This window comes from Aquarana catesbeiana, linkage group LG02 (genome assembly GCF_042186555.1).
Source record: "Aquarana catesbeiana isolate 2022-GZ linkage group LG02, ASM4218655v1, whole genome shotgun sequence".
Classification (NCBI taxonomy): Eukaryota; Metazoa; Chordata; class Amphibia; order Anura; family Ranidae; genus Aquarana; species Aquarana catesbeiana.
Window position 1 is genome coordinate 435065018 of NC_133325.1, and position 576716 is coordinate 435641733.

The 576716-nt window shown below is 42.6% G+C and overlaps 1 protein-coding gene across 1 annotated transcript; it reads right to left on the minus strand.

The window, feature by feature from the left end:
- Positions 1–137755: 137755 nt before the first annotated feature.
- On the minus strand, positions 137756–379637 carry RSPO1 (R-spondin 1). Its single transcript, XM_073615523.1, has 6 exons — positions 379249–379637; positions 216925–217264; positions 171105–171296; positions 169014–169160; positions 158588–158776; positions 137756–138754 (listed from the first exon to the last, which is right to left on the minus strand). The coding sequence occupies exons 2-6, from the start codon at positions 217013–217015 to the stop codon at positions 138609–138611; spliced, it is 765 nt and encodes a 254-aa protein (XP_073471624.1). The 5' UTR covers positions 217016–217264; positions 379249–379637; the 3' UTR covers positions 137756–138608.
- Positions 379638–576716: the final 197079 nt, after the last annotated feature.

The window sequence follows — 576716 nt, forward strand, 5'->3', positions numbered from 1 at the left end:
AAAGACCAAGTGGGCTTCATACCGGGGAGACAGGGTCCCGATCAAATTCGAAGAGCGATTGATATAGTATCCCTTATTAATTCCAACTGGGATGGGGGCCCATCCAGGCAGGGTTGTTTACTCCCTCTGGACCTACAAAAGGCGTTTGACGCTGTCCAATGGCCTTACATATTCCATTTGCTTCAAAAATGGGGATTTGGAGAATCTTTTCTCAATATCATTCACGCACTGTACTCAACTCCCTCAGCTCAGGTGCGTCTGCAGGGGTTTTACTCGGACTCTTTCCCCATATCTAGAGGTACAAGACAGGGGTGCCCACTCTCCCCATAGCGATCGATTCCCTGGCGATAGCCATCAGAAACAACCCGAACATTCAAGGTATTTTGAACAGCCTCTCCCAGACCTCCCACAGTCCCCTGGGAGCTAGTCTCAGGCTTCCCAGCATGCATTGTGCAACAGCGTCATCACAACATCTTGGTGAGCCACTTTGAGTGGCTCCCGGTGTCATAAATGCACATTTTTTGCGGATGACATCTTACTATTTGTATCTTCCCCGCTAACTTCACTTCCCAATATATGCCGTCTCCTAGATGACTTTGGACAGATCTCGGGCCTCAGGGTCAATTACGACAAATCCCAGGCGCTTAATGTCAATATTCCAGAACCTCTCCTGGCCAGATTCAGGGACAGCTTTCGGTTCTCATGGAGTGACTCATCCATCTCTTACTTAGGGATACAGCTGACTCCTAAGACCGAACTCCTGTATCAAGCTAATTTTCCTCCTCTCTACAAAAAAATGGAGGAGGACCTCTCACGTTGGTCCAAGCTGTCCCTGACCTGGCTAGGCAGAATCAACACGGTCAAGATGACCCTACTCCCCTGCATCCTATACTATTTTAGAGCTCTTCCGATATTGATTGATAATAACCGCCTAAAACGCTTTCAAGCCAACATTGTTAAATACATATGGGGTAAAGGGGTCACAGATTCTCCAAAGCAATCCTCTTTAGACCTAGGTCAGAAGGCGGCATGGGATTACCGAACCTAATCTGGTACTTACAAGCAGCACAATTAGCCCAGCTATCTACAGTCTACTCTCGATGGGAACAACCTGACTGGGTTCACATAGAGAGACAAACGGTCCCCCTCCACACCCTAGACTTCCTCCTCTGGAGACCAAGAAAACTCAGACCCGCCATTCTTTCCCCAATGTTGTCACACTCCTTTGCATTATGGGACAGATTGAAAAGCAACAACCGCTTAACATCCCCCATGGCAAAATTACAGCACTTATTCAACAATCCCGAATTCCCCCCAGGTCTTAACATTTCTGACTTTAAATGGTGGCTCGACAAAGGGAAGTACAGAATAGGACACTTCCTTAGACCATTAGGCCCACTCTCTAAAGCTTTTTGTGTCAGCAATCTCGAAATGCCACAGTCTGAACTCTTTAGATTCTCCCAAATATCAAGCTACTTACACAATAAGTGTAGATCACTCCCGAATGAACCCCAAATGACTCCTTATGAACTATGGTGTGGCCAAGCCTGCGAGCAGAGGGGGGGCATTTCGGTGATTTACAGGGCTTTATCTTCTGCGCAATCCAAGGCATCTTACATGCTAGCCTGGGAAGAGGATCTATCTCACAGCTGGCAGCTGGAAACCTGGCATAGGAACTTTTCCCAATCTTTCAAAGGCATTCTAAACTCTGGGCTCGTGGAAGCTAGCTTGAAAGTGCTAACTAGATGGTACTTGGTACCCTCCAAAATAGCTCGCTTTTACCCTTCAGCTTCCCCCCTCTGTTTTCGGGGATGTGGCCTTAAGGGCAATATGTTCCATACATGGTGGACCTGCCCCAGAATCAGACATTTCTGGCACAAGATTTTCACTTGGATTAGTAGGATTGCCGAAAGGCCTGTTCAAATGTCCCCTCTAGTGGCACTCCTCAATTTCCCAGTAAGGGAAGTTTCCAGGATCACACAACGCCTCACCTACTTTATCATTCTAGGAGCTAAGCTCACCCTAGCTAAAGCCTGGAAAAAAGCATCAGTCTCAACACTCCTAGCCAAAAGAAAGATTTCCTGGATTATGAACCAAGAAAAAATGGCAAGTGTGATCCTGGAACGCTCAGCCAAAAATTTGGGAACCCTGGGAAACATACATTGGGGTCACGCTTTGACTCTTCCCCAGAGCTGTTGCACCTCGACATGTCTCCTCCCCCCTAGTCGACTCATACGCATCTCTCTCAACCCTCATCTCCTCTACTCTTTCTCCCTCCAACTCCCCTTTTCTTCTCTTTCTACTTTTCTTTTCCCTATCTTGTCTCACTTTCCCTCTTTATTGATTGTATTGGGCTTTAGCCTGTAATCGAACGGTCATAACCTGGGCCTCGGACGGGAAACCTCCTGAGTTGGTCCCCGATCCTGGCCTAGACCAGAACAGCCATATAGGCGTCCCTATTTCCTGTTCTCTATTTCATTTGCTTCTATATCTACTTACTTAGATGCTAATGTTAAACAGTTTATGAAGTTGCTCGTTAAAAATCAGAAGACATCGGAACAGTTCAATCATCTACTGCGGTGAGCATAGATTTGATAACCTTGGAAATCTCACCGTCCTTCCTCCTAGATAATTGACGCTTTACATTATCTAGTTGGAGGGATGTTGGGGGTGGGGAAGCTCCGCCACAGTGTGTACCCAATTGGGGTGGCGGACCTCTCCCTCCCAATATCGCATATAAAACACTCTGTATCTGATTTAAAGTTTACTTATGTTCGCCTTGCTCAAAGCTCATGACTGACTTTGTTCATTCTATACTACATTGTTCTGTACACCAAAGCCTCATTAAGTTGTACATAATACGACCGTGTTGGTCATCTGTATTTTGCTGTCTCAAGATGTAGTTATGACATGTAATGTTTTCCCTACATCCCCTTTCCTTTTATTTTTGAAAATAAAAATATTGAAACGTAAAAAAAAAAAAAAAAAAAAAAAAAAAAAACTAAGAAGGGGATCAATTCAGATCGGGTGGAGCTAATGACGTGTGAAGTGGGACGCTGACCAGGGACACGGCGGCAAACTTTGTCGGTTGGAAACAACGGTCGTTTCCATATGCCTGGCGATCTTTTTGAACATGTGAGTGCACCAGCTTTTTTATACAATAAATGTGTTACCTGGATGCCTGCGCAATGAGCGTTTTAATTTTTTACATGTGGATGTGGATGCTGGAGCTTACCCTTTGAAGTTTTTAATGAATTGAAGCGGCTCTTGGGTTCCTCTGACTATTGGGAAAGGATTAGTCTAAAGTGTCGGTGGAGTGGATGGATCAGTGCAGAGGGACCGTTGGGGCCATTAACCAATATAAACATTGTGTGTACCCTACACACTGACGGTAAGGGTCAGTAGTTTTGGGTGCTGGTGGTGGCTATTCTATTCACTTTATCCGCATGTAGATGAAGATCTCTGATTCAAGCGTCTTCTTATGCTGCGTACACATGCCTGGAATAAACTCCGAAGGTTTCTCCGACGGAACTCCGATGGAATTCCATTCAAGCGGTCTTGCCTACACACGGTCAAACCAAAGTCTGACCGTCCCAAACGAGTTGATGTACAGCACGTACGGCGGGACTAGAAAAAGGAAGTTCAATAGCCAGTAGCCAATAGCTCCCGTCTCATACTTGCTTCAGAGCATGCGTCGTTTTTGGTCCGTCGGAACAGCATACAGACGAACGGTTTACCCAATAGGAATTGGTTCCATTGGAAATATTTAGAACATGTTCTATTTCTAGGTCTGTCAGAATTTTCAAAAAAGAAAGACAGATGATGCACACACACGATCGGAATATACGATAAAAAGCTTCCGTCTGACTTTTTCTGTCGGACATTTCACTTGTGTGTACGCGGATTTAGTTTTATTATTGATGGACTTTATTGTTTATATATTATTTTAAGCGCTACACCTTTCTATTTTATGTTTTGTTATTGTGTCCAGCAATATAGTGTCAGCTGCTTTTTTTATTGCTTATTGTATATTTTTAAGCGCAACAGATTTATTTGTTTTAAGATAATAAAGTGATAGAATGAAGGTTTTAGTAGCAGAATAACACTTTTGGTAGTTCATTGATACATTTTCATAGATATCTGTATATTAGACCAAAAAGTGGTGCAGCTAAGGAGGATAGAGGGACAGAGGGATTTGGTTCCAAAAAAGGGACCATCTGTCCAAATGAGGGACAGTTGGTATGCCATTGGGAAGAAGGCTCATTACATTTATGGCCATTATTGTCTGTGGGAACTTATGTGAGAGGCAGGAATTGCCCAGTACTCAAGGAACCCCTGGCAAACTCTGGAGGAACCTTTCCACAAAACACTAGGTGAGAAAGTCATCCCATTGTTATAAAAAATAAGAGAAGGGTGGGGTTCTATATTCATATCTGTTTCTTTTGTCCTTATGTAGCAAAGTGAGTAAAAAATGTCATCCAAGGACTGGAAGTGTGTTGCGGGCAGAATAAGCAGGTGAAAATAAAGGAAAGAAAAATAAAAAAGCAATGCAGCCACCACATTTAACTACTGGTAAGCTGCAAAATATTATATTTTTGTTTTTTTGGGTGTAGATACGCTTTAAGTAAAAATAGGGGTGACAGGGAAAGCCTGAAATTATGCAGAGGAGGGAGGCAGCATTCTCAGACATCAGCAGCTGCTCCAGAGTGGATGAACAAATGTTCACTGTTGTCATGTAATCTCCAGTTCAGCTTTTTAACAGATTATTGACCTACTTCAGTTTTTACTTAGATTGGAGCCAGTGGGGAGGATGTGTGAAGGACAAGGCAAGTCCTACCTGCTTAAAACTAGTGAACTTTTTTTTTGTTTTTTTTTAATAGCACCAGGGATGCTACTTACCAGCAATGAAGTATGTCTCCTATGCTTGTGGCTGCTGTTTACAGCAGAAATCATCAGTCCTTGGCCCCTGGATAACCCAGCAGTAACTTTTGGTGCTGGAATTAATATCAGTCGATGTGCCTGTGGACGGCACTTCTCAAAAGTGCAAACTACCTTCAAGCTTCATTCATAGCACCCACACTGAAGGTTCTCACACTGCAAAATGTTTAGTGATTGGAGGAGGTGGACCTGCCATTCACCTGCCTGTCCTCAAATCACAGAACACTTTGCAACATTTTTTGTAAGCTCTGTGGTGCAGTGCACACACTCAAATGTAACACCAGCTACAAAAAAAAAAAAAAAAAAACGTAAAAAGTGAAACATACAAAAGAGTGCAGAGCTTGTACACTTCCTAAGAGGAAGGACTCTGGCCCTGATCCCCTGGGGCGCAAGACTCCTGACAGGAACTTGGGTACTGATGTTCCACCAGGCCAAAATTAGGCAGACCCCATTCTTTGGGGTTCCTGTCGAAGTAAGGTCCACCCAAGTCCTAGGTGGGGTTCCGCTGAAGGTTGACTTCAAGGGAGAGGGAGTACTGACTATAAGGCCACATGCCCCGCCCCCCCACCCCCCCCCCCACAAAAAAAAAAAAACTTTGACACTAAGTGCAAGGACCTACACCCTACTAGTTAGGAGTGAATTAAAGTGCATAGTGCTTTTCCATAAAACGTACAAACATATAAGCAAGGGGAATGAGGATAAAGGAAAAGTGCTTCAGGGGCCAAAGTGCTATACAATGGCAGGCCTTCCAGGCAGTATAAAGATTCCTCTGTTTCAGCCAAAAGGCTCAGCCCAGGAGGTAGGTGTGAAAAAAGCATGCAAAAAGTGCTGTGAACAAGGTGCTATTAAAATCATGGTACGCTCCCCCACTGTGAATTTTTCTGGCACTCCTGGGCTGCCATTCCAGGGTCACAAGCACTGGGGGCTTTGCTTTGTAAATGCTGTACAAAGTACAGTGATTAACAGGAGTTTGTATCATATAGCTTGGGGTACAAAGTGCATAGATCAGATTTCTTTAATGTTGAGTTCACCTTATAGTATGCTGATATCAGGAATGTGTAACATTTAGCTGAGCGTAAAGAGTGCAGTGGTCAGTAGTAATGTACAGCCCAGTGAACAGAATGCATGGGTCAATTGTCAGTAACATCCAGCCCAGTATACAGAGTGAAAGGAACAGAACAGTGTAACAAACAGTCAAGCATACGGAGTTTAGGTCTTAAAATCTTCTAACCTACAGCCAAATGTACATAGAGCAGCAGTCAGCAGCATGTCATTTATAGACCAGCGCACAAAGTGCAGACGTGAGTAGCATAAACCCTTCGTACAGAGTGCAAGGGGTCAGGAATAGGTAACATAGATACAACCTAGTGTTCAAAGTATTGTTGTCCAGAGTGTGTAGTATACACTCCAAGATACAGTGTGCAGGGTTCAAATTATTATCAATATTATTTTACAGGATTTATATAGTGCCAACAGGGAGACAATACAGCAACAGTACAATTCAATACAAGAGGGTTAGGAGGGCCCTGCTCCTGGGAGCTTACAATCTAATAGGGAGGGGCTGGTGGCACAAAAGGTAATAACTGTGGGGGAAGAACTGATGGGGGAAATAGAAGATTTGTTTACTAACTGAAGGCATGATAGGCTTCCCTAAGGGAGATGAGTTTTTAGGGATTGTGTAAAAGTAGACAGAGTAAGAGATAGCTGAACAGATTGGGGTAGGGAGTTCCAGAGGATGAGAGAGGCTGTGGAGAAGTCCTGGAGGTGAGCATGGTAGAAGGAGATAAGAGAGCAGGAGGTCTTGGGAGGAGCGGAGAGGACAGTTTGGGTGATAATTGGAGACAAGATTGGTGATATAGCTAGGAACAGAGTTGTAAATGACTTTTTATGTTATTATACATTTTTTTAATTTTATTTGTTGGGCAATGGGAAGCCAAGAAAGGGATTGGCAGCGAGGGGTTGCGGACACTGAATGGTTGGTAAGGTAGAGAAGTCTGGCAGCATTCATGATAGACTGAAGAGGGGATAGCCTGTGAAGAGGTAGGCTGAAGGCATGAAGTGAGAAGTAGAGAGATAGATTTGTGTGTCCTCAGCAAGGAGATGGTACTGGAAGCCATGGGAGTTTATCAAGTGACCAAGTGAGATGGTGTAGATGGAGAAGAGGGGGCTCAGGGGACAGAACCTTGGGGGACCCCTATAGAAAGAGGAAGTGGAGAGGAGGAGACAGAATTATAGGTAATACTGAAACAGTGCTGTGGTAGGTAGGAGGAAAACCAGGAAAAAGCAGGGTCTTGAAGGCCAAGAGACTGGAGTTTTTTGAGGAGGGGATGGTCAACAGTATCATAGTGCAAACAGTATAGTTGTCAGTAGAGTGTAACGTAAAGCCTAGTGAATCGAGTGCATTGGTCAGGAGTAAATAACCTGCAGCCCAGAATACAGAGTGCAAGGTTTAGCAGAGTGTACCATAAACCCAGTGTGCTGAGTGCTGTGATCAAAAGTTTGTAGCCCACAGGTCAGTATACATAGTGAAGGACTATTTAGTGTGAAACACAAAGAACAGTGCACAGAGTGTAGGGGTCTGAACTGTGTATTGTACAGCCCAAAGTGCAGGGATAATAAGAAAATAACATATAGCCCAGCATTCATAGTACAGGGGGCAAGCGTGTGAAACATACAACCCAATGTACAAATTATAGTGGTCAACAGTGTGTATCATACAGCCTGTTGTACAGAGTACATAGTTTAAAATTCTGATCCCCTAGGGGAAAAACACCACATAAACAATAAATACTATTTTATAATATTTTTTAGGCTGCCACAATCCCATTATATGCTTCAGCTCCCACTTCATGAGATTATAGTGAGCATAAAAAAATTTCACTAACACCAATCTGCATATTAACTGACCACAGCTTTAATTTATGTTTTTAAACACTTAAAATCCTTTGATAAACAACCTACAGTAATAGGCAATTAAATAATTAATCTAAAAAAATCAACAACAAGCGAAGTCACTATGAATCAAGCTTTAACCTTAATTCTCAAATTCAAAAAAACGAGACTGGCACCCACCCTGACATTGGCTATTTCAATGGAAGTCTGTAGGCCAAGATTAAAAATGTCAAGGCCAAGGACACAAGGGTGAATGAACAGCATCAGATCCGTAAAGGCCTGGCAAACCCTCTTCCAAATCAACAGTAAGAAATGCTGTTAATTGCGGAAATAAACTTTGAAATAAAGCAATTCAGTCTCTTTCTAATTCTTAGATGTTTAAATGAAGAAGATTAAATCCAGAGCAAATGGGGGACTGTTTCCAAAAAAAAAGGATCGCCAGATCTAGATGAAAATGGATAAAAATGGTTCAAGCTGGTAAATATAATTTTTAATAGACAATAAAATATCCAGAGTCTAATGCTTGCCCAAATCGTTTCCACCCAAATTAATACCAAGTGTATGAGGGGTTTGCCAGATTCGCAATAAACGAAATACAGAAAACAATCATTTATTCCAGCACATTCCCCTTTTCCCAAACCAGAAAATGTTATAATGGTGATGGTCAAAGCCCAAATTCTATGTTTATAAGTCCACTTGTTAGCCCATTTTATAAATTGGGTTGTTTGTTGTTTTTTTATAGCTTGATTGCTTGATCTGGCATGGGGACACACTGGAGGCCTTCAGCTGCCATTGTAATTTTGCTGGGCTTCTTATGTGTCCCTGTGCCTTTTAGGAGGAGTGGGCTCCCTCCAGGCAAACCTGCCCTTAACCACTTGCCCACTGGGCACTTAAACCCCCTTCCTATCCAGACCAATTTTCAGCTTTCGGTGCTCTCGTATTTTGAATGACAATTACTCAGTCATGCAACATTGTACCCATATGAAATTTTTGTCCTTTTTTTTTTTCACACAGAGCTTTCTTTTGGTGGTATTTGATCACCTCTGGGTTTTTTAAATTGTGCGCTACAAATAACATTTTGCAAATTAGTAATTTTTCTTCATAAATTGTGGCCAAAATTTATACTGCTACATATCTTTGGTAAAAATAACCCAAATCAGTGTAAATTATTTGGTCTTTGTGAAAGTTATAGAGTCTACAAGCTATGGTGCCAATCATTGGAAATTAATCACACCTTATGTAGACAGCCTCATTTCTTGAGACCCTAACAAGCCAGGAAAGTACAAATACCCCCCAAATAACACCTTTTTAGAAAGTAGACAGTCCAAGGTATTTAGTAAGAGGCATGGTGAGTTTTTTTACGTTGTAATTTTTTCCCACAATTCTTTGAAAATTAAGATTTTTTTTTCTTTTTCTTTTTTTTTCACAAAATTGTGATATTAACAGGTTATTTCTCTCACACAGCATATGCATACCACAAATTACACCCCAAAACACATTCTGCTACTCCTCCTGAGTTTGGCGATACCACACGGAGCACCATTAGACAATCTAGGAGCATAAATTGCACATCTAATTTCTAGACTACCTCTTACGCTTTTGAAGATCCTGGAGTACCAGGACATTGGAAATGCCCAAAAAGGACCCCATTTTGGAAATTAAACACCCCAACATATTATCTATGTGGCATTATGAGTTTTTGAACATGTCATTTTTTTCCACATGTTTTTGGAAAATGTGGAAAGAAAATGAAAACGCAAGTTGTCCATTTATAAGATTTTTCTAACACATAGCATGTACATAGAAAAAATTACACCCCAAAATATATTCTGCTACTGCTCCTGAGTATCGCGATACCACATGTGTGAGACTTTTTCACAGCCTGGCCACATGCAGGGAGCACTGTCAGGTGTTCTAGGAGCATACATTTTAAATCTAATTTGACTACCTATCAGGGCAGATTTGATTTAAACCAAGCCAATTTAAATCATGATTTAAATCATTATTTAAATCACTAGTAAAAAGGCCTGATTTAAATCATAATTTTTAAAGCGCATCTCTGTGCCACAGCAGCTCTCCTCTGACCCACTGTTGACTCACCGACAGTCCCATTCAGTTTGATGGGACGGCTGGTGATGCGGCAGTGACACAGCAAGGTGAGGGACGTGGCGGCAGCAGGTGAGTGGATGCCCGCTAACAGGCGCTGCCATGATGGATCTGAAATGACAGGTGCTCTTTAAATGTAAGTACTTATTCTTGATGGTAGTTAGAATCTTTAATACTTGCAAACAAAATTAAGGTTTCCTATTTAGAATAATAAGCTGTCAGGTTATTAAAACAGTGATATAAAAACCAATTCAATCATACAGTTTGTAGTATACATACAGTAAATTTGCAGAACAATGGGATAAAGGAATATTCTTGAACTTTGTTTTATCTCATGGTTACTGTGCCATTGTTTGAATGCATCAATGCAGTGCATGTTATCTCAGTTTGCAGAGCTTAGATTTATGGAATGAGTTTACCAAAAATGTAAATATTGCAGAATATATAGCCTCATGCTACATAACTAAGCTCCATTTCATGTTGAATAAACTAAATGATTAATGTATCCTTAAAAGAAAACTATCTTTAAATAGATTTTTACTCCAAAAGCATTTTATTAAAACAAATTTGATAAAAAAAATCAATAAAATCAATTTAAATAAAAAAAAAATCAGATTTAGATTAAAAAAATCCTGTTTTTTAATTTTGTTTTTTTAAAAAGTCATTGATTTATATCCACCCTGCTACCTATTACACTTTTGTGAAGCACTGATGGGCACTGTAGTGGCACTGATGGGCACTGCAGTGACATAGTATTGCCTCGGATGAGCACAGATGTGGCTTAGATGTGGCATGGATGAGAACTGATGTGGCATGAATAAGCACTGATGTGGCATGGATTTGGCACGGATGAGAACTGATGTGGCACGCATGAGTACTGATGTGGCATGGATGTGGCATGGATGAGCACTGATGTGGCATGGATTTGGCACGGATGAGAACTGATGTGGCATGGATGAGTACTGATGTGGTATGGATGTGGCACTGATGTGGCACGGATGAGCACTGATGTGGCATGGATGTGGCACGAAAGATTACTGATGTGGCACAGATGAGTACTGATGTGGCATGGATGTGGCACATATGAGCACTGATGTGGCATGGATGAGAACTGATGTAACATGGCTTTGGCACAGATGAGAACTGATGTGGCATGGATGAGTACTGATGTGGCATGGATTTGGCACGGATGAGAACTGATGTGGCATGGATGAGTACTGATGTGGCATAGATGTGGCACTGATGTGGCATAGATGTGGCACGGATGAGCACTGATGTGGCATGGATGTTGCGTGGATGATTACTGATGTGGCATGGATGAGAACTGATGTGGCATGGATGTGGCACGGATGAGCACTGATTTGGCATGGATGTGGGATGGATGAGCACTGATGTGGTATGGATGTGGCACGGATGATCACTGATGTGGCATGGATTATCACTGACGTGGCACAGATGAGGACTGATGTGGCATGGATGTGGCATGGATGATCACTGATGTGACATACATGTGGCATGGATGTGGCACAGATGAACACTGATGTGGCATGGATGTGGCATGGATGAGCACTGATATGGCATGGATGTGGCACGGATGATCACTGATGTGGCACGGATGATCACTGATGTGGCATGGATGTGGAACGGATGATCACTGATGTGGCGCGGATGATCACTGATATGGCATGGATGTGGCACGGATAATCACTGATGTGGCACAGATTAGCATGAATGAGCCATGGATGGGGATGGGTGAGCATGAATGAGCCATGGATGGGGATGGATGACCTATGGATGGGGATACATGAGCCATGAATGGGGATGGATGAGCCATTGATGGAGATGGATGAGCCATGAATGTGAATGGATGAGCCATGGATGAAGCATGGATGAGCCATGGATGGAGCATGAATGAGCCATGGATGGAACATGGATAGAGCATGGATGGAGAACGGATGTATGTATGAGCCATAGATGGAGCAAGCATGGAGCATGGATGGAGCCCGGATGAATGAGCCATGGATGGAGCACACATGGAGCATGGATGGATGGATGAGCCATGGATGGAGCACGCATGGAGCATGGATAGAGCACGGATGGATGGATGAGCCATGGATGGAGCATGAATGGATGGATAAGCCTGGATGAGCACTGATGTGGCATGGATTTGGCACGGATGAGAACTCATGTGGCATGGATGAGTACTGATGTGGCATGGATGTGGCACTGATGTGGCATAGATGTGGCACGAATGAGCACTGATGTGGCATGGATGTGGCACGGATGTTACACGGATGATTACTGAAGTGGCAAGGATGAACACTGATGTGGCATGGATGTGGCACGGATGAGCACTGATGTGGCATGAATGAGAACTGATATGGCATGGATGTGTCACGGATGAGCACTGATGTGGCACAGATAAGCACTGATTTGGCCTTAATGTGGGATGGATGAGCACTGACGTGGTATGGATGTGGCACGGATGATCGCTGATGTGGCATGGATTATCACTGATGTGGCACAGATGAGGACTGATGTGGCATGGATGTGGCATGGATGATCACTGCTGTGGCATGCATGTGGCATGGATGAGCACCGATGTGGCATGGATGTGGCACAGATGAGCACTGATGTGGCATGGATGTGGCACGGATGAGCACTGATATGGCATGAATGTGGCACGGATGAGCACTGATGTGGCATGGATTATCACTGATGTGGCACAGATGAGGACAGATGGATGGATGAGCCATGCATGGAGCACGCCTGGAGCATGGATAGAGCACGGATGGATGGATGAGCCATAGATAGAGCATGGATGAATGGATAAGCATGGATGAGTACTAATGTCCATGGCTCATGCATGGAGCATGCATAGAGCATGGATGGATGAGTCATGGATGGAGCATGGATGGAGCATGCATGGAGGATGGATGGCCAAAGCTCCGGTTTGTTTACAAGTGATCACGCCATCATTGGACGGCGTGATCACGTGATAAAGGGCCACTGTCGTTGGCCCTTTACCCCTTTCCGTGACACGCCGGGTCTGGGAGACCTGACAGATTCCCGGGTGCGTGCCCCAGGGGGCGTGCAATAGCGCAATTCTGGGAGGAAATCATATGATGGCCTCCCAAAGTTATCCGACCGTTATTCAGCTGCGGCCCGGTCCTGAAGTGGTTAATTTATCCACTGATATATATACTCCACCTTGGAGACTCTCAAAAATATAACTTAGGACAGCACTATACAGAGGAGCCTTGGCGAGGCAGTGCTGCTTCACATATATTTGCAAATATGTGCAACTAAACCCTCTGTTTTTAATGTGAATTGTTAGACAGGGACTTTTTTTTTCCAGGCTAGCTGGTGTGTGCTGTGTTTTTTTGTGATTTCCCATTTTCTTCGTACACACGATCGGACTTCTTGTCGGAAAAAACTATGATGTTTTTTTCCGACGGAATTCCGCTCAAGCTTGTCTTGCATACACACGGTCACACCAAATTCCGACCGCCAAAAACACGGTGATGTACAACACATACGACGGGACTATAAAAGGGCAGTTCAATATGAAGTGCGCCACACTTTGGGCTCCTTCTGCTAATCTCATGTTTATCTCATGTTAGTAGAAGTTTGGTGAGAGACAATTCGCGCTTTTCAGACTCGTGCTTTTTCACATCGTTTTACTGCTGTTGAGTTTGTGCTTGTGAGTTTGTATCTGCTTTTCAGTGCGTATAGACAGTTCGTATCTGTTTTTCAGTGTTCTTGTCCGCTCGTTACTGATTTTCAGGTCGCTCTTCACAGGCCTTGCTGTTCTTCAGTGCATTCTGTTAGTTAGTTCTTACCAGCCGACTGTTTTGAGCCATGTTGCGGGTACGTGCTCGTCGTAGAGTTCGTGCTATGTGGGGGCTTGGTGTTGGGGTTCTTGCTTTGATCCAAGCGCAGTCCATGAACAGGGTGGGGAGGAGTTCATGGACCAAGAATTGGTTGCTCCAGCGTGACCAATTCTTTCATTTGCCTTTGTTGCGGGAGATCCTGGAGAATAACCCTGATGATTTCAGGAATTTTCTCCGGATGACGGACCCCGTTTTTCACCTTTTTTTTTGGCTTCGCTGTCCCCTTATATCAGCAGGCAGGATACCTGCATGCAGCAAGTAGGGATGAGCCGAACACCCCCCGGTTCGGTTCGCACCAGAACCTGCGAACGGACCGAAAGTTCGCACGAACGTTAGAACCCCATTGACGTCTATGGGACTCGAACGTTCGAAATCAAAAGTGCTAATTTTAAAAACTAATTTGCATGGTATTGTCCTAAAAAGGGTTTGGGGACCCGGGTCCTACCCCAGGGGACATGTATCAATGCAAAAAAAACTTTTAAAAACGGCCGTTTTTTCGGGAGCAGTGATTTTAATGATGCTTAAAGTAAAAAAAAAAAAAAGTGAAATATTCCTTTAAATATCGTACCTGAGGGGTGTCTATAGTATGCCTGTAAAGTGACGCGTGTGTCCCGTGTTTAGAACAGTCCCTGCACCAAATGTCATTTTTAAAGGAAAAAATCTCATTTAAAACTGCTTGCGGGTTTAATGTAATGTCGGGTCCTGGCAATATGGATGAAAATCAGTGAGACAAACGGCATGGGTACCCCCCAGTCCATTACCAGGCCCTTTGGGTCTTGTATGGATATTAAGGGGAACCCCACACCCAAATTAAAATAAGGAAAGGTGTGGGGCCACCAGGCCCTATATACTCTGAACAGCAGTATACAGGCGGTGCAAACAAGACAGGGACTGTAGGTTTGTTGTTAAGTAGAATCTCTTTGTAATTTTGAACGGGTACATTTTTAACGTGTTTAGCTCCAGCCAAAAAATCTTTTTTAAGCTTTTTGGAAAACATAGGGAAGGGTTATCACCCCTGTGACATTTGTTTTGCTGTCTTTCCTCCTCTTCAGAAGATTTCACCTCACTTTTTGTCCCAATGGATTGGAAAGCATCAGTGGAAAGGAGAAATGTTTTTCCCATATTAACTCTTACAGGAGAGAATTTCCCTTCCTAGGGGTAGATTTCATCTCACTTCCTGTTGTCTCCTTCCGTTTGCAAGTAGGAGTCGTTTGTAAGTTAGTTGTTTGAAAGTAGGGTCCTGCCCTATATACTCAGCAGAAATTTGGGCCTTAGGTGTTGCTGTGGCCACAACACTGTAAGCCCTCACAGGGCCCTGCTGTGAAATATTAGATCAAGAATTGTAATTACATGCCCCTGTTGAACAGGAGCTGAAAAATTAGGCCTTAGGCACTGGTGCTGGTGCCACAACACTGCAACCCCTCACAGACACTCTATTTGGAACGCAGGAACGAGCCCTGCTGCAAAGTATTGCATCAAAAATTGTAATTACACGCCCCTGTTAAACAAGGGCTGAAAAATTGGGCCTTAGGCACTGGTGCTGCTGCCACAACACTGCAACCCCTCACAGACACTCTAGTTGGAACGCAGGAACGAGCCCTGCTGCAAAGTATTGCATCAAAAATTGTAATTACACGCCCCTGTTAAACAGGGGCAGAAAAAATGGGCCTTAGGCACTGGTGCTGGTGCCACAACACTGCAACCCCTCACAGACACTCTAGTTGGAACGCAGGAACGAGCCCTGCTGCAAAATATTGCATCAAAAATTGTAATTACACGCCCCTGTTAAACAGGGGCAGAAAAAATGGGCCTTAGGCACTGGTGCTGGTGCCACAACACTGCAACCCCTCACAGACACTCTAGTTGGAACGCAGGAATGAGCCCTGCTGCAAAGTATTGCATCAAAAATTGTAATTACACGCCCCTGTTAAACAGGGGCAGAAAAAATGGGCCTTAGGCACTGGTGCTGGTGCCACAACACTGCAACCCCTCACAGACACTCTAGTTGGAATGCAGGAACGAGCCCTGCTGCAAAGTATTACATCAAAAATTGTAATTACACGCCCCTGTTAAACAGGGGCTGAAAAATTGTGCCTTAGGCACTGGTGGTGGCGCCCAGAACCAAAAATGTTCTTACAAGCTATCAGCGTGATGATTGAGGAGGAAGAGGATAATTACTCAGGGATAGTCACTCAGCATCAGCATAGGCAGTCTTTGAAGGGATCTGAGATTTCAAAAAAAATTATTCGGTTACATCAGCATCAGGTGCTTGGTAGTTGGTGGTGATCCAAGACTGATTCATTTTTATGAAGGTCAGTCGATCGACCGAGTCAGTGGACAGACGCACCCTGTGATCGGTTACTACGCCTCCAGCAGCACTGAATGTGCGTTCCGAAAGAACGCTGGATGCAGGACAGGCCAGTAGCTCAATTGCATACTGTGCAAGCTCTGGCCAGTGATCCATCCTCAAGACCCAGTAACCCAGAGGATTTTCGGTGGGAAAGGTGTCCAAGTCTGATCTTGCCCCTAGGTATTCCTGCACCATGTAAAACAGACGCTGGCGATGGTTGCTGGAACCGATCATACCTTGGGGCTGTGGACCAAAAAATTGTCTGAACGCATCGGTCAGACGGCCACCTTCTCCACCGCTCCTTCTTTGACTGACCGAAGTCTCAGCAACACGTTGTCCAGAAACAGGAGTTTGTAACCTCCCAGTCTCTGGGAACGCGTTGCACAGACCTTTCTGCAAGGCCTCCCGAAGATGTTTCATCCTCTGCTCCCTCTGCGATGGCAAGATAAGGTCCGCAACCTTACCCTTGTAACGTGGATCAAGGAGGGTTGCCAGCCAGTATTGGTCCTTCTCCTTGATACCACGAATACGAGGATCCTTACGCAGGCTTTGCAGGATCAGGGAGGCCATGCAGCGTAGGTTTGCTGAGGCATTCGGTCCGGAGTCCTCTGGGTCACTAAGGACGACATGGTCCGCAGCCACCTCCTCCCAGCCACGTACAAGTCCATGTGTTTCTTGGGACTGATCCCTTAAAGACTGCTGCTGATGCTGAGTGCCAGGCTCCACCTCCATACTGACACAATCTTCCTCCTCCTCCTCCTCCTCGTCCTCTTCCTGTGTGATCGGCGGGCACGCAGGAACACTGTCTGGATAAAGGGGGCCTTGAGAGCTAAGGAAGTCCTCCTCTTCCTGCCTCTGTTCTGCCTCAAGTGCCCTGTCCATTATTCCACGCAGCGTGTGCTCCAACAGGTGGACAAGGGGGACAGTGTCACTGATGCATGCACTGTCACTGCTCACCATCCTCGTGGCCTCCTCAAATGGTGACAGGACAGTGCATGCATCCCTGATCATGGCCCACTGGCGTGGGGAAAAAAAAACAAGCTCCCCTGACCCTGTCCTGGTGCCATAGTCGCACAGGTACTCATTGATGGCCCTCTGCTGCGTGTGCAGCCGCTGCAGCATGGCCAACGTTGAGTTACACCTGGTGGGCATGTCACAGATTAGGCGGTTCTTTGGCAGGTTAAACTCCTTTTGGAGGTCCGTCAGCCGAGCACTGGCATTATATGACCGGCGGAAATGCACACAGACTTTCCTGGCCTGCCTCAGGACATCCTGTAAGTCCGGGTACCTGCCCAAGAACCGCTGCACCACCAAGTTAAGGACGTGAGCCAAACAGGGCACATGGGTCATTTGTCCCTGTCGGAGGGCAGAGAGGAGGTTGGTGCCATTGTCGCAAACCACCATTCCTGCCTTAAGTTGGCGTGGCGTCAACCACCTCTGAACCTGCCCCTGCAGAGCTGACAGAACCTCTGCCCCAGTGTGGCTCCTGTCCCCCAAGCACACCAGCTCAAGCACCGCATGGCATCTTTTGGCCTGCGTACTTGCGTAGCCCCTTGAACGACTACGGAGCACCGCTGGTTCCGAGGAAGAGGCCATGGAGGAAGAAGAAGAGGAGGGAGTGGAGGAGAGAGGTGTGTCACAATCATTAGCATTTTGGAGGCGTGGTGGCGGAACAACCTCCAACACTACTGCACCTTGTCCTGCATCCTTCCCAGCTGCCAGCAGAGTCACCCAATGCGCCGTGAAACCTAGGTAACGTCCCTGTCCATGCCTGCTGGACCATGAGTCAGCGGTAATATGCACCTTACCGCTGACCGCCCTGTCCAGCGAGGCATGGACATTGCCTTCCACATGCTGGTAGAGAGCCGGAATCGCCTTCCGTGAGAAAAAGTGGCGTTTGGGTACCTGCCACTGAGGAACCGCACATTCCACAAACTCACGGAAGGGGGCAGAGTCTACCAACTGAAAAGGCAGCAGTTGAAGTGCTAGCAATTTTGCCAAGCTAGCATTCAACCGCTGGGCATGTGGATGGCTGGGAGCAAACTTCTTTCGGCGGTGCAGCAGCTGGGGCAGGGAAATTTGCCTGGTACAATCTGACGTCGGTGTACCAAAATCAGATTGCCCACAAGTACTTGGCTGTGACACACCTAATTCTACACCTTCATTCCTCTCAGTGCAGATCTCAGAGAGGACTCAAGGTCTAGTGGGGTTGGAAATCTCAGCTGATGGGGAGCAAGGAGAGGTCCTCTTTGTTCTTTGGTGTGGGTCTTTTAGATACGCTTGCCAACGAACTGCATGGCAGGTCAACATATGTCTGGTCAAGCATGTGGTACCCAAGCGGGAGATGTTTTGGCCACGCGAAATACGCTTGAGACATATGTTGCAAATAGCAGCGGTGCGATCTGATGCACTCGTCTCAAAAAAGGCCCACACCAAAGAACTTTTTGAATAACGCGCAGAGACTGCAGCGCCCTGCACATGTGGAGCTTTGGGGTGTGATGCAGTCAATGTGCTGCCCTTAGGCTGGCCCCTGGAGGGCATCCTGCCTTGTTGGTGATGTGCCGCCTCCTCCTCCTCCTCCTCCTCCTCTCTCCTATCAGGCACCCACGTTGAGTCAGTGACCTCATCATCCCCTCCCTCCTCATCACTGGAGCAAACCTGGCAGTATGCTGCAGCAGGGGGAGCATGACTGCCAGATTGCTGTCTTTCTTGGGCACCCCCTCTGTCCGTGCTCATGTTACTGCCTTCATCGAGCTCAGTATCATCATCAGAGCCTTCCAAACGCTGGGCATCCTCCTGGAGCATGTACCCAACACTGTGGTCAAACAGTTCGAGGGACTCCTCAGGAGGACATGGTGGGGCTAGGGAAGGAGTCACTGATGACATTGAGCCGAGGGAAGAGGCCGCTGCTTTGCCAGACAAAGTACCCTGGGCATGGGTGAGAGAGGATGAGGAGGATGAGGACGGCTTGGTCATCCACTCGACCAAGTCTTCCGCATGTTGCGGCTCAACATGGCCAGCTGCCGAAAAAAAGGCCAAGCGTGTCCCATGGCCACGTGCTGATGAGGATGCACCGTCTCCACGACCAGCACTAGACACAGAGCCTGCTTGCCCTCTCTTATTGGCTTGTGACTGTCTGCCTCTCCTTCTTGGCCTTCCAGACATACTAATGGCCTGTAGCTGCACTAAGCTGGGATATATATATATATATATATATATATATATATATATGTACTGATACTGCAGCTAGCAAAATCAACTGCCTGCCTGTAGTATGAGAACACCACCAACCTTCTACAGGTAGCTTTAGCTGAACACTGTGAGGTGGACGCACCCCACTAACTTGTAGGTTTAGCTGAACACTGTGAGCAGGACGCACTGCACTAACTGTAAATAGTCTAGCTGCCTGACTGTGGTACTAATAGGATCAAAAGAACACCAGCAATTTTCTTCAGGTAGCTGTATTTACTGTAACAAGACAAGCCTGCCTGTCAGTAAGAAGATAACAGAAACGGATCTAGCTGAACACTGTGAGCAGGACGCACCCCACTAGCTTGTAGGTTTAGCTGAACACTGTGAGGTGGACGCACCCCACTAACTTGTAGGTTTAGCTGAACACTGTGAGCAGGACGCACCCCACTAACTTGTAGGTTTAGCAGAACACTGTGAGCAGGACGCACTGCACTAACTGTAAATAGTCTAGCTGCCTGACTGTGGTACTAATAGGATCAAAAGAACACAAGCAATTTTCTTCAGGTAGCTGTATTTACTGTAACAAGACAAGCCTGCCTGTCAGTAAGAAGATAACAGAAACGGATCTAGCTGAACACTGTGAGCAGGACGCACCCCACTAACTTGTAGGTTTAGCAGAACACTGTGAGCAGGACGCTCTGCACTAAATGTAAATAGTCTAGCTGCCTGACTGTGGTACTAATAGGATCAAAAGAACACCAGTAATTTTCTTCAGGTAGCTTTATATACTGTAACAAGACAAGCCTGCCTGTCAGTAAGAAGAGAACAGGAACGGATCTAGCTGAACACTTTGAGCAGGACGCACTGCACTAAATGTAAATAGTCTAGCTGCCTGACTGTGGTACTAATAGGATCAAAAGAACACCAGTAATTTTCTTCAAAATACTGTAACAAGACAAGCCTGCCTGTCAGTAAGAAGATAACAGGAACGGATCTAGCTGAACACTTTGAGCAGGACGCACTGCACTAAATGTAAATAGTCTAGCTGCCTGACTGTGGTACTAATAGGATCAAAAGAACACCAGTAATTTTCTTCAAAATACTGTAACAAGACAAGCCTGCCTGACAGTAAGAAGATAACAGGAACGGATCTAGCTGAACACTGTGAGCAGGACGCACTGCACTAAATGTAAATAGTCTAGAAGATAACAGGAACGGATCTAGCTAAACTGAATACAGTGTATATATATATATGCAACACCTGGGATGCATATATATAGACAATACACTTTAAGTGCAGCTAACTGACTGACTGTCCTGCCTAATCTAGCTAACTCAAATGAAATGACACTGTCTCTCTCTCTCTCTATTTCTCAGCACACCGGAACACACTGCACAGGGCCGCCGTGCAGGTGGCCTTATATAGTGTGGGGCGTGTACTAAATCCCCTGAGCCATAATTGGCCAAAGCCTCCTTGGCTTTGGCCAATTACGGCTCTCTGTTAAGGCGGCGCTGTGATTGGCCAAGCATGCGGGTCATAGTGCATGCTTGGCCAATCATCAGCAAGCAATGCACTGCGATGCCGCAGTGAATTATGGGCCGTGACGCGCCACACGAATTTGGCGCGAACGGCCCATATCGTTCGCAATTCGACGAACGATCGAACAGCCGATGTTCGAGTTGAACATGGGTTCGACTCGAACACGAAGCTCATCCCTAGCAGCAAGCCATCACTCCGGAGCAGAGGCTAGTTGCCACGTTGCGGTACTTGGCGACTGGGAGAAGCCTGCAGGACCTCAAGTTCTCGACAGGCATCTCCCCCAGGCTCTGGGGATCATTATTCCAGAGACCTGTTCTGCCATCATTCAGGTCCTGCAGAAGGACTATATTATATAAGATTTCTCCTTTAACATCACATTATATGTATTTAATGTTTGCTAATGTATTGTATTTCTTTCATCATTCCCTAATAACCATGATTGTAATATGCTGTGCTTTGTCCTCATGCATGCTGGAATTTTTAAAAGTTTGTTTTTTGTCCTTCATGCATATTTGCCATCACTAACCTCCCCAGCATGCTATCCTGGGCCCATGCCCACCTAGCCTAGTCATTTAACAATGTATTTTGTCAGCTCCATAGTAGTGCTTTACCCTAAACACCCCCTAAAATGTGTCCAAATGTTATTTCTGTCCTTAAATTCATGCCAGAGGCTTATTTTTGGGCCCAAAATCATTTGTAACCCTCCCACCCCCAACCGCTAAATCAACCGATACCAATCCTCTATCTGCTGACTTTGCCCAACCCATACACACTATACCTACCTCTTTTGTGTTCAGATTTATGGATGAATTCACCAAACCATGTAGTGAAAGGGCCTGCCTGAATACTTTCAAATGGTACGGTTTAAAGTTTTGTTCTCCTATTCTCTTGATAGGTAATTGCAAAATGTAAAAATGTGCTTCAATTTATACAGTGTGTATTTATATTTTTGTATTATGACACTTCTTACCTGTCCAGTGGGCTGCCAATAGTGTAAGTAAGGAGGGGCTGGCCAAAGTAACACATATTATTTATGCATTCAGCTTTCAATGAAGTGGAGAGGGTTACCTGTCCAAAACATACCCCCCTTAAATTTTTTACAATGGGCCACCAGAGGGGGGGGGGTCTGATAAGTGGACCTTAGATTTTTGCCTTTAAATGCTCCTTAAAATCAATGTTATCCTGATGTTGGCCAAGAATGTTTGTGTCTAATCTGCTTGCAATGTTTATGTGCAAAAAGAATATTTTTTTTTTTACTTGTTTGACTCCACAGTTTCCTTCAACGTCACAGGAATGGCAGACTGTGGCATCCCACTTTGCCGATCATTGGGACTTTCCCAACTGTGGAGGGGCAATCGATGGGAAGCACATCCACATCATCCCACCACCCCATTATCATACTAGTATAATTACAAGGGGTTTAATAGTATTGTGTTGATGCCGATGGTGTCGGGGACATATAAGTTTTTATATGTGGCCGTGGGGAGGAATGGCTGGATGTTGGATGGTGAGTGGTGACCTGGGATTGCCACCTCCGGAGGAGAATGTGGAAGGACTGCCATTTGTCTTCGTCGCAGATGAGGCATTCGGTCTGGGTGACCACGTGATGAGGCCATTCCCCCAGAGGACCCTCATCCCGGAGAAGAGGGTTTTTAATTACCGGCTGGCCAGAGCCAGAAGAGTCATGGAGAATGCGTTTGGGATCCTGGCCAGCCGGTTCCGCCTATTTCAAACAGCCATAAATATGGTGGAATACAAACTAAACCATATCATTTTATGTTGCTGCATCCTGCACAATTTAAAAAAAAAAACATAATGCAAGTTATGCTGCCTCCGTTGGGCCTGAGGCCGGACTTTCAGAAACTCCAATGACGGCCCTGGAAGCTGGCCGTCCTGGCTTGCCCCCCCCAAAGCACCCATGAAGTGTGACAAAAATATATTGAATGTTTTACGGGTAGGGGGGCCATTGCTATGCCAGCAAATTTTGAATACATTTTATAGTTTATCAGATCAAATCTTGAATTTCATTTACTGCTTGGGTTTATTTTTGCTGTTTCTTAGGTTCTCCTAGTGCACTTGTAGTGCCAAGTGGTTTTTCTATTATTAAATAACACCCATTGTCACTGTAAACACCAACTTAACACAAAAAATGGTATTGATCATTGAAAGAAGAAGCCACACATTGTGGAGTATAAAAGCTTTTACTCCCTGCACATTCATATGTGCGTTTTATAAAACATTTGGCGGTAAAAAAAAACACATCTTTTTTTTTCAAAGTTTTACCTTGAAATTTTTTAAAATAAAATTAAACATGTTTCCAAACATAACATACACCAAACTGGAACTTACAAAGTTCAACATTGCAAAAAAGAAGGCAATATCAGACAGTTTATAGTGTGAAAAAGGTCTTGATCTTGCCTTCATCAGATGGGATGATGTCACCCCTGTAAAAGCCAAATTTAGAAGGTGCACACAAATTGTGAGTCAAAATGGGGATTTCCTTTCTGATCCCATGCCTAATGTCAACATGTGCTATCTCCCATCATGGGGGATCAATGGACGTGTTTTGGGGGTGCAACCCCTTCCTCTCACCTACTAGAGTTATGAGGAAGGGTTGCAGCCACAAAACGTGTACATTGAAATCCCCTGACGGTAGATAGCACATGTTGACACACTGTGTGCATCTTCCAAATTCGGCTTTTCAACTGTATAAAAACTTTAGATAAAATTTGTTATAAAAAAAAAATAAAACTTTCCAGGAATCTTTTTAGGATTTAGATTCTCCCTAGTACATAAATCATGTTCTTCAGTCTTTGTTCAATATCCTTGTTTTTTTCTTTGATAAGGTCCAAATCCTGACTACAAAACATGATTTCCTGGATAACCTGCTGTGCACTGTCACTGGTGAAATGACTCGATTTTAGTACTACAACCTGAACATCACCTAAAAAAAATACACACCATATATAAAAAATATGCAGGCATACATTTATTACCTGAAGCTGTGGTGTCAGACACTCACCTGTTGTGGTGCCAAATTCGAGCACTTCTTCCACCTCTCCTTCCTCCACATCCTGAGGTACCACAATACTCTGCTCCCCTTCTTCATGAGGTGGGAGGTTCCTGGTGTCCTCCGACGGAGCAAGTCTTTTCTCCCCTATGAGAATGAAACAAAAGGTATACTTAGCACACAGATATTTGTGTACAGAAATATGAATGTGAAACATTGCTTGGAAGTGGGGTACAATTGTCTGTTTGGGCAGAATTCCAAGCTGAAGACATGATTAACTCCCCTAACCAAGCTGGAATACTTACCTTTTTTGGACAAGTTTCACACATGTAGACACCCCAAGTGTACACTGGAGCACCTGTGTGGGTCACCCTAAAAAATGTGCTCTGGTGTCCCACACTAGAGCTCCAGATGTGGAAATAGCTGCTGCTTACATTACACTGAATCAAGTTTTCAATTCATTCTAGTTTCAAACACATCTAGACAACAATGTCCTAAAATTATTTTTATACAAATTCTCATGACCAAATGTAGTTAACCCTGTATCTTGAAAAAAACATCGTATTAGTTGGCAAATGAACAATGTTTACTACGACCAATTACTGTGCCCACGAACATGAAACTAGCGATTTTAAACTGTACAACAGTAAAGAAAAGCACATGGAGCAGCATGCCAGTAATAATAAGAATAGAAACACACGACAACTACTTACTTTTTAGAAGCACTTTTTTGATCCTTCTGCACTGATCCTGCTCCCTTAATTTAAGGTCCGACCAGCGTTTCCTAAATTGCACCTTGGATCGTCGTACCCCAAAATTCCAGCGCAGATTCTTCACAACTTTAGTCATGATCTTGACCTTTCTCACATTTGAGTTTAGCTACGGTCCATACTTCCCATCATAGTCGGTCCTCTTCAATATGTCCCTCATCTCCAGCATCTCTTCAAAGGACATAGGAAACAGAGAAGCGCGGCTTCTCTGTTTCCTATTTGTTTTTTGTGTATATCCCACAAAAAGCTGCTGCTATTTGATTTTTCCAAGAGCAGTTTTTTTCCTCTTTTTTCCTCAAAGGACATATTTGAGGCCTTAAATCTTCTCCTCCAGGATCTGAACGTTTCTGGCTTCGGGCTTTCCTCCACGTTACTGCTGTTAAGCACCTGCTGTGTCTCCGCCATGTCGTCTCTCACTGCGACCAAAGAGACGGGGTGGGGAATATTCTAGAAAGAACATCAGGGGCGGGCGACACGGGCGGAGTTTCACGTATGCGCAGTGTATATAAAGCGTAATACGCATGCGTCGTACGTATGATCTGTGAGCGGAGGAAGGTGTAGCGGAAGCACCGATAGTTATAACGAAGGTACAATTTTAATTTGGAGCATCAGTGGTCTATACTGCTTATAGATTGAGGCCTATATTGGATCAAGATTAGGAGAGTTTAACCTGACATTAGGGTTTGTCTTGTGTTGTGTCTTTGCAGAGAAAATGGATCTATTCAATGACGAGGACTTTATGCCCATATTCATTGATATGTACAGGGAGCTGCCCTGTCTGTGGCAGGTAAACCACCCTGATTATAACAATCAAACATAGAGGAAGGCAGTGCTGGATCAATTGGTGGAATTTGTGAAGCCGGTGATCCCCATGGCAGACATCCCCTATTTTTTAAAGGCCCTAATTGGTGGCATGAGGAGCACTTATAATAGGGACCTCAAGAAGGTCCAGGATTCCCTGAGATCAGGTGCTGCAGCAGATGACATTTATTTCCCCAGGCTGTGGTACTATGACAGACTGCATTTTCTGGCAGGCCAGACTGAACCCAGACCAGCACTCTCCAGTCTTCCTTCCACACTTCCTTTCCCCCCAGCTGAGGCTTCTGACGTCTAACCTGGGCCTTCCAGGCAGCAACATGTGGAGGAGGAGCCCAGCTTGAGTCAGGTATAGCATTCTTAAAAATATTTCTGGCTGTCAAATGAATGATGTTAAATATATGTTATTTTTGATTAATTAACTAATTTATGATTTCACAATCAATAGACAGTAGTAGACAAAAATGATTGTGACAAGAATGAAAATGCTGGGGTCAGAATGATAGTCGTTTCTATTTATTAACATTCAATTTGCAACAGTCATGAGCTGAAAATTGTGTGTGATTGCTGAACAAAAAACTAAAACTATGTCCCTCTGATCCTGAAGATGTGCGCTTGAGCACGAAATGCATAGAAAACGAGGCTCGAGACGCCTGATATAGGAGCTTTCATTGTCCACTTCAGCTGAGACGCATGCCGTGCTTCCTATCTCATATATGGAGCAGGGGCGGATCCAGAGCCTAGTCTCGGGAGGGGCACTGCCAGAAAATACTTTTTTTGGGGTAAATTTAATGGGAAAATGGTTGGTGTTAGCGCTTCAATCATCACGGCACCATGGTTGTTATGGTGTCAGGATGATTGAAGCGCATTATTACTATTATTACATTGTTATAAAAAAAGAAATAATTCAACTCACCATAATGTAGAATCAGTGGGAGCCCCGAGCGTGTCACTTGCCACTGTCACCTGCCACATGTTGCGGATTGCCACTTGCTATGTCGCCTGTCGCTAGATGCAGATTGTCACTTGCCACGTCCCATGCCACACGTTGCAGATTGTCACTTGCCACACATTGCAGATTGTCACTTGCCACGTCCCATGCCACACGTTGCAGATTGTCACTTGCCACGTCCCATGCCACACGTTGCAGATTGTCACTTGCCACGTCCCATGCCACACGTTGCAGATTGTCACTTGCCACGTCCCACGCCACATGTTGCGAATTGTTACTTGCCACGTCCCATGCCATACGTTGCGGATTGTCACTTGCCACGTCCCATGCCACACGTTGCAGATTGTCACTTGCCATGTCCCATGCCACACGTTGCGGATTGTTACTTGCCACGTCCCATGCCACACATTGTGGATTGTTACTTGCCACGTCCCATGCCACACATTGCAGATTGTCACTTGCCATGTCCCATGCCACACGTTTCGGATTGTTATTTGCCACATGTTGCGGATTGTCACTTGCCACGTCCCATGCCACATGTTGCGGATTGTTACTTGCCACGTCCCATGCCACACGTTGCAGATTGTTACTTGCCACTTCCCATGCCACACGTTGCGGATTGTTACTTGCCATGTCCCATGCCACACGTTGCGGATTGTTACTTGCCTGCTATAATCATCTCTTGCTGTGTCCCAGTCAAGCAGCAGAGAGATGATGTAATCTCTCTGCTGCCGCGGCTGCCTGCACACTGCACACACAGTGAGGGCGGAACTGCAGGGATGCAGAGCGGGTGCTGGGCGGTGAGAGATGATGTTATCTCTCTGCTCCTCCGCCCGCCGGCTCCCTGATTGGCCAACAGCCGCTCACGCTGTCACCGAGCCGCACAGCTGCTAGCCAACAGTGCAGCCCGCTGTCTCTCTCCAGTCCCCACCGGAGCCGCCTGCTGTCTCTCCCCAGTCCCCACCGGAGCCGCCCGAGACCCGCTGTCTCTCCTCACCGCTGTCTTTAAGCCGCAGAGCCGCCCACCGGCTCTCTTACCCACAGAGACGCCTGCCAGCATATTTACTGACCCACATACTCGGAGGGGGCAATTGTCCCGTTGCCCCCCCCCCCGGATCCGCCCCTGATATGGAGTGACAGACCGGCCCCTGCCTCATCCCCCAGCTGTGCTGCTATCTACTGGACTTTATATGGGCATGTAAGTGCTTTTTTAAAAATAAAGATGGTACTACACTATATTGCCTTTCTGTGGCTCTTACTTGGGGAGCCAATTTCTACAGATTTAAAGATAAGGATTGCTGGATGTATACTTCAGAGTGTTTCACTGCTAATATTTGAAGGAATTACAAAATACCATCTATGGTTGAATGAACTTTTGATCGGTACTGGTAACAGTTTGGAGCGATTTCTGGCTTGGAAGATCCCAGCTAACGGAGGAAGGCTCCCATTTATGATAGGCCTGGTGGTCACCTAGTGGCTGGAGATATCTGGTGAGCAGATTTATTTGACACTTCGGGTGAAGCACACACATTTTTGCAAGATTCAAGCACACTGCATTTTAGCAAGGCACAGTGTTGGAGATATCTTATACACAGAAGAATTGGTTTCTTTTTTTTATTTGTATTAGCATGTATAGCATTCTTAAAAATATTTCTGGTTGTCAAATGAATGATGTTAAATATATGTTATTTTTGATTAATTAACTAATTTATGATTTCACAATCAATAGACAGTAGTAGACAAAAATGATTGTGACAAGAATGAAAATGCTGGGGTCAGAATGATAGTCGTTTCTATTTATTAACATTCAATTTGCAACAGTCATGAGCTGAAAATTGTGTGTGATTGCTGAACAAAAAACTAAAACTATGTCCCTCTGATCCTGAAGATGTGCGCTTGAGCACGAAATGCATAGAAAATGAGGCTCGAGATGCCTGATATAGGAGCTTTCATTGTCCACTTCAGCTGAGACGCATGCCGTGCTTCCTATCTCATATATGGAGCAGGGGCGGATCCAGAGCCTAGTCTCGGGAGGGGCACTGCCAGAAAATACTTTTTTGGGGGTAAATTTAATGGGAAAATGGTTGGTGTTAGCGCTTCAATCATCACGGCACCATGGTTGTTATGGTGTCAGGATGATTGAAGCGCATTATTACTATTATTACATTGTTATAAAAAAAGAAATAATTCAACTCACCATAATGCAGAATCAGTGGGAGCCCCGAGCGTGTCACTTGCCACTGTCACCTGCCACATGTTGCGGATTGCCACTTGCTATGTCGCCTGTCGCTAGATGCAGATTGTCACTTGCCACGTCCCATGCCACACGTTGCAGATTGTCACTTGCCACACATTGCAGATTGTCACTTGCCACGTCCCATGCCACACGTTGCAGATTGTCACTTGCCACGTCCCATGCCACACGTTGCAGATTGTCACTTGCCACGTCCCACGCCACATGTTGCGGATTGTTACTTGCCACGTCCCATGCCATACGTTGCGGATTGTCACTTGCCACGTCCCATGCCACACGTTGCAGATTGTCACTTGCCATGTCCCATGCCACACGTTGCGGATTGTTACTTGCCACGTCCCATGCCACACATTGTGGATTGTTACTTGCCATGTCCCATGCCACACATTGCAGATTGTCACTTGCCATGTCCCATGCCACACGTTTCGGATTGTTACTTGCCACATGTTGCGGATTGTCACTTGCCACATCCCATGCCACACGTTGCGGATTGTTACTTGCCACGTCCCATGCCACACGTTGCGGATTGTTACTTGCCACTTCCCATGCCACACGTTGCGGATTGTTACTTGCCACGTCCCATGCCATACGTTGCGGATTGTTACTTGCCACGTCCCATGCCACACGTTGCAGATTGTCACTTGCCACGTCCCATGCCACACGTTGCGGATTGTTACTTGCCACACGTTGCGGATTGTCACTTGCCACGTCCCATGCCACACGTTGCGGATTGTTACTTGCCACATCCCATGCCACACGTTGCGGATTGTTACTTGCCTGCTATAATCATCTCTTGCTGTGTCCCAGTCAAGCAGCAGAGAGATGATGTAATCTCTCTGCTGCCGCGGCTGCCTGCACACTGCACACACAGTGAGGGCGGAACTGCAGGGATGCAGAGCGGGTGCTGGGCGGTGAGAGATGATGTTATCTCTCTGCTCCTCCGCCCGCCGGCTCCCTGATTGGCCAACAGCCGCTCACGCTGTCACCGAGCCGCACAGCTGCTAGCCAACAGTGCAGCCCGCTGTCTCTCTCCAGTCCCCACCGGAGCCGCCTGCTGTCTCTCCCCAGTCCCCACCGGAGCCGCCCGAGACCCGCTGTCTCTCCTCACCTCTGTCTTTAAGCCGCAGAGCCGCCCACCGGCTCTCTTACCCACAGAGACGCCTGCCAGCATATTTACTGACCCACATATTCGGAGGGGGCAATTGTCCCGTTGCCCCCCCCCCCCGGATCCGCCCCTGATATGGAGTGACAGACCGGCCCCTGCCTCATCCCCCAGCTGTGCTGCTATCTACTGGACTTTATATGGGCATGTAAGTGCTTTTTTAAAAATAAAGATGGTACTACACTATATTGCCTTACTTGGGGAGCCAATTTCTACAGATTTAAAGATAAGGATTGCTGGATGTATACTTCAGAGTGTTTCACTGCTAATATTTGAAGGAATTACAAAATACCATCTATGGTTGAATGAACTTTTGATCGGTACTGGTAACAGTTTGGAGCGATTTCTGGCTTGGAAGATCCCAGCTAACGGAGGAAGGCTCCCATTTATGATAGGCCTGGTGGTCACCTAGTGGCTGGAGATATCTGGTGAGCAGATTTATTTGACACTTCGGGTGAAGCACACACATTTTTGCAAGATTCAAGCACACTGCATTTTAGCAAGGCACAGTGTTGGAGATATCTTATACACAGAAGAATTGGTTTCTTTTTTTTATTTGTATTTCTGGTGGACTGGTTTGATATTACATTAGTTGTATTGTTACACTTCTACAATATTGGGTGTTCTTTATATCTATATATTTTTATATGTGTTTTTGCGCCCAATTTTTTTCACTTTATGCTTTATTAGTTGTTTCTAATTTTTTGGTGTGGCATCACATCATTGTTTGTATTCACATTTTTGCGCCGTTTCTCATTTTATTTTCACCATTACACAGGCGGCATTACACTGGGAGATTACACAGGGCGGGTTTACACTGGGGGTATTACACAGGGGGTATTACACGGGGGACATTACACGGGGGGGGGTTAAATTGGAGGCATTACATAGGGGGTTAAATTGGGTGCATTACACGGGGGGGTAAATTGGAGGCATTACACAAGGGGGGTTAAATTGGGGGCATTACAAAGGGGGGGTTAAATTGGGAGCATTACACTGGGGGGGGGGAAGGGGGCATTACACAGGGGGAGGTTACATTGGGGGCATTACACAGGGGGGATTACATTGGGGGCATTACAAGGTGGGGGGGTTACATTGGGGGCATTACACGGGAAGGTTACACTGGGGGTATTACACAGGGCGGTTACATTGGGGGCATTACATGGGAGGATACATTGGTGGGTTTACACTGGGGGGTTACATTGAAGGTATTGCACTGGGGTAATTACACTGGGGGGTGTTACACTGGGGGATTACACTAAGGGGATTACATTTGGGGGGGAGATTACAAAAAATCTCCACCCCGCCACCTCCAGTGTATACATGGGCAGGGCAAAGGGGTTGTAGTCGGGTGGAGCCAAGTGTGTGTGTGTGTGTGGGGGGGGGGGGGGGGCAAAATTAGGTTTCGCCTAGGGTGTCGAGTATTCTTGCACCAGCCCTGCATAGTGAATATGTGCCATAGAATTCAAGGAAGTAAATGTGTGGGGATCTTCACAAAGTATGTTTACAGACTCCAAGATAATTCAGATTCATAGAATTAGGTTAGTATTAATTGAAAAACAAGGTTGAAATGACTTTGCATATGCTTTAATACATCAGGAAAGGCAGCAGTAAAAGTGAATAAGAATTTGACAATGCCAGCTGGCTCCATTCAGCAGATGCAGAGATATTTCTGGAAGGATTAATAGGTTTTTTACTGCATTTATCGAACAGACATACAGTAAAACACTTTTTATGAATAGATTGAACAAACCAAATAAGATCCATTAAATGTTAGGGTTTAAATACACTTTAAGTCAGGCGCAGGCAACCTTCGGCACACCGGATGTTGTGGAACTAAAAGTCCCATGAAGCACTGCAAAACTCTGACATCCAAAAGGCATTATACCTAGACGCCAAGGTATGATGGGATTAGTACTTTCACCATAGCTGCCAAGGCTATGACCAAAGTAACTACAAAAATGCAAAGGTCTCTCTTTACACAGCCAGGTTTGTGTGGGCATAAACTGCAGTTAATTTGATTACCAGCAGAGGTCAGCAACACTATGTTTCTATCATCATGGTGCAACATGTTCTAAAAAAATGTTTCTATGCTGAAGAAAAAAGAAAAGCGAAGGAGTTTATGTTTTGTGCAACCTTTGACCACTGGACCCAAGGCAGATTTACCCCCCTTTCTTGAGCAGGCCATTTTTTGGCACTGCGTTAATTTAACTGACAATTGGCCATTTTTTTCCCACAAATAGAACTTTCTGTTGGTGGTATTTAATCACCTCTGTGTTTTTTAATTTTTGCTCTATAAACACAAAATACGACAATTTTGAACAAAAACAATATTTTTTACTTTCTGCTTTAAAACATACCCCATCTCTTCATTAATTTAGCCAATATGTACTCTGCTACATATTTTTGTTAAAAAAAATCCCGCTAAGCGTATATTAATTGGTTTGTGCAAAAGTTATAGTGTCTACAAACTATGGGATATTTTTTTTTCTAGTAATGGTGGCGATCAGCGACTTATAGTGGGCCTGCCATATTGCGGCAGACATTCTGAGACTAACTGACACTTTTTGGGGAGCAGCAACCCTAATACAGTGATCGGTGCTAAAAAAATATGCACTGTCACTGTACTAATGACACTGGCTGGGTAGAGGTCAACATCAGGGGCGATCAAAGGGTTAACTGTGTGCCTAATCAGTGTTTATGTGAACTGTGTGAGGTGCTTTTACTAGGGGAAGAGATAAAAGTATTCCCTGCAGGGACACAGATTACATCCCTTCCCTCCTGTCTGAACTTTAATCTGTCTCTCTGCCTAACGATCGGCAGGTGCCGGCGAACATCAGGTACTGTGCACGCCCCCTACCGGGAAGAGTCGGATCACCTATTTATCCGTGATCTGGTGCCACCCTGTAGCAGTAAAACTGCTATAGGGCGGATCTTAAGTGGTTAAAATCCATCTAAATAAACTATACATTTTTTTACATGTAGTTCCATTCAGATCTACAGAAGATGTGTAGATGCATGCACAAAATCGCAGCTAAACTGAAGCAACTAGGATTTTCTACAGACACACTACATGAAAATGTATTGGTAAGAACTTTACAAAACTGTAAACAATAGTGCAGAATATTCCATGTGCTTCAGGTGCAGGGAAGTGTAGGAATACATGTTTTAAGTGGCATTTATATTTTTATAGCTGAACAGGAAATTAGACAAAATGTACTCTTTCAGCAAAACCCCTCAACTGCACAGATTAAATGTTCATTTAGCTTTAGTGGTGCAGGTATAAGGTGTAATATTTACCTCAACTCGTGTGGGCACGCTCCTGAGTCCTGCTGCTGCGTCCAATGACACAGACAGCAGGACTTGCCCCCCCCCCCCCAGCTCTCGTGTCACTGGATTTGATTGACAGCAGCGGGAGCCAATGGCTCCCACTGCTATCAATCTATCCAATGAGGACCGAGACAGCGGCTGGAGCTGCTGTGCTCGTCCCCGTTGTTAGAATGACCGGGTTCAGGTAAGTAAAAAGGGACTCTGGGGGGCAGCTGCACTACAGAAGGTTTTTCACCTTAATGCATAGAATGCAAGCTAAGATCTTCAGGTAGAAGAAAACAGCCCTGGAGTCTGCAGATTGAGGTGTAGGGTAAGTAATACACTTTATCCCTGCACCCCTGGACTAAATACACACTGAGAAACAAGTCAAATTGTGGGCATCCCATGCAACAAAAAGGCAATGTTTGGTGAGATAGTCCCAAAAGGAAATCACGTCTAAAGTGATGCAGACCCTGCCACTTTCCTTATTAGAACCCTGCAAGTGCAGCAGCTGAGTGATAAATATAAAATCACTCCCATTAGATTCACTTTCCACATGAACACTAAGAAACAAGCAGCTATTTCTTCAGAATAAAAAAAGGTTGTAATCTGCAACAAAATTTGTTAAAATTCCTGTACATAGATCACCCTAAGGGAAATGCTTTTTTTCAATAAAAGCAGCTTTACACTTTAACCACCTCCCATCCAGTCTAATATTGTATAATACTTTCGGGCAGAAGCACTATTATCCTAGGTGAACATCATATTACGTCCTCCCAATCGCGCACCTTGTGCACACCCTAGGGGCCATGCAGCAGTGCGATCTGTGACCCACTGTCTCCTGGCAAACAGATCATTGTACCAGACCACTGTGCGTGGGCCTGGTACCATGTGATCCCTGTGACCAATCACAGCGATCACGTGTCAGTTGTTCACAATGACTGTCATTCTTAGCCATTATATACTATTGTGATCTCTGTAAATGGTCACAGTGATCACATGATGCAGGGCCAATCACAGCAGACCTGTATCACATCATTGCTGTGGTCAATCACAGTTATCACAATAGTACACAATGACACATGAATGGATACCATTCACAAAGTAAAAATGATTACTTATACAGTGATCATCACTGTAATAAGCAATCATAGGGTAAAAAAGCAAAATCCTAATCACCTTCTCAGAGCAGTACAATGTCACTATGTTGACAATATACTGCTCTAGCGACAGTATGTATGCAGCTTTCCTGGCATTTTAGGGCCTCAAGAAATTAGATTTGCAGTCAGTACATCAGGATTGATCAATTTTCAAATATATATACCATAGTTTGTAGACCATAACTTTCACACAGACAAAATAATATACAGGGATTTGGGTTATTTTTACCAAAGAAATGTAGCAGAATACTCTTTAGCCTAAATTTATGAAGAAAGATTATTTATTTGCTAAATTTTATAGCAGAAACTAAAAAAAAACTCTGTGAATGAATGAGGCTGTCACAGCATGGGTTTGGGAGGGGGAGTGCAGATGCTACAGTATACAGTAACACAGTACATGTTATACCCTGAATATTGGTGTAACATGTAACATGTTACAAAAGGTGAACATATCCTTTAGTGCAAAGAATTCTTTAAGGTGAGAAAAAAAAAACTTCAACCTATAGAACCACTTTAAAGTGGAACTTTACCCATAACAACTTCCTTTCGCAAGGAACATACAGTGCCTTGAAAAAATATTCATACCCCTTGAAATTTTCCACATTTTGTCATGTTACAACCAAAAATGTAAATGTATTTTATTGGGATTTTATGTGATAGACCAACACAAAGTGGCACATAATTGTGAAGTGGGAGGAAAATGATAAATGGTTTTAAAAGTGTTTTACAAAATGTTTTACAAATAAATATCTGAAAAGTGTGGTGTGCATTTGTAATCAGCCCCCTTTACTCTGATACCCCTAACTAAAATCTAGTGGAACCAATTGCCTTCAGAAGTCACCTAATTAGTAAATAGAGTCCACCTGTGTGTAATTTAATCTCAGTATAAATACAGTTGTTCTGTGAAGCCCTCAGAGGTTTGGTAAAGAACTTTAGCAAACAAACAGCATCATGAAGGCCAATGAACACACCAGACAAGTCAGGGATAAAGTTGTGGAGAAGTTTAAAGCAGGGTTAGGTTATAAAAAAATATTCCAAACTTTGAACAGCTCATGGAGCACTGTTCAATCCATCATCTGAAAATGGAAAGAGTATGGCACAACTGCAAACATACCAAGACATGACTGTCCACCTAAACTGACAGGCCAGTTAAGGAGAGCATTAATCAGAGAAGCAGCCAAGAGGCCCATGGTAACTCTGGAGGAGCTGCAGAGATCCACAGCTCAGGTAGGGGAATCTGTCCACAGGACAACTATTAGCTGTACACTACACAAATCTGGCCTTTTTAGAAAAGTGGCAAGTAAAAAGCCATTGTTGAAACAAAGCCATAAGAAGTCCTGTTTGCAGTTTGCAAGAAGCCATGTGGAGGCACAGCAAACTTGTAGAAGAAGGTACTCTGGTCAGGTGAGACCAAAATTGAACTTTTTGGCCTAAAAGCAAAACGCTATGTGTAGCAGAAAACTAACACTGCACATCACCATGAACACACCATCCCCACCGTGAAACATGGTGACAGCATCATGTTGTGGGGTAGCTTTTCTTCAGCAGGAACAGAAAAGCTGGTCAGAGTTGATGGGAAAATGGATGGAGACAAATACAGGGCAATCTTAGAAGAAAACCTGTTAGAGTCTGCAAAAGACTTGAGACTGGGGTGGAGGTTCACCTTCCAGCAAGACAACGACCCTAAACATACAGCCAGAGCTACAATGGAATGGTTTAGATCAAAGCATATTCATGTGTTAGAATGGTCCAGTCAAAGTCCAGACCTAAATCCAATTGAGAATCTGTGGCAATACTTGTTCATTGACACTCTCCATCCAATCTGACATAGCTTGAGCTGTTTTGCAAAGAAGAATGGGCAACAAATGTACTCTTTTGATGTGCAAAGCTGATAGAGACATTCCCCAAAAGACTTGCAGCTGTAATTATGGCAAAAGGTGGTTCTACAAAGTATTGACTCAGTGGGGCTGAATAAAAATGCACGCCACACTTTTCACATATTTATTTGAAAAAATTTGAAAACCATTTATTATTTTCCTTCCACTGCACAATTATGTTCCACTTTGTGTTGGTCTATCAAATAAAATCCCAATAAAATACATTTATGTTTTTGGTTGTAACGACAAAATTCGGCAAATTTCAAGGGGTATGAATGTTTTTTTAAGGCACTGTATATTCCACATTAATATTTTTTTATTTTTTTTTGCTACCAAACTTTGTGTGTGCTCTAAATTGCCTCCAGCATTGCTCCTGTTTCTTCCTGCTGGAGGTTCCCATTTAGCTGAAGCCCAGAGCCGCTGAACAGCAGTAAATCATAAACCCATTGATTTAGCGGTTTCAAAAAACATTCCTGGAATGCTGAATTGCTAACTATCCCATTTGTTTGTGTTCTCAACCACACTGCAAAACCGTCAAATGGCTGCAGTCATAACTGATCACATGCGCAACACTATGACAGTGCAGGATGTGGCAGTGCAAGTCATGGCAGTGCAAACATGCAAATCAAACAGAAGCAGCTTCCCTGGCTGTAAAGAATAGGAAGGCTTAAATGTGTTTTAAGGCTGTCAGCAGATCAGCCTCTACAAACTCTGCAGTTCCTAAAAATAGAGAGCAACTGAGCATGTGCAGAGCAGGGTGAAACAGTGTATTACTGGATTTTGAACAGTATAGACACTTATTTTTACATAGCGCTATACCTGCAGAAGGTGGCCAGCCTGAAGTTATCTAGCAGGACTTGATTTTCTAAAGTTCCACTGTAAAGTAGATTTCTTATCCCTACCCCTCCCTAATGATTCAAAATGTGGGGATCCCCTCAATACAGAAAAATTAGTTCTGGGTTGTCTTTTAAAGTGGACATAAATATTGTGTTTAGGTTCTGGGACCATCACCCTGGTCCCACCGGGTCAATACCATGAGAAAAGAATGCAGACAATGAATTCCAAAAAGTCTTAACTATCATTCTCCATGGTTATTCAGGGTGAGTGACAGTCTTTGTAGCGTGTCTGAACCCCATCATTTTGAGCCATGAACATTTCAAAAGCTCATATATTTATTTGCTCACAGGTTCACTCTAAAGTTTTTCTTTAGAGCGTTTTTGGAGCCAGTTTATGCACATATCAGAAACATTTAATGAAGCTCTCCACCTCTGGCTTAATGTTGGTCAGTAGGGCCATCCATAAATTCCTGGGAGTAGTACCAAATGTGTGGTGGCCATTTCAGGGCTCCCATGGTTTAATAATGGTAAAATCCAGTTTAATTTTTTTTGTACAGATATACAGTATCTTGCAGCACATCTTCTCATGAAGAAGTACTGTACACATAGTAAATTTGCTTGTGCCATAACAGATCAGTTTTAAGAAATAATTAATCAATAATAAAACAGATACTGTATGGAGTAGATGTAAGCAGTTTTATTAGAACATAGTGAATTGTTTGGAAAATACTGACACATACATTTATAATAATCAGATACTTAAATTAAATTAAGTAGATGTGTACAAACTTTATATAAAATATAGTATGTCAAAATGACATGGAAGTGACATTTGGATTTTAAAGCGAAGTTCCACCCAAACGTGAAATTTCCGCTTATCTGTCTGCTTATCTGTCCCCCCTACCCCTCTGGTGCCACATTTGGCACCTTTCAGTGGGGAGGGGGGAGCGGGCACCTAGTTTTGACAGGTACCCTGTCCCCACTTCCGTCGGACCACACTGCTGTGAGGTACGTCAGAAGTCTGGCCCCCTCCTCCTCCCCCTACTGTCGGGCCAGTAGGAGAGCACAGCCACACTTCGCGCATGTGCAGTAGGGACCCGGCTGTGAAACCGAAGGCTTCACAGCCGGGTTTCCTTACCTGCAATGGCAGCGGCAGCACCCGACAGCCGATGGAAACATCAGCTGCAGTGCCAACATCGCTGGACTCCAGAACAGGTAAGTGTCCTAATATTAAAAGTCAGCAGCTACAGTATGTGTAGCTGCTGACTTTTAATTTTTTGAGGGGAAGGTGTAACTCCACTTTAAGTTAAGTTATAGAAAAATCATAACACACTGCTTGTTGAAATGAAAAAGGTAATTAACTTAAACTACAAGGACTTTAATTATAGGGCTGATGTTAGCCCCTTTGTTTACATTCATCTACCAACTGGGAAGCCCTGCTGACAGCTGAATAGGCTGGGTAGGGATGCATCACTGGTTATCAGGTTGCCAACGGCCACTGGTTTCTTAGCAGCCGGGAGGCCTGAGTGGGAAGCTGTCATTTTTAGCAGTGGTGGTAAAACCACTTTTAAATATATGATGTCACATTGCAAGCAGAGGTTCAGCTCAGTGGCCATACAAACACCATAATTAGTTTTCCTTTCACTGACCAACAAACTGACAAAGTTTGGACTGAATCCTACTTCGGTCTGAGCCAGGGGAAGTGGCAGATGCTGATAATGGTGGCAGGATTCCGGAGATCCCTATATATAGGTATCACATCAATCAGATGAGTTCTCCCCCTGATAGGTTAGAAAGAGAGTGCTGTCATCTAAGATGACATCAATAAAATTTTTATCATATAATGTTCGCAGGCTTAATACACCAGCAAAGAGGCATAAAATCCTAAGGAGGTTAAACAGTATAAAGCTGGGGTAGTGTTTCTTCAGGAGATGCATATCTCCCATGAGACCAATGTAAAGCTGTTCGAGAAATCACCCAACATGATTTTATGGGTATTCTACAACAGGTAGAGCAAAGGGGGTAGCCATTGGAGTGTCCAGAGGGGTGCGGTTCATATTGGAGGAAAGGATGACAGACCCAGAAGGTCGATACCTCTTCGTAAAAGGAAAACTTTATGAAATGGAATGTACACTGGCAAACATCTATTGCCCCAATAAGAACCCAACAAATTATTTGAGGCAGGTTATAGGGAAGTTAATGGACTTTAAAAAGGGAAGTGTGACTATGGCAGGAGACCTAAACGTTTGCTTGGATTCAAGTGTTGATCGTACGTCGTGAGCACAGGGGACTAGGAACGTACAGTTGAAAACAATATAAAAGAAAATGTATCAAGTGTCAATTGATGGACATATGGAGAGTGCAGCACCCCAAGACACAGGATTATACGTTCTATTCCCCAGTGCAGACGACGTACTCAAGGATCGACTATATAATGCTCGAACACAGGTTACTAGAGTTGGTGACTAAGAGGAATATTAAAATAACAACACTGTCAGACCATTCCCCTGGTGAGAATGGAAATGAAGATACCAGGTGCCAAAAAACAATTAAATTCTTGGAGATTAAATGAAGAACTATACAGGGTATAGAGGAGGAAGAGAAAATAAAAGAAGAAATAGAACAATATTTTAAAATAAATGACACAAAAGAGATTACGGGGGCCACCCTTTGGGAGGCCCATAAGGCCTATATCAGGGGCTTCCTGATAGAGATAGGATCAAGCAAAAAAAAAGGAAAGGAAAAAGAAAGATGGAAATATTCATTAAAGAAATCCACGAATTAGAACAGAGACATAAAAAAAGATAGAAGGGGAGGGGCTCCAGGCACTAGTGATAAAAAGGAACAAACTAAAAGACCTATTGTCCGGAGAATTAGTAGACCAGACTGTGTGGACTGCACAGAGATAACCCAAAACGATAGATGATAAATAAGAAAATACAAACAGTGCGCAACCAACCCAACAAACCCACCAACAACAATAATATATACAGCAAGAGGCAGTACCAGAATCACAGATGTCAGCCAGGCCAGGGTCATACATGGCAGGTCAGCAGGACAAGGGATATTCCAGAAGCGTAAACGTTAGCCAAGCCAAGGTCATACACAGGAAGATCAGTAAATGAGGGACAGGGAACCAACAGGACAGAGAGGGGATGGATCGGGCTGAAGGGTACGGGTCAGGATAAGCTCGGGAACAAGGTCGGATGCAGGCTCAGGATCGGTAAACAGGCAAACAAGGTCAGGGCTCAAGGAGAGAGATACCAAGGCAAGCATGTGAGGGCTTGCAGGGTATTTATGGGACTGACAATAATTGTCTTCATGTAACACCTGAGCGCAGGGAGTGTTGTCTGCTCCATACTGCCAGGATCCATCCGCTGGTGAACGTCAGTACTGCGGCCAAAAGATGAAATAACACCAGCAGGGAAAGATTCCACTGACAGTTCCAAACTGCCAGGAGACACCTGCTGGTGGACCCCAGTACTGCAGGCCAAATGATAAATCTTACCAGCGGACGGACCCTTTCCTGACACCTATTGGATTAGGAGATGAGGAAGGACTTCAATAGAATCACAAAAGAAAGATATTTATGGGGAAATAAATTGGGGAAACATCTGGCAAGAATATTGAAGAATAGTGTTCCAGAACTATTATGGGTCCTTATATCCAATAAAACAAAAGGGTCAACAAGAAATAGTAAGTTCGGAAATGATAAAAGAGTTCTTAAAAAGTGCCAGACTACCTCAAGTAGCAGAGAATAAGCTAATCACATTAGAAAAACACATAACAGAAGAGGAGATCAATATAGCATTAAAAGAACTGGCATCGGGAAAAAGTCCAGGGCCTGACGGGTTTACGACTTACTATTACAAAAAATTTTAAGAAACCCTATTACCTAAATTATGTTCATATATGAATGAATTGGGAACAAATTATGAGATGGGAAGAGAAGCCCTGTCGGCCTCAATTCCGGTTATTCCAAAGGAGGGAAAAGATAGTACACTATGTTCAAGTTACAGATCAATATCTCTGTTGAACGCCGACACAAAGTTATTCGCACAAGTATTGGCTACCAGAATGAAAGAGTTGATGATCGACTTGGTACATGCGAATGAAGTGGGTTTCATCCCCGGAAGAGAAGGGAGAAACAATGGGGTGAGAACATTGCTCTTGCTTCAGAAAATAGAGAGGAAAATACTCCAGGTCTACTCCTGTCGATTGATGCTGAAAAAGCGTTCGACAGGGTAGACTGGGGATTCATGATGAATACCTTGGAAGCCATGGGGATGGGCCCAAGGATGGTCCAATGGATTAAAACATTATATAAGCATCCTACTGCAAAAGTGAAGGTTAACAGGACTTTATCTTCCCCTTTTGAGATATACAATGGTACGAGACAGGGGTGTCCCCTATAACCCCTATTATTTATACTATCATTAGAACCCCTGCTAGCAACAATAAGGAACAACCCCGACATAAAAGGAATTAAGATAGAAGAGGAGGAACATAAAATAGCAGCGTATGCCGACGATGTATTATTTTATATTTCTAACCCTAGGATTACAATGCCCAATCTAATGAAGACCCTGAAATATTATGGAGAATTAAATTTAAAAATAAATCTTTCTAAAACAGAGATCTTAAATATAAATGTAAATAAACAGGAAGAAAGGTGCTTACAGCAAGAATCTCAATTCATATGGAAGACAAAACTAAAATATCTAGGAATAAAAGGATATCTAGGATTAACATCATCTCCAGAGAAATTATATCAGGCAAACTACATCCCACTATTAAATTAAATAAAAACAGAAAAAAGAAAAATAGCAATAAGGCCCCTCTCATAGATAGGACGAATAAATACCATAAAGATGGTAACAGTACCGAAAATTATGTACAAATTTCAAATGTTGCCTATACCTCTACCTCAGACATATTTTAAAACATTAAAAAATATAATAAATAACTTCATCTGGCAGAATAGGAAACTGAGAATATCATTCTCGGTATTAAGGAGAGATAAAATGCAAGGTGGGCTAAAAGTACCAGACTTTAAAAAATACTACAATGCAGTGTTAATTTCACGAGTAATGCAGTGGTTAAGGGAGAAGAATGAAAAAAGATTGGTACAAATTGAGAATGTAATGAGTGATACACGGTTGGGTAGAACTATTTGGATCCCTCCTCAATATAGAGCACTGGGAGGAGAAGTGTGTTTGGAGAGAGATGGCTGTTGAGCTATCAAAGCTGAGAGAAGCTTGAAGCTGGAATGACCCCTGTTACCTATGACTTGATCCTGCTGGCGGTCGGATCAGTCGGATCAGCTCGAAGTCGGTGGTGCACGCTAACAGGACCCGGACACTAATATTCCATCTGTCCCCGCAGAGGGTTATATCTGCAAGCCCGTATGACCTCGCCATAGAGGAGGTCTAACGAATGGGGTAAGGGAACATCCATTACTCCTCTCCTGCAATCAATGGTGGTTTGGAAGCGTTTTTACATCTTTTCACTTCTCTGCTTTTGCTAACTTGCCTTCATGGACTGAATGTGGTGCTTTTTAAGGATTGAGTGATCAATCGTACCTCCAGAACTTTCACCTCTTTTCAATTTAATTTTTTTATACTTTTTCACTTTCAATTTCTATAGAGATATGGTTTAATTGCACTTGTTAGTATCTATTGTTTTGATATTTTTTTATGTTAGGATTTAAGCACATTGTGGCTTCGGATTTCATCCTTAAGAGCTTCTTAATTGTATTATTTCATTATATTTTGCTAGCGCACAAATTTTAATTTATAAGAATACCCATGTACTGACACGAAACGTATTTATAATTTGGGATTTAATACATAAACAAGGTAAATGGAAATATAACTCACTAATATCACTGAAAGAAACAAATTATTTTATACAAAATTAAAAAACATACATACATACAAAGATAAACTATAAATGCATTACAAGGTGTTATATAACCCCAGACAAAATAAGTAAATATCAAACAGGGAAATCACCATATTATTGGCTGGCATGTAAAGTAGAGGGAACGATGGCACATTTATGGTGGGATTGGCCAAAAATAAAAAGTTATTGGAAGGAGATCTTATGCCACGTACACACGAGCGGAATTTCCGTCAGAAAAAACTTGGATGGTTTTTTCGACGGAATTCCGCTCAAGCTTGACTTGCATACCTACGGTCACATATAAGTTCTCTGAACTTTCGACCATCAAGAACGCGGTGACATACAAAACCTTACGAGGAGCAGAGAAAATGAAGTTCGATGCTTCCGAGCATGCATTGAATTGTTTCTGAGCATGCGTGATTTTTTGCGCGTCCGAATTGCATACAGACTAATGCAGGATAGGAACTTTTTTCCGACTGAAAAATAGAGTACCTGCTCTCCATCTTTTGCTGGCTGGATTTCTGCCAGCAAAAGTCAGATGGAGCATACACGGTTGGAATTTCTGACCAAAAGCTCACATCCGACTTTTGCTGGCAAAATTTCTGATCTTGTTTATAGGGCATTACAGTTGGTAATTACCAAATTACCAAAAGAGAGATATTGGAAGAACTGTGGACATGCTTGTTCCATGGGAAAGAAAGTTCAATAAAATAATATAAAGAATCTGTGATACCTCACCTAATCAATGCAGCTAAAAGTCAGATACCAAAATACTGACAAGAAACAGAAAGCCCCACAATAAAAGATTGGTTCGGAAGGGTAGAAGAGACATATAACATGGAATATTTGAGATACTGTGGAGAGGAAGGAATAGAGGGAATGATGAATAGATGGAACGATTGAAAGGAGTTTAAGAAGATGATGAGATATGTGGAAGTTGTAGGAGGATAAGACGGTAAAGTGGGAGAACTGGGAGAAAGGGAGAAAACTCAAATAATGGGATGGATGGGAACGGATGGAGAGGTTGGGGGGGCGAAGGGATTCAGGGGGGGGGGGGGGGATGTAAAACACATACACTAAATGTAATCATGTTGAAATTACGGAATTTGTTTTTGGTATGTGGATATAATTAAAATTAAAAAAAAAAGAAGTGTAATGCCATACACACGGTCGGATTTTCTGATGGGAAATGTTCGATGGGAGCTTGTTGTCGGAAATTCCGACGGTGTGTAGGGTCCATCGGACATTTTCCGTCGGAATTTCCAACATACAAAATTTGAGATCTGGATCTCAAATTTTCCGACAACAAAATCTGTGTACACAATTCCGACGTACAAAATTCCACTCATGCTCGGAATCAAGCAGAAGAGCTGCACTGGCTATTGAACTTCATTTTTCTTGGCTCATCGTACGTGTTGTACGTCACCGCGTTCTTGACGTTCGGAATTTCTGACAAGATTTGTGTGACCGTGTGTATGCAAGACAAGTTTGAGCCAACATCCGTCGGAAAAAAAACATGGATTTTGTTGTCGGAATGTGCGATCGTGTGTACGCGGCATAAGAGTGAAATCACAGCAGCTAAAATAGACCACGAAGGGCATACAGCGGAGGAGATTTAAAACTAAAACCTCAAGAAATTCTTTTAATATATAAACATTAAGAAAGCGAGACCAGAACATTTTGGTCCCATAAAGGATGATGAAGAGAATTTGGTTACAAAAGACAAAGAGAAGGCAAAAGTTTTAAATGCATTCTTCTCAGTTTTCACAAAGGAAACAGGGGGATACAGTAACCAAGACTATAATGTTAATAGCACATCACAGAATGTACCCCCCTAACAGAAGACAGTATCAGAAACAGACTTGAAAAACTTAGCATAAATAAATCATCAGGACCAGAGTGCTTACACCCGAGGGTCTTTAACCACTTGCCGACCAGCTCCTATACATATACGGCGGCAATGGGGCTCCCTCCCGCGAATCGCCGTATATGTACGGCGGCTCCTTTAAGAACTATTGCAGGCGTGCATGTCGGGGGACCCGATGTGCGTGGCCGGTGAGCGCGATCGCCACCACCCTCCCGCAGGCACGAGAGCCAGAACGGGCATATGTGTATGTAAACACACAAATCCTCGTTCTGACATGGGAGAAGAGACAGATCTGCTATTGTAATTGCGAACAACGATATGTCTCCTCCCCCAGTCAGTCCCATCCCCCCCACAGTTAGAAAAACTAACAAGGGAACACATTTAACTCCTTGATTGCCCCCTAGAGTCAACCCCTTCCCTGCCAGTGACATTTACACGGTAATCAGTGCATTTTTATAGCACCGATCGCTGTATAAATGTCAATAGTCTTTTTTTTGGTATCCAAAAGAGATATTTGGCACAAAAACGACACTGCACATCACCAAAAGAACACCGCACCCACAGTTAAGCATGGTGGTGGCAGCATCATGCTTTGGGGCTGTTTTTCTTCAGCTGGAACACAGGCCTTAGGTCCCTTTCACACTTGTGCGACTTGCCCTGCGAATTGGGACTGCAAAGTCACATAACAAGTCATACCCCATGATTTACAATGAGTACCATTCATATCTGTGCGACTTGAAGTCGCATCTACTTCAAAGTAGTCCCTGCACTACTTTGGTCTGACTTTGATGCGACCTGAGGTCCATAGATCTCAAGATTACACAGAGGCGCGTCAAAGTCACATCAACATTGCGTCAACGTCGTGGCAAAATAGCGGCCAGGTTGCACAAGTGTGAAAGGGGCCTAAGTCAAGGTAGAGGGAATAATGAACAGTTCCAAATACCAGTCAATATTGGCACAAAACCTTCAGGCTTCTGCTAGAAAGCTGAACAAAACCTTCAGGCTTCTGCTAGAAAGCTGAACATTAATGCCCCGTACACACGGTCGGATTTTCCGCCGAAAAAGTGTGATAGGACCTTGTTGTTGGAAATTCCGACTGTGTGTAGGCTCCATCACACATTTTCCATCGGATTTTCCGACACACAAAGTTTGAGAGCTTGCTATAAAATTTTCCGACAACGGATTTTGTCGGAATTTCCGATCGTGTGTACAAAAATCCAACGCACAAAGTGCCACGCATGCTCAGAATAAATAAAGAGATGAAAGCTATTGGCTACTGCCCCGTTTATAGTCTCGACGTACGTGTTTTACGTCACCGCGTTCAGAATTATCGGATTTTCCGACAACTTTGTGTGACCGTGTGTATGCAAGACAAGTTTCAGCCAACATCCGTCGGAAAAAATCCTAGGATTTTGTTGACGGAATGTCTGATCAATGTCCGACCGTGTGTACTGGGCATAAGAGGAACTTCATCTTTTAGCATGACAACGACCCAAAGCATACATCCAAATCAACAAAGCAATGGCTTCACCAGAAGAAGATTAACCACTTGCCGACCGGGCCATAGCCAAAAGGAGGCTGCAGCACGGTCGGCTAGTTCTGGGTGGACGTCCGTGGGACGTCATCCCAGAATCCTGCTCTTGCGCGCCCCCTGGGGTGTGCACCCGAGAACTTCCGTGACCCGGCGCATCACGGATCACAGTAAACGGCCGCTGATCGCGGCCGTTTACCATGTGATCGCTCCGTCAAATGACGGAGCGATCACATGTAAAGAAACCGGCATCATATCATGACGCTGGTTCCTCCCTCCCCTCTCTGTACCGATCGGTACAGTGCGAGGGGAGAGGGGGAGGGATCGGATGGCAGCACCGCTGTGGGCACTACACATGCAGCCCACAGCGGTGCTGCTCAGTGACAAATACAGTCACATCCATCCATCCCTCCATGCTCAGCCATCCCTGCAATATACTCTGCAATATACCCTGCAATACTCTGCAATATACCCCGCAATACTCTGCAATATACCTCGCAATACTCTGCAATATACCCCGAAGTACTCTGCAATATACCCCAAAATACTCTGCAATATACCCCGCAATACTCTGCAATATACCCCGCAATACTCTGCAATATACCCCGCAATACTCTGCAATATACCTCGCAATACTCTGCAATATACCCCACAATACTCTGCAATATACCCCACAATACTCTGCAATATACTCTGCAGTATACCCTGCACTACTCTGCAATACCCTGCAATACCCTGCAATACCCTGCAATATACCTCGCAATACTCTGCAATATACCTCGCAATACTCTGCAATATACCCTGCAATACTCTGTAATATACCTCGCAATACTCTGCAATATACCCTGCAATACTCTGCAATATACTCTGCAATATACCCTGCACTACTCTGCAATACCCTGCAATACCCCGCAATACCCTGCAATACCCTGCAATACCCCGCAATACCCTGCACTACTCTGCAATACCCCGCAATACTCTGCAATACTCTGCAATACCCCGCAATACTCCGCAATACCCCGCAATACCCCACAATACCCCGCAACACTCCACAATACCCCGCAACACTCTGCAATTTTTAACCAGTTCCCGCCCGCCATTATATGATGTCCTTGAATTTGTGTGGGGATATCTGAATGATGGGTGCAGCTACAGGCATCATTCAGATATCAGCTTTTTCAGCCGGCGATTCCCTACACCAGTGATGGTGAACCTTGGCACCCCAGATGTTTTATAACTACATTTCCCATGATGCTCAGCTACTCTGCAGTGTAGTTGAGCATCATGGGAAATGTAGTTCCAAAACATCTGGGGTGCCGAGGTTCGCCATCACTGCCCTACATCATAAGAATGATCATAGCGGCTGTTCCACTGCTTGATTGTTCTTATGGGAGGCGAGAGTGGATACCCCCCCTTCCCTTCAACCTCCGGTGCTTCTACCGACTCACTGCTACGATCAAAGCCAGGATCGTTTTTTTTTTTTTTTTTTTTTAATTTCAGGCTTCCCAGCCTAGAGGTGAGATGTGGGGTCTTATTGACCCCATATCTCACTGTAAAGAGGACCTGTCATGCCATATTCCTATTACAAGGGATGTTTACATTCCTTGTAATAGGAATAAAAGTGATCAAAAAATTTTTGGGGGGGAAAAAAGTGTCAAACTAAAATAAATAAAGTAAAATGAATAAAAAAAAAAAAAAAATTTAAAGCGCCCCTGTCCGTGTGCTCGCATGCAGAAGCGAACGCATACATAAGTCCCGCCCACATATGAAAACGGTGTTCAAACCACACATGTGAGGTATCACTGCGATCGGTAGAGCAAGAGCAATAATTTTGGCCCTAGACCTCCTCTGTAACTCAAAACCTGTAACCAGTAAAAAATTTTAAAGCGTCACCTATGGAGATTTTTAAGTAGCAAAGTTTGGCACCATTCCACGAGCGTGTGCAATTTTGAAGGGTGACATGTTAGGTATCTATTTACTCGGCGTAACTTCATCTTTCACATTATGCAAAAACATTTGGTTAACTTTACTGTTTTGTTTTTTTTAAAGCACAAAACTGTTTTTTTTTCCAAAAAAAACGCGTTCGAAAAATTGCTGCGCAGATACCGTGCGAGATAAAAAGTTCCACCAACCGCCATTGTATTCTCTAGGGTCTTTGCTAAAAAAAATATATATATAATGTTTTGGGGTTCTATGTAATTTTCTAGCAAATAAATGATTATTTTTACATGTAGGAGAGAAATATAAGAATTGGCCTGGGTGCGCCAGAACGCCTGAAGGTGCTCCCTGCATGTTGGGCCTCTGTATGTGGCCACGCTGTGTAAAAGTCTCACACATGTGGTATTGCCATACTCGGGAGTAATAGCAGAATGTGTTTTGGGGTGTAATTTGTGGTATACATATGCTGTGTGTGAGAAATAACCTTCTAATATGAAAATTTTGTGAAAAAGAAAAAAGAAAAAAAAAATCTTGATTTTGCAAAGAATTGTGGGAAAAAATTACAATTTCAAAAAAACTCACCATGCATCTTTCTAAATACCTTGGAATGTCTTCTTTCCAAAAAGGGGTCATTTGGGGGGTATTTGTACTTTTCTGGCATGTTAAGGTCTCAAGAATTTAGATAGGCCGTCAGTACTTCAGGTGTGATCAATTTTCAGATATTCGCACCGTAGCTTGTGGACTCTATAACTTTCACAAAGACCAAATAATATCCACCAATTTGGGTTATTTTTACCAAAGCTATGTAACAGTATAAATTTTGGCCAAAATTTACGAAAAAAATTACTAATTTGCTAAATTTTATAACAGAAACAAAGAAAAATTCATTTTTTTACCAAATTTTCAGTCTTTTTTTCTTTTATAGCGCAAAAAATAAAAAAAACCAACGGTGATTAAATACCACCAAAAGAAAGCTCTATTTGTGTGAAAAAAAGGACGAAAATTTCATATGGGTACAGTGTTGTATGACTGAGTATTTGTCATTCAAAATGTGAGAGCACCGAAAGCTGAAAATTGGTCTGGTTAGGAAGGGGGTTTAAGTGCCCAGTGGTCAAGTGGTTAAAGTTTTTGAATGGCCCAGCCAGAGCCCAGACATGAATCCGATTGAAAATCTGTGGGGTGATCTGAAGAGGGCTGTGCACAGGAGATGCTCTCGCAATCTGACAGATTTGGAGTGTTTTTTCAAATAAGAGTGAGCAAATATTTAGTTTAAGTGTGTACACACTTATGCAACCATATTATTTAATTTTTTTATTTTTACTTCCCTTCACCTAAAGCTTTTCAGTTTGCTGTTCAACTGCGTTGTACAGTTTATAGGTCATATTAAAGGTGGAAAAAGTTCTGAAATGATTTATCTTTGTCTCATTGTTTTACAGCACAGACACCTGACATTTTAACAGGGGTGTGTAGACTTTTTATATCCACTGTATCACCACAATGTTACCAGATAACATTTGTTCAATGACAAAACCTGTAAAAGTAACAGCCGTATTACATGTTTTAAAAAGCTCAAATATCATAAATCATATATCATTTCAAATAAACAATATTGTAACAGTGTAGACACTATGGAGTCTATTTATAAATCTTTTCTACATGTTTTAAATTGTATGTCATTGAAAAAAATTGCAAATCCTGAGTTTAAAAAAGAAGGTTGGGATTTAAAAAAAAAAGACACAATCATACTCCTAGCCGCCTCCAAGAGTTAGCTCTGAGTAGCTAAACACTGCTGATCGCTCAGCTCTCAGTCTTCTGAGAGCAGAGGGCCGGTGACTGTCAGTGGGATACCAGGCTGTAGAGGGGCCAGGAGGGTCTGGCTCAGGCTCTAAGCAACATGCTGAGGCTGATCTAGCTGCCGGTCAGGCATCTGGATGGATCCCAACATTAAAGTCCAGTTCCCTCCAGAGTCTATACCAGCTGAGTGACGTCATCTGACTTTAGCACCCTGTTGGCTGAATCTGGGTCACAGGAGTGCAGAACTAAGTGCATTCCTGTGACCTACCAAAAGGGCTTTGGCCCTACTTCTATTTAAAGGATAAGTTCACCTTTAGGAACATGTTACATTTTCCACCCGTTTTTAGGGTGGAACATAAAACATGTTCCCAATGCTGCAGATGATGCCCGATTTCCCCTCTCCCTGTAAGAGCAGTATGGGAGGAGTTCCCTGTACTAGCTGTCACTTTTTTAAATCAGCGCGGCCGTGCGTGGCTCCAATCGCATGGTCACTTCATTCATTCCCACAGCTCTGTGTGTGAATGAACTACAGGCCCTGACATCCTTTGCAGCTGTTGGCTTGTAGTTCTCGGTGAACTAGCACAGCTGTGGACCGCTGTGGCAGTTAATTGATTCTTCCAGTCAGTGTATCTGCTTGCCCGTATGGGATGTACAGGCACACGGACACACTGACAGATCTGCAAGAAACCTAAATCATTGGTGCAATGCTTTACAGGCTTCAAATAAAAAATGCACATTTGATTACCTAACAAAAACCCAATTTTTAAAAAAAAGTGAACTTATACTTTAAGTGGGGCCGATGACCTCCTCAGCCAACCTTTTGCTTTCGACACTCCACATCAGACTGTTAGTTGATCTGTAAGTATGGCTGGGTGGGTTATTTTCCATCCTTTTTCCCCTGTAGATAGACCCATTGTAATCCACAATATCTTTTTAGCTACTATCTTGCATCTGCTCCTGAAGAGTGAAAGACATCCACGAAACACGTCAAGCTATTTAGATGCCACAACTATGTATTTGCACCTTAAGATTGTCATCTATTTCTATTAATCATGCCCCACTGCAATACACCATTATGGTTTTCACATACTATGTTATCTTGGATCAAAGAGTCCGGTATTTAATGTGAATATATTGATTTGCCATGTTATCATATGATGATGCTATTACGTGCTATATATGGTACAAATTTTACTCATTTATATTGCTTTGTTTGCATGTGCCACGATCCAATATGTACAGATCAATAAAATACATATTTGTCAGACCCATTTTGTTTGTTCTGTCTTTTCCGATGCATGTTTCATTTAAAGTCCCAAAACCTTTTTTTTTAATGCATTCTTGCAATCAGGGATGGAGGCATTTGACTGACCTGTCGCGTGCCTCATACAAAGTCCAAAACCTTTTCCTTTTTCAAATTATCCTTTAAGTTGTACAAATCTTGGGGTGAATTAACAAAGAGTTGTGCAGGAACAAACTTGTACAACTCTTTTAAATTTAGAACAAGAAGCAGATGGAGCTCATATTTAATTAAAGGGACAGTTCACCTTTACTCAAAAATGCCTATGCAGTTAAGGTATGTCTGTAGATGAAAACAAGCTGTGCAGCTTTGACCAAAATTGAAAAATGCCCTCGCTATAGGTATAGGCCATTTACGTACATCATGAAGCCTTACCTGAAAACTCCCAGGTCGTTGCTAGAAGGTTGCTAAGCGAGGCCCAGCCATTACTATTCACCTTCACCATCAAAGAAATTAGCTCTTTTTCCAATTCAAACCCCTTCACACGAGCTCTCTCTCCATCACTGATGCAGTATCTCTAAACTCACAGTTTGAGAGCTCACTCTGAACAGTAATAGCCAAGCCTCGCTTAGCAATGTCCTGGGAGTTTACCTATCAGCATGTTTCTTGCCAACACGTGCATGCAGCATACCTAGCTGTGTCCCAGCCCTGCCGGTCCCTCTCCTAGCTTAAGGGTTTCAATATAGGGGATTACAAGCCGATTCTAAATCAATGCAAGTACCTTCTTTACATTGCAAATTAAAAATGGAGTTATTGACTTATTCATACCTTTACTTAGATACATTACTTTGTATCTTTTATAAATGCTTGGAGTTCAGCATTTATGCAGACTGCACTAATGCATTGGTATTGCAGTTCTAAATGTAATTCTCCATGTGTATGATTTATAACACTATGCGAAAAGGGTGTCTGTGTTGGCCAGTGCAGGTTTAGTTGTCCAATCTTCAATTTAACAATAAAAAAAATGGCAACTCCAGCCACATAACAAAACCAAAACGCCACTTTCCTCAGTTATGTCTCGCTTTTTTATTTTGTAAAAGAGCTCTAATGCTGGCCATAAACGTTTAGGAAATTGTTCGAAAAAGCGTTCAATACGCTCAAGCGTTCGACTTTAGAAACGTTAGTGGGCAAATTTTGATTTTCGAAATGCAAATCTTATGCCAAAAAAGAACCAACATGTCTGATTTTTTGCGCCGAAACGAACAATTTTCTAAACATTAGTAGTGGAATCGATGATCGAAAACAGTTCAAACAAATCTACAGTGCATGTGCGTTAAAATTTAACCCTAGATTGTGTAATCGATCAACGAAAAATCTACCGTTCATGTTGTTATCGATCGATAATATGCTGATAATTGGGCGACATCTATAGATACAATGATGGTGTTATTGCATGCATGTTCGACAGATTTTTTTTAATTTCTGACCGTTTTTGATGAACGATTTTCTATCCATGTATGGCCAGCATAACTCTCAGTAACACTCACTTTAACCCATGGACCCATGAAAGCCAATGCCCCAGTCTTCTGATGATCTTCAACTCTGATGAGAGGGGCTGTTTGGACACCGGCATACAAAGCAGCTTCAGTGGAGCAATGTATTCTAATAGGGGAATGGCGCTGTTCACAGACAGTAGAAAAATCAAAAAAACAGAAAAACAAAAAACACCAAAAAAATGTGAATGAGAAAATATTAAAAATATGAATAAAAAGTATTAAAAAATATATTAAAAAATTTTTGGGAATGAAAATGGACAATGAGTGTGAAGTGTACCCCAAAGTCCACAACAGACTAAGTGAGAGATTCTTGCTAAAATCCTGCAAGCTATTCCATTGCGTGTTTTACATAAGATGTGAGTCTGCAATTCACTACCATTGGTGAAAGAATTACAAAATCATACAATGTAGAAAATAGATAAAAGTGACATTGAAAATTATATCAACATTAGAAGATCCCACTCACGTGCCTAGTGACATAAAAAGTACATGTAAATAGGCCAAATAATAATAAACATCTGTAATCCCTCTTGACATAAACCGTGAAAAAAAATGTATATAGGTGCAAACAAAATATGTGTATGTATGAGATGGATTAATCAAAAAGTTGTAATGGTGAATAGGTGCGATCAAAAAGATATATAAAATAATGTATGTGCTACAATCAACATCGTCCAATGTAAATGTCCAATAAATGTGAAGGAGATCCCTCTACACACGTGGTAGGTATATCCAACAGAAGTGTAATCCCCAGCGAATTTTCAATAATGATGTGTCCGTGTTTGGCAGGCCCCCACTTGTGCCCTCACTCACTAGAAAGCCCCACCCCTGCAGGGGTGAAGGGCATGAATAGATCCTGTGGCCGGAATCCTGGACGCCCGGAATCCCCATCTCAGGTTCAGCGAGCTCCTTCCCTCTAGATCCACAGTGTTCTTTATATAAGTATCCACCGGAAAGAATCCATATGTATGGAGAAACAAGGAATCCTCATAGTGTAAGTCCGTAAAAACTCAAAGTTTATTTGCCAAAAAGTTAGTGTTAAGTTAAAAAAAGGGGGCTGACAATGCTGCCCTGACAAACAGAAGCGGATGGTATCTGGGGTAGCGAGGTGGCGGCGTGCGTTCCACCAACCTAGCTATCAAAACCGGAAGTGCAGAGTCAGAATGTAGGAGCGACGTGTGCGTACCGTATGACCACGCCTTATGCGTTTCGTCATCAAGACGTCATCTGAGGCGCGGCCATCTTGGTACACCACACGTCTTAAATAGTACAAGGAGGCGCCGCAGTATCCAATCAAAGGTGGCTGACGGTGACGTCCCATCCACCCAGCGGGAATTGATGTGTAATTGCTAAGGGAAGGGAGGAAGAAGATCAATGTAAATGGATCAAAGCGTCCCCTGGTGGAAAACAATAAGGTGGCAAGGTCGGGCGCCTCCGTATAGTATTAGAGTGTCAAAGAAATAATAATAATAAGCCACAATACAACAGGGACATGCGGGCGAACCTTGACCCGGTACATAGTGCCCAGAGGAGGGAAGATTTAAAAGTAGAAATACTATATAGCTGGTGACAATAAAAAAAATAAAAATTTTTTGTAATTTTTTAAAACATTATAAACCTGGTAAATGTAAGAAAGTGGGAAGTAAAAATACAAGTATAAAAAAGTAAAATATAAAATATAAAAAATTAAAAAAATAATAATAACCAGGGGACGCTTTGATCCATTTACATCCATTTACTCTGCACTTCCGGTTTCGGTAGCTAGGTTGGTGGAACGCACGCCGCCACCTCGCTACCCCAGATACCATCCGCTTCTGTTTGTCAGGGGAGCATTGTCAGCTTCCGTTTTTTAACTTAACACTAACTTTTTGGCAAATAAACTTTGAGTTTTTACGGACTTAAACTATGAGGATTCCTTGTTTCTCCATACATATGGATTCTTTCCGGTGGATACTTATATAAAGAACACTGTGGATCTAGAGGGAAGGAGCTCGCTGAACCTGAGAGGGGGATTCTGGCGTCCAGGATTCCGGCCACAGGATCTATTCATGCCCTTCACCCCTGCAGGGGTGGGGCTTTCTGGTGAGTGAGGGCACAAGTGGGGGCCTGCCAAACACGGACACATCATTATTGAAAATTCGCTGGGGATTACACGTCTGTTGGATATACCTACCACTTGTGTAGAGGGATCTCCTTCACATTTATTGGACATTTACATTGGACGATGTTGATTGTAGCACATACATTATTTTATATATCTTTTTGATCGCACCTATTCACCATTACAATTTTTTGATTAATCCATCTCATAAATACACATATTTTGTTTGCACCTATATACATTTTTTTTCACGGTTTATGTCAAGAGGGATTACAGATGTTTATTATTATTTGGCCTATTTACATGTACTTTTTATGTCACTAGGCACGTGAGTGGGATCTTCTAATGTTGATATAATTTTCAATGTCACTTTTATCTATTTTCTACTTTGTATGATTTTGTAATTCTTTCACCAATGGTAGTGAATTGCAGACTCACATCTTATGTAAAACACGCAATGGAATAGCTTGCATTATTTTAGCAAGAATCTCTCACTTAGTCTGTTGTGGACTTTGGGGTACACTTCACACTCATTGTCCATTTTCTTTTCCAAAAATGTTTTAATATATTTTTTAATACTTTTTATTCATATTTTTAATATTTTCTCATTCACATTTTTTTGGTGTTTTTTGTTTTTCTGTTTTTTTGATTTTTCTACTGTCTGTGAACAGCGCCATTCCCCTATTAGAATACATTGTAGTACGTGGATTTCACTTCGGTGTTTCCAGTTTGCCTGGGGGGCTGCAGTTCCTTGTTGATATTGATCCTAAGCGCGGAATGTTCGATTTCCAGCTTCAGTGGAGCAGTCATCACAACCTGACCTGTGGAAGAAGGCAAGAATTAGTGGTTGTCAGAAAGTTCATGTCTATTATCCCCAATTAAAGCGGGGGTTCACCCACACCGCCAAAAAAAAAAAAATATTAAAAGCCAGCAGCTACAAATACTGCAGCTGCTGACTTTTAATACATGCCCACTCACCTGTCCCAGAATCCAGCGATGTCGGCAGTGGACGCCGAGAACCCGCTCGGTTCTCGGCAGCTGCCACCGCCATCCTAGGTGAGGGAATCAGGAAGTGAAGCGTTGCGGCTTCACTTCCCGGTTCCCTACTGCGCATGCGCGAGTCACGCTGCGCGTCCCTAGTGGTCCCCGCTCTCTCCTGGGAGCTGTGTGTTCCCAGCAGACAGCTCGGTCGGGACGGGAAGAGGCATAGACTCCCATGGGAGTCTATGCTGGAAGTTGGTGCAAATACCTGTCTTAGACAGGTATCTGCACCCCCCTCCCCCCTGAAAGGTGCCAAATGTGACACCGGAGGGGGGGAGGGTTCCGAAAAGCGGAAGTTCCATTTTTGTGTGGAACTCCGCTTTAAGAACTTCTTTTATTTTGTCCCTTGTCGTCTGATATAGTGGACTTTCCACCTCAGTGGCAACGTCCGCTTATTTAAAGGGTAACTTCACCTTTGTGGGAAAAGCATAGCAAAAGAATAGCAAATAAAGAAAAATAATAGTGTATACAATTGTAATAAAAGTCATATTGTAATTTAGCGTTATTAAAAATTACCTTTCCTTTTCAATCTGCAGCCACTGTAATTTTCTAAAAATGCAAAGCAATATGGCTACATGGAGTTGTTCCGTACACAAAATGTGTACTGTCCACTCCCCGGAAACAAAATTTCTTGCTTGTCTGATTGGCTCACTGATTTTCCCAGAAGTCTGCCTAAGATACAAGTCAGATTTCAGGCATCCCCTGCAACAAAAATTTCATTTTTGGTGAGATTTTTCCAATAGGAACACGTCTAAAGGGATGCAGGCCCAGCAGCTTTACTCATTAGTGCCCTGCAGCTGCCACAGCTGACTGATAATTAGGAAACCACTCCCATTAGACTCACTCAGCCAAGAGACACAGACAAACACAAATGGATTTCTTCAGAATAACAAAAGGTAGGAATCTGCAACAAAGGTTGTTATAATCCTTGCAATATACACAGATCACCCAGAGGGGAATGTTTTTTTCTCAACAAAAGTGGAGTTACACTTTAACCACTTGACCCCCAGGCCTTTGCTGCCACTTTTTGTTTACATTTAACAATCAGTATTTTTTGCTAGAAAATGACTTAGAACCCCCAAACATTATATATTTTTAAAGAAGAGGCCCTAGAGAATAAATTGGTGGGCTACAATTTTTTATGTCACACGTTTTTTTTAAACAACATTTTCTGGGAAAAAACATACTTTTTTGAATTTCAATGCAAAGAAACACAAACAAAATAAAACAGTAGATATCAAACTTGTCACACTTTAAAATTGCTCACGCTTGTGCAATGGTGACAAAAGACATAAATTTTATTATCCGAAGGCGATGCTTCAAAAGCCTTTACAGGTTACCAGTTTAGATTAACACACAAGGTCTGGTGCTAAAATTACAGGCCGTGATCTGATGTTCGCGGTGATACCCCATTTTTACACTGTTGCTTTTCTTCTTTTTAATCCTTTTATTGCTGTCACAAAGAATTAGACATGTACTGCCAAAAAATGTGTTTCTTTTCATATCATTCATTTTCTTTTTTTCGGGTAATTCGTTATAATCGCAACTCGCAAATTCGAAAATTCGTAAATTCATAAATTCAAAAATCCAAAAATAAGAAAGAAAATCCGAAAAATTTGAAAGAATAACTAACTAACTAATAATAACTTAACTATTACTAACTATGAAGTTATAGGTATTGGAATTTCCTTTCAAATTTGGCTGTTAGTGAACATAACGAATACGAATTTATCTGAAGTTACGAATTATTCGAAATAACGAATGCTGTAATAATAATAAAAAGTTTTTATTATTATTATTGTTATTTATTATTATGAATTTGTTACATTCCATTCGTTTAGATATGGCATTCTTTATTTTGGATAATTTGTAACTTCAGATAAATTCGTATTCGTTATGTTCACTAACAGGCAAATTTGAAAGGAAATTGCAATACCTATAATTTAATGGTTAGTAATAGTTAAGTTATTATTAGTTCGCTATTATTTCAGATTTTCTAATTTCTCGGGTTTTTGGATTTTTGAATTTGTTAATTTTGTGAATTTACAACTATTCAAATTTATGAATTTACGAATATTCGATTTGAGGAATATACGAATATTCGAATTTATGAATTTACCAATATTCAGAAAAATTTGTTAAACGAGTTTTCGTTAATTCGAATATTTCCCAATTAGCGAATTTGTCAAAATTAGTTAAAAAACCAAATTGCACATGTCTACCTGTTGCCAATTAACCTAATTAGTTAATTTTCTTTCAGATCTTCCTTTTTAGTACCACTTACTTTGCCAGCTTTTTGTTGCACTGTCCCAACTTTTTGGAGATGTGTTGCTGCCATCAATTTCAAAATTACCTTATTATTTTTTTTTAAATGGTACATTTTCTCATTTTAAACATTTGATGTGTTTCTATTTTCTATTGTGAATAAAATATGGGTTTATGAGTATTGCAAATTATTGCATTTTGATGTTATGTAGATTTTACACAGTGTCCCAACTTTTTGGGATCTGGGGTTGTACATTCCACATAGGGTTGCCACCTTTTCTTCTAGCCAAACCCGAACACTTTAGCGGCGTGCAGCAATTTTTTGTTGTTGTTTGTTCTTAGTATACACTAAGCATATATTTTGTGATTAAATAACATTTCTAATCATTTATTAAGTTAATCCTGACTTTCCAGTTATTTGCTGTAGAAAGACACTATTTGGGCTTTGAAAAACTGTCAGTATACAAGGATCAGTGTCACTACCCCCTCCCCCATAATACAGGGTCAGTGTCAGTACCTCCCCCATAATCCAGGGTCAGTGTCACACCCCATAATACAGGGTCAGTGTCACCCCCCATAATACAGGGATCAGTGTCACCCCCTTGTGTTGTGGTTACCACACATTAGATCAGCAGTCAGTACCCCCTCTTGGAGACCCCCATTAGCTCACAGCCCCCCCTTCCTTAGAGACCTCCAGAGATCAGAGAGAACCCCCCTCTCTTATAACAGCACCCCCTGCCCTCTTTAAGACATCTATTCGTGTCTTACCAGCGGGACCCGGGAGCCACTGCAAGGAGGGAAGTGTGAGAGCCGAGCTGGGGGCAGAGCTGCTCTTGGGCCCCTCTCAGTATGCAGTGTGTGTGTGTGAACAGAACAGATCACCTGACAGGTTATTACTCACATGCACACTGTTCCCTCGCAGTGTCGGCAGCACTTTCTTCTCCTCTTCTATCCCGCCTCCCGAGCCTCTGAATGATGTCACGGTGGGGCAGGCACTAGAAGGCATCTGTCGGGCGGAGCTCATTCCGCCTGACAGGGAAGAGAATGTGCCGGGTGTGCTCAGCATACTGCAGCCATCTCTGTACGGTGAGGGATTTCACCTGGACCCCCTTCCCCAGTAAATTGCTCCTCCCGGGGCTCCTCCCACTTTCCATCACCACTTGTCCCTACCCTGTGCTCGAGTAACAAGCGGACTGAAAACCGAGCACGAGTGTCTAAATCCGGACTGTCTGGGTGACAACCCTAATTCCACATGCTGCTGAACAGCAGGGATCATCTTTTAGGAAAAATATTGGTGGCTGGTAGGGATAAGCCAAACACCCCCCGGTTCGGTTAGCACCAGAACCTGCGAACGGACCGAAAATTTGCGCAAACTTTAGAACCCCATTGAAGTCTATGGGACTCGAACGTTCAAAATCAAAAGTGCTAATTTTAAAGGCTAATTTGCATGGTATTGTCCTAAAAAGGGTTTGGGGACCCGGGTTCTGCCCCAGGGGACATGTATCAATGCAAAAAAATGTTTCAAAAATGTCAGTTTTTTCAGGAGCAGTGATTTTAATGATGCTTAAAGTGAAAAAAAAAAGTGAAATATTCCTTTAACTATCATACCTGGGGGGTGTCTATAGTATGCCTGTAAAGTGGCGCGTGTTTCCCATGCTTAACACAGTCCCTGCACAAAATGACATTTTTAAAGGAATAAAAGTCATTTAAAACTGCTTGCGGCTTTAATGTAATGTCGGGTCCCGGCAATATGGATGAAAATCAGTGAGACAAAAGGCATGGGTACCCCCCCAGTCCATTGCCAGGCCCTTTGGGTCTTGTATGGATATTAAGGGGAACCCCGCACCCAAATTAAAAAAAGGAAAGGCGTGGGGCCCCCAGGCCCTATATACTCTGAACAGCAGTATACAGGCGGTGCAAACAAGACAGGGACTGTAGGTTTGTTGTTAAGTAGAATCTGTTTGTAATTTTGAACTGGTACATTTTTAAAGTGTAGCTCCAGCCAAAAAATCTATTTGGAAAACATAGGGAAGGGTTATCACCCCTGTGACATTTGTTTGCTGTCTGTGCACCTCTTCAGAAGATTTCACCTCACTTTCTGTTCCAATGACAAATGTTTTTTGACAATTTGGGGTTTTTAGTGAAACAAGGATTGCTGATAAAGCATCAGTGGAGAGGAGACAAGTTTTTCCCACATTAACTCTTACAGGAGAGAATTTCCCTTCCTAGGGGTAGATTTCATCTCACTTCCTGTTGTCTCCTTTCATTTGCAAGTAGGAGTCGTTTGTAAGTTGGATGTTTGAAAGTAGGGGCCTGCCCTATATACTCTACAGAAATTGGGGCCTTAGGTGTTGGTGTTGCCACAACACTGTAAGCCCTCACAGTTACTCTTGGTGGGCGCTGGAATGGGCCCTACTGTGAAATATTAGATCAAAAATTGTAATTACATGCACCTGTTGAACAGGGGCAGAAAAATTGGGCCTTTGGTGGTGGTGGTGTTGGTGCCACAACACTGTAAGTCCTCACAGTTACTCTTGGTGGGCGCAGAAACGGGCCCTGCTGTGAAATATTAGATCAAGAATTGTAATTACATGTCCCTGTTGAACAGGGGCAGAAAAATTGGGCCTTAGGCACTGGTGCCACAACACTGCAACCCCTCACAGATACTCTAGTTGGAGCGTAGGAACAAGCCCTGCTGCAAAGTATTGCATCAAAAGTTGTAATGACACACCCCTGTTAAACAGGGGCTGAAAAATCGGGCCTTAGGCACTGGTGCTGGTGCCACAACACTGCAACCCCTCACAAATACTCTAGTTGTGCGCAGCAACGAACCCTCCTTGCAAAAATATTGCATCAAAAATTGTAATTACACGCCCCTGTTAAACAGGGGCTGAAAAATTGGGCCTTAGATACTGGTGGCGGCGCCCAGAACCAAAAATAAACTTACAAGCTATCAGCATGATCATTGAGGAGGAAGAGGATAGTCACTCAGCATAACAGGATAGTCACTCAGCATCAGCATAGGCAGACTTGAAGGGATCTGACATTTAAATAAAAATTATTTGGGTACATCAGCATCAGGTGTTTGGTAGCTGGTGGTGATCCAAGACTGATTCATATTTATGAAGGTCGACCGAGTCGGTGGACAGGCACACCCTGTGATCGGTTACAAAGCTATTAATAGGATCAGAAGAAGCACACAAGCACTTGTCTTCAGGTAGCTATACTGTAGGTGCAACTGTGCAGGGTACACAGTACACTAACTGTAAATACTTTAAGAGCCTGCCTGTGCTATTAATAGAATCAGAAGAAGAACACAAGCACTTGCCTTCAGATAGCTATAGGTGCAACTGTGCAGGGTACACAGTACACTAACTGTAAATACTTCAAGAGCCTGCCTGTGCTATTAATAGGATCAGAAGAAGAACACAAGCACTTGTCTTCACATAGCTATAGGTGCAACTGTGCAGGGTACACAGTACACTAACTGTAAATACTTCAAGAGCCTGCCTGTGCTATTAATAGGATCAGAAGAAGAACACAAGCACTTGTCTTCAGGTAGCTATACTGTAGGTGCAACTGTGTAGGGTACACAGTACACTAACTGTAAATACTTCAAGAGCCTGCCTGTGCTATTAATAGGATCAGAAGAAGCACACAAGCATTTGTCTTCAGGTAGCTATAGGTGCAACTGTGCAGGGTACACAGTACACTAACTGTAAATACTTCAAGAGCCTGCCTGTGCTATTAATAGGATCAGAAGAAGCACACAAGGACTTGTCTTCAGGTAGCTATAGGTGCAACTGTGCAGGGTACACAGTACACTAACTGTAAATACTGTAAAAACACCTGCCTGCCTTTCAGTATATTAGGAAGAGAATAAAAGGAACGGATCTAGCTAAACGGAATACAGTGTATAAATATATATATATATATATATATATATATATATACACATACATATATACAACACCTGGGATGCATATATATACACAATACACTGTACGTGCAGCTAACTGACTCGACCTGCCTACTCTGTCTAACTTAAATCAAATGACACTGTCTCTCTGTCTATCTATCACTCTCTGCCGCCGCAACACACTACACAAGGCCCCCACGCAGGTGGTCTTATATAGTGTGGGGTGTGTAATAAACCCCCTGAGCCATAATTGGACAAAGTCACCCTGGCTTTGGCCAATTACGGCTCTCTGTACACACAGCGCTGTATTTGGCCAAGCATGCGGGTCATAGTGCATGCTTAGCCAATCATCAGCCAGCAATGCACTGCGATAAGCAAACACCTGAATCGCGCTAATATATAACCATAGAAAATAAATTAATAATCTCAACCCAAATTAGATAATCTATATACCTCAGCGCATATCTATGTGGTGGTGGTGCACTGTCAAGAGGTGTTTTGGTCAGCACTCACATATGTGCCCTTTTGGATTGTGTCCAACATTCCTCCTAGTCACATTCAATTGTTCATTTCAGACACATCAAATAGTTTTGGACTTTCTCAATAATTTTTTTTTCACATTTATTAGCGCTGCTATATTGTTTTATTGTATTTGTTCTATGTGTATCTCATAGTTTAGCAGCTGCTCTTTTATTTATTATTCGTCTATGCACTTTAGAGCTGTATCTTTTCCTTTTTTCACTATATTATTGAATTATTAGAGTTTGCCGCCAAACATAACTACTTTTGGTTCAATCGTTGCTTTTTTCTTCAGCAGAAGGGCGTGGCTATGAGTGCCAAATTTGCCCCTAGCCTCCCCAATTTGTTTATGGCCAAGTGGGAGGAGGATGTCGTCTTTTTCCAAGACAGACCATCATTGGTCCTGTGGACTAGATATATATAGACGACATCCTCCTCCTATGGGATGGTACCAGAGCCTTTGGAGCAATTTTTCACATTTTTGAACAGGAACGATCGAGGCATTTCTTTGTCATATGAATTTAGTCATACAAAAATTAATTTTTTAGACCTTGAAATTGAGATCAGTGCATGTCAATTTAAATTTCAAACCTACTTTAAACCAACTGACTGTAATGGCTTCATCTCTATAGATAGTTGCCATCACAGATCATGGCTTCGCTCAGTCCCACGCAGTCAGTTCCTGCGGATGCGCTGGAATTGCACTGATACTGAGTCTTTTAAAATACAAGCTTTGACTCTTATACATAGGTTCGTAATGGGCTATGATCCAGTAGAAGTTGATTCAGAACTAGAGAATACCCTAATGGTGGATAGGAGTTCCTTATTGGTTGACAAACCTGATGAAACTTTTTTAAATTGTCGTTGTTAACTTAATTCTCTGTCCAACACAGACAGATTAAAGCTATTGTCAACAAGCATTGGAATATACTTAAGAGTGACCGTATTTTGGGCTCTCTGTTGCCAGAACAGGCCAAGGTTATTTTTAGGGGTGCTCCTTCTTTACAAAGTAAAAGTGTCAACACAACACACGAGGCAGATGTAAAACTATGGAGTTGTTCCTAGGCATTATAGACAACGTTACAATCGTGATCCTAAAGGCACAGAGTTTCTCATTATCGATAGGTATATCCCCCTTGGAGAGGGGAAGCTATGACCAGAGGTGTCACACGAACTGGATTTTTGAGTTACAGTCCCACTCTCCATTCGGTATGAATGTACAGTGGGACATTAATGCCTTCCTTAATAGAGTCTAGATTAATTATCCTTTTTTGGTATTCTTTGGAATTTTTGGGTAGATAGTTATATGTTCTTCTGATTTATATTATCATTGTCAAAATACGTCTGTGTAGTATTTTGGGACCAGTGCCAGCTCTGCGGTGTGTAAAAATATAATAATACACCGACCTATTTCTCAACATTCCCCTATTTGTATTTTTTTTGCTTTTGTCTATATTTGATTTCATTTTAATAAAATACATGGTCATTGTCACCATGTTGGTTAACCAGTCGAATATGATGTTGCTGACGTAGGTCTCCTGATATGGGTTTCCATAGAGCCTGTGTTTATCCTTAGTGTTTGAGGTTGGCGGCGCAGGGACGGCCTATTGAAAGCTCCCAGTTTATGTGGGGGTGGGTCCGTTTGCTGTTATTACCGCCTCACACAAGGTTTGGCTTGCCTTTTGAAAATGAGGCTTGACCCTCTTTCTTAGCATCTGATAGTGAGGCTTGGTTTAACATGACGTTGAGCGGCGTCTGTTGCTTGCATTGTTTTTCACCCCCAAGGGCGGGGTTGGGGTTTGGACTGTATGCGACAACGTAATTTCTGCCGCATCTTGAAGCCATTCATTCTTTCAGAATGAGGCTTAAACCGCACACACTCCTGCGCCATTTTGGCCGAGACAGGAAGTAAGCATGATTACACACAATTGCCAATGAGGAAACACAGCAGGTCTGTATCTCATTATGGGGACACAATACTGTATTTAAATGCAATTACTGCAGTGAACCAGCACCCCAGATGATGTCTCATTAGACAAAGCGCATTAGGACGGGCTCTGCTGATGCCATTGCGTCAAATTTTACTAAGTCCAAGTCCTCTGGTAAGCCTTCAACTAATTGGTGGTGGACTATCTACTTGCAACCTCTTTATATATTCCCTTTTTGAAGTCACAATGCTGCCATGACAATCCATTTATGGACTTGGACTCATTAACATGTTTGATCTTCTTTGCTGTGGATATCACATTCACTTTTTTGTATACATTTTATCTGCATTGTTGATTTATGTACTAAGTGTTATTTCCCTTTAGGGGGCTTTCACACACTCTTCACACGCTTTCACACATTGTCTTTATCAGGGCTTTTTTTCTCAAACAATAGGTGCTGGAACTCAACCACGACCCCCCAAAGCCCCTCCCCCACACACATCCTCCAAATCACATCAAATAATGGGTGTGGTCATATTTCACAAACAGTAGAAGGGTCTTAAAGGGGCATTAAATATCAGGATTGCATTACATACAGAGTGCAGAGTTCATGGGGGTTACACACAGAGCACAGAGCTGTCACTTGTAAACACAGAAACCAATCTTCTGTGTTTACAAGTGATTGTGGTGAGCAGGCACCAAAGGGTCTGAGCCAGAAGTGGTGGAACTGAGTTCCATCAAGTCCCCCCTGAAAAAAAGCCCTGGTCTTTATTATTCAAGTTTTTTTCACATACATTATCACACAATATTCAATTTTAGTTTATTCTAATATTGTACATTAGCGCTGCACTTTTATTTTATCTTTCATTGTTTGCAATTGTTCTTTTGCTGTGCTGGCTGCTGTTCACCATTTAAAGAGACAGCACGGTATATTCTTTACGTTTTTCTCTTGCTGCTCCCTGACTGATGTTACCTCTCTATATGGTGCTCCTGCAGCAACTCGGTGATCATGTGATCAAATAATCCTACCAGTTCCTCTTTGATAGTTTGTGGGGCTATGGCAAGAATAGAAGAGGAGGTAGAAGAGGTAGAAGAGGAAGAATAGGGTACAATAGCAGCTGTTTATGGCCACTGACTGCTCTGTGCCTGGGAGGAGGAAGAAAATTAGCCTTTGTTAGCTACTCAACTATTTCCTGCACCTCATGTGGTTGTACAGCACAGCCACTCTAAAATAGAAAAGGCAAATCTGCCCTCCCTCTAGATGGTGTGACTTGATCAACGCTTTGTCCTGCAGGACCCGCCTGCCTCCTATTACCTTTATATGAAGAACTTTAGGCTCTCAATTTAGGCCTGCCTGACATTTTTATAATTGAGATTGCCTCAATTTAACAGAAAAAAATCATGTACTAATGGAAGGAGTGCAAAACAAAAGAGTCCAAATGAATGTATTAATTTATACTAAAAAACAGTCAACGCGTTTCAGGGGTCAGACAAAATTGCCCCTTTATCAGGGCTTCAGTAGGCAGTTTTTTGTGAAAATTATTAAAATCATTCAGACTCCTTTATCCTTTGGTCTGCAGTTCCTTACATTAGTGCATATTTTTTGCTGGTAACCTGCTGGGGTACCCACTGGAGGGTAGTCTTGTCTGTTGTGAGCAGCCTAACCTGAGCTAGTGAGGTGTCCAAATGTTTTTGTCCTCTCACTACTTTGCATAAACTTACCTCAAAGCCTTGGTGCCTCTCAGATATGTCTTTCTTCATTAGTGCCTGAATTTAATGGGAGAAATGACAATAGGGGGAATAAATGTGTGGTGCTTTGGTCTACAATACTTTTCCGCCAAAATATGTTTTGAAGTGATGCAAACAAAACAAAGCTTTGCCTGTGCCAGCAGCAAGTGTATGATCTGGATCCCAAATTAAAAAAAAAAAACATTGCAAAGAAAATTAAATATATCTAACCAAAAGAAAATATTTGCTGAAACACTAAACCCCAACCATTTTTTTAAACCTAGCAGAAAATGAAACAATTATCAAATATTAAATAAAATAAAAAAGACTGCAATGGGGTGTAAGCTCAGCAGCTAAAAAGCAGCTACAGTTGACACAAAAGAAGAATATAAGAATATGTAATGTTGCCCACCACACTGCAATCCAGAGTAATTTAGCCTAATATAGCGCACAGTATAACTCTGTAAGTGAATATAAACAACACAGAAAATGGCTACTGGGAACCCACCTATTTTAAGTGAGGGGGCTGTCACATTATAAAAACCCCCTTTACTGGCCCTTCTAAACCAACTGACCCAAATCCACCATCATTTGCTGGGACTGCAAATACTGGGGTCTCAAACCCAAACCTATGGTAGTAGCAAACCTGCACCTCATCTCTATATATGCATGTATGTTTATATATCAGTTTTCATGCTGAATTTTCTAAGGCTATAGTTTTTAACTTACAGATTAACCATGTGTGAAGAAGCATGTCTAATGCATTAGTAAAGTCTTAATGTGCTTTATGCACAGTCCCCACAGTTTCTGTCTACCTCCGCATAAAGAGAAATTAGATTGCCTCTCCCTTTCATAAAGCCATGTTGTTATTAGTTATGATGTTATTTTCTATGAATTACTAATGTATGTGGCCCATTTTCCACCCTTGAAATATCTTTCCTACAATAGAAGCTAAACTCTAAATACTGGGTAATCATAGTGATAGCTACATTGGTTTGCACCAATCCACGTCTTTACATTCAGAACAATATTGTTTTATTTGGGTGTTCACCTTTCACATATTTGTTACAAAGGTTTTGCAAGACTACTTATTACTTTTTAATCATAAGACCTATTACTGCTGTACTCTTTAATACATGATGAATAGTAATATTGCATTTCCATTGCCCTGTGTGCTATATGAAGGAATGCAGGATTAGAAAGGCTATCATATTCCTCTGAATGGAATTTAGTTCATTTGTCAGTTGTCTGCGGAATTATAACCTCTTCTTGCTAAAACATATTAAACAGTAACTGTTTATATAACAAAAGTGCTCTTAATAGCAGATCTCAGGATACCAGGAAAAAGGGTCTGGAATTGCAGAATAGGATAAAATGTCCTTTTACTCATATACAGTATCTCACAAAAGTGAGTACACCCCTCACATTTTTGTAAATATATTATTATATCTTTTCATGTGACAACGCTGAAGAAATGCCACTTTGCTACAATGTAAAGTAGTGAGTGTACAGCTTGTATAACAGTGTAAATTTGCTGCCCCCTCAAAATAACTCAACACACAGTTAATAAACCGTTGGCAACAAAAGTGAGTATAACCCTAAGTAAAAATGTCCAAATTGGGCCTAATTAGTAATTTAATTTTACCTCCTCGGTGTCATGTGACCCGTTAGTGTTACAAGGTCTCAGGTGTGAATGGGGAGCAGGTGTGTTAAATTTGATGTTATCGCTCTCACTCTCTCATACTGGTCACTGGAAATTCAACACGGCACCTTGTGGCAAAGAACTCTCTGAGGATCTGAAAAAAAGAATTGTTGCTCTACATAAAGATGGCCTAGGCTATAAAAAGATTGCCAAGATCCTGAAACTGAGCTGCAGCACAGTGGCCAAGACCATACAGCGGTTGAACAGGACAGGTTCCACTCAGAACAGGCCTTGCCATGGTCCACCAAAGAAGTTGAGTGCGCATGCTCAGCGTCATATCCAGAGGTTGTCTTTGGGAAATAGACATATGAGTGCTGCCAGCATTGCTGCAGAGGTTGAAGGGGTGGGGATCAGCCTGTCAGTGCTCAGACCATACACTGCACACAAATTGGTTTGCATGGCTGTCGTCCCAGAAGGAAGCCTCTTCTAAAAAGATGATGCACAAGAAAGCCCGCAAACAGTTTGCTGAAGACAAGCAGACTAAGGACATGGATTACTGGAACCATGTCCTGTGGTCTGATGAGACCAAGATAAACTTATTTGGTTCAGATGGTGTCAAGTGTGTGTGGCGTCAACCAGGTGAGGAGTTCAAAGACAAGTGTGTCTTACCTACAGTCAAGCATGGTGGTGGGAGTGTCATGGTCTGGGGCTGCATGAGGTGCTGTGGAGCAACAGTTCATTGAGGGAACCATGAATGCCACCATGTACTGTGACATACTGAAGCAGAGCATGATCCCCTTCCTTCGAAGACTGGGCTGCAAGGCAGTATTCCAACATGATAACTACCCCAAACATGCCTCCAAGATGACCACTGCCTTGCTAAAGATGCTGAGGGGTAAAGGTGATGGACTGGCCAAGCATGTCACCAGACCTAAACCTTATTGAGCATCTGTGGAGCATCCTCAAATGGAAGGTGGAGGAGCACAAGGTCTCTAACATCCACCAGCTCTGTGATGTCTTCATAGAGGAGGGGAAGAAGACTCCAGTAGCAACCTGTGAAACTCTGGTGAACTCCACGCCCAAGAGGGTTAAGGCAGTGCTGGAAAATAATAGTGGCCACACAAAATATTGACACTTTGGGCCCAATTTGGACATTTTCACTTAGGGGTGTACTCACTTTTGTTGCCAGCGGTTTAGACATTAATGGCTGTATGTTGAGTTATTTTGAGGGGACAGCAAATTTACATTGTTATACAAGCTGTACACTCACTACTTTACATTGTAGCAAAGTGTCATTTCTTCAGTGTTGTCACATGAAAAAATATAGTAAAATATTTGCAAAATGTGAGGGGTGTACTCACTTTTGTGAGATACTGTAAGTGCCAACATAGTTAAACCAAGACATGATAAACATTTTAGGAGATATTGTAGTTACTTTGAAATTTAAATTCAACAAGGCTGTTGGCATTTTATTAGCATACCGCTAGTCAGCATTATCTCCAAGTAGAGCCTGGAATCATGTAAACTACACATAGAGGAAAATGCAGTGAGCTCTTACATGTCCTGATCATGGATCATTGAGACTTGTCACAGCTACTTTCCCCATTTTAGGCAATATCTAAATGCAGCAAGTGTGTGTGTGGTGGTGAAATAAATATTCCCTTTTTATATAGAGAAAATGAAATGATCACTCATCTGGTACTTCACTATTTATTGAATTACTGACCCAGAACGAGCATGTAGGTCAGGAATCCTGTTTTTAATGGTTGCATGATATACCAGTTGTTTAAACTCAACAGATAATGAAAGGGGTTGTAATGGCTCAATGATTTTCACCTAATGCATTGTATGTAATACGTAAAAAACCTGCTGTGCTGCAACTCCCCCTCAGACCCCCCCTTTTCTTACCTGAGCCCAATCTGATCCAGCGATGTGCACGAGTACAGTGGCTCCAGCCGCTGTCTCTATCTTCATTGGACAGATTGATAGCAGCATTGGCTCCCGCTGCTGTCAATTGAAGCCAGTGACATAGGAGCGGGGGGCGGGGCTGAGTCCTGCTGTCTGTGTCAATGGACGCAGCAATGGGACTCGGGAGCGAGCCCACATTAGGGATGAGCTTCGTGTTCGAGTCAAACCCATGTTCGACTCGAACATCCTCTGTTTGCCCGTTCACCGAATTGCAAATGATATGGGCCGTGTTCAGCTGTGTTCAGCTAAAGCTACAAGTTAGTGTAGTGCACAGTGTTCAGCTAAAGCTACAAGTTAGTGTAGTGCGTCCTCCTCACAGTGTTCAGCTAAAGCTACAAGTTAGTGTAGTGCAACCTCTGAACAGTGTTCAGCTAAAGCTACAAGTTAGTGTAGTGCGTCCTCCTCACTGTGTTCAGCTAAAGCTACAAGTTAGTGTAGTGCGACCTCTGCACAGTGTTCAGCTAAAGCTACAAGTTAGTGTAGTGTGACCTCTGCTCAGTGTTCAGCTAAAGCTACCTGTAGAAGGTTGGTGGTGTTTTCCTGATCCTATCACTACCACAGGCAGCTACATTATTTACACGTTAGTGTAGTGCGTCCTCTTCACAGTGTTCAGCTAAAGCTACCTGTAGAAGGTTGGTGGAGTTTTCCTGATCCTATCACTACCACAGGCAGCTACATTATTTTAATGTTGGTGTAGTGCGTCCTCTGCACAGTGTTCAACTAAAGCTATCTGTAGAAGGTTGGTGTTGTTTTCCTGATCCTATCACTACCGCAGGCAGCTACATTATTTACACGTTAGTGTAGTGCGTCCTCTGCACAGTGTTCAGCTAAAGCTACCTGTAGAAGGTTGGTGGTGTTTTCCTGATCCTATCACTACCACAGGCAGCTACATTATTTACACGTTAATGTAGTGCGTCCTCTTCACAGTGTTCAGCTAAAGCTACCTGTAGAAGGTTGGTGGAGTTTTCCTTATCCTATCACTACCGCAGGCAGCTACATTATTTTAACGTTGGTGTAGTGCGTCCTCTGCACAGTGTTCAACTAAAGCTATCTGTAGAAGGTTGGTGTTGTTTTCCTGATCCTATCACTACCGCAGGCAGCTACATTATTTACACGTTAGTGTAGTGCGTCCTCTACACAGTGTTCAGCTAAAGCTACCTGTAGAAGGTTGGTGGTGTTTTCCTGATCCTATCACTACCGCAGGCAGCTACATTATTTACACGTTAGTGTAGTGCGTCCTCTGCACAGTGTTCAGCTAAAGCTACCTGTAGAAGGTTGGTGGTGTTTTCCTTATCCTATCACTACCACAGGCAGCTACATTATTTTAATGTTAGTGTAGTGCGTCCTCTTCACAGTGTTCAGCTAAAGCTACCTGTAGAAGGTTGGTGGTGTTTTCCTGATCCTATCACTACCGCAGGCAGCTACATTATTTACACGTTAGTATAGTGCATCCTCTGCACAGTGTTCAGCTAAAGCTACCTGTAGAAGGTTGGTGGTGTTTTCCTGATCCTATCACTACCGCGAGCAGCTACATTATTTACACGTTAGTGTAGTGCGTCCTCTGCACAGTGTTCAGCTAAAGCTACCTGTAGAAGGTTGGTGGTGTTTTCCTGATCCTATCACTACCGCAGGCAGCTACATTATTTTAACATTAGTGTAGTGCGTCTTCTTCACAGTGTTCAGCTAAAGCTACCTGTAGAAGGTTGGTGGTGTTTTCCTGATCCTATCACTACCACAGGCAGCTACATTATTTTAACATTAGTGTCGTGCGACCTCTGCACAGTGTTCAGCTAAAGCTACCTGTAGAAGGTTGGTGGAGTTTTCCTGATCCTATCACTACCGCAGGCAGCTACATTATTTACACGTTAGTGTAGTGCGTCCTCTGCACAGTGTTCAGCTAAAGCTATCTGTAGAAGGTTGGTGGTGTTTTCCTGATCCTATCACTACCGCAGGCAGCTACATTATTTACACGTTAGTATAGTGCATCCTCTGCACAGTGTTCAGCTAAAGCTACCTGTAGAAGGTTGGTGGTGTTTTCCTGATCCTATCACTACCGCGAGCAGCTACATTATTTACACGTTAGTGTAGTGCGTCCTCTGCACAGTGTTCAGCTAAAGCTACCTGTAGAAGGTTGGTGGTGTTTTCCTGATCCTATCACTACCGCAGGCAGCTACATTATTTTAACGTTGGTGTAGTGCGTACTCTGCACAGTGGTCAGCTAAAGCTACCTGTAGAAGATTGTGGGGTGTTCTCATACTACAGGCAGGCAGTTGATTTTGCTAAAGAAAGATAAAAAATTACTGCGCTTCCCTACACCCCCAAGCTGCAGTTCTAATTCTCAGGTAGAAGAATCAAATAAGTAAAGCAATTTAAAAGAACCGCGCTAAAAATTTTGTATATAGTGAATTCTCAAATATCTCAAATGATGTGATAAAGTCAGTGTAATTAATTAAATTCTGAATCCAAATGTCAACACAATATATATGTGATAAATTAAATAATCAAAAACATATATTAAAAAACTTTATACAAATAAAATATAAAAAGTGACAAAAAGGGACAAAAAAGATAAAGTCCGTGACTTTAAAAGTGACTTCAGATACCAACAGTCCTTATTGTAAATAATTCCACCAATAGTGATTGAAAACTTTAGTGAGTAGAAACATCTCGTGAAAAGGATCCACCGCCTATGTAGATATATGTTTACCAGAGGTAAGCTTTAATGAAGCTTATGCCAGAAATCCACTCTGTGGGGACACCACCATCCGTCTCTGATCCTCCCTCTATGCTGAGACCGATGGTGGTGTCCCCACAGAGTGGATTTCTGGCATAAGCTTCATTAAAGCTTACCTCTGGTAAACATATATCTACATAGGCGGTGGATCCTTTTCACGAGATGTTTCTACTCACTAAAGTTTTCAATCACTATTGGTGGAATTATTTACAATAAGGACTGTTGGTATCTGAAGTCACTTTTAAAGTCACGGACTTTATCTTTTTTGTCCCTTTTTGTCACTTTTTATATTTTATTTGTATAAAGTTTTTAATATATGTTTTTGATTATTTAATTTAACACATATATATTGTGTTGACATTTGGATTCAGAATTTAATTTATTATGTTGACTTTATCACATCATTTGAGATATTTGAGAATTCACTATATACAAAATTTTTAGCGCGGTTCTTTTAAATTGCTTTAGTTGATTTTGCTAGCTGAAGTATCAGTGTATATATATATATATATATATATATATATATATATATATATATATATCCCAACTTAGTGCAGCTACATCTCACTGCAGGCCATTAGTATGTCTGGAAGGCCAACAAGGAGAGGTAGACAGTCACAAGCCAATAAAAGAGGGCAAGCAGGCTCTGTGTCTAGAGGCAACAGTGCTGGTCATGGAGACGGTGCATCCTCATCAGCACATGGTTGTGGGACACGCTTGGCCTTTTTTTCGGCAGCTGGCCGTGTTGAGCCGCAACATGCGGAAGACTTGGTCGAGTGGATGACCAAGCCATCCTCATCCTCCTCATCATCTCTCACCCATGCTCAGGGTACTTTGTCTGGCAAAGCAGCTCCCAACGCGGCCTCTTCCTTCGGCTCAATGGCATCAGTGACTTCTTCCCTAGCCCCATCATGTCCTCCTGAGGAGTCCCTCGGACTGTTTGACCACAGTGTTGGGTAAATGCTCCAGGAGGATGCCCAGCGTTTAGAAGGCTCTGATGATGATACTGAGCTAGATGAAGGCAGTAACGTGAGCACGGACAGAGGGGGTGCCCAAGAAGGACAGCAATCTGGCAGTCATGCTCCCCCTGCTGCAGCATACTGCCAGGTTTGCTCCAGTGATGAGGAGGGAGGGGATGATGAGGTCACTGACTCAACGTGGGTGCCTGATAGGAGAGAGGAGGAGGAGGAGGCACATCACCAATGAGGCAGGATGCCCTTCAGGGGCCAGCCTAAGGGCAGCACACTGACTGCATCACACCGCAAAGCTCCGCATGTGTAGGGCGCTGCTGTCTCTGCGCGTTATTCCAAAAGTTCTTTGGTGTGGGCCTTTTTGGAGACGAGTGCATCATATCGCATCGCTGCTATTTGCAACATATGTCTCAAGCGTATCTAGCGTGGCCAAAACATCTCCCGCTTGGGCACCACATGCTTGACCAGACATATGTTGACCTACCCTGTAATTCATTGGCAAACATTTCTAAAAGACCCACACCAAAGAACAAAGAGGACCTCTCCTTGCTCCTCATCAGCTGAGATCTCCAACCCCACTATACCTTCAGTCCTTTCTGAGACCTGCACTGAGAGGAATGAAAGTGTAGAATTAGGTGTGTCACAGCCAAGTACTTGTGGGAAATCTGCTTTCGGTACACCGACGTCAGATTGTACCAGGCAAATTTCCCTGCCCCAGCTGCTGCACCGCCGAAAGAAGTTGGCTCCCAGCCATCCACATGCCCAGCTGTTGAATGCTAGCTTGGCAAAATTGCTAGCACTTCAACTGCTACCTTTTCAGTTGGTAGACTCTGCCCCCTTCCGTGAGTTTGTGGAATGTGCAGTTCCTCAGTGGCAGGTACCCAAACGCCACTTTTTCTTATGGAAGGCGATTCCGGCTCTCTACCGGCATGTGGAAGGCAATGTCCATGCCTCGCTGGACAGGGCGGTCAGCGATAAGGTGCATATTACCGCTGATTCATGGTCCAGCAGGCATGGACAGGGACGTTACCTAAGTTTCACGGCGCATTGGGTGACTCTGCTGGCAGCTGGGAAGGATGCAGGACAAGGTGCAGTAGTGTTGGAGGTTGTTCTGCCACCATGCCTCCAAAATGCCACTACTAATGATTCTGACACACCTCTCTCCTCCACCCCCTGCTCTTCTTCTTCCTCCATGGCCTCTTCCTGTGCTTTGTCCTTGGAACCAGCGGTGCTCCGTAGGCGTTCAAGGGGCTATTTAAGTATGCAGGCCAAAAGATGCCATGCGGTGCTTGAGCTGGTGTGCTTGGGGGACAGGAGCTACACTGGGGCAGAGGTTCTGTCAGCTCTGCAGGGGCAGGTTCAGAGGTGGTTGACACCACGCCAACTTAAGGCAGGAATGGTGGTTTGCGACAATGGCACAACCTCCTCTCTGCCCTCTGACAGGGACAAATGACCCATGTGCCCTGTTTGGCTCACGTCCTTAACTTGGTGGTGGAGGAGGAGGATTGTGTCAGTATGAAGGTGGAGCCTGGCACTCAGCAGCAGTCTTTAAGTGATCATTTACAGTTCTAAGAAACACATGGACTTGTACGTGGCTGGGAGGAGGTGGCTGCGGATCATGTCGTCCTTAGTGACCCAGAGGACTCCGGACCGAATGCCTCAGCAAACCTATGCTGCATGGCCTCCCTGATCCTGCAAAGCCTGCAGAAGGATCCTCGTATTCATGGTATCAAGGAGGGGGACCATTACTGGCTGGCAACCCTTCTTGATCCATGTTACAAGGGTAAGGTTGCAGACCTTATCTTGCCATCGCAGAGGGAGCAGAAGATGAAACATCTTCGGGAGGCCTTGCAGAAAGGTCTGTGCAACGCGTTCCCAGAGACTGGGAGGTTACAAACTCCTGTTTCTGGACAACGTGTTGCTGAGGCTTCGGTCAGTCAAAGAAGGAGCGGTGGAGAAGGTGGCCGTCTGACCGATGCGTTCAGACAATTTTTTAGTCCGCAGCCCCAAGGTATGATCGGTTCCAGCAACTATCGCCAGCGTCTGTTTTACATGGTGCAGGAATACCTAGGGTCAAGATTTGACTTGGACACCTTTCTCACCGAAAATCCTCTGGGTTACTGGATCTTGAGGATGGATCACTGGTCAGAGCTTGCACAGTATGCAATTGAGCTACTGGCCTGTCCTGCATCCAGCGTTCTTTCGGAACGCACATTCAGTGCTGCTGGAGGCTTTGTAACTGATCACAGGATGCTGATGTAACCGAATACATTTCTCTGAAATGTCAGATCCCTTCAAAGACTGCCTATGCTTGCTGCAGACTGTTACTCCACCAGCACTTCACTTACTGCAGGCTGTTACTCCTCCAGACTAGCTAGCACCGCATGGTTAGGCCTGACATTACTTTAGCCAGGCCTCAATGAACTGCCTTTTGCGGGCAGGGACCTCGGGCCCCTGTGGTGTAGAAATCAGGTGCTAACTGTCCTCTATTCAGCTACCACTTCCAGATAGCTCTCTTCAGGCCCTGCCAGCCTCCACAATCTCTCACTCGTGCTCTTCCACTCGACAACTCCTCCCCAGCTGGGCTGACCCCAGATATTTCAGGAGGCCTGCCCCCTGCCAATCCAATTTGCGGATTGGTCAAGGCTCATCAAAATACTCCAGGCAGCCCCACCTCTCTTCTCCTTTCCTTCTAGTATCTTCTAGAAAGAAGAGGGAGGCAACAGTGATGCCACCTGTGAGTCACCCAGCCCTGCCCTAGGCCACTCCCAGCCCAGAATGAAAACAAACAGGCCTAGCCACCAGCTAGGCCTGTCTAAATTTTCCCACACTCCAGAAAAATCCTCACTCTAGCACCTACCTAACTAGAGGACGCTACACAAAGAAGCACAAAATCGTTGGTAGTACCCTGCAAGGCGCCTCCATCCCTATTGTACATACAAATGCAGAGTTTTGCCCATTGGGACTTTAGATGAAGCACCACACGGCCAGTAAAAAAAACATAGAACAAGGTTTATTGAGTATATTCCAGCAATAGAACTGGGGAAAGGTGTCATAATTCCAAACAGTTGGCCCAAATATACAACCTGGGGTGGATTTTTTTTTTTTAACAGAAAAGTTTATTTATTTTGAATAAGAGGAAAAAACAACAAAAACAGTGGTACATTCTCGACAGTCCACAAATACAGTTTAAACAAAAGCAAAAGCAACTTGATAGTACAGTACACAGTAGAATTTCTATGCCCGTGGACCCAACCAGTTTGGGGCCCGAATCAGGGAAACCAATGAAGGGGGTCCCAAAGGTGGGGTACAAGTCTGAATCTACATTAAATGTAAGTCATTGGAGCGGCGTAGAGGGGGGGGCTGCCTTTCAAGTTTTACATTTCAGCAAATCCTGGCTATTCAGTGCCTGACTCCAAACCCTACTCCAAAGTCAACCGCCGCTCCTTAACCCATGCCACCCATATCCTCTCAAACTTTTTGGGGCAGTTGCGTCCCATATAGGTTAATTTGTGCAGAAGCAGAGCTGCATCTACCATGGATCTACATTGTTGCACCGATGGGGGGGGTCATTCCATTTCTGGAGGATCGCTCTTCTTGCATAAAAGGCTGTGTAGAATACAGTTTTTTTGATTGGGTGGTCTCAAGTGTATCAAGAATACCCAGGAGTAATGGTATTGGGTCGCATGGGACTTGCTAATTGAGTTAATATCTTTAAGCCAGGTTACATGTATAAATAAGCCCACCTCCATGTTGCATTTGGGGCAGACCGGGCTCTTAGTGGGGTAGATCTTAGTTAGCCGCTCCGGGGTATAATCTGCTCTGTGCATAAATTTAAGTTGGGTGAACCTGTCTCTCGCAGAAATCATGAGGGGGAGGTATTGCTGAATACCCTGTTCCTAGTCATTGTCAGCGGGTGCCGGCATGTCTGTCTACCACTTGGAGAACAATCAGGTCACACTGGAGGTGTCTAGCCCGACAAAGTCGGAGTAGAGAGCCGACAGTGGCTTAATGTCCTCCTCCAGACTCAGCATGTGCTAAACTCTATTAGTCGCTAGGGTAACAGGGAGGGGGAACTGAGCTCGGTGGGCATGGCGGAGTTGCAGGTAGCGAAAAAACATATGGTTAGGCACTCCGTGATTTCTCTTCATAGCGTCAAATGTGCACAAGCCAGTCGATGAGGTAATATCAGCCAGTGTTTTGATACCATGAGTAGATTTGGGGCCCCTATGTATCAGGTTTCTGAGTTCCAGGTATGAGCCAAGCAACGCCGCCTCCAGTGTAGCTGCAGGATTGGCCGGCTCCTCCGACAGTCACCATCTGACCGTCACAAGGACCGCCGCCCAATAGTATTTGACAAAGCATGGCTTTGCCAGGCCTCCCAGAGTGACTGGCAGTTGTAAAGTAGTTTTAGCTATTCTGGGGGTGCCACCATTCCATTTGAAGGAGAGAAGTAGACTATCTAGTTTTTCAAAGAAGGCGTGTGGGATTGGGACCGGGGTTTGTCTAAAAAGATAAACAAATTTGGGAAGCACAGACATTTTGATCAGGTTAACTCTACCTACAGGTGTGAGGGGCAGCATTTTCCATGCAGCGCATCTCTGAGTTAGGAGGGACATCACCGGGGTTAGGTTGAGAGGGACAAATTGTGAGATGTCCCTGTGTAAAACAACACCTAGGTATTTAAATTGTGAGACCCTTTGCAGGGGAGTGTCAGTTGGCAGCCTATCATCCGAGGAGTGTAGTACAAAGAGGACTGATTTTCCCCAATGAATACGTATGCCTGAGTATTTACCAACAACGTGAATAAGTAGAAGGGCCTCCCTCAGTGAGGTTGTGACGTTACTAAGGTACAAAAGGGTATCGTCAGCATATAGGGAAATTTTTTCTTCTAAAGGGCCTATTGAAATGCCACGGACCATCGGTGAGGAGCGTAGTAGGATCGCCATTGGTTCCATTGCCAACGCAAAAAGGATCGGGGAGAGCTGGCAGCCCTGCCTAGTGCCCCTATGAAGACCAAAGGTGGGTGACAGGACCGAACCAGTGCATACCCTTGCTCCCGTGTGTACAGGGCCTGCACCCAGGAAATAAATTCAGGGCCAAAGCCGAAATGCAGCAGGACCTCCCATAGATACACCCACTCCACAGAGTCAAATGCTTTTTCAGCATCCAGGGAGGCCACTGCGTCAGATTTGGCCAGGTGTTCCCCAAAACCCAGAACTGTGTACAACCTCCGCAGATTGATATCTGTACCCTTGCCCGGCATGAACCTGGTTTGATCTTCATGTACCGCGGTTTGGATGACCTGATTAAGTCGCTTGGCCAAGATCTTAGTAAGAATTTTGGCATCAGAATTGAGCAAGGAGATAGGGCGGTAGGAAGCACACAGCTCGGGGTCCTTGCCTGGTTTCGGTATGACCACTATGACCGCATCTGCCATAGAAGCTGGGAGGGTCCTGTCTTTTAGGGAGTTGACTATCATCACGTGTGATTTGGGCATCAGCTGCTCACTATATTGTTTGTAAAATTCCGGTTGAATACCATTTACCCCCGGGGTCTTCCCTGTCTGCAAGTCACCTAAAGCCTGTTGAACCTCCTCTATTGTTATGGTGCTGTCTAGGTGTTCCCGTGCTGTGGCGGTGAGGTTGGGAAAGGTAATCCGGTCAAGAAAAGAGGTCAGTTCGTCTTTTGAATATCCCACCCTAGATGAGTATAGTTCGTCATAGTAGAAGGCAAATCGGGCATTGATGGGCGTGGGGTCCGCTATAATGACCCTGTTGGCATCCCCTATATGGGCGATAGAGGAAATTGGTTGCTGCTCCTTGGCCAACCAGGCCAAGAGCCGTCCGTCCTTGTTCAAAAATGCACTGTGATTGTGCCAGTTGTTGTTTTTTTCGCTTTTGTCACCCTAAGAAGCATCACCTCCTGGTATGCAGATTGCATGTCCAGGTATGTGATCAGATTGTGAGAGAGGACGTATTCTGATTCAAGAGTCTGTGCTTTAGTCTGCCTCCGCTATGGTGATAGCTGCATTTTTCCTAGCTCGGGAAATAGAGGACTGGTAGCAACCCCTGATGTAGGCCTTAAACGCGTCCAAGGTGTTACCTATAGAGGCAGTTCCAGCGTTCGTCGACCAAAATTCGGTTGTGTATTTGGGAATTTCTATCTCTATTGTGGGATCGGAGATCCAGTAGGGTGAAAGTCGGCACAGTCTCTCAGAAGGGGGTGTTTTGGTCAGGAAACTGCACAACACAGGGGCATAATCCGTTCCGATATGTCCATAGGGAGCACATCGACCTCGTGTACCCTGGAGAGCAAGCCCCCACTAACATAGATCAGGTCTATGCGCGACATAGCACGGTAGGATGTGAAGTGGAGACCCTATCCGTTGGGGTGCCTCCACCGCCAGACATCCATCAGGCCGTACAGTGATGCCCATTGCGACAAGGGAGAGTCCACACCGGTCCCCTGGGACAGTCTATCTAGGGATGGATTCTGAGCCATGTTGAAGTCACCAGCGATAATAAGATTATCGGTGGGATAGGCAGAGAGTAGAGGAGTCAGGCACTTCAGAAGAGCAACAGTAGCCGGTGGCGGTATATAAATTCCCAAAATAACCATTTCAATAGTATCAATAACCACATGTAATAACACGTACCTACCCTCCGGGTCCACCTTAACCTCCAGCAGCTCATAGGTAAGAGATTTATGTATTAAGATACTAACACCCCTAGCATAGCTGGAGTGTGTTGCATGGTAGTAGTGTCTCACCCATGGTTTCTTTAGACCAAGTACTTTACCGCCCACCAAGAGGGTTTCTTGTAATATGCATACGTGGGGGGAGAATTTTTTGATGTATGTATGCACTAAGGAGCATTTTACCTTGTCATTGAGTCCCCAGACTTTCCAGGAGACCAATTTAACATGGGCCATAGGGAGAGCAGCAAGGTATGAACGTCAGGGGAGCACGTCTGCAATGGACCCAGAGGGAGGCACGATACATATATCAAGTATACTTCTGTAACAAGTTATTGTAAGTCCGCTTTCTGGACTGAGCCAGAACTGGGTTAGACCGCCAGAGAAGACCACAGTAAAAAACATAACACAACATGTTAGAATATTATTCCAAATTTATAATTCGGCACTTATAGGTGTTATATTATATTCATGGCAAGCTTGCAAAACATATTTGGTTTTATGATTAATCATGATAAATAGAGTATGTGTGAATGACCTTGATCAATAGATTTGACATGATTCTTCTTCTAAAGCTGAGCATTGCTGGATTTTTCTGGTGTAGCCAATTTGAGTATGACATTTAAAGTTCTTTGGTGTAGAATGTCATGAGAAGACGAAAATAGACACGTGTCCACATAGCTAAAGGAATATACATTGTGGATTATATACTGTTAAGTTAAGTTAGTTTGTAGTTCCAGTCATATTAATAAGTACTAGTATATAGTTACTTAATGTAAAGTTGATAATATGTGTTCATATTATATAGATGTTTGGTTATACGACATTACATGATCAGCATATTACTTCAAATATGGAGTGTTACATGTGGGCTTGTCAATCGTATGCCATATATGACTATGAGTGCATACTGAAGCTAGCAGAAATGAATATGTGCCATACAAGGTTCTAAATTGGTGTGAGGTTATGACGTTCACACGTTCACATGTAACATATAAAGCCAACGTTTCCATATTGAAGGACACACAGAGACACAGACAGACACACACACACAGACACACACTCCCACTCGCTAGGATAGATGATACTGACACGTTCACAAGACACTTTGATAAGTTGGGACAGCTGCCAGAAGACTGAGAACGTCATTTCCTGTTTCTTCTTGGAGGACACACACACAGCATGGAGAAAGACAGCAGCCATGAAGCATACATGCTTTCATAAGCTTATACAGCTTTATAACTTTTTATTCTATTTCATATATTTTTACCCACACTGTACTGAACTATTATACTTTTAACATTGTATTTATGATGCCAACTGTGTGATAATAAACTCACACTTTGTTTTAAGTCAGTTTGGCTATCAATGCTATTTCATCCGGAAGCGCCTCTGAGATACAAGAATATTAGATATTAATAATATTCTTCATTTTGGCGAGCCTGCAACTGCCGTCATTTCTCAATTTTTACGGAAATTTCGATCCTTGCTGAGGGGGGAGAGATTAGCGCAGTTTTGCGAATATTCAAGTCTCGAGAAAAAAGACGGTTCAGAACCTATCAACCAAGAGGCGTTTGTGTTACGTCAGATGTGGACAACAGTCCAGTAACAGACGGTTGAAGACGAGAAATTCTTCTAAATACGAAATGGCACCTAAAATCAAATAAATATGGAAGATAACAAGCTCATATGAAGAGAAAAGAGAATATCAGGGAAATTCAAAGTTAAAGAAGGAATCCTCTAGGGAAGAATATTGGACAAAAGATTTATACTTCAGATTTATGACTGTTTTATCTTATTTAACAAGGTTTTTCTAATCTAACAGAACTTGAAGAAGAAACTTTAAAGACATTTCATGAAGAAAAAATTAATCAGAAGAAACTTTATCTATCTACTATAGATACAAATTTGGGACTCAAACATTTGTCCACATATACATTTTTTGATAATCAGATTATTCTGATATTAATGTTCATATTAAGTTAGGATTATCATTATTATTTTTATTTATTTTCCTTATTCATATATTGAATATTTTTAGGTAACAACTGTACACTCATTTTAGTTTATAGAACATCTTTTGTTCATAACTTAAGAAACATATCACTCCATAGAACTATGGAAAGTTATGACAAGTTTTAGAGTGTAAAGTATATTTCCAAAGCTAAATATTATTTGAGCACAAATATGGAAATATATTATTGCATAATTTATTTTAATAATAATAATAATTGTTATTATTATTATTAATAATAGTAATTATAGACATGAGTCATCATTATGTTATACATTTTTAAATTCTATATAATTATTTTAAGTTTTTGAATAGATAGATCTAGGAGAAGTGACAGTAAAGAGAAAAGTGATTAGAAGGAAAGTTATTTCTAGCTGCTTCAGTTCTGAGGAATATTGTGTTCAATCATTTGATACAAGGATGTGTAAATGTGACACGAATGATGTTTTGAATGTATTAGAATATTTTGATATGATTAATCATAATTCAGGGGGGATTGTTAGAATATTATTCCAAATTTATAATTCGGCACTTATAGGTGTTATATTATATTCATGGCAAGCTTGCAAAACATATTTGGTTTTATGATTAATCATGATAAATAGAGTATGTGTGAATGACCTTGATCAATAGATTTGACATGATTCTTCTTCTAAAGCTGAGCATTGCTGGATTTTTCTGGTGTAGCCAATTTGAGTATGACATTTAAAGTTCTTTGGTGTAGAATGTCATGAGAAGACGAAAATAGACACGTGTCCACATAGCTAAAGGAATATACATTGTGGATTATATACTGTTAAGTTAAGTTAGTTTGTAGTTCCAGTCATATTAATAAGTACTAGTATATAGTTACTTAATGTAAAGTTGATAATATGTGTTCATATTATATAGATGTTTGGTTATACGACATTACATGATCAGCATATTACTTCAAATATGGAGTGTTACATGTGGGCTTGTCAATCGTATGCCATATATGACTATGAGTGCATACTGAAGCTAGCAGAAATGAATATGTGCCATACAAGGTTCTAAATTGGTGTGAGGTTATGACGTTCACACGTTCACATGTAACATATAAAGCCAACGTTTCCATATTGAAGGACACACAGAGACACAGACAGACACACACACACAGACACACACTCCCACTCGCTAGGATAGATGATACTGACACGTTCACAAGACACTTTGATAAGTTGGGACAGCTGCCAGAAGACTGAGAACGTCATTTCCTGTTTCTTCTTGGAGGACACACACACAGCATGGAGAAAGACAGCAGCCATGAAGCATACATGCTTTCATAAGCTTATACAGCTTTATAACTTTTTATTCTATTTCATATATTTTTACCCACACTGTACTGAACTATTATACTTTTAACATTGTATTTATGATGCCAACTGTGTGATAATAAACTCACACTTTGTTTTAAGTCAGTTTGGCTATCAATGCTATTTCATCCGGAAGCGCCTCTGAGATACAAGAATATTAGATATTAATAATATTCTTCACAACACAAAAACATTAACCATATATAACCCCCACCCTGCACATCCATTGGGGAACTCAGAGTGCCCAGTCCCATAACCAAAGTTTCTCAGTAGGAAAGTCTCCTATGGGGACAAGGAGAAAAAGGTAACGACCATGGGGTGCTGCGATCAGGTAGTTTAGCCAGTTCAAACCCTGTGCAGCCGCCCCTAAACCTAAATGTCCATAACAGAAATCGGGAAATTTATATAGATAGTTTCATTTTCACTTAGCATATGCTAAGGGCACAAGATTAATAGGCACAACATTACAAACAATGATGACATACAACCTGAACTGGTACCAGCTCTGTTGGGGAAGTACACCGCAGGACTCCCCAGGACATCCCCCGCCTCCCTCTTACAGAATGGGCCTCACTGGATATCTCTGACTCCAAAGTTGGGGGACAAAGGGCTCAAAGGACAAACAAAATAAAGAAAGCGTGTAGCCCATGTGTAAGGAGGAGCAGGGCCCTGTTGTCCCAGTTGAAGGGGTTAGTTCAATTTCTGTAGGGTATCAACCCATAGAGGCAAGCTGGTAAATGAAGGGAACCCCCTCCCCCATCTTCCGAAAGGGGGCAGGCAGGCGGTTCAGCTGGATGAGGGTTCATATCCCTGTAGTCCTAACAAGGAGGGAAAATTGAAAAAGAGGGGAGATGGGGGAGGCGACCAGGACCAGCAACCACAGCAAAGCAGAAACCCCCCGTTAGCTTCCCGCATGGGTCTTCATTAAAAAAGTCTGCATGTGGGATCTACCACGGGGAAGGGGGGGGTGTGAGTCTGTAGATCTTGGGGTCTCCAGTGCTTAGTCGGCTGCAGGAGGCTGCCGTCCTAGCAATCAGGGTATAGGAACAGTGAGCTGGCTGGTAAAGAAAACCTGAGCAGCAAGTATAGGTTATTATGATACAGTTACCGGGCTCCAGGCAGGGTGTCAAGCCAGTGAGAAGCTTCCCCAGGCGGGGAACAACATGCTATATTTTAAGCCCTTGGTGCAGAGCTGAGCCTTGACATGGTCGAATGTTCTGTGGAGCCTTTGGATGTCGATCGAATAATACAGGAAAAGCATGATCGTTGCGTTTTCATAGCAGAGTTCCGCCACCTTACTTGCCTCACGAAGCACCAGATCCCATTCTGAAAATTTAATAGGCGGAAGATAAAGGTGCGAGGGAGGCTCCCGGCTGTCCACAAACGAGGGGCATCCTATGGGTCCATTCTACCGCATAGTGAGCGGAGAACACCGCCCCAGGAAGCAAGGTGCGGAGCATGTGTTCTGTGAATGCAACAGTGTCTTGGCCCTTGGCTCCCTCTGGGAGGCCCACCACCCTCAAATTGTTCCTCCTGCTCCCATTCTCACTGTCTCCTGCCCACGACTCTAGGGCTTTTATTCGTACCTGTAGGATATGCAGTGTGGCATGGTGAACCCTGATGGAGTCCTTGGATTCACCCACGCGCCGCTCGGCCTCCCCCAGTCTGTCCCGGACCTTGTTCATGTCACGGCGCATCAGGCCAAAGTGTGTCTGCAGGAGGTCTATTTTCACAGTTAGGGCAGTCTAGCATCCCAAAATCGCCTGCATGAGAGCCTGAAAGTGGTCCTCCATGTGCACGCCGGCGGGAAAGGCCCTCTGCTTCCGAATCAAAGAGGCTTTGGGAGCTGCGTTTTTGCGGTTATTTTTCCGTCCGGAGCCGGACTTGCCCTTTCACATGCCAGGTGGTTCCCGGGAGTCTGTGGCCGGTAGTAGCAGGTGTTTGTCCCGTTGTTTCCCCTTTTTTACACAGATAAATTAAGCAGGTAGGAGCGGAGCAACCACACAACCGCTCAGGCCACTCCCACCTGGGATTTTAGTGGACACAGACTAACCAGTGTGGATTGTCGTTGACACAGACTAACCTGTAGAGGGAAGGGAGGAATTGTAGTGAGCACAGACTAACCTGTGGGAGGAGGAATTGTAGTGGGCACAAACTAACCTGGGGTAGGATCGTAGTGGCAAAAGCCTAAGCTGAGGGGGGGATTGTAGTGGGCACAGACTAAACTGAGGGGGGTTGTAGTGGGCACAAACTAACCTTTGGAGGGGAGGAAGGAATTTTAGTGGTTACAGACTAACCTGTGGGAGGAGGAATTGTAGTGGGTACAGACTAACCTGGGGGGTTGCAGTGGGCACTGATTAACCTGGGGGGAATTTTAGCGGGCATAGACCAACCTGGGGAGGGGAGATTGTAGTGGGCAAAGACTAACCTGGGGGGGGACAATTGCAGTGACCAGAGGCTAATCTGGGGAGGAGAGAAAGCACAAACTAACTGTCATGGTTATGCAGTACTCTTTCTCTGTCAGCTTACCTGCTCCTCATGTGTTCAGACTAAGAGGCCAGCCCCTCACACCTGGCTGGTTTTATAACCTCTCCTCTAAGCATGGCCCCACACCAGGCCCTATCAGAGAACCCTATATTAACCTGTGCACTGCAAGTCAGCAGTGCTGATCAACCATTGTGTGTTAGTGTTCGTGTTGTGTTTCCTACGTCTGATTCCAGTTACCGACTTTGGCCTGTTCTCGACTATTCCTGTCTGCTCGTGACCCTGACCTTTGGTGTGTCCCCCACTATCCCTGTTTGCCTGTGACCCTGTACCTTGGCATGAACTCTGTTGTCCATGTCTGCTTGTGGCCCCGGTCTTGGCTTATTCCCTTACTATCCCTATCCTCCTGTGGCCTACTGTGGGTGTGAGCTGAGGGACCATGGGGGTCGCGACCTGGAGCCAGTTGCAGCCCAGTCCATCCTCACCATAGAGGCTCTGGTGAACACTTGCTGGCTCTTAGACTCCGCGCCCCAGGCAATCTTACGCTCTAACCCCGGTGGGATCCGTGCTGGTGTTCCGGCGGTCCTGCCTTCCTTACCACCCTGATTCCCATCCGCAGCAGTCAGCCGTAGGGTCCATTACTTTGCGGTGCACTCCTGATCCCAACGGTGTGCATCTGTCACTTAGCCTCAAGGTGACCTGACAGCTTGATCAGCCATGGAGCCGGCTGATGTACCACTACCCGCAGATGATCCGTTGCAGGGCTTAGTTCGCAGACTTGAGACCCAGGAATCGCATCAGACCTAAGTGATGTTATTCCTTCAGGATTTGGCATCCCGTTTTGAACAGGTTCAGGCCTCATTAGGACCCCAGGTTCAACAACCTCAACCGCTCTCTGCTGCTGGACCTATCGCACCAGTCGCAGCCACACATTCATTACAACTGCCAGTTCCGGCCCATTTCTCTGGGGACTCTAAGGCTTGCAGGGGGTTCCTTAGCCAGTGCACAATTCATTTTGAACTTCAGCCCCAAAACTTCCTGTCAGATCGGGCGAAAGTAGCCTATATTATATCCCTCCTGTCCGGCGAGGCACTAGCTTGGGCTGCCCCTCTGTGAGAACTGAATGATCCAGTGGTTTCTAGCCTGCCTGATTTCTTTAAACTTTTTCGGAATATCTTCGGAACTGGGTCGTGTCTCCTCAGCGGCTAGCGCTCTTTTACGTCTCCGTCAAGAGTCTGCTTCTGTGGGACAGTATGCTCTTCAGTTCCGTATCCTCACAGCTGAATTGAGCTGGAATAATGAGGCCCTAGTTGCAACCTTTTTACATGGCCTCTCGGATAGAGTGAAGGATGAATTAGCAGGAAGATGCCTTCCTGCTGATCTGGACAGTGTCATCACCTTGTGTAACCAGATCGATATTCGCTTTCAGGAGTGGGCCCTGGAAAAAAGACGCCAGCACTCCCCGTTCCTTAGGCAGCCTGAGCTCCCAGTCCCTTCGCTTCGATCCGAGGAGCAACCCCTGCCCGCTGAGGAACCTATGCAGCTGGGCTGGACCAAGTTGTCTCCTGAAGAATGGGCTAGGCGCAGAACTCTGGGTCTGTGCCTCTATTGTGGGGCCAAAGGTCATTTTCGTGACACTTGTTCTCTTCATCTGGAAAAATGATCAGGGCTAATACATCTGAAAGGTGGAGTATTAGACCCTGAAGTATCACCTTCACCTTCTCGTCTTCTTTTTTCTGTGTTCCTTCATGTCGACACTTCCTCTCGTTCGGTCTCGGCACTTCTGGATTCCGAAGCCGCTGACAATTTCATGGATTGGGAAACTGCATCTTCCATGAGACTTACCCTTTTGCCCCTTTCAACACCATTGGTGGTCTTGGCGATTGATGCCACTCCTATCCGCTTCCAGACTCTCCCTGTTAAGATGTCGGTAGGGACACTCCACCAGGAGTGGATTTCCTTCCTTGTCTTACCTAAAGCTTCATCTCCTATCATATTAGGTCTTCCTTGGTTACAGTTCCATTCTCCACACATTGACTGGACTGCTGTACGGATCCTGGCTTGGGGTTCCTCCTGTTCCTATTCCTGACTACTCAAGGTTACCCCAAAAGAGAAACTTCCTGTTGCCACCATCCCAGTATCTTCTGCTCTTCCCGCTGCATATAGTGATTTCTGCAATGTTTCCTGCAATAGTCGGGCTGAGGCACTCTCTGGGTCATGTGGCACTCTGGATGAGGAGCCCACCTGTGACCTTGAGCCGATCATTCACTCCAGTCTGCATGGTCATTTACCTTTGCCTGTTCCTGGACCCTCTTGGATGCACACCCAGGCTGACTCGTCTACCAGTTCCACAGTCGCTACGCCCTGTAATGCGATTCTGGTGGTCGTTGCACCTGGCAATGCTGTTCAGTTGGCCTCTGCACCAGTTTAGCCTATGCCCAGTGAAGCTATCCAGCTTGACTTCTGTGACACATCACTTTCTAACCAACCTGGTCTCAGGGATCCACTGACTTCTGCCCAGTCTGATGATCCTGTGCTGGATGTCCAGCTCATCTTTAAGGGTCTGGGGGACCCTGCTCAGACTCCTGATGGTCTTCTTATGCCTGTACCCATTCCTAAGAAGCCTTTAGCCCTCAATAAGTCCTTACTATCCCTATCCTCCTGTGGCCTACTGTGGGTGTGAGCTGAGGGACCCTGGGGGTCGCGACTTGGAGCCAGTTGCAGCCCAGTCCATCCTCACCATAGAGGCTCTGATGAACACCTGCTGGCTCTTGGACTCCACGCCCCAGGGAATTTTACGCTCTAACCCCGGTGGGATCCGTGCTGGTGTTCCAGCGGTCCTGTCTTCCTTATCACCCTGACTCCCATCCTCAGTGGTCAGCCATAGGGTCCACTACCTTGCGGTTCACTCCTGATCCCAATGGTGTGCATCTGTCACCTAGCCTCAAGGTGACCTGACACTAACCTGAGGCAGATTGTCATGGACACAGACTAACCTGTGGGAGGAGGAATTGTAGTGGACACAGACTTATCCTGGGGTGGGATTGTAGTGAGCACAGCCTAACCTGAGGGGATTGTAATGGACACAGATTAACTTGGGGAGGAACTGTCATGGGCAGAAATTAATGGGAAGAAATTGTAGTATGCACAGACTAACCTGACGGGGAGGAATTGTATTGGGCATAGACGAATCTGGGGGTGATTGTAGTGGGCACAGATTAAGCTGTGGAAGGAGGAATTGTAGTGGGCACAGACTAACCTGGGGGGATTGTAGTGGGCACAGACTAACCTGGGGGGATTGTAGTGGGAACAGACTAACCTGGGAAGGATTGTCATGGACAGAGACTAACCTGTGGAAGGAAGGGAGGAATTGTAGTAAGCACAGACTAACCTGTGGGAGGAGGAATTGTAGTGGGCACAGACTAACCTGGGGTGGGATTGTAGTAGGCACAGCCTAATCTGTGGGGATTGTAGTGGGCACAGATTAAACGGAGGGGAGTGAGGAATTTTAATAGGCACAGACTAACCTGGGGGATTGTAGTGGGCACAAAATAACCTGGGGAGGAATTGTCATGGTCAGAGACTAACCTGGGAAGAAATTGTAATGGGCACAGACTAACCTGAGGGGGAGGAATTGTAGCCGGCACGGACTAACCTGAGGGGTAGAAATTGTAATGAGCACAAACTAACCTGGCGGGGAATTGTAATGGGCACAGATTAACCTGGGGGTATTGTAGTGGGCACAGACTAGGCTGGGGGGGATTGTAGTGGGCAAAGACTAACCTGGGGGGGATTATATTGGGCACAGACTAAGCTGTGGGAGGAGAAATTGTAGTTGGCACAGACTAAGCTGGGGGGAATTGTAGTGGGCACAGACTGCTTCTCTAACCCTGAACCACCTCTCCGCCAATCAGGTAGCATGGGTCTAATACCCCTCACCTGATTGGCTGAAGGCACAGGTGCCTCGATTGGACGCCTAGCAGACTGAAGAAGAGAGGAGGGGGAAGCATGGAGGACAGCATGGAGGACACAGGAGCCGTCCCACAGCTCGCTGCCGTCACCCGCTGCCTGACCCGCTACTAAGGTGGAGTAAATGCCGGGCAGACAGCGAGCGGGCAGGGGTCCCAGTGGCGGCATTTAATGGGCACAAGTGGCGGCATTTGATGGGCACAAGTGGCAGCATTTGATGGGCACAAGTGGCGGCATTTGAATGGCACAAGTGGCTACATTTGATGGGCACAAGTGGCTGCATTTGATGGGCACAAGTGGCTGCATTTAATGGACACAAGTGGCTGCATTTGACAGGCACAAGTGGTTGCATATGATGGGCACAAGTGGCTGCATATGATGGGCACAAGTGGCTGCATTTGATGGGCACAAGTGGCTGCATATGATGGAAACAAGTGGCTGCATTTAAGGGGAGAAGTGGCTGCATTTGATGGGCACAAGTGGCTGCATTTGATGGGCACAAGTGGCTGCATTTGACGGGTACAAGTGGCTGCATATGATGGGCACAAGTGGCTGCATATGATGGGCACAAATGGCTGCATATGACGGACACAAGTGGCTGCATATGATGGGCACAAGTGGCTGCATATGATGGGCACAAGTGGCTGCATTTAAGGGGCACAAGTGGCTGCATTTAATGGGCACAAGTGGCTGCATTTGATGGGCAGACGTGGATGCATTTGACGGGCACAAGTGGCTGCATTTGATGGGCACAAGTGGCTGCATTTGATGGGCACAAGTGGCTGCATATCTTTTCATGTGACAACACTGAAGAAATGACACTTTGCTACAATGTAAAGTAGTGAGTGTACAGCTTGTATAACAGTGTAAAGTTGGTATCCCCTCAAAATAACTCAACACACAGCCATTAATGTCTAAACCGCTGGCAACAAATGTGAGTACACCCTCAGCAAAAATTTCCAAATTGGGCCCAATTAGCCTCCCCGGTGTCATGTGACTCATTAGTGTTACAAGGTCTTGGGTGTGAATGGGGAGCAGGTGTGTTAAATTTGGTGTTATCACTCTCACTCTCTCATACTGGTCACTGGAAGTTCAACATGGCACCTCATTGCAAAGAACTCTCTGAGGATCTGAAAAAAAGAACATAAAGATGGCCTAAGCTATAAGAAGATTGCCAAGACCCTGAAACTGACCTGCAGCACGGTGGCCAAGACCATACAGTGGTTTAACAGGACAACTCAGAATAGGCCTTGCCATGGTCGACCAAAGAAGTTGAGTACACGTGCTCAGCGTCATATCCAGAGGTTGTCTTTGGCAAATAGACATATGAGTGCTGCCAGCATTGCTGCAGAGGTGGAAGGAGTGAGGGGTCAGCCAGTCAGTGCTCAGACCACTACATCAAATTGGTCTGCATGGCTGTCATCCCAGAAGGAAGCCTCTTTTAAAGATAATGCACAAGAAGGCTGCAAACACTTTACTTATGACCAGCAGACTAAGGACATGGATTACTGGAACCACGTCCTGTGGTCTGATGAGACCAAGATAAACTTATTTGGTTCAGATGGTGTGGTGGCAACCAGGTGAGACGTATAAAGACAAGTGTATCTTTTTTTTTTTCATCAATAGTTTTTATTGACATTTATCAGTGAAAGGAAACAGACATTGTATACAATGTACATCGTTGAAACATCAATACATATATTCAAATACAGAAATATACGTTAACTGAAAAGCTAACAGGAAAATTTACACATCAAATTCATGTAATAGACATAAGCCATGGAGTATGATAGTTATCATCCCTCTCGGCAACCCTTTGGGATCTCTTTTGTTGCCTGTGGGGAGAACTGTGACGTAGTGTAATGGTATAGCTTACATCTAGTCCACATGAGATACTAGGATCTAACTGATTGTTGATTCATGACTATACGAAATGTAATCTGAACATGTCAAAGGAATTTCTCTGCTCCTGCCCACCGCTCCCACGGTAACCATAAATAGATAGTTGGTCGTGGAGTCTACAGCCAAATAATGGCACCAATCCCCAAATAGATACAGGGATAAAAGAGTGGTGTGGGGATTTTTGAAGGTGCAAAAATATCACCAGATATATTCAATAAAAAGTATTTATTTTTTGTTCTGAGGAGCAAAACAAAAAAGTATATACATAAAAACAAAGAGCAGCCATATACAATACTGGAATGATGATATTAACAGGACAGCACAACAAATCCCAAAGGTGACAGGGGGCACCCTTGACGTGTACCGTTTGTTATGTTAAATGGTTGGGACAACATGTCAGCTGAGTATTCCTGTGCGGATGGACTGGAGTAGTGTGCCATGATGGCCTTATATATGTTGTCCTTAAAACCAAATCTAAGCAGTACTTTCTGTAAATAATACAGTTGGAGTATTTGTTGTTGTGACAAAGAGCTGTCGATTTGGGTACTAGGTGTGTTTCTTGAACACATATAACATCACTTTTCAGCTTGTCGGCCGTTTGCCAAAGGGAGTGTCTCTTGGCCGGGTGGTTTAGGCCTCTGGCATTAAGCGATAGTATGGTTAGAGGCATTGTCGTAGATTGATGATGTGCTTGGTGGTAGGTGAAATGGAGAACACTTACAGTTAGTAGAGGTTAGGCTGGAGGCAAGGGTAGTGGGGGTCGACTGCAGATGAGGTATCCGTGGGAGCAGAGGATTCGCAGGCTCGATACTATAGCAGCAGGGAAAATAAAATAACAAAAACAAAACAATGAGTCAGATCAGAGTGTACGAACAATTGCAGTGCTGGGGTCTTCCTGTTAGATGTACTGTATTTCTTGTACAGTAATAATAAGCGGCAGAGAGTAGCACAAACAAAATAAAAATAAAAAGCTTAAGCAGCTATGCCGCAGTGGGGGGGGAAACAACAGTTAGTAACAGAGGAAGTTAAGTAGTGGACACTGAGCAGTGAGCAGTGAGGAAGAAACTTGGGTGATGTAGTAGGCCCAATAGAGTCAGGTAGGAGGGTTGTTTTGGTAGCCATTTGCTTCTGGGTGCCAATGACGTTGAGGGTCCCTTCGTTGCTGCAAGGGCGGGGTCCTATCTTTGGTGGGTTTTAGGATGATGCCTCATTCATGTAGGAGTCGCATACCCTTTTTCAGATCCGTGACAATGTGAGTGGTGCCATTTTTAGGAATGAGGAAAGTTGCAGGGTAGCGCCACTTATATATGATCTTGTGGTTGTTGAGGCCTTTTGTGATAGGGTTCAGATTTCTTCTGAGCTGGAGTGTGTATTTGGATAAGTCAGGGTACAGCTGTAATCTCTCATATGGACGTGGTAACGGCATCTTAGATCGGGCTTCTGTCATCAGTTTTTCCTTTATATGAAAAAAACGGACTCGCATTAACACATCTCGTGGTACGGAAGCAGCTAGGTGAGAAGGTTTGGAGATCCTGTGGATCCTGTCTATAATTAGATCTCTATGCGGCGCATCTGGTAGGATAAAATGCATGAGGTCCCTGGCATATTTTGGAAGGTCCGCCGGTGAAACATTTTCTGGAACTCCCCTCAGCTTAACATTATTGCATCTAGAGCGGTCTTCTAAATCCGCTAGCTTCGCCCGGACCCACTCTTGCTCCTCTTTGACTTCTTCATATGTGTCAATTAGATCGTTCATTGTGGTTGTACATTCTGACATACCCCGTTCAATAGTAGTGACTCTGTGATCCATATTTGTCATGTCTGTGGTAAATTTATGGAACAGTGAGGAGAGATCTGTGATTAGAGATTGATTAGAGATGTTTGCAAGGACATTAGCATGTCCTTAAGTGTAGTGTCCATGACCGGCTGTCCTGTAGTGGGGAATGATGCCATTGAATTGTGTAGGGCCTGGTTAGATTAATTAATTGCTGAGGCGGTTGCTGGTGCGGAGCATCCATCTGCATCCTCGCTTTGGAGGGACTGCTGGTAAGGGGGTCTGCTTCCTGGGTATTTGTAGGAAATAGTGGGGCTACTGAGGTATGTATTTCTCCCTGATTCTCATAAGGGAGATCTGTGTATGCCTCCTGCGGCGCAGCCGCCATCTTGGATCACACTGACCTCGGCCTCTGGTGGGAACATCAGTGTCATTAGTTTTTTTGGCTTGTGGTCTCGCAGCCTTTTTTGAGACATGGTCGGCAGGTGTGCTCTGGTACGTAGTGGGAACCAAATGGTTGTGTGCTGCGGATCTGTGTTGTTCCATGATTCTTCCTCACTGAGGAGCTGTCCCTCTAGGCGTCCATCTTCCTCGGCGGTTAGCCACGCCCCCCAGACAAGTGTATCTTGCCTACAGTCAAGCATGGTAGTGGGATGCATGATAGTGTCATGGTCTGGGGCTGCATGAGTACTGCGGGCACTGGGGAGCTACAGTTCATTGAGGGAGCCATGAATGCCAACATGTACTGTGACATACTGAAGCAGAGCATGATCCCCTCCCTTCGGAGACTGGGCTGCAGGGCAGTATTCCAACATGATAATGACCCCAAACACACCTGCCTTGCTAAAGAATCTGAGAGTAAAGGTGATGGACTGGCCAAGCATGTCTCCAAACCTAAACTCTATTGAGCATCTGTGGGGCATCCTCAAACGTGGAAGGTGGAGGAGCGCAAGGTCTCTAACATCCACCAGCTCCGTGATTTCATCATGGAGGCGTGGAAGAGGACTCCAGTGGCAACCTGTGAAGGTCTGGTGAACTCCATGCCCAAGAGGGTTAAGGCAGTGCTGGAAAATAATGGTGGCCACACAAAATATTGACACTTTGGGCCCAATTTGGACATTTTCACTTAGGGGTGTACTCACTTTTGTTGCCAGCGGTTTAGACATTAATGACTGTGTGTTGAGTTATTTTGAGGGGACAGCAAATTTACACTGTTATACAAGCTGTACACGCATTACTTTACATTGTAGCAAAGTGTCATTTCTTCAGTGTTGTCACATGAAAAGATATAATAAACTATTTACAAAAATGTGAGGGGTGTACTCACTTTTGTGAGACACTGTATATATATATATATATATATATATATATATATATATATATATATAAATTTCTGGAAAGAATGACGGTCAGTGCATAATGAGTTCTGATGAAGCATGAGAACATTGGACATGTCGTGAATAGTCCAAGGAGTATTCCGAGGGGGGTGAGGAGGTGGTGAGGGAAAGGGGGGGGCGAGGGGAGGGGGGGGGAAATAGGAGGGGGGAGGGGAGGAGGGGGGAGGGGAAGAGGGGGGTGGGGAAGAAAACCAGGGCAAAGGAAAACCAGAGCAAAGCTTCCCACGCAGTTGATTGATAATATGTAGTGGATGAATACCATTTCTAGATGGGGAGCCCATCCTGTACCTAACTGAATACTACTTTACACTATTTTATGTATGTCTGTAAAGACAGCTGAGAAGATCCTCATTGGCAAAAGGCTTTACCACTAGTATAGACACTTTTGAATCTGAGACTATAACCAATGAGGAAAATGCTGTGATTGAAACTAATAAACAGACTCCTGAAAGAGAGGACAAAATGGTATCATTATTTTATAGATTGAAAGAATTATTAGAAAAAGAGATGTTGCAGTGGTGGGATATCCTGCTGCTGCAAAAAATATCTGGAATTTAAGAGAATACCAAGAGGTTTAAGAATAACAAAATTATGCTCATTTCTTGATGAAGATCTCAAAAAGAACTGGATTAAATGTCTGCACGAAGGTAACCGATTGTGGTTACAATACATTATCACCCAAAGAGAGTGTAATCTCTTTGTTATTCATACAGACATAAGTATTCTACAAGAAGAATTATTCTCAGATATCACGACATTTGATAGTTGGGATCAGAAAATCAATGAGCAAATGATAGAGTATGAAGCAAATCTTATTAGTAAAAATCAGGCAAATTTGAGCGAGATCGGTTGGACTACCTTAACCACTTGCCGACCGTCTAATGCAGATATACTTTGGCAGAATGGCACGGGCAGGCAGAGTAATGTATGGGTACGTTACTCCCCTCCCATGGGTGGGGGGCGCGATCGTGCCCCCCCAGTGCCTGAGGCGGTCGGCATCGTTCCAGGAGCGATCCGTCCTGAGGGGGAGGCCACTGATTCATGGCCACCCCCTCACAATCACTCCTGACGAATGAATGTAAACAGAAGCAGAGGAAGTGATGTCATCTCGCCTCGTGCAGCCTTTTCGTTCCGGCGCCCGAGGAGAGAAGACATCAATGTGAGTTTGCACCAACACTACACTAACACTAGTACACATAGGCACATAACCCCCCCCCCGATCACCCCCCGATCACCCCTCCTGCACCCCCTGTCACCCCCATCACAGTGACACCAATAGCAGTTTTTATTTTTTACTGATCACTGCATTGGTGTCATTTGTGACTGTTATAAGTGTTAGGGCAGTTAGTGGTAGGCCCCTTTAGGTCTAGGGTACCCCCCTAACCCCCCTAATAAAGGTTTAACCCCTTGATCACCCCCCAGTTAACCCTTTCATCCCCTGTCGCCAGTGTCACTAAGCAATCTTTTTTCTGATCGCCGTATTAGTGTCACAGGTGATGCTAGTTAGTCGGGTAGGTATTTAGGTTCACCGTCAATTTTTTTATAGTGTCAGGTACCCCCATATACTACCTAATAAAGGTTTTAACCCCCTGATTGCCCCCTAGTTAACCACCAGTGATCACCGCATAAGTGTTACGGGTTATGCTGGTTAGTTTGTTTTTTATACCCGCCGTTTATTACCCAATAAAGGTTTAACCCCCTGATCGCCCAGCGGGTGATATCAGTTAGGTTTTAGGGTCAGATAGGGTCTGCGTCACCCCAGGCAGCATCAGATTAGTGCCAGTACTGCTAACACCCATGCATGCAGCATACACCTCCCTTAGTGGTATAGTGTCTGAAGGGATAGATATCTGATCTGACCAGATCTATATTAGCGTCCCCAGCAGTTTAGGGTTCCCAAAAACACAGTGTTAGTGGGATCAGCTCAGATACCTGCTAGCACCTGTGTTTTTCCCCGCCGCCCAGCCCAGCCCAGCCCACCCTAGTGCAGTAACGATCGATCACTATCACTTACAAAACACTAGACACATAACTGCAGCGTTAGCAGAATCAGGCCTGATCCCTGCAATTGCTACCAGTTTTTTTGGTAGCATTTGATACAGTTGCTGACAGCCTAGGAGCTTTTTTACCTGTGAGTCTCACTACTGTACAAGTAAATTTAGAGCCCAAAAACTGCAAATCGAAGGTACAGTAGTGAAGAGACCTACACGTTTCTGAGCATGACAGATAGTGAAGAGGAATATCCTGTAGACGACAGCCGCTCCATGACAGATAGCTCTGACGACGAAGTTGTGGTCTCTGCCAAGGTCAGGCATACCAGACCCTCTTCTTCTTCTGCTGTTGTTGAGGTGCAAGAACTGCAGGGCTTTCGTATGGAGCAGAGAAGTACTAGTGCCGTTCATCCTTCTGGTTAACTGGCAAGCACCAGCGGCCTAGAACACCCTGGTCGTAGTCAAACCGGCACTGCAGTAACATGTGGTGACGTGGTGAGTCCCATAAGTGCAGTTCAAGCTGGCGAGGTGGCAAGCACAATTAGTGTCCCGCTGCCACCAAGAAGACAAAAACAGGCCCGTCGAGCCCATAGTGCCCTTCCTGCTGCATTCACCAATCCTAATTGGGAACCCACCACTTCTGCAGCACCCATACTTCCCCCCATTCACTGGCCAACCCAGAATTCAGGTGGAAACAGTTGATTTTACGTCACTTGATTTTTATTCGCTGTTTTTCACTGAAGATCTCTATAGATCTATTGTGGACCAAAGTAATTTGTATGCTGGTAATTCATCGCCGCTAATCCCCAGTCCTGTCTTGCCAGAGATTGGAAACCAATTACGGTTTCTGAATTTAAGACCTTTCTGGGCCTATCCCTCGACATGGGCATAGTTAAAATGAGTATGTTGCGGTCATATTGGTCCACTGACCCAATTTATCATATGCCCGTTTTCTCTGCTTCCATGGCCAGGGCACGATTTGAGCAGATCTTGCGGTTCATGCATTCAACAACAATAAACTCTGTCATCCTCGTGGAGACCCTGGATATGATCGGCTCTACAAAATTCAGCCCCTCGTAAACCATTTCAACCAATGTTTTGCAGACTTGTTTACTCCACATCAAGTTGTCTGCGTTGATGAGTCCCTGATTAAATTTTCTGGTCGCTTGCCTTTCAAACAGTATCTTCCCAGCAAGCGTGCCAGACACGGTGTCAAGATGTATAAGCTCTGTGACAGGGCCCCAGGCTATACATGTAGTTTTATGGTTTACGAGGGAAGAGATAGTCACGTAGAGCTGCAGAACTGCCCAGATTACATAGGGAGAGCTGCCAAGATTGTGTGGGACTTGGTGTCCCTCTTATTTTCGTTCTTTCCTCCCTTCATGCAGACACGACGGTCCAAATTCCTACGGTGACGGTGTTGTGGAGAAACCCCTCTGTGTCCACGAATACAACCTTAATATGGGAGGGGTGGACCTCAACGCCCAGTTGTTGGTGGCGTACCTAGTTGCCCGTAAGGCCAGGCGCTGGTACAAAAAAGTGTCTGTTTATTTATTTCAATTGGCTTTGCTGAACGCTCATGTGCTATACAGAGCTTCAGGACGGACTGGATCCTTCCTTAAATTCCAGGAAGAGATAATCAGAGCCCTTCTGTTTCCAGACGGTGCTCCACCTCACCTTCCCAATCCAAATGCAGTAAGCCGGCTGCATGAGAGGCATTTTCCGTATGTCCTCCTGAGTACCCCTACCCAACGAGCCCCCCAAAGAAGATGTCATGTCTGCAGCAAGCGCGGATATAGGTGTGACACCCGCATTTATTGTCCCTCCTGTCCTGACAATCCTGGTTTTTGCATTGGTGAATGTTTTGAACGTTACCATACACTAGTTAAGTATTAGCCTAGGATACAGCACTGCACAGACTAGGACACACTTTCACAGGGTCTCCCAAGATGCCATCGTGTTTTGAGAGACCCGAATCTGGAACCGTTACAGTAACAACCGTTACAGTTACAAAAAAAAAGTGTAAAAAAAAAAAAGTAAAAAAAAAAAAAAAAACACAAAAAAAATATAAAAAAAAAATAAAAAATAGTTGTTTTATTATTGTTCTCTCTCTGTATTCTCTCTCTATTGTTCTGCTCTTTTTTACTGTATTCTATTCTGCAATGTTTTATTGTTATTATGTTTTATCAAGTTTGCTTTTCAGGTATGTAATTTTTTTATACTTTACTGTTTACTGTGTTTTATTGTTAACCATTTTTTTGTTTTCAGGTACGCCTTTCAGCTGCAGCGCAGATTTATTTATCTTGACAGCAACAGCGTTTGCTCCCACGATACATAAAACAGTTTAAAAAAAGAGGATATATGCCGAAGCATGGGGGCAGCAGGGGTGGAGGAGCGATTTTTTCCTAACTTTTGGGGCGGATGCCCCCATGCTTCGGCATATATATATTTTAGGCACAGATTTCGTTAAAAAATGTTTTATTTTTTACTATGTTTTTTTTTGTATTTGCTTTGCAGGTATGGTATATCTTACTGTTATACTGTAATGTTACTTTGTTTTATTGTTAACCATCATTTGCTTAGCAGGTACGCCATTCAGTTGCAGCATGGATTTATTTATCTTGACAGCAACAGCGTTTGCTCCCAGGATACATTAAAGCCATGACTCCAGCGCTGTAGGAGGTGATTTCACCACCACAGTTAAAAAAAAGAGCATATATGCCGAAGCATGGGGGCAGCAGGGGTGGAGGAGTGATTTTCTCCTAACTTTTGGGGCGGATGCCCCCATGCTTTGGCCTATATTTTTTAGACTATTCAGCTGCAGCACTGATTTATCCATCTTGACAGCAACAGCGTTTGCTCCCATGATATATAAAGCCGTAACTCCAGCGCTGTAGGAGGTGATTTCATCACCACAGTTAAAAACAAAATGGTGCATGTATGCCCATCGTTAGAAGTGGGTGGATGAAGGGAGGCATTCTAATGGTGGGCATACCCACCGATCAATGTCTTTTTTTCGTTCACACAGGCTGCATGAAGAAAAAGATTACAATATAGGCCCAACAAAGACCATCAACGTACTGGTATGTTGCTGGACTTTGAGTGGTTATACCAGAATGATGCCTGTGGGTTTAGGTATCATCTTGGTATCATTCTTTTCAGCCAGCGGTCGGCTTTCATGTAAAAGCAATCCTAGCAGCTAATTAGTCTCTAGACTGCTTTTACAAGCAGTGGGAGGGAATTACCCCACCGTCTTCGATAGTTTTCTCTGGCTCTCCTGTCCCAACAGGGAACCTGAGAATGCAGCCGGTGGTTCTGCCAGCTGACCATAGAGCCGATCAGAGACCAGAATGGCTCCAATCATCTCTATGACCTAAGAAACCAGAAGCTATGAGCATTTCATGACTTAGATTTCGCCGGATGTAAACAGCGCCATTGGGAAATTGGGAAAGCATTTTATCACACCAATCTTGGTGTGGTCAGATGCTTTGAGGGTAGAGGAGAGATCTAGGGTCTAATAGACCCCAATTTTTTTTTTTTTTTATAAATCTTTATTTATCCAAACAATTTTACAATTTTTTACATAACACACAAAGCTTATACACATCTAAAACAATATAATATCCAATGTAGCAATGATCCATATCTACTACCCTTCTACCTATCTGCCTTGTTTTATTAACGTGTATTCTATGATTCAGCCCCCCCCACCACCCATACTATCATACCCATGCGCTCTAGGGAGGGAAAAAAAAAATAAGTTTTTCCCTTTTCCCTCTTTTTTCTCTCTTTTCTCTCTCCCTTCCCTTTAGGGGACCATTATCCTCTCTCCCTTCATCCATCAAAATCCTGTCCTATCGTGCTTCATTAGACTCCTCTCTCTCGCTGAGGAGTTGTGAGGAGGCACTATACTCTGTCCATCTAGACCATGTAATTAATATCTGTTTATTTAATCCCTCCTCTAATACCTTTCTCTCTTTCAAGGCACGCATCTCCGCCATCTCTCACTCCCATTCCATCATGGAAGGCGCATTTATGTTTTTCCATTTTCTCGCTATACAAGTACGTGCTGCCGTCAAGAAATATTTTAATAAACCTTTCTTTATGTTTTTCAATGATCCAGGTATCATAGATAATACTGTCATTTGTATATCTGGATATAGGTCATTCCCTGTCATATCCCTATAGATCTCAAAAATTTTTTGCCAGAATGGTTGGATTTTGGAGCAATAGTACCATATATGAGATATTGAACCCTGTGCTACATGACACCTCCAACACGCTTCATTATTAATCGGGTTTATCTTATGTAGATCCACAGGGCACTTATACCATCTGGCTAAAATTTTGTAGTTTCTTTCCTGATGTTTAGTAGATAATGAAAGTTTATGAGTTAATGTAATAGCCTTTTCTCATTTTTTCCTTGGGATCTCCAACCCCAACTCTACCTCCCATTTCTTAATATAGGGTATCACCTGATTTTACCCTCAGTATTCAAGATCTTATATACCTTTGATAAAACATGTAACGGTCTATCCTCTTGAATAAAGATTTTTTCTAAGGCTGTTAAGGGCCTATCTATTTCGGCTTCTTTTATCAGAGATGTAACATATCTTTGGAGTAGTCCGTGCTGCATCCATTCTTTTTTATGATCCTCTCCCATAGCTTCCAGTGGAAGAATTTTTTTCCCTACCATCGTTTCTATTATCCTGGTATCTCCACATCTTTTCCATTTAAGAAATTACTTCGCTTCTAGTGCAAGTGGGAATTCTGGGTTACCAAACAGTGGGGTCATAGGCCCTCTAAAGGTAGATCCATACCCCCTTTTTATCATGGTATCCCATGCTTTCAATGTCGACACTACTAAGGAAGGCATATAGCCTTCCAGTGGTCTTTGTTCTCTTTTGATCCAGGGCAATGATTTCAGTTTTAAACCTGTGATCTCTTCTTCCAGTCTCACCCACTGTTTACTATTATCATTATGAAACCAGTCTACTATTCTAGTAACCATTATTGCTCTAAGGTATATTACCATGTCTGGGAGGGCAAGGCCCCCATCTTTTTTGGTCTTATTTAGCACTGTTCTACTGATTCTAGGCGTCTTGCCCGCCCATACAAACTGTCCAATCACCCTGCGCAGCCTTTTCAAGATGTTTGTTGCAGGAAATATGGGGATCGTTTGTAAGATATATAATATTTTGGGCAGTATGTGCATTTTTATAATATTTATCCTACCCATCCATGAAAATGTTCCTTTTTCATATTGCTGGAGTTTTTTCGTTATTTTTTATAACATTATATACATAATTATATTCCTCTAGTTTATTCAAATCAGTGGGGATAAAAGTGCTGAGATATTTAATAGCATTTTCCTGCCATTTGAAGGAAAAGTCCTTTTTAAGCAGTTCCACCATGGTCTTTGACATATTGATATTCAGTGCTTCAGATTTACTGTAGTTCACCTTAAAATTACTCAAAACACCAAATCGATTAAATTCTGCTATCAAGTTTGGTAGTGTTATCAGAGGATTTGTGATATATAACAAAATGTCATCTGCATATACAGACATCTTATACTCTATATCCCCCACTTTAACTCCTTGTATATCTTTATTCTCCCGAATCACTATTAATAAATGCTCCATTACAAGTATATATAATATTGGAGATAATGGACAGCCTTGTCTAGTTCCATTTGATATATGTATTTCCTCCGATAAACCACTATTCGCCTGGATTTTAGCAGTTGGGTGTTGGTATAAGGCCATTATTTTATCCAACATTACAGACCCCAGCCCCCATTGTATTAATGTCTCTTTAAGGAAGCTCCATCCCACCCTGTAAAACGCTTTTTCAGCATCTATTGCTAGTAGACAGCATGGGATGGAGCCCCTCTGTGCATATTCCATTAGTGTGAGTGTTTTCGAGGTGTTGTCTCTCGCCTCTCTTCCTTTTACGAACCCCACCTAATCCAAATGTATATGACTGGGTATTATGGGGGTGAGTCTATTAGTAATAATTTTGGAGTATAATCTGAGATCGATGTTCGTTAAAGAGATTGGTCTATAATTGCCACATAAAGTATGGTCCTTATCAGGTTTTGGTACAAGAGCGATATATGCCTGCATACTTTGTGAGCCAAAGGGCACCGTTGTAGATACTGCATTAAAGGTCCGCTTAATTATAGGCGTAAGCTCCTCTTTAAATATTTTATAAAACCGTGGGGTAAAACCATCTGGACCTGGACTTTTCCGAGGTATTAATGAATCAATTACCCTTTGTATTTCTTCTTTAGAGAATTCTTGCTCCAACTATGTTGTTTCTATTGATGTTAAAGCAGGAAGTGCGGTTTCTTTTATATATTGATGTAGGTTTTGCTGAAAACCTTCTGGATCATTGTTAGCCTTATAATTAGGTATGTTATATAATTTCGTATAAAATGTCTGGAACTCTTTCAGAATCCCTTTTGGGTCATATCTCACGTCCCCTATTTCTGTCTTAATCTTAACAATAGGTGATGTTTTACCCCTACTTTTTAAGGCCCTTGCTAAAAGTTTACCTGGTTTGTTACCCTGTTGATAGTATAGGGAACGATTATTGTCCCTGATATGTAATGTCCTCTCATTCAGCAATGTTTGTAGCTCTGTTTTAAACTCCGTTAATTCTATTAAAGTTTCCCGTGTTAGATTTTGTTTATGTTGGGCTTCTACGATCGATATTTCTTTAAATAGTTGAGTTGTTCTACTATTTTTCATTTTTTTCAATCAAGCTCCGTGTTTTATAAATAGTCCTCGAATAACACACTTTAATGCCTCCCATTGAATCGGCAAAGATGTACTATCTCCAATATGATCATTTGAAAAATCTATTATCGCCTTTCTTATCTCTTTTACGCATGCCTCATTATACATCAGATTATCATTAAGTCTCCAATTTCCCCTATTATTCTCGCCCGTAAGTATGTCTATTTTCAGAAATACTGGCGCATGGTCAGACCATATAGTACTACCTATCTCGGCTGATGTAATAGCATTTACCCCCCTCTGATTTATTAAAAAAAAGTCTAATCGACATAGGCGTGCGCACAGGGTGTGCCGGGTGTGCCTGGGCACACCCTAATCACCCCATGTGCATTAGCATTACCCAGGGGTGGCACCAGGTGGGTGGTTGGGGTGCCGGTGGCCAGTGTAAACGCCCCCATTATATTAAAGGTTAGTTTCAACTGTAGGAACATATTACACCTATACTTAGGATTTAAGGTAATAGGCTCCCAATCAACTGTCTCCCACCATCAGAGCCTCCTCCCTGTGACAGTAGGTGGCGTTCATGTGTGTTTAAGCTTTGGGGTGCACACCCTAATGCAATAGGCTGCGCACACCTATGCTAATCGATGATATGATCCGTGAACTTTTGAATGAAACGTGAAATTTTTCTCTAGTGGGTGCAACAGCCGCCAGATATCCACTAACTGGCACTTTGCCATCATTTCTTTAAACTTTTTCTTATCCTTACTGGTCTGTACAGTCGACGGTACCGTGGTATCCATATTTTTATCCATAACGAAATTGAAATCTCCACCAATTATTATTGTTTCTTCCGCCTTTTCCATAAGTTCACTAATCACTTGTGATCCTACTTTAAGCTGATTTTGATTGGGTAAGTATAGATTAATAAAAGTATATTTTTTACCATATATATTAAGTTTAAATAATATTGCTCTTCCATCTCTATTACGCCATTCTTCCAGCACTTGATATGGGATTGTTCTATGTATTGCAATAGACACACCCTTCGACTTAGAGTATCTATAAGAATCATGGTACCATGTAGTATAATATCTATTTTGTAGGTTGGGAATGTGATCCGTACGGAAATGCGTCTCCTGGAAAAAGACAACCCCCACTTTCTGTTTGTGGAGGGAGTATAAAACCTGAGACCTTTTTGATGCTGAATTAAGACCTCTAATATTATATGAGCATATTTTCATTATCTTTCAAAGCTTAGTGGTAAGGAGATGGAGAAAGAGGGAAAAAAAAAAAAAAAGTGGGGATTATACAACCCACTTACACACACTACACACACTACCCGACTCGCAACCTATTGACTATAAAACAGTCTATCTTACTAATACGTAAGTTCCCTCAAATGGGGAGATCAGACCCTGACGACCAATTACTGCCGCCCAGTCAGTGACCACACGCTGCTTTTTAAATATTATTCTCTTATTTCTATAATTCTTTATTTCTTTATATTTCCTCTATTTCCCAAAAAACAAATGGATATTAGGAGATTGGGGGAGACATCTCAACAATGAGGATTTACATGTCTTATACCATATTTTTTCCATTTCCCATCCTCTTCCCTCTATCTCCCTCTAGATCTACTCCTAACATATAGAGAGAGAGGAGAAGAAGGAGAGAAGAGAAAAAAAAAAAGGGGGGGGAAGGGGGGAAGGAAAAACACCCCCCCAAGTCCCCCATACGTACAATGCACACCGTGCTATGTATATCAATATATTACAGCTTATCTGTTGCTTATCCACTCCAAATTTATCCTTGTGATAAGTGTTGTGCTTAGATCTATACCATCACTTGTGATCTTAACATTAACCCTACTCATTACAAAAAAAAAAAGGGGGGGAGGGAGAGCCCTACCCTCCATCCTTCAATCATATATTATATTCCGTGCTATATCTATCAATATATTGTGACATATGTGTTACATATAACTCCAAATTTATCCTTATGATGAATGTTGCATTTAAACCTGTACCACACCATGTGGTCAAAACATTAACCCTAATCATTACAAAAAAAACAAAAAAAAAACAAAAAAGGGGGAGGGGAGGAAGAGCCCCACCCTCCATCCCTCAATCATATATTATATTCCGTGTTGTATCTATCAATACATTGTGACATATGTGTTACATATAACTCCACGTTTATGATAAATATTGCATTTAAACCTGTACCACCCCATATGGTCAAAACATTAACCCTAATCATTACAAAAAAAAAAAAAAGTGGGGTAAAAAAAAAACACTCCCCCGAGTCCCCCATACGTACAATGTACTCCGTGCTATATCTATCAATATAATACAACTTATCTGTTGCTTATCCACTCCAAATTTATCCTTGTGATAAGTGTTGTATTTACATCCATACCACCACTTGTGATCTTAACATTAACCCTAATCATTACAAAAAAAAAAAAAAAAAAAAGGCCCCATCCCCCCCCTCCCTCCTCCCCTTCATATTCTCAGACTACCTATACTCTACGTCTCACCATGTTATTTGAGACTACCTTATCTAGTCAATAAAATACTATTATTTACTTGAAATCCTCTCTCCCCTTCCCCCGTCTATCAACCATTGACTCAACAGAACTATCTAAATGCTTTCATGTATGAAATAGGCCAGTCCGGTAATTCTATTTCTGATAAATTGAAATTTGACAAAAACTGTGGTAGATCTTCTGAGTCCCTAAATATTGCAATTAGTCCCGCTTTTTGTGCCTGTAATTGGAATGGGAATTTCCATCTGTATTGTAGATTATTCTTCCTAGACGCCAGCACGTCGGAGCGGCGTCCCGCACACCCAGAGCCCAGGGGGCAAACGATTGAGGTCTCCTTAACAACTTGTCCTGGTTATCAGGTGTGAGCTATTACAGCTCCAGCTGATCAGGATTAGACACTATATATAAGCCTCCATTATACCGCTTCCAACCCAGGCATTACTGCACTGGACTTGGACTGAGAAGTTGATGTTTCTTTGAGGCTCTTCATTCACCACAGGTATTGACATGTTATACAATCTAATTTAAAACTTTTTCATTATGTTTAACAGAATCCCCTTACTCATTCATGAATATCTCTTCAGTAGTACTATTCATTCATATAATTTATACATTTTAATTTGAAATTCTTAATAATGTTTAATAGAGTTCTTTTTTTCTATTATTGAAAATCTCTCCAGCAATATTACTTATTTCATTTTAAATGCTCATATATTTATATAAATCTTGCTTAGTATTCACTCCTTATTTGGAATAGCTAGTTTGGTTCGCAGACATGACAGACATGAAATCCTTTGGCCCTTAGATAATAGGGCACATTTTTCATGCAAAATATGGAATTACTTTATATGAATCAAGTTCATTACCCGTTTTCACCGATACATACAGACATGTATATATATATATATATATATATATATATATATATATATATACATATATATATATGGATACATTTTCAATCTCATTTAATCAATCAATTATATATCATGTTCCCAATTGGTCTGATATATAATCCTTCCTCCTTTCCTTTCAACTATATTTAGCAATTCCTTACTATCCCTTGTAATACACCACTAATATTCCTAGATTAAAACTAATTAACTATTAAGCATATCATTATGAATCAACCTTCCTTTTTCCTAATACTACCTACTATTTATACATTCATATTCCCTTTTTTTACCTCCAAGGATTCCTCTCCATTTTTGCCTCAGTATATTCCCCTGGTCTGGCCATCCTCGGTGGAGTGCATGAGGGATTCCCCTCCCCTCCCCCCACCCTTCTATTGGAAATTTCCTTCTACATGAAACATTGGCACATATGCTCGTTTTTGATTGATCTATCACCAGTCCAGTATTCTGACGCCACTCCAATTGCAAGGTCCTATGGTAACCAACAAACCATTGTCTAAATATCTCTATTAACCAGCTATATGTAAGTGTTAAAATATTTAACCGAAACCTAACCTTTATCCTCGAATTTTGTGTTGTGGATTTCTTTAAAACTGATTTTTTGTATATTTAATTTTATTTTAGAAAAGGTCCTCTTAAATCTTCACACCCCTGAAGAAGATTTTGACATGTATATCGAAACGCATTGGGTGTAAAGAGCACCTATAGCTTATCTCTCATATTATATATGTAATACACAAATAACCTATGCCTTGCTTTATTTGTTTTTTAAGTCTTTTCAATAAAATGTATATTTTTATAGAGATGTTTCTATCTGTCCGACTATTTTTAGTGCCTAAAAAGTCCATTTAGGGGAACCCCTGTTTTTTCTTTGATTAATTATTGGATGTGGCACTCCCCCTCCACTACATGGTCTGCCTGTCCATTCCTTTTTTGTATCTTCAAAACTGTGATAGGTAGTGAGGAGTGAAATCAAAAATTTACGCCCTTAGAAATCCTTAGGCGGTGATTGGTTTTCGGGGCCCCATACGCGGCTAGGGTCCCAAAAAGTCCCACACATGTGGTAGTCCCGTACTCAGGAGAAGCAGCAAAATGTATTTTGGGGTGTAATTCCACATATGCCCTTGGCATGTTTGAGCAATATATCATTTAGTGACAACTTTGTGCAAAAAAGAAAAAAAAAAGTTTGTCGATTTTCCGCAACTTGTGGCAAAATATAAAATATTCCATGCACTCAACATGCCTCTCAGCAAATAGCTTGGGGTGTCTACTTTTCAAAATTGGTTCATCTGGGGGGGGGGTTTGTGACATTTTATGGCCTTCAAAACTGTGATAGGTAGTGAGGAGTGAAATCAAAAATTTACGTCTTTAGAAATCCTTATGGAGGTGCTTGGTTTTCGGGGCACCGTACGCGGCTATGCTCCCAAAAAGTCCCAACCCATGTGGTATCCCCGTACTCAGAAAAAGCAGCAAAATGTATTTTGGGGTGCAATTCAACATATAACCGTGGCATTTGTGAGCAATATATCATTTAGTGACAACTTTTTGTAAAAAAAATTTTTTTTCAATCACTTTGGACAAAAAAATTAAATATTCAATGGGCTCAACATGCCTCTCAGCAATTTCGTTGGGGTGTCTACTTTCCAAAATGGGGGCATTGGGGGGGGGGGGGGGTTGTACTGCCCTGCCATTTTAACACCTCAAGAAATGAGATAGGAAGTCATAAACTAAAAGCTATGTAAATTCCAGAAAATGTACCCTAGTTTGTAGACGCTATAACTTTTGCGCAAACCAATAAATATACACTTATTGACATTTTTTTTACCAAAGACATGTAGCTGAATACATTTTGGCCTAAATGTATGACTAAAATTGAGTTTATTGTTTTTTTCTTATAACAATAATTTCAAAATATCAATTTTTTCAATATTTTAAGTCTTTTTCATTTATATATCGCAAAAAATAAAATTCGCAGAGGCAATCAAATACCATCGAAAGAAAGCTCTATTTGTGTGAACAAAAGGACGCAAATTGTGTTTGGGTACACCATTGCATGACCGCGCAATTACTAGTTAAAGTAGCGCAGTGCCAAATTGTAAAAAGCCCTCTGGTCTTTAGGCAGCCAAATGGTCCAGGGCTTAAATGGTTAATGATCGGGAGTTCAGCTGGAAAAAGGCTAGAACTACCACCAATAATAATAGTAATTCCAAGCATAAGAAAGGTTGTGAATATTATTCTAGTACAAATGAGTATACACATTCCACTTCATACAATAATACAAACACTATGCAATCTCAAGAACATCATTCACTTCAACCCCAAACTGACTTACAAAAGAATAGTCATATCCAACCAAAGAACTTCAGGACTAAGAACAACTCTAAATAAAAGGGGATAAATAGTGGTGGTCAGAATAAGAGAGGGGAGACTGGGTACACATCATAAAAAAACACTCAACAATACTCTCACAGTAGGGGTCAACATGAACATAACCACAACACTCAACAACAATATTCTACAAATAGGGATGAGCCGAACACCCCCCTGTACGGTTCACACCAGAACATGCGAACACCCCACTGGCTGGGTCCCTGGCTTGGCACCTGCTGAAGTTTCCTGGTTCTTCACCGTCCCCGGTTGGTGAAAATACTGCTCCGGTACTTGCTTCAGCTACTCACTGTGGTCCCTGGTAACAAGGTGGTTGGTCCCTTAGTGGCGACAGCTTACCCTCTACCTCTGACCATGACAGGTTCTCTGCAGAACTAGGGATGAGCCGAACACCCCCCTGTTCGGTTCGCACCAGAACATGCGAACAGGAAAAAAGTTTGCTCGAACACGCAAGCACCGTTAAAGTCTATGGGACACGAACATGAATAATCAAAAGTGCTAATTTTAAAGGCTTATATGCAAGTTATTGTCATAAAAAGTATTTGGGGACCTGGGTCCTGCCCCAGGGGACATGGATCAATGCAAAAAAAAGTTTTAAAAACGGCCCTTTATTCAAGTCACTGTGTGTCAGAGGGGGTGGGGTCACCGGGTGGCCCCGCCCACCGTTATTTAAGAACCGTCAGACGAAGAGACGCCGTCACACAGCGGGAGCCTCCCTCCATGCCAGCATGGATGCGGAGCGGCCCGGAGAAGAAAATAAAGAAGAGAAGAAGAGAAGAAAAGAAGAAGATGAAGAAGATGAAGAAGAGAAGAAGATGAAGAGAAGAGCGGGAGCCTCCCCCCATGCCATGGGTGCGGAGCGGCCCGAGGAGAAGAAGATAGAAGACGCCGCGGAGGAGATGCTGGACGAGAACGCCGGAGGATGAAGCAGAAGAGCCAGAAGAACCAGAAGAAGAAGAAGAAGATGAAGGAAGATAGAAGAAAGAAGAAAGAAGAAGCATTTAAATAAAGGAATTGTCAAAAACTGTCTCTTGTCATTTTTAACATTTTTGACAGTTTTTTAGTGAAATGGTAGGGGTACTTTTGCCCTTGTCCTCATCAACATGGGGACAAGGTGTTTTGGGGGGCTACCCCAAAGCACCCTCCCAATGTTGAGGGCATGTGGCCTGGTACGGTTCAGGAGGGGGGGGCGCTCTCTCGTCCCCCCTCTTTTCCTGCGGCCTGCCAGGTTGCGTGCTCGGATAAGGATCTGGTATGGATTTTTGGGGGGACTCCACGCCGTTTTTTTTTTTTTTTTGGCGCGGAGTTCCCCTTAAAATCCATACCAGACCTGAAGGGTCTGGTATGGAATTTAGGGGGACCCCCACATCATTTTTTTTTTAAATTTTGGCAGGGGTTCCCCTTAAGATCAATACCAGACCTGAAGGGCCTGGTATGGAATTTAGGGGGACCCCCACGTCATTCTTTTTTTTAAATTTTGGTTTGGGCTCCCCCTGTGGGGAATTCCCATGCCGTTTTTATCAATGAACTTCTATGTGTATTGTCGGACCGGCAATGCAATAGCCGCGAGTAGTTTTAAATGGCTTTTTTCCTTCGAAATGTCATTTTGCTGTCAGACTGTTCTAAACATGGGAAACATGCCCCCTTTACAGGCATACTATAGACACCCCCCAGCTACGAAATTTAAAGGGATATTACACTTTTATTGTTTGACTTTAAGCATTATTAAAATCACTGCTCCTGAAAAAACGGCCGTATTTAAAACTTTTTTTTGCATTGATCTATGTCCCCTGGGGCAGGACCCAGGTCCCCAAACACTTTTTATGACAATAACTTGCATATAAGCCTTTAAAATTAGCACTTTTGATTTCTCCCATAGACTTTTAAAGGGTGTTCTGCGGCATTCGAATTTGCCGCGAACACCCCAAATTGTTCGCTGTTCGGCGAACTTTCGAACAGCCAATGTTCGAGTCGAACATGAGTTCGACTCGAACTCGAAGCTCATCCCTATCTACAAAGAATAATACCGCGTACACACGGTTGGAATTTCCAACAGAAAAAGTCAGATGGGAGCTTTTCATCGTATATTCCGACCGTGCGTATGCCCCATCGGACTTTTTCTGTCGAAAATTCAGACAGACTTAGAGAACATGTTCTATATTTTTCTGACGGAAAAATTACTATTGAAAAAAAACGCTCGTCTGTATGCTGTTCTGACACACCAAAAACGACGCATGCTCTGAAGCAAGTATGGTAAATCTAGCGTTCGTAATGGAGATAGCACATTCCTCATGTTGCAAATTCTGTGATCTTTTAATGCAGCACATTTTTTTGTGCCTTATAATGCTAGAATAATGAAGTTGTTTTGCTGATATTCACACAGAGTTCTGACAAACTTATTTCTTTATTATTTCTCATGATCTTCTGAATAATCTTTTATTTTTCTAAAGCCAGATCTCCATAATAATGTTGAATTATTTTTTATAGTCATATTTTTTTTTTTATTTCATCAAGATCTCCATAATTTTTTTTTAAAATGTATTTTTTAACCTCAAGGAGGTTGGTTGGTGTCCCTTGTTAATTTGACATTGTCTTTTTGAAATGTCCTGCCTATTCACAAACAAACATTGTCCTTTTTGTAGAAAAACACATAGGCAAGTATTTTCAGAAAATAAAATATCCATTTATTCTGGGTAACAAAATAAAGAGGAAGGCAATGCTGGAGAAACTTTTGGAATCTGCAAAGCCTTTTGGCCCCCAGGGCAGACATTAAGTCTGTGGAAAATAAAATTGTTAGCTTGAGGAGTCCATATAATTTGGAGTCCAATCTGGTCCAGGACTCCCAGAGATCAGGACCAGCAGCAGATGATATCAATGTCCCCAGGCTGTGGTACTACACCAGCCTGCATCTTCTGTCAGACCAGACTGAACCCAGGCCATCACTTTCTTCTCTTCACTGCAGCCTTCCCTCTACGCTTTCCTGCACCCTTACCTGCAGCCTTCCTTGGAGGCTGTGGCTCTGGTGGTGGACTTGTGGCAGGAGGAGGAGGAGGATGGGCGAGCTCACATACGTGGCTGTTCTCAGTCAGCTGGCCCCTCAACCCCTTCTGAAGGGCCTGAGCAAAAATTCCCTCACAGTGGAGGCATTGGCCCTACTCCAATTTCTGTAGTCTAGTGGCTAGATAGCAGCCATAGGCCTCTTCAGCGTCGGGGGGCTTCTGAGGACCCACCTCCTGGCTGACACTGGGCACGGCCATCTCCTGGCTGACACTGGGCACGGCCTTCTCCTGCCTGCCACTTTCCAGACCCTCCTCCTGGCTGAGCTCATCCTGTGTATAAAAAAGGGACATAGTTTTAGTTTTTGGTTCATCAATCACACACAGTTTTCAACTCATGACTTGCTAATTGAATGTTAATAAATAGAAAAGACTATCATTCTGACCCCAGCATTTTTCATTCTTGTCCCAAACATTTTTGACCACTACTGTCTATTGATATGTAAATCACTTTTTTTTAAATCATTAATTTGTTATCAATTATAACATCTAGTTAACATCATTAATATTAGGACAATAAATATGTATAAAAATAATATACCTGGCTCCAGCTGGGCACATACACTTCTTCCAGGATGTAATGCCCAGGTTGTTCCTCGTCAGCCTCTGCTGGGGTTGAGGGAAGGGTGGAGGGAAGGCTGCAGGGAAGGGTAGAAAGCAATTCCCTGGCCTCAAGCTGGTCGTCCAGAAACTGCAGTTTGTTGAAGTACCACAGCCTGGGTACATACACTTGCGCTGCTGCTGCTCCTGATCTGAGTGATTTCTGGATCCTATTATGCTTCTTCTTATACAATCCCAATTTTCTTTTCCAAGAACACAATGGTTGCATCGGGGACCCGAGTCTTCACAAATTCCAGAAGTTTCTTCAGCGTTGACCTCCTAGCTTGTTTATTATAATATAAGCTATGTTCCACCTCCCACAAATTCCTCATCTCCCTGTACCTGTCTATGAATCTGGACATGAATTCTGGGTCCTTAAAGTGATTCATATTTGCTGTAAGACAATACACAAGACAAAAACACTAATGTCAGCCTAAACTCTCATAATCTTATCCCAATATAAGCCTCGATCTTGAAGCAGTATAGGCCACTGATGGCTCAAGTTAAAATTTTACCTTTGTTTAGGATGCTCGCCACTTCCACTCCTCCTTCATCTGCACACAGAACGTAGGTACGACAAATGCGTGTTAGCTTGATATACACTGCGCATGCATGAAACTTCACCCGCCCCTGACGTTCTTGCTAGTCTATTCCCCGCCCCTTCTCTTTCGGCGCGCAGTAGGAGCTACATGGCGGAGACACAGCAGGTAACAAGGAGGAAAGCCCAGAGCCAGAAACGTCACGATCCAGGAGGAGAAGATTTAAGGCCTCAAATATGGCCTTTGTAGAGATGGTGGAGATGGTGGACATCTTGAGGAGGACCGACTATGATGGGAAGCATGGACTGTACACCAACCCTAATGTGAGAAAGGCCAAGATCATAACTAAAGTTGTGAAGAGTCTGCACAGGAATTTTGGGGTAAGACGATCCAAGGAGCAATTGAGGAAATGCTGTTTAGACCTGAAACTGAGGGAGCAGGATCAGTAAAGAAGGATCAAGAAAGTGCTTCTAAAAAGTAAGTAGTTGTCCTGTGCTCCTATTATTATTATTACTTGCATGCTGCGCCATGTGCTTTTCTTTACTGTTGTACAGTTTAAAATAGCGACTTTCATGTTCGTGGGCACAGTAATCGGTCGTAGTAAACATTGTTCGCTCATTAAATACGATGTTTTGGGCAGATACAGGTTTATTTGTATAAAAATACATTTTGTACATTGCTGTCTAGATGTGTTTGTAACTAGAATGAAATGCAAGCTTGTTTCTGTGTAAAGGAGAGGACACTCAGCAGCTGTTTACACATCTGGACTCAGGAGCACTTGTGTGGGACACCAGAAGAAACTTTTTAGGGTGTCCCACACAGGTACTCCAGTGGATACTTGGGGTGTCTCCATGTGTGAAAATTGTCACAAAAAGGTAAGTATTCCAGCTTTGGTAAGGTAAAAAATCATGTCTCCAGCTTGGAACTCTGCCAAAACAAACAATTGTACCCCACTTCCCAGCAATGTTTCATATTCCTATTTCTGGACTCAAATATCTGTGTGCTAAGTATACCTTTTGTTTCATTCTCATAGGGGATCAAAGACTCAGAGGACACCACTCAGAGGACACCAGGAACCCCACACCTCAGAAAGAAGGGGAACTCAGCACAACACCACACCCCGAGGATCTGGGGGAAGGAGAGGTGGAGGAAGTGGGTGAAATTGTCACCACAACAGGTGAGTGTCTGACACCCCAGCTTCAGGTAATATATGTATGCCTGCATATTTATAATACATGTTTTTACTAAAATTTTTAGGTGATGTGCTGGTTGTGGAAGAGCAAGCTCAACATTTCACAAGTGCAAGTGCACAAATCCTAATCCAGGACATTGTGGTGTGGAATCATGAAATAGACATCATAAGGGATAAACTCAATGTTCTTGAACAACAAATGAAGAACATGATTGATGTTTTGGGGAGAATCTAAATATCTTCAAAATGCCACCATTTTAAATTTTTTTGGACTAAAATATATTTTAAAAGCCAAATTTTGAAGATGCCCACAGTGTGTCAACATCAGGGGATATCAATGTACGCATTTTGTGGGTGCAACCCCTTCCTCGTAACTCAAGTAGGTGACAGGAAGGGGTTGCACCCCAAATACACGTCCATTGATCCCCCATGATGGGAAATGTTGCACATGTTGACATTAGGCATGGGATCAGAAGGGAAATACCCATTTTGACTCCCAAATTGTGTGCATCTTCAAAATTTGGCTTTTACGGGGGTGACATCACCCCATCTGATGAAGGCAAGATCAACACATTTTGGACATACTATAATGTTTGATATTGCCTTCAGTTTTTCTACGTTGAACTTTGTAAGTTCCAGAGTTGTGTATGTTATGTTTTGAAACATGCCTGTTTATACCAAAAAAAAAAAAAATGTAAAAAACTTGAGAAAAAAAAACATGATTTATTTTACACAAAAATTTTAGAATGCCCATGTGAATGTGAACAGAGTAAAAAATGTGCTAATCAACAATGTGTGGCTTCTTATTTCAATGCTCAATACCAGTTTACCAGTTTTTTAAGTAATTCTGTGTTTACAGTGACAATGGGGCTTATTTACTAAAGGAAAATCTACTTGGCACTACAAGTGCACTAGGAGAACCTAGGAGACAGCTAAAAAGAAACACAAGCAATAAAGAAAATTCAAGATTTTATCAGATTTTTTTTTTATTAAAAAATTATTTAGACATTGTCATATAGGATAGGGGCATAGTAATGGCCCCCCTACCCATAAAATAATTGACATATTTCTGGCGAACTTCACGGACGCTTTGGGGTGCCAAGCCAGGATGGTCAGTATCCAGGCCCGTCAGGGGATTAGCAGGAAGTCCGGCCTCAGGCCCAACTGAGGCAAGATAATTTTGGGCATTTTTCCATAAAAAATTGTGCAATATGCAGCAGGATAATATGGTGTGGTTAATTTTGTAGTCAGAAACAGGCGGAACCGGCTGGCCATTTTCCTGAAGGCATTCTCAACGACTCTTCGGGCTCTGGCCAGCCGGTAGTTAAAAACCCTCCTCTCAGGGGTGAGGGTCCTCTGGGGTAATGGCCTCATTAGGTGCTCGGCCAGACCGAATGCTTCATCAGCAATAAAGACAAACAGGAGTCCTTCAACGTTGTCCGCAGCAGGTGGCAATGCCAGGTCACCAGTCTGAAGACGTCGGGAAAACTCCGTCTGGGTGAAGACTCCTCCATCCAACATTCGGCCATTCTTCCCCATGTCCACATAGAGATACTCATATTGTGCGAACACCACCGCCATCAACACTATACTATTAAAACCCTTATAATTGTAATAGTAAGACCCCAAATGGGGTGGTGGCACGATGTGGACGTGCTTCCCATCTATAGCCCCTCTGCAGTTGGGAAAGTCCCAATGGTCGGCAAAATGGGACAGTCTGCCATTCCTGTGGTGTTGAAGGAAACTGTGGAGTCAAACCAGAAAAAAAACACACATAACATTGCAAGCAGATTACACAAAAACATTCTTGCCCAACATCAGTATAACATTTATTTTAAGGAGTATTTAAAGACAAAAATATAAGGCCCACTTATCATATTCCTCACCCCCTCTGATGGCCCATTGTAAAAATTTTAGGGGGGGTTCGAGCTGAGTTTGGGACCCAAAAAAAAGCCTCTGGCATTCTGCCTGAAGTTAAGGACAACAATAACATTTGGACACATTTTAGGGGGTGTTTAGGGTAAAGCACTACAATGGAGCTGACAAAATACATTGTTAAGTGACTAGGCTATAGGTGTATATGGGCCCAGGATAGCAGGCTGGGGAGGTTAGTGAAGGCAAATATGCATGAAGGACAAAAAAGGAGCATTAAAAGCTTAAAGCATGCATGGGCACAAAGGGGACATTCACAGCATATTATAATCATGGTAATTAGGGAATGATGAAAGGAATACAATACATTAGCATACATTAAATACATAGAATGTGATGTTAAAGGAGAAAACTTACCCTAATATAGTCCTTCTGAAGAACCTGAATGATGGCAGAACAGGTCTCTGGAATAATGATCCCCAGAGCCTGGGGGGAGATGCCTGTCGAGAACTTGAGGTCCTGTAGACTTCTCCCCGTCTCCAAGTACCGCAACGTGGCGACCAGCCACTGCTCTGGAGTGATGGCTTGCCGCATGCAGCTGTCCTGCTTCATAATATAAGGGAACAGCAAAGCCAACAAATGGTGAAAAACGGGGTCCGTCATCCGGAGAAAGTTCCTGAAATCATCAGGATTATTCTCCTGGATCTCCTGCAGCAAAGGCATATGAGAGAATTGGTCATGCTGAAGTAACCAATTCTTGGTCCATGAACCCCTTCCCACCCTGTTCATGGACTGGGCTTGGGTCCAAGTAAGAACCCCAACACCAAGCTCCCACACAGCACAAACTCTACGACGAGTATGTACCCGCAACATGGCTTCAAAATGGTCGGATGCTCAGAACGAACTAACAGAATGCACTGAAGAACAGCAAGGCCTTTGAAGAGCGAGCTGAAAATCAGAAATGAGCGGACAAGAATGCACTGAAAAACAGATATGAACTGACTACACGCACTGAAGAACAGATACAAACCCCACAAGCACAAACTGAACAGCAGTAAAACGATCTAAAAAGCACAAGTCTGAAAAGCGCAAATCGTCTCTCACCAAACTTCTACTGACACAAGATAAACAGGAGATTAGCAGAAGGAGCCCAAAGGGTGGCTGGCTATTGAACTTCCTTTTTATAGTGCCGTTGTATGTGTTGTACGTCACCGCGTTCTGGACGGTCGGAATTTGGTGTGACCGTGTGTATGCAAGAAAGCTTGAGTGGAATTCCGTCGGAAAAACCTTCAGAGTTTATTCCGATGGGAAAACCGGTTGTGTGTACAGGGCATAACAGCTTCAATAGAACTACTCAATCTCTGCCATCACATAACAAAAGTAATAAAAGTAGGAGTAATGAAAACCAACCTCAAGACACCAGAACTGAAAAATCCTTACAAACAATAGGTCCTAAAAGTAAGAACAAAGATGACAAAAGCCCCCTACCCATAGGGGGAGCATGTGCATTACCATTAGATCACCCTGTACGCACTCCATCCTTCCCTATGGCTAGCACTTCCAATATATCTATTGGAAATGAGCCATTGACATAGGAATAGACTCAGAGATATGTAGTGGAGTACAGACCCACAATCCCTTTACAGTCCTTGAGAACTTAGAGTCAGACATAAATTGTGATAGTATATCAAACATTACACCTTCCTGACTTTTTTAGAGAAGGAAGTTGCAAAAACAGAGGGTTCTGCAATGGACAACAAGAGTTTGAACCCTCCACTGTCTACCCCATTAACAAAGAAAACTAGGCAAAGAGAGGAAGCACAAGACGAGAGAAGAGAGGAGGAAAGAGATGTAAAAAGAGGCAGACACTAGAAACTACCCACTCTACTATTACAATCTACAATCTATCCAGTTCTGTCTTTTCAGATACAGAGCTGGACCTCCTCAGAAAAGGCCTTAACTTTGCCCCATCCAGTACATCTAATTTATTTGCGTTATTCATAGATCTGAATAAATATATACGTAAACTCATTGTCCAAAGATACTATATACTCAAAGAAGCAGGTAATGATACTGGTACTAATAGAGGAACAGAGACAGTAGCACTCTCATTTTCTGAAACTTGCTTAGAGGAGAATTCTATCCTAAATATCGTAGAAGAGCTCTATTCAGGAGCTCAGCAAGATAAACAGACATTGTCCCAATTGAATTTCGGTCTCCCATGTGAGAGTGCAATAGTTCATACTTCATTTAAACCCAAATCGTCTTTCTTTCCTCACTGGGCTAAAGGTAAATGTATCTCAACCTTTTACGATATGGTTTTCAACACATTTAAAACGAAGTTCCATCATGGTAATAAGAACAACAGTACCAAACATCTAGAACCCTTTTGCATCTCTATAGACAGTCTGAAGCAGAATTAGCACATAATCATTAGAAGATCTGATAAGGGCAGGAGTCTGGTTATCCAAAACAAAGATGACTATATAGCTGAGGCAAGAAGACTCTTAGGTGACACTGATACTTACACAAAACTGGGAAAAGATCCCACTGTGGAGTACACGGAAAAACTAAAAACACTTTTAGATCAAGCTCTGCTGATGGAAGTTCTCACAAAATATTAATATTTCTTCCGTTATAATAGACATGCAGTGTCTCCACACTTGTACCACATACCCAAAGTGCACAAGAGTGATGTAGATCCCCGGGAAGACCAATAATTGCTGGGATCAATAGCCTTTCTAGTAAACTGGGATGCTATATCAGTCATTTTCTACAAGACATTGTGACCTGTCTCCCATCCTTTGTAAGAGACTCTGGCCATATGCTTGAAATTCTATCCAATTACAAATGGCAGTCTAGCTATAGATGGCTCTCTTTGGACGTGGCCTCTTTCTATATGTCTATCGACCATATACATGGCCTAAGAGCCATTAATTATTATTTGCTGGAGGATGGTAGACTGAATTCTTTACAGGCTAAATTTCTGTTGGATTGTGTTGAATACTCCCTTACGCATAATTGTTTTTCTTTCTTGGGGGAACACTATCTGTAGACCAGAGGTACAGCTATGGGGGCCAGGTTTTCCCCCAGCTATGCAAATCTCTTTATGGGATACTGGGAGAACTCTTTCATTTGGAAAAACAATCCATTTGGGGCAAATATTGTCCTCTATTATAGATATATCAATGATATTCTTATCATTTAGGATGGGACAGATCAAGATCTAAGCAACTTCTTAGAATGCACAATCCAGAAACAAGGGGGAAGGGAAGAGATCGCCACTACAGGTGGATATGGATACAAGACTCTCCTCAGAACTGGAGTACCAGGTGCCGGCTAAGCGTATAGCAAATGAAGCAAAAAGGAAGTTCTGGACAGCCGCACTCCGGAATATAGCCTTTATTGTATAAAATCCAAAAATACAAGCCACAGCAGAGAATGGGACAAGCGATCTGACGCGTTTCACACTTAACAGTGCCTAATCATAGCTTATGATTCTTCAGAAAGGAAGATTACATAGAACAAAGTGAGCTTCTTATAAAGAAGTTCAAAGAAAAAGGTTGCGATGTGACCCACATAGAGACTGCCTTTAACAAGTAAATGCGTGCGGACTGAACCCCTGTTTTTAACACGTACTGTTAGACAGGTTAATTGGTTGTCTGCGAGCTGGTGGTAAGTAGGCTTGGAGTTTTTTCCTGGGCATTCCCCAGGTTTTGTTGTTATCTGTTTGTGGCCTTCCAATGCCTCTTACTGCGATAGCCAGCTATAAGTGAGGGTGGTGGCAATGTTTTTGTAATCATGTTGGGGTATGTATTGGTCCAGCAACACACCAGCACCTTTGCAGCCATTATGCTATTTGCTGAGTGTCTGGTGTGTCCTGTACCTTTAAGAAGGGATGGGCTCCCTTCAGTCCACCTGCCCTCACTTAACCATCAGAATGCATGTGCCTCCTCTGTGGGGACACCCAAATTTTTAGTGTTAGGACCACAGATTACAGGGTGCTGGGACGTGGCTCTGTGGCTTATGCATGCGTTTGTAAATGCGTGCGGACTGAACCCCTGTTTTTAACGCGTACTGTTAGACAGGTTAATTGGTTGTCTGCGAGCTGGTGGTAAGTAGGCTTGGAGTTTTTTCCTGGACATTCCCCAGGTTTTGTTGTTATCTGTTTGTGGCCTTCCAATGCCCCTTACTGCGATAGCCAGCTATAAGTGAGGGTGGTGGCAATGTTTTTGCCTTTAACAAGTACCTAGCCCTATATGACAACCCACCAGACCACAATCAAGAATCCTCATCCCTACTAACCCTGATGCACATCAGGCTTGGTTCTCCACCCAGTATACAGATAAGGCTTTTGAGATACAGAGCATATTAAACAAAAATCGGAGTATCTTTAAACATGGGCCTGTGCTAGGCAACAGGCTTCCTGATCGTCCTAATATTGTGTTTAGAAAGCCTCGGGATTTGAGGAGCTTGGTAGCCCCAAGTAGGATGAAAAAATCCATTAATAAGTCTACTAGTATATGGTCAACAATATTCAACCAAAAAGGGAGCTATAGGTGGCACAGGAAGTAAACTGTTATAGGGAAGGAGGGAAGGATTCACCAACTAAAAAAATGTATAAATTGTGGAGCAGAGTATGTCGTGTATGGCATTATCTGGTGGTCGCATTATCTATGGTCGCCTCTATGTGGGTTGGACATCCCGCTCTATGAGAGTCAGGATAGGAGAACACAAATGTGGTATTATAAATTTAAGCGATAAATACCCAGTCCCTCTGCATTTTCAAGAAGCCTATCAGGGTGACCCATCGGGTTTGAGAGTGTTTGGGATAGTCGATCGGAGGTGATCTAGACGCAGGGAGGAGACACCAGAAGCGTAAGCGAGAAGCCTTCTGGATCTTCACCCTTGGTAGTCTCACCCCTGGAGGCCTCAACGAAGACCCCAAGATACATAAAATAGTGTAAAGTAGTATTCAGTCAGGCATAGGATTGGCTCCCCATCTAGAAATAATATTCATTCACTACATCTTATCAATTAGTCATCTGTGTGGGAAGCATTGCTCTGGATTTCCTTTGCCCTGGTTTCCCCCCTTTTCCCCTCCCCCCCTTCCCCTCGGCCCCCCCTTCTCTCACCACCTCCTTATCCCCCTTGGAATCCTCCTTTGACTACTCTATACAAATTCTAGACACGTCCAATGTTCTCATGCTTCGACGGAACACATTATGCACCGACCGTTATTCTTTACAGGAACTTTATATATATATATATATATATGTATATATATATATATACAGTATCTCACAAAAGTGAGTACACCCCTCACATTTTTGTAAATATTTTATTATAAACCGAATTCACCAAAGGAAAATTATAGATGAAATAGTGGCGCTTATCCCCAGGTGGGGAGATGCCAGACACTCTTATCCAGCCAGTGAGCTGAATACAGACGTGACTAGAGAAAAAGTGAAAAAACATATATTGCTAAATATCCCAAAAAGTAAAAATAAAATAAATTATTCAATAAATTCAATATGAGCTAATATAAATTATAACACTCAGTGAACCCCATGATTAAATCTTAATGATGAAACATGTTGGGGCGTAGCTACACGGCGATCTCACACGAGTACTAGAGGAGGGAGTGAAGGGGGACAGAGCGGAGCTCCAGTGAAGGGACGAGTGCTGCGGACGGGTGAGACGAACGTGAGCACACACACCTCCTGGGTCCGCCGTGGCCTGCCTGTTGTTATTTCAGTTGCTATTGCTTGCTGTGCTGTGGGAGTTCTCCATTTGCCGTGAAGTGACTTGCCTGTTATTTTATTTTAAATGTGAGTTCATTACAAGTTGTTTTATATGTGATTAAATCTTTTAAACAAGATTACACTATTGGAGCTTCTTTTATTTCTATGTCATACTACCAACCTGAGAAAAGCGGTGTTCCTATGGAGCAGTGGAGGTGTATGCTCGCATGTTAACCCCCATGTAAGTGGGTTAGAGGCTCTGTCAGGCCAAACACGAGAGTGAGAGGCCTTAACAGCTGGTGAGTTTGAATTTCAGCAGGGAGTGGATTCACGTCACAGAGGTGTGGTGGATGTTTGAAAACACAGCTGAGCAGTTTTGGAGTCACCCTCACTCTTTTTTTGGACTTTTTTTGGACTTTCTTCAAATATTTTCACGATTATTTTTCACGATTGATTGGTTTCTGGACTTTATAGATATTTACTGTGTTCAATTTTCATTATATATATATTTTTTCTTGGATTTATATATTTGTATATCACTTTCACTGAGTGTTATAATTTATATTAGCTCATATTGAATTTATTGAATAATTTATTTTATTTTTACTTTTTGGGATACTTAGCAATATATGTTTTTTCACTTTTTCTCTAGTCACGTCTGTATTCAGCTCACTGGCTGGATAAGAGTGTCTGGCATCTCCCCACCTGGGGATAAGCGCTACTATTTCATCTATAATTTTCCTTTGGTGAATTCGGTTTATATACATTTTATTGTTAAGTGGCAGCTTTGGTAGGGTTTTGACATTTATTAACATAGCGCGGAGGTGGTAATACAGGTCAGGGGTGGTGTAATTTGCACCTGGTTATCTCCAGTTTTCAACAAATATTTTATTTTATCTTTCCATGTGACAACACTGAAGAAATGACACTTTGCTACAATGTAAAGTAGTGAGTGTACAGCTTGTATAACAATGTAAATTTGCTGGCCCCTCCAAATAACTCAACACACATCCATTAATGTCTAAACCGCTGGCAACAAAAGTAAGTACACCCCTAAGTGAAAATGACTCAATTGGGCCCAATTAACCATTTTCCCTCTCCGGTGTCATGTGACTCGTTAGTGTTACAAGGTCTCAGGTGTGAATGGGGAGCAAGTGTGTTTAATTTGGTGTTATCGCTCACTCTCTCATACTGGTCACTGGAAGTTCAACATGGCACCTCATGGCAAAGAACTCTCTGAGGATCTGAAAAAAAAATTGTTGCTGTACATTAAGATGGCCTAGGCTATAAGAAGATTGCCAAGACCCTGAATCTTGGCCAAGTCAAGTTTGTATGGTCTTGGAGGCCAAGACCATAGAGCGGTTTAACAGGACAGGTTCCATCAAACAGGCCTCGCCATGGTCAACCAAAGAAGTTGAGTGCATGTGCTCAGTGTCATATCCAGAGGTTGTCTTTGTGAAATAGACGCATGAGTGCTGCCAACATTGCTGCAGAGGTTGAAGGGGTCGGGGGTCAGCCTGTCAGTGCTCAGACCATACGCCGCATGGTGCATCAAATTGGTCTGCATAGCTGTTGTCCCAGAAGGAAGCCTCTTCTAAAGATGATGCACAATAAAGCCCGCAAACTGTTTGCTGAAGACAAGCAGACTAAGGACATGCATTACTGGATCCATATCCTGTGGTCTGATGAGACCAAGATAAACATATTTGGTTCAGATAGTGTCAAGTGGTGTGGCGGCAACCAGGTGAGGAGTACAAAGACAACATGACAACGACCCCAAACACACCTCCAAGATGACCACTGCCTTGCTAAAGAAGCTGAGGGTAAAGGTGATGGACTGGCCAAGCAGGTCTCCAGACCTAAACCCTATTGAGCATCTGTGGGGCATCCTCAAATGGAAAGTGGGGGATCGCAAGGTCTCTAACCTCCACCAGCTCCCTGATGTCATCATGGAGGAGTGAAAGAAGACTCCAGTGGCACCCTGTGAAGCTCTGGTGAATCCATGCACAAGAGGGTTAAGGCAGTGCTGGAAAATAATGGTGTCCACATAAAATATTATAAAATATTGACACTTTGGGCCCAATTTGGACATTTTCACTTAGGGTTGTACTCACTTTTGTTGCCAGGGGTTTAGACATTAATGGCCGTGTTGAGTTATTTTGAGGGGACAGCAAATTTACAGTGTTATACAAGCTGTCCACTCACTACTTTACATCGTAGCAAAGTGTCATTTCCTCAGTGTTGTCACATGAAAAGATATAATAAAATATTTACAAAAATGTGAGGGGTGTACTCACTTTTGTGAGATACTGTATATATATATATATATATATATATATATATATATATATATATATATATATATTTTATTCCTATTTTCACTTTTTTTAAATCCACACAATTATTGATTCACATGTATATGTATGCATTTCTCTATGTGTGTATATAATTGTAGGCTGCTTACTAAATGATTTAATCCCAGAGGGGCACAGGACCCTTTGTCCCCTCTTAATCTGAAGGGTAGGATAGATTGTCTGCATGGAATCGCCTTTTTCCCCCCTCTCCTTGTTTCTCTATTTGTATTCCCATTTTTACATAGAGTAACAGCAGACATGTCTTCTTCGTTCTCTATGGGGTGTCTACATCAAAATGGTGGACACTATTTACAGTGGCTGACGTCAATCTCGCACAACGCCGGGCGAGCAGGAAGTGACGTCTGCACCACTCTTCTGTTTTTTCCAGAACGTAAACAATGTGGCGTGCGTTCTAGACACCAGTCTGACTGCCAGGATGGGGCAATAATGCCACTAGTGTGGCAGTCACCACACATAATGGCAGTACGATGGCGGTAAGATCCAGACCCTCATAGTACTACACTTGCCTATAGATGGCTGCCAAACACATTTATGTTTTGTTTGCACCTGATTGGCTTCTGCACTGGTTATAGGGATCACTGATGCCAAATTATGAGTATGTTTGTAATATCACTAGTAAAATCATCTGTACTACATGGTGGGAATCTAGTGCTGTTTTTTAGCTGTCACTCTAACCCTGCCCTTCAATCCAGCCTCCCACAAATAGTGGGTGGGGCCCCTGGGCCTCTCTGGGATGTGTCCTGCGAATACTCACATGTATTTAAGAAGCCGAAGGAGGTAGCACTGCCAGGCTCTGAGGCAGAAGGTATCCCTTTGAAATGCGTCAGTCAGCAGTGGTCCTTATGTCCTCTCCTTTATCACCTGGAGACTGTTGCTATCAAACTGATTGCCACCATTTAAAGGCTTTCACATTGCGGTTTTCTTTCACATGCTTGTGAGTAATTTTTAATTTATTCTTTTAATAAACTTATCAAAGGATAATGCACAAGGCTGGTGCGACCTTTTTTCTTTATTCTTTTTCTGATGGCTAGGATACCCCTATCTGGAGGGCAGCAAGGCCTGAGACATTATTCATCTTGAACTGTAGACCACCTGATCAACACACTTGTGTGCAAGAGTATTTGTTTTCTGCTAACCTGGGGGGATTGTAGTGGGCACAGAATAACCTGGGGAGGTTGTAGTGGGCACAGACTAACCTCAGGGGGAGGAATTATGGTAGGCACAGACTAACTTGGGGGGATTGTAGTAGGCGGACAAAATTATCTTGTGTGTGTGTGTTGGAAGGGGGGATTTTGTACTAGGCAATATTCACCTACTTTATATATTCACTATATTGCACATTACATACACTGTACTATATACACACACTGTTATACATTACATACATCTGACCAAAGTGTTGTCTCAATAGTTGCTGGTAGCTAAGAGGTCCCTGACTATTCTAGTGAAATTCTTCTGTAAGATAGGCTCACACATGTTGAGTGTTAGGTCTCTGATTATTTTCAGTGTACACAAAATAATATGTAATGGCAGTGTTTCATTTTTAAAAGAATGATTGGGTTGATGTTTATACATGTCTGTGAGACTTTTACTTGTGGCACACCTATGTAAGCATATTTAATGGGTACAAGAAGTTTTTTGTTTTATTTAGCTAGGAACCTTTAAGCCCCTCCCAGTGTTAACACAATTTGACCATGCCTACGCCGCATTACTACTGCACTGCAATTACCCAAAGATGTCTCACGCCTTTTAGAATACTAGCAACAACCGCGGCACAATGAAAACCATGCTCATCTTCACTGCATTGCACTAAGCACACCACATACCTCCCAATTTTTTGAGATGGCAGTGAGGGACGCCAATTGCAAAAGTATGATGTAGGCATAGGACACACCCCTTATAGGAAAATTATACAAAAAAATGATTAGTTAAACCCACTGACAGTTTTCTTCACCACTACTATTCCTTTATATTGGATTGTGAAATTTACAAATGCAGCAATTTAGAAATTGGATGAAATGTTTAGCACTGGGAAACACTTTATAGATAAATAAAGATAAATAGTGCATTTTATATACATCTGTATAAATCAGACCAAAATGAGTGACAAATGAGGAGGAAAGAGAGACAGTGGGACTTTATTTCAAATCAGGGACAGTCCCTGTAAGGCTTCATGTACATGGGATGTTTTTACAACCTCTCCTGAACAATTTAACTTGACAGATATGAACCCACGTTTAAAACGTCCATTTAAATCAGGGACAGTTGGGATGAAAATGTTTTTTTTAATTTATTTATTTTTTTATCAAGCAATGGGCCCAACTTATGATCTTATACATGGGCCCACTGATTTCATAAAATGCACCTGGTTCAGGCATTAGGTTTTGTTTTTCCTTCATCATTAAGAGGTTTAATAGAAAGTAAGTGCAGTGTAAAGATTCACCTAGTACCTAAAATGCTATCCTGATTGTGTTTACCCAAGGCCAAGATTATTAGCTTTGTGTGACAGTCTTCTCAGTCTTGAATAATGCTAAACTGAATACAGATAAATGCCAGCTATGTAGTAATATAAAAACTAATACATGTTTAAATGCAATTAGTATAAGTACCTGATATTGTCTTGATATCAGCCTCCTATAATTCCCTATAAAATTATGCTTGGGAGAAGAAAGAGCAGCAATTATGCGCTACTACTTCCACATGTGATGACAGGGAATAAGTTAAAATAAGAAGAGCAGAGGGCTAACCTCCCCAGTGTGCTGGTGCTCCTTAATTGTCCAGTCAACAGGCTTTGGTGTAGTTTACTGTCTGGCAAGGGGCCCGGTATCTGAAAACTAGCCCCACAAAGCTTTAAATCTTTTGGCAGCAGCGTGCCTTTAAATTAACTTTAGAAATGGAAAGATGTAACGCCTACTAAACATACTGAAATATTTGTATATAATGCAACTAAAATGAATAAATGCATAATGCTAATAGTGTCATGTATTTTCAATGCATATTTTTCATCTGTTTCTGTTGTTCACATTTATTTTCCTCAATATAGCAGCTTTAGTTTAGCTTTAGAACTGGAAAGCTGCAGCATCTATAAACATATTGAAATATATATGAACTAAATCAATAATTGCATTGTACTAATAGGATCAAGTATTTTTACATTGTAATTTCCATCTGTTTCTGTTGTTGTGCATTAATTATATCAACAGATCCCTATCCATATGAAAAGTCATTTTTTAAAAACAGTACTGTATGATTTTAAAAGATGTGCTGTGTTAGCTATTTGAAGTCAGTTTATTTTTCCTAGAAAAATAGGATTTGTACTGAAAAATGTTAATCTTGCTAACTGCAACAGGAAATAAGTTATCAAAGTACTTAATTACAAGTAAAAAGTATTGCGTAATGTACTGTATATAAATACAGTATATTTGTGTAACTACAACAGTGAACAGATTTATGCAATTGAAATTGCAAAACCTGTTCACTGATCTCCAACTCCAGGATATTAGAAAATTCACTCCACTGTTCGCTGAAGGCGTTGTCTGGCATGAAACGTGCAGCAGGGTAGGCTAGTATTTAAAGTGCATGTAGCACCACCTCCACCCAATCATCCAGTCTGGACACTCAAAAGTTGATGGATGTGATGAGTAAAACAGTATGTGCACCATAAAAGTTATTAGTTATTAAAATACTGCCTCTCAATCACAAAGTTACCTTGCTGCTATGAAGGTCCCATCTACTGTATCTCACATGATGCGAGCAGGAAGGAGGGTACTTTGAGATACAGTGGATGTACATGTGTACATGATGTACATGTCAGGCCACCTCTAGACAGTGGTCCAGAATGGACACCCAAAAATTCACAAATGTGACCGCTTGTTAGCTTTATTTTTATATACTATACATGTATCTCTCACAATTTGTGCTTACAAGGAGTACCAAATTTTTTGTGTACAATTGTAAACCCTTTCCAGGCCAACTTCTTCCCAGATTATACAGTATTAGGGATGGGCCGAACACCCCCCTGTTCAGTTCGCACCAGAACATGCAAACAGGCAAAAAATTTGTTCGAACACGTGAACACCGTTAAAGTCTATAGGACACGAACATGAAAAATCAAAAGTGCTAATTTTAAAGGCTTATATGCATGGTATTGTCTTAAAAAGTGTTTGGGGACCTGGGTCCTGCCCCAAGGGACATGGACCAATGCAAAAAAAAGTTCTAAAAACAGCCATTTTTTTCGGGAGCAGTGATTTTAATAATGCTTCAAGTGAAACAATAAAAGTGTAATATTCCTTTAAATTTCGTACCTGGGGGGTGTCTATAGTATGCCTTTAAAGTGGCGCATGTTTCCCGCGTTTAGAACAGTCTGACAGCAAAATGACATTTCTAAAGGAAAAAAAGTAATTTAAAACTACTCGTGGCTATAATGAATTGTCGGTCCCGGCAACACACATAAAAGTTCATTGATAAAAACTGCATGGGATTCCCCCACAGGGGAACCCTGAACCAAAATTTAAAAAAAAATGCGTGGGGGTCCCCCCAAATTCCATACCAGGCCCTTCAGGTCTGGTATGGATTTTAAGGGGAACCCCGCGCCAAAATAAAAAAAAAATGGCGTGGGGTCCCCCCAAAAATCCATACCAGACCCTTATGCGAGCCCGTAACCTGGCAAACCGCAGGAAAAGAGGGGGGATGAGAGAGCGCCCCCTCTCCTGAACTGTACCAGGCCACATGCCCTCAACATTCGGAGGGTGCTTTGGGGTAGCCCCCAAAAAGCACCTTGTCCCCATGTTGATGGGGAGAAGGGCCTCATTCCCACAACCCGGTGGTTGTGGGGGTCTGCGGGCGGGGGGCTTATCGGAATCTGGAAGCCCCCTTTAATAAGGGCACCCCCAGATCATAGGGAAGTCTCCATGCGTCAGAGGGGGCAGAGTCATAGGATGGCCCCACCCTCCATTATATAAAAGCTGTCACCTGAACAGAAGCATCACACAGTGGGAGACTCCCATTAAGGCGGATCGTCCGGAGGACGAAGCGGAGAAGAAGAAGCCGGCAGAAGATGCCGGATAAGAAGACTGGAGGAAGAAGTGGAGGAAGATAGAGGAAGAAGCTGGGGAAGAACAAGATGGAGGAAGAAGAACACCGAAGGAAGACCAGAAGAAGATGGAAGAAGAAGCTGGGAAAGAAGAAGACATTATTAAAGGAATTGTCAAAAACCGTCTATTGTCTTTTTTAACATCTTTGACACTTTTTTGTGAAATGGTAGGGGTACATTTGTACCCCATTACCAAATCACACAGGGGGGGCCAGGATCTGAGGGTCCCCTTGTTAAAGGGGGCTTCCAGGTTTCCGATAAGCCCCCCACCCACAGACCCCCACAACTACCTGGCAAGGGTTGTGGGGATGAGTCCCTTCTCCCCAACAACATGGGGACAAGGTGCTTTGGGGGCTTCCCCAAAGCACCCTCCCAATGTTGAGGGCATGTGGCCTGGTACGGTTCAGGAGGGGGGGCGCTCTCTCGTCCCCCCTCTTTTCCTGCGGCCTGCCAGGTTGCGTGCTCAGATAAGGGTCTGGTATGGATTTTTGGGGGGACCCCACGCCATACCACACCTGAAGGGCCTGGTAAGGAATTTGGGGGGACCCCCATGCGTTTTTTTTTTTTAAGTTTGGTTTGGGGTTCCCCTGTGGGGGAATCCCATTCTATTTTTATCAATTAACTTTTATGTGTATTGCCGGGCCGACAATGCATTATAGCTGCGAATAGTTTTAAATGACTTTTTTACTTTAGAAATGTCATTTTGCTGTCAGACTTTTCTAAACACGGGAAACATACGCCACTTTACAGGAGTACTATAGACACCCCCCAGGTACAAAATTTAAAGGAATATTACACTTTTATTGTTTCACTTTAAGCATTATTAAAATCACTGCTCCTGAAAAAAACGGCCGTTTTTAAAACTTTTTTTTGCATTGATACATGTCCCCTGGGGCAGGACCCAGGTCCCCAAACACTTTTTATTTATTTATTTTATTTTATTTCAGTTACTTATATAGCGCCGTCAATTTACACAGCGCTTTACATATACATTGTACATTCACATCAGTCCCTACCCTCAAGGAGCTTACAATCTAAGGTCCCTAACTCACATTCATACATACTAGGGACAATTTAGACAGGATCCAATTAACCTACCAGCATGTCTTTGGAGTGTAGGAGGAAACCGGAGTACCCGGGGGGGAAACTCACACAGGCACAGGGAGAACATGCAAACTCCAGGCAGGTAGTGTCATGGTTGGGATTCGAACCAGCGACCCTTCTTACTGCTAGGTGAAAGTTTTATCCACTACACCACTGTGCCGCCCACTTTCGAATTTGCCGCGAACACCCCAAATTGTTCGCTATTCGGCCAACAGGCGAACATAAAGCCCATCCCTAGTCATGACTGTACAAGCCAGTCAAGTTCCTCCACCCCAAACTCACTCATCCATGTCTTTATGAACCTTGCTTTTTGCACTAGTGCACAGTCATGTTGGCACAGAAAGGGGCCACTCCCAAACTGTTCCCACAAAGTTGGGAGCATGAAATTGTCCAAAATTTCTTGGTATGCTGAAGCCTTAAGTGTTCCTTTCACTGGAACTAAAATGCCAAGCCTTTCCCATGAAAAACAACCCAACACCATAATCCCCCATTCCACCAAATGATTTGGACCAGTGCACAAAGCAAGGTCCATAAAGACATAGATGAGCAAGTTTGGGGTGGAGGAACTTGACTGGCCTGCACAGAGTCCTGACCTCAACCTGACAGAACACCTTTGGAATGAATTACAGCGGAGACTGCAAGCCAGGCCTTCATCATTGCCTGACCTCACAAATGCGCTTCTGAAAGAATGGTCAAACATTCCCATAGACACACTCCTAAACCTTGTGGACAGCCTTCCCAGAACAGTTGAAGCTGTTATAGCTGCAAAGTGTGCGCCAACTCAATATTGAACCCTACAGACTAAGACTGGGATGACATTAATGTTCATGTGTGTGTAAAGGAAGGTGTCCCAATACTTTTGACAATATAGTGTATGTGAACACAGTTGGATCCAGTCCCCTTTGACCTCCATAGCCCCCCCCCCAAAAAAAGATTGATTTTATCCTGGATAAGCATTGGGGTATCCTTATAAGGGACCCCATTCTCAGTGGTATTCTCCCAGATGTAGTAAATCCATGAAAATGGGTCACTAATATCATTGTCCCATATAAAAACTCAATGCTCTTGATTCTTCATCATCTTACTTTTTCAGTTCTTCCAACATATGAGGGGCCTACAAATGTGGGTAATTCAGTTTTAGAAAATGTGACTTCATGGAGCACAGAATACTGTCTTTTACAATTAATAAAAGGAAAGACTTCCATATCAAGTGATTTATCAATTGTTCACCATCTTATGTAGTCTATGGTCTTACCCAGGGGTCTTCAAACGATGGCCCTCCAGTTGCTCAGGAACTACAATTCCTATGCCTAATCATGTCTGTAAATGTCAGAGTTTTATCGATGCCTCATGGGATCTGTAGTTCCGCAACAGCTGGAGGGTTGTAGTTTGGAGATCCCTGATCTTACCTATTCTAGTAGAAGCAATAATATAGGCTACATAATTCACACCCTCAGGACCAAGTTTGTTGAACAAGGTAAGAAACATTATTAATAAAAAGTGGACCATAATGTCCTATGTCATTTTCTGAAACAGCGTATTGGGGATCTAAATCATAATACAGTGTTAGCCATGAAATTATAAACACCAGCCTCCCTAAGGGGGAACGTGTCAAACTTTTGTGCACCCAGGAAAAATGTGGAATTTTTACCATGAATAGTTTATCTCTTAATGAGGAACTAGAAACCCATACTGTTGCATAATGTATTTTTTTCACACTGCTGCTTCATTTTTATGCATTCTTTCTCTTAGAGATTATAGATGACATTTTTTAACAACGTTTCATCCATTTATAACTACATTTTTTTTTATATCACTGTTCCTTTTAGTATTGCATTTTTGTACAGATGTGGCAACATATAGTGGCCCTGTATCTGGTGACCTATGTATATGATATAATGCTGTAATAGGAGACGGGAATACAAGAGGGATTCTCCCAACTTTACACACAGTGCTAACAGCCACAAGATGTTGTTTAGCCATGGAGCGCAAGACAGATCTGTGTTTACATCTGACTCTATGACAATTCTTATGTCGCGTACACATGGTCGGACTTTACGGCAGACTTTGCCCGGCGGACTTTTCAACGTACTTTAGGACGAACTTTCTGAATGAACAGACTTGCCTACACACAGTCCACCAAAGTCTGCCGAATTCGTACGTGATGACGTACGACCGGACTAAAACAAGGAAGTTCATAGCCAGTAGCCAATGGCTGCCCTAGCGTGGCTTTTTTCCGTCGAACTAGCATACAGACGAGCGTACTTTTCGACCGGACTCGATTTCGACGGATTAATTTAAAACATGTTTCAAATCTAAGTCCGTCCAACTTTTGAGAAAACAAAGTCCGCTGGAGCCCACACACGATTGAATTGTCTGACGAAATCCAGTCCGCCGGGCAAAGTCTGCCGTAAAGTCCGCTCATGTGTACGCGGCATTACAGCTAAGCCGGCTCATTCTGTTTCACTTGCCTAGCTCTGAGACTTCCTTCTCCCTGAGCCTGTGATGCTGTGGAGTAACTTTGGCCACCATTTGCCCAGTTCTTTTGAGCCTATTGAAGACTCCCAGTACCTCTTCCTCCACTCTGAAGAAGAGCCATGTCCAAGAATTATGTCAGTTTGGTAGAGGCCTTGTATCATCATAGTTACAAATTTGGTCACTTTTCTGCACCAGTTCAGGATATTTTTGTGATTCCTTCCTTATCAATCTCTCAGTGTCCACTTCAGAATATCCAGCTGGGCTTGCTTTCTCTCCTCCTCATGGATCCTAGTTAGAGTGCTTTTGTATCTTTTGGTGTGACCTGACGCTCCCCTGGATTTGTTTTTCTGATATACACTGATCAATTCACTTCAATGCAGGTGCAATCTTATAATTTCCACTCATTAAGGTGGTTTATCTACATTATCCAGTGTGCTTGGATTCTGATTTTATTTTAGCATTTTTCTTAAAGCTTTGCTGTCTCTACATGCAATCTTTGCTTGTCCAGCCAGGGGCAGCCTTTGCAATGAGAAAGAACAAAACTGCTTTCATGAAAACAATAAACAAAGGCTAATATTCTTTCAAGTAAATAACAAAACATAAAAATATACTATTGACAGGAGGGAAATGGGTTGTCCTGAACCAATGTTTGCCTTTCATCACTTCCTGAGGCTAATAGCATGGTCCAGCCGTTGCAGTGTAGGCATGACCTTCTGGTCAAAAATTGTCAACTGGTACCTGTCCATGGAGGGCAGGAGACATCCTTTGGCTTTTTCACCTTGGGTTCTCAAGGGCCTTTTCTGAACAATGAGTGTGGTGCTTTTGCTACTACCTCTGCCCATCTCTTTGGTGCAGAGGCTTGTGTTTCCCCATGCATTTGGTACACAATAAAGCTGAAGACTACAAAAGTGCTGTTGGCAGCTGATACATTAAAAAAAATCACATTGCAGAACTCTCTCAATTTGCTTCCTGTTCAAATGCTCAGAAACTGCACAGAAGCTAGACAATTCCTTTAAACACACACCTAAAATTCTTATTTTGAATATTTTGGGAAAATTGAGGATATAGGGATAGGAGAAGGGGTTCAGGGAATGTGAAGTTAGGGTTTTAAAGTGCTCTGGTGCACTCTCTTTGACATTTTATTAAACATTTAGGAAAATGCATTGTGTGTTAGTGTTATGCCGCTTACACACGACCGGTTTTGCCGTCGGAATAAACTCTGAAGGTTTCTCCGACGGAATTCCGCTCAAGCAGTCTTGCATACACACAGTCACAGCAAAGTCCGACCGTCCAGAAAGAGGTGACGTACAACAAGTACGTCGGGACTAGAAAAAGGAAGTTCAATAGCCAGTAGCCAATAGCTTCCGTCTCGTACTTGCTTCAGAGCATGCTTGGTTTTTGGTCCGTTGGAACAGCATACAGACGAGCAGTTTTCCAGATAGGAATTGGTTCCATTGGAAATATTTAGAACCTGTTCCATTTCTAGGTCCATCAGAATTTTCGAAAAAAAAAGTCCGATGAGGCATACACACGATCGGAATAGATGATGAAAAGCTTCCTTCTGACTTTTTCTGTCTGACATTCCGCTCGTGTGTACGCGGCTTAAGTGTGATAAAAAAGAAGCACAGCAACTACAATTCCTACAGGTTTTAAATCTGTTGTGGCTGCCTGCTAAATCAGGTGTAGCATCCACAACTAACTGAAAAAGCTATTTAGTTATCAGAATTACCGGTAATTAGGTTGGGGTTTAACAATGCAAATTATGGGATGTCAGCGTGTGGTACCAATGATGCTGTCTGTGAGAGTTGCACTGTTCTGTAACACCACATACAGCTTAAATGCACCTCCCAAGCATGTCATTGGAAGGGTTGGTGCTTTTCCTATGGCACACTTAGAGGATCATTTATGCAGATTATACTCTTTTGGAATCCAGCATGTTAAATTTGCCACTATTATACTTTGCAGTTAAAATGTAAAGTGTTGAATTCAAAGTATAACTAAAGGCAAAACTCTTTTTTTGTTTTTGTTTTGGTTAGAGTGGAGAAGTATTAGAATGCTTATTTGTTTTTATGGATGTCTGTGCCCCCATTAAGGAGATTTATCCTCTCTAATTGTCCTGTTTACCATTATCATTGAAAGTGAAAGAAAATTCCAAATTTGAGTTGTCCCCAAAAAAGTAATAGAGGGGAAACCTTCCAATGGGGACACTAGTTCTGGGGACTTGGGGGTCCCCAAGGAATTACCTTAATTTGCAGGAATTTTCTCTTGCTTCCTGTTTGGCTATGGGACAGGAGGTGAAGGGAAATCTCGGCAATGGAACATAGATGATGAGAAAAAATCTGACAGGAGTTATAACCCTCCCTTACTCTATCCAAAATTAAAAAAACAAAACAAACATTTTGCCTATAGTTCTACTTTAATGTGTTTCTTTTGGTTGGGCTGGGTTGCAATTATAACAATTATAACAATACTGGGTATCATAAATGTTGTATCTTTCACTAGTCACTTCCATGTGCAGCTCTAGGTTGCATAGACATGATATGACTGAGGCAATATGCTGCATATTTGCTGTATATGATTATGATATTCTATTAATTGACTAGATAGGGACATTTGAGTATACTTTGCTATCGGTTTGTTAGATATAATATTGATCTGTAAGAATTGTGAATTCTTGCAACATATCAACATGCATGACACCTCAGGGATGATTTATTCAAGTTATAAAACAGAAAACTGGAGATTTTGCCCACCTCAAGCATAAAAATCTTAGCTGCACTTATCTGTAATAGCCATATGAACGCTGGCATCTAATCTCTTTCTATAGGAAAGATCTCAATTAACTGTGTATTTATACCATATGTGTCTTAGGGATGTTCAGATTCTCTTATAGGAGTCATGTTTCATTAATTAGAGAAGCAACGTGAAATGCAATGATAAACGGCAAAGTGTAAAGTCTAGCAACCATTCATATTTCAGTTCTGTGAGATCAAATAAACGGTTAAACAGTTCGTCTTGGTTGCTATACGTTTAGCACTTTGCAAGATGGCCTTTGCCTTAGGCCTGGTTCATGCTTGTGCATTTTGCAGTGCATAAAAGTGCATGTTTCATGAAAATATGTTTCCAATGAGGCTGTTCACATTTGCATGCTAGGTTGTAAACAATGATGCATTTTCAGTATCTTATGCAATTACCTGCAGTTTTTCTGGCCCACTGAAGTCCATGGAAGCACATGGAAATGCATTTTGTTTGTCTAATAGGGTATCTCAGATTGTTGGTGTGCCAAAAGCTGTCTACATTATCACAATGCCTCTGGCTATCCAGCCCTCAGGTTAAGTTTAAAATTCCATGCTTCCTGATATTGTAGCAAGAAAATGATCTGCCTTAGAATATAAGCAATTAAGATGACAGGATGTACTTAGGCAGGCTCTGCTGGCTATTTTGGAGAAAGCTGTATTTGGGTAAGATGCTCAACCTCTTTGAGGTTGAATATACATTGTATAGGAATCCATCTAATGCAATTATGTGACTATACAATCTTTGTATAATCACCTTTATAATTTACCTTACCTTTACATTATACATATTTTTTTCCATTCAACTAGTAGGTTGAGCGAAAAAAAAAAAATTGCAGATTCCCACATCAATACATTGATGGGGGAATACTTTCTGCCGTGCTTCTGTGTTTTGTCGGCGGGGAGTCTTCCACTTTGCCATTTTGATTTTTTTGTCTCTCATATGGTAGTTATCATATGTTGTAATTTATTACCTTTTTTTATAACAATAAAACACTTACAAATCCATCGGAAAATAAAACTTCTTTAGTTCGTTATAACTCTCCTGTTGTCAGTGATACATCATTTTATTGCCCTCCTTTATAAGCTTCTTCATTTTCTTACATTTTAAAATAGTTTTTTTTAAGTAGTTTTATGGTGATGACACCAACATGTTTTCACAAAAATTGAACATATACTCTCCAAAGATTAATTCATACATACATCTGAAAACACAGACTTAGAGGAAGAGGGGGACAATAGGAGTTCTCTAGGCGAAAACGAAAACCCACATTTCGTTAGCATTCCTAAAAAAAGTTTCCAGCCTTTGTAACTTCTACTGAAGTTGAAATATGCTCAGCATCACCTCAAAGGTGTCCACGCTGGGTATAACTACAATACCATGCTTATTCTTTATTGTTCATGAAGTGCCTTTGTTTTCCATGGCTTCACACTACATTAGAAGTCTTATGCAAGATAGCTCTAACTTCATGACATTATAAACTTTTGTTTAACCAATAAGAGTTTTGCATTCACTGATTGTGTAGGTGTTTAAGTTGTAGCAGTGCTCCAGTTCAAAAGCATCTTACATACATAGCAGCATTAATCTCTTGTGGCTTTTCCTAATGTGCCAGTTACTTTGCTGGAATAAAAGGAGTGATGGTCATTGAAGTCACTCACTTTTATTTCTTTTTCTTCTTTTCAGTTTCTTTCTTGTTATCTCCTTCATTTACCATGGCTTCACTGCATTAGAAGTACTAGGTGAAATAGTCTCATCTTGACTGCAGTATTAACTCATTTTTATATCTAGGAGTTTTGCATTTGCCAATTGTGTAGGTGCTTAAGTTGTAGCAGTGCTCCAATTCGAGCAAGCATCTTACATACATAGCAGCATTAATCTCTTGCTGTGGTGGTTCATAGAGCTACTTTGCTGGGAGAGAAGGTGTGATGGGCATGGAAGTTACTCGTTGTTGGTTTTTCCTTTTTTTGTTTCCACTTTCCTCCTTGTTGCGATTTCTGTTCTTTTTTTCTTTTCCTTGGTTTTCCTTCTTGGGTTTTCCTGTAGCTACTGCAAAAAGTAAGGGATGATTTATTCAAGTTAAAAAACAGAAACTATATATGCATTAGACCGTGTATATGTAAAGATACATGTGCGTAGTCATAATATGGAATTAAAACTGAACTGTAAAACTGTACTATAACCCTATAAATTAGCATTTTGTCTAAAGGCGCTTACAACCTAAAATAAAAAGGGTTCTGAGATATATATATATATATATATATATATATATATATATATATATATACATACATATACACACACACACACACACACACACACAGTATCTCACAAAAGTGAGTTGACCCCTCACATTTTTGTAAATATTTTATTATATCTTTTCATGTGACAACACTGAAGAAATGACACTTTGCCACACTGAAGATTAGTGAGTGTACAGCTTGTATAACAGTGTAAATTTGCTGTCCCCTCAAAATAACTCAACAAAGCCATTAATGTCTAAACCACTGGCAACAAAAGTGAGTACACCCCTAAGTGAAAATATCCAAATTTGGCCCAATTAGCCATTTTCCCTCCCCGTTGTCATGTGACTTGTTTGTATTACAAGGTCTCAGGTGTGAATGGGGAGCAGGCAGTGACATACCTATTAGGGCATGTGGGCGGTCCGCCCCGGGTGCCACACACTGGGGGGGTGTCAGTCCTCCCTCGTAAGTGAGTCGGTGACAGCGCGGCGGGTCTCAGGCAGTACAGCGGTGTGTGAGCGCAGGCCAGGGAGAGGCAAGTTCAGCTGTGACAGACAGGATGCGGGGGTGCCCGGGCTGGGTGCAGACTGTACTGCTACCCAGTTGACATGCCACCGGATTGACACAGGAGCAGGAAAAAACACTGTCTCTCTCTCCTGCACTGTATCTCTCTCTACAGCAGGGGAGGGAGAGAGAGCCAATGGCCCAGCGCTGAATAGAAGCCAGGAAATGCTAAGTTAACTAGCAGGTGATTGGTTGCTAGGTGGGGTGGGGGGCGAGTTTTGTAATGTAAAGGTGTTCAGAGGTCCTAGCAACCAATCATTAGCATTGTTAATATGAAAAATTGACTCCAGCAGTTCCCGCCCTCTGTTCAGCACTGGTGTGTGTCCCCCTCTGCGTGAGTAAGGTAGGAAGGGACAGCTGTGAAACATGCAGGGATTCAGAGCTGGGAAGGGGAGGGGGGTGACTGTGTAACACCCAAGGGGGTTGTGTAATGTAAAGGGGTCCAAAGGTGCAGGGGGCTGTGTAATGTAAAGGGGTCCAGAGGTGCAGGGTGCTGTGTAATGTAAAGGAGTCCAGAAATGCAGGGGGGTTGTGTAATGTAAAGGGGTCCAGTTGTGAAGAGGGGGTACAAAATAGTGATAAACAGATATTGGGGGATACAGAGGTATGCAGGGGGGGCACAGTGGGGTGTTTTTACATTTTAAAGTTGGGGGGGGGTGCCTGATCTAGGATCTGCCCGGGTGCCAAATGCTCTAGGTACACCCCTGGGAGCAGGTGTGTTCAATTTGGTGTTATCGCTCTCACTCTCTCATACTGGTCACTGGAAGTTCAACATGGCACCTCATGGCAAAGAACTCTGTGAGGATCTGAAAAAAAGAACTGTTGTTCTACATAAAGATGGCCTAGGCTATAAGAAGACCCTGAAACTGAGCTGCAGCATGGTGGTCAAGACCATACAGTGGTTTAACAGGACAGGTTCAGAACAGGCCTCGCCATGGTCGACCAAAGCAGTTGAGTGCACATGCTCAGCATCATATCCAGAGGTTGTCTTTGGGAAATATACATATGAGTGCTGCCAACATTGCTGCTGAGGTTGAAGGGGTGGGGGGTCAGCCTGTCAGTGCTCAGACCATATGCTGCACACTGCATCAAATTGGTCTGCATGGCTGTTCTCCCAGAAGGAAGCCTCTTCTAAAGATGATGCACAAGAAAGCCCACAAACAGTTTGCTGAAGACAAGCAGATATGGATTACTTGAACCATGTTATGTGGTTTGATGAGACCAAGATAAACTTGTTTGGTTCAAATCATGTCAAGCGTGTGTGGTGGCAATCAGGTGAGGAGTACAAAGACAAGTGTGTCTTGCCTACAGTCGAGCATGGTGATGGGAGTGTCATTGTCTGGGGCTGCATGAGTGCTGCTGGCACTGGGGAGCTACAGTTCATTGAGGGAACCATGAATGCCAACATGTACCGTGACATACTGAAGCAGAGCATGATCCCCTCCCTTTGGAGTCTGGGCTACAGGGCAGTATTCAAACATGATAACAAACCCAAATACACCTCTAAAACAACCACTGCCTTGCTAAAGAAGCTTGCTAAAGAAGCTGAGGGTAAAGGTGATGGACTGGCCAAGCATGTCTCCAGACCTAAACCCTATTGAGCATCTGTGGGGCATTATCAAATGGAAGGTGGAGGAGCGCAAGGTCTCTAACATCCACCAGCTCCGTGATGTTGTCATAGAGGAGTGGAAGAGGACTCCAGTGGCAACCTTTGAAGCTCTGGTGAACTCCATGCCCAAGGGGGTTAAGGCAGGGCTGGAAAATAATGGTGGCCACACCAAATTTTTAACACTTTGGGCCGAATTTGGACATTTTCACTTAGGGGTGTACTCACTTTGGTTGCCAGTGGTTTAGACATTAATGGCTGTGTGTTGAGTTATTTTGAAGGGACATCAAATATATACTGTTATACAAGCTCCACACTCACTACTTTACATTGTAGCAAAGTGTTACTTTACTTCATTGTTGTCACATGAAAAGACATAATAAAATACTTACAAAATTGTGAGGGGTGTACTTACATTTGTGAGATACTGTATATATAATCACAAAATGTTGAAAGGGCACTGTCTTTATATTTAGCAGTTAGCAATGCATGGCATGTACAGTAAAGGCACTAGATGCGCAACAACCACATCTAAAGATATTCCTACTCTTGTTTTGCTACCAAGCATCTTTTCCAGCACTTTGCACGTGTGGATCTTAAATGATTTTCATTCTGGCTTTATTAAATTGTGTTACCACATTAAATTAGTAACTCAGAATGTAAACCCAGCCAAAGCCATTGCATGAGTTCTATTCCCCTTTTTACACAGAGCATTCTACTTGGTAAATTATATCTGTACCATACCAGAGTCTTACGGGAAACATTTCCCTTCAGTTCCTTAAATGGCAGTGGCTCAGGGGCCCCATGGGTATTCAATTACATAACAGTTCTAATATTTATGTCCCATGTAAGTGGATGTAGTTAAGAAGGCTCTTTTTTATACCTTTCATGAAACAGACCCAGCAAATTCTAGTTTATGTAACACCTTACTTGCTGGGAAGCTTCCAGTTATGTGTTTATAAAGGAGAACTCTTTCCAGCACACTGATACAGATTGCCATTGTTTAGCCTAAAAAAAACCCTTCAGATCTGTGCTTCCCAATAAAAACTCATCTTTTTTGTTTTCCATGGGGGTTGGAATAAAGTGACTCTATTGCTAGATTAAAAAAACTTAAAATAAATGCCTTTACACAAATAAAACATTGTAAGATTCACCTGAGCTGTCAATCTCCACTTTTTTCAAAAGATAATATTGCTGGAGAATAATTTGTATTTACCATATTTCAGGGTGTGTCGGGTGCCTGGTCCCCTAAGCTGTGCTTCCTTCCACCCCTCCTACATCATAACTGTGTCATGTAGTGAAGTAGAAGCTAGGAAGATCAGGCCAAAGATCATTGGGGTTCCAGTTCCAAATTACATGTAGTACTTTGTCCCATGTAGCTAGATGTTTCAGCCTGCCCACTCGATGTCGCTCACATGATAAATCAGACAACAGCTAGAAAGAAGACAGATCCATTGAACCTGCAGCTAGTCATAGCTCAGGGCATTTTCCTAAGACTAAAGGAAGGAAAGGGGGGCATATCAGTCCCCTATCTCTCTACATTCCTCTTGACAATGCTTGTCTCAAGAAACTGCTCTGAGCCAAGACAAATTGTAGTTACGGTGGATCCATCTCTTTACAAGCTGTTGTCAGATTTGCAGTGGGACTTCATAAGAAGACTACACTACTACTTTGTCTCTTGGAGGGCAGAACAATGTAAAAAAAAAAAATCATAATAAATCTTTAATTATTTTCTTTGCAGGGGGAAATTTTATTAGGTTTTTAAATCAATCAACAGAGCTTCTGTTGGTGATTGGTGAGCTAATATCAGTCACCTAAGTGCCAGTTTTCACCTTGACTTATCTTTCTATAGACCTTGGAGTGCACATCTTTGTATTATACCCATGCAGCTCTCTCTTTTGTGTCCGATACTTCAATTGATCTGTCAGTTACTGCCGAGAGGGCATTTCAGTAGATCTACAGTATATTTAAAATTGTACTTCTCATTTTAAACATCCCAACATTTGGAACTGGGAGTAGGACATTACAGATTTCTGCAATGCTAATAAAACTACTGACTAGAGATCCCCTTTAGAAATGCATTTAAATGGGTTCAGAATTTCAGAAGAAGCATGACTATAGCTATACTGATTCTTCACAGACCGTGGGTGTTGAGAAGGAGCAGGCACATCATAGATTTGTTTCTGCAGTTTTTCTCCCTCTGTTGATGTTTTGCAGCTCTAAAACTTGAGGTTTTGTTTTGGAGATAGCATCCGGGGGTCCAGCCAAGTTTGTACAGGAAGAATGTAAGCTGGCCCCTTTTTAATTAATGCCCTTTTAACAAATGATACGTATCAGACTAAACCATAGTCTAGAAGTTCACTCCAGAGAAATTCCTGGAGCAGAAAGGTATCTTAAACAGAAGTTCACTTTCACAAACTAAGCCACTAAGACGCCTGTGGCACAGTCTGAATTCACATGATCCTACAAAGCAGAGGAGAGACAGCTGCAGGCACCACACTTTTATCATCACTGTTGGCCCTTACAGAATTTTATGGTAGTCTAACACATCTTTGCGGTAAAACTTTCATTGCCATCACGTATTTTGAATAAGGTTTACTACAACAAATCTCACAGCCAATGTAAAATTCTCTTCTAGCTTTGCTGTCTGCAGTATTCCCAAGTTTCAGTGGCTATGTTTCTAAATTATCCAAACATATGGGGGTGTGGGGGATAAGAAAATTAAAGTCTTTTTCTATTTCTAATCTGGGAAAAGGTAATACTTTTTTACTGGAAAGACTTCACATTCCTAATTGTAAACAAAGATCAAATTGTATGAGCCATAGATGTGAATAATTATCTATTTTATGCTTACTAACATTTTTAACTGAACAGACGACATCTGAGATTTGAGTAAAAAAGCTTTCACATCTGTTCCAAGAACATTTTCCAAAGTGCAAACACATTTCCTCAAAAATTTACATAAAAGTACATTCTACCCACTAAGTACTTCAGTTTTTCCTACATGCACTGCTGCAGTGCACCAGTCCAGGAATGGGAGGTGTGAAAGTTGTGGAACCACTCTGTTCTAGTAACACAATCCAATCCTTGGGGTCAGAAAGTCTTTGTAGGTGTCAGTTCCTTGATTTGTATAAATACAGGTGTGAATTGCTGTCAAAAGGCCAGGGCAGAGATCTTAAAATAGCATTATATGTGAAAGACAGATGGTGTCGAAGGCCTGCACTGTTCAGTGATGGTTCTTCCAGTTTGACATACTGTAAGTGGCTTCTTTCCCGTGTCTTGGGAACAAGTTGTCCACTCTCTCTAAAATATTCACCTCACTGTCCTCCATATATTTTTTCTTTTCCTTAAAGTATAGGGAGACTGTAGAATGTACCCTCCTAATTTGAGATATCCCAAAACTTTTGTGCCCCCTTATATTCTCATATGTTACAGGGATGGAGGCTATTGATTTTTGAACTGGCAGTGTTCCCTTGCCGTCCATGTGTGAAGCTTGCCCCATGCATTAATGCATTAGTGCACCTAATTGGGGTCTACATATTTGGGGCAATTGTCATGTTACATAGTTACAGGTCGTAAGGTTGAATAAAGACACCAGTCTATCCAGTTCAACCTGAGTGAGTGTGGGTGCATGTCTACAATTATCCCTATTTTTATTTAAGGTACCCATATAGCACTGTCAATTTATACAGCACTCCACACATACATTGCACGCTCACATCGGTCCCTACCCTCAGGGAGCCCACAATCTAAGGTCCCCAACTCACATTCATATACTAGAGCCAATTTTGGAGAGAAGCCAATTAACCTACCAGCATGTCTTTGGAGTGTGGGAGGAAACCGGAGTACCCGGAGGAAACCCACACAGGCACAGGGAGAACATGCAAACTCCAGGCAGGTAGTGTCGAGGTTGGGATTCGAACCAGTGACCCTTCTTACTGCTAGACGAGAGTGCTACCCACTACACCACTGTGCCGCCCATACATTGCTATGACATGTTATCTCACGCACTTTTTGCATTGCACTAAATTGTTGGTAAATTATGGTTGCCTATATCCCGGGCCGTTCTATGTCTCATGCCCGGGAACTGCAATGCGCTCTGTGTGCCCTCCCTTTCCCTCTCCTCCCGCCCCCTTTTGGGCGGGGAGGCTTGGGGGATTGGGCAGGTTTCCTCAACACATCGGCGCCACGTACCATGTCTGCTGCGTGACATCAATTCCAGGCGTCATGGCGGCAGCACGAGTTCTTTCATCGTAGCCGGCATAGCTGGGGCACATAGGCGTCAGTTACGGCGGTGATTACCGCCCAGATCGGTGGCCTATCCTCGCATATGCCATAATAGCGTGACGCTGGTGGTGGTCCATGTACTTGTTGGGGAGCATATACAGCATCTCCCCAGACACAGTTCTCCCTACCACACACTTGGATAGGCTGTACTTTACAGGAACTCCTTGCTCTTACACACACATCCCAGGTAATTACCATGCTATCCCTTCACAATGCCTTTTTCAATTAGTCATTTTTTTTGTTACCATGTCTTAATGCCTTTAAACTGGTCATGGTTTCTGCATATTTCTCTCCTTATTCTTGTCTACCTGGATTTGTGGTTCTCTACCATAACTTCAATTGCACCTGGTTTCATTGTTACTATTGTCCTCTTTAACAACTTATTTTCAACTCACTATATTTGTATACTATATCATTCATGGATATTATTTTTATTTAACATAGACCTGTTGAATATTCTCATTTCTGCTCACCTACACACACTATGAGGATTGGTGATCTGTGTTCTGGGGACCTTGTGTGTGCGCCCCACTGGTGCGCGACCTTAGACTACCTCAGCACCCGGGAGAGACAAACCTCTCTGGCCCTGGCTCCATACTCACCTTACATCAATGTACTTAATTTCATGCAAGTACCCAGGATTGGCAAATTGCCCGTTCCTGGCTACATCCTCCCCCCACTTGAAAGTCTTTGGTCCCTCAAAGCTAGGATACAATCCCACTGAATAGTCATGACCTAACCCATTAAAGCCCTGTAAATAGTAATCTGCTAACCAGACTCTACAGTGGCAAGGAGCTAAGTAGCAGAGGGATTTGCCAACAGTAAGTTACATAAGTCATCAGACAGAGCTGAATCACTTTGTTTACAGGGCAGTAGAGTAGTGGCCCACCCAGCAGTGTCAGAGGGTGGAACAGAATCATCCTTTACCAAAGATTTGGTAGAAGAAACTGGCTCTTGACTAGAACATTGAGCTGTAGAAATGAGTTCATCAGAGCTTTCACCCAGAGTATCATATATTAGTCTTCTGGGAGGACAGATTTTCCATCCAAGTCTGGAGTATATGCTCTCCAAAGGTTCACGCCCACCATCTGTACCCCAGAAACTACAACCAGTCTCCAGTTCTTCCTCTCTCTCAGGTATATTCTTTTCCACAGCTTCTTGTAGCGGAGGAACAGAAGCTTCTCCAATTCCTTGCACTCCTGAGTCATCAATCAGTTCTGGTTTGAGCCCTCCAGTCTCACTCACAGGGAATGGTGCAGGCCTCTCCTCCTCAACAGGTTGGGGTTCCACTCTTTGTGGTAGAGAGTTTTCCTTTATGTCATCTACTGGAGATGAAGGAACTCTAATGACATCTTCAGATGGGGGAACCCACAACCAGTCAATGGTCAGTTCCACGACATCACTTTCCTCCTCGATGTCTGGTAAAGTAACTGGTTTGGAGACCCGACGAGTCCTAGATCTCAATGAAAAATACAGTGGAGTCGTTCGCTGTGCTATTGTAAGTGTCGACCACTGCGGCAATGTAATCACCCCAGAGCTGTTTCTTTTCGGAATGTAAAATCCCTAGCATGTTTAGCAAGGTATGATTAAAACATTCAGTTGTGGGTCCCCTTGGGGATGATAGGGGGTAGTTGTGGTCTTTTGAATGCCCAGTAGTTCACATAAACGTTTCACAAGTTTACTCTCGAAATTCCGACCTTAATCTGAATGTAGATGTTGAGTCAGATCATAGTGAATGAAAAACTTCTCTACTAAAGTGTTGATGACCGTATTGGCTTAATGGTCTTTGGTCGGGAAAGCTTGATAATAGCGGGTGAAATGATCTGTCACAACCAGGACATTGCTCCGCCCACTCAAGTCAGGTTCGAGACACAAGAAATCAATGCACACCAGGTCCATAGGACCCTGACTTTGTAAATGGCCCATTGGGGTAGCTCTACTAGGTAGAGTCTTCCTTTGGATGCACCGGACACAGGAATGGCAGTAGCTTTCCACTTCAGTCCTTATGGATGGCCAATAGAATCGATCCCTAACTAACCTAAGAGTCCTATCTGGACCCAGATGCCCATGGTCATCATGATAATCTGTTAATACAACCAATCTGTACTTTTCTGGGAAAAACAGTTGTTGAACACCTTCTGGTTCTTCTCTGGGGCGTTTCCTGTAGATCAGAGATACCGTCTTCCAATCGCATTCGCTTCCACTCTTTGTGGACCACTTTTGCGCCATCCAGAGAACTTTTCAACAACATCTGAGGATCTCGAGCTATCAGTGCTTTCTTAACCAGGCTGCCCAATGGATCCTCCCACTGATCCCTCCTCATGTCCTCCTTGGTCAACTGAGGCAGTTCTTGACTACGTACTTGCGTCAGATCACAATAGTACTGAGGCACTCCTGTGGGGGTGATTCCTACAGCTTCAGCTTCTGCTGCCCCCTTGTGACAATGCTCTACTCCTTGACACATAGCATGAACTCCTATAGGGGTGAGATGAACCCAATTCCTGGCATTGTTACTGGGGATATGTGGTCTTCGAGACAGAGCATCTGCATCCCGGTCTCCTGCACCTGGTCTGTACTTCAGGCTGAACTGAAACTTAGATAGAGTGGCGAAGCTTTGATGGCCAGTAGCATCTAGTTTGGCAGTAGACAGCAAGTAAGTTAGGGAATCGTTGTCAGTTTTTACCACAAAAGTGGCCCCATACAGATAGTCTCATAGTTTATCAGCTACAGCCCATTTGAGGGCCAGTGCACTGGATAATTCTTCTCAGAGGGAGTGAGGCTTCTACTCACATATGCAACTGGGCAAAGTTTACCTTCTGCCCCCTGATAGAGGACTCTTCCTAACCCATCTCGGCTGGCATACTCAACGCAACTCATAAGACTTGGAAGGATCAGCATAGGCCAAGACAGGAGCTTCAGTGAGGCTCGCCTTTAACCGCTGCCAAAAAGCCTTTTCACATCTCGGAGTCCACTGATTATGAACAGGCTCCCACGGCCTTCTTGGTCCGTGCTGCTTGGACTCCCTTGAATGCGAGTTCTGCGAACCTTCATTTACTTCCTTCTGCAACAACTCATTGAGAGGCTTCGCAATCTGAGCAAAGTTTTTCACAAACCTGTAGTTAGAGCAGAATCCTAAGAAGGATCTCAGCTCCGCAACAGTCCTAGGTCGAGGCCAGGAGGTTATAGCTTTCAATTTTTGTGGGTCAGTTGCTAGTCTGTTTGTGGAGACCACATGTCCTAAATAGGCGACAGAGGTCTGGTAGAATTGGCACTTCTCCAATGACAGTTTTAGCCTCTCCACATGAAGGCTCTTGAAGACTTTCTCCAGTCTGACCTCATGCTCTTCTAGTGTCTTCCCAAACACAATGATATCATCTAGATACACAAGCACCTCTATCAGATTCATGTCACCCACAGTGTTTTCCATCAACCTCTGAAAGGTGGCCGGGGCTCCTGCTAACCCTTGTGGAATGCGATCAAACTCGAAGAACCTCAACGGGCTAATAAACACCATCTTATCGTCCGCAAGGTCACTCAGAGGGATCCGCTGAGCTCTCTCTCTAAAAGGCTTGTCCTCACTGGATTTGATGCTGTGCGCTTTTAGCACAGCCTACATCAAAGTCATTCTTAGAGAACATCTCTTCCCACCTGGCAATCTGAGCTTTTACCCTCTCTCTCTCCAGCGAGGAGACAAATCTGGACTTTGGACGCAGAGTCCTTTGCCGATATCTGCTGATACCAAGTCATCCACCGTAACAGGGGTCACCACATTCACCTTCCCCAACACCATGCGGGACTTCAGGCAGACCAGCTGGCTGGTAGTGTCCCGTACACTGACAAGGATCCTCCCCCCAATTGGCAGATACATCCTGGTATGTACAACTTCTGGAACCAACTCTATACCAGTTTCCTCTGTCAATGGGTCAGCTTCCAGTACTACAAATGGACCCGGCTGGTACCAGGACAACTTGACGGTGGCCTTCAAACAGACTCTCTCGCCTCAATGTAGGGTTCTTTCTTGAGTTCCCAGCCGCCACAGCCTTCCCACCCCATCTACAGGTGCTTTTTGTTCCTGCACGACATGCTGGAAAGCCTTTCTCAACTGAGGGTGACTCTTCTCCACCTGGGATTCGCTCACTGCCAATGGAGTGTGCAGTCGTCTCACAAGATCTGTATTTATTCCTATCAACAAGGAATTTCGACCAGCTCCAGGGGATCGAGGGCAAACAACGGCCAAAGTATCAAAAGTTTCTGGCTTTCCAGCCAATGAGTGGTCAAACGTTATCTTGAGGGGGATGTATCCATCATAAGGGAAATTCTGGGTACCAATACCCCATATTTCAAATTCTTCCAGCTTCCTTAATGGGATATGCTTCAAGTGTCTTCATAGAAATCCTTATATAGTAGCGTTACCTGAGCACCCGTATCAAGCAGGGCTTTGGTGTAAATCCCTTCCACTTGGAGTGAATCTATTGGAGAAGGCCCTATCAAATTATTTGGCAAATCTTCCGTTTAAGTATCCATATTCTGAGCCCTAACTACCTTCCTTAATGGTTGAACAATCGTGTCATTATGACTAGGATGGGGTGCATTGATCTCCTGTGTCCGTTTACCCTTCCTGCGTGGTCTCATTTTTTTTGTTTGGGTGCAAGCAAAGGAACAGAAAAAGGGCAGATGGGAGACCTTGCTGGCTGCTTCTGGCTTAACCCTTCACGAGTCTTGGAACTCCGTTTTACCTTGGGATGCCCAATTGGCTCCTTTACTGAGGTCCCTGAAAGCTTCCCTCCTTCTTTAAAGGAGAGGATCCTTTGTAATGCTTTTAACACCTCTTCCAGCAGCTCTGATCTGATTACTGCCTTGGGGCATCTAGCCTTAAAATGCCCAGTTTTCTCCACATCCAAAACACTTCCTTTCCTGGACTGGGGTCTCCGGGGCTGAAACTTTGTCCTTGCACCATTCCTTGAGTTTCCATTACCCTTATCAAAGCTTGATACATCTGTGCTTAGGCCTGCACAACTTGAGTTATGTGTTCCACCGACTCAACTGTTGATTTCTTACTGTCAGGGCTGACAGGTACTTTTGGCTCGGTTTCTTCCTCACTGTCCTCATCTGAAAAGCTGGGCTCAACATGGGCAACACAGGCAGACACCCTTTCTCTCCTTCCAGCAGTGACAGCAGACTCTTTTGCCCCTGAGCTTTTCTTCTCCAACAGTGCTTCCCCCTCCTGAACTTCTCTCATCAACTCTGGGTAGGTTGGAACCGTTCAGGCTCCCTTTAACAGCAATTTCAGAACAATAGGGTGGTTTGGACTGGCCCCTTGTAAAACCCAGTCTAAACGAGCTTGATCAGCTGTCTTTGGATCAATGCCCTTCTTAAGGATGATCTGGTGTTCCTCTTCCTCTTCCCTCACCTGCAGTGGGATCATTCAAGCAACTATCCCTTCTGCTAGAGGCACCTCTTCTCCCTGGAAACAAGCAGGTATGTCTTCCTGCCACTCCACCAGCACCGAACATAGTCCAGGGCGAACCCTACTTCCACATTCAGAATGTTTGGCCTGGAACTAGGACTCTCACCCACCCTTCTCAGTGCATTCACTTCCTGAAATCTCCAGAACAGTGTTTTGCTCCATCTGAGCTCCTTGTGCTCTTCCCCAGATGACTGCAGCAGCTGAGTCCATCTTTCCCTCACATGATGGCTCGTGTCTGGACTGACTAGAGCCTGCAGCAGAGAACATCCCGGACGAGCCCCCAAATGTAGCACTGCCCCCTGGGGGGTTGCTTGGTAATGCATGTTCTCTAATACTGCCTTGACCCTGTGAACTCTCCAGTCCCTCTGACACTCTAGGTTCAGACATGTTATGTACGCCTTTAAATGACACGCAGACACAAAGCAAGCAGTTTCAACTCTCTCTCTGACTTTACTTCTTTGAAATGAGAGGTGTAAACTAGAATTGTTCAGCCAAATCCTGAGTTGAACCAAGACTAGGTTGAAATAACTCTAGTGACAATAGTAATTAGTAATGACACATGAATGCAACAATGTACACAATCACATAGGATATTATAGAGTAGCTATCAATGGATATAAGGAAAGTGTTCACTTTAAAGGAAACTCCAGACTGACTTATAATACCTTGATCCTAATGAGAGATAGTATACTATAATGATCAGTTGAGTGTCCCCTTTTAGAATACTAACAACACTGTCCTAACAGCAAGGCCTTGCACTGTCTTCACCGGCAACGTTGGAGCTCATAAAATAGAAATTCCTGGCTGCAGCAAAGAGATGATGATCAATATAAGATGATGAATCCTAGATGATAGTGATTATATTTATAATCCAAGAGAATGTGATAGGTGTCCTGTGTTCAAAGTGTAATACTTGGCAGAACAATGGGATCTGTGAGCATAAGCTCACTCACCAATCCTGATAGACCTCAAAGCCTCCCGATGGGACCAACAAATGATTTTTCCACGAGCAGGTAGGTCGAAGCAGGGATTCATCTGTGGATTCAGAGATCTGGTTCCCGTTGTCCAACGCTGCTGCAGTACGTCTCTCTCCCAGCAGCCGTCAGCTGAGCTCGCAGGGACTGGAGCTGTGGCTGTGGATTGCATGCTAGGCCGCAATCCTCTGACACAGCGGCGACGTGGTGCTCACACAAACAGATACAGGAAGCAAGTGAGCATGGGCCTGATCTCCAGATCCTATATAGTCTCTCCCACAATCCCCCCTTGAGAGCAGACAGTCTTCAGGGAGATGCGGTGCACAGTCAATTCTGCGATCTCATCAAAGCCTACTAAGGAACTACATCTCCCACAATGCCTTTTTTGTGCTTCAGGAAATTATGTTAATGATTGAAATCCAGCACTAGGGGGATATAGAAACAAGGCTATATCTATAATAATAGACAGTCTGCAGAGGTCAGATAACCGTAGTCAGCTCCCGGCTACATCATATTTCTATAGCACTTTTCTCCCTAGGGGCTGATAAAAAAAAAGAAGGATAAGTAAGGTGTTGCTATAAGCCTGGGTGAATGGATCTATCTTGAGTCTGATTTTGAAAACATACAGATGGGGTGCTTCCTAGACAATGGATGTCAATGAGTTCCATATTGTGAGTGCTGCATGACAGAATGTACGAGATGTAAAAGATTTTGAGGTGAGTTTTGTCATAAGTAGGCTGATTTTTAAGGATATTTTTTACTTAATTGTAAGACAGTGCAGGGAGTGAAGAATTAGGGTGATGTGGCAGTGACAGGGTTGGTGAGTAAATAGCTGAACTGCTGCATTTTGTACCAGCTGCAAACAATGTAGTTCTTTCTCAAGGATACCATAGTAGAGGGTGTTGCAGTAACCCACTCTGGATATTGCAAAAGCATGCTTTAACTTGGCATATTCTCTGTAGTTATCAGATGTTTGATACTTCTAATATTCCTGAGGAAGTGAAATGAGGGCTTGATAGCAGCTGATACCTGTTGCTTAATTGATAAGTCAGTGGCAAAGATCACACCCAGGCCACATGGTTTGGCAACATAAGGTTTGTATTTCCAGGAAGTAAAGAAGTCCAACATGCTGCACTCCAAACATCAACTTTATTGCGGATTAAACAACCAAAATGACAGGGGGTACACACTCACAGCATGGGGACAAACAGGTAGATGCATTTCACGCTGCTGTCAGCGCTTACTCATTACCCCTCATATGGTAATGAGTAAGCCCTGACTAGTAGCATGAAACACATCTACCTGTTTTTCCCCTTCAGTAAGTGTGTACTACCTGTCATTTTGGTCATTTAATTGGCAATAAAGTGGATCTTTGGAGTGCAGCCATCTGGACTTCTTTACTCCAAAGTGCACAGCATGCAAGCTGGGCTGCACTCTGATTAGATTTAAGAAACTCAGCAGAGGTTCCCACAATTAGCTGCGGGAGACAGCTCTATAGAAAGCAATAGGAGGCTGCTGACTGTTGCAGTTAATCACAGTCACTTGCATGTAATCGCTTATGCAGCAATCACATGCAAATTATTGGCCCTGGCTATCAACTGCCTGTGTCCAGGACCGATTGCTCACATGTGATTGCTGTAGGAGTAATTTCATGCGCGTGGCCGTGATTAGCTGTGTGAGCTATTTGCGGCCACCCAGTCTGCATTGCAACAAACTTTCAAAGCACTCCTGAGATGTCTGCATTCTTTGTCTTTAGACTTTGTGTTTGTTGTTACCATCTCAGTCCAATGTTGTAAAATACTAATATTTCCCAGTTTGTGTTCCAGTTGGTGGTGGGAGTCAAAAAGCAGATACAGATCCGTGTGGGTAGGTTTCCTGTTGACCTTAGTGTCCAAGTCACCCCCCTTTTTGACATGTAACACACAGTCCAAAGAGGGCACCTGTGCCTTTTTCAGTGTAAACTTGATATTTTTGTCCATTGAATTTATGGGGTTGATTAACTTCACCACATTCAGCCCATTTGCCTTTTGTAGATCAACCCCTGCATGTCCTCTACAAGCTTTTATTTACAATGTTCTTATCTTGACCCATGTTTTATCCACCTACCTGAACCAATGACTTTGTGTTATTTCTCTGAAAGGTTCAAGGCTGTCTTCTCCACCTCTACCATGTATCAGTAAAATACAATGGGAGATATAGGTGGTCCCACAATACAGCCATATTTCTATCTGTAGAAGTTATCTATGCACTAGTAATAAATGGTTGTTCTGTATCTCCAGTTCAAGCACTGCAAGTGTGATCTATATAACTGATCCAGTTGTGGCAAGATAGTTGTAACTTACAGTCTCGGTAGAATTAGCAGACAGTGACTTGATCCAAATAACATCTTGCATCTCGTTGGAAGCTTTAATCAAAAACTCATAGAGATCTTTACAGATGAACATCAGGTAGGTTAAAAAAATCATAGTATGTCTAGCTCCAGCAATTACATGTGCTCAGAACAGAAATTAAAGCCACACAGAAAAGAAGGGCGTGACTAGCTATACAGAGCATCTCCTAGTTACAGAGTGAGCAATGAATGGACAAAATAATTTAAAGGCAAACAAAGAGACAATGCATGTGTAACATGATAGTGGTGTTGAGACAGAGATCCAGCTAGGAACATACTTGGTCTCATTTGAGTTCGGTTTGTCAAAAGTCTTATCTTTTTTCAGATGCTTCATTACAGACTGAATATACTTTGCAGTTTGTATACAAGTGAAAATGGGATGTGAGATCTTAGGACACCCTTGCCTCTGTTGGTTCTAACTTCAATCCAAATGTCTACAAATTCTTTAGAATTCTGAATATGGTTTACTTTGATGGAAACTAAGAATGATGGGATGGTGGCCAGATACCTGTCACAATGTTATATGTCACAGAGTTGATGCTGCTTACAATTGTTCTTAGAAGGGCATCTTTCTTGTGCATCTTAGGGAGTCTGTACAATCATGATGGGGCTTCCCCAGGATAGAGATCCAGGGAAAGCCCCATCTAGGTGCAATCAATAACTTTTACCTTTTCTAGCTGTTTTAAACCATCTATCACCTTTTTCCTATAACAGCTGATGGGGCCCTCTTAAGTGGCCCATAAGTTATGGCATCACTGAGAAGCGTGTTCACTTTAAAATGGTTATCATATGTATTCAAGACCATGGTGCATCTCTCCTAGTCTGATGGCAGAATGGTAAAGTTTGGATTGTTACTAAGAGATGTAAGAGTGCTTCTCCTTAGTGGGGTGAAGTTGGAAGGAGATAGTTTGGCACTGGACAGAAGAGACTTTCAGACAGAGTTAATCAGCTACTGAGCAAGCCTATGAACATGTTGTTCCACAACTTTTACACTTCCCAAGCTGTTCATGGACAATCAACAACTACACTTTCCATAATTACTGAGCGATGTAAGAGCCCTCCTCCCTAGTGGTGTAAAGTTGGAAGAAGGTAGTTTGGCAGTGGACAAGAAATACACTTGGACAGAGTTATTCAGCTACTAAACAAGCCTTTCAACATATTATTCCACAACTTTTACCCTTCCCAAACTGTTCTTGAACAATCAGCAACTACACATTCCATGGTGATTGGATTAGGATGTCTGTGGGAAACAACAAGCCTCCTCATATATGCATAGGCACCACCAGGTGCTTTAACTGTTAGCAACCTTTTTTAAGTGGTAGAGTATCTTTAGGTTTATGTGGAGAGAACATTACTGCTTGAGAGGGGATATGATTTCAATGTACAAATACTGTACTGGTGACCCCACAATAGGAATAAAACTTTTCCGCGTAAGGGAATCTAATAAGACACACGGCCATTCACTAAAATTAGAAGAAAAGCAGTTAAACCTTAAACTGCGTAGAGGTTTCTTTACTGTAAGAGTGGGTAGGATGTGGAATTTCCTTCCAAAGGCAGTGGTTTCAGTAGGGATCATCGATAATTTCAAAAAACTATTAGATAAGCACCTGATCGACCACAACATACAGGGATATACAATGTAATGGTGACATAAAATCACACATATAGGTTGGGCTTGATAGACTTGTGCCTTTTTTCAATCTCCCCTACTATGTAACTATACTATGTAACTATGAGTTACTCCTCAAATTTCCCCCAAAATTCCATCAAATAATCAACCAATGGAGATTGGGGACCCTGCCTTAGAATTTTAAAGATGTGGCAAAAAATTGACAACAAGATGTATTACTATTCAGTCTACCTCTGTTTTATACTTCCAGGCTGCTGATGTATAAATGTTGCATAATCAAGTGAACAAGAGCCAGAGTGTGGGATGGTTTATGTGCTGCGATCTGTTTTTTCTAAATGCATATTACGTAATTTATGCAGTAACAGTTAAAGCTCTTTAAGAGAGGTGGGTGGACAGTTTTAAGGGTAGTCACTAATGCTACAGTGATATACAGGGATCTAATATTTTTTAAGGAGGAAGATCAACACTGGTAGCCTTTTTGCTTCCTAGATTTGCTTCCAGATTTCCATGTAATTCAGAAATGGTGTCGTTAACAGCTGGATGCTGGTGATGGCCTCTCTGATGGCCTCTAAACCTCAATGAGTCTTTAAGGCTGGTCTCCTCAGTCACCAGCTCTGAATATCAATGAGCCTTTTAACCACTTCCTGCCTGGCCTATAGCAGAATGACTGTCATATGACATCCAGCAGGATAACATGTCGGCGCACAGCGCGGCCATCGGAGGTGTTGTGTGTCAGTCTGACACACTGCATCTCCGATTGTGGTATGGAGTCTCTGACGGAGGCTCCTTACCACGTGATCAGCTGTGACCACAGCTGATCATTACGTGAACCAGGAAGTGCCGGTAAATGGCATTCCTTGGTTTGCGCTGACAGGGAGAGCTGATCGGGGGCTCTCCCTGTCAGAGGGGGGGTCTGTGCTGACGATCAGCACATTGATTATCAGCACATTTCCCATCAGATGTGCCCATCAGCTTCCAATCAGTGCCCATCAGCTGCCAATCAGTGCCCCATCAATAACAACTGTCAGTGCCAAAGAAAGTGCCAATCAGTGCCCACCACAGTGCTAATCTGCTAATCAGTGCCCATCACAGTGCCAATCAGTGCCCAGCAGTAACACCTGTCAGTACCTCATCAGTACCTCATCACCAGTGCTGCCCATCAGTGTCACCTGTCAATGCCAATCAGTACAGCCTATCAGTGCCAATCAGTGTTGCCTGTCAATGCCCATCACAGCTGCCTGTCAGTGCCCATCACAGCCGCCTGTCAGTGCCCATCAGTGCCACCTATCAGTGCCCATCAGTGTCACCTATCAGTGCCCAACAGTGCCGCCTATCAGTGCCCATCAGTGTTGCATATCAGTGCTGCCTATTGGTGCCCATCAGTGCTGCATATCAATGCCACCTATCAGTGCCTCCTCATCAGTGCCACCTTATCAGTGCCAACTCATCAGTGCCCATCAGTGCTGCCTTATCAGTGCCAACTCATCAGTGCCCATCAGTGCCACCTCATCAGTGCCCGTCAGTGAAGGAGAAAACAAAATTTTATAACCGAAACAAAGAAAAACTTTATTTTTTCAAAAATTTCTGTCATTTATAGTTTGTTTAGCAAAAAATAAAAACCCAAGAGGTAAACAAATACCACCAAAAGAAAGCTCTATATGTGGGAAAAAATTGATAAAAATTTAGTTTGGGTGCAGTGTTGCATGACCGCGCAATTGTCATTCAAAGTACGACAGCACTGAAAGCTGAAAATTGTCCTGGGCAGGAATGGGCGAAATTGGGCAAAATAACAGAACAGATAGTTGATAACCTGTAGCAGAACATTTCAAGGAGGAAAGAGTTACTTTGAAAGTGCTTTTCATTAGGGTATTGTATATACAAAGTCAAAACATTATTTTTTTTAGATAGAATAGGGAATAGTTAAAACCTTTGATGGGTTTTTTTGCCATCCATGCCCAACTGAGGAGATTCCTCTTTACTTCCTGTCCTGTAGACACAACAGGAGTATGAAGAAATCTCTCCAAAGTGAGACAAATGCTCTTTTAGACAATTGTCACTGAAACAATTGCCCGATTGGAAAATGTATCTTTCTTTTTTTGGTGACAACTCCCAATTTTGTATTTTCTCTCACTTTCAGTCCCAGTGACCGTGGTCACCAGGACTAATACAGACACCAAATCTTTCTAATGGAGACACAGACAGCAATAAAAATCTGACAAGGGTTCCAGCCCTTCAACACCCTACACAAAACTAAAGTTTGAAAACACCTTGAAGGGTCTTCCAAATTTTTGTTCTGTTATTTGACCACCACACTCCTTTATGTCTCTGGACATTAGAAAATCTTTCCTTCCATTATGATAACTGTTGCTTGCAGTTTATGCAGTGTTTGATTTTCTGCCTATGTGCTTTTTGATAGGAAATATTAATGGTATATTATCTGTGACCAGTGGTTTTCAAGCATCCTGGAAAATTTGATTGATCAGCATAGGATTCTGGATCAGAGACTTGTCTACTATGCATTGTGCAGCTTTCAAACTGTGCTAAACAGATTGAACTGCCTGTGGGTATTACACAGTTTGTGACCAGCGTCTCTTTGCAATTACACCTCCGAGCTCCATTTTAACCATGTGTCACCTAGAAAAAAATTCAGGAAAAAGCAACTAGAAGACCTATAAAGGAGAACTATTGTGCACTTTGGTTTTTAGTAAGATCGCATACAAACCTTTTGGACAGGGGGTTTGGAGCACTGTGCATTTCCTCCTTTCTTTATTGACAGGGCAAAGGGATGCTTCCCCCAGTGGTGCTTTTAGAACTTTCCGACTTCTCACTTGTGTTCCTTTTTTTTTCCAGCACTGTTTTGCTGGACGAGAGCAATGACTCCAAGATCCCCACTCGCTCATTTCACATTGTTCTGAAATACAACAGAGGAAACCTCAAACCTCATAAAAACGTACACAGAAACGTTTGCTACATTTTTAAGCTGCCATTTTTCTTTGTATTGAGATCAAATCAACAAAACAGTATGTCAGGGCCTAAGGTTAACATGGAACTTAAAGTGGTCCTATCAGTAATGTCACAAGTCTGCATGGATAAACTCCTGAAATGTGAAAATATAGAGTTTAACAGTATAATGCTTCAAAAAACTTGTAGCCATAAGAACAGTCCTTCAACTTCAGTAAAGCGATCTTGCCTTGGTTGACATGCAGAATTCTACAGTAAAATTATCATACTACAGCAGACAGAAGGAAGCATATCCACAGCCTCCTTTCCCCCAGTCATCACTTGGCAAGGTTAAAGGTTGCAGCAGGGCTCTTATAGTGTAAGACATTTGTTTACACAGAGCAGAGCATCTAGCTCCAGGATTTACATGCTTGTGACATCTAGGGAAGAAGTTTAGTCCAGGCAGTAGATGCTAATCGTGGCTGATAACTGTTTTCTTGGTGTAAAAGCTGTCTGCAAGCAGCAATTTTAGATTTTAATCAGCTCCAATATGACTATCAAAGAATGCCCCTGTACCATAACAAAACAATAAGGGAAGTTGCTAAACATTTTTTCCATTTCAATTATATTTCAGAAGGGCATATCTACAAACCCTGCATTATACACCACCACCATAAAAATGTGTGAACCTTCTCTGTCTGATATGGGGCACCTTTATAATTATCAGTTTATTCTTTTTAATAATCTAAATACTTTTTTTAAATTTTCAATCCAGAAAATAAATTATACATCTCTGAAACAAGATCAGGGATTCAGAAACCACACATTCACTAAAGGAACGTAACCCACTGTACAATTACAGGGTTAATTACAGGAATACTGGCCTTTGAACCCTGTTATCTCAGGCCATGTAGGAGTTAAAATGGAATGAAGCTACACAATACTGCACAGCAAAGCCAAGTTGTTTGTCATGGGCACATATTTTCTGTTCAGTTTGAAATGGATACTCACTCTTGTTCTGTCAGGTACTCAGAGCTAATGAGTTTCCCTTTTAAACGTTATTTTCCTAACTTACACGATTGTTTGCTGCAGTCTGACAGCTCTCAAACTGCTCAGTCAGAAGTGAGAGAAACACTGTAAATCAGGGGTGTCCAACCTGCAGCCCAAGGGCCACATGCGGCCCAAGACAGCTATCAATACGGCCCAACACAAAATCCTAAACTTACTAAAAAATTTTCATTTATTTTTTGGAATCTTTTGTAAAAATGCATTTACACTTAGAGGACACATGCAGCCAGATAAAAAAAAATTGACAGTGTCTCTGTACTGGACTTTTATAAGTTTTATCTATCACAATCACACCTTATTCACGTCGTTATTATTATTATTATTATTATTATTATACAGGATTTATATAGCGCCAACAGTTTGCACAGCGCTTAACAAAATGAAGGCAGACATTACAGTTACATTACAATTTGGTACAAGAGGAATCAGAGGGCCCTGTTCGCTAGAGCTTACAATATGGAGGGAGGGCCAATTGATACAAAAGGTAGTAGCTGTGGGGGATGAGCTGATGGAGAAAGTAAAACGGTGTTTTAGTTAGAAGCAGGATACGCTTCTTTAAAGAGAAGAGTTTTCAGGGATCGTCCAAAGATGGATAGATTAGGGGACAGTCGGAGAGATTGGGGTAGGGAGTTCCAAAAGATGGGAGAAGCTCTAGAGAAATCCTGTAGGCAAGCATGGGAGGAGGTGACAAGGGAACTAGAGAGCAGGAGGTCTTGGGAGGACCAAAGAAAGTGGCTTGGTTGGTATTTTGGGACTAGGTTAGTGATGTAGCTGGGGCAGAGTTGTGGACAGCTTTGTAAATTATTGTTAGAAGCTTGCTGGTGTCATTGGTTAAATAGGGGCATATTCTAGAGATTTTGCGGAGGCTAAGGTGGCATGATTTGGACAGAGATTGGATGTGGACCTGAAAGGACAGCTCAGAGTCTAGGGTTACCCCTGGCACCCTGACATGTGGGGACGTACTGATAGCTGTACCATTGATCTTGACAGAGAAGTCAGGGGGAGGGGCACATGGGGGAGGAAATATTATGAGCTCGGTTTTAAATAGATTCAGTTTGAGGAAGTGGTGTGACATCCAGGCTGATATGTCTGTTAGTAAATCAGTGATGTGTGAGGAGACTGATGGGGTAAGCTGAGGGGTAGACAGATAGATTTGGGTGTCATATAAATGGTAGTGGAAGCCATGGGAGGCTATCGGCTGACCCAGGGAGGATGTGTAGATCGAAAATAGTAGAGGTCCAAGGACAGCACCTTGAGGGACCCCAACGGTAAGAGGTGTTAGAAAGGAGAAAGTAGAGTTGTAAGTGACACTGAAGGTGCAGTGAGATAGGTAAGATTCGAACCAACGGAGAGCACAGCCATGGATACCAAGCAAATTTAGTTTTTTTTGAGGAGGGGTGATCAACTGTATCAAAAGCAGCGGAGAGGTCCAAGAGTAAGAGTACGGAATAATGACCGTTGGTTTTAGCTGTTAGCAAGTCTGTGAGTTTTAGGAGAGCAGTTTCTATGGAGTGCTGTGGACGAAATCCAGACTGAAGGGGATCAAGAAGGTTATTCTTAATGAGATGGTCGCTCAGTTGATTGTAGATTAAACGTTCAAGGAGTTTGGAGGCAAAAGGGAGTAAGGAGATGAGTCTTAATTTGTTAAGATTGGTGGGGTCCAATGAGGCCTTTTTTGGTATGGGAGTGACTAGTGCATGTTTCAGAAGTTTGGGGAAGATGCCAGTGGAGAGGAAGAGGTTGAAGATATGAGTTAAAGAGTGTAGGATAGAATCAGAGGGTGACCATAGTCTTTGAGAAGGAATGGGATTCAGCGGGCAAGAGGTTAGGTGGGCGTTAGAAAAAAGTTTATTGACTTCCTCTGTAGTAGTTGGGTTAAGCAAGAGTTTTGATTGTACAGGAGGACAATGAGTGTAACGTGAGGGAGATATCTGTAGCATGGAGGAGATCTCGAGACGAATTGTCTCAATCTTATTTTTGAAGTGATTAGCAATCTCCTGGGCATTGAGTAAGTTAATGGGTGGTGGTAATGGCAGACGAAGTAGAGCATTAAATGGTAGAAAAGAGTTGATTTGAGCTGCATGAGAGGGTGTTAATGAGAGTGATAAAGAAAGTCTGTTTGGCAGCGTGGAGACAGGAATGGTATTTTTCGAGGACAGATTTATATTGGCTGAAATCATGCTGTGACTTTGTCATATGCCACAGATGCTCAAGAGCATGTCTCTGTTTTTTGAGGCTTTTGGTAATGTCTGTCTGCCAGGGTTGTAGCCAGTCGGGGGCCTGATTCTGTGCATAGTGAAGGGGGCCAAGGTATCCATGGTGGATGACAGTGAACTGTTGTAGATAGAAGTGGCCAGGTTGGGACAGGACAAAGCTGAGATTTTGGCATAGAGACAAGCTGTAGCAGAAAAAAGAAGAGAAGCGTTAAGATGGCAAAGGTTTCTAGGGGTAATTGTTTGGTAGTTGGCAAGGAGGAGGAAGACAAGAAGAGAGTGAAACTAATTAGGTGGTGATCAAAGAGAGGAAAAAGAATGTTGGAGAGGTTGCATGGCGTGCATAGGTAGGAGAATATGAGGTCAAGGCAGTTGCCAACATAGTGAGTAGAAGTGTTTGCCCATTGTTCCAGGTCAAAAGAAGAGGTTAGGTTCAGAAATTTAGAAGTAGTGGGAGTGTTAAGATTAACAGGGATGTTGAAGTCACCAAGAATGATTGTTGGGATTTCAGAAGAGAGAAAGTAGGGTAGCCAGGCAGAGAAGTCATCAAGGAAGCTTGATACCGGTCCAGGAGGCCGATATATCACAGCAATTCTCACAGCAATTTTCAACGAAACTGGAGAAAATAGACAAATGCAGTGAGCTTCAAATGAGGACAGGGACAGAGAGGGGTGGGTGAAGAACCTGAAAAGTGCTTTAAGGGGATAGGAGGATTCCAACACCACCTCCTTTCCATCCACTAGCCCTCGGAGAGTGAGTCCACAGGAGGCCAGAATGGGAGAGGGCAGCAGAAGAGGGAAAGTCAGATTCTTGAAGTCATGTCTCTGTAATTGCAAGTAGGTTGAGGGAGTTTGTGATGGTTGTGGACGGTGGTAAGTTTGTTGCAAACCAAGCTGGCATTCCAAAGGGTACAGGAAAAGGGGAGGCTGGTTCTAGGCAGAAGAGGAATAGAAATGAGATTGTGTAGATTGCGGCTGCTGGCAGAGGATAGGGGGTGCTGGGTATGTTGGCTAAGGGTAAATGATGGCGGTCCAGGATTTGGAGAAATATCTCCAGACATTAGGAGAAGCAGAAGGATGAGAGAGGTGATATGGGAGTGTGACTTATGTGGGGGGACACTTCTCAGTGCCCTGGAGGTTTTATTGGTATGTGGGTTCAAAATTAGCAGGAGCCGATGAGTGCAGTAATACGGTGAAGACAGGAGTGAAGGTGATATATATAAGCTGTGGGGTGGAGAAGAGGGGTGAAGGAGAGAAAGTTTAAGGAGAAAGGATGCAACTGTGAGAAGGAAAAGTAGGGAGTGCATGATACAGAGTGGTGAGATTGAGAAGCAGACTGGATGAGAGATGTTCTATGGGGAATCAGGACACCTGCAGTCTGTTTGGTGTGTTGCAGTAGTCTGTTACTGCTAGATTTTCACTTTGTGCATTCGCTGAAGTGCTGAGCCAAATTGTAATACTTAATCCAGTATGAATACTTTATCCAAAATTATAGCTGTCAATGCAATCCCTGCCTGTCTTTATTTCTTTAAAACATCTTTTTTCTGTAAATATTTTATTTGCATCAATTTTGACCTTTTCATTAATAAACCCTTGTTTTGAAAAGTGTTAACCTTGTCTCTAAAGCTCTTAATGCAAGCTGTAAATGAACCTGCCTCTTGAAAAACGCTACTGTTGTAGAGTAAGGCCACTGAGCAGACCTGTCTGTCGTGGCAGTGTGTGTTGTAGACACTTATTCTAAAATCATAATTAGTATTGCCAAATTGATGGAAGTCCTGACCCTTCCTAATCAAAGGTCGGTGGTGGTAGTGAAAGGGTTAATTGCTTAATTAGCCCAGTGACAATCGCTCTGAGGGTGCTGGCACCTAGATTGTGGTCCCGCAAGCTGGAAAATCTTTGTGCTGGGCGTGGCTGAGAGTGGCATTGTTACGGAAGTGACAGCACGGTATGAGGTTAGCTGGTCCTTCGTCGCAAGTTAACGAGGAGGACAGGGAGGTCACCAATATGTGACAAACGTGGGTGTCAGATCCCTGCCCTCCTCACTAACTCATACCACGCTGTCACTTACGTAACAATGCCACTCTCAGCTGAGCCCAACACAAAGATTTTCTAGGTTGTGGGACCACGATCTAGGTGCCATTGTCACTGGGCTAATCAAACAACTAACCCTTTAACTGAAACCACTGACGTTTGTGAAGCGTCAGAGCTTCCATCAATTTAGCAATACCAATTATGATTTTAGAATAAGCATCTGCAACAAACACTGCCACCACAGACAGGTCTGCTCAGAGGCCTAATGCCCCGTACACACGAGCGGAAATTCCGCCAGCAAAAGTCCGATGTGAGCTTTTGGTCGGAAATTCCAACCGTGTGTTTGCTCCATCGGACTTTTGCTGGAGGAATTTCAGCCAGAAAAACATTGAGAGCAGCTTCTCCATTTTTCCATCGGAAAAAGTTCCTATCGGAAATTCTGTTCGTCTGTATGCAATTCTGACGCGCAAAAAAAACCGCATGCTCAGAAACAATTCGACGCATGCTCGGAAGCATTGAACCTCATTTTCTCGGCTCGTCGCAGTGTTGTACGTCACCGCGTTCTTGACGGTCGAAGGTTCAGGGAACTTTTGTGTGACCGTGTATATGCAAGCCAAGCTTGAGCGGAATTCTGTCGGTAAAACCATCCAAGATTTTTCTGACGGAAATTCTGCTTGTGGGCATTACTTTACAACAGTAGCGCTCTTCAAGAGGCAGGTTCATTTATAACTTGCATCAAGAGCTTTAGAGACAAGGTTACGTCATCAGTTTTCGGCAGCACCTATATTTATGAGCAACTATTTTCAAGGATAAAGCACATGAAGGGCAAAATTAGAACCAAAATGTCTGATGAGCACATTGAGAATTCATTGAGAATTTCTACCACATCTATTGAACCAGATATTTATGTCTTAGTTTCTCAAAAACAGTGTCAAATATCGCACTAGTTTTATGTTGTCCACTTTTACTTTTATAATAAAAAATCTGACAAATAAAAATGAAGTTGCTCAGATAGGTGCATTATCTACAGTGGGGACGGAAAGTATTCAGACCCCCTTAAATTTTTTACTTTGTTATGTTGCAGCCATTTGCTAAAATCATTTAAGTTCATTTTTTTCCTCATTAATGTACACACAGCACCCCATATTGACAGAAAACACAAAATTGTTGACATTTTTGCAGATTTATTAAAAACGAAAAACTGAAATATCACATGGCCCTAAGTATTCAGACCCTTTGCTCAGTATTTAGTAGAAGCACCCTTTTGATCTAATACAGCCATGAGTCTTTTTGGGAAAGATGCAACAAGTTTTTCACACCTGGATTTGGGGATCCTCTGCCATTCCTCCTTGCAGATCCTCTCCAGTTCTGTCAGGTTGGATGGTAAACGTTGGTGGACAGCCATTTTTAGGTCTCTCCAGAGATGCTCAATTGGGTTAAGTCAGGGCTCTGGCTGGGCCATTCAAGAACAGTCACGGAGTTGTTGTGAAGCCACTCCTTAGTTATTTTAGCTGTGTGCTTAGGGTCATTGTCTTGTTGGAAGGTAAACCTTTGGCCCAGTCTGAGGTCCTGAGCACTCTGGAGAAGGTTTTGGTCCAGGATATCCCTGTACTTGGCCGCATTCATCTTTCCCTCGATTGCAACAAGTCGTCCTGTCCCTGCAGCTGAAAAACATCCCCACAGCATTATGCTGCCACCACCATGCTTCACTGTTGGGACTGTTTTGGACAGGTGATGAGCAGTGCCTGGTTTTCTCCACACATACCGATTAGAATTAAGGCCAAAAAGTTCTATCTTGGTCTCATCAGAGAATCTTATTTCTCACCATCTTGGAGTCCTTCAGGTGTTTTTTAGCAAACTTCATGCGGGCTTTCATGTGTCTTGCACTGTGGAGAGGCTTCCGTTGGGCCACTCTGCCATAAAGCCCCAACTGGTGGAGGGCTGCAGTGATGGTTGACTGTCTACAACTTTCTCCCATCTCCCGACTGCATCTTTGGAGCTCAGCCACAGTGATCTTTGGGTTCTTCTTTACCTCTCTCACCAAGGCTCTTCTCCCCTGATAGCTCAGTTTGGCCGGACGGCCAGCTCTAGGAAGGGTTCTGGTCATCCCAAGTGTCTTCCATTTAAGGATTATGGATTCCACTGTGCTCTTAGGAACCTTAAGTGCAGCAGAATTTTTTTTGTAACCTTGGCCAGATCTGTGCCTTGCCACAATTCTGTCTCTGAGCTCTCCAGGCAGTTCCTTTGACCTCATGATTCTCATTTGCTCTGACATGCACTGTGAGCTGTAAGGTCTTATATAGACAGGTGTGTGGCTTTCCTAATCAAGTCCAATCAGTATAATCAAACACAGCTGGACTCAAATGAAGGTGCAGAACCATCTCAAGGATGATCAGAAGAAATGGACAGCACCTGAGTTAAATATATGAGTGTCACAGTAAAGGGTCCGAATACTTAGGACCATGTGGTATTTCAGTTTTTCTTTTTTAATAAATTTGCAAAAATGTCAACAATTCTGTGTTTTTCTGTCAATATGGGGTGCTGTGTGTACATTAATGAGGAAAAAAATGAACTTAAATGATTTTAGCAAATGGTTGCAATATAACAAAGAGTGAAAAATTAAAGGGGGCCTGAATACTTTTCGTCCCCACTGTATATCAGTGATTGTTTACTAGTGATCTGCCTGACTTTTTCTGCTCATTAGCTATTCTTATTGTTAGTGTATTTTATGTGTAGCCCAAAACAATTTTTCTTCTTCCAATGTGGCCCAGGAAAGTCAAAAGGTCGAACACCCTTGCTGTAAATCTTGGAGAAACACATTTGTTAGGATGAGGGCTTTACATTGTATCATGATACACCAGTGACGGTTTTTATTGCTTTAATTGGGAATGACCACAAAGGTATATTGGGACCCAGCTTATCTCAGTTTTAGGAGATACATGTACCTACACACCAAAGAACTGTTCTTGCATTTGATTATTACACAATCATGCATATGTGTGCACAGGGCTTTTTTTCTCAGAGACTAGGTGCAGGAACTCCCCTTTCAGAGTCATCCCTTGTCTCCGCCCTCTACCCACCCCCGAGTACTGTCTTTTGATTCCAGCCCCCTACCCACCTCCCAGCACCACCACTTTTAGAAAATACAGAACTAAGTAACATTTGTGGTGCTAAGTATTTTGTATGAAATTTGTCAATGATAACAAGAAAAGCAGTAAAATAGATCCCCTGCAGGCAGAAACAATAGACCCCCTCATTAAAAATCCCCCCAGCAACAATAGACTGCGTGCAAAAATATACCCCCCCCAGCAACAACAAATCTCCCTGCAGCCAGCATCAATAGATCCTCCAGCAGCTAGCAACAACAGGCCCCTCCCTAAACAGTAGATCCCTCCTAGCAACAACTGACCTCCCAGCAACAATAGACCTCCCCAGCAACAATAGACCCACTGCAAAAATAGGTCCTCTCCCATAACAATGGATCCCCCAGCAGCCAGTATCAACAGACCCTGCAGCACTCCCCAACCCCCCTTGCCATTACATACATTCAGTCCTGGAGGTGCCGGAACTGCGTTCCCCCGCGTTCCCGCTGAAAAAAAGCCCTGTGTGTGCATATGAAGCAGATAAGGGGATCAGTTAAGTAGTGACAAGCCAATCACACCTGGGTTCCGTTCGAGCAGGGTTCAGTGAACATTGAAATCAATGGGAGTTGAACTTCAAAAGTAAGTTCTGGCCCTTTTCTGAGCTAATAGGCAGAGGATTGTCAAACAAAAGGCATGGGGGACTGGACACTGACATGGAGGACATGTAGCAAAGCAAAAAATAATCTTTAAAAAGTCAGTTTGGAAGGATCAGTGGTTTTAGAAATTCTTGAAACATTGAAAATGCAAAACTCCATCAAGTACCACACCTAGGGGATGCCCTGAACTTGCCTGTGAAGTGGTTCATCTCAGGCTGAGCAAGCCTAATGCTTGTCAGTCTTCACATACAATTTTACAGCTCTCACAGACATGACTTGTCTGTTCCCCAGGCTCCAGAGCACTTACTCTGATTTCCAGGTGATCCTTAGCCTCAGTTCACAATATGAACTGCATATGAATCTCACTGAAACTGCACCGAATTCCTGTGCAATTCACCTGCAATTCAGAGCGGTGTGATGTAAGCCTATTCATTTCTGAATATGTTGATAGGAGAATCAAGAAATTTTCTTTTAACCCATATATCTATCTATCTATCTATCTATCTATCTATCTATCTATCTATCTATCTATCTATCTATCTATCTATCTATCTATCTATCTATCTATCTATCTCTACTGTATATCTATATATATATATATATATATATATATATATATATATAGATAGATAGATAGATAGATAGATAGATAGATAGATAGATAGATAGATAGATAAATCTCTATCTATCTATCTATCTATCTATATATATATATATATATATATATATATTCATCTGGTTTGGCAGGAACTGGACAAATTTAGATCTGTGTGTAGTCTTTCCGGTTCAACAGAAGCTGATCATTAGACTAGCTTCTGTTGAACGGTCCTGCTGGAAAACCAGCATTAGATTAGTCGCTGCAGCCAATTGCTGCAGTAATGATCAGTGCAGTCTGAATGGACTGGGGGAGGGGGAGTCCTTGTTGTCAGAATACAATAGCGCAGCAGGGGAGAGCCCTGCATCCACATCGCTTGTGTAGATGCAGGAATCTGTGAGTTTTTTTTTTTTTTTTGTTCAACCCACTGATTGAATGAAAGAAAAACTGTGTGTACCCAGCTCAGACAGTCATGTTTTATATACAGCAAATCCTATCCTAAGGTAATGAGATTTTGTTAATTGTATGCACAATTCACACATTTTATAAAAGTTTACACTTACCGGAGCTGCATTCCATTGTACCATTTGCTGCAATAAATCCCTCTGGACAAGTGGAGTAACAAACTCCTTTATGTAAGTAGAAGCCATCATTACACTTTGTGCAAAAGTTCCTGCTGAAACAGTTCTCACAGTTTGTCACTCTACATTCTAAAGAATAAAAAACAAATTGTAAACCTCTATTTTAAAAGGTGTCATGTATGCTATGCAATAAATTTGAATAAAATGTGACTGAGATTGCTTTATATAGTATTCTCAATAAAAAATGTAAGTTTATGCAAGCCCAACAAGAACTAAAATGATTGCCAGTATATCAGTCCTTAAATGTGGTGGCTGCATTTGTTTTTAGTCCTTCTTCATTTTACTCGGTGATCCTGCCAGGAACATACTTTCTGCCCTAGGGTGACAATATTCACTCACAGTACTGTATCTATGGAGGAGCAACGTGGTCACCCTAGGCTGCATGCTCCAAACTTGTACTCTAGAACACCTCCCCCTCTTCTCATCTCTATAAGATTGGGGGAATTCTTTGGTTCACAGAATATAATGGGTCAGGGCTGATAAAACTTCTTGCATTTCAGTGCAGCAGAAGCACAAGAATTAAAGTGTTACTAAACCTAGGACCATGCATTCACTATATCTGCTTTTGCACATTACACAGAACATGGAAATGCAGTTATTTTAGTAAATGTAAGCTTCTAAATACCTTTTCTCATCAGCAGTCTACAGTATATCAGTCATGACTTCTATCAGTGTCTGGTTAAAGCTTGTAGGAGGTTTTTATTCTCCTCTGACTGTCCTATGAGGCTGCAGGACCCCTGGCCCTCTGTCTTGCCAGTGCTGATTGGCCCTGTTCTAATCACATGCACTCTCCCCCCCCCAAAAAAAAAAACTTTCTAGCAATACACACCAAACTGAGCATGTGCTGAGTGCCTCCAAGGCTCTGATATATCAGGAGATGAATTGGCAACAGTGGAAGAAGGGGAGGATCAAACAGCCTTTTTACACAATGTGCAGGATTAACCCCTTAAGTTCCACAGTGAGTATAACAAGCATACTTTACTGCATATACAAACTTTTTTATTTTTTTTTTTGTTTTACACTTATCGTATGCTTTCACTGGTGTATAGAATTTAACAGCCCAAAAGGGAAATATGGTAAAATAGGGACGCTATCTTATCTTGGCTATTTTATTTGTAGTTTTACAGATGTATATTGATGCTGTGTTAGTTTTTACTTATCTGAAATAAGACTAATGACAGTGTGTGTTTGAGATGTACATTTTGTCTAAAACATGTTGGTGCTAAAAAGTGTACTTTTCCCCTTTCAATGCTGCAATGGTAAGATTGTTCAGATGGTGTCATGCAGAGAGCACTGATTACTCTAATATACACTAGAGCTGCACAATTCTGGATAAAATGAGAATCACAATTTTTTTGCTTAGAATGAAGATCAAGATTCTCTCATGATTCTCACGTAACATCATCTTTTACATTATACAAAAAAATTGGGCTAACTTTACTGTTTTCGTTTTTTTTTAATTAGTTGAAGTGTATTTTTTCACAAAAAATTGCTTTTGTAAAACCGCTGCACAAATATATTGTAACATAAAATATTGCAACGACCGCCATTTTATTCTCTAGGGTCTCTGCTAAAAAAAAAAAAAAATATATATATATATATATATATATATATATATATATATATATCTATAATGTTTGGGGGTTCTAAGCCCTTTTCTAGCAAAAAATATGAATTTTAACTTGTAAGCAACAATAGTCAGAAAAAGGCTTAGTCTTTAAGTGGTTAAACTGCCCTCATTTGCAGACCGAAGTTTATCCCTTTGATCTAAAAGAACCAAATGATACAATGTTTCCTTTTATCTCAGCGCTGAGCAATGTTGTGATAAACTTTGCTGGATGCCTTTTTTTTCTCTGAGCAGAGAACGGCTCTGCACTTACCTGAATCACGGAAATGCTGGATTAAGATCGTGAGGGGGGTTGAATTGAGATCGCGATTTTTTAATGTTTAATCGTGCAGCTCTAATATACAGTATAATTTTGTAGAACATATATAACATGTTGATAGACTTACTTGTACACTTGTTTATCTCGCGATTACGATCACCATAAAATCCTGGGGGACAGGACTGCAAGCAGACTCCAATCTGTCGAATATCATTCCTTTCCAAAAGTATAAAAAGCCTTGGTAAGCACTTAATACATCCGTTCACCTCTGAACATGCTTCACAACCTTTTCCACAGCCTAGGCTCACCTCTGTACTTCCTGTAAATAAACAAGATTTGGAAAATTTAATTTAATAATAAATAATTTGTCACTTTAAGGAAATACTGCAAATGAAAGCATTGTTGGTATATCGATTGTATCTAAAAATGTTTAAATAAGAATAAATTAATATTTTCATCAAAGAGGAACGATCCATTCTAGTGGATCCTGATGGAAAATCGAATTACATTCACTAAATAATTATTGTCTGTGTTGCGTGAAGTGTTCATTTTCCAGCAAGGAACATTCAAAACAATCATATTTATAACATTTTAATTTATCGTAACATGTATAGGCAGCATACGGAAGGCTAAAGGTAAAAATAAAATCTAAAAATAGAGATTTCATTACATGTTCAGCTTGAATTGACCAGGTGACACTTTCACTTTATTAACACTGTGGTGGTATTTAGCAAAACTCCCTCAAAGTGCACTTTACTAACATTACTAACAACAAATAGCAGAGGCCAGCTTCTAAACCAAATTAGACCCTAGTTTTGTAACACATAATAACACACACCTCACATGTCTTGGTTAGGCCCCTTTCACACTGGAGCGTTTTTCAGGCGGTATTGCGCAAAAATACCGCCTGAAAACCGCCCCTAAACAGCCTCCGCTGTTTGTTCAGTGTGAAAGCCCGAGGGCTTTCACACTGAAGCGGTGCACTCGCAGGACGGTAAAAAAAGTCCTGCGAGCCGCTTCTTTGGAGCGGGGAAGGAGCGGTGTATTCACCGCTCCTAAACCGCTCCTGCCCATTGAAATCAATGGGACAGCGCGGCTATACCGCGGTAATACTGCGGCTATAGCCGCGCTGTATGAGCGGATTTATCCCTTTTTCGGCCGCCAGCGGGGGTTAAAACCGAACCGCTAGCGGCCGAATACTGCTGCAAGAACGACGGTACAGCAGCGCTAAAAATAGCGCTTTTGTACCGCCGATGCCCCCACCGCCCCAGTGTGAAAGGGGCCTTAGGGATGAGCCGAACACCCCCCTGTTCGGTTCGCACCAGAACATGCGAACAGGAAAAAAGTTCGTTCGAACACGCGAATACCGTTAAAGTCTATGGGACACGAACATGAATAATCAAAAGTGCTAATTTTAAAGGCTTATATGCAAGTTATTGTCATAAAAAGTGTTTGGGGACCTGGGTCCTGCCCCAGGGGACATGGATCAATGCAAAAAAAAGTTTTAAAAACGGCCCTTTTTTCAGGAGCAGTGATTTTAATAATGCTTAAAGTCAAACAATAAAAGTGTAATATCCCTTTAAATTTCGTAGTTGGGGGGTGTCTATAGTATGCCTGTAAAGGGGCGCATGTTTCCTGTGTTTAGAACAGTCTGACAGCAAAATGACATTTCAAAGGAAAAAAGCCATTTAAAACTACTCGCGGCTATTGCATTGCCGGTCCGACAATACACATAGAAGTTCATTGATAAAAACGGCATGGGAATTCCCCACAGAGGAACCCCGAACCAAGATTAAAAAAAAAATGATGTGGGGGTCCCCCTAAATTCCATACCAGGCCCTTCAGGTCTGGTATGGATATTAAGGGGAACCCCTGCCAAAAAAAAAAAAAAATGACGTGGGGGTCCCCCTAAATTCCATACCAGACCCTTCAGGTCTGGTATGGATTTTAAGGGGTACCCCACACCAAAAAAAAAAAAACGGCGTGGGGTCCCCCCAAAAATCCATACCAGACCCTTATCCGAGCACGCAACCTGGCAGGCCGCAGGAAAAGAGGGGGGGACGAGAGAGCACCCCCCCTGAACCGTACCAGGCCACATGCCCTCAATATTGGGAGGGTACTTTGGGGTAGTCCCTCAAAACACCTTGTCCCCATGTTGATGAGGACAAGGGCCTTATCCCCACAACCCTGGCCGGTGGTTGTGGGGGTCTGCGGGCGGGGGGCTTATCGGAATCTGGAAGCCCCCTTTAACAAGGGAACCCCCAGATCCCGGCCCCCCCTGTGTGAAATGGTAAGGGGGTACCCCTACCATTTCACTAAAAAACTGTCAAAAATGTTAAAAATGACAAGAGACAGTTTTTGGCAATTCCTTTATTTAAATGCTTCTTCTTTCTTCTATCTTCCTTCATCTTCTTCTTCTTCTTCTGGTTCTTCCTCCGGCGTTCTCGTCCAGCATCTCCTCCGTGGCATCTTCTATCTTCTTCTCCTCGGGCCGCTCCGCACCCATGGCATGGGGGGAGGCTCCCGCTCTTCTCATCATCTTCTTCCTCTTCTTCTTCATCTTCTTCTCTTCTTCTCTTCTTCATTTTCTTCTCCGGGCCGCTCCGCATCCATGCTGGCATGGAGGGAGTCTCCCGCTGTGTGACGGCGTCTCCTCGTCTGACGGTTCTTATATAACGGGGGGCGGGGCCACCCGGTGACCCCGCCCCCCTCTGACGCACGGTGACTTGACGGGACTTCCCTGTGACGTCACGGGGAATGCCACAGGGAAGTCCCGTCATGTCCCGTGCGTCAGAGGGGGGCGGGGCCACCCGTTATTTAAGAACCATCAGAAGAGGAGACGCCGTCACACAGCGGGAGCCTCCCTCCATGCCAGCATGGATGCGGAGTGGCCCGGAGAAGAAAATGAAGAAGAGAAGAAAAGAAGAAGATGAAGAAGAAGAGAAGAGGATGAAGAGAAGAGCGGGAGCCTCCCCCCATGCCATGGGTGCGGAGCGGCCCGAGGAGAAGAAGATAGAAGACGCCGCGGAGGATATGCTGGACGAGAACACCGGAGGAAGAACCAGAAGAGCCAGAAGAACCAGAAGAACCAGAAGAAGAAGAAGAAGAAGAAGAAGATGAAGGAAGATAGAAGAAAGAAGAAAGAAGAAGCATTTAAATAAAGGAATTGTCAAAAACTGTCTCTGGTCATTTTTAACGTTTTTTGACAGTTTTTTAGTGAAATGGTAGGGGTACTTTTGTACCCCCTTACCATTTCACACAGGGGGGGGGCCGGGATCTGGGGGTCCCCTTGTTAAAGGGGGCTTCCAGATTCCGATAAGCCCCCCGCCCGCAGACCCCCACAACCACCGGCCAGGGCTGTGGGGATGAGGCCCTTGTCCTCATCAACATGGGGACAAAGTGTTTTGAGGGGCTACCCCAAAGCACCCTCCCAATGTTGAGGGCATGTGGCCTGGTACGGTTCAGGAGGGGGGGGCGCTCTCTCGTCCCCCCCTCTTTTCCTGCGGCCTGCCAGGTTGCGTGCTCGGATAAGGGTCTGGTATGGATTTTTGGGGGGACCCCACGCCGTTTTTTGTTTTTTTTTTGGCGCGGGGTTCCCCTTAAAATCCATACCAGACCTGAAGGGTCTGGTATGGAATTTAGGGGGAGCCCCATGTAATTTTTTTTTTAATTTTGGCAGGGGTTCCCCTTAATATCCATACCAGACCTGAAGGGCCTGGTATGGAATTTAGGGGGACCCCCACGTCATTTTTTTTTTTAATCTTGGTTCGGGGTTCTCCTGTGGGGAATTCCCATGCCGTTTTTATCAATGAACTTCTATGTGTATTGTCGGACCGGCAATGCAATAGCCGCGAGTAGTTTTAAATGGCTTTTTTCCTTCGAAATGTCATTTTGCTGTCAGACTGTTCTAAACACATGAAAAATGCGCCCCTTTACAGGCATACTATAGACACCCCCCAGCTACGAAATTTAAAGGGATATTACACTTTTATTGTTTGACTTTAAGCATTATTAAAATCACTGCTCCTGAAAAAAACAGCCGTTTTTAAAACTTTTTTTTGCATTGATCCATGTCCCCTGGGGCAGGACCCAGGTCCCCAAACTTTTTATGACAATAACTTGCATATAAGCCTTTAAAATTAGCACTTTTGATTTCTCCCATAGACTTTCAAAGGGTGTTCTGGCATTCGAATTTGCCGCAAACACCCCAAATTGTTCGCTGTTCGGCGAACTTGCGAACAGCCAATGTTCGAGTCGAACACGAGTTCGACTCAAACTCAAAGCTCATCCCTAGTCTTGGTAGGTTTGCAGTTGTGCCATACTTTTTCCATGTTCGGATGATGGATTGAACCGTGCTCCGTGAGATGTTCAAAGCTTGGGATATGTTTTTTATAACCTAACCCTGCTTTAAACTTCTCCACAACATTATCCCTGACCTGTCTGGTGTGTTCCTTGGCCTTCATGATGCTGTTTGTTCAGTAAGGTTCTCTAACAAACCTCTGAGGGCTTCACACAACAGCTGTATTTATACTGAGATTAAATTACACACAGGTGGACTCTTTTTACTAATTAGGTGACTTCTGAAGGCAATTGGTTCCACTAGATTTTAGTTAGGGGTATCAGAGTAAAGGGGGCTGAATACAAATGCATGCCACACTTTTCAGATATTTATTTGTAAAAAATGTTGAAAACCAGTTATTTTCCTTCAACTTTATAATTATGTGCCACTTTGCACTGGTCTATCACATAAAATCCCAATAAAATACATTTACGATTTTGGCAAAAATGTGAAAAATGTCAAGGGGTTTGAGTACTTTTTCAAGGCCCTGTACATGGCTGGACAATGTGATTAATGTTGGATTTTCATTGTTTTTTAATTTTATTTTCAATAAAGGACTTTTTTCATGGTGTGTTTTTTTTAATTTTTATTTACTTTAAATTGTTTTGTTGTTTTGTTTGAGTATCAAGGGGTACGATGTATTCTGTACTCATTTACATGGTGCAGCAGATATTTGAGGCACTCCTTGCCCTGGGCCAGGCAAGAGGGTGTAGAGAGTATGTGGCCCCACCCTCCTAAACCATACCAGGTCACATGCCTTCAACATTGGGAGGGGACCTTACAAGGAGACAGCAAACCTTAACCCCATTTGAGAGGACAAGGGTCTTATACATCCCCATCCCAAAAGGGATGTGGGATCTGTAGGGGAAATTTTTTAGAATCTGAAACTCCACTTTGCAACAAAGGGGACCCCAAATATCCACCTGCCCCCCCCCCCCCCCCCCAACGTGGATCAGTAGAGGGTATATAGTACCACTTGTTACTCATTCACAAAAAAAAAAATTAAATAGTAAATAAAGACACCCACACTGTGAAAAAAACTTTTAGTAGAAATAAAATGATAAATAATACCCCCCCATGTAAATCCAAAATCAAACATATTGTCCAAAGATGTAGATCCACCTAAATCATGTTGACTCGCTGGCATGATGGCCTGCAGTGCCTGATGGTGTCCACCTGCCACTACTCCCATTACAACGGATTACTTGTTTACATACAGTAGCCAACATGGATCCTGTGTGGTGTCACTGACTAAATGTGGCCAATGATGTCACCTAGGATCCCTGCCTGCTTCTTTTTGTAAACATCTGCCACCAAATGGCAGATCCCCTGGTTTGCTTACAACCAGAAGCCATCCAGTGGTTTTTCATTTAGCAATCTGCTAAATGACAGATTCCCAGTCACTTTTTGTAAACTCAGAATGTCACTTTTAAATGAGTACATCCTACTCCATTTGCAACTTTATGTGCAGGTCTAAGGCATTCCCAAAGCATGTTATGTTAAGCATTCGTGCATTTTATTGTTTCTTTTACCCACATCAAAAAAACCCTCTCCCTGCTGAATGTTAGTTTTAAAAATTTTTGTTTGCATGGTACATGTCCCTCATGGCAGTGCCCATTTACCCATGACTTTTTTTTTAGCCTGCAAATTGGCATTGAAAAAGACCAGAAACATATAAGATTATGCTCCTATAGACTTCAATAGAGTTTGGCACTATGTTTAGGTTTAGAGGACTTTTTGTTGGGTTCACTGAACCTCCCGCAAACCAAATTCATTAGTTGTGGCCATTCAGTGCATTGCCATTTGGCACTTTTTTTTCTTAAAAAAATATTCAGTTAAACATGGAAAAAATTTACAAATTAGTGGCAGAACAATTCAACAATAACTAAACTGATATGTGTGTTAGAGTATTCAAAAGTACGAGGGGTTATCTTTAATATGTATTCAGTGAATACATCTATGTAATAAAGTATGTGATGACAAATATTTGGATGTATAAATATTTCAGTCGGAACCACAGATGAATGATCAACCAGGCTCCTGGACCCTAAGCATTATATTCCGAGTACAAGTAGATATCATATTTAGCAGTGTTAGAGGTTGTCATTATAAATAGCTCAGTGCCTTGTGAATTTGTGGTGAGGATGGTTTTCCAAAAATGCCTAACCCTTTCAATGCTAGAAGTGTTTACAACCTTCTGTCTGAAAAGAATGTATGATTATTTATATTCTCAGCCCATAACAGCTTGTTATATCCTGTAAACAACCAAAGCAAATTACATCTCTTTTTATTCCAGCAGATCTTGGACATTATTATAGTACTTGTGGTTTGTGGTTACCTTGTTGTAAATACTTTTTCTACTCAGATTTTAATAGTCTCCAAGAATGTGAATTTAGCATGCAGTGGGACTTATGTGTTGTTCTGATGTATCGGATTAGTATTAATAGCCAGGTTGTATAGTTTAAATAGCCTTGATATATAGATGACTTACTTGTAAAACAAGCAAAGTTTGTCTTACAAGAGACACCATTTTCTTTACTTGCTATTCATTGAAAAAATGTTCAGTCTTGGTAGAAACTTTTAGGTCAAATCTCCCACCAACTTCTTTTACCTCTTGGGTAGAGGTGCACCGAATGGAAATTTTGGTACCGAAACCGAAAATGCAAGATGCACTTGGCCGAAAACCGAAATCGAAAATGACAGTTTTTAAAAAATATTTATATTTTTATATATAATTGTATTATATTTGACTTTTTAACTAATATCATCAATTTAAATTAATATGAATTATATAATTAATATGAATTTATTGTCGGCCATTATTAGCATAAGAAAATCTCAAGAAAAATGTATCCCTTTAAATTCTATGTATGTCTTCACAGTGGTCCCTTGCGTTTAATAAACCAGCTTCATACGCATTAACCACTTACCCATTGGGCACTTAAAGTGGTTGTACACCCTGTACAACCACTTTTACCTACAGGTAAGCCTATATTAAGGCTTACCTGTAGCTGCTTGAAATATCTCCTAAACCTCCATGGTTTAGGAGATATTTACAAAAAAGCCAAGCGCCGATGACTACGGTGCATGCGTCGATGTCTACGACTCATGCACACTTTAGAAAGGGCACGCGACTCTGGCCAGTCACAGAGTGTAATGGAGTTCGCGGCCCCGGAAGAAAGAGGGGTGAAGATGGACGCTCGCTGCTAGTGGGGACATCAGTGACATCGCACTCTTCGGTGTCAGGTAAGTGATACATAATGGGCTGTAAAGGAGAAGTTGCGCTGTATAAAGGTGCAAACCAACAATGGCTTGTAAATGTCAAGATAATAAAATGCAGTTCAAACGAATTCAAAACAGAACACCCAGGTGAGCTTGATCCACAATTAAGTGCCACCACCTGATAAAAGAATCGCTTACCAGATGGCAAGCAAAAGCAAGCAGATGGCTATAGCCCAGCCAAGGCCTTTGCTTGAGTGAAAGGAACATCCGGACAGATATACCCAGATAGATTGTCTGTATACTCCAATCCCCTGATGCCGTGCATCTCCAATGGGCCTCAGTATCTCAGCGGGGTATAAGAAAAAGACCAACCATAGCATAATACCGCTTAAACATGATTTATTAAAAAACAGTAATGCACTTACATTTGAATGAAGGTAAAAATTGCGCTATAAAACAGAGCCGTCCAGCTGCAATAGAAACCCCATCCTCCTAGTACAACAGCGTGGTGACGTCAGCACGTATCCTCCTCCAGACGCGTTTCGTCACAGGTTGACGTTATCAATGGGGGTGTCAGCACGTATCCTCCTCCAGACGCGTTTCTTCACGGGTTGATGTTATCAATGGGGCAATGCATAGTAGCCCATTATGCTTTACCTTTGCAGGGAAATAAAGAGGAAGTAAAACCCACCAGGGTTTACTTCCTCTTTAAACCTCCTTCCTCACCAGTCCAATTTCCAGCTTTCGGTGCTCTCACATTTTGAATGACAATTACTCAGTCATGCAACATTGTGCCCATAAGAAATTTTTATCCTTTTTTTCACACAAATAGAGCTTTCTTTTGGGTCTATTTGATCACCTCTGGGTTTTTTATTTTTTGCGCTATAAATGAAAAAAGAACGAAAATTTGGTAAAAAAATAAATTTTTCTTCGTTCTGTTATAAAATTTTGCAAATTAGTAATTTTTCTTAATAAATTTTGGCCAAAATTTATACTGCTACATATGTTTGGTAAAAATAATCCAAATCTGTGTATATTTTTTGGTCATTGTGAAAGTTATAGAGTCTACAATCTATGGTGCCAATCATTGAAAATTGATCACACCTGATGCACTGATGACCTCTCATTTCTTGAGACCCTAACAAGCCAGGAAAGTACAAATACCCCTCAAATTACCCCTTTTTGGAAAGTAGACATTCCAAAGTATTTAGTGGCATAGTGAGTTTTTTGAAGCTGTAATTTTTTCCTACAATTCTTTGCAAAATTAAGATTTTTTTTCACAAAATTGTCATATTGACAGGTTATTTCTCACACACAGCATATGCATACCACAAATTACACCCTAAAACACATTCTACTATTCCTCCTGAGTATGGCGATACCACATGTGTGAGACTTTTTCACAGCCTGGCTACATACAGAGGTTCAACATGCAGGGAGCACCGTCAGGCGTTCTAGGGACATACATTACACATTTAATTTCTTGACTACCTCTTGCACTTTTGAAGGCCCTGGAGCACCAGGACAATGGAAACGCCCAAAAAATGACCCCATTTTGGAAAGCAAACACCTCAACGTATAGTCTATGAGGCAAAATTAGTCTTTTGAACATGTCATTTTTTTCCACAAGTTTTTGGAAAATGAAAACACATTTTTATTTACACAAAGTTTATTACAATATTTCTAACACATAGCATGTATATAGCTAAAAGAACAAGCAAAGAACAATTAGAACTTCCGGAGTACATCTGATTCTGGCCACTCCCTACGCGTTACGTCATGTCACATGACTTCATGAAGTTCTTTGCTTGTTTTTATACTTTTTATGTAAGAGTCTACCTATTTGGCACAATAATAAATATACTTTTAGCCTTTAACATACTACACCATCGGAGGCATTCTCTTTCTTTCTTCCCCCCACCTTTGCTGTGGTACTATACTGGAGCGGACCAGGACAGCTTAGTGGAGGATTCATATAGCTGAAGAAGCACTCATGGTTTCGTCAGCAGTGTATGTGAACAGGAAAAGTTCCCAATAAGATGCTGGGGAGAGTCCAACTTACTTACTGATGCAATTTTCTTCATGTAAGGTGAGAGTTCTGTGAGACTAGATTTCAAAGAGACAATCCGTGGAGTTATTTATGGACATTATAATGTTATTCATCTGCTCATTTTACAATATACAGTATCTACCGGATGCACCATTCTTTGAACTTAGATTCTCCCTTAGCACTTTTATTCTCCTTATAGGACTTTTTGGTCCCTCTTTTTTGCAATGTATTCACTATTATTTTGTACAGGACTTTGAACAACACTTGGACACTTATTGCACTATTTTTTGCACTTTTTTGTGGAGACGCAATATTTGTGCACCGTAATATTTTTGAACTTTATTAATCCCTTTGAGGATTCTTTTCTGTGTTTTCACAGTGATTTATATATTACTGCGCAAGATCACTTTATATACTTTTTTTCATGGCTGAGTATGGATGGCATGGCTGAGCATGGATGGCTGAGTATGGATGGCATGGCAGAGTATGGATGGGATGGCTGAGCATGGATGGATGAGTGTGGATGGCATGGCTGAGTATGGATGGCATGGCTGTGTGTGGATGGCAAGGCTGAGTGTGGATGGCATGGCTGAGTATGGATGGCATGGCTGAGTATGAATGGCATGGCTGAGTATGGATGGCATGGCTGAGCATGGATGGATGAGTATGGATGGCATGGTTGAGTATGGATGGGATGGCTGAGCATGGATGGATGGATGAGTATAGATGGCATTGCTGAGTATGAATGGCATGGCTGAGCATGGATGGATGGATGAGTATGGATGGCATGGCTGAGTATGGATAGCTGGGAGTAGGGATGGCATGGCTGAGCATGGATGGTTGAGGCAAGAACGGGCACAGATCGTTGTGGGCAGGATCTGTAGTGCCCACAGCGCTGCTGCAACTGATCTCTCCCCCTCTCTTTTCACACTGTACCGATCAGTACGGCGAGGGGAGAGATGAACTGGGTATGCGCCGGCTTGTTTACAACTGATGGAGCGATCACGTGGTAAAGGGCCACTGCCATCGGCCCTATACCATGATCCGTAGGAGACCCGGCGGTCATGGATATTCCCTGGTGCATGCCACATTCTGGGAGGACGTTATAGTACGCCCTAGTAGAAGAGAGAATGGCCAGCAGCTGCATGTCCATATCAGATGTAAATACTGGACTGTTTATGAACTTTTTGCATAATTTATTATTTGCCAGTTTTTGTGAACAGATGGTGGCTACTTATTTGCAAAAAATAAACATTGTTTTTGATGTAAATCACTTGATACACCATTCCAGGCAACTAGAGTTTCACTTATTAAGTGACAATTTGCCATTTGAACATTCATTACTGTTTGATTTTGCTTATTGCACATTGTTTATTGCATCTGTTATCTAATCATTTTTAGGATAATATTTTAGTCAAAAACAGCTCATCTTATTTTTTTTTACATAGTTGAATTTGTTGCAGAATTACTGTGTTTATAATAATTGTACGGACTCTTTACTACCACAACTTTTTTATGTGCTGCATATATGATGCCCTCTATAGGGAAAAGACTACTTAGTATACCACAAAAACAGTGTGTTCGCATCTGTGCACTGTAGTGTGCTAAACTACATGTGTGTTCAGGTGTGCCATCTGCATTGGGAAATTTAGCTTTGCTTTAAAGTGGTTATAAAGCCTAAACATTTTTTTTCACCTTATTGCATTCCTTGCATTAGGTAAAAAATGTTTAGGCATCAGTATCACCCCCTCAACCCCCCTTTTATTTGACTAAGCCCTAATTCGATCCAGCGCTGTACCTGTCTTCAGCACTTCTCTCCCCTCCCTTCCTGGTCTCGCAGGCTTTGCAGAGGCAGCAGGAGTCTATGTCTTCTGCTTCTGTCAATCAAGGCTAGTGATGAGAGAGCAGGGAGAAGGGCTAGGTCCCACTGTCTGTGTCTTTAGACGCAGATAAAAGGACTTGGGAGTGACGTGCCCCCCAAAGAAAAAGGCTCCCAATGGGGGCACTCACCAGGAGTGCCAGCAGGGAACCCAAGAAGAGGAGCTTCAGGGCCGCTCTGTGAAATATAATTGTATAGAGCAGGTAAGGAAAACCTGTCTGTTATCTTCAAAAAATAAAAAATAAAAAAATAAAAAATTTGCATTTACATTCACTATCATGTGCCTTGCGGTTGTAAGCAGGCTGTCTAGCTCTGCTTCACGTGGCCAACACGTGCAGCTGGGTCCCACCTATAAACAGAACTTTGGGGCCACTCCAATGGTATTTACCACCCAAGCCAACACTGACTACACCTGCATGGATGTTACATAGTTACATGGTTAGTCTGGTTGAAAAAAGACAATAGTCCATTTAGTTCAACCATTCAGACCATTCTGTCACATCCCCCACATTAACTATTTTCACCTGGAGTATCTCTCCTATAGAGCTGAAATTTACATGGTTCAGATTAGGACTTCAACAGTTCAATCCAACACCCGAGGCCTGTGGTACATGGGGGCCCGGGTCACCTGCCAGTTGTTCTATTGGGGGGTTAGCTCTCACTACCAGGAGGGTGACACCTTTTTCCTAATCACCACCTGCTCCCAGACTGAACAGGTTTGCACAAAGATATCCGCTTGCTCTTCTCCCCAACTGAGACTGAATCTACAGTATCATACTTCTGGTACACCAAGACTTTAGGCAAGAAAGAGGCATAAGAGGCTTTTTTTTAACTTTACTTAAGAAGCCAAAATGAACAGAAATATGAGCAGATTCCAAAAATTGGCAGAAAGTTGCATTGTAAACATTAGCCACATCTTGGCTATCATAGCAACATGATCCCCCTAGCTTGACGGGGGGAGGGGGGGGTGCTGTGTTGCTACTCACAATTTAGGATTACATAATGTCTTTTCCTGGCCCTAGGCCCCATCTCTTTCCTCCCTCAGGCCTCCAGGGGAAGCACTTTTTCTGTAGTGCTGCATCATGCCATCCCTGCTGTTGACAAAGACCTATATAGCTCCTCACATTTAAATTTAATGGAAGAGGGCTGGGCTAATACAGAAGATACACCTTCTGAGAGGAGTGGCCACACTTTAAAAAGGAACACCTGTCTACACTCCCCCCTCTGAAACCTGGCACGTCCCTGTGCCTGCGACTACCACTGAAGACAGAACTTGTACACATTGCACTAATACAAATAACGAATGTAAACATTTTTAGAAGCATAAAATAACCAACGACATACACAATAAAATAATAATTACTCTGTAACACTTTAACAATTATGAGTCTCAAGATTGTTAAGTCCAATTTGTCATTAGATGTAGTGCAGAGGTACAAATTTTCCAGTCCTGGGATGAGGCAGCTGAACATAACAGATTATAGCCTCGTACACACGGTACGAAAATCAGATGGGAAAATTCGTAAGACAACCTGTCTGCAGATTTTCGGATCATTAGTATGGTGCTTTCGACAGCTGATTTGACTTTTTCGTCAGACAAAAGCTGGATGTGCAGGCTATAAAATTTTTGTCAAATGTGAACTCAACATCTGATTTTCGGATAGTCAGTACAGAAATCGTCACACAAAAGTCGAAAGTATAAACACGCTTGCTTGGAATCAAGGAACGACTGAGAAGAATTTGGTGTTGTAAACTACCGTTCGTAATCTAGAATTAACATTCGTGACACTGCATTTGATGAAATTGTGTTGAAATGCAGCGCACATTCTTATCTTCTTTCATGGGATAATAATGAAGCTGCTTTGCTGGTGATACTGATGCCAAACGTATTTTAAAAGGCGATCTGAAAATCGCGAACCAATGCTCACCAAACTTCTACTAACATGAAATTAGCAGAAGGGGCCCAAAGGTTGGTGCTTAAGAAATGAACTTCCTCTTTATACTCTCATAGTACGTCATTATGTTTGTGTTTATCAAACGACAATTTGTGGATAGTTAGTATGCTAGACAAAATCCTGCACACACGCTTTTGACAAAAATCAAACCGTGTGTACTAGGCCTAAGTCTACTCCTGCAAACTAGACATTGAACACCTGATCTTCAAAAATGTGGAGAGCAAAACTGGCAGGCTGGATTGTGCAAAAATTCATTCCGGAAAGGCGTCAGCACTTGAAGAAAGTTCCAAACTACCCATACGTCGCTGTTACAGGGCATCAAAAAGTGTTTCCAGCACATAGGAAAAGCCCATCCAGTGCTTGACCTTAACATACAGGTTGAATTAAGGGAACGCCAGCCTACACAGTAATGAAAGTTACCACAACATATAAATATGAGTTTGCCCTTCAAGTTTTCAAAAAAACACATTTAAAATGTACATTTTTTTTTTAAATCGGCACAGCATGAGGTAAGGACCAAGCCCTTGTGCCTGTAGGTTTTTGGGCATTTTCACAGTTTCTGAACACAACTACAATTGTTGATAACACACCAAATATGGTGCAATGAATTGAAGTGCCCTTCATTTTACACTGTACTCCAACTCACCTGTGATATAGTACACCACACCTTTGTGATGTGCTGCAATGAAAAAGCAAAAAAAAAAAAAAAAAAAACCTGGAGCGCTTTCTTCTTTGTTGAGGTTCACAAAGAATGTAAAAAATGTTGCTGCATATGCCTTACCACAGCGCATGACAATGACAATAAAGCCTCAGAATAAATTTGCCCTTTAATGTAAAACTCTGTGCGGGATTGTTCACTTCTGGCATGTAATATGTACAAATCCTAACATTCCAAGTTTGCCAATGTTATACGAAATTATTAATGAGATACATTAACTAGATAGATGGCTAGAAAGTTAACACCATAATACATATGCAGTCTGATAGCACATATAGAACTACAACTACAAAATGCTCTTTTATTTCAACGTAATACTGTATTTGTTTGAAATGTTGCTAGATGGCACTGCTGCTTTAAAGTTCTTGTATGTCTGTGTATTTTACAGTTCCTGTTTCTTTCAGGATACTGCTAAACTGCTTTTAAGCTGTTACACTTGAATGACAACGAAACCTTTTGTAACCAATCAGCAACATCACAGAAAGACAACTACCTCTCCGTACTAAGTTGTAAATATTTGATGCAAAAGATGAGCTCATGTCCTTGCAGAGAAAGCATGTACGTGTTATATGATCAGTAGCAGTAAATAATTGATCTTTGTTGTACCTGCAGCAAAACACCATACCCTGGCTTTTTCTACAATTACAGATGATTCTCTGTGATTCTGCCAAAGGGGCTTATCGCTGAATTTAATGTTGAAGTGACTTATTAACCTTCATTTCCCCACAAACCTAAATATTATTATTTTATTATTATTATTATACAGGATTTATATAGCGTCGACAGTTTGTGCAGCGCTTTACAACATTAGAGCAGACAGTACAACTACAATACAATTCAATACAGGAGGGAATCAGAGAGCCCTGCTCGTTAGAGCTTACAATCTAGGAATAATAAATATGCACAGGGCCCAGCAAATTTAGTCACTGCATGTTCCTAATATCATAGTAAGAACATCACTGAGAACAAATTCTGGGACTTTTCAGGTGCCACAATAATATATTGCACATACAACATTAAATTATAAAAACACTACTTTTATTATTCCAGAAATACAAACCACATAAAAATAAGAAGATGACTTGGTGCATATACACAGATGCTGCAAGTAAACAGTAAATAGCATGGACAGCTACTCCACATACAGTACCCTTTGACACCCCACCAATTAGCGCTTTAGATGTTCCATTGATTTTGATAATGGGGTAGGGGTACCATTTGATGTATTTTCCAGATCAAAAAAGTTACTTCAGTAGGAAGAATGGGGAGCAGTTCTGAAGATATATCACAGAGATTTTTGACATTATTAACCACTTCAGCCCCAGAAGGATTTACCCCCTTCCTGACCAGAGCACTTTTTACAATTTGGCACTGCGTCGCTTTAACTGCTAATTGCACGGTCATGCAACGCTGTACCCAAACGAAATTTGCGTCCTTTTCTTCCCACAAATAGAGATTTCTTTTGATGGTATTTGATCACCTCTGCCAATTTAATTTTTTGCGCTATAAACGGAAAAAGACCGAAAATTTTGAAAAAAAATGATATTTTCTACTTTTTGTTATAAAAAAAATCCAATAAACTCAATTTTAGTCATACATTTAGGCCAAAATGTATTCGGCCACATGTCTTTGGTAAAAAAAATGTCAATAAGTGTATATTTATTGGTTTGCGCAAAAGTTATAGCGTCTACAAGCTAGGGTACATTTTCTGGAATTTACACAGCTTTTAGTTTATGACTGCCTATGTCATTTCTTGAGGTGCTAAAATGGCAGGGCAGTACAACCCCCCCCCAAATGACCCCATTTTGGAAAGTAGACACCCCAATTGCTGAGAGGCATGTTGAGCTCATTGAATATTAATTTTTTTTGTCCCAAGTGATTGAATAATGACAAAAAAAAAAAAAAATTACAAAAAGTTGTCACTAAATGATATATTGCTCACACAGGCCATGGGCATATGTGGAATTGCACCCCAAAATACATTCAGCTGCTTCTCCTGAGTACGGGGATACCACATGTGTGGGACTTTTTGGGAGACTAGCTACGTACGGGGCCCCGAAAACCAATCACCGCCTTCAGGATTTCTAAGGGTGTAAATTTTTGATTTCACTCCTCACTACCTATCACAGTTTTGAAGGCCATAAAATGCCCAGATGGCACAAACCCCCCCCCCCAAATGACCCCATTTTGGAAAGTAGACACCCCAATTGCTGAGAGGCATGTTGAGCCCATTGAATATTAATTTTTTTTGTCCCAAGTGATTGAATAATGACAAAAAAAAAAAAAAATTACAAAAAGTTGTCACTAAATGATATATTGCTCACACAGGCCATGGACATATGTGGAATTGCACCCCAAAATACATTTAACTGCTTCTCCTGAGTATGGGGATACCACATGTGTGGGACTTTTTGGGAGCCTAGCCGCGTACGGGGCCCCGAAAACCAATCTCTGCCTTCAGGATTTCTAAGGGTGTAAATTTTTGATTTCACTCTTCACTGCCTATCACAGTTTCGGAGGCCATGGAATGCCCAGGTGGCACAAACCCCCCCAAATGACCCCATTTTGGAAAGTAGACACCCCAAGCTATTTGCTGAGAGGCATGGTGAGTATTTTGCAGCTTTCATTTGTTTTTGAAAATGACAAAAGTCAAGAAAAAACTATTTTTTTTCTTTTTTCAATTTTCAAAACTTTGTGACAAAAAGTGAGGTTTGCAAAATACTCACTATACCTCTCAGCAAATAGCTTGGGGTGTCTACTTTCCAAAATAGGGTAATTTTTGGGGGTCTGTGCCACCTGGGCATTCCATTGCCTCCGAAACTGTGATAGGCAGTGAAGAGTGAAATCAAAAATGTATGCCCTTAAAAAGCCTGAAGGCGGTGCTTGGTTTTCGGGGTCCCGTACGCGGCTAGGCTCCCAAAAAGTCTCACACATGTAGTATCCCCGTACTCAGGAGAAGCAACAGAATGTATTTTGGGGTGTAATTTCACATATTCCCATGCCATTTGAGCAATATATCATTTAGTGACAACTTTGTGCAAAAAAAAAAAAAATTGTCTCTTTCCCGCAACTTGTGTCACACTATAAAATATTCTATGGACTCGACATGCCTCTCAGCAAATAGCTTGGGGTGTCTACTTTCCAAAATGGGGTCATTTGGGGGGGGGGGGGGGTTGAACTGTCCTGGCATTTTATGCACAACATTTAGAAGCTTCATCACCCACTCTTCTAACCACTTGAAGACAAAGCCCTTTCTGACACTTTTTGTTTACATGAAAAAATTATTTTTTTTTGCAAGAAAATTACTTTGAACCCCCAAACATTATATATTTTTTTTAAAGCAAATGCCCTACAGATTAAAATGGTGGGTGTTTCATTTTTTTTTCACACAGTATTTGCGCAGCGATTTTTCAAATGCATTTTTTGGGGAAAAAACACACTTTTTTAAATTTTAATGCACTAAAACACACTATATTGCCCAAATGTTTGATGAAATAAAAAAGATGATCTTAGGCCGAGTACATGGATACCAAACATGACATGCTTTAAAATTGCGCACAAACGTGCAGTGGCAACAAAATAAATACATTTTTAAAAGCCTTTAAAAGGGATTACAGGTTACCACTTTAGATTTACAGAGGAGGTCTACTGCTAAAATTACTGCCCTCGATCTGACCTTCGCGGTGATACCTCACATGCATGGTGCAATTGCTGTTTACATTTGACGCCAAACCAACCCTTGCGTTTGCCTTAGCGCGAGAGCAGGGGGGGACAGGGGTGCTCTTTTTTTTTTCTTCTTTATTATTTTTTTGCTTTTTTATCATATTTTTAAACTGTTCCTTTCATTTTTTTTTTAAATCTTTTTTATTGTTATCTCATTGATATCCCCTATGATAGCAATAGGTAGTGACAGTACTCTTTTTTGAAAAAATTGGGGTCTATTAGACCTTAGATCTCTCCTCTGCCCTCAAAGCATCTGACCACACCAAGATCGGTGTGATAAAATGCTTTCCCAATTTCCCAATGGCGCTGTTTACATCCGGCTAAATCTAAGTCATGAAATGCTCGTAGCTTCCGGTTTCTTAGGCCATAGAGATGTTTGGAGCCACTCTGGTCTCTGATCAGCTCTATGGTCAGCTGGCTGAATCACCGGCTGCATTCTCAGGTTCGCTGTTGAGACAGGAGAGCCAGAGAAAAACACGGAAGATGGTTGGGGGGGGCATTCCCTCCCACTGCTTGTAAAAGCAGTCTAGAGGCTAATTAGCCACTAGGATTGCTTTTACATGAAAGCCGACCGCTGGCTGAAAAGAATGACACCAAGATGATACCTAAACCTGCAGGCATCATTCTGGTATAACCACTCAAAGTCGTGAATGGTGTACCTGAAGACAAAAAAATAGTTAACAATAAAAAACAGTAAACGGTAAAGTATAAAAAATTGCATACCTGAAAAGCAAACATGATAAAACATAATAACAATAAAACATTGCAGAATAGAATACAGTAAAAAAGAGCAGAACAATAGAGAGAGAATAGAGAGAGAGAGAGAACAATAAAACGACAACTATTTTTTATATATATATATATATATATATATATATATATATATATATATATATATATATATATATTTTTACACTTTTTTTGTAACGAACTTTTATAACTGTAACCGGTTCCAGGTTCGGGTCTCTCAAAATGTGATGGCATCTTGGGAGACCCTGTGAAAGTGTGCCTAGTTTGTGCAATGCTGTACCCTACGCTAATACTCAACTAGTGCATGGTAGCGTTCAAAACATTCACCAATGCAAAGACCAGGATTGTCAGGACAGGAGGGACAATAATAGCGGGTGTCACGCCTATATTCGCGCTTGCTGCAGAGACAACATCTTTTTTGGGGGGATTCGTTGGGTAGGGGTACTTGGGAGGACATAAAGAAAATGCCTCTCATGCAGCCGACTGCATTTGGTTGGGGATGTTAATGGGGGAAGTACAGGTGCTGCAGAAGTGGTGGGTTCCCAATTATTAGGATTGGTGAATGCAGCAGGAAGGGCATTATGGGCACGACGGGCCTGTGTTTGTCTTCTTGGTGGCAGCGGGACACTACTTGTGCTTGCCACCTCACCAGCTTGAACTGCACTTATGGGACTTGCCACGTCACCAAGTGTTATTGCAGTGCTGGTTTGACTAAGACCGGGGTGTGCAAGACCGCTGGTGCTTGCCAGTTCACCAAAACGCTACCAAAAAAACTGTTAGCGATCGCAGGGATCAGGCCTGACTCTGCGATGTGTTTAGTGTTTTGTAAGTGACAGTGATCGATCGATACTGCACTTGGGTGGGCTGGGCTGGGCCTGGGTGGAGGGGCAAAACGCAGGTGCTAGCAGGTATCTGGGCTGATCCCCCTAACACTGCGTTTTTGGGAACCTAAACTGCTGGGGATGCTAGTATAGATCTGATCGGATCAGATATTGATCCGATCAGATACGGTGCGTGCGTGGGTGTTAGCGGGAATGGCGCTAACCTGACGCTGCCTGGGGCTGGTGCTTGCCAGTTCACCAAAACGCTATCAAAAAAACTGTTAGCGATCGCAGGGATCAGGCCTGACTCTGCGAACGCTGTAGTTATGTGTTTAGTGTTTTGTAAGTGACAGTGATCGATCGATACTGCACTTGGGTGGGCTGGGCTGGGCTGGGCGGAGGGGCAAAACGCAGGTGCTAGCAGGTATCTGGGCTGATCCCGCTAACACTGCATTTTTGGGAACCCTAAACTGCTGGGGATGCTAGTATAGATCTGATCGGATCAGATATTGATCCGTTCAGATACTATACCACTAAGGGAGGCGTATGCTGCGTGTGTGGGTGTTAGCGGTACTGGTGCTAATCTGACACTGCCTGGGGCGATGCATATCACCGCCGGGCGATCAGGGGGCTAAACCTTTATTCGGTAACAAACGGCGGGTTCCCTGACACTATAAAAAAATAAACAAACTAACCAGCGTCACCCGTAACAGTTATACGGTGATCAGTGGTGAAAGGGTTAACTAGGGGGCAATCAAGGGTTAAAACATTTATTAGATAGTATATGGGGGTCCCTGTCGCTATAAAATGCTGACGGCGAACCTAAATATTTACCTCCCTAACTAGCGTCACCAGTGACACTAATACAGCGATCAGAAAAATAATCGCTTAGCGACACTGGTGACGGGGGGTGATCAAGGGGTTAAAACTTTATTGGAGGGGTTAGGGGGGTATCCTAGACCTAAAGGGGGCTAACACTAACTGCCCTACCACACTAACTGTCACAAACTGACACCATGCAGTAATGAGAAAAAAAAAAAAAAAACTGCTTGGTGTCAGTGTGACGGGGGGGGGGGTGATTGGGGGGGGATCGGGGGGTGATCGGGGGGGATCGAGGGTGTAATGTGTGCCTGGCATGTTCTACTGTATGTGTGTGTGTTGTGCACTCACATTACAGTCTTCTATCCTTGGCGCCGGAACGGAAAATGCCGAGCCGAGGAGAGATGACATCATTTCCTCTGCCTCTGTGTACAATACAGAGGCAGGGAAATGATCCCATTGGCTGGGAGCGATCGCGAGGGGGGGGCCACGAATGGATGGCTTGCCCCTCACCACCGATCGCCGGGGAAGATTTGCCGACTGCCGCAGGCACCGGGGGGGGGTCCGATCGGACCCCCCCTGGTACTTACGTACTTACAGTACTTACGTACCTGTAAGTCCTTTTGCCTGCCCATGCCATTCTGCTGACGTACATCGTCGTGCGACGGTCGGCAACTGGTTAACATAGCACAGACCTTCCAATATGCACCAACATATGTGGTTGCAATATACAGTATTATACAGTATCTCACAAAAGTGAGTACACCCCTCACATTTTTGTAAATATTTTATTATATCTTTTCATGTGACAACACTGAAGAAATGACACTTTGCTACAATGTAAAGTAATGAGTGTACAGATTGTATAACACTGTAAATTTGCTGTCCCCTCAAAATAAATCAACACACAGCCATTCATTTCTAAACCGCTGGCAACAAAAGTGAGTACACACCTAAGTGAATGCGTCCAAATTGGGCCCAATTAGTAATTTTCCCTCCCCGGTGTCATGTGTGTCTCCTATTCGGCGTCCCCCCCCTGCTCCCGGCCAATCTGGTGATTTCTCCTCTCGACCAATCAGGACCCACTTCCTGATTGCTGGGGAGGATAAGCAGGAAGACAATAGCGAATATTAATTCGGTATTGTCACACAATGGGTGGGCTCAGGGCGCAGTGCTTCCTAAAGACAACCTCTGGATATAACGTTTCAGACTCTAATCACGTGCTTCAAAAAAAAAAAAAAAACCAACATTGAAATCCATGCGTCCGGCACCCTGCATGTAGATTAGGGGCCGGGCGCATGGATTAGGGGGGCAGTGCCCTGCGCCCCTAATGGAGAGGCCGCCACTGCAAAGGAGTCAGAAATGTAATAAAGTATGCATGAGTATTAGTTTTGGACTGGTATCCATTAAATTAAAGAATATCAGCCTCAATATTTTTCATACTTACTGTATATAAAATTGTGTTTATTCCTAACTTTACCTATTTATATTAAGACTTAATATTTCAGTTCTATGCACATTTATGCAATTGTAATATAGTTTTCCAAAGGCACCAACACTCACCTGTGCAATCAAAGAAGCCTAAACACCTGTTACATAATATAAGCAAGTCTATACGAAACATATCCCAAGTATCAGTGTTAATGCTCGGTATATATATTTAAAATTGTGGTTATGCCAATTTTACCTGCCCATGTCAGGACTTATTCTGGTGCCATGCTTGTATATTCAGTTGTAATATAGGTTTCCAAGATAATATGTAAAGGTTACTCAAGGTGTTCTAATACAGGGTAACACTCATCATGAAGTTGATAAAGTCTGGTATGAATAAGTGATCAAGTGAAATAATATCAAAGGCTAGGCGCATGCGTGGTGTGTAAGATGGTGGATGTGTGAGAGCCGCGCTCTGATCCCTGTCTCCTTGTCTGCGGCTCCTGCACCGCTACCTCAGCATCCATCGCCCCCAGGAGCAACTCCACCAGCAGCCTGTGACCCCCGGCACCCCATGGGAAAAATTGGATACCAAAAGGATATATATTGCGGATTTATCCCACCTTCACAGTCCTGGCCCAGTCCTGGCCCAGTCCTTTTTAGGCTGCAATCCCCAGCCTCGAATAGCCCGGCCGACCCACCAGAACACACCGATCTCCACCTGGCTGTGGAAAACACACCTCAAGAGGACCACATGTCCCAGCAAACCCAGCCACCTGAGTCTACAGCAGCCGTGATGGTTGCTGTGCTAGATTTAAAGCTACAATCCCTGCACCGGACCAGACTAACAACATTGCCAAAGAGGTTGGTAAAATTGCACATGAGCTCAGAGGGGAGATAGATCTACTTGGGCAACGCACCGATACTCTAGAAAACAAAATCAATGAACTTGTACAGTATGTACATGTCTTAGAAAAAGACAATGCTGCCATGAAACACACAATCTCACAACTCCAATTACAAAAAGAGGATTTGGAGAATAGGGAACACCGTCAAAATTTAAGGATCCGTGGGGTCCCTGAGACAGTAAGTGACAGAGAATTGCATTTATACCTCCTGGGCCTGTTTGTCACCCTGGCACCCCACATCCCAGACATCGATTTGCACCTTGATAGAGCTCACAGATCACTGGCCCCCAAACCTCCCCCTGGATCCAACCCTAGAGACATTATGGTCTGCTTCCACTAATTTGAAAGCAAGGAAGCTCTCACTGTTGCAACCCACAAAAAAATCCTGCATAGACTTTAAGCACGCTAAGATTCAAATTTTCAGTGACTTTTCCCCCATCCCATTGGCTAAAAGGCGCAGTCTACGCCCTGTCACCACTCACTTACAGAATCATCAAGTACCCCACCTCTGGGGTTTCCCCGTCCGTCTATCTGCCTCTAAAGATGGTGTCCAGTTCTTGTTCAGAGTCCTCTGTGAAAGTGAACCTTTCGTCCGCAACTTGGGACTCCCACCCATCCTGGAGGATGAACTACAGCTTCCTGCCCCAAACCCCAAACCACTCATGACACCAGCCAAGATCTGGACCCCAGTACGTCAGAAATCGCAGAAGGCCTCTTCAACGCCTTAATGAGCTAATCCTTCCAGATTTCCTACCTGATGTCTTTCCACCTCCAGCAGATCTTTTTGAATTTCATAGACAGACGGCGATTAGTTTGCCTATGCCACAGACTCCAATATGGGAGTCCTTTAACTCTACTGATGCCACGTACACATGACCGGACTTTAAGGCATACTTGGTCTGGTGGACCGGAGTCCATCGGACAATTCGATCGCGTGTGGGCTTCAGCGGACTTTTTTCCCCCAAAAGTTCGACGGACCTAGAAATGAAACACGTTTCAAATCTTTCCGATGGACTTGAGTCCGGTTGAAAAGTCCGCTTGTCTGTATGCTAGTCCGACGGACAAAAACCAACGCTAGGGCAGCTATTGGCTACTGGCTATGAACTTCCTTGTTTTAGTCCGGTCGTACGTCATCACGTACGAATCCGTTGGACTTTGGTTGATCGTGTGTAGGCAAGTCCGTTAATTCGGAAAGTCCATCGTAAAGTCCATCGAAAAGTCCTCCGGACAAAGTCTGCCGTAAAGTCCGCTTGTGTGTACGCGGCATTAGAGGCTCCCTCCTTAGGCTGTTTTGAGGTTTTTCTATACTTTTTGTAATGCTGGTTGCCTCCCACTGAACTTTGTTACTTGTTAACTCGGAGGAGATGGGACCTCACCGTTGGATCTTTCAGGCAGCCATGTGCCTCACCACTGTCCCAGGCTCTTGCCTTGGATTCCTGAAGATATTTTTCTCTTCAGACCTCTCAAAAAAAATGTTTTTATATGATTTTTTTATTTTTTTACTTAATTTTTCAGGTCTTTCTTTGACCTTTTGGTTCTCAGTGTTTTCTTTGTTTTGTAATATTTTTGTAAATATTTTATTATATTTTTTCATGTGACAACACTGAAGAAATGACACTTTGCTACAATGTATAGTAGTGAGTGTACAGCTTGTATAACAGTGTAAATTTGCTGTCTACTCAAAATAACTCAACACACAGCCATTCATGTCTAAACCGCTGGCAAAAAAAGTGAGTACACCCCTAAGTGAAAATGTTCAAACTGGGCCAAATAGCCATTTTTTCCTCCCCAGTGTCATGTGACTCATTAGTTTTCCAAGGTCTCCGGTGTGAATGGGGAGTAGGTGTGTTAAATTTGGTGTTATCACTCTCACTCTCCCCATAAACGTTTACTGTACAAAATAAGGTGCGTTGGCATGGACCATAGGGTGAGTACATGGATTGAAAACTGGCTACAAGGGCGTGTTCAGAGGGTGGTGATAAATGGGGAGTACTCAGAATGGTCAGCGGTGGGTAGTGGGGTTCCCCAGGGTTCTGTGCTGGGACCAATCCTATTTAATTTGTTCATAAACGACCTGGAGGATGGGATAAACAGTTCAATCTCTGTATTTGCAGACGATACTAAGCTAAGCAGGGCAATAACTTCTCCGCAGGATGTGGAAATCTTGCAAAAAGACCTGAACAAATTAATGGGGTGGGCGACTACATGGCAAATGAGGTTCAATGTAGAAAAATGTAAAATAATGCATTTGGGTGGCAAAAATATGAATACAATCTATACACTGGGGGGAGAACCTCTGGGGGAATCTAGGATGGAAAAGGACCTGGGGGTCCTAGTAGATGATAGGCTCAGCAATGGCATGCAATGCCAAGCTGCTGCTAACAAAGCAAACAGAATATTGGCATGCATTAAAAGGGGGATCAACTGCAGAGATAAAACGATAATTCTCCCGCTCTACAAGACTCTGGTCCGCCCGCACCTGGAGTATGCTGTCCAGTTCTGGGCACCAGTCCTCAGGAGGGACGTACTGGAAATGGAGCGAGTACAAAGAAGGGAAACAAAGCTAATAAAGGGTCTGGAGGATCTTAGTTATGAGGAAAGGTTGCGAGCACTGAACTTATTCTCTCTGGACAAGAGACGCTTGAGAGGGGATATGATTTCAATTTACAAATACTGTACTGGTGACCCCACAATAGGGATAAAACTTTTTCATAGAAGAGAGTTTAATAAGACTCGTGGCCACTCATTACAATTAGAAGAAAAGAGGTTTAACCTTAAACTACGTAGAGGGTTCTTTACTGTAAGAGCGGCAAGGATATGGAATTCCCTTCCACAGGCGGTGGTCTCAGCGGGGAGCATTGATAGCTTCAAGAAACTATTAGATAATCACCTGAATGACCGCAATATACAGGGATATGTAATGTAATACTGACACATAATCACACACATAGGTTGGACTTGATGGACTTGTGTCTTTTTTCAACCTCACCTACTATGTAACTATGTAACTATGTAACTCTCTCATACTGGTCACTGGAAGTTCAACGTGGCACCTCATGGCAAAGAACTCTCTGAGGATCTCAAAAAAAGAATTGCTGCTCTACATAAAGATGGCCTAGGCTATAAGAGGATTGCCAAGAACCTGAAACTGAGCTGCAGCACAGTGGCCAAGACCAAACAGCGGTTTAACAGGACAGGTTCCACTCAGAAAAGGCCTCGCCATGGTTGACCACAGAAGTTGAGTGCACGTGCTCAACGTCATATCCAGAGGTTGTCTTTGGGAAATAGACGTATGAGTGCTGCCAGCATTGCTGCAGAGGTTGAAGGGGTGGGGGTCAGCCTGTCAGTGCTCAGACCATACACCACACACTGCATCAAATTGGTCTGCATGGCTGTCGTCCCAGAAGGAAGCCTTTGCTAAAGATGATACAAAAGAAAGCCTGCAAACAGTTTGCTGAAGACAAGCATACTAAGGACATGGATTACTGGAACCATGTCCTGTGGTCTGATGAGACCAAGATAAACTTATTTAACCAGGTGAGGAGTACAAAGACAAGTGTGTCTTACCTACAGTCAAGCATGGTGGTGGGAGTGTCATGGTCTGGAGCTGCATGAGTGCTGCTGGCACTAGGTAGCTACAGTTCATTGAGGGAACCATGAATGCCAACATGTACTGTGACATACTGAAGCAGAGCATGATCCCCTCCTTTTAGAGACTGGGCCACTGGGCCACAGGGCAGTATTCCAACATGATAATGACCCTCCAAGTCGACCACTGCCTTGCTAAAGATGCTGAGGGTAAAGGTGATGGACTGGCCAAGCATGTCTCCAGACCTAAACCCTATTGAGCATCTATGGGGCATCCTCAAATGGAAGGTGGAGGTGCGCAAAGTCTCTAACATTCACCAGCTCCCTGATGTTGTCATGGAGGAGTGGAAGAGGACACCAGTGGCAACCTGTGAAGCTCTGGTGAACTCCGTGCCCAAGAGTGTTAAGGCAGTGCTGCAAGATAATGGGGGCCACACAAAATATTGACACTTTTAGCCCAATTTGGACATTTTCTAAAGGAAATTGTACAGAGATTGTGCAATCAGATTGCATAGTTTATGGACCACTTTATACAAGTACATAGGAGGGAGTGGACAGAGATACTCAGTTGTCAGGCCTCGTTCGCTCCACATAACAAAATTTTACGTTCCCCCATGCATTTTGGCCACCTTGCTATTGTGATGGGTGGATTGGCGACAATTTTCCCGCCAGTGTGACATTGGGAGGGAGTGGTTTGGCTATTTAAAATTTTTTTTCAAGAGTCACCCCACATCTGGGACCCTACTCACTTTTCCTCCCCTTAGACCCCTTTCACACTGAGGCGCTTTACAGGCGTTACAGCGCTAAAAATAGTGGCTGCATAGCGCCTGTAAAGAACCTCTCCTGTCTCTCCAGTGCGAAAGCCCGAGTGCTTTTACACTGGAGCAGTGCGCTTGCAGGACGGTAAAAAAAAGTCCTGCAAGCTGCATCTTTACAGCGCTGTAAGCGCCCCTGCCCATTGAAACAATTGGGCAGCGCCGCCAAACCGACAGCAAACTGCCACTGCAGCAGCACTTTGCGGGTGGTTTTAACCCTTTTTCAGCTGCTAGCCGGGGTTAAAACCACGCCGCTAAAATGACGGTAAAGCGGCGCTAAAAATAGTGCCGCTTTACCGCTGACGCCCGCCCACCCCAGTGTGAAAGGGCTCTTATATGCTGATTTTTCCCCATATGTGTTGGTAGTGCCTGCAGTATCGCAATCACGTTTTTTTTTTAGCACATCTTGTCACCCTCTGAGGGATACTGTCTTCAATCACTTTCACTTATCATTATCACTACACTTATCCCCTTGGGATCTTTCAGGGGGTTCTCTTACATCATTCTTCCTGTTTAATGGCTTTACATATGGGTTAGGTTTGTTTCCCCAGCTGTTTGGTAAACTTGCCGCCTCGTTCCTATGTGAAATCTGGGATCCTTCAGTGATTGGTTTTATTCCCCCCCCCAACTCCCGGACAGGACTGTGTAGACCCGTTGGCACCTTTTCCTTCCCCCTCATGATTGTTGGGACTATGTTACCATTTTTTACTATTGGGATTTACATCCAATATGGGTTGATTTTGAATGGTTAAATTGTAAGTACACTTTGTGGAACTTTTTCTCCAACAAATACATCCTTTCCCCTCTTTTTTTTCCCACTTTTTTTCCACGACCTGGTTTCTCCTTGCAGATAAAGGAGTTTCTAATTCTCCTAATGAAGTGAGTGTTGTCTCGTGAAACGTGTCGAGAGATAATGTACAAGAATCTAATTTTTATTGATTATCAGCCAAGTTGCTAATTATGTAACAATCTACATTTCTTATGTGCATTCTTGCTGAAATGTTCTATATTTTAGATTAGTACTTTTTAGTACATGTTTGTTGAATAAAATTTCAATTTTATTAATTTCAATGTGTCTCCAAGTCCCTTGGGCATTGTTTTGTATACTGTGTATTTGCTTCTGAATTTTGTGTGCTGTTAACAATTAATGACACCGAAAGCGCAACTAGGTAATTTTAGGTGTATAAATGTGGCCATACACTATACAATCTAATTGTACAATGTCTGTACAATCTCCTTTAGATTTACCAAAACTATATAATAGGAGGATACACCATCTATCCAATCATTCTGTATCCAATCAGGCAGGCCCTTGCTCTACATCAGGGGTGTCCTGTGGGCTGCATGCAGCCCCAAGGAGTTCAGCACATGGCCTGAGCCTGTCTGGAGAGATGCTGGGGAAGCCAGGCAAATGCACACGTGGAGGGATGCAGCGCATGCAGTGTAAACATAGTTTATGGGTGAAAGGTGTGTGCTAATGAGGTCAGCAGGTAAATACAGCAAGGGCTAAGGTAAATGCCTTGTTCTAAAAATCATAGACAGCTTTTATTATTCTGCAACCGTGGAACATTAATGGCATATTGGTACATAGGGGAGCTAGATTTTAGAAAAAAGAAAGGTGAAGTTAGCCTTTAATGCTTATAATCTTTAAATTAATGGAGACATATATATATATATATATATATATATATATATATATATATATATATTTATATATTTACTTAAACTATATACCATTTTTATAATCCTTTAAGTGAATGAATCAGTCTTGGTGCCTTTTGAAAACTATATTAGAAGTAGATATTTGTGCATGGAATTGAAATAGGAAGTCTAATGCCCTGTACACCCGGTCGGATTTTCAGACGGAAAATGTGTGATAGGACCTTGTTGTCAGAAATTCCGACAGTGTGTAGGCTCCATCACACATTTTCCATTGGATTTTCCGACACACAAAGTTTGAGAGCAGGCTATAAAATTTTCCAACAACAAAATCCGTTGTCGGAAATTCTGATCGTGTGTACACAAATCCGACGCACAAAGTGCCACGCATGCTCAGAATAAATTAAGAGACGAAAGCTATTGGCTACTGCCCCGTTTATAGTCCCGACGTACGTGTTTTATGTCACCACGTTTAGAACAATCAGACTTTCTGACAACTTTGTGTGACCATGTGTATGCAAGACAAGTTTGAGCCAACATCCGTCAGAAAAAATCTTTGGATTTTGTTGTCGGAATGTCCAACCGTGTGTACAGGGCATTACTATAGACCGTATAGTTGGAAATAAACACAATTTTAGGTATATAGCATGTAATACTTACCCATGATACCATATTACATTTTTAGACACTTTGAGTGTGTTAGTCAGTCTTGATGGCCTTAGACGTCTTTTTTGTAGGCCTTTATTATCTCCCTCTTAATAGAAACCAGACTTGGATTACATTTTTGTTAGGCACACGGTTCAATACATATGTAAGTTAACTATACACAATCTTTGATATATATTGCAACAATATACGTTGGTACATGTTGGAATGTGTCTGATATGTTATTGATGTAAAATTTCTCTTTGATATATTTTATGATAAGCTCTCCACATTTCTAGACAAAGGAGATTGTTTGATCTGAAAAATGCATTGAATGTCACTCCTACCTCATCAACAAAATCATAAGGTTTTGGCTTTATGTTTATATTTTTTATTGCTTGCCTTGTGAGGTTGGCTAAGTCATGAATATAAAGGAACAGGACTGTATCTCTTAGAAAATGTCGCAGAATACAGTATATCTAGTCTCAGCCATAGCAGAGTCTAATTAAATTTCCTTTCCTTATTGTCTTAAAATGCCATGTACAGCACCATCATCAGCAACTCTTCACGTAAAAAGTCTCTGGTAATTGGTAGGTTGTTATGGGAGCTTAAAGTGGTTGTAAACCCTCACATATAGCCAGTGAAATTAACAGCCCCAGATGATACACAGAGATGAAACAAATCTTCCTACATAGGTTTTACTTGTTTATCTGCAGTCTTCTCTTCTCTCCGCCCCTTCAATAGGGCAGAAATGTGTTAAAATCTTTCTTCATCTGTCAGGAGCACAGAGGAGGGGGTGGTGAAGCTGCAGTTACAGTGTGTAAGAGCTGATTAGAGGAAAGGAACACACCCCCATCCACACAGCAGAAGAACTTTGCTCTAAATAGACAAGCTGTCTGCTGAGCTCCCCCCGACACAAATTTCTCTCATGTGTCAGGAAAACTTCTCAGAGTACCAGAGAGAAAATACACTTAGAGCTTTGGAGAGAGATAAAAAAACACTATAGATATATGAGCTTTGTTCAGATTCCATGGCTGAGGTTTTACAGCCACTTTAGTGTTAAACTCTAGGTAAACAGCATTGAATTATATATGTGAAAGCCTTTTTACAGTACATGCCAAATAATTTGCTTCTGTATTTTTGTCCAGTCTTGAAATTTACACACCCTGACAGATAGCACAGCAGCTAGGTGACCTGACTTGTCTTCCTGCTGCTGTTAAATACAAAGTCTGATCACCTCTTTGTTTCCTGGCTGCAATTGGACAGTGAAGGAGCAGCAACATACAGAGTAAGTCCTTCCTTTTCTCTCTCCTACCATCACACATTAGAATGAAGCACACCTGACTAGCTTTTAGTGCCATCCCTCCTGCTCCCTAAGGCTGGGTTCACATCATTGCGAATTGGATGCAGCCAATTTGCAATAGCAGGAGATTTTGACCAATATTCTATGGAGTCAATTTACATATCTCCGCTGCGGCTCCGGTGCAAATTTTCCCAGGAGCCTTTGCGTCTTTTGGTCTGTTTCAGGTCCGAATTCAGCCAAAAATTCAAGCTGAAATTGGACCTGAAACGTTGAACCAGGATGCACCGGACCCCCTGCTGAGAAGTGCTGCTGTACAGGGAATTACATGGGGTACCTAAACAAATCCAAAGTAAATAAAATCCCCTTATCGACAGTTGTCACTGGAACAAGTATTCTTGTTGACCCTCTATTCCTGTTCCAGTGACAACTCAAGATTAATAATTTTCCCTTGCTTGAAATCATGTCACTAGGACAAAGAGAGAGTGCGAATCCCCCCAATGGGAACAGAGACAACAATACAAACATGAAAGAGGATCTAATGCAGCGTACACACGGTCGGACTTTTCGACCGGACTGGTCCGGCAGACCGAGTCCGGTGGACAATCCGATCGTGTGTGGGCTTCATCGGACCTTCAGTGGACTTTTCCAGCTGAAAATCTGATGGACTTTAGATTTGGAACATGCTTCAAATCTTTACGTCGTAACTCCGCTGGACCCAGAAATCCGCTGGTCTGTATGCTATTCCGACGGACAAAAACTGACGCTAGGACAGCTATTGGCTACTGGCTATGAACTTCCTTATTTTAGTCCAGTGTACGTCATCACGTACGAATCTGTCGGACTTTGGTGCGATCGTGTGTAGGCAAGTCCGTTTGTTCAAAAGTCCGTCGGAAGTCCGTCAAAAGTCCGTTGAAAGTCCGTCGGAAAGTCCGTCGGACCAGTCCAGTCGAAAAGTCCGCCCGTGTGCACGTGGCTTAACTCTTCCCCATTTTCCTCAGTATTTTCATCAGCGGCATTTTGGCAGTGATCAAAACTAAACGCAAAGTACACCACATTTTCGTCCACTGACAAAAACTATGACAACAATCAATTCCGTTTTGGTTAACAAACGAAAACAAAACAAAAGTGTGAAGCAGGGACGTTTACCCTTGGAAATTCTGGTATCCATGGAGCTCCGCCTGGCATTTGTAGATAGGAGGCTGTCCGAGTGGATGGTTAGACCATCAATGGCTGTTATCTGCAGCCTGAAGGGGGATGTTCTATTAGTATGGTGGGAGCTTGGCTGTGTAGTTAACCCTCTCACACACTGCCTCTGTATATAAACGCCTGCAGTGCTGAATGGATCTCTACTAGTCCAGCGAGGTAAGGGCTATGTGTCCTGGAAGATGAAGTGCTCTGATAACACTGATCCTACAAGGATTGTGGGCTCTCCGTTGTCTGTGGACACACTCACACTTCATACTGATATATAGAGGCCCCCTGAAGGAGACCTGCTTCTTGTCAATAGGCTTCGCAGCTTGGCCACTACGGGAGAGCAGCACACTGTCTGATCTGTGCAGGATTATCCCTTTGGCTGCCAGAGCTCTTTTTGCACCTATGCTTAACTACTTAAAAACCAAGCATCTTTTTGAGATCTGTTGTTTACAAGTTAAAGTCAGTTTTTCTTGCTAGAAACTTACTTAGAACCCGCAAACATTATATATATATTTTTTTCAGACACCCTAGAGAATAAAATGGCGGTCGTTGCAATACTTTGTGTCAAACCGTATTTATTTGTGCAGCAGTCTTACAAACGCAATTTTTTTGGAAAAAAATACACTTTTTTGGAAAAAAAAAAAAAAAACGAAAATAGTAAAGTTAGCCCGATTTTTTTATATTGTGAAATAAAATGTTACGCCGAGTAAATTGATACCTAACATGTCACGCTTCAAAATTGCACCTGTTCGTGGAATGGCGACAAACTTTGACCCTTAAAAATCTCCATAGGCAACATTTAAAAAGTTCTTCAGGTTACCAGTTTTGACTTACAGAGGAGGTCTTTTGCTGGAATTATTGCTCTCACTCTTATTATCGCGGCGATACCACATGTGTGGTTTGAATACCGTTTTCATATGCGTGCGTGACTTAGGTATGCATTCGCTTCTGTGCGCAAGCTTGGCGGGACAGGACGCCTTCAATTTTCAATTTTGTTTCTAATTTATTTTACTTTTTATTTTTTATTTTTACACTATACATTTAAAAAAATTGGGTCACTTTTGTTCCTATTACAAGGGATGTAAACATCCCTTGTAATAGAAAAAAAAAAAGGACGGGACCTCTTTAACGTGAGATCTGGGGTCAAAAAGACCTCAGATCTCACATTTACACTTAAATGCAATTAAAAAAAAAAAAATCTTTTTTTTTCCAATAAAAAAAAAATCCCCTTTAAGATGATTGGGCAGAAGTGACATCGCTTCCATCATCTAATAGTATGGAGCCGAGTGGGGGCCATCTTTCTCTCACACGGCATCCAGTCTCAGAGGGGAAAGGACCCAACTGTCTCTGCGTAGACCACTGGGGAGCGGTGGGAGGGGGGGCACCTCTCCCACCGTCAATAAAAGTGATCTCACAATGAATCCTCTGCAGAGACCACTTTTATGTGAAAGTGGGCTGCCTGCTGTTTAAAACAATACTGGGGTTAGGGCAGATATCTGCTGCCATAACAACGGTATTCCACTTTAGACAGTCACCGTATAATGACGGCGGGCTATCCGCAAGTAGTTAAAAAATAAAAATAAAATAAAAACATTTGATATTTTCTGAAAGCAGACAAGTTCATGTAAAAGTGCACTGTATGGTGGCATCATCATGCAAAGACGTTTTATTATTATTTTTTTGTTTTTTATTTTAACGTTAAACTTCTGTCAAAAAAGCAATATTCTTTTAAGGAAACTTGGTTTACAGTAGCCACCCTGGCGGTATGATTATGTCAGATTTCTGTGTTTCAAAGTGGTACAATTGTTTTGCATAGAAATTTGGCATTTTATGTTGTAGGCCTGTAATTCTTAGCAATAACACAATTAAATCTGTCCAAACAAGAGTCTAGTAGATATCCCAGGTATGATAAAGTTTGAAACACAAAATCATAAATTATAATATAATAAATAACTATAAATAATTCAAAAAAATAATAATATAATAATAATAATAAAATGAATTTCCCCACGATTCACTTTCGCTCAATTCTGCAAGTGTTCTAATTTACTATCGCTGTTTTCTAGCTGGTCTAAAACCACTTTTGACGTAAAGGGACACTTTTTAGTTGCTATGGACATTCTCAAGTTTCCAGGCAGAAAGAACAGTATATATAATATAAAACTGCATGCAGGGCACTGGACAAAGCACTGGGGACAAAAGGGATGTGAAATGATTTCATACAGTAATGCAATCTGTAAGATTACACTGTACTGTATGAATTTTCTATTTTTTAAATCTGCCGCCGGGCTCTGCCCCTGTGCGTCGCGACGCTTGCAGGGAACGGAGCCCGGCACAGAGAGGCTTCGGGTGAAGGACAGAGCCCACGGACCAGGATCCTGCAATGCAATCCCGAGTGTGGCTCGGGGTTACCACTAATGTACTGAAATTTAACCCTGAGCCACACTTGGGAAAACCGCCAGGGAGGTTAAAGATGTTATATAATGACTAAATCTGTGTCTGTAAAGCATGTTCAAACCTTAATACCAAATAAATAATAACATATTAGATTTTTCACTCCAGGAGTATATAATGAGTTTGGAAATTGTAGAGAAATGCTTAAATAATGCATTCCAATGTAAGTAAACCCATTAGATTTTAGTTGACTAAATATGACTAAAACTAAAACAATTACAGATGACTAAAATGGGACTAAAACTAAAATGGCATTTTAGTCAAAAGACTAATGCCCTGTACACACGATAGGATTTTCCGATGGAAAATGTGTGATAGGACCTTGTTGTCGGAAATTACTACCGTGTGTAGGCTCCATCACACATTTTCCATAGGAATTTCCGACACACAAAGTTTGAGAGCAGGCTATAAAATTTTCCGACAACAAAATCCGATCGGTTAAATTACGACACACAAAGTGCCACGCATGCTCATAATAAATAAAGAGACGAAAGCTATTGGCTACTGCCCCATTTATAGTCTTGACGTACATGTTTTACGTCACCGCGTTCAGAACGATCGGATTTTCCGACAACTTTGTGTGACCTTGTGTATGCAAGACAAGTTTGAGCCAACATCCGTCAGAAAAAATCCATGGATTTTGTTGTCGGAATGTCCGATCAATGTCCGACCGTTTGTACAGGGCATAAGACTAAAACTGAATCGAAATTTGCTGCCAAAATTAACACTGCTCTTCCCAACTTTACCTGAAACTAAAAAAGTTTTAGTTTTAGATATATTTTAATTGTTTAATAAATAAATAGCTGCGTATTTTTTTTTAATCTGCTTGGAGGTCAGCTTTAACTGGAATAAATTATTGCTCATTCTTAGATACCATGAATAGTCTAAAATGTAGCTACTGGACCAATGTATTCAATTTGCATATAGAAAACTGCTATGAATCAAAATTTTGATTTAGACAAAAATAAAAACAAATGACCTCATTTCAACGTTTTAACTAAAAGCAGATCCGATACAACAAGCAACAAAAGAGACATCTTATTTAAAGAAAAAAGTGAAAAAAAAATTTTTTTTTTGAGTGGGCTTAGTTAGTCTGTTTGCGTTTCCCTTTCTAATCTGATGAGTAACCCAACAAATAGCTGGATAATTCCAGGGTAATGCTCACTTCATTGCATCCCTTAGACAAGCACTTCCTGCAGATTACACAGCATCAGGCACATGCCAGCATCTAGAGTTTGCAAAACATACAACCAATGAGCCAAGCGGGCAGCAATCCCAGCAATATCATTACAGGGCAATGAACAGGGCAGTCATTCTCATCAGTTGGTATATGCTTTGCTATTGTCAATAATATGGCTACAGAATGGACTTTACCGTCAACTTTGCTGTTGTTTATTGCTAAACTGGTTTTAGTGGAATTTTCTTAATTATCAGTTTTATGAATAACACTGAAACAATGTGAAAAACCTAGAAATAAACAGTACAGGCTACTTGTAAATCAATCTCTCTCTCTCTCTCATAAACAGATTTTTAAGGGGCTTACCATGGCCATACCATTGCTTTAAAAAGAGCACATTTATAACCCTTTCATGAATAAGCCTATTTTTGAAATTTGGTGTTTACAAGTTAAAATCCGTATATTTTTTGCTAGAAAATTACTTAGAACCCCGAAACATTATATATATATATATATTTTTAGTAGAGAATCTAGAGAATAAAATGGAGATTGTTACAATATTTTATATCACACGGGATTTGTGCAGCGGTGTTTTAAACGCAAATTTTTGGAAAAAGGGACACTTTCATGAATTTTAAAAAATCCAAACAGTAAAATTACCCCAATTTTTTGTATAATGTGAAAGATGATGTTACGCCGAGTAAATAGATACCAAACATGTCACGCTTTATAATTGCATGCACTCGTGGAATGGCGACTTTTATTGCTGTCATAAGGAATGTAAACATCCCTTGTGACAGTAATAGGTGGTGACAGGTACTCTTTATGGAGGGATCGGGGGTCTAAAAGACCCCCGATCCCTCCTTTGCACTTCAAAGCAATCAGATTGCCGAAAACGGCAATTCTTAATACGGTGTATTTTTTTAAAACCGGCGCCATTGGCAGCCGAGTAAATGGGAAGTGGCGTTATGACGTCGCTACCGCATTTACAATTGGAAGGCTGGAACGAAGCCACCCACAGCTTCGTTCCAGCCCACCCCCAGCCACCAGAGGCAGCCGATTGGTCACCGGACCTCCCGATCGAACAGGAGGCCCGGTAAGAGCGGCGGTAGGCGGGGACATCCCCTCCCGCTCCTCTGGTATAACAGGCGGGAGGCGGCGGGAGGGGGGGGATGTCCCCTCCCGCTCCTCCGGTATAACAGCCGAGCGGCTTTTAGCCTCATCGGTTGTTATATTCGGATAGCCGATCGCTGGCTCTAAACAACGGTACCGGGATGATGCCTGCAGCTGCGGGCATCATCCCGGTATAACCCCCGAAAGCCGAGTATGCACATCTGTGTACGCTCGGCGGGAAGGGGATAAATCAGAGATCTGTGTTTTACAAATATATATCACTTAAACCTATTGATTTAACTGTTTCCCCAAATTTTGAGGTTACATTCATACCACCAAAAGCAACAAAAAAAGCCTTACACCAGGAGGATGTTTGGTTCACAGCGCTACACTCTCATAGCTCCCAACTGTCCCTGATTTCGAGGGACTGTCCCTGATTTGGAACAATGTCCCTCTATCCCTCTTTCCTCCTCATTTGTCCCTCATTTTGGTCTGATCTATATAGTTGTATATAAAATGCTCTATTTATCTTTCAAAAAGTGTTTCCCAGTGCTAAACATTTCATCTGATTTCTAAATTGCTGCATTTGTAAATTTCAAAAGCCATTATGAAGTAAAAGTTGTGGTATGAAAAAGCACTTTTAGGTTAAACTAATCTTTTTTTTTGTATAATTCTCCTTTAAGGGGGCGTAACAGGGGGTGTGTCCTATGCCTACATACTTTTGCTTATAGGTGTCCCTCGTTTCCATCTCAGAAAGTTGGGAGGTATGCACTCTCCCTGGATTGATCATAACAAACAATAAAAGCTATATGTGACATGAATATGGCCTCAAATTATAAATATAGATGTATATACAGTAACCAATAAATAATGTGAACTACTGAACAGGTAGCCCAACACCTAGACACACAACTACTACACCCATACATTCACACCAGTAATTAAGGCCAATACGAATTGTAGTGGCTGTACCTGCTGCAGCTCCATTCACTACTATGACAAGTCGCTAGCGGCCTGAGCTATTTGTGACTCTCTGCACAGCCAGTGATTACCTGCAGCGATCACAGATGAACACACACAAAGTGTGGCTGCCGGTGACCTGTCATCATAGTGAAGAGGGTCGGTGGCCTCACCTAGCCGCTGAGAGCTGCGGCAGGAATCTCTGATTACTACTGCTACTTTTCGCACTGGCCCTAATCGCCAATGTAAATGTAGCCTTGATTTCAAGGCATGCCGCTAACGATAACTGTCACAGTTTCATCCACTCTCAGCCATCAAATTTTATAGCTGATCACATCTTCAGCAACATGGCAACTGCACATCAAACAGGGTCTAAAATGGTGGTTAACTGGGCTATAAAGAATAGTAGAGTTTAATTCAGCTTTAGCATTAAAAAGATGCACCCTAGCCCATAGGGTACAGCCCCGGGACTGGGTCAAGAGCGGTTACAAAAATGGCAATCAAGGCTTAAAATAATGTACTTTATTCAATAATTTATTTTATATAGTATCAAAAAGAGTAATAATTATCAAAAAAGTCACTCCATAATCGAGACACACAGTGCTTAGTTCACCAAAAAACACCATACTAGTGCATACAGTATATAAACAATGCACATTAAATTAACATCCGAATGTATAATGTATGCATATGTACTGCAGAAAACCAGCATGGATAATTACACTAGAAAGTGCGGTACATGCACCAGGACCCAATATTGGCTGCTACCAAATCCTAAAAATCACAAACCTATTAAAGAGTAACTCCACTTTTGCTGAGAAAAAACATTCCCCTCTGGGTGATCTATGTTCATTTCAAGGATTATAACAACCTTTGTTGCAGATTCCTACCTTTTGTTATTTAGAAGAAATCCATGTGTGTTTGTCTGTGCCTGGGCTGAGTAGGTCTAATAGGACTGGTTTCATATTTAACTGTCAGGTGTGCAGTTGCAAGGCACTAATGAGGAAAGCTGCTGGGCCTTCATCCCTTTAGACGTGCTCCTATTGAAAGTATCTCACTAAAAATGCCATTTTTGTTGCAGGAGATGCCTGAAATCTGACTTGTATCTTAGGCAGACTTCTGGGAAAATTGGTGAGCCAATCACACAAGCAGGATGATGTTTCTGGGGAGTGGTCAGTACACACGTAGCCATATTGCAATGCAGTCTCAGAAAATTACAGTGGCTGCAGATTGAAAAGGAAAGGTAATTTTTAATAACATTCAATTACAATATGATTAGTGTTGCAATTATATGTGCTATATTATTTTTTTATTTGCTATTTTTTTCCCCCATGAAAGTGGAGTTACCCTTTAAAGGTGGCAAATCTGCTAAACATAATCTCCTTGCGTAATTGGAGAGCAATCTCACTAAATTGTAAAATATATGGGGGGGTGCAGCCCCGGTATATCTGCGATATAGCCACGCGTCTTTTCCATAGCTGACACATCAGCGCCGCCCATGTGACGGCGTTGACCAATTAGAATGCTTCAAAATGTCCCACCTGACGAGGGACATTTTGGACATTCAGCTCAGGGGATTTCTAAGCCCCGGACTACGTGTGCAGATATACCAGGGCTTAGAAATGGAGATTGCCGCGGTCCAGGTCAGTGGGACTGGGGGGGGGGGGCGAGGAAAGGGAAGTGTGTAAGTTCCACATGACCTGTCAAAGTCTTGTGATCAGCCTCTCCTCCAATCACATAGTATTCTTTCCAATGTTATGTACACAGAGCTCTGTGAGACTCTGAAGCCTCCACACCTCAGCCTGCATTTATGAATTTCTACTAAAACGAAGGAATAAACACTGCAATACCTAATGGAGAGCAGATAGCAATATCTACTCTCATTTCTAAATTAATCTATATATGTATATTGTACAGGACACCAGGGATTAGTCCTGGCTTTGAGATATGTTATCTTATCAACAGTTCATTCATCTCCCATGTTCTCCTTTATATATTTTTGCAGAGCAGTGTGGGTTCAAGCACACACAAGATTCACATGGTTGTGATATGGTCACCTGGTCTTCCCCTGGCTGCTGTCCCCGGTTTGGATGGGATTCCTCACCTCAGCCCCGGGGGGAGAACATCATCCCTGTCCCCTGTCTTCCCTTGGATATAGGTTGGGCGTCGCTATTGAACCATTTTGTAAGTTATAGTCCCCTTTTTTTGAAAGATGGTTCTCTTTTTAAAGGGTATCCTATATTTATAGATATGTTATTGATTTAATTTCAGAGCATTTTACTTCTGATGAGTGGTGTGAGCTATGAAACGTGCGTCGAGTACACTTTGAACTGATGCCCAGACAAGTTTGGCTCACTAAGAGCAATTGCTTATGTTTATAATTAACGGATAAATGATCTATGAAATTGTACGACTTTGAGATATGTTTACCAATTTTTTGGGTTGTGGTCCCTATAAGGGGATGAAAAGAAGCTTTGTGGAGTACTCAGGGATTCTCACCTATGCAGGGTGAGGGGTGATCCGGTAAAGAGGGAAATCTGATTTACAGTTGTCCCAGAATTGTTAAAGAGGAAGTAAACGTCCATCGCTACATACATTGTACCTATAGGTTAGCCTATAATAAGGCTTACCTATAGGTAGTGTAAATATCTGCTAAACGGTGCGCCGTTTAGGAGATATTTACTGTACATGCAGCCAATGACATCACTGGTGGACACGCTCTGAAGAAATGGCCACCCGTTCCTTCAGAGCCCTGTGCCGTGACTGGTGGCTTCCGCTCCTATGCGTGGGAGTGACATCATCGCAGCTTTGGCCATTGCATACCAGCACATTATGCCTTTACCTTGCAGGTAGGAAAAAAAAAACGTCCAGTGGTTTACCACCACTTTAAGTCTTGATATGTGACCCAGAACCTGGAGGCTCTGAGATATTTTAGATAGGAAAGAGCCTGCAACCCTGACGATGGATACTTTGGACCTGAAAGGGTTAACCCACTTGCAAGAGAGGACTGAAAGGGGCAGGAAACAGGCAGCTGGTGTCCATGAGGTGTGGTGTTGAGCAGGACACGCTTGTTAGAACAAGTTGTACTATTTGGGCTACTGAGAGGCTGCTGAGTGTGGTGACCTTTTCTTTGGTCTTTGGTCCCCTGGATCAGACAGGGAATTTAAACCCTGCTACAGGACAAGGTTTATGTTGGCGGTAGGCTGTATCTTTGCTTTTGTAAGGGCTGTTTGTTTTGTTTACACTGAAGAAAGCTACTATGTTTTGCCTGTTTTGAAGGAATAAAGATTGTTTGCTTTTACTAGCACGGCTGGCTGGTGATCTGGATTCCCCCAAATATCACTATAAATACTGTGTATATGTATATATATATATATATATATATATATATATATATATATATATATATATATATATATACACAGTATATATATACAGTATATATATATATATATATATATACACACACACACTATAATTTTTTGTCCACCCTACTTAAAGCACCCAGCTGATGCTGAAGGACATGCAATGAACAGGCCGATGGTGGGTGAGCTGTAAGTAAAGAGTACACCATTCCACCAACAGTACATGCTTGGAGATCCCCTGCTATGAGCAAGGCTCAACAACAAAGGTCATGGTCTAGGGTGCAATGGTTGGCACTCATCTGCTCACAAGTCATGTTGCTGGCTGTCTGAAAAACATTAAAACTTTTTTTTAAAGATATCAAACTATCACTCTGGCTGCCAGAGCAAAAAAACTGGGTTATCATTGTTAGTGCTTCTGAACAGTTAGTGCAGTTTTGTTGGTGGAATAGTGTACTCTTTACTTACAATTAACCCACCATGGGTCTGTACATCTGGAACCAAACTGCTAGGGTGACACGCTGACCTATTCTTCTAGTAGTTGGTACTAGGTGTACTAACTTTTTCAGTTTCTCTGTGGTACTCTTCTCTGTAGTACTAAGGCTAGCAAAATGAATGGGGCAAGATGAAGCAGAACACCACAACTGGTCTCAGGGGTAAAAATTATAAGATGGCTCTGGCTTTGAGAACTCCAGACTGTGGGGTTGATTTACTAAAACTGGAGAGTAGGGATGAGCTGAACACCCCCCTGTTCGGTTTGCACCAGAACTTGCGAACAGGCAAAAAATTTGTTCGAACACCGTTAAAGTCTATGGGACACGAACATGAATAATCAAAAGTCCTAATTTTAAAGGCTTATATGCAAGTTATTGTCATAAAAAGTGTTTGGGGACCTGGGTCCTGCCCCAGAGGACAAGGATCAATGCAAAAAAAGTTTTAAAAACGGCCGTTTTTTTGGGAGCAGTGATTTTAATAATGCTTAAAGTGAAACAATAAAAGTGTAATATCCCTTTAAATTTCATACCTGGGGGGTGTCTATAGTATGCCTGTAAAGGGGCGCATGTTTCCCGTGTTTAGAACAGTCTGACAGCAAAATGACATTTCAAAGGAAAAAAGTCATTTAAAACTACTCGCAGCTATTAATGAATTGCCGGTCCGACAATACACATAAAAGTTCATTGATAAAAACAGCATGGGAATTCCCCACAGGGGAACCCCGAACCAAAATTTAAAAAAAAATGACGTGGGGGGGTCCCCCTAAATTCCATACCAGGCCCTTCATGTCTGGTATGGATATTAAGGGGAACCCAAAATTAAAAAAAAATTTTAAAAAATGGCGTGGGGTCCCCCTCAAAATCTATACCAGACCCTTCAGGTCTGGTATGGATTTTAAGGGGAACCCCGTGCCAAAATAAAAAAAAAAAGGCGTGGGGTCCCCCCAAAAATCCATACCAGACCCTTATCCGAGCACGCAACCTGGCAGGCAGCAGGAAAAGAGGGGGGACGAGAGAGCGCCCCCCCTCCTGAACCGTACCAGGCCACATGCCCACAACATTGGGAGGGTGCTTTGGGGTAGCCCCCCAAAACACCTTGTCCCCATGTTGATGAGGACAAGGGCCTCATCCCCACAACCCTTGACCGGTGGTTGTGGGGGTCTGCGGGCGGGGGGCTTATCGGAATCTGGAAGCCCTCTTTAACAAGGGGACCCCCAGATCCCGGCCCTTCCCCCTTCACCCGGGGGTGGAAGGAAAGTAAATTGCATAATGTAAGTCTGTAGGACTAGTAACTTTTGGAAGTAGAGAACCTGTAAAGCAGTGGATCTGTACATTTTTCTTAATATCTTCTCTAAGTTGTCTTACTACTGTTTTTTCTGTGCTACACTATATATATATATATATATATATATATATATATATATATATATATATATATACTGTATATACTTGGTACTGTATATACTATGCTTGGTTCCCTATAAATAAGGTCATATAATAAATCCCTATAAATAAAGGTATACATTAACCACTTGCCGACCGGCTCACGCCGATATACGTCGGCAGAATGCCTCTCCTGCACAAACTGATGTACCTGTACATCAGTCCGTAATACAATAAAAGTGTAATATTCCTTTAAATTTTGTACCTGGGGGGGTGTCTATAGTATGCCTGTAAAGTAGTGCATGTTTCCCATGTTTAGAACAGTCCTAGAGCAAAATGATATTTCTAAAGGAAAAAAAATCATTTAAAAGTACTCGCGGCTATAATGAATTGTCTATGGGAGAAATCAAAAGTGCTAATTTTAAAGGCTTATATGCATGGTATTGTCATAAAAAGTGTTTGGGGACCCAGGTCCTGCCCCAGGGGACATGTATCAATGCAAAACAAAGTTTTAAAAATGGCCGTTTTTTCGGGAGCAGTGATTTTAATAATGCTTGAAGTGAAACAATAAAAGTGAAATATTCCTTTAAATTTCATACCTGGGGGTGTCTATAGTATGCCTGTAAAGTGGCGCATGTTTCCCGTGTTTACAACAGTCCAGGAGAAAAATGACATTTCTAAAGGAAAAAAACAAAATTAAAGAATAAAAATGCGTGGGGGTCCCCCCAAATTCCATACCAGGTCCTTCAGGTCTGGTATGGATATTAAGGGGAACCCCGCGCCAAAATAAAAAAAAATGGCGTGGGAGTCCCCCTCAAAATCCATACCAGACCCTTCAGTCTCCCACTGTGTGACGCTTTTGTTCTTGTGACAGCTCTTATATAACTAAGGGCGGTGACCCCGCCCCCCTCTGACACCCCAGGAAAGCCATAGGGATGTCCCCGTGCATCAGAGGGGGGCGGGGTCACCCGGGAATGACATGGTGTGGCTCCGCCCTCAGTTATAAAAGAACTGTCACAAGAACAGAAGCGTCACACAGTGGGAGACTCCCATTGAGGCGGATCGTCCGGAGGACGAAGCAGGGAAGAAGAAGCCGGAGGAAGATGCCAGAGAAGACCGGAGGAAGAAGCAGAGGAAGATAGAGGAAGAAGCGGGGGAAGAACAGGATGGAGGAAGAAGAAGAAAACTGAAGGAAGACGAGAAGAAGATGGAAGAAGAAGACATTAATAAAGGAATTGTCAAAAATCGGCTATTGTCTTTTTTAACATTTTTGACACTTTTTTTGTGAAATGGTAGGGGTACTTTTGTACCCCATTACCAATTCACACGGGGGGGTGGGATCTGGGGGTCCCCTTGTTAAAAGGGGCTTCCAGATTCCGATAAGCCCCCTGCCCGCAGACCCCCACAACAACTGGGCAAGGGTTGTAGGGATGAGGCTCTTGTCCCCATCAACATGGGGACATCCTCCCCATGTTGACGGCATGTGTACGGTTCAGAAGTGGGGGCGCTCTCTCATCCCCCCTCTTTTCCTGCAGCCTGCCAGGTTGCATGCTCAGATAAGGGTCTGGTATAGATTTTTAGGGGGACCCCCACGCCATTTTTTTTTAAATTTTGTAGTGGGCTTCCCCTTAAAATCCATAACAGACCAGAAGGGCCTGGTATGGAATTTGGGGGGACCCCCACGCATTTTTTTTTTAAATTTTGGTTCGGGGTTCCCCTTAATATTCATACCAGACCCTTGGGGCCTGGTAATGGACTGTGGGGGAATCCCATGCCGTTTTTTTCAATTACTTTTATGTGTATTACAGAGACCCGACAATTCATTAATAGCCACGAGTACTTTTAAAAGACTTTTTTTTCTTTTAGAAATGTCATTTTGCTCTTGGACTGTTGTAAACACGTGAAACATGTGCCACTTTACAGGCATACTATAGACACCCCCCAGGTATGAAATTTAAAGGAATATTTCACTTTTTTTGTTTCACTTTAAGCATTATTAAAATCACTGCTCCCGAAAAAACTACGTTTTTAAAACTTTTTTTGCATTGATACAGGTCCCCAAACACTTTTTATGACAGTAACTTGCATATTAACCTTTAAAATTAGCACTTTTAATTCCTCCCATAGTCTTTTAAAGGGTGTTCCACGGCTTTCAAATTTGGCGTGAACACCCCAAATTGTTCGCTGTTCGGCAAACGGGCGAACAGCCAATGTTCGAGTCCAACTCATGTTCGACCCAAACATAAAGCCCATCCCTAGTTCTGCCTAGTGACATGACAGGGATCTACTGCTTCCAGTGATTAGGAGTAGTGATCTCTGTCATGTTTCAGTAAGCCCATCAGCTCTACAGTTAGAACACACTGAGGGAACACACTTAACCCCTTGATCGCCCCCTAGTGTTAACCCCTTCCCTGCCAGTGTAATTTTTACATTAATCAGTGCATTTTTTTAGCACTGATCAATGTAATAATGTCACTGGTCCCCAAAAAAGTGTCATTTGGGGTCATATTTGTCCGCCGCAATGTTGCAGTCTCGCCGCCAGTAAAAACAATAAAAAAATAAAAGTCCCTAAATCAATCCCGTAGTTTGTAGATGCAATAACTTTTGCGCAAACCAATCAATATACGCCTATTACAAATTTTTTTTTTTTTTTTTACCAAAAAATATGTAGTAAAATATATATCGGCCTAAACTGATAAATAAATTCATTTTTTTATTTTTATTTTTTGGATATGTAATATAGCAGAACGTAAATTTATTTTTTTATTTTCTTCAAAATTTTCACTCTTTTTTTGTTTATAGCGCAAAAAATAAAAACGTTAGAGGAGATCAAATACCGCCAAAAAGAAAGATTTATCTGTGGGAAAAAAAGGACCTCAATTTTGTTTGGGTACAGTGTCGCACGACTGCACAATTGTCAGTTAAAGCGATGCAGTGCTGTATAGCAAAAAAATGCTCTGGTCATTAAGGGGGTAAATCCTTCCGGGGCTGAAGAGGTTAAACTGATAAAGAAATAATAGCCTGCTAAATCATTTTTAGAATTAAGTGTGAGACAAGACGGTACAAAATTTGACTGACAAATCAAAATATTGTTTCTGTTATTTTTAACCAACTGGATTTCATGTATCATAAACAGAGAGACTACAATGCTGACGCAGGTTTTGGATCATAAGGGTAGTACTTACTTCTCCTGTGTCTCCTCCCCTTTACAAGCTTGCTGCTGTCTGAAATATCCATCAAGACCAAGACAAGCACAGTAAATAGTCCAAACTGCATAGTAACTCTCCAGCACTGAGTACATGCACAGCTGGCTGATTGGAGGGACTCTGTGCCACTCTTATCGTTCTTTCAGTGAGTGCTGATTACAAATGCAAGTCTGTACTTGCCTGGTTTATCTCTGCAAACCATACCAGTTGTATAAAATAGATGTTTTTCTTCTGACATCCTGGGCTTCCACTGAGTCCCATTGGGGTTAACACAATATTTGCTACATGGATTAAAGCCTCAGTGTTCTTCTTGAGCCACCTATAGAAAAGAGAAGATAATTTGTTACAAAAGTGTTTGATCATTTTAAACTCAGAGATAGCTTTCAAGCTTTGTTTGTGTGTACTGCATGCAGTCATTAAAAATAGTTTTTTTTCTATTAAGAATGAATCCACCCAAAATCTGACATTTTAGGTTTTAAATAGATAGGATGAATTACCAACCATCAGATTGCTTGAGAATAAAATGTAAAGACTCTTTACAAAATCTTACTCTTACTCTTTTAAAATTTTTGATATATTCCTTTCCTACAGCTCTTAGTAGGCAATCTTTTTTTTAAGTGTATCTAAACCCAAGACCAAAACATTGATAGTTATGCAGCTTACAAGCCCTTAGATGTGGTGGCTGCATTAGTTTTCTTTTTTTACACTTGTTTGCTTCATTTTAACTTGGCAATTCTGCCATCAACACTTTCTGATGGTGACAGCCATACTGAGCAGCATTGTCACCATGGAACAGGGAGTATGTTAGGACTACATAACACCTCCCTCTCTTCTCCATACAGGAGAAGGTGTTTTGCAGTCCACAGAGTTAGCAAGGAACAATAACTGATAATAGTTCAGAGACAGAGAGTACAAGAAGATTTTTTTTTTTTTTGCACTTGTTGAACTGATATAACAAAACACTTTCAATGGTATAGGTAACAGACCAAAATAGATTAAATAAGGGAAATTCATTGTTAGGGCTCATTTACACTTGCTTTGGCTTCAACACACATTAACGGCTAGTTTACATTTGTTTCAAAATTACAGCTCCTATCACTAAATAAAATGGTTAGCTTACAGCCCTGTTTACACCTTGCTTTTGCTTTGCTTTGCTTTGGCTTTGCTTCAAAAATTATACCCCATGTAGCTTTAGTGGTGCTTCAAAGCGTATTCAAGGTCTCCATAGAAATCTATAGCAAAGCTCACTTGAAGCCACACTGAAGCCCCATCAAAGCCCCACCAAAATCCCACCAAAGGCTCATTGAAGCCCCATCAAAGCTTCACCAAAGTCTCATCGAAGCCTCATCGAAGCCCCACCAAACCCCACCAAAGGCTCCTTGAAGCCCCATCAAAGCTACACCAAATTCTCATTGAAGCCCCACCAAAGCCTCATTGAAACCTCATCAAAGCAAAAGCAAGGTGTAAACAGGACTATAAGCTAACCATTTTATTTAGTGACAGGGGGTTTGACTGGTGTTCAGAGAGCTTTAACAAAGTGTGTCCGAAGCCATGTTTTGAAGCAAGTGTAAACTAGCCGTAAGGGTTTACATACACTGTAAGTTTAGAAGTATACAGTATACTGGCTTTACAGCACCTGTGCAAATACTTCAGTACTGCTGAAGAGTGTACAGGCCAAACCTGACAAGCGTACCAGTTGATGAACACGTGATAGGTACCAGTGTAGGTGTGCTGTAAAAAAATATTTATAAAAACAACATTTTTCAAATGTGTAAACTGCAAATTAAATGGTGTGTGTTGTTTTGATATATAAATATATTCGTAGATCAATGATTCCTGCGTTTAAAGAGAGAGAGATAGATACATGTTGTTATCAGTTGTCAGGCGGAGGTAGAAAATCATATCTGTCAGTTTTGATGTATAGCTGTCAATTCACACGGACGGTGTAAAAAGTGAGATACAACGTGGTATGCATTTGCAGCAATGTACTACATATATTTATGGGTGGCACAGTGGTGTAATGGGTAGCACTCTCGCCTAGCAGTAAGAAGGGTCGCTGGTTCGAATCCTGAGCATGACACTACCTGCCTGGAGTTTGCATGTTCTGTCTGTGTGGGTTTCCTCCGGGTACTCCGGTTTCCTCCCACACTTCAAAGACATGCTGGTAGGTTAATTGGATCCTGTCTAAATTGGCCCTAGTATGTATGAATGTGAGTTAGGGACCTTAGATTGTAAGCTCCTTGAGGGTGTAGGGACTGATGTGAATGTATAATGTATATGTAAAGCGCTGCGTAAATTGACAGCGCTATATAAGTACCTGAAATAAATAAAATAAATGCTTAAAAAATAAATGGTGGATAGTCACAATGGTGGATAGAGCACCCAGGAAAAGAAAAATGCGGGGTACATGCCTTGGGTTCCAGGTGCTAGCAACAACTCTGGCTTTCCAACACCCGGATGACAGCAGGACGCAGCCGAAATCTGCGGTGCCAGTGATTTTTTATAAATTCAGGGACAATTCCGCAGAGTCTGGGATTGTTGAGAGGTATGGTGGCAGATGTGTGGACTTTAGTGTAGGAGGGAGGTCAAGACACCAGTAAATATTCTAATAGGACTCTTCCAGCAGAACCTGATCCGGGAGATGCTTTGGAGTAATTACCTTGTAACAGGATTACTTTCCCATATGCTCCCATATGTTCACTGCAGCTGTCATGTGACCTGTGATGTCATTACTGAGCTAAACGGAACCAATAGGAAAGTTTTCCTGGCTTCAGCTATCAAGTGGAAACCAAACACCGAAAAGGTTGGAGTTGGGCACTCCAGGAATGTTGACACTAACCACAAGTGCCAATCAGTGTTCTTGGACATATCTGCCCTGCTTTATACCAGCCTATGAGATATGACTGTAGCTTGTTTGACATATTACAAACTACTATACTACAGTATACCCTCTTGCACCATCACTTGCTCACAGAGAGTGAAGACAATATCATTATTATAAGACTCCATAAGATGCTAGGTCAATTGCCCCTCACCCCCCCCCCCCCCCCCACATGATGCCATGGGACCCTCCAAAAATGAAGTATGAGAAGACTAAGCATGAACCACCATGACTCCCTAATGATAAAACACTCAATGTCTAAGCAACCTAATAAGCCAAACCCAATCACATGAGGCGAGACAGTGTGCCTAGCTCTATGTAAATACAGTTAGCAGGTATTTATGTAGAAACTTTCATAGGGTACAGTGGGGACCTGCATTGGGGATTAGATTAACAATAGGTACCATTTAGCACCTTATGGTCCATAAAAAGCTTAGTTTACCAGTCACAGCACAGTAGTATATGTAGCAGAGATACATTTCTATGGTGGTCACTTGCAGAACTAGAAATGTCTGCAAAATGATCTAGCCAACGGTGTCACCAAGAAGTACTGGAAGTAAGTGGATGATTATCCCATCAGTATGCACCTGTAACTGAAATATAATTTTTGCCTTGAAATGTCTGGGTTTGGCTGAAGACCTCACTGGTAAGTCATACTATGTAACTTTTCAGTTACATAAGTGTACAGTCATAATTTCTTACCAGACTGTTTTTTTCAGATGACAAACACCGCTCATTGCTCAGTAATTGCATGTTTTTTTTTTTTTACAATAAATGAATCCCATTCTTCAATACTATGGTAAATCTCTATGAAATATATTTATTTCATGGTAGAATCCTGCAGAGTAAAAACAAATCTTTTACCCCTGGATGAAGGTTTTTGTTACAGCAAAGGACTGGTGTCTTGTTTTTAATACTTTTTTGGCATGCATCCTGTAGATCCCTCTACTAGATTACTAACAAAGGAGTAACAGCTTTACATATCTCACACAGTTTTCTTGGTACACTAGAGGTAAAAGAAAGATCAGTCTATTAGCTAAGCTAGTGTGTTGATAGTAGGTCTATTTTTTAAGAAAGCCTTTTCTTTTGAATCACTACCATGAAATGTCAGAACAGGAATAAGAGAGAAACCCTTAAAGGAACACAGACATAATTTAAAACCTCAGAACAACATACTCAAAGAGGCACTACAAACTTTTGGACTTATAAGTGTAGCCAGATGAGTGAACATTTAAAACAAACTCAATAGCTCTGTCAAGACACTCTAACACAGCAAGGTTTCTCTCGACCCAACAATACCTCAAACTATAGGAATACAGAAAGGAGCGCTAGACCAAAATTGGATAAAAACTAAATAAATTGTGATTGCTGGTAGAAAGCCATACAAAAACAGCCAACACATTTTTTCAGGGGCAACACCACTCCCCTTCATCAATAGCTTCCTGACTCTCCAAAACTAAGGGCTCAAGCATGGTTGCTATTTAGACAGGTATTTATCCAACAGGTATTGGATAAAATTTGAAAGATCTGTGGACAACTTAACTTTTTGGTTGATACAAATCATTGAGAAACTTTTACTAAATATCTCACTTCATGTTTCAACCTCTTTGCGTGCGTTTCAGTCTTTTACTTATTAATCGACAGAATTCTTTTATTTTTGCTCTCCTGGAATGTGCTAAAGGTCTGTTGACTTCCTTTTTTTTATTATGCTAAGGGAATTCCAGTGACAAGATCATGACGTCAATAGTTTTAATCTCCCTCAGTTTATCAAATCCACTGCTCAGTTTTCAGTGAGGAGTTTCAATGATTTCCATTTACAGTATGATGTTATAAATGCATCTGCAGGTATTGGCAATGGTGGGAAGCAGGACAGGAAAAATATAAATATTATCTGCAGTGGATGATTTATTTAAACTCTGGGACTTTGGGGATTTTTTTTCTTAATTTCTACATAGAGTTGGGGACAGTTACATCCTCTGCTGGGTATTTTTGCCAGTGACCCTATTAGGGGAAATTACAGTGCCTTGAAAAAGTATTCATACCTCTTTAAATTGTCCACAATTTGTCATGTTACAACCAAAAACGTAAATGTATTTTATTGGGATTTTATGTGATAGACCAACACAAAGTGGCACATAATTGTGAAATGGAAGGAAAATGATAAATGGTTGTGAATTGTTTTTTACAAATAAATATCTGAAAAGTGTGGCATGCTTTTGTATTCAGTCCCCCTTTACTCTGATATTCCCAACTAAAATCTACTTGAACCAATTGCCTTCAGAAGTCAACTAATTAGTAAATAGAGTCCATCTGTGTGTACAGCTGTTCTGTGAAGCCCTCAGAGGTTTGTTAGAGAACCTTAGTGAACAAACAGCATCACAAAGGTCAAGGAACACACCAGACAGGTCAGGGATAAAGTTGTGGATAAGTTTAAAGCAGGGTTAGGTTTTAAAAAAACATCCCAAGTTTTGAACATCTCATGGAGCACTGTTCAATTCATCATCCAAAAATGGAAAGAGTATGGCACCACTCAAAACCCACAAAGACATGGCCGTCCACCTAAACTGACAGGCTGGGCAAGGAGAGCATTAATCAGAAAAGCAAACAAGAGGCCCTTGGTAACTCTGGAGGAGCTGCAGAGATCCACAGCGCAGGTGGGAGAATCTGTCCAGAGGACAACTATTAGTTGGGCACTCCACAAATCTGGCCTTTATGGAAGAGTGGCAAGAAGAAAGCCATGGTTGAAAGAAAGCCATAAGAAGTCACGTTCACAGTTTGGGAGAAGCAATGTGGGGGCAAACATGTGGAAGAAGGTGCTCTGGTCAGATGAGACCAAAATTGAACTTTCTGGCCTAAAAGCAAAATGCTATGTGTGGCAAAAAACAAACACTGCATATCACCCTGAACACACCATCCCCATGGTGTTGTCAGCATCATGTTGTGGGGATGCTTTTCTTCAGCATGGATAGGGAAGATGGTCAGAGTTGATGGGAAGATGGATGGAGCCAAATACAGGGCAATCTTAGAAGAAAACCTGTTAGACTGCAGAAGACTTGAGACTGGGGTGGAGGTTCACCTTCCAGCAGGAAAACGACCCTAAACATACAGCCAGAGCTACAATGGAATGGTTTAGATCAAAGCATATTCATGTGTTAGAATGAGCAATTCAAAAGCCAGACCCAAATCCAATTGAGAATCTGTGGCAAGACTTGAAAATTGCTGTTCGCAGATGCTCTCCATCCAATCTGACCATGCTTGAGCTATTTCTAGATGTGCACTCTAGATGTGCACAGCTGGTAGAGACATGCCCAAAAATATTTGTAGCTCTCCTTCCACTTCACAATTATGTGCAACTTTGTGTTGGTCTGTCACATAAAATCCCAATAAAATACAATATTTGTCACTGGAAACACTGGCAATAGCATGAGATTCCAGAAGAAGATTATGTACATTTTTATATTTCCCCTAGCCAACCCAGTATGGGGACATGGCCAATGGTGGATGCTGGGGGATAATTTAAATATCTGGAGCAGACCTCGTGATCTCTCTCTTCCCCCTGACTGCCACCTGGGGAGGTGCTGCTGGACTAATTTATCCTGGATGTGGAGATAGGTCTGAAGTTGTTCTGGAACTGTCCTGTCTGCCGTTGGGGGAAGGTGTGCCAGGATCAAGACCCAGAAGAAGGACCTTGCTGGAGAAAAACAGGATGAAGGCTGGTTTCTTACAAGGCATGGTGACTTTTGAAGAGGAGGCACTGAAGCCTAGGAAACAGTACAGGCACTGGAACCAGCTATAGAGAGGATAGTCCAGCCAGGATACTGCCTACACTGTTGTCGGGTAGTCTTAAAGGTTCTGAGACTGTGAAGCAGACATTGATCTGGAGAAGTCTTTAATTAATCTGCTTGGGTATCTGGGACCCCCAACTCTCACCTCGTTGTATGTCATGATCAATAAAACCTCTAAAAAGACAGAAAGTGACTGGCTCCCAATGTTCTTTTAGTCCTCAATTTTAGCCATGTACTCAGCCCTGGGGTGAAATGATAGCCCCCCTCAGGGGTCAGAGGGGTGCTACACCAGCATTGACAGATATACTACTGGATAAGTCCTGGTGACAGCTATCCAAGATGAGAAGTTTCTTCACTTTTGAGCAAGATTGTAAGCTCTCATAAACAATGCCCTCCTAACCCTCTTTAAAACTGTATTTTAACTGTATTGTCTCCCTTTATTTTGTAAAGTGCTACACTTTGGGCACTGAATACATCCTTTATAATAATATTATTAATAATTTCCTTGAACTTTCTGCTTTGTCACCATGACAGGAAATGAAAGCAGTAAATTGACAGAAATAAAATCTGACAAAGATTCTAAGACCCCATACCCACTATTAGATTTTCTGTAGATTTCTGTCTTCAGATTTACCAAAACCATATATTATGAGGTCAAATCTTAAGAGTTTCAATTTTTATGCAATCAGGCAGATTCCTGCACTACATGGTTTTGCTAAATCTGAAGACAAAAATCTGCAGAAAATCTAATAGTGTGTATGGGGTCGCCCTCTTTTTTTTTCTAGCCAAAAGAGTAAAAAAATTACCTGGAACTGCACTTAACAGGTTTTGATGGCATTGAAAGATAAGTGCATCCTGTAATACATAAAGATCCATATGCTGTCCTGTAGACGTGCTTCAGGGTATCGAGCCAGCACATGTGCAGTACAGCAGAAACCCCAACCTCTGATTTTCAAGATCTCCTGATTGCAACACTATAAGTGACAGAGATTCAGAGAGGAGGCAAGCGTGATCTGGGTACTTTTACTTTTATCACAGTTTTTAAGAGTAAGTTGAGGTGGGATGGCTTTTTGCTTCAATGACTTGCCTATCCTTTAACCTTAAATTCTTAAAAATGTGCTGAACAGTTATAAACTTATCTCAACAACACGGGAGTTGGTATTTGCAGATAAGGAACAGAAGCAAATTAACAAACATGACAAGATTTTCCATTACAAAATATAAAGAGCTTTGGAACAAATCATACTGGGGAGATTGCCAAATTATATACAGTAGTTCATAAAAATTCATTAAAATTACAGCCTTGGGAATATTATTATTATTATTATACAGGATTTATATAGCACTAACAGTTTGCCCAGGACTTTGCAACATGAGGGCAGACAGTACAGTTACAATACAATTCAATGCAGGAGGAATCAGAAGGCCCTGCTCGTTAGAGCTTACCATCTAGGAGGGAGGGACAAGTGATACAAAAGGTAATAACCGTGGGGGGTGATCTTATGGAGAACATAAAAGTACAGTTGTTAGGTGTGAACAGAATAGGCTTCCCTGAAGAAGAGGTTTTTTAGGGATTGTATGAAAGCAAAAAAGTAGGAGATAGTCGGACAGAGGCGAGCATAGGAGGAGGTGACGAGGAAGCTAAAGAGCAGGAGGTCTTGGAAGGAACGAAGAGAATGAGTAGGTTGGTATTTTGAGACTAGATTAGTGATGTAGGTGGGGCTGAGTTGTGGATGGCTTTGTAAATTGTTGTTAGTATTTTGAATTTAATTTGTTGGGTGAGTGGACGCTAGTAGAGGGATTGACAGAGAGGAGTAGCAAACACTGAATGGTTGGTAAGGTAGATGAGCCTGGCAGCAGCATTCATGATGGAGTTGCAGTAGTTGAAGTGGAAGATGACTAGGGAGTGAACTAGGAGCTCTGTGGTGTCATTGGTTAGGAAGAGGCATATTTTGGAGATGTTGCAGGGGTTGAGGCAGCAAGATTTGGACAGTGATTGGACAGTGATTTGGACAGTGATTGGGAATGTTATTTAATATGTACTTTTATCATGCTATTCGTTATATTTAACCAGTACTTGTCACTTTAGGTAAGTAAAGACAACCACTAATGATTTAAGATCTGTTGCATACCTCCTGACAGTCTTGGATTCTATGGGACTGACCCATAATTTTAAGAAATTCCCACCAACCTGCAGATCAAGGCTGTGGCCCGCTGCCGACTGGGTGTTGAAATATTAATTCCTGCATCTAGCTTTGACTTCTTTACATGTAGAAATCAGCCGATACAAAGTGTTCCCTATATCTACCATTGAGGTAGTCTGTACACAGTCACACAGTGATGTACATCCGTGGTGGAATATGATGGGCCCAGAATGCACGGTGCTGCCTGCACAATATGACCATGCAGTGGAAAAAAGAAATAGAATCCTAGGGTGCATTACTAGAGGGATCACCAGCAGAAGGTAGGAGGTCTTGATTCCTCTATATAGATCTTTATTTAGACCTCATTTAGAATTTTGGGGGTTATTTACTAAAGGCAAATCCACTTTGCACTACAAGTGCAAACTACAAGTGCAAAGTGCACTTGAAATTGTACTGAAAGTGCACTTGGAAGTGCAGTCGCTGTAGATCTGAGGGGGACATGCAAAGACAATAAAAAACAGTATTTTAGCTTGCACATGATTGGATAATAAAATCAATAGAGCTTCCCCTCATTTCAGAATTACCCCTCAGATTTACAGGGCCTGCACTTCCAAGTGCACTATCAGTGCAATTTCAAGTGCACTTTGCACTTGTAGTTTGCATTTGTAGTGCAAAGTGGATTTGCCTTATAAATAACCCCAATTGTGTTCAGTTCTGAAGACCTCATTAATAAAAAGATATTTATAAGTCAAGTCCAAAGACGAGCAACAAAAATGGTGATCAGTCTAAGGATAAAACATATCAGGAGAGACTTCAGGAGCTTAATATGTACAGTCTGCAGGAAACAAGGGAAAGGGGAGACATGATTGCAACCTTTTCATACATCAAGGGGGTGAATAAGGTTCAAGAGGGCAGTATTTTCATTATGGAGCCAACACAGGGACATGACCTCAAACTAACTGGAGGAAAGTTCACAACTATACTTAGAAAGTATTATTTTACCAAAAGAGTAGGTGATCCTTGGAATAGACTTCCAGCAGAGAAAGTGAGTAAACAGTAAGTAGATTCAAACATGCTTGGGACAAATATAGATCTATATAAGTAAAAGAAAAAAAAAAGGCCGTCAATCTTCTATGTATCTATCCACAGAATGACTTAGGACCATCACAGATATCGTGCACACATCCACAGAGTGGATGAAAATTCTGTGCACAGTGATGCCTAGAGTTACACCTCTGCAGGCCCAGAGCCGAGGGATTTAGCCACACAGTGATGTGCACATTAGAAGTCCATCAACTTGTACACAAAAAGTGAATCTTTGTCTTGATAGGGATATATTGTGTGTTCACTCAGTGCTGGTTCTGAAAATGCACAGGTGAAATGTGCACAGTTACACAGTGATTAACTTAAACAGGGGACCTATAAGTCGATGTACAGAAAGTGATGCACTCAGTGGATATATACTGCCAGTGTGTTCACGGTGATAACCCATCTATGTATAGGGGAAAATTCTGCCCAGTTAGGTCTATATTTACCCAACAATACAAACTCTGCATGAAATCAGTGCTGGTCTTAGTGCTCACACAGAAGTAGATTCTGTAGAAAGTGCTGCATCTGCATGTAGAGAGGTTAAGTTGTATTGCCCCTAAGGGCCCCTGAGGACACTGCAAGCCAATCCAGATTGTACATTTCAACCTCTTAATTTGTGTGGGCATTAATACTTTACAGGCCAAAGGCCACTTAACATCAGAGCCTCACACACACACTCACAAAGGACCACTTCCTTTCACCCCTGCAGCCCGTGGCTAGGTCCTTTCCAACCTACCCCGACAATGGACTCCAAAGCATTTTGAGAATGCAACACTAAATATGTGCTTAATTCCACTAGCCTGACTCACATCTTCACGTTCTACCTATACTTTTCACATATATGATCTGCCTGAAGATACAGGGGAGCCACAGTACTTCACACAGCAAGGCCTTACATGCTATGACCCCGGGTTCGGTTCCTAGGCAGACCCTGTACCACAACAGGCTCCAGTATAGAGACCAAGCCACTGTATTGTTTCATATTTGCTAGTTCAGCTTTAAAAAAATAGTTTCAAGTGAATATAAAGCAGAGTTGGTAATTATTCTTGAACTGTAGACAAAGTGTTCACAAACATTTAGCTTTAATTGCCAGACATGCTACTGTGTGCTTGCCTTTGACCCCATCCTTAGGCTGCTAGATTAGTTGCAAATTATAGTTCTTTAATGTTTTACATATGGTTAAAATATGACAGCATGACTGTTGACTATCATGTCCAATATTCTCTTCTGTCAGAGAGGGGAACGCTGCATTCCTAACTGACTAGTAGCAACTCAAAAGTCATTTAGAAACGTGAGTAACGTGTAAAATAATTTCTCATACTTAAAGAGATACTAAACACACACTGTTTAATTTACATTGTCCCTTCTATTTCTGTATATGGATGATGGAACTTTAAGTATTTTAATTAAAAAAATATATCTAAGTACATTATTTCCTAATCAATATACAACTGTCACATGACCCAGCTCTTTCCCAGCCTGTCTGCAGGGAAATATAAGCAAGGGGAGCCTCTAGTCCTCTGCTATTGGTCATATTTAAAAAACAAAAAAAAACAGCCTTTGGTATACAGAATAAAAATAAATAATTCTTATCAATAAATTGTTTAAAATAGTCATACAAATATATATTTAAAATCAAATCTTTATTATTTTTTGCCAGTAACATAGTGTGGGTGGATTTCTGCCTACCACAGGCTGTCACGCCCCTCCAACCTGTGTCTTAGAATAACAGGGAGGTGAAGCCTCCATCAATCAAGATATAACATCCCACCCCTATTGTGTTTAGCTGGTTAGTGGGCATGGAGGAGGAGGGAGGGAGTGGGCTGTCATTTACCACTGTGTATACACCCACATGTGTGACTCTATAGTTATATGAGCTGCTCAGATGTGATAGAGAGGATATGCTCAGTGTAGAAACTCACTAAAAACTGAGCATGTACACTAGCTGTCAACACTGCTCTGCAAAATCTCCAACTGCATTGGAGACCTGGATAGAAGGGGAGATAGAGAATAGCAGGATCAACTGGGTTTTTTGCAGAATACGAATCCCACAGTGACTGAGTGAGTATGAACAGCATGTAATACACCATTTATTGATAGTTTTTTTATGATGTGGGTTTAGTGGCACTTTAAGCTTAAAGAGAGCCTGTACTGAAATAAATGTGTTGGCTTCCAGGACTGCCAGCCAACTTGTATTTGTAGAATTGAAGGGTCAATTCTACGATCAACCTCCATCCTTAGAGTAATTCATTGTTAAATTAAAAATCAATAAAATCTCTACCTTATGGCCGCAACATATTTATTGTGTGTAGTAAATAACTTATTCACTGCAATACCAGTATAGAATTTTTAAACACATATATTATCAAATGCTTAATAGTCAGACGTGAGTAGCAGTAGAATAATTTCATCATCTTGGCTAGTCACCATATAAATTCTTAATTTTCGAGGCCCCAGGATAGGCGTCCTGTCGTTGTAAATAACAGGCCTATGGCAATGGGCACCTTTCTGTAAAATGGGAGCCATTGATGGGTGTCAACAAGATATGAGATTTCCACAGACCACCAACTTGATTGTGTGACATCATATAGCTTACTTTTCCTAGCAATTTTTTGTTAATAAAGATGGAGTCTCGGCTAGGAACTGAAAACAAGAATCTAGTGATCACCACTAAGCCACAATGCTACAGAGCGGATTGTTGCACATAGTTTCGTATGATGACCACTCATGCAGATTTATTATTGACTGTAAATATTTTAATTTATCTAAGTACTTGAAAGAAGAATAGGCTGAGACAATTTAGAGACACACACATGCACTTCTATAAATGTGGATGAAACACACATTTGCATTTGTTTTGTTGAGTGTTAGAATCTTAGGATGTGACCAGTTTCAGACCACGCAAAATTTACTTTTACCTTCTTTGTTAAAAATTTGCTGGCTGAGTCTCCAATTGCATTGAATTCTATATACATATATACTGCATGTGTCAGTTGTAAACTAAAAAGACTTACAGCTTGGTGTCTGAAGTACAGTATTTCTCTTTATGACCACTTTCTCTTGTAAGGTGTATTGCAACATACATATTGGGACAATGACACCTTTTGCCCCCTCCCATATTAAAGCTTTATTTACACTTGTATCTGTCACCAGTATACATGTAATTTTAGGTTAGACCACACGTTCACAGTGCTGGTCTTCAAGTAACCAACTAGCCATGTTTTAAGATTTTAGTCTTGCCTAGGTGAATTGATTTGATTCATTGGGGTTGACTTACTAAAAGCAAGTAAACCATTCACTCTGCAAGGGACATTGTGCTTTACAATGGAATTCTCCTCAGAGTTTAGTTTTTTATTTGCCATATACTCGAGCAGCTATAGTTTTAATAAATATTTAAGGCTTCTGTTCATAGTGGATGCCTATGAACAAGCTTGTGCTTGATCTATCATTAGATTCTCCAAGTGTAGGGCCCACTTGGACAAGCAATAGAAGCACATGAGGCTGCAGTGTGAACTTGGACTGTTAGTCAGGGGGATCTTATAGCTGAACTCTAGGTAAATACACAATAGAAACACATACTGTATATGAAATACAATTTACCTAACAAACCAATTATTTTTCCGCTTATCCAGTCCTGAGATTTACACAGCTTTGTCACAGTTCAGTGAATTAATATGTCTAAACAGCACTTGCTAAATGTCCCAACTTAATCATAACTTATAACACTTGCAAAAACACAGTCCATAATGTCAGCCATAATGTCAGTAAATGTGAAAGTCCACTTGAATGTGCACTGTAACTGTGCTCCGTAAACGTATGAAATGAAACAATAAAAAAACAGAATCCATAGTTACAACAAAATAAAATAAATGTGAAAAAAACTGCTACTGAAGGAGTCGCCTATTGATGTTGAAACGCGTCAAGTGGAGGTTCTAGTGTAACAATTCCGGTCCGGCAGGTGAAACGCACGCCTGGTTACGAGCGGCGTCCATCTTAGCACACATACAGAGGGGCCGATGTCATTGTACTTAGTGGCTTTTTTAAATGTTTTTAAAGAATAATTTTTAATAAATACAAACAATTTTACACTATGACAGGCTTCGTCTCTCCTCGTTTATGCCCATCCATTGCCTACTGAACCGAGTGGAGACACATAGGAGACCTCCCACAGAAGGGGATCAGATCCAAGCCAGGAGCCTTTGAGAATTTTGGAGAGGTCCTGTGGTGACCTACAAAGGGATAGTGACTCCTCTCTACTGTACAGTAGGAGGGTCATTTGAGTCTGGTGAGTGCGGTGTGTGTCACATGTGCACGAGGTGGAACAGCATAGGTCTCACAGTGGGGCAAAGATGCATGGAGCATGGGTGCTATGTACACCCAAGAGGACTTTTTTCATATTTATTTTATTTTGTTGTTTTATTTCATAAGTTTACGAAGCACAGTTACAGCGCACATTCAAGTGGACTTCACATTTACTTTATTTGGCTGACATTATGGACTGTGTTTTTTTTTGCAAGTTTTATTTTATAAGTTATGACTAAGTTGGTACATTTAGCAAGCTTGTTTAGACATATCAATTCACTGTATAGTTTCCAGAAGTATCACGAACAGCAGCTGCACAATTATTGTGAGAGTCACATAATTTGGGAGTTTAATAGTTTCTAACAGAGGAGGGTAATAAGGGTTTACAGTGGCGTGGGTGCTTTTGGATATATAATTCTTTGTCACACAGTGCAGCCTGGTCTGGCAGGTCAGAAGACCTATTTTTTCTCCCTACAGTTAGTAACAGATTTTGTTCCTCCCCTGTCCAGTAAAAGGAGAAGAGCAGGCTGACAAGCTCATATATCTGTCACACTGCTTTCTCTTTCTATCAGCATGTCTCTTGTTATACAGCTTACTGGCACTTTCTGCTGCTTGACCTTCTCCCAGTCTGACCTCTGCTGTATAGGGGACTTAAAGAGACTGAAACTGGGTCAATCTGAAGTCCTTGCACTGCTTGCCATAAAAACATTGTGATATGTTGATAAATATAAAGCTACATTCATTTGTATATCCTCACTTGTGATAAAGGGTCTTGACCATACTAGATAAAATGACCAGATTTCCTAGGTTACAATTGTTGAAATGATTGTTTATTGTGCTAATTATGGGTAGAATTCTTCCAAAGTGGAGTTTGGTCCAGTCAGGCATGATTTCTAACTTAACCTAGCTATTTTGTGTTTTCACTGACTGTTCAACTCCATCTGTTTATTTAAGCATTGGCTAATATGCACTAGCAAATACTTTTTGAACCTTATACAGCAGATCAGCTTGCAATGTGTTTTACCAATTTCTGCACCTAAAAAAAATGTCACTACTGTTGTCAACAAATTGTTAACCATGTGACCATACAGTGGGCTAACATTTAGGATATGTAGATTTGTGTTAGACATATGTCCAATATATCTACTGTATGTTATATATTGTATTATGTTTAGAGCCACTTCTTTTGTAGCAATCATCGATAGAAAGTTGCACTCTGCAACAAAGTTTTTGGCCGCTATAAACTAACATCACTTTTGTATTGTATTCCTTGTTGTGCCTTGATTTCCATCCAGTGTAATCAGAAGGAAACCATTCTCAGCAGGAGAGCACAAGGTCTGGAACAGCCGCACAATCAATTCCAGGAAACATCTTAACATGCGGCAGTCCAAGAAATGACTTAACGACCGACAATTTTATGCTAACATTTGGACACCTAGCTGGTTCTAATCTCTGACCTTCTTCCATTCCTATAAATATATTAAAAGACGTTCACGCAATTGACTATGACAGCTGCAGCATCGTGGACTACAGCAAAACATCTGTTGCTTTGACCAGCATTTGTTTGCCATCAAATCCAAACGAAGTTGTGTTTTCAGATATATACTATATTTGGAAGGTACTAGCTAGATAGCAATGTTAGATCCGAATATATTAATGCTGCAGACAAGTCAGAGACCAAAACATACAGTTTGATCTTTTTAAACCTATAAATGTTTATAGCTAATGGCGTCTAGCCAGCTGGTAACACTGATAGCTGATGAGAAGTTCGGTGTAAATAGAAGCCCAAGCAACTGTAACGGGATCAGTGGTAGGAAATGGTGGACATTGATGCTGAACAGTACCCATAGATAAGTGTATTGCCTTCATTTTGCTGCTTACCTCTCTAATGTGCCTCTGGAGCCCTCTCAAAAGCTGAAATTTCAGGGGGTATGGCACATATACGTGCATTCTATGCAGTCCAAGGTGCCTGAGTGACCTGCCACAGAGTCCAGGAGCTGTCATATGGAAGTCGGGGTGGGGGTAAGGAGGCATGCCAGCCCTATGTGAATGCTGACTTTAAAGAGAAAGCCCTTTAGGGTGCCTGATGTACAATATGTTGATTTGCTTGCTTGCTTTAAGATATGACAGGTTTAATGGTACCTTGTAATTAAAGGGACATGGTCATTAAAAGGACTTATCGGCAGGCACCTAAGCTGTTTTGAGACCTTCTGACAATTTTTTGTAAATTTTAAGATTTAAATAGAAGGTTTTGATTTTCCACTTTGGAACACCCATGATTAACCTGTGAATTTCTCTTTCTTAGTAATCCAGCAACATGTTTTATTCTAGTCCCTTCATACTCTTTTCTTGTATTCAACTATTTTCTTGGTAAAATAAGGTGAGGCTTTATTATAGGAAACAGGGACCCTCATAGTTAGTCTGCTCCTTCACTTTTCCGCATCTAACTGTAGGCCAATAAAACTGTCTTTCACAACCTGTTACCAATAGGAATAAAAGAAGAACAAAACAGAAGGACCACAACAGGGTCGTAAGTGCTCTCTTAGCAAGCCCCTGCTTTTTAAAATAGGAACTTCTGATTTTTGAGCACCAGGACACAACTCTAACATACACTATATTGTTAAAATTATTGGGAGACCTGTCTTTACACGCACATGAAATTTAATGGCATCCCAGTCTTAGCCTGTAGGGTTCAATATTGAGTTGGCCCACTCTTTGCAGCTATAACAGCTTCAACTCTTCTGGGAAGGTTGTCCACAAGGTTTAGGAGTGTGTCTATGGGAATAAACAAAAAATGTTGCAGCGCTAATGAATGAATCCATACATAATGAATGAAAAAGAATGTGAAATAAAAAACATAATAATAAAGTCCTAATAAAATCAAGTGAATGGATTGAAAAAGTCCATGTAGTGAAGTATGAAAAAAATCATATATGTATAATCCAGCAATCACCAATGGGCTCCACCACCCAGTGTAAGTAGTTAGAATGAGTCTTAGTCCGTAGGGCTATAACAGCTTCCACTCTTTTGGGAGGGCTATCAACAGGGTTTAAGAGTGTGTCTATGTTCATGTTTGACCATTCTTCCAGAAGCGCATTTGTGAGGTCAGGCACTGATGTTGGACGAGAAGGCCTGGCTCACAGTCTCCTCTCTATTTCATCCTAAAGGTGTTCTATCGGGTTGAGGTCAAGACTCTGTGCAGGCCAGTCAAGTTCCTCCACCCCAAACTCACCCATCCATATATTTATGGACCCTGCTTTGTGCACTGGTGTGCTGTCTAGTTAGTACAAAAGGGGCCACCCCCAAACTGTTCCTGCAAAGTTGGCAGCATGAAATTGTCCAAAATGTCTTGGTATGCTGACGCCTTAAGTGTTTCCTTCACTGGAACTAAGGAGCCAAGCCCAACCCCTGAAAAATAACCCCACACCATAATCCCTCCTCCACCAAACGATTTGGACCAGTGCACAAAGCAAGGTCCATGAAGACATGGATGAGCGAGTTTGGGATGGAGGAACTTGACTGGCCTGCTCAGAGTCCTGACCTCAGCCCGATATAACACCTTTAGGATGAAATATAGCGGAGACTGTGAGCCAGGCCTTCTCGTAAAAACATCGGTGCCAGACCTCACAAATGCGCTTCTAAAAGAATGGTCAAACATCCCCTTAGACACACTCTTAAACCCCATAGACACCTTGTTGACAGCCCTCCCATAAGAGTGAAAGCTGTTATAGCCCTACGGACTAAGACTGTGATGCCATTAAAGTTCATGGTGCATGTAAAGGCAGTAGGGATGAGCTTTCTGTTCGGGTCGAACATGTTTGCCCGTTCGTCGAAAACCGAACATTATGGGCCGTTCACTCCAAATTCGAGCTGCGCGTAATGGCCCATAATGCACTGCGGGAGCGCAGTGCATTGCTGTATGATGATTGGCCAAAGCATGCACCATGACCTGCATGCTTTGGCCAATTCCAGCACCCTCAGCTAAGAGAGCATAAATTGGCCAAAGGCAGGGTGCCTTTTGCCAATCATGGCTCAGGCGGACTAAGTCCACGCCTCAAACTATATAAGGCTGCCTGCACGTCGGCCCCATGTAGTGTGTTGTAGGCATGGACGGAGAGAGAGTGTCATTTAGATCAGGCAGGCAGGTTATTCAGTTAGCTGCAGCGTATTTAATATATATACAGATGGTCTATATATATATATATATATATATATATATATATATATATCCACTGTATCCAGTTTAGCTATATCTGACTGGTGTACTTTTTCTAATATACTTCAGGCAGGCAGGTTATTCAGTTAGCTGCAGTGTATTATATATATATATATATATATATATATATATATATATATATATACAGACAGTCTCACATATATATATATATATATATATATATATATATATATATATCCACTGTATCCAGTTTAGCTATAGCTATATCTGACTGCAGGCGGTTCCTGGTGTACTTTTTCTAATATACTTCTGGCGGTGTACACAGTACATCCACAGTTGTTATTAGACTTCTGTTGGTGTACACAGTACCGTGCACCCCTAGTGCAGTTGCTACTACTTTTCTGGTGGTGTACACAGTACACAATACATACAGTGCACCCATATTTACTATTAGACTTCTGGTGGTGAACACAATACCGTTCACCCCTAGTGCTGTTGCTACTACTTTTCTGGTGGTGTACACAATACAGTACATCCATAGTTGTTATTAGTGTAACTAACTTCTGTTAGTGTATACTGTACTGTGCACCCCATAGTGCAGTTGCTACTACTTTTCTGGTGGTGTACACAATACAAACAGTGTACCCATAGTTGTTATTAAACTTCTGTTGGTGTACACAGTACCGTGCACCCCTGGTGCAGTTGCTACTACTTTTCTGGTGGTGTAAATAGTACACAATACAGTGCACTGTGGTTTTGCTAAACAAAATTTACAGCATGTCTGGAAGGCCACCAAGGAGAGGCAGACGCTCACAGGCCACTAAAACAGGGCAAGCAGGCTCTGTGTCTACAGTTGACAGTGAGGGTCATGGACATGGTGCATCCTCAGCATGTGGCCGTGGGGCACGCTTCTCCTTTTTTTCTGCAGGGAGTCCCCTGAACTATTTGAGCACAGTGTCGGGTACATGCTGCAGGAGGATGCGCAGCGATTTGAAGGCTCTGATGATGGTACCCAGGTTGAGGAAGGGAGCAACGTGAGCCTAGAGAGAGGGGGTGCCCAAGAAGGTCACGAAACTGGCAGTCATGTTCCCCGAGCTGCAGCATACTGCCAAGTTTGCTCCAGTGATGAGGAGGGAGGGGATGATGAGGTCACTGACTCTACTTTTGTGCCTGATAGAAGAGAGGAGGAGGAGGCACATCTCCAACAAGGCAGGATGCCCTCCAGGGGGCATCTTAAGGGCAGCCACCCTATTGCATCACACTACAGAGCTAAGCAGGTGCAGGGCGCTGCTGACTCCCCACATATTTTGAAAAGTTCTTTGGTGTGGGCCTTTTTTGACACATGCAGCAGATCGCACCGTTGCTGTTTGCAACATATGTCTGAAGCGTATCAAGCATGGCCAAAACAGCAGCGGCTTGGGCACCACATGCTTGACCAGACATTTGACGACCTTCCATGCAGTCCATTGGCAAAAGCACTTAAAAGACCCACATCAAAGAACAAGGCGGACCTCTCCTTGCTCTTCATCAGCTGGAATCTCCAACCCCACTATACCTCCAGTCCTCTCAGAAACCTGCACTGAGAGGAATGAAGGTGTAGAAATAGGTGTCCCTAGTACTTGCGGCCAATCTGCTAGTGGTACACCAACATCAGATTTTAGCAGGAAAATTTGCCTACCCCAGTTGCTAAACCATCAAAAGAAATTCGGTCCCAGCTATCCACATGCTTAGCGTCTGAATGCTAGCTTGGCCAAATTGCTAGCACTGCAAGGTGCATATTACTGCTGACTCATGGTCCAGCAGGCATGGACAGGGACGTTACCTTTCTTTCACGGCACACTGGGTAACTCTGCTGGCAACTGGGAAGGATGCAGGACAGGGTTCAATATTGTTAGAGCTTGTTCCGCCACCACGCCTCCAAAATGCTAGTGATGATTCTGCCACAGCTCTCTCCTCCATCCCCTCCTCTTCTTCTTCCTCTATGGCCTCTTCCTCTGCAGATTTCTCCACTGAACCAGCGGTGTTCCATAGGCGTTCAAGGGCTACGCAAGCACTCAGGCAAAAAGATGCCATGCAGTGCTTGAGTTGGTCTGCTTAGGGGACAGGAGCCACACTGGGGCAGAGATTCTGGCAGCTCTGCAGGGGCAGGCTCAGAGGTGGTTGATGCCACGCCAGCTTCAGCCAGGAATGGTTGTATGCGACAATGGCACCAACCTCCTCTCCGCCCTCCGACAGAGACAGTTGACCCATGTTCCCTGTTTGGCTCACATCCTGAATTTGGTTGTGCAGCGGTTCTTGAGCAGGTACCCTGGCTTACAGGATCTCCTGAGTCAGGCCAGGAAATTCTGTGGTCATTTCCGCCGGTCATATAATGCCAGAGCTTGGCTGGCTGACATTCAAAGAGAATGCAACCTGCCCAAGACCTGCCTCATTTGTGACATGCCCACCAGGTGGAACTAAACTTTGGCAATGCTGCAGCAGCTGCACACACAGCAGAGGGCCATCAATGAGTACCTGTGTGAGTATGGCACCAGGACAGGGTCAGGAGAGCTTGGCTTTTTTTCGCTATGCCAGTGGCTACTGATCAAGGATGCATGCACTGTTCTGTCACCATTTGAGGAGGCCACGAGGATGGTGAGCAGTGACAGTGCATGCATTAGTGATACTGTCCCTCTTGTCTTCCTGTTGGAGCATACGCTTTGTGGAATAATGGACAGGGCACTTGAGGGAGGAAGAGGAGGACTTCCTTACCTCTCAAGGCCCCCTTTATCCAGATACTAGTATTCCTGCAAGCCCGCTGATCACACAGGAAGAAGAAGAGGAGGAGGAGGATTGTGTCAGCATGGAGGTGGAGGATAAAACTCAGCATCAGCAGCAGTCTTCGAGGGATCATTTGCAGTTCCCAGAAAAACATGGAGTTGTTTGTGGCTGCGAGGAGGTGGTTGAGGATCATGTGATCCTTAGTGACCCAGAGGACTCAGGATCGAATGCCTCTGCAAACCTACGCTGCATGGCCACCCTGATCCTGCAAAGCCTGCGAAAGGACCCTAGGATTTGTGGTATCAAGGAGAGGGATCATTACTGGCTGGCAACCCTTTTTGATCCACGTTACAAAGGTAAGGTTGTAGAACTTATCCAGCCTTCTCAGAGGGAGCAGAAGATGAAACATTTTCAGAAGGCCTTGCTGAAAGGTTTGTGCAATGCGTTTCCAGAGCCTGGGAGGTTACAATTTCCTGGTGCTGGACAACGTGTTGCTGAGGCTTCGTTCAATCACAGAAAGAGAGGTGGAGAAGATGGCCGGCTGACCGATGGCTTCAGACAATTCTTCAGTCCTCAGCACCCAGGTCTGATCAGCTCCAGCAACCATCGCCAGTGTCTGAATTATATGGTGCAGGAATATCTAGGGGCAAGATCAGACCTTTCCACCAGAACATCCACTGGGTTTCTGGGTCTTGAGGATGGACCACTGGCCAGAGCTTGCTCAATATGCAATTGAGCTACTGGCCTGTCCTGCATCCAGTGTTCTTTCTGAACACACATTCAGTGCTGCTGGAGGCTTTGTAACCAATCACAGAGTGCGCCTGTCCACAGACTCTGTTGATGGGCTCATATTCATAAAAATGAATCAGTCTTGGATCACCAGCTACCAAAGCACCTGATGCTGATTGTGACAGACCTAGCCGGGACAGAGGCTGTTGGAGAGGACTGAATGCAAGCCTCTTGCCTTTTGATTATGGGCCCTGGATTTTCAATGGAACAATATTCTTTGTGAGGTGAATTTGAAACCCAGTCTGAACTGTACTAATCTGACTCAGTCGTGTATATATGTATATATTGTATGTTGTTTGATTCTGTTGGGGACTTCTTGCTGTGGGATGTGTGTCCCTGAAGAGGGAAGGGGGATTCCTCCAGCAGCCCCCTGCTGATAAGACTGATTCATACTGTTGGGACACATACTGTGAGGAGATGCTGGTGTCATCAACTCCACTCACCTGTCTGATGTCAGCTATAATGTGTTTGATGTAAATGAGTTTAGTCTGGCTTACCACAGGTTCTAAGGGTATTCAACTCATTGTTGTTTGTTCTAATTAACCCTGTGTTTGTGTTTATGGTAATGTGTGTTGAATAGTCAATGAGCTGATCACATTGTCCTCTATACAATGTAGGAGACTGGCCGACACCTATTGGAGCTTCTGCTATTGTGAGAAAATGTCCTGTGGTTGTACTTATGATAATTAACTCTGTTACTGTGTGAAGCTCGGTGCCCACAAGTCTGTGTCCTACAGGTCATGTCTCTGAGTCATCTGGTCTGGGTAAATGATTTAGTAAACTAGCTCATGTTAATTAGGTTAATTAGGTTACGTTTGTATTGTTAGAGTAATATGAGCAGGAGGGGGGAACCTCATCTTCTCCTGTATATAAGACTGTATTCTGGTTCTAAATACAGTTAGTTCATGGTAGCATCTAAGCAAGTGTTTCCTTGTTTTGTGCTTGGAAGCATTTGGAATACCTGATATCTGTATACTAACTGGGAGGAAGTGATATATGACGGAAGCACTCAAGCGGAGCGTGGGATATAATATTTCACAGCAGGGCCCATTCCAGCACCCACCAAGAGTAACTGTGAGGGCTTACAGTGTTCTGGTACCACCAACACCTAAGGCCCAATTTTCCGCAGAGTGTATAGGGCAGGCCGTATAGTATATACAGGCGGTCCCCTATTTTCAAACATCCGACTTACAAACGACTCCTACTTACAAACGGAGCGAGACAACAGGAAGTGAGAGGAAATCTACCCCTAGGAAGGGAAATTCTCTCCTGTAAGAGTTATACCCCGTACACACGGTCAGATTTTCCGACGGAAAATGTGTGATAGGACCTTGTTGTCCGAAATTCCGACCGTGTGTAGGCTCTATCACACATTTTCCATCGGATTTTCCGACACACAAAATTTGAGAGCAGGCTATAAAATTTTCCAAATCAAAATCCGTTGTCGGAATTTCCAATCGTTTGTACACTTATCACATTTATAGTCCCGGCGTACGTGTTTTACGTCACCGCGATCAGAATGATTGGATTTTCCGACAACTTTGTGTGACCGTGTGTATGCAAGACAAGTTTGAGCCAACATCCGTCGGAAAAAATCCTAGGATTTTGTTGTCGGAATGTCCGATCAATGTCCGACCATGTGTACGGGGCATTAATATGGGAAAAAGGTGTCTCCACTGATGCTTTTTCACCAATCCTTGTTTCCCTAATAACCCCAAATTTTCTAAATGCAGTTGTCTTTGGGACAGAAAGTGAGGTGAAATCTTCTGAACAGGGGCACAGACAGCAAAACAAATGTTACAGTGGTGATGATAACCCTTCCCTATGTTATCCAAAAAGCTTAAAAATAGATTTTTTGGCTGGAGCTACTCTTACAAAATGTACCTGTTCCAAATTACAAACAGATTCAACTTAAGAACAAACCTACAGTCCCTATCTTGTTTGTAAGAGATAAACAGAAGAAAGGCGCCTCCGGGTCAGAAACAGTAAGAAACTTTATTTTATAAAAACATATATGTCCACTTACATGTAGTAAAGGAAAGTAGAGCACAATGTATCCTCAATAGGTGAAATCCCGGCCACTGACCAGTCAGTCCGCTTCACTACCCGATTCCATCACGACCATAAAAAAATTGAAAATATCCTCAGGAGGTATTGGCTAATACTTCTTGAGGACCCTCGCCTAAAAACTATATTACCCAAATTCCCTACAGTCACCTACAAAAGAGCATCCAATGTAAAAAAATAAAATCGCTCCCAGTAAGCTTAAACCCTTGTCCACGCAGTCCAGTCCGTGTTTACGTTTACTTCCATTATATGGCATGTTTCAGTGTAAAAAAAGCTTTATGCAAAACCCGATTCCATCACGACCATAAAAAAATTGAAAATATCCTCAGGAGGTATTGGCTAATACTTCTTGAGGACCCTCGCCTAAAAACTATATTACCCAAATTCCCTACAGTCACCTACAAAAGAGCATCCAATGTAAAAAAATAAAATCGCTCCCAGTAAGCTTAAACCCTTGTCCACGCAGTCCAGTCCGTGTTTACGTTTACTTCCATTATATGGCATGTTTCAGTGTAAAAAAAGCTTTATGCAAAACTTGCGATTTTGTAGAACATGGCCAGCAACACTTCTCCAGCAAAGGCAAAACCTGGGACATCAGTGAGTTTTACAATTGCTTATCTGATTTCGTGGTTTATTGCCTCTATTGTCCTTGCAATCTATTATATGTAGGGCGCACTATCCGGCCTCTAAGACAGAGATTTGGTGAACATCGCAGGAAGATTGAAGAAGGGAAAGATAAACATAGTGTCCCTCGCCGTTTCTCCAAATGCCAGAAAGGTTTCACCCATGGCCTAAAAGTATGGGTTCTGGAACAAATGCCGAAAAATCTTTCTGAAGCAGAAAGATTTTTCAGGCTATGCGAACGTGAAACCTATTGGATATATTTCCTTTATACCTTGTCACCCGAAGGAATCAATGAGTCTTTGGAGCTTTCCACGATCCTACAGTAATTTCTGATTATTCCCCATTTTCCCTTAATCATCCTGAGTCATTATTATTAGATTTGATATACCCTGACAACCTCTTATCCATTAATAATTGAGTGTAAAAAATATTTTTATACTTTCACATATATTTTAGGCACCAGTTTATTATAGTTTCTTATTCATTCCATTCCCTTTTTGTACACATTTCCCATTTTTATGACCCAATCTATTCCTCACATTCTTTAAAATCATGAAATATTTTTAAAAATCATGAAATATTTTTAATTACTATATATATATATATATATATATATATATATATATATGTGTATATAGTTATTTTTATCGTTATTTTCCTCATCCTTCTTATCTTACTGTTTTATATATATCCTATTATATTCTTCTTAGTTGATTCCCCCCCCCTTTTTTATTTTTAAATAGTTTTTTATTGTCCCTCTGCATTATAGAAATGTTTTCACTCATTGTAGGAGTTCCTCTATCTAGGTTGTGTTGTTGTACACAACCTCCACTAGATGGCTCCCTTTGTAGGCACATATAAGGATTTTCCAAGCCTCCATCCTCTATGCTTGAGGAAGGCGCGCGCCTGTAACACACAGTGCGCATACGCTGAAACGTCATTGCATCCCAGTGACGTCATCGCGCCTGAGACCTGCGCTCCACAGCTCATCCGAGCCAAGCCTCGGTTTCATCTCTGGAATAGAGTACAGACTTCCTGCTGGACGGGACTGCTTTTTCCTCCTCCTCTCCCATGTGTAGATTCATTACACAGGTCGTTCACGCCGGGACTTCACCTATTGAGGATACATTGTGCTCTACTTACCTTTACCAGATGGAAGTGGACATATACGTTTTTGTAAAATAAAGTTTCTTACTGTTTCTGACCCGGAGGCACCTTTCTTCTGTTTATCTCTTACATGTCTTTGAAGCCTGCTTCACGCTTCCCCTAATGCCGCATACACACGATCGGACTTTCTGGCATACTTGGTCCGACGGTCTTTCCGCCGGACTTTCCAGTGGACTACCTGAACGGACGGACTTGGCTACACATGACCGGAAACGACCAGACTTTCCGGCAGGCTAGGTCCGCCCATCTTTCCGACGGACTTTAGCCAGAGTTACGGCGGACTTTCAGAATGAACGGACTTGCCCACACACGGACAAGTCCGTTCATTTTGAACGTGACTCAGGTACGACGGGACTAGAAAAGGAAGTCAACCTCGCCGCTTTTATTGGCGAGATTGACACCTTGCGAGCCCCATCGTGTGGCATACCAGGCCCTTAAGTCTGGTATGGATTTTAAAGGGAACCCCCTATGCCGAAAAAACGGCGTGGGGTCGCCCCTAGAATCTATACCAGACCCCGATCTGAGCATGCAGCCCAGCCGGTCAGGAAAGGGGGTGGGGACGAGTGAGCGCCCCCCCTCCTGAACCGTGCCAGGCCGCATGCCCTCAACATGGGGGGGTGGGTGCTTTGGGGGACGGGGGCGCCCTGCGGGGCCCCCTTACCACAAAGCACCTTGTCCCCATGTTGATGAGGACAAGGGCCTCTTCCTGACAACTCTGGCCGTTGGTTGTCGGGGTCTGCGGGCGGGGGGCTTATCGGAATCCGGGAGCCCCCTATAATAAGAGGGCCCCCAGATCCCGGCCCCCCACCCTATGTGAATGAGTATGGGGTACATGGTATCCCTATCCATTCACCTAGGGAAAAAGTGTCAATAATAAAACACACTACACAGGTTTTTAAAGTAATTTATTAGACAGCTCCGGGAGGGTCTTCTTCGGGCTTTGGGGTCTTCTTCCAACTTCGGGGGTCCCTCCAGTTCCTCTTCTCCCGGCGTCCGGTTGGTTCTTCTCTGCGTGTGGCCTCTTCTCCCGGTGTTCCAGTTCGTCTGCCGGCTCCTCCGCTGTCTTCATGCCGCTCTTTTGCCAGCGGAGGCCCGGACTTCTGGGCTTCTGGGCTTCTCCTCTTCTTCTCCTCTTCCAATGTTGACACGACGGTCTCTCTGGCTGGAATGCTCTCTGAGCGCTCTGATGTGACTTATATAGGCGGAGACCCCGCCCCCTTATGCCGTCACAGTCCCTGGGCATGCTGGGACTGTGCTAGCATAAGGGGGCATGGTAGTTGACCACGCCCCCTTATGCGGTCACAGTCCCTGGGCATGCTGGGACTGTGATAGCATAAGGGGGCATGGTAGTTGACCACGCCCCCTTATGCCATCACAGTCCCAGCATGCTCAGGGACATCGGAAGAAGAGAAGAAGCCCAGAAGCCCAGAAGTCCGGGCCTCCGCTGGCAAAAGAGCGGCATGAAGACAGCGGAGAAGCCGGCAGAAGAACTGGAACACCGGGAGAAGAGGCCAGAGAGAGCGAAGAAGAACCAACCGGACGCCGGGAGAAGAGGAACCGGAGGGACCCCCGAAGTCGGAAGAAGACCCCCGAAGCCCGAAGAAGAGCCCCCAGTGCTGTCTAATAAATTACTTTAAAAACCTGTGTAGTGTGTTTTATTATTGACACTTTTTCCCTAGGTAAATGGGTAGGGGTACCATGTACCCCATACTCATTCACATAGGGTGGGGGGCCGGGATCTGGGGGCCCTCTTGTTATAGGGGGCTCCCGGATTCTGAATAAGCCCCCCGCCCGCAGACCCTGGCAACCAATGGCCAGGGTTGTCGGGAAGAGGCCCTTGTCCTCATCCACATGGGGACAAGGTGCTTTGTGGTGGGGCGGCCCCGCTGGGCGCCCCCGTCCCCCAAAGCACCCACCCCCCATGTTGAGGGCATGTGAAATGGCACGGTTCAGGAGGGGGGTGCTCGCTGGTCTCCACCCCCTCTCCTGACCGGCCGGGCTGCGTGCTCGGATCGGGGTCTGGTATGGATTCTAGGGGCGACCCCACGCCGTTTTTTCGGCGTGGGGGTTCCCTTTAAAATCCATACCAGACCTGGTATGCCCTGCGCTCGCCGCAATAGGAAAATTTGTTTTTCCTATTGCAGCGAGCACAAGATGCAATACCCTGCCCCTGTATCGTATCTGGTCCGTCGGACAAGCATACAGAAGAACGGGCTTTCCGTCGGACCAGCATACAGACGAACGGGCTTTCCGTCTGGAACTGAGTCCGACGGAAAGATTTAAACCATGTGGTCTAAGCCTACACACGATCGGATTGTCCGGCGGACTCTGGTCCGCCAGACCAAGTATGCCGGAAAGTCCGCTCGTGTGTATGCGGCATAAGGCTTGCCCTGGAACACAGACTGTTTGAACTTTACAAAAAGTTTATCTTTGTCCATTTATTTAACCATATTTTGCCATTTCTTACCTTTTCATATCATTCAATTTTAAACTAGCAACAGCGCTACTTACCATTGTTTTTTGCCCTATCTTGTTTGTAACCCGTGGACCACCTGTATACTGCTGCTGTTCAGAGTATATAGGGCCTGGGGGTCCCACGTCTTTTTTAATTTGGGTGCGGTGTTCCCCTTAATATCCATGCCAGACCCAAAGGGCCTGGTAATGGGCTGGGGGGGGCAGCCGCTAGCAGTTTTAAATGACTTTTATTCCTTTAGAAACGTAATTTTGTGCAGGGACTGTTCTAAACACAGGAAAAATGTGCCACTTTACAGGCATGCTATAGTCACCCCCCAGGCACGATATTTAAAGGAATATTTCACTTTTATTGTTTCACTTTAAGCATTATTAAAATCACTGCTCCCGAAAAAACGTCCATTTTTAAAACTTTTTTTTGCATTGATACATGTTCCCTGGGGCAGGACCCAGGTCCCCAAACACTTTTTATGACAATAACTTGCATATTAGCCTTTAAAATTAGCACTTTAGATTTTTCACGTTCGAGTCCCATAGACTTTAACAGTGTTTGCACAAATTTTTTGCCTGTTCGCATGTTCTGCCGTGAACCAAACCGGGAGGTGTTCGGCTCATCCCAATACTTTTCACTATATAATGTAAGTATGCATACAGGAACCAGTAAAGGCACGCTAGATTAATACAGATTTGGCCACAGATTATCCTCCATTGGAGATTTCAGATAAAAAAAATGTTGTTTATATCTGCACCATTATGATCACATATTCACTGTAAATGAAAATCAATGGTTTTTACTCTTTTACCTACTTACAATGATTTATGTACATTTCCACACTATACAGCCACACATTTGACATTAAACTGTGAAGTAGTGTCATTGACCCTGTCCACTGACCAGACATCCAATCCAGGAAAAAATAAGCTGACCTAGATACTAGCAGAACAGTATCACTGCTAAGGGAACAGGTATAACAAAAATAGCTTATCTGTATTGTAAATATGTATTTATCAATTTGCCTAAAATTCCTCATTCAATTGAAGCTTCAGAAAAAATCATTTTTTTTGGTTGAATAGAATTAAGAAAAAAAATCCTTCAACCCCTGTTCCAGTAGTCACACAGTAATTTATACAAAACAGGGACACTGACAGCAACTAAAATCCATTTGTCACATTTGTAAAAAAAAGTCCTTTCATTGTTGTGTCCCCATTGGGGGGGGGTTCTGCCAATTTCTTTCCTGGTAACCACACAGGAAGTGTGGGAAAGTCTCTGTGAACCAGAGACAAAGACATCAAAGAAAACCTGGCAGAGAGATCTTCATTGACGACAACAATTATATTAAAAATATATTATTAAACAAAATATTATTATTATTATTATTATTATTATTATTATTATTATTATCACAACAATTAATATTAGCATTTCTATTTCTAACTCTGCAATTTATGATTATTATTACATTATTATTATTATTCAGGATTTCTATAGTGCCAACAGTTTGCACAGAGCTTTACAATATAAAAGGAGATAATAAAGTTACAATAGAATAAAATACAAGAGAATTAAGAGGGCTCTGCACATCGGAGCATACACTCTAAAAGGGTAGGGCAAGTGGTACAAAAGGTAACAACTGTGAGGGATGATCTGATGGAAGAGTTAAACTTCCAGTTTTTAGGTGGAGGCGGGAAAGGCTTCCTTGAAGAGATGAGTTTTCAGGGATCGCCTAAAGGTAGCTAGAGTAGGAGGACATATTGTCGTAGGGAGTTCCAGAGGATGGGAGAGGCTGTGGAGGAGTCCTGGAGATGAGCATGGGAGGAAGAGACAAGAGAACTTGAGAGCAAGAGGTCTTGGGAGGAGCGGAGAGGATGGTTTGGATGATATTCTGAGACAAGATTGGTGATGTAGTTTAGGACAGAGTTTTGAATGACTTTGCATGTTGTTGTTAGTATTTTAAATTTCACTGGGCAATCCGAAGCCAGAGGAGGGTTTGGCAAGACACAGAGTGGTTGGTTAGGTAGATGAGTCTAATGGGGTGTTCACACGGTCGGACTTTTCGGCTACAAAAGTCCGACGGACGCCGACGGACCAAATTCGGCGGACAATCCAATCGTGTGTGGGCTTCCCCAGACCTTCAGCGGACTTTTCCAGTCGCAAATCTGACGGACTTTAGACTTGGAAGATGCTTCAAATCTTTACGTCGTAACTCCGCTGGACCCAGAAATCCGCTCGTCTGTATGCTAGTCCGACGGACAAAAACTGACGCTAGGGCAGCTATTGGCTACTGGCTATCAACTTCCTTATTTTAATCCAGTGTACGTCATCACGTACGAATCCGTCAGGCTTTTGTAAAAAAAAGTCCTTTCATTGTTGTGTCCCCATTGGGGGGGGGGGGGGGTTCTGCCAATTTCTGTCCTGGTAACCACACAGGAAGTGTGGGAAAGTCTCTGTGAACCAGAGACAAAGACATCAAAGAAAACCTGGCAGAGAGATCTTCATTGACGACAACAATTATATTAAAAATATATTATTAAACAAAATATTATTATTATTATTATTATTATTATTATTATTATTATTATTATTATCACAACAATTAATATTAGCATTTCTATTTCTAACTCTGCAATTTATGATTATTATTACATTATTATTATTATTCAGGATTTCTATAGTGCCAACAGTTTGCACAGAGCTTTACAATATAAAAGGAGATAATAAAGTTACAATAGAATAAAATACAAGAGAATTAAGAGGGCTCTGCACATCGGAGCATACACTCTAAAAGGGTAGGGCAAGTGGTACAAAAGGTAACAACTGTGAGGGATGATCTGATGGAAGAGTTAAACTTCCAGTTTTTAGGTGGAGGCGGGAAAGGCTTCCTTGAAGAGATGAGTTTTCAGGGATCGCCTAAAGGTAGCTAGAGTAGGAGGACATATTGTCGTAGGGAGTTCCAGAGGATGGGAGAGGCTGTGGAGGAGTCCTGGAGATGAGCATGGGAGGAAGAGACAAGAGAACTTGAGAGCAAGAGGTCTTGGGAGGAGCGGAGAGGATGGTTTGGATGATATTCTGAGACAAGATTGGTGATGTAGTTTAGGACAGAGTTTTGAATGACTTTGCATGTTGTTGTTAGTATTTTAAATTTCACTGGGCAATCCGAAGCCAGAGGAGGGTTTGGCAAGACACAGAGTGGTTGGTTAGGTAGATGAGTCTAATGGGGTGTTCACACGGTCGGACTTTTCGGCTACAAAAGTCCGACGGACGCCGACGGACCAAATTCGGCGGACAATCCAATCGTGTGTGGGCTTCCCCAGACCTTCAGCGGACTTTTCCAGTCGCAAATCTGACGGACTTTAGACTTGGAAGATGCTTCAAATCTTTACGTCGTAACTCTGCTGGACCCAGAAATCCGCTCGTCTGTATGCTAGTCCGACGGACAAAAACTGACGCTAGGGCAGCTATTGGCTACTGGCTATCAACTTCCTTATTTTAGTCCAGTGTACGTCATCACGTACGAATCCGTCAGGCTTTTGTAAAAAAAAGTCCTTTCATTGTTGTGTCCCCATTGGGGGGGGGGGGGTTCTGCCAATTTCTGTCCTGGTAACCACACAGGAAGTGTGGGAAAGTCTCTGTGAACCAGAGACAAAGACATCAAAGAAAACCTGGCAGAGAGATCTTCATTGACGACAACAATTATATTAAAAATATATTATTAAACAAAATATTATTATTATTATTATTATTATTATTATTATTATTATTATCACAACAATTAATATTAGCATTTCTATTTCTAACTCTGCAATTTATGATTATTATTACATTATTATTATTATTCAGGATTTCTATAGTGCCAACAGTTTGCACAGAGCTTTACAATATAAAAGGAGATAATAAAGTTACAATAGAATAAAATACAAGAGAATTAAGAGGGCTCTGCACATCGGAGCATACACTCTAAAAGGGTAGGGCAAGTGGTACAAAAGGTAACAACTGTGAGGGATGATCTGATGGAAGAGTTAAAATTCCAGTTTTTAGGTGGAGGCGGGATAGGCTTCCTTGAAGAGATGAGTTTTCAGGGATCGCCTAAAGGTAGCTAGAGTAGCCGGACATATTGTTGTAGGGAGTTCCAGAGGATGGGAGAGGCTGTGGAGAAGTCCTGGAGATGAGCATGGGAGGAAGAGACAAGAGAACTTGAGAGCAAGAGGTCTTGGGAGGAGCGGAGAGGATGGTTTGGATGATATTCTGAGACAAGATTGGTGATGTAGTTTAGGACAGAGTTTTGAATGACTTTGCATGTTGTTGTTAGTATTTTAAATTTCACTGGGCAATCCGAAGCCAGAGGAGGGTTTGGCAAGACACAGAGTGGTTGGTTAGGTAGATGAGTCTAATGGGGTGTTCACACGGTCGGACTTTTCGGCTACAAAAGTCCGACGGACGCCGACGGACCAAATTCGGCGGACAATCCAATCGTGTGTGGGCTTCCCCAGACCTTCAGCGGACTTTTCCAGTCGCAAATCTGACGGACTTTAGATTTGGAAGATGCTTCAAATCTTTACGTCGTAACTCCGCTGGACCCAGAAATCCGCTCGTCTGTATGCTAGTCCGACGGACAAAAACTGACGCTAGGGCAGCTATTGGCTACTGGCTATCAACTTCCTTATTTTAGTCCAGTGTACGTCATCACGTACGAATCCGTCAGGCTTTTGTGTGATCGTATGTAGGCAAGTCCATTCGTTAGAAAGTCCGCCGCAAGTCCGCCAAAAGTCTGTCGAAAGTTTGTCGGACGGGCTGTCGGACTTTTGTAGCCGAAAAGTCCGACCGTGTGTACGCCCCATAACAGTAGCATTCTATGAGAAGGGAGTTGCGATAGTCAAGGTAAGAGATAATGATTTTAAAGTTGTTATGAAGGTGTAGTCTACAAGATTTTGACAGTGATTGGATTTGGGGCTGAAAGGAGAGATCAGAGTCTAGGATTACACCTATAACCTGATGTGAGGGGTAGGACTTATAGTTGTATTGTTAATCTTTATGGAAAAGTCAGTGGGGAGGTCATGGGCTGGGAATATTAAAAGCTTGGTTTTAGAAAGTTTTTATTTGAGGAAGTAGTGTAATGAGTGAGGTGAGGTGCAGAAAGATAGATTTGGGTGTCATTGGTGTAGAGATGGTAGTGGAAGCCATGGGAGGTTATCAAGTGACCAAGAGAAGAGGTGTAGATAGAGAAGAGAAAGGGTCCAAGAAAAGAGCTTTGGGGGACCCCTACAAAAAAAGAAAGTGAAGAGGAGTGCTGTGATAGATAGGAGGAGAACCAGGAAAGAGCAGAATCTTGTAGGCCAGGGGAGTGAAGTTTATTGAGAAGGAACAGGTGGTCAGCAGTATCAGAGGCAGCAGAAAGTTCTAGTAGTAAGAGTATGGAGTAGTGGCTGTTAGTTTTAGCAGTTACTAAATCATTAGTGAGATTTAGTAGGGCAGTTTTGGTGGAGTGCTGAGAGTGAAAGCCAGACTGTAAGGGGTAAAGAAGGTTGTCTCCAGTTAGGTAGTTGCTCAGAGGGTTGTAGACTAAGCGTTATAAAAGTCTAGAGTGAAATGGGAGAGAGGAGATGCGTCTTAAGTTGATCAGGTTGGTGGGGTCCACTGAGGGCTTGTTAAGTATAGGGGTGGTGTGGAATGTTTTAGAGGGGAAGGGAAGGTGCCAGTAGAGAGGGAGAGATTGAAGATGCGAGTGAGAGAGCATAGGATAGAAGAATAGGGTGGACATAGTAGTTGCGAGGGAACAGGATCCAGGGGACAATTGATTAGGTGGGCAGAATCTTTTCATACAGTTGCGATATTGGGTACCATGTACTTTGTTTTTATGAAGTCACCATTGTTCTTATACATTTTTCTATATTTATTTGTACTTCAATAAAAATTATCTTTTTACATACATACTTGGTATGTCTGTAATAGATCCAACAGGGGTCTTAAACCGTGCTTATAGCACCAGGTTTTTTTATATGTGAAAAAAGTTTGGTAACCTCCTTAGTAGTAACCGAATGAGGAAATTATTGAATGTGCTGTTAGGCAGGGGATGTTAAGTGGGGAAGATATCTGTACAGAAGAGTTGTCCTCACAAATTGCATCAAATCTTGTTTTTGAAATGTTTGGAAATCTCCTGTTAATGTTATATTTACCATTGATATATTATGTTGGCTAAATATAATATAATTTCAAAATGCATAAGAATGCCTTATAAACTAATTTGTTTTTTATAAGTTTTGTTATCAGCCTGCATTAATGTGTACTCATGAACTACTATCCTTTTTATTTAATAATGTATTTTAAATGTTCTAAATGCAGATACAAATCCAACATATCATTATCTCTTATAGACAAAAAAAATAATCATTAATATGAAAATATATAATGGTCTGCAAAGAGCATTCACGAACATGATCTAAGCCATGATGTAATCCTGCAAAAAGCTTTGCTGACTTTTCAGGGACAATTTTTATGTCACTGAGAGGGAAGTGTAAAATATGAAAGTTTATTTCACTTGGACTGCAGAAAACCAGAAAAGACACATCTGTCCAAAAACCATAGTGTTTAGGAGGAACACACACTATAAATCATAAAAACCACAACCATAAAATCAGTGAGAAAACACTGCTCAAGATTTTGCCAAGAACTGATCAAGATTATGAAAACTATTTATCAAAAAAAAATAAAGATGCAATTAAAGAATAAGTATTGTTAAAACAATTTTTTCTTAAATATCTGCCTGTAGTTTGTATGTTCTCTGTGTCTACGTGGGTTTCCTCATCATGTTTTATTTTCCTTAATCGGAAAACATATTTGCTAGTTAAACAGCTTTTTTTCAGAACTAACCATCGTGTATGTGTGATAATTGTGCTATGGGGCATTAATCATTAATCACCTGCCCCACCCTATTAGATTGTAAGCTCTTCTGAGCAGGGCCCTCTTAATCCTATTGTATTGTATTGTATTATATTATAACTGTATTGTCTCCCTTTTATATTGTAAAGCGCTGCGTAAACTGTTGGCGCTATATAAATCCTGAATAATAATAATAATAATAATAATAATTAATCAACTCCAGTTTGGACCTTTTTTGATACTTTTTGTTCACACGTAACAATCAATATTTTTTGCTAGAATATTACTTAGAACCTCAAAATCATTATATATTTTTTGAAAGCAGAGGCCCTAGACAATAAAATGGTGGGATTTGTAATTTTTTATGTCACATGGTATTTTTCAAACACAATTTTTTTTTAAAATACACTTTTTTCATATTTAATGCCAAAAAACACAATACATAGCCCAATTTTTTTTTTGTAAAATATAAAAGATGATGATGCTGAGATTATAGATACCAAGCATGTCACACTTTAAAATTGCACACGCCCGTGCAACGGCAACAAACGACAAACATCATCAACTTTACTATTTATAGGTAACGCTTTCAAAAGCCTTTATAGCCTTTACAGGTTACCACTTTAGATTTACAGAAGAGGTCTAGTGCTAGCAGTAGCCCATGATTTAATGTTCTGGTGATAGCTCACATGTGTGGGACAATCGCTGTTTGCATGAGTGCGGGACTGATGCGCTTGTTTGCCTTTGCGTGTGAGCACGGGAGGACAGGGGCACTTACATTTTTTCTTCAATTATTAATTTATTTTATTTTTAAACGTCGCTTTCAATTTTTTTTTTTATCACTTCTATTGCTGTCACTAGGAATGTAAACTTCCTTGTGACAGAAATAGGCATGCGACAGGTACTCTTTAAGTAGAGATCTGGGGTATAAGACCCCAAATCCCTCCTCTGTACTTAAAAGCATTTAAAACACAGATCTTGGTGGTTTGAATGCTTTCTTTTTTTTTTTTAAATGGCGCGGAGTAAACTAAAGTGGTGTCATATAATCACTTATGGTTTACAATTACGAACAGCCGATCAAAGCCAGTTGGTCGCTCAGGTCCCACCGTGGTACAGGAGAGCCTCAGAGAGCTGTGGAAGGCGGCGGGGGTGGGATCCCCTCCCTTTGCTTGTAATAGCAATTGCTGGCTCTAAAAAGATAACGGGGTGATGCCTAAAGCTGCAGGCATCATCCAAGTGTAACCACTGAAAATCCAGTTATGTATGGGTCGCTGGATGGGAAGTGGTTAAAATGTAAATGCCTCTGGGGCAAGAACACAAATATTCTCCAGTCCAAGCTTCTCCTGCCCACAGCCTCATTTCACCAAATAGGTATTAGCAATAGAGATGTCATGCGTTTTGCTTTCCTATACAAAAATAAGGAGATAATAGTGATCATTTTGGTGTGTGGCAACTTCCTTTTCTACCCTTCCTCTAGGGCAAGCACAATTTTAAAAGAAATCTATGTTGTCAACAAATTTGTTTAGTTAAGTACCTTCTTAAATACTAAGCACCAAGAGGTGCCATAGGGTACCCTTATTTCTCAGGTGTGTTCTTCTAAGTGCTCCCAGAGCCTTCTGATAAACCATCACTTCTTGAGTACAGGATGTGAAGGAAGACCTCTCCATATGACAGTGGTCAGTGTCTGATCAATCAGCTACCATGTCCAAGTACTTTCACACAGGGACAGGGAGGCATGGTTGAGCTTCTGCAAATACAGATGTTGGAGAAAGTCCTAGAAAGAAGTCTTGTGGGATCCTACAAAGGTGGCACGCTAGGGCAGATGTTTTGCTTTGTATTTGTTAATTGCAGGGTATTTTTAATGTTTTAATGTCCTGTAAATGTACTGCTAAGTATGAAATAAAAAATTGGAAAAGTCTGTTCTGAAAAAATTCATAATTATAATATTGTGGGAAGTGGGCGGGAGTCTCCTGAATAGGGACACTGTAAAAAAAAAAAAAAAAAAAAAAAAAAAGTAATATCAAACAGGAAGGTTAAACATTTGTGATATCACTCCATTTTAAGGTCTCTAATTTGTGCCAACTTTTATTAAATCCACAAAAAAATAATATGCTAGAAAGTGAGACACTTGCAGTATGTAAAATGACCACAAGGCCCTATGTCTTTAAAAGCAGGTATTAACATGATTTGTCCCCAGGAACAAAGAGTCATTCTCTCTATTTTTGGAGACAAATCCATAATGCTGACACATGCTTTAGGTGAATATAGTGTTCAGTAGTTAGTTACTTTACATTTTTTTTATGTTTTTCACTTTTTAAGTTACAATATTGTGTTTTTTGTACATTTAATAAAACTTATATTAATACATCCCTAGCTTTCTATCATCCTTATTTCCATATAGCATTGTTTTCTTTTATAAATATATACACGGGTTGATTTACTAAAATTGGATTGGATCATCTTGTGCTGTTGTGCATGGTAGCCAATGAGCTTCTAACTTCAGCTTGTTCAATTAAGCTTTGACAATAAAACCTGGGAGTTGATTTTCATGCAGAGCTAAAGCAGATTTTGCATTCTTCAGTCTTAGTAAATCAACCCCACATTATATCACTACCTGCTACATACAGCCCCTCCCTTCGTCCAAAATTAGATAAACCATTTTGGCTTCAGTTAGGCTTTAAACACTTTCCCATCAGCCTTTAGAAAAATTATGGCTGGGTGGGACTTTTGTCTATCTGGGTGGACGTCATTGTCGGACACAGCCGATGACTGATCAGTGTACTGGCCTGCTGCCGGTGCCATGTGACTGCTGTGACCAATCACAGCAGATCACATGACAATTGTAAAAAATGTATGGCTTCCTTTCATGCCATCCATTTTGTACAATTGTGTTGCTAGCTGTGATTGGTCACAGTGATTACATGGTACAGACAGGGCCAATCACAGCCAATCACAGGTAATCACAACAAAACACACTGCCTGAATGAGTTTCATTCAGTAAAAATGGTTGCTTATACCAGCAAAATCCACTGGTGTAAACAATCATAATGTGTAAAAAAAAATCCCTGATCACTTCCCCAGAATAGTAGTGTTACTATGGTAAAACTGTACTGCTCTGCTCAGAGTGTTAAAAAATAAAAAAAAAAATAAAATAAAAAAATATACTGTATATATGTTTTTTTTACATACTGTGACCAGTCAGTGTCCCTGATCTGGTGACAGTATGAAAAAAAATTGTGAATTTTGTTTTTTAATTTCTTTATATTTCAAAAAATTTGGACAAAAAATTACACCATCATAAAACTCACCATGTCTCTTACTAAATACCTTGGGCTGTCTACTTTCCAAAAAGGGGCCATTTGGCGGATATTTGTACTGTCCTGGTGTTTTCGGGCCTCAAGAAATAAACGTATTCATCGGCATATAACACACACGTTTTTACCCTGAAAATAGAGGGTAAACCGTGCCTGCGTGTTATACGTCCATATCTGTTTTTTTACCAACAGGGGCAGGATCTGGCAGTCCGCCCCGGATGCCTCTCCTGACCCCGGGCGGCGCTGCCAGTAAACTTTAAAGTTCAGAAAACATTACTGCCAGCCCTTTGTCATATACCGCTCCTCCTGTGTCACTCTCAATGTAAATCTGAGCCTCTGAATCCCTCAATAAATGCCACTCGTTGTGGATGCTCTCCTCCTCCCGCTCCACCTCCTCCTCATGTGTAGCTTTTGATTGGAGGAGGAGAGCGGTCACGTGACCGTCAATGAAAAAAAGGAGAGCAGTCACATGACCGGAGTTCGGCGTTAATGGAGGTATTTAAAAGCTTTGATTTACAATGAGAGTGACACAGGAGGAGCAGTATATGAGAAGGGGCTGACAGGCTGACAGTGTGAAGTTTTCTCAACCTTAGAATATGCTGGCAGCGCTGTCCCAGGAGTGCAGGGGGGGGTCTTTATAATGAAAGGGGTCTGTGTGTTGTGCAGGGGGGCTGTGTGTTGTGCAGGGGGGCTGTGTGTTGTGGAGGGAGTTGTGTAATGTGCAGGGGGTCTGTGTATTATGCAGGGGGTCTGTGTATTATGCAGGGGTTTCTGTGTAAAGTTTTTTTGCTGAAACTTCCCTCTTAAAGTTAAGGTGCTGGTTAAACACCGATAAATATGGTAGATAGTCCGTCAGTACAGCATGACTGATCGGTTTTCAGATACTGTGTATATCATAGTTTATAGACTCTATAATTTTCCTACAGACTAAAATATAAACACGGATTTGGGTTATTTTCACCAGAAAAATGTAGCAGAATACATTTTGGCCTAAATGTATGTAGAAAGATTATTTATTTGAAAAATTTTATAACAAAAACAGAAAATGTGTTTTTTTTTTTTAATTTTCAGCCTTTTTTAATTTATTTAGCAAGAATTCAAAAACCCAGCAGTGATTAAATACCACCAAAAGGAAGCTCCATTTGTTTGAAAAAAAATTTATAAAAATTTCATATGGGTACAGTGTTGCATGACCGCACAATTGTCATTCAAAGTGTGACAGCGCTGAAAGCTGAAAATTGGCATGGGCAGGTAGGGGGTAAAAGTGCCTGGTATTGAAATGGTTAAAATTACACATTTCTAAATATTACACATTTGTGAAATGTGTAGAGCATTTGTTTACTGTATAATATCAGTTATGTTTTACACCTAGTAAGTTTACTACAAAGTTGCTAATCTTCTATTAAACATTCCTATGTATTGTAAATTTCAATTTACTGTAAATATCCCCTATACACAGGCAATACATATGCAGATTTTGCAAACTACGTAATTTTAAATTGGGATTTTTTTTCAATTAGTGTTAGTATTTCCATTTTTCTGAAAAACACTTTCCACATAGAGGTCACACCACAGACTTTTGCACATTAGTAGTTAAACCATTTTTACATAAATATGACCCCAAATAAATTTTACTGTGTGTGGTAAGTTCATCCCTTTAAGTTAAAACCTATTCTTAGCCCATTTGTTTTATTTAAAGTACCATCCTAAGAGCTAAACCAAGCCTAATGAGTGATTATAAAGGAATAGGAATATGATCTTAGCGTCTTGGCAGACGGGAAGCCTAACTTGTTTGACTAAGATGTCATAACAATGCTGGTGTTCTGCAAGAACAATTAAATGTTTTGGAAAGGATTTGTTAGAAATGGGCTAGCGAGTGTCTTGTCGACAGTAACCCTGATTCATAAAAGCTCAAATACCCAATAAGAGCTCACAGTAGGACAGCACATACTATGCTGCTTAAAAAATGCATATACCACACAAAGTGGGGTACTTGTGGGATTATTTCTAACTTTGCAATATCAGACCTGTTTGAGGTTTTGGAATCTGATACAGGAGAAGACTCGGTTTAGATGGTAGACAGCGATTATAAATGTAATCACTCCTAAGAGTATCATTTTTTGTAAAAGTGTGTGCCCAAGTAGAATCATTGGCAAGGGATTTGTACATTGTGTGGTTGATTTACTAGGCTGTTCACTTGGCAAGTAAAAATTCACTTTTCAAAGAATCCCCAATCACATGCTACGAAAATAAAAAATAGTATTTTTGCTTGCATGTGATTAAATGATGGAAGTCAATGGAGCTTCGTGTTATTTACTACACTAAGGGAAGATTCCCTTGCAAAAAGAACAGCATATTTTCCTTTAGTAAATAAACCCTGATATGAGCAGAATTGTGCTACATCCATGGGTGATTGTGTTAAAGAACAATTCCAGGTACCAAATAAAATCAGTCAGTGGACTTGTGATGTTACTTAGGAAACTATACTACAAAACTAAAATCCTTTAGTATGCTTACTTTACAAAAAAAATATACATATAACTCAATTTTTACTATTGATATAGTCAGGAAGGATTTCTGACCAACTTTTTTGCAAAAAAAAAAAAAAAATCCTACCTCTAGCTTTTTTTTTTTTTTTTTTTTTTTGAGAGTTGAAACATACATACATACACATACCAGTGCAAACATTGTGTTGTTTACAATAATCTTTTATCTGCAGTCTGCACTACAGACCAGGACTGAGAACAACCATGACTGAGTCTGCTCATCAAACTTGATTTAATGCAGGTAGTGTCATTAGTCACTAATGAGTATCTCTGTAATGTGCTGCACTACACCCATATAATTCCTAGAGAAAGAGACCACAAACTGCTGGAGGGACACAAGCCCTGTATAACGTTGACTAAGCTCTCCTCTGCACATCCCATGTAAATACACATGTCCTTCTAGGGACCCCTTAAGTATTTCATTTTTCTATATCCTAGTCCAGTGATGGCGAACCTTGGCACCCCAGATGTTTTGGAACTACCTTTCCCATGATGCTCAACTACACTGCAGAGTGCATGAGCATCATGGGAAATGTAGTTCCAAAACATCTGGGGTGCCAACTGCCAAGGTTTACCATCACTGTCCTAGACTGTGGTCTTCTAGCTCTTTACACTATAATGTGCAGAATGCAGACATGCTGAATGTTAGCACAACATTATTTAAGCTTGTCAAAGTCAGATGCATGAGATTATACTTGTAGAGCAGCCTATTGTACCTTGATATAATAAAATAGCTATCCTGTTTTAAAATGCGGTTATCCTTTAATTTGAATTTTATAAAATCTTATGAAGCTTGAATGGATAGTATACCTCTCAGTAAGACAACAGCCTCTTGCCAGTCATTTTAAATGATGCATCCTACCTTCTGAACAATGTTTTTAGAAGTTCACAATAGGGTTAATTATGGGAGTCTACAGAATAGCTGTATATGCTGTGATGTAATAGAGTAGAGGTGAGAATGTTTGCCCTGTATTATTAAAGGTTCTTGGTTAGGTGCTTCCAGGACACCAGGTTACCATCGAGGTGGGAGGGGAGGTTGCCCTAGGCACAATGGATTACTGTAGGAATGGGGGGCCTTCCTTCTGTTAGAAGCCCTATAGGAGAAGTGACAAATAGCTCTTTAGGGTTGAAGATCGAGCTAGACTGGCTCACTCAGTTGTGGATCTAAGGGTGGGTGATGTTGGAGGCGGGTTGAAAGAGTTCTCTCCCGATGATTTCTGACCAACTAGCAGAAAGGTGGCGGTAAGCCCTTTTTGGGGGCTTGAGCTGCTACCTCTGGGTATGGCCTCAGGGTCATTTCCACATGTACTTGTAAAGGTAGGTGAAAAGGAGCACCTGATATTCAATGAAATGCAAGCTGGAAGGTGAATTTGTGATCGTTTTATTGAAAGTAGCAATAACTGATCAAATAAATGCATTTCGGGGAACAGAGACTCCCCCTTCCTCAGTGCTGTTGCTGTATGCTAATGGGGAATGATCCCAAACAGGTGTGTCTATGATACCGAAATCAGTGAATGTCTGCTGTGTTTGCAGAGACAGCATAGCTATACTGACTTGTTGCTACTTTCAATATAACGATCACAGCTTCACCTTCCAACTTGCATTTCATTGGATATCGGGCTCTCCTTTTCACCTACCTTTACAAGGAGAAGTGAGCAGTGATTTTAGCAAGTGAGTGACTGTTGGGTGTAGGATCTCCTAAGCTTGCACATCATAAACAGAGGAGGGGGGCGCAGTTTGGCAGTTTGGCTTTACCCTTACCACACACCAGAATATTTACTTAATAATAAACTACAAATATATTCACTTTTGCATCAATACAATGACAGTAGTAACAAAAAGTGAGGAACACATAAAGAAAAACATAAAACAATTCAGTAGTTTTCCAAAATGAAAGAACTTGAATTAAAGCATACACTCTTCCCAGACCATAAACAGTAGAAGAAAATAATCAGTCACCAAGCTTCTTTAACCACCAGGATATTTATCATATCAAGAAAATATAACCATCACCATTATCATATTTATAAAGAATAAAAATAACCAGCAAAATAGTATCTTCACTACTAGTATAATATTCACAGGAAAACAAAGCATCAGCCTTTTCTAAGTGTGACGGAAAATTAAGAAATCTTTCCCATCTGGTAAATAACTTTTTTTGTAGTTTCTTTCCTGTTCAAGTTAAAATAGTTTCAAGCAAATCCATATGCATTTTTCGCACAAATTTTCCAAAAATAGTTTTACAGTAGTGGGGTTCTGGATATCTAAATTTTATTCTTCATCCCAACAGATAATCTTTATATTTAGTGATCAACAAACTGATTTGCTTGAACTGGAAATGAGCGTAAATGGCCTTCATGAATAGCAGATATTGTCTGCACACCTTGAGGATGAATTGATCCACTCAAGCAAGCGGACTCCAATGTTTACTATGATACAGTATTCACTTTGAAACCCTTACCAGTTCACTTTCATTTCAACTCATCAAGTGAAATTACCCCATAGCTTAGTCATTGTGATGAAGTTGCACTTTGCAAGGAATACCAAATTTATTGCAAGGGTAATAAAAAAATTGCATTTTTGCTTGAGCATGATTGAAAGATAGAAGTCAGCAGAGCTTCACCTCATTCAATGAGCTCTAGGACATTTTTTTTTTTTTTGCAAAGTGTCCAGCCTATTTCCCTTTACTAAATTAACTCCATTATCTTTACGTCATTCCCCTTACTTGGGCTTATTTGGTTACCATGCTGAGCATATAGAGATTAGCTATTGAAGGTAGAGAAAATGTGATTCAGCACAGTGTGAGGAAATTAAAGGTGAACTGGTAAGGGACCCAAGGGATCCTTTAATTGGCTCACCTTTAGCTGATGGAATGGCAAATGATCTCTGCTAAGAAAACTAATCATAGGGGCAAATTTGGAACATCTCAGCTAAAAGGATCTTAACATCTTGTAATAATAATAATGATGATTTATAACCTTTAGTGGGTTTCAAAGGTGTAATTTAGGTCTATTAAGGGCAGTAAATAAACGTCTATTCTACATAGCTGTAAGCTTAATTCCAATGAATAGGTAATCTCAAGACAATTATGTAAAAGTATTTTTCTAGAGATATGACTGTATAAACGACCTATATAAGTAGTCTGTGTAGAAGTATTTCCATGCTGAATTTTCAAACCCTTTACAATTGTAATACTTTTTAAAAATGCATCAACTATCTAAATATTATTTGTATATAATTATATTAGTTGTATCATTAAATGTATGCAATTATATATATTCAAATTATTTTTGGTGGTGATATGATTGAAAGATAAACCATTAAATTCAAATGGATGGATTTACGAAAGGCAAATAGGCTGTTCACTTTGCAAGAAAACTATCCTTTGGTTTTGTGAATATGGTGAACATTCACTTTGCAAATACCCAATCAAGTGCAATGAAAAAAAAATACTTTTGCCTGCACATGTTGGATGATGGAAATCAGCAGAGCTTCATCTCATTCACTAAGCCAAGGCTAGGTTCGCACTTAGTGCAGACTCGGCTCACAGCAGGGGTCCGGTGCATCCCTGTTCTCCGTTTCAGTGTTGAATCAGGCCCAAATTTCTGCCTGAATTCGGACCTGAAACTGAGCCAAAGATGCACAGGACCTCTGTGCAATCCACTCTGCGGCCGCCACGGAGATGTGTGAACAGGCTACATTGAGAGCCAGGCACACTCTACTGTCATGCAAGTTGGATGCGGGGAACCTACGCCAAATTCGCACTAGTGTGAACCCAGCCTAAGGGACAGAGCCACTGCAAAGTGAACTCTTTATTTTTTTGGTAGTGGACATACAGTACAATTTCATTGAATTACGAATCTTTTGTACATATAGCGTATGCAATATTTTCAAGTTTGCTTGGAGTTCAGCTGTAATGATATGTTGGAATCTTTGCATGTTTTTACACATACTTTCAACCAATCTATATCCTCAAACAATGGATATAGCATATCTAAATGCAAAAACATAAATGTAATATTTATCAGCTCAATAGTTCTTAGATGCAGTTGATGCATTCGTTTTTTTTTTTTAAAGCAGTACATTTTTTTGCAAGTACAGAGAAATACATGTTAATATCTCTAGAAATCCAGTGTCTTTGTAACTGCCTGTTCAGTGAACTGAAATCTTAAAGAATGTTACCAGATTTCCAAGCTATCTGCTGTGAACTATAAAATGAGGAGAAGGGGAGCTGCTTGTAGCTCAAATCAGAAGACCAGCCTAAAGTGGTTGTATACCCGCACAAAAAAAAATAAAATGAAATAAAAAACCTGTAAGGTAAAGGCATAATGAGCTAGTATGCACCACATACTAGCTCATTATGAAATACTTAGATCGAGGGATTGGCATCGCACCCCGGTCATCGCTGAGGGAGCTGACATCCCCTCATCCCCTCAGCGTGTCTTCCGGGTTCGCGGCTCCGGCGCTGTGAGAGGCGGGAGCCGAGATAACATCCTCTTTTTCAACAAGGTCCGGCAGCATCCGCTGACAACATTGGCTGCATGCGAGGTGAATATATCCTAAACAGTACAGGTTTAGGAGATATTCATTTTACCTACCTTATTATAGGCTTACCTGTAGGTAAAAATCACCTACAGGGGTATACAACCGCTTTAAGGTGACAACATTGTTTCACCATAGATACGGTTGAGCGTTGACACCCTAGGACTGAAAAACATAAAACTAATGTGGCCACTACATCTAAGGAATAATACACTGTAATATATTACATTGTTGCTTTTAGGTTTGACTACCCTTATAAGGATACTGCAAAAAAATGAACAATATGTCTACATTTTAGCTACTTCTATTCAGGTGTACTCAGAAAAAGGCTTCTACGCAGTAGAATTTGCATTGGGTCTATGCATAACTATTATTATAGGTGAGATGAAATGTACTAAAAAGAACCAAGTTAGCCTGGCCATAGATGGATCATTTTCTTTAATCAGGCAGCAGGCTGGTCAAAAGATCAAATGGATCATCCACACATTCGATAAAAGAAAAATTCCCAACATTCACAATCAAGAGAAGTCAATCATTAGATTTACTTCAGACTTTAGTATTTTGAGGTAAGCATAGCCATGGGAAATTCTTTGTTTAAAATGCAATTACAAAGAGTCTTTAAGTAATTTTTTGCATACTTTATAAGTAATGAGTTGAGTGACTTGAGAATATAGTCAGATTTTTTTCTGTCTCAGAGGTCAACATCAACAGTAAGTAACTATGACGAATTCTGATTTATTTCTTCTTTTAATGCAGTATCAAAATATTATGTAGCCTTTTACAGACTATTTAGAATCATTCACTACTTCTTGTTATCTAAAGAGCTTACCATCCAATGTCCCTAGAAAACCCACAGACACTAGAGACAACTTTGGAGGGAGGTTATTACCCTATGAATTGGTAGGAAACCAGAAGAAATGCATACAAACATAGTAAAAACATAATTTCCTCACAGATATTGTTTTTGATGGGTTATAAACCTAGGATCCAGAGCAAAAAATTATGAGGACCTGAAAATGTCCCATTTTGGCAACATATTTATTTTACAATGTTGGTGTTCTACTATGTGTGCTGTCCAATTTCAAAGATAAATATTTTTATTCTTATTAGTGGCAGAAAAAATGAATGTTTTTGGATAGCATATTATCGTTCTGGCCACATAATTATTTAGGATATTATCTGTGCATGCGTTGTTGATTATACTCTAAAAATAAAATTCATCAACTTATTACATGGAACACTCTAATGCTATGTTCACAGAACTGAAAGCATCATTGCAGAGTTTCTATATACACATTGTGTAATCAAAGACCTTGTTTATTCTACTGCTGCCTATCGTGCAGGCCCAGAAACTAGGACACTCAATTTATCTCTGCCTGCCCAGATAATATAAAGTTATACATGCAACTAAACAGCTATCCAAGCAGAATGATTTTCTGTTGTCACTAACCAGGCGCTGAGTAAAACCAGTTGCATTTAAGTAAAACACTTTCTCAATAATAAGCTACTGTGGAACACAGACCCCAAGGATTTTCAATTTGTCACTCCCAGCTAGGAATGAGGAAATATGCCCGCGTACATTTTGCAGAGGGTTCATCGAATCCTGTTTAATAAAATTCATGACACATGAACTTGGCAGCAAACCCAGTGAAGTCTACGGGGGAAATTCTGTTAATGCTCTAATATTTTGGCCATTTTAAGGCTAATAGGCAAACTACTGTTGAAAAAATGGCATGAAAAGTTAGACACTGCAAAGGGGAGCCCACAATGCCCACTGTTTTTTTTTAAAAAGGAAAAAAAATTGCAGTGAGGACAAGGTCCTGTCCAAATGCCTTAGAGGGTGATAAAAAAATACACAAACCTTTCAAATACCAAAACAAAAAGAAGTGGGGTTGGGACTTTACATGAGGCATGTTGATGTGTATAATAATGTACAGTATGGAGTAAACATGAGTAAATTGAATGTCACAGTCCCCTAGGGGTAATTCATAATAGTAATAATAAGCATAATAAAACCGATAACGACGAAACATGTATGATACAGAAATGTAGTCATAAAGAATCAATGTATATAAAAATAATACATTTAATAGTGAATAATCAATTGATGAGCATGATTTGTGACAGACAAAATAAATGATAAACAATAAAATATATACAGATGATTAATACATGATTTACATGATATGTGAAATTGATAAAGGTTGTAATATGATACGGTTGTCAGGGCAAACTTATACTTGGCACCCATAGATGAACACTCTACGCGTTTGATGGCCTGGTGCCAGTCCAGGAGTTGGATACATGAATGAGCTAAAAGGTAATGGATAAATTGTTAAATTATCTATAGGGATCCACTGCTCCCCATAGATGGGAAAAAGGCAGAGAGGAAAAAGAAAAAAAGAAAAGAAGAAACACTTTCCGTATTACTTACAAAGCAGTCAATAAATAATGGCCAGCTCCATTATTTATCATTAATTTTGTCTGTCACAAATCATGTTCATCAATTGATTATTTGCTATTAAATGTATTATTTTCATATACATTGATTCTTTATGACTACATTTCTGTATCATAAATGTTTCACTGTTATCGGTTTTATTATGCTTATTATTATTATTATGAATTACCCCTAGGGGACTGTGACATTCAATTTACTCATATTTATTCCATACATTATTATACACATCAACATGCCTCATGTAAAGTCCCAACCCCACTTCTTTTTGTTTTCACATAACATTTAGGGATGGAGGTATGCTGATGTTGTTGTTCTAGGTTGAGACAGGTGACATTCATTTTCTTTCAAATACCAGCTTTGAGAATTGCCTTAAAGCCTGGTACACACCATCATTTTTTTTTTCATTCAACCCAGGGGGCTAAATAAAAAAACAACTGATGAGGAGCTTGCTGTACTAACTATACGACTGCCCCCCAGCCAGAACACACCTGGTCAGCCATTGGCTGGTTTTCCAGCATATGCATTTGACAGAATCTGGCCATTCGGCCGTCTTCTGTTGGACAGGCTGATGTACACACAGGCCGAATGTCGGGCAGGTTTCTGTTGAACCAGCCAATACCAGCCGATATTCAGCCCATGAGTACCAGGCTTAAAGCTGTATGTTGTAGGTTGTAAAAAGCATGGTCTTATGGGATATTTTTGGTCACAGTGTACTTTGGCAGTTTATTTTTCCATGATGAATAACAGACAACAAGAGCCTGCCAGTTAACTTTCATTTGATTGATATCAGTTAAAAAGATAAGGTTACTTGACTGGCAGAAGTAGTAGCTCTAAAATACTGTAATTTAGGGGTGTCAAATTTAATTTCATTGTGGGCCACATCAGCATTATGGTTGCCCTCAAGGGGCTTGATGTATCTGTAAGACTATATAACTGTATCTACTCTTTACCATATTAAATAATTGCCTCTTCAATCGATTATTACTGGTTTTAGTAATAACGTAAGACTTAAAGTAGGACTATTGGCAAAACTTTTTTTCCCATTTTGGATAGAGCAAGGGAGGGTTATAACCCCTGTCAGATTTTTTTTTGCCATCTCTGTCCCGTTGCAGGGATTCCCTTTCACTTCCTGTCCCATAACCAAACAGGAAGTGAGAGGAAATCCCTGAAAATGAAGGGAGTTCCTTGGGGTCCCCTAAGTCACCAGAACTAGTGTCCCTATTAGTGTCTATTACTTTTCTGGGGAAAACCCAAAATTTAGGATTTTCTTTTACTTTCACTTTCAATTATAATGGTAAACAGGACAAACAGAGAGAGTGAATCTCCTTAACGGGAGCACAAACCACAATAAAAACTGACAGGTGGTCTAATCCCTCTCCACTTTATCCAAAATTTAAAAAAAAAGTTTTGCGTTTTACCCCCTTCCTGACCAGAGCACTTTTTACAATTTGGCACTGCGTCGCTTTAACTGGTAATTGCGCGGTCATGCAATGCTGTACCCAAACAAAATTTGTGTCTTTTTTTTTCCCACAACTAGAGCTTTCTTTTGGTGCTATTTGATCGCCTCTATTTTTTGCGCTATAAACAAAAAAAGAGCGACGATCTAGAAAAAAAAAACAATATTATTTACTTTTTGCTATAATAAATATCCCCAAAAATGTTTTTAAAAAAACAAATTTCTTCATCAGTTTAGGACAATATATATTCTTCTACATATTTTTGGTTAAAAATTGCAATAAACATATATTGATTGGTTTGCTCAAAAGTTATATCGTCTTCAAACTATGGGAAAGATTTATGGCATTTTTATGGCATTTTTATTATTATTTTTTCACTAGTAATGGCGGTGATCTGCGATTTTTAGCAGTATTGCGACATTGCGACGGACAGATCCAACACTTTTGACACATATTTGGGACCATTGACATTTATACAGCGATCAGTGCTATAAAAATGCACTGATTACTGTGTAAATGTCACTGGTAGGGAAGGGGTTAACACTAGGGGGCCATCAAGGGGTTAAATGTGTGTTATAACTGTATGGGGATAGGACTGAGTAGGAGAGGAGACATATCGCTACTTACTAGGAACAAACGACATGTCTCTTCTCCCCCGACGGTTTACACACACAAATCCCCGTGCTGGTGCTCATGCATGTGATTGCGCGTGGCCACCGGCGATTGTGACCAAGCGCATCGGGTCCCCTGCCGTGCAGCGCGCTCTCTGGTACGGGGTTTCACACAGGGGTGCCATTCTGCCCACATAAATAGCCGTGAGCAGGTAGGAAACAGGTTAAGCTATGAAGGACAGTTACAGACCAGCACAGAGCTCACTCGCAGTCCTACAGCAGGTGATGCAAGTCTTAAAAAGAGGGTCGCCACCACTGGTATCATCCACAGAAAGCTCTATTGGAGACTGCTCAGACAGAACATGGTTCTGCCATGGTGTTCTGTCTGAGCAAGCTCCAATAAAGTTTCTTGCGGATAATACCAGTGGTGTGCAACACTCTTTTTTAACTGGAATAGAATTGTATTAGTATACCCTTTACATCGGATGTCAAGAGCCCCCCCACCATCAGAAGACAAGACTCCTCAACCTTGCCTTACATCACAGTCCACCCCCTTTATATTGTGCTTCTGCTGGGAAGAAGCTGAAGGGCAGAGCTGGGAATCAGAAAGTGCAGGGTCTGGAGGAGGGCTGGAGTCAGCTGCCAGAGTCTGCTGAATGCTGAGACCAGGGGAGGAGCAGGATCTGTAGGAGGTGCTCTGTCCTCCTCTCTGCTGGCAACTGCTGAGGCAAGGTGGGGGCAGGGGGAGGGGGTTGCTGCAGCTGAATCAGAGGTGCGAGGGCCACATGAAATGGCCTTTTGTTTGTCAAATGTGCTGCAATTGATTGGTAATAAAAAAAGCTGGCATTGCTGTTGTACCCTATTCCTCCTCATCCACTAATGCTGCCAGAGCCCTTGAAACTGGTTATGGCTCAATACAGCGGAATTGTTTGAGCACTATATCTGTCTATACTTAACTAGGTATGTTATCTATCTATTGAACTTTATTGAACTTTATCAGTGTAGCACCCGTTAGTGTGCTAAAAGTGTATAGAGATTGTTAGAGTAGGTAAATTTCAGGTTTGGCTGGCAGTCAAGCCTGTTTGTTTTGATCTGGGTTGGAAGTGACTCAGGTAGAGCTGGGTAACTCACAGGCAGCATCACTGAGACCTCCCACTTCTTTCCAGAACGTGCTTTATTTTTCTGGAGAGGAAGGAGGAGAGGAGAGGTGGAGTTGCCTGGAGTATTCTGAGGAGCCCTGACCAATACCCAACCTGGATTGGCAGGGAGCAGGCCTCCTTAAATACTCAGGGACAGACCAGCTGAGGAGGGGTTGTTTGGATGGAAGCTGTAGATGGAGTGCTAGGCTGTCATGGCCTGGAGGGAGCTCTCCAGTCTTCTGGGGGGGTGACCTTGGGCCTGGGCTCGGGGCTCAGGTGCGCACAGGACACTCTAAAGACACACGGAGGTGTCCAGGACAGGTGGCATGGGAGCAAGGAGAGGACAGCAGGGGAGCACTGCCAGCACCTAAACACAAGCCTTAAGCCCCATACACACAATTAGATTTCCTGCAGATTTTTGTCTTCAGATTTACCAAAACCATGTAGTGCAAGGGCCTGCCTTATTGCATACAAATTGAAGCTCTTAAGGTTTGACCTCATATTATATGGTTTTGGTAAATCTGAAGACAAAAATCTGCAGAAAATCTAATAGTGTGTACGGGGTCTAATAAAGCTGCTTGGCACTTTACTGTTTCCATACAGGCTGGTGAAAACAAAACTTTTTCTCCAGTTCAAATCCTGGGTGGTCAACATTAACATATTTCCACCTGCAAACACAATTTGTTATGTGTTTTATTTTTATTAAAAATGTATTACTAATTTATGTTTTAGTAATGCTTATTATTTAATTAGTATCATTTTTTTTCCCTGTAGAGCCAACCCTGCTCTAGTCAAGCAAACGCAGGCTGGGATGACGAGGCTGTAAACAATAAAAAAAATGGACTACTGGTGTTGAGGATGAACTACTGGCTGGAGGGCCTTTAGTGCAATGGGAGGAGTTGTGATTAAGAACACATATTAAAATTAATAAGGCTTAGGTCACAGAGGACTACCAAACACCCAATGCTGATCAATACTTTTATTTTATATCCATGTAACTAAGAAAATACCAAACATTTTAGTCTCACTGTTGTTGACACTGATGGCAACTTTTCCACCTCCTGGCACTTCTCTTTCTTCTTATTTCAATTATTCCCTTCATTAAAAATGGCCCTCTTAAATCCATAAAGAGATAAAGCTTGAATTTTGGAAGAGAACTCTCTGTGCCTTCTGAATCAATATTTGACCTTGTTCATTCTGTCTTGTGTCTCCACATTTAGGCCTGTGCTTATTTTAGAAATGTGGTACCATAGCTGCAAATTTGTCCAAGGCCTGAGCTCTGAAGAGCTGCTTAATCATCATAAGCATTTCTGGCAATAAGTGATGGATTGTGCTCCAGAACAGCTCCCTCAGGTACACAAAGCCTACTTTTAAAGTAGTAAATGTGACTATCATTTAAAACACATGCGCCCAGTGGCAGAACTACCAGGCTCGCAGCAGTTGCTCTTGCGACTGGGCCCTGGTGTTCCGCCCCTGGGGGGGGGGGGGGCCCGCTGACTTCTCTTGTTACACTATATTTGGAACAGGGACACTTACTGCACAGCACAGCGGACCGCCCATGCAGTCTCTCCGCCGGGTCTATGTAGCTGCAGGCTGAGGATGGGACATGCCATCGGGGAGCCGAATCTAAAAGAGAGTCAGCTGACCCAGTACAGTGATAGGGGAAGAGCTGCAGGAGGTTGTGATCGATGTCAGTGGAGCCAAGAGAGACACGGAGCATTGCAGGGGGAACCAAGTGGACACTGACAGCAAGTAAGTGTCACTGATCCAGCACCCAGCACTGCCACCTAACCCAGTATCCACTACCACCACTGATTCCATCCACCAGCCAGTACTGCCACTCATCCCATGCCCCCCAGCACTGCCATTTAACCCACCCCCCTAGCACTGCCACTCATCCCCCCCAGCACTGCCACTCATCCTCTTCCCCCCAGCACTGCTACTCATCCCTTCCCCCCACCAGGACTGCCACTCATTCCCCCCCAGCACTACTACTCATTTCTTCCCCCCACAGCACTGCCACTTATCCCACCCCCCACCAGCATTGCCACTCATCCCATCCCCCCATCAGCACTGAGACTCATCCCCCCAGTACTGCCATATATCTCTTCCCCCACCAGCACTGCCACTCATCCCATCCCCCCACCAGCATTATCACTCATCCCATCCCCCCACCAGCACTGCCACTCATCCCTTCCCCGCCAGTACTGCCACTCATCTTATCCCCCCCTGCCACTCATCCCATTCCTTCACCAGCACTGCCACTCATCCCATCCCCCCACCAGCACTGGCCCTCATCCCAACCGCCCCACCAGCACTGCCACTTATCCCTACCGCCACCAGCACTGCCACTCATCCCTTTCCCCCCACCAGCACTGCCACTCATCCCATCCCCCCACCAGCACTGCCACTCATCCCAAACCCCCCAGTACTGCCACTCATCCCTTCCCCCTAGCACTGTCACTCATCCCTTCCCCCACCAGCACTGCCACTCATCCTATCCCCCACCAGCACTGCCACTCATCCCAAATCCCCCCAGGACTGCCACTCATCCCATTCCCCCCAGCACTGTCACTCATCCCATTCCTCCAGCAGGGGTGTATGTAAAGGATTCTCAGTGGTCGCAATTGCATGCTCCAGGTTTCCTGTGCAGCCCCCTGTACACCTGAATAGGAGGGGCAGCATATAGAGCAGTTGCTCTATATGCCGCCTCTTCTAACCACTGCCTACTGCCCCAAGCTCCTGTGTACTCTTTGCCCCCCCCTCATCCCCCACAGTGCTGCCATGTTCCCTCCTCCCCTCTCCTGCCGACTGCTGCAGTGGATGCTTTCTGGGTGATGAGCAGGGAAGGGGCCATATCTCACCCACAGTCCATATTCCCATCACACATGTTCCTGAAATGAGCACTTAAGGTATTGGGTGCTGTAGTGACTGCCAGCTGGATACTGGAACCTGCATGATATGTAGATATTCACCAGCACACCAAAGATCATCAATTTCATTCAAACGTTTTTTTATTCAAGAAAGGTCACATCACAAAAACGGTTTAGTACAAAGTTTCAGACCCATGCATTACCTCTTATCACATGCCTGATGAAGGGGTCCTTCGTCGCTCCGAAACATTGCATTACACCGTTTTGTGATGTGATCTTTCTTAAATAAAAAAAAAGTTTGGACGAAATTGATGTTCCTTGGTGTGCTGGCGAATATCTACATATACTGTAATATCTCACCCAAGCCACCACCACCCCCCCCAGTGGCTCCTAACATTTAAAAAAAAAAAAATAACATTGTGAAAAAATAAATACAGTAAAACCTTGGATTGTGAGCATAATTCGTTCCAGAAACATGTTTGTAATCCAAATCACTTATATCAAAGCATTTTTTTTACAGGGTATAAAAGAGAAGAGAGGCACCTCTAAGTGTAGCAATAAGTTGCTAAATGTTGCACCTTCATTAAATGTAACCATATTGCTACACTTAGAGGCTCCTCTCTTCTTGTTTATACTCAGCTGTGACATGACGCTACTCTTATATCAAGACATTGCTTGTATATCAAGGCAAGATTTATTAAAACATTTTGCTTGTCTTGCAAAACGCTCTCAAACCAAGTTACTCTCAAACCAAGGTTTTACTGTAACTAAAATAAAATGGTAAAAAAATAAAATAACTAAAATAAAATGGTAAAAAATAAATAACTAAAATAAAATGGTAAAAAATAAAATAACTAAAATAAAAAAAATACTGACACCAGTGGCGGAACTATCAGGGTCCCAAAGGTCACACTTGGCCCTGGCAATCTGCCACCGACTGGGGGTCAGGGGGGCCCTTTATTGTTTCTTGCACCCGGGCCCTGAAGGTTCTAGCTGCGCCTCTGCATGCGCCAACAAAATTCACCTGCAGTGAAAGTTTGGTGAATGTCAGATTTGAAAAGCTCATGTACTGTAGTGTATTTACATTTTTTTTTATTGTAGAAAACCTGCTTTTTTGCAGCTGCACAGTTTCAATTATTCTACTTGGATACGTTAAACAATCAGCTTGCTGCTTGTCATGCTTTCTTAAATGACACTTTTATTTCCAGTGTAACAAAACAGCTGCCTTGTTTCTAAGTCCTCTTCTCTTATCAGTCCACTAACAAAACAGCTTTGCCGCTGATCAGTTTTTTCCTAATGTGATTGTAAAGGCTATACATTATCTCACAAAAGTGAGTACACCCCTCACATTTTGGTAAATGTTTTATTATATCTTTTCATGTGACAACACTGAAGAAATGACACTTTGCTACAATGTAAAGTAGTGAGTGTATAGCTTGTATAACAGTGTAAATTTGCTGTCCACTCAAAATAAGTGAAAATGTCCAAATTGGGTCCAAAGTGTCAATATTTTGTGTAGCCACCATTATTTTCTAGCACTGAGTTAACCCTTTTGGGCACAGAGTTCACCAGAGCTTCACAGGTTACCACTGGGGTCCTCTTCCACTCCTCCATGGCCACATCATGGAGCTGGTGGATGTTAGAGACCTTGCGCTCCTTCACCTTCCATTTGAGGATGCCCCACAGGTGCTCAATAGGGTTTTGGTCTGGAGACATGCTTGGCCAGTCCATCACTTTTACTGTCAGCTTCTTTAGCAAGGCAGTGGTTGTTTTGGAGGTGTGTTTGGGGTTGTTATCATGCTGGAATACTGCCCTGTGGCCCAGTCTCTGAAGATGGGGATCATGCTCTGCTTCAGTATGTCACTGTACATGTTGGCATTCATGGTTCCCTCAATGAACTGTAGCTCCCCAGTGTCGGCAGCACTCATGCAGCCCAAGACCATGACACTCCCACCACCATGCTTGACTGTAGGCAAGACACACATGTCTTTGTACTCCTCACCTGGTTGCCGCCACACACGCTTGACACCATCTGAACCAAATAAGTTTATCTTGGTCTCATCAGACCACATGACATGGTTCCAGTAATCCATGTCCTTGGTCTGCTTGTCTTCAGCAAACTGTTTGCGGGCTTTCTTAGGCATCATCTTTAGAAGAGGCTTCCTTCTGGAACAACAGCCCTGCAGACCAATTTGATGCAATGTGCGGCATATGGTCTGAGCACTGACAGGCTAACCCCCCACCCCTCCAACCTCTGCAGCAATGCTGGTAGCTCTCATACATCTATTTCCCAAAGACAACCTCTGGATATGATGCTAAGCATGTGCCCTCAACTTCTTTGGTCGACCAGGACAAGGCCTGTTCTGAGTGGAACCTGTCCTGTTAAAACTGCTGTATGGTCTTGGCCATCGTGCTTCAGCTCAGTTTCAGGGTCTTGGCAATCTTCTTATAGCCTAGGCCATCTTTATGTAGAGCAAAAATTATTTTTTTCAGATCCTTAGAGAGTTCTTTGCCATGAGGTGCCATGTTGAACTTCCAGTGACCAGTATGAAAGAGTGAGAGCAATAATACCAAATTTAACACACCTGCTCCCCATTCACACCTGGAACCTTGTAACACCAACGAGTCACATAACACCGGGGAGGGGGAAATGGCTAATTGGGCTCAATTTGTACATTTTCACTTAGGGGTGTACTCACTTTTGTTGCCAGCGGTTTACACATTAATGGCTGTGTGTTTAGTTGTTTTGAGGGGACAGCAAATTTACACTGTTATACAAGCTGTACACTCACTACTTTACATTGTAGCAAAGTGTCATTTCGTCAGTGTTGTCACATGAAAAGATATAATAAAAAATGTGAGGGGTGTACTCACTTTTGTGAGATACTGTACATTTTTAACCTTAAAGTATTCCCTGCATTAAGATAAAAAATGCCCAAGTAGCATCATCGCCTCCTCACCTCCTAAATACTTAGTTCTCACTCGATTCAGCACTGTGCCAGTCTGCAGCACCTCTCTACTCACAGGTATTCACAGGGCAAAGTGGCAGCAGTGGGAGCCATCGGCTCCTGCTGCTACCAATCCTATGAGCAGAGAGCAGGAGGCGGGGCCGAGCCAGGCTGTGTGTCAATGGACACACACAGCCTGGCTCGGGAGTGAGCCAAGATTGCCAGCAGGGGACCCCAAAAGAGGGGGTTCAGTCACAGTTTCCTGTGAATGAATGCCTACAAGTACCATCAGTCATTGGCTTGTAGTTCTCAATGAGCTGTGGGGGCACCGGTGAGCATCCTTGTAGTGCATTGAGCTTCCTGCTTTCAAGTAACAGCCTGCCCATACGAGGTATGAACAGACAGCTATGCTGAGAGTCTGAAGGAGCCTGAGCTTGTGCCCGCAATCTGCTGATCACAAATGCAAGACTAATTTTCAAGACTGCTTTTGTAGTTGATGTTTGAATTAAGCTGATAGCCAGTATTACTAAGATCCTGTCTAGGTCTGTTTTCCCCAGCTGTATTCCTTTTAATGTATATAGCAGGGTTTTCCAGACTATGACCCGTTGGCCACTTCTAGTCCAATACAAGATTTTATCCAGCCCCCAGCTAAGGTCAGTGGCCTATCCTCAATGTGCACTGATTGAGAATTAAGGTGAGCATAGGCTGCCCATGGTCACCACTTCTGATGTAAGGAGGGACTTTGATAGGATCACTGACATTAGGGAGGACTCTGATGGGGAACCTGATGTAAGACAGTACCCTGAAATGGACCCTGATGTAGGCAGGACTCTGATGGGAACCCTGATGTAAGGAGGGACTCTGTTGGGGAACCTGATGTAGGGGGGGCACTGTGAAGTGGACCCTGATCAATGAGGGAATTCTGACTCTGGTAGGACCCTGAAGTAAGTGGGACTCTTATGGGGGTTTTTTCACAGCAAATACATGTAAAATATGCAATGCAGCCCTTGTTATGAAAAGTTTGGAGACCCTAGTATATTCCAGCACCTGATTCCTTACCTTTATCAAAAGTTTTTTTTTTGCCGTTTAACTTTTTAGAGTAAAGCCCTCAAAACGTCAGTTTTCTTACATACCTCAGATGTAGAACTGACTCATTATTCTCTATGGCCTGATTCTACATATAAGCATTTTAACAGAGGTCTCCAACTATTATTACTATTAAATTAAAATACTGCCGGATACTGGTTCATAACAATACTTCTGGTATCTCGTTTAACAGTTGTAAAATGTTTCTGTAGACAACCACTCTTTGCTTTCTGTCTTTAACCACTTCTTTACTCATAAAAATATACTCTTCCCAAGGCCATGCATTCACTTATCATGAAAAACAATATATTACACACACAGTCTTTTCTTTAGTGTTGTATAAATCAATCTTTCATGGGAAAATGAATTATGAAAAGAAGGAGGAAAATGATGTGTTTAGAGGTGTGTTAAAAATACTAGCAGTCCAACATCACTAGCCAGATCAATCACTGTTTTTTGGTATAAATTATATTTCTACATGTCAAATAATTTAATTGTAGTTAGTAGAATAATAGAAAACCAACAGACCCAACAGTCATGAGATGCATGCTGCTGATTCTGTGTAATTAAATCATTAATTGAAAGGGGCGTGTTCAAAATAATAGCAGTGTGGAGTTCAATCAATAACCACTTCAGCCCTGGAAGGATTTACCCCCTTCCTGACCAGAGCACTTTTTACAATTTGGCACTGCACTGATTTAACTGGTAATTGCGCGGTCATGCAATGCTGCACCCAAACAAAATTTATGTCCTTTTTTCCCACAAATAGAGCTTTCTTTTGGTGGTATTTGATCACCTCTGCAGTTTTTATTTTTTGCAATATAAACAAAAAAAGACAGAAAATTTTGAAAAAAAATTATATTTTCTACTTTTTGCTATAAAAAAATACAATAAACTCAATTTTAGTCAAACATTTGGGCCAAAAAGCATTCAGCCACATGTCTGGGGTAAAAATAAATTCAAAAAGCATATATTTATTGGTTTGGGCAAAAAGTTATAGCATCTACAAACTAGGGTACATTTTCTGGAATTTACGCAGCTTTTAGTAAATGACTGCCTATCTCATTTCTTGAGATGGTAAAATGGCAGGGCAGTATAATACCCCCCAAATGACCCCATTTTGGAAAGTAGACACCCCAAGGAATTTGCTAAAAGGCTTGTTGAGCACATTGAATATTTATTTTTTTTGTCACAAGTGATTGAAAAATGACAAAGAAAAATAAAAAACATTTTTACACTTTATTGCAAAAAAAAAAAAAAAGGGCATATGTAAAACAACACCCCAAAATACATTCTGCTGCTTCTCCTGAGTATGGGGATACCACATGTGTGGGACTTTTTGGCACTCTAGCCGCATACAGGACCCCGAAAACCAATCACCGCCTTTAGGATTTCTAAGCGTGTACATTTTTTATTTCACTCATCACTACCTATAACAGTTTCAGAGGCCATGAAATACCCAGATAGCACAACCCCCCCCCCCAAACTACCCCATTTTGGAAAGTAGACACCCCAAGCTATTTGCTGAGAGGCATGTTGAGTACATAGAAAACTTTATATTTTGCCACAATTTTTGGGAATATGACAACATTATTTATTTTATTTTTTTCAGAAAGTAGTCAATAAATGATATATTGCTCAAACATGCCATGGGCATATGTGGAATTATACCCCAAAATACATTCTGCTGCTTCTCCTGAGTACAGTGATACCACATGTGTGGGACTTTTTGGCAGTCTAGCCGCGTACAGAACCCTGAAAACCAAGCACTGCCTTCAGGCTTTCTAATGGCGTAAATTCTTGATTTCACTCCTCACTACCTATCACAATTTCAGAGGCTATGAAATGCCCAGATAGCACAAAAGCCCCCCAAATGATCCCATTTTGGAAAGTAGACACCCCAAGCTATTTGCTGAGAGGCATGATGAGTATTTTGGTATTTTGCAGATCTTGCTTTTTGTCACAAAGTTTTGAAAATTGAAAAAAAAAAAAATAAATACATTTTTCTTTTCTTTCTTTATTTTCCAAAACAAATGAAAGCTGCAAAATACTCACCATGCCTCTTAGAAAATCCCTTGGGGTGTCTACAAAATGGTGTCATTTGGGCGGGTCTTGTGCTATCTTTACATTTCAGGGCCTCTGAAGCTGTGATAGATAGTGAGAAAGTGAAATCACCGTTTTACGCCATTAGAAAGCCCGAAGGCGGTGCTTAGTTTTCGGGGTCCTGTACGTGGCTAGGCTCCCAAAAAGTCCTACACATGTGTTATCCTCATATGCAGGAGAAGCAGCAGAATATATTTTGGGGTGTAATTTCACATATGACCATGGTATGTTTGAGCAATTTATAATTTAGTGACAACTTTGTGAAAAAAAAAAAAATTGTAATTTTCCCGAAACTTGTGGCAAAATATAAAATATTCCATGGACTCAACATGCCTATCAGCAAATAGCTTGGGGTGTCTACTTTCCAAAAAGGGGTCATTTGGGGGGTTTACCTGTCCTGGTATATTATGCACAACATAAGAAGCTTATGCCACACATCACCCACTCTTCTAACCACTTGAAGACAAAGCCCTTTCTGACACTTTTTGTTTATATGGAAAAATATTTTTTTTTGCTAGAAATTTACTCTGAACCTCCAAACATTTTATATTTTTTTAAAGCAAAGGCCCTACAGATTAAAATGGTGGGTGTTGCAACTTTTTTTCCCACACAGTATTTGCACATCGATTTTTCAAACGCAATTTTTTTGGAAAAAAAAACACTTTTTTGAATTTGAATGCACTAAAACACACTATATTGCCCACATTTTTGATAAAATATAAAATATGATCTTATGCCGAGTACATAGATACCAAACACGACATGCTTTAAAATTGCTCACAACTGTGCAGCGGCGACAAACTACATACATTTTTAAAAGGCTTTAAAAGCCTTTACAGGTTACCACTTTAGATTTACACAGGAGGTCTAAAATTACTGCCCTCAATCTGATGTTCACTGTGATACCTCACATGCATGGTGCAATTGCTGTTTCCATATGACACGAGACCGACGCTTACGTTTGCCTTTGCACACGAGCGCGGTGGGACAGGGTTGCTTTTGTTTTTTTATTATTTATTTTGCTTTTTTATTTTATTTTTACACTGTTCCTTTCATTTATTTTTTTTTATCATTTTTATTGTTATCTCAGAGAATGTAAATATCTCCTATGATAGCAATAGGTAGTGACAGGCTATCTTTAAAAAACTAAAATTGGGTCTATTAGACTACAGATCTCTCTTCTGCCCTCAAAGCATCTGACCACACCAAGATCGGTGTGATAAGATGCTTTCCCAATTTCCCAATGGCGCTGTTTATAACCGGCGAAACCAAAGTCATGAAATGCTCAAGGCTTCCGGTTTTTTAGGTCATAGAGATGATTGGAGCCGTTCTGATCTTCAATCAGCTCTATGGTCAGCTGGTGGAGCCACCGGCTGCATTATCAGGTTCCCCGGTGGGACAGAAGAGCCCTAGAAAACCAAGGAAGACAGCGGGGGGGGGGACGTTCCCTCCCACTGCTCGTAAAAGCAGTCTAGTGGCTAATTAGCTGCTAGGATTGCTTTTACATGAAAGCTGACCATTGGCCGAAAAGAACGATACCAAGATGATACTTAAACCTGCAGGCATCATTCTGGTATAACCTCTCAAAGTCCAGCAACATACCAGTACGTTGCTGGTCCTTGTTGGGCATATATTGTAATTTTCTTACAGCCCACCCCTGTGGGCTGTACAAAAAAAGATATTGATTGGTGGGTATGCCCACCATTAGAATACCGTCCTGCATCCACCCACTTCTAATGATGGGCATACATGCACCATTTTTTTAAACTGTTGTGGTAAAATCGATTATTTACGTATGGTGAGAGCAAACGCTGTTGCTGTCAAGATAAATAAATCAGTGCTGCAGCTGAATGGTGTACCTGAAAAACAAACAATGGTAACAATAAAACATTAACTCAATAAAACCCTAACAATGTGTGTCAAAAAAAGTAAAAAATATATGCCGAAGCATGGGGCGATCCGCTCCTAATGTTAGGGGCAAATCGCCCCTCCACCCCTGCCCCCATGCTTCGGCGTATATGCTCTTTTTTTTTTAACTGTGATGGTGAAATCACCTTCTACAGCGCTGGAGTCGCTGATTTACGTATCTTGAGAGCAAATGCTGTTGCTGTCAAGATAAATAAATCAGTGTTGCAGCTGAATGGCGTACCTGAAAAGAAATTAATGGTTAACAATAAAACACAGTAAGCAGTAAAGTATAAAAGAATTACATACCTGAAAAGCAAACATGATGAACCATAGTAAACATTGTAAAAAGAGCAGAACAATAGACAGAGAACAATATATTTAACTGTAACGGTTCCAGGTTTGGGTCTCTCAAAATGCGATGGCACCTTTGGAGACCCTGTGAAAGTGTACCCTAGACTGTGCCATACTGTACCCTACGCTAATACTCCACTAGTGTGTGGTAGCGTTCGAAACATGCACCAATGCAAAGACCAGGTTGGTCAGGACAGGAGGGACAATAATAGCGGGTGTCACACCTATATCCACATTTGCTACAGACACGGCATCTTCTTTGGGGTGATCGTTGGGTAGGGGTACCAGGGAGGACATACGGAAAATGCCTCTAATGCAGCCTGCTCACTGCATTTGTGTTGGGAAGGTGGGGCACAGCACCGTCTGGAAACAGAAGGACAATCTCTTCCTGGAATTTAAGGAACGATCCAGTTCGTCCTGATGCTTTGTATAGCACATAAGCGTTTAGCAGAGCCAATTGGAATAAGTATACAGACACTCTTTTGTACCAGCGTCGGGCCTTACGGGCAATTAAGTACGGCGCCACCAACTGGTAGTTGAGGTCCACCCCTCCCATATTAAGGTTGTATTCGTGGACACAGAGGGGTTTCTCTAAACACAGGTGCTAGCAGGTATCTGGGCTGATCACACTAACGCTGCATTTTTGGGAACCCTAAACTACTGGGGATGCTAGTATACATCTGATCAGATCAAAGATATTGATCCCTTGAGACACTATACTACTAAGGTAGGTGTATGGTGCGTGCGTGGGTGTTAGCGCTACTGGCACTAATCTGATGCTGCCTGGGGTGACACAGACCCTAACTGATGCTAAAACCTAACTGATGTCACATGCCGGGTGATCAGGGGGTTAAACCTTTATTAGGTAATATACGGTGGGTACCCTGACTCTATAAAAAACAAACTAGCTAACCAGCGTCACCCGTGACACTAATACGGTGATCACTGGTGATAGGGGGTGAAAGGGTTCACTAGGGTCAATCAGGGGATTAAAACCTTTATTAGGTAATATATGGGGGTACCGCTATAAAAACCTGACAGTGAAACTAATCTACTAACTGGCTAACTAGCGTCACCCATGACACTAATACGGCGATCAGAAAAAAGATTTACTAGTGACACTGGTGACAGGGGGTGAAAGGGTTAACTGGGGGCCATCAAGGGGTTAAACCTTTATTAGGGAGGTTTGGGGGGGTACCCTATACCTACCTGGGCTTACTACTAACTGCCCTAACACTGATTAGAGTCACAAATGACACTAATGCAGTGATCAGTGAAAAATCTGAAAACTGCAATTGGTGACACAGTGACAGGGAGTGAAGGGGTTAACTGGGGGGGCGATCAGGTTGTGAGGTGGGGGGTGACAAGTGTGACTACGTGTACTGTGTCAGTGTAGTGTTGGTGCAACTCACTGTAAGACATCCTCTTTCCTCTTTCTGGATCGGAAAAGAATTCCAGCGATGGAGATGACATCACTTCCCCTGCCTGTGTATACACTTAGAGGCAGGGGAAGCATTTTCATTCGCCAGAACCGATTAGCATGTCCAAGCAAGAAATCAATGGCCTGGACCTGAAGACTGATCAGTTCTCCAACTAATCCAAGCGTGGTTTTGCGCACTCGTGCCACTTTGCCTACGTATATCAGCATGAGCCGGTCGGCAAGTGGTTAAGTCTGTGAAAAAAACAGATGGCCCTTATTTAAGGACAAAGGCAGCAAATGTTGTACATGTTGGGTATAATGCATTTCTCTCTGAAAATCTGAGTAAAATGGATCGTTCCAGACATTGTTCAGAACAATGTACTTTGATTAAAAAGTTAATTGGAGAGGGGAAAACATATAAAGAAATGCAGAAACTGATAGGCTGCTTAGCTAAAATTATCTTGAATGCTTTAAAATGGCAACCAAAACCAGCAAGACGTGGAAGTAAAAGGAAAACTACTATTCAAATGGATTGAAGAATAGCCAAAATGTCAAAGACTCAGCCAATGATCAACTCCAGGGTGATCAAAGAAGGTCTAAAGTTACACAATGCAAAAAAGTGGTCTAAAGTTACCTGTGAGCAGGGATGAGCCGAACACCCCCCTGTTCGGTTCGCACCAGAACTTGCGAACAGGCAAAAAATTTGTTCGAACACGTGAACACCGTTAAAGTCTATGGGACACGAACATGAATAATCAAAAGTGCTAATTTTAAAGGCTTATATGCAAGTTATTGTCATAAAAAGTGTTTAGGGACCTGGGTCCTGCCCCAGGGGACATGGATCAATGCAAAAAAAGTTTTAAAAACGGCCGTTTTTTTCGGGAGCAGTGATTTTAATAATGCTTAAAGTGAAACAATAAACGTGTAATATTCCTTTAAATTTCGTACCTGGGGGGTGTCTATAGTATGCCTGTAAAGGGGTGCATATTTCCCATGTTTAGAACAGTCTGGCAGCAAAATGACATTTCAAAGGAAAAAAAGTCATTTAAAATTACTCGCGGCTATTAATGAATTGCTGGTCCGATGATACACATAAAAGTTCATTGATAAAAACGGCATGGGAATTCCCCACAGGGGAACCCCGAACCAAAATTTAAAAAAAAATGACGTGGGGGTCCCCCTAAATTCCATACCAGGCCCTTCAGGTCTGGTATGGATATTAAGGGGAACCCCGGCCAAAATTGAAAAAGAAATGGCGTGGGGTCCCCCCAAAAATCCATACCAGACCCTTATCTGAGCACACAACCTGGCAGGCCGCAGGAAAAGAGGGGGGGACGAGAGAGTGCGCCCCCTCCTGAACCTTACCAGGCCACATGTCCTCAACATTGGGAGGGTGCTTTGGGGTAGCCCCCCAAAACACCTTGTCCCCATGTTGATGGGGACAAGGGCCTCATCCCCACAACCCTTGCCCGGTGGTTGTGGGGGTCTGCGGGCGGGGGCTTATCGGAATCTGGAAGCCCCCTTTAACAGGGGGACCCCCAGATCCTGGCCCTCCCCCCTGTGTGAAATGGTAAGGGGGTACAAAAGTACCCCTACCATTTCACAAAAAAACTGTCAAAAATGTTAAAAATGACAAGAGACAGTTTTTGACAATTCCTTTATTTAAATGCTTCTTCTATCTTCTTTCTTCTATCTTCTATCTTCCTTCCTCCATCTTCTTCTTCTTCTGGTTCTTCTAGTTCTTCCTCCGGTGTTCTCATCCGACATCTTCCTCCACGGCGTCTTCTTCCCTTCTTCTCCTCGGGACCACTCCGCATCCATGATGGCATGGAGGGAGGCTCCCGCTGTGTGATGCTTCTCCTCTTCTGATGGTTCTTAAATAACGGGGGGCGGAGCCACCCGGTGACCCAACCCCCCTCTCACACACGGGAACTTGACGGGACTTCCCTGTGGCATTCCCCGTGACATCAGAAGGGGGCGGAGGTAAAGTAACGGGAATGCAAGCAAAAAAAAAAAATGATTATACTAAATGTAGTGGGTCAAATGCTAATGTAAATCCTGATATATATCTATATATATATATAGATATATATATTTATTTCAGGTACTTACCGTATTTATCGGCGTATAACACGCACTTTTTTTCCCTTAAAATCAGGGGAAAGTCGTGGGTGCGTGTTATACGCCGATCCCCGCTATCGCTATGTGAATGTCGGCGATTGCCGCCGACATTTACATAGTGAGTAGTTTCAAATATGGCGCCGCGGACTTCGGAAGGACTCGGCGGTGCTGAACGAGCGCCGCCGAAATCACAGAGCCGAGATACACATAGTCGGGTGTATTCGGCTCTTTCCGGCGCCGCTCACTGTCACGCCCAGTCCCGCCATTGGACCTGTGTTATGTCCATCATAGGGCGGGACTGGGCGGGACTGTGAGCGGCGCCGGAAAGAGCCGAGAACCCTCGGCTATGTGTATCTCGGCGGCGTTCGTTCACTTCCGCCGGCGCCGAGTCTCTCCGAACTCCGCGGCGCCATATTTAAAACTACTTCTATGTGTATGGCGGCGGCGGCAGCGGCAGGAGGCATGGACACTAGGCTGCACTGGGGACAAGGCTGCAGGGACAAGGCTGCACTGGGGACAAGGCTGCATTGATAAGGCTGCACTGGGGACAAGGCTGCATTGATAAGGCTGCACTGGGGACAAGGCTGCATTAATAAGGCTGCACTGGGGACAAGGCTGCACTGGGGACAAGGCTGCACTGACAAGGCTGCACTGGGGACAAGGCTGCATTATCAAGGCTGCACTGGGGCAAAGCTGCACTGACAAGGCTGCACTGGGGCAAAGCTGCACTGACAAGGCTGCACTGACACTGAAAAGGCTGCAATGACACTGAAAAGGCTTCAGATGAACACTGATGAGGCTGCATTGATGGGCATTTTAATGTAAGTTTCTTTTCCTTAAACTTCCCTCCTAAAAGTTTTTTTCCTTAAAATTCTCTCCTAAACTTGGGGTGCGTGTTATACGCCGGCGCGTGTTATACGCCGATAAATACGGTATATAGCGCCATCAATTTGCGCAGCGCTTTACATATACATTGTACATTCACATCAGTCCCTAGCCTCAAGGAGCTTACAATCTAAGGTCCCTAACTCACATCCATACATATATATATAGAGAGATATATATAGATATATCTATCTATATATATCTCTCTCTATATATAAATATATATATATATATATATATATACATATACAGTATATCTCTCATTTTAAATTACTGAACATATTAGTTTGACATACATTATATTGTCAAAAGTATTGGGACGCCTGCCTTTACAGGAGCATGAACTTTAATGGCATGCCAGTTTTACTCCGTAGGGTTCAATATTGAGTTGGCCCAACCTGTGTAGCTATAACAGTTTCAAATCTTCTGAGAAAGTTCTCCACAAGGTTTAGGAGTGTGTCTATGGGAATGTTTGACCATTCTTCCAGAAGCGCATTTGTGAGGTCAGGCACTAATGTTGGACGAGAAGGCCTGGCTCACAGTCTCCGCACTGGTCCAAAATCATTTGGTGACGGGGGATTATGGTGTGGGGTTGTTTTTCAGGAGTTGGGCTAGGCCCCTTAGTTCCAGTGAAGGGAACTCTTAAGGCGTCAACATACCAAGACATTTTGGACAATTTCATGCTCCCAACCTTGTAGAAACAGCTTGGGGATGGCCCCTTCCTGTTCCAACATGACTGCACACCAGTGAACAAAGCAAGGTCCATAAAGGCATGGATGAGCAAGTTTGGGGTGGAAGGTCTGACTGGCCTGCACAGAGTCCTGACCTCCGATAGAACACCTTTGGGATGAATTAGAGCAAAGATTGCGAGCCAGGACTTCTCGTCCAACATCAGTGCCTGACCTCACAAATGTGCTTCTAGAAAAATGGTTAAACATTCCCATAGACACATTCCTAATCCTCGTGGATAGTCTCCCCATAAGAGTTAAAGCTGTTATAGCTGCAAATGGTGGGCCAACTCAATATTGAACCCTACAGACTAAGACTGGGATGCCATCAAAGTTCATGTGCGTGAAAAGCAGGGGTCTCAAACTGGTGATCATCCAGCTGTTGCAGAACTACAAGTCCCATCATGCCTCTGCCTGTGGGAGTCATGCTTGTAACTCTCAGCCTTGCAATGCCTAATGGGATTTGTAGGATTTGTTCCAATACTTTTGACAATATAATGTAATTCTTTATTCAAGACCTTATTTTAATCCTATGAGATTTTATTACTCCTAATATATTTTCTATTGGATCTCTCATAATACCCTCAAAAATGTATATAAAAAAACTATGAAACATCTTAACAAACTGTCTAGTTAGAATACTTTAAAAAATAGGACATAGTGTCCTATCAGCTATGTAGTAGCTAGAACAATGTTTTGCCTTTACTGTTTAAAACAAAAAGGAGTACAGATATAGCACAAAATACAGGTTCAGCAATCAATACATCGATTTATAAAACATAAGCATATGCATGTGGTTAATGAGCATAACAAACCAATTGCATCAGAGCAAAACCAAAAAGTATAGCTAAATCTATTCTGTATTTGCATCACCACTGCCAACATATACAGATACATGACTGTATTAGCAGCTTAAAATCATTATTAAAACACCCAGTAGTATTATAGATAAAAACATGGGGGGAGGGATTTAGTAAAGCTGCTGCACCACTTTTCTAGCGTTAATCCCACCTGTCCTCTTTTTAATGTATTGTGCAAAATTGATGATGCATAAGTGACTCTTTTGGTTCTGGCAGCGACCCATGTGCTCAATTCAGGTAGTTGTATAATGCACCACTTTTACATTGTTTTTTTTTCAAAGACCGTGGTGTGTAAAACACACTCAGACAAGCACCCGGTGCAAAAAAAAAAAAAAGTACACACACAAAATATGAGAATACAAAAAAAGTGCACAGGGTGTACACATGGACCTCCTCTGAAGAGGAAGGCCCCTTACCCTAATCCCCCGAGGTGCACAATGAATTTGCCAAATTCAAAATAAAATAACGGCAGTTTGTATCTACTGAAAGTGGAGCTAATTAAGACCAACTCTCTCTTAGCGTACAGAGAGAGACCCTGGCGCAGACAGATTTTGTGAAAGTGTCTCACATATTCTGAAAGTGGCACAGCTTGCGCCAAAATCAAGTACAATACCTAGACAGTTTCATGAATTTGGCATATGCTGAACCACTTTTAAAATGCACGCAAGACACTTTTGTAAAATCTGCCTGCGCCAGTCTTTATGAATTTCAGGAATTATATTTACCAGCAATCTCAACATAATGTGTTGTGAAATAGACTGGACAATATCTAATGAAGAAATATTTCTAGTACATTCATTTGCACATGGACAATACCTAAATTTAACTATTTGTTCAGGAACTGCCCGGTTTGGGTCCCCGTTTCGTTTTTTAAGGACATTGATCGAATAGTGGGCTCTTTTATTTGGTTGGGAGGAAACCCTAGGTTGGCACGCTCCACATTGTGGTTACCAGCGGATTTGGGTGGACTTGCCCTCCCTAATTTTCAGATATACTTTTGGGCGGCAATGCTGGTAACGGTTCACTGGTGGTTCCAGGGTTCCAGATCTAATGCTGCAATTTGTCTCGAAGCGAATATCTTGGGCTCACTGACTGACCTTCACAATTTTCCCTACAGAGGACCCAAAGCATACTGTGTGGTGCCTGAACCTACTAAAGCAACATGGAAGGTATGGGAGGCAGCTAGGCGTAGGTATCTTAGGCCTGGCCAATTGTCCCCAGCTCATCCGTTATGGGGGAACCCACGGATAAAACACTTCCGTATGATACCGGACCCGCAGTTATGGGCCAGATATGGTGCTACCATTCTGGAACACATAATGCCTGGGGGACAACTACTCTCCTTACAGGAGCTGATGGCTAAATTTGGTTTGCCCCGGTGGATGGGGTTTCGGTATTTACAGCTGAGACATGCAGCCAGGGCTCAATTCCCACAAACCCCCTTGCTACAAACAGACCCCATTGAAGACCTCCTGTCTCCTGGAGACTTGTCTAAACCCCTATCCTCTCTCTATAACGCACTTTTGGGAAGGGATTCCCCCAAGATGAATAAACTATGGGAAAGGTGGCGGGCTGACATACCATCGCTGGATAAAGAGGGATGGGAGGACTGTTTAGAGTATGGCCCTAAACTAGTGATAGCATCTAAGGACAAACTGATTCAGGTTAAATTTCTACATAGGATCTATTATACCCCACAGAGACTCCATCGCATATTCCCTGAGAAGGACTCCATGTGTCCTAAATGTAAAGTCCAATTGGGTACATTTATACATATGTTCTGGGAGTGCCCAGTCGTAGGAAAATTTTAGTTTGAGATATTTGGAGAACTTAACTCCAGGCTGCAAACCTCTATTCCGCTCCTACCAGCTGTGGCCTTGCTGGGGGTGCATGATGACGAGCAGAGGCCCTATCATCTTAAGTTACTAATTTCCTTCCTTCTTTTCTATGCCAAAAAGGAGATACTCATGAAACGGATAGATTCTTCCCCTCTGTCTTTTTCAGCCTGGGAAGCACAGATTGAGGCAGTAATCCCCATGTATAAAATGACATATATAAATCGTGGTTGTCCATGGAAATTTGAAAAAGTATGGGCTCCGTGGATGGCCTCGTAGAGGCGCACAGTGTATTAAGATCATTTGCTTAATGGTGGGAGGGTTTTGGAGGATGTGAGGATGGAAGATACTTGATGTGACATGTACTGATATCCTTGTATACTAATTGCAGATTGTACACAATATATCCCCTATCCTAATGCATGTAATTTATGCATGAAGTGTATTGTAATGTGCCAATTGGTATTCTGTAATTCATTTGTATTTACAACAAAAAAAGCACCATTGTTTTGTTATAAAAAAAAAAATCTCTGTTCAATCTCTGTATTTGCGGACGATACTAAGCTAAGCAATAACTTCTCCTCAGGATGCGGAAACCTTGCAAAAAGACCTGAACAAATGAATGGGGTGGGCAACTACATGGCAAATGAGGTTCAATGTAGGAAAATGTAAAATAATGAATTTGGGTGGCAAAAATATAAATACAATCTATACACTGGGGGGAGAACCTCTGGGGGAATCTAGGATGGAAAAGGATATGGGGGTCCTAGAAGATGATAGGCTCAGCAATGGCATGCAATGCCAAGCTGCTGCTAACAAAGCAAACAAAATATTGGCATGCATTAAAAAGGGGATTAATTCCCGAGATAAAACGATAATTCTCCCACTCTACAAGACTCTGGTTCGGTCGCACCTGGAGTATGCTGTCCAGTTCTGGGCACCAGTCCTCAGGAAGGATGTACTGAAAATGGAGCGAGTACAAAGAAGGGCAACAAAGCTAATAAAGGGTCTGGAGGATATTAGTTATGAAGAAAGGTTGCGAGCACTGGTTCTCTCTGGAGAAGAGATGCTTGAGAGGGGATATGATTTCAATATACAAATACCCTACTGGTGACCCCACAATAGGGATAAAACTTTTTCGCAGAAGGGAGTTTAACAAGACTTGTGGCCACTCATTAAAATTAGAAGAAAAGAGGTTTAACCTTAAACTACATAGAGGGTTCTTTACTGTAAGAGCGGTGGTCTCAGCGGGGGGGGCATTCATAGTTTCAAGAAACTATTAGATAAGCACCTGAATGACCGCAACATACAGGGATATACAAGGTAATACTGACATATAATAACACACAAAGGTTGGACTTGATGGACTTGTGTCTTTTTTTAACCTTCTACCTAACCTCCTACCTAACCTACTATGTAACAAGTATTTTGCTATAGTTCTGTGCTCAGCTCATTTGTGGCTAGTATATGGGTGTTGCATGCCCTCACCTCTACCTTTTGTGGCTTCATATATGTCCATCTTCTCATAAGTCTTTAAGTACAGTATGTGCATGCAAAGTAATTGCCACTTTACTGGTAACTTGCTAGGACAAGCAAGAGTAATCACTTCGACACTGTTGGCCAGCAGGTCAGTGACCAGGGTATATAGCTTTTTTCCATGTCAAATAATCCCATACTGGCCTTATATGTCCATAGCCCTCATATGCATGTGTACATATTTGATACTTTGATGGTAGAATAGGGATTGGCCAGAGAGGAATTATTTTAAAGTGGTTGTAAACCCTCACCTATTGAAGTGAATAGCCTCAGATGATACACAGAGATAAAACAAATTCACCTATATAAGTTGTACTTGTTTAACTGCAGTCTTCTCTTCTCTACATTTCTTCAAAGTGATAAAATACTTATGCATCTGTGAGTAGTACAGAGAAGGAAAATTGCAGTTGAGACACTGTGTGAGAGCTGATTGGAGGAAAGGGACACCCCGCCCCTCCCTCCACATAGGCAGAAGAACGAAGGAACATGCAGAGCTGTATTCTGAATAGACAAGCTGTGAGCTTATCTCCCTCACCGACACAAATTTTAGCTTATGTTATCTCATGTGTTGGAAAAACTTGTCAGAAGTGACTCATGCTGATGACAGAGGAACGAAGCAGCAGAGAGAAACGACACTTAGAGTTTTGGAGAGAGACAAGTAAATACTACAGATACATGTGTTTAGTTAAAATTTCATGACTGGGGCTTACAACCACTTTACCTGCTTGCCGACCAGCCGCCACAGTTATACTGTGGCAGGTTGGCTCCACTGGGCAAGCCGTCGTAGCTGTACATCGGTCGCTTTAAGACCACTGGGGGCGCGTGCGCACACCCGTGGCACGACGACTGAGCCAATGCGGGTGCCCAGTGGTTGCAATCGCTCCACACAGAGACAGAACGGAGGTCTATCAATGTAAATAGATAGATTTCCGTTATGTCAGGGGTGAGGAGACTGATCAGTTGTTCCTAATGCTTAGGTACAACAATCAGTCTCTTCCCCCAGGCAGTCCCATCCCCCCCACAGTTAGATACACTCCCTAGGACACACATTTAACCCCTTGAACGCTCCCTAGTGTTAACCCCATTCCCTGCCAATGACATTTATACAGTAATCAGTGTCTATTGTTAGCTCTGATCGCTGTATAAATGTCAATGGTCCCAAAAAAGTGTCAAAAGTGCCCGATCTGTCGACTGCAATGTCGCAGTCCTGATAAAAATCGCAGATCACTGCCATTACTAGTAAAAAAAAAATAATAATAAAAATGCCATAAATCTAACTCCTGTTTTGTAGACGCTATAACTTTTGCGCAAACCAATCAATATACGCTTATTGCGATTTTTTTTTAATCAAAAATATGTAGAAGAATACATATCAGCCTAAACTGAGGAAGACATTTGTTTTTTAAAAAAATTTGGGGGATATTTATTATAGCAAAAAGTAAAAAAATTTTTTTTTTTTCAAAATTGTCACTCTTTTTTTGTTTATAACGCAAAAAATAAAAATTGCAGAGGTGATCAAATACCACCAAAAGAAAGCTCTATTTGTGGGAAAAAAAAGAGCATCAGTTTTGTTTTTGTACAATGTTGCACGACCGCGCAATTGTCAGTTAAAGCGAAGCAGTGCCATATCGCAAAAAATGGCCTGGTCATTAAGGGGCCAAATCTTCCGGGGCTTAAGTGGTTAAATTAATTGACCAACTTGAACACAAAAAAAATCTATTTTAAACAAATTTTGTTTGGATGTAAAACAATGTGTAGAGGGTTAGTGGAGAACATCAGTGGAAAGATTAGTGAAGTCTGGTCCCAAGGTCAACCAAATGAAATTGACGGGTTTTGTCACTAAAAAAGGTACAGAAAAAAGTTATGTTCTCATGAAAGGGAAACAACAAGGGATTTTTCTTATGATATCCAGGTATGCTGAGATTGATGTGCTTACTTTATTAACCAGAGAGAAAGGAGCCAGATACTTATTATTATTATACAGGATTTTTATAGCGTCAACAGTTTACTCAGCGTTTTACAATATAAAAGGGAGACAATACAGGTACTCCTCACTTAACGACCAGGTTTCGTTACAATGACCGGGTCGTTAAACGAATTGGTCATTAAATGAGGAGTCACAAGAAATCAATATTTTAAGCATTCTTAACTACTGTACTGTACTGTATTGTGAAAAAAAGGTCTAAACACAAAACTCCAGCTCAATAACATTGTTTTAATTTGCATAAGTACAGAACACAAATGAAAATACTGTACTATACAATACAATGATGTACAGCGCGTCATTTGGGTGGGGAGAGCTGGTCATAAGTCCGAGCGGTCGTTAAACAGATAAGTCGTTAAATGAGGAGTATCTGTAGAGTTACAATACAATAAAATACAAGAGAGTTAAGCGGGTTTTGCACAGAATAGCCTACAATCTAATAGACTTAGCAAGGAATTCATGTTCGTCCAATCCACTGTATATTTTTATGCCACATAGAATGCAATAAGAGAGTGAAGCTCCTTAGTAAGAACCAGGAACTATGACAGGACAATCTCATCGCTAGAATAGCCAATCGATTATTTCACACGCCAATAGCTGCCATTGATAAGATGGACTTGGCCTTTAAGTTACCCTGTCTTAGAAATATCCCAAATACTGAGATGGCACACACATTTAAATGTGCAATCAATCTACTGTACCCTCTATATAATCAGTATTTCCTTTCATGTACACATTTGCTTATTCTGTTTAAGAAGGCTGCTTAGGCAACTCATTGTGCTCACATTTCAGCATCCCAAATATACACAGCAGTGTTAAAAGTGTGAGAGACCACATGGAAAGAATTTAAGTTAGCTTGTCTGTGAAGGGAAAATTACAACCAAATGAGTTCACCAGCCCCTAGAATTTCCCTGTAGTTCTTCTAACCACTGCTCATCTCTGGTTGCTCCAAAGCTCTGAACATTGTTAGCTAAAAGCATTGTTCTCTGGGAGCTAGAAGGAACCCTTTGTATTCTCACACTGTTTACTATCAGCAGACATATTTAAACACTCACACTTTGGAATGGAAGCTTGGCTGAGTTTATCTGAGGATAAGATATAAGACCTTGAAAACAGCCTCTGTCAGGTGCTGGTAAAGTACAGACTGTAGCACTGGATAAATTACATAAGGAGATCTTCCCACGAATTAATCAGTTTTAATTGGCATTGGTAAATCTCTACATACACATCCGGAGTCAGAGTAGTGTCAGTGGTTGCAGTGCTTTCCCAGAATGAACGATGTGCCCCATCTACATATCCTGCATATAGCATTTCCTTGCAGGGCAACCATCAGAGATATTGGGGCTCCTTACAAAGCTTTAAGCCTGGGCCCCCCAGGCCTGACCACCAACATTCCTGTGGGCCTGCCGACTGGCCATCCCACTGAACCCGCTCACTGGCCATCCCATCGAGTCCTTCAGTGCACCCACTTCGATTTTGACACTCTTAAAACTTAATATATTCTCCATCCCATGTCCTCCTCCTCCAGTCCCATCTCCTTCTCCTCCAATTCCATCTCCTCCATCTCACATCCTCCTCCTCTATCTGTGCGGCTTTTAACAGGGCATCAGAGCGGTCCCTTGACCCATTCCCCCTACCTCGGCACGCCCAGGCCCTTCGGGATACCCGGGCCCCCTACATGTGTATGGGCCGCCCCACCCCAATGGCGGCCCTGTTTCCTTGTATTTCTACCTTGGGAAGTGTGCCCACTCATTTGAGTTACAATGTCTCCCATCTCTGTTCAGCATATGATGCCAGCTCTGGCTTTACCATTAATAATAATATAGTTAAACATTATTTGCAGCAGTTTACAATTTCACCTTTAGTTACTATTGGTAATCTCACCTTTTGTTACTATTGGTAATCCATTTTATGCTTGCCACCTAGTTACCAACTATATTGGGTGACAATACAGTATGTTAAGTTTGCCTGGTTTGGTGCCTGTTGTATTTTGTTATGGCACTACTATTGGGTACTAAGTATTACTTTCAGTGATTCCCAGTGATATTGTATCACAACCTGATGTGTCAGAGGGGCTGAGGTTCTTGAGAAGGTAAACGCAAAGAACAAAGAACCTCTCCTATCCAGCAGCTCCTATGGGGGTAGTGCTACATCAACATTCTCAATCAAAGGCTAAATCCACCTGAAAACCTGAGGACACTCTCTACTACATATATGCGGTCTCAGTGGTCCCTGTGGAAGTCTGTGTGTGGCCATTTCCTCTCTTCACAGATTACAGGCTAAATCCATCGCAAGACTTCTTTCACACTTGGAATGTTTACATTTCTTAGATAACATTTATACAACATTTACAGATCTGCTAGTGTGATGGCTTCAGCACATAAATGCCATGGTTATGTTTGGAAGATTGTGCCAGTTAAGAGCACCTGTGTGATCTTGGTCCTTTTTAACTTGTTTCGGAGGATTCATAGTTATATTATCCTTTTGGATGAAGCGGATGACCTAGTATACCCTTGTTTGAATGTTCTATTGCTGTTTTACTCACCTAAGTATTCACCATCTCTCTTTTTGGAAGTGTTATTTTAAGAGCAAGCTACCACTATTCCTGGCTATTACATCCTTATTGTCTCTGTTTAATATGTTTTATACATAGGTCCTTTATAAGTAAGTTTACATACATAACTGTATTTATACTTTAGGATGTATTCATATATTTCTCTATTTAAAGGATCGTCTTGGGGGATATTTTGTTTTTAATAGGTATAACTTGATTTTAATATGTTTGCTTTATGTCTTTATAATTTTGTTATCAAAAGTTTTGTGTTTGCTAAGAAGTTGACTGCATAAGAGTCCTATAATATATATATATATATATATATATATATATATATATATATATATATATATATATATATATATATAAAATATTTTTTTTCATACAGTATAATTAAACTACTGTGGCAGTCCTATAAAGCAGACATTTAGTAGAAGTGATTTGCAGATTTAAAATGTATCTGCACCAAAAAAAAAAAGGATTGTATTGCAGCTTTCAAATAATTGGAGGCGAATTCACTTTTTTTTTTTAGGTCTCTCTCCCTTTATTTTCACCTGTTGATCCAGCCAGTAAGTTTGTTATTTTCGAACCTTCTTCAAACCTTCTTTAAACAGATGAATCTGTCCAGCAAAAGTGGCAGTTAGAGGGTTGGGACAAACCCTTTAACATTAACAGGGGTGCTTTCAATGGTTAGTTTTTATTTATTTATGTAAAACCTTTATCCCAAAAAGAAAGACAACTTTTTCTGTAACTGCTTATAATGTGTTAGCTGGAGTTGGGCTTTTATTTGTTGCTCACTTATGTAAAGTCCATCCCAAATCTAATGGTGGCTTTACATGGTGACAAAACTGAACCATTGATGTCCTTTTCAACAACATGATTGAATCAGAATCAACTGAGTGAGACAAAAATAGCACGGTCAAGCAATAAGCAACTGATAGTGAAAATTTGGATCAACCAAAGTTGATCAGTTGTGGTGGAAAAAAACAATTATACAGGGTAAATTGATGATGTTTTTTCACTCTTTATGGGACATGTTTATTTGCATGTAGTTTGATTCACAATATACAAAAATGCCATCTATCGACCCTATACATCAATTTTACTTCACCACAATTTAATTGATTGGGTCAGTGGAAACTTTCACTGTTACTCATCACTCAGATATGTCATTCTTGTCTTGTCAATGTCAGGTTCTCCATTACACTACACTCCCCTCTGATCAACATCAATGTTGCAGCCTAAAGGTGCCTCTGTTGCTCCTCCAGTGGAGTGGAGACAACCTAAAACTGGTCATAAACATTTTTGTTTCTTTTTTCATTTAGCCTTGGATGCTTGGGACTTTTTGCCACTAAATTATTAATGTTTACATTGTATGTAAGCACACTCTAGTTTACATGTAGGGCACATGCTAACTAGAACTGCTGTTGCACGCTTACTTTTACATAAGTGTATTATACATTTAAGGAAATAATTATTTATTCCCCTGCCAATTTTGTAAGTTTGCCCATCTACAAAGAAATAAAGGGTCTATCATTTTTATCATAGGTGTATTTTAAATGATAGAGACAGAATATCAACCAAAAATCCAGAAAAAACACATGATACAAATGTTATAAATTGAGTTGCAGTTCAGTGAGTAAAATAAGTATTTGATCCCCAAGCAAAACATGACTTAGTACTTGGTGGAGGAACCCTTGTTGGCAAGCACAGAGGTAAGACATTTCTTGTAGTTGGTTACCAGGTTTGCACACATCTCAGGAGGGATTTTGGTCCACGCTTTTTTTTACAAATCTTCTCTAAATCCTTAAGGTTTCTTGGCTGTTGATTGGCAATGCGAAGTTTCAGCTTTCTCCATACATTTTCTACAGGATTAGGGTCTGGAGACTGGCTAGGCCACTCCATAACCTTAATGTGGTTCTTCTTGAGACACTTTTTTGTTGCCTTGACCCATTCACGAACTATCTTCATTGTTTTGGCTATAAGTTTCTTATATAAGATTTTACAATACATGGCCCCGTCCATTGACCCCTTAATGGAACAAAGTTGGCCTGTACCTTTAGCAGAGAAACAGTCCCAAAGCATAATGTTTCCACCTCCGTGCTTGACTGTAGGGAAGGTGTTCTTATGATCATAGTCATCATTTTTCTTCCTCCAAACACGGTGAGTTGAATTAATGCCAAAGAGCTCAATTTTGCTCTCATCTGACCACAACACTTTCTCCCAATCCTTCTCAGAATCATTTAGATGTTCATTGGCAAACTTCAGACGGGCCTGTACACATGCCTTTTTGAGAAGGGGGACATTACGGGCGCTGCAGGATTTCAATTCATGGCGGTGTATTGTGTTACTAATGGTTTGTTTGGTGACTGTGGTCCCAAATGCCTTGAGATCATTCATTCCTCCCGTGTAGTTCTGGGCTGATCCCTCACTTTTCTCATAACATCCTTACTCCATGAGGCAAAATCTTGCATGGAGCTCCACGGAGTTCTTCCATTTGTGAATAATCTCTCCAACAGTTGTCTCCCTCTCACCAAGCTTCTTGCTGATGGTCTTGAAGCCCATTCCATCCTTGTGCAGGTCTACAATCTTGTCCCTGGTGTGCTTTGACAGCTCTTCAGTCTTGCCCATGAAGGTGAGGTTTGAATGGAAGAATAAGATTCTGTGGACAGGTGTCTTTTATACACATAATGAGTTGTCGTTAGGAGCACCTTCTTAAATTGAGAGGACTAATCTGTGTACCTCATGAGGTCATACTGTAGCCAGTCTGTGGGAGCCACAATTATTGTTGGTCGGTAGGGGATGAAATACTTATTTTACTCACTGAACTGCAACTCAATGTGTAACATTTGTATCATGTTTTTTTCTGGATTTTTGGTTGATATTCTGTCTCTATCATTTAAAATACACCCACAATGATAACAATTATAGACCCTTCATTTTTTTGTAAGTGGACAAACTTGCAAAATTTGCAGGGGATGAAATAATTATTTTCCCCACTGTATATACATAATCATACATGTACATTTTACACAAACAGAAGGTAAACTAGAAACTGTACATTTTCATCTGCATAATCTTTTCTTCTGCTTTTTTTATCATAAAACACACAGAGAAAAACAAAAGGATCAGTTTTAAATATTTGCTAATGTTTTCTTATTGCATACTTTTATTTATTCTGTCTTTTTGTTGATTTTCATCAGACATTAATTACAATAGACAAACACAAATAAACAGCCAATAAAAAGACATTAAAAAGAAACAGCTGACAGCTGTTGCCAAACATACAAGTAAATGCAAACTCATCTAATGTAGTTTGGTTCATTATAGGAAGCCTTTGTTATGAATGACAGAATGCTTAATGCTCAACTCAAGCTAAAACTGTTTTTATAGTTCTGAATAGTATGGGGAGGGGTTATCTCTTCTGTTAGGTTGCAATTTTTGTTTATGACTCCATTAGAAATTTCACCTCAATTTTTATACCTGTGACACAGTGAAACAAAGGGAAAGGGGGTCACTGGTACAGAAAGATACAGACAGCAATAAAAACCTCAGAGAAATTCTAACTGTTCTCATCTGTACTAATAAAATGTGGTTTTAGTGTTTTACTTTTGGTGCTGTATCTGGTCTCAGTTGAGAGATTTATTATCATTTCCTTGACCTATAGTGCCCAGTCACAGGCCAAGGGAGTAAAAGAGAAATCAGAGAAATAATAAGTGCATAGACGCCAATAAAGAATCCACCAAAACCAAAAGAAATTTTGCTTGAGTTAGACTGTTAGGGTTCAAACTTGTCAAATGCTTGTCAATACTTGTATAGCTGTAACACTAAAGCCTAATTTAATTCTCTTTAATGCAATCAGGCTGCATATACAGTACTAAATACACTGCTCTGTTTGATTATTTTTATATTCTAAATGTTGCATTAAAGGTTTAAATATCCTGCTGGCAGCTCCTTGGAGAGTCATACTACTGCTTTCACACACAAGCCATTGTTTGGGTCTTCAGAGGTCTGACATTCCCCCGTGCACTATGCTCCAATCAACAGCCTGCTCAGGGATTGCTGTTGATTGGAGCAGTGTGTGAAAGTGGATAGTAATAATTTAAACTTCAGCACAGTCCGTATCAGTATTTTAAAGAAGAATTCTAGCCATGGTACATTTTACATAGTTACATTGATCCAGCTTGGACCACTGTAACTATGTATATACTATATCTGTCCGATGACCCTGGAAACAGGAAATCACTGAAGCAGACACAATTACTTCAGTGATCTCCACTTGCCCTGTGGTCCTATGAGCAGCCAGCCTGATGTATTGCAAATATAGGAGGTTCGGTTGCATGGCACGGGTGCTAATCAGAGAATACTTTGCATTTTCAGAATGAATGCAAAGCATTCTCTGACTGGACGAGTTGGAGTGTGTGACATCACCCCTCCACCTCATCCAATCAGAGATCACTTTGCCTCTTTCAGGAAATGCAAAGCATTCTCAGAATGGCACCCGTATGAACCTGTCTTTATAATACATAAGGCTGGCTGCTCTGGTACCAAATGACCAATGTAACTCTGGTATATACATAGTTACATTGGTCCAAGCTGGACCAAGACTGCCTGTCACTTTTTGGCTCTTACTTCCACTGAATGAGGGACATGTTCCCTTGGTTTCTGGTGTTAGGGATGGCAACGCTGAACTCTGTGTTTCTGGAACAAAGTCAATGTGGAAGAACTAAGTTAAAAAGTGGGACTGTCTCAGCAGATCTGGGACAGTTGGAAAGTATAAAATAAATATAATATGTCTCACTGACACTGTTTAGCATTGCCTTGTTGTGATAGAATTAATAAATGTCCACCAATGAGTCAACCTATCATTTTTAATACAGGATAAAATGTTTTCCCAATAACATTTATTTTTTGCTTATTTCACAAAGTGTTTATTGGATTTGAAGAGAAAGGAATGCTGTGCAATACAAAACATAAAAAAAAGCAAAGGGTATAGTCTCAAAAAAAGCACATAAACATAATAAGAATTGTTACAGTACAAGGAGAATCCAGGATAACAGGTCCAATGCAAAACAATCAAAGCGAATGAACCGGGAACTATTAGAAAACTGACTAAGGGGCAAGCGTACCCTGAAGTGAGGAAAACTCTTGAAGCAAACTATTAGGTTGTTAAGTGCTAGGGGAAGAAGAGCCTGCATTAGGCTATGTTACGCATAATGGTATGTCTGGAGAAGGTGAGAAAAAGAAAGTGAAAGGAATAAGAAACAGAGAATGAGAGAGAGAGAGATGAGGAGAGCTGCGATAAATAAGGTATCAATCAAGAAAGGAAGTGATGGGGGAGGAAAGGAGGAAGGAACAGGGATACAGAGGTAAGGAAGGCAGGGGGAAGGGGTTCTGTGAGTCTTGGGCAAATTTCCACGCCCGAGTAAGGCAGTGTAGGTAAAGTATTTTTTGGGATAAAAAAGAATGATCCAAGTTGACTGCTATAGTCCAACCAGGGGGTCCAGATTTTGAGGTACTTAGTGTAAGTGTCGTTTAATATGGTATAATAATGTATATTATAATATTAATAAGGTTAATAGAGGATTGTTTCCATGCCTTAGTCAAAGTCTGCTTGTTTGTTAGATAAACAAACTCCATTTGTTTTCTTTAAAACTTGGCCGGTATCAGGCTTTTTGTACAAGGCTTTCCAGGGGTTACAAATTATGTTTTTCTTTAGGACCATGTGTAGCATTATATAAACTTGTATCTAGAAGCAACATGCTTAGGGGCAGTGCCATCAAATGTGTTTGGATGTGCCTGGGTCGCAACAGCCTTGAAAGCAAGCTGATGAAGCCTGTGGTCCTTACTTTTTCCTTAGAACTGCAGATTCTGAAGCTCTGATTGGCGGTATTATACACCAGCTTTCTGATGTCTACATATAACCCCAGTGCTATGGCCCATATCCATGGTTTGAAATAACTAGTACAGCTTGTCACTCTAGCAGGTTCAGTCTGGATGAATGACTTAGGGGGCCAGGCTTACAGAAAGAGCTTTCAGACTGCTGAAGATGATGAATGATAGAATTTATAGCTAAAACAAAAATGTACTGCTGAGTTTGTTTTGAATTTACACAAATGTATAAACTTTTCTTTTAAAGCAGCAGCATACTTGACAGACTTTTTTGATCAGCTAGCTTTTTATCCATTTGCAGGTTTGGATTTTCTTCATTCCATGTGCTGCACTCTGATTACGTTGCAGCTTTTTCAATCTTTTTCATATTTTCAGTTGGATAAATCAAACACATTTTTCTAAAGATAAACTAAGTGAAAGAATTAAACATACAAACAAATCATTTGATGTTTCCATAGTAACCAAACCATGTTTCCGAAACTTGGTTTCATGCAAGTATTACACTAACCCTTATCTGGTGAATTTCTAGCAGAATGATGTTGACACATGAAATCTCTAACTTTTATGCCGTGTACACACGATCGGACATTCCGACAACAAAATCCTGGATTATTTCCGACGGATGTTGGCTCAAACTTGTCTTGCATACACACGGTCACACAAATGTTGTCGGAAATTCCGAACGTCAAGCTCGCGGTGACGTACAACACATATGACGGGCCGAGAAAAATGAAGTTCAATAGCTAGTGCGGCTCTTCTGCTTGATTCCGAGCATGCGTGGAATTTTGTGCGTCGGAATATTGTGCGTCAGAATTGTGTACACATGATCGGAATTTCCGACAACGGATTTTGTTGTTGGAAAATTTGAGAACCAGATCTCAAATTTTTGTTGTCGAAAATTCCGACAAAAAATGTCCGATGGAGCCTACACACAGTCGGAATTTCCGACAACAAGCTCCCATCGAACATTTGTTGTCAGAAATTCAGATCGTGTGTACGCGGCATGACAGTGATGTATTAGTCCAAAAAATCCCTTCTAGCTGTTGTCTTGTTTATTTCTACACCTTTACAGATAAACCCACTTCTTCTGCTTCTGTTTTCTTAATAAAGATTTGGGGTCTTGCTGATTGTGGTTGTATTTCCATTGAAAATATAAAAATGTATTTTCATCCAAATGTACTTTTTAGTCATGGACAGAGTAGGGAAATAGATAGAGTCTGTTTGTTTGCCTTCTGTGCCCTCTTAGGTTGGCTTCCTTAATGAAAACAATACATGAAGTGGGTAGAAGTTATCCCAAAGGTAGGAAATAACCCCTCTTAGACAAATGTCCCTTCTACAGTTGTCTCCATTAGTTTTCCCCTTACCCCCTATTTTGGTGCCAATTATATACATTTGTGATTTTTCCAATATTTTCTCAGTGACAATGATTAAGTGGCTACACAAGCAGCAGCAAAAACCATCAACATCCTGACCCGCACTATTGCCCACAGTCATTATAGAAGGGTACATAGCCAAGGGTGGTAACAGTTGATTACAAAATAAAAAAAATAGTAAGCACTCCTTCCAAACCTTGTTTTAAAAACAGAGGTTTTAGTTGCATACATGTGCAAAAATATGTCAGACACACTATTGCGTCAGGGTTCCTATTTAAGGTGTGGTCCCTAACTGTAACAGAGCTCCCATCCTGAGACATATACAACAATAAATATATTAATAACAGGTATGTCTGGAAGTAACTAAATCCTCCTTAGGGGCTCATAGAGTTGGGCAGGGGACAGAAAAAACAGGTTTTTGATCTGCATTTTTACTAACCCCCCCCCTTCCCAGCAACCAGCCACCTACTGGTGGAATGGCATCTGGTGGGAGAATTGTACACGTGCCACAGCCATGATGCTTTGTTTTCTTGCCATAGTAAATTTCAGCCCTACTGACTAAAGTCATTGAAGTCAAAGAGGCTGCACCACAACCACAAGCCAAACAACCCCATGTCTCAATACAAACAATACCTGAAGACCTCCAGTGAGTCTCAGCAATAAATAACTATCTTTTTAAAACAAGGTGCATAAGTCCAGCACACTTACCAGCCAGTCAGCAAACAGATTCTACACTACAAATAAATGTCCTAAGAGGAGGCAGCATGAATATTTGGGAGTGCTGGTGACAGCCACAGCCAAGGTAACTAACATTCAAAATCCGCTGCCAATGGCAGCACCAAGTAAAAACCAAGTAAATCCTAATTTGGATCCAAATTAAGCAAACATATAAACAAATTTAGAAATGCTTATGCATAAAAGCTATTAACGTGATCAAATATGTCTTGATGGGTATTATTGATTTTCAGATACAAACATAAGCTATTCCATAAAAGCCGGCATAATTTAATTTGAAATGCAAAAATATGCTACAAACCCTTTTTTCATTTTTTTAGAAGCATAGACATTTTTAGCGTGAGTGGCGTTCATAACCCATCTGGATTTACAGCCACGTGCTCTTTTGCCTCTAGAAATGTCAGACTTACAAGAGTACTGAGCTGAAATAATAGAAAACAGATATTATTGCCCCACATTCTGTTACAAGCTTGTGAAATACACAGTTCTGGCATTCAAGATGTTTTTACATACAACACTGATATGCTGGTGCTGCAGTGCTGAAGACATATAAAGGTATTCTGTAATGTAAACGGGGTTATTCAAGATTAGTGAGCAGGGGAAGACAAGATCCAGATGTGGGTGATGGAAGAAGAATGAGAAGGAAGAAGAGGCTGCTTGACACACATACATAATGTCTTGACATAATGTCAAGACAAGTCCTGATGTTTCCTGAGGTTAATGTGTTAAACATAAAACTTTGTGTGTCTTACTAAGAAACTAGAAGATGGTTGAGTTAATTTTGTGCAAACATTAAAATCAGTAAAACTGTGAAGTGCAACAAAAAAATTAGATTGTGTAAAAAAAAAAAAAAATCCAGCATACAAATGGCATCAATATGGCTTACATGTGCTTGTGATGCTACATACTATGAAGATATATGAAGGAAACTCCTGCAGAAGTAAATGATCTGGATGACATTATTCTAGATGACTTAAGTTAATCTGCACAGGGTAGTAGCTGTATATTAGGATGTCTGTGGATCACTAAACATATCTGCAAGCATTAACAGATCTGCAGAGCTTAGTGGAGCAGATACCACAGAAAAGAACGCTACTGACATTTAAAGTATAATTTTAAAGTCTGCAGGCCAGATTTCCCGGAGTGTATTTCTCAACAAAATTATGAGCACAGATGGAGCAAAACCATTACCAGTTATATTTCAGCAGAATTTGGCTGTCAAAGGGTTACCGCACACCCTCTGATATTTGAAGTCAGGGTGATCAGTCCGAGCACAGTGAAAGAGAATCATAGTAAATCAGAAATCAATCCTTGCAAGACTGTTTACTTATTTCCTCATATAAAAGAGAGCAATGGATGACGACATCTGCACATGTATGTGGCCATTATGTGATTTTGGATTTGTTCTAACTTGTTATGGCAGTCTGCTGAGCTGTCACACAACTGGAATGTTCACTTTTGGCCAAATGTTTGTATGGCAAAATGCAGTCATGTGGCACCTATAAGGGTAGTGATGAATGGGGTGTATAACAGATATATTGTTAGGTGCTGTTGATAAGCCAACATCTTTGCCTAAATGAGTGAAATAAATATTCAGTGAAGGATGTAATGAGTGCTATAAATTGTATGCTAAATGTTTATAAGGGTGCATTCACATTTCTTCATCCAGTCCAAATCTGTGACTAGTGGTTCCAAATGGACTTCTTCATTTAAACATAGTGTTGCATGAAAATAAAAACAGAATCTGTTACGCTTAATAAAACATATAGTAGAAGCTGCTGACACAAAAATTGCTGGATACAATTGAAGAGATATCAATAGGAATGGTGCAGCGCTAAAAAAATATTAATGTAAAAATGTCCCAATAAGAACCAAAATAAATGTGGTCAAACAAAAGTCCTCTTCGTCAGGAAGAAATAATACTCTAATCAGCGAGATCCATATTGAAAGGAGACACAGAAGAGAGATGAATACACCGTCACCAACACCCAAACAAACTGACCCTTACCATCAGTGCATGGGTTATACACATGTGTAGAAAAAAGGCAGTCTTCATAGAATAAACCAACGATCTTTTAATGGAGTAGCACCAACATATTCCCCTCTGAACTAAATGGAAGGCTTTAGATCTCCTTTTGGTAGCTGGATATTAAACCAAGCATACTCCAGTATGCATATGCACCTCAAGATTGTGGTACGTAGGGAATAAAAAGAAAACGCTCATTGCGCAATCTCCATAAACAAGGATAATTTATTGACCCACCGCGTCCTGCGTCGCCAGTCTCTATCATCGCCCAACGTTTTGTCATCAACATGCGTCTTCAGGGGCCATAAGTAATGGCATGTCTGTGTCTCTGCTCGGCTGTTACACTGGACACAGTTCTCAATGCCACCAATGACATTGTGTGCCCCGTGCCTCTGTTCTTGCCCGGCTTAGTTACTTTCACTTTCTGCATAATTCTTCTGCCCGGCTCGGTGCCCGACCTCTTCTGTCTTCTCAGGAGCCTTGGCCCCTGAAGACGCATGTTGATGACGAAACGTTGGGCGATGATAGAAACTGGCGACGCAGGACGCGGTGGGACGGTGACACGGCGGCCATCTTTGTGGTTAGAAGCGCTGGACGCTTCACACTGCTGTATACCTTCTTACTAAATGTAAGTGGTTTTTATCTTTTCAATAAATTATCCTTGTTTATGGAGATTGCGCAATGAGCGTTTTCTTTTTATTCCCTATGTACCACGATCTTGAGGTGCATATGCATACTGGAGTATGCTTGGTTTAATATCGAGCTACCAAAAGGAGATCTAAAGCCTTCCATTTAGTTCAGAGGGGAATATGTTGGTGCTACTCCATTAGAAGATCGTTGGTTTATTCTATGAAGACTGCCTTTTTTTCTACACATGTGTATAACCCATACACTGATGGTAAGGGTCAGTTTGTTTGGGTGTTGGTGACGGTGTTTTCATCTCTCTTCTGTGTCTCCTTTCAATATGGATCTCGCTGATTAGAGTATTATTTCTTCCTGACAGAGAGGACTTTTGTTTGACCACATTTATTTTGGTTCTTATTGAGACATTTTTACATTAATATTTTTTAGCGCTGCACCATTGCTATTGATAGTGTTGCATGGTATTGAGATCTCTATCCCACCTTTCACTTAGCATTCAGAGTTATGTGGACAAAATTAAAATGATATTATGGTAGCTACATCTATCAGCCATTTTTCCCAAAGTTAAAGTACAGCACGAACAGTAAAGAGTTTAATGCAACAGCAAAGTCAACAAGAAATAACTTGATTGCCTAGAAGTTTCAAATAAAGACTTCCTTTTAGTAACATTACCCAGTCCAGGCTGGTTTAAATCACTTGCTAGATTACAGGGGTGTATGGAGATCAATGTTGCCAGAGGGGGTCAGACTAATTGTAAAGATTTCCTTTCATTTCTTCCTGCATGTTCTGGGATAAAGGCTTAGGGAATGTCAGCATGTAAGTTTTCATGTATTCCCAAGTATAAATTAGTACGATTAGGAATATGATAGGTAGATCTGCTAGGGCCAGTCTATGAGATATTGCACTCTTAGCTATACTTAGCCAGTAGTATCATAATCTGGTTCACTAGCAGCAAACCAGAATTTACTTACTGTGGCATATTTATTTCATTTTCAGTAAGCATTGGAATGTGGGTGGTGTAGACATTTTAGCCCTCATCAGGCTGCAGAAATCAACATAAACAGACTATTTACATAGCAACATAGAAGATTGATATCAGAGAAAGAGCATGTGGTCAGTGGGCCCCATTTTTTTTGTCTTAGAACAGATTTATGTTTGTTGCAAACATATTTGTAACAATTTACTGTTGATTGACGCAGTACCTTTGCTGGAAGTTTATTCCAGGCATCAACTATACTTTTGATAAAATAATACTTTCTAAAAATAGTTTTGAACTTTCCTTCTCTAGTGTGAAGTCATGTCCCTGTATTCTTGATCATAGCTACATATTGAAAATACTGCCCTCCTAAACTTTATTCAGCCCCTTGATTCATTCAAAGGTTTTAATCATGTCTTCCCCTTCCCTTACTTCCTCCAGACTGTACATACTAAGTTTCTGAAATCTCACCTATGTTTTAGCCCTCAGACCTTTCACCATTTTTGTTGCCCATCTCTGGACTCATTCTATCTTATCAATATCTCTTTGTAAGTGAGGCCTCCAGAACTGGACACAGTACTCTAAATGGGGGATCGGCAAACCGTTGATCGCGGGCTACCTGTCGATCACTGGCAGGTGACAGGTAGACTGCTTCCCTGCCTTGCCAACCCCTGGTCTGAACTGCTCATACACCTCCTGTGAAATTCTTCACCCTCTGCGCTTGCTCCGGCTCCAGAGAAGACAGAAGAGGTCGGGCGCCGAGCCGGGCAGAAGAATTATGCAGAAAGTTAAAGTAACTATGCCGGGCAAGAACAGAGGCACGGGGCACACAATGTCATTGGCGGCATTGAGAACTGTATCCAGTGTAACAGCCGAGCAGAGACACAGACATGCCATTACTTATACCAGAGACAATCTCCCAGGGGGCCACAGTATTTCAAGGGTAGTCTGTATGAAGAAAGGGGAGATAAGTAACCACACACAGATTTTCCCTCTGCCAGAGAGCCAAGTGGTTGGCTCACAATTAACCCCTGAATTGCCAGGCACTTCTTTCTTAAACTTCTTCTTTCTTACACTGCCCCACTGTCACCACTGCCCTATTGACACCTGTAATCTGCCCTGCAAACTGCTGACCCCTGTACACTACCTCACATACTACTGACCCCTGTACACTACCTCACATACTACTGACCCCTGTGCACTACAATACATCCAACTGACCTCGGTCACTGAAGCTAACTTTTAAGGTAGGCTAAGTTTATATTTTTACATTTTCTTCATGCCGTGCTTGATAGTTAATTTCTTTAAGAGCATGTTCACACTGATTGCACACTAAACCAAAGCGGTTTAGTGTGCGGGCATCTGTCAGTTTCGGCAGCAGTGAAACGCTGTTATGGGGGAAGTGAGGTGCACACTTAAGCATATCAGTTTCCTTTTTTTTGTGTCACTGCATAGCAGCATGGTGTGTTGCATTTGCTGTGCGGTGACATGCAGGGACATCCAGTGAGATGCGATATTATGCAAACGTTGCACATAACACATCTCTGGAACACAGCGAAACAGTGTTCTGGTATGAACATGATACATGAAAAACTATTGTCTTCTGTGGGTCATTGTAGTCACCTGCATTTATCCATGAGGAAAAAACGCGAGTAACTACACATAGTGCAAAAAAAATGCGATGAATCACGGTGATCTCTGAATTCGTCCATGTTGTTCAGGTAGATCTCCACCTCTCAAAGGTTTCCTACCCCTGCTTTAAATTAAGTCAAACTAAAGATCTATGAAGGGGAATCAGGACCTCCTTCCTCCTGCTGGTGATCATTCTAGAGATACGTTCTAGAATTCTATTCACTTTTTCTGTCATGGTTTAGCCTGCAGTTTCCTGACTGTGAATTTCTTACTTCCTTACTGCAGTGGTTCTGCTAGATCTGTGATTCTGTTCATATGTGTTCTTTGCCTCCTGTTTTCATCTATGAGTGTCGCCTGCTATACTGTGGGTTTATAATCCTTTACCTTCTATCGCTTCCTGGCCCACCTCCCAGTTTGGTAGGGAAGATAAGCAGCTAGCAATCCAAAACATCCATTAGTCTTTATTTGCTACCGGGTAGTTACAAGATAAAACAGCTTATGTGTTTTGGCCGTCTGGCCTTAGTCATAGCATATGCTCCCAGTTTTCTTCTCTATATGACATACTCAATGCTCAAGCAACTTCTTGCTCCATTTTTGCTTGCCTGCGGCCTGCCCTGACCTCGCCTCGTTTCCCGAATCATTTTCTGTCTCCCGCCATCTATACTCTGCATACATGAGTGGTCTCTGCTTCATCATCTGGGCATACCTAGGGGCCGTGACCTGGTTCCAGCTTGCTGCAAGTCCATCCCTACCATCGAGGCCCTGGTGAAGAAGCAGCTGGGGCTTAAACTCTTTTCACCCTGGGGAACCTGAAATTGGCGTTTTACAAGGACTCAATACCACAGTAATCTGACATTTTTCACTGGTTGGCCACACTGTTTGCTCGTTTTGCATTCATTTGAAATAAGTATCCCTAAATCTTTTTCTTCTGTAGTTCTAGCCATCACTGTACCCCCAATTTTGTACTCTAGCAGGGTATTTTTTTTCCTAAGTGCATTATTTTACATTTACAATCATTGACCAGCAGTTTTCACTGCAATAATCAATCTTTTAGCAATGCTGAATCCTGTTCCATGTTACACACATTCTGGACTATCAACCCTATTGCACGCCTTTTATCAGCAAAAAGACATACCTTACCCACCAAACCTTTAGTTATAGCACTTACAAATGGATTAAATAGAACTGGACCTATTACAGATCCTTGTGGTACACCACTAGGAGCTAGTCTCTGTTCCAAATTAACTTCATTTACAACCACATTCTTATATCTATCATTTATATGAGATCATTATTGATATAGCCTGCTATGTCCACAGCACCACCCTAGTCCAAACCATTTGTAATATAGTCAAAAAATAGCCTAACATGATCAGTAAAGCCATGCTGCTTTGGGTGGAGCAAGTCATGTGTATTTAAAAGGACAAATGACATACATAGGATCTGAGGCTTGTTTCCTGATGTTTCCAGATGCACATGATTCCTGTATTAGTGTAAAATAACATTCCAACTAAAACATTTTCATTTTTTGATAGAGTAAGCTAGGGTTAGAACCTTAGTAAGGTCTTACGTGTTACTTTTGGGGAACATTTATTTTACTTTCTCTCCTAGCTTCTGATTTCAGCTTGTTCGTTTAAGCTTTGCCAATAAAACACGCAAGATGATTGGTTTCTATGCAGAGTTGCCATCAGATTTTGTAAGCGCCAGTTTTACTAAATCAACCCCATGTGATTCCTGGGCTGCCTACCTGTCTTGTGGCAGCAATACAGGATCTACTGAGCTTCAAGTGATCATGCATGTTAGCAAGATCTACTATGCCTGTGCACATGGGGTAACACTTGCTCATTAATGCCCGGGACCAGGCAGAGACTGTGGTCATGTGAAGAGTCAAACATTAAGGCAGTTCCCGACGTAAATATTGCCCTTTATTGTGTGTAGTAATAACCCCCTCGTATCTTCACATCTTCTCCCCAAGGGAGAGGCTCTCTGAAGATGACTCCTACTACAACTACTCTCCCACAGAACTCTCTGATCTTAGCGGTCCTCCTCTTTATATAACATGCAGTAGGTGGGCCTGCCAAAATAAAAAAACCCGGAAACTAGGCCCAAAAGTGTTTAACCCTTTCCCCAGCCTGGGCTTTCTGCTGGAAACTAACTAAATTCATTTTTAACCTGCCTACATGCAAGTGATCTTTCTTGCATGTACAAAAGGCAGATTTAGTGGGAGAGAGCACATGAGAATTAATGGAAAGGCTAGAAATGCAGGGACAGGGACTGAAACAAGGTCTTAGTCTATGCCCAAGCAAAGCTGGAAAGAGTGGAGCTGTTGCCGAATTTAGTGGAGAACAAATCAAAAAAAAAAAAAAATCCTTACAAGTATTGCCCTAGTAACCAAAATAAATGAAAACATGAAAGCACTGTTGGCCAGCTTGATAACCAAGATTAACATGTGGAGAAAGATTGCTATTTGCGGTGAGGTCTTAGCTACTGAAAATGCAGTTAAAAAGTTTGAAAAGACATTGGAGTGTTGCAATATGAACATCTCTGATATTAAACAGTAAACTTTAATGTTATGGCTATTTTTAAGCTAAGTAGATATATATATATATATATATATATATATATATATATATATATATATATATATATATATATATATATATATATACACAGTGGGGAGAACAAGTATTTGATACACTGCCGATTTTGCAGGTTTTCCTACTTACAAAGCATGTAGTTGTCTGTAATTTTTATCATAGGTACTCTTCAACCGTGGGAAACAGATTCTAAACCAAAAATCCAGAAAATCACATTGTATGATTTTTAAATAATTAATTTGCATTTTATTGCATGACATAAGTATTTGATCACCTACCAACCAGTAAGAATTCCGGCTCTCACAGACCTGTTATTTCTTTCTTTAAGAAGCCCTCCTGTTCTCCATTCATTACCTGTATTAACTGCACCTGTTTGAACTCAGTCTGGGGCTCCATGCAAGATCTCACCTTGTGGGGCATCAATGATCATGAGGAAGGTGAGGGATCAGCCCAGAACTACACGGCAGGACCTAGTCAATGACATGAAGAAAGCTGGGACCACAGTCTCAAAGAAAACCATTAGTAACACACTACGCCGTCATGGATTAAAATCCTGCAGTGCACGAAAGGTCCCCCTGCTCAACCCAGTGCATGCCCAGGCCCATCTGAAGTTTGTCAATGACCATCTGGATGATCCAGAGGAGGAATGGGAGAAGGTCAGGTGGTCTGATGAGACAAAAATAGAGCTTTTTGGTCTAAACTCCACTTGCTGTGTTTGGAGGAAGAAGAAGGATGAGTACATCCCCAAGAACACCATCCCAAGCATTGAAGCATTGAGGTGGAAATATCATTCTTTGGAGCTGCTTTTCTGCAAAGGGGACAGGATGACTGCACCATGTTCAGGGGAGGATGGATGGGGCCATGTATCGCGAGATCTTGGCCAACAATCTCCTTCCCTCAGTAAGAGCATTGAAGATGGGTCATGTCTGGTCCAGCATGACAACGACCCAAAACACACAGCCAGGGCAACTAAGGAGTGGCTCCGTAAGAAGCATCTCAAGATCCTGGAGTGACCTGAACCCAATAGAAAATCTTTGGAGGGAGCTGAAAGTCCGTATTGCCCAGCGACAGCCCTGAAAATAGATTTTTTTTTCAAAATGTCTTTTGCTTTGGTACATGTTCTATATGGTAGTGCCCAAGCCCTCATGCCCTTTCTTTGACCATCCCTTTGTGAATTAGCTTAGAAAATGACCATTATTTTTTTTTTAAATATCAGCTCCCATTGACTTCAATGGGGTTTGAATTTGGCACCTAAACTTTAGTCATGTTCTGCGAACCTGCCTTGAGTCAAATCCAGGAACATTAGGCTCATCCTTACTCACATATAAGCCAGAGATGGCCTTGCATTTCATGCTTTGAGGCTAAGTAAGGGTGAGCCGAACACCCCCTGGTTCGGTTCGCACCAGAACTTGCGAACAGGCAAAAAATTTGGACGAACACACGAACACCGTTAAAGTCAATGGGACACGAACATGAAAAATCAAAAGTGCTAATTTTAAAGGTTTATATGCAAGTTATTGTCATAAGAAGTGTTTTAGGACCCGGGTGCTGCCCCAGGGAACATGTATCAATGCAAAAAAAATGTTTACTACACGGCCGTTAAAAATGACCGTTTTTTCGAGAGCAGAGATTTTAATAATGCTTAAAGTGAAACAATATAAATGAAATATTCCTTTAAATATCATGCCGGGGGGTGTGGTGTCTATAGTATGCCTGTAAAGTGGCGCAGTTTTCTTGTGTTTAGAACAGTACCACAGCAAAATGACATTTCTAAAGGAAAAAAGTAATTTAACCACTTCAGCCCCGAAAGATTTGGCTGCTCAATGACCAGAGCAGTTTTTGCGATTCGGCACTGCGTCGCTTTAGCTGACAATTGCGCGGTCGTGCGACGCTGTACCCAAACAAAATTGACGTCCTCTATTTCCCACAAATAGAGCTTTCTTTTGGTGGTACTTGATAATCTCTGTGGTTTTTATTTTTGTGCTATAAACAAAAAAAGAGCGACAATTTTGAAAAAAACACAATATTTTGTACTTTTTTGCTATAATAAATATCCCTATTTTTTTTAAAAAAAAGCTAATTTTTTTCTCAGTTTAGGTCAATATGTATTCTTTTACATATTTTTGGTAATAAAAATTGCAATAAGCGTATATTGATTGGTTTGCGCAAGTTATAGCGACTACAAAATAGGGGATAAATTTATGCAATTTTTATTATTATTATTTTTTACTATTAATGGCAGCGATCCGTAATTTTTATCATGACTGCAACATTATGGCGGACATACTGGACACTTTTGACACATTTTTGGGACGACTGACAATTATTCAGTGATCAGTGCTATAAAAATGCACTCATTGCTGTATAAATGTCACTGGCAGGGAAGGGGTTAACACTAGGGGGCGATCAAGGGGTTAAGTGTGTTCCCTGACTGTGTGTTATAACTGTAGGGGGAGGGGACTAACTAGAGGGGATAACAGATCGTGGTTCCTAGCTATTAGGAACTCACAATCTTTCTCTCCTCACAGAACAGAACAGGGATTTGTGTGTTTACACACACATGTCCCTGTTCTGCCTCTCGTGCCCGCGATCGTTCGTGGCCAGCGTTCATTGCAGCCATCGGCCACGAGCATTGACACCCCCCCGCAATGCAGCGGGTGCGTCCGGTGACATAAACGGGTGACCCTGCCCCACCTGAAGCCACGTGGCCTCGCCCTCAGCTATATTACAGCTGTCATCGAGAAGAAGCATCACTCAGCAGGAGCCTCCCATGGAGGCAGAGCTGTTGTGGCTTTTTTTTTCTTTTTTCAGTTCGTCGGTCGGCGTGAGCTGGATTTACATCGCTGGACATTTTTAATTTTTTAATAAAGGACTTGTCCCAAAGTATCTCCTGCCTTTTTTACTATTTTTGACACTTTTTTTGTGAAATGGTAGGGGTACAATGTACCCGTTACCAGTTCACATAGGGGGGGAGGCCGGGATCTGGGGGTCCCCTTCTTCCAGATTCCGATAAGCCCACCGCCCGCAGACCACCACAACCACCTAGCAAGGGTTGTGGGGATGAGGCCCTTATCCCCATCAACATGGGGACAAGGTGCTTTGGGGGGCTTCCTCACCCCCCATGTTGAGGGCATGTGGCCTGGTATGGTTCAGGAGGGAGGGCGCTCTCTTGTTCCCCCCTCTTTTCCTGCAGCCTGACAGGATGTGTGCTTGGATAAGGGTCTGGTATGGATTTTGGGGGGACCCCTACGCCATTTTTAAAAAAATTTTGGTGCAGGATTCCCCTTAAAATCCATACCAGACCTGAAGGGGGACCCCCAAGCCATTTTTTTTTTAATTTTTGGTTCGGGCTTCCCCTTAATATTCATACCAGACCCAAAGGGCCTGGTAATGGACTGGGGGAGGAACCCATGCTGTTTTTTTTGGGGGGGCTGACTGGAGCAGAATGAAGGTGATATGTCAACTTCCAAGAAAGGCCACGTTTACAATAATGATGCACAGGTGGAAATCACCTATCACTTGCACACTGAAATAGTGGAAAGTCAAGAAACCTTTCCTATGTTTATCGAGGTTGCCTAAGTACAACTTAAAGTAGATTGCAACCCATCTATTTAATGATTTCCCCAAAAGAGTTACAATTAAGACATGCCATGAATGATAACTGTCACAATTGCTGGTGTCAGAACTTAATACATGCAGCTCCAATCCAACTGCAGCTCAAACAGAGGCTAAGATGGGCACCTCCTTGGTTATAAAGGATAGGAGGGTTTAGTTCTGCTTTAAGTGCAATCTATGCCTAAAAGGCAATTAACCATCTTTCCTACCAAGGAACAAGTCCTGTTTGACCTTTTACCAGTCTGCCATGGTTAATGGGAAATTCATATAGTAGTCATATTAGCAGTGGATATATTCATGGACATAGTGTCAAATCAGTAGTCATTTGAAGGTCTCCTAATTTATGTCAATGGAGTGTAATATTGTTGGGTTTTTTCAGTGTAGTAACCAACAGAAGTTGATGTAATTCCACTACAAATTCAAAATTGTTGCATCTAGCTAGATAGCAGGCAAGAAAAACAAATTGTAGGAAAAGTTCTCTTCTGATGCTGACTAAAGTCTGATTTGTAATTGCTATTGTTTTTTTAATGCAATATGTGCCAGGCTTATTAAGAATGCTAACCATTTATGCTAATAAGCAGTATAGCTAAAATGTCATTTTGGCAGTTGTGTAAAAGGATTATTTGCCGATAGTCATTAAAGGGAGAATCTATTGTTCTTTGTATAAATTACAATCAAGAAATATGGAACGGCAATTATGCAAACTGTAAAGATCACCACAAAAATTACTTTCAGGTTAATGCTTAAGTAATAAGTCAAAATTTGTAGTCACTAAAATATATTATAGTTTCTCTTTCAGCATCATAGGATTTGTGTACATATATTTTAATGAGAGCAACTCAAAGTTTTAAGATCAGTGTAATTAACACTTCATTAATCAATTATCCCAGCCGTTGCTAGCACAGAAACATCTGGCTTAGTTCTGTGTTAGCGTTAGAATCTAAGTCTGTTGGATACATACAAGTCTGAGTCTGATCTTGTGCTATGTTCTTCCAGCAAATGACGAAAGTGAATACACTTGAGATTAACTCACTTCAAGTATCAGACCTCATCATTTACAGTGTGGTAGCAGTCCTCCAGTAATCGGGTCCTGCTATTTCTCATGAAAATAAAATGTTCAAGAAAGTGTCAATGAGTGAGTCTGGAAATTGTAAAAGTATGTAGATTTTAGGGGCATATTTAGAGGTGGCAATACCTTATGCCTTGTACTATTGAAAATGACTCGAATATGCACTGTTATCTAGACTGCACACATAATCTTTTTTTTTGTAGTTTTAAAATATTTTAAACTTTCTGTTTAAAAAATGTGTGTTTTTATTTTTTTTTCATCTGCATCTCTGTTTTCCATGTACAGTACATAGAGATATTTTAATCTTGGCTCCTGTGTGAGACCACCTTCTTTGTAGCTGTGAAAGCTAAGCATATCTGAATCGATTAAAGTCGACTTTTACAATCCAAGGTACTATGTAATGCATAAACTGTGCTGTTAATTAACATGATCTAGTGGGAAAGGTGGGAACAGATTCATCGGGTAAAAGAATGCAAATTAGTTGGACATAAACTAGGTTATATGTTGTAATGCATGCTTTTTTTCTTGCAAAGTACTACGTTATGACTGCACCATTCTCCCTAAAACATTAACTTTTTTACATTAACTTACATTACCTTATATTAACTTACATTAACTTACAATAACTTCCTGGTTTATACAATCTATTGGAAAGCAATTTTAGTGTGTAATTAGATTTGCATGGCTGTAGCAATGTGTGATTCTAGCCATACCAATGTTTACATACCTGGCTTCATTGCGAGCTCAAGATACCTTCCCAACTTTACAGATGTTTGACTTCAACCCAAATCTGTCTCACTGTTTTGAAGATCTTTCATTTTTTTTCCTCCTTCACAATAACCCAAGGCTATGAACTGAGCCCTGAGTTTTCTAGTTCTGCTAAAATCTGTTGCATCCAATTAAATTTGCTACAAACTGATTTGATTAGATAGAACATTTTTTCTGTTAGAAAAGTTTAGTTATACAAAAAGTGTTTTTTTAAAGCATTGTCTTTACCAATGTAAAGGTATGATGTGACAAAAAGAAAATATATCTTTCTAGAATAGAATTTTCTGTTAGAAATGTTTAATTATGTTAAATGACTATCTATACAGTAGTATTTCAACTAATGTAATGGCATGGTTCAGCAAAATATTCTTCCTACTCCTTGTAATGTAATATTTGGCAGTTCCAAAAGTATGTTAATAGTAAAATATATCAAGACGGACAGGTTAATGGGTTTTTAACCTAGACATTGCATTGAGTTTTAAGGAGCCACTTATGCCCACTATGCAATATACTCATTCAGCTCCCACATCTGCATACCTCTTACAGACCAGACCAGTTTTCACATTTCAGCTAGTAACTCACTGATTCAGCAAAATTTTATCATTGCTTGTGATTCTGAAGTAATACATTTTTTTTTTCTTTTGTTTTCTTGTTGTTCTCGGGACAAGCAAGGCTTTTTTTGGCTTCTTTTGATAATGCTATATGTCTTGCAAAAATGATTTTATTTTCTATGTGTTCTAAACACAAAAATAGATGGTCAAACTATTGACCAGTGATCGTTATTTAGCTTTACTGTTGATACAATGTGCAATTTTTTTAATGAGACTTTTCCCATTTATAACATTTTAGCTAAGTTTCTGGTACAAAGCATGAAAATGTAATTTAACAATGTATTTATTTTATGTAAAGCTCTAAATAGCTTAAGGTTAACAGGATACTAAGTACAAACAGTTTTTATTCAAAATTTAAAATTTTCACTTGGTTGGTTAGCTGAGAATGGGCTCAATTCACAAAACTTTAATGCGTTTGTAAACCTCTGAAATGAAAGATGAACAACGCATATCCATCTATAGTGTGTACTTGCCTCAATCCAGACCACTAAGTGGCATTTCTCACTGGTGTCTTTTTGCTCTGCTATCTGCACGACCCAGTCCTAATAGGTTAAGCTGACACAACAGAATCCCAAGTAATGGCCCCATCCCCCACCAGTAAACAGCAAGTGATTGACAGCCTCAGCTGTGTACAACTATGTTTCTCTATAAGGCCCCTTTCAGATGGGGTGGATCTGCTCAGTGGACTCCGCTAGCTCAGCAGGCAGATGACAGGTCCTTCTCTGCTCACTGTGCACGGACGGGCCTGTCAGAGCCCTGCTGTTCTCTATGGGAACATCGAATGAAAATGGACAGCATGTCTGTTTTCACTGATCCCATCCAATCCGACCCGCTGGATGGATAGCGAATGTATCTCCATCCATCTGTTTTCAGCGGATCTTGACGGATCGGTCGGATGGCAGGAGGGTGTCAGTGGACACATCTCCCCTGACATCTGCCTGCCCATACAAGTCAATGGGTGGCCCGCTTAGATCTTTGCGGGCCGATCGTGTGAAAGGGGCCTAAGCCTGTGTAGGAGGGGTGACCTTTTCCTTCGCTCAGATCTTAGATTATATTGAGCTCTGTGCTCCAGTTGTGCAGTGTGAAGATCCACAGCTCATGCCTTCTGCTGCTGTAAAATAGCCGTTGATCTGTGTACTTTGAACAGATCTGGGGAAACAGGTACAGGTGTATCACCTGAGACTAGTCCTTTGACTGGGCATATGTACCAGTTTACAACCACTTCAACACTGGGATAAAGAACTGTATTTTAGCAATATAACTATAATTTTAAATTCCTATGTGACTCAACTGAAAATAACTGTCACATTTTTAAAAATCACCATTTATGGCAATCTATTCCTAGGATTTACATATCTCTGTCATTCCAGTGAGCCCTGTTTGGCAGGGCAGAAGACCTACTGCATTTCAGTAATGCTGCGTATACACGATCGCACATTCCGACAACAAAATCCATGTTTTTTTTTCTGACGGATGTTGGCTCAAACTTGTCTTACATATACACGGTCACACATATGTTGTCGGAAATTCCAAACGTCAAGAACGCGGTGATGTACAACACGTACGATGAGCCAAGACAAATGAAGTTTAATAGCCAGTGCGGCTCTTCTGCTTGATTCTGAGCATGCGTGGAATTTTGTGCATCGGAATTGTGTATACACGATTGGAATTTCCAACAACGGATTTTGTTGTCGGAAAATTTGAGATCCAGATCTCAAATTTTGTTTGTCGGAAATTCAGACGGAAAATGTCCAATGGAGCCTATACACGGTCAGAATTTCCGACAACAGGCTCCCATCGAACATTTGTTGTCGGAAAATCTGATAGTGTGTACACGGCATAACAGTTTCAAGCAGACTAATGAGTTCATCTTTCTGTCACTTCAACCCCCCCCCCCATCAGCATGCTTATTGTTAGCACTGGCTCCTTGTGCCACTTTTCCTTTCCTATTCTGAGCTCGGCTGTACAGGGACTGCAAGATGCTGACATAATGTCAAATTCGGTTGCTTGCACTACTTGTGTTTTAAAAATAAATTAAAATCATATGTAAAGGCAAAATATATCCATAACCTCTCAATGTGTACAAAGAGCGCATGGATTTATCAGATCACAAGATTTCTTCCAAAATCAATAGGTATTGTTTGCACTTTAAAGACAACAGATATAACAAAACCAGCGGCGGATGGTGGTAATTTTTTTTTTTGGGGGGGTGGCAAACAATTAATAACTCCTTTGACTCATGCAGCTGTTTGTGGAATCTGAGCTTCATCTATATAACAGGCTATTTTCAGAAAAATTTTGGGTTAGTGAATGTGGCAGGAGTCACTTTGGGTGGGGGGCTTGTGGAACCCAGCTTACCTTGGAGAGCTCTGGAAACTCCTTGTCAAGCTCAGCGGCTGTAATATCTAATATCTATATTCAGACTGGAGGAAGCAGTATATGGCGGAAAGCACTCAAGCAGAGTTCCATTACAGTAAACATGCACAAAGAAACACAAACCTCCATGCTGCCAATAGTAAATATGAAATGGTGTTTTGCAGTGCTTAACTTTTATCTATCTAAAAAAAATGAAAAGGAAATAAAAAAAGTCCTGAAAAAATAAATAAAACTATAACCCAGCACCATCCCAAATTCTTCAATCACAGCACTCTCTCTGCAGTGTTAGGCAGAGAGAACTGCTTGTGATACTGAAGGCTGGCTCTACACCGTGGCATGTATTCTCTAAATGGGATGTAAAATGCTGGCTGAGATGTAGTATAATACTGTGGCATTCGGTGTAAAGTGGTTTCCCCTTTATAAACAGGGTCGGTAATGTTCTCTTTAATGTTATCTTTTGTTCTGTTAAAATATAGCTGTAACAATTTGGACCATACAAACTGTTCCTGGGGCAGAACCAGCCACCCTTTGCTTAGGAAAAGCACCATTGTAATTGAGTTTATAAACCAGCTATCCTAACCATACAGACCATGGCTGTTTAATTCTGAAGACAGCCAATTTGGCAAGCAAAGAAAGGCAGTTTTGAATGAAAAAAAGGTTCAATCCTTCCAAAATAAAGACACTTTAGATGTATGGGTTAAAGCCAGATGAACCTAATCACTCCTATGAGGCACTGGCAGTGATAAATTAGATATAAACAGAGTCGTTTTATGACTGAACAGATTCAGTTTGTAGTGTTCTCTATGGACTGGCAGGAATGCATTAGTTGACTGTGCCTTTTAGTCTGGCCAATTGGAAAGCTATAGTGTGTAAAATGAGACTTAAATGTCTTACATGGCTAATCGGACCACTACAAAATCAACACTGCTGTATCCCACAGTTCATGGCTGACTTAGAGTGGTTTCCTGTACATGATGCTAAAGCTACAGATAAAATACTGGAGCTAACAGGCCCTATGGTGACAATTAAACTGAATACAGGAAGGTTCATTTAGCTTTTTGCACTGCTCTCTTAAAGCAGAAATAAATTATGTAAGTTAATGCAGTCTATGAAATTGCAGAGCGTGAACCAGCTAAAGCTGAACACCAGACACATACTGTATATAATCCAGCTAAATGCTGGAAAAAAATACCCAAAACTGTCTTGGTATAGGTCTCCTATAACCTGCTTATCAGAACAACTCTGAGAGTGGAGTCAGCCTCCTGTGCCAATCAAGATTTACAGTAGCCATTCTCAACCCGGGTTCCATGGGGGGAATTCTCCATAGGGTGCTAGGGATTATTTGAACTGTGGGTGTACAACCTCTCATCTGATGTGGTCTGCATAGTTGCAGGTCCAAGACCACTTGGCAGAGCCAGTAGCATTGCACTACTATGTTGTATCAAGCATTAATCTTAGAGGCATTACTCCTCTTGACCTTTGATTAATTAATTTTAGCAGGGGTTCCATTAAACCTGAAAATTATTTCAAGGGTTCCCCCTGGAGTAAAGATGAGAAAGGCTGCTCTACAGCATTGTCACACTGTGGGAGGAGTTGTACTATAACTGGTGCACACAGAATCTGGTGCAGCTGTGCATAATAACCAGCTTGTTCAATTACTGTAAGCTTTGGCAATAAAACCTAGAAGCTTATTGATTACTATGCACAGCTGCACCAGATTCTGTGTGCACCAGTTATAATAAATTTCACCCTATATTTTGTTTAATATGCTTAAAGAAGGGAATAGCACAAGGCACAGGGGTGACTTCCTTTCTATGTAATTATTGGGCCCAACATTACATAACAAGTTGACAATAAAGTTATTGTAGCACCCTCCTAGATAGGTGCTAGGTTAGGTAAATTCAATTCTTAGCTCTCCTGTAATCAGTGGAGCTGCTTGTGATTGCTCTGGTCTGCTCTTAGTTTCACAGACTATGACTTTGGATACTTCTCCTTGTTTTCTGTTTTGTTCTAGAAAGTAGTGGGATGGGAGAGTCAAACCTACAGTATAAATATTTATGTGGTCTCAGCCAATCCCTGGGGGGTGGTGTCCAGATAGTGCCTGGGAGTGAGCATACATAGTCTGAAGCTTGGAGCTGCAGAGTTCTTGTCCAGAAGGAGGGGATCCCAGACTAAAGGGCTATTGTCCTTCTGGGTAGTCCAAGCTGTGCTTCATTTATGTTCAATGAGGTCCAAGCTAGCTGGGGGGCCTATTCTACCTAACTCTGCTGGAGCTGACTGCTAAATTGTCTGAAGAATTCACAGGAGATATGTCTGGCAGATATTGAAAGGAGGCATCCAACTATCCAAGGACATTAGTGAGTACAGACCGGTGTGTGAGATCCCAGTGACTGTGTACTGCTGCTATCCCTCTTGGACATTGGACATTGTTCATGGTATCCCTTTGTAGCTCAATCCATTATTTTCTGTCACAAGTGGACTGTGCTCAGGATCTTTAGGAAGAAGATAGGCATCCTTAGGTTACTACTTAACGCTGCTGGTGCATCCCAAGGTTACCCTGCACCAATTCAAGTACAAGTTTTTCAATAAAGCATCAAAAAGAATACCCCTAGACTGGTCATTGAGATGGAAGAGTGACTGAGACTGTGTGCCTGGCTGCTAGGGCCTTTACTGGGGAAAGAACCTTGGGACCAAAACAGAGGGTCCTTTAGGGGGTCAGCGCTACATTATTGTATCTGAGGTCTGTAGTAGTGGGTATTTTTACAAGAGTAGTGAAGGGGAGGCACTACCATTTTTTTTACTTTTTGTAAAAGTACTGTACTACTAGCTACATTTGTGAAAACTGAAATCAAAGAAGTTTAATTGCCGTATAATCTGGGAAGGGTGTCTAGATCACTTGGGCTACAAATAAGAATAAAAAAATGCTTTGGTATTATGTAAATAACTTCACATTTAGACTAGTGGTGGACAGCACTTTCACAGGAATGAATAGTGTTTTGTTTTATATGAATAAATGAATGATCAATGTTGGAAATCCTGTTGCATACCAAACATACAAGTGTACAGTGTACAGAAACTAGATAAAAAATGGTAAGTATAAGCAATATTTGATGGTGATGAAGGTACGAATGTAATTTAAGAAGGATTGTCTCTTTCCTAATAACCCCATGCCATGTGCACTTTGTACTGATCAAGATGAGCACCAGGGATTTCTATGACCCCTTTGCCTAAATAACTTGTTTGCTGAGAGTGATTGTCAGTGAAAATTGGGCCACATAATCAGTGCTGGATTTCTATCACTGGAGCCTCTAGATACACAATCTTTGGCTCACATCTTTTACACAGAACATTATCTTGTGCATTGTATTACTGGTTCCAAACTATCTTAGAATATTGTTTATGTGTAATAAAGCACACCGATCATGTGTGGTAAGCCTACTGCACCTATTGGTGAATACACATACCTGGTAAAAAATACACATGCTGTACCTGCCAACTGGGACAATAGTGATATTAGGTTCTGAGACAAGTCCATGTAGAAGGTTGCCCTTGTCCCTTGTTTTAAATTTTGAAGATAACATTTTTTTTTTTTTTTAGGAATGTTACATACAGTTAAATCTAAAATGAGCATATTTCATTGCTATGTATTCATGTACTGATGGTGCTGTGCACTGTGCAGACCTATGGCTTACATACAGTTCTTCAGAAGATAATTGTCACTGGAAACCATTCTAAAATGTTGGCAGCTATGATAGAACTGTCTCATACTGTGCAAAGAATGATGAATGACATCTGAATACACAGATGTCTTTCATCTGTGTATTCATCTTTAAAGCAATTATCTTTACTGCGAGTGAGATCACACATTGTCCCAAATTAGACTGACCGAATCCCAGACAACACTTTTATTTTTTAATTTAAGAAGTTAACATTTCCTTACCTGTAACGCAAAGCACCTGTTCAAGTACAGTGAAAGTGGACCTATAATGTGCATTAAAGCTTAGAAGAGAAGTTGTTTTTTTTTTTTTTTAAATCATACTTACCTAGCTGGTTGCAGCATCAGTCTGATGCTGCATCTGTTTCCCACCGGCTCTAACCCTGACAGCCGAGCAATCAAAGACCTCTGATCACTCGGTTCTCAGAGCTCATGCTCTGCCACCCCCCTGCACTCACTGGAGTGTTGAGCTGTGGAGGGGCAGAAGTGGCTGGCTTAGGCTCTCAGCTGTCCTAACACTGACCGTGTTGTCCAGGGTTGTGGGCAAATGCCGACTTGATTGTCGCAATCTTGCCCCAATCTGGACCGTCCCTGTGACGTCAGCTGAAAACTGGTCACAGTAGTGCAGAACAAACTAACAGTTTTTAAGGAGCGGGGCTGCCGCGTCCTTAACAACCGATCCCTCATTCAGCTGTCAGTGGGGTTCCCCTGTTTACAGCTGAAGTTTAAACAAAGTCCTGGTAATTGGAGCTGTCAGTTGGGCAATGTTTATCAATAATAATATTTTGTATCTCTCTGTTTATTCATCTACAGATCAAAGGGATGAACTTCGATCTGCAGATGAAGTCAGTTTAACCACTTCCCGCCCTGCCAGTAGGAGAATGATGGCCGGGCGGTGGTTCTGTTATCCTGGTTGGGCATCATATGACGTTCAGCAGGTTAACTGCCGGTGCGCCCCTGGGGGAGCGCAGAGCAGCGATCGGTGGTGCTGCGTGTCAGTCTGACACACTGATACACTGATCTTGGTAAAGAGCCTCTGAAGGAGGCTCTTTACCACGTGATTAGCCGTGTCCAATCACGGCTGATCACGAGGTAAACAGGAAGAGTTGCTTATCGGCTTTTCCTCACTCGCGTCTGACAGACACAAGTAGAGGAGAGCCGATCGGTAACTTTCCTGACAGGGGGGGGGTCTGTGCTGATTGTTTATCAGCACAGCCACCCCCATGCGGATGCCCACACTGGACCACCAGGGATGCTGCCAGGACCACCAGGGATGGCAATAATGGACACCCACCAGGTATGCCACCCTAGACCACCAGGGATATGCCAATCAGTGCCCAGGGATATGCCAATCAGTGCCCAGGGATATGCCAATCAGTGCCAGGGCAGATGCCAATCAGTGCCCATTACAATGCCTGCCAGTGCCAGTGCCATCAGTCATGCCTATCAGTGCAATCTATCAGTGCCAGCCATCAGTCCCTATCAGTGCCGCCTTGCAGTGCCCATCATTGCCGATCAGTGCCACCTATCAGTGCCTATCAGTGCCCAGCAGTGCTGCCTATCAGTGCCACCCATAAGTACCCATCAGTGCAGCCTTTCAGTGCCCATCAGTGCTGACTATCAGTGCCCATCAGTGCCATCTTATTGGTGTAATGGATGTGATGGTGAACTGTCTATTCCAACACCTATCTTATATACCTAACATATATAAACTCAGCTTCTATGCTTATTAAGCCTTAAGACATTTACAGATATTCTGCAAAGCTCAAAGCTTGCTTAGGAACTGGACTGACTGCAAAGAGTTAATCAAAAAGTTTGCACCTGCTTCCCAGAATACATTCAGAATCTAACAGCATAACACAATGGAACAAGAGAATGCTGCAAGAACAATTATTCACTTCTGCAAATGTGCATCAGCTGAAAGCCAAAATTTTGTCACATATTTGTATTTTTATATTTGTGGGCCAGTCAATCTTCAATGGAATTGTACAAAGTCTTGAGAAGCGGAAAAGTAATTTGACTCTGAACTAAGCAGTCTCAGTGTGAGCTTACTTTAGGCATGCATGCTTTTGTATTCAACAATCTGATCAGGGGTAGATATAATAATATCGGAACTTTTGTTCTGAATCCAAAACATTTTGGCGCTCAAAACATGGGGCTCGAGGCTAGGATCCCAAGGGATAGCCGATCCAGAAGGGACAAGCCAACACGGAGAGACAGGATATGGAGACTGATACACTTTTGATATCTAGTCTACTGTTTATCCTGTACCCCTGTGGCTGGTCAACCCCTGTGCCCATATCGGCTTCCGGCGGCCCTCAAAGACAGGTATATATCTTGCCTTGAGTCTGTTGATAAATTAAGGAACCTGCAATTATATCTACCGCCTGTTTTGTTCTGTTCTGTTTTGTTGATCGATCTTGTGTTTTGTGGTGGCTGTTGGGAATGAGGGATTGCTTATATAGTCACGGATGAAAATAGTTGACGTGGTTAAACTTCTCCTGGGGGAAATAATTGTGCGGTAAAGCACGGGTGCAAGGAAGTGCACGGGTAGTGTAACCAGGAGAGGGCGTCAGGAATAATGCGCCAAGCGGTGGCGTGGGGATCCCGTGGGATCTGAGTAATCCTGTATTCCTTTACGGTTGTCACGCATTGTGTTGTTGGTCACATTTTTGTTGTTGGTGGTAATGTCGTGTCCTAAGTGTGTTTGTGGTCTGTTATTTGCCATACAAGAAGAGGGCTGGGGGTTGATTAAAGTGGTAGAGCCAGGATATAGGGCTGAGTTTCTTGGTTACAAACCCCCACTGCCACATACTGCGCATTTATTGGTATTCGATTAAATGTGCATTACCCAGTTAAACTTGAGGTTGGCAAGTCACCACAGGCTATAGAAAGTGAAGTTAGAAGGAGGGAACACGCAGCTGAAAGGTGCCCCTTGCAACCTGAACAACCGGAAGGGTTAGAAGAAAGGGAAGAAGACAGAGTGAGAAGTTTGGGTTTTGAGTTGGAACATGTAAATAACATTTGAAGTGGTACATTATTAAATATTAACTGCTGTACTCCTTATCTGTTTAATAAGCTTGCTGAGAGGTTTTCTCTCTCTTTCTATCTCTCTGGAACGATGGGGCAAAAGTTAGTGAGGCCCAAAGAAGGCAGTTTGGCTTGTGACTTGGTATTAGAGTGGGAAGAAGAGGGTGCTGTCAAAAAGGGAAAGAAATTGGCAAAAGTGTGTGGTTGATATGCATTTGGGTGGGAGATTATTATAGACGAATGGCGCACTCTCTTAAAGGGAAAAAGGGGTTTGCTGTCAGACCATGGCCTACTGCACGCAGCAGACTCCTGGTTTAAAGTTGCAAATGCTATTTATGAAGAAGGGGGTGGACAGAACATGAAATTAATCAAAATAATCAAAATGGTCATATTGTATATGTGTATAGAAAACTAGAAAAGAGGAAGCTAAGTAGTCAGCCACCGCCCTATAATGGCGTCTGGACTCCAGGAAGTAGACACTGCCCTTCGTCTACCGCCCCTCTGTTCTAAGTGACACCTCCCCCTGAGGCAACACGCCCTATGCCACCGACCCCTGAACCGCCCACACCGAAACCCACCCACATGTTTCCAGTGATGGAACATAGTAGCAATCAATGTAGCATTTTAATTAAATAAATAATTTATGTATAGGATGTCTTGAATATTTCTGAATATTTCAGTCAGAGTCTGAATTTAGTTGTAATTGCTTACCCTTGCATTATTGAAGCTAAAAGGTGTTTCTTTTCTAATAACAATAAATGTAGCAAATGTGCTATATTTATGCAAATGGGTTTAATTGTGTTTAAGCTGTATTAGCAACAATTGGGGAGTTTAAAATTTTCAATTTCAATATTTAACAGTATTATAAATAAAGAGGAAGTTTATGTATTCTGGGCGTTATGCCAGAAGAACGAAAGAGGAAGTGCTTCCCTTGCTTAAATCTATGTGCTAGATTTAGGCCCCATTCACATCTGAGCGTTTTGTATTCTGAAAAAAAAAAACAATTATTCTGTATGGAGATGGTTCACATCTCCACTCTAAAATGCCTGAAGTCAATATGTGTACAAGAGTTCACACAAGAAAAGGCAAATCTGTTGAGAAATAGCACAAGAAGTTTACTGATTTGGGTTTTAGCGTGTTGAACAGAGTGCATAGACATATGTTAGCTGCCGCATTTATTTCAGGTCTTAAAGAGTCAATCCGAAAGGGTATGAGTATAGAGTAATGGAGCTTGAGACGTTGTTATTAGTAGTTATTAGGTCCAGAATCCTCACAGAGGAGTAGTAGAGAGTAGCTCCTCTCATGATGGCCTCTGACACACCCTATCCGTGCCCACCAGTACCAACTCCACGTTCCTGCTACAACTGCAGAAGACCCGGCCACTGCAGAAGGAAATACCAAAGCCCATGGAAATTCACCCACAGTCAACCAAGCCCCAACCGTGGTCCACATGAAAGCGCCCAGTACCAGGGACATGACACCCCACCTCACCTACCACCTCGCCCACCTCTCCGGATCACATGGACCTTCTCCACAAGGATTCAGGCAAGCCTGTTTCACCTGCCAGCTACACCTGAACTGTTGTGCCACAAGGTGCCCAGACCTCCCCCTCTCAATTCGCCAAGGCAATGGCCCTCATTCTGGACACCTGGATGAAGTTACACCCAGACATTGTACACCATCCTCCGATGTGATACCCTTAACCCATCCACTCTGCTTCTTCTTCTCGAGGGGGGAACCTCTTTGGAGAATAATCCTCATCTCACCGCTCATGACTGCTTCGAAGTGATGAAGATGGAAACAACACACTTACCGACAGTCAGTGAAACAGCCCTTAAGAATCCTGACTTGACAATTTTTGTGGATGGTTCCAGGTATGCAGGCATTACCCTCCTCCATGTCTGCCCAGGAAGCAGAACTCCAGGCCCTAACTATGGCATGCAAATTGGTAGAAGGAAATATTGGGATCATCCAGAAAACCAGAGGGTTCCTGACAGCAGCAGGAACACCTGTAAAACACAGTGCAGCTATCAAGGACTTAATGGATGCCCTACTCCTCCCAGCACAAGTGGCTATACTTAAGGTAAAGACGCACAGCAAGCTGGTTTCCCAAGAAGCACGAGGCAATCACCTGGCAGATACCGCTGCGAAACAAGCTGCAGATTGAACGCGAGAAGTGGTCAGCAGAGTGAATGCACTTATCCTGGATGATACTGTAGAAACCACTATGATTCTACAAAACCCTCCTGTAAATAGGACCCACCTCAAGGAGCAACAAGAGACAGCTGACAAAGAAGAAAAAGAAGTGTGGATCAAAAAAGGAGCCACAGAAGTTGAAGGAATCATGTAATTAAACAAGAGACCGTGTCTGCCACGTGGGCTGAAAGCCTACCAACATGACGGCAAAGACCAGAGCTAAAAGACTTTTAACATAAATAGTGTGCAGATATGGTGTCCCAGAGGTCATAGAGAGCGTTCAGAGGCCGGCTTTCACGTCCTCAGTAACCAAGGAGATATGGACAGCTTTAGGTAGGGGTCACACTAGCTTTCCACACCAGATGACCCATCCTCAGAGCAGTGGGAAGGTGGAAAGATTAAATGGCACAATAAAATCTAGAATGCTGAGAATGTCTCAGGAAACGGGAATGAGTTGGCCTCAGACAGCCTACCCATTGCCTTATTCAGTGTTAGGTACACTCCAAGGGGAAACCATGGTCTGTCATCCTATGGGATATTGTTTGGTTCAGCCTTCAGATTAGGTTGTTATTTCCCACAACAGTTGCAGCTCCAATCTGATGTATTGACTGATTATGTGACTGCTTTATCCCGAGAATTAACCCATATCTATTCGGAAGTGTTTTCTTCCATTCCAGATCCTGAGCTACATACAGGAAAGCACAAGCTGGTTCCTGGTGACTGATAAAGAAGTTTGTGAGAAAACATACTCTTGAACCCAGATATGATGGTCCTTTCCAGGTTCTTCTAACAACTGCCACATCAGTCAAAGTGGCCGGGAAGAACACATGGACACACGCCTCCCACTGCAAGAAAGTCCCTGTACCTGAGGAAGAGGCCGAGGGGACCAAATTATTCTGTATATCCTTTTCATAGTAATCATTGCCCAGGTGCAAGAGGTAGCCATCAAACAAAAAGATGGTATAACCCAGTTCTGGTATACCTCATCCAATACACATGTTGCCACTTTTATATCTTTTTATGAACAGATAATTCCAGGTACTATCTACAAGATCCAGACCTGGGATGAAGCAGTAAGACCCATGACTGTGTATGTATGCGTCACTGACACCTATTGAGGTAACAACTGTGATTCCTGGGGAGCAGTGGGTTGGAACACTGGGGGTACAAACCTGAGAATGCCCAAAATAGGAAAGACAAAAATGGAAAGTCACTCTTAGATAGAATGACAATCAACAAACACACAGATCAGCCTTACACCAAAGAGTTCAGGCTGACCATTGAGAATCCTAGCCCAGAAGACAGTGGGACCTATGTTCTGGGCCTATGGTGGGGAAGTGGATATCCCGGATATCCCGGTTTTAGAAAGCCTTTCCAACTGAAAGATATGTTCAATAACCCAGAGTGGGGAGTTCCCCAATCCACATCTAGCTCAAACCCCCTGAGGCCCCATATACAGACATTGAGGGACATGGTGGCCATAGCAGACCCTACCTTTGAGGATACCATGGCTGCAGAAACCGGGTTCTCAGATGTCAACTTGTGGCTCGAGTGGATGAGGTACAGTGCAGGGAAACACAATAAGACCAATTGTTATGTGTGTGGGGGGGGGGCTAGACCACACTTAGGAACGGTACCCCTGAACATATCCCCTGAACATGAAACATGTTTCCTCAGCCTGTTTACCAACACAACCACTAACCACTCCCTGTGTGAACATTGGAAGAAGGAATATCCCATAGTTACCAAGACCCCCAAGCCAGGAGAAGGTATCACCATATATCCTGGTAAGTACACATGTTATGGACGGTATCAGGGAGTAGGAAAACCTCTTGGGAATTTCACTAAGGGTTACTGTGGATGTTACAGTGAGGTGTCTGCAGATCTAGTGCAAAATCAAGTCCAGTCTTTGGGAGACGTGTACTGAATCTGCGGAGGCATGAAAATTAGGAGCAGATTGACAGGATAGTGGACATGAGAATGTGCACTGGCCAAGGCCATAATGCCTCTACATATTTTCTCTGAAAACCCAAAGCCAAATACAAACAACACACCCAGGCCTAACAGGAGGCGTAGGAGTGCCCCAGCAGGAAGCTTCGACCCACATGTATACAAAGATGCCATAGGGGTCCCTAGAGGGGTCCCAGATGAGTTCAAAGCAAGAGACCTAGTAACAGCAGGGTTTGAGTCCCTGATCCCCATCATCACTGTGAACAAGAATGTAGACTGGATAAATTACATCTACTACAACCAACAAAGATGTGTCAATTACACCAGAGATGCACTCCAGGGTTTAGCCGAACAGTTGGAAGCAGCTTCACACATGACTTTCCAAAACTGTATGGTCTTAGACATGCTCCTAGCTGAAAAGGGGGGTGTATGTAAAATGATCGCCGAGACAAGCACATGTTGCACTTACATCCCAGACAACACCGGCCCAAATGGTAAAGTGACTTTAGCCATCCAGAAACTAGAAGACCTGTCCAAAGAATTAAAACAGAATTCAGGGCTCACCAACCCATAGGATCAGTATTTTACCTGGATAAAGGGAGGATGGCAGGGATTGTTGACCCAGGTAGGAATGGCTATCCTGGTAATGGTGGCTATAATCTGCTGCGTTCTCCCCTGCATCAGGAAGTGTGTGGAAAAGGCTGTTGACCAAACTACCCCCACGTTCATGAACCAAGAGATACCAGATGATGATAACGATGTCTATGTAAGGCTTGATGAAAATTATGTGTTACACTCCATTACAGTCACCCTCCGCTGAGATGCAACACCGTAGGGCTATAGGGACAGATAGCACCTGGCCGCACTCCTCCAGCTGTATCGAGGGGGGTAGTGAACTAGTTGCTGCTCTTTCTCTACATACGGCTTAAAAGAGTTGCAGAGGGGGATGGGCTGGGTGTAGGACTTTTTAGTATGAGGGACAGTTTGAAATAGACAGCTTCAAGGGGGGACTGTAATGGATGTGATCATGGTGAACTGTCTATTCCAACACCTGTCTTATATACCAAACATATATAAACTCAGCTTCTATGCTTATTAAGCCTTAAGACATTTACAGATATTCTGCAAAGCTCAAAGCTTGCTTAGGAACTGGACTGAATGCAAAGAGTTAATCAAAAAGTTTGCACCTGCTTCCCAGAATACATTCAGAATCTAACAGCATAGCACAATGGAACAAGAGAATGCTGCAAGAACAATTATTCACTTCTGCAAATGTGCATCATCTGAAAGCCAAAATTTTGTCACATATTTGTCTTTTTATATTTGTGGTTTGTACGCGCCAGTCTTGTTGAAGTATCTCAATCTTCAGTGGAATTGTACAAAATTCTTGAGAAGTGGAAATATTAAACAGAAAGTAATTTGACTCTGAACTAAGCAGTCTCAGTGTGAGCTTACTTGAAGCATGCATGCTTTTGTATTCAACAATCTGATCAAGGGTAGATATAATAATATCAGAACGTTTGTTCTGAATCCAAAACATCAGTGTCGCCTATCAGTGCCCAACAGCGCCACCTATGAGTACCCATCAGTGCCGCCTATCAATGCCCATCAGTGCTGCATATCAGTGCCACCTATCAGTGCTGCCTATCAGTGCCCATCAGTGCCGCCTATCAGTGCCCATCGATGCCATCTTATTGGTGCCACCTCATCGGTGCCGCCTTATCAGTGCCCATCAGTGCAGCTTATCGGTGCCCATCAGTGAAGGAGAAAACGTATTTATTTACAAAATTTTATAACAGAAACAAAGAAAAACTTTTTATTTCAAAATTCTCTGTCTTTTTTTATGCGTTTAGCAAAAAATAAAAACCGCAGAGGTGATCAAATACCACCAAAAGAAAGCTCTATTTGTGGGAACAAAACTTAGTTTGGCGCAATTGTCATTTAAAAAGTGACAGCGCTAAAAGCTGTAAATTGGCTTGGGCAGGAAGGGGCGAAAGTGCATGGTATTGAAGTGGTTAAAGCAGCCTATCAAGTAAAAAAAAAAAAAATTTTGTTTGTTTTTTTTTAAATGTTCCTCTGTTTAACTGCTTATTAACCCTTAATTTACTATAATCAGCCTGAATTAACTCTTTATTCTCCTTCTCCATTTAATTAATCTTTTCCTGCTGATTTTTTTTTATTCACTTAGATTTTATAAACTATTATTAAAACTTTTTCTTTGTTTGTTTTGTTCGTTTGTATAATTGCACCTTTACCATATATTTACACGTTTCACATTGAAAAAGGCGCACAATTTAAAAAATACAATTATTTCATTTGTAAATAACTTTTCAATGCTTTGTTGACAGCTGAAGTGTAAAAAAAACAGTTGCGGTAGGTATCGGTAATTGGTATCGGCGAGTACTAAAAAAAAGGATCGGTACTAGTACTCGTAAAAAAAATGTATCGGTGCATCCCTACTTGGCAAGTAAATCAACTCTTATATTTCTTTAATGATGTGTATTTAGCTTTTTTGCTTGGAATTTAAAATCTCAAAACTACCAGTACTGACATTACTGGTTTGTTTTTGCAGATGCATCCTCCAAGAGCATCATTCATATCTGTCTTTGATTAATTGGTGAGTCAGAGATCTGGAATAGGCATTTAAATATTTGGTATCAGAACACCTCTTATGCGCATGCTTGTTTTGGGTCAGCTACTCACTGAACAGGTTAGCTATAAGAACTGAACAAAACTGAATCTAAAGATTACCAGAGATATTGCAGGCTTTAAAGGAGAAATGTCAGCTTTCAAACTGTAACTATTTTACATTTTTGTTTTAGGCATTATGGTTCCCAAACCATTAAAACCTGCATCATAAACAAATTAAGTACAGCATCAACCTACAGGACTGGTTACTACTAAATGACAAATGCTTGACAATAAACTGTTCAAGCATATAGAAATATTATATCAAAGATGAACACTATTAAAATCATTCTTAAGGTAAATTTTTTTGCCGTAAAATAAAAAAAGATGTTATACTTACCTGCTCTGTGCAACGATAGAGTGGTTCCTTTCCTTCTCTTTGGCAGTCACCCACCAGTGCTCTCTGCTCCTTCTTCCTCCAAGTGCCCTATTTTCAAGCCTTGTGCTATAAGGGGCAACCATGCATGTGGCCTCCCAATCTGGGCTGTGTTTGTGCATAGACACACAGCACCAGTAAGCCACGCCTCCCACTCCCTCCTCATAGGAGTTTGACAACAGTGGAAGCCTATGGTTACCATTGCTCTCATTTCCTGTGAGACCATAAAGTTAGGAAAGTGGTACTGCAACCAGGACAGCGCTGCTGTCAGGACCTGATTCACCTGCTGGTGGCACTGTGATTCCCTGAGAGTAAAGTTGTAGTTCCAGTGTACAACTGTGGGTGTTTCCCAGCAGCCAACAGTTCCTAGTGATCAGTCTAGACATCAAGAAAATGTTCAAAAAACAAGACTAATCAATAGATTAGATAGCTAAAATGCGCATGAGAATCTCTTTAGCCAGCAAGCAAATCGTACACCCGTCCTTCCGGGATCACATGGGGTGCGGTGACATCAGCGCGTAGCTCCGCCCGACATGTTTCGTCACACGTGACATCTTCCAGGGGCACAGGCAACGCGCTGAGTCATCGCTCTATATATAATAGAAAATTGACCAAGCCTCGCTATCGGACAGGCGGCCATAATAAACATCAATCTAGTCTCCTTCCTGGTTGTTTTTCATTACAAAAGCCAAGCCTCGATTTCAGACACCATATCTCAGTATAGGGCCAAACAAAATATTTAAAAAAGGGCTCAATTGAATTCCAAGGTAAAAAATACTTAACATAAGAGATACCCGATTTTCACTATATATGAACTACAGAAAACCGATCGAGTATCAATATGTCAATGCCGTCACGTAAAAACACCAATACCCCTAGAGGATATCTTTGGAAAGATATGTCAATGCCGTCACGTAAAAACACCAATACCCCTAGAGGATATCTTTGGAAATGGCCAATAAATTTACTAAAAATATATCAAAATAATAAATATAGATATAAATAAGAAGGAAACAAAATTTATCACTGCAACTCCCTTCTCATTGGCTTACCTCTACACAGTCTATCACCCCTTCAATCCACCATGAATGCTGCTGCCAGACTCATCCACCTTACCAATCGCTCTGTGTCTGCCACTCCTCTCTGTCAATCCCTCCACTGGCTTCCGCTCGGCCAAAGAATTACATTCAAAATACTAACAACTACGTACAAAGCCATCCACAATTTCGCCCCCAGCTACATCACTAGCTTAGTCTCTAAATACCAACCTACTCATTCTCTTCGTTCCTCTCAAGACCTCCTGCTCTCTAGCTCCCTAGTCACCTCCTCCCATGCTTGCCTCCGGGACTTTTCGAAACCTATGGAATGCCCTACCCCAATCTGTCCGCTTATCTCCTACTTTATTAGCTTTTAGATGATCCCTGAAAACCCTTCTCTTCAGAGAAGCCTACCCTACCCACACCTAACAACTGTATTTTCATTTTCTCCATCAGCTTCCCCCACAGTTATTACCGTTTGTTTCCACTTGACCCTCCCTTCTAGATTGTAAGCTCTAACAAGCAGGGCCCTCTGATCCCTCCTGTATTGATTTGTATTGTAAGTGTACTGTCTGCCCTTATGTTGTAAAGCGCTGCGCAAACTGTTGGCGCTATATAAATCCTGTATAATAATAATAATAATAATAATAATAAATAATAATATCACAAAAGAAACAATATGGTAATCTCCAAAAGATTACATGACCAGTACTGTTACAAAAAAGTATATAAATGAAAAAAAGTACATAAATAAAAAAATGTATAGTTTTTAAAAAAAAATTATTTAAAATTTAAATTCATATTATTAGAACCTATATATTGAAGGAATTTACAATTCAGGCATTATCAATAAAAGCATTCACCTCAATGTCGGTATTCAAACCAAGAGGTCTAAGACACTTAAGCCAGCTCATCTTGAGTTTGGAAATTTCCCTACATCTAGATCCCCCCCTCCAATGCAATTTACGTTTATCATTCCCCATGAAACTAGCGCCAGCTGTATTTTTGTTATGTACTTCCAAATAGTGCCTGGAGACCGGGTGGCTCTTAAAGCCTCTCTTGATGTTGCCGATGTGCTCATTAAGTCTCACATGTAATGGACATATAGTGCGTTTTATCTACTGAAATCCATAGGGGTAGGTAAGACAATAAACGACATTAGGTGTAGAGCATGTTATAAAAGTCTTGTTTCTTTACCCAGGCCTAAATCTCCCCTTCCTTGCATCCCTGGTATTCTCTTATACCTGTGTTCCTTATCTTGTATATATTTTGTACATATTGTATATTCACTTCCCACCTGCTGTATTGCAAAATACAGCTGCGGGTTGGTTATCCAGTTTTTGGAGGGTGTCCATGGGCATCCTCCCAATCACACGCCTTATGTGTGTTCCCCAGCGCACATACTGGTGCAATCCTGTGATCACAGTGCTTGGCACCCAGCTGCTGCAAGCGACCCAGTTGTCATGTGACCAATCACAGCAATCACGTGATAACATGTAAACAAACTGTCATGAATGACTTTCATTCACACCAGCTGCTTACTATTGTGATTTATGTGATCGATCACAGTAATCACATAGTACAGGGCCAGTCACAGCAGCCTTGTACCGTGTGATTGCTGTAGCCAATCACAACAATCGCAATATTAAGTAAGCTGTCATGAATAGAAACTGTTCATGATAGTTAAACAATCGTTATTACAGTGATCATCACTGTAACAAGCAATCACAGTGTGAAAAAAAAATCCAGATCACCTACCCACAATAGTGCAGAATCACAAGGGTGACACTGCACTACTCTGCTGACAGTATAAAAAAAATATATAAAATTATATTAATAGATTATAGAAATTATATTTTTCAATATACTCTCACCAGTCAGTGTCTCTAATCACCGCCACCTACGCACAGTGTCCCTAATCACCGCCACGCCAATCGCAGTGCCAGTCATTTTATCCCTGATTACCGCCACACCAGTTACAGTATCCCTAATCACCGCCAAACCAGTTAAAGTGTCCCTGATCACCACCACATCAGTTACAGTATCCTTAATCACTGCCACTGCAGTTACAACATCCCTAATTACTGCCAAACTAGTTACAGCATCCATGATCACTGCCACACCAGTTACAGTGTCCCTGATTAATGCCACACCAGTTAGAGTATCCCGAATCACCGCCACACCAGTTACAGTAACCCTGATCACCGCCACACCAGGTACAGTGTCCCTGATTAGCACCACACCAGTTACAGTGTCTCTGATCACTGCCACACCAGTTACAGTGTTATTGATCACTGCAACACCAGTTACAGTGTACCTGATCACTGCCACACCAGTTGCAGTGTCCCTCGTCACTACCACACCAGTTACAGTTTTCCTGATTACTGCCACACCAGTAACAATGTTCCTGATCACAGCAACACCAGTTACAGTATCCCTTATCAGCCCCACACTAGTTATAGTGCCGGTAATCACTGCCACACACAGTTAGAGTATCCCGGTCACCGCCACATCAGTTACAGTATCCCTGATCATCGCCATAGCAGTTACAGTGTCCCTGATCAGCGCCACACTAGTTATAGCGCCGCTAATCACCACCACACACAGTTAGAGTATCCCTGGTCACCGCCACACCAGTTACAGTATCCCTGATCATCGCCATAGCAGTTACATTGTCTCTGATTACTGCCGCAACAGTACAATGTTCCTGATCACTGCCACAGCAGTCACAGCGTTTCTGATTACCACCACAGCAGTCATCGTGTCACCATAAGGGCTTGACAGGCAGTGAGAAGGCATTGTATCGCCTCCACACCACTTGCTTTAACCCCATGGACTCCACAGAAGCAACCTCATTCAATTAAATGGGTCATGATCGGTGGGCATACAGGGGGTATAATTCCTGCCACAGCTGGGAAGCTAAGCATCACAACCATAGCAGGTGCACACCTCCAGCTGCTGTCTCTGCAGCTAAAGGGGGTAGCAGTTAGGGGTGGTAAAACTGTGGTTCAACCGTGAGGCTTTACAGTCTCCCAAACTCATGTGTGAACACGCCCTAATAGTGCAGCCAGTCACAGTTCTCCAATCACCATCCACAGTGTTGCCACACCAGTGTAGCTAGAATCAGTGTTCCTGATTTGCTTGTTTATTGATCACATTTCTACCTGTTGCCTGGGGGAGGGGCCAGGACAGAGCGAGAGACAGCTGAAACTGCAATAGGTGATACTACAATAAGCTATATTCCCTGACCACTCATATAGAGGTGACCATTACAATACATTGGTTTGATACATACATTGGTTGATTTGGAGGATACACAAGATACAATGTCCAGTATATAATCAGTCCAGACAGTGAAAAAGTCTCACACATGTATCGCCATACTTGGAAGGAGTATCTGTATGTGTTTTGGGTTGTAATTCTAAGTATGCTCATGCTATATGTAAGAAATATCCTATTAAATTAACAACTTTGTATAAAAAAATAATAATTACATTTTCATTCTGCATTTTCCAAAAACTTATGGCAAAAAAATGAACTCTTCAAAAGATTCCCCAAGCCTCTTAAAAAATACCTTGTGATATTTTCTTTCCAAAAAGTGGTAATTTTGTGGGTGTTTCCACTGTACTGGTGCTCCAGGGCCTCCAAAAATGTGATAGGAGGTTAGATGCATAAATTAGGGCCCTTAGAAATCCCAAAGGTGATCCTTGGATTTTGGGCTCCTCTGTGTGTTTAGGCTGTGAAAAAGTCTCACACGTGTGGTATCCCCATAACTTGTTAAACTGACAACTTAATGTTTTCATTTTCCTTAAAAGTGTGAAAAAAATTAGAACGTCAAAAAACTCACAATGCCTCTTACTAAATACCTTGGACTGTCTACTGTCTTTCCAAAAAGTGGTAATTTGAGGGGTATTTGTGCTGTTCTGGCATTTTAGGGCCTCAAGAAATGTGATAGGCAGTCATAGCCATAGCTTGTAGACTCTATAACTTTCACACAGACTAAATAATATACACTAATTTGGGTTATTTTTGCCAAAGTAATGTAGCAGTATAAATTTTGGCCTAAATTTATGAAGAAAAATTACATATTTGCTAAATTTCAAAACAGAAACTAAGAAAACTGTGGGTTTTGTTTTTCAAAAAGTTCAGTCTTTTTTTGTTTATTTATCAAAAAAAAACAAGGGGTGATGAAATACAACCATAAAAAAGCTCTATCTATCTTAAAAAATTATGAAAAGTATAAAAAAAAAAAAAAAAAAATGTAATTTGGGTACAGTGTTGCGTGACTGAGCAATTGTTATTTAAAGTGTGAGGGCTCTGAAAACTTAAAATTGGCCTGTAAATTGGCAGTAAAACTGTTTCTAAGCCACTTGTTTTAACCACCTCCTGGCCATCTGTGTGAAAGAGCCCTTATGTAAAGTCAATCTAGATCTACTAGTCCACTCAACACTACCCTCTCCAGATAATGTTGCTGTCCAAGAGTAACTCCATTGATCCTCCATGGTTTGTTTGCCACCCTAAGACAGAAGTGTGTTGTTGGCAGGATCTCCAGGTGGAATAAAATAAAAAAAAGCTTCAAAATAAAAATAAATGGAGCCACCACATTTGTGGAATTAAATGATCCTATCCTTTACAGCCAAGGAAGCTGCCATCTTAGCCTCTGTTTGATCTGCAGTTGCCATGCTGATGCATTGTGATCAGCTATGACACCAGCAAATTGATGGCTTGACAATTCATTTGAGAGCTAACGTACGCACACGAGTATCTGTAATGCCCCGTACACACGGTCGGATTTTCCGATGGAAAATGTGTGATAGGACCTTGTTGTCGGAAATTCCGACCATGTGTAGGCTCCATCACACATTTTCCATCGGATTTTCCGACACACAAAGTTTGAGAGCAGGATATAAAATTTTCCGACAACAAAATCCGTTGTCGGAAATTCCGATCGTGTGTACACAAATCCGACGGACAAAGTGCCACGCATGCTCAGAATAAATACAGAGATGAAAGCTATTGGCCACTGCCCCGTTTATAGTCCCGACGTACGTGTTTTACGTCACCGCGTTTAGAACGATCGGATTTTCCGACAACTTTGTGTGATCGTGTGTATGCAAGACAAGTTTGAGCCAACATCCGTCTGAAAAAATCCTAGGATTTTGTTGTCGGAATGTCTGAACAAAGTCCGACCGTGTGTACGGGGCATAAGAGTTATAATTCACAGCATTTCTTATAGGTAACTGTTGTGGAAAATAGTTATATCAGTAGGTGTAAATCTGCTTTAAGGATTAATAAGGTGCAATATATTAATTTTTTGTTTCTGGGTTTAGCATCATTTTAATGCACATGAACAGGAACCTATAAGTACGTTGAGCCATTTCAAAGTATTCTATAGGTGCTTCCTTCCAAGTTAGTGGATCTCGTCCCCATGTAGTAAGCTTTCTGGGTAGTACTTTGATAAAGAGATTTACCACTATCTTTAAAAAGTTGAAATCCCCTTCAGCCCTTAAGTAATGTTCTGCAGCTGGGGCCATCACCCACTGGACTCATGCCATCTGAATATTGTTCCAGCAGCAGTGCTCAAAAGCTGAAGGGATTTTCCATGTTAATGAAAATCTCCTTTAAACTTGTCAGGATAATTGAATGGTAAAGTGTTCCTTATATCTGCACGTTATTTATTAAATCATCATTTTTCTCCTCATTTTTTTAGTTGATGTATTCACTATTTGTTCTAGTTTTTCACAACATGCAAAGGTTTTTATTAAAAAAAATGATGCAGCCAACCAAAAACCATCTTTTGTTGGAGTTTCTGGAGTAAACCTGCCAAATGCCGATTTGTAAATTTATGTGGGAGCTCACACAATGTCATAGAAAGGAATTTCATAAGTGAGTCTCACTGATTGGATTTTATTATTCTAAATTTTTCTTCATAGTGGTAACAGCATGGCCAGGAACTAATCCTAACTTGATTCAGAAACACAAAATTAAATTTGCTGAAGAGTTACATATGATGTTAGATTTATAGCTAGAGAGTCATTTATACACATGAATAACTGAGGAGACATGCTCGTACTGAGAGCGGTTAGTTAATGGTTGGGGATTCAGCATTTCAGACACATTAGAATTAGAATTTATACACCAAGAGAGACCCATAAAGCACACAGAAGACAGAGGAATTAGACTCCAGAAATGTGTTTGAACAAGAGGTCATGATCTGAGTGAATGGCTCAGGGGAGATGTGAGGAAGTTGTACTTTACATAAGGTATTCCTAAAGCCATCATGTGGTGTAGCTTCATAGATTTCATAACCACCAAATGGACAGAGCTCAATGATGTAGCATAACTAATAAAATCACAGGGGAAGACTTTCTTATATTAAATATTCACGTAAATGTCTTGTGAAGAAAAACAAAATATTGCCGAAAAATATGGTAATACTTTGTTGACTTTTCAGTTTTGCTGTAAAGCTATGTGTTCCAGTTGACGCATGGAAATAATTACCTGTCATGCTGTTTTTTTCTGACACATAAGTACTAGATAATTATCTATATTAACACAGACTGGTTTATGCACACTAGACCACTTGCTCAACTAAAACCATTTTATCATAGGTTCTACCACCCCAGGAGAGATGGGAATCATTTATAAAAGCTTGTGCAAAGTAAAGTATTGATGGTGCACACAATCAATGATACAAGAGCTTGCCAGAGTCCACATCTATTACTGCAAAACTGCCGAGAACACTTCTAAGGCAGTTTCTTCTGTCTTCTTCCAAATGAAGTCTGCCCTGTTGTTTTGGCACCACTTAACTGGTGTGAAGTAAAAATTACAGATATATAGATATCTACAATACATTCAAGGTCAACAACAATATATTGAATACTAGTGAACAGCTGAGGTATGTGCATTTGGTAAGGAATACAGACAGACGGATATACTGTCAGCCAGACTAGATAAATTGCAGCTTTATATGTTCTATTTTCCATACTGTAAATAACCACCAGTGTACAGATAGAAAAAAAATAAGACACGCACGCAACTTCAACTATATTCCAAAGCACCAAGTATAGTTATGTAACTTTCTTCTAGTACAACATACCAGACTACTAACAGAAAATCCATATTTTTACCTGGACTTAAACTACATGAAAATAGAGAGTGCTAAGATGGGCAACTAAAAAAATTAGGGACATTTTTTTTTATGAATAAAAGGCACCTCAGCTGAACTGAATTTGTTATCCTTTGAGAAGAGGTGATTAAGAAGGGATATAACCACCTATAAATACATGGTCTATAAATAGTAAACTTGGTGTTAACAGACACTTAACATTGTTTACTTTAGATGTATTTTGGATAGATTAGGGAAGTATGATGCTGCGTACACAGGACATTTTGACAACAAAATCCATGTTTTTTTTCTCATGGATGTTGGCTCAAACTTGTCTTGCATACACACGGTCACACAAATCTTGTCGGAAATTCCAAACGTCAAGAATGTGGTGACGTACGATGAGTCAAGAAAATTGAAGTTCAATAGCCAGTGCAGCTCTTCTGCTTGATTCCGAGCATGCGTGGAATTTTGTGCATCGGAATTGTGTACACACGATCTGAATTTCCGACAACGGATTTTGTAGTCGGAAAATTTGAGATCCAGATCTCAAATTTTGTTTGTCGGAAATTCCGACAGAAAATGTCTGCCTACACACAGTCGTAATTTCCGAAAACAAGCTCCCATTGAACATTTGTTGTCGGAAATTCCGACCGTGTGTACGCGGCATTAGAATGCCTAATAACTATGTCTAATTTTCTTTATAAATTACTTTTATAGACATGCCCATCCAAACAGTTTTTGCTGCCCCACTTTGACTACTTTTCGTAACTGTATATCTATAGGCTTCCTTTCGAGATTATCCACCTTTTTTGTTGGGTTAACCACACCTGGTTCCACATATTAAACATGCCTATTTTGGAACCATGTAAAGCACTAGTGTTCTCTTTTATTTTTTATAGTTCAGTTTATTGGTACATCTCTGTGTAATTTCTTGACAGCAGGCCATTGTCCCTTGAACCCTCCCTTGGCCTCTGGGTTGCTTGGGGAGGCCCTGGGTGTCTAAACATTTTTGGTCTCCATCAACCACATTGTGAGTTATTTTTGTAATCCAGAATGTTATATTGTTAAAATTCATTGTTTATTGCCTTTTACTTTTTGCTTGTCATCTGTTTTTCAGAATATATCATACTTACTATACTAACCCCCGAAGAAGACTTTAAAAGTTGAAACCAATTGGGATTCATCTCTTCATCCATGATTTTCTGATTGATGGAGATTCCTCTTTTTTTATACATGGATATTATGTATATGGACATGCATTTTGTATGAATTTTAACAAACATACCTGGTTTTAAAATAATTGTACAATAAACTTTTTGTAGGTAAATGCCTGTCAAGTTTGTATTGCTGTGTGTGTCAACTGTCACTGAGGCAAAAAGTGATAGCAAATTCATAATCTTCCCATGGGGACACCTATTGTCTAAGCGGAGAATTCTTCTTTTTCTCTCAGAAAACTGTATTTTCATTTCTATTGCATCTCTGGGACAGGATGTGAAGGGAAATCTCCCCAACAGGACATAGGCAGCATGTGTTTGGAGGAAAATAGGCTTTATATACAGTATATACATATAAATATTTGAAACTTAGGAGGGCGGACATCACCAGCAGGTAAAATAGTTATCTATGCATATAACCAGGTGTATTTCCCCACGTCCAAAAGACACCAAAATAATCAATAGTATAACTCAAAGAGGTTACAGCACAGTAATCATAACCATATAGTTTCATAAAAAAATAACATATCAACTTCAGGCATCCCTGTCCTTTTTAATTATCAAAACAGAGCTAGGCCTTTGGTTGTTACATTGCACACAATCATTGCTCCTTTATTTATTTATTAAATAACTAAAAAAATATTATTAATTATTAAAAAATTATATATATATATAGATATATATCTATAGGTAGATCTATAGATATATATCTATATATATATATATATATATAATTTTTTAATAATTAATAATATTTTTTTAGTTATTTAATAAATATAACTATATATATATTTATTATATATATATATATATAATAAATATAACTATATATCTATAGATAGATATATCTATCTATAGATATATATCTATATATCTATAATAATAGATAGATAATATGGATCCCATCACTTTTTTATTCTATTTATTGCATAGTTTTTACTCCTCTCTCTATACCTTGTTTTTTACACAGATATACGTTTAAAAACACTATGTACACAGTTTAGCACTGTCAGAATTTAAATTCCCAACCATGAAACGCCGCTTTAAAACAGTGCAAGGAATGCATCTCCTTGCCAGATTCAAGTTTCGAAAGAAAAACAGGATGACACAGTAAAATGGTTGCAGTGCGGATTAATGTATCCAGTTTATGTTTAGCAGATGCTTTATTTGCTGTGCTGCTTAACAGACTGTAGAAGTGGTGGAAGATATTTCTGTAGACAAGAGTGGGATTTCTATCAGTCCATTCTAAGCCAGACTAATAAAACAAGTATTTCAGTCAGAGTTGGTTATCCGTGTTTTATAAATGCATGGGACATTACAATCCTAGAGTTTTGTAAAATTTAGCAAAAGAAGAACGCAAATTCTATTTATCTGTGTAGAAACTAAAATATCTTTCCTGGATTCTTTTCTTGATTTTCAAAAGGAAAATTCATGGCCCAAAAAGTTTTCTCAATTTTTAGGCTGCTTTCACACTGGGGTGGCGGGTCCGTTAGCGGTAGAGCGGTGCTTTTCAGCCGCTAGCGGGGCGCTTTTAACCCCTATGAAGGGATTGAGAAAGGGGTTAAAAACGCCCATGTTGCTGCGCTTCTGAATAGCTTTTCATTCATTCCAATGGGCAGGGGCGGTGGAGGAGCTGTGTATACAGCCCCAAAGATGCTACTTGCAGGACTTTTTTTCCTGTCCCATAAGCGCATCGCCCCAGTGTGAAAGCACTCGGGCTGTCACACTGGGGAGGCATGAGAGGCAGTTTTCAGGCACTTTACAGCCGCTATTTTTGGCGGTAAAACAGCTGAAAACTGCCTCAGTGTGAATGTAGCCTTAGGAAAAGGTTAAAACTTATGTCATATTATTTTTTGCTGCTTTTGTCCTGTTGGGGAGATTTCCCTTCACTTCTTCCTGTTTTGGACACGTAACCAAAAATGAGAGTAAATCTCACCAAAGTTACGGGAATACACGTGGTTGTCATAAGGGATGAGCTTCGCGTTCGACTCGAACCCATGTTCGACTCGAACATCGTCTGTTCGATCGTTCGCCGGATTGCGAACGATATGGACCGTTCGCGCCAAATTTGTGTGGCGTGTCACGGCCCATAATTCACTGCGGCATCGCAGTGCATTGCTGGCTGATGATTGGCCAAGCATGCACTATGACCCGCATGCTTGGCCAATAACAGCGCCATCAGTAGAGAGAGCTGTAATTGGCCAAAGCCAAGGTGGCTTTGGCCAATTATGGCTCAGGGGGTTTAGAACACGCCCCACACTATATAAGGCCGCCTACACGGCGGCCCTGTGTAGTGTGTTCCAGCGTGCTTAGAGAGAGAGAGAGACAGTGTAATTTCATTTGAGTTAGCTAGATTAGGCAGGACAGTCAGTGAGTTAGCTACACTTACAGTGTATTGTGTATATATATGCATCCCAGGTGTTGTATATATATATATATATATATATATATATATATATATATATATACACACTGTATTCAGTTTAGCTAGATCCCTTCCTGTTATCTTCCTACTGACAGGCAAGCATGTCTTGTTACAGTATTTACAGCTACCTGAAGAAAATTGCTGGTGTTCTTTTGATCCTATTAGTACCACAGTCAGGCAGCTAGACTATTTACAGTTAGTGTAGTGCGTCCTCCTCACAGTGTTCAGTTAAAGCTACAAGTTAGTTTAGTGTGACCTCTGCACAGTGTTCAGCTAAAACTACAAGTTAGTGTAGTGCGTCCTCACAGTGTTCAGCTAAAGCAACAAGTTAGTTTAGTGTGACCTCTGCACAGTGTTCAGCTAAAGCTACAAGTTAGTGTAGTGCGTCCTCCTCACAGTGTTCAGCAAAAGCTACAAGTTAGTGTAGTGTGACCTCTGCACAGTGTTCAACTAAAGCTACAAGTTAGTGTAGTGCGTCCTCTGAACAGTGTTCAGCTAAAACTACAAGTTAGTGTAGTGCGACCTCTGCACAGTGTTCAGCTAAAGCTACAAGTTAGTGTAGTGCGTCCTCCTCACAGTGTTCAGCTAAAGCTACAAGTTAGTTTAGTGTGACCACTGCACAGTGTTCAGCTAAAGCTACAAGTTAGGGTAGTGCGTCCTCCTCACAGTGTTCAGCTAAAACTACAAGTTAGTGTAGTGTGACCTCTGCACAGTGTTCAGCTAAAGTTACAAGTTAGTGTAGTGTGTCCTCTGAACAGTGTTCAGCTAAAGCTACAAGTTAGTGTAGTGTGTCCTCCTCACAGTGTTCAGCTAAAACTACAAGTTAGTTTTTTGCGAGCTCTGCACAGTGTTCACCTAAGGCTACCTGTAGAAGGTTGGTGGTATTTTCCTGATCCTATCACTACCGCAGGCAGCTAAATAAGCTACAAGTTAGTTTTTTGCGAGCTCTGCACAGTGTTCACCTAAAGCTACCTGTAGAAGGTTGGTGGTGTTTTCCTGATCCTATCACTACCGCAGGCAGCTAAATAAGCTACAAGTTAGTTTTTTGTGAGCTCTGCACAGTGTTCAGCTAAAACTACAAGTTAGTGTAGTGTGAGCTCTGCACAGTGTTCAGCTAAAGCTACCTGTAGAAGGTTGGTGGTGTTTTCCTGATCCTGTCACTACCACAGGCAGCTAAATAAGCTACAAGTTAGTTTTTTGCGAGCTCTGCACAGTGTTCACCTAAAGCTACCTGTAGAAGGTTGGTGGTGTTTTCCTGATCCTATCACTACCGCAGACAGCTAAATAAGCTACAAGTTAGTTTTTTGCAAGCTCTGCACAGGGTTCACCTAAAGCTACCTGTAGAAGGTTGGTGGTGTTTTCCTGATCCTATCACTGCCGCGGGCAGCTAAATAAGCTACAAGTTAGTTTTTTGGGAGCTCTGCACAGTGTTCACCTAAAGCTACCTGTAGAAGGTTGGTGGTGTTTTCCTGATCTTATCACTACCGCAGGCAGCTAAATAAGCTACAAGTTAGTTTTTTGCGAGCTCTGCACAGTGTTCACCTAAAGCTACCTGTAGAAGGTTGGTGGTGTTTTCCTGATCCTATCACTACCGCAGGCAGCTAAATAAGCTACAAGCTAGTTTTTTGCGAGCTCTGCACAGTGTTCACCTAAAGCTACCTGTAGAAGGTTGGTGGTGTTTTCCTGATCCTATCACTACCACAGGCAGCTAAATATGCTACAAGTTAGTTTTTTGCGAGCTCTGCACTGTGTTCAGCTAAAACTACAAGTTAGTGTAGTGCGAGCTCTGCACAGTGTTCAGCTAAAGCTACCTGTAGAAGGTTGGTGGTGTTTTCCTGATCCTATCACTACCACAGGCAGCTAAATAAGCTACAAGTTAGTTTTTTGCGAGCTCTGCACAGTGTTCACCTAAAGCTACCTGTAGAAGGTTGGTGGTGTTTTCCTGATCCTATCACTACCGCAGACAGCTAAATAAGCTACAAGTTAGTTTTTTGCAAGCTCTGCACAGGGTTCACCTAAAGCTACCTGTAGAAGGTTGGTGGTGTTTTCCTGATCCTATCACTGCCGCGGGCAGCTAAATAAGCTACAAGTTAGTTTTTTGGGAGCTCTGCACAGTGTTCACCTAAAGCTACCTGTAGAAGGTTGGTGGTGTTTTCCTGATCTTATCACTACCGCAGGCAGCTAAATAAGCTACAAGTTAGTTTTTTGCGAGCTCTGCACAGTGTTCACCTAAAGCTACCTGTAGAAGGTTGGTGGTGTTTTCCTGATCCTATCACTACCGCAGGCAGCTAAATAAGCTACAAGTTAGTTTTTTGCGAGCTCTGCACAGTGTTCACCTAAAGCTACCTGTAGAAAGTTGGTGTTTTCCTGATCCTATCACTACCGCAGGCAGCTAAATAAGCTACATGTTAGTTTTTTGCGAGCTCTACACAGTGTTCACCTAAAGCTACCTGTAGAAGGTTGGTGGTGTTTTCCTGATCCTATCACTACCGCAGGCAGCTAAATAAGCTACAAGTTAGTTTTTTGTGAGCTCTGCACAGTGTTCAGCTAAAACTACAAGTTAGTGTAGTGTGAGCTCTGCACAGTGTTCAGCTAAAGCTACCTGTGGAAGGTTGGTGGTGTTTTCCTGATCCTATCACTACCACAGGCAGCGAAAAAAGCTACAAGTTATTTTTTTGCAAGCTCTGCACAGTGTTCACCTAAAGCTACCTGTAGAAGGTTGGTGGTGTTTTCCTGATCCTATCACTACCGCAGGCAGCTAAATAAGCTACAAGCTAGTTTTTTGCGAGCTCTGCACAGTGTTCACCTAAAGCTACCTGTAGAAGGTTGGTGGTGTTTTCCTGATCCTATCACTACCACAGGCAGCTAAATAAGCTAAAAGTTAGTTTTTTGCGAGCTCTGCACAGTGTTCACCTAAAGCCACCTGTAGAAGGTTGGTGGTGTTTTCCTGATCCTATCACTACTGCAGGCAGCTAAATATGCTACAAGTTAGTTTTTTGCGAGCTCTGCACAGTGTTCAGCTAAAACTACAAGTTAGTGTAGTGCGAGCTCTGCACAGTGTTCAGCTAAAGCTACCTGTAGAAGATTGGTGGTGTTTTCCTGATCCTATCACTACCACAGGCAGCTAAATAAGCTACAAGTTAGTTTTTTGCGAGCTCTGCACAGTGTTCACCTAAAGCTACCTGTAGAAGGTTGGTGGTGTTTTCCTGATCCTATCACTACCGCAGACAGCTAAATAAGCTACAAGTTAGTTTTTTGCAAGCTCTGCACAGTGTTCACCTAAAGCTACCTGTAGAAGGTTGGTGGTGTTTTCCTGATCCTATCACTACCGCGGGCAGCTAAATAAGCTACAAGTTAGTTTTTTGGGAGCTCTGCACAGTGTTCACCTAAAGCTACCTGTAGAAGGTTGGTGGTGTTTTCCTGATCCTATCACTACCGCAGGCAGCTAAATAAGCTACAAGTTAGTTTTTTGCGAGCTCTGCACAGTGTTCAGCTAAAACTACAAGTTAGTGTAGTGCGAGCTCTGCACAGTGTTCACCTAAAGCTACCTGTAGAAGGTTGGTGGTGTTTTCCTGATCCTATCACTACCGCAGGCAGCTAAATAAGCTACAAGTTAGTTTTTTGCGAGCTCTGCACAGTGTTCACCTAAAGCTACCTGTAGAAGGTTGGTGGTGTTTTCCTGATCCTATCACTACCGCAGGCAGCTAAATAAGCTACAAGTTAGTTTTTTGCGAGCTCTGCACAGTGTTCACCTAAAGCTACCTGTAGAAAGTTGGTGTTTTCCTGATCCTATCACTACCGCAGGCAGCTAAATAAGCTACATGTTAGTTTTTTGCGAGCTCTGCACAGTGTTCACCTAAAGCTACCTGTAGAAGGTTGGTGGTGTTTTCCTGATCCTATCACTACCGCAGGCAGCTAAATAAGCTACAAGTTAGTTTTTTGTGAGCTCTGCACAGTGTTCAGCTAAAACTACAAGTTAGTGTAGTGTGAGCTCTGCACAGTGTTCAGCTAAAGCTACCTGTGGAAGGTTGGTGGTGTTTTCCTGATCCTATCACTACCACAGGCAGCGAAAAAAGCTACAAGTTATTTTTTTGCAAGCTCTGCACAGTGTTCACCTAAAGCTACCTGTAGAAGGTTGGTGGTGTTTTCCTGATCCTATCACTACCGCAGGCAGCTAAATAAGCTACAAGCTAGTTTTTTGCGAGCTCTGCACAGTGTTCACCTAAAGCTACCTGTAGAAGGTTGGTGGTGTTTTCCTGATCCTATCACTACCACAGGCAGCTAAATAAGCTAAAAGTTAGTTTTTTGCGAGCTCTGCACAGTGTTCACCTAAAGCCACCTGTAGAAGGTTGGTGGTGTTTTCCTGATCCTATCACTACTGCAGGCAGCTAAATATGCTACAAGTTAGTTTTTTGCGAGCTCTGCACAGTGTTCAGCTAAAACTACAAGTTAGTGTAGTGCGAGCTCTGCACAGTGTTCAGCTAAAGCTACCTGTAGAAGATTGGTGGTGTTTTCCTGATCCTATCACTACCACAGGCAGCTAAATAAGCTACAAGTTAGTTTTTTGCGAGCTCTGCACAGTGTTCACCTAAAGCTACCTGTAGAAGGTTGGTGGTGTTTTCCTGATCCTATCACTACCGCAGACAGCTAAATAAGCTACAAGTTAGTTTTTTGCAAGCTCTGCACAGTGTTCACCTAAAGCTACCTGTAGAAGGTTGGTGGTGTTTTCCTGATCCTATCACTACCGCGGGCAGCTAAATAAGCTACAAGTTAGTTTTTTGGGAGCTCTGCACAGTGTTCACCTAAAGCTACCTGTAGAAGGTTGGTGGTGTTTTCCTGATCCTATCACTACCGCAGGCAGCTAAATAAGCTACAAGTTAGTTTTTTGCGAGCTCTGCACAGTGTTCACCTAAAGCTATCTGTAGAAGGTTGGTGTTTTCCTGATCCTATCACTACCGCAGGCAGCTAAATAAGCTACATGTTAGTTTTTTGCGAGCTCTGCACAGTGTTCACCTAAAGCTACCTGTAGAAGGTTGGTGGTGTTTTCCTGATCCTATCACTACCGCAGGCAGCTAAATAAGCTACAAGTTAGTTTTTTGCGAGCTCTGCACAGTGTTCACCTAAAGCTACCTGTAGAAGGTTGGTGTTTTCCTGATCCTATCACTACCGCAGGCAGCTAAATAAGCTACATGTTAGTTTTTTGCGAGCTCTGCACAGTGTTCACCTAAAGCTACCTGTAGAAGGTTGGTGGTGTTTTCCTGATCCTATCACTACCGCAGGCAGCTAAATAAGCTACAAGTTAGTTTTTTGCGAGCTCTGCACAGTGTTCAGCTAAAACTACAAGTTAGTGTAGTGCGAGCTCTGCACAGTGTTCAGCTAAAGCTACCTGTAGAAGGTTGGTGGTGTTTTCCTGATCCTATCACTACCGCAGGCAGCTAAATAAGCTACAACTTAGTTTTTTGCGAGCTCTGCACAGTGTTCACCTAAAGCTACCTGTAGAAGGTTGGTGGTGTTTTCCTGATCCTATCACTACCACAGGCAGCTAAATAAGCTACAAGTTAGTTTTTTGCGAGCTCTGAACAGTGTTCAGCTAAAGCTACCTGTAGAAGGTTGGTTGTGTTCTCATACTACAGGCAGGCAGTTGATTTTGCTAGCTGCAGTATCAGTATATATATATATATATATATATATATATATATATATATATATATATCCCAGCTTAGTGCAGCTACAGGTCATTAGTGTGTCTGGAAGGCCAACAAGGAGAGGCAGACAGTCACAAGCCAATAAAAGAGGGCAAGCAGGCTCTGTGTCTAAAGGCAACAGTGCTGGTCGTGGAGACGGTGCATCCTCATCAGCACGTGGCCGTGGGACATGCTTGGCCTTTTTTTCGGCAGCTGGACGCGTTGAGCCGCAACATGCGGAAGACTTGGTCGAGTGGATGACCAATCCGTCCTCATCCTCCTCATCCTCTCTCACCCATGCTCAGGGTACTTTATCTGGCAAAGCAGCTGCCAACACGGCCTCTTCCCTTGGCTCAATGGCATCAGTGACTCCTTCCCTAGCCCCACCATGTCCTCTTGAGGAGTCCCTCGAACTGTTTGACCACAGTGTTGGGTACATGCTCCAGGAGGATGCCCAGCATTTAGAAGGCTCTGATGATGATACTGAGCTAGCTGAAGGCAGTAACGTGAGCACGGACAGAGGGGGTGCCCAAGAAGGACAGCAATCTGGCAGTCATGCTCCCCCTGCTGCAGCATACTGCCAGGTTGCTCCAGTGATGAGGAGGGAGGGGATGATGAGGTCACTGACTCAATGTGGGTGCCTGATAGGAGAGAGGAGGAGGAGGAGGAGGAGATGGCACATCACCAACGAGGCAGGATGCCCTCCAGGGGCCAGCCTAAGGGCAGCACACTGACTGCATCACACCCCAAAGCTCCGCATGTGCAGGGAGCTGCTGTCTCTGCGCATTATTCCAAAAGTTCTTTGGTGTGGGCCTTTTTTTAAGATGAGTGCATCAGATCGCCCCGCTGCTATTTGCAACATATGTCTCAAGCATATCTCGCGTGGCCAAAACATCTCCCGCTTGGGTACCACATGCTTGACCAGACATATGTTGACCTGCCATGCAGTTTGTTGGCATGCGTATCTAAAAGACCTACACCAAAGAACAAAGAGGACCTCTCCTTGCTCCTCATCAGCTGAGATCTCCAACCCCACTATACCTTCAGTCCTCTCTGAGACCTGCACTGAGAGGAATGAAGGTGTAGAATTAGGTGTGTCACAGCCAAGTACTTGTGGGCAACCTGCTTTCGATACACCGACGTCAGATTGTACCAGGCAAATTTCCCTGCCCCAGCTGCTGCACTGCTGAAAGAAGTTCGCTCCCAGCCATCCACATGCCCAACGGTTGAATGCTAGCTTGGCAAAATTGCTAGCACTTAAACTGCTGCCTTTTCAGTTGGTAGACTCTGCCCCCTTCCGTGAGTTTGTGGAATGTGCGGTTCCTCAGTGGCAGGTACCCAAACGCCACTTTTTCTCACGGAAGGTGATTCCGGCTCTCTACCGGCATGTGGAAGGCAATGTCTTGGCCTCGCTGGATAGGGCGGTCAGCGGTAAGGTGCATATTACCGCTGACTCATGGTCCAGCAGGCATGGACAGGGACATTACCTAAGTTTCACCGCGCATTGGGTGACTCTGATGGCAGCTGGGAAGGATGCAGGACAAGGTGCAGTAGTGTTGGAGGTTGTTCCGCCACCACGCCTCCAAAATGTCACTACTAATGATTGTGACAAACCTCTTTCCTCCACCCCCTCCTCTTCTTCTTCCTCCATGGCCTCTTCCTGTGCTTTGTCCTCGGAACTAGCGGTGCTCCGTAGCCATTCAAGGGGCTACGCAAGTATGCAGGCCAAAAGATGCCATGTGGTGCTTGAGCTGGTGTGCTTGGGGGACAGAAGTTCTGTCAGCTCTGCAGGGGCAGGTTCAGAGGTGGTTGACACCACGCCAACTTAAGGCAGGAATGGTGGTTTGCGACAATGGCACCAACCTCCTCTCTGCCCTCCGACAGGGACAAATGACCCATGTGCCCTGTTTGGCTCACGTCCTTAACTTGGTGGTGCAACGGTTCTTGGGCAGGTACCCGGGCTTACAGGATGTCCTGAGGCAGGCCAGGAAAGTCTGTGTGCATTTCCGCCGGTCATATAATGCCAGTGCTCGGCTGGCAGACCTCCAAAAGGAGTTTAACCTGCCCAAGAACTGCCTAATCTGTGACATGCCCACCAGGTGGAACTCAACGTTGGCCATGCTGCAGCGGCTGCACATGCAGCAGAGGGCCATCAATGAATACCTGTGCCACTATGGCACCAGGACAGGGTCAGGGGAGCTTGTTTTTTTTCCCCACGCCAGTGGGCCATGATCAGGGATGCATGCACTGTCCTGTCACCATTTGAGGAGGCCACGAGGATGGTGAACAGTGACAGTGCATGCATCAGTGACACTGTCCCCCTTGTCCATCTGTTGGAGCACACGCTGCGTGGAATAATGGACAGGGCACTTGAGGCAGAACAGAGGCAGGAAGAGGAGGACTTCCTTAGCTCTCAAGGCCCCCTTTATCCAGACAGTGTTCCTGCGTGCCCGCCAATCACACAGGAGAGGACGAGGATGAGGGGGAGGAGGAGGAGGAGGAGGATTGTGTCAGTATGGATGTGGAGCCTGGCACTCAGCATCAGCAGCAGTCTTTAAGGGATCAGTCCCAAGAAACACATGGACTTGTACGTGGCTGGGAGGAGGTGGCTGTGGACTAGGGATGAGCCGAACACCCCCCGGTTCGGTTCGCACCAGAACCCGCGAACGGACCGAAAGTTCGCACGAACGTTAGAACCCCATTGACGTCTATGGGACTCTAACGTTCGAAATCAAAAGTGCTCATTTTAAAGGCTAATTTGCATGGTATTGTCCTAAAAAGGGTTTGGGGACCCGGGTCCTACCCCAGGGGACATGTATCAATGCAAAAAAAACTTTTAAAAACGGCCGTTTTTTCGGGAGCAGTGATTTTAATGATGCTTAAAGTAAAAAAAAAAAGTGAAATATTCCTTTAAATATCGTACCTGGGGGGTGTCTATAGTATGCCTGTAAAGTGACGCGTGTTTCCCATGTTTAGAACAGTCCCTGCACCAAATATCATTTTTAAAGGAAAAAATCTCATTTAAAACTGCTTGCGGGTTTAATGTCATGTCGGGTCATGGCAATATGGATGAAAATCAGTGAGACAAACGGCATGGGTACCCCCCAGTCCATTACCAGGCCCTTTGGGTCTTGTATGGATATTAAGGGGAACCCCGCACCCAAATTAAAATAAGGAAAGGTGTGGGGCCACCAGGCCCTATATACTCTGAACAGCAGTATACAGGCGGTGCAAACAAGACAGGGACTGTAGGTTTGTTGTTAAGTAGAATCTGTTTGTAATTTTGAACATTTTTAACGTGTTTAGCTCCAGCCAAAAAATCTTTTCTAAGCTTTTTGGAAAACATAGGGAAGGGTTATCACCCCTGTGACATTTGTTTTGCTGTCTTTCCTCCTCTTCAGAAGATTTCACCTCACTTTTTTGTCCCAATGAAAAATGTTTTTTGAAAATTTGGGTTTTTTTGTGGAACAAGGATTGGAAAGCATCAGTGGAAAGGAGAAATTGTTTTCCCATATTAACTCTTACAGGAGAGAATTTCCCTTCCTAGGGGTAGATTTCATCTCACTTCCTGTTGTCTCCTTCCGTTTGCAAGTAGGAGTCGTTTGTAAGTTAGATGTTTGAAAGTAGGGTCCTGCCCTATATACTCAGCAGAAATTTGGGCCTTAGGTGTTGCTGTGGCCACAACACTGTAAGCCCTCACAGGGCCCTGCTGTGAAATATTAGATCAAGAATTGTAATTACATGCCCCTGTTGAACAGGAGCTGAAAAATTAGGCCTTAGGCACTGGTGCTGGTGCCACAACACTGCAACCCCTCACAGACACTCTAGTTGGAACGCAGGAACGAGCCCTGCTGCAAATTATTGCTTCAAAAATTGTAATTACACGCCCCTGTTAGACAGGGGCAGAAAAATTGGGCCTTAGGCACTGGTGCTGGTGCCACAACACTGCAACCCCTCACAGACACTCTAGTTGGAACGCAGGAACGAGCCCTGCTGCAAAGTATTGCATCAAAAATTGTAATTACACGCCCCTGTTAGACAGGGGCAGAAAAATTGGGCCCTAGGCACTGGTGCTGGTGCCACAACACTGCAACCCCTCACAGACACTCTAGTTGGAATGCAGGAACGAGCCCTGCTGCAAAGTATTACATCAAAAATTGTAATTACACGCCCCTGTTAAACAGGGGCTGAAAAATTGTGCCTTAGGCACTGGTGGTGGCGCCCAGAACCAAAAATGTTCTTACAAGCTATCAGCGTGATGATTGAGGAGGAAGAGGATAATTACTCAGGGATAGTCACTCAGCATCAGCATAGGCAGTCTTTGAAGGGATCTGAGATTTCAAAAAAAATTATTCGGTTACATCAGCATCAGGTGCTTGGTAGCTGGTGGTGATCCAAGACTCATTCATTTTTTTGAAGGTCAGCCGATCGACCGAGTCGGTGGACAGACGCACCCTGTGATCGGTTACCACGCCTCCAGCAGCACTGAATGTGCGTTCCGAAAGAACGCTGGATGCAGGACAGGCCAGTAGCTCAATTGCATACTGTGCAAGCTCTGGCCAGTGATCCATCCTCAAGACCCAGTAACCCAGAGGATTTTTGGTGAGAAAGGTGTCCAAGTCTGATCTTGCCCCTAGGTATTCCTGCACCATGTAAAACAGACGCTGGCGATGGTTGCTGGAACCGATCATACCTTGGGGCTGCGGACCAAAAAATTGTCTGAACGCATCGGTCAGACGGCCATCTTCTCCACCGCTCCTTCTTTGACTGACCGAAGCCTCAGCAACACGTTGTCCAGAAACAGGAGTTTGTAACCTCCCAGTCTCTGGGAACGCGTTGCACAGACCTTTCTGCAAGGCCTCCCGAAGATGTTTCATCCTCTGCTCCCTCTGCGATGGCAAGATAAGGTCCGCAACCTTACCCTTGTAACGTGGATCAAGGAGGGTTGCCAGCCAGTATTGGTCCTTCTCCTTGATACCACGAATACGAGGATCCTTACGCAGGCTTTGCAGGATCAGGGAGGCCATGCAGCGTAGGTTTGCTGAGGCATTCGGTCCGGAGTCCTCTGGGTCACTAAGAACGACATGGTCCGCAGCCACCTCCTCCCAGCCACGTACAAGTCCATGTGTTTCTTGGGACTGATCCCTTAAAGACTGCTGCTGATGCTGAGTGCCAGGCTCCACCTCCATACTGACACAATCTTCCTCCTCCTCCTCTTCCTCCTCGTCCTCTTCCTGTGTGATCGGCGGGCACGCAGGAACACTGTCTGGATAAAGGGGGCCTTGAGAGCTAAGGAAGTCCTCCTCTTCCTGCCTCTGTTCTGCCTCAAGTGCCCTGTCCATTATTCCACGCAGCGTGTGCTCCAACAGGTGGACAAGGGGGACAGTGTCACTGATGCATGCACTGTCACTGCTCACCATCCTCGTGGCCTCCTCGAATGGTGACAGGACAGTGCATGCATCCCTGATCATGGCCCACTGGCGTGGGGAAAAAAAACCAAGCTCCCCTGACCCTGTCCTGGTGCCATAGTCGCACAGGTACTCATTGATGGCCCTCTGCTGCGTGTGCAGCCGCTGCAGCATGGCCAACGTTGAGTTCCACCTGGTGGGCATGTCACAGATTAGGCGGTTCTTGGGCAGGTTAAACTCCTTTTGGAGGTCCGTCAGCCGAGCACTGGCATTATATGACCGGCGGAAATGCACACAGACTTTCCTGGCCTGCCTCAGGACATCCTGTAAGCCCGGGTACCTGCCCAAGAACCGCTGCACCACCAAGTTAAGGACGTGAGCCAAACAGGGCACATGGGTCATTTGTCCCTGTCGGAGGGCAGAGAGGAGGTTGGTGCCATTGTCGCAAACCACCATTCCTGCCTTAAGTTGGCGTGGCGTCAACCACCTCTGAACCTGCCCCTGCAGAGCTGACAGAACCTCTGCCCCAGTGTGGCTCCTGTCCCCCAAGCACACCAGCTCAAGCACCGCATGGCATCTTTTGGCCTGCGTACTTGCGTAGCCCCTTGAACGCCTACGGAGCACCGCTGGTTCCGAGGAAGAGGCCATGGAGGAAGAAGAAGAGGAGGGGGTGGAGGAGAGAGGTGTGTCACAATCAGCATTTTGGAGGCGTGGTGGCGGAACAACCTCCAACACTACTGCACCTTGTCCTGCATCCTTCCCAGCTGCCAGCAGAGTCACCCAATGCGCCGTGAAACTTAGGTAACGTCCCTGTCCGTGCCTGCTGGACCATGAGTCAGCAGTAATATGCACCTTACCGCTGACCGCCCTGTCCAGCGAGGCATGGACATTGCCTTCCACATGCCGGTAGAGAGCCGGAATCGCCTTCCGTGAGAAAAAGTGGCGTTTGGGTACCTGCCACTGAGGAACCGCACATTCCACAAACTCACGGAAGGGGGCAGAGTCTACCAACTGAAAAGGCAGCAGTTGAAGTGCTAGCAATTTTGCCAAGCTAGCATTCAACCGCTGGGCATGTGGATGGCTGGGAGCAAACTTCTTTCGGCGGTGCAGCAGCTGGGGCAGGGAAATTTGCCTGGTACAATCTGACGTCGGTGTACCAAAAGCAGATTGCCCACAAGTACTTGGCTGTGACACACCTAATTCTACACCTTCATTCCTCTCACTGCAGGTCTCAGAGAGGACTGAAGGTCTAGTGGGGTTGGAAATCTCAGCTGATGAGGAGCAAGGAGAGATCCTCTTTGTTCTTTGGTGTGGGTCTTTTAGATACGCTTGCCAACGAACTGCATGGCAGGTCAACATATGTCTGGTCAAGCATGTGGTACCCAAGCGGGAGATATTTTGGCCACGCGAGATACGCTTGAGACATATGTTGCAAATAGCAGCGGTGCGATCTGATGCACTCGTCTCAAAAAAGGCCCACACCAAAGAACTTTTTGAATAACGCGCAGAGACTGCAGCGCCCTGCACATGTGGAGCTTTGGGGTGTGATGCAGTCAATGTGCTGCCCTTAGGCTGGCCCCTGGAGGGCATCCTGCCTCGTTGGTGATGTGCTGCCGCCTCCTCCTCCTCCTTCTCCTCCTCCTCCTCCTCCTCTCTCCTATCAGGCACCCACGTTGAGTCAGTGACCTCATCATCCCCTCCCTCCTCATCACTGGAGCAAACCTGGCAGTATGCTGCAGCAGGGGGAGCATGACTGCCAGATTGCTGTCCTTCTTGGGCACCCCCTCTGTCCGCGCTCATGTTACTGCCTTCATCGAGCTCAGTATCGTCATCAGAGCCTTCCAAACGCTGGGCATCCTCCTGGAGCATGTACCCAACACTGTGGTCAAACAGTTCGAGGGAATCCTCATGAGGACATGGTGGAGCTAGGGAAGGAGTCACTGATGACATTGAGCTGAGGGAAGAGGCCGCTGCTTTGCCAGACAAAGCACCCTGGGCATGGGTGAGAGAGGATGAGGAGGATGAGGACGGCTTGGTCATCCACTCGACCAAGTCTTCCGCATGTTGCGGCTCAACATGGCCAGCTGCCGAAAAAAAGGCCAAGCGTGTCCCATGGCCACGTGCTGATGAGGATGCACCGTCTCCACGACCAGCACTAGACACAGAGCCTGCTTGCCCTCTCTTATTGGCTTGTGACTGTCTGCCTCTCCTTCTTGGCCTTCCAGACATACTAATGGCCTGTAGCTGCACTAAGCTGGGATAGAACACCTGTAATTTTCTTCAAGTAGCTTTATATACTGTAACCAGACAAGCCTGCCTGTCAGTAGGAAGATAACAGGAACGGATCTAGCTGAACACTGTGAACAGGACGCACTGTACTAAATGTAAATAGTCTAGCTGCCTGACCGTGGTACTAATAGGATCAAATAGAACACCTGTAATTTTCTTCAGGTAGCTTTATATACTGTAACCAGACAAGCCTGCCGGTCAGTAGGAATTTAACAGGAACGGATCTAGCTGAACACTGTGAGCAGGACGCACTGCACTAAATGTAAATAGCAGGAACGGATCTAGCTGAACACTGTGAGCAGGACGCACTGCACTAAATGTAAATAGTCTAGAAGATAACAGGAACGGATCTAGCTGAACACTGTGAGCAGGACGCACTGCACTAAATGTAAATAGTCTAGAAGATAACAGGAACGGATCTAGCTGAACACTGTGAGCAGGACGCACTGCACTAAATGTAAATAGCAGGAACGGATCTAGCTGAACACTGTGAGCAGGACGCACTGCACTAAATGTAAATAGTCTAGAAGATAACAGGAACGGATCTAGCTGAACACTGTGAGCAGGACGCACTGCACTAAATGTAAATAGCAGGAACGGCTCTAGCTGAACACTGTGCGCAGGACGCACTGCACTAAATGTAAATAGCAGGAACGGATCTAGCTGAACACTGTGAGCAGGACGCACTGCACTAAATGTAAATAGCAGGAACGGATCTAGCTGAACACTGTGAGCAGGACGCACTGCACTAAATGTAAATTGCAGGAACGGATCTAGCTGAACACTGTGAGCAGGACGCACTGCACTAAATGTAAATAGTCTAGAAGATAACAGGAACGGATCTAGCTGAACACTGTGAGCAGGACGCACTGCACTAAATGTAAATAGCAGGAACGGATCTAGCTGAACACTGTGAGCAGGACGCACTGCATTAAATGTAAATAGTCTAGATAGAAGATAACAGGAACGGATCTAGCTAAACTGAATACAGTGTATATATATATATGCAACACCTGGGATGCATATATATACACAATACACTGTAAGTGCAGCTAACTGACTGACTGTTCTGCCTAATCTATCTAACTCAAATCAAATGACACTGTCTCTCTCTCTCTCTATCTCTCAGCACACCGGAACACACACTACACAGGGCCGCCGTGCAGGCGGCCTTATATAGTGTGGGGTGTGTACTAAATCCCCTGAGCCATAATTGGCCAAAGCCACCCTGGCTTTGGCCAATTACAGCTCTCTCTACTGACGGCGCTGTGATTGGCCAAGCATGCGGGTCATAGTGCATGCTTGGCCAATCATCAGCCAGCAATGCACTGCGATGCCGCAGTGAATTATGGGCCGTGACGCGCCACACGAATTTAGCGCGAACGGCCCATAACGTTCGCAATTCGGCGAACGATCGAACAGCCGATGTTCGAGTCGAACATGGGTTCGACTCGAACACGAAGCTCATCCCTACTGTGGACCATGTCGTCCTTAGTGACCCAGGGGACTCCGGACCGAATGCCTCAGCAAACCTACGCTGCATGGCCTCCCTGATCCTGCAAAGCCTGCGTAAGGATCCTCATATTCGTGGTATCAAGGAGAAGTACCAATACTGGCTGGCAACCCTCCTTGATGTACGTTACAAGGGTAAGGTTGCGGACCTTATCTTGCTGTCGTAGAGGGAGCAGAGGATGAAACATCTTCGGGAGGCCTTGCAGAAAGGTCTGTGCAACGCATTCCCAGAGACTGGGAGGTTACAAACTCCTGTTTCTGGACAACATGTTGCTGAGGCTTTGGTCAGTCAAAGAAGGAGCGGTGGAGAAGGTGGCCGTCTGACTGATGCATTCAGACAATGGCATGATTGGTTCCAGCAACCATTGCCAGCGTCTGTTTTACATGGTGCAGGAATACCTAGGGGCAAGATCTGACTTGGACACCTTTCCCACAGAAAATCCTCTGGGTTACTTGAGGATGGATCACTGGCCAGAGCCAGTATGCAATTGAGCTACTGGCCTGTCCTGCATCCAGTGTTCTTTCGGAACGCACATTCAGTGCTGCTGGAGGCTTTGTAACTGATCACAGGGTGCGTCTGTCCACCGACTCGGTCGATCGACTGACCTTCATAAAAATGAATCAGTCTTGGATCACCACCAGCTACCAAGCACCTGATGCTGATGTAACCGAATATTTTTTTTAAATCTCAGATCCCTTCAAAGACTGCCTATGCTGATGCTGAGTGACTATCCTGAGTAATTATCCTCTTCCTCCTCAATGATCGCTTGTAAGAACATTTTTGGTTCTGGGCGCCGCCACCAGTGCCTAAGGCCCAATTTTTCAGCCCCTGTTTAACAGGGGCGTGTAATTACAATTTTTGATGCAATACTTTGCAGCAGGGCTCGTTCCTGCGTTCCAACTAGAGTATCTGTGAGGGGTTGCAGTGTTGTGTCACCAGCACCAGTGCCTAAGGCCCAATTTTTCAGCCCCTGTTCAATAGGGGCATGTAAGTACAATTCTTGATCTAATATTTCACAGCAGGGCCCGTTTCTGCACCCACCAAGAGCGAGTGAGGACTTACAGTGTTGTGGCACCAGCACCACCACCACCACCAAAGGCCCAATTTTTCTGCCCCTGTTCAACAGGGGCATGTAATTACAATTCTTGATCTAATATTTCTCAGCAGGGCCCTGTGAGGGCTTACAGTGTTGTGGCCACAACAACATCTAAGGCCCAAATTTCTGCTGAGTATATAGGGCAGACCCCTACTTTCAAATATCCAACTTACAAACGACTCCTACTTGCAAACGGAAGGAGACAACAGGAAGTGAGATGAAATCTACCCCTAGGAAGGGAAATTCTCTCCTTTAAGAGTTAATATGGGAAAAACATTTCTCCTTTCCACTGATGCTTTATCACCAATCCTTGTTTCACAAAAGAACCCAAATTTTCAAAAAACATTTGTCATTGGGACAAAAAGTGAGGTGAAATCTTCTGAAGAGGAGCACAGACTGCAAAACAAATGTCACAGGGGTGATAACCCTTCCCTATGTTTTCCAAAAAGCTTAAAATAGATTTTTTGGCTGGAGCTAAACACATTAAAAATGTACCAGTTCAAAATTACAAACAGATTCTACTTAACAACAAACCTACTGTCCCTGTCTTGTTTGCACCGCCTGTATATTGCTGTTCAGAGTACAGAGCCTGTATACTGCTATTTCCTTTTTTAATTTAGGTGTGGGGTTCCCCTTAATATCCATACAAGACCCAAAGGGCCTGGTAATGGACTGGGGGGTACCCATGCCGTTTGTCTCACTGATTTTCATCCATATTGCCAGGACCCGACATTACATTAAAGCCGCAAGCAGTTTTAAATGACTTTTTTTCCTTTAAAAATGACATTTTGTGCAGGGACTGTTCTAAGCACAGGAAACGTGCGCCACTTTACAGGCATACTATAGACACCCCCAGGTACGATATTTAAAGGAATATTTCACTTTTTTTTTTTTTTTTTACTTTAAGCATCATTAAAATCACTGCTCCCGAAAAAACGGCCGTTTTTAAAAGTTTTTTTGCATTGATACATGTCCCCTGGGGCAGGACCCGGGTCCCCAAACCCTTTTTAGGACAATACCATGCAAATTAGCCTTTAAAATGAGCACTTTTGATTTCAAACGTTCAAGTCCCATAGACATCAATGGGTTTCTAACGTTCGTGCAAATTTTCGGTCCGTTCACAGGTTCTGGTGCGAACCGAATCGGGGGGTGTTTGGCTCATCCCTAGTTGTCATCAAAACCTTTGTACCCCCTGGAGGATTTACCCTCACCTTTTGCTCTGCTGACAACTCCTAAATCATGGATTTCCCCTCACTTTCTTTCTTGGTGACAGTGGTCAATAGGACATTTAGAGAGGTACATCTCTCAAATGCATTCTAACCCTTCTGCAATCCACCCAAATCTAAAAGGTTTGCCTTTACACTTTTAATCATTGGAATTGAATCACTAAAAACCAACAGTTCATTTTGCAAGGGAATTTTGCTCAGAGCTTAGTAAATGAGATAAAACTCTGTTGACTTTCATCACCCAACCATATAAAAGTAAAAGTAAAAAAAAAAAAATTTAATATTTCTTGCATGTGATTGGGTATTTTTACAAAGTAAAATTACACCTATTTTACTAAGCTCCGAGGAAAGTTTCCCTGCCATGTGTAACTTCCCTTGCAAAGTGAACAGTCTGTTTGATTTTAGTAAATCAACCGCACTGTCTACATTTTATGCTTGCAATAGGGAAAATAGTTTTTTTGCTATATGTCTTACTAGATCTCTTTGGGTCTAAAATTATAGCTATTTTGAATCAGCTTTCAATTAGTTATCAGCTGTCAGACTTTGTTAACAACAAGTTTCCTGGAAGGCATTTTATCTGTTGAACCTAAGAAAATATCCAATATACCAATAACACAGTTTAACCCATTCTGTTCTAAATCCAATTAGTTTATTGAGGAAGTGATATTTGAAAGTTAGGGGTGTAGCCAAATCAGGGCTTTAATTGCTCTCCTTTTTATTAGTGACCTGTGAGCAGTAGTGCCACTTATAGCAAGTAAGCATGCCATAATGATGTCTACATAAGTGCAGCAAACGAGAAAGATCATTCCTAAATTAGGGTTTGAACTAGATCCCCAGGCCAATTTGATAGGTCAATACATATGCTACCTTGGTTGGTATGTTGTCACAAATCTCGAGTCAATGAATGTTGTTAGAAAAGGATTCTTGTAAAACAAATTGTTGCCTTTGTTCAAATGAAAACCTGTTACAATATACTGTATGTATATAAACAATATGTGTTAATGCTGTCACCAAAGGATGGCGCTGTGGACAGAACAGTAGAATATAATATGCCATGTCCTATAACTTATTCAAGACATTGAATTTGGAAAGAATAGACTTTATAGGCATACTTTAAAGAAAAATCACAAAATGTATTTTATTTATAACATATTCATAGACAGACAATTGATTAAACACATATAAATAAGTGAAAGTGATTAAAAACTTCTTCCAGGTCCGCTGGATATCCAGAGACTAGTCAGGCTCAATGGATACAGCTGGTCAGCCTGAATGAACCAGAGTTGTCTCAGGAACAACCTTAACCCACAGACTCCATAAACTTAGCCCCCTGGTGGTCTGGTTCATTGCTAGTACTAAGATCTCTTTAATTCTTCTGAACCATTATACCCCGTCTATGGTGATATCCTGGGACACCTATAGAACCACCATTTGCCCTGATATATGATTTACGCAGATTAATACCAATCGAGACCTGTGGGATCTACCTTAATTATTCAATGTAGAAATACCTACCTCACATACATATCCTCTAATTATACTATAGATCCTGGGATTGGCCTGTGCAGCCCTATTGGTGTCTGTGTACAGTTAGGTGTTCTGCTGCCTTGACAGCAAATTTTGTTTTACATGTATTGACTTAGCTCCAAAAGAAGCGCGTATACAGATGCAAAACTAGTCGAGCACGCTATCTGTACCTTGAAAAGCAGAAATCACACTTCCTGAGCTGGCTACTGTCACTCACTATTAAACACTTTAGGATTTGACCTGTTCAGGTTACCACATATGCTATCGTATTGGGTTTACTGCCTTACTCAGGTTCATTCAGGCCGATCATCTTTATCCATTGAGCCCGACTGGTCTCTGGATAGACGGCGGACCTGGGAGAAGTTTTTAATCACTTTCACTTATGTATATGTGTTTTATCAATTGTCTGTCTATGAATGTGTTATAAACAAAGTACATTTAGTGATATTTCTTTTAAGCATGCCTATAAAGTCCATTCTTTTCCAAATCCAATGTCTTGAATACTGTATGTATATGATGAAACAGAGATTATATTCTGTGAAAATCCGTGCATTAAAGTATACAAAGATAAAGACTAATATGAATACATTTGCCTGATCTGCTTTCCAAATCTAACTATTGGTTTGATCCTTTTACAGGACCAATAGTACTGCTCCTCAGGGAAAAGTCAGGGACAAGTCAAATGTTACAGGAAAAGTAATCTGTTGCATAAAATGTAATGAAAATCTAATGGTTGTACTGATATTCCATTTTTACTGAAAGTAACCTTTAAGCTGGCCATACATGAATTGAAATCCGACCAGTTCAGCCGGCCATACATGAATTGAAATTCCACCAGTTCAGCTCGGACCGGCTGAATTTTGATCCATGTCTGGGAAGGGAGGTTGTGGCGATCAACTTCTGTACAACCACCCTGTCAACGGTTGTATAGCCAGCAGCTGATTAGAGTATTCTGACGATGGGGAATTCTCCTTGCTGTCCGAATACAAAAGCTCAGTGGGGAAAATTTCCTCATCTACAGATGAGGGAAGCGGGTCCGTTTTTTGTGTTCAACCGGAAGGTTGAACACAAAAAAACCTGACTCATGTATGGGCTGCATTAGTCATTTTTTTTATCATAAAGTATCTCACAAAAGTGAGTACACCCCTCACATTTTTGTAAATAATTTATTATATATTTTCATGTGACAACACATTGGCCTTCATGGTTCCCTCAATGGTTCCCCAGTGCCGGCAGCAGCAATGCAGCCACAGACCATGACACTCCCACCATCATGCTTGACTGTAGGCAAGACACACGTCTTTGTACTCCTCATCTGGTTGCCGCCGTACACGCTTGACACCATCTGAACCAAATAAGTTTATCTTGGTCTTATCAGACCACAGGACATGGTTCCAGTAATCCATGTCCTTAGTCTGCTTGTCTTCAGCAAACTGTTTGTGGGTTTTCTTCTGCATCATCTTTGGAAGAGGCTTTCTTCTGGGACGACAGCCATGCATATCAATTTGATGCAGTGTGCGGCGTATAGTCTGAGCACTGACAGGCTGACTCCCCACCCCTTCAACTTCTGCAACAATGCTGGCAACACTCATACGTCTATTTCCCAAAGACAACGTCTGGATATGATGCTGGGCACGTGCACTCAGCTTCTTTGGTCGACATGGCGAGGCCTGTTCTGAGTGGAACCTGTCCTGTTAACCCAATGTATGGTCTTGGCCACCGTGCTGCAGCTCAGTTTCTGGGTCTTGGCAAACTTCTTATAGCCTAGGCCATCTTTATGTAGAGCAACAAATCTTTTTTTCAGATCCTCAGAGAGTTCTTTGCCATGAGGTGCCATGTTGAACTTCCAGTGACTAGTATGAGAGAGTGAGAGTGATAACACCAAATTCAACACACCTGCTCCCCATTCACATCTGAGAACTTGTAACACTGACGAGTCACATGACACCAGGGAGGAAAAATGGCTAATTGGGCCCAATTTGGACATTTTCACTCAGGGGTGTACTCATTTTTGTTGCCAGCGATTTAGACATTAATGGCTGTGTGTTGAGTTATTTTGAGGGACAGACAATTTACACTGTTATACAAGCTGTACACTTACTACTTTACATTGTAGCAAAGTGTGATTTCTTCAGTGTTGTCACATGAAAAGATATAATAAAATATTTACAAAAATGTAAGGGGTTGTCTGGGGCTGCATGAGTGCTGTCGGCACTAGGGAGCTACAGTTCATTGAGGGAACCAGGAATGCCAACATGTACTGTGACATACTGAAGCCAAGCGCAGTATTCAAACATGATAACGACCCCAAACACAACTCCAAGAACACCACTGCCTTGCTAAAGAAGATGAGGGTAAAGGTGACGGACTGGCCAAGCATGTTTCCAGACCTAAACCCTATTGAGCATCTGTGGGACATCCTTAAATAGAAGGTGGAGAGTGCAAGGTCTCTAACATCAACTAGCTCCGTTGATGTCATCATGGAGGAGTGGAAGAGGAGTCCAGTGGCAACCTGCGAAACTCTGGTGAACTCCATGCCCAAGAGGGTTAAGGCAGTGCTGGAAAATAATGGTTGCCACACAAAATATTGACACTTTAGACCCAATTTGAACATTTTCACTTAGGGGTGTACTCATTTTTGTTGCCAGCGGTTTAGACATTAATGGCTGTGTGTTGAGTTATTTTGAGTGGATAGCAAATTTACACTGTTATACAAGCTGTACACTCACTATTTTACATTGCAACAAAGTGTAATTTCTTCAGTGTTGTCACATGAAAAGAATAATAGAATATTTACAAAAATGTGATGGGTGTACTCACTTTTGTGAGATACTGTATATTAAGCTTGAACTCCGTAGGTTTATATTCACTTTACTCAGAACAACTAAATCAGGGTGGTACAATTTTGTATTTGTACCTCTGTTTTATTTGTTCATCTCTGATTCGTACTGAACCTTTCAAATTAATTGGGGTTGATTTTCTGAAAGCAAATAAGTTGTTAACTTTGCAAATGAAATTACACTTACAAGGGAATTAGCAATTACAATTATAAGGGAATTAGCCCTAGAGCTTAGTGAATGCGGTAAGTGCACTTTGCAAAGAACTTACCTCTTCTGATTCTAATCACACAAGACCCCGTGATTGAATGTGTTTAAAAATATTCACTGCCCATAAAAATACTTGGATTCAAGTGCTACATAATAGTTCATAGATCTGGTGTATGACATATGAGTTAAAGCATGATTGTTTATATCAGAGCTAACCTACATGTTTTTTGGTTTTGGATATATTCCAATAAACATTAGACACCCCTTTTTGACCTCCTACAATGAGGGCAGAATTGTATATCCTTAAAGTGTTATTAAGCCCTAAAACAAAAATGTTATATGTTGCCTATTATTGATGTTCTCAAAACTCTAAAAGCAACAGTGTATATAAACCAGACTCTATCTCCAATGGGACCCAAACTAATTTGACAGGTGTTGCTCAAGGCTCCACTCTTATGTAGCAACTCTAGACATCTAATGGAAAAGGGAAAAGTCCTGGAAGTCACACATCTCTGCAAAACCCTGTAGGAAAGTGTATGACAGCATCAGCCCGGGCTCCAATTAGGCCACACCTTGCACTTTTAGTGATAGGGAAATCAAATCCAGTCAGTGTTAACCAAATTCTTTGAAAATCGTAATGAAGGAACATCCACCTTGTGTTCTTCAAAAACTGATGTAACAGTTTGTCTTATATACAGTAAAGGAAACCTGTCCTGTTAAGAAATATATAGAATGCCGTTGATAACTGCCTTTTGACAATTCTAGTTGTATTGTTGTTATAATGAGATACTGGTTTCCATATTTTGTGTCACTGGTTCAGAACAAGTATGCAGATCAGGAGTTCCCAGTATACTCTGACTTCAGTGCATACTTGTTCTGAGAAGTATGACCTTGGTGCATACTTGTTCTGAGCCAGAATCAGAGATAATTAAAGCCAGGAAAAACTGAAGAAGTCTTTTAGAAGGATTGTGAACAGTGGCAGCCCATGCATTTAACCATATAGGCTGATATTTGGTAAGTATGATGTAGCCTTTCCAGGGGCAGCAGTAAAGCCCTGGCTACATCACCAGTGCCTTCAGAGACCAAGAAGTGGAATCTAATTGAATGCTGTTAAATGGGTTTTTCATTATACATACTAAAGTGATTTTATATCGGCATGCAGAGCTGCATGCAACACTGATTTTCAAATTTGGGGAGATGGAGGTCCACTTTAACTTTGTCTTTGTAAAAAACAGTAACTATATATGTGCTCTGTGGGATCAAAATTCAGATGAACTTATAGAGGAGCTGCAGTCTGCTCACATAATTTGTAATAAAAAAATATTTGCCATTCTGAAGCTTCCCTCCAACCACTTTGCATATTATTTTAAGTATACTGTGATTCTGTACTTGCCAAATATGCTGCAGAAATCTCCCTTCACTAAGTCTGGCTGCAGCCATTTCAACTGTGGGCAGCTGAAGCTGCTGTCTGTTCACTTCCTGGATTTACACAGACACACAGAGGCACACCTCCAGCTCTGCAGCCCTGCAGCGCTCATTGACCCTCTTATGACTCATCCCCTCTGCTTTCCTGGCAAACTCTCACGAGAGTGAGAGAGAGAGAGAGCTGTGCATGATGTCATATGCCTAGGCTAATGACCAGAAAAGAAACAGGAAGTGGGCTGTATAATGTATTTATTGGCAGTTTTACTATCCAAAGTTAAAACTACAAGGGCAGAAGATTTAATAGATGTTAAGATGAAAAAATGACTGAAGGTCTGCTTTAAAGCGGTATTAAACCTAAAACCAATCATTTATTATGTTTCAGTTTACCAATTCTTAGATGTGGTGGCTGCACTAGTTTTCTTTTTTAGACTTTCTTTAATTTTTTACCAGGTGATCCAGACAGTTATTCTGTTGTTTTTAAAAATTACAAGCTGTCCTGCAGATGTAGCAGTTGGAGGGCTGAGGAAAACCATTTACCACTGACAGGGGTGCTTACAATGATCAAATTTTACTAATTTATGTAAAACCTTTATCCCAAAATTAAGAAAAAAACTGAAAACAGTTGCTTTATTTTCTTATAAAGTGTGAGCTGGAGTTTGGCTTCAATTCGTTAGTGTATCTAAATTTGCTAGTACATCTAACACTCCTCTCCCCCAGACTGACAATGCTGCTTTCCAAAGGTGTCTCAGTTGCTTCTTCATCCAGAGTGGAGATACTCTAATACAGGAAGTGTGTTGAACAACTTATTTACCGACACCGACATGCCTACAGTAAATTTACTCTGGTATGGCAGGGATGGCTTTATGTCCTGGGACTGGCTCCACCACAGCTAGTCATGGACAGGCTGTTACAAATATAATGTTTACTAGACGCTTATTGGGTACACAAACTTCTCTGTTACCATCTCATGTATGCTAAGGAACTGAGCTATGCACCAACACTGGTTGTTTGCATTTGAATGTCTGCCTTATGTTTGGTTTGTACATATACTTGAACTATAGTCTAGGACAATATGCAATGTGATACTTTACAATACTGACTTCCACTATAAGTGCTGATTGTTTACTATGATGTATGTATCTTGATACTTATTTTTTTTTTGTTTCATTCTACTGTTACTTGTACTCGTTTACACTAATAAAAAGAGTTTGATTAAAAAAAAAATACAGGAGGTGTGTTACTGGCCAGATCACTAGATGAAGACAGAGGGAAAAAAACCTAAAAAACGAAAATGAATGCAGCCACCACATCTAATGATTGGAAAGCTGCAATATATTCATTTTTGGTTTTGGGTTTACCACTTTAAAGCCTTGACTCTGACATAAAAATGTATATTAACACATGTAAAAATCTATGTATATCCATTATACATGAGTACTAGACATGTGCATTTGTTTTCGTCCAAATGCATTTTCGTCCGAATTTTGGGTATTTTCGTTATTGTTTTAACAAACAATAACGAACGTGCAGAATCCGAAAACCGAAAGATCCGACAAACAAATGCTTTATTTTTGTTTTCGTTGCGACAACAGTTCGATATAGATAGTAGATTCGACATGATACTGACAATAGCGATCTGTGTCCATCGAACCTGTGGCCGAATGTGCCTAAGCTCTATTAGTCCAAGATTATTCGACATAGAGAGAAAAGATTGGGCATAGAGAGAAAAGATTCGACATTATAGAGAATATAGCAAAAAAGGTCGAATGTGCCTAACCTAACTCTATTAGTCCAAGATTATTAGACATAGTGAGAAAAGATTTGACATAAAGATTCAACAAAGTAGTCGCCGCAAGCGGACATTTATGGTCAAATGTTCCGCCTGTAGGCTATAGAAGAATTCTAATGTTGGTTGACTAGTAATAATAATTAATAAATATAATTATTACTAGTGTCATACAACATTAGAATTCTACTATAGCTTGTAGGTGGAACATTTGACCGGAAATGTACGATTGCGGCGTCGTACAGTTTAGCTGCTCCGTCGAATCTTCTTAGAACATTCGACAGACACCATAAGCCTTCAATGACAGATTCAACCTTAATTATATTGGATTTTCGGACTAATGCATTTTTTTTTTAAACGAAACGAAATAAATAAAAACGAATTTCGGGAGTAACTAAATAAATTTATTTTTTGGACGAAAACGAAATTCCGAAACAAAATATTTCAGTGTGCACATGTCTAAGTACTTATATAGCAAACAATTGAGCTGCAAGTTTGAAAATGACTTGTTAAGCTATTGCTAGCCTTGACAGGCTTCACAAGTTTGTTGCTCAATAATTGCAGCAAGTCAGCATCGCATGACTCCAGATCAACTTTCTTTACAAACATTCTGCAAGTCTGCTGCAAGTTCTGGTTCAGTTATGTTGTACAATAGTCATCCCACCACAGGGGTTACTGGGACTTGCAGAGCTCTTGCTATAGACTCACCACTGCAACTTTGCTTTTGGTAGAGTCTTGCCATGCAAATTTGCTACAAATTGGAAAAGTCTCAACTGGAACTTGTGGTTCAATTGCTCTGCAAGTGTACAACTTGCCGGTGAAAATGTTCAGCAAGTTAACAAGACTTACAATTCAACGCTGCCACAAATTTGTGGCAAGTTATCCTTGCTATCTGGGCAAGGGCACATAACCAAACACCTATGTGTATGAACTTAACAGCAGACAGCTGGCAGGGCTGACACTACTAAGGCCACAAAAATGTTGAGTGTTGTCAGCCCACAACAAGGTCTAACAGGACCTGGGAACTGAAGGCATTTCTGGCAGATCAATTATTTGTCTATACTTGCAGGGTAGAGATAGGTAGTTCTGACACTCATTTACAGCATGCTTGTCCCAGACATATGAAGTCAGATACAGCTAGGCATCTAATATTTCAGAGGGAGGCCAACAATGGCAGCCCTATGCTTTTCTAATCATAGAGTCACTAAAAGGGTAAGTGTACATCCAATTTTATAGAGATCATTCTGGTCTAAACAGCTCTTACCCATAATCTTGGTGGAGCAGTAGATAGCAAGTAGGACATAATGAGCGCACAAAATTCTTGAAGGTGCTTATTGTTCAAAGATATTTGAAAACCTTTCCAGCAGCAAATTATCATTTTCTTTTCCCTCCTAAAAAGGGAATGTGCATTGCACTAGATGTAATCCTAAAACAGCCAAAACTGGTTAAAAAACATGATAGGCTGATGTACCATTTGGTACCATTGTACCAAAAAAATAACAATACATATAGGTTTTATTCTTTTATTTATTCTTTATTCTTTTCTTTCTGTTTATGATTCTGCTTTAAATGGTAGGTAAATATCAAACAAACTACAGGGAATTGGTGGTAAAGTGGACTCGTAAAGAAGATTTCTCATTTCCTAAAGTTATTAAAAACAGATGTGACTGTTAAGGTCCAACGTTAAGGTGCCCATAAAAATTCAATGACTGAATCCAAGTCTGTGGGTCAGCAGCAATAGGAGAAGGACTGGACAGGTTGGAAAACGTTCTTCAAATCCCTAGGTTTTCCCAAAATATGCCCATGTAGTGTCTGCAGTGAGCTTCCACTGCACTGTCTGTAGGCTAAATGCAAATGGTAGCATGATGTGAATATTTGAATTGCCTCTAAATATTTGCACTGAACGCTACTCTGCTTTAAAACAAATCAAAAATAAAACGTAACATAACCTCTATAGCGTTTTAGAACCAAGCAGCATAATGGAAAGCATAATTAAAAACTTTATTTAGTAGTGAGCAAGAAAATGCATTCTTGACATCCTTTTACTGTATGACCAACCCCTTTCCCAGCACAGGATTATCTGAAAAACCACCCCGATGAGCATCAGAACCTTATCTGCAATTTGAGAGAAATATTCCTTGCAGGCCTGACTATCTGGTTGTTTGATCCCCTCCAATTTCAATGTCCTGCAACCCTACAATTGTGAGTAATGGTCCCATATAAATTTATACAACTCTATATGAATGAAACCCAAATACTAAATTGAGCAGGATCTCTACTAGGACTTTATTGTCCTTGCTCTCTTTTTCACTCTTCACCCTTTGAAGTTATTTCTTATGGTATCCTTTTACTGTAGCAAAGTATTGTTGGCTTTAAATTCTTGTTTTACATGATTTATTTATAAATCATTCAGAACGTGTACGGTTTGGTATATGATTATAGTATACTGACTGAGACCCACCAAAACTTGAGATAATCTTACAAAGGACCATATCTTGAAGAACAGAGTAAATAAAAGTCATAGATAACAGAAGACAGTCAAATCATAAAATTATTGCCTGTTGAATAGAGAAGGGGAGGATTAATACTCTGTAAAGTTTTATTTTTATTTTTGTGCCCTTGCTAGAGTAAATCACCCTCTCTATTTTTTCTAGTGACTGTGGCCACTGAGACAGAATGTGATGGGAAAACCAACATTTTACAGTGGTCACCAGAACGGGAGGTAAAGGTAAATCATCCAGTGGGGGTTCGGGTGACAAATTTCTAAGAAGCGAATTCCTCTCACTTTGCAGAGATTTCTATCACTTCTTGTGTTTTCAGGACAGGAAGTGAAGGGCTATCTTTCCACTGAGACACAGACAAAAAGAAGCTAATAGGTGTTCTAACTTTTCCCTATTCTAACCAAAACTAATACAATAATCTTTCTCTAATGTGAAAAGACAATTGTTTCATCCCTAAACTAGCAGCTCAGTCTAGGAAGTAGATGATGGTCCTGGATAATGCCCAAATGAAAAAAGTAGATCTTTCCTAATGAGAAAGGCAGATGAAGATTTTTTATGGGGGTACATTGACCTCTGTAAGCAGTAAAAAAATACCTGTGTTACGCTTAAAAGCTACTTAGCATCCATGTAATTAATATGAAAAAATGTATTTGATTATAGGTCCACTTTAAGTGCTCTTTTTGTCACTTTCATGCATGCTAAATTTTGGGAGAGGGCATTCAATTATTGTGTGTTCAGGCGAGGACAATGGGGTTGATTTACTAAAGGCAAATCCACTTTGCACTACAACTGCGCTGCAAGTGCACTTGGAGGTGCAGTCGCTGTAGATCTGAGGGGGACATGCAAGGAAAATAAAAAACAGCATTTTTGCTTGTACATGATTGGATGATAAAATCAGCAGAGCTTCCCCTGATTTCAGATCTACCCCTCAGATCTAAAGCGACTGCACTTCCAAGTGCACTTGTAGTGCAAAGTGGATTTGCCTTTAGTAAATCAACCCCACTATATCAGAACTCACTCAAACAAACCCATGCCACTTAGAACTGGAAGATGTGAATATCCGCTGTGATCTAATAAAGTTACATAGTTACAGTACATAGTTAATCTGGTTGAAAAAAGACACAAGTCCATCTAGTTCAACCAACATAGAAAAAAAAAATCACACATAAATAGAAAACCTCCATATATACAATCCTATACCCACAGTTGATCCAATCTACTGAGCTGGCCAGAACTAGCTCTTGAGGGAGTCTATTCCACATTTTCACTGCTCTTACTGTGAAGAAGCCTTTCCATATTTGGGGATTAAATCTTCTTTCCTTCTGACGTAAAGACTGCCCCCTTGTCCTCTGTGATGACCATAAAGTGAATAACTCAACACCAAGTTCACTATATGAACCACTTATGTATTTGTACATGTTGATCATACCCCCCAATCTCCTCTTCTCAACAGAGAATAAACTCAGTTCCTCTAATTTTTCCTCATAGCTGAGCTCCTCCATGCCACTTATCAGTTTAGTTGCCCTTCTCTGCACTTTCTCCAGTCCCCCGATATCCTTTTTGTGAACTGGTGCCCAAAACTGAACTTCATATTCCAGATGAGGCCTTTCTATTGATTTATACAGGGGCAAAATGATGTCTCTCTCTCTGGAGTCCATACCTCTCTTAATACATGAAAGGACTTTGGACTAGCTTTGGAAACCACAGCTTGGCATTGCATGCTATTATTAAGCTTATGATCTACCAAAACACACAGATCCTTCTCCACCACTGATTCCCCCAGCTGTGCTCCACCTAGTATGTATGATGAATATATATTCTTAGCCCTCAAGTGCATAACTTTACATTTATCAACATTAAACCTCATTTTCCACATATGATCCCAGATAAAACAGTGCATTGAGGTTGGCTTGTAAGCTGAAGACATCCTGTAAGGTCATTATTCCACTGCAAAGCTTGGCACCATCTGCAAACACTGAAATGGTACTTTTAATCCCAGACCCAATATCATTTATAAGTATATAAAAAAGTAAGGGTCCCAGCACTGAACCTTGTGGTACACCACTGACAACCCTAGACCATTCAGAGCTTGAATCATTAACCACTACTCTCTGAATTCTGCCTTTTAGCCAGCTTTCTATCCATTTACCAACTGATCTTTCCAAGCCTGTAGACTTTACCTTACACATTTGTACAGGGGCAAAATTAAATCTTTCTCTCTGGAGTCCATACCTCTCTTAATACAAAAAAGGACTTTGCTCGCTTTGGAAACCATAGCTTGGCATTGCATGCTATTATTAAGCTTACAATCTACCAGAACACCCAGATCCTTTTCCACCATTGATTCCCCTAGCTGTATTCTCCCTAGTATGTATGATGTATGCATAGTCTTAGCCCCCAGGTGCATACATTTACATTTTTTAACATTAAACTCCATTTGCCACATAGTTTCCCAATTAAACAGTGCATTAAGGTCATAGGTTGGAGACATCATGTAAGGATGTTATTTCACTGCATAGCTTGGTGTCATCTGCAAATACTGAAATTGTGCTTTTAATCCCAGACCCTATATCATTTATACATATATTAAAAAAATAAGGGTCCAAACACTGAACCTTGGGGTACACCATTTACAATCTTAGACCATTCACAGTATGAATCATTAGCAACTACTTTCTGAATATGTTCTTTTAGACAGTATTTTATCTATTTACAAACTGATTTTTCCAAGCCTGTAGACTTTACCTTACACATTAGCCATGTGTGGGGAACTGTGTCAAGCGCTTTTGCAAAATCCAAGTATATCACTTCCACAGCCACCCTATTAGTTCAAGGTTTTACTTACCCCCTTATAAAAATAAATCAGATTTGTCTGACAACTTCTGTATTTCATGAATCCATATTGACTTTTGTTTAACTGGTTGCTGACCGCCGGCTGTCAATTGACGGCCAGGCGGCGCAGCTCTCATTGCGGGCGGCCGTCATATGACGGCCTCGCTTTCCCGGCCCACCAGGGGGCGCGCGCGCCCGCCGTGTCACTGGGCACCCGTTGCGTGTGCCCGGCGGCCGGGATGACCGCTGGGCACCCGTGATTGCCGGTAACACAGCAAGACTGTGGATAACACACAGATCCACGGTCCTGTCAGAGGAGAGGAGACCGATTTTATGTTCCCAGTACAGAGGAACACCGATCGGTCTCCTCCCCTAGTGAGTCCCCGCCCCCTACAGTCAGAAACACTCCCTAGCAACACAGTTAACCCCTCAAACACCACCTAGTGTTAACCCCTTCACTGCCAGTCACATTTATACAGTAATCAGTGCATTTTTTAGCACAGATCGCTGTATAAATGTGAATGGTCCCAAAAATGTGTCAAAAGTGTCCAATGTGTCCGCTGCAATATCGCAGTCACGATAAAAATTGCAGATCGCCGCCATTACTAGTAAAAAATAAATAAATAAAAATGTTATAAATCTATCCCCTATTTTGTAGACACTATAACTTTTGCGCAAACCAATCAATATACGCTTATTGCGATTTTTTTTTACCAAAAATATGTAGAAGAATACGTATCGGCCTAAACTGAGGAAAAAAATTGTTTTAAAGAAAAAAAAATTGGGTATTTATTATCGCAAAAAGTAAAAAATATTGTGTTTTTTTTCAAACTTGTCGCTCTTCTTTTATTTATAGCGCAAAAAATAAAAACTGCAGAGGTGATCAAATACCACCAAAAGAAAGCTCTATTTGTGAGGAAAAAATGATAACAATTTCATCTGGGTACAGTGTTGTATGACCGCGCAATTGTCATTCAAAATGCGACAGCGCGGAAAGTTGAAAAATGGCTTGGGCAGGAAGGGGGTGAAAATGCACAGTATTGAGGTGGTTAAAATATTTTTTTCCAGCAAGAACTCATCTATGTGGTCTTTTAATAAACTCTCCAGTATCTTCTCAACTACAGAAGTTAAACTAACAGGTCTATAGTTACTTGGTAAAGACCCTGACCTTGTTTTAAATATAGGCATCACATTGGCCTTACGACTTTGCTGTGGTACTATGCCAGCCATTAAAGAGTCCCTAAAAATTAAAAACAATGGCTTTGAAATGACAGAGCTCAATTCTTTTAGGACCCGTGAATGTATGCCATCTGGTCCAGGTGCCTTATTGACCTTTTTGATGTCTAAATAATTCTGGACCATATAAATTTGAGCCATAGTGGATCATTTGGGGCAATGTCAATATTATCCTCATTCTGGACATGAGCTCCTCCATGTTCCTTTGTTTACACAGAGCTGAAAAAGGTATTTTATAAATGTGCCTTCTCTTCGTCATACATAAAAGGAATATAGAAGCTTTGAACCCTGAGTACCATATCCTATTGCTTACAACAGTGTTTCTCAACTCCAGTCCTCAAGGCGCCCCAACAGGTCATGTTTTCAGGATTTTCCTCAGATGAAACAGCTGTGGTAAATACTAAGGCAGTGAAACTGATCAAATCACCTGTGCAAAATAATAGGAAGCCTGAAAACATGACCTGTTGGGGCGCCTTGAGGACTGGAGTTGAGAAACACTGGCTTACAAGACTAAAATATATCAGTGGTGAAATTACCCTATGCAAGGCAGTATAGCAGGTTTTACTATTTTGCTGCTGGATTCCACAACAATATCATTATTACACATTATGAAAAAGAGCATGACTCCATCATGTGTCTTTTTAGTCTTGGCAACTAGGCAGAAGTTGGTATTTTAATGTGGATAATTCACCCAGAAAATATAAGAAGTCGGCTTGTGTGCACATAAACACTAAAGTATAGGTTAATGCTGGAGCTGACCATTAAAGTGTTACTAAACCCCCAACAGTAAAATCAGTCTGTATATGCAGTAAAGCATGCTTGTTATACTCACTGTGGAACCTAAGGGGTTAATCCTCTGCATTGAGTAAAAAGGCTATTTGGATCTGTCTTCTCCCCTCCTTCCACAATCCATCTGCTGATCGTACAGAGCCTTGGGGGGTACTCTGCACATGCTCAGTTTGGTGTGTATTGCTAGAGAGGTTTTTTTCTTGAGAGGGTGCATGTGATCAGCGGAGGGCCAATCAGCACTGTCCAGACAGAGGGACAGGGGTCCTGCAGCCTCATAGCACAGTCAAAGGAGAATGAAAACTCCTTCTACAAGCTTTCAGCAGTGCTCAGCCAGACACTGATAGAAGTCACAAGACTTTTATATACTGCTGATGAGAAAAGGTAATTAGTAGTTAAAAATGTACTGAAATAATTGCATGTCCATGTTCTCTGTACTTTGGGAAACCAGATACAGTGAATGCAGGGTCCTGGGTTTATAAACACTTTAACCTCCTTTTGGTAAGCATACCAATAATCCCAAAAATGATACTAAATGCAGCAACAGGACTCAATAACCTATGGTACCCGCACGTACCTTTCTTAAAGTAGAACTAAAGGCAAATGTTTTTTGTTCATTTTAGATTAGACTAAGGGAGGCTTATAATCCCTGTTGTGTTTTTTTGCCAACCCTTTTGCCATTGGGTGGATTTGCCTTCATATCCTGCCCTATAGCCCAAACAGGAAATCCATCTGTTTGGGATTTTCTTTCATGGCAACTCTTGGTGATAACAGTAAACAAGACAAATAGAGAGGGGAAATCTCCCTATTGGGAGCACTGACAGCAATAAAAACTTGAAAGGTGTTTTAATTCCTCTACATTCTACATATACAACCAACAATATGAGATTTTCTTCCAGGACAAATAGAGAGGGTAAATTTCCCTAACGGGGCACAAACTGCAATAAAAGACATGACAAGTGTTCTAATCCTTCTCCACTCTATCCAAAACTTAAGAAAAAATGTTATTTACTTATACTTAAAGTCAGATAATGCACTGGTACCCCAAATAAAATGCTTTATCTCAGGAAAGATAGAACCACAGCTCTCATTGTTGCACTAGAATCCACCCTACCTGCTGTTTTTGTCTTCCTGATGGCTGCAGAGTATGAAAGGCAGGCTTACTGGCCAATGGGAAGATACGAATTGTGTGATACAAGAACAGTGGTCCTTATTGCATATATACACCAATTAGCCCAACTGCCAATTTCTAGTCCAGGTCTTTAGCTCCAACTCAAGTTTCTGGTATGTGGGTGGAAAGTTCGCTGGGTACAGTTGGTCATCAACTGACAATTTCGAGCGTTTATTTTGACATGGGTTTTGGTTAAACATTGCAACAGTAAAGAGTAAAAATGGATAAACTGCTCAATCAAGCAAATAAGTAATAAAGAAAGGCTATTCACTAAAAGTTCAAATAGATGAACAGTATTCTCCTGAAGTTCTGCCAGGTATAATTAAGCAAGGGTTTGTGTGGTATACTTTAGACCTCTGTTGAGCATCAGGTCCAAAACATATGACACAATGTAATTTGTTTCTCTATTGTCATTTCTGTTATCTAGCAAATGATCACCATATGATAGCAGCTAGCAAAAGTGCATCAGTCATCACTGCTTTGTGAACCAGTGTTTCACCAGAATCCTTTTATCATGTGCTCCTTTATAATGTCAGATGTATGCTAAGTGCCCCCTGGTGCTTGTCAATTTTTGAAAAGCAAGTCTGTACATTTTGTAGTACATACTCTCTATATTCTTCTTGTGTGTTTTGCATAAGGTGTATTATTTTTGTTAAACATTTTATAATGCTATTCTTAGGCGAAGACGATGAGATAATAATATTCACTGAGCCTTTCAGGACGACCCCTGGGGGAACAGGTGCCACTGCTTCAGAAACTGTATTGTACAGAGAGAAATGCAAATTCATAATTGCACTGCAATAGTAATTTGGACTTCCTTGCAGACTTATAGGGGGGACTAAAGGTGTTCAGATGTTAGTATACTCGTTAGATCATATATTAAAACCTTTTCCATGGGCGTGTCAGAAAGGCATGTCTTTAGCACAGATGCATCAAAAGATTCTCAAAATCACATATATGCCATCACATTGATTTACTGGCTAATGTCCATTGTATGGAAGCCCTAGATTCTAAAAAAAAAAAAAACATAAAGGGGAAGGGGGACAATATGTGTATAACACTGTACTTAAACTGGTACACCTGAAGTAGAGATTCAATGTAATGAAACTCCCCTGCTGATAATCGCCTCTTTCTACATATCCTGGAGCCGTCTGTCTTCTTAGCAGATGCCTCTTTATTGAATCCAGTACATGCGGAACATTACAGTGACAGGCAACTGCAGAATGACCAACAGGGGCATAAGAATGATGGAGGGGCATCACTGTACTGGCTGTTCACATCAAAGTAACATAAGTCAATATAACTGTACAAACACAAAAGGATGACAAAAAACTATTCTTGAGTGATTGTCTTCTTTAAGTAATTTAAGATTCTGATGGAGTAAGAAAGGACTACAGATGTGCCTAAAAGATGGCACAATATGTCATAAAAACCTGTTGCATCATTGAAGACTATAAACTCACAAAATACATATAAACCCTCAACATCCATGTGGCTTGTCTTTCATGACCCAAAAAACCAGCAAGGAAATATTATTTCTTTGAAAGGAAAAAAACTTTCCATTTCTCTGTTCTACATAACTAACCATGATCTAAATTTGTCTGTTTCAAATTAAAAAAAAAAAAAAAAAAAAAAAGGAATTGTAAATTTGACCTTGCAGAAGCTACTTTTGCTAAACACATGCATTTATTACAGAGCAGACCTCTCACTCTTTTCTGCAATCCAAATAGTATTTTTTTAAATGATTTTTCTTCTTTTTTTTTTTTAAATTCCAATCACGCCCACAAATGTTTGTTTCCAAATCTGATAACCATAGGATCTTCTTGGCACTAAATCCTTGCAACAATCCAAAGATGAACAGCAAAAAAATGAAACATTGCGAGAAATGTTTTCCTTGCTTAGTTTGACCACTTACAACAAGCTGTAAAAAAAAAAAAAAAAAAAAAAAAACATCTGACACCATGCGTGTTATATGTGCACTGTGCAAATGACTTGAGATTAAGCTGAGAGTTTTCAAAACTGGCTGTCAGTAAATCAGTATCTCCTGACATGCAACCATTTCTGTTTCTCTTGCTAAACTAAACTGTTTTCCTTTTACCATCAGGATATAATATATCACTCTGTATATATATACATTATGAATATACAAACTAAAGCACACGAATGATTTTCACTGGAGCTTTCAGTGGAGGTTGGATGACTTGATCTATAATCATCCACTGCCAGACTTTTTCTTTCAAAGCAAAACATGTATATCGATACTGCCTTAAACATTGAAAGGTAGTAAACAGCAAAAAAAATTGGAAAACTCAGAAATTGTTAACCTTACCTTCTGTATAGTTTCCAATTTGAATGAATGTATATCGGTATGAATGCAATCCTTTTCCAGAGAATCACTCCCAAAAAAAAGCATCAACCGGCGCAAGCAAATAAAATAATTATAATAAAAGGTTCCAGAACTGCGGGCTTGTTTCTTCTTATTGACACAAAGTGGCTAAAGAGCAAAAAGTAAAACTTCAGCTCTTATAACTGTGCTAGTGATAACTCCAACTGGCTTTCAGAGAGAGAGAAAGAGAGAGAGAGAGAGAGAGGTCTGGCTGTGTCTGCATTGTAGTCCATCAGCAAAACCAAGTGTTCAGGCAGTGTAAAAAACCAGCGTGTTAGCTCCTCTGGCTCCAACCACTTTCATGCAGAGACTGACTCTCACTTTCCCTCTCATTGTTTTTTTTTTTTTTTTTTGGACCAAAGCATTCAGTTTTTTTTTCCTAAGTTAAGCCAGATATCTGTTGACTGCAAGTGCCACCTCCTCCAAGGGTAACAAAGATTTTTTTTTATTAACTCTTACCATTCTCTTTTTTTTTTTTTTTTAGCTGTGAGGTTACAAAATAAGGGAATGGAATCAATGACAAATGGGGGTTCATGTTGTAGCACATCTGTAGACTTTGTGTAAACCCCTCTTCCTTTTTTTTTATTCATGCATCCTTGACAGTTTAAATGAAACACAAGTTACTGGGGCTACTGTAACATGTCTGGGGTGTGAAATGTACCCCCTCAAAATAAAGTTATCTGGGAGTTAAAATAAAATACCTCTGTTATAATTTTAACCTGTTTTCCGGTGGATAGAATAGTATGACTTTCAGATAATTTTATAGTGTTATTATGTGAGTTACATATTATGTATAATTTGCTTCCCTAAAAAATCATTTGCCTGACAGGTCCCCAAACCACTCACCCTACCTCCCTGTTTGTAATATTAATAAAAATAATAAGACATTATTTTATAGGTGCTTTTCAGAACACCCAAGGTCACCTTACAAAGATAACAACAAAGCAACAACAACAAAAAAAGTAGGTAAGTAAATAAATAAATTAAAAAAAAAATACATTACATAACCATTACATTACAAAAACAAATCAATGAAGTCAGACAGAGTATGCTAGTTTAAAAAGATGAGTTTCGAGACGTAATTTGAAGATGGGTAGGAAATTAATGTTGCGGATGCCAGGTGGCACTGGCAGGATGTTCCAAAGTCGGGGGGCAGAGCAGCTTAAAAAGATGAGTTTTGAGACGTAATTTGAAGATGGGTAGGAAATTAATGTTGCAGGATGCCAGGTGGCACTGGCAGGGTGTTAAAAAGTCGGGGGGCAGAGCAGCTAAAGGCTCTCAATCCCATAGTGATCAAGCAGGCGGATGGAACATTGAGATGAATGGAAGACGAAGACCAGAGAGTGCAAGAGGGTCTGTTGATAGGCAGGAATTCAGAAAGGTATGGAGGAGAGAGGTAATGAATGACCTTAAAGGTAAGTAACAGAATTTTGAAATCAATACGATATTTGACCAGAAGCCAGTGAAGGTGCTGAAAGACAGGAGTGATGTGATTAAAGGGTAACTCCACTTTCATGGGGAAACAAAATCGCAAATATAAAAAATAATAATATTGCATATACAATTGTGACTCCATATTGTAATTGAATGTTATTAAAAATTCCCTTTCCGTTTCAATCTGCAGTTCTCTAATTTTCCATAAAATGCAATGCAATATGGCAACCTGGAGGTGTTCTGTACACAGAATGTGTACAGGACGCCCCCCCAGAAACATCATTTCATTGTGTGATTGGCTCACCGATTTTCCCAGAAGTCAGATTTCAGGCATGCCCTGCAACAAAAATGTCATTTTTGATGGGATACTCCCAATAGGAAATCACATCTAAAGGGATGCGAGCCCAAGACCTTTCCTCATTAGACCTCTGCAGGTGCACAACTGATTGATAATTATGAAACCACTCCCATTAGATTCACATTCCACATGAACACAGAGAAACACACAGTGATTTTTTCAGCATAACATAAGGTAGGAATCTGCAACAAAGTCTGTTAAAATCCTTGCAATGTACATAGATCACCCAGAGGGGAATGTTTTTTCTCAACAAAAATGGAGTTACTCTTTAAAGGAGGGGGTTCTGGTAATGATGCAAGCAGCAGAGTTCTGAACCAGTTGGAGTTTATGGAGGGACTTAAAAGGTAGACCAAAAAGAAGAGACTTACAGTAATCTATGCGTGAAGTGACCAGATTGTGAATGAGAATGGAAGTGGTGTTGGGTGTGAGAGACGGAAGAAGACGATTAATCTTACGTAGATGAAAATATGATGACCAAATGACATTACTGACTACAAAGGAAATGTGTGTGTGATTCCAACTGGCGCCATGTGCCTTCATTGAAATACACAGCATCTGGCAAGCTATGCCCCTGCACACTCCTCCCAACTCCTGACAGGGGCAGGAGTCAATCATTTTCCTACCCTCACTTCCTCTCTGCAACCAGGAAATTTGGGGGAACAGTGCGGATCATGGCAGCAATGACAAGGACAGCAGGTAAGTGGTTGGGGACAGGGAGGGGCTAGCACAAGCACTGGGGTATTTTTACTCCTAAAGTGTTATTAAACCCAGGACCCTGCATTCATTATATCTGGTCTCCGACAGTACACAGTACAAGGAAATGTAATAGTTTTCTTAAATATAAACTACTAAATACCTTTCCTCATCAGCAGTATATAGCAGTCTTATGACTTCTGTCAGTGTCTGGTTAAAGCTTGTAGGAGGAGGTTTCATCCTACTATGATTGTCCTATGAGGCTGCAGGACCCCTGACCCTCTGTCTGGACAGTGCTGATTGGCCCTGTGCTGATTACATGCACTCTCCCAAGAAAAAAAACTCTCTAGCAATACACACCAAACTGAGCATGTGCAGCTTGCCCCCAAGCCTCTGTACTATCTGGAGATGATTTAGGGACTGTGGAAGAAGAGGAGGATCAGAGAAGACAGGATCAAACAGCCTTTTTACACAATGCAGGATTAACCCCTTAGGTTTCGCAGGAAGTATAACAAGCATGCTTTACTGCATATACAGACTGATTTTACTGTTGTGGGTTTAGTAACACTTTAATGCTGTGAGCTTTAAGTACTACTTTAATCATTTTTAACACACCTTCTGCTGTTTTTTTATCAAATAGATTGCCTTTCTCTGGCAGCTTACATTTATGTTTTAGCCCCCGTTCACACTTTTTCACATGTATGCAGTAAGATTTCCATTTCATTCTATGGGGTTCGTTCACTTCTGAGGAAAGTGCTGTCACACCAAAGAAGTACAAGCAGGAGCAATTTTTTTGGCCCCCATAGACTTCAATGGTAGTGCCTGAAAAGTACGCATGACATGCAGTTTTTGCACATTTTCATGCTTAACAGGAAAAAGTATCCTCCTCCTAGTAACCTGCTTTCCATTTTTTCCTCAGAAAGAATGCCAAAACGTGTAAAAAAATGCTTCAAAAAAACGTGTGAACCTAACCTTTTAGCTGTAATTATCCACGCTTGTACAGATTTGTTTATTTGTATTGCTCTGGGTTACAGCTCATCACTCTTGTGCTTTCTTTTTCTGTTGTATTTTTAGAGCGCATAATTAAGATAAAAGCTTCTGCATGATAATATTAAAATATATTCTGAAAGTAAAGTTAAAAAGCAGAAACAATATACATAGTACAAAGTGAGGGAAAACTTGTGTGCGTTTGTAAGAAAAAAGAGTTCCCGACTTGAAATTTTATCTTTTACATACAAGCTAGGGAAAAATACCTGCCAAAGACTATATATATATATATATATATATATATATATATATATATATATATATATATATATATATATATATATTGGATTTGCTTGATTTCTGCAGTCTTACCTAGTTGCCAGTCTAAAAATGAGTCTGCAGAGATTTTCAGTAATGCCCATCATAGTGTCACTTCAATTGAATTATGCACAGACATGATGTAATCTAAAGACGCAAACTGCAGACCATTTACAAAGAATATATATATCCCTCTGCTCCACCCTGCTGCTGTTTACATGAAGCATTACCTATGGATCTAAAGCAGGAAGGGTGCACAGAATGACAGGGAAGAGGTTGGAGGCCTTGTGAAAGACCTACTTTGTCTGGCAATGAGAAAATGATATAAAAGCTTCAAGTCTTTTTATATTTTAGCATGATGCCAATTATTCAGACTGACTAGGAATTCACTGAATTGTGTTACTTGCCTGAGGTTGTTGTTTGAAGTAAATATGTGATGGGAAAAAAAAAAGAGAAAATAAAAATGAATTACATAGCTGTAGGAACTATCAGTTACCAGTGCTCATGAAAACGTCTTTATCACTGCTCTCAGGAGTGCCTTGGAACCCCTGACTCCAGCCTTAAAATGCTTACTAACTCATGATCAGGAAATGAGCTTGCCCACCTCCCACCTCACATTACACAACTCTAGCTTCTGGATTGGATGAACAAGCACAGAATATTTCATAGTGGCATGCAAGCTTGGGCAGTGATTTTAATTGTTATTATACAGGATTTATATAGCGCCAACAGTTTGCGCAGCGCTTTACAACATGAGGGCAGACAGTAAAGTTACAATACAATTCCATATAGGAGGAGTCAGAGGGCCCTGCTCGTTAGAGCTTATAATCTAAAAGTTTTCTCCATTACTCTGATAGGAACATATTTCATTTTTCTTCCAGTCACAGGTTTTTTTCAGGACTACCCCACATACATATACTGCAGCAGGGCTGCCCTTTAGTGCGAAATCACGTACCTGTACGTGATTTTCTTTCTTCAGGGTCTGAGGCGCGCACGTGCGCTGCCCGCGACCCGCTCCTGATTGGACACAATGGGAGCCAATAAGCGGGTTCGACTGACCCAATGTCCGCCGGGACCCGCTGATCGTTCTTGAGGCAGAAAGAATGGTGGTCTGCCTATGTAAACAAGGCAGATCGCCGTTCTGTGACAGGAGAAGACACAAATCTTGTGTTTCTCTTAAGCAGTTACAGGGATCTCTGTCTTCTTACAGTTAAAGCACATCCCCCACAGTTAGAAAGCACCCCCTAGGGACACATTTAAAGGAGTTGTTTTAAAGTTTTTCACCTTAATGCATTTTATGCATTAAGGTGGAAAACCTTCTGTGGTGCAGCTGCCCCCCAGAGTCCCCCTTTTACTTACCTGAACCCGATCGTTCCAATGACAAGAACGAGCCCAGCAGCTCCAGCCACTGTCTTGGGTCCTCATTGGATTGATTGATAGCAGCTCCCGCTGCTGTCAATCAAATCCAGTGACAGGGAGCCAGAGACGGGACCGCAGCAGCAGGACTCGGGAGCGCGCCTGCACGGGTGCCCCTAGGGAAAGTAGCTCTCTGTGGTGGCACTCGATAAAGAGGAGGAGCCAGGAGCGCCACCGGGGGACCCCAGAAGAAGAGGGTTGGGGCCGCTCTGTGCAAAACCCTTGCACAGAGCAAGTAAGTATAGCATATTTGTTATTTTTTTTTTTAAAAAGAACCTTTACAATCACTTTAACCCTTTGATTGCCCCTGATGTTAACCCCTTTCCTGCCAATGTCATTATTACAGGATTCAGGGCAAGATCAAGGGTAAATAGCAAATGAGTCTAGCAGCAACACAGCAAACAGAGAACAAGGCAGGAGTAGCCAAAACACTGAGGCCAGGAGCCATAGCTGAAGTGGAAATTAAGTACCCTCCCAGCAGGTGTGGCCGGGTGGAGCTGATTGCTGGAACCTGCTGACTGCTGGGAGACACCTGCTGGTGGACACTGGAACTGCAACTATCAGCCCTGAGAACCACAGCGCCACCAGCAAATGAACCAGGTCCTGACAATGTACCCAGTCCCGAATTGGAAGATTCCAAAGTCAGCCTGGAATGTGAGCCTCAGGCACTGGGCACTGCATTGTGGTGCTTTCCAGACCTTCGTATTTAGTTAGCTGCAGAGTGCTTTCCATGATGTAAGAATACCAGGGACACCAGAACCTTTATCGCAATTTTTCAATTGTGTTACCATCAGGGCCAAGACAAGGGGTGGGCAGAAGGGGAAGTTGCCCTGGGCGCAGTGAAGCAAAGGGGCAAAAATGGATGCAGAGTGCTACACCAATTATATGGAATATAAAAGCTGAATTTTAACTACTGGTCAATCTGGGAAAATGACACAAAGTCAAAATAGCGGCGCTAAATGTTTGTGCACAAGGAGTATTAAATCCCCTAATGTGACATGTGACTCCAAAGTAACAAATGAGAATATAATTGACGTGCTAAAATATAATAAATGCTAAAGCACTAAATTGACAAATAGCACTAAACACCCTGTGACAAGTGAAGTGATATGATGTAGCTAGTGAAGCTACAAAAGAACAAAAACAAATGTATCCAAAATATAAAAAATAAAGTCCATAAAATATTGAAGAGGATCTATAGTCGATGTGAAGATCTCTTAATCCATTCACCACACCAATGTGTCTGTGATTCCACTCCCCTAAAGAAACGCACTCACCGAATTCCAATGCTTACATTCTCATGTTAGGCTAAAGCGCATTTAAACCACATGGATAGGGTTTTAGAGCAAGCCGGATGCTTGCTCTATCCGTGCGTTACATATAATTCCCACATGTGAATAAAAAAGTGTACCAATAGTGTAATACCGTAAGCAAAGCTTTAATGAAAACACAAAACAGCCTTCAAGATTTAAACTCACATGGTACAAGTTAAAAGACAGCAAAAGTGACTAAGGTAAGCCTTTCAAAGCCTCCAGAGCAGAGGGTAAAACGGCCAAGGGGGACCCAAGGTGTGCAGGCATAAGGTTGAATCTCACCCCTCCCTTGGTCCTGGATCTAAACCTGCTCATCAACTTGCTGGTGGAATGTATTAATAGTGGGGGAGGGGGGCACAATTCTGCATCCTTGCCCTGGGCGCTGGACGACCCTGTCCCAGTACTAGTTACCATGGTGGATGCACAGAAGAGCCTTACTCAGCGTTTCCATTTTGGCACAGTATAAATTCCTTTACATTGTAATCCCTGACAAATATGACAATACATACAACATCATTCATGTAAATTCAGAGTAAATGCAGATTTTCTTGCTATAGCAGCTAGAGCAATAATCACTGTCGTCTCCCGACGGGGGACAGGAGGGACAATTGATTGGCAGGAGGGATTCCTCTGTCTGCACTGATTGTGTTCATGGGGGAATTGTGCAAATTTCTTTCCTGCATCCCGAGATTGCAGGAAAGAAATTTGCACCGTGTATGGTCTGTCTTAGTCACTAGTCTGGTAATGCACTGTTAGCAGAAAAGATGACCAATAGAAAATCTTCTTAGCTTACCAACATATCATTGAACTGAAAGCCAAAGAAAGCAGCCTAGGTCTTCTCCCAATTTCCCACCTTTAGAAGACACCAGGTGCCATGTTTATACAAGTAAGAAAAAACCTACAATAAAAAGCAAAAAACATCTTAAAAATTATTAGAAATCGAGGAAAACAATGAAAAGCAAATGCTATAAATATGATTTGTTTATTGCATGGCATTGTGCAATAAAAATAGAGAGCGTTCTGGAACCTTACTATAAAATCTGTAAACATATAAAACCTTATAACGGAAACAGCTCATAATAAATAACCATAAACAGACTCGGCAGGACTGTAATTCATGTTGCATTTGCCACTGCCATTGCCCTTATTCATGTAATTTGATTGAAACTGAGAATGATTTTCATTCTTGGATTGGACAAACAACTGCCAAGAATGTATTATTTATATATTATATCATATATATATATATATAGATATATATATATCTATATATATATATAAATCTATCTATCTATCTATCTATCTATCTATCTATCTATCTATCTATCTATCTATCTATCTATCTATCTATCTATCTATCTATCTATCTATCTATCTATCTATCTATCTATCTATCTATCTCTATAGATATCCATATATATACAGTGGGGACGGAAAGTATTCAGACCCCCTTACATTTTTCACTCTTTGTTATATTGCAGTAATTTGCTAAAATCATTTAAGCTCATTTTTTTCCTCATTAATGTACACACAGCACCCCATATTGACAGAAAAACATAGAATTGCTGACATTTTTGCAGATTTATTAAAAAAGAAAAACTGAAATATCACATGGTCCTAAGTATTCAGACCCTTTGCTGTGACACTCATATATTTAACTCAGGTGCTGTCCATTTCTTCTGGTCATCCTTGAGATGGTTCTACATCTTCATTTGAGTCCAGCTGTGTTTGATTATACTGATTGGACTTGATTAGGAAAGCCACACACCTGTCTATATAAGACCTTACAGCTCACAGTGCATGTCAGAGCAAATGAGAATCATGAGGTCAAAGGAACTGCCTGGAGAGCTCAGAGACAGAATTGTGGCAAGGCACAGATCTGGCCAAGGTTACAAAAAAAATTCTGCTGCACTTAAGGTTCCTAAGAGCACAGTGGAATCCATAATCCTTAAATGGAAGACACTTGGGATGACCAGAACCCTTCCTAGAGCTGGCCGTCCGGCCAAACTGAGCTATCAGGGGAGAAGAGCCTTGGTGAGAGAGGTAAAGAAGAACCCAAAGATCACTGTGGCTGAGCTCCAAAGATGCAGTCGGGAGATGGGAGAAAGTTGTAGACAGTCAACCATCACTGCAGCCCTCCACCAGTCAGGGCTTTATGGCAGAGTGGCCCGATGGAAACCTCTCCTCAGTGCAAGACACATGAAAGCCTGCATGGAATTTGCTATAAAACACCTGAAGGACTCCAAGATGGTGATAAATAAGATTCTCTGGTCTGACGAGACCAAGATAGAACTTTTTGGCCTTAAGCGGTATGTGTGGAGAAAACCAGGCACTGCTCATCACCTGTCCAATACAGTCCCAACAGTGAAGCATGGTGGTGGCAGCATCATGCTGTGGGGGTGTTTTTCAGCTGCAGAAACAGGGCGACTAGTTGCAATTGAGGGAAAGATGAATGCGGCCAAGTACAGGGATATCCTGGATGAAAACCTTCTCCGTAGTGCTCAGGATCTCAGACTGGGCCGAAGGTTTACCTTCCAACAAGACAATGAGCCTAAGCACACAGCTAAAATAACGAAGGAGTGGCTTCACAAAAACTCCGTGACTGTTCTTGAATGGCCCAGCCAGAGCCCTGACTTGAACCCAATTGAGCATCTCTGGGGAGACCTAAAAATGGCTGTCCACCAACGTTTACTATCTAACCTGACAGAACTGGAGAGGATCTACAAGGAGGAATGGCAGAGGATCCCCAAATCCAGGTGTGAAAAACTTGTTGCATCTTTCCCAAAAAGACTCATGGCTGTATTAGTTTAAAAGGGTGCTTCTACTAAATAATGAGCAAAGGGTCTGAATACTTAGGACCATGTGATATTTCAGTTTTTCTTTTTTAATAAATCTGCAAAAATGTCAACAGTTCTGTGTTTTTCTGTCAATATGGGGAGCTGTGTGTACATTAATGAGGAAACAAAATTAACTTAAATGATTTTAGCAAATGACTGCAATATAACAAAGAGTGAAAAATTTAAGGGGGTCTGAATACTTTCCGTCCCCACTGTATATATATGCCAGCTGTATGGCAAACCCCTTTTTTGACTATACATTGCATGAGAATCACAGTCACTAATCATTCATAAATGATTGTACATATGAAGAGTCTTTATAAACTATTTGTATAATTTCTTTTTCTTTCAGGAATGTAAACCTTTAAAGATCTGAGCTCGCCTTCCATCTGCCCATAGCTATCCTTCGTGTGATTACAATATATTAAATAAAGAAATAAAATAATTAAATACAAAAAAACAAAGAACTAAAAAAGAAGTATATACTGTAAATGTTACAATAATCATCCTAATAAGTTCCACTAGCAATTAATCATAAATCAGTATTTGTTTTTTTTTTTTTTTTTGTTAGTTCTTGGCTATAAGGTGGATTGTAGTATACTATTAGTATTTGCACTACATAAAAAGTGCTGACTGTACATTAGGTAACTATTGAAGAACCCTGTTTAAACTTTGTATCTACTGGAGTACTCTTCTGGATCTCTGATTTTGGGCCATAGTACAAATTGCCCATCATGTCTCTGCTCTTTTTTGTCTCTGTACTATCACTGAAGGGAATTCACTGTCCTAGACTAACCATGTTCCCCTTGTGTACCAGAATTCCCACGTTGTATCTAAGTTCTAAAAAGGAGTGCACAAAAAAATGAAGTTCTCTCTTTCGCCATCCCCCAATAAACACATGATAATGAGAATTAGCACATTCTGACTTAACTGTGATTAACACCTTAACAGTGTGCCTGCAGGCCATGGAGAAATGACACTAGAATAGATTGCTGTGAGAAGATCAGACATAAGTTAAGTGACAGAAAAAGTGAGAAAGATATAAATTGCTCTGGAAAAAAAAAAGAAAGATATAAATTGCTCTGGAAAAAAAATAGGCACCCTTTCTGTTTCACTTCATCTTTCTTATGAACGTTTTTCCCAGTTGTGATTCAGAAGTGCAGATTCATACTTGGAACAGCTGGTGCTTCCAGGAAGGGATCCTACGTCTAAGTCCCTCAGTTACAAAAAAATAAGATCCTATTAAAAATGCAGAGCTAGCAGTTAGAATTTAAAGGCTTTTTTTTCTAGCATACTACACAATCAATGCAGAACATTTGTGTGTCATCTCCAGTTACAATTTATATACCTTGAAAGTAGGGCACAAAAGCATTGTGCCTACTTTTATCCAGGCATTTATCTTTTGAATAGACATTTCTGCCTATTTTTACACATGTAATATGTATGCTTACTAAACAAATTGCTATAGTGTTACTAATATTTTATTTTCTAGCGATTAAAATTAGAATAATATGAAAAATGTAAATACAGACAGCTGCACTGTACAGCAGATATGTAGGGGCAATAATAAAACTGATACAGGCTTAAAAGTGATAAATAAGGCAGATTTTGTTTTTTTAACCACTTGCTTACTAGGCCTTAAACCCCCCTCCTATCCAGACTAATTTTCAGCTTTCAACGCTGATGCATTTTGAATGACAATTGCGCAGTCATACAACACTGTACCCAAATGAAAGTTTTATCATTTTTTCCCCACAAATAGAGCTTTCTTTTGATGGTATTTGATCACCTCTGCGGTTTTTAGTTTTTGTTAAAAAAAATGTAAAAAGACTGATTTAAAAAAAAAAAAAAAATGTATATTTTGTTATAAAAAAAATTAAAACAGGTAATTTTTCTCCTTCATTGATGTATGCTGATGAGGCGGCACTGATGGGCACTGATAGGCGGCAGTGATGGGCACTGATGGGTGGCAGTGATGGGCACTGATGGGTGGCAATAATGGGCACTGATTGGTTACACTGATAGGCAGCACTGCTAGGTGGCACTGATTGGCACTACTGGTGGGCATTGATAGCTGGCACTTGTGGGCATTGATAGGTGGCACTTGTGGGTACTGTTAGGTGACACTGTGGGCACTGTTAGGTGGCACTGTTAGCTGGCAAAGATGAGGCAGATGTGCCTCTTCCACTTCGGGACCTTTGTCCCTCTCATCTGAGCTGGTGATCGCCTTTTTTTCTACTCTCGCTATCAGAGTGAGTAGAAAAACAAACCGATTACCGATCTTTTGTTTACGTCATGTGATCAGCTGTCATTGGCTGACAGCTGATCACATGGTAAGGGGCCGGGACCGGCCCCTTACTCGGATCGGTGATAAACCGAGTTTTAGTGACTTGGTGGTCACAGCATGCTCGGCGCGTGCCCTGCAGGACGCGTGCAGGGCGCGTGCACAGGGGACGCCATCATATGACGGCTTCCCAGGAATTCAGGTCCACGCTGTGGCTGTCATTCGGCCATAGCGCGGATGTCAAGTGGTTAATAACAAACATGTCATACTTACCTGCTCTATGTAGTGGTTTTGCACAGAGCAACCCCAATCCTTTTCTTCTCAGGTCCCCTGTCGATGCTCTTGACCCCTCCCTCCTGCGGAGTACCCCATAGCAAGCTTACTATGGGGCACCCGAGCCACTGCTCTGTGTGTCCATTCAAACGCGAAGAGCAGCTCAGCCTCGCCCCCGCTCTCTCCTCGTTGGCTCACTGGCTGTAATTAACAGTAGAGGGAGCCATTGGCTTCCACCTCAGCCAATGAGGAGGAAGACACTGGGCAGAGACGCTGCTCTTGTGCACATCACTGAATTGAGATGGGGCTCAGGTAAGTATAAGGGGGGGGGGAGCTGCTGCACACCAAAAGTTTTTTTAACTTCATGCATAGAATGCATGAAGATAAAAAAAAAAAAAAAACTTGAGCCTTTACAACCACTTTAAAACCAGATTTTTCTAATTCTTTATGCTGCATGGGATTATGCCTCAAAAAAATAAAAATAAATATGTACTACAGGCAAAATTAAGCAAGCAGCTGAAATTGTCTGGTTTTCAGGAAATCATTTATCTTCCTCAGTGAGCCCTGCTCACGGTTCGATAAAAAATGTTATGAATATTTATGAACTGATATATTAATAGTCCCATATATGTGTGTGTACATGTATTTGAAATATGCATTTGAGAAATAGATAGATAGCCTGATAGATAGATAGATAGATAGATAGATAGATAGATAGATAGATAGATAGATAGATAGATAGATAGATAGATAGATAGATAAGACAGATTTTGTATAGTATATAGAGCCTCTGTAAAAGTAATTACTTGCTATGACTCTCTGAAACCAACAAAACACCAATAAAGGAGAAAACACTGCACTACAGCTACAATGTAATAAGTTGCTGAATCTTATAACTAAAAGGTGCTCATCAACTATGTGGTGTGATTATGGCTATGAATGAACGAACATAGATAAAAGATGAAAAAAAGCGTGGATATACTTATAAAGAAGCAGGGAGAACAAAATCTATTTATACAAAAGTGAGAGACTAGCACTGCTAGTGCAAGGTTCTGCTGTCAGCAGATGTAGAGAGCAGTGGCGGTAGAAATGGGGGCCTGTTCCAATTCCCCTGGAAGTGTTGATTCCAGATCAACTCAAATGCAATCTCTAGCTCCAATACAAGACACTACTTTACCAAACAAACCCCATGGACAGTAACTACTTTTCTCACATTTTTCCCTGTTGTACGCAGCCCAAAAAGTCTGCAATGGTAACAGGGTATCCTTAGAGCAGGGATATGTAATTAGCGGACCTCCAGCTGTTGCAAAACTACAAGTCCCATCATGCCTCTGTCTCTGGATGTCATGCTTATAGGTGTCAGAGTCTTGCTATGCCTCATGGGACTTGTAGTTCTGCAACAGCTGGAGGTCCGCTAATTGCATATCCCTGCCTTAGAGTAAAGTTTAACCCTAAATGGATAATGTTTAATTTGCTTTAGTTTCACTTTTTTTGGCATCTTAGCACTGCTGATCTCCTGCAACCTTTTTTGCAACCACATCTGTCTACATGCATAGGGTCCAGTGGCAGCTACATGTCAATGTCCATAGATCTTCATGTCAGGATCATCAAAGATGCAGATTATTATATTAAAAATTACTTTTGAAATGACATTAACGTGATAAAGTAACTTCACTTTTGCGGATAAAAAACAAAACAAAAATACAATCTCTTTTGGATGATCAATGTATATTACAAGGATTTTAACAAAGTTTGTTGCAGCTTTCTACCTGTTTCTGCTCTGAATGAATTGGGGGGACTGGGTCATTATCATCAGCTGGTGCACTATCAGTGTTCTGATTTGAAAAGTTGCCGTGTCTACATCTCTTTAGAAGTATTTAACCCCTGGGGAGTATATCGTCAAGACTCGTATTGTAGATGATGACTAATATCTGACTTGTATTATACTGCCGACTTCTGGGAGAATCAGTGAGCCAATCACACAAGCAGGATATTACATTTTTGAAGGCATTCTTTACACCAAACTGCATAAAGAATGCCTCAAGGTTGCCAGGTTGCATTGAATTTTACTAAAAATTACATCAACTGCCGATTGAAAAGTAAAGATAATTTTTGAATGACATTATGGGGTTGATTTACTAAAACTTGAGAGTGCAAAATTCAGGGCAGCTGTGCATGGTAGACAATCAGTTTCTAATTTCAGCTTCTTCAATTAAGCTTCGACATAAAACCCAGGAAGCTGGTTTTTATGCAGAACTGCACCAGATTTTGCACTCTCCAATTTTAGTAAATCAACCCCACAATTACAATATGGCTTGCAGAGCAATTTGTATATGCTGAGATCCCCAACAGGTCATGTTATTTATATAAGCTGAATATATACTACACATTCACTTTTCTCTTTCATCTGCGCATTTTCCTTGTGCTCGCCATCCTTTATCCAGCATCTGCATTTGCCCTTTTTCAAAGAGGAATTAGAGCTTTGGTAGAATGTTCATCAATCACCAATTTTAAATGGCAAATCATTCATTCCAAAAATAATTGACTAATGATTTCCTGTGTGGAGACCTACTGCTCTCAATACCACACTGTCATCTACATTTATGGTTGCTGCACTTTGGACACCTGCAAATTATGATTTTAGTCTAAAATCTTGATTTTCAAAGGCTGGTATTCATTCTCTCCAACCACTGTACATTCACTTCATACATAACATGAATTCTGAGAGCGAAAGCCAGGTATTAGTCAAGGATTGTGAGTGAATAATACCTACATCTGCTTTCTTTGTATATATAATGTCCCTATGTAAATATCTCTGGATGACATGGGCTTTGTAAACTGCAATAAGTGAAAAGAGGAGACAGGAGACATTGGCCTACAGTGAGCTACATTGGCCTTAGTGTGGGATTCTGTTTTAGATAACATCTATAAACTTCACCACGTTCACAATGTTTTATTGAAGTCAAGATATTAATGCCCCGTACACATAGCCGGATTTTCCAATGGAAAATGTTCGATGGGAGCTTATTGACGAAAATTCCGACCGTGTGTAGGCTCCATCGGACATTTTCCATCAGAATTTCCATCACACAAAATTTGAGATCTGGATCTCAAATTTTCCAACAACAAAATCCGTTGTCGTAAATTCTGATCATGTGTACACAATTCAGACGCACAAAGTTCCACGCATGCTCAGAATTAAACAGAAGAGCAGCACTGGCTATTGAACTTCATTTTTCTCGGCTCGTCGTACGTGTTGTACATCACCTCGTTCTTGATGTTCGGAATTTTCGACAAGATTTGTGTGACCGTGTATGCAAGACAAGTTTGAGCCAACATCTGTCGGAAAAAATCCACGGATTTTGTTGTCGGAATGTCCGATCATGTGTACGGGTCATTAGAGACACTGCAATCCTATGACCTTAAAACATTTTTTATAAAATTTTAATTTCTAAGCAATTCAGCTTACAGAAGTGAGTAAAGGTCCGTCAAGACATTAGATGACCATATCCCAATGCTACTGATTTTGGGACGTCTATGTTTTTTTCTTACTATTGCTACAGGTATTCAATCACTGAGAAAGCATAGATTGGGTATGTATCACTTCACTAAAGACATTGTGATGATCTGACACTGTAATGATCTGTTTGGATAATGAGCTGCAGTATCCAGGCACAGAGAAGTGGAATTAATAGATATTGTGAAGTATTTTGAGGTATTATACATACAGTGGTATGGGACCTGATGATCATTAAACAAACTGCACACACTGCACACACTGCAAACTGAACACATTTCTTTAAGAAACACAAGATTGTATCACGTCGTCTCCTTTTGTTTTGGCAAGCCTTCTGGAATTTTTTTCTTGCAGTTAATTGCATTTAAGACTTTAGCCTCTGTATTCAATAAACACCTTTGGCCTGTTGTCTTACTGTCCTGTAATTTCCAGTCTGATTTAAAAAAAAAAAATTTTTTTTTTTTCATTTTACTTTCTCTTTCTTGTTTTTTTTTTTTTCTTGTCAGAACAAAGTATGCCTGTGAGTGTGTTCACATATGTGTGCACTCATATGTGTCATTCATGCAGGATTTTACCCTCTGAATATATGGGCTGTGTACCTAATTTGAACTGCACCTTATTAGCAATAACTTACAGTGAACCTAGAATCAGATATATTTCACGTTATGTGTATGCATGTTTATTAACTTGTAAGTGTAGCAAATACAGGTTCACAATGGTCAGAGTATTTCCATTCTGGATAAAGATGTGAGCAAGCCAAAAGATGACATACTCATCTAAATCCTGAGGCCTAAGAGGCCTAAGACGTTATTGGCCATCTTCTCCAATTTCTGACACAGAAATGCCCACTGCTCGGGGTTTTCACTTTGGTTCAGTCACAATCTGATCAGTGGGGTGGTGGAGACTGCCGACTTCACCTTACCTTCTGAAAATTCTGGTTGCTTGGTTGCACTTTTTGAGTCACTGACTGGAGACAAGAATCAGGATGAAGAAATACAACATTTCTCTGACTTTCATTTTTGGCACGCTTGTTCCAAGTTTATGACTTAGAAGTGAACATAGCCTAGTTCAGTCAATTAACATTTTAAGAATGAGGCCAAAAATGGTAGTGTCCATATTACTTTTATGACAGCTGTTCTTTACAGTGTAACTGTAACCTAGCTTTGCACATTCAAATATTAGCATATTCCTAACATGCAGTAACTGAGTTTTAAAACAAGCCCTCACTGACCTCTGTCCCAAAAGGGTGGACAAACTCAACCTCAGAGTTCACAAGCAGAAGCACTAAATTTGAGTACTTTAGTAAGGCAACAAACTCAGTTTACTCTGCTCCCCCATCCAAGAAGTAATTTAGGCAGCCCATAGATGATTCATTTTCTTTTTGTTCAACCAGCAGGTTAAAGGAAAAAAAAATGATTTGATTCCCCATCCACACATTCCATGAGATTGGGGAAATCTTGTCCACTGTGCCATTGTATTCTGACAGCAGGGAGACTTCAGAAAGGCCCAACAGAGGGTCCAACACTTCTCACCACTATCCAAAACTAAAGCTATTTTTCTCCTCTTATTCATCCCAAACCACTGTCTGATAATGCTCTAATTAAAAATGGTAGTTTCAGAGGCATAACTAGAGCCTTCAGGACCCTGGTGCAAGAAACCATAAAGGGCTCCTCTGAACCCCAGCCAGGGCTCCCCCCCAGAGTGGCAGAATGCCAAGGCCCAGTTGCAAGTGTGACCTTTGTGACCCTGATAGTTCCACCTCTGGTGTCAGTTATTTTATTTTTTTTAATTATTTTTTTACCATTTTATTTTATTTATTAATGTATTTATTTTTAATGTTATTTTTTAATGTTTTTTTTTTTTTTTTTTACAATTTTAGAAGCCCCATTGGGGGGCTTTGGTAAAATATCAGGGGTCTAAACAGACCTCTGATGTTTCAAGTTTGAGACGAAGAAAGGAGATTAAGGACACAGCCCTCAATGCTGGGGGTATATGATCAGTAGCAGTGCTTAGGGGGAGGGGGATGGCATCAGTGGTAGTGGTGGTGGTGGTGGAGATTGGGTTTCATTGCAGTGCTGGGTGCTGGGATTAGTGACACTTACTTGCTGTCAGTGTCTAGTCAGTTCCCCTTGCAATTATCATTGTCTCTCAGCTCCCTCCGCTTCACGTGTCTCCACTGATACCTATTAGGAGATGGGGTCTCCTCACACAGAAATGCCCCATCATCTGCCAGCAGCTGCAAATTGAATGTGTGGACCCAGCGAAGAGACTGTGTGGGTAGTCAGTTGTTCTGTGTGGTGATTGTGCCAACCGGAGCATAACTAGAGAAGAAGTCAACGGGCACTCCCACAGTGGCAGAAAACCAGGACCCGGTCGTATGTGCGACCCTTGCGACCCTGGTAGTTCCGACACTGGGTAGTGTAATGTAAACTGCATCACAAGCTTGCAATTAATTTGTTTCTCTTTCATTCCAATGTGACAGATGGAAGGACTGTCACTGCATAAAGATGCAGATAGTACCTAATACAGTAGAGAAAGGGTCCCCGAATAGGTGTTAAACTTATTGGAGTCATGTGAGTTTTGTTCACATAAGAGATGGTTGTCTGGTTAGTTATTTTACCTGTATGCTGTAAAAGCAACTTGAAGCCTGGCACGTGGGAGGTGCGTATCAAGGCCTGTTCCAGCTACACAGAAAGGCTACTGAGCCAGACTAATGTTTGAGAGTTGGCGACTGTGAAGGGTCAGAGGTAATGTGTGACTGAACAGACCGATGTAATTGAGCTAATCAAGTAGCCTTTTGTATGTGAACAGACACAAGGTCCAGTCTGGTCACTAAATGACAAATTTAAAAAGAGAGGCTGAGACTGGGCATCTTTATTCTGAGAAAGAATGAACAGAGTTGGGTGACAAAGTAGCCAGGGAACTAAAATTCTATTTTGTTTTTTTTTATGATAAATAAACCCTGTGTGGGCAAAACACTATGTCACTAAGACGTTTGGATAAATAAAAGTGGTCAAAAAGCCCTAAGATGTTTCTGGTGAGAAAAATTTGTTATTGACAAAATTCTTAATTTGAAGCTAAAATTCACAGTGGATAAAAGATGTGGACAAACATGAAGCTCATTTTGATTTGTGTCTGCTATTGCTTGCTAAAAAGTAAGTGTGATCAACTGTTTATGCTCTGTGCCAAAGAGCAACTGACACAGTACACTGGGGAGAATCCAATAAAGCTGCTGCAACACCTTTCTGGAGTTAATTGCTCTTGTTAGGCTCGTTATGTTCACACGGATCCGACACAGAAGTCCCACAACTTACGATCTGACTTTGCCCTGCGACTTCAGGTCCAGCTTCCATGGAACTTCAATGAATGGGATCCGATTTTGATCTGAATTTGAGATGATTGCGATTTGTCCTTTGACCAATCCATACAATTCCTTTAGCTCTAGAATGGATGAAACCTCACACCAAATTTATCAAGAAAAAAATGGCGTGGGCCCCCCAAATTCCATACCAGACCATTATCCGAGCATGCAGCTGGGCAGGGGCTGCATGCCACCCCTCATGAACTATACAAGGCCACATGCCCTCAGCATGGTACATATTAACCCAGTTAAAGCAATGTTGGGCGGGTGATAAAGGATTAATGACTCAGATACTGTAATTTGATAAGTCTCCATTTAAGGTGTTGCCTTGAGAAACTTTTTCTAGCAGCAAATTAAGACCACCTGGTCTCCGCAGAGATTAATGCAATGGTTGTAAAAGCATGGCGCCAAATTTAAGTACATAGTCTAGACAGGTACATGAATTTGGTGCAGGCTGCACCACCACTAGAATGCCCACAGGACACTTTAAGAAAATCTGTCTGCACCAGTCTTTATGAATTCCAGGGATTGTGTGTTGCAGGTGTTGTGTACTTGTGAGAGTTAAAGTGGAGCTCCACCAAAAAGCGGAAGTTAAAGCCTAAAGCCTCCTCCCTCCTCTTCCTTAAATGGCATTTTTTTGGCGAGGGGGGGGGGTAGCGGATTCCTAGTTTTGATAGATACCCTCTACCACTACCGATTGGATCACCTAGATGATCTGACCGGAGGTTCTCCTCTCCCCCTCCCTCCCCGCAGTCATCTGGGACATCACAGGTACCAGAAGAGTGTGGCACAATTCACAGTGCGCAGCACAGCTCGGCATGCACAGTAGGCACCTGGCAGTGAAACTGTAAGCTGTCACAGCCAGGTGCCCACAGTTTATATGCTGGCACCGGGGACAGAAGACTGAGGGAAGGGACAGCTCGGGTGAACACAACTGTGGATCCTTCGACAAGTAAGTGTCTGAGTTTTTGTAGCTGCTGACTTTTAAATACAAAAATGGTTGGAGCTCCTTTTTAAAGCAAGTGCAGCCCCTAAAGTGCCAGTGCACCATTTTGCAGGATATGTGCCAGCGGCTGTCCAGAAGAACAAGGCAAGTGCTGTTGTCCATAGCACCAGTGCTGCAATTAGATCAGCTGATTATATACAAAACATGTTGACAACTGATGATGCAAAAGTCCTTCTAAAGGCCTTTTAAAGTTGGTTGCTATGTGACAAGCATGGGAAAAAGAACACTAGTCAGAATTCCTACTCCCCCTTCTGATGGTAAAGTTTCAAGCAGCCTACTGAGTGATGGGTCAAAGTCACAATGACTATGAAAAGTTTAAAGGAGACATTCTGCTCATTTACCAGCTGTGACTGAGAAAGCCAGCAAGTCTCAGTTAAGGAGCAGCCATCTCCTCTGGCAAGAGGTTGGTCACCAGGAAAAAAGGGTTCCAGAGAAATTATGACTCAGTGGTCCCAGAAAGATATGAAGTTGCCTTAGCATGCATATGGAAACTTACATGTATGCAAGATGCCATATGGGAAGCCCTGACAAAACATGGAAGCAAGTGTGTTTAAGATGCAGTGAACATGAGCATGCTGTTGCCAAATGTCCTCTGTACTTGGATACAGTGCAAGGTGACCTGGCTAAGCAAAGTTCAAGTCTTCAGGGGGTGAAAATGGTAGGTCCATTGAAGAAAGAATTGATACATTTGTTGCAACCCCTAAATAAAGTAGGTGATACCTCTGGCAGTACTGGCAGGGTACTATGTACTCCCTACTCATTCAAGTGTGGGGCGGGGGGGGATTGTATAAGGGGGCCCCTTTATTATCAAAGTGGACATTCAGATTCTGATAAGCCCCCCACATGCAGACCCTCACAACCGGTAAAAAGTTGTGGTCCTTGTCCTCATCAACATATTGAAGGCATGTGGCTTGGTATGGTTCAGATGGGAGCGTAGGCGCACACTGGTCCCCTTTTTCCTGGCCAGAAACGCTGCATGCTTGAGTTAAGGGTCTGGTATAGATTTGTAGGGGAACTTAACACATTTTTTTCAGTTTTTCTTTTTTTTTGTGTGGAGTCCCCCAAAAACAGAAGGTCTGGTATTTATTTCCTAAAGAGGAACTCGCACAATTTTTGCTTGTGAGGTACTCCCATAACATCTGAACCAGACTTGAAGTGGTTGTAAACCCTAAAAGACCAATTTTAACCACAGGTAAGCCTATAATAAGGCTTATCTGTAGTTACCCAGGATATCTCCTAAACACAGTTTAGGAGATATCCCCTGTATCAGCATGTGCCAACGTCATCGGCACATGCGCAATGAAGCCATGGCACCTTAGCGCCGTTGCTTCAGCTAGTGTGCCGTTACTGGTGGCTCCCTCGCCAATGCGTGGGAGTGACATCATTGCGGCTCCGGCCAATCACAGCGCCGGAGTCCATAAAACCCCGGAAGTATCTCCAGGAGTGATGTAGCTGGCCAGAGCGGTGTACGGGTACCGCTCCGGTGGCTTCGATCTAAGGTATTTCATAATGAGCTAGTATGATAAGCATACTAGCTCATTATGCCTTTGTCTTGCAGGGTTTTTTTTTTTGTGGGTTTACAACCACTTTAAGGGTCTGATATGCATTTTGGGGGTGGCTCTATGCATTTCTTTTGATTTTTCTGTGGCATGTACTACAGCAAAAAATTACATTTACAAAGAAAAAAAAGAGTAAATTGCCAGCAAAGGATATTCATTGTCAGCTTCTTTAAAAAAAAAAGCACAAAAATCCATCCAAAGGCCAGTCAAAATAGATAGAAGACTCTGGGGGGGAGGTCTGTGTGCTTTTTTTAATAAAACAAAGAACCTGGCAATGACAGCTGTCAAAGTAATTTGCCAACAATTTTAGAACTTTTTTCCTTGTAAACGTTAGGGCTAAAAGAATCACTGCTCCCGACTGCATGCTGTTATTTTTTGCATTAATACATGGGCAGCGTTTAACCCCCCAAGCTATTTTTTTTATCCCCTTGCATATTAGCCCAGAAAATGGGCATTTTTAATTTAACAGATTTGGCTCCCATGGATTTCAATGGAGTTCGGGTTTGGCATCCAAACTTCTTTGAAGTTTGGCGAACCCTTTCTGAACCAAATCCAGGGCTGTTAGGCTTATTACTAGTAGACAAGAATTGGATTATTTGGTATAATGTGTGTTAATGGTAATACAAGATATACCACAGTCTATTGCTGGATTGATTTCCACCCCCTCTGCTTTTCAAAAAAAGATGATTTTTGTTTTTAACTTTTTAATTCCAACCTGCCTCCCCTTTAGCCAGGTGAGAATAGTATGTCCTAGAAGCTTCCTGGGATATCTCCTTCACATACACTATCCTAGGAGGCTGCAGGAGCAGGGACATACAGCAGCTAGAAAGTAGACCTGCCATCGCATCATCAAGGGCTGCCTGCAAGATCCCACAGTGAAGAGCTGGCTCCCAATGATGCAAAAATAACCACGGGTGGGTAATCAGGATGGCTGATTTCAGCAGGACAATGCTGGATTTGCTGGACATATAGGTACAGCATGTTTTTTTTTTAAAAAAGGTAAGAGTGAATAGAAAAAAGCACAGTGAGTGAAGTTCTTCTTTAACCTCCTCTCGTCCGCGCTATAGCCAAATGACAGCTACAGCACGGACCTACATTTCCGAAACGCCGTTATATGACGTCCTCCCATGCATGAGCTGCCTGTGCATCCCCAGGGGGATGCATGTGGTGTGCTCTGTGATCATCGAGTCAATGAGACTCAGCTGATCACAGATCATAGTAAGGGGCCAATCCCGGCCCCTTACAACGTGATCAGCTGTCTGCTAATGACAGCTGATCACGTGATGTAAACAGAAAATCGTTAATATTTTTTTTTTTTCTCCTCACGCTGACAGGGTGAGGAGAGAAAAAAGTAGATCACCGGCTTCTGTGAAAGGGACATCGGTCCCGAAGAGGAAGAGTCACAGCCACTTCATCTGTGCCCACCAGTGCCGCCTGCCAGTGCCCATCAGTGCATATCAGTGCCACCAATCATTGCCCATGAGTGCATATCAGTGCCACCAATCAGTGCCACCTATCAATGCCCACCAGTACCCCCTATCAATGCCCACCAGTGGTGCCAATCAGTGCCCACCAGTGCCTCATCATCAGTGCCACCTAGCAGTGCTGCCTATCAGTTGCACCTATCAGTGCCCATCACTGCCACCCATCAGTGCCACCTATCAGTGCCCTTTAGTGCCACCCATCAGTGCCACCTATCAGTGCCCTTCAGTGCCACCCATCAGTGCCACCTCTCAGTGCCACCTCAGTGCCCACCAGTGCCACCTATCACTGCCCACCAGTGCCGCCTATCAGTGTCCATCAGTGCCCATCAGTGCAGCCTCATCAGCGTACGTCAATGAAGGAGAATAATTAACTGTTTGCAAAATTTTATAACAAAATATATGTTTTTGTTTTTTGTTTTTTTCAACATTTTTTTAGGCTTTTTTAATTTTTTTAACAAAAAATTAAAAACCCAGCAGTGATTAGTTACCACCAAAAGAAGGCTCTATTTGTGGGGGAAAAAATATAAAAATGTAATTTGGGTACAGTGTTGCATGACCATGCAATTGTCATTCGAAGTGTGACAGAGCTAAAAGCTGAAAATTGGCCTGGGCAGGAGAGGGGTTTAAGTGCCCAGTAAGCAAGTGGTTAAGGAAACAATGTTGGAGCCAAACCGAGATGCTGGTGGTTAGCTTATGCTCAAGGGTGCTCCTGTTTTGGCAGCAGACAATCCTTGTGAGATGAAAGGACTGAGAAATGATCAAAAAGTAGCTGAAATCCAGTCCATAACCCAGGAGTAGGTTTCAGCATGCCCAGGTAAGAGTACAGAGACTGAAGTTGCCAAAAATTCCCCAAAAAGTGGTTTCAAGATGTTTTTTGGTAAATGCGAGATGAGCCTTTGTGTTCTTTTTGGTCAGCAGTGGCTTTGGTCTTGGAACTCTCCCATGGATGCCATTTTTGCCTAATCTCTTTCTTATTGTTGAATCATAAACACTGATCCTACCTGAGGGAAGTGAGGCCTATAGTTCTTTTGATGTTGTTCTGGGTTCTTTTATGACTTCCTGGATGAGTTGTCGTCATGCTCTTGGAGTAATTTTTGAGAAGGTTCACCACTGTTCCAAGTTCTCTCCATTTGTGGATAATGGCTCTCCCCATGGTTCACTGGAGTTCCAAAGCCTTAGAAATGGCTTTGAAACCCTTCCTAGACCGATACATGTTTGTTTCTAATCTGTTCTTGAATTTTTTTTAGATTGTGGCATGATGTGTGGCTTTTTGTGATCTGTTAGTGTGCTTCACTTTGTCAGACAGCTTCTATTTATGTGATTTATTGATTCAACAGGTCTGGCAGTAATCAGGCCTGGGTGTGGCAAGGGAAATTTAACTCAGCTTTCGAAAAAAAATTGTGGCTAATCACAGTTCATTCATGATTCAGCATGGAAAGGGGCCATTACCTATTCATGTAGGGCCAGGCAGGTTTGAACAGCTTTTTTCCCTTAATAAATGAAATAATAATTTAAAAATTGCATTTTGAATTTACTTGAGTTATCTTTGTGTAATATTAAAAATTTTTGATGATCTGAATCATTTAAGTGTGAGAAATATGCAAAAAAAATAAAAAATCAGGAAGGGGGCAAATACTTTTTCACTGCACTGTAGTAGTGTTATTTATGACAGCTACCTTACTGTCAATGGTTGTTAAGGAAGCAGCACCCACTGTGTGCTTAACAACCAGTAATGTCACCAGGCCACATTCATTTGCTGGCTGTGAATTTCCGGCCATGTAAACAAAGGTACATGGATAACACTGACATCCCTGCCTAAATATGGCCCTTTGCCATATTTGAGATATGACGTTGACCAAATATGCCAATGGCATATTTGGTCAATGACATCACCCAGGAGTCCCTGCCCCTTTGTTTACTTTTAGTGGCAGGGATTGGGAGATATAATTTTGGCGTGAATGATTCATGGGAGCGAATTGTTCTATTTTGCTGGGTTGGTGGGCATTGTTCATTGTGATTGATGTGGATATGCATTCTGAATGATGTGATTAATGAAGGATGTGCAGCATGGGACATTTTTTTATTTTGTTAGCAAAGGACTTGTCAAAAAGTGTTGTGTCATTATTTACTATTTACATTTTTAAATAAGGGTACATAGTATCCTTACTCATTCACTATGAGGGGGCACTATCTGGGAGGTCAGGATTGAAGAAGGTGTATGGTTGTGGGGGTTCCCCACCTGGCCAGCCAGGCTGCATGTTAGTTTAAGAGTCTGCTAAATTTTTTTTTATTTTTTATTTTATAAACCATTTTATTTTTATTCATTTATTTATTTTAATTGGTGTTATCATTTACTACACTATGAGCTTTTTCGGCTGGATTTATTTTTACTTTGTCAGGATAGGACCGAGAAAAAGGCACATGGCTACCATGATGAGAGTGATAGATAGTAGAAATGTCCTGAGAAGGCAGCAAGGCTTACTGTCCTCTTGTCGATACAGTGAAAGGTCTGCCACTATGAAAAGATATAGACAGTGCCTGTTTCTACAGGAAAATGGTCTCAAAAAGGTGTGAAAGTGATTGGAATCAGGTGGATATTGAAAGCATTCTCTAGGCAGTCATGGCTCCTGTGTGCTGCAAGAGCAGCTTGAAGCCTGACAAGTAGGGAGCATGTGTTCAGGCCTATCTGGCCTACACAGTCAGTCTGCTGAGTCAGACTGACGTCTGAGATTTGGAAATTGTGAGGGGTCAGTGGTAGTTTGTATCTGAACAAACCAGTATATCTGAGCTAAGCAAGTAGCAGTCTGTATGTGAGCAGGCAACAGCCTAATGCCTGACAGATAGGAAGTGAGGCTGAGACTGGGCCAGCGAGGGAGAAATAGCCTGAGTTGTGAAACAAAGTAGTCAAGAGGCTGAAATCCATTTGTGTTTGTTATTATGCTAAATAACCCTTGCATGAGTAGATCACTGTGCTACTTTGATATTTGGATGAATAACAATTTAAAAAAAGTCTTAAAATGCATTCAGTTAAGTTGACTAAGAGCTTAAAGAGTAAGTTCACCTTCAGGAAGATTTAAGAAAAAAAAAAACAATGCAAATTTGTATCTTTTAAATAAGAGAGCTCAGCTAGAGAAGGAGGCTGTGTACTGTGCATCTGACAGCTGCATCTATAACAGGAAGACATGCACCTTTACCAGCAGTTGGTATGCACTATTCAGAGAATATAGACTTGCACTGGGAATTTTTTGGAAAATATTACTGCAGGTGAACTTACACTTTAAATCTCCCAATCACACCAATGCCCTGTACACACGATAGGATTTTCCAATGGAAAATGTGTGATAGGTCCTTATAGTCGGAAATTCCGACCGTGTATAGCACATTTTCCATAGGAATTTCTGACACACAAAGTCTGAGAGCAGGCTATAAAATTTTCCGACAACAAAATTCCGTTGTCGGAAATTCCGATCGTGTGTACACAAATCCAACGCACAAAGTGCCACGCATGCTCAGAATAAATTAAGAGACGAAAGCTATTGGCTACTGCCCCGTTTATAGTCCCGACGTACGTGTTTTATGTCACCACGTTCAGAACGATCTGATTTTCTGACTACTTTGTGTGACCGTGTGTATGCAAGACAAGTTTGAGCCAACATCCGGAAAAAATCCATGGATTTTGTTGTCGGAATGTTCGATCAATGTCCGACCGTGTGTACAGGGCAAAAGACTTCATGCACACCTTCATCAATGAAAATGATCTAGTACACATTTTCAGGATTTAGCATTTTTGCGTTTCACCAAAAACATTATAAAAATCACTGCTACCCACCAAATGGAACTTTTAATTTTTTTTTCTGCCTGTAAACTCCCCTGAGACTAAACTCCTGAAAATGCCTATAGTGTGCATGGACACACAAGCTAACACGGAGGGGAGTTAATAGGCAGAGAAAAGTAAAAGCTCAAAACAGCTCAAACGCCTATAGGAGCAGCTTCTTTGAGCTGCAGTATGCATGGGGCCTTAACCTTCCCTAAAAACTCTGCTAAACTCCTGTAGATGCTGCTAAACTCCTGTAGGAGAAAAAACACATTTAAGCTTACAGTGTGCATATAATTTCCGGATATGATGATGCTTGTCCACTTTCTCTTGCCTTCAACACATTCCCATTAGTCCATTGCTGTAATGGGCTACCTTATGAGCCAATAGGGATATGCATAAAGGTGAATGGGGGGGGGGGGGGGTGGTATGGCTTTAACACTACCAGAAAGTGCTGGAGCTTTGTCCAATCAGAATGAACTGGGATTTCACTGTAATGCTGGGGGCTGCAAGCTGATGCTGGTATGAGCATGCATCTCTCTCTGTGCCTGCACTTTATTCCTAATAACATTTTTTTTAAGCGAGTCACTTTCAAAACCAGAGAAGTTAAGAGAGAATGTGTGCAAATCGGGGAAAGGAAGATCAATTGAATCTTCTGAATTACATGAATACAATTTAATGGAAATCTACAGTCTACAGTGCACTACACTGAAGGGTAAAGGAACATCAGAAGAAGCTATTTTTCACATTGCTGTCACATTTTTAATGTGTTCTTTAAAAAACAACAGCATGGGGCTTCCCTTAAAATTCATACTATTACCTGTTTAAGAAAATTCCATTAACATTAAAATTGGACACTAGCATCTTTGCCTATCACCAGGACCCTCTGCTTCCTAATAAAGAATTCCCCTTTTTATAGACACTTAAAAGGGGAAAACTTTTTTTTCCCAAAGCTTCAACTAAGATTAAATGGGAATAAGATGTGGGCAAGGAATGTTCCCTGCAGCAAAGGAACGCTGCATTAAATAGTGTGTTCCAAGGTTCTCAATGTTCCATTCACTGGGAGCTACTGCAAAAGTTAACACACTGCTGGTACATCACTCCATATAGGCTTTTTAAAACAGATAATTATAATTATCCAATGTTTTGGAGAGTGTAGTGAGTTGGGCTCTTTCGGAATTCTCTCAGGTCTTGTTGGAATGGTGTTTTCTCACTTATGACATAGTCTTCCTAATCTGGAAATAGCCTCACGGCAAATCAGTATTTCCCTAAAAAACATAGAGCTTTATGGCTCACTCACTGTTTGCAACCAAACTTAATATTACTAGAAAGTGGAGTCAAGCTACACCTACATCTATTAAAGAAGTAATACAAGACCAGTGTTCTATGGAAAGGATCATGACACTAAAAAGTATTACCTATAAGAAATTTACCAAATTTTGTCATTGGTGGTTTAGTTCACCCCCAAATGCATAATCTGATTATATCTCATTCTCACTGAATATCAGAGCAACAAATTACTGGTTAGTGTTTGCATTTATTTGGTTACTAGTTTTGACCCTACCCTTTTTTCCCTTTCTACATCTACCCAGTCCCTATTTCCTCCCTGACCCTGGTCCCTAACCAGCTGCCTGAGGATGTTTCTTCGCTACATTGCGATCATAAAATGACAGATCCCTGGCTAGCTGCTCTGTTACTATCACCTTCCCTGCCCCAGTACCAGTGCCTCCTCTGCTGTCTCCTGCAGCCGTGGGCACCTTCACGTTTTACCCAAAATGTCATGGCTGTGTTACATGATGCACCGTGCACAGGGCTCAATTTTCTTTACCTCGAGCGGGCTGAACTGTCACCACTTGAGCACAGACTCCATATTGCTCCCTGGAGCTACTGAAGCCTTTTGCCTTTGCCTGACTCCCACAGCTTTGTAGCCCTACACCCACAGTTCCTGCTGGCTCTGTTGCAACCTTGCAGCCTCAGCTACACTGACATTCTGTGCTTCAATCCAGCTGCCCCCCTGGCTATATCCACAGACTTTGCATATACACTGCACCTGCAGCCCTGCTGTACCTCTGCAACATGCACAGAATGTGCTGTACTCACAGCCCCACTGCTCCCCTGCAACATGCACAAATTTTGCCACATCTCCTCTCTACAAACAGTCACAGACTCTGCTGCTATCACAGCCCTGCTGCATCTCTGCAACATACACAGCCAAGCACACCCAAGCTCTGAGGAAGGGAGTGTGCCTCCGAAATGCATCAGTTCTACACCCTTTTGATGTTTATGACACTTGTTGTATGCACAGCATGGCATTGTGTGGTCTGATAGCTATTTCTGTTGCAATTTTGTGAATATTCATTTTTATTTCCTTTTACATTGAACAAATGTTTTTTTTGGTAATGTACTAGGTGTGTGCGCCTTCTTGTCCTTTTGTTTTTGCAACATCCACAGCCTTACCACATCTCGGCTGTATCCACAGCCATGCTGAATCTCTGCAACTTCCACAGACTTCGCTCCATCCTCGGTTTTGCTGCACCTCAGCTACACATGCAATCTTCAAGTAAACTGCTTGTACAGTCCTAGTTGCACCTGCAACCTTTTGTTGCACTTCCAAACCAACCTCTGCTATGTATATTGTTTGGAAAAAGTATATTGTTTGGAAAAATGATGGCCCAGGATCCTGGGTAACATCATTGATCAAATATGTGATCATGACTATGTTTAGTGATTGACATCAACCAGCATCCCTAAATAGTTCCTTTACAAATACCTGTGTCACTAAATGACAGTTCTCCGAATGGGTTGCTTGCCAACAACAGCCAGCTGGGGTTTGTCATTTTGTGGCGGTAGTGCAATGATGTCAGCCAAGATCCACTGTTTGTTTACATCCAGAAACCAACCAAGGAACTGACATTTTGTGGTGGTAGTGCAGCAGGGAAAGTCATGGTCTTGGGTATTCTTGATAGGCACGAGATCTACATCCCTGGAAAATATTATTGATGAGGGATTTACATTATGGGACATTGTTTTCTTTTTTAAATGGGATTTTTATTAAATTACTTTTTCCCAGTGTGGGCGTCTTTGATATGTTTTTAGTAATGACTAATATTGGGTGTTCATGTATCAATCAGTGATGTAGATCCAGCATCAATCTCAATGATCCTCCACCACAATGACCCACAGCCCCACAGAAACTGCTGCCACAAAATGATAGATCCCTGGCCAGCTTCTGTCTGTAAACAAACTGGCCAGGTATGCTGGGTGACGTAATTGTCCAAATATGGTCATAATCAGTTTGTTTACTAATAGTGGCCAGAGATTACAGCTGTGAAAATGGACAAATGTGGCCAGTTTCCTCGACAGTTCAATGAACTGCCAACAGGCTGAGTTCAGGTCATATCCAAGTTCAACCTAAACTCAAAGCTCATTTCTAATTACTACTCTGACCTGATGGAAAACCATGAATATGCAGATATTGAGCAACAGTTTTTGTAAACAATAAATAGCACCAAAATGACTTTATCTGCAGATAATAATAATAATAATAATAATAATAATAATAATAATAATACTGCACATTGAATAATTTAGGGTCTTTGCAAGTGTAATTTTACTTCTTTTCCCACTACACAGTTTGCCTTGGCAGTGTAGCTGCATATGCACAGGACATACTAAAGGCTTTATTAGAATATTACAAATACAGTGCACCTCTCATAACTATTCTCAGGCCATAAACAACCCTTATAAAAATCTATGAGTAAAATAAACTGCTTACATTTTTTCATGATTAACAGAGATATGTTTTCCCAACCCAATATTCCTCAAATACTTACCCTATAAATATTTATTGCAGATTAACCTTCTTTTCTTCGCATGCACTGCTGGCTGAATTCCTATAGGACCAGTTAAGAAGGGCCATGTGGTTTCAATGAAGAGCACACCTGCAGCTAGAAATATGCAGTGCTAGAAATACCCCATGCATGCTTTATTAAGCAAACAAGTAGAACATGGATACTATTGCAAAAATAACTGTCTTGTTTTTAAACTCCTGTTCCCTAGGAACCAAACGTTTTCTCTGCACCCAGCCACACATAATTCTAGTCAGCAGGTATATTTTTTTTTTGTTTGCTGTTTTTTTGTTATAAAACAAACACATATTTGGAATAAGACTCTATGCAGTGTCTGGCCTAAAGCAAAACCGCCTTGCCAGAAATATAAAACTACTCTCACTGGCTTTCTTTTCTAAAATAATAGTTGCCCTAATGGCTGACACACTAGCTTGAATAATTTCAAAGCCACTGACCTGCAATAAGTATGAAGAATCAGGAAAACAGAAAAAAAGGTAAAAGTCAAGCTTTGCCTATTTATTTGGAATCCGTGTCTTACTCTGAATATTACATACAAAGGGTAAACAGGACAGGAATGCTTTAAGCCAAACATTTTCAGCTGGAAATATCAGCAGTACCAGTTTCTCTTCACAAGTCATGTTTCCTTTTAGGGCTATAACCCATTCCTGTCCGCTGCCTTTAAAATAAAATAGCATTCCTCTTGATGATATTCAGTGCTGAAAATACAAAGCTACTTTTTGATAGCTAAGGGGGCACAGTGCTTTCTGCTCTTGGTTGTGAGACTGGACTGTCACTGACAGTTCTTGGTCTTCACTAGGGTTGAGTGAATCTCCCCAGGTTTGTTTTGTATGGGGTAAGTCAAACCCTGCTTGAAATCTGCAAACCCCAAATATAGCAGTGAAATCCTGACACTAAACTCTGACTATTTTCAGGGCTAATAGGAAAGCTATTGTAAAAAAAAGAATGGGGAGCTGGCACTGCCATGGGAAAATGTAGCAAAGCAAAAAAAAAAAGTTTCTGACTTTGAGGACTACATAGAAAAAACACCAATCTTGTAAATGACTTGCTTGGTGAATGCCTTTAGGCTTTAAAGTATATGGTACAGTACCATTTTCAAGGGCAGCTTAGAAATCGGATAGCATCAGGACAGTACATGAGTGCTTGAATAAGACAAATAGAAAGAGACAATAGAAAGTGCAGGTTGTATCTTGCAATAAAAATTTGAGTTTATTATCTGAGGGACAACAGCCATAAATATTGTCCAGTGGCTAGACAGTATGTAAGCAGCTTAGATTGGGCCACAGTATAGGAGTGAAAGATGAGGCAGGTTTTATATTGCAATAAAAATAAGGATTTATTATCTTACAGATAATCGCCAGAAATATTACACAGCGGCTGAACAGTGTGTAGGCAGCTTGGTTAAGCTGCAATATAATTGTGAGGCAGAAGATAGGTTTTGTCTTGAAATTGAAATTAGAGTCTATTGTTGAGAGACAATAGCAACAAATTTTGCACAGTAGCTGGACATTGCAGCTCCAGATTGCTGTGGAAATCAACTGCTGTCTGGGGATGCAATAAAAAAACTACATTCTCCAAGTCTAAAGGTCTGAACGCCCCCCCCCCCCCCCTTTGTCCAAGCTCTTTGTGTTCCAACCCCTTCCATATAATGCAGCAGAAAATTTCTGGTCTGGGTGGCCCTATAGTTGAAGATTCCAAATCACTATTTTGTTTTGATTTGATTTGATTTGTTAGTTTTAATTTTAGTAATTTTTATTTTCAGATTTTTTTCCTTTTTTATTTGGTATTGGTATTTGGTAATCATGCAGCACACTGCAGAGACCATGCATGTCTGCAATTCCTCCACTTTTACAACAAAATCTTCCTACTCCCAGACTCCCATAGCCCCAAAAACAGGCTCCAGGTGGGCAGCATTGTAGTACACTGCTATCCCCAGAGCCAGTACACAGAGCTCTGCAGTGTGTTAGTACCTATTTTAACGTATTTGATGTTGAAGAGAAAGAAAAAATGTCTACAAATCCCCCCATGCCCAATGTGTTAATGCCAGCTTGGAAAAACTGCTGCTTTTCAGCTGCTCTAATTGCAACTGGTGGAATAACCCCCCGCTGTAATTATGATCTGTTCTATACAACAGTTGTATGGAACCTAGCACCATTATTTTGCTAAGATCACCATTCTTCAAAGCCATTATTTTGTGAAGGATGTGGTGACCTCCATCAGCAAGCAGAATGCAACACGGCAACAGGATACAAGGGAGGAATATGAGGAGGAGAAGGGTTGGGGTCCTGGTGATGAAGTGGAGAAAATGGGGCAGGCTTTAAGGGTGATGCTTTCTTCCCCATCAGATCCCTGCAGTTGTTTGTTGGTGTGGAGAGGATCACTCTAGGTTTTCTGCTGCAGGCTATACATTTTTGGCTATTGGAGTCTTTTATGTCCACAAGAATCTGGTCATTAAAGAGAAGGACCACTACTGGGTGGCCACCATATTAGATTCCTGATACATAAAATGGACTATCTACGAAAAACCTTCCTAGAGGGAGCAGAACATGTTCTATTTTGAGAATGTGCTGTGTCAGAACCTCTTTGCTGCATCTCTTGATGACAGCAGGATTCCCAGACCAAGATGGCTACTTTCTCTGGTCATTGTTTTTTTTCTAACAACATTGGCTAGGCCTGGCTGAAGGCAGCACCTACAGGCAGCCCCTGAACCACATAAGTGCCAACTAATTAGAATATGAGGAAGAGGGTCGGGGTGCTGACAATGAGAAAGAGGAGGAGTAAATGGGGCAGGCATATTCCTGTTTAATAATTTCACTATAGTCAGGACATAGGAGGCATATCTGCAAAGGGAACACCTACAGCCATAGGCTTTTCTTCCATCCACAATGCAAGGGGAAGGGCAGGCAGCAGCAAATGGAAGGGGGAAATCCTGTGGCCAGGAGGATGGCCAGGCAACAGCAATGGAAAGGGGGGCATTCTATGGCCAAGGGGAAAGACAGACAGCAGCAAAAAGTGGAACTTCAGTCATTTTTTCATCTTTCCATCTATTAAATCTTCTGCCCTTGTCGTTTTAACTTTGGATAGTAAAAAAATTTTTCTGCTAGTAAATACCTTATACAGCCCACTTCCTGTTTCTTGTCTGGTAATAACCCTAGGCTGATGATACCATGCACAGCTCTCTCTTTTGCCAGGAAGGGAGGGGGGTGAGTCATAAAAGGGCCAATGAGAGCTGCAGGGGTGCAGAGTTGGAGGTGTGCCTCTGTGTGTCTCTGTGTGTCTGTGTAAATCTAGGAATTGAACAGGCAGCAGCTTCAGCTGCCCACAGTTAAAATGGTTGCAGCCAGACTCAGTGGAGGGAGATTTCTGCAGCATATTTGGCAAGTACAGAAGCACAGTATATATAAAGTAATATGCAATAGACATGTGCGATTAGTTTTGTACGAATCGAAAATTCGTACAAATTTCCATAAATTCATACATTCGGGAGGATCCGAAATACGAATTGCTATACTTCCGAATTTTGTACGAAATACGAAATTTAATTTCCGAATTTCGGATCCAAATTCCTAACGAACATTTGTAATTGTTACGAAAAGTTAATGAACCTAAAAGTTAAAAACCCAAGAAGTCAGCACAGCACAGGGATGGTGGGAGCCCCTCATAATGATAAATTCATCATAACGAACATTCGTAATTGTTACGAAAAGTTAACGAAAATTCGTAGTTCGAAAGAAATTTCGGACACAGATTACGAAATACGAATTCATTCTAATATGAAACAGAACGGAACGAAATGAAACGAATTTATTGACAGCGCACATTTCTAATATGCAAAGTGGTTGGAGGGAAGCTTCAGAATGGCAAAGATGTTTTTATTACAAATTATGTGAGCAGACTGCAGTTCCGCTTTAAGCTTAGTATCCTATGGCAATAGGCTGTCTGCCTTTCCTCCAAATCTTCCATATATTCTGTTTGTCTAAAAAGTTTTGCCCATCCATATAAGTATAAATAATTATTTTGAGCAGAGAATTTATTCACACAGTGTGCCAAATGAAAGCCTTAAATGTAACTTAAAGGAAAAAAAGAAGAAATTATCTAGGCAGAAATGTTGTTTTAGAGGGACTGTCAAGTTGGCCAGTGCATGCTGACACTAAAAATTTGGCCTGGACATCAAATACCTGTAATCAGGAAAGGGCTAGAGGAACCTAATTTTTCTGTCCTATCACAACAGTACTCTTTGGGTTTCTGGCCTCACATTAGCAAGGTAAAATCTATACTCCCAAAAAAATTTATTTCCACTGCCTTTGAGCTGGGCTTCTCCCATAGGATGGCTAATGGAACGTCTTAGTTGCACAAGGTAGAACAAGGAATTACTTAAATGCATTCAATTTGCCATAAGGTCCAGTTTTTCAGAGAATCGAAAACATAAGTATGCATCAAATAACATGAATGTTCCTATTTATGAGAAATGGGATGGGAGGCTTTGCAAGCGCTAGCTGTCTCAGAATCAGCTTGAAATAATCATTCTGGTTGTTCAATTGTTTTTCTGAACAAGCCTAGGCAGAAGGCACCAAGGAAAGCCTGCTGAAAGGTCCCCAGACTGTCCCTAAATTTATTTTTTGAATGAACTTTATTCCATGTATTCTGCTTTACTAGTTGATTCTTAAACTATACATGTTGTTAAGATGTAGACTAATCTACTTCCCCAAGTGAAAGTAAGGCTTAATATTTCTAATAAACAAAAAAAGAGTACGCTGGATAACAAGTGAAATAATTGTTTTGTATTGGGACAGTGAGTTCAATCATTATGATTATCATTTAAAACATTTCTAATCATTTAAAGACTACCAGTCATGTGAGGTTGTTGGATGTTGATGGTCTGATGGATATTTGCCTTACATTATTTGATGTGAATTATGTCTAGGCATCAAATACATTTCCATATCTGTAATATAAAAATGAAATTTTCTTGGTAAGTTATATCAGTTGTTAGGACTTCAAAATCGTTATTGAAGATTTTTATAATCCTGATTTACTTCCAAAAATCCTTTGTACCCAGGGCATGCCGAGAAAATAGCTTGTAATTAGAGACTGGCAAATTATCCAGATGGTCTAACATATTATAAAGACAGGGTTGAATGCAAATTTTGCATGGAAAAATCATGTAAAACCTTGTTAACTTACAGACTTACGTCACTAAGTAGTGACTGGTATTTGCTGGCAATAAATATCTGATCCACTCCCTTTCTGTAATTTGACTTGCAAAAAAAATAGACAAGGATAGCTTTTATGATAGTGTATGTGTAGCCAAATCTGATTCTTTATAGAATAGGTAAGGGTAAAACCCCTGTCAGTTGAATTTTTTACTCCTGGTGAGGTAGGGGGTGTTGTGAGGAACCACAGAGCACAGTGGGGGACTGGGAAATTGACACTCCTGGCACTGTCAGTTTATAAAGATTTTTCAGCCAGAGTTTTTTACTTACTACTTCAGCAATCATGATGTGAGCAGCGGGAGAGGTGGGTATTTAACTTCTACCTTGCAGAGAGACTTTTAGGTCTGGAATTATTTTAGTCATTCAACGTGTTGTGTACCCCAGCATTTCACATTGCTGATATGTGCCTGCTGTATCATGTACTTGTATGAAAAACTATCCTGTTCTCTTTGTATTGCTTCCTTTGTGTGAAATCCCTGGTGTTCCTGCCAGTCCCTCTCACTGACCACACTAAGTAGGAGAACACACTATGGTCAGTTCTCTAGCTATGCTGGGAACGCAGCCTGCTCTCCTACAATGATCATACTTGTCCCCCCCCCCCCCCGCATAGCCAGTCACTGGGAAGCTCAGTGTGCTGTTGCTTCTCCTCCCCCAGCTCTTATGCATCTAAGAACAGATTTTTTTTAATCTATACACAAAAGTTTTGCAATTCATTTTAGTTTTAAACAGAATTGGTTGTTTTACAAGCAGATTGTTTACAATCACTTTAAGTCTGCATAAAAATAGATTACAACCGGACCAGGTTGTCTTTTGTTACGAACATTGGATAATTTGAAAGGATGAATTGCTCAGCTACAGAGGTCAGTGAGGGCTCGTTTTAAAGCTATTGTGCTTCTTGTTAGTGTAGCGCCCTGCTCCTGTTGACCAGGCGCTCGCATGTAAATTTAATTTTTGGCTGAGCTGCAACCAGCTCAGATTGAATATATATAGTTTACTGGATCTGTTCTGGAATTGACTGTGTTGTGCAGTTCCCACTGTTGCCAGTAGGTGTCACTGGTACCACGGGACAGTGTGCGAATAACAACTTAGTGAAACTTTAATGAATATTCTTTTTTCAGAAACAGCCCAGTAGGAGGTTCCTGCCGCTGTGATTTCTGGGAGAGAGTATTTATGGGACAGATGCCATGTGCTTTGGGAGTCCTGACCTCGTGGCCCTCCAGGCCTGGAGGCTACATCACTGTAGCTGTGCAAGTAGGCCCAGAAGCCTGTCTGGGGCCTACTACCACAGAGGTGGTCCTTAGGCTGTCTTGCCTGCTAGTAAGAAGCCAAGCCAAGCGGAAGAAACCCAGGGAAGGACCCTTGCTGGAGAGAGCCAGGATGAAGGCTGGTCTCTCAGAAGGGCCTGGTAACTTACTTGGGGGACGCTCCTATCTCTAACCTATCCTCACAGTACTACCGGGTCGGCTTAAAGGTTCTGGTACTGTGAAGAAGCTGCTCTACAATTCAATCGAGGTAACTAACTGTCTGGCTGATAAGTTTTTGAGAGACTTATCCAGGCTTTTACTGGCTGCTAAGTCTGTGAGAGAGGCTTTTCCAGACATCTTGCAGGTTGCTAGATCTGTGGCAGAGATCTACCCAGCCATACAAGATTTACAAAGAGAAAGTTGTGTTTTGTCCTTTATTCTGAAGAGTCTGTAAGTGATTTGCTACAAGAGAGAAAAAAAGGTATCTGCAACTCCCCTTCAACCTCTTTACTGCCACTTCTTTCAAGTTTTTTCCATTAAAGCATTGAAGAAAAAGAACTAAGTGACTGGTGCATACATTGATGGGTGCAAGGCCCAATATAGACTCTGATATGGTGAACTGTGGGTAAGGGGTGACAGCAAAGACCCAATTTAAATCAGCAGCTCCTTCGGGGGTCAGTGCTACATTAGGAATATGAAAATGCTAAAATGTCCATAGCTTGACTTGAAAACATGTTTTTCCATGAACATAGACTATAGTATTTTCAGAAAGTCACTAACAGAGATGAGCGATCTTATTGTTTCTCATTCAAAGCCAACTAGGAAGTTTGGCAGTGTCAGTTACAACCTCTTAATTTTTGAAGTTCAGAGTAAGGACAGGAGAAATATAGAGAAAGAATACTCCCCACCAGACCCCTATACCGTGCAATTTTGTTGCATCAAGAGTAGTGTCAAAGCATCTCTTCTGTTCTCCATAAATTAACCACTTGCCCTCCGGAAGATTTATTCCCTTCATGACCAGGCCATTTTTTCTATAGGGCACTGCGTTACTTTAACTGATAATTGTGTGGTCATGCAATGCTGTACCTAAATTAAATTTATATCTTTTTTTCCCCACAAATAGAGCTTTCTTTTGGTGGTATTTGATCACCACTGGGTTTTTTATTTTTTGCACTATAAACAAACTATAAAAAGTCAATTTTGATGAAAAAAACAATACTTTTTACTTTCTGCTGTAAACATACCCAGTAAAAAATCTAATTTCTTCATTAATGTAGGCCAATATATATTCTGCTACATATTTTTGGTAAATAAAATCCCAATAAGTGTATATTGATTGTTTTGTGCAAAAGTTATATTGTCTACAAACTATGGGATAACATACTGGAATTTTTATTTATTTATTTATTTATTTATTTATTTATTTTTTAAACAAGTTTTTATTGAATTTTTTCAGAAAAAAGTTTACAGGTACAGCAAGAAGTAAATGATTGTACATGAAAATGCGAGAGTGCGGGCGCAGCCGCAATAGTTGTGTGATAAGATAGTACATTCATATGTGCATTCTTAAGGCAGGGCGTAGATGTTAAGTATAGCATTTGTCATATATTGTGTGGGACATTTAAATTGTCATGCATAACTGGAATATTGTAACTATATTGTAGGGCGGAGAGAGGTGGAAGTCTTTATGAGGTTTTGTGGATGTATGGCTCAGTGTTACCTCCATACTTTCAAGACATAATGTATCTTGTTTGCTAGTGTGTTTGCGGATGTAGAGAGTATAAAGTAATAAAAGGAAGGAAACAACGTAGAGGGAGAAGGGGTGGTAAATGTACTCGGGAAAGAGAGGATGGAGAGCCTATGGGGTGACACTGGGTTAGTAGGTATCCAGGAATGAGCCGTTATCTTGTGCTTTTTATCTGGATGGCGCAGACCCTTGTGGCATATGAAGAATGGGGGGGTGAGGTGAACGATGGGTAGTAGTATCGGGGCAGTGATGAAGGGATACGACTTTGGCGTGTGCTGCCTTCTGGTACAGTCAGTTAGGTCATTGTTAGTTTGTATTCGTTCGCAGTGGTGAAATGTATCCAGCATGTCCATGTTTTCGTGAATTTAGTCTGTGAGTCTTTAGATTGATGGATAAGGTCTTCCATGATCTTTGTCTGTTGAATGCGGTGGAACCATTCTTTTATGGTAGGCGGTTCTGTGGATCGCCACTTAAGGGGAATACACATTTTTGCAGCCTTCACTAAATGCATGGCTAGAGAATTCCTGTATGCCGGTAGTCGTGTCTTCGAATGGTGTAGAAGGAACATTTGAGGTTCAAAGTCCAAGGTATAAGTGGTTATACGTGTGATCAGTTCGTGGACTTTCACCCAGAAAGGTTGGATTTTGGTGCAAGACCACCAGATATGTAACAAGGAACCTGTGTCTGTGTTACATCTCCAGCATGTAGAAGGAAGTGTTCGGTTGAATTGGTGTAGAAGTTGTGGTGTTCTATACCACCTGGAGAATAATTTGTATGCGTTTTCTTGGACTTGCACGTTCATCGAACCTTTGTGAATCAAAGTGTAAATGTTTGCCCAATCTTGGTCGTTCAACTGAATGGAGAGATCTCGTTCCCATTGGCGGTTGGTCCAGTGTTTTGTAGGGGTGAGGTCGTTAAACAGGAAATTATAGTTTTGTGAGATCAGGTGAGTGAGCGTGTTTTTGTTTAAACAGAGGTTTTCGAACGGTGTTGTAGGTCGGGACCATTTCGGTGCAGGAGAAGGTCTATTGAAGAAGTTTCGTAATTGCACATATGTCCAGAAGGGAAACTCGTCTATGTGTAATTTTGAGGCTAAGTTATTTTGGGATAGGAGGCTATCGTTCTCGAAAAATTGATTTGCTGTGATAGTTTGATTGGGCCAAATATCTGTTAAGAAGGAGATATGCATGCCCGGAGGAAACTCTGGGTTTAGGCGTATCGGAGTCATTGGGCCTTTGATTGAGGAAATATTGTGTTTAGTACATGTATTTCGGAAAGACATCAATGTAGGGTTGATCAGCGGGTGTTGAGAGTAAGCAGGGGGTAAGAATTGAGGATCGATCCACGGTGTGTGGTGGATGGGTATATGCGAGAGTGATTGTTCTATTTGAATCCAAGCTTTATGTTTAGTATTAACATTCCAATCAATGATCCTAGCCAGGTGACATGCTTGTTGGTATTTGCGTACATCAGGGAGCCCTATCCCTCCTAGAAGTTTAGGGTTTGTCAATCTCTTGAAGCTAATTCGTGGGCGTGTCTTCCCCCAAATGAACGTCGTACAAGCTTTTTGGTATATGGAGAAGAATGAGGGTGGTAGTTTAATTGGGATTGTTTGCAGGAAATATAAAAGTCTAGGAAGGATATTCATTTTAATGATTGCGGCTCTGCCGAACCAGGAGAATTGTCCCGATGACCATTTAGTTAAGTCCAGTCGTATTTTTTGGAGGAGAGAGGAGTGGTTTTGAGCGTATAGGTCCGATAGGGAGATTGGTATTTGAATGCCTAAATATGGGATTGAGTTCCTATTCCAAGTGAATGGGAAGTTATGTTTGCATTGTTGACATAGTTCTGAGGATAGGGATATGTTGAGAGCAGTAGATTTTGAAAAATTAATTTGGAGATTGGAAAGGGTGTGGAAGGTTTGGAAGTCTTTAAGTAGATTTGGGATTGTTGTAAGCGGATCTGTAAGAAATAGGAGGGTGTCGTCAGCAAACGCAGCTAATTTATACGTGTGGTGTTTGATTTGAATCCCTTTAATGTCAGGGTTAGCATTAATACGTCTGAGGAAGGGTTCTAGGGTAAGAATAAAGATTAAAGGGGATAGCGGGCATCCCTGTCTAGTGCCATTCGACACGGAGAAGGCATCCGACAGGTGGCCGTTAACTTGGACTTTTGCTGTAGGGTTGGAGTAAAGTGCTGATATGTAGTTTAGCATTATTTGGGGAAGGCCTAAGGTTTTGAGGGTCTCCCTCATGTAGTCCCAAGCCACTCTGTCGAATGCCTTCTCCGCATCGAGCGAGAGCATGAAACCTTTGTTGTTGGTAGACGTGAGCCAATGATGTATATAGATTGCTTTGAGAGTGTTGTCTCTCGCTTCCCTACCGGGGACAAAGCCCACTTGGTCAAGGTCAATAAGCTGGGGGATCAGTGGTAGGAGTCTGTTGGCTAAAGTTTTTGCATACCATTTAAGGTCAACGTTAAGCAGTGATATGGGTCTGTAGTTGGTGACTAGGGATAGGTCTTTGTCTGGTTTGGGGATTACTGCTATGTGAGCTGTGAGGAGGTCTCGTGGAGGGTGGACGGGTTGAGCAAAAGAGTTGAATGTTTTTAAGAAATGGGGTGTAAGTAGTTCCACGTAGGTCTTGTAGTAGCTAGCTGTAAGGCCGTCGGGACCCGGGCTTTTACCCGCTTTCATTTGTTTTAGTGCGTCAGTGACTTCGGTGTGTGTGAGAGGGGCGTTTAAGTCTTGGGATATGGAGTCTGATATGGGACATGGGCTGTATTGTTTTAGAAATGCAGATATCATTTGGAGACATGTAGTGCTAGTATTGGCGAGAGAGGGGGGCGCTACGTTGTACAGTTTGCTATAGTATTGTACGAATTGGTGAGCGATTTCAAGGGTCTTGGTAATTTTGCGTCCCGAGGGATCAGTGATATGGTGTATCGTCTTGTTGGATCGGGAGATTTGTAATGCTCTCGCTAACATTTTACTGGCCTTATTGCCAAATTCATAGAATTTTTTTTTTGAGAGTATGTATTTACGTTTTATCTGAGTATCCAGTATATCAAGTAAGTCTTTTCTAGCTTGTATTAGGTCGTTAAGGGTTGAAAGTGCTTGGGAATGTTTATGCAATCCTTCCAGTTTGCGGATTCTGTCCAATAGGTCTGAGTGTTGTTTCCTTCTTTCTTTATTACGTTTAGCTGCTGCTGCAAGGAAGGTGCCCCTAATTACGCTTTTGTGTGCTTCCCAATTAGTAAGGTAGGACGTGTCTTCTGGGTTATTTTCTTGGAAGAAGTGTTGTAGTGTGGATTTTATTTCCGATGTGATGTTGGGATCGGAAAGTAGTGAAGAGTCTAGTCTCCAGATTCGAGAGCGGGGGGTAGAATCAGGGAGTCGTAAGGTCATGGAGATCGGATTATGATCAGATATAGTCATAGGTTCGATGGAAGTTTGATAGAGTAGGGGTAGGTCGTTTTGTGTCAAGAAAAGGTAGTCTATCCTAGAGTAGCGGTCGTGTGGCGTAGAGTAGAAGGTATAATCCTTGGTGTCTGGGTTTAGCGTGCGCCAGGTGTCGTGAAGTAATAGTCGTTGGAGTAGAGATTTGATTTCTTTGAGAGCTTTGTATGGCAGTGTCGACGAGTGAGTGGAGGTGTCTTGGATAGGATTTAGGGGAACATTAAAATCACCTCCCAGTATGAGAGTACCTTCCTGGAAATTCGTGAGAGCTGTAGTGGTAGATCTAAAAAATGGGACTTGGTGTTTGTTTGGGGCGTACACATTCGCCAATGTTATTGTTTTGTTGAGTATTGAACCTTTGACGAATAGGTATCTACCTTCTGGGTCTTTGAGAGTTTCAGTGACATTCAGGGGACAATTTTTTGCAAGAAGGATTGATACTCCTTTAGTTTTGTGGTGGGGGTTGGTAGCGTGTATTGCAGTCGAGTAGTGGGCATTGGACAATTTAGGGGTACAATCAGAGCGGAAATGTGTTTCCTGTAATAGCACTATGCTCGCCTGGAGTCTGTGCATGGTGAGAAGTATTTTGGAGCGTTTTTCTGGGGTATTAAGGCCCCTTACATTGAGGGAGACTATTTTAAGACTTGGGGTGTTTGCGTCGTTTGTTTGCGGCATCATATTGAGGTGATTGGAGAGTGTCTTGTTAAGGATCGTGGGTGTGGGTGGGGGGTGTGTTGGGGGGGAGAGGGACACTGGAGGAAGGGGTGGAGGAAAGGGTAGTGGGGTAGAGGGGGCGTAACAGGGGGGAGGGGTAGACGAAACTGGCAATGTGTGGCGATTAGATCACCGAATCAGGTGTTCTATGCCACTAAAATTATATTCGCCAGTAAAATTCGGTGGGTCAAATTGGTTGTTGGGTGCGAAAGTTGGCTAAAGTATTAATACCACCGTGTGGGGGTTGGCTTGTCTGTCGAGGAATCTGGGAGTAAAAAAAAAAAGTAAGAATGTGGTAGAGATTTGAAAGGTCTGTCTCACCTGCAGCCTTAATGTACAAAGAGTGTGGTGGGGAGTTAACAGTGTAAGTTGGGAAGTAAAATATGTAGGGCACCGTTAGCAAATAGTGGTGGAAAGCAGGTGGGAGGTCAGAGAGACGTTTGTGATGGGGTGAGTATTTTGCGTGGTTGATGTTTATCCCACCGTAGGAGAGCACTGAGATTCAGTGCATGGAGGTCGGGGTTAGGAGAGGTATAGAGATGGTCATTGGGGGAGATGTATTGTCCCCTATTAATGGGTAATTTCTGTCATTATGTATAGACAATGTACCAGCGATAGAATGCAGTTTGCTTAACAAATAGGTATTTAAAACATGGTATCTGATATGGTAATTTGCTGACAGCATATTCTAAAACAGAAACAGGAAAATATACAAAATAAAACCAAACAACAATCGCATAACTTAATAATGCTTAACCGATGGATCAGCAGTGAGTCTGCAGATTGCAATCCCGGATCGGGGACGGGGGGGGGTGTGTGGTGTGTGATGACCTCATAGAGATAACTGGTCTGGTTTATGGTGTTAGTGTCTGTCTCTGTGGTGTGGGAGGAGCCTGGGGGGGGGGAGCATGTGTGGTTCCGCAGTTAGTAACCCTGGTAGGGTGATGTGTTATGATGTTAGTGCGCGTATGATAGGACTTTTACACTTCTATCATGGTGGACGCTATCTGGAAGCGGTACAGTGTGTATAGACAGGAGAAGGGAAGGTATGCAAGCTGTTGGGCATACCTAAACAGGGGTGTGGTATAAGTGTGGGTGTCAAGGGAATTTAGTTGGGACTGTAGTGTAAATGGGAGTATTGTTAGTGGAGGGTGTAGTGTATTAAGTATCGTGGGGGTGAAATAGAATATTTGTGTCATCATCCCCGTTTGTGCGGTCAAGGTGATATGGAGTGGGTGATGCATAAGCATAATTTCCACATTGTATACTAAGCTCGGGTCGGTCCCGGGGGGATATGTTGGGTGGGAGGTGGAGGTGTGCATGTGGGGCATCTATAGCCCTGACCTCTGGCATCCGGCGCAATCGCTGAGTTAAAAAGTTGCGGTAAGCCATAGAAGTTAACCATTATAAAACTTAGAGTTAAAACGTAACAGTGATAGTAAACTATATGTGGTGAAGGAGGCCAAGGGCCTACGTGTCTTCCCTTATCGGGAGGTAGAATATCTTATAGAATGGTATACAGGTTGCAGGCATAATAAACAATACCTATAAAACTTGGATTGATTGCTGGATGAAAGAAGGTTGGTCTGAGGGCATTCCGGAGAGGTGTCTGGTAGGTTCTTGAGGTGGGGTTGGTCGTGGTGATGTCTCTCGGTGGTCCGGTGAGGGGGGAGTGTGTGGGTACGATGAAGCCGATCGGTATTTTTTTCTTTGGGTTTCTTTCCTGTTGAAGTGTAGCGTCGTCGGAGAACAGTCCAAGGGGGATTATGTGATCGGGAACATAGTCCGAGGTTGTGCGTTCATAGCACTGGGGGTAGAGGAGGTTGAGGGAGAGTCAATCTTGTCCGTGTGTGGAGATGATTTGCTGATGTTGCAGGGATCGGCCGTCAAGGTTACCGGTGGTCGAGGTGATTTTCCTGTGTCTCGGTTCGTCATGTCTTTTCAGGATCCTCCGGTTTGCTTTATCTGTCACGTTGTATGTCAGTCATTGGCAGGGGAGTTGTGAGGGAGAAGGAACGGTAGTGTCATATAGGTACCTTCTGTTCGGATCATCAGCGATCTCTGCGAGCTCTGCGAGGAAGGGGTGCCGTCATGGGGCTGGCTGGTGGGTGGCGTGATCCAGGAGAGGAGCCGGTTCTGGTATTGGAAGGAGAGCGCCGCCTGCGAAAGCTGGTGTTGTGGGCATCCATGGGTTCTTCTCCATGGGAGGATCAGTCTGCTGGTATGTTGAATTCAGAGTACCAGTTCGGGACCGGGGTGTAAGGGATATCTAGCGTACGGCAGAAATCCTCCAAGTCTTCCGGTACTCTGAGGAGGGCAGAGCGACTCTGGTGTGTAGCTGATAAACCGAAAGGAAACTTCCAGCGATACCTTATCCCTCTTGTTTTCAGGACGTCCAGTAGAGGGCGCAAATCTTTACGATGGCGCAGCGTTATAGCAGAAAGGTCTTGGTAAATGTGGATGGGTTGTCTATTGTATTCCAAGACCGATTTTTCACGGGCTTTTCGCAGGAGTTCCTCTTTGATGGAGAAATCATCAATGTGACAGATTATGTCCCTCGGGGGGTCCGATTCTCTCCCTTTAGGGCGGAGAGCTCTATGGATGTGTTCCATATCGATCTGAGTGTGTTCAGGGCGGTCTAACAGGTGGTTGAAAAGGCCTGTCACAACCGCAGATATTCTGTCATGTTCCACGGATTCTGGTATGCCTCTTATCCTGAGGTTGTGTCTGCGGCCCCGGTTGTCGAGGTCTTCGACATGTCTTTGAAGGTCCCTAAGCTGTAGTGAGTGGCAATCAACGTTATGTTGGATTTTCTGCACTTTTGAGGTTTGCCTCACAGCTTCATCTTCTACCTTTTGTATACGGCCTGTGATGGCTTGTAATTCATGTCGCAGGTCCGTGATGGCCGAGAATAAGGTATCTTTTATATCAGCCGCCACTGTTTGCAAATCCTGCAAGCTGGGCTGACGCTGCGCCGGTGGCGGTTGGAGTTGCGGGGCATAACTGATATCCGTGGGGGTGAGGGTTATCTCTGAGTGAGATGGAGAGGTGTTTGAGGCGGGAGGGGAGGACGCCATTGTTGTCCGTTGTGTCCGGAAGATCTCCGGGATCGTGTGGCCTGTGTTGTTGGCAGTTCCTCTCGGGGATCGGGATCTGCTCTGTGAAGGTCCACGAGATGATGTTCCCATCGTCGAGAAAAGTTTTGGGAGTAGTAGACCCCGTTTGAGGCTTAAGGTAGGCTGAGGTGAGAGAGAGCTAGTGAATCAAGCAGCCATCTTCTCTTCAGGCAAGCCACGCCCCCTCTTATTTTTTATATTAATAATGGTGGCGACCAGCGACTTACAACAGGACTACGATATTGCGGTAGACAAACTGACACTTACTGACACTTTTAACACTTTGTGGGAACTAGTGACACTAATACAGTGATCAGTGCTAAAAATATACACTGTCACTGTACTAATGACACTCACTGGGAAGGGACTTAAACATCTCGGGCAATCAAACGGTTAAATATGTGCCAAACCAGTGTTTTTGTGTTTACTACAGTATGTGTTCTATCCTAAGGGATGTGCTGAACTATATTCCCTGCTTTGCAGGGAAACAAAATCCAGCACATCCTCGCTGATAGGACAAAGCTCTGTCTGTCTTTCTCCTCGCTGAGCAGCGGGTGTCGGCAGCCATCCATTTTGGCCAGCACCCACTGATCAGTGTGTGCTGTGACTAATCACAGCACAAGCTGCGTGCCCCCTACCTGAAAGTGCTGGATCACGTACTAGGTACTTGATCTGGCACAGGGAAGCCACTTTGCTGCATTGATGGGCACTGGGGAGGCTGAGCTGATGGGCACTGATCAGGCTGTATTGATGGGCACAGGTAAGGCTGAGCTGAAGGGCACTGATCAGGCTGCATTGATGGGCGCTGATGAGGCTGCATTGATTGGCATTGATGAGGCTGCATTGATGGGCACTGGGGAGGCTGCATTGATTGACATTGGTGAGGCTGAGCTGATGGGCACTGGAGAGGCTGAGCTGATGGGCACTGATGAGGCTGCATTGATGGGCACTGGTGAGGCTGAGCTGATGGGCACCGATCAGGCTGCATTGATGGATACAGGTAAGGCTGCACTGATGGACACTGAGCAGGCTGCATTGATGGGCACTGGCAAGGCTGCATTGATGGGCATTGGTGGGCTGAGCAGATGTTTACTGAGGAAGGTGCATTAATGGGCACTGGTGAGGCTGCATTGATGGGCATTGGTGAGGCTGCATTGATGGGCACTGACCAGACTGCATTGATGGGCATTGGTGAGGCTGCATTGATGGACACTAATCAGGCTACATTGATGGACACTGGTGAGGCTGCATTGATGGGCACTGGTCAGCCAGGCAACAAGTGAGACTAACCCCCCCCCCCTCCCCCCATGATGCTGGGCTTGGGCTGGACTTACTTTAAAATATGGGGGAGGTTATCAAATTTACCTTCGGGATGAAGCTCATGGTCTTTTTGCCAACTAGCAACACCCCTGGAACTGACTCTTTACATGAATGGATGGGTGTAATTTGATTTTGTTGCCTGTGTGTCTTCCGTATCTGTTCTTTATTTGTTTATGTCAATTTAATATGTTCAGGACAACATTATTTTTACATTTTTAGTCAGGTTTATATGACATAGCCAGCAGGTGGCGGCCTAGGCTGCTAATTACATGTTTACTACATTAAGCTTCTTCTAAAAAAGTCAGTTTACAGAGCTGAGTAGCTGAAGCTCAGATTAAACACATAGCTGAATAAGTCAAAGGGCTGGCATAGGCTTACTTTTTGCTCCATATAGAGTTGATAGAAAGAGGCAGTCTTAAGGGAAACAGTTATTGCTGTGCTCTCTCTTTAGAAAACCAGTAATATGCTGTGATGTTGTTACACCAGTGCCATGGGTTGACCCTGTATAATATTTATAAAATAAAGATTTTATATAAATAGTAAAAAGAAAAAGTATATAAAATTTTACTTAAAAAAAATGATAAATCTAAAAACTTTAAGTGCCGGGATAGTTAAACATCATAGACAAGCATATTTACGAGAGCACAGTTTGCTCTGCACATTCTTCAAACTACATTGTTGTAAAAGAATTTCCACATGAAGTATACAATCTGCTTACATGCTGCCAGTGTGTGAACATTTGTGGTTTTGTTCTTGGGATATGTATGCAATGCCAACATTTTGCAAGCAGATCTGTTTCTCAGACTCTCTGTTAAAATGATAGTGAACATCTCTTAGCCAGAGATGGGCATGTGCCAATATAGTCTATATCTTCCATCTATGCAGTCAAAAGAATAAAAGTATATAATAGCAAGACCAATTACAAACTACTGCAAGTGTTATTTTATTGTCTATGTGCCTTATTCCCACCTGTACATCAAAACAAAGGATTGGCTCTGGATCGTAGTGGGTGCCTGCTTAAAGGCAACATACTGTATACTGTGTATATATATATATATATATATATATATATATGTTATTCACTTAATCTGTGAGCAGTCAAAAAGTTATGGCTAAACAGTGTATATACAGTGCATCCGGAAAGTATTCACATTGCTTCACCTTTTCCACATTTTGTTATGTTACAGCCTTATTGCAAAATAGAATAAATTCATTATTTCCCTTCTTCAAACAATACCCTATAATGACAACGTGAAAGGAGTTTGTTTAAAAACATTGCAAATTTATTAAAAATAAAAAATGAAAAAAATTCCATGTATATAAGTATTCACAGCCTTTGCTCAATACTTTCTTGAAGCACCTTTGGCACCAATAACAGCCTCATATCTTTTTGAGTATGATGCTAAAAGGTTGGCACACCTATTTTTGGGCAGTTTCTCCCATTCTTCTTTGCAGGACCTCTCAAGCTCCATCAGGTTGGATGGGGATCATTGGTTTACAGCCATTTTCAGATCTCCAGAGATGTTCAATCAGGTTCGAGTCTGGGCTTCTGGCTAGGCCACCTAAGGACATTCACAGAGTTGTCCCATAGCAACTTCCTTGTTATCTTGGCTGTGTGCTTAGGGTCGTTGTCCTGTTGGAAGATGAACCTTCGCCCCAGTCTGAGGTCCAGAGCGCTCTGGAACAGGTTTTCTTTTCATCAAGGATGTCTCTGTACATTGCTGCATTCATCTTTCCCTCGATCCTGACTTGACTCCCGTTCCTGCCGCTGAAAAACATCCCCATACCATGATGCTGCCACCACAATGCTTCACTATAGGGATGGTATTGGCCACTTGATGAGCGGTGCATGGTTTCCCCCAGATATGACGCTTGCCATTCAGGCCAGAGAGTGTAATCTTTGTTTCATCAGACCAGAGAATTGTGTTTCTCATGGTCTTAGAGTCTTTCAGGTGCCTTTTGGCAAACTTCAGGAGGACTGTCATGTGCCTATAGACAGGTGTGTGCCTTTCCAAATCATGTCCAATCAACTGAATTTACCACAGGAGGACTCCAATCAAATTGTTGAAACATTTCAAGGATGATCAGTGGAAACAGGATGCACCTGGGCTCAATTTTGAGTGTCATGGCAAAGGCTGTGAATACCTATGTACATATGATTTTTTTCTATTGTCTTTTTAATAAATTTGCAAAGATTTAAAACAAACTTCTTTTACATTGTCATTATGGGGTATTTTTTGTAGAAATTTGAGGAAAATAATGAATTGAATCCATTTTGGAACAAGGCTGTAACATAACAAAATGTGGAAAAAGTGAAGCGCTGTGAATACTTTCGGGATGCACTGTAGATAGAATGATAGAAGTGAATCCCATCAAGCATAACAATGTAAACTGAAGGCTATAGTATGGTTCATAGTGATATATGCTAGTACTAGGGATGAGCTTTATGTTCGACTCGAACATGAGTTCGACTCAAACATTGGCTGTTCACTCATTCATCGATTAGCGAACAATTTGGGGTGTTCGTGGCAAATTCAAAAGCCGCGGAACACCCTTTAAAACTCTATGGGAGAAATCAAAAGTGCTAATTTTAAAGGTTAATATGCATGGTATTGTCATAAAAAGTGTTTGGGGACCTGGGTCCTGCCCCAGGGGACATGTATCAATGCAAAAAAAAGTTTTAAAAACGTTTTTTCGGGAGCAGTGATTTTAATAATGCTTAAAGTGAAACCATAAAAGTGAAATATTCCTTTACATTTCGTACCTGGGGTGTGTCTATAGTATGCCTGTAAAGTGGCGCATGTTTCCCGTGTTTAGAACAGTCTGAGAGCAAAATGACATTTCTAAAGGAAAAAAGTCATTTAAAACTACTTGCGGCTATAATGAATTGTCGGTCCCGGCAATACACATAAAAGTCATTGAAAAAAACGGCATGGGATTCCCCCACAGTCCATTACCAGGCCCTTTGGGTCTGGAATGAATATTAAGGGGAACCCCGAACCAAAATTTAAAAAAAAAATAGCGTGGGGGTCCCCCCAAATTCCATACCAGGCCCTTCAGGTCTGGTATGGATATTAAGGGGAACCCTGTGCCAAAATTTTTAAAAAAATAGCGTGGGGGTCCCCCTCAAAATCCATACCAGACCCTTCAGGTCTGGTATGAATTTTAAGGGGAACCCCATGCCAAAATGTAAAAAAAAAATAGCGTGGGTGTCCCCCCAAAAATCCATACCAGACCCTTGTCCGAGCATGCAACCTGGCAGGCCGCAGGAAAAGAGGGGGGGACAAGAGAGCGCCCCCCCTCCTGAACCGTACCAGGCCACATGCCCCCCAAAGCACCTTGTCCCCATGTTGATGGGGACAAGGGCCTTATCCCCACAACCCTTGTCCGGTGGTTGTGGGGGTCTGCGGGCAGGGGGCTTATCGGAATCTGGAAGCCCCCTTTAACAAGGGGACCCCCAGATCCCGGCCTCCCCCCTTGTGGGAAATGGTAACGGGGTACAAATGTACCCCTACCATTTCACAAAAAAAGTGTCAAAATGGTAAAAATGACATGACAAGGCTTGGGGACAAGTCCTTTATTAAAAAATAAAAAAAATAAAACTGTCCCCATCAACATGGGGACAAGGTGCTTTGGAGGCTACCCCAAAGCACCCTCCCCATGTTGAGGGCATGTGGCCTGGTACAGTTCAGGAGGGGGGGCGCTCTCCCGCCCCCCTTTTTTCCTGTGGCCTGCCAGGTTGTGTGCTCAGATAAGGGTCTGGTATGGATTTTTGGGGGGACCCCCACGCCATTTTTCTTAAATTTTGGCGTGGGGTTCCCCTTAAAATCCATACCAGACCTGAAGGGCCTTGTATGTAATTTGGGGGGACCCCACGCAATTTTATTTTAAAATTTTGGCTCAGGGTTCCCCTTAATATTCATACCAGACCCAAAGTGACTGGTAATGGACTGTGGGGAAATCCTATGCCGTTTTTTCATGACTTTTATGTGTATTGCCGGGACCGACAATTCATTATAGCCGCGAGTAGTTTGAAATGACTTTAGAAATGTCATTTTGCTCTCGGACTGTTCTAAACATGGGAAACATGCGCCACTTTACAGGCATACTATAGACACCCACCAGGTATGAAATTTAAAGGAATATTTCACTTTTATTGTTTCACTTTAAGCATTATTAAAATCACTGCTTCCGAAAAAACGACCGTTTTTAAAACTTTTTTTTGCATTGATACATGTCCCTTGGGGCAGGACCCAGGTCCCCAAACACTTTTTATGACAATAACTTGCATATAAGCCTTTAAAAGTAGCACTTTTGATTATTCATGTTCGTGTCCCATAGACTTTAACGGTGTTCGCGTGTTCGAACACATTTTTTGCCTGTTCGCATGTTCTGCTGGGAACAGAACCAGGGGGTGTTCGGCTCATCCCTAGCTAGTACTCAGACATTGAGTTAAAGTGTCATTAAACTCACATCATTAAAAACTATCAATAAATGTTGTATTACATACTGTTCATACTCACTTGGCCACTATGTGATTTGTTTTCCGTATTATGCAAAAAAACCTGGTTGATCCTGCTGTTCTCTGTCTCCCACTTTTGTCCATGTCCCCACTGTAGTTGGGGATTTTTCAGAGCAGTGTTGTCAACTATTGTACATGCTCAGTTTTCAGTGTATTTTCTATCCTGAGCATTCCCTATCACATCTGAGCAGCTCATGTGACTATAGAGTCACACATGTGGGCATACACACCGTGGTAAATGACAGCCCACTCCCTCCCTCCTCTTCCATGTCCATTAACCAGCTAAACGCAGTGGGGTGGGATGTTACAACTTGATTGATGGAGGCTTCATCTCCCTGTTCTTCTAAGACACAGGCTGGAGGGGTGTGACACAGTATCTGACTAGCAGAAATCCACCCACACCATGTTATTGTCAAAAAATAATAAATATTTAATTTCAAATATATATATATTTATGACAATTTAAAACCGTTTATTGATATCAATTATATATTTTTACTCTGTATCCCAAAGGTTGTTTTGTTTTTAACATGTGACCAGTAACAGAGGACTAGAAGCTCCTGCTGTCACTGTTTCCCTACAGACAGGCTGGGAAAGAGCTGAGTCATGTGATCGCTGTATATCGATTAGGAAAAAAGGTACTTCAATTTTTTTTTTAAAAAAACATTACAATGCCATCATCCATATACAGAAAGAGAAAAATTGAACAGTGCATGTTAAGTATCACTTTAAGTATCAATAATGTTTTAGGATGATAACTTCATCAATTACAATAACATCAATAACATCAATTTAAAAATAAAATTGTACACTTATGATAAAAAAATACTCAAGGTTGTTGTCATGTTAGTGTCTCATACTATAAACAATCTATGGGTGGGCTTCATTCTCAGAGCTACCAACAAAAAGCAGCCTCAACCCCTTAGGGTGGAAGAGTAGCTCTATAGGCTGCCTGAGACCTGCACTTTAAAAAGATGTTTAAGAGAAACAAAAATTTTACAAAGAGGAGTAAGTAGAAGAAATAGAAAAAGTTAGAAAAGAAACACAATACAAGATTCTCCATCTCCACCACAATCTGGCACCAGGCATGAAGTACCAGGAATTCAACAAAGAACCATCATGCCTGGAGAAACATTTATGTATAAAGTAATAAAAAATGGTAGAGTAAGCATTTCAAATTGTGAAAAAATAAAAAAAAATACTTTAAGCTGATTGTAACTCAAAATAATCACTTATTCTAATTACCTTTGATATCATTTTGTTTTGAAAAAAATATGTAGGCTGCCATAATCATCCACTCTTTTTGAAAATGCTAGTTGCTCCTGGTTATCATTGTTTCCTACAACCTCAATATCTTCTGAGTCACTGAAATAGAAGAGGTTTACAGATTATAAGTTTTGATCCCCTCTAATTCCCCACTGTTGTATTATTTTTGATATATTCAGTTGTCTTATAAAGCCCAGAAGGAAGGACTGGCCAGGTAGGACAATTATGCTTTCAGATCCCTGAATGTTCAGAGATTTTTCTGCTTATGGGACAACAATCTAAACACCACTTGTTTTAACAAAAACACACACAATTCACATCATCTTCTGCTGTAATTCTAACCTTTTGAAAGAAATGTTTGCATCACTCCCTGCAATGCCAGAGAGCAATGTAACAGGGTTTACAATAGAGTAGCTTTCTTCAAAAAGGCAAAATTAATGTTGGGAAATAAAATAGTGCAAGAAAATATTTAGAGAAAAAATTCAGGCAACAGTAAAATAAAAAGTATAATAATAGTGAAACATACAGTATTTAGCAAAGCTAGCCCAGTCTTTAGTTTAATTCCCATACAGCGTAAGTCCAATTGGATGTAACAGAGTCATTGGCTTTCAGAAGTTGACCCTCTCAGTATCCTTAGCAGTTTTCAATGCCAAGCAAAAGGGTCAGAGTGGTGTTGAAGTGTTTAATTGTGCTCCAGCAGACACTCCCTTAATGATAATTATTCCAACTATATCTATATTACCTACAACCAAGGCTTTAAAATCGTACGATCTGTGTATTACTGAACAGTATTAAATTACAATTTCACACCAAACATGATATTAATCATATGTATGTCTCTCTTAGGAAGTATAATGTGTTCCGTCAACCATCTGCACCTTGCAGTATAGGCATCTTCCCATACATCAGTGTGACTTCTGTATGTCAGTATGGGTAACTAACCCAAATCTGACAGATGTGCATCTCATACTAGACTGTTTTTGACTATATACATCAAGGCCATTAGGAGCATGAGAGGCGCTTTTCAGGCGCTTTATAGGCGCTATTTTTAGCGTTAAAATGCCTAAAAAGCACCCCTGTGTGAAAGGGGTCTTATTGAGATGGAACTGTTTGCAATACGACTTCCCCATTCTCTCCATGCGGCCAGACCTCAATATCATCAAAGCGTAACTTGGCTATTTAGGTATCCTGTCTATGGTGCAGGCAGATGCTCACTAGCTGTGAACATTTGGAAAGAATGTTGACTGGACATGTATAACGTCCTGTCCCAATTGCTATTGTTTTCATCTAAGATAATTGTCTCTGGTAGCATTTGCCAGCTTCAGCTCCTTCCACAAAGCTGTTAGTACTCTGCTGTGGTCTGAAAAGCTTCTGCTTTTTAGTCAGCGAGTCCATACTTGCATGACTACCTACCTTTATAATGTCATAGGGCAGCCTTAACAACTAGACCTAAGTAAAGTACATGAGTGGGGATCATAGAGCTACTGCTGTACTCTGAAGATGAAGGTACTGACATTTTAAATAGCCATAAACCCCCAAACCCAACCATGCAAAAAATTGGCAATTGGGATTGATAGTATATTTTCAAAGTGTGATTTCAAAGTTCTTTCAAAATTGTTCAACATCTAAAGTAATGCTTTGATTTTAGTATTTTACTCATTGCTTCCTAAGCATAGGTTTATTGGTTAAATATAGCTCATGGCTGCCTTTAAGACTGCACACAGCACTTGTTCAGTCATTTTCCTGTACTTCATGTGCAATTTGTACAACTTATAGAACTAAGCTTGATTTATCTATTGCACAGGAGCTGACATTATTAACAATGTGCATTATTTTTCATATATAATGTGTCTGAATGTCACAGGACACTTTGCTGCTCACTGACTGACAAAACTGATTAGACTGTATGCTCTTGAGGACAGGGGCCCTATTTGTTTTTGTCCTTTTGCTTATCCTTTGATATTTGCCCTTGTTTAAAAAATTTAATTATGAAAGTTTTGTGTACATTAGTGTTTTACAATATGCCAGGAAAGTACTTACTGTATACTACATATGTTATGCTTATACCAAGCTCAACCTTTAATAGCTCCTAGAGCTTTGATCCAGAGGAAGGCAAATCTTGCGTGGGAGTAGATGGAGTATGAACTGTAATGCCGCGTACACACGGTCGGACTTTTCACCTGCAAAAGTCCGACGGACGCCGCCGGACCAAGTCCGGCGGACAATCTGACCGTGTGTGGTCTCCATCGGACTTCCGACGGACCATTTCGGGCGGAAATCCGATGTACTTTAGATTTGAAGCCTGCTTCAAATCTTTACGTCGTACCTCCGCCGGACTCAGTTCCTGACGGAAAGCCCGTTCGTCTGTGTGCTAGTCCGAAGGACCAGATACGACGGAGGAGCAGGTTACTACATCTCGCGCTCGCTGCAATAGGAAAAACTATTTTCCCATTGCGGCGAGCGCGGGGGGCATCCCAGGCCCTTAGGTCTGGTATGGAACTTTAAGGAGAACCCCCTACGCCGAAAAACCGGCGTGGGGGTCCCCCCAAAATCCATACCAGACCCCGATCCGAGCACGCAGCCCGGCCGGTCAGGAAAGGGGGTGGGGACGAACGAGCGCCCTCCCCTCCTGAACCGTACCAGGCCGCATGCCCTCAACATGGGGGGTGCTTTGGGGGAGGGGGCGCCTTGCGGTGCCCCCCACCACAAAGCACCTTGTCCCCATGTTGATGAGGACAAGGGCCTCTTCCCGACAACCCTGGCCGTTGGTTGTCGGGGTCTGCGGGCGGGGGGCTTATCGGAATCCGGGAGCCCCCTATAATAAGAGGGCCCCCAGATCCCGGCCCCCCCACCCTATGTGAATGAGTATGGGGTACATGGTACCCCTACCCATTCACCTAGGTAAAAAGTGTCAATAATAAAACACAACACAGGTTTTTAAAATAATTTATTAAACAGCTCCGGGGGGGGTCTTCTTCCGTCTTCGGGGGTCCCTCTGGTTCATCTTCTCCCGGCGTCCGGTTGGTTCTTCTCCGCTCTCCGGCCTCTTCTCCCGGTGTCCCAGGTCTTCGGCCGGCCCCTCCGCTGTCGACCACGCCCCCTAAAACGTCACAGTCCCAGCATGCCCAGGGACTGTGACATCATATGGGGGCGGGGTCTCCGCCTATATAAGTCACAACGCAGCCCTCAGAGACCAGTCCAGCCGGAGAGAGCGTCGTGTCAACATCTGGGGGAAGAGAAGAGAAGAGAAGAGAACACAAGAAGCCAAGAAGCCCAGAAGTCCGGACCTCCGCTGGCAATAGAGCTACCTGAAGACAGCGGAGGGGCCGGCCGAAGACCTGGGACACCGGGAGAAGAGGCCGGAGAGCGGAGAAGAACCAACCGGACGCCGGGAGAAGATGAACCAGAGGGACCCCCGAAGACGGAAGAAGACCCCCCCCCTGGAGCTGTTTAATAAATTATTTTAAAAACCTGTGTTGTGTTTTATTATTGACACTTTTTACCTAGGTGAATGGGTAGGGGTACCATGTACCCCATACTCATTCACATAGGGTGGGGGGGCCGGGATCTGGGGGCCCTCTTATTATAGGGGGCTCCCGGATTCCGATAAGCCCCCCGCCCGCAGACCCCGACAACCAACGGCCAGGGTTGTCGGGAAGAGGCCCTTGTCCTCATCAACATGGGGACAAGGTGCTTTGTGGTGGGGGGGGGCACCGCAAGGCGCCCCCTCCCCCAAAGCACCCCCCCATGTTGAGGGCATGCGGCCTGGTACGGTTCAGGAGGGGGGGGCGCTCGTTCGTCCCCACCCCCTTTCCTGACCGGCCGGGCTGCGTGCTCGGATCGGGGTCTGGTATGGATTTTGGGGGGACCCCCACGCCGGTTTTTCGGCGTAGGGGGTTCTCCTTAAAGTTCCATACCAGACCTAAGGGCCTGCGACGGGGCTCGCAAGGTTTCAATCTCGCCAAAAAAAGCGGCGAGATTGAATTCCTTTTCTAGTCCCGTCGTACCCAATTCACGTTCAAAATGAACGGACTTGTCCGTGTGTGGGAAAGTCCGTTCATTCTGAAAGTCCGGCGGAAGTCCGTCGGGAAGACCGGATTCCGGAAAGTCCGGCCGTGTGTAGGCAAGTCCGGCCGTTCAGAAAGTCCGGCGGTAGTCCGCCGGAAGTCTGGCGGCAAGTACATCGGACCTAGCTTTCTAGAAAGTCCGACTGTGTGTATGCGGCATAACTCCCAGATATACACTCTTAACAGGAGGGGATAGGAGTATTTTTTCTCTTGGACTTTAGAGAGAGAACTTCCTCTTGTTGTGAGGGGACCGGAGTGTGCACATCACTATCCCTGAGCACAAACTAACCCTCTACAAGCCTGCATCTTAAGACAGAAACTGGAATACTGTTAAACCTGGAGAAGACTGGAGTCTCTCTAGGCACATCAAGAAGTGAGCTGACATCAGCAAAGTGGAACCAAAGCTGCTTTATCACTGAGACTGGTGAAAGGGCATTGCTACCCTTGATTAGGGGTAAACCCCCGGTTCGGTTCGCACCAGAACCTGCGAACGGACCGAAAGTTCGCACAAACTTTAGAACCCCATTAAAGTCTATGGGACTCAAACATTCAAAAGTGCTAATTTTAAAAGCTAATATGCAAGTTATTGTCCTAAAAAGAGTTTGGGGACCCGGGTCCTGCCCCAGGGGACATGTATCAATGCAAAAAAAAGTTTTAAAAATGGCCATTTTTTTCAGGAGCAGTGATTTTAATGATGCTAAAAGTGAAAAAAGTGAAATATTCCTTTAAATATTGTACCTGTGGGGTGTCTCTCATGTTTAAAACTGTCCCTGCACAAAATGACATTTCTAAAGGAAAAAAAGTCATTTAAAACTGCTTGCAGCTTTAATGTAATGTCTGGTCCCAGCAATATGGAGGAAAATCATTGAGAAAAATGGCATGGGTACCCCCCAGCCCATTACCAGCCCCTTTGGGTCTTGTATGAATATTAAGGGGAACCCCACACCCAAATTAAAAAAGGAAAGGCGTGGGGCCCCCAGACCCTATATACTCTGAACAGCAGTATACAGGCAGTGCAAACAAGACAGGGACTGTAGGTTTGTTGTTAAGTAGAATCTGTTTGTCATTTTGAACTGTTACATTTTTAAAGTGTAGCTCCAGCCAAAAAATCTATTTTTAAGCTTTTTGGAAAACATAGGGAAGGGTTATCACCCCTGTAACATTTGTTTTGCTGTCTGTGCACCTCTTCAGAAGATTTCATCTCACTTTCTGTCCCAATGACAAATGTTTTTTGAAAATTTGGGGTTTTTAGGTAGTAGATTTCATCTCACTTCCTGTTGTCTCCTTCCGTTTGCAAGTAGGAGCCGTTTGTAAGTTGGATGTTTGAAAGTAGGGAACTGCCCTATATACTCTGCAGAAATTTGGGCCTTAGGTGTTGGTGTTGCCACAACACTGTAAGCCCTCACAGTTACTTTTCATGGGCGCTGGAACGCCCTGCTGTGAACTATTATATCAAGAATTGTAATTACATGCCATTGTTGAACAGTGTTAGAAAAATTGGGCCTTTGGTGGTGGTGGTGGTGGTGCTGGTGCCACAACACTGTAAGTCCTCACAGTTAATCTTGGTGGGTGCTGGAACAGGCCCTGCTGTGAAATATTATATCAAGAATTGTAATTACATGCACCTGTTGAACAGGGGCAAAAAAATTGGGCCTTTGGTGGTGGTGGTGGTGGTGGTGTTGCCACAACACTGTAAGCCCAAACAGTTACTCTTGGTGGTCACAGGAATGGGCCCTGCTGTGAAATATTAGATCAAGAATTGTAATTACATGTCCCTGTTAAACAGGGGCAGAAAAATTGGGCCTTGGGCACTGGTGCCACAACACTGCAGCCCCTCACAGATACTCTAGTTGGAGCGCAGGACTGAGCCCTGCTGTAAATTATTGCATCAAAAATTGTAATTACACGCCCCTGTTAAACAGGGGCTGAAAAATTGGGCCTTAGGCACTGGTGCCACAACACTGCAACCCCTCACAGATACTGTAGTTGAGCACAGCAACAAACCCTCCTGCAAAATATTGCATCAAAACTTGTAATTAGACGCCCCTGTTAAACGGGCTGAAAAATTGGGCCTTAGGCACTGGTGCTGGTGCAATAACACTGCAACCCCTCACAGATATTCTAGTTGGAGCACAGAAATGAGCTCTGCTGCAAAGTATTGCATCAAAAATTGTAATTACATGCCCCTGTTAAACAGGGGCTGAAAAATTGGGCCTTAGCCACTGATGGTGGTGCCCAGAACCAAAAATGTTTTTACAAGCTATCAGCATGATCATTGAGGAGGAAGAGGATAGTCACTCGGCATAACAGGATAGTCACTCAGCATCAGCATAGGCAGTCTTGAAGGGATCTGACATTTAAAAAAAAATTATTTGGTTACATCAGCATAAGGTGCTTGGTAGCTGGTGGTGATCCAAGACTGATTCATTTTTATGAAGGTCAGTCGATCGACCGATCGGTGGACAGGCGCACCCTGTGATCAGTTACAAAGCCTCCAGCAGCACTGAATGTGCGTTCCGAAAGAACGATGGATGCAGGACAGGCCAGTAGCTCAATTGCATACTGTGCAAGCTCTGGCCAGTGATCCATCCTCAAGACCCAGTAACCCAGAGGATTTTCGGTTGGAAAGGTGTCCAAGTCTGATCTTGCCCCTAGGTATTCCTTCACCATGTAAAACAGACGCTGGCGATGGTTGCTGGAACCGATCATACCTTGGGGCTGCGGACTAAAAAATTGTCTGAACGCATCGGTCAGATGGCCACTTTCTCCCCTTTCCCCCTACTTTCACTGACTGAAGCCTCAGCAATACGTTGTCCAGGAACAGAAATTTGTAACCGCCCAGTCTCTGGGAACATGTTGAACAGACCTTTCTGCAAGGCCTCCTGAAGATGTTTCATCCTCTGCTCCCTCTGCGACCTTACCCTTGTAATGTGGATCAAAGAGGGTTGCCAGCCAGTAATGATCCATCTCTTTGATACCACGAATATGAGGATCCTTCCGCAGGCTTTGCAGGATCAGGGAGGTCATGCAGCGTAGGTTTGCTGAGGCATTCTGTCCAGAGTCCTCTGGGTCACTAAGGACGACATGATCCACAGCCACCTCCTCCCAGCCACGTACAAGTCCATGGGTTTCTTGGGACTGTAAATGATCCCTTGAAGACTGCTGCTGATGCTGAGTGCCAGGCTCCACCTCCATGCCGACACAATCCTCCCTCTCCTCCTCCTCCTCCTCCTCCTCTTCCTGTGTGATCAGCGGGCATGCAGGAACACTGTCTGGATAAAGGGGGCCTTGAGAGCTAAGGAAGTCCTCCTCTTCCTGCCTCTGTTCTGCCTCAAGTGCCCTGTCCCTTATTCCACGCAGCGTGTGCTCCAACAGGTGGACAAGAGGGACAGTGTCACTGATGCATGCACTGTCACTGCTCACCATCCTCGTGACCTCCTCAAATGGTGACAGGACAGTGCATGCATCCCTGATCATGGCCCACTGGCATGGGGGGAAAAAAACAAGTTCCCCTGACCCTGTCCTGGTGCCATAGTCGCATAGGTACTGATTGATGGCCCTCTGCTGCGTGTGCAGCCGCTGCAGCATGGCCAACATTGGGTTCCACCTGGTGGGCATGTCACAGATTAGGCGGTTCTTGGGCAGGTTAAATTCCTTGTGGAGGTCAGCCAGCCGAGCACTGGCATTATATGACTGGTGGAAATGCACACAGACTTTCCTGGCCTGCCTCAGGACATCCTGTAAGCCCGGGTACCTGCCCAAGAACCGCTGCACCACCAAGTTAAGGACGTGAGCCAAACAGGGCATATGGGTCAGTTGTCCCTGTCGGAGGGCGGAGAGGAGGTTGGTGCCATTGTTGCAAACCACCATTCCTGGCTTAAGCTGGCGTGGTGTCAACCACCTCTGAACCTGCCCCTTCAGAGCTGACAGAATCTCTGCCCCAGTGTGGCTCCTGTCCCCCAAGCACACCAGCTCAAGCACTGCATGGCATCTTTTTGCCTGCGTGCTTGCGTAGCCCCTTGAATGCCTACAGAGCACCGCTGGTTCCGAAGACAAATCAGCACAGGAAGAGGCCATGGAGGAAGAAGAAGAGGAGGGGGTGGAGGAGAGAGGTGTGGCAGAATCACCACTAGTAGAATTTTGGAGGCGTGGTGGCGGAACAACCTTCAACACTACTGCACCCTGTCCTGCATCCTTCCCAGCTGCCAGAAGAGTCACCCAGTGCACGGTGAAAGATAGGTAATGTCCCTGTCCATGCCTGCTGGACCATGAGTCAGCGGTAATATGCACCTTACCACTGACCACCCTGTCCAGCGAGGCCAAGACATTGCCTTCCACATGCCGGTAGAGAGCCGGAATTGCCTTCCGTAAGAAAAAGTGGCGTTTGGGAACCTGCCACTGAGGAACTGCACATTCCACAAACTCACGGAAGGGGGCAGAGTCTACCAACTGAAAAGGCAGCAGTTGAAGTGCTAGCTATTTAGCCAAGCTAGCATTCAACCGCTGGACATGTGGATGGCTGAGAGTGAACTTCTTTTGGCAGTGCAGCAGCTAAGGCAGGGAAATTTGCCTGGTACAATCTGACGTCTGTGTACCTATAGCAGATTGCCCGCAAGTACTTGGCTGTGACACACCTAATTCTACACCTTCATTACTCTCAGTGCAGGTTTCAGAGAGGACTGAAGGTATAGTGGGGTTGGAGATCCCAGCTGATGAGGAGCAAGGAGAGGTCCGCTTTGTTCTTTGGTGTGGGTCTTTTAGTTACGCTTGCCAACGAACTGCATGGCAGGTCGACATATGTCTGGTCAAGCATGTGGTGCCCAAGCGGGTGATGTTTTGGCCACGTGAGATATGCTTGAGACATATGTTGCAAATAGCAGCGGTGGGATCTGATGCACTCGTCTCAAAAAAGGCCCACACCAAAGAACTTTTGGGATAACGTGCAGAGACAGCAGCGCCCTGCACATGGGGAGCTCTGCGGTGTGATGCAGTCGGTGTGCTGCCCTTAAGCTGGCCCCTGGAGGGTATCCTGCCTCATTGGTGATGTGCCTCCTCCTCTCTCCTATCAGGCACCCACGTGGAGTCAGTGACCTCATCATCCCCTCCCTCCTCATCACAGGAGCAAAGCTAGCAGTATGCTGCAGCTGGGGGAACATGACTGCCAGATTGCTGTCCTTCTTGGACACCCCCTCTGTCTGGGCTCACGTTACTGCCTTCCTCTAGCTGAGTACCATCATCGGAGCCTTCAAAGCGCTGGGCATCCTCCTGGAGCATGTACCTAACACTGTGGTCAAACAGTTTGGGGGACTCCTCAGGAGGACATGGTGGGGTTAGGGTAGGAGTGACTGATGCCATTGAGCCGAGGGAAGAAGCCACGTTGAAAGCTGCTTTGCAAGACAAAGTACTCTGAGCCTGGGTGAGAGAGGATGAGGAGAATGAGGACGGCTTGGTCATTTACTGTACCAAGTCTTCCGCATGTTGCGGCTCAACGTGGCCAGCTGCCGAAAAAAAGGACAATCGTGTCCCACGGCCACATGCTGATGAGGATGCACAGTGTCCACGACCTGCACTGTTGCCTCTAGACACAGAGCCTGCTTGCCCTCTTTTGTTGGCTTGTGACTGTCTGCCTCTCCTGGTTGGCCTTCCAGACATACTAATGGCCTGCACTGCAGTGAGATGTAGCTGCACAAAACTGGGATGTATATATATATATATATACTGACTATACAGCAGCTAGCAGAATGCCTGCCTGTGGTATTAATAGGATCAGAAGAAGAACACAGGCACTTGTCTTCAGGTAGCTAAAGGTGCAACTGTACAGGGTACACAGTACACTAACTGTAAATACTTCAAGAGCCTGCCTGTGCTATTAATAGGATCAGAAGAAGCACACAAGCACTTGTCTTCAGGTTGCTATACTGTAGGTGCAACTGTGCAGGGTACACAGTACACTAACTGTAAATAATTCAAGAGCCTGCCTGTGCTATTAATAGGATCAGAAGAAGCAACAAGTACTTGTCTTCAGGTAGCTATATGTGCAACTGTGCAGGGTAAACAGTAAACTAACTGTAAATACTTCAAGAGCCTGCCTGTGCTATTAATAGGATCAGAAGAAGAACACAAACACTTGTCTTCAGGTAGCTATACTGTAGGTGCAATTGTGCAGGGTACACAGTACACTAACTGTAAATACTTCAAGAGCCTGCCTGTGCTATTAATAGGATCAAAAGAAGAACACAAGCACTTGTTTTCAGGTAGCTATAGGTGCAACTGTGCAGGGTACACAGTACACTAACGATAAATACTTCAAGAGCCTGCCTGTGCTATTAATAGGATCAGAAGAAGAACACAACCACTTGTCTTCAGGTAGCTATACCATAGGTGCAACTGTGCAGGGTACACAGTACACTAACTGTAAATACTTCAAGAGCCTGCCTGTGCTATTAATAGGATCAGAAGAACACAAGAACTTGTCTTCAGGTAGCTATACTGTAGGTGCAACTGTGCAGGGTACACAGTACACTAACTGTAAATACTTAAAGAACCTGCCTGTGCTATTAACAGGATCATAAGAAGAACACAAGCACTTGTCTTCAGGTAGCTATAGGTGCAACTGTGCAGGGTACACAGTACACTAACTGTAAATACTTCAAGAGCCTGCCTGTGCTATTAATAGGATCAGAAGAAGCACACAAGCACTTGCCTTCAGGTAGCTATACTGTAGGTGCAACTGTGCAGTGCACACAGTACACTAACAATAAATACTTCAAGAGCCTGCCTGTGCTATTAATAGGATCAGAGGAAGCACACAAGCACTTGTCTTCAGGTAGCTATACTGTAGGTGCAACTGTGCAGGGTACACAGTACACTAACTGTAAATACTTAAAGAGCCTGCCTGTGCTATTAATAGGATCAGAAGAAGCACACAAGCACTTGTCTTCAGGTAGCTATAGGTGCAACTGTGCATGGTACACCGTACACTAACTGTAAATACTTCAAGAGCCTGCCTATGCTATTAATAGGATCAGAAGAACACAAGCACTTGTCTTCAGGTAGCTATACTGTAGGTGCAACTGTGCAGGGTACACAGTACACTAACTGTAAATATTGTAAAAACACCTGCCTGCCTGTCAGTATATTAGGAAGAGAATAACAGGAACAGATCTAGCTAAACTGAATACAGTTTAGCTAGAAATGACATTGTCTCTCTGTCTATCTATCTCTCTCCGCCGCCGCAACACACTACACAAGGCCACCACGCAGGCGGCCTTATATAGTGTGGGGCATGTACTAAACCCCCTGAGCCATACACACGGTGCTGTAATTGGCCAAGCATGCGGGTCATAGTGCATGCTTGGCCAATCATCAGCCAACAATGCACTGCGATGCCGCAGTGAATTATGGGCCGTGACGCGCCACTCGAATTTAGCGCGAACGGCCATATCCTTTGCAATTCGACGAACAGTCGAACAGGCGATGTTCGAGTCGAACATGGGTTCGACTCGAACTCAAAGCTCATCCCTAATGAGGATGCACCGTGTCCACGACCAGCACTGTTGCCTCTAGACACAGAGCCTACTTGCCCTCTTTTATTGGCTTGTGACTGTCTGCCTCTCCTTGTTGGCCATCCAGACATACTAATGGCCTGCAGTGAGATGTAGCTGCACAAAGCTGGGATGTATATATATATATATACTGATTTTACTGCAGCTAGCAGAATCAACTGCCTGCCTGTAGTATTATTAGTATGAGAACACCAGCAATTGTCTTCAGGTAGCTTTAGGTGCACACTGTGCAGAGGATACAGTACACTAATTGTAAATACTGCAGCTGCCTGCCTGTGGTATTAATAGGATCAGAAGAACACCAGCAATTGTCTTCAGGTAGCTTTAGGTGCACACTGTGCAGAGGATACAGTACACTAACTGTAAGTACTGCAGCTGCCTGCCTGTGGTATTAATAGGATTAGAACACCAGCAATTGTTTTCAGGTAGCTTTAGGTGCACACTGTGCAGAGGATACAGTACACTAACTGTAAATACTGAAGCTGCCTGCCTGTGGTATTAATAGGATCGGAAGAACACCAGCAATTGTCTTCAGGTAGCTTTAGGTGCACACTGTGCAGAGGACACAGTACACTAACTGTAAATACTGCAGCTGCCTGCTTGTGGTATTAGTAGGATCGGAAGAACACCAGCAATTGTCTTCAGGTAGCTTTAGGTGCACACTGTGCAGAGGACACAGTACACTTAACTGTAAATTCTGCAGCTGCCTGCCTGTGGTATTAATAGGATCAGAAGAACACCAGCAATTGTCTTCAGGTAGCTTTTGGTGCACACTGTGCAGAGGACACAGTACACTAACTGCAAATACTGCAGCTGCCTGCCTGTGGTATTAATAGGATCAGAAGAACACCAGCAATTGTCTTCAGGTAGCTTTAGGTGCACACTGTGCAAAGGACACAGTACACTAACTGTAAATACTGTAAATACTGTAAAAACACCTGCCTGCCAGTTTATTAGGAAGAGAATAACAGGAACGGATCTAGATAAACTGAATACAGTATATATATATATTTATATATATATATACACAACACCAAGGATGCATATATATACACAATACACTGTAAGTGCAGGTAACTGACTCGCTTGCCTACTTTAACTTAAATCAACTGACACTGTCTGTCTATCTCTCTCTGCCGCCGCAACACACTACACAAGGCCGCTATATAGTGTGGGGCGTGTACTAAACCCCCTGAGCCATATTTGGCCAAAGCCACCCTGGCTTTTGCCAATTACGGCTCTTTGTACAGGTCATAGTGCATGCTTGGCCAATCATCAGCCAGCAATGCACTGCGATGCCGCAGTGAATTATGGGCCATGACGCGCCACTTGAATTTTGCATGAACGGCCCATAACCTTCGCAATTCGACAAACAACCGAACAGGCGATGTTCGAGTCGAACATGGGTTCAACTCGAACTCGAAGCTCATCCCTACCCTTGATCTGTCATTGCTAGTAGACACTGACTACATAGGGACTGGTCATGCAACTAGCAGCCTTATTTACTCTATGCAGATTTTACCTGGACTGTACTTATGTGGATCACCAGTAGGGATGAGCTTCGAGTTTGAGGCGAACCCATGTTCGACTCGAACATTGCATGTTCGACCGTTCATCGAATTTCGAACGTTATGGGCCGTTCACGCCAAATTCGAGTGGCGCGCCATGGCCCATAATTCACTGCGGTATCGCAGTGCATTGCTGGCTGATGATTGGCCAAGCATGCACTATGACCCACATGCTTTGGCCAATCACAGCGCGGTAAGAACGGAGAGCCATAATTGGCCAAAGCCAATTGGGTGGCTTTGGCCAATTGGGTGGCTGTGGCCAAAAGGGTGGCTTTGGCCAATTATGGCTCAGGGGGTTTAGTACACGCCCCACACTATATAAGGCCGCCTATGTGGCAGCCTTGTGTAGTGTGTTGCGGCGGAGAGACAGACAGAGAGACAGTGTCATTTGATTTACGTTAGATAGAGTAGGCAGGCGAGTCAGTTAACTGCACTTACAGTGTATTGTGTATATATATACATTCTAGGTGTTGTATATACATATATATACACTGTATTCAGTTTAGCTAGATCCGTTCCTGTTATTCTCTTCCTACTGACAGGCAGGCAGGTGTTTTTACAGTATTTACAACTACCTGAAGAAAATTGCTGGTGTTCTTCTGATCCTATTAGTCCTATTAGCTACAGTATTTACAGTTAGTGTAGTACGTCCTCTGCACAGTGTGCACCAAAAGCTACCTGAAGAAAATTGGTGGTGTTCTTCTGATCCTATTAGTACCACAGGCAGCTGCAGTATTTAAAAGTTAGTGCAGTGCGTCCTCTAAACAGTGTGCACATAAAGCTACCTGAAGAAAATTGGTGGTGTTCTTCTGATCCTATTAGTAGCGCAGGCAGCTGCAGTATTTACAGTTAGTGTAGTGCGTCCTCTGCACAGTGTGCACCTAAAGCTACCTGAAGAAAATTGGTGGTGTTCTTCTGATCCTATTAGTAGCGCAGGCAGCTGCAGTATTTACAGTTAGTGTGGTGCGTCCTCTGCACAGTGTGCACCTAAAGCTACGTGAAGAAAATTGGTGGTGTTCTTCTGATCCTATTGGTACTGCAGGCAGCTGCAGTATTTACAAGTTAGTTTAGTGCGTCCTCTGCACAGTGTGCACCTAAAGCTACCTGAAGAAAATTGGTGGTTTTCTTCTGATCCTATTAGTACCACAGGCAGGCAGATGCAGTATTTAAAGTTAGTGTACTGTGTCCTCTGCACAGTGTGCACCTAAAGCTACCTGAAGACAATTGCTGTTGTTCTGATCCTATTAATACCACAGGCAGGCAGCTGCAGTATTTACAGTTAGTGCACTGTGTCCTCTGCACAGTGTGCACCTAAAGCTACCTGAAGACAATTGATGTTTTTCTGATCCTATTAGTACCACAGGCAGGCAGCTGCAGTATTTAGTTAGTGTACTGTGTCCTCTGCACAGTGTGCACCTAAAGCTACCTGAAGACAATTGGTGGGGTTCTTCTGATCCTATTAGTACCACAGGCAGGCAGCTTCAGTATTTACAGTTAGTTCACTGCATCCTCTGCACAGTGCACCTAAAGCTACCGGAAGACAATTGCTGTTGTACTGCTCCTATTAATACCACAGGCAGGCAGTTACAGTATTTACAGTTAGTGTACTGTGTCCTCTGCACAGTGTGCACCTAAAGCTACCTGAAGAAAATTGGTGGTGTTCTTCTGATCCTATTAGTACCACAGGCAGGCAGATGCAGTATTTACAGTTAGTGTACTGTGTCCTCTGCACAGTGTGCACCTAAAGCTACCTGAAGACAATTGCTGTTGTTCTGATCCTATTAATACCACAGGCAGGCAGCTGCAGTATTTACAGTTAATGCACTGTGTCCTCTGCACAGTGTGCACCTAAAGCTACCTGAAGACAATTGATGTTTTTCTGATCCTATTAGTACCACAGGCAGGCAGCTGCAGTATTTAGTTAGTGTACTGTGTCCTCTGCACAGTGTGCACCTAAAGCTACCTGAAGACAATTGGTGGTGTTCTTCTGATCCTATTAGTACCACAGGCAGGCAGCTGCAGTATTTACAGTTAGTTCACTGCGTCCTCTGCACAGTGCACCTAAAGCTACCGGAAGACAATTGCTGTTGTTCTGCTCCTATTAATACCACAGGCAGGCAGTTACAGTATTTACAGTTAGTGTACTGTGTCCTCTGCACAGTGTGCACCTAAAGCTACCTGAAGAAAATTGGTGGTGTTCTTCTGAACCTATCCTATAGTACCACAGGCAGGCAGTTGAATCTGCTAGCTGCAGTATCAGTATATATATATATATATATATATATATATATATATATATATATATATATCCCAGCTTTGTGCAGCTACATCTCACTGCAGGCTATTAGTATGTCAGGAAGGCCAACAAGGAGTGTCTAGAGGCAACAGTGCTGGTCTTGGAGACGGTGCATCCTCATCAGCACATGGCCGTGGGACACGCTTGTCCTTTTTTTTGGCAGCTGGCCGTGTTGAGCCGCAACATGCGGAAGACTTGATACAGTGGATGACCAAGCCGTCCTCATCCTCCTCATCCTCTCTAACCCAGGCTCAGGGTACTTTGTCTGGCATAGCAGATGCCAACGTGGCCTCTTCCCTCAGCTCAATGGCATCAGTCACTCCTTCCTTAGCCCCACCATGTCCTCCTGAGGAGTCCCCCGAACTGTTTGACCACAGTGTTGGGTACAAGCTGCAGGAGGATGCCCAGCGTTTTGAAGGCTCCGATGATGGTACCCAGCTAGAGGAAGGCAGTACCGTGAGTCCAGAGAGAGGGGGTGCCCAAGAAGGACAGCAATCTGGCAGTCATGTTCCCCCAGCTGCAGCATACTGCCAGCTTTGCTCCAGTGATGAGGAGGGAGGGGATGATGAGGTCACTGACTCCACATGGGTGCCTCATAGGAGAGAGGAGGAGGAGGCACATCTCCAATGAGGCAGGATGCCCTCCAGGGGCCAGCTTAAGGGCAGTACACCAACTGCATCACACTGCAGAGCTCAGCATCTACAGGGCGCTGCTGTCTCTGCGCGTTATTCCAAAAGTTCTTTGGTGTGGGCCTTTTTTGAGACGAGTGCATCAGATCCCACCACTGCTATTTGCAACATATGTCTCAAGCGTATCTTGCGTGGCCAAAACATCACCCGCTTGGGCACCACATGCTTGACCAGACATATGTCGACCTGCCATGCAGTTCGTTGGCAAGCGTAACTAAAAGACCCACACCAAAGAACAAAGCGGACCTCTTCTTGCTCCTCATCAGCTGGGATCTCCAACCCCACTATACATTCAGTCCTCTCTGAAACCTGCACTGAGAAGAATGAAGGTGTAGAATTAGGTGTGTCAGAGCCAATTACTTGTGGGCAATCTGCTATCGGTACACCAATGTCAGATTGTACCAGGCAAATTTCTCTACCTTAGCTGCTGCACCGTTGAAAGAAGTTCGCTCCCAGCCATCCACATGCCCAGCAGTTGAATGCTAGCTTGGCTAAATTGCTAGCACTTCAACTGCTGCCTTTTCAGTTGGTAGACTCTGCCCCCTTCCGTGAGTTTGTGGAATGTGCAGTTCCTCAGTGGCAGGTTCCAAAACGCCACTTTTTCTCACGGAAGGCAATTCCGACTCTCTACCGACATGTGGAAGGCAATGTCTTGGCCTTGCTGGACAGGGCGGTCAGCGGTAAGGTGCATATTACCGCTGACTCATGGTCCAGCAGGCATGGACAGGGACATTACCTATCTTTCACCGCACACTGGGTGACTCTTCTGGCAGCTGGGAAGGATGCAGGACAGGTTGCAGTAGTGTTGGAGGTTGTTCCGCCACCACGCCTCCAAAATTCTACTAGTGGTGATTCTGCCACACCTCTCTCCTCCACCCCATCCTCTTCTTCTTCCTACATGGCCTCTTCCTGTGCTGATTTGTCCTCGGAACCAGCAGTGCTCCATAGGTGTTCAAGGGGCTACGCAAGCACGCAGGCAAAAAGATGCCATGCGGTGCTTGAGCTGGTATGCTTGGGGGACAGGAGCCACACTGGAGCAGAGACTATGTCAGCTCTGCAGCGGCAGGTTCAGAGGTGGTTGACGCCATGCCAGATGAAGGCAGGTATGGTGGTTTGCGACAATGGCACCAACCTCCTCTCTGCCCTCTGACAGGGACAACTGACCCATGTGCCCTGTTTGGCTCACGTCCTTAACTTGGTGGTGCAGCGGTTCTTGGGCAGATACCCGGGCTTACAGGATGTCCCGGGGCAGGCCAGGAAAGTCTGTGTGCATTTCCGCAGGTCATATAATGCCAGTGCTCGGCTGGCTGACCTCCAAAAGGAATTTAACCTGCCCAAGAACCGCCTAATCTGTGACATGCCCACCAGGTGGAACTCAACGTTGGCCATGCTGCAGCAGCTGCACACACAGCAGAGGCCCATTAATGAATACCTATGCAACTATGGCACCAGGATAGGGTCAGGGGACCTTGGTTTTTTCCCCACACAAGTGGGCTATGATCAGGGATGCATGCACTGTCCTGTCACCATTTGAGGAGGCCACGAGGATGGTGAGCAGTGACAGTGCATGCATCAGTGACACTGTCCCTCTTGTCCACCTGTTGGAGCACATGCTGTGTGGAATAATGGACAGGGCACTTGAGGCAGAACAGAGGGAGGAAGAGGAGGACTTTATTAGCTCTCAAGGCCCCCTTTGTCCAGACAGTGTTCCTGCGTGCCCACCAATCACACAGGAAGAGGAGGAGGAGGAGGAGGATTGTGTCAGCATGGAGGTGGAGCCTGGCACTTAGCATCAGCAGCAGTCTTCAAGGAATCATTTACAGTCCCAAGAAACCCATGGACGTGTACGTGGCTGGGAGGAGGTGGCTGCGGATCATGTAGTCCTTAGTGACCCAGAGGACTCTGGACCAAATGCATCAGCAAACCTACGCTGTATGGCCTAACTGATCCTGCAAAGCCTGCAGAATGATCCTCGTATTCGTGGTATCAAGTGGAGGGATGATTACTGGCCAGCAACCCTCCTTGATCCACATTACAATGGTAAGGTTGTGGACCTTATCTTGCCATCGCAGAGGGAGCAGAGGATGAAACATCTTCGGGGGCCTTGCAGAAAGGTCTGTGCAACGCGTTACAATTTCCTGGTCCTCCTGGACAACGTGTTGCTGAGGCTTCGGTCAGTCACAGAAGGAGCGGTGGAGAAGGTGGCCATCTGACTGATACGTTCAGACAATTTTTTAGTCCGCAGCCCCAAGGTCTGATTGGTTCCAGCAACTATCGCCAGCGTCTCATTCACATGGTACAGGATTACCTAGGGGCAAGATCAGACTTGGACACCTTTCCCACCGAAAATCCACTGGGTTACTGGGTCTTGAGGATGGATCACTGGCCAGAGCTTGCACATCATGCAGTTGAGCTACTGGCCTGTCCTGCATCCAGCGTTCTTTCGGAATGCACATTCAGTGCTGCTGGAGGCTTTGTAACTGATCACAGGGTGCGCCTGTCCACCAAATCGGTCGATTAGCTGACCTTCATAAAAATGAATCACTCTTGGATCACCAGCTACCAAGCACCTGATGCTGATGTAACCGATTGATTTTTTTTTAAATGTGAGATCCCTTCAAGACTGCCTATGCTGATGCTGAGTGACTATCCTGTTATGCTGAGTCACAATCCTCTTCCTCCTCAATTTTCATGCTGATAGCTTGTAAGAACATTTTTGGTTCTGGGCACCGCCACCAGTGGCCAAGGCCCAATTTTTCTGCCCCTGTTAAACAGGAACGTGTAATTACAAATTTTGATGCAATACTTTGCAGCAGAGCTCATTCCTGCTCTCCAACTATAGTATCTGTGAGGGGTTGCAGTGTTGTGGCACCAGCACCAGTGCCCAAGGCCCAATTTTTCAGCCCCTGTTTAACAGGGGCATATAATTACAATTTTTGATGCAATACTCTGCAGCAGGGCTCATTCCTGCGCTCCAACTATAGCATCTGTGAGGGGTTGCAGTGTTGTGGCAATTTTTCTGCCCCTGTTTAACAGGGGCGTGTAATTACAATTTTTGATGCAATACTTTGCAGCAACGCTCATTCCTTTCGCTCCAACTATAGTATCTGTGAGGGGTTGCAGTGTTGTGGCACCGGCACCAGTGCCCAAGGCCCAGATTTTCAGCCCCTGTTTAACAGGGGCGTATAATTATAATTTTTGATGCAATAATTTGCAGCAGGGCTCATTGCTGTGCTCCAACTATAGCATCTGTGAGGGGTTGCAGTGTTGTGGCACCAGTTCCTAAGGCCCAATTTTTCTGCCCCTGTTCAGCAGGGACATGTAATTACAATTCTTGATCTAATATTTTACAGCAGGGCCCATTCCTGCGCCCACCAAGAGTAACTGTGAGGGCTTACAGTGTTGTGGCAACACCACCACCACCAAAGGCCCAATTTTTCTGCCCCTGTTCGACAGGTGCATGTAATTACAATTCTTGATCTAATATTTCACAGCAGGACCCGTTCCTGTGCCCACCAAGAGTAACTGTGAGGGCTAATGCCCCGTACACACGGTCGGATTTTCCGATGGACAATGTCCGATCGGAGCGTGTTGTCGGAAATTCCGACCGTGTGTGGGCGCCATCGGACATTTTCCATCGGATTTTCCGACACACAAAGTTGAACAGCAGGAGATAAAATTTTCCGACAACAAAATCCGATCGCGTCAATTCCGACCGTGTGTGGCCTGTTCCGATGCACAAAGTGCCACGCATGCTCAGAAGAAATTCCAACACGGGACAGCTCGTTCTGGTAAACTTAGCGTTCGCAATGGATACAGCACTTTCGTCACGCTGCAATGTTAAAAATGGTTTAATATAGCGCACTCTGTTCTTCTTTATAATGTGACAAGAATTAAGTCGTTTTGCTGCTCGTATTCACACACACTTCTCACAAACTTTTATTTGTGTTTTTTTAGTGGGATTCCCTGAATATATTGTTATTAGTTGTCACATCTGACAGTTTGATATTTTTTAATTTTTTTATATTTTGGATTTTAAGCCTTTTTTTTTATTTAATGTTTGTATTTTTTCCAAGGCTGATCTTTGTTCAATGTTATTTTTATTTTTACTCCAGAATATTTTTGGGTGTGTTTTGTGTGTCAAGTTACCCCAACACCATTGATATCTTTTATTATTTAATCTCAAGGAGATTGTTTGTTGTTGGTGTCCCTTGTTCATTTCACATTGTATATTTGAAATGTACCTGAATCCTCACAAACAAACTGTCCTTTTTGAAGTAAAACACATAGGAGAGTATAATTCAAAACAAAAATCCTTTATTAAGGGATCAGAACCAAACAAAGAGGAAGGCAACACTGGATCAACAAGAGAAATTAGCGAAGCCTGGGACCCCCACGGCAGACATCAATTCTTCAACATCAAAATTGGTGGCCTGAGGAGTCCATATGTAAGGGAGGGCAGTCTGGTCCGGGATTCACAGAGACTTGGATAGCAGCAGATGACATCTGTGTCCCCAGGCTGTGGTACCACAAGAGGCTGCATTTTTTGGCCCAACAGACTGGATCCAGGGTCCTCACTGTCTGGTCTTCCTTTCACGCTTCATTCTCGGCTATGGCTGTGCAGTTGGAGATGTGGCAGGAGGAGGAGTAGGACCTGGAGGAGGAGTAGGACCTGCAGGAGGAGGAGGAGGACCATCCCAAAGCTGTGTGTGAGGTGTAATTTGGCCCCTCATACCTTTCGCCAGAGCCTCCGATATGAGGGCCTCACACATGGCTTTTTGGCCCTCCTCCATCCTCTGCATTTTATATGCTATGAATGCAGCAATGTTCTCCTGCCTGGTGTGTGGTGCTCCCAGGACCTCTGTAGCCCTCCAAAAGAATCTGATAGCCGCCTCCTCTAGGCCACTCGTCCTACTGCCACTTTCTGTTTTCAGGTGTAGGAGAGGGACCTTGATATCAGCCAGCCAGACTTCCCTGTGTATGAAAAAGGGACATAGTTGTAATGTTTTGCATCATCAATCACAATCCTTAATTAGTACTCCCAACTAACATATAGTTCACATCATTGATTGGACAAGCAGAAATATTTAGAGGAATGCTATACCTGGCTCAATCTGGGCTCCTCCACATGCGGCCTGGAAGGCCCAGGTTGGGTGTCCGAAGCCTCAGCCAGGGGGGAAGGAAGCGTGGAAGGAAGACTGGAGAGGGATGGCCTGGGTTCAGTCTGGCCTGCCAGAAAGTGCAGCCTGTCGTAGTACAACATCCTGGGGACATAGATGTCACCTGCTGCTCCGGATCTCTGTGAATCCAGGACTTTATTGCGCTCCCTCAGATATGTGCTCCTCAGGCCACCAATGAAAATCTTTAAATAAGTGATGTCTGCCGTGGGGATCACCTGCTTCACAATTTCACACAATTGCTCCAGTGCTGCCTTCCTCTTTGCTTGATTCTTGTAATGGGGGTGTTTAATCTCCCACAGACAGGGCAGCTCCCTTAACATCTCTATGAATACTGAAATGAAGTCCTTATCTTTGAGTACCATATCCATGTTCACTGCAAGACACAACACAAGACAAAGCCTAATGTCACACTAAACTCTCCTAATCTTGTTACAATATAGGCCTCAATCTAGAAGCAGTATAGGCACAAGTTTGTCTCTTACCTTCGTTCTTACGATCGGCGCGTCCAATGCTCCTTCCTCCGCTCACAGATCAAACGTAATACGCACGCGTGTTACGCTTTATATACACTGCGCATGCGTGTAACTCCGCCCGCCCCTGACGTTCTTTCTAGTGTATTCCCTGCCCCTTTTCGTTCGGCGCAGTGGGGGAAGAGCATGATGGCGGACATACAGCAGGTGCGGGCTAATTGTAGCAGCGAGGAGGAGGAAAGGGCGGATCCAGGCACGTATTGATCCAGAAGTAGACGTTTTAAGGCCACAAATATGTCGTTTGGGGAGATGTTGGAGATGGTCGACATCATGAGGAAGTCCGACTATGACGGAAAATATGGGCCTTACCCCAACCCGAACATCCAAAAGGCCAAGATCATGGCGAAAGTGGTCAGGAGTCTAGAGCGGAATTTCTGGGTACGAAGGTCTATAGATCAGCTCAGGAAGCGGTGGTCGGACCTGAAGTTGAGAGAGCCAGAGCAGTACCAAAAGATCCGGAGAGTGCTGCAAAAAAGTAAGTAGTTGTGCTGTGTTCCTATTCTTTCTGTCTTTATTACGTTCGTTCTGCTCCATATGCTTTTATTAGTTGTAACGTTTCAAAAGGTCAACTTTAATGTTCATGGGCACATTATTCGTTCGTATCAAACATTTTTCTTTCGGCTTCTAGAACACCATTGTTTAGGCCATATGCATTTTCACACATTTTTGGGGGCCTACTTGGATGCCAAATATTTGTTTGTGTAGATGGGTTTGTTACTAGAATGAAATGCAAACTAGATTGTGTGTAAGGAGAGGACACTGAGCAGCTATTTTCACATCTGGACACTGGAGCACTAGTGTGGGACCCCAGAACACCATTTTTATTAGGGGGCCACACAGGTGCTCCAGTGTATACTATAGGGGGGGCTACATCTGTGAAGCTTGTACCAAACAGGTAAAGTATTGCAGCTTGACAAAGGGCAATAAAAAATATACATCTTGGAACTCTGCTAAAATAGACAATTGTACCCCACTTCCGAGCAATGTTTCCTATTTCTAGTTCTGCCATCAAATATCTGTGTGCTAAGTATACCATTTTTGTTTTACATAGGGGAGAAAAGACTCGGACACCCCTCATCCCAGGAGACCAGAGACCCCCCCCCCCTCTGGAAGAAGGGGAAATACCAACACAAGAAGAAGAGCAGGAGGAAGAAGAAGACGTGGTGGAGATTGGCACCACAACAGGTGAGTGTCTGCGACCACAGGCTCAGGTAAAAGAGATGGATGGTGGCAGATTTTTGAGACCTTTTTTTTGTTCTTTATCTCTTTTTAGGTGATCGTGATCCAGAACGCTTTACATCTGAAAGTGCCCAGATACTGATCGGGGAGATCATGGGGTGTAATCTCCAATTGCAAAACATCCAGCAACAAATCAGTGATGTTATTAAAAAAAAATAATAACATCATTGATGTTTTGGGGCGAATTTAAACCCCACAAAATCACCTGTTTTATCGTACCAAAATTTTTTCAATGTTTAGAAAAGCCAAATTTGGAGGATACACACAGTGTGCCAACATGTGCTATCTGCCATCACGGGAGATCAATGGACGCGTTTTGGGGGTGCAACCCCTTCCTCAATTATAAAGTAGCGTTGAGGAAGGGCTTGCTCCCCCAAAACACGTCCCTTGATCCTCCCTGATGGCAGATAGCACATGTTGACATTCGTAAATTGGTGTGCATCTTCCAAATTTGGCTTTTCCAGGGGTGATTTCCCCCCATCTGAACGCTATATCAAACACAGTTCCTAAATACTCATGTCTGATATAGCCTTCAGGTTTTACCATATGTGAACTTTGTAAGTTCAAGTTTTTTGGCTTTCTTGTTGGTTTTACACAGGCCTGTTTTATCTGAAATGGATATTTCGATTTTTGATAATGCTACTGCAAACATTGTTATACAACAAACATGTTGGTTTGTTTTAAAAAACCTTTGGGAAATGCACATGTGATTGTGCAGGTATAAAAAAGTGCCTTACTCAAGAATGTGTGGATTATTGTCTCAACACTACAACACTTTTGGGGTGATGTAATTGCTGTTTTATGCAAAAATGGGGGTTATTTCCTAAGGGCAAATCCTCTTTGCACTACAAGTGCAGGTTCAGTGCAGTTGCAAGTGCACTTGTAGTGAAATGTGTTTTTGCATTTAGGAAGTACCAGCCAACACTGTTTTTTATAAGGTTACCCAATCACGACATTTTCTGCACTCAACACATTTCTGTCAGGGTCAGCTAAAACAAACACAAGCAGCAAATGTCCACCAAGAATTTCTTTTGGTTGTTTTTTATTTGAAAAAGGTGTCACAGATTGTCTGGCATATTGATAGCCCCCCTACCCACAAAGAACTCCAGGTAGCGTAACCGGACATCACAGGCATTCAGGGAGGGCAAGCCAGGACGGCCACTTTCAAGCGCCGTCAGTGTTGATGGATTAGGGATTCCGGCCTCAGGCCCAACTGAGCCAGCATAGTTGGCTGAATGTTTTCTTAAAAAATTATGGAGAACACAGCAGGCAAGTATTATATGGTTCAGTTTATACTCCGCCGTATGGATGGGTGTCAGAAATAATCGGAACTGGCTGGCCAGGATTCCAAATGTGTTCTCCACCACTCTTCGGGCTCTGGCCAGCCGGTAATTAAAAACCCTCTGTTCCGGGGTGAGGGTCCTCATCGGGAATGGCCGCATCAGGTGGTCCCCCAGCGCAAATGCTTCATCAGCAACAAACACAAATGGGAGACCTTCAACATTGTCCTCTGGAGGTGGCAAGTCCAAGCTGCCATTCTGGAGACGCCTGTAGAACTCCGTCTGGGCGATCACTCCACCATCAGACATCCGGCCATTCTTCCCCACGTCCACATACAAGAACTCGTAATTAGCCGACACCACCGCCAACATCACTATACTATTAAACCCCTTGTAATTATAATAGTACGACCCCGAGTTGGGTGGTGGGATGATGTGGACGTGTTTCCCATCAATTGCCCCTCCGCAGTTAGGAAAGTCCCACCGCTGGGCAAAGTGGGAGGCCACAGTCTGCCATTCCTGTGGCGTTGAAGGAAACTGTTGAGGAAAAAAAAATAAACATTACTATTTTTTCACAGAAACATGGCAAGCAGATTATACACAAACATTATGGGGCAACCTCCAGATAGCATTTACTAAGGGGAATTTAACAACAACAAAGTATAAGGTACACCTATCATATTCCCCCTCCCCCCCTCTCATGGGCCATTTCTAACATTATAGGGGGGGAACTCTTGGACAGGTAACCCTCTTCACTTCATTGAGAGATGAATGCCTAAATACAGGGTATTACTTGGAACAGCCCCTCCTTAGTTACACTATTGGCAGACCACTGGGCAGGTAAGAAGTGTCATAATACAAAGATATAAATACACACTGTACACATTTGAGGACATTTGAACATTCTGCTATTACCTATCAAGATAATAATAGGATACAAAAACTTTAAGCAGTACCATTGGAAAGTATACAGGCAGGCCCTTGCACTACATGCTTTGGGGAATTCATCCATAAATCTGACCAGTAAAGAGATGGGTATAGTGTGCATGGGTTTGGCAAAGTCAGCAGATAGATGACTGAGGATAGAGAATTGGGATCAGCTGACTTAGCAGTTGGGGGGGAGGGTTAAAAAAAATTTGGGGACACCACGAAAAAAAGCCTCTGGCACTCTGCCTGAATTTAAATCAAAAATAACATTTCCAAACATTTTAGGGGGTGTTTGGGGTAAAGCACTACTATGGAGCTGATAAAATACATTGTTAAGTGACTACATGAGGTGAATATAGGGCAGGAGACACCATGCTGGGGAGGTTATTGAAGGGCAAATATGTATGAAGGACATAAAATAATAATTACCTAAAAATCCAGCATGCATGAGAACAAAGGGGACATTCACAGCATATTACAATCATGGTAATTAGGGAATGAGGGAAGAAATACAATATATTATCAAACATTCAATACAATAAAATGTGATATAAAAGGATAAAAATCTTACCTTCATATACTCTTTCTGCAGGACCTGGATGATGGCAGAACAGGTCTCTGGGATAATGATCCCCAAAGCCTGGGGGGAGATGCCAGTCGAGAACTTCAAGTCCTGCAGACTTCTCCCTGTGACCAAATACCGCAAGGTAGCGACCAACCTCTGCTCCGGAGTGATGGCTTGCCTCATGCAGGTATCCTGCCTGCTAATATAGGGGGTCAGCAAAGCCAACAAACGGTGAAACACGGGGTCCGTCATCCTGAGAAAGTTCCTGAAATCATCAGGATTATTCTCACGGATCTCACGGAGCAAAGGCATATGAGAGAACTGGTCACGCTGAAGCAACCAATTCTTGGTCCATGAACTCCTCCCCACCCTGTTCATGGACTGGACTTATGTCAAGGTCAGGACCCCAACACCAAGCCCCCGCACAGCACGAACTCTACGAGGAGTACGCATACGAAACATGGCTAGAAAACGGTCGGCTGCTCAGAACGAAGTAACAGAACACACTGAAGAACAGCAAGGCCTGTGAAGAGCGACCTGAAAAACAGCAACGAGCGGGCAAGATCGCACAGAAAACTCCGATACGAACTGACTGCACGCACTGAAGAGCAGATACAAACCCACAAGCACAAACTGAACGTCAGAAAACGATCTGAAAGCCACGAGTCTGAAAAAGCGTGAATCGTCTCTCAGCAAACTTTTACTAACACGAGATTAGCAAAAGGAGCCCAAAGGGTGCCGCGCTTGGTTCTGAACCGGCCTTTTCTAGTCTCGTCGTACGTGGTGTACGTCACCGCGTTCTTGGCGATCGGAAATTCCGACAACTTTGTGCGACCGTGTGTACGCAAAACAAGTTTGAGCCAACATCCGTCGGAAAAAATCCTAGGATTTTGTTGTCGGAATGTCCGAACAAAGTCCGACCGTGTGTACGGGGCATTACAGTGTTGTGGCAACACCTAAGGCCCACATTTCTGCAGAGTATATAGGGCAGGCCCCTACTTTCAAACATCCAACTTACAAACGACTACTACTTGCAAAAGGAAGGAGACAACAGCAAGTGAGATGAAATCTACCCCTAGGAAGGGAAATTCTCTCCTGTAAGAGTTAATATGGGAAAAACGTGTCTCCTCTTCACTGATGCTTTATCACCAATCCTTGTTTCACTAAAAACCCCAAATTTTCAAAAAACATTTGTCATTGGGACAGAAAGTGAGGTGAAATCTTCTGAAGAGGTGCACAGACAGCAAAACAAATGTTACAGGGGTGATAACCCTTCCCTATGTTTTCCAAAAAGCTTAAAAATAGATTTTTTGGCTGGAGCTACACTTTAAAAATGTACCAATTCAAAATTACAAACAGATTCTACTTAACAACAAACCTACAGTCCCTGTCTTGTTTGCACCGCCTGTATACTGCTGTTCAGAGTATATAGGGCCTGGGGGCCCCACGCCTTTCCTTTTTTAATTTGGGTGCGGGGTTCCCCTTAATATCCATACAAGACCCAAAGGGCCTGGTAATGGACTGGGGGGTGAGGGGTACCCATGCCATTTGTCTCACTGATTTTCATCCATATTGCCAAGACCCGACATTACATTAAAGCCGCAGGCAGTTTTAAATCACTTTTATTCCTTTAAAAATGTCATTTTGTGCAGGGACTGTTCTAAGCACGGGAAACAAGTGCCACTTTACAGGCATACTATAGACACCCCCCAGGTACGATATTTAAAGGAATATTTCACTTTTTTTTTTTCACTTTAAGCATCATTAAAATCACTGCTCCCGAAAAAAACGTCTGTTTTTAAAACTTTTTTTTTGCATTGATATATGTCCCCTGGGGCAGGACCCGGGTCCCCAATCCCTTTTTAGGACAATAACTTGCACATTAGCCTTTAAAATTAGCACTTTTGATTTTGAACGTTTGAGTCCCATAGACTTTAATGAGGTTCTAAAGTTTGCGCAAACTTTCGGTCCGTTCGCAGGTTCTGGTGGGTGTTTGGCTTATCCCTAACATGGGCCCCAACATTAGTTGGCTGAAGAATTAGGTCAGAAGGTTGTCTTTTTAGATAGCTGTTCTATAAGAACTTCATCCAGAGGTACCTCTGTAGGAAGTGCAATCTAAGTAGAATAGCCTACTGATTGTAGAAAAGTTATTGCAATGTTGATCACCACTGACTTTGCTGTTAATTATTCATTTGATTATTGCTGATTTATAGATTATAGGGTATACAGTAGAACAATTTAACCATATAAAACGCCATACTAAACTGCAATAACTTTGTGATCATATTGTTTTGTGAACTGAGGATGACCTATTTCTCTTTTTTTGATTATTTGTGTACATACTGTCATTTATCTCAACCTGTTACAATACACTGAGTTTATTCATTATTAACCAGTCTGGTGTTTATTTTCTGGTATCGGAAGTCTCACTTTTTCAGCATCTTGCAAATGGTGACCCCACTCTGCTGCGGCTACTCGCATATCTGCAATTTTATATGTAAGTCTACCTTTTGTTTTAACACATTATTGCTTCATACTACACCATGAGGAAATGTCTTCTTATTACATGTGTGATGACCATTAACGGATGACATCATATGAAGATTGCTTCGGTAGTTTGATGCGCATAATCCTCGGATTTGAGGTGAGCGACCATTGCACATGGTGGCGGATTTGTGCCCTGTTTGGGATTCAGCACTAATTTCTGATTATTGACACTGGGATATATTTGTCAATCACTCATCATTCATCTTGAAAGAAGGACTGCACTCTATTGCTATTTGATTTTTTATAAAAATATTTTTTGCACTCAACGTTTATTTTGGAAGAAGGACTGTACTGTATTGTTATTTGATTTATAACTTGTGCACTGGACTTTTTATTTTGATTCATTTTCCATTCAATATTGTATTTTTTTAACTTGATTTGTTTCTTGAGTATTTACACATATATTGGTGTATTTAGAATTACTGCTGCTCCAATATATAGGCTTTTCAATATTATAGGTGTTATGCCGCGTACACAAGACCGGTTTTGCTGTCGGAATAAACTCCGAAGCTTTCTCAGATGGAACTCCGACGGAATTCCATTCAAGCGGTCTTGTCTACACACGGTTAACCCAAAGTCCGACCAAAGTCTGACCGTCTAGAACATGGTGACGTACAACACTTACGATGGGACTAGAAAAAGGAAGTTCAATAGCCAGTAGCCAATAGCTTCCGTCTCGTACTTGCTTCAGAGCATGCGTCGTTTTTTTTTGTCCGTCGGAACAGCATACAGACGATCCATTTTCTCGATAGGAATTGGTTATATGGGAAAAATTTAGAACATGTTCTATTTCTAGGTCCATCAGAATTTTCAGAAAAAAAAGTCCGATGAGGCCTACACACGATCGGAATAGATGATGAAAAGCTTCCGTCTGACTTTTTCTGTTGGACATTCCACTCGTGTGTACGCAGCTTTAGTGACACTAAAGGAGGTTGGCAGCTTTATCAACATTTTTTGCACTTTAACATTTGAATGTAGTTGTAATCTACACACTAAGTAGCGCAAAAGTTAATTTCCAATAGTTCACATATATTTTCTGGCACTGAATTACAGATGGGTGCATTGTACCAATACTGATGTTCCTATAAGGGTTTGCAACAACTTTCCTTTAACCAGGTGTGTCAGAGGGGCTGAGGTTGTTCACAGAGGTGAGGCAAAAGAATAGAGAACCCAATCTACCAAGTGGCTCCTGCGGGGGTAGCTCTATATTCATTAGGGAGGGTGAGCAATAGACAGCACATCAGAGCATACAAATTCAGTAGCAGTTATGATTAGTTACATGTGTTTAACCCAAACTAACCCAGCACCACCTTGCATGATGGCCAGGAAAATATTAAATATGAAACCACCACAACCCCTCACAGAAAAAAAATCAGATGCACTGTTCATGTTAAACATTTTATTTATTAAATACAACAAATTGAGAAAACATAACAACCAACCCCTAGAAAAAGTTAAAAATGCCTTGCAACTCATAAGAGAACCCTCAGAAATGTAAATACCAGTTGAAATTGGTGTATAAACCAACAGGCACAAAATAAGAATCTTTATATCACAGTTGATATTAATTATTTGCACTTGTAAACCCCAGAAGGTTCTCTGCAAGGGCATCTATCTGAGAAGAACTAGGGTTCTATAAATTTAACACAAATGTACAGTATCTCACAAAAGTGAGTACACCCCTCACATTTTTCTAAATATCTTATTATGGTGTATATATAGCTGTATACAGGACAGTATATAGTATATATCATATGTATAAGTATGAAACAATGTTGCGCTACTAGTGATAAAACTTAAAAGTAGATAAAAAATAGTAAAGCAGCTAGCATAAGCAGTATAGTAAACTGCACAAACAAGTGAAAAGATAAAAAATACAGTGCTAGTGTGTAACAAAGAGTGAAAGTGAAGTGTCACCTCACGTGCGAATATAAAGCTGATAGTAACTTGTAGGTCAGATATCAACGTGAACAATATACAACAACAAAAGGACAAACAAATCAGGAAAGTTTGTCACAGGTAGGTGAAAATGTCCATGTAAGACAGAAAAAAAAACCAAACTGCAACTAAAACTGTCTGTGATAAACCAGAAAAATAGGAGATTCTTCAGTAAAATGAAATAAAGTCCCATGTGTAGATGATGCCTGTAGATGATAATAAATCAATCACTAGATGTGACAGGAATAACCTCTTCATAAGATATTTGCCGCATCAAGATGGAAATATTGAAGGAATGGGTACGCTTACCATGAGAAGTGGACACACTCACCATACGGTGGTCAATCAGGTGTTTGGATTCAACAATCTGGCAGATATTTGATGGAAGGAGCTGGTGTGGAGATACACCTCAATACTTCCGTCAAAATCTGTGGTAAGCAAATGATGTAGCTAGGACAGCCCGGCTTACGGACTTGGACTCCCATCCGATGGTCACACTTGATAGGATGTACGAACTCCAAATGGTGTCACATAAAACCATAAAAAAGGAAAGAAGAGAAGGGCCTCCACATAGTGCGTAAATCCAAAAATAAAAATTTATTAAACAGCAAAAGCTTAACAGTACAATCCACCTAGTCGGGTGGGTACAGGGAGTGATCACATAAAAAGTAAAGGATAAAAAACAGTATGGCGTGGTGTCAGAAAGTACAAAGGCTCAGCAACCTGACATGTTTCGGACAAAAGTCCTTCAACTGGGGCATAAAACCTAGTGTTAGGCACCACGCTATATAAAGACCTTAAAATTAACAAAGCAGCCGATCAGCTGGGAGTGCTGACATTGGGCAGGTAATATGACCAATCAGCGATCCTCTGCACACACACCTTACTTCCCGGATGGTCATGTGACTATGTGAACCAATTACAGCCCTAGAACACCCACCCTCCGTGGTCACATGTGCGACGCCGCCGTAGCAACATCATTGTGCTCTAGTGTTCCAAGCCTCTTTCTCATTACAGGCATCAGCCTGTGAGCTGGCAGGGCTGGGGATGAGATAACCACACCCACATGCCCAAAATAGGCAGAAACGTCATCACACTAAGAAGAACCAGCACTCGTGGCCCGATAGCCACTCATATAACAAGAGAGGCAATTTGCAAGGTGGGCTCTACGTGGCACACAGGACAACAGAGGACATGCCTAGAGACACAGACCAAACCTAGATACAGAATGGCGGTGTGAGGATCTGACTGCCAAATTGACATCACATGTGAACCTATAAAAGTGCATGATTGTTAGTAAACGTTACTCCTATACATATCTTTGTGGAATAAAAAAGTGTATGATCCTTAGAAAAACTCTTGTTAATCAATATAATGCATCATAATCAAACAATGGTTGATAATACAAAGGAACAGATGATTAGAAAAAGGTAAGTATCAGTGGGATGAGTGGTGTTATAATACACAGTTATTAACAATAAGGGAACAAGAAAAACCTTGGAAGTAAACACCAGCCATAGTCTCTTTATGAGACCCAGAACTAATATTTTCGTGTTTGAAACATCCTGATACCTTCAAAATAATAAATCGTGTATCAGGCAGGTTTCAAGGTCTCTCTTGTTCCCCCACTAACAATAAGGGAACAAGAAAAACCCCGAAAGTAAACACCAGCCAGAGTCTCTTTATGAGACCCAGAACTAAAATGTCCATGTTTGAAACATCCCTATACCTTCAAAATAATAAATTATGTATCAGGCAGGAAATGAACAAATAACTGCATACACTCAGCAAACCATAAAACTGGGCTGTAAAACACTACATATCAAGATTTATTAATGAAAGCATTTATGTCCCATTCTATATTTAACCCATAGGGGGAGTAACACTTCAGCTGGTATATCCAGAAAGTCTCAAGTTGGGATACCAATCTGATGCGTGGTCTCCCCCTCCAATTTGGGACATATTTATCGATAATTTAGAACTTGGTGCCACTGGGATTTTTATCATGAAATTGTAAATAGTGTCGGGGGACGCTTTGATTGGTGTGGCCCAATTTGATGGAAGCAATATGTTCGTTTATTCTAATCAAGAATGGTCTTATGGTACGTCCCACATATTGCTTGTGACATGGACATGTGATGAGGTACACTACGTACCGGGTGGCACATGTGGTAAAATGTTTCATGTGATAGACAGAAGAGGTGACAGTAGATTGAAAAGACTCTGATTTTTTCCGTATGCAAATGTTGTGTACACATACGTTACATTTTTTGCAGGGATAGAATCCCTTGGATTCAGGAAAAAAATGTAGGTTTTTTTGGGGCATCTACTACATTATGGGAAATCCGACTTCGTAACGATGGTGCCCCCTTATAAATTATACCTGCTTTAGTAGGGAGTACTGGACCAAGTATTGGGTCACTCTTCAAAATATTCCAATGATGGTTAAGAATGGTTTTAACCTGTTTTTGTTGGACTGAGAACTGAGTGACCAAGGACCATTTAAATTTATTGTCTGACCTACAAGTTACTATCAGCTTTATATTTGCACATGAGGTGACACTTCACTTTCGCACTTTGTTACACACTAGCGCTGCATTTTTTTATCTTTTATCATATTTATATGTACAGTAAGGAAGGTGGGTGTATATAGCTGTATACAGGACAGATGATATATATCTGCAGTCAGTAATGATGGAGGTCTCTATATACAGGTAGGAAGGTGGGTGTATATATAGCTGTATATACCCACCTTCCCTCTTGTAGAGACCTTCCTCCATCATCACTGACTGCAGATATATCATCTGTCCTGTATACAGCTATATACACCCACTTTCCTTCCTGTACATATGAATACCATCCACCCCATCTATATACATACTGTACACCCTCCGTACTGTACAGGTGGCATTTGATGGGCACAGTGAGGCTGCATATGATTGGCATAGTGGGGCTGCATATGATAGGCACATGCCTGCGCTTTATGTGATAATGACTAATGCCGTGTACACACAGGCGGACTTTTCGACCGGACTGGTCTGACGGGACAAATCCGTCGGACAATCCGACCGTGTGTGGGCTTCATCGGACCTGCAGCGGACTTTTTCGGTTGAAAATCAGACAAACTTTAGATTTGGAACATGTTTCAAATCTTTCAGTCCGGTCGAAAATTCCGCTCGTCTGTATGCTAGTCCAATGGACAAAAATTGACGCTCAGGCAGCTATTGGCTACTGGCTATCAACTTCCTTATTTTAGTCCGGTCGTACGTCATCATGTACGAATCCGTCAGACTTTGGTGTGATCGTGTGTAGGCAAGTCCGTTCGTTCGAAAGTCCGTCGAAAGTCCGTCGGAAGTCCGTCAAAAGTCCGTTGAAAGTCCGTCAGACCTTTGATGCCTAAAAGTCTGCCCGTGTGTACATGGCATTAGCCCATCCCCTTCATGGCATTGTCAAAAAGGGGTGGAGCATGTGTGACCTTAAAATGATGCCCCCCCTGAAAAAAGTTCTGCGGACGCCCATGGGTGTACTTACGTTTGTTGCCTGCGGTTTAGACTTTAATGATTGTGTGTTGAGGGGACAGAAAATTTACACTGTTATACAAGCTGTACACTCACTACTTTACATTGTAGCAAAGTGTCATTTCTTCAGTGTTGTCTTATTTACAAAAATGTGAGGGGTGTACTCACTTTTGTGAGATATTGTATATAAAAAAAACTAGTATAAGGTTATATAGGTGGGTCTGGGACTTGATTATTAGATTCTCACACAGAAAGGTGTCAAAAGAGAAATCCATATGACAACATAGTTCAAATCCAATATACATGGCGATGTTGCTTTTTTCTGAAGTAGCTTCCTAGAGAATTTTCATTGAGTTATTCAACACCACAATTGAAGAGCCACCATGTCTATACACAATCTAAAATAAAAATAATTAATTAATTAATTAATATAGCCACATCAGATAAGGACAGGTAAGCTGCAACTTCTTACCATTTTGGGTTTTTTTTTGGGTTGAAATATGTGCTTTAAAGCTGGAGGAACGTAAGACAGCTGTGGGTAGGCAATGGTTCCTGGCTGTTTGGGAACGTTAACAGTAGAGATGAAAAGGTTCACTGAATTGTTTACTATTGCATGCATAGACAACTTTTTCTGCTATATTCCCTGCCCACATAAAGCCATGTAACCTCTAATAAATTTACTAAGTGGCATGCCAGGTTGCAGGGTGTTTAGAGAGCTGGGGGTATATCCTAGTGCTAGCTTGAGCAAAATGATGGGACATGAATATGATCTGTGAAATGGGGAAACAAGTAATATAAAGAACAGTAAGCTTAACAGACCTCTGGGCTGAGACCTGCAAAGCAGAATTCCCAGGGACCATTAAGAATACAGATGGTTAGTCCTATCAACAATAGCACATTGTTACTTATTCAGGTTCAGTCATCAACTCCATGTTTCCATTCCAAGCAACCTTTGTTTATTACATTTACTTTATTAATGTACCGATTTTTCTAGAACCAGAAGCCTAAGTCCAGTAGCTACCCACCATGAAATGCAGTAGTGCAAATGTCTTAAGTGTATATGTAGCTTTCCATTCCCTCTGATGTCATGCCTATTCTGGTCTATGTGAAAAGGCTAGGAGTTACTATTGTCATTAAAGACATTCATATAGACATGTAATCAGATAACTTATTGGGTCCAATAAATATTAGGCTGTCGTATGATGGCAGCAAAATGCTTTGAAGCATAACTTCGTTAAGATAGGCATGTGTATTTTTTTTTTAAATATTCTGCTGCTAATTTGTAAAAATACATATACAAATTAGTAAAAATGCAGGTAGATTTTTTGAATATTATTGCACTTGTAGCTCAAAATATCCATGAGCAACACAGACAAAAGTCGCTTTTTTTAATTAACAGAGTAGGGGAATGCTAGTATCATTGTAAACTATTTATTGCTGCCCGTATTCCTGTTGTTGCCTGTATCTCATGAAACCTGTGTTATCATGATGGACATCTCTTTAACGGCATCCCAGATAGGAGCAACAAGGGCTTGACTCCTCCCTTCTATCCAAAAACCCCTCCAAAAAAATTTAAAATGATACTAAAGAGTTGTCCTTTTTGGGAAAATAAAAAAAAAGTTTATACTTACCTGCTTTGTGCAATGATATTACACTGAAAGGTCCCTTACCTCCTTTTTTTTTATAAAAGCTCCCCTGTGATCGTTATTATTTGTTTATTTAAATTAGACTACTGTAAGAAGTGTAATTATGCAGGTTACTTATAAATCTTTAAAACTTTACCTAACCTCAGAAGCAGGCAGGGGGCCATGTAGGATGTGGGCATCTGAAGCCCGCTTCTGTCTATTTCTGGGATTCAGTGCAGCTGGCTACCTAGCATGCACCTCCCAATCTTGCACCTGCACAGTAATGACACTGCACAGCGCAGTTTGTTTAGAACAGGTTGCGGCAGAAATACCCACCCCATTGTTATGGCTAGGGATGAGTCAAACACCCCCTGGTTCGGTTCACAGCAGAACATGCGAATAAGCAAAAAATTAGTTCAAACACATGAACAGCGTTAAAGTCTATTGGACACGAACGTGAAAAATCAAAAGTGCTAATTTTAAAGGTTTATATGTAAGTTATTGCCATAAAACATGTTTGGGGACTCGGGTCCTGCCCCAGGGGATATGTATCAATGCAAGAAAAAAAAAATTCAAAACTGCTGTTTTTTCGGGAGAAGTGATTTTAATAATGCTTAAAGTGAAACAATAAAAATGAAATATTCCTTCAAATATCATGCCTGGGGGGGGGGTGTCCTTAGTATGCATGTAAATTAACACATTTTTCCCGTGTTTAAAACAATACCACAGCATAATGACATTTCTAAAGAGAAAATGTCATTTAAAACTACTCGCGGCTGTAATGTATTGTCGGGTTCCGGCAATATAGATGAAAATCATTGAAAAAAACGGCATGGCCCTTTGGGTCTGGTATGGATATTAAGGGGAACCTGCACCCCAGACCCCCAGGCACTATATACTCTGAACAGCAGTATATATACTATACAGACTGCCCTATATATTCTGCAGAAAATTGAGCCTTAGGTGTTGGTAGTACCAGAACACTGTAAGCCCTCATAGTTACTCTTGGTGGGCGCAGGAACGGGCCCTGCTGTGAAATACTATATCAAAAATTGTAATTACATGCCCCTGTTAAACAGTGGCAGAAACATTGGGCCTTTAGTGGTGGTGGTACCAGAACACTGTAAGCCCTCACAGTTACTCTTGATGGGCACAGGAATGGGCCCTGCTGTGAAATATTATATCAAAAATTGTAATTACATGTCCCTGTTAAACATGGGCAGAAAAATTGGGCCTTGGGTGGTGGTAGTGGTGGTGCCACAACACTGTAACCCCTCACAGATACTCTTGTTGGGCGCAGGAACAGGCCCAGCTGTAAAATATTAGATCAAAAATTGTAATTACATGCAGCTGTTAAACAGAGGCAGAAAAATTGGGCCTTGGGTGGTGGTGCCCTAAGCCAAAAATACTGTTGGAAGTTAGCATCATCAAGATTGAGGAGGAATAGGATAGTCAGCATGGGCAGTCTTCAAGGGATCCCACATCCATAGCAAATTCAATTAGTTACATCAGCATCAGGTGCTTGATAGCTGCTGATCCAAGACTGATTCATTTTTATGAATGTGAGCCTATCAGCCTCGAAGCCTCAGCAACACGTTGTCCAGCACCAGGAGATTGTAACCTCCCTGGAAATGCATTGCACAAACCTTTCTTCAAGGCCTTCTGAAGATGTTTCATCCTCTGCTCCCTCTACGAAGGCAAGATGAGTTCTGCAACCTTAACCTTGTAACATGGATCAAGAAGGGTTGCCAGCCAGTAATGATCCCTCTCCTTCATACCACAAATCCTAGGGTCCTTTCGCAGGCTTTGCAGAATCAGGGAGGCCATGCAGCATACATTTGAAGAGGCATTCGATTCTGAGTCCTCTGGGTCACTAAGGATCACATGTCCGTAACTACCTCCTCTCAGCCACGTGCAACTCCTTGGGTTTCTGGGGACTGAAAACCATCCCTTGAAGCCTGCTGCTGAGTGTTATCCTCTACATCCATGCTGACACAATCCTCCTCCTTCTCCTCCTCTTCTCCCTGTGTGTTTGGCGGGCCAGCAGGAATGCTATCTGGATAAAGGGGGCTTTGAGAGGTAAGAAGGTCCTCCTCTTCCTCCCACTGTTCTACCTTAAGTGCCCTGTCCATGATTCCACAAAGCATGTGCTCCAACAGGAAGACTAGAGGGACAGTGTCACTGATGCATGCATTGTTGCTGCTCAACCCCCTTGTGGTCTCCTCAAATGGTGACAGGACAGTGCATGCATCCTTGATCAGTAGCCACTGGCATGGTGAAAAGAAGCCATGCACAGGTACTCATTGGTGGCCCTCTGCTGTGTGTGCAGCCGCTGCAGCATTGCCAACATTGAGTTCCACCTGAAGGGCATGTCATAAATGAGGCGGTTGGTGGGCAGGTTGCATTTCCTTTGAATGTCAGCCAGCCGAGCACTGGCATTGTACGACCGGCAGAAATGGCCACAGACTTTTCTGGCCTGCCTCAGGAGATCCTGTAAGCCTGGGTAAGCCTGCTCAAGAACCGCTGCACCACCAAATTCAGGATGTGTGCCAAACATGGAACATGGTTCAAGTGTCCCTGACGGAGGGCGGAGAGAAGGTTGGTGCCATTGTCGCATACAACCATTCCTGGCTGAAGCTGGCGTGGCATCAACCACCTCTGGATCTGCCCCTGCAGAGCTGACAGAATCTCTGCCCCCGTGTGGCTCCTGTGCCCTAAGCAGACAAACTCAAGCACTGCATGGCATCTTTTAGCATGACTGCTTGCATAGCCCCTTGAATGCTTACGGAGCACCGCTGGTTCACAGGACAAATCTGTAGAAGAGGCCATAGAGGAAGAAGAAGAGGAGAGGTGGAGGAGAGAGCTAAAGGCAGAATCACCACTAGCATTTTGGAGGCGTGGTGGCGAAACAAGCTCCAACAACACTGAACGATGTCCTGCATCCTTCCCAGCTGCCAGCAGAGTTACCCACTGCGCTGTGAAGGAAAGGCAACGTCCCTGCCCATGCTGGACCATAAGTCAGTTGTAATATGCACTTTACTGCCCTGTCCAAAAAGGCCAAAACATTGCCTTCCACATGCCGGTAGAGAGCCAGAATGGCCTTCCATGAAAAGAAATGGTGTTTTGGAAGCTGCCACTGAGGTACAGCACATTCCACAAATTCACAAAAGGGGACAGAGTCTACCAGCTGAAAAGGCAGCAGTTGCGGTGCTAGCAATTTGGCCAAGCTAGCATTTAGACGCTGAGCATGTGGATGGCTGGACCGAATTTCGTTTTACGGTTCAGCAACTGGGGTAGGGAAATTTGCTTGCTAAAATCAGATGGTGGTGTACTGCTAGCAGATTGGCTGCAAGTACTTGGCACACCTATTGCTATACCTTCATTCCTCACAGTGCAGGTTTTTGAGAGAACTGGAGGTATAGTAGGGTTGGAGATCCCAGATGAGGAGCAAGGGGAAGTCTGTCTTTTTTTTTATGTGGGTCTTTCAAGTGCTGTTGCCAACGGACTGCATGGCAGGTTGTCATATGTCTGGTCAAGCATGTGGTGCCCAAGCAGCTGTTGTTCTGGCCACACTTGATCCTCTTCAGACATAGGTTGCAAACTGCTACACACGTGTCGAAAAAGGCCCACACCAAGGAACTTTTAAAAGTTAGCGGGAAGACAGCAGTGCCCTGCACCTGCGAAGCTCTGTGGTGTGATGCAATAGGGTGGCTGCCCTTAAGCAGCCCCCTAGAGGACATCATGCCTCATTGGAGTTGTGCCTCCTCCTCCTCCTCTCTTCTCTCAGGCACCCAAGTACATTTAGTGACCTCATCATCCTCTCCCTCCTCATCACTGGAGCAAACTTGGCAGTATGCTGCAGCTGGGGGAACATGACTGCCAGTATCTTGTCCTTCTTGGGCACTCCCTCTCTCTAGGCTCATGTTACTCCCTTCCTCAACCTGGGAATCAACATCGGAGCCTTCAAATTGCTGAGCATCCTCCAGCAGCATGTACCCGACACTGTGGTCGAATAATTCTGGGGACTCCTCCGTGCATGATGGTGGAGCTACGGAAGGAGTGACTGTGGACAAGAAGCCCGGTGGAATAGGCTGCTTTGGCAGCTGTGTTGGAAGGCAAACTACTCTGAGCCTGGGTGACAGAGGATGAGGAGGATAAGGATGGCTTATCCACTCCACCAACTCTTCTGCATGGTCTGACTCAATAACACAGCCAGCAGCAGAAAAAAAGACAAGTGTGTCTCACGGCCACCTGCAGAGGATGCACTATGTCCACAACCAGCACTGTTGACTGTAGACACAGAGGCTGCTTGCCCTCTTTTAGTAGCCTGTGAGCGTCTGCCTCTCCTTGGTGGCCTTCCGGACATGATGTATATTTTGTTTTGCAACACCACACTACACTGTATTAGATACTGTGTACACCACCAGAAGTGTAGTAGAAACTGTACACACTGTATTAGATACTGTGTACACCGCCTACACTGTATTAGCAACTGTACAATGGCTGCACTGCATTGTGTACTGTGTACACCACCAGAAGTGTAGTAGAAACTGTACACACTGTATTAGATACTGTGTACACCGCCTACACTGTATTAGCAACTGTACAATGGCTGCACTGTGTTTTAAACTGTGTACACCACCAGAAGTGTAGTGGACACTTTGTACACTGCCTGAAGTGTATTAGAAACAGTACACCACGGAATGCACTATAGATATAGGCTACACTGTAGCTATAGGATATACTGGATGCAGAGTATATATATATATATATATATATATATATATATATATATATATATATATTTATATATATATATATATATATATATATAAAAAGGAAGCAATCAAAACTACAATTAAAATAAGAATAAATTAAAAAATATTCTTTCAAACTTCAGCAGCGCTAGAGGTTTTGCATAAAAACTTGATAGTCTGTAAATCCAGCTGAAACCGAATTCAAACACAGTCTTTTCCATATAACAGTTCATAATTGATTCATCAGCTGTTTTAAACATTCGACCTTCGATACATCCAGTGCTTATGCTCCCTCTAGGAATTGCACTCACCAGAAAATAGATCAATCAAAGCCTCATAGTATATGTGGGGTGGCTACGATCGCTGCCAAACGACATCCATCTGATCATCGGTAAACAATCAGACGATATGGAAACAGACAGTCACATCTTCTGATTCACCAGGATCCAGTCAGCTGAGAGTTTTCCATAATACTCGGGCAAAGAAGGCGAGAGGAAGCCTCATAGTGTAAAACTGTAAAACTTTTTATTATCCAAGAGCCCCCATTCCCTTAATACAATAAACTTACAAACAACTGGTAAAAAAAGGCATCCAATGAATGGTAGCACGGTACATTCGGTTCTGTTAATCTCACCCCCTGTCAGGGAGCTAGTGTACCACACGGCTTGCTATATTGGTCATTGGCTCTGGTTTCTCCCCTTGAACCACCACGGATGATCACAGCTCTCTGACAGGGGGTGAGATTAACAGAACCGAATGTACCATGCTACCATTCATTGGATGCCTTTTTTTACCAGTTGTTTGTAAGTTTAATGTATTAAGGGAAGAGGATCTCTTGGATAATAAAAAGTTTTACAGTTTTACACTATGAAGCTTTTCATCGCCTATTCCAATCATGTGTAGGCCTCATTGGACTTCTTTTTTCCAAAATTCTGACGGACCTAGAAATGGAGCATGTTCTAAATATTTTCGACTGAACCAATTCCTATTGAGAAAACCAATCGTCTGTATGCTGTTCCGACGGACCAAAAACTACGCATGCTGTGAAGCAAGTATGAGACGGAAGCTATTGGCTACTGGCTATTGAACTTCCTTTTTCTAGTCCCGTCGTAAGTGTTGTACATCACCGTGTTCTGGACGGTCGGACTTTGGTCGGACTTTGGGTTGACCATGTGTAGGCAAGACCGCTTGAACGGAATTCCGTCTGAGTTTATTCCAATGGCTAAACCAGTCGTGTGTACGCGGCATAAGGGTCTGAAAAAAAGAATTGTTGCTCTACATAAAAATGGGCTAGGCTATAAGAAGATTTCCAAGACCCTGAAACTGAGCAGCAGCACAGTGGCCAAGACCATACAGCGGTTTAATAGGACAGGTTCCACTCAGAACAGGCCTCGCCATGGTCAACCAAAGAACTTCAATGCATGTGCTCAGCATCATATCCAGAGGTTGTCTTTGGGAAATAGATGCATGAGTGCTGCCAGCGTAGCTGCAGAGGTTGAAGGGGTGGGGGGTCAGCCTGTCAGTGCTCAGACCATACGCTGCACACTGCATCAAATTGGTCTGCATGGCTGTCGTCCCAGAAGGAAGCCTCTTCTAAAGATGATGCACAAGAAAGCCCGCTAACAGTTTGCTGAAGACAAACAGACTAAGGACGTGGATTACTGGAACTATGTCATGTGGTCTGATGAGATCAAGATAAACTTATTTGGTTCAGATGGTGTCAAGCGTGTGTGGTGGAAACCAGGTGAGGAGTACACAGACAAGTGTGTCTTGCCTACAGTAAAGCATGGTGGTGGGGGTGTCATGGTCTGGGGCTGCATGAGAGCTGCCAGCACTGGGGAGCTAGAGTTAATTGAGGGAACCATGAATGCCAACATATACTGTGACATACTGAATCAGAGCATGATCCCCTCCCTTCAGAGACTGGGCCGCGGGGCAGTATTTCAACATGATAACGACCCCAAACACACCTCCAGGACGACCACTGCTTTGCTAAAGAAGCTAAGGGTAAAGGTGATGGACTGACCAAGCATGTCTCCAGACCTAAACCCTATTGAGCATCTGTGGGACATCCTTAAATGGAAGGTGGAGGAGCACAAGGTCTCTAACATCCACCAGCTCCATGATGTCGTCATGGAGGAGTGGAAGAGGACTCCAGTGGCAACCCATGAAGCTCTGGTGAACTCCATGCCCAAGAGGGTTAAGGCAGTGCTGAAAAATAATGGTGGCATCACTCATGTGGCGTCACTCATGTGGCATCGCTACGATGGTTTCCTTTTTTCCATATACGTGCTTCACGAGGGGAACTTTGACGTCTACTACCGTGCGGCTACGCCACCCGGATGGTGACGCCTTCTCCCCTCCTTTGCACATGTGTGACATTGGGATGTGCTTTGGCTGCGTCCATATAAGCCCACCTTTGGGCGGCTCAGTGTCTCTGTTTGGCTCTGTGTTGCATCACAAACCCCCTGGAGCATGTTTTTCATAACTATGAGGTAATTTTGTTGTTTGTCCATTACACTTGCCCACGGCCTTATCTACAAACCCCTCCTTTTTTGGTTTATATATCCTTATTACTGGTTAATACTTTCACTTATTAGCTTTTACCTCATGCACCTTATTACTTTTTATGTACTTTTCCCTCCACCTTTGGCACTATCTTTTATACTTGCAACCTTGTTTACCCTACATTATCATTGGGGTACACTGTGTACCATGGCAATTGTATTATTTACTAATTTTTACAGAAGCCACTGAATTATTGTTTCTCCCAAAACCCTCAAGCTCAGAAAGATCCGGACAGTTTAGATGCTGGTTCACCCCTGGTGGTGCTCTGGACTGTGGTCATGGATCACATTCCCACAGTTCCCGAGAATAATGTTCCCGGTGAGCCTCCAGCCCCTTGCAATGCACCTCCCACACACAGCTATACCTACTGTGAGTAATCAAATAGGGCTTGGTTCATCTGACTTCTTGTAGTTTCTCCCTAATAGGTTACGGTCCTCATGGCAATCGAAACGCATCGAGATAATTAGAAGCCGTGCCCTAATTTTATATTTATACACGTCCATAAAGCCATTTTGATTTGACATCATGTGATTATAGGATCCACATGTAATGTATTATGAGGTTCTATTCCATTGCAGTCTATGTGGAGGAACTAGTCTGGAGGCTATAAACTAGTAACCTACCTGCCACAAAATTATATCATTCCCATATGTGCATATTTGTATATATAGGAATTATAACAAGTTATTCATTATGATCATGTATCCTTGTCTATTATCCTGTTCTTTATAGATTTTTTGTATCCTTCAGTATGATTGTACATATGATTTACACTATGGATTTTTTATTACCATGCATTTTTTTTTACCATGTTACTGATTTAATCAATTAATAAGTATATTTCTATACAATCATTGTACTCTTTTACAACTACGTGCTTCATTCAAAGTCCCAGATTTTTGCCCTTCCCCCTTTTTCTTATCTTAAACAGGGATGGAGGCTTATGACTTATTTAGGTCACTGCCTCATATAAAGTCCCAAATGTAACAATTAATTTTGTTATGATTGGGTAGTGAAGGAAAGCGGCTAATGTTACTAATAGTTTAACAATATGCAGAAGGCCCAAATAGAAGACTACTCAACAAATCAAATTGTCTTCATCTGCTTTGTCCCTTTCCTTAAACTGTAGGTTTGGGTAAAGGAAAGTGTTAAATGCACCAAGCATTAAGCATGCATAGGTAATGAGCTTACGTTTATCTTTTCCTCCATCCCACTATTGATCATTCAGCTTATGTTAATGGCTTCTTTAGTCTGTTTTGCTAAAAGTGTATTCCATCACCGCTGCTGTTAATAATTCATACCTTTGAGCTCAGTGCTTAGAAAGTGAGCCCCTTTGGGGGACAAGCTTAGCCATCTATCTTCCAAAGGAGCTTCTAGACCAATTAGATGGAATCCATTAGTAGAGTTGTTTAGAGGAGCTAAAGTGGGAACACTTCTACAATGCATCAGCTATCCAGAGATCAAAGCTCCAATTAAACATTTTTCTTATCTAGTTTATTTTTTCACTTTCATGTGTTTATTTATAGTTCTTCTGCCTGGGGTGCAGGATAAAAAGAACTTGATCCATTTTTGTTGTACTGAGCCAGTAATGTGTTGAGAATCTATTTACTGAAAATAACATGCAGCACATAATGCTGTCTTACAATCTGTAATACAGAAGTTTATACTGGGTTTTACCAACACTAGAAGAAAAGAAAACACATTTTCAAACAATTATTCCTTTAAATAGCTTGTTTTACTTGTACCAGTACTTTGTTCATATTAGGTGTTTTGGATGTTATAATCTACCTTTGCTACTCTTTTTGCATTATGTAACTTTGTATTTTTATTTATTCACTGATATATCTTATGTAAACATTGAGCAAAATACTAATAATAAGGTAATCATATTATTGGTCAGTATTAGTAAGGTAAAGGGAACTATGAAAAAATTGTACCTGAAATTAACTTGATATCAACCAAGGTAGCAGCAGCACAAGTGCTGTTTAGGTGTGCTGCAGTGCTTGTGTAGTAACAAGGATCATGGTTTGCGGGTCCATGTTGTACATGGTTCCGCACTCAACAGCGCTAATTGTTCATTCATAAAAGTGAAATATCACTCAGCACTGTGGGACTGTGGGACTTATTTGTGGCTACTTGTAAATATCCAGGGCACCTGCTAATCAGCACTTTCAGAGCAGCGCTGATTGTTCATTCATATTATTAAAAGAACAGCCAGCTTAGAGAAGAGGTTGGAGCTCATTTCTGGCTGTACCTCCCCTAACAGGAACACCCATAAATTGGGCTTCAGACTGGGATGGAGCTTCAGCCAGCATTAGCATAATGAAATAGAAGCTTTATCGGAATGGGGCCAACTGCTATATGCACTTGGCCTCTGAGAGGATTAAATAACATCTTTAAAAATGTGTTGAAGTTATTCTTTCACTTAGTCACACTTTTTCATCAGTCATTACACATGCATCATAGTCACAATTTCTATTGTCAATTTCATGAAGAGGCCCATCAGGCTGGCAAACCCTGGACCCAAGCATTGAATGGCAAGCAAGCGCCTGCTTTTTAGAACAAAATGAAGAAGAGAGTAAAAAGATACCCAAAGATCATATTTAATAACAGTACAGATCAGAGATTGAAAACAAATACTAACAATACACAAAAGTGAAGCAATAAATTAAGCATTGAATCAAGAATTAAGCATCCAAACCAACATTTCTCTGGAAGTTTCACTTCTTTTACAGGGAACATTGCGAAACAATGCATTGTTTTATTGTTCCTAAAATGGATTAGAATATTAGGCTAATGCATAAATACGTTTTTAAGAGATTACTATATTTTTATTAATGATGAAAAAAAACCATGGTCACTAACTAATAGGGATGAGCTTCGAGTTCCATTCAACTCGAACATCGGTTGCTCACCCGTTTTTATATGGGGCATTCACGGCAAATTTGAGCGCTGCAGAACACCCCATAATGCGCCTTATAATGCACTGCGTGTTCGCAGTGCTGTATGATTATTGGCCAAAGCATGCACCTGGCCTGCATGCTTTGGCCAATCCCAGCGCCCTCTGCTAAGAGAGCCATAATTGGCCAAAGGCAGGGTGCCTTTGGCCAATCATGGCTCAGGGGGACTAAGTCCACGCCCCACACTATATAAGCCTGCGTACACGGCGGCCCTGTGAAGTGTTGTTGGTGTGGACAGAGAGATAGCTTGAGTTAGATTAAGCAGGCAGGTTATTCAGTTAGTGGCAGTGTATTTTATACATATATACAGTCAGTCTAGTATATATATATATATATATATATATATATATATATATACTCTGCATCCAGTGTAGCCTATATCTACAGTGCATTCTGTGGTGCATGGACGTCCACAGAACTTTTTTCAGGGAGGGCATCATTTTAAGGTCTGGTCATGTGGTCTTACCTGTGTCAGTCAGCAACGGATGCAGGGGAGATAGCGCTTGACGATGGCTGATAAAGCCTGATGAGGTGATATCACCCATAGGTTTCCATGCCACAGTTGTTATTGGTGCTCCCTCCTCTCCCCTGCATACGCTGTTGGATCACACAGGTGAGATAACATGACCAGATTGGAACAGTCTGAAAATAGGTTAGTTCGCATAGGTGTTAGGGGTACGGGGGCGGGGGGCCAGGGGCAGTTTTTAAGGCTAGCACAAGCTGGAATTCTACTTTCAATCTACCCTCCCTAATGGTGGCTTGTGGCAGTGTTAAAGCAGAGCTCCACCCAGCTCCACCCAAAAGGGGAAGCTTCACTTGTTTGCACCCTCCCCCCTTCCACTGCCACATTTGTCACTTTTTGGGGGAGAGAGTGTACCTGGTTTTGCCATGGCGATCTAAGCCACATGCAAAACCATGCAAAATATGCTGCGAGCGACCACAATTAGGCAATCAATCAATTACGAAAAAAAAAATTACACCTGCATGGTGCAGCATTGGCTTAAGCCAGTGGAGATTTTCAAATCTTTATGGACACAATAGCATCTTTATGCTGTTGTGCCCATATAGCTGCTTTTGTGCCCATATAGATGCTGGTGTGCCTTTATATGGGTGCAACAGTATCTATATAGGCACAATAGCAGTTATATGGGCACAATAGCATAAAGATGATATTCTGTCCATACTGTATAACTCCTATTGTGGCCATACAAATGCTACTGTCTCCTATTGTGCCCAGTGACACTAACATTGAAGCGCTGCCAGTGCCGGGACAAGGTTATCTGGTGACCAGGGCGAAGATGCCAAACTGCGCTAAATTTTGTGTGTCTTTAGTTAGCCTAAAATACAGATTTCTTGTAAAATATTAACAGCTACATATAGAATGCCCAAAATGATTTATACTGAGTGAGAGAGAGATTTTTAGACATTTGTAACTGACCTTAAAGAATATGTAACTGATCACATGCTTGGTCATAAATTAATTCTTGTATACGCTCAACTCCTTTGCAATCAAAACCTGTAGCCTTAAAAATGTCCATTACAGATTTGTAATGAGCCTGGGAAGTAGTAGAATTGTCCTGGTCTGGGGTCTTATCAGAGTTGCTGGATACTGATAATTAAACTGCAAGCACTGATTACAGACAGACCATGACACAGAACAAGCTGACACTAACTCAGCTTGTTCTACAAATATAATTTAGCACTTCACCTTAATGGCAGCTTCCATGGCTTGATTCAGGAACTTCTTAGCTGGCCTGGGGTGAGCTCTGGTGACTGTTGAGCTGGACCAGTGTTGCCAACCGTCAGTATTTTTACTGGCAGCCAGTAAAAAAAATGGGCACTTTTCTCCTGCCAGTAAATGCCAGTGACAGGAAAAGGTTGCCAGTAAAAAATAGGGCTGTGACACTTGGCCTGGCCAAGACCGTTTGAGTGCCTTATACAGTGTGTTTGGGCAGCGCTGGTGGGGGTGGGCCTGATGGAAGCAGTGCCTGAGCATTTTGTGTGATGTCATGGTGTAAGGGAGCCGAGCGACCAGAACCTCGTGTGAGCAAGGCAATCTGGGAGCGGGACTGGCAGTGCTGTTTGGACTGGAGTGGACTGAAGGGACCATCTGGTGTGGAGAGAGACTGTCACTCTGACTCAGGAGGGGACGTGTAGTGTCAGTGAGGTGTTATCATCATCTGTGCTGCTGCACACTGCTGTCAGTGTCACTGTGAAAGTAAATTTCACATGTGTGTGCCTGCCCATTTTCATTCCTTGTCCTCGATTGCATTTACTATTGTAAAAAAAATAAGACATTTTTTTTGCCTTAGTATGTACCGTTAAGCCGTGTACACACGACTTGACTTTTCGACCGGACTGGTCCGACGGAACAAATCCGTCGGACAGTCCGACCGTGTGTGGGCTTCATCGGATCTTCAGCTGACTTTTTCTGTTGAAAATCAGACGGACTTTAGATTTGGAACATGTTTCAAATCTTTCCAACGGACTCGAGTCCGGTCGAAAAATCTGTTTGTCTGTATGCTAGTCTGACGGACAAAAAAGGACGCAAGGGCAGCTATTGGCTACTGGCTATGAACTTCCTTACTGTAGTCCCTTCGTACGTCATCACGTTCAAACCAACGGACTTTTGACCAGACTTTAGTTCGTTCGTGTGTGGGCAAGTCCAGTCGTAACTCCGTCGAAAGTCCGTCGGAAAGACTGTTGGACCTCTGATGCTGAAAAGTCCGCCCGTGTGTACGCGGCATAAGTCACATTGCTAATTGCATATTGTGCTTGTTTGTAGCCTAAATACTAAAATGTGTGCTTAAAACTGTAATTTTGTAACTTTTGGAAATGCCAGTAAAAACTTGGCTGTGCCAGTAAATTGTGGGTGTCGTGTCAGTAAATTTCAATCTGGTAGGTTGGCAACACTGGGCTGGACAGTGGCTGCTGAGTGAACTTTATCTTCCTGCTCCGTCAACCCTCACTGCTGCTCTGACTGTAATCATTCTGACTTGGACAGCAGCCAAACCTGGGAGGATTGTCCTTCTCCTGTCTGGTACGGCTTCAGCTACAGAGAAGGAGGTAAGCACAGCCTCAGTTCAGTGTGCGGGCTGTATCAGAGGTTAGAGCATGGGGTAGTGTGACAGCTGGGCAAGTTGCTGAAGAGCTTCTCCTGAGTGTTATGAGCATAGTGCAGCTCACAATCTGGCACCCCCTCTCCTCCCCGCCTACCCGCAAGGACTGCTCAAGGACATCAGCGTCTGTGTGCAGACACCTTGCCGATTCCAGGGGGGGCACTTGACCCCCCTAGCCCCTACCTGTGGACGCCCATGCTGTGGTGTACTATTTTTAATATACTTCAGTGGGTGTATTAATATATATATATATATATATACAATCTCATATATATATATATATATACTCTGCATCCAGTGTAGCCTATATCTATAGTGCATTCCGTGGTGTACTATTTCTAATATACTTCAGGCGGTGTATTAATATATATATATATATATATATATATATATATATATATATATATACTCTGCATCCAGTGTAGCCTAATCTACAGTTCATTCCATGGTGTTCTATTTCTAATATACTTCAGGCGGTGTGTGTATATATAGATAGATAGATATCGCTTCGGACGCACACCTATGCGTAATCCAAACAGAACGGAGCGCGCATGCGCACTGGCGAGGGCATAATGTGAGTTCCTTTGCTGGCCTATAAAAGGCTGCTCAGCTCGATAACGGCGATAATGTACACACACCGCCTGAAGTATATTAGAAATAGAACTCCATGTTTAGATTGCTGGTTTATCTCTCAGCTCCCTGCTTGCGTACCGGAATGACGTGAGTGCGTGCGTAGCCCCGCCTTACGCATTTTGTCATCTACGTTATCAAAGGCAGCGCCATCTTAGTACACCACACAGCTTATAAGGTGTAGAACAGAGGTCTCAAACTGGCGGCCCTCCAGCTGTTGCAAAACTACAAGTTCCATCATGCCTCTGCCTCTGGGAGTCATGCTTGTAACTGTCAGCCTTGCAATGCCTCATGGGACTTGTAGTTTTGCAACAGCTGGAGGGCCACCAGTTTGAGACCCCTGGTGTAGAAGGATATAATCCCATTGCTTATCATATCGGACCGCTCACCTATACATGTAACAGACTTAAGTTAATCAAATATAAAAGGCATCATACAAAAGACATCATACAAAGTATTTAAAATAGTATAATTAATTAATAATCATTAATTAAAACCCATTAAGAAACCATACCTATATTAGTATTAGACCCAAAAGGGATATATCAGATTATCCTGTGAGTATCCCTTCTCCTGGAATCTTTGGATTATAATGTCAGCCTGTCGTTCAAAGTCCTCTAGATTGTTACAATTCCGATGTATCCTAAGTAATTGGCCCTTTGGGATGTTACATTTCCACTTAGGATGAATGCAACTAGAAGTGGGTATATATCCGTTCAGATCAGTACTTTTGAAAAAAGTAAGAGTACATAAAGAGTCCCCCACTTTGAAAATTCCCAGGTCTAGATAATCTATTTTCTGGAGGTTCCATTTACCCGTAAATGTGATGCCGTATCTGCTCATGTTTAGATCCTCAAGCAGCTCTTCAAAGCTTTCAGGTGTTCCATTCCATAGTATGATTAAATAATCAATGTGTCTCCTGTACAATTTAATTTGGGGAACATATTCTTCCTCTCACATATTCATAAACAAATTCACTACGCTCGGAGCGTAGTGAGCCCCCATAGCAACACCTTTTGTTTGCACAAAGTATTCCTTATTATACCAGAGTAGTTACATCCCATTGCTAACTGTAGGCCCTCAAGGATGTAGCTAATCTGTTGCTGTTTCATCCCTGTGTTCTCATGTAATGCCTTTTCTACTCCAAGCAGTCCGTCTCGTTGTTCAATGCTTGTGTACAACATCTATAGTTGCCTCTCACACATATATTTATATTTTATTTTTTGGTTCCCACCCCAGAATTTACCTGACGTGTTATGCAGTTTAGGGAGAATTCTATTTGTAATGGCTTTCCTGCATTTTTTATGCCTGTAGTTTCAATATGCAGGTTAATAACTGGCTTTGCATATATGGGGCTTTCCATTGGGGTTGCAATGATGTAATTCACCACTGGGGGGAGTTCCCTTTCGGGTCTAATACTAATATAGGTATGGTTTCTTATTGGGTATTAATTAATGATTATTAATTAATTATACAATTTTAAATACTTTGTATGTCATATATAGTTGTATGATGCCTTTTATATTTGATTAACTTAAGTCTGCTACATGTATAGGTAAGCGGAGATGCACTGGTCCAATATGATAAGCAATGGGATTATATCCTTCTGAGATGGCTCATCCCTTCCCCTTAGTTTCCATGGTGGCCTCTATATGGGGATGGGGTTTCCGTTGTGCATTTACGCCTTCTGTGCCTTAACCTAATGGGAGGGGGAGGACCTTGCATGTCCGTCCACCTTATAAGCTACGTGGTGTACTATGATGGCGCCACCTTTGATAATGTTGATTCTGAAACGCGGAAGGCGGGGCTACACACGCACTCACGTAATTCCGGTATGCAAGCAGGGAGCCTGGAACACAGATGGAGCGCACGCTGCGAGACAGCTCTTCCTGCTTTCATCTTCTACCATACTGTAGTGTGTTTCTTGTCTTGTTTGTAGAGTTTTTAAATAAAGCCTTTTACGTGAAAACTACTACACTATGGGGCTATTTTATATCTCTTCCAACAAGCTTTCTAGCCATGGAAAGCATATGGATTACCCATGAAGTGATGACAGAGGTTAAGCTGAGTGGATGATTGGGTTCTGAGGCCTTATACCGCTTAGGTGGATCGGGTGGAAGCACGGCATCTGTGACGGAGCCACCTAGGGGGACCATCCATTATCCATACATGCCCATTACCCCTATAGGGGTATGAGGAGTCGGTGAGTGGGGACCTATAGGGGGAGCACAAGAGTCACCAGTTCACCTTTGAGCACAAGAGTCACCAGTAGGGATGAGCTTTGAGTTCCAATCGAACTCATGTTCGACTCGAACATCGGCTGTTCGCCAGTTCGCCGAACAGCGAACAATTTGGGGTGTTCGCGGCAAAATCGAAAGTCGCGGAACACCCTTTAAAAGTCTATGGGAGAAATCAAAAGTGCTAATTTTAAAGGCTTATATGCATGGTATTGTCATAAAAAGTGTTTGGGGACCTGGGTCCTACCCCAGGGGACATGGATCAATGCAAAAAAAGTTTTAAAAACGGCCATTTTTTCGGGAGCAGTGATTTTAATAATGCTTAAAGTGAAACAATAACAGTGTAATATTCCTTTATATTTCGTACCTGGGGGGTGTCTATAGTATGCCTGTAAAGGGGCGTATGTTTCCCGTGTTTAGTCATTTAAAACTACTCGTGGCTATTAATGAATTGCCGGTCCGACAATACACATAAAAGTTCATTGATAAAAATGGCATGGGAATTCCCCACAGGGGAACCCCGAACCAGAATTAAAAAAAAAAAATGACGTGGGGGTCCCCCTAAATTACATACCAGGCCCTTGAGGTCTGGTATGGATATTAAGGGGAACCCCAGCCAAAATTTAAAAAAAAAATGGCGTGGGGTCCCCCTCAAAATCTATACCAGACCCTTCAGGTCTGGTATGGATTTTAAGGGGAACCCTGCGCCAAAATTTTTAAAAAAATAGCGTGGGGTCCCCCCAAAAATCCATACCAGACTCTTATCCGAGCATGCAACCTGGCAGGCCGCAGGAAAAGAGGGGGGGACGAGAGAGCGCCCCCCTGAACCGTACCAGGCCACATGGCCTCAACATTGAGAGGGTGCTTCAGGGTAGCCCCCCCAAAACACCTTGTCCCCATGTTGATGGGGACAAGGGCCTCATCCCCACAATCCTTGCCCGGTGGTTGTGGGGGTCTGCGGTCGGGGGGCTTAACGGAATCTGGAAGCCCCCTTTAACAAGAGGACCCCCAGATCCCGGCCCTCCCCCCTGTGTGAAATGGTAAGGGTCCTACCACTTCACAGAAAAACTGTTAAAAATGTTAAAAATGACAAGAGACAGTTTTTGACAATTCCTTTATTTAAATGCTTCTTCTTTATTCTATCTTCTATCTTCTTCCTTCTATCTTCTATCTTCCTTCAGTTTCTTCCTCCATCTTCTTCTTCTGGTTCTTTCTCTGGTGTTCTCGTCCGGCATCTTCCTCCGCGGCGTCTTCTTCCCTTCTTCTCCTCGGGCCGCTCCGCATACATGATGGCATGATGGGAGGCTCCCGCTGTGTGACGCTTCTCCTCTTCTGATGGTTCTTAAATAACAGGGGGGTGGGGCCACCCGGTGACCCTGCCCCCCTCTGACGCACGGGGACTTGATGGGGACTTCGCTGTGGCATTCCCCGTGACCTCAGAGGGGGGCGGCGTCACCCGTTACGTAACCCCGCCCCCTCTGACATCACAGGGAATGCCACAGGGAAGTCCCCGTCAAGTCCCTGTGCGTCAGAGGGGGGCGTGGTCACTGGGTGGCCCCACCCCCATTATTTAAGAACCGTCAGAAGCGTCACACAGCGGGAGCCCCCCATCATGTATGCGGAGCGGACAGAGGAGAAGAAGGGAAGAAGACGCCGTGGAGGAAGATGCTGGATGAGAACACCGGAGGAAGAACCAGAAGAACCAGAAGAACCAGAAGAAGAAGAAGATGGAGGAAGAAACCGAAGGAAGATAGAAGAAAGAAGATAGAAGATAGATTGTCATTTTTAACATTTTTGACAGTTTTTTTGTGAAATGGTAGGGGTACTTTTGTACAGCTTTCATCCTCAGCCGTTGATCTGATCAATTCCCTATAGCCAGTACCTACATGTCAGGCGGAACTGCACCAGCGACGAAGTCTTCAAACGAGAGGCCAACTTGCTGATGGGGAGACTCCTGACACATGGGTACTCTAAAAAATGCCTGAAGAAGGCCTTTAAACGTGCTTGCTCTAGAACCAGACATGAGCTCATTTTTAATGCGGAAGTCAAAAAGAACCAAACCAACCCAATCCGCATAGTTACAAAGTTTTCCAAGCATGTTCCAATCAACATGCTAGGATCAAAAGCATCGTTGAACGATATTGGCATGTTCTCAAATTAGACCCCACCATTGGCCCTTATGTACAGGACAAACCATCTTTTACCTTTAGGCGGGCCAGATCCATTAGGGAGAATTTGGTAGCTAGTGAGTACCTAGGTGGCGGTGCGGGCAAACGAGATCCATGCAAATGTCCTGGAACATTTCGTTGCGGCGGTTGTCCTTACTGACAATTCATGAATATCAAGCCCAATATCAGATTACCGGATGCTCAGAAATACACACCAAAGCATTTTCCAAATTGCAAAACAATTGTGGTATATTTGCTAATGTGTGATTGCGCATGTTATTATGTGGGCAAGACAAACCAGGAGTTCTGGCGGCGAGCATATCGTCACATAGCCTCAATGAAATCGTGCAATCCCAGCCTACCACTGGGTAGACACGTTTCCAATTTTCATGCGGGTATTTTCCCTAAAGTGTCCTTCTTGATTTTGGATCATGTTCACCCGGGACTACGTGGTGGGGATTGGAATAAAACTTTATTACAAAAGGAACAGAAGTGAATTTAGGCCACCAAGGCACCTGGCCTCAATGATGCTACCACCTATAGACCCTTCTTAGAGGGTTTCACCTCGGGGGGATCCGAGTGGGACCCTCCTGGGGTGCATACCCCCTATTTTCTGTAAAACTATTCGCTAATGTGGGTCTACATGCAGTTTATGCGACTTGGAGGTCTTTTCGACCTTTAAAATACTCCCCCTGATTATTCCTGGACAGATTCTGATCAACATCATTAGATTGGTATGAGACAATTAATGGAGATAGACTTAAGATGTTATAACGCTGATCGACCGTATACCTCCTTTCTGTAAAGGCTAGTATTGACATGTATTTATGTTTTCCTTTTTTCCAATGATTTCTATTTCTATATGCCTTCTTGTATCACTGCACAGTTCCATCTGTGCATTCCCTCCCCTCCTCTTCTCCCCCTGTTTAGTCCTTGCTATCTATCTTGGCGCCGTAGTGGTTTTGGACTCTGAGCCGATGCAGGTCTGGGGGATTGCTTAGTCCACACCTGGATACCCCACTCGGCGCACGGGGGCCAATAGCGCCATTCTTATTTGGCAGCGTTTGGCCTCCCCTTCTTGATCACCTATGGTCGAGATATGTTTATCTCATTACCATGGTGATCGGCGCGCCGTGGGCCCCTGACGCGGACATCAGCTCCCTCCCAGCATGGGTCCTGTTGTTCCAGGATGTGACATTTTCCTCTCCTGGGCTGGTACTCGTGTGTGGGGTTTGGAGGCTGGCCTGCACGCCGGGGACTCGGAGGGCGGCCCCGCCCACCGGCGATGACGCTGCCTCCAGTCAGCTGTTAGACATCTGCTTTCAATGAGCAGCATTACTTAAGCTACAAGTGAAGACGCCTCACTCCATGACGGTGTGGGCGTCGGATGGGATGTTGCAGTCGTTTAAGCCTCTGGAGGTAAGCTATATCGCTCTCCCCCATACACTACATGGATAACAATGGTCCCTGAAACTTAGCGTGTATTTTACATGCAAAGCACAAGGATACTGGTCTATGCACAGGGAGGACTCTCCATATGCTGATCCCCAGTTATCCTTAGTTTCTGTTTTTGATGCTCAATTGAGTTGTACTTCAGAGCCCATATTTATTATTTATTTTTTATTTTTTATTATAGCCACTGACTGCAGAGGCTTTTGTGGTGCCCTCTCTTCGGTGCTAGAGACTAGACAGCACCTCTTGAGACACCCTCACTCTAGCTTGCTACAGGGGTAATCTACCTTATACATGTATTGACAGGTATGTATAACTATGAACACATCCAGCCCTGTTAATAAACAAGATACCACTCTATCTACCACTTTATCAACAGTCAACAACCATAGTGTTATTAGCAGGTGGGCGGGATGCCCATTGTGTCGTGTCCAAGGTTCGGGACACACTCGATCCCTCAGTGGCAGCAGAGGCTTTTAGTTCTTGAACCCTACTGGCAAACCACTCCATCCCTTTAAAGCTTTTAAATTGGATGCTATATGATGCTGATCAAGAAAACAACATGGTTAGAACCTCTCTTTGTACTATACTATGATGTTTATGTCATGTAAATATTAAATACTGTGCTATGCTTGGTTCATACGGTGTGGTTTATCTTGCTTTTTGGTTTTTGTTTTTGCTTTCTTTTATCTTTTATTTACATATATTTTTTTGTTTATAAAATGTCTTCAGACAGATAAAGTACCTCACTACCAGCCCCTGAAGAAGAGGTCTCAACATTGATAAAACCTCGAAACGCGTCAGGCTTCACTGTACAGCTTTCCTCTTGCTGAATACAGCCTTTGTGGGGTTAAGTGTATCTTTGAAAACTGTCATGTATTAATGCTGTATCATCATCAATTGAAATTTTGGCATCCGTTTTTTCTTTTTTCTTTTATCGATTGTTATGTCTTTTTAATTTTTTGATAAATAAAATATGTAAATATTATCCATACTTTGTTGATGTACTGCTTTGACACTCCTGCCCTACAAAGTCCCACAAAGAAGAAAATTCCGTATTGTGCATTTATATAGGGATGTGAGCAAGTTATCTCTTTCCATCAAGTTCCGGTCACTACTTCATGCCTATTTCACACAGGGGGGAGGGCCGGGATCTGGGGTTCCCCTTGTTAAAGGGGGCTTCCAGATTCAGATAAGCCCCTCGCCCGGAGACCCCCGCAACCACCGGGCAAGGGTTGTGGGGATGAGGCCCTTGTCCCCATCAACATGGGGACAAGGTGTTTTGGGGGGGCTACCCCAAAGCACCCTCCCAATGTTGAGGGCATGTGGCCAGGTACGGTTCAGGAGGGGGGGCGCTCTCTCTTCCTGCAGCCTGCAAGGTTGCGTGCCCGGATAAGGGTCTAGTATGGATTTTTGGGGGGACCCCACACCATTTCTTTTTTAATTCTGGCGCAGGGTTCCCCTTAAAATCCATACCAGACCTGAAGGGTCTGGTATAGATTTTGAGGGGGACCCCATGCCATTTTTTTTTATTTTGGCCGGGGTTACCTTTAATATCCATACCAGACCTGAAGGGCCTGGTATGGAATTTAGGGGGACCCCCCACGTCATTTTTTTAAAAATTTTGGTTCGGGGTTCCCCTGTGGGGAATTCCTACGCCGTTTTTATCAATGAACTTTTATGTGTATTGTTGGACCGGCAATTCATTAATAGCCGTGAGTAGTTTTAAATGACTTTTTTTCCTTTGAAATGTTGTTTTACTGTCAGACTATTCTAAACACGGGAAACATGCGCCCCTTTACAGGCATACTATAGACACCCCCCAGGTACGAAATTTAAAGGAATATTACACTTTTATTGTTTCACTTTAAGCATTATTAAAATCACTGCTCCCGAAAAAACGCCTGTTTTTAAAACTTTTTTTTGCATTGGCCCATGTCCCCTGGGGCAGGACCCAGGTCCCCAAACACTTTTTATGACAATAACTTGCATATAAGCCTTTAAAATTAGCACTTTTGATTATTCATGTTCGTGTCCCATAGACTTTAACGGTGTTCGCGTGTTCGAACAAATTTTTTGCCTGTTCGCAAGTTCTGGTGTGAACCGAACAGGGGGTGTTCGGCTCATCCCTAGTCACCAGACTGTTTGCACCTTATTTTGCTATTCGGATCAACACTACAATATATATTTTTCTGGCCCACTATATTTTTTTTTTCTGCTGTTTTTGGACTTTCACGATTTTTGTTGAACTTGCTATTTTTTCATTTTCATTTTTGGATTTGACAATAAGTATATATATAGATGAACATTATCTATACACTTTCTGGTATATGATTGGTGTTATATTTGTTATTTAGTTTTTTATGGGATCAATACATTATTTTTCATTGGACCACTCACTAATTTTGAGTTGACACACTTATGATCCAGTATTTTTACATATACATTTATGGCTATTTGTAGTCATACATATGGATGTGACTAGTTCATATAGTATCACTCACTTATATATTTTAATACACATCTGCATTTTTAGAGAGGGGCATTAACACCAGTGGATTATTTTATTTTATATAATGTTAGGGGTTTGTGTTATTTCTGTTTAGGGTAGTGTCACATACCTGGTGGCGGAGCCCAGAATGCAGGGAGTAGCCTCTCATGTGCCTCTGGCTTGAGAACCCCTGATAGAGAGAACAAGGACCCAAGAGCACAGGGGGCCACAAGTGCTTGGCAAGTGGCAGATGTGGGGCTGATCCGGACCTCTGGTGCAGCAGAAGGAGGGCTGGCAGGAACACTGGAACAGCTGACAGAGCAGAGAAGTACTGTAGCTGGCAGGAACTCAGGAACAGCAGGCAGCAGGGAGGTGTTCTGTAGTTCAACTGGAACACTAGCGAGGTCAGACAGGCCGGGTCAACACTGGCGGGCAGAGGCAGAAGAGTAGTCGGGACATGCACCGGGTCGGCAACAGACAGGCAGCAAACAATCGTAGGATGAGGCAGGAGAATAGTCAGACAAGCCGAGGCCGGGGACTGGCAGCAAACAGGAGTAGTCAGGAGCGGGCCGGGTAACGGGAATCAGGTAGACAGGTATACTGATAGCTTAGGGTCACAGGGAACGCTGTAGACCGGACAGCAAGAAAGCATGCTGACAGGCTCCTTTAAATAAGTCCATTAGCGCCAAACACTGTCACACTGTACGTCCGTGCGTACCCGCGCGCGCCCGAGAACCGATCGTACGTGCCCGCTCATACCACCGCGTATCCGCGTACACTCGTTCGTGCTAGCGTGCCTCTGCATGCGTTCGTTCGCGCTAGCGCGCACCCGCACACGTCCACCGGCTCTAACAACTGTGCTAACAGGACGTCTTTCATGACAGGTAGTCCCCGATATTGTGGGTGCCTAAATAGAAGAACTTACCCCCATATTAGGGAGCTCCACTTACCCCATCTTCTGAATGTATTTATACATTAGCCCTTTAGGGGGTCTATTAGCGGAGGCTGCATACCTTATTCCTGTCCTAAGCGCGGATGTTTAGTTTGAGTTTTCACGCAAGACCTGCTCAGCCTGCTGGTGGTTCGTGCCTCTTTGTGCCCTTCACCCTCTGTACCACCACCAGGGGTGGAGTGCGCTTACTCGCAAGAGAGAACCGCTGTCAGCATCTCGGCCTCTGTGAGTACCTTTCTGACATGTAGCCTATAGCTACAGTTCATTCCGTGGTGTACTATTTCTAATATACTTCAGGCAGTGTTTTAATATATAAATACAGTCTAATATATATATATATATATATATATATATATATATATATATATATATATATATATACTCTGCACTCTGCATCCAGTGTAGCTTATATCTACAGTGCATTTCTACTACACTTCTGGTGGTGTACACATTACACAACACAGTGCAGCTGTAGTGCAGTTGCTAATACACTTCTGCTGGTGTACACAATACAGTGCAGCCATAGTACAGTTGCTACTACACTTCTGGTGGTGTACACAGTACACGATACAGTGCAGCCATAGTGCAGTTGCTACTACTTTTCTGGTGGTGTACACAGTACACAATACAGTGCAGCCATAGTGCAGTTGCTACTACACTTCTGGTGGTGTACACAGTACACAATACAGTGCATCCATAGTGCAGTTGCTACAACTTTTCTGGTGGTGTACACAGTACATAATACAGTGCAGCCGTAGTGCAGTTGCTACTACTTTTCTGGTGGTGTACACAGTACACAATACAGTGCAGCCGTAATGCAGTTGCTACTACACTTCTGGTGGTGTACACAGTACACAATACAGTGCAGCCATAGTACAGCTGCAACCCCTCTTGATCCACGTTACAAGGGTAAGGTTGCAGAACTCATCCTGCCATCCTGCAACTGCACTATGGCTGCACTGCATTGTAATTACAATGTTTGATCTAATATTTCACAGCAGGGCCCATTCCTGCACCCACCAAGAGTAACTGTGAGGGCTTACAGTGTTGTGGCACCACCACCAACAGCCCAATTTTTCTGCCCCTGTTTAACAGGGGCATGTAATTACAATTCTTGATCTAATATTTCACAGCAGGGCCTGTTCCTGCGCTCACCAAGAGTAACTGTAAGGGCTTACAGTGTTCTGGTACCACCAACACCTAAGGTCCAATTTTCTGCAGAGTATATGGAGCAGGCCGTATAGTAGATATACTTCTGTTCAGAGTATATAGTGCCTGGGGCCCCCCCCCCACGCCATTTTCTTTGTAAATTTGGGTGCGGGGTTCCCCTTAATATCCATACCAGACCCAAAGGGCCTGGTAATGGACTTGGGGGGGACCCATGCCGTTTTTCTCAATGATTTTCATCTATATTGCCGGGACCCAACAATACATTACAGCCGCAAGCAGTTTCAAATTACTTTTTATCCTTTAGAATTGTCATTTTGCTGTGATATTGTTCTAAACCCGGGAAAACTGTGCCACTTTACAGGCATACTATAGACAACCCCAGGCACGATATTTAAAGGAATATTTCATTTTTATTGTTTCAATTTAAGCATTATTAAAATCACTGCTCCCGAAAAAAAGTCAGTTTTTAAAACTTTTTTTTTGCATTGATACATGTCCCCTGAGGCAAGACCTGGGTCCCCAAACACTTTTTATGGCAATAACTTGCATATAAGCCTTTAAAATGAGCACTTTCGATTTTTCACATTCGTGTCCTATAAACTTTAACAGTGTTTGCGTGTTCAAACTAACTTTTTGCATGTTCGCATGTTCTGCTGCGAACCAAACCGGGGGGTGTTCAGCTTATCACTACTAACTAAATAAGAAAATGCTTCCTATTAGCCTTTGTCTAGGGTGATCGTTGTAGTAAATCCTGTCCTGGTTATTGCTTGCAGTAACAAATTTAAGAACATTGTTGTAAAAATAAAAACCTATAGCATATAGAGCAGGGGTAGGCAATCTTTTGAGCACAGTGTGCAGAAAAATGTTTTCAAAGAAATTGAGCGTGCCGATTTTATAACAAAAAATGTCAACTTCACACTCTCAATCATGAAAAGGGTTTTTATAAAGCAAATGCCGTAAACTACTTTAGTAGTGAGATATTAACATCCTGCACTCACGCCTCAGATCAGTTCCAATTCCTGCAACTCCACACCTCAGATGAGCCCCAATTCATGCACCTTTACACCTCAGATTACTGTCCCCCTGCAAATCTGTTTCACCACTGTACCCCCCTGCTCATCTGCCCCACCACTGTAACCCCCTGCTCATCTGTCCCACCACTGTAACCCCCTGCTCATCTGCCCCACCACTGTAACCCCCTGCACATCTGACCCACCATTGTAACCTCCTGCACATCTGCCCCACCAGTGTACATCTGCCCCACCACTATACTACCCTGCTCATCTGCCCCACCAATACACCTCCTTTTACATCTGCCCCACTGCTCTACCCCCTGCTTTTCAGCCCTGGCACTGAACCCCCCTGCTCATCTGCCCCACCACTGTAACCCCCTGTACATCTGCCTCACCACTGTACCACCCTGCTCATCTGCCCTACCAATGTACCCCCTTTCTCATCTGCCCCACCAATGTACCCCCTTTCTCATCTGCCCCACCAATGTACCCCCTTTCTTATCTGCCCCACCACTGTAACCCCTGCACATTTGCCCCACCACTGTACTACCATGCTTATCTGCCCCACCTCTGTACCCTCCTGCTCATCTGTCCCACCACTGTAACCCCCTGTACATCTACCCCTCCACTGTACCACTCTACTCTTCTGTCCCACTACTGTAACCCCCTGCTCATCTGCCCCACCAATGTTTCCCCTTTCTCATCTGCCCCACCACTGTACCTCCATGCACATCTGCTCCACCACTGAACCATCTTCTCATCTGTCCTAACACTGAACTTATCTGCTTATCTGCCCCACCACTGTAACCCCCTTTCTCATCTGCCCCACAACTGTACCTCCTGCACATCTGTCCCACCTCTGTTCCCCCTGCTCTTCTGCCCCACCACTGTAACCCTCTGCTCATGTGTTCCACCAACGTACCTCCTTTCTCCTCTGCACCCCTCTGCACCACCGCTGTAACCCCCTGCTTATCTGTCCCACCAATGAACCCCCCTGCTCATCTGTCCCACCACTGTAACCCCCTGCTCATCTGCCCCATCACTGTACCCCCCCTGCTTTTCTGTGCTACTGCTGAAACCCCTTCTTATCCCTCCCACCACTGTACCTTCGGCACATCTGCCCCACCACTGTACCTCCTTGCTCTGTCTCCCACCACGGTAACCCTCCTGCTTATCTGCCCCATCAATGTACCCCTTTTCTCATCTGCCTCACCACTGTACTTCCCTGCACATCTGCTCCACCACCATATCCCCATGTTCTTCTGTCTCACTATTGAATCACCTTGTCATCTGTCCTAACACTGAACTCATCTGCTCATCTGCCACACCACTGTAACCAGCTTTCTCATCTGCCCCACCAATGTACCTCCTGCACATCTGTCTCACCTATGTACACCCTTGCTCTTCTGCCCCAGCTCTGTTCCCCCTGCTCTCCTGCCCCACCACTGTTCCCCCTGCTCTCCTGCCCCACCACTGTTCTCCCTGCTCTCCTGCCCCACCACTGTTCCCTCTGATCTCCTTCCCCACCACTGTAACCCCCTGCTCATCTTCCCTACCAATACACCTCCTTTCACATCCGCCCCACTGCTCTACCCCCCTGCTTTTCTGCCCCAACACTGAAACCCCCCCTGCTGATCTGGCCCATCACTGAACCCCCTTGCTCATCTGGCCCATCACTGTACCCCCTTGCTCTTCTGTCCCACTGCTGAACCCCCTTCTCATCTCTTTCACCACTGTACCTCCATGCACATCTGCCCCACCACTGTACCCTCCTGCTCTTCTGTTCCACCTCTGAACCCCCCCCTGCTCATTTTCCCCACCACTGTATCCTCCTGCTATTCTGTTCCACCGTTGTACCCTCTTCTCATCTATGATATGCAGATTGGTGAAAGGATGCAGTGATGAGACACATCTACCTGTCCTGGCACACTCATCCTGCTGATCCACCTCTCACACCCAGCCCACGTGCTTGTATGTGATGTATGTGATGTCACATGCAAACATCTGGAATGGATCCGCAATGATGAGCTCAGGTCAGGGGCATTTTCTGAAAGTAGTGGGCCTGTGTGCAGGATCATAAGTTGGGCCCCCGCAGCTGGGAAAGTGAGATTTTCATTGCGCTGAATACTGGCTGTGGCTTAAGGGGACACAGAGTGCAGGGGTTCAGTAGTAAGTGACGCAGAGGTTCAGGAATAATTTAAGCAAAGTTCCCAGAAGTTCAACAGTAATACCACAAACTGTCACTTGATTGTGGTTTTCTCAGTTACAGTAGAATCACTTCTTTCTGAGATTTGTAATGGCAACCAAGCGAGTCATCTTCCTCCATATAATGGACGGGGCTAGCAGGACTGTGATTGGCTTTAGCAGTGGCCAAGACAGTCCTCCTCCTCCTGGAAACAGGGACCCCCCCCCATCAGAACTGCACCCAATCTCTTTCCCATCACAAAAGCTGACGATCGCAGCTACAATAAAGTTAGAGAACCTAACAATGTTTCCCATCTTTTACAATGTGTGGGGCCACAGTGCCTCCCCCTCAGTGCAAGTGCGGTGTGGGGAACTCTGAAATTAGAATGCATTAGAGTGTCTCACTGACACTTCCCCATGCTGCTCTGCTGATGGGGAGGGACTCGAGTGCCGGCAAAAGAGGCTTTGCGTGCCGCGGGTTTCCCCTGATATAGAACATTGTTGTAAAAACAAAAACCTATAGGATATAGAAATATTTCAGTGTTATGAAAAAATTCTAATGCTACGGCATAACTTTTTTCCCAAAACATTTTTCATACAAGTGGTACAACAAGAAATGGTTAATATTAGGATATTTTGAAGCACATACAAAAGATTTGCCTTTGCATGAAATGTATTTGTAGGATTATACATGTTATCATGGTGCTATTATGTGCCAGTCAGACCCTGTAACAATGATAACAACTAATGAGCTAGGGGCACTAACTTAGGTCATAATTTTAATAAGTTGGGTTTGAATACTATGTTTAATCACTGTCGTATTCTGTTTGTGTTGCAGAGATAAGCAAAGAACTGCATGTCCAAGTCTACTTGATCTTCAGGTAAGAATTGTGCTATTTTCTTGTTTGCTTTATTCTGGCAGCTAGGTGGTTGACCTTTTTTTGAAACCATTTTTGATAAACTCCAGTGTCTTTTTTTGTAGTACTATACTCCCTCATTTAATTTCCTTTAGCACATAACTGAAACAGGGATAAATCAATGTGGCTGGGGTCTTGGAAGAATCTGTGATCACATAAAATTCAACAAGTCAAATAGAACAAAAACAGTTATTCTGATTGGCTAAGAAACACTGAAAGTTCTTCTTGCTAACAATGACCAAAATGAATGAGCTTCCTGTGGATAGCATACATTTTCCCAGCTTCTTTTTTATGAATCCATTAATAGCCAGTGCATTTAAAAGAAAAACTAAAGGAATTCAAGCTACTTTATCTATAAATTATTGTAACATCACCATCTATCATTATAACAATGAAAGCAGGGCAATATTTTTGCATTTATGAGTGTATTTTCACTGTAATCCAAGTGAATACAGATGAGATTTTGTTGCTAACTGCACAAGTGATTTCATATGGTAGTTCTGTTTTTTTTTTTTGTTTTTGTTTTTTTGTTTTTATATTTTTTAGATGATTGGATCATCACTAAAATATTTACAACTTTTGAACTAATACTGGGACATTTGCCTTCAATAGCCACAAGAGCCAAGTCTGTTCTCCCAATTTTTGATGTAACTTCAATTGGAAAGTTTTGTCCACTTTCTTGATAAGGTTTGGCCGCAGACAGTGGGAAAAATGTCTCATCCATACAGGTCTTTTCAACATTCTAAAATAGAAGTTACAATTTTCTAATCATTTTAAGCATATGTTTGCCTCCTTGTTAGGGGAAGCTGTATATCAGTCCCTGGTTCTTATTAAAAAGTGGATTGATAGTGTTCTATTCTAAACAAATTTATTGCTGGTAAATTACACTGAACTTTTTATTATCCACCCAATCTCCTAACTGTCAAGTCATTATCACTTTAAGTCAAAGGAAGGGTAAAACGACTGCGGTTTTCATTACTTTTTTTGAATAGTTTTTTTTTAGCAAAGTTGCAACTAGGAGTTTGAGTTTATGAGCAACTAAACATAGAGACAATAGAGACATGTAAATCATTAGGAAACACAAGTACAAAATAGAACTTCTTAAAGTGGACCGCATACCAGATATATTTTTTGTGATAACTACATCTTGGCTTTACACTGATAGATTTTTTTTTTTATTTAGCCCGAGGGCTGAACATAGCAAGATCTAACAGATTACCTCATCCTTTCTATACAGTGCACTTGGACAAATCAGCAGTGCAGGCTACTGTATTCTGACAATTGGCATTATTGGCAAATTGGCAGACTGGATGCAGCTGCTGTTGGGCTGACAATTTTCAACCCAGGTACTTCAAATTTTTAGTCAAAGGATGTTGAACAGGGGGTACCAACAAGGCCACTCACAGAGCAAATTTCATGGGTTCATCTGGAGCCTACCAAAATTCTCTCAGTGTATTGCCAACATTACACTTACAGTTATTTATTGCCACTCACAGAGGTCACAGTAGTCCCCCTGACAAAGCCTTTATCTGCTTTTTTTTAATGTAGAGCAACAGCATCTTGCTCGTCATAAACAGTTAAACATCTCTCTTTCAGCTTAAAGTATAACTAAAGGCAAAACTTTTTTTCAGTTCTGGATAGAGGAGAGAGGGATTAGAATACCTGTCAGTTTATAATGATGTCCGTGTCCCCGTTAAGGAGATAAAACCTCCCTCTTTGTCCTGTTTACTGTTACTATTGAAAGTGAAAGTAAAAGTAAATTTTGGGTTTTCCCCAGAAAAGTAATAAAGGGGAAATCTTCCTATAGGGACACTAGGTCTGATGACCTGGGGGTCCCCAAGGAATTTTATTAATTTACAAGTATTTCCTCTCATATCCTGTTCGGCTATGGGACAGGAAGTGAAAGGAAATCTCCACAATAGGACACAGAAGGTGAAAAAAATCTGGCAGGGGTAATAACCCTCATTTACTCTATCCAAAATGAAAAAAAAAAACTTTTGCCAATAGTTCTACTTTAGGTGCTGAACAAAAGACAGTGTATTTCTCTATCCACACTAAACAGTATACATGGAGGGCTCTCCACTACTAGCTATTGTACTCAGGGAGTGGCAGCACTCACAGCTACCTGAACAACTAATAGGATGCAGTCACTGTGCAGCAAAAATCAGCCAACATTTTAGCCTGCCATGGGTAGCTTAAGTTACAATGTTGCAGTCTGATCGCTGTAGGTTAGAAGAGACTCAGGAAATGCTTCCTCCTGCCTGTAGCAGACTACCTTTTAGTAGAAAAGGTATTACTTTTGCAGAACATTTATACTGTTGCAGTAAATTGTGACGTTAGAAATGTATTAGTGAATTATGCCTGGTCCGATCTTGAGACCTATCTAGATAGAGTGGCCTTTCCTGTCCTGTCTAGGAAAGCCGGAGAAATGCTAGAAAAGGATATCACCCTGGAGGAAGTCCAGATCGCTATGACTCAGATGCAGCCTGGGAAGGCTCCCGGTGCAGACGGCATTCCGATCGAGTTTTACTCCACTTATCAGGAATTCCTGGCCCCTAAGCTTACAAAATTGTTTGCCCAATTTGCCGAGCTTGGCTCCTTACCGGAGTCCATGTCTGAAGCTGTGATTGTGTTGGTGCCTAAGGCGGATAGGGACCCTGAGGAATGTGCGTCGTATCGACCGATTTCCTTAATAAATGTCGATGCAAAGTTATTGGCAAAGATACTGGCCAATCGCCTGACGCGGGTCCTGGATGAACTTATCCATGAGGATCAGACAGGGTTCATGCCCGGCAAGGGCACCGACATCAATCTGCGGAGACTGCAGCTTAACCTGTCTGCCTCTCACGATAATGCTGGTTCTAGAGTCATTGCCTCACTCGACGCCGAGAAGGCATTCGACTCGGTCGAGTGGGGCTATCTTTGGAAAGTTTTGGGTAGGTTTGGGTTTGGCCCTCACTTTTTGCGCTGGCTACAGTTGCTCTATGCCAGGCCCTCGGCCTGTGTTAGGACCAGTGGTGGGATCTCTGAGGGTTTTTTGTTACAACGGGGTACGCGGCAGGGTTGCCCTCTTTCTCCTTCCTTGTTCGCCCTGGCGTTGGAGCCTTTGGCCATCCTTCTCAGGGCGTCCAGGGAGGTGGAGGGGCTGCGGATCGGTCCTTTGGAGGAGAAGGTGTCATTGTACGCCGATGATGCGCTTTTATATTTACGCGGGCTCCTCTCTGTGGGCGGCCCTGGAGTTATTCGATGAATTTGGCCGGTTCTCGGGGGTTCGGATAAATTGGTCCAAATCAGTTCTGTTCCCTCTTGACCCCTTGGCCCGGGTGACGGCGGCTCCCACTCAACTGCAATGGGTCTCGAGCTTCAAGTATCTTGGTATTAGAATAAGTCGTGATCCCTTGGAGTTTCATGAACTCAATATCCGTCCGGTTCTGTCACAACTTAGAGCTCGTTGTGCCACTTGGGGTAACCTTCCGCTTAATCTGCTAGGACGCATTAACCTGATAAAGATGGTTTTTCTCCCAAAATTCAATTATTTGTTTAGGAACTCCCCGGTGTGGATACCGAACAAATTTTTCAAAGAACTGGACAGCTGTATTGGATCCTTTATCTGGAGGGGGTCTACCCCTCGGCTGGCGCGGTTTACTCTATCTCTTCCTCCGAGGTGCGGGGGCTTGGCGTTGCCTAATTTTCGGGTCTATTATTGGGCGGCCATATTGGTCTCGGTCCGTTGGTGGTTCCTCCGATCTAGGGCGAATGCGGCGGTGTGCCTGGAAGCGACTCTTCTGGGTTCCCTGGGAGATCTCGCAAATCTGGTTTATCGGGGACCTGGGGCCTATGCTGATCTTCCGCTCCCAACTAGAACGACACTTAGGGTGTGGGCAGTAGCCAGGAAGAGGTTTCTTAAAATTGGTCAATGGTCACCATTTCAGCCTCTGTGGGGTAACACTAATTTCCCGCATTTAAGTACGATTCCGGATCCGCAGGTTTGGGCAAAATTTGGAATAAAGACCCTTCGGGATATTATGCCTGCAGGGCATCTATTGACATACAAGGATCTCTCTACCAAATTTAAATTACCCGGGTGGATGTACTTCAGATACCAACAGCTACACCATGCAGTGCGCGCACAGTTTTCAGGCCCTGTTGTCTTGTCCATGGACCCCATAGAGGAACTACTGGCTCAGGAATCTCTTTCCAAACCTCTCTCCTCCCTTTATCTGGCATTGCTTAGTCTGGAATCTCCTGGTTTGGAGAAGCTGTGGGAGTCCTGGAAAGCCGACATACCCACCTTGGAGAGAGAGGAGTGGAACGATTGCTTTGAGGAGGGTTTTGGGTTAGTCATCTCTTCAAGAGATAAGGTAATCCAGGCCAAGTTTCTTCACAGAGTGTACTACACTCCGCAGCGTTTGCACAGACTGTACCCCTCGAGGGACCCTATATGCGGTAGATGTGGGAGAGATGTAGGGACATATCTTCATCTGTTCTGGACTTGTCCGGTGGTGAGTGGGTTCTGGGCTGCAGTGTTTGAGGCCATTAATGAGCGCCTTGGGTTGTCATTGATACAGACACCGGAGTTGGCATTATTGGGAGTGCTGGGGGATGAACAGATGCCAAGGTATACTAAACTTCTTATCGGTTTTCTACTATATTATGCAAAAAAGGCTATTCTGCTTAGATGGACGTCTACATCCCCCCCCACCATGTCGTTATGGGAAGACATAATTAACAAAGCTCTACCACTGTATAAAATAACGTACTTAAATAGGAAATGCCCCAAAAAGTTTGAGGGTATCTGGTCGCCTTGGACGGCGTAGGGTCAGTAATGCTTGTTCCTTGATAGGAGGATGGTGCTGGGGCTGACTGGTGGTCTGGGCTGCTTGGGTTTCCCTCCCCTCCCCCCCCCCCCCATCGCCTCCTTCCTCCTCCCCTCCCCCCCACTTCCCTCCCCTGTCCCCTCTTCCCCCCCCCCCTTTTTTTTTTTTTTTTCACTCATCTTGCTTACTTCAAATTTTTTTTTTTTTTGACTGTGAGGCAATTTAAAGGGGATGCCCTCCTGATCTATCAATAAGTGTGTACTATCGCGGAATTGCATTGAATTACTGCCATAATTGAATTGTAGTTTGAAGTCTTTGATGTTTTTCTCACTAATACATCCTGTATGTGTAACGTGTAAGAAGATTCATGATGTATGTCTGATTTCGACTCCCTGGTTGATTTGTACCATGCTGTTTATCTATCAATAAAAAGAGATTTTAACCGTGAGAAATGTATTAGTGTAGACTTTTAAAGTGCTAAAAAGGGTGCACTTTAATAAAAAAAAATTAAAGCTTTGTCCTGAAAAGTTATACTGTTGCTGTATATTGTCACGTTTATTTTTGCAGACTTGTAAATTTGCTGGGAGGACACTTTAAGAAAGTGATTAAATAAAAATATCTCAACTTGCAAATTCTAGGAAACATTCCAATCCCCTGAAACATGAACAATTTTAAAAGAAAGAACATCTCATCTGGCAGGATCAAAGGTGTTGGCATTATTAATAGTTGTTTTGTAACCCTATCCTCGGTAATAAACCATGTTAATAAGCATGTTATCTTTACTTAAAAGAGATGCCTGTGTATAAATGGGATTAGTGTGTGCATATGTGGGTCTTAGTTGATTGTTAAAGCCCATTAAGGGCTTGTGTCACAATCAGGGGTCAGGCTCAAAGACCAGTTGCTAAAGCAGTAGTGGGACTACCACCAACCAGCAGGATAGGTACACAGGCAGTCACCCTGATGGATGATGCAGGCTCATCTGAGGTGCAGAGTCTTAATACTAACCGGAGCTCCTGATGGAGGAGATGGATACTGCTGACTGTTAGTATCAGATTGCGGCCCTCCAGGTCACCCCACCAGGAGGTGAGCAGGCCAGGGCCCAGTAGCAGATAAACAGGGAAGGTTCAAACAGAAGTGTAGTCAGTAAACAAGCCAAAGGTCAGTAACGAGTAGTTGCAGGTTGGGATCAGGTAGAAGCATAGTCAAGGAACAAGCCAAGGGTTGATAACGAGTGGCAGCAAAATATGGATGGCAGGAGGGAAGACAAGAGCGAGATATTGGCTGAAGAGAGCACAATAATCTGGCAAATAGGAAGTGCAGTGACATGGCTTAAATCCGAAAGTTCATGGGATGAGCAAAGAGTTCAAGGTTCAGTAGAAGTCAAGGCACAAGGCAGGGTTGTCCAATGGATCAGACACAGTGCTGCCCAGCATCTCAGGTAGCTTAACAAGAAGATTCATTGCCAGACACCGCAGAGGTCCCAGGTTTAAGTCCAGGCCCTGACAGCTTGTGTGAGGGATTTTGCAAACCGATGTAGGAAGAGAATCCCTCTGTGAACTTCCTGTGTAGCTCTGGGAACAGGAATTGCACTACAGTGAAAATCTCTCCAATGGGGACATGAGCAATAAAGTATGCATCTCACTACTAGCGGGGTTCTGATTAGGAAAGAGGAGATCTAGGGCTGAGTTGTCCCCCTTACCCTCTATGTACTCACATCACACCTCAGTCTCAGCACTGCACCCTCTGAAAATGAATACGGCCTCTCCTTCCCATCCTGGGTCATTGTCAGGTCCCTCACTTACCAGACAGGTGAGTCCGCTTGGGCAGAGGGTAGGCTCCCTTACATATCCGACTCAGGGCCCCTGGTAGAGCAGACAGGAAGCCCGCAAGTACGGAGTGGTATGAGGGCCTGGTGTATGGATCCTGGAGAAAGGTGGTCTTTCAAGCAGCAGGTAGAACTCAGGAACACTGGAACTGATGCTGAGCAGGAGCTTACTAGGCTGGTCACACACAGGCAGAGGTCGGCAACGGGCTGGCAACAGAAGTACAAAAGGAGCAGGCAGAAGCAGGGTCAAACAAGCCGGGGTCGGGTTCAGGCAGCAGTCAGGGAGGTCCAAAAGGCAAGCCGGGTCGTAACAGGTCAAAACTTCAGAGATACGGAACACAGAGAGGATCACGGAACTTAGGCACAGAGCTGTTGGTCAGGCAGCACCGAACAGGAATTGAGGTAGACCTAAATAGGCCGATTGGCGCCAAACGCCGCGCTCGTGCACGCGCCAATTCGCCCATACGCCCGCGCACCCGCACGCGCCCGAGTGCGCCCGAGCACGCCCCCGAACACCGGCATGCACGCCAGCACTACCAGGCACGCCCGCAGTAACGCCCATAGGCGAACGCGCGTACACGCGCGCACCCGGACGCCATCCTGCACGCCATGGCCAGCCAGACCAGACACGCCAGTGCCCCCAGGAACACGCGCCCCAGCACGCACAGGAACACGCGCACCAACGCGCACCAACGCGCACCGGCGCCCAACCAGGTAACCTCTCTGACAGTGCCCCCTCCTCAAGGGCAGACTCCGGATGCCCAGCTGGGCCATCTTTGAGGCATGAGAAGCTTTAAATGACTGTAGGAGTTCCCTGGCGTGCAAGTTACTCTCTGGCTCCCAAGAATTGTCTTCCGGTCCATAGCCCTTCCACTTTACGAGGTATTGAACTTGGTTGCATCTTCTTCTGCAATCTAAAATTGCCTCCACCTCGAACCCCTCTTCGCTATTAACTAGGATAGGCTTGGGTGGGCCAATACTACGGCCAACAAAGGAATTGGGGGTGACCGGCTTCAAAAGGGACACATGGAAGACTGGATGAATCCTCAGGGCGTTAGGTAGATCAAGTTCATATGCCACATTGTTAATTTTTCTTTTAACCAGAAAAGGACCCAAGTATTTAGGGCCTAGTTTTCTGGATGGACAGGCCAACTTTAGGTTAGTAGTAGATAACCAGACTGAGTTGCCAGGTTCCAGGACGAGTTCTCCGCGTCTCTTCCTGTCAAACATTCTTTTGTAATCTTCCTGAGCTTTGGCCATGGTATTCTGCAGTAATTTGTTGTTTATTGAGAAAAAGTCCAAGGTTTCAGATACTGCAGGGACGGAGCACTTGGGTATAGACCCAGGCAAGAAGGATGGATGGAAGCCATAATTAGCATAGAATGGTGACTGATTGGTAGCTGAGTGCAGTGAATTATTGTAGGAGAACTCTGCGATGGGAAGCAGGGAAGCCCAGTCGTCCTGGGAGAACGCAGAAAAACAGCGGAGGTATTGCTCCAAGGTCTGATTCATCCTTTCGGTTTGTCCATTTGACTGGGGGTGATAGGCCGAAGAAAATGACAATTCAATCTCTAAGGAGCCACAGAGGGCTTTCCAAAATCTGGAGGTAAATTGGACGCCTCTGTCAGAAACTATGTTGGTTGGTACTCCATGCAATCTGATAATTTCTTTGATAAAGATGGTAGCAGTTTCCATAGCCGAAGGGGTGCCCTTCATGGGGAGGAAGTGGGCCATTTTAGACAGCTTGTCTACCACAACGAAGATGGAAGAGAAACCTTCTGATGGGGGGAGTTCAACAATAAAGTCCATTGAAATCATAGCCCACGGCCTCTCTGGGACCGGTAATGGTTTCAACAGACCCCATGCCCTTGCCCGGCTATTCTTGCTTCTGGCACAGGTATTACAGGACTCAACATATTCCTTGCAATCCTTAACAAGGTGAGGCCACCAGAAGGTGCGTTGTATTAGATCGATTGTCTTCCGTGCGCCAAAGTGATCGGCCAATTTGTGATCATGGAACAAGTTTAACACCCGTACTTTTAGCTCCTCAAGGACCACAATTTTGTTTTTGTACCAGAACAGCTGATGTAATTCCCATAGAGGACCGTCTGATCTGAGAGATTAGATCTTCTTGTAAGATCAGGAAATTCCCAGAAGGGAGGATGGTGTCTGGAGGCAGGGTCTTCTCTGAATCAAGGAACATGCGGAAGAGAGCGTCGGATTTGACATTCTTGGATCCGGGTCTGTAGGTGATGTGGAATATGAATCGGGAAAAAAAAAGTGCCCATTTGGCTTGCCGGGGTTTTAGTCTCTTAGCCGTCCTTAGATATTCCAAATTTTTATGGTCTGTGTAGACCAAAATGGGGTGAGCTGCACCCTCCAGGAGATAACGCCATTCTTCCAAAGCTGCCTTAATGGCTAGAAGTTCCCGATCTCCCATGTCGTGGTTCCTCTCGGAAGAAGAAAGTTTACGTGAAAAGAATCCCACAGGGTACAGGAGTGCTTTAGCACCTTGTCTTTGTGAGAGCACGGCTCCTACCGCAACTTCGGAAGCATCTACTTCTAATACGAAAGGTAAGACAGGATTGGGATGTTTGAGGATAGTGGCTGAAGTAAACAGAGCCTTGAGTTTTTCAAAGGCCACTTGCGCCTTATGCCGCGTACACACGAGCGGACTTTCTATCCTACTTGGTCCGGCACACTTTCCGACGGACTTTGTCCGCCAGGTGCGCCGGACTTTAAAACGAACGGACTTGCCCACACACGCCGGGATTTTCCGGCGGGCTAAGTCCGCCCGTCTTTCCGACGGACTTTCGCCGGAGTTCCGGCGGACTTTCAGAATGAACGGACTTGCCCACACACGGACAAGTCCGTTCATTTTGAACGTGACTCAGGTGCGACGGGACTAGAAAAGGATGTCAATCTTGCCGCTTTTATCGGCTAGATTGACACCTTGCGAGCCCCGTCGCGGGGCATACCAGGCCCTTAGGTCTGGTATGGATTATAAAGGGGAACCCCGCTACGCCGAAAAAACGGCGTGGGGTCCCCCTAAAATCCATACCAGACCCCGATCCGAGCACGCAGCCTGGCCGGTCAGGAAAGGGGGTGGGGACGAGCGAGCGCCCCCCCCCCCCTCCTGAACCGTACCAGGCCGCATGCCCTCAACATGGGGGGTGGGTGCTTTGGGGGAGGGGGGCGCCCTGCGCCCCCCCCCCCCAAAGCACCTTGTCCCCATGTTGATGAGGACAAGGGCCTCTTCCCGACAACCCTGGCCGTTGGTTGTCGGGGTCTGCGGGCGGGGGCTTATCGGAATCTGGGAGCCCCCTTTAATAAGGGGGCCCCCAGATCCCGGCCCCCCACCCTATGTAAATGAGTATGGGGTACATGGTACCCCTACCCATTTACCTAGGAAAAAAGTGTAAGTAATAAAACACACTACACAGGTTTTTAAAATATTTTATTAAACAGCTCCGGGGGGGGGATCTTCCTCCGGCTTCGGGGGTCTTCTTCCGGCTTCGGGGGTCCCTCCGCTTCATCTTCTCCCGGCGTCCGGTTGGTTCTTCTCCGCTCTCCGGCCTCTTCTCCCGGTGTCGCAGGTCTTTGGCCGGCCCCTCCGCTCTCTTCATGTAGCTCTATTGCGAGCGGAGGTCCGGACTTCTGGGCTTCTTGGCTTCTTGGCTTCTTGGCTTCTTGGCTTCTCTTCTCTTCCCCCAGATGTTGACACGACGCTCTCTCCGGCTGGACTGGTCTCTGAGGGCTGCGTTGTGACTTATATAGGCGGAGACCCCGCCCCCATATGATGTCACAGTCCTTGGGCATGCTGGGACTGTGACGTTTTAGGGGGCGTGGTCGACCACGCCCCCTAAAACGTCACAGTCCCAGCATGCCCAAGGACTGTGACATCATATGGGGGCGGGGTCTCCGCCTATATAAGTCACAACGCAGCCCTCAGAGACCAGTCCAGCCGGAGAGAGCGTCGTGTCAACATCTGGGGGAAGAGAAGAGAAGCCAAGAAGCCAAGAAGCCAAGAAGCCAAGAAGCCCAGAAGTCCGGACCTCCGCTCGCAATAGAGCTACATGAAGAGAGCGGAGGGGCCGGCCGAAGACCTGCGACACCGGGAGAAGAGGCCGGAGAGCGGAGAAGAACCAACCGGACGCCGGGAGAAGATGAAGCGGAGGGACCCCCGAAGCCGGAGGAAGATCCCCCCCCCGGAGCTGTTTAATAAAATATTTTAAAAACCTGTGTAGTGTGTTTTATTACTTACACTTTTTTCCTAGGTAAATGGGTAGGGGTACCATGTACCCCATACTCATTTACATAGGGTGGGGGGCCGGGATCTGGGGGCCCCCTTATTAAAGGGGGCTCCCAGATTCCGATAAGCCCCCGCCCGCAGACCCCGACAACCAACGGCCAGGGTTGTCGGGAAGAGGCCCTTGTCCTCATCAACATGGGGACAAGGTGCTTTGGGGGGGGGGCGCAGGGCGCCCCCCTCCCCCAAAGCACCCACCCCCCATGTTGAGGGCATGCGGCCTGGTACGGTTCAGGAGGGGGGGGGCGCTCGCTCGTCCCCACCCCCTTTCCTGACCGGCCAGGCTGCGTGCTCGGATCGGGGTCTGGTATGGATTTTAGGGGGACCCCACGCCGTTTTTTCGGCGTAGCGGGGTTCCTCTTTATAATCCATACCAGACCTAAGGGCCTGGTATGCCCCGCGCTCGCCGCAATAGGAAGATTTGTTTTTCCTATTGCAGCGAGCGCGAGATGCAATACCATCCCCTCGTGTCGTATTTGGTCTGTCGGACCAGCCTACACACGAGCGGGCTTTCCGTCGGACCAGCACACACACGAGCGGACTTTCCGCCCGAAACTGAGTCCGACGGAAAGATTTAAAACATGTTTAAAATCTAGGTCCGGCGGGCTTTTGGGAAGAAGTCCGCCGGAAAAGTCCGCCGCCGCCCACACACGGGCGGATTGTCCGGCACACTCTGGTCCGCCGGACCAAGTATGCCGGAAAGTCCGACCGTGTGTACGCGGCATTAGGGGTCCAGCAGAACCAGGTTCCCTGTCTGATGAGTTCCATAATGGGAGTTATTATCGAAGAGAATCCTTTAATGAACTTTCTATAAAAATTGGCGAAGCCGATAAAGCGCTGTACTCCTTTTTTGTCTACGGGTGCAGGCCAATCCAAGATAGCAGATACTTTTTGCGGGTCCATCTTGATACCATCAGGAGAGATGACCAGGCCTAGGAACTGAATGGATTGGAGCTCGAACTCACATTTTTCGAGTTTGGCATAAAGCCCATGTTGTCTGAGTCGGGTAAGTACGTTTCACACGTGTTTGCGATGGTCAGTCAGGGAAGCAGAGAAAACCAGGATATCATCCAGATAGACGATGACGTATAGGTCCTGGAAGTCACGAAAGACATCGTTGACAAAGTGCTGGAAGGTGGCTGCCTGATACTGTCAGGTCCCTCACTTACCAGACAGGTGAGTCCGCTTGGGCAGAGGGTAGGCTCCCTTACATATCCGACTCGGGGCTCCTGATAGAGCAGACAGGAAGCCCGCGAGTACGGAGTGGTATGAGGGCCTGGTGTATGGATCCTGGAGAAAGGTGGTCTTTCAAGCAGCAGGTAGAACTCAGGAACACTGGAACTGATGCTGAGCAGGCGCTTACTAGGCTGGTCACACACAGGCAGAGGTCGGCAACGGGCTGGCAACAGAGGTACAAAAGGAGCAGGCAGAAGCAGGGTCAAACAAGCTGGGTCAGGTTCAGGCAGCAGTCAGGGAGGTCCAAAAGGCAAGCCGGGTCGTAACAGGTCAAAACTTCAGAGATACGGAACACAGAGAGGATCACGGAACTTAGGCACAGAGCTGTTGGTCAGGCAGCACCGAACAGGAATTGAGGCAGACCTAAATAGGCCGATTGGCGCCAAACGCCGAGCTCGTGCACGCGCCAATTCGCCCATACGCATGCGCACCCGCACGCGCCCGAGCGCGCCCCATGAACACCGGCATGCACGCCAGCACTACCAGGCACACCCGCAGTAACGCCCATAGGCGAACGCGCTAGCGCGTACACACACGCGCCCGGACGCCACCCTGCACGCCATGGCCGGCCAGACCAGACACGCCGGTGCCCCCAGGAACACACGCCCCAGCACGCACAGGAACACGTGCACCAACGCGCACCGACGCCCAACCAGGTAACCTCTCTGACAGTCATGTGATATGTCACATGACAAGGGGAGACAGGAAAAAGGTCAGTCTGCCATGATTCCCAGTGGTTTTGCGCTGAGACTGAGTTGTATTTTCAGCACCCGCTCTCTTCCACCCACAGCAGGATGCTATTTGAAGGAGGAGAATCAGAATCCCCCTTCATAAGCCTTTGGGCCATTGCTCCTTCTTTCAGGAGTGATGCTTCAGCCACTTTTGTCATCGAGGCACAGGAGAGGCGGTGGCACAGGAGAAGCTCCCAGCCCACCCCACAGTGACATTTCTGAAATTATAAAAGACCTGGGGCATCTTTGAGCACCCTAAGGAGAGAAATACACTGGCATGATGCAGCAAATGATGAGTGTGGTCAAACTGTTAACAATGGGAGGGACTTAAGGGACATGGTTAAATAACACCTGAGCCTCCTTATAGCTATAAAATATGCTTTGATAGCTGTGCCAGAAGTAAGAGTTTCACAGACACATATAAACCTCAGCACAATAATAAAAAAATGAAAAGCTTCCATTGCATATACAAGAATCCCCCCCAACAAAAATCCAGCACTAATCTGCATGATCACCCCACCCAGCACAAATCTTTGCCCACCCCAAATACCACTCGTCACAGCACAATACTTCTTCCTCTTCCCCTCTCCAAGGACAAAGCCTCTTCACCACAAACCCCCCCAGCACAAATTTCCTTCCCCCCAATCGCCCCTCCCTGCACCAATTCTCTCCATCTCAATCCCTCCTCTCTGTATAAATCCTGTTTCTCTTCAAGCACAAATCTTTCGACCCTCTAAATCCCCACCAGTATGTCAGATGTGTCCAGAATATAATGAGAATGAAGTTCATATGCTCAAGAAGGGCTCTGTGAAGGTAGAAGCTGGCCAAAGTCACTTGGGGTGGAGTGCCAGGTGCACATTAGAATATTGATCTGTTGCATTCCAACCGTGTCAGAATCAAGATATTCTTTTTTCTGACACCCTGTTCAAGTGCCTCATATTAAGATAGATGCAAGCGAGTTTGGAACAGCAGTATAAGATACATTTTTTTGTGAAATTGGGTAAAAGTGCATCAGAAACTTTGAAAATGGTGAAGAAAGCTTATGGAGAAGCTGCACAATCATCTTCACAAGTGTGCTGATGGCACAAGGAAGGATGAGAAGGCGTTGAAAATGAACAATGATCAGGACGCCCCTCTTCTTTAAAAATGGAACAGAATGTGGACACACTGAGTGACAGTGCTTTGGTTATTAGAGAGGGGGTTTTTTTACTGAAAAACCCATCACGGTGCTTCCCCATCCATCCTACAGCCCCTACTTGGCTCCTTGTGACTTTTTCATATTCCCAAAGAACAAGAAGGGATTGAAAGAACACCATTTTGGTAGTGTGGCTATAGTCCAAAGAGCCACTACGCAGGCTCTGAACGCCATCCCACTTTCAGAATTCCAGGCATGCTATGAAAAATTAAAAAAATCTTTGGGAGCTTTGTGTACACAATGTTCAATTGTAAAATTTTTTAATAAAATAATTTTTAAAATATCATTTTTATTGCTTTCTGGGCACACCTTGTATATCCTCTACCTCCAATCCCTCCTTCTGGCACAAATCCTCTTATCCCCCTTCACCCAAATCCCCTCTCCCAGCACAAATCCTCTCCCCCCAAAACCTCCCTTCTCAGCATTAATCCTCCCAACTACAAACACCTCCTTCTAACACAAATCCTCTTATCCCCCACAAACCCACCTCTAAGCACAAATCCTCCCCCCACTACATATGTTCTTCCCTCCAAATTCCCCCTGAGCACAAATCCTGTTACCCATCCAAATTCTCCTTCTTAGCACAGACCTCAGATACAGAGCAGCTAAATGCCAGGAGATGTTCTTCGCAACAGGCTTCTCCTCATGTTCTGTCATAGGACATGTCAGAGCCAAGGAGGACCCTAGGGGAAAATTCCCCTGACTCTGCCATTTACTGGTTCTAACAGGCAGCTGGCAGGGAGAAATGCTTGCTGCCACAGTGTTGGGTGATCGAGGTGCTGAAGACCCAGAGCACTTCACAGAAGATGCTGGGCACGTACCCTGAGTGCCAGGTGTTAGTGATGCCACTGGTGGCCCCCTCCACATTATAACATAGCACACAGGGCAAGTGCCCCTTCTACCCCCTCTTGGCCTGACCTTGCACACCAAAACACATGGTAGCACACAATGTACACTACAGCATTTTGTGGTGCCATTCATGCCATTCACAGTTAATTTGCTTGTCCTGACTAGGGGAAGGGTGGTGTCGGGGGTTAACAAAATCATCACCAGGATATTATAGGAAATATAAAAGTAATTATTCTAATTATATAGTATACACAGAGAACTTAATGAAATAAAAGGAGGACTTAAAGGGAAATTATAATGATTTGGGGTATTTTTCTAGTTCTAATTATTAAAGTTTATACATTTTTAAACTGTTGTGTTGTATGACTGCCTTAGGGTAATCAGGAACCCAGTCGCTATGTAGTTATTGATATGTGCACACAAAATCCGTATCCAGCAAACCAAAGCATTATACTGTTCTTAGAACTACACTGACAAGGAAAAAGTCACTCACTTAGTAATTTTCAAGTCTATAGGCATTAAATGATGAGCTATGGAGGATGGTAAGCAATGCTTTTTAAACTTTACTGCTATTGTGGATGAGAGATCTGCTGGGGATACACAGCTGTAAGCGTCTTTTATTGTAGATAACTTTTATAAACACATGACCCATTTGGTACAAGGTTAGTGGTGCTCTGCTACAACAAGGATTCCCCCCAGTCAGGGATGGGAATGTGGCACAAGCATTTTATAAATAGGTCCTTGTACATATCCTACATGGTTAAATATAACATTGTCAGTGGTTGTATCTATTCTTTATTCCTACAGATTGATTAGATATTGTGATGTAGACACTTTGATCACATGACCAAAAAATACTACATTCCCAGCATGGGTGTGTATCCAAGGGTTGGTGAGAAGAAAGCAGTTCTCATAGATATACAGTATGCTTTTACCAGATTTATATTGGGTTTGCTATATTTGCAAGAAACATTTATGGGTAAAGCTCAATCAGACAGCGACTAAATGAACTTAGCTCACCACTGCTTCAATCTGTTACATGGAAGAGGCTGTTGCCCACTTAAACTTCCAGCTTTATCACTGCTATTTAAGGCTGACTAAATAAAAAAAACATTTTTTGAGCACTAGCTACTAGTTATACTATGTAAATAAACATTAGGTATGGTAAAATTAGTAAAGGCCGATGATCCATATATTATGAAATTTATATACTGTTTTGCATTATTAACTGCTATTTTGTTTACTATAAGGGCACAGATCTCACCAGACCTTTTGTCTGTCATTTGACGTATATTTTACTGCATTACGGCACAGGGCCTTAACAATGTAGCAGAAATACATTATACTACTCTGGTTACATTCAAAAGCATATGTTGACTCATCTTCTGCGAAAAGGAAAGGTCAGAGTTCAGATTGGCTGACCCTTCCCGTCAGCAAAGATCATGTGGCAAAATGCTTAGGTATATTGTCTCGTAATCAGACCATTCTAAAGTAGCATTTCCTCTAGCCAAGGTAAGTAATTATTGGTGTCTGCTGATGTTTGTGACTTAAAAGGAGCAGGGTTGCTGATAGATAGGTCTATTTAAAAAAGGTGGACCCCAGACCAGACGTGAACTCAAACTAAATATTGTACATGGATAACCATAAAACAAAAATAAAATAACCATAAAAAACATAAAGCTTGGAAAGCTCTAACTTTTTTGTCTCCCATGCTTTTAGGGCTGGGAACATTGGTAAACAGAGATTCTTTACAAAATGGTCATGATCTTATATTGATATTATAGGAAACGTATTAGAGAATTTACTTCTGTCTTAACTAATCCTAAATCAATACACTAGTTACATACGTACTTCATATATAATTCTCTGCAGAAACAAATGGTAAAATATAGCTCCAACAAGACTTTACTGGCAAACAGAACAGACACTCAAATTAGGAAATTATCTTATTAGTCTGCCACGGATATTACTTGTCATATAAATTGAAATAAAATGCACGGTTATGGTTATTGTTCTAAAGTTTAATCTAATTTATTTGTCTATGACATCATTTTTGGTACTTGATCTGATTTTCATTTCTATGGAAATGTACTATTTCTCTAATATAAGTCATAGGGATCTTTGATTATTTACGTAATTAATTTCATTATTAAGATGGGTAAACATTTCAGGAAAACAGAAAAACAAAATATACTGTATGTAGAAGAAGCTAACTATCACTGGGAGTTTGTATAAACTGTCATTCTTCCTGTTGGTCTGTTCACAACATGGTGAATGTTAGTGTGATGCAGTATGTATGTTTCATAGAATGGACACAGGGTGCTGCGGCTCGGCTCTGGTGCCCCCATAGCAAGCTGCTTGCTGTGGGGGCACTCAACAGGAGGGAGGGGCCAAGAGCATAGAAGAGGGACCCAAGAAGAGGAGGATCTGGGTTGCTCTGTGCAAAACCACTGCACAGAGCAGGTAAGTATAACATGTTTGTTATTTTTAACGAAAAATACAGAGGCTTTAGTATCACTTTAATTGCTAAAATTTTTCTTTGCTCATTATTCTGTATTTTATCTCATGATGTGATATTTTATCACTACCTCAAATGGCTCTTTTCCTGCTCTCCTTAATAGAAATCTCACTGAAACTCGCAGTTATTACCAGCCTCAGAAAACTGTGTTTTAAAAATTCTAAACTTTTTCTGCATTTTATTAATTAAAAAAAATTTTTTTTGATAAAGTCGGAAAGTGTTAGAATTCAGAAGGCACTGGCCAAATTTCGATCCATCTATGGCCGTTCTTGCTTGACAAAAGTCAATTGGCTGATCGTATTAACAAGCTGATGTTAGTGCAGCGATTTCCCCTGCTGTTCTATTGCGTTCTGACAGGGGGGCTGCCCCCCGCCATAACACTCCTGTCAACGATCTCAGCCATTGGCTGATCGGGAGCTAGTCAACTGCTGGTTTCCCAGCATGCTCCTCCGACAGAACCCAGCTTCTGATGGACTGGCTGCCATACACATGGGCTGAACGTTGACTGGTTTTTATTGAACTGGCTGATGTCACCCATTCGACCCATGTGTACTAGGCATTAGGTTCATTGGCTTGAAATGAGATAAAGGGAACAGTAAAGGTCCTTTTACATGGGCAGTGTGTGCTCCAATTAGCAGGGGCTCCACTCACAGATCCGCTGCTGATTGGAGCAGAATGGGGCAGATGATCCACTTGTGTCTGCCCAGTTTATACAGAGCCAACACGGACAGACCCCACTCTGCAATATGGGTGGTCAGGAGTAAACAGACTCTGCTGTCTGTTTACACCTGGCTACCTCTGATCCAGGCAGCCCAAATGGAAGAGGATGCAGTCCTTCTTCATTTTTTTTGAAGAAGGACTGCATTAGAGGTAGGCAGGTGTAAATAGACACAAGTCTGTTTGCACCAGCTGGTCCATAGGAATGAATGGACCATCCGAACAGGTCTGCCTGAAAAACTGACAGGCGGACCTCATCGGATCGCCCGGGTGAAAGGACCCTTAAGCATAATCACTGTGCTGCACTATTGATCAGTAGGTGCAATATGTACAGTATCTCACAAAAGTGAGAAAGTGATTTTTCTAAATATTTTATTATATCTTTTCATGTGACAAGATAGTGTTTACAATGTAAAGTAGTGAGTGTACAGCTTGTATAACAGTGTAAATTTGCTGTCCCCTTAAAATAACTCAACACACAGTCATTAATGTCTAAACCGCTGGCAACAAAAGTGAGTACACTAAGTGAAAATGTCCAAATTGGGCCCAAAGTGTCAATATTTTGTGTGGCCACCATTATTTTTCAGCACTGCCTTAACCCTCTTGGGCATGGAGTTCATCAGAGCTTCACAGGTTTCCACTGGAGTCCTCTTCCACTCCTTCATCACAAAGCTGAAGGATGTTTGAGACCTTGCATCCTCACCTTCCTTTTGAGGATGTCCCACAGATGCTCAATAGGGTTTAGGTCTGGAGAGGGGATCATGCTCTGCTTCAGTATGTCACAGTACATGTTGGCATTCATGGTTCCCTCAATGAACTGTAGCTCCTCAGTGCCAGTAGCACTCATGTAGCCCCAGACCATGACACTTCCACCACCATGCTTGACTGTAGGCAAGACACACTAGTCTTTGTACTGCTCACCTGGATACATGCTTGACACAATCTGAACCAAATAAGTTTATCTTGTTCTCATCAGACCGCTGGACATGATTCCAGTAATCCATGTCCTTAGTCCGCTAGTCTTCAGAAAACTGTTTGCAGGCTTTCTTGTGCATCATCTTTAGAAGAGGCTTCCTTCTGGGATGACAGCCATGTAGACCAATTTGATGCAGTGTGAGGTGTATGGTCTGATCACTGACAGGCATCTTTTAAACCTCTGCAGCAATGCTGGCAGCACTCATACGTCTATTTCCCAAAGGCAGCGTCTGGATATGATGCTGAGCATGTGCACTCAACTTCTATGATCGACCATGGCGAGGCCTGTTCTGAGTGTAACCTATCCTGTTAAAACGCTGTATGGTCTTGGCCACAGTGCTGCAGCTCAGTTTCAAGGTCTTGGCAATCTTCTAGCCTAGGTCATCTTTATGTAGAGCAACAATTCTTTTTTTAAGATCCTCAGAGAGTTCTTGCCATGAGGTGCCATATTGAACTTCCAGTGACCAGCATGAGAGAGTGAGAGCGATAACACCAAATTGAACACACCTGCTCCCAATTCACACCTGAGACTTTGTAACACTAATGAGTTACATGACACCGGGAAGGCTGGGAGGGAAAATAGCTAATTGGGCCCAATTTGGCCATTTTTACTTAGGGGTGTACTCATTTTTGTTGCCAGTGGTTTAGACATTAATGGCTGTGTGTTGAGTTATTTTGAGCGGACAGCTCAAATTTACACTGTTATACAAGCTGTACAGTCACTACTTTACATTGTAGCAAAGTGTATTTTCTTTAGTGTTGTCACATGAAAAGATATAATAAAATATTTACAAAAATGTGAGGGGTGTACTCACTTTTGTGAGATACTGTATATATAACAAATAGATAAAGCCTCTCCCATTTACCAGCATATACAGTATAATAAAACCTTAAATAAAAATGCATTTTCAAACATGAAGGCAAATGTAAAGATCATGTATATTAATCTAATCCAAAATGAGCTTTTGTTTTTATGATTTCACTTCACAATTTAGCTGATATGATGCCTGTTTATCAGTTTTTACTGATGTAACCTGGAAGAATCAGCTCTGCGTTGCAATCTGTTATATATGACCTTTCTCTGGACTCACCCAGACACATCACAGAGAAACCATCCACCTTTCTCACACAGGATAGCTTTGTGGCACTTCCCAGTGTGACTCTTGTTTCCCTGCAGCAGAAAACTAAATTTGCACATCATCGGAAAAATATAATGGCAAAAACAAGCTGTGACACAGACACACTAATCCCTTTGCAATTGTGTCCTCTTTCTGATGGCGTTAGTGCATCAATAAGGCTCTGCAACCTTAGCAAAAAGGCTAATCTTTTCGGGAAGAAAAATGTGACAATTATTTAATGCCACTGACGGGTCCTATACTAGAATTTTGCTTAATAATGTTTCATGGAAGTATTAAATAGGATATACCAAGATTGGGTTAACCCCTTGCATGCATTCATTTTCCCTTTTTTTGCCCTGCATTTGATTAGGTTTTACCACTCACTTTTATATTTATCTTAAAGTAAAATTACCAGCTGCAAATTTAAAAGTCGAAATGTGTAAGAAATAAAAAAGCATCATATTTATTTTAGTTCTTGTCTATTTGGAAATGAAGTATTGTGGACTTATATGGTCAAGGTGTCTTAAAAAAGAAACAGTTTCACAACAAAGAAGATTCACACTCCCCCCTGCAACTGTCATTCACCATGCTTTTATAAGATTGAATGCCATTAGCATAGTTGCCAACATTGAAAAACATTTTTTAGGGACACTTTTTTGGCTGTAGGTGGAGTCTTATTATAATTAGGGGGTGGGGCATGTGTTTGTAGGCGTGGCACAGGGGGAAAGTAAAAATGCGGCACGCTAGGCGCGCCAGGGTGAAAAATGGGCTTGGTTTACGCAAAATAGTGGGCGTGTCTTAAGTGGGTGTGGCTCAAAGGGGGTGTGGTTAGAGTCTGAGATGAACGAGAGATGGAGAGGGAAGGGGGGGTGGAGGGACAGCAGGCCCAGATCCTACACAACAATGGAAATATGTGTATTCTAGAAAGTTTAACAACCAGCAGATAAAAATACTCCAAACACCTGGTGTTAGCGCTTCAATCATCCCGGCACCATGGTTTTTATGGTGTCAGGATGATTGAAGTGCATTATTTCTATTATTACATTGTAATATAAAATGAAATCATTCAACTCACCATAATGCCAAATCAGTGGGATCCCTGAACGTGTCACCTGCCACGTCGCCTGCCAAAAGCCATCCGTCCTTGCATCAGGTGCCCCCAGCAGAGTCCGTCCTTGCATCACGTGTTCCAGCGGAGCCCCCCTTACATCAGATGTCCCCAGCAGAGCCCCCCTTACATCAGGTTTCTCCAGTGGAGCCCCCCTTACATCATATGTCCCCAGCGGAGCCCCCCTTACATCAGGTGTCCCCAGCGGAGCCCCCTTACATCAGGTGTCCCCAGCGGAGCCCCCCTTACATCAGATGTCCCCAGCGGAGCCCCCCCTTACATCAGGTGTCCCCAGCGGAGCCCCCCTTACATCAGGTGTCCCCAGCGGAGCCCCCCTTACATCAGGTGTCACCAGCAGAGCCCCCCCTTACATCAGGTGTCACCAGCAGAGCCCCCCTTACATCAGGTGTCACCAGCGGAGCCCCCCTTACATCAGATGCCCCCAGCGGAGCCCCCCTTACATCAGATGTCCTCAACGGAGCCCCCCTTACATCAGATGTCCCCAGCAGAGCCCCCCTTACATCAGGTGTCACCAGCGGAGCCCCCTTACATCAGGTGTCCCCAGCAGAGCCCCCCTTTCATCAGGTGTCACCAGCGGAGCCCCCCCTTACATCAGATGTCCCCAGCAGAGCCACCCTTACATCAGATGTCCCCAGCAGAGCCACCTTACATCAGTTGTCCCCAGGGGAGCCCCCCTCACATCAGATGTCCCCAGCAGTGCCCCCCTTACATTAGGTGTCACCAGCGGAGCCCCCTTACATCAGGTGTCCCCAGTGGAGCCCCCCTTACAACAGGTGTAACTAGCGGAGCCCCCCTTACGTCAGATGTCCCCAGCAGAGCCACCCTTACATCAGATGTCCCCAGCAGAGCCCCCTTACATCAGTTGTCCCCAGGGGAGCCCCCCTTACATCAGGTGTCCCCAGCAGAGCCCCCCTTACATCAGTTGTCCCCAGTGGAGCCCCCCTTACATCAGGTGTCACCAGCGAAGCCCCCTCTTACATCAAATGTCCCCAGCGGAGCCCCTCTAACATCAGGTGTCACTGGCAGAGCCCCCTCTTACATCAGATGTCCCCAGTGGTGCCACCCCTTACATCAGGTGTCACCAGCGGAGTCCCCTTACATCAGGTGTCCTGAGCGGAGCCCCCCTTACATCAGGCGTCCTGAGCGGAGCCCCCCTTATATCAGATGTTCCCAGCGGAGCCCCCCTTACATCAGATGTCCCCAGTGGAGCCCCCCTTACATCAGATGTCCTCAGTGGAGCCCCCCTTACATCAGATGTCCCCAGCGAAGCCCCCCCTTACATCAGGTGTCCCCAGCAGAGCCCCCTTACATCAGGTGTCCCTGGTGGAGCCCCCCCTTACATCAGATGTGCCCAGCGGTCCCCCCCTAACATCAGGTGTCCCCAGCGGTGCCCCCCTAACATCAGGTGTCCCCAGCGGTGCCCCCCTAACAACAGGTGTCCCCAGCGGTGCCCCCCCTCACCTTTCCATAGCAGACCCGCAGCGGGCGGGGGGGTAGGCAGGGCGAGGCGGAGCGGGGCGCAGGGTGGGCGGCGACACAGGAGCTTTGTCTAGCCGACCAGCTGTTCCTGATCTCCTTAAAAATGGCGGCCGGTGGAGACAATGTCTCCGCCAGCCGCGGACCTCTAGCGGCGGTGGCAAAAATTAGTAAAAAAATGGATTTTTCGGGATGTTTCCCGAGATACAATAAACTTGGGAAAAGAGTCCAAATCCCGGGAATGTCCCAGGAAATCTGGGACAGTTGGTAAGTATGCATTAAGCAATATAGACTATTCTTGTTATGAAAACTTTCATAGACACAGCATGAAGGCTTTCTGTTCTTTTTCAGCATTAACCACTTGCTTACTGGGCACTTAAACCTCCCTCCTGCCCAGACCAATTTTCAGCTTTCAGCGCTGATGCATTTTGAATGACATCATTTGCGGTCATACAACACTGTACATAAATGACATTTTTATCAATTTTTTCCCACAAATAGAGCTTTCTTTTGGTGATATTTGATCACCTCTGCGTTTTTTATTTTTTGTTAAAAAAATTTAAGAAGACCAATTTAAAAAAGAAAAAAAAAAAAAAAAAAAAAATATATATATATATATATATATATATATATATATATATATATATATATATATATATATATATATATATATTATATTTTGTTATCAAATTTTGCAAACAGGTAATTTTTCTCCTTCATTGATGTATGCTGATGAGGCTGCTCTGATGGGCACCGATAGGCTGCACTGATGGGCTGCACTGATGGGCACCGATGGGCTTCATTGATGGGCACCGATAAGGCGGCACTGGTGGGCACTGATAGGTGGCACTGGTGGGCACTGATAGGCGGCACTGGTGTGCACTGAGAGGTGGCACTAATAGGTGGCACTGATAGTTGGCACTAATAGCTGGCAGTGATAGGCACTGATAGGTGGCACTAATAGCTGGCAGTGATAGGCACTGATAGGTGGCAGTGAGGGACACTGATGGGTGGCAGTGATGGGCACTGATGGGTGGCAATAATGGGCACTGATCGGCACTGGTAGGTTACACTGATAGGCAGCACTGCTAGGTGGCACTGATGAGGTACTGATTGGCACCACTGGTGGGCATTGATAGGTGGCATTGTGGGCATTGATAGGTGGCACTCATGGGCATTGATAGGTAGCACTGGTGGGCACTGTGGACAATGGCAGGTGGCACTGGCAGGCGGTAATTGTGGGCACAGATGAGGCAGATGTGCCTCCTTCCTCTTCGGGACCAATGTCCCTTGCACATAAGCCGGTGATCGGCTTTTTTTTTCTTCTCACGCTGACAGCATGAAAAAAACGATTACCAAGCTTTTGTTTACATCGCGTGATCAACTGTCATTGGCTGACAGCTGATCACATGGTAAGGGACCAGGATTGGCCCCTTACTCGGATCTGTGACCACCCGAGTCTCAGTGACTTGGTGATCACAGTGTGCGCCGCCCGAGCCCTGCAGGGAGCACGCGGGGAGCATGCAAAGGGGAGGACGTCATATGACAGCTGGAAATTCAGATCCGTGCTGTGGCTGTCATTTGGCTATAGCATGGACGCCAAGTGGTTAATGATGTAATCTGTAAAGCAACCTTGCATAGTAAAGAATATTATAAGTTGTTATAGAGTAAGAGCAGGTACAGTGTATATTGTACATGTGGTAGAAAATTATTTTTAGTAAATGTAATTATTGACAATTCAGTAGGGCTGCACCGATACCGATATCGGTTTTCGATGCCGATACTAAGTATTTTCACGGGTACTCATACTCATGAAAATGCTCCGATACCAGAAACCGATAGCTTTGCAGTGCGATTTGAACCCATACAAAATGAATGCAGTGTGAACAGGAATGCGGGGCGATTCCAGTTCCTGTGTGAACCCAGGCTTGTCATAGTGATTTTAGCCTGGGTTCACACAGGAGCGGTGCAGGAAACTGCATGCGATTTGTAGAGGAAATGTACAGCATTTCTGATCAAATCACACGCGATTCATTTTGTATGGGCTCAAATCCCACTGCAAAGGTATCGGTTTCTGGTATCGGAGCATTTTCATAAGTACGAGTACTCGTGAAAATACTTAGGCACCGAAACCGATATCGGTATCGGTGCAACCCTACTGAATTGTCAATTTACATTTATTAAAGGTCATTTTATACCACATGTACAATATACACTGTACCTGCTCTTATTCTATAACAACTTATAATATTCTTTACTATGATACTCAGTATTGGCGGGTATGTGACCGAAAGTATTGGTACTCTTACTCGCTGAAAAAAAAACGGTATCAGTGCAACCCTACAATTCAGTAATAAGTTTTCCCCTTTTTAGCAAGAAGGATAATTCAATGATAAAAATTAAATGTGTGCAACTTTACTTCAGTAACTATGTTTACCTATGCATAAAATTTTATGGACGTACCGCTTCAATAAAGCGGTATTAAGTCCAAAACGAAAAATGTTATATTTTGCAGCTTACTGCTCATTAGATGTGGTGACTGCATTAGTTTTCTTTTCTAGGCGTTTTTCCCTCTGTTTTCATGTGAGGGGATCTGACCAGTTACACACCTTCTGTATTAGTGTGCCCCCACTCTAGGTGAAGGAGAACAGGGGTACCTTTGGATAGCAGCATTGTCAGTCGGGGGGGGGGGTGTTAGATGTGCTAGTAAATTTAGATACACTAACAAATTGAGACCAAACACCAACTAATACATTATAAGCAGTTCAGCTCAGAGTTTTTTGTTCCTTTGGGACCAAGGTGATCGTTGTAAGCAACCTTGTCAGTGCTAAATTATTTGTCTCATTCCTGTAACTAATACATTTCCAACAGAGCTTGTTTGCCTTTGGGTTTAATACTGCTTTAATAACTTCTTAAGTCACAGCATATGTGTTCATTTTATAACACCAGCATTGTAATAGAAATACAAACAATAGTTATTTTTGACAATCCAATCAAAGTTTACTTGAAAAATCGCCTTTCATGCTGTGATTGCTGCCTGCCTGCTGGCCATCTCTTTCCACAATTTCCTGGATTTCCTGCATGCTTTGCGGCTTCTCCTCTGATGTTTACTTTCATTTTCTAAGGACTACATATCCCATAATCCCTTGCTGCCTGCAAGTAGGGATTCCTGACTCCACCTCCTGAAACTCCTCCCCTCGGCACCTCATGACACAGCAGCACACATTCCCACTTTTACATTTGAAAATGTAAGGTTGTTAATAGTAATAGGCTAGCAATATTTGAAATTCAAAATTAATATATGATTTCAAATGTTGATTTTGATACTGTTATTCACAGTTATTTTATTTCATATGTATATTATAGGCACAAAGGATAAGGAAAAAAATCACTGGAGATAACAAATTACAGAAAGCAGGTAGCGTCTAGCTATATAATTTAATTTTAGCTACAGCTTCAGGCAAGGACTCCTAATAAGAAAGCCTTTAGAGATCTCTCTAGTTATGCATATGGTTTTTGACAATTGGTCCAGAATTACAGACAACCACAGGAGAGGGGGTTTAGCTAAACTTTTGGAGGTCTGCTGTGACTTCCAGTGATTACATGAGTGTATTGCAGTACATGAAGCATCAGCTATGGTTTCTGGCACAGAAGACTCACTGAATCAAATATTTATGTATGTGAAGCAGATGCCTTCATTGACTTTCCTACTTGTCCACAGTTACACTGCAGACATAGACAAGTTGAATGAAAACAAAGCAATGTTTACACTGACCTGGGCCTGTGATGACAGTTTTCAGTATAAATGGGATAAAAAAATGCTGAAATAATACATGCGTTTTTTTGGTATGACAACATTAAAAGCTCTAATGTCCTTTAAAGTGGTTGTAAACTCCTAATGATGAATTGAACCTATAAGTAAGCCTAAAGGTACTGTAAGTATCTCCTAAACATGCACAGTGTAGGAAATATTTACTGTATATGCAGCCAATGACATCATTGCCCGATGTGCTGTGAAGGAACGGCCACCTGTAGCATTCCTTCAGAGCCCTGTGCCGTGACCGGCAGCTCCCGCACGCATGCGTGGGAGTGACGTCACCCAGCTTCGGCCAGTCACACAGCCAGAGTCCGCAGACCCAGAAGGAAGACAGGTGAAGATTGATGCGGCCCCCAACAGTGACAACACATCGGTGGAGGACTTCATTTGCAGGTAAGTTTCACATAATGTGCTAGTTTTGAAGCTAGCCTCCAGTAACGAAACAAAAACCTAGGCACAAACTAAAACAAAAGACTAGAAATCTGGAAGGTTGCCAAGTCAATGGTGCAAGGAGGAAGTGGAGCGAAGTGAACTACCTAAGAAAACTAACTTAAATGACTGGAAATACCACTTTTATGCTGTAAAGTTTGAGGATGAAATGCTCCACAGTGTATGTAGCTACTGAGATCAGTGAAAGCTTATCTGCTGTTTGTTAAAAACATTTCAGTTCTTAAATATATTAATAGCCTGACCATATGTTCCCATTAAATCATAACTAAACCCTCCTGTCTTTTACAGGCAAGGAAGCTACCATCTTTGCATTTGTTTAATCTGCATTTTCCATGGAGCTGTACATGTGACCAGTTATGACACTAGAAATTTGATGGCATGCCTTAATGATAACTGTGAAAGTTATCACTCACAGCATGCCTTGAATGTAATGCCCTGTACACACGACCGGTTTTGTCGTCAGAATAAACTCTGAAGGTTTTTACGACGGAGTTCCGACGGAATTCTGCTCAAGCTGTCTTGCATACACACGGTCACACCAAATTCCGACCGTCCAGAACGCGGTGACGTACAACACCTATGATGGGACAAGAAAACGGAAGTTCAATAGCCAGTAGCCAATAGCTTCTGACTCGTACTTGCTTCAGAGCATGCGTCGTTTTTGGTACGTCGGAACAGCATACAGACAAGCGTTTTTTCTGATAGTAATTTGTTCCGTCGGAAAAATATAGAACATGTTCTCTATCTAAGTCTGTCTGAATTTTCGACAGAAAAAGTCCAATAGGGCATACACACAGTCGGAATACATGATGAAAAGCTCCCATCAGACTCTTTCTGTCGGAAATTCTGCTTGTGTGTACGCGGCATTACTATTTTTGGAAACGGTTAAGTTGATGGGTTTAGTTTCAGGCCCTATTGAACAAAACACTTGACTGTTTCCTATGTTCACTAGTGGCTTAAAAGTGTAAGCTGCTGCAGAGTGCCCAAAGTGTTTTTTGCGACATCATAGAGATCTTGATATTTTTCAATGGAGAATATAGCTTTGCCCCAGGGGCGGATCCGGGGGGGGGGGGGCAATGGGGAAATTGCTCCCCCCGAGAAAAAACGAGCGGGTGAGCCAGCGGATGGGTAGGCTGGTGAGCAGGCCGGTGAGTGAGTAATCATGCAGCCGGCCCGGGCGGGCGGCTGGCGTTTGACTGAGGCTGAACGAGCAGGCAGGTGTTGAAGCCACTCCCCTTCTGAATATGTGACTGAAGGGACGAGTGCCATCTTGGTACTCCCGCACTCGTCCACAGTAAGCCTAGTGTTATAAGTTGGCAAGCGGACATCTTTATACACCCACCAGAGTCTTTCTCCTCACAGTTATTTTTAACAGTAAACTCAACTTTAAGGTTTACTGTTAAAAATAACTGTGAAAAGCAAGACTCCGGTGGGTGTATAAAGATGTCTGCTTGCCGACTTCTAACTCTAGTCTTACTGCTAACAAGTGAGGGTGTACCAAGATGGCCGCAATGCAACATCACTTTGCTTGCATATTCTGATGAGTTACATGAGGTAATGAGTTACATTATCTCTCACTGCCCGCCCTCACTCTGGGACACAGCCACTGGCAAGTGACAATCCGCATCTTGTGGCAGGCGACATTGGCAAGTGACAATCCGCATCTTGTGACAGGCAACATTGGCAAGTGACAATGAGCATCTTGTGGCAGGCGACATTGGCAAGTGACAACCCGCACCTTGTGGCAGGCGACATTGGCAAGTGACAATCCACATCTTGTGGCAGGCGACATTGGCAAGTGACAATCCGCATCTGGTGGCAGAGGATGTGGCAAGTGACATGGCAAGTGACAATCCGCATTTGGTGGCAGCCAACAGTGGCAAGTGACACGCTGCATCTGGTGGCAGGTGACGGTAGCAAGTGACTCGCTCAGGGCTCCCACTGATTCTGCATTATGGTGAGTTGAACGATTTCATTTTACATTACAATGTAATAATAGAAATAATGCACTTCAATCACCCTGACACCATAACAACCATGGCGCTGTGATGATTGAAGTGCCAACACCAGCCATTGCCCCGACAAATTGCCCGCAAAATTTTCTGGCAGTGCCCCTCCCGAGACTAGGCTCTGGATCCGCCCCTGCTTTGCCCTAGGGAAGAATTGATTATCCATAATTTGGACAGAAACTTCCTCAAGCTCTTAGACATCTTTTATAAATATTAGACACAGGTCAGCACTTTTTCCAGGATTTATATTTGGTACTATTGTTTGGATGGGCTATTGGTAAACCTAAAGGGGTTGTACATAGATTTACCAAACAGTTCTATTGTATTTGGACAGCATAAAATGAACCTTTGCTTTGCCCACAAAATTAATTTAGAACATATTGAAACATGCTTGGCTTTTAATGGTAAAATATTAATTGTAGAGAACGGTAATGCTATATGTTTGTCAATTTCAACACAGGCTTTGACCTTCTTCCATTAATTCAGTATGTACAAGCTGTGTATTAGTCATGATGATAGCCTCATTTTATGTCATTTTTTCAGTCACAGTCCTAGATTTTGTGCCATATTTTTCCATCCTTCATTTTTGTCAAAAAAACCCCTCACTTTTGTTCAGCTGGACTGTCTCTCAGCGGCTTGTTGATATTGGCATCTCGGGAAGAAAAATTAAGTTGTTACGGCTACAAAAATAGAAATCTGTTGGCGTTGCTGTCTTTGAAAATAGCAAGTATTCATTTGTTTGACAAGCAAGGGATTAATTTCTACTTCTCCTAATGTTTATTTAGATGTAGTTTCCACAGCCGTCTATATTTAATTATTTGAAGACATGGGGAGGAGAGGTGAGGGTCAGGGTGAGATGTTATTGGGAATTATTAGATTACTGCTAGCATTGCTGTTCTCTTTGAAGAAATGCTTACAAACCTAATAAGTCCCCCTTAGTTCTTGAACTGAACGTAGAGTCTGTATTTATCATTTTGCAAATCTGTTCTTATGCTGTGCTTTCATCAGAGGTCCAATCAAAGCTTTAGGCAGGGTGGATGCAAAACATGGCAGAATGTAGCTTACCTGTGTTGCAGTAAATCCAAAGCAAATCTTTATAACTGGTTCCTTTCTCTTAAAAGTTATGCTTGTTCAGAAAAGCAAGAGTACAAGAATTCCCCAATCAATATAAATGGCAATCTTTGGGAAAGCCATTTTTATAATCAGATAGGATTGTTTAGTGTAAAACATTTAAAGTGATGGATTTCACAAATGGGACAAGTAAATTAAGATGTACTATATTACTATATGTAAACTATATATGTAACCTCTGCCTACTGCCTGCTCTTAATTAAAGCTGAACAGACAGATACAAAAATAATCAATTATAAGCTTTATGTATGCATTAAAAATCCATGCATTTTTAAATGTAACTAGTAAAAGGATCAGTATTTGATTTGCTATTAGCTTCTGTCACTCTACTATACAGGATAATTGTAGGAGACTAGAAGGGGAGGGGAGAGCACAAGGAACCAAGTGTACAGAGGGACACGTGCTGAAAAGGAACATGCTGACCAGAGGCGAGAACAGAGTGATTAGCTCATCGCTCTGCTGATCATAGGGAGTTGACCAGGCTGTATTGCTTAACTGCAGCAAAGAAAATTCAGGTCACTAACTTGACTGTGCTGTCTGTAATGGTTCTGTATATATCAGAACTGGAGAGAAATATAAATTATTTCAAATGTATATTTACCAGTTTGCTAGACCTTAGCTTAGAAACTACTTTTTTTTTTCCTTTTACATTATTCGGTCCTTAGTGGGACAAGATACATGCGGTACTTTGTCCTATCTTCCTAGGTGCCTGTAACACTAGCTGTGAGGTTGGACTGGGTGCCCCTACCCCTTGGTGTACAGTTGCACAACAAGGAGACAGCTGCTTTAATAGCAAGACCCTGTCTCCAGCATCAGCCTCACCTCCCTATGCATTCCCCTTGCAGGTGCTTTCCTCGGGCAAGTGCTAGAAGTTGGAGATAGGGCCTCAAAACAGCCATCTTCTTGCTAGCTGTAGTGATGGTGCTTGCGGCTCTAGCCAACATTGCAGCTACTGTTACAGGGCACCTAGAAAGATAAAACAAATACTGCATTTACTTTGTCCTATCAGGAACTGTATAAAATAAAAAGTAATAATTTTTTTTTGAGTGTATCTATAGACAACACATATTTATTTAAGTTTTTTGATTGAATGTGAAAAAGGAAACCTTTGCAAGGTTTGTATTGCTGTCAGTGTCCCAATGTTGCCATCCTCTCTATTAATCCTGGTGATCATTGTTACTGGGACAAAAAAGTTGGATAAAAGCAACATTTTCCACTTTTCAAGAGAAGGAGAAAGGCATATTCCAAAGGGGAGAAGAAAAAGGGCCAGTACACAATGGATGTGGGCTCTACCTATCACTATACACACTAAATTGTCAATCATGGCTATTAAATGAGACTATTACATCTTCCAAAGGGAACACCTGCTCTGGTGACCCCTTACTTTGTAGAGATTTGTTCCAGGACGAGATGTGAAAGGCTATCTGCCCAGTGAAGCACAGCATAAATAAATAACAAGAAACTGACACAGGGTTTTAACTCTTACCAACTCTATCCATACCCATAGTAAAATGTTTCTTTATCTATATGTTCAATAAATCAGATATACTAAAACATGATACACTTAAGATCAAAACAATGTATACTAGATCAAAAACACAAACTACTTGCCAGTGAATGAGCTCTATCTTTTTATCAAAATGTTTCAGGGTTAGTCATGACTAGCATCATCCAATGTAATACATTTCTTGATAAAGGAGATATTTTGTTTCCATAAATATAACAGATGATATTTCCTCTGACTTCATAGACATTCTTTTTCTTTCAATCATTGTTAGAAACCAGGAAACCCCAAATGGAATTTCACAGGGCAGCTATCTGTGCCAGAGAGGACAAGTAATGTAAACCAAGCAATCTGGTTTAAGTGAAGGGGTATAGCCAGAGTTTATCCATTGAATTATACAGCTTTGGGCCAACATTCTGTTCTTTATTGCTAAAATCCTTGCAGGTCTGCCACATAAATTGACACATTCAGGTCATATGCAAGGTGTGTAAATAGCAATCTTTGGAAGATGTCCTGCTACTCAATGGAGAACATTGTTGGGGCTGCAGATTCTGTGCCCATAGTCTAATGGATGCCAACATATGCTTACCACATTTAGCATTGTTGCGGCCTCTGTTGAATCGACAGCATGCTATTTAAATTATACATAAACAGCACTGTTGATTACAAAGTGACAGATAATCAGCTGGTTAGAAGATGCTCTCTTTGAAGGTGGAAAGCCTCCGGCAACTTAGAAATACACAGTGGTGATTTGAGTTGATCGATTCCAAGCACAGTGAACCTTTGTCAGTACTTTGAAATAATGTCCAACAAATTTAAAACATGCTGAGAACAGCATTCAGTTCTCCCAACAGCTGATTCTTTCTATTGTAAGGTGTACATGGAAACTTGGTGGCATGGGTAACAATATGACATTTGAGCTTTGTTTAATTTAAGAGATTGGCATAGGACTTCTGATATGGTGCCAGCCTGAAAGCAGCTGTACCAAATGCCATCGTCATCTCAGGGAGTCAGTGAGAGGGCCTCTGGCCTGCTTCGTAATGTCAGCAGTAGTCGAGTTACTGAGAGCAGGACCTTTGTAATATTCTTTCAGCACCCCTCCATTCTGCATCCCATTGCTTTCATTGTCTTAGCCACACCATACTTGCCTATGAACTGTAGCTGTAGTACGTCCACCAACTCTGGCATGATTTTCTTCACCTACCATGGACTACATTGCACTCTCTCCACTTAAAGTGTCACTAAAACCACAACAGTAAAATCAGTCTGTATACTGTATACAGTAAAGCATACTTGTTATACTCACTGTGGAACCCAATGGGTTAATCCTCTGCATTGTGTAAAAAGGCTGTTTGAGACTGTATTTTCTGACCCTCTCCTTCTTTTACTGTCTCCAATCAATCTGGTGATAGAACAGAGTCTTGGAGGCACTCTGCACATGCTCAGTTTGGTGTGTTTTGCTAGAGAGTTTTTTGGGGGATGGTACATGTGATCAGCACAGTCCAGACAGAGAGTCAGGGGTCATGCAGCCTCATAGGACAGTCAGAGTCTATACTTACTAAAATAATTGCATGTCTATGTTCTGTGCACTGTGGGAGACCAGATATAGTGAATACAGTATTCCCAGTCCTTCTGTCCTGCTGCTGCGCCCCCTCTCCTAACCCCTGGTAATTCTTAGCTCTGACTAATTAAAACCATGAGTTACTATGTGAATACAGCTACTGCTGTAAAAAAAAAAAAAAAAAGAGTCTGACTTGGTGTTGATCAGTACTGTGAAATAGAAGGATATAAAGTAACACTACTTTTGTATCTATTCTGTTTCATTCATCTGCAAATCAAAGGATGAACTTCATCTGCAGATAATGTATTTTTTTAAATAATAAACAGTGCTAATGAATTCCTTCTTCCCCTCTTCCTTAAGCTGGCCATATATGGATCGAAAATTGGCTGGTTCAGCAAGGATCGGATGAAATTTCAATCCATCTATGGCCGTTCTTGCTTAAGAGAAATTGATCTAATGGTCAGCTTCTCTTGAACAGGAATGTTGGAAAATGTTTCTTTAGTCAGTGTATTCTGACAGTGGAGGAGTCCCCGCTCTCAGAATACAATAGCACAGTGGGGAGGATTCTTCTCCCCCAGGTGATTGATAAAATAAAAATGATCCATCTATGGCCAACTTTAAACTATTATTTTCATGCTGATTTTTTTGTTTGTTTGTTTAATTCTAATTTGTTTACCATTAATACTTACATGTTTTCCATTTGTATTTGTTTTTTTGGTAATTTTTTAGTCTACTTTATTTCATTTGTAAATAACTTTGCAAGTCTTCATAGAAGGATCATAATTTTAGTGTCATTTTAAACAGGACAAATTACACAATAGAAGGTATATTTTTATCCATAGCAGGGGTCTCCAGACTTTTCAAACAAAGGGACTGTTTACTGTCCTTCAGACATTGGGGGGACACACTGTAGCCAGTGTAAGTAAAAAGTGTATCAGTGGCAGTAAACAATGCCCCATCTCTGATTTTAGTTGGAGAAATAGTGCTCTATCATTTTTTTAAGTGGGAGGAATAGTGCCCCATCATTGGTGTTAGTGAAAGGAATAATGCTCCCTTATTGGATCTAGTGTAAGGAACAGTTCCTCTAATTGGTTTTTGTGGAAGAAATAGTGCCCCATCATTTGTTTTAGTGGGAGGAATAGTTTCTAGCATTGGTTCTAGTGGAAGGAATAATGCCCCATCATTGGATTTAGAAAAAAAGAGTAGTACTCCATTGTTGGTTTTAGCAGAATAGGAATAGTGCCCTATTTTTGGTATCAGTGTGAGCAATAGTAGGAAGAAATAGCCCCCCCAAAGGTCAATGAGCAAAGGGGCCCTATCCAACCTCTATAGCAACACCATTTATTTCAAACTTAACACTGCACTGGCTTTTTTTTATTTTGTTACTATTTTTGTCAAAGGATTGCCAAGATGATATCATGAAAAGAAAGCCTTGTTTATCCTCCAAAAACACTTTATGTATTACTTAATTATCTTAAGTAATGACAAATTTATTGCTGAATAAACAGGTCGATAAAAAATGTAAAAATGTAAAAATGTAAAGATCTTCCCTTGACTTTTGTAGGCTGAATAAACCTCTTTAAATAGATCTCTTTGCCCACATATTTGAAATACTCTGATACTTCAGTTTACATCATTAGGCAGATTGTCAGACCCATCAACCGCTTGACTGTTTCCTTTTTCGTGGGGAGCTTCCTCACCTAGACTTTCCCCCAAAACATTGCAGTGACCAATACAAGGGGAGTCTGGCACTCCCAGATTTAAAGATTTACTATTCAGCATCTCAACATATACCTTCATTGGTGGATGTTCCCTCAGTTAAACAATGCTTCAATTACTACAGAAGTGGCTATAGCTACTTCTTACAAAGCCCTCATAAATTCTCTATATAGGTACCAGAACCCTAGTGAGAGAGGAGATCCAAAAATATTCAGACAAAATTAGAAGTTGTTCCAAACTTATTTTGGATACCTCATTTAGCCTATGTTCTAATGTTTACTTGGATAATTTTTTTTATTGGCAAATGGGTTTAGATGGTCAAATATGGAATAGAATACAGTATGCACATCAGCTGTATAATGATAACACTGAGAACGGAGTAAGATGTTATTTTATCCTGGATATAGATGTACAGTAGTTATACCCAACTTAGACATAGAGCCGCAGCACCATTTGGTCTACAGGAGATGACCCTATCTACTATCAAGTTCAAATCTCTTCTATCTTCAGAACATAACAAATACGTTCTAGATACTATTCTTCCTTAACTCAGATCAAGACCAATAATTTTCATTGCTTCAGAGGTAGATGGTGTGCTCTTATAATTGGACCCTCTGAGGAGGCTTACTCAGAAGTTCTTCCAGCATATTTGGATACTGTAATAATCTCCAATGACTATATAAAATGAGGTAGAGGGATAATCCAGTCTGTCATAAATGGCAGATGGCAGGGAACTTCTTTGCTTATATGGTTTGGGAGTGTGGAAGGGTTTGACCTTTATGGTTGAAAATTGCAGATTTTATTGTGAATAGCTTCAATCTTCTGAATGTTTACAACCCAATAATGAGTTTATTGGGTGTTATTGAAGATATAACTATTGACTGGACCACAAACATATTTCATAGACTAAATTAATTGCAATAAAATTGATATATCCAGATCCTATCATCCTGAAAGACTAGAAAATACTGATCAATAACATGCTATCATTATATAAACTGACATGTATAGCTAAGGAATGACTGCAAAAGTTTTAAAAAAATATGGTTCAGATGGGTTGAGTCACAAAAAATAGTAAACACTTTGCGTGTATGGAAGACAGAAATAACTGACACGAACAATGTTGTGGGATCCTTTATTATTGAAGTAAAAAAAAAAGAAAAACAATATAAATACAAGTAAAGAAAACAGGGAGAACATAAACAACAAATAAAACATGCAGATATGTCTCTTGGTCATGAGTAATCAAAATACACACCACAGTTTGACTTAATTGCCTCCTTTCTGAGTTCCTAATAATGTTTAAATTAAAATCTGCAGTTTCTTCTTGTCTATTGGAGGAACCATTCACAGACCAGTGAATGATGGCATATGTTAATACTACTGTGTCTATTGCATTGCATATGCACTAATGGGATTGTTACCTCCAGTGGCAGCTGGTGCTCCATCTGTTGGGGGGGCAGCAGCCAGACCTGACCACAGACATCCCTCCCTGTCGCTCCAGCCCGCCAACCTACACTAACTCTCCCCCGTTGCTCGAGCCCACCACCGCACACCATAAACCACCCCCCATCACCAGCTCACTCACTCTCTGGGCCGCCAGGCCCCCCGTCAGCTCTGCACTTACCCCATGCAGGTCACAGTGGCAGACGGCGGCTTTCCCCCTCCATCACCTCTGTGTCCCAGCTGTCGCTTCTCCTCCCAGCCAATTGGGTCTTCAGGCTCCTAGCCAATGGGGTCTTAGGACTCCCGGCCAATGGAGTCTCAGGATCCGCTTCCCGATTGGCTGGGAGTAGAAACAGGAAGACATTAGCGAATAGTAATTCTCTAATGTCACACAACAGGGTGGGCTCAGGGAGCAGTGCTCTGGACCCCTATCCAACCCCTTGGGAAGCCAATTAGAGCCACCGGCACCCTTAATGAGTGGCCACCACTGGCTACCTCAATGTTATGTTGTTATGTTATTCTGGGATTGTGATCCATGTGTAACCTGGTCTGTAGCTGATAACTGCTGCAAAACTTTTTTCTTTGTTGCTGCTGTATTATCCTTTTGCAGTGTGGACAAGGTTAAACTGAATATTCATTAATGCAGAAGTGCAGCAGCCATATTTAAGGAGACCCCTTTGCAATCCTATAGAATGTCTCCAATGCAGGGGGCAGCCATCTTTGCTTGGTCTGATTTGAGCCTGGAGGATGGCGATTGGCTGATGCAACAGAGCAAGGAGTGTAGTGTAGTCTGGGGGCCGTTGAGAGGAAAGGAGAGAGGGCAGTCTTGAAGTTAGAGAGGTGTGGAAGAAGACTGGGCTGTTGACTGAATGGAACTCTGCCATAGCTGACCATAATCTGAAGAGACTGCTTATCGCACAGTGTGAGGTGTGATTTGGATGCCTGGCATGATCAGACTGTACTAGAGAGCACTCCCACCACTTGTAAGGAAGGAAATACCAAAAATATCAAAATATATTTGATTTTTCTTAAGTAACCATCTGAGCTGATCAGGGCCTCCAGGATCCAAACCTGGGACGTTCCTCTGTACCTTATGAGTCCCTCCCAGGCCACACCACAAAAATTAGCCATAGGCTAGTAGTTTGCTTTTGATCTGTTCCTGCAGTGTATTTTGCGTTTTTGTACAGGCATTTTTACCCGCATTTTTTTATGTGTTTTGCATTTTTTATGCTTTTTTTTGGGGGGGCAGATTAAAAAACGCAAGTCACGGTAAAATTGCTGAAAATCATGTCAAAAAACACACTACATGCCTTTCTGCAGCTTCTGCAGATCCATTGAAGTCTATTGAACCAAAATTGCACCGTTTTGCTTTTAAAAAAGTCCCTGACCCTTTCCAAAAATGCAGCATCTAAAAAGATGTGAACGCGTCCCTTAGGAAGCCATTTTAAATTGACTGTAGTCCGCTACTGCAAAAAGCAATACAAAAAATGCATAGGAGTGAACTGAGCCTTAAACCAAAATATACTGTATGTGTGTAAATGGTTTGAGAGGTAACAACTCCAGTCAACCCAGGCCAAGGGAGACCTATGAGTGTTTGCCACCACAAAATATAAACCCAAAAAGGGTTGATCAGGAGCTACCTAGCACCAGATGCAATATCTCTTGAACAAATAGTAATCCTCTGCAAAAGTAGCAAAAAGGTACACAGGGACTTTACCTCTCAAAAAAGGCAAACATGCATAGAATAAAAGGCAACATTTTATTACTGTCAATTCAAACTAACATATCAGATTGATACTAAAATCCAATACAAAACAAAAGGGTAAAAAAAAATCTGCATATTTTTTGCATATGTGGGGCTTAGAGACTTTCTCTTCTATGCTCTGTTACCCACTGAATACTTAAGGATACAATATATGGGTCCTTTATATCTCTGCTCTTCTGTCCTCTAGCTGTATATTCAGGATGGCTTGACATCTATAGAATTTGATGTGCTTGTGGATCTTTAGTTTCAATTGTATATTGTAGTCGATGACACCTGTTACCCCTCTTCTCACTCCCCTAGTCACTGGTATTGGCATTGCATAGGATCTGTTTGCAAGAACCATCCATTTTTCTGTAAATTGATTTGATGTAAATTGCTAAATAGACATTTCATCGACTTGGTCTAGGAAATGCAATTAAAAACAATATTTCTATGAAATCTATTCACTGGTGCACTGTTCTATGCATATATACTGTAGATACAGTATCTCACAAAAGTGAGTACACCCCTTACATTTTTGTAAATATTTTATTATATCTTGACACCATCTGAACCAAATAAGTTTATCTTGGTCTCATCAGACCACAGGACATGGTTACAGTAATCCATGTCCTTAGTCTGCTTGTCTTCAGCTAACTTCGAGCTTTCTTGTGCATCATCTTTAGAAGAGGCTTCCTTCTGTAGAGCAACAATTCTTTTTTTCAGGTCCTCAGAGTTCTTTGCCATGAGGTGCCATGTTGAACTTCCAGTGACCAGTATAAGAGAGTGAGAGCGATAACATCAGATTTAACACACCTGCTCCCCATTCACACCTGAGACCTTGTAACACTTACGAGTCGCATGACATTGGGGGGATAGGAATGGCTAATTGGGCCCAATTTGGACATTTTCACTTAGGGGTGTACTCACTTTTGTTGCCAGCGGTTTAGACATTAATGGCTGTGTGTTGAATTATTTTGAGGGGACAGCAAATTTACACTGTTATACAAGCTGTATATTCACTACTTTACATTGTAGCAAAGTGTTATTTCTTCAGTGTTGTCACATGAAAAAATATAATAAAATATTTACAAAAATGTGAGGGGTGTACTCACTTTTGTGAGATACTGTATCTACAGTATATATGCATAGAACAGTGCACCAGTGAATAGATTTCATAGAAATATTGTTTTTAATTGCATTTCCTAGACCAAGTCGATGAAATGTCTATTTAGCAATTTACATCAAATCAACTTACAGAAAAATGGATGGTTCTTGCAAACAGATCCTATGCAATGCCAATACCAGTGACTAGGGGAGTGAGAAGAGGGGTAACAGGTGTCATCGACTACAATATACAATTGAAACTAAAGATCCACAAGCACATAAAATTCTATAGATGTCAAGCCCTCCTGAATATACAGCTAGAGGACAGAAGAGCAGAGATATAAAGGACCCATATATTGTATCCTTAAGTATTCAGTGGGTAACAGAGCATAGAAGAGAAAATCTCTAAGCCCCACAGAACCAGAAAGTAGAGATAGATATGATCATCCTTTATGTACTGTAGTTACCCATCTCTCTATTTTATGGAGGTCTTTTTGTTGGATAAGTTGTATATCCTGTTGTGACGTTATTGTCCTACTTTGTTTTTGTCTCATCAGCAAACACTAAGATTCTGACTCTATATCATTTATGAACAAGTTAAACAGAATTAGTCCCAGGACAGAGCACTGGAATACACTGCACACAACTCCAGGCCATTCAGAAAATATACCAATGATCACCCTCCACTGGACACACCTCTGCAGCCAGTTTTCTATCCAAGTATATACCATGTCATCAATGCCAATAGTCATTCATTTTAGGCATTATTAACAATTATTAATTAAGCATTTTTGGGGAACTGATTTAAATGCCTTAGCAAAATCTAGATACACTATGTCCACATGTCTTCATCCATCCAAATTACAGCTCACCTTCTTATAGAAGGTTGAAAGGCTGGTCTGGCAAGAACAGTTTTTCATAATTCCATGTTGGTTACTACTAATGATACTATTTTCATCAGTAAATTCTTGAATATTGCCCCTTATCAGTCCTTCAAATAATTTACATGTTATTGTTAAGCTGGCTGGTCTATAATTTCCAGGTATTGTATATATCTTGGCCTTTTTTTGTTCCCTGGTCCTTTGTAAACACTTTGTAAAAAATAATGTTCTAATGCCCCGTACACACGGTCGGACTTTGTTCAGACATTCCGACAACAAAATCCTAGGATTTTTTCCGACTAATGTTGGCTCAAACTTGTCTTGCATACACACGATCACACAAAGTTGTCGGAAAATCCGATCGTTCTAAACGCGGTGACGTAAAACACGTACGTCGGGACTATAAACGGGGCAGTGGCCAATAGCTTTCATCTCTTTATTTATTCTGAGCATGCGTGGCACTTTGTCCGTCGGATTTGTGTACACACGATCGGAATTTCCGACAACGGATTTTGTTGTCGGAAAATTTTATAGCCTGCTCTCAAACTTTGTGTGTCGGAAAATCCAATGGAAAATGTCCGATGGAGCCCACACACGGTCGGAATTTCCGACAACACGCTCTGATCGGACATTTTCCATCGGAAAATCCGACTGTGTGTACGGGGCATAACTCTTTTTACTGGCCTTGCATGTATTTAAACATGTTAAGTCACCTCATCCTGTTTCTGTACTGAACATACCCAATTTTCTTAACTTTGGCTATATCACTCTCCATCCTTTTGTTTAATTAAATTGTTCACCTTATGCCCTCCAAACATCTATACTTTTACCCAATTTTGTCCGAAAAACTGTAGTTTATATTCAAAATGTGGTTTTACAAATTGTTTATACAGGAGCAATAGTATATTGGCATCACATGTTTTTATCTTACTTTTTATACAGCCTAAGATTTTGCTTGTTTTGCAGCTGTTGCATAGCTTTGAGTGGTGGAGCTTACATTAATTAGGGGAGAAAGTTAAATAGTGCATTTAGCAGCCAAGTCCATATCGCTTGGAACCCTGACTGGGCTCCTATAAGGGGTGGTAAAATAGTAAACTGGAGATTGCATCCTCAACAGCACTGTCCTTCTCTTCCTAAAGCCCCGTACACACGATCAGATTTTCCAACGTGAAATCTTGGATGTCAAGCTGTTGGCGGAAAATCCGACCGTGTGTATGCTATATCGAACATTTGTTGTCGGACTTTATGCCAACAAATGTTGGCTAGCATGTCTTTAAATTTTTCGCCAGCTAATGTGTGTTGTCAGATTTTCTGATCGTGTGTACACAAGTCTGTCAGACAAAAGTCCAAAGTACAAACACACATGTTTGGAAGCAGAAGCGGTCAGTCATGTAAACTAGCGTTCGAAATGGAGAATTAACATTTGTGACGTGGCAAATTATGAAATCTCCAAATGCAGGGCACATTCTCTTCTTCTTTAATGGGATAATAATGAAGCTGCTTTGCTGGTGATACTGATGGAGCTATTGCAAACAAATTTTCTAAGACTTTTTTTTCTAGTGATATCAAGAATAATATTATTATGTTTTTTTTTTATTTGTGCAAGTTACCACAACCATTATCCCATAGTTTATAAGATCAAAGATACAACTATGTTGATGTCCCTTGTCAATTTTACATTGTATTTTTTAAAATGTAACTGCCTACTCCCAAACTGTCATTTGAAGTAAAACACATAGCCAAGTATTATTCCAAATAATTTTTTTTATTGTGAAAAAAATTTCCTCCAATTCCGCAACATGTCTGGTTGACAAACGGCTGTTCAGAAACGAACTGAAAAGCATGAAATGAAAAATGTGAAATGAAAAGTGTGAACTGAAAGCGTTAAATGAAAAACGCAAAAAGAAAAGCGTGAATCAACGTCTACCAAACTTCTACTAACACGAAATTAGCAGAAGGAGCACAAAGAGGTGAAAAACCACGTAGTACGTCTAGTACGTCACTACGTTCGTAATTGTTGGCCAACATTTGTGTGACCGTGTGTATGCAAGACAAGTTTGAGCCAACACCTTTTGAACAAAATTCCACGGTTTTGTTGTCGGAAAGTCCGATCATGTGTACGAGCCATAAGTGAGAGCAACCAACAACAACCAGACTTAGATAGGGTTCCCTTTTAATATACTTTGTCCAGCAGAGGGCATTACTCTTCAGAGAAGCCCAGGAAAACCTGACCAGCAGTGTTAACGCTTGCCTACCAAACAGCATCACTTCTACTGGGCAACACCAACCAAGGAGTGCAACTTATCCGCTGACATCAGCAGCTGCATGCAAGGTGAATATCTCCTAAACTGTATAGGTTTAGGAGATATTCATTATACCTACAGGTAAGCCTTATTATAGGCTTACCTATAGGTAAAAATGTAAAAAAGGATATACAGCCACTTTAAAGTTTACTTGTTAACCACTTGCCGACCGCCTCACGCATATATACGTGAGCAGAATGGCACGGGCAGGCAAAATCACGTACCCATACGTGATTGCCTTCCTGCGGGCGGGGGGGGTCCGATCGGACCCCCCCCCCCGGTGCCAGCGGCGGTCGGCATTTGGCTAGGAGCGATCAGAGACGAGGGGGAGACCATCCGATCGTGGCCCCCCCCTCGCGATCGCTCCCAGCCAATGAGGAACATCCCCTGCCTGTGTATAGTACACACAGGCAGAGGATGTGATGTCATCTCTCCTCGGCTCGGCAGTTTCCGTTCCAGCGCCGAGGAGAGAAGACATGTAAGTGCACCAACACACACACACACAGTAGAACATGCCAGGCACACAAAACACCCCCGATCCCCCCCCGATCGCCCCCCCGATCCCCCCCAATCACCCCTCCCCCCTCCCTGTAACACTGACACCAAGCAGTATTTATTTTTTTTTTTCTGATTACTGCATGGTGTCAGTTAGTGACAGTTACTGTGGTAGGACAGTGAGTGTTACCCCCCTTTAGGTCTAGGGTACCCCCCTAACCCCCCCTAATAAAGTTTTAACCCCTTGATCACCCCCCGTCACCAGTGTCGCTAAGCGATCATTTTTCTGATCGCTGTATTAGTGTCACTGGTGACGCTAGTTAGGAACGTAAATATTTAGGTTCGTCGTCAGCGTTTTATAGCGACAGGGACCTCCATATACTACCGAATAAATGTTTTAACCCCTTGATTGCCCCCTAGTTAACCCTTTCACCATTGATCACCGTATAACCGTTACGGGTGACGCTGGTTAGTTTGTTTATTTTTTATAGTGTCAGGGCACCCGCCGTTTATTACCGAATAAAGGTTTAACCCCCTGATCGCCCGGCGGTGATATGCGTCGCCCCAGGCAGCGTCAGATTAGCGCCAGTACCACTAACACCCACGCACGCAGCATACGCCTCCCTTAGTGGTATAGTATCTGAACTGATCAATATCTGATCCGATCAGATCTATACTGGCGTCCCCAGCAGTTTAGGGTTCCCAAAAACGCAGTGTTAGCGGGATCAGCCCAGATACCCGCTAGCACCTGCGTTTTGCCCCTCCGCCCGGCCCAGCCCAGCCCACCCAAGTGCAGTATCAATCGATCACTGTCACTTACAAAACGCTAAACGCATAACTGCAGCGTTCGCAGAGTCAGGCCTGATCCCTGCGATCGCTAACAGTTTTTTTGGTAGCGTTTTGGTGAACTGGCAAGCACCAGCCCCAGGCAGCGTCAGGTTAGCGCCAGTCGTGCTAACATCCACGCACGCACCGTACACCTCCCTTAGTGGTATAGTATCTGATCAGATCAATACCTGATCCGATCAGATCTATACTAGCGTCCCCAGCAGTTTAGGGTTCCCAAAAACGCAGTGTTAGCGGGATCAGCCCAGATACCTGCTAGCACCTGCGTTTTGCCCCTCCGCCCAGCCCGGCCCAGCCCACCCAAGTGCAGTATGGATCGATCACTGTCACTTACAAAACACTAAACACATAACTGCAGCGTTCGCAGAGTCAGGCCTGATCCCTGCGATCGCTAACAGTTTTTTTGGTAGCGTTTTGGTGAACTGGCAAGCGCCAGCGGCCTAGTACACCCCGGTCATAGTCAAACTAGCACTGCAGTAACACTTGGTGACGTGGCGAGTCCCATAAATGCAGTTCAAGCTGGTGAGGTGGCAAGCACAAGTAGTGTCCCGCTGCCACCAAAAAGACAAACACAGGCCGTCGTGCCCATAATGCCCTTCCTGCTGCATTCGCCAATCCTAATTGGGAACCCACCACTTCTGCAGCGCCCGTACTTCCCCCATTCACATCCCCAACCAAATGCAGTCGGCTGCATGAGAGGCATTTTCTTTATGTCCTCCCGAGTACCCCTACTCAACAAACCCCCCCAAAAAAGATGTTGTGTCTGCAGCAAGCGCGGATATAGGCGTGACACCCGCTATTATTGTCCCTCCTGTCCTGACAATCCTGGTCTTTGCATTGGTGAATGTTTTGAACGCTACCATTCACTAGTTGAGTATTAGCGTAGGGTACAGCATTGCACAGACTAGGCACACTTTCACAGGGTCTCCCAAGATGCCATCACATTTTGAGAGACCCGAACCTGGAACCGGTTACAGTTATAAAAGTAACAGTTACAAAAAAAAGTGTAAAAAAAAAAAAAACAAAAAAAAAAAAACACATACAAAAATATAAAATAAAAAAAAATAGTTGTCGTTTTATTGGTCTCTCTCTCTCTATTCTCTCTCTATTGTTCTGCTCTTTTTTACTGTATTCTATTCTGCAATGTTTTATTGTTATTATGTTTTATCATGTTTGTTTTTGAGGTCTGCAATTTTTTATACTTTACCGTTTACTGTGCTTTATTGTTAACCATTTTTTTGTCTTCAGGTACGCCATTCACGACTTTGAGTGGTTATACCAGAATGATGCCTGCAGGTTTAGGTATCATCTTGGTATCATTCTTTTCAGCCAGCGGTTGGCTTTCATGTAAAAGCAATCCTAGCGGCTAATTAGCCTCTAGACTGCTTTTACAAGCAGTGGGAGGGAATGCCCCCCCCATCTTCCGTGTTTTTCTCTGGCTCTCCTGTCTCAACAGGGAACCTGAGAATGCAGCCGGTGATTCAGCCAGCTGACCATAGAGCTGATCAGAGACCAGAGTGGCTCCAAACATCTCTATGGCCTAAGAAACCGGAAGCTACGAGCATTTTATGACTTAGATTTTGCCGGATGTAAACAGCGCCATTGGGAAATTGGGAAAGCATTTTATCACACCGATCTTGGTGTGGTCAAGATGCTTTGAGGGCAGAGGAGAAATCTAGGGTCTACTAGACCCCAATTTTTTCAAAAAAGAGTACCTGTCACCACCTATTGCTATGATAGGGGATATTTACATTCCCTGAGATAACAATAAAAATTATTTAAAAAAAAAAAAATATGAAAGGAACAGTTTAAAAATAAGGCGAACGCAAGCGTCGGTCTGGCTTCAAATGTAAACAGCAATTGCACCATGCATGTGAGGTATCACCGCGAAGGTCAGATTGAGGGCAGTAATTTTAGCAGTAGACCTCCTCTGTAAATCTAAAGTGGTAACCTGTAAAGGCTTTTAAAGGCTTTTAAAAATGTATTTAGTTTGTCGCCACTGCACGTTTGTGCGCAATTTTAAAGCATGTCATGTTTGGTATCCATGTACTCGGCCTAAGATCATCTTTTTTATTTCATCAAACATTTGGGCAATATAGTGTGTTTTAGTGCATTAAAATTTAAAAAAGTGTGTTTTTTCCCCAAAAAATGCGTTTGAAAAATCGCTGAGCAAATACTGTGTGAAAAAAAAAAATGAATCACCCACCATTTTAATCTGTAGGGCATTTGCTTTAAAAAAATATATAATGTGTGGGGGTTCAAAGTAATTTTCTTGCAAAAAAAAAAATAATTTTTTCATGTAATCAAAAAGTGTCAGAAAGGGCTTTGTATTCAAGTGGTTATAAGAGTGGGTGATGTGTGACATAAGCTTCTAAATGTTGTGCATAAAATGCCAGGACAGTTCAAAACCCCCCCAAATGACCCCATTTTGGAAAGTAGACACCCCAAGCTATTTGCTGAGAGGCATGTCGAGTCCATGGAATATTTTATATTGTGACACAAGTTGCGGGAAAGAGACATTTTTTTTTTTTTTTTTTTGCACAAAGTTGTCACTAAATGATATATTGCTCAAATATGCCATGGGAATATGTGAAATTACACCCCAAAATACATTCTGCTGCTTCTCCTGAGTACGGGGATACCACATGTGTGGGACTTTTTGGGAGCCTAGCCGCGTACGGGACCCCGAAAACCAAGCACCGCCTTCAGGCTTTCTAAGGGCGTAAATTTTTGATTTCACTCTTCACTGCCTATCACAGTTTCGGAGGCCATGGAATGCCCAGGTGGCACAAAACCCCCCCAAATGACCCCATTTTGGAAAGTAGACATCCCAAGCTATTTGCTGAGAGGTATAGTGAGTATTTTGCAGACCTCACTTTTTGTCACAAAGTTTTGAAAATTGAAAAAAGAAAAAAAAAATTTTTTTTCTTGTCTTTCTTTATTTTCAAAAACAAATGAGAGCTGCAAAATACTCACCATGCCTCTCAGCAAATAGCTTGGGGTGTCTACTTTCCAAAATGGGGTCATTTGGGGGGGTTTGTGCCACCTGGGCATTCCATGGCCTCCGAAACTGTGATAGGCAGTGAAGAGTGAAATCAAAAATTCACGCCCTTAGAAATCCTGAAGGCGGTGATTGGTTTTCGGGGCCCCGTACGTGGCTAGGCTCCTAAAAAGTCCCACACATGTGGTATTTCCGTACTCAGGAGAAGCAGCTAAATGTATTTTGGGGTGCAATTCCACATATGCCCATGGCCTGTGTGAGCAATATATCATTTAGTGACAACTTTGTGCAAAAAAAAAAATTTGTCACTTTCCCGCAACTTGTGTCAAAATATAAAACATTCCATGGACTCAACATGCCTCAAAGCAAATAGCTTGGGGTGTCTACTTTCCAAAATGGGGTCATTTGGGGGGGGGTTATGCCATCTGGGCATTTTATGGCATTCAAAACTGTGATAGGTAGTGAGGAGTAAAATCAAAAATGTACGCCCTTAGAAATCCTGAAGGCAGTGATTGGTTTTCGGGGCCCCGTACGCGGCTAGGCTCCCAAAAAGTCCCACACATGTGGTATCCCCATACTCAGGAGAAGCAGCTAAATGTATTTTGGGGTGCAATTCCACATATGCCCACGGCCTGTGTGAGCAATATATCATTTAGTGACAACTTTTGGAATTTTTTTTTTTTTGTCATTATTCAATCACTTGGGACAAAAAAAAATAATATTCAATGGGCTCAACATGCCTCTCAGCAATTTCCTTGGGGTGTCTACTTTCCAAAATGGGTATCATTTGTGGGGGTTTTGTACTGCCCTGCCATTTTAGCACCTCAAGAAACGACATAGGCAGTCATAAATTAAAGGCTGTGTAAATTCCAGAAAATGTACCCTAGTTTGTAGGCGCTATAACTTTTGCGCAAACCAATAAATATACACTTATTGACATTTTTTTTACCAAAGACATGTGGCCGAATACATTTTGGCCTAAATGTATGACTAAAATTGAGTTTATTGGATTTTTTTTAGAACAAAAAGTAGAAAATATCAATTTTTTTCAAAATTTTCGGTCTTTTTCCGTGTATAGCGCAAAAAATAAAAATGGCAGAGGTGATCAAATACCATCAAAAGAAAGCTCTATTTGTGGGAAGAAAAGGACGCAAATTTCGTTTGGGTACAGCATTGCATGACCGTGCAATTAGCAGTTAAAGCTACGCAGTGCCAAATTGTAAAAAGTGCTCTGGTCAGGAAGGGGGTAAATCCTTCCGGGGCTGAAGTGGTTAAAAGAGATATATGGGGGAGGCCACTGTTGACCCTCTTCTGAAACAGCTGGAAGCCTGGCTGTTTCTGGATCCAGTACTTCTGAGTCATAGCAAGCACGCAGTATATGAGTGTCAGACAAAAGTCAGAAAGCCTTATATTTATACTTGTCTCAGGTCATTGACTCAGAAAGCAATAAAGCCAAAGAATCAGCAGGACAGTCTGAAAACTATTTTTTTCAAATGGAAATCATAATCGGTAGTCTTCTTATTACTCTGAAGACGAGTTAATTTACTCAATCCTTCACACTGAAACTCTGTGGGGGTTATTTACGAAAGGCAAATCTACTTTGCACTCCAAGTGCACTGCAGGTGCACTTGCAAGTGCAGTCGATGTAGATCTGAGGGGAAGATCTGAAATAAGGGGAAGCTCTGCTGATTTTATCATCCAGTCATGTGCAAGCTAAAATTATGAATTACATCGGCGGGGGTGTTTTTGGAAGTGCCTGATTAGAGCCATCGGCTCTAATAGGCATCCTGATTAGAGCCATGGGCTCTAATAGGCTTCCAAATTGGTAAACAGTGGGCGCACTGCTGTGCGTTCACTGTTTACACAGTGTTGTGTTAGGGAATCAAATAAATTGCTTCCCTAACACTGACCCGCCTCTCAGCCAATCAGGTGCACCGGGTCTGGTTACCTGTCACCTGATTGGCCGTCTATCAGGCATCCAATCATAGCAGAAGAGGACATGAGAAGACATCGAGGACTCGGAGGGAGCGTGGAGGACATCGCTGACACAAGACAGGTAAGTGCCGGGTGAGGGGGCACACTGGCAGCATTTGAGGGGGCAAACTGGTGGCAATTGATGGGGCAAACTGGTGGCAATTGATGGGGCATACTGGTAGCAATTGATGGTTACAGTAGCTGTGTTTGATGGCACAGTGGCGGCAATTTATGGGTACAGTGGCTGCGTTTGATGGCACAGTGGCTGTGTTTGATGGGCACAATGGCTGCGTTTGATGGGCACAATGGCTGTGTTTGATGGGCACAGTGGCTGCGTTTGATAGCACAGTGGCTGCGTTTGATGGGCACAGTGGCTGCATTTGATTGGCACAGTGGCTGAGTTTGATGGGCACAGTGGCGGCAATTGATGGGCACAGTAGCTGCGTTTGATGGGCATAATGAGGCTGCAATTGATGTTTTTGTTTTTTTCTGAGTTTGCGCCCCCCCAAACATTTTGAGCACCAGCCGCCACTGACTTGTAGTGCAAAGTGGATTTGCCTTTCGTAAATAACCCCCTGTGTGTCTGTTGCAATGGGTTTTGATGCATTGGATTTTGAGTTAAAGTGTCCTTTGTCATTAGAGAATTTTGTAGCCAACCACTGCTATCCTTTCATTTTAAAAATACTAGTGCTTTGCGATAGACTGCCACCTCCTCACCCTGGGCCTCCACAATTGCTGCAGGTGTGGGGCAGAGGACTTGGACCCGCTGTCCCGTTGCCAGCACTTCTGATGGGGGTTTGCTAGGTGGTTCCTCCTCTACAGAAACGTCTATTAAATCCCTAGTCTCTGGAATTGCTAAAAGTGTGGGACAGAGGTCTTGGACCCTCTGTTCAGTTACCAGATCTTCAGCTGGAGAAGTTTGTTGTAACTCCATAGATGCTGCTGGCAGAAAATCACATGTCTCTGTCAGTGTTGTGGGAGAAAGGTCGACTACCTCTTCTCTCAAGAAGGCCGAAGCCACTGTTGGTGCTGGGCAGAGCACAGTGAACTTTGGTCCTGATAGCAGCTCTTCTGCTGGAGGCTCATTAGGTTGTTCTTCCTCAGCAGAAAAGTCTATCAAATCTCCTGTCTCTGCAACTGATGTCTGGGGATAGAGGTTCACCATCTCCTGTTCTTGGAACCCAGAAGATGCTATCAGTGCTGAGCAGAGGTTAGCAGAGCTCTGCCCTGTTGTCATCACTTCAGGTTTGGGGACGGCAATCTCCAGATTTTCCACTGCCGATTCTCTGGCATGCTGCTGAATGTGTTCTAGCAGTTTCCTGTATGCCCTTTCCAGATGCTGTTCCTTCCTTAGCAAATGATCCAGATCAGGTTTGAGCTCTGAGACCCCTGCAAGACCGAGCATAGCCTCTCTATATTCTCGCAGGTCCTCAAGGGCAGGTTCCCCTTCATCGCCAAACACAAAATGATCTGTAAGGCTCTCCCACAGCCTTCTGGGACCTTAGTGTGTCCCAGAAGATGACGGAGCTATTCAGGAAGTGCTACACGACTCACACATGCTCAGTAGGAAACCGGCAGTGAAGCCTGAAGGCTCCACTGCCGGTTTTCCTTAGTTGGTATGGTGGTGTCTGCACCCGATCCGATGGATGGATCGGCCTCGGGGGGCCAACATCGTGGGCTTCCTGGACAGGTAAGCGTCCTTATTTAAAGTCAGCAGCTACAGTGTTTGTAGCTGCTGACTTTAAAAAAAAAAATGTTTGCAGCTGGAACTCTGCTTTAAGATTTGTTTTCCTTTAAATAACTTAATTAGTTAAGGGAGTGTGGGAATAATGATTGAAGTTCCACTTTCCTGAATTGGTAAATAAGAATGTGTTAACATTTGATTCACATAAGGTAGCAACAATGTTAAAACAGTGGCGCTAAGTAACTGAATCTGTGATAAATCATAAACCAATAGGTGACTTATACAATAAATGAATTATATCAACAAAAAGTGTGAATGTGTCCATAAGTAAATAAACAAATTGCGCATAATGATAAAGTCTTTAAACCAGATGAAATTCTTCTTGGATATTTAAGAATACCGCTGCAGAGTACAATTCTTATCATTGGTTGCCCGTACAGCCACTCCCCCGACTTGTTTCGTCATTGCGACTTACTCATGGGTAAGTCGCAATGACGAAACATGTCGGGGGCGTGACTGTACGGCAACCAATGATGAGAATTGTACTCTGAAGCGGTGTCACGAACGGGAGAGGTGAGAGAGACAGCGAGGAGGTTTACAGCGCTGAGCGTCCCGGGTCTGCCTGACTGCAGCATACGGCTCTAGGCTTGGTGACTACCTACCCATACTTTTGCTAATGCTCTTTTGTTATGTGACACATGTGAGTGCGATATTTGAAGATTTACTTTTGGTTTTAAAATAAATGGTTTGCAATATCACACTATTGGAAGTTTTATATCGTTTCATGCTTACTGATGGGATGTTCCTCCCCTACTGAATGCTGCTGCGAGCCGAGCTCTGATTAAAGCCTTGGTTGTTTTTTAACAGCTTGTTTGCCGCGCATGAGAATGCAAGGCATATTTTTCTGGTGAGTGCGTTTTCAACGGGGAGTGGAGCACAATCACAAGTGGTGTGGTGGAAGATATTCTTAAATATCCAAGAAGAATTTCATCTGATTTAAGGACTTTATCACTATGCACGATTTGTTTATTTACTTATGGACACATTCACACTTGAAGATTTGTTGATATAATTCATTTATTGTATAAGTCACCTATTGGTTTATGATTTATCACAGATTCAGTTACTTAGCGCCACTGTTTTGTCCTTAAAACACTTTTTTGATTCATTTTTTATTTAAGTTGGCAGCTTTTATAAGTTTATAATTGTTTTTATTTTTTGTTCACATTTTTTCATGAGCGCAGTGGTGGCACATTGAGTTCAGGAGCGCGGAACTTGTGTATCAGTTATATATTAGCAACAATGTTACCCATATACAAATGATACCACATTGGAAGCACAGACCTTTAGGCTGGGTTCACATATGAGCACGCAGCGGCTCACAGCAGGAGTCCAGTGCATCCTCATTCACTGTTTCAGGTCCGAATTCAGCCCAAATTTTTGGTTGAATTCGGACCTGATACGGACCAAAAAACCCACAGTGCTCTTGTGCAAATCGCACCGAAGAAGCTGTGGAGAGGTGTGAACCGGCTCCATAGAAAGCCAGTCACAATCTCCTGCTATTGCGAATTGGATGCGGTGAACCCACATTCAATTTGCACTAGTGTGAACTCAGCCTTACGGTACACTCCTTCTTAATCTTGCTGCTTCTATTTTAGACCCTGCTCTTATTTTGATGCAGACTACACACTTGTATGAGACACATTTACTGAGACATATAAAAAAGAACATCATCTGCTTCGTAAGGTTTACAGTATGCCTTATCTGTCAGTGACAACACTATGGAAAAAACACCAACAGCCAAGTGTTTTACATCTTGGATCTTTAATATTATAGCTAAACATTAATGCAATACATACTGTATATTTCATACAGTTTTTGTATTATCTGCGCTATAAAAACAAAAAGACAATTCTCTTAGTCTATCAATTTGTGCTTTGTTTTTCATCTCCTTATGGTTTCCTTCAACTCAGCTGGATGAAAAACAAAGCTGCCAATGTCAGCAGAACATTAACAAGCATCATAAATTTGCCTAGTCTTAAAAAGGGTTTTGGAAATTGTTAAGTCCATAACAAATACATAAATAATTGTCTAAATCTGTATATAGTTTTCTTGTTACTCTTTTAAAACTGGAAACAAGTGTTAGTTTGTAATGTCAGAGGCATTAAAGCGGAGTTCCACCCATATAAAAGTCAGCAGCTACAAAAAGTGTAGCTGCTGACTTTTAGAAATCGGACACTCACCTGTCCCATGGTCCAGCGATGCAGGCGAACAAAGCCCCACTCCTCTCCCCCTCCTCTCCTTGGTGCCAGCATTGTGAATGTGGACGCCCGGGTGTGGCCCACCCCTTGTCCCAGCCCTGCATTATTAGTTATTCAAGGAACCCCTAGGAACCACTGGAGAAACCCTATAGTTCCACGGAACCCTGAAGGCTGGTTTAAAGTATATGCACAATGCAGTCAGAATGTAATCATAACACCTAATATTTATATTTGTTTTGGGCCAGCAAACCAGAACACACTAAGCCTCTGTTCACACTGGGACGACTTGTCAGGCGACCTAGGTCGCCTGACAAGTAGCGTCCCGTTCAGTACAATGGAACCGTTCTAAGGGGAGCGACGCAAGTCGCTCCGACTTAGAAAAAGGTTCCTGTACGACTTCGGAGGCGACTTGGGGCGACTTGCATAGACTTCTATACAGAAGTCGTTTTGCAAGTCACCCGGGCAGTCGTGTGCAGGTCGCCTCGGTGAGGCGACCTGCAAGTCGTGCCGCCTCTGGTGTGAACCGAGGCTGATCCTCCTGTGGCTGTATACAATTGTATATATTCCCTTCTCTTTAGCTCACCTAGGAGTAAACAGTCTGCTTTCTGCATGTTATTTATTATAAAATAAACATAAAATCCAAAAGGTAAAGTGGAAACACTTACTGAGATGTGCAGACCCAGTAACTCAAGCACATAAATGTAACCTAAAACAGTCCTTAAAGTGGTTGTAAACCCTCTTATAAACCCAGTGAAATGAATAGCCTTAGATGATACATAGAGATAAAACACCCTCCTACACCATCCACCTACATAAGTTTTACTTGTTTACTTGCAGCCATCTATACTCTACATCCATTCAAAACTGCAGAATTGTGATAAAATCCTTCTTCATCTGTGAGGTGCAGAGAGGAGGGGTGGAGAGCTGCAGTTACAGCTCTTATACACTGTGTGAAAGCCGATTGGAGGAAAGGGACACCCACCTCTACACAATGCACAGGAATGAAGGAACATGCAGAACTGTGTGCTGAGCTCTCCTCCCCATCACAAATTTATTTCATGTGTTGGGAGAACTTCTTAGAAGTGACTCGTGCTGATAACAGAGCAAAGGAGCACCAGACAGAAATGAAACTTGGAGCGTTAAAGAGAGAGAGAGGTAAACACTACAGATATATGTGATTTGTTCAGATTTCAGGACTGAGGTTTACAACCATTTCAAAGCTAAAATTGAATTACTTTTTGTTTTCTATGCAGCACCAAGGACTTACCTCTAATAAAGTGTGTCCCATTTCTGGTTGGATGCTTCCCGCTACCACGGGATCCTCCCAACAGGGCTGATCTTTTTGTGATGTGGAAGGTAACATCAGCCGCTATGAGTCTGAAAGAGTTTTGCTGCTCACCCCCATTACTTCCATCCCTCCATCATTGAACTCATAGTATTCTTTTCCAGAATAAAAAATGTTTTGTGGTTGGAGAAATAAATTTCTGTCATCCACTGTCCGTTCTTCATTCAAAGAGTGTTTTGCATTATGAAAGATAATAGTATGGGTTCTATGAATGAAGAATGTGAGTAGAAATGGGTGATGAGTGATGCAACGTCTTTAAACTTGTAGCAGCTGATATTTTCCTCCACAGTGCTGGATGATCAGCACTGTGGGGAGCAAATGCCAGCACAGGGGTGAACAACTTTACACTATGCAGTAGCCAGCTGCCAGAGAGGGTGAATCTCCTTAATGTGGGCACAGACAGCAATAAAAACCTGACCTGTTCTAATCCCTCTCCACTCAATGAGGTATCCTTCTACACCATGCATCTCTGTTGGGAAAAAAAACATTGCTTAAAAAAATATGCACAAGAAAATTATGTCTAGTATCTATATGTTTTGATACAAAAAATATACTCTCTCTTTATGTGTTTAGATCAGGCCTAATGAATGGCCAAAGATATATTGTTTTATTTTACAAGTTATGTCTTTGAAAGAATCTTGTTTTTGGCTTTTAGTGCACCTACATATCTGGGTATTAACCACTTCCATACCGGGCCTATTCAGGTACTCCTCTTTTACATGTAAAATTCATCATTTTTTGCTAGAAAATTACTCAGAACCCCCAAACATAATAAATAATAAAATGGTTGTTGTTGCAACATTTTACATCACACTGTATTTGCACAGCAAAAAATTCAAAAAACAGTTTCATGAATTAAAAAAAAAAAACAGTAATGTTAAAACAGTAATATTAATACCTAATATATCAAGCTTAAAATTGCGTTCACCTGTAGAATGGCACCAACCTTTGGTACTTAAAAATCTCCATAGGCGATGCTTTAATTTTTTTTACAGGTTAATGGTTTAGAGTTACAGCAGATGAGTTTTAAATGTATTTATTTATTTTTTTATTGTTTATTTTACTTTTATTTTTACACTTTCTCTTTTTTTTTTTTTTTTGATCACTTTTATTCCTATTACAAGGGATGTAAACATCCCTTGTAATAGGAATAATGAGTGGCAGGTCCTATTTAAGGACCCCACATCTCTCCTCTAGGGTGGAAAGACCGAGATAAAAAATAAAAATAAATGATCTCAGCCTTTCCACCCTAGAGGAGAGATGTGGGGTCTTACTTCCGGCCTGGACGTGAAGTCATAACGTTGTGCCCAGGCCTCCAAAGGTCAAAGAGATGACTGGGGACCATCTGGTCACCGGAAATCTTTATGCTCAACTTCTGACACCACCGGATTCCTTCCTTGGCTCGCTGATTGCACGGGTGAGTTGGTAGAAGCACTGGAGGGTGGTGGAGGGGGGGGATGTCCCCTCCTGCTGCCTGTAAGAGCAATCAAGCGGCTGAACTGCTGCTATGATTGTTCTTACAATACAGAGAATCGCCGGATGAAAAAGATTATATCTGGATGATGTCTGCAGCTGCAGACATCATTCAGAAATCCCCACTCAAAGTCCAGGACGTCATATGATTATCACTATGATTATGGCAAAGCAGGGCCGGCCCAAGACATTGTGCTGTCTGGGACCAAGAATAAAATGCTGCCCCCCCAAAATGCCCACCAAAATGCCCCCATATCCATTATTTTATATCATGACAATTAAAGCTAAAATTAAATGTATCAGGAAGTCAGATTTACATGCAACAGTGGTGGTGGTGGTGAGGGGGGGTTCTGTCCAATGCAGCTGTGGTGGTGTTCAGACAGAGGCAGATTTGGTGGTGGGGGGTTCATTCAGAGACAGTGGTGGTGGTGGTGGGCGTTTAGTCAGAGGCAGCGGTGGTGGTGGGGTTTCAGACAGAGGCAGATGTGGTAGTGGGGATGGGATTAATGGCGCTGGCACTTACTTGCTTACAGTGTCAATCATGCCTCCAGCGATGCCTTTTCCAACACGGGGTCTCCGCTCACAGCAAAAAGCTCCTCTCCTTCAAACTGTTGGATGTCAGCTCGACATCTGACTTTCTCCTGCAGTTTCTGCCTCTTGTCCAGACGTGGCATTTGTCTGCAGCAATGGGGGGGAGCCGCAGAGAGGATGGGCAGGCAGTCCACTGTGTGGGTATGGCAGCGAGTGCTCTGCCCAGGGCTGGACTGGGACAAAAATATGGCCCTGGACTTCATCCAGACTGGCCCACTTTACTCCAAACACCTGGTGTTAGCGCTTTAATCATCCCGACACCATGGTTGTTATGGTGTCAGGATGATTGAAGTGCATTATTTCTATTATTACATTGTAATATAAAATTAAATTGTTCACCATAATGCAGAATCAGTGGCAGCCACTAGCATGTCACTTGCCACTGTCGCCTGCCACCAGACACAGTGTGTCACTTGCCACGTCACTTGTCAGCAGATGCAGTGTGTCACTTGCCACTGTCTCCTGCCACCAGATGCAGCTTGTCTCTTGCCACGTCACTTTTCAACAGATGCAGCTTGTCACTTGCCACGTCACTTGTCTGCAGCATGTTACTTGCCACTGTTTCCTGCAATCAGATGCAACTTGTCACGTCACTTGTCAGCGGATGCAGTGTGTCACTTGCCCTGTCACTTGTCAGCAGATGCAGCTTGTCACTTGCCACGTCACTTGTCAGCAGATGCAGCTTGTCACTTGCCACGTCACTTGTTAGCAGATGCAGTGTGTCATTTGCCACGTCACTTGTCTGCAGCTGCAGGTTGTTACTTGCCACTGTCTGCTGCCACCAGATGCAATTTGTCACATCACTTGTCAGTGGATGCAGTGTGTTACTTACCACATCACTTGCCAGCAGATGCAACTTATCACTTGCCATGTCACTTGTCAGCAGATGCGTGTCACTTGCCACGTCACTTGTCAGCAGATGCAGTTTGTCACTTGCCGCTGTCTCCTGCCAGCAGATGCAGCTTGTCACTTGCCACGTCACTTGTCAGTAGGTGCGTGTCACTTGCCGCGTCACTTGTCAGCAGATGCGTGTACTTGCCACGTCACTTGTCAGCAGTTGCAGCTTGTCACTTGCCATGTCACTTGTCAGCAGATGCAACTTGTCACTTGCCATGTCACTTGTCAGCAGATGCAGCTTGTCACTTGCCACGTCACTTGTCAGCAGATGCAGTGTGTCATTTGCCACATCACTTGTCTGCAGCTGCAGCGTATCACTTGCCACTGTCTCTTGCCATCAAGTGCAACTTGTCACGTCACTTGTCAGTGGATGCAGTGTGTCACTTGCCACATCACTTTTCAGCAGATGCAGTGTGTTACTTGCCACATCACTTGTCAGTGGATGCAGTGTGTCATTTGCCACATCACTTTTCAGCAGATGCAGTGTGCCACTTGCCACGTCACTTGTCAGCAGGTGCAGTGTGTCACCTGCCACTGTCTCCTGTCACCAGATGCAGCTTGTCACTTGCCACATCACTTGTCAGCAGCTGCAGCTTGTGACTTGTCATGTCACTTTTCAACAGATGCAGCTTGTCACTTGCCATGTCACTTGTTAGCAGATGCAGTGTGTCGTTTGCCACATCACTTGTCTGCCGCTGGAGCATGTCACTTGCCACTGTCTCCTACCACCAGATGCAACTTGTCACGTCACATGTCAGTGGATGCAGTGTGTTACTTGCCACATCACTTGTCAGCAGATGCAGCTTGTCACTTGCCACGTTACTTGTCAGCAGATGCGTGTCACTTGCCACCTCACTTGTCAGCAGATGCAGCTTGTCACTTGTCAGCAGATGCGTGTCACTTATCAGAAGATGCGTGTCACTTGTCAGCAGATGCAGCTTGTCACTTGCCACGTCTCCAGCCACCAAATCAAAGGGGGCCCCATCAGATGGGATGTACGGGGGCCCCATGATTTCTAACAGCGCCCCTGATGCCCACTGTAGTGGCTGTTGTGTCTGGACCAAGAAGGGATTCTGTGGACAGGGGAGGAGAGAGAAATACACTGCGCCCACTCCGCTGCTTATTTCAAGGGGACCGATCAGGCTTGTGTACTCCAACGGGTTCCATGGTAGGGCCGGCCCTGTGGCAAAGAGTAATTTAAATTTATCACACTTTTTTACTTTTCCCTTTTTTTTTCCTTTTATTATGTTTTTTTTTTTAAATTCACTTTTTTCAGTCACCCAACACAACAACACTACCTGCCTACTAATTTCTTCCACACTATACATCTGAGATTACATTTTTTCTTTTAATTATATTGCCCCAGCTGTCAGAATTTAGGCCACATGGCCCTGGGAACAGTAAAGGTGGGCTGTAGTACCTCGAGTTGCCTGCTGTGTAGTGCCAACACTAGTTCAAGAAAGTATAAGTCATCTTTGATTTGTTTTATGTTTTTTGTCCTGGGTATACCCATAAATTCTTTTACTGTGAAATAATTATTAAAAGAGAACTATGGCCAAAGCATTTTTGGCCCTACTTCTCCTGGGGATCACAGGAATACAGTTCGTTCTTCACTCCTGTGATCCATTTTCAGCTGACAGTGGGCTAAAACCCGCTGTCAGTTGACGTCACTCAGCCGGTCTAGGCTGGGGACAGATCCTGACTTTACAGTAGGGATCCATCCAGATGCCTGGATCGGCAGCTGGCTCAGCATCTCCCTCCTCTCCCCAGCCCAGTGCTCCAGTGAGCGCTGAAGGGGCAGAGCAGAGAGCCAGTGACTGACAGTCATGGCTCTCTGCTCAGAGTGGAGAGGAGAACTAAGCTATCAGCGGTGTTTGATTGCTCAGTTCTCAGTGCAGAAGCAGCGGGGGGATAGATGTGGCATTGGATTAATGCTGCGTCCACCTAGGTAAGTATAAGGTTTTTTAGTTTGTTTTAATACCCAATACATCTCTTTTAACAATTTTACAGAAGAATATTGCTGAAAATCATGTTTTCAAGGGAAATTAAAAGAATACCTTGCAGTGGGGCTCCCCTTGTGCTGCAGGATTAAAGACTCAGTTTTCCCAAGGTAAAATTAAAAATCACTTGTATTTACCTTCTCCTTTGCTCCTAAAAAAAGTTCCTACTTTCCATGCAACCGATCCCCCAATGCAGATTCTCTTTAATGCTCCATCGGTTGGTTGCACTCTCACAGCATCATGTACAATGCCGAACTTCCCTGAGTATCCTGGGTATGGCAAATTTCAAAGAAATTTGGATGCGGAACCTAAACCCGACTGAAATCAGTGGGAGCCAAATCTGAATGAGAAAAAAACCCTTTGAGTCTGGTATGGATTTTAAAGTGGTACACAAAAAAAAAAATGTGTGAGGTTGCACAGGAAATCCATACCAAATGCTTAATTTGAGCATGCAGCCTGACTGGCCAGGAAGGGGGAGGGGCGAGTGTGGCTGCCCCAAATCATACCATGCCACATGCTCTCACCATGGGAAGTGCCTTGTTCCCATATTGATGAGGACAATCCTCCAAAACCCCAAAAACCTTGCACAATGTTTGTGGGGGTCTCTGGGCAGGAATCTGGAAGCACCTTTAAATTAACAATAAGGGGATCGCCAGATACTGCCTCTCCCTATCATTCAGAAAAAAAAAAAGTTGTAACCTGGAAATAAAGGAACCCAAACATTTGAAAAATCCTAAGAAAATGTTCCTTATTGTAAATCTATTATCAATCACATTATCCAGTGATGCACATTCACAAAACCCAATTGCCAGCGACCCACTGAAAGTAAAAAAAAAAAATGCTGAGACACATCCCACTGGTTTGCTTGTCACCAGTCAAGTGGAAAGTTTGGTGGAGGATAGCGCATATATACAAGGGGCGGAGTCTCCCAGTGAAGTATTTTACCATATATGGAATGACCATATATGGTCTATGACTTCAATGGAATCCTGCCCCTTTGCCTACATGGCTTGGAATTCCCAGCCATGTAATTGAAAGGGGCCAGTGATGTTAAAGGACTCTTTACCAACCATTGACAGTGGGAAGCTGTCATGTAGTGTATAATAGCAGTAGCAATTATACATGACATTTGGCTCCCACAGAATGAGTAAAATGTTCAGATGTTTGTATTTGGGCTGAACCTGGAGCTCATCCCTATTAGTGAGGAATCGGATCCGTGCACAACCCAGAGCATTCGATAAAAGAGGAGATAAGGTAAGTAAAGGTGCATTTTAACTGTACCCTAGGCAAAAAATATTTAACCATTGTAAAATGGGAGCCCCATTGCAAAGGTATTTTATTCTGATTTTCCCCAGAGTTCGGCTTTAACTTTTAATTATATTAAACCCACTCAACATCTAAGATCTTTGTATCATTTTCCGCACCTAGTGAAAGCAAGGTAATGACAATATACCAACATAAATAACCTCTTTATATAGAGCTTTTTACAAATGTTTTAAATGACGTCTTGGCATACTATGAAGTGATCTTAAAATTAAAACAATAGAACACATTACAAAGAAATTGCTGATAACATGGCAATGTAGTGATGGCAATATAGAAGCAGAAAGGAAAGAAATGTTTTATTTTTTTAATACAGGTAATGGGCCAGTTGTGATTCAACTGAGCCCTTTTTATATCCTGGACCAAAAAATAAACAGTTCACAGTTGGATGTTGTCAGCTTACAAAATGAAGCCATATGCAGCAATGGAAGTGTTCCATACTGTTATCCAAGTGGAAAATCTATCTTTATTAAAGGGCGAACATGAATAGATATTGGAAAGAAAGAAATAATTAGCATGAAGTATCGGAAAAAAACCCAGAATGGTTTGGAATGCATTTATTCCATATTTAAAACATTATGACTGTCAGAAATTGAGGTTGCAAGATCTCAAACCTGGGCCTTTTGCACTGGACTTGCATCTTAGCTCTTTTACCCCTGTTTTTGCCTCAAAGTCAAGAGGATTCAACACTAAGTCACTGCATCAAAGTTAGTTATAGCTCTGCTGCATCAGAACTTTGCTTTATATATCAGGTTACTCTGTCAAGGAATCATTAACCCTTGGATTACAAAATTACCTTGTTGCTAGCAGAAGAAAAGAAGATAAAGAAGGACTGTTCAGTAACACATAAGGCCTTGGGTTATTTTACTATATCAGGGTGGTGTGATATTATAGGAGGGAGCTCCCTAGTGTTGTATTATACTTAATCAAGTCAGCATTTGATTTAGTATAGCCTTAAGCGCACAGGAAATAGGACAGTGCTTAGAGTGAGATACACTAACTCTGACGGTATCCTCTTTACTTTGTTATACCTCTCATATATTTCTTCAGACATTATACACCTGTATTGTACCTTTGTAAAGTTTAGTTATGTTGGTCTGACAGTACAACCATTGTAGTTTAACCCTTCTAATACAACCAAAGTAAATACGGTTATTATTCAAGTACAACTGTGTAATTGTTGTTTTACTCTTCATCACCAGCCAAGAGGAGGGTAAGGTAACTACAAATAGGTATATTATATTGAGTATTGTGAACTTGCCTTTGTGATTTCGTTCTGAATGCACACTATTACACCACAGTTGTGTCAGGGGGACTGAGATATTCAAAGGCGTATAAAGCAGAGTACAGGCCCAAATAACTCAGCAGCTCCTTCGGGGGTCAGTGCTACATGATTAAGACTCTGATCTTGCTGCCTGGACTGAACTCTGCTCCTCTGTTGTTGCTATCAGCTCTCTCTGAAGCTTCTAGCCACTAGTTTTCATTCTTTGCAGGTATAAAAACCTAACAGTGACATCCTTCACATAAAGCTGAGTTTAAAATATGAAATTATCAAATTTCTTGCAAGAGAAAATCACTATACCATGTTGAGAATACATCTTAACCATATGCCGCCAGCCCGCCGCAGAACGGCTCCCCTCCACAAATTGTTGTAGCTGTACGGCGGCCACTTTAAGGGGTATAGGGAGCGCGCTTTCACACGTTGCGTCACTGAGGAGCCGATACGCATGCCCAGCGGCCGATATGTCTGCCGGGCACCCGCAATTGCTCCTGACAGAGCAGGAACAGGGATCTGTGAGTGTAAACACACAAATCCACGTTCTGTCGGGGGGAGAGGAGACAGATCGTATGTTCCTAGTATATATAAAAACCGATTGGTCTACTCCCCCAGTCAGTCCCATCCACCCACAGTTAGAACACACACTGAGGGAACACATTTAACCCTTTGATCGCCCCATAGTGTTAACCCCTTCCCTGCCAGTGACATTTATACAGTGATCAGTGACTATTTATAGCACCGATCGCTGTATAAATGTCAATGGTTTAAAAAAAGTGTCAAAAGTGTCTGATCTGTCCACCGCAATGTCGCAGTCCCGATAAAAATCGCAGATCAATGCCATTACTAGTATAAAAAAATAATAATAAAAATGCCATAAATCAATAACCTATTTTGTAGGTGCTATAACTTTTGCGCAAACCAATCAATATACGCATATTGTGGCTTTTTTTTTGCCAAAAATATGTAGAAGAATAAATATAGGCCTAAACTGAGGAAAAAATGTGTTCGTTTTTTTAAAATTGGGATATTTATTATAGCAAAAAGTAAAAAATATTGTGTTTTTTTCAAAATTGTCCCTCTTTCTTTGTTTATAGCGCAAAAAATAAAAACCACAGAGGCGATAAAATACCACAAAAAGAAAGTTCTATTTGTGGGAAAAAAAGGATATCAATTTTGTTTGCGTACAACGTTGCCTGACCGCGCAGTTGTCAGTTAAAGTAACGCAGTGTCGTGTCGCAAAAAATGGCCCAGTCAGGAAGGGGCTAAATCCTTCCGGGGCTGAAGTGGTTAAACAGGCTCCTTGATGTTTGTAATTTTAAGTGCTGCTTTATACTAATAGGTCACACATTGGATTCAGTAACTAAATAAAAGGTACACCCATTAGACTGGGTTTGCATCAATAATAAATCTACAATGATCTGGAATTGATTATATTATCATTACTGAAAGTTTCATAATGCCTTAGGTGTTTAACAATACTTTCAAATCATAACACTTTGGGCCAATTACCCTCATGTCCTCCACTTTCATAAATATAGGCCATTACATATCTCAGATCAGACAGCAAACTACTCCACTAGGGTAGCCTATACTGGACACAGTAGATCTTCAGTCCTTTTCACTGAGCTGGTGCCCTGCAACATACTGTGCATGCCTTTGTCTGTAGGGCATTATGGAAAGTCACCTCCCTTCAGGTTTACAAGTAGACAACTTCTGCTACAAAGAAAGGCCTTGCATAAGCTACACAATACATTGCTTCCTGCAGGCTCAGTGAAGAGGAAAAACTAGATGCTGAAGCCAGCATAGACCACAGCTTGCGCCAGAGGTTGCACACTGATCTTAGATATGTTCTAGCCTGCATTTATAGGATAAAAGGCAGGGGCAGTTAACCCCATGTGTTATCAAAGCATTGTTATACCTTATGCAGTAAGACAAGTATGGGCTTGTGAAAAAAAATTATACTCACCTAGATGGATGCAACATCCATCGGAAGGTGCATCCATCCCCTGCTGGCTCTAAGACTGAGAACTGAGCGATCAAAGACTGCTGACCACTGAGTTCTCAGCTATCAGTGAGCAGAGAGCCTGTGACTGTCCATCATCGGCTCTCTGGTCTGCCCCTGCAGTGCTCACTGGAGCGTTGGGCTGTGGAGCGAATGGTAATGGCTGGCTCAGACTCTCAGTGGCCCGCTGATAGGCTGAGCCAGCTGCCGGTCCAGGCATGTGGGTGGACTGTAAAATTGGGATAGTTCCCAAACCTGGCTGGGCTAAGTGATGTCCTCTAATCTGCATGCAGGGTGTCAGACTCATGTATTTCTATGATTTTTTTTCTTTAGAAGCACATGATTAAAGCCTGAGGCTCTAATTGGCTTAAAAAAGGGTGGGCTCACACTGTTGTATGATATTAGCAAATTAATATTCACTAATGTCTTCCTGTTTCTCTTCCCGTCCTAAGACCCCTTTGGCGATGGCTGGGACATGGAGGAGACAGAGGGGGGAGTGGCCGTCTCAACCTGCAGGGGGTAAGTGCAGGGCTGACGGGGGCCTGGTGGGCGAGAGGACAAACCGGCGACCAGGGGGGTGGGCGGTGTTGTCAATGGCGTGTGGTGGCGGGCTCGATCGACAGGGGGGTCTGTGGTCAGGTCTGTCTGCCGCCCCCCCCCCCCCCCGACTGATGGAGCACCAGCCACCACTCCTGTGATTCCCAGGAGAAATATAGCTAAAAAAGTTTTGGCCATACTTCTCCTTTTAATTCAGGAATTATGCCAATTATTAGCTTTCATTTTTGCTATACAATGTTGTACTAAAAAAATATATATTTTAGCCAGGAGCAAAACTGGTAAACCACACAAGGTACAAATAAAGGGAAAATATATCCTGCAGTGAGTTGGCCATCTCAAAGCATTACTGCAGTTGCCAAACAAACAGGGGAGACATTACAATGTTTAATGATGACATATTTATGTGTTCCTGCTTGATGGGTTTATGAATTTTATCACACAAATCAATTTGAGTTCCAACAGCCAGTCAGATTCTGCCAAATCCTCTTATTAATGTGCATATTCCTAGTAAGCAGCTACAGGCTCAACACTGTTCTCTTCTTGCATTTTACAGTATATTAAATAAATGTTCTTTGCCATGACGTGCCCTGCACCATGAATTACAATTGACCTTTTAAAACAAAGATTTTATATAAATAGTAAGCACAGATAAAAAACCTCAGTTCAGAAATATATAAGCTGACCCAAAACTATTATCTTTAAGCTTTAGGTGGCTGTATTTTTCCACAAAAAATGTCCTTCCTGTAACTTTTGGCTTACACTAGCAACAATGACTAATGAGAGAATGTCTTACTTACCATCCATCATTTAAAGATGGCTGGTGACAACACCTACTAGAGGGCCCAACATACTTAGGACAATTTATGAGGATTTTCTCTCTGGCTTATTAGGTATACTTGAAAAATTTGAAAGTAAAGGATCTAAATATCCTTACAAAATATTAGTTAATTAAATAGTTAATATTTAGAAAAAGCTGTTTGCAAATGTCGGATTACTGAAGTGGGGTCATTTGATTGTCATTGCTAAAAATATCATTCTAAGAGTCATTTTACGCACATGGCTTGGTTTTCCATCAATGTTGAAAACAGACATAAACAAGTTCAGCAGTGTACTATCATATGGTTTGAATCGATTAGTACCACATTTGGCCAGTTTCTACGCAGAGCTGGGAGTTGCACTGTCCCAGATGAGCTTCCAAAATATTCAAGAAACTATGACCACTTCAAAGATTAGTTGGTTGGGTAAAGGCTAAAATGTGGCTACGTTTTTATTGTTTCGCTGTTATTTAAAAGTTGAATTTAAAAGCAACATGGCATTCCTTTTCAGTAAACCTAGTTATTTGATGCGAAGTATAAAATCAGGAATATATCAGAATGGTAAATTACATTTCATTGCTCTCAAACTGTCTTAATGGAGGTAGGTCTGCTTTGCACATGTAGGGCCCAATACTATTTTTGAGTAGCACTTTTGAGTAGCACTAGCTGAGCTTAGTTGAAAGTATAGTAAAAAAAAAAAGCGAAAATAGGTAAAATTCAAATGAATTTTGGTATTGTCACATATGAGTTAAAAAACCCATAACTGTGTAAATAAAAAAAATACTCAGGGGGGCGTGGCTTGGCGCGCGGCGGAGATGGCGGCTCATTGAGAGGGCTCTGAGGCACACACGGAGGTTCTAAGCCTAACACCCTATCTACAGCATACAAATGCCGGGCAGAAAGCTCCATTGGACCCCCAGATCCAGGACACGCCGAAACTCAGCTTCAGCCAATGCCAACATAGCTGAAATCTTCAGGCACAACTCAGCAGCGCGTAGCGGGACCACGAGAAGCAAGATGGCACCAACGCCTCAGGAGGAAGGGGAGAGTGAGGACTCCATGTCAGCTACTGAAGACACAAGCAGGGGTAAGTCCAGACCGGACCAACCACTCACGTTCGCAGACAAAGCTACGTTTTCAGCTGCCATAACAGACCTGAAAACGAGCATGATGGTGATAAATGAAAAGATAGCGGCGGCCGAAAGTGCAGGCAGACAGAGGGACAAGGCAATTCACAAGCTGGAGATAGTAACATCTAACCACATGCAGCACTTTATTAATATGAACAGACACATTGAAGATCTTGACAATAGGGGGAGGAGATGCAATATTAGGGTCAGGGGGATACCGGAATCAGTGGATCATGATCAGATCACCCCAGCACTCCGGAGAGTCTTCAACAGCCTACTTGAGAGACAGGAAGACACAGAAATTGAATTCGTGAGAGCTCATAGAGCTCTCAGACCTAGAGGATCTGATACCGCACCGCCCCGTGACATAATCTGCTGCTTACAGAGCTTTGCTACCAAAGAGGAGATCATGCGGAAAGCGAGACGAAATGACCAAATTATATTTAATGGCGCCACAATTATGTTGTTTCAGGATCTATCACAGATCACTCTGAAGAATAGGCGTGCACTGCGACCCCTACTGGAGAAACTAAGAGCAAAGGACTTGAGGTATGCCTGGAGATTTCTCTTCGCCCTCACAGTCACATACAATGGCCATCAAGCTATACTACGCACGCCGGCTAATCTACCGGAGTTCTGTGAGTCATTGGACTTGGAACCATTGGATTTACCAGAATGGTATGAGGAATTTTTGCAACCACCGCTGGTCAGGAGCCCTCCCTCCTCTCCGCTCTCCTCTCCAGACAAAAGGCTGCCGAAGAGATACAAACAGAACAGGGGCAATAGTTCTCACGCGGATACCCCGAGGAGAATGGCCGGTCCATCCAGAGCTCAGGAATGTGAATAGAGGCCTTATACCATTACAGCTCCGCCCTTAGCAAAATTGATGTTTGCAATATAATTTTTGTCACACAGGTACTCTCACCACACATGTCGTCACCCATGGGTTACCTACCTCAAGAGGGATGAGCACCCGTGAAAGATTTAACCTAAGGGGCAGTTATGACAACACCCCACAGCCTATTGCACAGCCAATATGTCCAGGATTCGGGTACTGGCACAAGACCTGGAGGAGAATTGCCAAACTCGATCCACACTCCTTGTTTGATTGAGGGAGCAGCAATGATTCCAGATGTGAAAGCAGATATGCCCTGGACGTGGCTCACTGTTACACTAGCGGCCTCCTCACGTCTCTTCGAGACTTCAGTTGAGAAGCACAAAAGTTTACATGACTATGCAGGAGAGGGGGGGTGGGTGGTGGGGGGTTTGATGGGGGAGGGTGGGTGGGGGGAGAGGTGGGGGAAGAGTTGGGGGGTGGGGGGGTGTTGTTTTTTTTGGGGGGGGGTTTTTTTGCTTGTGCTGTCATGTACCGATCCAGACTAATCAGCGTTGAAATGGCTGTGCACTTAGTATGGGGGTACACCTATGGGTGACAATTAATGTTTACTAACTAAGATAACAGTTTGATATCACATTTGTTACAGTTACACCTGTGTGACTCATAGAGTTCATGTTTTCACAATTAGGCCCGGATTTATACATTACACATCCTGGTCGGGTGTGATCAATATATTGACACTACCTTTATCTGATTGAGCCAACGTGTGTGCTCCGTTGAGACTGTTCTAATTTAGTTACCACAGTTCTCCAACTACTTGGAGCTTAGGTTACATCTAACCCTGGTCGCCTCCCATCGACCCCACAAAACTTTCCTGACTCCTCTAGGAGAAAGGGAAGACATTTACATTACGTTTGGGGGTTCCTCTCCTTGGGGGGCGTTTTAGTTGCTTTTGGAGAGTGACCCTCCATTGTAATAATCTCCTGCTAAACTTTCTTTCCATTCTCTTTTCTTTTCTCTCTCTTGTCTCCTTTACCTTTTACTAAGATACCTATCTGTTCAACAGTGGGAGGGCACCTGCTCAGATAAGTAGAGAGGTTTTATCCCTGAGCGGAATACCAGTTTCAAACCTCAAATAATAGTTTTGTCTTTGCAGATCTGAACTCCGGCCGTCTCCTCTTCTGCCACCACCATGGTATACTCATCACTGGGGAATCGACCCCTTGTGATTTCACATAATATCAGAGGCTTAAACATTCCCGAGCGACGCTCCACCCTTTTGAGAGAACTTAAAAAAGGTAAGCCTCAGTTTGTGTTCCTACAAGAGACCCATTTTAAAACAAACAGCATTCCCAAATTAATAACCCCGCAGTTCCCGAGAGCTTTCCACGCCACGACGGCTGACTCTAAGTCGAAGGGGGTCACGATATTGGTGGGCAGGGACACACCATTTAAACTGACTGAACAACTGTGTGATCCTGAGGGAAAGTTCGTGTTCCTAAAGGGCTCATACAATGATTTCCCAATGACCTTGGCCAACGTGTACTTTCCTAATAGGTCTCACACCACTTTCTGCCAGCACATCGTGGGGAGGCTACAGGAGTTCGCCAGTGGCTGCCTTATACTAGGGGGAGATTTTAACGTCCCCCTAAATCCACTATTGGATACGTCCAACGGTAAGACCTGCATCACCTATAAAATTCTGAAAAAAATCAAATCACTCCTGCAGCAACTCCAACTGGTGGACACCTGGCGCTTCCTCAACCCTGATGGTAGAGATTATACTCATTTTTCGGTACCGCACAACAGATATGCTCGTTTGGATTGCATATTTGTCTCTCAGAGAGATCTTTCGAAAATCTCTGCTGCGAGAATAGGTGCCCAAACAATATCGGACCATGCACCTATTTCATTAACAATAGACCTACAGAACACAACTAGACAACAATCGACATGGAGACTAAACCCGTCTTTGCTGACGGACCAGACACTCCTACCTGTCCTTATGAGAAATCTCACTGATTTTTTCAAACACAATAACACTCCTGGTGTAGACCCCCTAATAGTGTGGGAAGCACATAAATGTACCATACGAGGAGTCTTGATAGAAATGGGGTCTAGACGTAAAAAGGAAAGAGATGCTCAGGTAGAAAAATTATTCACCCAAATTAAGTCACTGGAACTACTGCATAAACAATCTCTCTCGGAGGCCTCAGCCAAGAGCCTCCTGGAGGCGAGGAAAGAATTACAGCAGATACTTAACGCTAAGGCCAAACGGATGCTTTTCTTTAAAAGACGGCTCTATTATGAGTCTGGCGATAAAGCTGGTAGGTTCTTGGCGAGGGCCCTGAGAGAACAAAATTTGATCAATAAGATAGCTGGAATCAGAACTAAAGAGGGAAAGTTAGAAGTAGCTTCAGAGGCAATAGCAAAACAGTTTCATGCTTTCTACACGAAGCTCTATAACCTGCCACCACAACATAAACATCCGCAAACGACAGGGGCCAGAGCGCAAATCATACAAGATTACATATCAAAAAGTGGACTTACAGCTTTATCTAATGTAGATACAGATCTACTAGAAGCCCCAATCACATCAGAGGAAAATAAACAGGCCATCAAACTACTAAAAACAGGCAAGAGCCCGGGGCCTGACGGGTATTCAGCCACCTATTACAAGTCCTTTATAGAGATTCTAACTGAACCTTTAAAAGATGCCCTGAACTCCTTATCCAAACCAAGAAGTGTTACCCCGGGTTTTCTTTCAGCGCACATCACGGTTATACCGAAAGATGGCAAGAACCCCGAGGAGTGTGCTAGCTACCGTCCCATCTCTTTACTGAACCTTGATGTCAAGTTGTTCGCAAAGATTATAGCGCTAAGGATGGGACCGTTACTTACAAAACTAATTGGTTTGGAGCAGGTGGGCTTTATGCCAAACAGAGAGGCCAGAGATAATGTAACCAAGGCACTTTTGCTAACACATGCAGTCAGACAGCGGAAGATCGAGGGCTTTCTCCTCTCGACAGATGCGGAGAAGGCCTTCGATCGTGTAGCATGGCACTTCATGTTGGCGGTTTGTGGGAGGGTGGGTCTAGGCCCAAACATGCTGAATTGGATCTCGGCCCTTTACCAAGACCCGACAGCAGAACTAAAAATAAATGGCATCCTCTCAGAAAAAGTACATATTAAAAATGGGACTAGACAGGGCTGTCCCTTATCGCCCCTATTGTTTATTCTTTCGCTAGAACCATTTATCAGAACAGTACAAAATAACACCGCAATACAGGGTTTCCAGATTAAAGATAGAGAGTACAAAATAGCCGCATACGCGGACGATTTATTGTTTTTCTTAACGAAACCGATCACAACGCTCCCTAACCTGATACAAGAATTCGCACATTATGGATATGTATCCAACTTGAAAATTAATTACACAAAGTCAGAGGCTTTGAACCTCTCTCTACCAGACAGACTACTCACCTTGATGCAAGCTAACTCGACGTTTAAGTGTGATAAGACCAAACTAAAATACTTGGGGATCTGGCTTACACCATCTTTAAATTTTGCCTTCGAGAGAAATTTCGTGACATTTCTTAAAAACTGCTCGAAAGACCTGACAAATTGGAATGAGAAGTTCTTCTCTTGGTTCGGTAGAGCAGCCATAGTAAAAATGGTTATACTGCCCAAATTCCTGTACCTAACCCGCTCATTACCGATCGAGATTCCTCAGAAATTTTTCAAAGAACTTAACTCATTGGTCACGAGATTTCTCTGGTAACATAAAAAACCCAGAATCAAACTAGCCACCCTGGTCAAACCCAAAGACCTAGGAGGAATTCAGTTTCCGAACTTTCACCGATATTATCAGGCCTCACACATAACCAGAATCATAGACTGGCACTGTCACGATTCGGTGAAGGACTGGGTCACATTGGAGACAGCGTTGGCCATGCTTCCGCTTAAATACTTACCTTGGTCCTCCCTCAAAAGACTACCTCATGCCATCCGGACACACCCGATCACGGGCACGACGTTGAAGATCATTAACTTGTTAGCTAAACATAGAGAGCTGACCACAATACCCAGCCCTTTAACGCCCCTGACAGACAACCCTGACTTTTTCCCAGGTCTACATAACCTGACCCTCAAGACGACCTCGGCAGGTGATCCCCTTCTGGCAGGAGACTGCTATATTGAAAATAAATTTAGAGACTGGCTGTCCTTTAAGACAGAAAAAAACCTGCCTCAATTGAAGCAATGGACATACTTCCAGATAAGAAGTTACTTGGGTGACATTAAGGAACCTCAAAAACTGCATAGACCCCTGACGGCCTTGGAGTCGGTATGTCGGGAGGGGAATCCAATCGACAAGGCTACCTCTGTTACATATGCGTGGTTGAGTCGCTCGGGGGCGGATGGATCAGACGGGCACAGGAGGAGATGGTCGGAGGAACTTGAAATGGAGATTTCAGACAAACAATGGAGGTACATGGCTATACTAGCGCATAAATGTTCTATAAGCAAAAACTGCAAGAGACAAATTACAAACTACTGACCCATTGGTATAGTACATCTGACAAATTGCACAAATGGGACACACAAAAACCGGACACATGCTGGAGATGTCTCTCAGAAAAGGGCACACTAGCCCACATATGGTGGTACTGCTCCAAAATTGAACCTTACTGGAATGAAGTAAAGACTTTAATTAAAAAAATTACAGAGACTAGAGTGGAGCTGACCCCAGCATGTTGTCTCCTACACCTGTCCAATTCCTCTTTTAAATGCTACAAACGCTCATTGACAATTCATCTCCTCAACGCAGCTAAATCCCAAATCCCTCTACATTGGTTGTCTACTTCTACTCCCTCAGTTAGGGATTGGGTATCGAAAGTTAGTGAAATCCATGAAATGGAAGACACATTGGCCCAAGACAAAGGCCACATTGAACGGTTCCACAAAATGTGGCAACCATGGCTGATTTTTAAATACTCCACAGATTTCCCTACCTGAACTATATGTGGGGAGGCTGATGGAGCCTTGAGTGGGTGCCTTCCTTCTGTACCTTACATGTCTCCTTATTCTATATCTTCCTGTTCTCCTCTTGCTTACTCTCTTTTTTCCATTTTCTTCCTTGCTGACCTCTAACCTCTCTCCTTCACTGGAATATATCTATTTTACATGTACTTCTCCCTTATGCATGAGAAAGATTGCTTTAGATAGATACAGAAACATTACTTATACATGACATCAATATTAAGTGTTCCGAAGGCTTGGAAAGATGTTTCCGACACAATGGATAACACAGTGTATACAGAAATCTTATAACTCTTATAGATACAAAGTTAACTCAGTGGAAATAACCTTAGATTCTCAGAGTTTGATAGCTATTGAGACCTTTGTACTAGCTTTACACTAATGCCCCGTACACACGGTCGGACTTTGTTCGGACATTCTGACAACAAAATCCTAGGATTTTTTCCGATGGATGTTGGCTCAAACTTGTCTTGCATACACACGGTCACACAAAGTTGTCGGAAAAGCCGATCGTTCTGAACATGGTGACGTAAAACACGTACGTCGGGACTATAAATGGGGCAGTGGCCAATAGCTTTCATCTCTTTATTTATTCTGAGCATGCGTGGCACTTTGTCCGTCGGATTTGTGTACACACGATTGGAATTTCCGACAACGGATTTTGTTGTCAGAAAATTTTATCTCCTGCTCTCCAACTTTGTGTGTCGGAAAATCCGATGGAAAATGTCCGATGGAGCCCACACACGGTCGGAATTTCCGACAACGCGCTCCGATCGGACATTTTCCATCGGAAAATCCGACCGTGTGTATGGGGCATAACAGTTTAATATGTAATTGGCGAAAAGTACGCAGTTGCACCTGCGAAATTTGCATTGTACAGTGCATTTCTCTGTTTCCTTCTCTGTTTCAATAAACTTGAAATGAAAAAAAAAAATACTCAGAGAGCTGTTAAGATAATAACATTGAATAAAAAAGGAAAATATATGGACCCTATGGGGCTGATTTACTAAAAGCAAACAGATTGTGCACTTTGCAAAGTGCAGTTGCACTCTGCAAGAGCAGTTGCTCCAGAGATTAGTAAATGAGCAGAAGTTCTGCTGACTTTCATCATCCTGCGTTGACAAAAAAAAAAATGCATCAATACAAAATCTATTTTATCAAATACCTGTAAAAAGTATTTTGCTTGTCAAATAGTGTTTACAACATTTATGTAACTTAACCAGACCACCAAAGTTCATTACCACTATAAGAATGGCTTGAAGCTAGTGAAGTCAATTAAGCCAGGTGGAGAAGTGGCCCACAGTCTCTATATCCTGTACATTTCACTCTGTAATAGCCTGGGGTCAAAATCCCCACCCCAAGGGTCTGCACAAATACAGTCAAATGCTATCATTTAAAATAGATGAAGGGTTACAAAGATGTACAGTATAAGGAGTTGTGTCTTCCCTTTGATTGTATAACTGTAGAGATGTTTCCATATATTTCCATATGCTCTTCAACATACTATTCAAACAATATCAAAAAATCCTACTTAAAGCCTATGTGTGACCAAAAAAAAAGAAAAAAAAAAAACACAGAAAAAAAACAGCAAAAGGGACAAAACTTACAGTCAAGAGGATGTGTCCTTTGTGGTGATTCCTCTTCTGTTAGTAGAAATCCTTCTCCATCTATCACTACCTCGGTAACCATAATCTTCTGGAGCAGTGGAGTATATTTTATTAAAATATAAATTGTGTGTGTGTTTGTTCTGCTGTGATCCATCAACATTTGTCATAGTATCTGTGACAGAGGAGAAAATTATTATTATTATTCAGGATTTATATAGCGCCAATAGTTTACGCAGCGCTTTACAATGTAAAAGGGAGACAATACAATTATAATACAATAAAATACAAGAGGATTAAGAGGGCCCTGCTCAGAAGAGTTTACAATCTAATAAAATCATATTTAATTTCTGCACAGAAAGTGACACATACTTTAAAGCATATGTATACCCATTTTTTTTTAATTTTTACCTATAGGTAAGTCTATAATAAGGCTTACCTGTAGGTAAAAATGAATATCTCCTAAACCTGTATGGTTTAGGAAATATTCAGTTTACATGCAGCTGCTAACGTCAGCAGCACATGCGCTGTGAATGCCCGGCTGAAGGTCCGGCAGACGCTGCCGGACCTTTCCCAGAAGAAGACTTGCATGCGCGGGAGTGATGTCATCACGGCTCCGGACACTCACAGCGCCAGAGCCACGAACCCGGAAGACACGCTGGGGGGAAACTGTCAGCTACCTCGGCATGGACCGGGATTAGATACCGAGGCCTTGTTCTAAGGTAAGTATTTCATAATGAGCTAGTATTTGGTACATACTATCTCATTATGCCTTTGCCTTACAGGTTTTTTTTTCTTTACTTTTTTTTTTTTACTTTTTTTTTTTTTCTTTCTGCGGGTATACAACTTTAAACCGGACCTATACTCAAAGCCTTAACTCCAAGCTGTCTTCATAAGATGTAAAAATTAGTTCCAATAAAAGGACTGAAAAGGCTGCTTCTACCTTTCTCCATTGGTAGTTTGGTCACATGATTTATAATGAAGGCAGAGGATAAGGCATTTTAAATTCTGCTCATTACTTTAGCATAAATCACATGAACAAAACTCTAGCTTTTTGAAGAACACTTATTCCAGGAAAGGTAAGTATCTAAACCATTCTGTTACACCTTTTTATCAAGCAAATATTAACATTTGCTTGAAAAATTAACATTTGAATGCATACTGTATCTGCTGTAATTTTTAGGAACCATGTGCAAAAATTTCCATAAATTTCATGATTGCCTGGATTTCTGTTAGTGAGACTTCACAGATCAGACTGATCTATATAAAAATATGAAGAAAAAATTAAATGTGTTGAATCTGTGTAGTGCAAATGAAATAAGCATTTGCTAAGCACTAAATATTTATTTTATGTCTATCAATGGCAGATTTTAGCGTAATATTTCATAATTTTTTTTAGAATTTCAAGGCCACTCCTTATATGCAAGATGAGCTTCATGAATCTTAGTAGCAAAAAAATGTTTTTTTTAATTATTTTTACATACAGTGGCTAAACACATAGCAGTGAAAGTTGTATAGTGTGAGTTACAGATGCTGCCCGTCCATAAGGGGCGCAGGGGCCCCCCCCAATCTTTAAGCGCACGGCTCCATGCAGGGCGCCGGACATATAGAGTTCTATGGGGGTTTTTTTGTGAAGCACATGGTTAGAGCCAGAGGAAGCTGGTCCAGAGATCGGATTGACCGGGAGGAGAAGCAACCAGATGAGCCAGGAGGAGAAGCCGGGGAAGCCTCCAAAGCCACCTGGGACCTGGATGGGGAAAGTGTGGGAGCTGGCGAGTGGGGCTGGTGAGTGGGCTTGCGAGTGGGGCTGGCGAGGGAGCACCAAAAAATGGCACACCAGCCACCACTGGTGAGTTATCTTAAATTAATAGCCTAAAAAACCTTGTAAGCTGTGAATCCCAAGCAGAGGGCAATATTCTAAGTACAAATGTAGTGTATTGTGTAGCAAAATCTTTACTTATCATTAGTAATTTCATAGGTTACATTACAAATATGTCTTCTGCAAGGCGTGCTAGCCACGGTGGGTGTGAATCATGTCATGCACCTTGTTTCATTTCCAGGGTTAATGTTCAATTAAGCTTGTTTCGTGTATGTAAACTGCTAAAAGCTGTAAATGTTATAACATATATTATGTGAACATTTGCTGCTGGCTCATAGTATGGAAATACTTTAAATGGAATCAATGGAATCATTTAAAGGAGAAAGCACAGATCAGATTGTTCTGAGACTCCCATGTTCCCCAGGTACATCCAACTGGAAAGAGGCAAAGGGTAGAACCAGAAAATTCAGAAGATCAAAAGATGTCTCAAATTATTTGGAAGTATTCAGCTGTCCAGTAAGATTTTAACTCTATGGTCAGGCCAAAGGGAGATTGATTTGCGTTTTGTGCTTTCCATGCCCACTACTCAAACTAATATAGAAAGAGGAAGAAGAAAAGAACATTTTGTAACCAGCAAGTTAATTCAAATGAACCTAACCTTAAAGTGTTACTAAACCCATAACAGTAAAATCAGTCTGTATATGCAGCAAAGTATGCTTGTTATACTCACTGTGGAACGTAAATGCCTAATCCTCTGCATTATGTAAAAAGGCTGCTTGATCCTGTATGCACAGATCCTCCTCTTCCAATGACTCCAGAACAAGTCTGGATAAGACAGAACCCTTGGAGTCAGGCTGCACATGCTCAGTTTGGTGTGTGTTGCTAGAGAGTTTTTTTTTTTCTTGGGAAAATCAGCACAGGGCCAATCAGCGCTTTCCAGACATGCCCAGACAGAGGGTCAGGAGCCCTGGAGCCTCATAGGACAGCTCAGCACCATATGAAAACTCTTTCTGCAAGCTTCACCAGGAAATTATAGAAATCACAAGACTGCTATATACTGCTGATGAGAAAAGGTATTTAGCAGTTTATATTTACTAAAATAATTGCATTTCCGTGTTCTGTGTACTGTGGGAGACCAAATATAATGAATGCAAGGGCCTGGGTTTAGTAATACTTTAACCTTTAAGTGAGAGTGGGGGGGAAGCAAAGGGAAAGGATAGACAGATTCTGGTGGTAGGGGACTCAACTCTTAGAAGGACAGAGAGAGCAATCTGTGACATAGACCTGAAGTGCCGAACTGTATGCTGTCTACCGGCCGCTCGAGTCCGACACATCACGAATCTGGTGGCCACAATACTGGTAGGGGCTGGGGAAGACCTGGTTGACATGGTGCACGTTGGCACCAATGACAAAGTCAGAGGCAGATGGAGCGTCCTAAAGAATGATTTTAGGGACTTAGGGAGCTAAATTGAGGAAAAGGACCTCCAAGGCAGTATTCTCAGGAATACTACTGGTACCTCGAGCCACACCAGAAAGACAGAGGGAGATTAGGGAAGTAAACAAGTGGCTGAGGAGCTAGTGTAGTAAGGAGGGGTTTGGGTTCCTGGAGGACTGGACCGATTTCTCAGTCGGTCACCAGTACTATAGAAGGAACAGGCTGCACCTAAATGAGGAGGGTGCAGATCTGCTGGGAGTAAAGATGGCCAAAAAGTTAGAGGGGCTTTTAAACTAGGCGAAGGATGGAGGGTCCAGAGTAGGGATGATCCTGATTTTTCAGTCGAACTTAAGTTCGACTCGAACATCGGGTGTTCGCCTATTCGCCGAACATGGAAAAATATGCGGTGTTTGCAAATTTGAAAGCTGCCGGAACACCGTTAATGTCTATAGGACACTAACATGAAAAATCAAAAGTGCTAATTTTAAAGTCTTATATGCCAGTAATTGTCATTAAAAGTGTTTGGGGACCTGGGTTCTGTCCCAGAGGACATGTATCAATGCAAATTTTTTTTTTTTTTAAACGGCCGTTTTTTCAGGAGCAGTGATTATTTTTAATGCTTAAAGTAAAACAATAAAAATGAAATATTCCTTTAAATATCATGCCTGGGGGATGTCTATAGTATGCCTGTAAAGTGGCGTAATTTTCACATGTGTAGAACAGTACCACAGCAAAATGACATTTCTAAAGGAAAAATTGTCATTTAAAACTGATCGCAGCTGTAATGAATTGTCGGGTCTCGGCAATATAGATAAAACTCATTGAAAAAAAGAGCATGGGATCCCCCCAAGTCCATTACCAGGCCCTTTGGGTCTGGTATGAATATTAAGGGGAACCCCGAACCAAAATAAAAAAATTGTATGGGGGTCCCCCTAAAAACTATACCAGGCCCTTTGGGTCTGATATGGAAATGAAAGGGAACCCTGTGCCAAATTAAAAAAAAATGGCATAGGGGTCCCCCACAAAATCATACCAGACTCGGGTCTGGTGTGGTTTTTAAGGGGAACCCAGCGCCAAAATTTAAAAAAAAATGGCTTAGGGGTCCACCCCCAAAATCCATACCAGACCCTTATCCAAGCACGCAACCTGGCAGGCCGCAGGAAAAGAGGGGGGATGAGAGAGCGCCCTCCCTCCTGAACCATACCAGGCCACATGCCATCAACATGGGGAGGGTGCTTTGGGGTAGCACCCCAAAGCACCTTGTCCCCATGTTGGTGGGGACAAGGGCCTCATCCCCACAACCCTTGCCCGGTGGTTGTGGGGGTCTGCGGGCGGGGGGCTTATCGGAATCTGGAAGCCCTCTTTAACAAGGGGACCCCCAGATCCCGCCCCCGTGTGAAATGGTAATACCCCTACCATTTCACAAAAAAAGTCTCAAAATGGTAAAAAAGACAAGACACAGCCTGGGACAAGTCCTTTATTAAAAAATAAAAACATAAAAATGTCCCATGATGTCCATTCATCTTCTTCTATCCCGCCGCACGACAGACCGAAAAAAAAAAGCCGTGACTGAACCGCCTCCATGGGAGGCTCCTGCCGAGTGACACTTCTTCGCTGTGACAGCTCTTATATAACTGAGGGCGGGGCCACCCGGTGAAGTAAAAGTGTGACCCCGCCCCCCTCTGACACCACAGGGAAGCCATGGGGAAGCCCCATGGTGTCAGAGAGGGCAGGGTTTTTTTAATAAAGGACTTGTCCCAAGCTGTGTCTTTTTTACCATTTTGACACTTTTTTTGTGAAATGGTAGGGGTACTTGTACCCCATTACCATTTCACACAGGGGGGCCGGGATCTGGTGGTCCCCTTGTTAAAGGGGGCTTCAAGATTCCGATAAGCCCCCGCCCGCAGACTCCCACAAGCACCGGGCAAGGGTTGTGGGGATGAGGCCCTTGGGGACATGGGGACAAGGTGCTTTGGGGGGCTACCCCAAAGCACCCTCCACATGTTGAGGGCATGTGGCCTGGTATGGTTCAGGAGGGGGGCGCTCTCTCGTCCCCCCCTCTTTTCCTGAGGCCTGCCAGGTTGCGTGCTTGGATAAGGGTCTGGTATGGATTTTGGTGGGGACCCCTACGCCATTTTTTTTAATTTCGGCATAGGGCTCCCCTTAGAATCCATACTAGACCCTTCAGGTCTGGTATGGATTTTGGGGGGGACCCCACACCATTTTTTTTTAATTTGGCACAGGGTTCCCCTTACTTTCCATATCAGACCCCAAAGGGCCTAGTATGGCTTTTAGGGGAACCCCCACGCAATTTTCTTTTTAAATTTTGGTTCGGTGTTCCCCTTAATATTCCTACCACACCCAAAGGGCCTGGTAATGGACTAGGGGAATCCCATGCTCTTTTTTAAAATTAATTTTATCTATATTGCCGAGACCCCACAATTATTTTCAGCCACGATCAGTTTTAAAGGACAATTTTTCCTTTCGAAATGCCATTTTGCTGTGGTACTGTTCTAAACACAGGAAAAATGCGCCACGTTACAGGCATACTATAGACACCCCCCAGGCACGAAATTTAAAGGAGTATTTCATTTTTATTATTTCACTTTAAGCATTAAAAAAATCACTGCTCCCGACAAAACGGCTGTTTTTAAAAAAAAATGTTTTGCATTGATACATGTCCCCTGGGGCAGGACCCGGGTCCCCAAACACTTTTTATAACTTGCATATAAGCCTTTAAAATGAGCACTTTTGATTATTCATGTTCATGTCCCATAGACATAAGTTCTTCTGCGAACTGAACAGGAGGGTGTTCAGCTCATCCCTAGTCCCTAGTCCAGAGGTAGAGATAGTCAGCATGGAACATAGTCCAGAGGGTAGTATTGGGGGCATTACTGGTATGTTGACTAAAGCACATAAACCCAAGGAAGGTATAGTAACAAGTCCTAGTTGCAATCTTGGAGCACCCAATAAGGGGATAGTATGTGACAGGTCTAAACTACGTAGCAAGTTCACCAATGCCAGGAGCCTGGTGGACAAGATAGGTGAACTAGAGATACTGTTGTACAAGGAAGATTTGCATTTTGTGGGAATTTCAGAGACTTGGTTCAACAGTTCTCATGATTGGCTGGCAACCATTCAAGGGTATACCCTTTATCGCAGG

Coding starts and splice junctions, on each gene's coding strand:
- RSPO1 (XM_073615523.1), bottom strand. CDS start 217,015: ATGCAGTTTGGACTATTTACTGTGCTTGTCTTGGTCTTGATGGATATT. Junction 169,161..171,104: donor CGAGATAAACAAGTGTACAA/GTAAGTCTATCA, acceptor TTTATTCTTTAG/AATGTAGAGTGACAAACTGT. Junction 158,777..169,013: donor TACAATGGAATGCAGCTCCG/GTAAGTGTAAAC, acceptor GTTGTATTTCAG/AACAATGTGAAATGAGCGAG.